Source organism: Pseudoliparis swirei, chromosome 15, assembly GCF_029220125.1.
Source record: "Pseudoliparis swirei isolate HS2019 ecotype Mariana Trench chromosome 15, NWPU_hadal_v1, whole genome shotgun sequence".
Lineage (NCBI taxonomy): Eukaryota > Metazoa > Chordata > Actinopteri > Perciformes > Liparidae > Pseudoliparis > Pseudoliparis swirei.
This window is the reverse complement of record NC_079402.1, coordinates 7,529,490-8,078,821: the sequence shown is the minus strand read 5'-3', so window position 1 is coordinate 8,078,821 and position 549,332 is coordinate 7,529,490. Positions and strand designations below refer to the sequence as shown.

General features: G+C 41.8%; 8 protein-coding genes, 1 long non-coding RNA gene and 1 pseudogene across 14 annotated transcripts; 4 read left to right on the top strand and 6 right to left on the bottom strand.

Moving 5' to 3' along the window:
• Window positions 1-37,994: 37,994 nt before the first annotated feature.
• On the bottom strand, window positions 37,995-40,297 carry LOC130205497 (uncharacterized). Its single transcript, XR_008833931.1, has 2 exons — window positions 40,117-40,297; window positions 37,995-38,225 (listed from the first exon to the last, which is right to left on the bottom strand). It is a non-coding gene; the product is annotated as an uncharacterized LOC130205497 (long non-coding RNA).
• Window positions 40,298-128,121: 87,824 nt separating this feature from the next.
• cntfr (ciliary neurotrophic factor receptor) lies at window positions 128,122-358,944 on the top strand. Of its 2 annotated transcripts, XM_056433004.1 has the most exons (11): window positions 128,122-128,330; window positions 169,733-169,773; window positions 220,340-220,421; window positions 262,487-262,720; window positions 321,087-321,204; window positions 322,100-322,266; window positions 327,611-327,774; window positions 348,240-348,308; window positions 348,628-348,742; window positions 355,580-355,706; window positions 357,448-358,944. In XM_056433004.1, coding segments are annotated over exons 3-11 (1,077 nt in total). In that variant the 5' UTR covers window positions 128,122-128,330; window positions 169,733-169,773; the 3' UTR covers window positions 357,449-358,944. The 2 variants fall into 2 exon arrangements, with proteins under 2 accessions (XP_056288979.1, XP_056288978.1); XM_056433003.1 differs by lacking the exons at window positions 128,122-128,330; window positions 169,733-169,773 and having other exon boundaries at window positions 220,097-220,421.
• Window positions 358,945-364,925: 5,981 nt separating this feature from the next.
• On the top strand, window positions 364,926-369,467 carry tmem267 (transmembrane protein 267). Of its 2 annotated transcripts, XM_056433006.1 has the most exons (3): window positions 364,926-364,943; window positions 365,918-366,378; window positions 367,162-369,467. In XM_056433006.1, exons 2-3 carry the CDS (start codon window positions 365,974-365,976, stop codon window positions 367,495-367,497), a joined length of 741 nt encoding a protein of 246 aa, XP_056288981.1. In that variant the 5' UTR covers window positions 364,926-364,943; window positions 365,918-365,973; the 3' UTR covers window positions 367,498-369,467. The 2 variants fall into 2 exon arrangements, with proteins under 2 accessions (XP_056288981.1, XP_056288980.1); XM_056433005.1 differs by lacking the exon at window positions 364,926-364,943 and having other exon boundaries at window positions 364,985-366,378.
• A 4,921-nt stretch (window positions 369,468-374,388) lies between these two features.
• Window positions 374,389-430,338, bottom strand: rab27b (RAB27B, member RAS oncogene family). Of its 2 annotated transcripts, none has more exons than XM_056433008.1 (6): window positions 430,005-430,338; window positions 384,218-384,389; window positions 381,296-381,384; window positions 379,915-380,018; window positions 379,581-379,704; window positions 374,389-378,944 (listed from the first exon to the last, which is right to left on the bottom strand). In XM_056433008.1, exons 2-6 carry the CDS (start codon window positions 384,368-384,370, stop codon window positions 378,758-378,760), a joined length of 657 nt encoding a protein of 218 aa, XP_056288983.1. In that variant the 5' UTR covers window positions 384,371-384,389; window positions 430,005-430,338; the 3' UTR covers window positions 374,389-378,757. The 2 variants fall into 2 exon arrangements, with proteins under 2 accessions (XP_056288983.1, XP_056288984.1); XM_056433009.1 differs by lacking the exon at window positions 430,005-430,338 and adding an exon at window positions 405,157-406,039.
• Window positions 430,339-438,189: 7,851 nt separating this feature from the next.
• Window positions 438,190-439,629, top strand: brcc3 (BRCA1/BRCA2-containing complex, subunit 3). The gene has a single exon (XM_056433007.1). It carries the CDS (start codon window positions 438,256-438,258, stop codon window positions 439,054-439,056), a length of 801 nt encoding a protein of 266 aa, XP_056288982.1. The 5' UTR covers window positions 438,190-438,255; the 3' UTR covers window positions 439,057-439,629.
• A 1,375-nt stretch (window positions 439,630-441,004) lies between these two features.
• LOC130205671 (cilia- and flagella-associated protein 44) lies at window positions 441,005-478,153 on the bottom strand. The gene is given in 34 exon segments (XM_056433171.1): window positions 441,005-441,416; window positions 443,202-443,336; window positions 444,211-444,371; window positions 444,521-444,722; window positions 445,548-445,664; window positions 445,919-446,049; window positions 451,431-451,530; window positions 451,856-452,095; window positions 452,414-452,617; window positions 452,766-453,006; window positions 454,858-455,099; window positions 455,209-455,386; window positions 455,586-455,730; window positions 456,116-456,324; window positions 465,215-465,345; window positions 465,941-466,103; window positions 466,360-466,409; window positions 467,203-467,482; window positions 467,806-467,948; window positions 468,898-469,113; window positions 470,712-470,864; window positions 470,954-471,064; window positions 471,437-471,640; window positions 471,729-471,823; window positions 471,951-472,047; window positions 472,388-472,435; window positions 472,536-472,685; window positions 472,820-472,984; window positions 473,966-474,080; window positions 474,256-474,472; window positions 474,568-474,670; window positions 475,291-475,453; window positions 475,625-475,757; window positions 478,078-478,153. Coding segments are annotated over 34 exon segments (5,418 nt in total). The 3' UTR covers window positions 441,005-441,116.
• Window positions 478,154-478,634: 481 nt separating this feature from the next.
• On the top strand, window positions 478,635-492,206 carry pum3 (pumilio RNA-binding family member 3). Of its 2 annotated transcripts, XM_056433000.1 has the most exons (19): window positions 478,684-478,701; window positions 479,238-479,281; window positions 479,383-479,450; window positions 479,535-479,729; window positions 480,096-480,282; window positions 480,952-481,027; window positions 481,362-481,455; window positions 481,993-482,059; window positions 482,201-482,375; window positions 484,285-484,388; window positions 485,702-485,780; window positions 486,031-486,129; window positions 486,662-486,715; window positions 486,836-486,916; window positions 487,962-488,104; window positions 488,515-488,737; window positions 489,343-489,430; window positions 489,551-489,641; window positions 491,539-492,206. In XM_056433000.1, exons 2-19 carry the CDS (start codon window positions 479,244-479,246, stop codon window positions 491,666-491,668), a joined length of 1,992 nt encoding a protein of 663 aa, XP_056288975.1. In that variant the 5' UTR covers window positions 478,684-478,701; window positions 479,238-479,243; the 3' UTR covers window positions 491,669-492,206. The 2 variants fall into 2 exon arrangements, with proteins under 2 accessions (XP_056288976.1, XP_056288975.1); XM_056433001.1 differs by lacking the exon at window positions 479,238-479,281 and having other exon boundaries at window positions 478,635-478,701.
• Window positions 492,207-492,437: 231 nt separating this feature from the next.
• On the bottom strand, window positions 492,438-504,858 carry LOC130205670 (potassium voltage-gated channel subfamily V member 2-like). Its single transcript, XM_056433170.1, has 10 exons — window positions 504,733-504,858; window positions 498,220-498,354; window positions 496,845-497,023; window positions 496,565-496,736; window positions 494,945-495,136; window positions 494,224-494,478; window positions 494,018-494,134; window positions 493,663-493,788; window positions 493,104-493,197; window positions 492,438-492,740 (listed from the first exon to the last, which is right to left on the bottom strand). The coding sequence occupies exons 1-10, from the start codon at window positions 504,856-504,858 to the stop codon at window positions 492,679-492,681; spliced, it is 1,458 nt and encodes a 485-aa protein (XP_056289145.1). The 3' UTR covers window positions 492,438-492,678.
• On the bottom strand, window positions 500,862-500,979 carry LOC130205851 (5S ribosomal RNA; annotated as a pseudogene).
• A 4,247-nt stretch (window positions 504,859-509,105) lies between the features above and the next one.
• vldlr (very low density lipoprotein receptor) lies at window positions 509,106-548,950 on the bottom strand. 2 transcript variants are annotated; one of them, XM_056432373.1, is made up of 20 exons: window positions 548,594-548,950; window positions 543,814-543,933; window positions 540,325-540,447; window positions 534,674-534,796; window positions 531,026-531,234; window positions 530,786-530,948; window positions 530,309-530,431; window positions 529,687-529,809; window positions 527,824-527,943; window positions 526,084-526,209; window positions 525,230-525,401; window positions 524,646-524,867; window positions 524,439-524,557; window positions 522,633-522,772; window positions 521,985-522,126; window positions 520,073-520,222; window positions 515,349-515,408; window positions 511,815-511,892; window positions 511,372-511,541; window positions 509,106-510,139 (listed from the first exon to the last, which is right to left on the bottom strand). In XM_056432373.1, the coding sequence occupies exons 1-20, from the start codon at window positions 548,664-548,666 to the stop codon at window positions 510,104-510,106; spliced, it is 2,592 nt and encodes an 863-aa protein (XP_056288348.1). In that variant the 5' UTR covers window positions 548,667-548,950; the 3' UTR covers window positions 509,106-510,103. The 2 variants fall into 2 exon arrangements, with proteins under 2 accessions (XP_056288348.1, XP_056288347.1); XM_056432372.1 differs by lacking the exon at window positions 515,349-515,408 and having other exon boundaries at window positions 548,594-548,813.
• Between the last annotated feature and the right edge of the window lie 382 nt (window positions 548,951-549,332).

The following is a 549,332-nucleotide window of genomic DNA, read 5'->3' as shown; positions in this document are numbered from 1 at the left end:
TGTCAAAATTTGCCATTTTTACCACTGGATTTTACATTTTGACCTTCACCATTCACACACACCAATGTTATTTTTAAAACAAAGTTTCAAAATCGTCAAAATACCCCCAGAATTCCTCTCAAAACTAACTATCTTATGTATAGTTTCTTATCCCCGGGAATTGAGTCCTTATAAGTACAAAAGCCTCTTAATTTTGTCCTCCAACACATCCCTCTTTTATATAAGGGCAATATCAACTATTTGAAATGTTGCATTGCTGTAAACAAGCCTTAATTATCTCAATATTCAAGCTTTTTTAAATGTTTTATTGTTCAAACATCATAGCGTTTTTAGAACTTTCAGTATTATCTGAAAACAAGATGAATTCAGACTTAGCAAATGTTTAAAGATAAGTCGCATGTCCTTGTTTGACACAAAAAGTTGCAAAATAAGCCACCAGGTTTTTATAATCCATTGCTGCAAAGTTTAGTCAGTTTCAATTGGGATATTTTTGCAGTTTGTAAAGATTGAGTTATTTATTTACAGTGATACAGTAAGATCCATAATTTAGCAGCAAGTATTGTCTGTAGAGGTCACAGGCTAATAGAGAGGAACAGTCAAAATACACGGGGCCACTGCAGACAAACAATCTATCTGTTGACTCCTGTTCTCAATTCTTTAGTTTTAAATAGATCAGCCACATACAAATCAATCACCTTTCATCCAGTAAAGCCAGTGAATGAGAAGTAAGTGTAATAATAACAGTGTGTGTGTGCTGTTTAACCTCATGTGCAAGATGGTTTGTTGCACAGAACCACCTGAGAATCCATCATTGAAAACTGTATTATATTTTGTATATATATATACATACACACAGATTACCTTTTACAAAGATAGATGATATGTATATGAAAAACTCAAATGATTATTTTTAATGGCAGCAGTGGATATGTTTGTGTTTGAGTGTTACTGGCAGTGTATGACCGAGTTAAGTTCATCAGAGTGACAGCCTTTCGAGCGGAACTGTTCTTGTGTCTGGTTAATTTGACATTGTTCTGTAGCTACCAGAGAGGATAAGTTGGAACAGCGTGGTGGAGGTGTATAAATCCTGGATGACTTTGTCTGCAGTCCTGATTCTCTGTCTGTTCCTGTCCTGTTTGGTGGCTGATCGAAACCACATATCGATAGAGAACAGACTGGCTGATTGCGGTGTTGAATTGTATCATTGAACTTCCAGAGTGGGAGCGGGAATCCTCTACATCCTCTACTGGGCTTTTTTCTTTGATGTTTAGGTTGGAAGTCCAATTCAGGTTGTTGGGGTTCACAATCTCCCAGGACAAGAAGGCTCCGACAGTCGACACACTCTCCATGAGATGATTCATTCATTTATGATTCCTAAAGAAAAACTGATTCTAAATTATGTCATTACCTTTGTCTATCTTTGAATGTATTTGGGGTCAGCTGTAGCTCATATCCTTGAGCAAGACAATGAACCCCCAGTAGCTCCCTGGGCGCTTCACTGCAGCCCACTGCTCCTTAAAAACTAAGAATAGCTCAAATGCAGAGAAGAATTTCCCCGCGGGGATCAAAAAATGCCAGATTTTTAAAATTGTGTTCTCCCTCCCTATTATCGCAAACTACTGAAGCTCTTTCATTCACTGAACAACCCCCAATGAGCTCGTCAGCAAGGCACCGCCACACAGCTCTGTTCACCTCTCTGCGAGGCTGTGGTACGACTGCAGGTGAATATCACGAAGCCGTGAATCAGAGGATATGATACATGTGTTGTCTGGCATTTCAGATCTGGAAAAAAGTGAATATGAGAATAGTTGGAGAGTGAAAACTATTGTGTGGCATTAGAAACAAGGAATTTAAAAAACACAAGTTATCATGTCATTTAATTGGGCTTAAACCTACTCCATGTCTTTTTCGGTAATCTCCATACCCAGTAGCTGCTGTTAAGACAATTCTTTCGAGAGAGCGGTGCACACAACATTTAACATCTACAGTAGCGCAGGTAATGGGTAAAGAAGGAGGAGACGCAGGTCAAAGACCGAAGCTGTGAGGATTGTTGCCTGGATGTCCATTGCTCTTCACCTTGCTGAGCCACGAATGTAAAACCACCAACCAATCACATGGTCAAGTTTGCAGACGACACAACTCTGGTCGGTCTCATCACCAAGGATGATGAGACCCTCTATAGGAGGGAGGTCAGCCTTCTAACCACGTGGTGCGGAGACAACAACCTCCTTCTCAACAACAGCAAGACCAAGGAGATCGTTGTTGACTTCTGGAGAGGCCACACTGAACGCCCACAACTGACCATCAACGGGGCTGTCATCGAGAGAGTGAGCAGCACCAGATTCCAGACAGGGATGTCTATATGTCTACATGGGACAGGGATGTCTTTATGTACAGATTTATGTACTGTCTGTCGCGTGCGTTAAAAAGAGAGGGCTCGTCAGTTGAAGTGGGAATACTGGCGAGCAACTCCACCTGCCCTCCTGCCCAGAGCCCTGTCTCACTCTTTCGGCTAAGCTCTGCCTACCGTCCGGTTCGCTCCCGATTCTTGCGCTCATTTACTCCAAGGCAGAACAGAGTTTTTTGGACTCCTCCTTTGCCTCTGCCCATAGGATTCCCGTGGAGGAGTTGGATACTTGCCTCTGGTGTCAGTCAGTCCATTTGCCAACCTAGCATCTTCTCCGTGAGTAGCCCGTTAGTTACCCGTGAGTTTGGCCTGTCAGATATTCCTGTTCACTTTCACCTTCCTACCAGAGTTGAGCCTCGGGTTTCACCTGCGTGAAGAGGACCTCCCACTCGTTCCACGGAGATCAGCGGTGAGGCTTATATAGCCTGTGTCAAGCCGGGCGTCACACAGTTGAGCCAGCCTGCCAGTCAACCTGCCGTTAAAGTCACTTTCCGGATCGAAGAGGGGTTTGTGGACTTCAAATAGCCACTTTCCGACTCGGATCGGATTATACACTTGTTTAACGGCCACCTTTCGGAACGGAGCGCGCATGCTCCCATTTGACTGACAGTTCGCTGCCGTCAACGTCAGTCGTTCCTCGGATCGCGGGAACGTGCCTCAATTGACCATTTTTCTGTCCACTGTTGAATTAGACAATTTACTAAAGCAATATGTAAATTAGGATTTACTAATATACCATAACTTCATACATGTTGTTATAGAATGTGTGTTATTGTTTAATAATTTACAATATTGTTTGGTAAGTGTCTGTGTATTATTGTTTAATGCATTGCTGTAACACACTGGTAAAGATGAATCTCTTTGTGTTCCAAGAACACAGATCAGTGGCAGAAAGGAATCCCCTCCCCCCCCCGGCATGGAGAGAGCCCCTGAAGGAAACCACATTCATGCATGTCAGAGGGCAAATGGTGGCCGGAGTGATGACATCATGTGGATATGCAAATCTACCAACAGCCAGACGGCTCGGCCAATGAGCGAATTGGGGAAAGGTGTTACCAAGACAATGTATCCAATGAGAAGTGGATATTTCCCCTGGGGCCGGGACGCCCGGGAAATACAAAATGAACTTTCGGATGCTGCGAGACACTTCTTTTAGGTAGAGCAAGAGACAGTTAACTACGATTGGTATAGCCAGGAGTGGTCTGTGGATTGTGAAGCCTTAGAAGTCCTCGGCCGAGAATTTATACTCTGAATCTGAACAGTTATTAGTTATTATCAACGATTGATAATACTTTTTATTAAATACATTTTATTAGAACTTTTCGACTCCGGACATTTTCTTCGGTTCAGCACCAGGGGATTTCTGAATACATAACACCACTGTCTGTCCCTGTCTGCACCTGGATATCATTGTTTGTTTCATGTTTCATCTCTTTAAATAAACACTGTAAATAAGAAAGAACTCTGCTGTCCTGTAGCTGCATTTGGGTCCGTGAACACACCAAGTCTTAACATAAGTGGAAAGAAAGATTTGCAGAGGAACAGAAGGTGAAGGAAACAGAGAGGGGGAAGCAAATGGAAGATAAGAGACCGAGACAGAACAAGTTAGAAAGAGTGGGACTCTTCTTTGCTCATCAGTGAAGGTCAACCGCCTGCAGTTGCCACCGAAAAGGGGCTATCGCTGTCGCCTCTCTCTGCTCTTGTTTCTCAACACCAGCTCCGGCAGAGTCTCAGTTTTGATGTTGCACAGAGACGAGAAAACAAAAACACAGGTCGCTGAAAGAGCTCCAACTTCTGAAAAGAAAAGAAGAAGAGGGAAAAAAACAAAAGGGAAGTGAATTTGTCCCTAGATGGGCATTTGTTAAATGTCAGTGGTGCAGCCAAGCCTGTTGATGTGTGTGTGCGCACATGTGTGTGTTTCAAAAAGAGAATACGAGAGAGGGACCCTCAAACTGAGGAGTATAGCACTGTTACTGCTACCATAACAATAAGGCTTTTTCTTCTTTTTGACATGGAATGTGAAACCATGCATGAATAATTTGCCTAAAGACAAAGCGAGTACAAACTGAAACAGAAAGTCAAAGATTTATTCAGATTAAAGAATAGATATGACAAGAGAGTTGTTTGAATTTGCAGAGCTGCTCTGGTTCTGCATTGTTGCTGTTGCTTCCAAAATAATGAAATGTACTGCATGCCCCCTGGGCTTTTGTAATTGGAAACTTTTGGGGGTCATCAGAGGATATTTGGTTATTTGAATGTGCCTACAATAAGGAGTTAAAGGGACTATTCCAGGTCATTATATCTTGTTTATTTCTGTAGTGTTTGGCTTTATCTTATCCATCAGTTACAATAACATTGTTCTCTCCATAGTATTTGCTCAGACCTGGGAGAACGATCTCCTCAGACTAATGGAGCATAGGACACGGTCAGACAGTCTGACAGGTTGTAAACAGGCCAACAGTTTATCCAGATCATTTTAACATGGGGAAAACTATGGATGCACCTGATTGTAGAGAAGGAGCCATATATGCATTGTTTACTTTTATTTATCATGTTACTCGTTTTCATAATATAATGCAGTTAAAACAGAGCCCATTAAAAAAAATATTTTCTATTTATATCAAACTGCACAACATGGTTCATTAAATATTATTATTTTGAATGAGAGAACAAGAGAAAGGTTGAGTTGATATGAGCCGATTAAGCAAGACATTCTCACAGCATCCTCAGAGGATCAAGACACTTACCCCACATTTATGTGTGAATGTTAGTTGCTCCTGATGGGCAGGTGGCACCTTATCCACTGTCATCAGTGTATGAATAAGTGTGAATGATGTCATGTAGTGTTAAAGCGCTTTAGGTAGACGGAGGACCAGAAAAGCGGCATACAAGTACAGGTCCATTTACCATTTACTATTACTCCCAACTGCAGTTTGGTCAGTGGCTCTTTGCTTCTAACTATGATTCTCTCGGTACCCCTCTAGCGTCAGTTTTGTGTTTTAAAGAAATACATTGGTGTATAAAGAAACCTACATTTTCGGCTCGTCATATAGAAACAGTTTATTTTCAGAAAAAAAACTCTAATGTAGGTTAACTTAGTTTTTAGGTTTACTTGGTTAGGTTTAATAATTACTGGGTCAGGCGTATGAAACGATTGTGGCCAATCTGTTCGTTCCGTCTCACTGTCTGATACCGATGGGTTTACAGTCTGTTGCGTCCTATACAGACGATAAGTTGGGAATGAGACGTGTTCGAAAGCATCGAATGCTCAAGCACAGCTCAGTCACCACAGAAGATATGAATATGATCTCATCGTAATAATGACAATCCTTCACAGACAATTTACAAAAATGCCCATATGCAGAGTCAAATAGCATAAACTGAGACCGACTTAATGATTCACCATTATTCGTGTGATGAACTTTATGATACCACTCATGTTCTGAAATGAACCTCTCTGTGAGAGCCAAGAAGGCTAAAAAAAAAAGCCTGACAGCTCAGTGTGTGGTGACAGGCGTTTTCGTATTTCGCTCGTACAAAAAGACATTTAATTGCATGAACAGTCATCCAATCCAATCGTCCAATTATAAAGGGGAGGGGGGGTCTTGTGAAACACAGACAGTTGTTTTTTACACATTTGTGCATTTTAATTCAGTGCAACTTCATTTCAAACACACATGTTAATTACTTAGATCATCTGTGACTAAATGTGGCCCAAAATTGTTGTGTGTACTGCAACTAGAAGACACTGCACCACAATTTACAGTATACAAGGTTGTTGTTTGCATTGAATCAGAAGGTGAGCATGCTAATTATCTATTGATTGTGCACCCCGGTCTCTGGAAATGACGACACCTTTTTTAAATAGAGTATGTAAATAATGCACACCACATGCTGTGACCTTTGGAGTGAGCAGGAGAAGGATGCTGCTCTCTTTGGTTCTGATCAAGCCACTCTCAGGCGTCTCCCACCAAGTGGATATGTTATGTATATTGATGCTGCTCTGTGTGTCTTTTCATGTCATTAAACATGTCTGAGGTGCGTGTGTGTCTGTGTGTGTGTTTAAATGGTGCCTTCCCATGGATATTATGTTCTTGTAATCCTCAGGTGCTCCGTTTATGGGTGCTCTCATGGGTCTGTGTGACCTGATCCTTGTGGGTCTGTCTACAGGCATGTGTGCGTGTGTGTGTGTGTGTGTGTGTGTGTGTCCCATCATTCAGTGCTCTCATTTGAACATGTGTTGTACGGTCACAGGAAGGGGAACCGCTCACTTCACTAATGTGTGTGTGGGTCGCCAGTGTTCCGGAAGCTCTGTGTGTGGTGTGGTTGCAAACGGAAAGCAGCTCTCTTTGTTTGTGTCTTTGTATGGTGTGGTCAACAAATCTGGTTTCGTGAGCCTCTCTGCAAAAAAAGGAAAAAGAAACCAAACCAGCTGAAATGAAGGTGGAGGCTTTGCAGACCTCCCACGGAGATTATGCTCCAAGCGTTAGATGGTCAGTTGATGGTCACCAGTTTGAACTCTGCATCCCGTCAACAGTTATCAGCCACCACAGCAATTTTAATGCCACCACTGCTTCATAATACGTGATATGAAAGATGTCATTGCAAACCAAACTTGGGATTGGTAGCAAACATTATGGCTTGTGGAATAAGCAAAAACAACCAAATTACCCTAATTTACTGAGAGAGAACATTTAAAAAAAACTATATATATATATATATAGACATATATGTCTATATACAGTATATGTAGCATATGTCCTCTTTCTCATATGCACACAGAGCCAACTTGTCTCCCTGCTTTACTAACATTATCAAGAAAAAAAAGCTGAAATACAACGAATCTAGAATGAACTTGCTTCGTCTCATAAACAGAGTGATGAAAGACAGTATTTTGTTTTTTAAAAATGTAATTTTCTCCTGGGCACATTGAACCCTTCCTTCCAGTCCAAAGATCTGTTTGAAGTACAACAGCCTTGTTTTAACCTCAAACTAAAGCTGTTGAAAAGCATTTTATTATATAGCATACTAAAATGTATTTATAAAATTGAAATAGTGTATCGGAAAACCTACAAAAAGAAGTATACATGACAAGATACATGATTTACAATGGATGGCAAGATCTTACTAGTTAAGTGTATACTGAGAATCAAAGACCACAATACTGTAAATCCAAATACTTTTACAATGATACTATGATAAAACACTTGATGTAAAATAAAGCTATTAATGTGTATGCAGCCTAACATCAAAATACACCACCAAAAACATTTAAAAAAAATACTAATGGTTATTCAATTCAGTTCATTTCATATAGCCCAATATCACAAATTACAAATTTGCCTCAGACGGCTTTACAATCAGGACCTATATGACATCCCTGTCCCAGGACCTCACGTCAGATCAGGAAAAACTCCCAAGAAAAAAGAAAAACCCTTTCATAGGGAAAAAAGGGAAGAAACCTTCAGAAGAGCAACAGAGGAGGATTCCTCTCCCCGGGTGGACAGAAGCATTAGATGTCATGTGTACAGAATAAAGCAGTTATAGTTTTCTTTTTTTGTTAAAGCAATAACAATGTATTTTTTATTTTATACACAACTTTCATTGCAAAGTAGTTTCACCCAAATCACCTCAGGTTCATCCAACAACATGTTTGCCTGTAATAAAACAATTCCCCAGTTTCTTTAGACTATCCACAGGCCCAGGTCCCAGCACTTTGAAACGATTTGAGTGTCCCCCCCCTAAAAAAAAGGCAGATGCTTCTTTCCTAAACAACATTTCCGACAAACTTTTCATGAGGAATTTAAATATTGCAGATCCTATGATACAAGGGAGGGTCAAAACCACTGTAGCTATTGTGTAATGGGTGTGGCTGTACTCGTGGACACACTCCAGTGATAAAATCGACTTAGGAATGTAACAGATCTTTTAGTGCCCTTTCTTTCCTACAAGCTCAGCAGCCCCCCAGCCTCTTTCATCTCCTTTGCCATGGTCTTTAAATATCTGTCAGCAAATTCCCTCTGCATGCCTGTCATGCATCGCTTTTTAACCCAGTCACATGTTAGTGCCTTTGCTTGTGCGGTGCAGCCTTGAAAATAAATTCTGAAGGATTTACAGTCCATCAAAGAAAATGAATCATTGCATTTTAATCCTAATTCAGGGATGCAATGCTGATGCACACCAGGGTGCCCTACCTGCCTTGGTTGCATTGTGCTTCCAACAGCACTGTAGCTGTGGAGAGGCGGTGATCACAAGTCGGAGTGGTTGTCTGCTGCAGCTAAGGAGTGGTCTGGATGAACTGACGGGTGTTCTGCCCCTGTTACACTGTTTTCTTCGTGTTTTTTAATCACCCCTCTGGACGTTTCTTTCAGTTGGCTTGACAGCTTCAGTACAAATAACAAGTATTCATCAAATGCTGCCTCAGAACACGTCAAATATGTTTTGTTATTTTAGTTACGTTTTTAAATATATTTCTAATATGTTATGACACTGAAAATCATGTACTCTAGATTGCTTTGGTGAATGTGTTTAGTTTGTTTTTCTTTCTTGAGTTAATTAAAACTAGACTTAATTATTAACCCAACATAAGGAGTTTGCATTCTACTGACTTTAGTTTCTTAAACTTACATTATGACGTTTGTTGTGGTTAATAAAAAATAATATTTTGTCTTAATAGTAACTTTATTAACTGAATCTTTTGACAGAAACAAGGAAACAAATGTAAATGCACATTGAAAGAGTGATGATGCATCTTTTAATGGAAAAAGTACAAAGCTGTTAAAATAGAAGGATATGAAATGAGGGGGAAAACGCAACATTTCGGACCAAAAGGACCTTTGAGAGACTGATTTGGGTTAGTTGCATATAATGGGAGGGTATTTCACTTCTCGCACTAATAACAGCCAGGCATAGCCACGTAGTTGAACAGATGGTTATGGATCTGCTTTATTCGAGCAGTTGGGGGCTAAGTTTGTTGTTAAAGGGCACATTCACGGTAAATGCTCAGGGAGGAGAAGTCATAAGTCTTTTCTTCCTTTGAACAGATTTTCCCCTGTTGGTTTTGGGCTGGTTACCTTATGGTCGATAGGGCCGTACACGCCTTAAGGCAGCTGCTTCATTACTTATATCCAGCGACTTAGGACCACGAACAGTGCGATCTCAATGACACATCACTAAAAGCACCGGAACCAAGGGGATTCCGCCCAAAGTCAGCACTGTCAGATTTAATCATTGTCACTCACCAAAGATGAACGTTGTCCAAGATCGCTGCCTTCTATCTGCCATCTAAATGTGAACGTGACTTTTGTGAAGGGCTTTTACAGTTGGTGACCTTGCAGCTGTGTAGAGGAGAGGAGGGGAAATAATCACTGATGAATGTTTATTTCGCTGGTCTAGAAACAGTAATTGTTTTGACAAGGAGAAATGTGGAAGAGCGATGAGGAAAAAGGGGCTGAGGCAGAGATGAAATTTAATGTGTGAGAGGAAATAAAGGTAAAATATATCGTCACTCCACGTCTGATTATGTTGCCGCCGCGTACATGCTGGAAAGTGGGAAGTAAACACACTTCAAAGTAGATAGAGTGCAGCGTTATCTACCAGCAATGAAACTATTGCACTTACATGGTGCTGGAATAAAAGTATGCCATAGAAAATGCACAGACGTACGTTTCTGTTGAGGTATGAAGTGTTCCAAGAGCATGCAGAAAATTGCCATGGAAGCCACAATTTTTTTTAAATGTATCATTATGTGAAAAGTGAGGCTCCTGCATGGGATCCAAGTGCTTTACTGATAAATTCCACAGGTCAAAGGGACCATTGATTTTTAGTGAAATGATGTCGCCTGTGATATAAAAAATGTGTAGGACACAGGTCTAAGCCACACAAGAGAGTAGAGAGTGGGTTCAGCATATCAATTCAGTTTAGTACTTCTGTTGCATTACTATTTCTCTGAACGACATTGAGATGAAAGTGCAAAGACCGTAGCAGAGTTTCGGGTATCGATGGAGAAGTTTATGTCATAAATGTTTTGAATCTGACATTACACTTCACCACATATGATCCAGGGACCACCAATTGTGTTCCAGTGTTAGTTTTACCAGGTTATTTAGGCTACTTGACACATTTGGGCTCCTCCGACAGGAACAAAATTTCGCACCATAAATAATTTAGTCACTATGGTGACAATGTGATTAATATTTTCTTGTTAGATGGTTTACTCGATCCTTGAATCAGCCTTTTTGTTTATGCACTTGTATATGTGTGTGTGGGTGTGTGTGTGTGTGTGTGAGTGTGTGTGTGTATTTAAACCTTGGCCATTAATGTTTGTTAACTTCAAACCAACTAGTTTTTGTTGCCCAAACTTGGACGTTAAAAAGAATTGGTGGTCGATGAGGAAAAAAGCCCATATGAATTATTATTGTCCGTAAGGCAATTAAATGTGGTCCTCTTGCTTGATTTATAGTGTATCTTTTCTTTTTTCTATGTGGTGTGTGTGGGGGGAAATTGTTTTTTAAAATGTTAGTATAAAATCCTTTGCGCCAACGCTTGTGAACGCTGTCCAGCATGCTGATCCGGTAACTCGCTGTCACTGGGGCCAGTAAGTCAAACTCCCAACACTGGCAGGGACTAATGGCCAATAATTAGCATGACTCATTGGCCTCATACTTTACATTTAGTGTTATGGTCAATTTAACCCTCCTATTATGTTGAAAAGCCATCCATTATGTTATGGGTCAAATTAATCTGCACTGTTTGCACACTCAGATTTTGACATGCTCGAGAATACACCTACGGTCATGTACCTAAATGAGGAAAAGTCATTTCAGGGAAGAAATGGAGACAAATTAGTATTTCAGGCGCCAAAAGCAGAAATGGATCGAATTGACCTCCTGCATAATGGGAAGGTTAAGTGACGTTATTGTTACCATTTTGTCATGTTTTGCAAACATCTGCAATATAAACTGTAACTAAAGACATTTTTATGCTTGGTGTGTTTTCTTCATGTGGATTAGATTCAACGATATTACACTATAGTTGTTCTTACTGCATTTTTTATGATGCATTTCTGTTTCTGTTTGCATTCCCCTTCCTGTCTTCCCTTGTCTCACTTACTGTCTGAACCATACTTAATTACCAATAAGAACTCGGCCAGCTGTATCATTATTTTCTACAGTCTGAATGCACAATGAGGCAATATGACTGAACGAAGAAAGTATAATCCCCCCCCCCTCCCCAATGTCTGCTGAAACTCAGACCAGGAAATTAATTTGACAAATGGTGGCTGGCCTTTGCACCGTTCAGTTCAACACTTGGCAGAAGGACGCTTGGTGGCTGACGTGCATTCTTACCCACATATGTGGACAATATGAAGGCGTGCATGTGTCACATCAATCACAAACAGATTCATCAATCCCTCGTAGTTTATGAACAGCTGTTAATCTGTTAGTCAGCTGAGAGTGACAGCAACTGTAAAATGAACACTGGATGATTTTTTTGACCTAGAATAAAGTGTGTTTACCTTCCATGAAGAAATTCAAAACATGGGAGGACCCCCATTCAGAATAAATCCCATGTTGCCTGGCATATCATTCTTTGTGTTTTGAAATACCACATTATCATGAGCAGAATGGCAGCAAAGCGGGAAAAAAGGTCCTTTAAAGACTGTTACTGCAGCTAAAAGAAAGGGGTGCTGTTTATATGGCCGGTAACAATGCAATACATCGCAGAATATGGCAGAAAAAAATTATATTTGATGTTACTCTGTTTTATACAAATTTCATTCATTACCTGCCGCCTGTGTCCATATAGCTCTCATAGTTACTGATCAATGAAGATCAAGCAGCAGAACCAAATTGTGCCATGAAACCAAATTGTGCCATGGTACTCTCTTCATGTACTCACTAAAAGCAAGAAAAGAGCTCACATCACTCCTGCATTAGCTGCTCTGCACTGGCTCCCTGTAAAATCAAGAATTACTTTTAAAATTCTTCTCTTAAAGCCCCATAATGGAGTTTTCGCTTTTAGCGCCCCCTTCAGTTTTGGAGGTATTTAACGTTTACTTCAGTGTCGTAAATACCCAGTTACGATAGATGCAGCCTCGCATACACTTGTATTGATGACCAGACGAAGTCAGAAACCAAGAAATGATGTCAACCGATATGGTAAGAATATTCAAAGATTTTACATAAATATGACTGCATAGTTTTATTCATTGTGATATCGGAGATGAATGCTAACATAACCAAAAGAATGACATTTAGTTTAGATGAAATACCGATCGCGTTTTCAGCCTATATACGTTGTTTTCTAAATGTTTGAATGTGGAGTATGTGATCGAATACAATATTGTTGACAACACCAAAAAGCTACATATTCATAATTTACATTGGAACGTGTAATTCATTACAAGAGACTTCGCTTGCTTCGCCCTTATACTGTAGCTGCGAGCGTGGACTGGCACTATATGACATTGCGTAATCACTGCCAGAAAGCAGGTCGAAGTACATCCGCCCCGGATCGGGCGGCCCCAGAATCCTACATAGCGGAGTTATTTCCCCACAGACCCCCGATGGCAATAGCGGAGGCGCAAATCGCCATATTAAAAGTCATTGTAGCGGCACAATTTTTTTCAAGCTGTTATTTTAAGGTACAATTGTTGCATAATGTTACTTTAACCTACAAAGCGTTGATTGGTGATGCACCATCATATCTTAAGGAGCTTGTAGTACCATATTGCCCCACTAGAGAGCTGTGCTCACTAAATGCGGGGCTACTTGTGGTTCCTAGAGTCTTAAAGTAGGATGGGAGCCAGAGCCTTCAGTTATCAAGCTCCTCTTTTATGGAACCAGCTTCCACCTTCGGTCCGGGAGGCAGACAAAGTTTCTCATTTAAGAGTAGACTTAAGACTTTCCTCTTTGACAGAGCTTATAGTTAGGGCTGAATCAGGTTTGCCCTGGTCCAGCCCCTTGATATGCTGCTATAGGCTTATAGCTGCTGGGGGACGTTTTAGGATACACTGAGCACCTATCTCCTCTTGTCTCTCTCCTTATGGATGACTTTTTATCTCTCTATTGCACGTTACTAACTCTGCTTCCTCCGCAGAGTCCTTTTGACTTCATAGACCCTATCTGCCTGATGGATCATCGAGGTCTGGATCGTGGAATATGCCTACTACCAACTATGCCATTGCCCTGTTGAGACTCCGCCCACTGTTGAAACTCCGCCCACTCCTCCTCTCGACCTCCATCTACCTGATGGATCGTGGAGGTCTCCATCGTGGAATATGCCTACTACCAACTATTCATACACTCCGTCATATTCATTGAATGTATTTTAAACTCTAAATCTGTCCTTCTGTACACATGACATATATTGCACCTGTCCATCCTGGAGAGGGATCCTCCTCTGTTGCTCTCCTGAAGGTGTCTTCCATTTTTCCCCCGTGAAGGGTTATTTAGGAGTTTACCTGATCCGATGTGAGGTTTTGGGACAGGGATGTCTATGTGTACAGATTGTAAAGCACTCTGAGACAAATTTGTAATTTGTGAAAATGGGCTATACAAATACACTGAATTGAATTGAATTCATTAATATATTTATCTGATCATGAAGAAGAATTGGCAGAAGACGAAAGCCAAGTGAAGCTTTCAGAGACACGGTTGTGGAGCTGACCACCCACACACACAGCCATTGCGAGTAAACAAATACACCATCAGATAAATGCAAGAACTGAAAAAAAAAGTGTTCACGTGTTTACATGTCACATAAATCTTGTTCGTCACGAATTTCCAGAGAGAAGAATGTTAAAATCCGGACGGACAATATGGTAGAAAAGAGGATTTTTCTTTAAGCAGCAATAAAACCACTAATTGAGAGACAACATTTCTTTCAAGAGCATCCTGGCCAAGAACGGCAGCAGCACGAATACCTTGGTTGCAGATATTTAAAAAAATAAAACAGTTAAAAAAAGAGTGAAGATTGTGAGTGGAAGGAAGGATGGAACAGCGAGACTTCAGAAAGCCACAGTTGGGAGAATGCAACCTGTGATGACAAATTGGTGATAAGCGAGTGAACACAAAGGGTACGTATTAACACGCATTCCTCTCTATGAGCAGGATTACATGCAACACTGTCCTTTTTTCATGTAAATTGTGTAAATTCCTATTATTTTGAAGGGCATACTGTCAGCAAGAAGTTTCAGATTGCATTTCTCTTAAAATCGACACTATGATTTATTTTTTTACCTTCCACTCGATATAGTTTAAACCTTATTTTATAATTTATTTCCCCTTTACGCGGCGAATAGCTGTGTGACAATCAAAATGTACTGTTGAAAAGGGAGGCCGGCCGAAAGAACATGCAGCAGAAAGATAAAAACATGAATTATTTCTGATGAAAATGCCTTGGATTTTCAGATCCTGAGTTGTTATGGCCAGGAAGGCACTTTGTGTCTCATCGTGTATCTTCACTCATTAGGCGCACCCAGGATGCAACTCCCAAGAGTTAATTTAAGAGAACTTCGCACTTCAGAGAAACAAAGACATCAGGTCCAACCGCTGAATACAATTTACCCTTTTCTTTGCTGAACTTGTTGGGAGAGATGGACATATTCCTGGCTATGTCACAATGATGATGCTGAATAACTGTGTGGCTGACTTTGCATGTGGCTGTGCACGTTAAACTAGTCCGACAGACTAAAAATGATGACTGCAATACTAAACACAACACGCTACCCTCTGTAAATAATGTAGGATATATTTATGAGGAACATAATGTAATTTGGTAATTTGTCAAAATATACTGGATTATTATGGTTTCTCACCACCGTTTGCATCGTACGGATGTATCCCTTTGGATCCTAAACATTCCAATGAGTCCCACCAATCACTAATCATTACCAGTTTTTTGTCTCAATCATTTCATCAGAAATTGGCAAAAGGCTATTAATTAGCTTCAGACTTTCATTAACCTGGCGAAAATCATATAATTTGTCCCTATATTGTGTGATGAAAAAATACATGATTGAAAAGCAAATAAACCAAACAATGTTGGGTATCTTCACTTCTACTTGTTATAACAACTTATCTATGAATAGAAACAATTAGTAATACAGAGAATAACCTTTTCAATGGAGTTCTGTTTTCTCCCGCGGTACATTCATTTTGTTCACTGTCTGTCTGCGTGTGTCTGTTGATAATTCCTATCATTCAAAGGCATGAATGCCTTAACACACTGGGGGGGCATGACACACAACTTGAAAATGTGAAATACTGGCATGCGAATATTTCGCATTAAAAAAAATCCTTCATAGCAGCAGATATGTAAAGTTGCGATCATTGCAGCACTTTTAGAATACATTATTCAAATAGAGTCACACAGTCAGAACCATCTACTGAGATCATTAAGACCCAGAGCAGTGTCTTGCAGGTTTGCTTGAGGTAAATAATTGTACACAGAAAGTAAGTTATTTTTATTGAGTTTAATTTTAGCGAAATGCTGTTTTACATCTTGGTTTTGTACCAATGAGCCTCCAAAGATTTTTTAACTGGGACTCAGTTAATTTTAGCAATAAAAATGGAAATAGGGTTAGCATATAGGTGCTGGTTAGGCATGTAGTGATGATGGTAAATGTCAAATCAATGACGGTCCTCACAAGTTGCAGAGAAAGTTATCTGGAGCGGAGAAAATTATTCATATTTGTAATTGGAAAATGTGTGTAGGAGAAAAAAAATTTCCTTGGAGGCCACATTTGACCCAGACGATTATTTTACCAGAGTTAAATGTGCCACCCTGAGTGCATGGAGCACATTTCTATCATATTAATCTCCGCATACATCTCTTTATCGCCGAACAAATACAAAAGGTACCGGTGGTTCAGACGCTCTGACGGTTTCTGGCAAAGAAAGATGATTAAGGGCTGAACTATAACTATTTTTCATGGCAATGGTTTAATTTTTCATGGGAGCTGGCACAAAATGAGGTAAATTACATCAGCAAAGACAGCTCATTAGTCTTAGAGAATGATGAGTGCACTGCTTAGGGCTACAGCTTAAAAAAGGCTCTGCTAAGGGATTACAATATTGTAACCAAGAGAAAATAGCCCCTTTATAAGTCACTTGGTAGTTGGTGACATAGCTTAACAACCGGTACACAGTAGTTACACACAACACACACACACATATTGCTTTGCACTCAAGTGCATTTGAAGCTCACGTAGCTTCTGTCGGATTAAGATTTGTTTTTTGACAGGTAGCAAACCACAGTTTCGTCTAATAGCTTAAAAGTCCCCATATTAAATTGAGATCATCATGTCTGGTGGAGGTGCTACGTAAATACTGTTAAAGTATAAAAACGCTCAACACCGTCATCAGTTCCTGGGAGAGTGTGGCAGCTGTGTCTGATTTGGCCTCGGCTGCTGGTGATTGGCAATCAGTCAGCAGCCGAGGCCACCCTTATAAAAGCTCCCACTTGAGAGTGGAGGAGAAAGGTGAGCAGAGGTGCATGTTTGGCGGTCTGCTCAGTGTGTGTTTCGAGAATTAAAGCATGTCTTCGAGCAAAACCTCTCTGTGTCTGGCGGATCCTTGGTGCTGGTGGGGGAAGCCCACGGGTAGCGGCAGCAGTCGTGCTACAGTGGAGCCCAACGTGGGGCCCCCTGGAACCCAGTGCCTGAAAGGGATGGAGCCAGACCAGGAAGAAGAGGAGCTGATGAACAGCTTGGGCCAGATGCTGGCCAGAATCGAGGAGATGGGGCGGGCACAGGAGAGCCGCCGGTTCCTCGGGACCCTCCAAAGCCCGCCGGCACTGTGGCAGACTCACATTCCCCGGGACCCGTCGCCGCAGCCGACCCCCGAGGCTCAGCTGCCGACTCCAGAGCACCAGGACCCATCGGAGCTGCCGAACCCCGAGGTCCGGGACCCGTCGGAGCTGCCGACCTCCGAGCCCCAGGACCCGTCGGAGCTGCCGACCTCCGAGCCCCAGGACCCGTCGGAGCTGCCGACCCCAGAGCCGACCCAGGAGCCGTCGGAGCTACCGACTCCAGAGCCCCGGGACCCGTCGGAGCTGCCGAACCCCGAGGTCCGGGACCCGTCGGAGCTGCTGACCTTCGAGCCCCAGGACCCGTCGGAGCTGCCGACCCCAGAGCCCCGGGACTCGTCGGAGCTGCCGACCTCCGAGGTCCGGGACCCGTCGGAGCTGCCGACCTTCGAGCCCCAGGACCCGTCGGAGCTGCCGACCCCAGAGCCCCAGGACTCGTCGGAGCTGCCGACCTCCGAGCTGCCGGGCCCCGGGACCCGGCGGCGCTGCCGACGACCCATGGTCCCCGGGACCCGGCGGCGGAAGGCCGACCCTGGTTTCCCAGGACCCGACGCCGCTACCAACCCCTGATCCCCGGGGCCCGTCGGCGGCGCCTGTTACCCCTGCCCCGTCCCCATCTCGGCTGGCTTCAGCTCCCGTCCCCATCCCAGTCGACCCCAGAGCCCCACGTCCTGAGCCCGGTCCCACAGAGCCTCCTCCCGAGCCCGGTCCCCCAGAGCCCCTCCTCCGCCCAAGCTCTCATGGGGGGGGGAGGGGGAGTAGGCTAGGCCGGATGGAGCCCCGGCCTAAATCGAGTGGTGGGGAGTGTGGCAGCTGTGTCTGATTTGGCCTCGGCTGCTGGTGATTGGCAATCAGTCAGCAGCCGAGGCCACCCTTATAAAAGCTCCCACTTGAGAGTGGAGGAGGAAGGTGAGCAGAGGCGCATGTTTGGCGGTCTGCTCGGTGTGTGTTTCGAGAATAAAAGCATGTCTTCGAGCAAGACCTCTCTGTCTGGCGGATCCTTGGTGCTGGTGGGGGAAGCCCACGGGTGGCGGGGGCAGGCCTGCTACAGAGAGGTTCTGCTAAATTCTGTGTCGTTTAATATTGGAATTTTTGACCAATCAGAGCAGGCCAAGCTCTATATGAAAGGGGGCTCAAAAGGGCGGGCGCTAAAGCGGAGGGTGAATAAAGATATATTTTGAACAGGGGGTGTTGTCGGAGGGAAAAACTACGATTGATTTGAACATTTGCAGTTGCCAGAAATATTTTCCATTTCATGTGTCCTTTAGAATTTGAGGCATTTGCCTCCTGTGATTCTGCATGACTAACCATGGACGTTTGGCACAGACTGTCTGGCTCGATGCCATTTCAACAGAACACATAGCTGTCAAACGCTGTTGCTCCAACCGAAGATGTGACGGTGGTTATTAAATGCTACATGCTAATGAAACGGTTTCTACGTCAATTATTTCGCCCTTTTGTTTCCCGTGACGGGATAGCAGGAAGAAAAAAAATAACCGTCGCACACTGTCAAAGCGAAAAGGGAGCAGACTAAATGTTAAACTAAAGACTGTAATCAACCCAAAGGTCACCTATCAATTAATCAATGAATACAGGTGAATAGGATCCAAATGTATTTAAATTTATTCACCGACTATAATTGCATGTACCAGGACTTTGACATGTCGGCTGGTGCACACAATGTTCAGTCACAGCAGAACATTAGCTGGTGTCAGTCACCCGATTGTCTGCACTGTGCATTTACGTCTTTTGTTGATACTGCCAGCCATGTACTGCTCTCATTTTGTCACTTGCACCAAAAATCCTTTTCATCTACCTGTGCAATTAAGGAAAACAGTGACTTTATGAAAGAAATAAGGCAGTGAGGGTGGGTAAAAAAAGTGATGTAAAGGGTTAATATTTATGGAGGCGGAAGCTGAAGAGTGACATCCAGGGAGTTGATGGGGGTAAATTAAGAGAAAGAATGAGGACGGTGACATTAGAAAGAGGATACAAAAAAAGGGACAAGGATGAAAATAACGGCAATACGAAATTGAGAAGAAGCCAGGAAAGGCAACTACATCTTCGAAACGGAAGAGGAAATTAGTTATATACGACTCGTTAGCGTTAATTGGTCCGAGTCTATCACCTACACAGAAGGGCTTGGACACAGCCATCGCCTGGACATATGGCCATCAGCATGATACAGAATGCTGCCAAAAACAAGGATTACTCTCCCAGTAATATGGGTAATGACAGAGGATTCTTTCATAATATCAGTACAAATTGATGTAATTCGACCAAATTACAGCACAGTGGAATGCACGTTGTATATATGAGAAAAAAATTGTAAACTGTATAATGCGGCATAGCTATACAAATAAATACGCTGAGCAGAAAAACACAATCAAAAATAGAGAATAAGCAAGATAGGTATATACATATCGGTATACATCAGTTAAGAATTCAATTCAATTCAATTCAGTTTATTTGTATAGCCCAATTTCACAAATTACAAATTTATCTCGGGAGTGCTTTACAATCTGTACACAAAGACATCCCTGCCCCAAAACCTCACATCGGATCAGGAAAAACTCCCAAATAACACTTCAGGGGGAAAAAAGGGAAGAAACCTTCAGGAGAGCAACAGAGGAGGATCCCTCTCCAGGATGGACAGGTGCATTGTTTCTTACATTAAAATAAAAGTGTTCAGCAACAATTGCTGCATTGAATATTAAAACATGTTTTAAAAGACACTGATGTAGACAGATGCACCATATAGGGCACTTGAGGTTAAAGCAATACTTTGACATTTTGGTGCCTCCGCCTGGCATCCTTACAAGATTCAAGGAAATAGTCCAGCAGACGACCCCCATAAAGCTACGTGTCCTTTTTACTTGGTTCGCTGCTTCTCCCTGTTTCTACTCCCAATGCTAAGCTACGATAGCTAACGGACGGATGTAGCTTTGTCTTCAACTGTTTAAATTTATCGTATTGCAATGCAGCCTAATTAGAGGAATCAAGATAAAATGGGGTTTTAAAAATTACACTAATCTATATTCTGGTATTAATTGTGGAACCAGTGGCTTTATGTCTTGAGACTCACGCATTTCGGTCTTAAGTCACAAACGCCCGCCACACATCGTATTTCTCACGCTGAAAAAAACTCTCGGCTATTTAATGTTTTAATGTGCCGCAGCGCGCAAACATTTAGCTCGCCGCGCTGCCATCACCGTGGAGGAATCAAGCGCTCCCCTGGAGTTCTGCTGTGAGGAGCCACTTATCAGCCAATCAAAAAAAAGAAATGGGCTACACCAGGGATTCCCAAAGTGTGGTGCGCGCACCCTGCCTCTAGGGGGTGCGCGAGAGGAAAAATTTAATGGTGGTCTAATGGTGTAATAATTAATATTAAACATTCTCAGGGCTCTCAAGTGTCATTTCGGTCTTAACTCACGCACTCCCGCCACACATCGTATTTCTTACGCTGAAAAAAACTCTCGGCTATTTAATGTTTGAATACGTCGATCGTGGTCACCGCAGAGCTCCGACGCCGGTCTGCGCGCATCGGGACGGAGCAAAGAAAGTCACTCGCACCCCCCCCCCGTCAACAACTCTTGCATTCTGTTGCATTTTTTTTCAAAGTGTGGGGGATTGGGGGTGCGTGAACCCGGTCGGGATGTAGAAGGGGGTGCGTGGTCTAAAAAGTTTGGGAACCCCTGGGCTACACAATAGCCAATCAGAAAAAAAACCGTATCTGTTGTATCTGGGGAAGATTTAATCCAGCAACCAATGAAAATAAAGCATCCTGGAATTGCGCGCGACTGACTGATATCCGAAAATTTCGTTCTGCGGGGGGGGGGGGGGGGGGGTGCTGATGGCAATGTAACTCTTGCCTGTCTTCAAAACTTGAGAGCCCTGTGAAAGGGCCTGTGGTAAATTTACTGCACTCTACCCTCCCGGAGACAAATGACATGACTGGCTAATGAGCATTTAGCTGCTAAAGAGCCAGATATTAGGAGATGATGTAAAGTAGTTCAGAAACTGGGCACTTCGCAAATGATGGAAAACAGGCCTCCGGACGCGCGTGAATTAAGTTCTCAACATTTAATGGCAGGAAGTGTAAAACAAACATTCAAGGCTCACGATCGTGCTCTTCATCGGCTCCTCCGCCCTCCTTCCGGCGTCGAGAATACCTGTGGAAGAGACCCGATTTCTCTAATCCACGGAGTTTTATACTCAATATCCCTGGCCCCGGTCAAAACGTCACTTCCGGTCAAGTCGCTAAACACGTATTTTCACAATAAGAGTCCCGTCTTGTTATTGTCCGCATTAAAGTCACTTTCACAATAAAAGACCCTGTTATTGTAAGTCACTTTCACGGAATTCAACCGGCCTCGTCAATCTATAATACTAACATACAGTCACTCTCATGCAATATACATTAATTCCTGCCATTTACATTTGCATAGAGTAAACATTACCCCTATGCTTCATAATACATTAATAACTAGAACGGGCACTCGGTAGAGCGCATACCTTCGCATATCACAAGATTGGGCATTGAATTATGAACATTTTGGCATTAGTTGCATGCCAATTGGATAAAAATTGACCGTGCTATGGTAAAAAGAAGATTTTGACCTTTTCATGACCTTGACCTTTGACCCGATTGATCCCAAAATCTAATCAAATGGTTCCCGGATAATAACCAATCATCCCACCGAATTTCATGCGATTCGGTTTAATACTTTTTGTGTTATGCGAATAACACGCATACAAATAAATAAATAAATACACGGCGATCAAAACATAACCTTCCGCATTTTCAATGCGAAGGTAACAATATAAATATTCTCCCTAATATTTTCTATTATAATATCTTTCTATATGTATTAATTTCAAACATAAGACCTCTGCAGATGTTATCAAAATAAACTATTATAACCTAACAATGACGAGGAGCAAAACAGAGATAAGAGAAAAATGAATATTAGTTGGACGGAACATCAGGATAAAAGGGCCTCCTGACAAGGATTACGAAACACTGAAGATTAATTTTGTTCTGTAATTTACAGACATCACTACCATTTCACTACATTTCTTTGACCTGGTTAGGGGTCACCCAAAAGCTTTTTTTTTTCTTGCTCCATGCTGTTTCAATGTCAAATTCCTCCACAGAACTCTAGTAGTGTGCTATTATCAGGACAGGAAATATCATTTAGGAGTTAAAGGGTTGTGGCATTCTACACTTAAAAGACAACCTAAAAGACGAGTAATCGATTCTAAAAATAAATAAGAAATGTTATGTTAACATAATAAAATAGGTCAATACTGTTCTGGACTATGGTGTAAATGGAAATGAATTGCCAAAGATAAGAGCTTCTTGATTACATAGAATGAAATGGAAACTTTGAAATAAAGATCTTAATCTATATAAAAATGCTGATGTATTCATAAAATAAACGACTCTTCTCATTCTGTCCAAGGATGTGACAAAAAGAGTGGAGGTTTTCATGGTCACTCTCATTTCTACCTTTAGATTTGAGTTTCTGGAACAAACATTGAGGGAATATCATGACAGACACACACACACACACTCCTACACACCTTCACACACAGTGGGAGAGTTATGGTGAAGAGGTGGTTTATTTACAAACAGATGCTCCTCCATAATGACTGTGGTGGTCCTTGGCGGTCGTGTGTGTGTGTGTGCGTGTGTGTGTGTCCAGCCTGTGGTTCTCTGACGTTGGAGACTGCAAACTGGAGTCGGCAGTCGGTGATTGCTACGTTAGAAAACCATGGACCACACAGGATTAGATGGTATGAGAGCTTGTGTGTGTATGGCGGAGAGTATTTGCTGCATATATATATGGTACATTTGTATGCATACTCACAGTACTAACACTATATTACACGATTGTAAAATGACATCTGCATCAATTAACTAAATAAAGACTTTACATGCATAATCTACACTGATAGCTGCTGACTGTTGACCCGTTGGAACTAACTTAAACTTGGCAAGCTTTTTCTTACTCTACAGAGCCTTTAAAAGAATCAGTGGAACAGGATGGGTACTTTTTTCTTCTTCTTCGTTTCAGCAGGTGTTAAGCAGGTACTCCGGTATCAGCTCATTATTTCTGCTCGGCTTTGAAGAAAGACAGAAAGACTGAGTATGAGAGGGTAGAACGAGAAAAGAGGGCATTTTGTTTTCGCGAGCTATTTTCCCAGCTAATGAATTCTGACCTTTTGAATGTTGACTTGTCCCTTTTTAGATGAGCTCGGTTTTCAATTGAATAGAGAGAAGTAAGGACGTAAAAAATCGGTTTGGAAACTGAAATGGTACTTTTTAATGGTACGTTTTAAATAAGTTGAGTTATTTTCTTTTTCTGCGTTCAATGTCTCTTTTTACTCTTTCTCTCTCTCTTTTATATCTCTGTTCTCAATCTATCCTCTTAATTTTTTCATTAGCTCTGTCAACTTTTTCCCCACTTTCTTCTCTGAGTCTGGCTAACAGATGGGAACAATTTGATTTATCTATCTGGCAATGATTTAAAGAAAGCACTCTAAACGCATATGCCGCACATATTGTTACACAAACCCGACTAACTACTTTTAGCACTATCTAATCACCTTGCCCAGAAAAAAATGATTTCCTCCTAATAACCTCGGTACTCAGTATCAGGAGCGCTTTTCCTTAATTTACTGTTTTAATTTGCACTTAATGTTCTTAGCTTACCTTGATGTTAGCCCGCAATTATATGTTTCTCTTTCTGCAATGAAGACGTTACATAAAAGCTGCAATTAGCTGTAAACTTCTTTTTTTTCTTGAAAGCTTTCATCTATGTTTAGATGCAGGTTCAACCCTTAAAGGGTACCTGTAGTGCAAAACAGCAACGTGCTACATCCATTCGGCGCATCAAATAAATCATATTTACCCCGCTGCTATTGTCAACAAGTCACGCATAGCCCGAGGATTTACATTTATTTGTCAAAATTCCGAATCCGTGGGCGCAGCCATTTTGCTAGTTATTTACTCCAGCTCAAAGCTAACTATGACGTAGGAACGTTGAAAGGAATTCAGTCAATCCGGAGCCACTTCTACACGCGAATATTAGTAATAATCACACCAACTCTGGTGATCGCAAATTAGCCTACATGAAGCAACTGGCTAACTTACCGATTTGACAGTTCTCCCTCGGGTGCAGGCCCCCGAACATGTCGGCCGATCATTGCATCAATGAAAGACATCTCCAGCGCTGGCTTATGCGCGATGTAGCTATCAAGCTCACTCTTTGTGTGAAGCAGATGAGGTCTAATGACACTATATCATCGGACATAAGTTCGTGCTCTTTACAACAAATGCACTCTATGTCTGTTTTTTGTGGCACACATTTCCCACAACTGCACCAAACGTCCGCCGACTTGCGTGCACGGTCCGCACGGTGAAGCATCTGGACCGCGGTCCTTCGGCATCAACTTCATCTGAATCATCGCTATCATCGCTGTCACAATTCACTAAATGGGGATAGTCTGCTTTTAAAGGTTCAAACAAGTATCCAGTTGCTGAATCAGACAATCTTTCATCGTCCATATTCTCAATCTCTCAGCATTTGTTTGCGAGCGCTCGACGTTGTTTACATTGGTATCTGAACACATCCGCTGTGGCTGGCTGTCGCTCTATCAACGTTCCGACGTCACACCACCCGCGACATATTCAAGCTCCAGTGCACTGTCGCATGTCGGATTTGAGCACTTTGAACAGCCTAAACTACGTATTGTTATTGAATACTGGACCGTCAGTGCATGAATACACTTTAGAAACACATTATCTTTTGCTCTGGCTACATAGTGATTTGCACTACAGGTACCCTTTAATGAGAGGTATAGTCATAAGCTAATTTTTATTATGAGTTCTGGTCCCAGGTGTAAATAACTGAAAACACTAAAAGCAATTAGACTCAGAAGTCAGCTGATTTACTGTTAAGAGTAATAGGTGGAAGTGGTCCAATCTTAATGGAATTACTATTTTATGAATAGCAGAATATGAGTGAGAAAGTGCTTGGATCTTTAAAAGCTTCGTGGGCTGTCAATGTTTGTGGCAATGACATTTATGCTGCTTACTCAAGTAAACACAACATCTGCAATGAGCAAATGCCCTTTCGCCATAATGTCCAACAACAGACTGAATTTAAAATATGGTAATATAGTAAGCATGAAGTGCAGGTTCAAGACCAAACAGGCTCTCGTCTCTCATGAAGGACCAGATGGAGGACTTATCTGTCTGCTTGAACTTCTTTAACACTCACTCGTGTACAATGTAGCACGTGTAACAAATGTGAATGACATCCATCAATGTGACCACTCATATGCAACTATGTCACTCTGCGAAACATGTGTTTGTGTGTGATGTTTCAACGTTATGCCGAGGACAGGCTGGTGGTGAGGCAGAGTATGGCAATGGAACTGCACACATCCCATTTCCAGTTGAGCATTGTTGTTTTATTCCCATCCAGCATCACTTTCTCAATTCAGAACCTTGACTAGGCTGTTGTTACAGTGAACGTCTGCTGTCCTGTGCATATCATTTTTTTCAGGGATGTTTCTTCAGACCAATTAGTAATTAAAAAAGAATGTTAATTGAATTTTGAGGGTGCCTGTTAACATCTGCCCAGGGACACTTCTAGGCCTTCTCTGGCTCATTCAGTTTTACTGTTGATCAATGGGTATACTCCCTGAGAAATAATTAACACAAAAAGACTCACAGCGGCTTGGCTTTCATAATCATGGAGGCAAAAAGGGTTTGGAATAATTGTTCCTCTTGGTGATGAATGCTTCCCAGTGTTGTGCTTCAGTATAATTTACATTGCCTTCAGCAATGCCCACATGTCCTTAAGTGGGAACATCTTTTTGGACCACACATATCACTTCTACCGGAGAGCTGTCATGGCCCCGCCCGACGTACAGCAGGTGCAGGGGGTTGATGGTAGTGTCCTGTCGAGATCAAGAAACACAGTCGAATGAGTTTGGCTCCTACCCAGGGTGAATTTGAGCCTGCAGGTTGCATTCAGACTAAGGTGTCCGCTCATCCTCACAGATGGAGGGGGCTTGTTTCCTGTGCCAAAGTGCCAGAGCATGTTCATGTGGTCCATGAGGAGAGTGGCGTGCCAGCTCTTAAGGTAGTAATGCCATACAGCCCGTGGCCTCTAATGCTGCCTCCTTCAACCAGCAGTGAGGTATCAACAATAGGTATTTAAAAGAGATGCCAGAGTAAGTAAACAAAAGGAACCCTTATATAAGCATGTGTTGTTGTTTTTGGTTGTCTCGTTCTCATGGACCTGAAACCACTCATGACTCCATCGCTACGATGCATTGTTGCCTTAACAAGTCAGCATCCAGGCCCCCAAATGGACAGTCTCCAATAATTTCTAGTGTCTGTGAGGGTCGAGTGTGAAAGTACTGAAGACCACTATTTCCCACAGTATTTGTGCATGCTGTGCAACTTTGGTTTGCCATAAAATATGCCGTGGTGTGAAACTGGCACTACCGGAGCACGCTGAGCACAACTTAGTCTCACTTCGCCAACTCCAAAGCCCCACCATCTGCCACGCTCTGTCACATTAATATTAGAGACCATCAACGTTTGTTCCTTTTGTTCTGTCCTATTTGCTTGAGTGTTTTCTCCCAAAATTCACCACAAGGCTGTGGTTTTTCCTCAAATGTATACATTTCAAACTATCGCTTCATGGTTGTTTTTACCCATCGTGATCTCTAAGCTTTGTTTGTTGACCAGTGTGGTGCCAAGAAAAAGCCTGCAGGCTGTGTACACCAGGCAGGTGTGTTCCAAGTAAAAGAAAATGAAAAGGAAACGTGCTTATTTGATGCAAAATCAAGCACAAGCCATTCAGATAATCAGTCTGGCAGACAGACATGGGGGTGGCAATACAAGAAAAACAAAGAGAAAAGGAGCTGCTGTTGCATCTTTTTCCAAAAGGCTCGTTAATCCCAATTTAGCTGTCACAGGGATGAGGTAAGTGTGAGTCTGTGTGATTGTGCATGTATGCATGCGTATGTGAGAGAGAGAGAGATAGAGAAGCAGAGAGTAACGTCGTCTTGCAGTCTTGCACCTTGCTTCGTAAGCTGTCACATCAGCCAGCTAATTAGCCTGATGGCCAATGAAAAGTAGATTTTCTTCAGTCTACCAGCTGGGACTGATCCGAATTCGAGGCACACTTTTAAAGTGTGGGACTGTGGTACTAGATGTAAAATCTTAGTGAGCATGAGTCCCAATTAATGTCAAGGGGATTGCCAGATTTGACCCATTCATGTGTGAATGCGAGAATATCTACTAGTCAACTGTTCATTTCAACTCACCCTAGAAATTACAAAATGACTTTTATACATTTCTGTTCATGTTAAACAAACGTGATGTATACACATTTAAAAGGTAATGGAAGAGCTTTTATTTTATTTATTTTTAATCTGTACCGAGTGTTAAGTTGTAATAGTTTATTTTGATAACATCTGCAGAGGTCTTATGTTTTAAATTAATACATATAGAAAGATATTATAATAGAAAATATTCGGGAGAATATTGATTTTGTTATTAATGTATTATGAAGCATAGGGGTAATGTTTACTCTATGCAAATGTAAATGGCAGGAATTAATGTATATTGCATGAGAGTGACTGTATGTTAGTATTATAGATTGACGAGGCCGGTTGAATTCCGTGAAGTGACTTACAATAACAGGGACTTTTATTGTGAAAGTGACTTTAATGCGGACAATAACAAGACGGGACTCTTATTGTGAAAATACTTGTTTAGCGCCTGGACCGGAAGTGACGTTTTGACCGGGGCCAGTGAGATTGAGTATGAAACTCCGTGGTTTAGAGAAATCGGGTCTCTTCTACAGGTATCCCCGAGGCTGCAAGGCTGAGGGCCCGGAGGAGCCGGGAACCGAGGAGGAGCGCCTTGAATGTTTGTTTTACACTTCCTGCCATTAAATGTTGAAAACTTAATTCACGCGCGTCTGGAAGCCTGTTTTCCATCATCTGCGAAGTGCCCAGTTTCAGAATACTTTACACGAGCCAGGCCAGTTATTGTCGACTTAAACCTTTTCTACTTGACGAAAAAAAAACTTTTACATGTGGCATTTTTCTTTAGTTTAAGGTTACAATAGCCGATTATTCCCAAGAAAATGTGATGCAGTATAGTTTGGTATTGGCCCCAGCTCTGAACAGCACTGATAGAAACGTGACACTCACACTGTAACATATTAATTGTGATGAAGCTTCGCGTAAGTTCAGACAGGAAGACCATACCCCTCACACCAGCCTTTCATCCCTCAGTCCGATAATCATTTCCCACACATGCGCATTCATTACTTACTCGCCGTCATTGCTCGGCGCCGTCAATCATGACTCCAGATGCGCAGATCAGCTGGTCCACTCTATCCAATAAGCACGGGGAAATGAGGACATGGCGAGCCAATCGTCTCGCTGCTGTCTCATTCAAATATGACCGTCTCTCTACCTTCAGTTCATTCAGGTTGCTGTCATGCACCCCTCCACCACCCCATCTCCAGCCAGTCTTCAAGGATCCATCAGCTTCAACTCATCATTCCATCAGCTCATCAGCCACCACCAGGTCTGGACTCCAGACCTGGTGGTGGCTGATGATCTATCTCGTTGCTGATCAGGGCAGTCAGCCCTCAACTACAAATTTCCCCGTAGAGTCCAAGCGCCAAAGACTCTGAGACTTCACCATTGCGCATCACATGTTAACAATAAACATCCTTTCTTTATTCATGGGTCTTACCTGATTGAACTGTTTTCACTCTTTACCAAATACTTGTTTACCAGCATGTTATTGACATTGAATGTGAAACATGATAAATAAATAAACATACTTGACCTACTTGTTTGGGAAAGAAGTCTCTTAGCTCTTTTAGAAGGTTTTGCCACATCAAAAAAAATTGAAATACATTTAGATGCAGATGTTTGTAGAAAAGGAGCTTTGGTCTCAAATCTCTGTGCCGAGTTTGACTATATTAGCTAACATTGTGTCTTGGGTCTTGTGTTACCATGAAACGACAACAAAAGGCACTTAATTAATTAAGAAAAAAGTTATGGCTGGGCTTAAAATAAGTGCATAAACAAACAGTAACAAGATGGCAGTAGACATCATTGTTCTCACATTGCACAGGCCAAAGTTACTAACTCTGCACACGTTACTAACTCTGCTTTCTCCCCGGAGTCCTTTTGACTTCACGTCTCATGGGGTCATCGGACCCTATGAGACGGCATAAATCTATCTGCCTGATGGATCATCGAGGTCTGGGTCGTGGAATTCCTGCTCCTGACTACGCCACTGTCCTGTTGAGACTCCGCCCACTGTTGAGACTCCGCCCTCCTCTTCTCTACCGCCATCTGCCTGATGGATCATGGAGGTCTCCATCGTGGAATATGCCTACTATGAACTATTCATACACTTTGTCACATTCATTGAATGTATTTTAACTCTAAATCTGTCCTTCTGTACACATTACATCTTTTGCACCTGTCCATATTGGAGAGAGATCCTCCTCTGTTGCTCTCCTGAAGGTTTCTTCCCTTTTTTTCCCCCTGAAGGGTTATTTGGGAGTTTGTCCTGGTCCGATGTGAGGTTTTGGGGCAGGGATGTCTATGTGTACAGATTGTAAAGCACTCCGAGACAAATTTGTAATTTGTGAAATTGGGCTATACAAATAAACTGAATTGAATTGAATTGAAAAGTATCACTGAAGATGCAGTATCTTCTGAACCCTAGACCAATTATCCTCCCTCCACTGAGCCCTCCCTGAGAGCCTGCATATGCTCTGTGCGTGTCTGTTTTAGTGAGAGAGAGACTCCGCTTCCTCCCTCAGCTCTTAATTAGAGCTGGTAAGGTAACATTGTGGACCATGCACACACACGCACACCTACAAAAGGCCTAATCTGTGAGGTGCACCTGGAGGGCTGCCGGCAGAAGGACGACCTCCTTTACGCTCATCATGTGTGTCGGTGCACACATACATACGCATACACATACACGCATTCATCCAATATTTCTCCAGTATTCTAAATAGTATCTTGTGGTTTAACTTTTCCAAAAGACTGTGTAGACTTATGATAAATAAAATAACAGACTCCACCTCACTCCCCAATGTCACATGAAGGAAAGCGAGAACAAAAGTTGAATGCCCACAGCTGAGAATTGAAACTGTGCCGACTCTGTGTGGATGAAAATTACTGCATGTGAGGTGCAGGAGAGGACAGTCTACATAATGAGCCGGAGAAACCACCGATTGCACTTAATTCCCCTTCATCTGCTTCTCACATTCACAAGAGTTGCATACGTTCATATCCACTCCCACCATTGTCAGCTATCCTTGTACAACCCCCTCTGCAATGAATAACTTCCGCTCTACTTGGCATTAATAATTTACGTTCAGCTGTCGCAGCTCAGTGCCATAGCAGGAAAGACTGAGATGTCCAGGGTTCAAGAAATGCAATTATCATTATTGTTAACTATAATTAAGACTATGACAACAATGTCTTCATCGTTCCAAAGTCCAGCCCTCGACATCACCTCCTTGTTCTCAGACAAAGATTGTGGATCAATGATGTGATTATTGAGAAATGTTCATGGTAAAAGCTAAAATATAATTTTTGAATTGAGCTCTAACTGTACTATTGTGGAAAATAGCGTCCCTGTGTTGTATGCTAATGACGTTGTACAGTATTACACAAGTGTTATCATAAAATGTGATAACCAATGTCGAGCTTTGGAGCCAGCCTGAAGTCAGACATATGTTCTGTATACTTCCTTCAGTCAGTCGGTTCAGAGAATTGGATTTTCACCATGAGCCTCATAAGGTCACAATAAGCCCCATAAGATCACCATAAAGCCCCATTCTCCATTGCGTTTTTTTCTCTCAAACTGCTGTAGTAATTCAGTGAGTCACTTTAAAACCTTTTTTCCATCTGAGACTTGCAATAAGACATTGAGTACTACTGAACAGCATCATGTTGACAATCACTCCATTGAACATAAACACCACAGTTCAGACCATGAGCGAGTCAAGTTTGTGAAAAACCTGTTTTTGGTTAAAGAGAAAAACAAGTTGTGTTTTTTTTTAGATTTGAAAACAGCAACAATCAATACATATAACAGTATGTAATGGTCATCCCTCTTAATCTAATGTCTTGTTCACATTATTAGCAAGTAAAATGCACCCCCCACTTCTTCAGTCCATGTGGCTGCTGGAGGCCGGCAGTGTCACGATTTCCCCACCTTCATAGTTAAGGTGCGTTCACACCAAAGCGAAACTATTTTTCGTCGCCCAAAACGTGTGAGTTTACTCGCCGACCATTCGCCGTGTTCAAGCCATGAGCGTCGAGACGCTGTGCGAGGGGCGGGGCTTATCTCCGTGTCTCGTCTCCGTAAAGACCGTTATCATTTCCTTCATCCACCAGAATAACTAACGACTAGTTCTGCTTTATATTTGTTGTGGACATCCCACACACTAACGCCCTCGTGATTGGGTTCATGACATCACCCGTAGGCTCACTCAGCTCGGTCACTTTCACCGATGAAGTTACTGTGCGTCTGAAAGACTTCGCTTCCAGCGCTACGAGAGCGGAACTCTAGAGCTGATTGGCCCGAGTTACGAGATTACCGCCACAAAATTTAAATATTTCAACTCGGGGCGAAAATTGTGCGCTCCAAACGCGCCGCCGGGAAAATATTGCGTCTATCGCAGCCACAAGCGTCTGTCGTTGACTTTTCATGGGATTCAGTCGCAAAAAATAGTTACGCTTTTGGTGTGAAACGCACCTTAAGATTCATCCTGCTTGCATGTTTAATTAACTCTCCTGTCATTCCAGATCCTGTCATCCTCACCTGATTGTCTCTCATTCCCTTCACCTGGTCCTCACGCCCTTCTCACCTGCAGCCCATCCCCTCATTAGCCCTTCACTATTTAGCTCCTTCACTTCCACTTGTCCTCTGCCAGATTGTCTTGTGTGTCAACGCCAAACTCTCCAGCGAATTCCTGACTACTATTTCTGATCTGCCCGTTATGACCCTGTTTGCCTGTTAACCTGACTTAAAGTAACATTATGCAACAATTGTACCTTAAAATAACAGCTTGAAAAAAATTGTGCCGCAACAATGACTTTTAATATGGCGATTTGCGCCTCCGCTATTGCCATCGGGGGTATGTGGGGAAATAACTCCGCTATGTAGGATTCTGGGGCCGCCCGATCCAGGGCGGATGTACTTCGACCTGCTTTCTGGCAGTGATTACGCAATGTCATATAGTGTCAGTCCACACTCGGAGCTACAGTATAAGGGCGAAGCGAAGTCTCTTGTAATGAATTACGTTCCAATGTAAATTATGAATATGTAGCAGGTAATATTGTATTCGATCACACGTACTCCACATTCAAACATTTAGAAAACAACGTATATAGGCTGAAAACGTGATCGGTATTTAATCGAAACTAAATGTCATTCTTTTGGTTATGTTAGCATTCATCTCCGATATCACAATGAATAAAACTATGCAGTCATATTGATGTCAAATCTTTGAATATTCTTACCTTATCGGTTGACATCATTTCTTGGTTTCTGACTTTGTCTGGTCATCAATACAAGTGTATGCGAGGCTGCATCTATCGTAACTGGGTATTTACGACACTGAAGTAAACGTTAAATACCTCCAAAACTGAAGGGGTCGCTAAAAGGGAAAAACTCTATTATGGGGCTTTAAGATTTTTGCCTGCCCCTTTTTGGATGTGTAGCCTTGTTTGACGGACCATCCGGTTTTGACCCTGCCTGAACCATTAAGTAAAGAGCCTCCTCCTGCATCCCTGTTTTTGTGTCGTGCTTTTGGGTTCCAGTACCTGTAACCATTACAGGCAGTTTATTCTATCGATTTATTTTTAAATCTTTTTTTTGGTGGTTCTTTTGTGTGGCTTCTTCACACTTAATGTTTGATTGTATTTGAATTCCGTCCCTGCTTTTCTTCTTTCATTGCTTTTCTTCTTTCAACACTTTATCGCAGTCCGCATTTGGATCCAGTCACGTCCCAAAAGCCGAATGCTGAGTGGTTCAACTAATAAATCCATCAGTCATTAGATATTAATATTATGAAACATGAGTCGAGCTGTGAAAAGTCATAAAGGTTTGAAGTGGATTAGCTGTAGGGTAACTAATGAAAATTAAATGTTTCTGTAATCGTGTTTTGGTGATATTTTCATTATTCCATAATGACACTGGAAAGTCTCAGTGGTTGGTAATTAGCCCCCTACCCAAATAATCATCTGGTCTTTTTTCAGTTTTTCGGTCACTTTCTACTATCAAATGTCATCATTTAACTGATCAGTCTTACTTTGGGAAATTAAAACCCCATTTTAGCTGTTATTTCACTCCAGTATTTGTGTATTTTGGTAAGCCGTGTGCTATGTGCCGTGTGCGCTTATGATCCGCCAGCTGCCAGTGTTCCCTGATCTGATTACCTGGATATGAAACGAGTCCCACGAAACAGAAAGCACACATTCCTGAAGTAGTTGCTGCCAGAGTCACATCAAGGTGAGTCTGCACCAAAAATAAACACGTCAACGTGGGGTTTGAGTTTAGTGCTCCCGTTTACCAGATTTGAACTGCAATGGAATATTTTCTGCTGAGAGAGATACTATTAAATATCACATGATATGTCACGATACTACAATTATGAGCCACGTCACTCGTATTATATGCAACTTGCTAATTTTAGAATATTGCATTATATAAATGTTTCTTTTTGGCTTGTTTGCAGCCAAGTATGTTTGTCGATTTGACCAAGCCCAAAGCAAACAACGAAGTGTGATAAAGATCTCCAGCCAGGTTAAGCACAAGCTACCAAATTGAAACACTGTTTTCTTTTTCCGTTACAAATGAAACTCAAGCATCAGTTTAATTACCAAGCATCAGTCAGACTTTTTGCATATATAAATTGACGAACCGTGACCAGTCCCTCCGACTCTACAGAAGTGAAACCAAAATATGATAGATACGGGAGTTGCTGCCTCAGAATTGTATCTGCACAGAAGTGATCGAGCAGTGCCAGATCAATCAATAACCTGCCCGAACTAATCGTGAGCATTTCTGAATGCATTTTTTTAGAAATTGGAGGATTTTTTTTCATGTGTACTGTGAAGCCCTGTCCCATCCGCTAACATGGAGGGCATGATTAATACGTTTTAATGCAGGGATATCATGGGTCAGCAGGTTTGATGGACCGTTTTATACCAATTATAGGAGATTACTCCCCCCCCCCCCTTTTCCCCTACCCGTCCCTAGCTCAAAAGATACCCAAGTGAGAAGAGTTCCGACTAAATAAGTATTCTTTTGGAAAACCTGTCTGGTCCTTCCCATCCCACTTCACACCTCATCTCCACCCATCTGTTCACACCCAGTGCCTGGACCCATCACGTCGGCTGTATATCTATACAGGCGATTTGACTCTGAGGCCTTGTGTCAGTAGTAACCCCAGTTTCTAAAAAATTATACTTCATGAAACTAAAACATTTTCAAAATATGCCGGGATAAGAACTGATTGATGACTTGCTGCAAATGTCCCCCGTAACATCATGTCGCCAACAACGCTGATGTCCTATGTCGATGTTAAGATGTTGAAGTCGTCACTACCCTGTCTGCTTAAAACTAGGAAGAAGAAAAAACGGAACCAGAGACGTTAATCATTGAAGCCCCACAACCCTGACGACTCTAATCTTTGAAAGGCTTGCGTTGGATCGTCTCTAAACCCCCTGCAGTGTGCCAGTCACGCTAACAGCCAGCGGATGATGCAGCCAGCAGGAGACTGCACTACATCCTCCAGCATGTACAGTATTTGAGAACTCAGTTTGTGGGAGCTCTGACACCATGGGCTCCGTTGGCTGATAGGAGCAGTTTCTCTTTGGTGGTGGATCTCTTGCTTCCCGACAGACAGAAAACACCGGAGCAATGTCTGACAGACACAATGACTCCCAGCACAGATGTAAGGGAGGCTCAGTTTGAAGGAACTGAAGAGATGTTCAAGTGGAGCTATATACAGATTGTGTATACTTAAGTATGTGTTGGGGGACGTAATGTTCCTTTTCTCTCCTGCGAGACTGAAAAAGTACATTGAGTTGCCACTCTATTAGGTGCACCTGTGCATTAGAATGCCATCCAATACAACAGCTCTGCCATAAATTTGACCTTTTGTAAAGCTCGCGATTCAGTTGTATTGTGGACAGCATGGTGTTTCCAATGTTCAACTCCTTCTACATATATGAGGCATGATTCAACGCGACCCGGACACACTTTTCTTCCGTTTGAGAATGCTTCATTGTGCACACAATTATTCTTAAGCATAAAGAACATTGGGAATGCATGCATAAAAAGCGGATATGAGGAAAGAAAAAGGAAACAAACTCCATCTTTAAGGCGACATGCTGCTGGCATAATTCTGTATCCTCGAACTGTGATTAAAAGACAGATGCCTTTTCTAATTGCTCACACGATGGGCGGCGATGTTATTTGCAACCGCGATCCACTGCTTGTAATTATCGAAAATCGTCCTCTCCTTGCCCTTCACGGAGAATCGATGAATGCAGTGTGGCATACTGGAGAGGAATGTGGGAGATGTGCCAGCGATGTGCTGCTGGCTCATTGACGCAGATTGACGAACAGTTTGGTTTTGTTATGATTTAATTAACAAACATTCACCCAGTGAGATAGAAGATTGAAAAGGAGTGAAATCATGATATTATATATGTTCATACTCATTGTGGGATCCATCTGTATGGTCATGATTACCTTACTCTTACTTATGTTCACGTGTTAGTTCAGCATTGCTTCAGAATGGTTTGCTACACGGAACCATCTGGTAGGCCTTCTTTTGAAATAAAAAAGGGCAGACACTATCTTTCAAGCAAACTCTTGAAGTTTAACTTCGACTTGATGCCTGACAAGAGGGACTTTTAATCAATCAGTGTGCTGATGCTTTTCTTGTCATTATGCATTTTGTCTTAGCCCCGAAAACTCTAACAAGCCGTTATTTGCTAAGCATCTTTTATATTTAGGAGAAAAATCCCAAATAGAAAAAACCTTATTTCCATAATTGTCATGTGCTTGTTGGAAACCAACAATACATTATTTCAAGGGTTAATTGAAAAAAGCAACATTATGAAATGTTGTGGTCAGAATACAAAAGGGAGAGGTAAAGGGTTTCTCCAAAAACAGAACACGATATATCAAAAACATATCTAAAATACCACAAAAACATTGAAAATCTGATTTGTTGCGAAAGTTTTAAATATGATCGTTAAGGGATGAGTGTTCAAACATCCACAATCAATACTCACGTGTGTCAAGACCAAATAACAAGATAAGTGTAATTTGGGAAGAAAATATACAAATAAAGAAACGTTTAAGATTCTGATTATTAATGTATTTTAAATTACTTTCTTGGAATTGGATGAATGTAATGTTATAAAATAACAAGAAAAGCTAAAGGCATGGCTGCGCACCTTCCTGATAGTTACATGATCAAGCAAAGGAGTCTATTATCTACATTTTCTTTCTTTGTGCAGAAACCACAAGGTCAAGCATAAATAGCACAGATAATATGTTGGGATAGCTTGAAGCCCATTGTCGAAAAAAAGAGAACAATAAACCTATTTAATTTCATATGCTGGTCAACCTATGGAACTAATGTTAATTACCTGCAACTGGACCATCTTATAGGACAGTAACTGCTACCTGTTTGAGCCCATCCTTTACATTTGCCTTCAGGATACCAAAATATATATACTTTGTCATCATCAAAATGTGATAAATAACTCTGAATGTTTCACCATTTCAGTATTGTAAATAAAAAGTGCGTTTCAATTAAATGAAACTGAATTGTGACATTGTTTTGAAGGAAATGTATCTTCTTTTTACATGTTTCTAAACTCTGTCCACGGGAGTCCGTGCCAGGAGGAGGACAAAGTGGATGTGTGGGTCCAAAGGGGAGTTTCGATCTGGAGGACCTCTGTTTGGATCCCGTGTGAAACCAAAAGTCAGCGTAGATTTATTCCAATTCACGTCTGTAACTCCAAATAAACCCGGGGAAACCCATTCCCTTTTAGTAAAGCCTAACCAAGCACTTTGGTTGTGTGTTTGATTTTGTGTCTGTGACAGGTGTGGAGCCGTCACCAGTAGGTTTCCCCCCCCCCTAAGCACCAGTAAGGACTGAGCAGCCAGAGGGATAGTAGGTAATCGCTTTTATTGCCACCGCAGACTGTGTCTCTGCTCTCCACACTGACCTCTCTTCTGTCCGTCCAGCTCCTTTATGGAGACAGCCTCAGATACACAAACACATATCAGCTGGACTGATTACCAATCTGTTTAGCAATCAGTCCAGCTGGTGACAATCAGACACCGTTCCCTGAACCACACCCCCGCTCCACCCACTCTGCAGCCGAGCCTTAACACCCCCCGCTGCCACATACCTCCACCGCCCGATTTAGGCCGGGGCAACATCCGGCCTAACCTACTCCCCCTCCCCCCCATGAGAGCGGGAGAGGAAGTCGGCCACAACCATCTGTGTCCCCGGCCTATGGATCAACTTGAAATTAAAAGGCTGTAAAGCCAGATACCACCGAGTCATTCGGGCGTTGGTATCTGATAGGTTTTTTTCCTCTCTATATCATTTAAAATAGTCACGGTCAAGGAGGTGAGAATGAATCACAGACAACGTAGTATCTTTGGTCAAAGCTTTGGACCAAAGGGGAAGCTCAGTCGCACATGCTCTGAACACGACGACCTCCAAGACATTCCATCGAGCACCCCTTTGGTCCAGCCTTTTATTGAAAGCTTTACACACACACACACAACACCAATGGAGAAGTGGAACTGAGGACATGTTGACATATTCCTTCTGTCTGGTTTATTATCACTTCCTTATCCGACTCCCCAAACCCATAACACAACCTTGGTGGGAACGCGGAGTTCGGGAAGCTCCTCTGATTGTTGAGTTTAAGATACGGTAAGCAATAACATAACATAAATTTTTATCTCTGTCAGTTCCCTCCTGTTTATGCTATTGCTTATTATTTAAACATGGTCAATAAGGGCACTCATTTGATTTGTCTAATTTCTAAGCAGCATGTGATTTACGTATTTGGGTTAAGCAGTCTAAGCATGATTATTTGTTTACACATTATTTGTTAGTAACAGCACAACAATCTCTTTGGGATTTACACTTTTTAGTCAGCAGTTTCACATCAATAATTGTCCGTTCCTTGTGAGGAGTTTTACACAATTATGTCATACAAGCTTAAACCAAAAGGTTTAGTTATATTTTCTTAAACGGAGCATTGATCTCCCTTGCTCCTCGTTTGAGTTCCTCGGGACCTCTCGCTCCATCACCCGGGCGACACCTAAGAGCAGGGATTGTTGGTTTCTTCACTGACGTTGAGATGGCTGTCTTTTAAGCGGACAGCCCCTTTGAAGTCAGTCTTCCCTCTGCTCGCGGTCGTCTCGGGATCAGGCACTGGTCCGGGATTTCTGTAGGGAACAGTTTGCAATGGGAAAGATGTATCCAAGTGGTCCTCTCGGCTATCTTTACAGCGGTTGCAGTCGTCAGAAGGACTTGGAATGGTCCTCCCAGCGGCGTCGCTCCACGTCTTTTTCTTGATGACTCGGATGAACACCCAGTCGCAGACCTGTACCAGACATAATGGGGAGACAGGTGAATCTGGCAAGACATTTGCTTCCTGACTCCTCTCCCCATCATGGTCTTCTTCATGTACTCCACTATTGTTTCTTTCTCACCCACTTGCTCTAAATCTGGGTGAGTTAGTGGTAGGCGGTAGGGTCGTCCATGAATGATTAGGTTTCCTTGAGGGTTGTGCTTGATGCATGTCACACATGCTTTACAAAAAATTTTTAAGTAGTTTTGTTCTATCATAGATACCATCCCTCCTGTTGAGACATGGCATTGCCCATGACTCAAAATAGCAACGGCCTTGAATAGACTTCTTGGTAGCCCATAATTTTTCATTTTTTCAGATATTTCACACTATCTGAGTCCTGTTTGAACATAAACAATGTGTCGCCTGAAAATTCGCCTTCAGGCTTTCCGTGAGAATTACCCATTGTTTATGGTGTGATAAATATAGTATTAGTACAATTCCTTGTTTCTTTACCCAAAACTGCCAATCTGTGGTTGTCTACTTGAACAGGCCGTCGGTGTATGTTGGCCTGGAAGGTTTCGGCCGACGCTGATTCAATAGAGCCACAGCATTCATCCACAAACAAATATAAACAAACAAAGCTAAACAAACACCTAACACTTATTTTACGACCTTTAATCAACCTTTATTTCTCGCAAAAAGGGCAAACCCTTATTTATTTCCTTTTTTCCGACGCGTCAACCTTTATTTCTCGTAAAAAGGGCAAAACCATCGTACTTTGTCTGGGTCAGTCTCCTCGGTCTTCCGATCCGCGGATCCGTCAATCCACGACTGGATCTCCTTTCTGCAGAATTTATCCACTGCTGAGCGGTCTCTTAATCCGATGATCAGTCGGGGCCTTGCACAGGTGTCAGTGGCTCCAGGAAAAAGAAAAATCCAGACGATGGGTATGTTGGGATCCGGTCACGGCACCAAGTTATGATAGGTTTTTTCTCTCTATATCATGTAAAATATTCACGGTCAAGGAGGTGAGAATGAATCACAGACAACGTGGTATCTTTGGTCAAAGCTTTGGACCAAAGGGGAAGCTCAGTCGCACATGCTCTGAACACGACGACCTCCAAGACATTCCGCCGAGCCACCCTTTGGTCCAGCCTTTTATTGAAAGCTGAACACACACACACAACACCAATGGAGAAGTGGAACTGAGGACATGTTGACATATTCCTTCCGTCTGGTTTATTATCACTTCCTTATCCGACTCCCCAAACCCATAACACAACCTTCGGGTGGGAACGCGGAGTTCGGGAAGCTCCTCTGATTGTTGAGTTTAAGATACGGTAAGCAATAACATAACATAAATTTTTATCTCTGTCAGTATCTTTCATGCGGTGGAGCCATTGGAGCGGGCCGTGGTCCGACCAGAGGGTGAATGAGCGTCCCAGGAGGTAGTAGCGCAGGGAGTCGACCGCCCACCGGATGGCCAGGCACTCCTTCTCCACCGTGCTGTACCTGCCCTCCCTCTCCGACAGCTTGCGGCTGATGTACAGCACGGGGCGGTCAAACCCTCTACCTGCTGGGACAAACGGCCCCAGCCCTCTGTTCGACGCATCAGTCTGCAGAGTAAAAGGGAGAGAGAAGTTAGGTGTGTGAAGGAGTGGTTCCTCACAGAGAGCTTGTTTTACCTCCTCAAACACCAACTGGCACCGCTCCGTCCACTGGACCGGATCTGAGGCACCTTTCCGGGTCAGGTCAGTCATGGGGCTGGTCAGCTCCGCAAAGTTCGGGATGAACCGCCTGTAATAGCCCGCCAGCCCCAAAAACTGCCTCACCTCTTTTTTAGTCTTGGGCCGCGGGCAGGCTGCGATGGCGGCGGTCTTGTCCACCTGAGGGCGCACCTGCCCGGCGCCCAAGTGGTACCCCAGATACCGTGCCTCCCTCCGTCCAACTGCACACTTCCCGGGTTGGCCGTGGCACCGCCTGCCTCAGGGACTCCAGCACCGCGCCCACCCGCTGCACATGCTCCGCCCAGGTGGTGCTGTGTATGATCACATCATCCAGGTAGGCGGCAGCATATGCAGCGTGCGGCCGCAGCACCCGGTCCATGAGGCGTTGAAGGTGGATTTGACTTTTTGTTTCAGTAAAAGTTCCGTGCCGTGTCCGTTTGTTAAAAAACGGTTTCAAATGTAACACCATAACTATTTTGAAAAAATATCAATACCAAGACAAGTTACCTTTTGGCTCGTGGTAGTAAAGCCGGTTTAAACTTAAACCGTCAGAGTGTAATGTTATTACCTCCAATACTTATGAGGATCTTTCCATTCATGGATGACTCGAATGTAAATGTGTTCTCATAAGTGTGTTACCTTCTCACCAGGTATGGACAACAAAATGTAAGCTTTAAGCTATGGCAGTGTGCCTTTCAAACTTGTTTATCATCATAAATTACACCATTACTTTTGAGCTCTTGTATATGGCACAAATGCCATATACAAGGGCAAATATATGACCGACACCAAAAAATAGCGTCCCCAGAATGACATTACAAATTCAATGCTCGTCTCGTACATTTTCTGTGACATTCTACTACCTATGGCATTGTTTTGAAACTTTTCACCAGCATTACACCTGTCTGTCCTTTGTCACAACAGCTGGTAATTATTGCAGATTGTCGTGAAATCAAGAGTTAGATTTGAGCTATTGTTGATTAAATTGCCCTTTTCATCTAGTTGATGCAGTCACGATGATTTTTGAATGGCATTCCTAATTATCTCTCTCTCTTATCAAGTCCGGGTGTTATCTGAAATATCTGACTTCGACATCTACAAAGCCAACTTATCTATGAATAGAAACAATTAGTAATACAGAGAATAACCTTTTCAATGGAGTTCTGTTTTCTCCCGTGGTACATTCATTTTGTTCACTGTCTGTCTGCGTGTGTCTGTTGATAATTCCTATCATTCAAAGGCATGAATGCCTTAACACACTGGGGGGGCATGACACACAACTTGAAAATGTGAAATACTGGCATGCGAATATTTCGCATTAAAAAAAATCCTTCATAGCAGCAGATATGTAAAGTTGCGATCATTGCAGCACTTTTAGAATACATTATTCAAATAGAGTCACACAGTCAGAACCATCTACTGAGATCATTAAGACCCAGAGCAGTGTCTTGCAGGTTTGCTTGAGGTAAATAATTGTACACAGAAAGTAAGTTATTTTTATTGAGTTTAATTTTAGCGAAATGCTGTTTTACATCTTGGTTTTGTACCAATGAGCCTCCAAAGATTTTTTAACTGGGACTCAGTTAATTTTAGCAATAAAAATGGAAATAGGGTTAGCATATAGGTGCTGGTTAGGTATGTAGTGATGATGGTAAATGTCAAATCAATGACGGTCCTCACAAGTTGCAGAGAAAGTTATCTGGAGCGGAGAAAATTATTCATATTTGTAATTGGAAAATGTGTGTAGGAGAAAAAAAATTCCTTGGAGGCCACATTTGACCCAGACGATTATTTTACCAGAGTTAAATGTGCCACCCTGAGTGCATGGAGCACATTTCTATCATATTAATCTCCGCATACATCTCTTTATCGCCGAACAAATACAAAAGGTACCGGTGGTTCAGACGCTCTGACGGTTTCTGGCAAAGAAAGATGATTAAGGGCTGAACTATAACTATTTTTCATGGCAATGGTTTAATTTTTCATGGGAGCTGGCACAAAATGAGGTAAATTACATCAGCAAAGACAGCTCATTAGTCTTAGAGAATGATGAGTGCACTGCTTAGGGATACAGCTTAAAAAAGGCTCTGCTAAGGGATTACAATATTGTAACCAAGAGAAAATAGCCCCTTTATAAGTCACTTGGTAGTTGGTGACATAGCTTAACAACCGGTACACAGTAGTTACACACAACACACACACACATATTGCTTTGCACTCAAGTGCATTTGAAGCTCACGTAGCTTCTGTCGGATTAAGATTTTTTTTTTGACAGGTAGCAAACCACAGTTTCGTCTAATAGCTTAAAAGTCCCCATATTAAATTGAGATCATCATGTCTGGTGGAGGTGCTACGTAAATACTGTTAAAGTATAAAAACGCTCAACACCGTCATCAGTTCCTGGGAGAGTGTGGCAGCTGTGTCTGATTTGGCCTCGGCTGCTGGTGATTGGCAATCAGTCAGCAGCCGAGGCCACCCTTATAAAAGCTCCCACTTGAGAGTGGAGGAGAAAGGTGAGCAGAGGTGCATGTTTGGCGGTCTGCTCGGTGTGTGTTTCGAGAATTAAAGCATGTCTTCGAGCAAAACCTCTCTGTGTCTGGCGGATCCTTGGTGCTGGTGGGGGAAGCCCACAGGTAGCGGCAGCAGTCGTGCTACAGTGGAGCCCAACGTGGGGCCCCCTGGAACCCAGTGCCTGAAAGGGATGGAGCCAGACCAGGAAGAAGAGGAGCTGATGAACAGCTTGGGCCAGATGCTGGCCAGAATCGAGGAGATGGGGCGGGCACAGGCGGAGGAGAGCCGCCGGTTCCTCGGGACCCTCCAAAGCCCGCCGGCACTGTGGCAGACTCCCATTCCCCGGGACCCGTCGCCGCAGCCGACCCCCGAGGCCCAGCTGCCGACTCCAGAGCACCAGGACCCATCGGAGCTGCCGAACCCCGAGGTCCGGGACCCGTCGGAGCTGCCGACCTCCGAGCCCCAGGACCCGTCGGAGCTGCCGACCTCCGAGCCCCAGGACCCGTCGGAGCTGCCGACCCCAGAGCCGACCCAGGAGCCGTCGGAGCTACCGACTCCAGAGCCCCGGGACCCGTCGGAGCTGCCGAACCCCGAGGTCCGGGACCCGTCGGAGCTGCTGACCTTCGAGCCCCGGGACTCGTCGGAGCTGCCGACCTCCGAGGTCCGGGACCCGTCGGAGCTGCCGACCTTCGAGCCCCAGGACCCGTCGGAGCTGCCGGCCCCAGGACTCGTCGGAGCTGCCGACCTCCGAGCTGCCGGGCCCCGGGACCCGGCGGCGCTGCCGACGACCCATGGTCCCCGGGACCCGGCGGCGGAAGGCCGACCCTGGTTCCCCAGGACCCGACGCCGCTACCAACCCCTGATCCCCGGGGCCCGTCGGCGGCGCCTGTTACCCCTGCCCCGTCCCCATCTCGGCTGGCTTCAGCTCCCCCCCATCCCAGTCGACCCCAGAGCCCCCACGTCCTGAGCCCGGTCCCCCAGAGCCCCTCCTCCGCCCAAGCTCTCATGGTGGGGGGAAGTAAACTAGGCGGATGGAGCCCCGCCCTAAACCGAGTGGTGGGGAGTGTGGCAGCTGTGTCTGATTTGGCCTCGGCTGCTGGTGATTGGCAATCAGTCAGCAGCCGAGGCCACCCTTATAAAAGCTCCCACTTGAGAGTGGAGGAGGAAGGTGAGCAGAGGCGCATGTTTGGCGGTCTGCTCGGTGTGTGTTTCGAGAATAAAAGCATGTCTTCGAGCAAGACCTCTCTGTCTGGCGGATCCTTGGTGCTGGTGGGGGAAGCCCACGGGTGGCGGGGGCAGGCCTGCTACAGAGAGGTTCTGCTAAATTCTGTGTCGTTTAATATTGGAATTTTTGACCAATCAGAGCAGGCCAAGCTCTATATGAAAGGGGGCTCAAAAGGGCGGGCGCTAAAGCGGAGGGTGAATAAAGATATATTTTGAACAGGGGGTGTTGTCGGAGGGAAAAACTACGATTGATTTGAACATTTGCAGTTGCCAGAATTATTTTCCATTTCATGTGTCCTTTAGAATTTGAGGCATTTGCCTCCTGTGATTCTGCATGACTAACCATGGAAGTTTGGCACAGACTGTCTGGCTCGATGCCATTTCAACAGAACACATAGCTGTCAAACGCTGTTGCTCCAACCGAAGATGTGACGGTGGTTATTAAATGCTACATGCTAATGAAACGGTTTCTACGTCAATTATTTCGCCCTTTTGTTTCCCGTGACGGGATAGCAGGAAGAAAAAAAATAACCGTTGCACACTGTCAAAGCGAAAAGGGAGCAGACTAAATGTTAAACTAAAGACTAATCAACCCAAAGGTCACCTATCAATTAATCAATGAATACAGGTGAATAGGATCCAAATGTATTTAAATTTATTCACCGACTATAATTGCATGTACCAGGACTTTGACATGTCGGCTGGTGCACACAATGTTCAGTCACAGCAGAACATTAGCTGGTGTCAGTCACCCGATTGTCTGCACTGTGCATTTACGTCTTTTGTTGATACTGCCAGCCATGTACTGCTCTCATTTTGTCACTTGCACCAAAAATCCTTTTCATCTACCTGTGCAATTAAGGAAAACAGTGACTTTATGAAAGAAATAAGGCAGTGAGGGTGGGTAAAAAAAGTGATGTAAAGGGTTAATATTTATGGAGGCGGAAGCTGAAGAGTGACATCCAGGGAGTTGATGGGGGTAAATTAAGAGAAAGAATGAGGACGGTGACATTAGAAAGAGGATACAAAAAAAGGGACAAGGATGAAAATAACGGCAATACGAAATTGAGAAGAAGCCAGGAAAGGCAACTACATCTTCGAAACGGAAGAGGAAATTAGTTATATACGACTCGTTAGCGTTAATTGGTCCGAGTCTATCACCTACACAGAAGGGCTTGGACACAGCCATCGCCTGGACATATGGCCATCAGCATGATACAGAATGCTGCCAAAAAACAAGGATTACTCTCCCAGTAATATGGGTAATGACAGAGGATTCTTTCATAATATCAGTACAAATTGATGTAATTCGACCAAATTACAGCACAGTGGAATGCACGTTGTATATATGAGAAAAAAATTGTAAACTGTATAATGCGGCATAGCTATACAAATAAATACGCTGAGCAGAAAAACACAATCAAAAATAGAGAATAAGCAAGATAGGTATATACATATCGGTATACATCAGTTAAGAATTCAATTCAATTCAATTCAGTTTATTTGTATAGCCCAATTTCACAAATTACAAATTTATCTCGGGAGTGCTTTACAATCTGTACACAAAGACATCCCTGCCCCAAAACCTCACATCGGATCAGGAAAAACTCCTAAATAACACTTCAGGGGGAAAAAGGAAGAAACCTTCAGGAGAGCAACAGAGGAGGATCCTCTCCAGGATGGACAGGTGCATTGTTTCTTACATTAAAATAAAAGTGTTCAGCAACAATTGCTGCATTGAATATTAAAACATGTTTTAAAAGACACTGATGTGAACAGATGCACCATATAGGGCACTTGAGGTTAAAGCAATACTTTGACATTTTGGTGCCTCCGCCTGGCATCCTTACAAGATTCAAGGAAATAGTCCAGCAGACGACCCCCATAAAGCTACGTGTCCTTTTTACTTGGTTCGCTGCTTCTCCCTGTTTCTACTCCCAATGCTAAGCTACGATAGCTAACGGACGGATGTAGCTTTGTCTTCAACTGTTTAAATTTATCGTATTGCAATGCAGCTTAATTAGAGGAATCAAGATAAAATGGGGTTTTAAAAATTACACTAATCTATATTCTGGTATTAATTGTGGAACCAGTGGCTTTATGTCTTGAGACTCACGCATTTCGGTCTTAAGTCACAAACGCCCGCCACACATCGTATTTCTCACGCTGAAAAAAACTCTCGGCTATTTAATGTTTTAATGTGCCGCAGCGCGCAAACATTTAGCTCGCCGCGCTGCCATCACCGTGGAGGAATCAAGCGCTCCCCTGGAGTTCTGCTGTGAGGAGCCACTTATCAGCCAATCAAAAAAAAGAAATGGGCTACACCAGGGATTCCCAAAGTGTGGTGCGTGCACCCCTGGGGGTGCGCGAGAGGAAACATTTAATGGTGGTCTAATGGTGTAATAATTAATATTAAACATTCTCAGGGCTCTCAAGTGTCATTTCGGTCTTAACTCACGCACTCCCGCCACACATCGTATTTCTTACGCTGAAAAAAACTCTCGGCTATTTAATGTTTGAATACGTCGATCGTGGTCACCGCAGAGCTCCGACGCCGGTCTGCGCGCATCGGGACGGAGCAAAGAAAGTCACTCGCACCCCCCCCCCGTCAACAACTCTTGCATTCTGTTGCATTTTTTTTCAAAGTGTGGGGGATTGGGGGTGCGTGAACCCGGTCGGGATGTAGAAGGGGGTGCGTGGTCTAAAAAGTTTGGGAACCCCTGGGCTACACAATAGCCAATCAGAAAAAAAACCGTATCTGTTGTATCTGGGGAAGATTTAATCCAGCAACCAATGAAAATAAAGCATCCTGGAATTGCGCGCGACTGACTGATATCCGAAAATTTCGTTCTGCGGGGGGGGGGGGGGGGGTGCTGATGGCAATGTAACTCTTGCCTGTCTTCAAAACTTGAGAGCCCTGTGAAAGGGCCTGTGGTAAATTTACTGCACTCTACCCTCCCGGAGACAAATGACATGACTGGCTAATGAGCATTTAGCTGCTAAAGAGCCAGATATTAGGAGATGATGTAAAGTAGTTCAGAAACTGGGCACTTCGCAAATGATGGAAAACAGGCCTCCGGACGCGCGTGAATTAAGTTCTCAACATTTAATGGCAGGAAGTGTAAAACAAACATTCAAGGCTCACGATCGTGCTCTTCATCGGCTCCTCCGCCCTCCTTCCGGCGTCGAGAATACCTGTGGAAGAGACCCGATTTCTCTAATCCACGGAGTTTATACTCAATATCCTGGCCCCGGTCAAAACGTCACTTCCGGTCAAGTCGCTAAACACGTATTTTCACAATAAGAGTCCCGTCTTGTTATTGTCCGCATTAAAGTCACTTTCACAATAAAAGACCCTGTTATTGTAAGTCACTTTCACGGAATTCAACCGGCCTCGTCAATCTATAATACTAACATACAGTCACTCTCATGCAATATACATTAATTCCTGCCATTTACATTTGCATAGAGTAAACATTACCCCTATGCTTCATAATACATTAATAACTAGAACGGGCACTCGGTAGAGCACATACCTTCGCATATCACAAGATTGGGCATTGAATTATGAACATTTTGGCATTAGTTGCATGCCAATTGGATAAAAATTGACCGTGCTATGGTAAAAAGAAGATTTTGACCTTTTCATGACCTTGACCTTTGACCCGATTGATCCCAAAATCTAATCAAATGGTTCCCGGATAATAACCAATCATCCCACCGAATTTCATGCGATTCGGTTTAATACTTTTTGTGTTATGCGAATAACACGCATACAAATAAATAAATAAATACACGGCGATCAAAACATAACCTTCCGCATTTTCAATGCGAAGGTAACAATATAAATATTCTCCCTAATATTTTCTATTATAATATCTTTCTATATGTATTAATTTCAAACATAAGACCTCTGCAGATGTTATCAAAATAAACTATTATAACCTAACAATGACGAGGAGCAAAACAGAGATAAGAGAAAAATGAATATTAGTTGGACGGAACATCAGGATAAAAGGGCCTCCTGACAAGGATTACGAAACACTGAAGATTAATTTTGTTCTGTAATTTACAGACATCACTACCATTTCACTACATTTCTTTGACCTGGTTAGGGGTCACCCAAAAGCTTCCTTTTTTTCTTGCTCCATGCTGTTTCAATGTCAAATTCCTCCACAGAACTCTAGTAGTGTGCTATTATCAGGACAGGAAATATCATTTAGGAGTTAAAGGGTTGTGGCATTCTACACTTAAAAGACAACCTAAAAGACGAGTAATCGATTCTAAAAATAAATAAGAAATGTTATGTTAACATAATAAAATAGGTCAATACTGTTCTGGACTATGGTGTAAATGGAAATGAATTGCCAAAGATAAGAGCTTCTTGATTACATAGAATGAAATGGAAACTTTGAAATAAAGATCTTAATCTATATAAAAATGCTGATGTATTCATAAAATAAACAACTCTTCTCATTCTGTCCAAGGATGTGACAAAAAGAGTGGAGGTTTTCATGGTCACTCTCATTTCTACCTTTAGATTTGAGTTTCTGGAACAAACATTGAGGGAATATCATGACAGACACACACACACACACACTCCTACACACCTTCACACACAGTGGGAGAGTTATGGTGAAGAGGTGGTTTATTTACAAACAGATGCTCCTCCATAATGACTGTGGTGGTCCTTGGCGGTCGTGTGTGTGTGTGTGCGTGTCCAGCCTGTGGTTCTCTGACGTTGGAGACTGCAAACTGGAGTCGGCAGTCGGTGATTGCTACGTTAGAAAACCATGGACCACACAGGATTAGATGGTATGAGAGCTTGTGTGTGTATGGCGGGGGAGGGGGGGGGGGGTATTTGCTGCATATATATATGGTACATTTGTATGCATACTCACAGTACTAACACTATATTACACGATTGTAAAATGACATCTGCATCAATTAACTAAATAAAGACTTTACATGCATAATCTACACTGATAGCTGCTGACTGTTGACCCGTTGGAACTAACTTAAACTTGGCAAGCTTTTTCTTACTCTACAGAGCCTTTAAAAGAATCAGTGGAACAGGATGGGTACTTTTTTCTTCTTCTTCGTTTCAGCAGGTGTTAAGCAGGTACTCCGGTATCAGCTCATTATTTCTGCTCGGCTTTGAAGAAAGACAGAAAGACTGAGTATGAGAGGGTAGAACGAGAAAAGAGGGCATTTTGTTTTCGCGAGCTATTTTCCCAGCTAATGAATTCTGACCTTTTGAATGTTCACTTGTCCCTTTTTAGATGAGCTCGGTTTTCAATTGAATAGAGAGAAGTAAGGACGTAAAAAATCGGTTTGGAAACTGAAATGGTACTTTTTAATGGTACGTTTTAAATAAGTTGAGTTATTTTCTTTTTCTGCGTTCAATGTCTCTTTTTACTCTTTCTCTCTCTCTTTTATATCTCTGTTCTCAATCTATCCTCTTAATTTTTTCATTAGCTCTGTCAACTTTTTCCCCACTTTCTTCTCTGAGTCTGGTTAACAGATGGGAACAATTTGATTTATCTATCTGGCAATGATTTAAAGAAAGCACTCTAAGCATATGCACATATTGTTACACAAACCCGACTAACTACTTTTAGCACTATCTAATCACCTTGCCCAGAAAAAAATGATTTCCTCCTAATAACCTCGGTACTCAGTATCAGGAGCGCTTTTCCTTAATTTACTGTTTTAATTTGCACTTAATGTTCTTAGCTTACCTTGATGTTAGCCCGCAATTATATGTTTCTCTTTCTGCAATGAAGACGTTACATAAAAGCTGCAATTAGCTGTAAACTTCTTTTTTTTCTTGAAAGCTTTCATCTATGTTTAGATGCAGGTTCAACCCTTAATGAGAGGTATAGTCATAAGCTAATTTTTATTATGAGTTCTGGTCCCAGGTGTAAATAACTGAAAACACTAAAAGCAATTAGACTCAGAAGTCAGCTGATTTACTGTTAAGAGTAATAGGTGGAAGTGGTCCAATCTTAATGGAATTACTATTTTATGAATAGCAGAATATGAGTGAGAAAGTGCTTGGATCTTTAAAAGCTTCGTGGGCTGTCAATGTTTGTGGCAATGACATTTATGCTGCTTACTCAAGTAAACACAACATCTGCAATGAGCAAATGCCCTTTCGCCATAATGTCCAACAACAGACTGAATTTAAAATATGGTAATATAGTAAGCATGAAGTGCAGGTTCAAGACCAAACAGGCTCTCGTCTCTCATGAAGGACCAGATGGAGGACTTATCTGTCTGCTTGAACTTCTTTAACACTCACTCGTGTACAATGTAGCACGTGTAACAAATGTGAATGACATCCATCAATGTGACCACTCATATGCAACTATGTCACTCTGCGAAACATGTGTTTGTGTGTGATGTTTCAACGTTATGCCGAGGACAGGCTGGTGGTGAGGCAGAGTATGGCAATGGAACTGCACACATCCCATTTCCAGTTGAGCATTGTTGTTTTATTCCCATCCAGCATCACTTTCTCAATTCAGAACCTTGACTAGGCTGTTGTTACAGTGAACGTCTGCTGTCCTGTGCATATCATTTTTTTCAGGGATGTTTCTTCAGACCAATTAGTAATTAAAAAAGAATGTTAATTGAATTTTGAGGGTGCCTGTTAACATCTGCCCAGGGACACTTCTAGGCCTTCTCTGGCTCATTCAGTTTTACTGTTGATCAATGGGTATACTCCCTGAGAAATAATTAACACAAAAAGACTCACAGCGGCTTGGCTTTCATAATCATGGAGGCAAAAAGGGTTTGGAATAATTGTTCCTCTTGGTGATGAATGCTTCCCAGTGTTGTGCTTCAGTATAATTTACATTGCCTTCAGCAATGCCCACATGTCCTTAAGTGGGAACATCTTTTTGGACCACACATATCACTTCTACCGGAGAGCTGTCATGGCCCCTCGCCGACGTACAGCAGGTGCAGGGGGTTGATGGTAGTGTCCTGTCGAGATCAAGAAACACAGTCGAATGAGTTTGGCTCCTACCCAGGGTGAATTTGAGCCTGCAGGTTGCATTCAGACTAAGGTGTCCCGCTCATCCTCACAGATGGAGGGGGCTTGTTTCCTGTGCCAAAGTGCCAGAGCATGTTCATGTGGTCCATGAGGAGAGTGGCGTGCCAGCTCTTAAGGTAGTAATGCCATACAGCCCGTGGCCTCTAATGCTGCCTCCTTCAACCAGCAGTGAGGTATCAACAATAGGTATTTAAAAGAGATGCCAGAGTAAGTAAACAAAAGGAACCCTTATATAAGCATGTGTTGTTGTTTTTGGTTGTCTCGTTCTCATGGACCTGAAACCACTCATGACTCCATCGCTACGATGCATTGTTGCCTTAACAAGTCAGCATCCAGGCCCCCAAATGGACAGTCTCCAATAATTTCTAGTGTCTGTGAGGGTCGAGTGTGAAAGTACTGAAGACCACTATTTCCCACAGTATTTGTGCATGCTGTGCAACTTTGGTTTGCCATAAAATATGCCGTGGTGTGAAACTGGCACTACCGGAGCACGCTGAGCACAACTTAGTCTCACTTCGCCAACTCCAAAGCCCCACCATCTGCCACGCTCTGTCACATTAATATTAGAGACCATCAACGTTTGTTCCTTTTGTTCTGTCCTATTTGCTTGAGTGTTTTCTCCCAAAATTCACCACAAGGCTGTGGTTTTTCCTCAAATGTATACATTTCAAACTATCGCTTCATGGTTGTTTTTACCCATCGTGATCTCTAAGCTTTGTTTGTTGACCAGTGTGGTGCCAAGAAAAAGCCTGCAGGCTGTGTACACCAGGCAGGTGTGTTCCAAGTAAAAGAAAATGAAAAGGAAACGTGCTTATTTGATGCAAAATCAAGCACAAGCCATTCAGATAATCAGTCTGGCAGACAGACATGGGGGTGGCAATACAAGAAAAACAAAGAGAAAAGGAGCTGCTGTTGCATCTTTTTCCAAAAGGCTCGTTAATCCCAATTTAGCTGTCACAGGGATGAGGTAAGTGTGAGTCTGTGTGATTGTGCGTGTATGCATGCGTATGTGAGAGAGAGAGAGATAGAGAAGCAGAGAGTAACGTCGTCTTGCAGTCTTGCACCTTGCTTCGTAAGCTGTCACATCAGCCAGCTAATTAGCCTGATGGCCAATGAAAAGTAGATTTTCTTCAGTCTACCAGCTGGGACTGATCCGAATTCGAGGCACACTTTTAAAGTGTGGGACTGTGGTACTAGATGTAAAATCTTAGTGAGCATGAGTCCCAATTAATGTCAAGGGGATTGCCAGATTTGACCCATTCATGTGTGAATGCGAGAATATCTACTAGTCAACTGTTCATTTCAACTCACCCTAGAAATTACAAAATGACTTTTATACATTTCTGTTCATGTTAAACAAACGTGATGTATACACATTTAAAAGGTAATGGAAGAGCTTTTATTTTATTTATTTTTAATCTGTACCGAGTGTTAAGTTGTAATAGTTTATTTTGATAACATCTGCAGAGGTCTTATGTTTTAAATTAATACATATAGAAAGATATTATAATAGAAAATATTCGGGAGAATATTGATTTTGTTATTAATGTATTATGAAGCATAGGGGTAATGTTTACTCTATGCAAATGTAAATGGCAGGAATTAATGTATATTGCATGAGAGTGACTGTATGTTAGTATTATAGATTGACGAGGCCGGTTGAATTCCGTGAAGTGACTTACAATAACAGGGACTTTTATTGTGAAAGTGACTTTAATGCGGACAATAACAAGACGGGACTCTTATTGTGAAAATACTTGTTTAGCGCCTGGACCGGAAGTGACGTTTTGACCGGGGCCAGTGAGATTGAGTATGAAACTCCGTGGTTTAGAGAAATCGGGTCTCTTCTACAGGTATCCCCGAGGCTGCAAGGCTGAGGGCCCGGAGGAGCCGGGAACCGAGGAGGAGCGCCTTGAATGTTTGTTTTACACTTCCTGCCATTAAATGTTGAAAACTTAATTCACGCGCGTCTGGAAGCCTGTTTTCCATCATCTGCGAAGTGCCCAGTTTCAGAATACTTTACACGAGCCAGGCCAGTTATTGTCGACTTAAACCTTTTCTACTTGACGAAAAAAAAACTTTTACATGTGGCATTTTTCTTTAGTTTAAGGTTACAATAGCCGATTATTCCCAAGAAAATGTGATGCAGTATAGTTTGGTATTGGCCCCAGCTCTGAACAGCACTGATAGAAACGTGACACTCACACTGTAACATATTAATTGTGATGAAGCTTCGCGTAAGTTCAGACAGGAAGACCATACCCCTCACACCAGCCTTTCATCCCTCAGTCCGATAATCATTTCCCACACATGCGCACTCATTACTTACTCGCCGTCATTGCTCGGCGCCGTCAATCATGACTCCAGGTGCGCAGATCAGCTGGTCCACTCTATCCAATAAGCACGGGGAAATGAGGACATGGCGAGCCAATCGTCTCGCTGCTGTCTCATTCAAATATGACCGTCTCTCTACCTTCAGTTCATTCAGGTTGCTGTCATGCACCCCTCCACCACCCCATCTCCAGCCAGTCTTCAAGGATCCATCAGCTTCAACTCATCATTCCATCAGCTCATCAGCCACCACCAGGTCTGGACTCCAGACCTGGTGGTGGCTGATGATCTATCTCGTTGCTGATCAGGGCAGTCAGCCCTCAACTACAAATTTCCCCGTAGAGTCCAAGCGCCAAAGACTCTGAGACTTCACCATTGCGCATCACATGTTAACAATAAACATCCTTTCTTTATTCATGGGTCTTACCTGATTGAACTGTTTTCACTCTTTACCAAATACTTGTTTACCAGCATGTTATTGACATTGAATGTGAAACATGATAAATAAATAAACATACTTGACCTACTTGTTTGGGAAAGAAGTCTCTTGGCTCTTTTTAGAAGGTTTTGCCACATCAAAAAAAAATTGAAATACATTTAGATGCAGATGTTTGTAGAAAAGGAGCTTTGGTCTCAAATCTCTGTGCCGAGTTTGACTATATTAGCTAACATTGTGTCTTGGGTCTTGTGTTACCATGAAACGACAACAAAAGGCACTTAATTAATTAAGAAAAAAGTTATGGCTGGGCTTAAAATAAGTGCATAAACAAACAGTAACAAGATGGCAGTAGACATCATTGTTCTCACATTGCACAGGCCAAAGTTACTAACTCTGCACACGTTACTAACTCTGCTTTCTCCCCGGAGTCCTTTTGACTTCACGTCTCATGGGGTCATCGGACCCTATGAGACGGCATAGATCCTATCTGCCTGATGGATCATCGAGGTCTGGGTCGTGGAATTCCTGCTCCTGACTACGCCACTGTCCTGTTGAGACTCCGCCCACTGTTGAGACTCCGCCCACTCCTCTTCTCTACCGCCATCTGCCTGATGGATCATGGAGGTCTCCATCGTGGAATATGCCTACTATGAACTATTCATACACTTTGTCACATTCATTGAATGTATTTTAACTCTAAATCTGTCCTTCTGTACACATTACATCTTTTGCACCTGTCCATATTGGAGAGAGATCCTCCTCTGTTGCTCTCCTGAAGGTTTCTTCCCTTTTTTTCCCCCTGAAGGGTTATTTGGGAGTTTGTCCTGGTCCGATGTGAGGTTTTGGGGCAGGGATGTCTATGTGTACAGATTGTAAAGCACTCCGAGACAAATTTGTAATTTGTGAAATTGGGCTATACAAATAAACTGAATTGAATTGAATTGAAAAGTATCACTGAAGATGCAGTATCTTCTGAACCCTAGACCAATTATCCTCCCTCCACTGAGCCCTCCCTGAGAGCCTGCATATGCTCTGTGCGTGTCTGTTTTAGTGAGAGAGAGACTCCGCTTCCTCCCCTCAGCTCTTAATTAGAGCTGGTAAGGTAACATTGTGGACCATGCACACACACGCACACCTGCAAAAGGCCTAATCTGTGAGGTGCACCTGGAGGGCTGCCGGCAGAAGGACGACCTCCTTTACGCTCATCATGTGTGTCGGGTGCACACATACATACGCATACACATACACGCATTCATCCAATATTTCTCCAGTATTCTAAATAGTATCTTGTGGTTTAACTTTTTCCAAAAGACTGTGTACTGATTTGATAAATAAAATAAAAGACTCCTCCTCACTCCCCCAATGTCACATGAAGGGAAACGAGAACAAAAGTTGAATGCCCACAGCTGAGAATTGAAACTGTGCCGACTCTGTGTGGATGAAAATTACTGCATGTGAGGTGCAGGAGAGGACAGTCTACATAATGAGCCGGAGAAACCACCGATTGCACTTAATTCCCCTTCATCTGCTTCTCACATTCACAAGAGTTGCATACGTTCATATCCACTCCCACCATTGTCAGCTATCCTTGTACAACCCCCTCTGCAATGAATAACTTCCGCTCTACTTGGCATTAATAATTTACGTTCAGCTGTCGCAGCTCAGTGCCATAGCAGGAAAGACTGAGATGTCCAGGGTTCAAGGAAATGCAATTATCATTATTGTTAACTATAATTAAGACTATGACAACAATGTCTTCATCGTTCCAAAGTCCAGCCCTCGACATCACCTCCTTGTTCTCAGACAAAGATTGTGGATCAATGATGTGATTATTGAGAAATGTTCATGGTAAAAGCTAAAATATAATTTTTGAATTGAGCTCTAACTGTACTATTGTGGAAAATAGCGTCCCTGTGTTGTATGCTAATGACGTTGTACAGTATTACACAAGTGTTATCATAAAATGTGATAACCAATGTCGAGCTTTGGAGCCAGCCTGAAGTCAGACATATGTTCTGTATACTTCCTTCAGTCAGTCGGTTCAGAGAATTGGATTTTCACCATGAGCCTCATAAGGTCACAATAAGCCCCATAAGATCACCATAAAGCCCCATTCTCCATTGCGTTTTTTTCTCTCAAACTGCTGTAGTAATTCAGTGAGTCACTTTAAAACCTTTTTTCCATCTGAGACTTGCAATAAGACATTGAGTACTACTGAACAGCATCATGTTGACAATCACTCCATTGAACATAAACACCACAGTTCAGACCATGAACGAGGTCAAGTTTGTGAAAAACCTGTTTTTGGTTAAAGAGAAAAACAAGTTGTGTTTTTTTTTAGATTTGAAAACAGCAACAATCAATACATATAACAGTATGTAATGGTCATCCCTCTTAATCTAATGTCTTGTTCACATTATTAGCAAGTAAAATGCACCCCCCACTTCTTCAGTCCATGTGGCTGCTGGAGGCCGGCAGTGTCACGATTTCCCCACCTTCATAGTTAAGGTGCGTTCACACCAAAAGCGAAACTATTTTTCGCGTCGCCCAAAACGTGTGAGTTTACTCGCTCGACCATTCGCCGTGTTCAAGCCATGAGCGTCGAGACGCTGTGCGAGGGGCGGGGCTTATCTCCGTGTCTCGTCTCCGTAAAGACCGTTATCATTTCCTTCATCCACCAGAATAACTAACGACTAGTTCTGCTTTATATTTGTTGTGGACATCCCACACACTAACGCCCTCGTGATTGGGTTCATGACATCACCCGTAGGCTCACTCAGCTCGGTCACTTTCACCGATGAAGTTACTGTTACGTCTGAAAGACTTCCGCTTCCAGCGCTACGAGAGCGGAACTCTAGAGCTGATTGGCCCGAGTTACGAGATTACCGCCTCAAAATTTAAATATTTCAACTCGGGGCGAAAATTGTGCCGCTCCAAACGCGCCGCCCGGGAAAATATTGCGTCTATCGCAGCCACAAGCGTCTGTACGTTGACTTTTCATGGGATTCAGTCGCGCAAAAAAATAGTTACGCTTTTGGTGTGAACGCACCTTAAGATTCATCCTGCTTGCATGTTTAATTAACTCTCCTGTCATTCCAGATCCTGTCATCCTCACCTGATTGTCTCTCATTCCCTTCACCTGGTCCTCACGCCCTTCTCACCTGCAGCCCATCCCCTCATTAGCCCTTCACTATTTAGCTCCTTCACTTCCACTTGTCCTCTGCCAGATTGTCTTGTGTGTCAACGCCAAACTCTCCAGCGAATTCCTGACTACTATTTCTGATCTGCCCGTTATGACCCTGTTTGCCTGTTAACCTGACTTAAAGTAACATTATGCAACAATTGTACCTTAAAATAACAGCTTGAAAAAAATTGTGCCGCAACAATGACTTTTAATATGGCGATTTGCGCCTCCGCTATTGCCATCGGGGGTATGTGGGGAAATAACTCCGCTATGTAGGATTCTGGGGCCGCCCGATCCAGGGCGGATGTACTTCGACCTGCTTTCTGGCAGTGATTACGCAATGTCATATAGTGTCAGTCCACACTCGGAGCTACAGTATAAGGGCGAAGCAAGCGAAGTCTCTTGTAATGAATTACACGTTCCAATGTAAATTATGAATATGTAGCAGGTAATATTGTATTCGATCACACGTACTCCACATTCAAACATTTAGAAAACAACGTATATAGGCTGAAAACGTGATCGGTATTTAATCGAAACTAAATGTCATTCTTTTGGTTATGTTAGCATTCATCTCCGATATCACAATGAATAAAACTATGCAGTCATATTGATGTCAAATCTTTGAATATTCTTACCTTATCGGTTGACATCATTTCTTGGTTTCTGACTTTGTCTGGTCATCAATACAAGTGTATGCGAGGCTGCATCTATCGTAACTGGGTATTTACGACACTGAAGTAAACGTTAAATACCTCCAAAACTGAAGGGGTCGCTAAAAGGGAAAAACTCTATTATGGGGCTTTAAGATTTTTGCCTGCCCCTTTTTGGATGTGTAGCCTTGTTTGACGGACCATCCGGTTTTGACCCTGCCTGAACCATTAAGTAAAGAGCCTCCTCCTGCATCCCTGTTTTTGTGTCGTGCTTTTGGGTTCCAGTACCTGTAACCATTACAGGCAGTTTATTCTATCGATTTATTTTTAAATCTTTTTTTTGGTGGTTCTTTTGTGTGGCTTCTTCACACTTAATGTTTGATTGTATTTGAATTCCGTCCCTGCTTTTCTTCTTTCATTGCTTTTCTTCTTTCAACACTTTATCGCAGTCCGCATTTGGATCCAGTCACGTCCCAAAAGCCGAATGCTGAGTGGTTCAACTAATAAATCCATCAGTCATTAGATATTAATATTATGAAACATGAGTCCCGAGCTGTGAAAAGTCATAAAGGTTTGAAGTGGATTAGCTGTAGGGTAACTAATGAAAATTAAATGTTTCTGTAATCGTGTTTTGAGTGATATTTTCATTATTCCATAATGACACTGGAAAGTCTCAGTGGTTGGTAATTAGCCCCCTACCCAAATAATCATCTGGTCTTTTTTCAGTTTTTCGGTCACTTTCTACTATCAAATGTCATCATTTAACTGATCAGTCTTACTTTGGGAAATTAAAACCCCATTTTAGCTGTTATTTCACTCCAGTATTTGTGTATTTTGGTAAGCCGTGTGCTATGTGCCGTGTGCGCTTATGATCCGCCAGCTGCCAGTGTTCCCTGATCTGATTACCTGGATATGAAACGAGTCCCACGAAACAGAAAGCACACATTCCTGAAGTAGTTGCTGCCAGAGTCACATCAAGGTGAGTCTGCACCAAAAATAAAAACGTCAACGTGGGGTTTGAGTTTAGTGCTCCCGTTTACCAGATTTGAACTGCAATGGAATATTTTCTGCTGAGAGAGATACTATTAAATATCACATGATATGTCACGATACTACAATTATGAGCCACGTCACTCGTATTATATGCAACTTGCTAATTTTAGAATATTGCATTATATAAATGTTTCTTTTTGGCTTGTTTGCAGCCAAGTATGTTTGTCGATTTGACCAAGCCCAAAGCAAACAACGAAGTGTGATAAAGATCTCCAGCCAGGTTAAGCACAAGCTACCAAATTGAAACACTGTTTTCTTTTTCCGTTACAAATGAAACTCAAGCATCAGTTTAATTACCAAGCATCAGTCAGACTTTTTGCATATATAAATTGACGAACCGTGACCAGTCCCTCCGACTCTACAGAAGTGAAACCAAAATATGATAGATACGGGAGTTGCTGCCTCAGAATTGTATCTGCACAGAAGTGATCGAGCAGTGCCAGATCAATCAATAACCTGCCCGAACTAATCGTGAGCATTTCTGAATGCATTTTTTTAGAAATTGGAGGATTTTTTTTTCATGTGTACTGTGAAGCCCCTGTCCCATCCGCTAACATGGAGGGCATGATTAATACGTTTTAATGCAGGGATATCATGGGTCAGCAGGTTTGATGGACCGTTTTATACCAATTATAGGAGATTACTCCCCCCCCCCCCTTTCCCCCTACCCGTCCCTAGCTCAAAAGATACCCAAGTGAGAAGAGTTCCGACTAAATAAGTATTCTTTTGGAAAACCTGTCTGGTCCTTCCCATCCCACTTCACACCTCATCTCCACCCATCTGTTCACACCCAGTGCCTGGACCCATCACGTCGGCTGTATATCTATACAGGCGATTTGACTCTGAGGCCTTGTGTCAGTAGTAACCCCAGTTTCTAAAAAATTATACTTCATGAAACTAAAACATTTTCAAAATATGCCGGGATAAGAACTGATTGATGACTTGCTGCAAATGTCCCCCGTAACATCATGTCGCCAACAACGCTGATGTCCTATGTCGATGTTAAGATGTTGAAGTCGTCACTACCCTGTCTGCTTAAAACTAGGAAGAAGAAAAAACGGAACCAGAGACGTTAATCATTGAAGCCCCACAACCCTGACGACTCTAATCTTTGAAAGGCTTGCGTTGGATCGTCTCTAAACCCCCTGCAGTGTGCCAGTCACGCTAACAGCCAGCGGATGATGCAGCCAGCAGGAGACTGCACTACATCCTCCAGCATGTACAGTATTTGAGAACTCAGTTTGTGGGAGCTCTGACACCATGGGCTCCGTTGGCTGATAGGAGCAGTTTCTCTTTGGTGGTGGATCTCTTGCTTCCCGACAGACAGAAAACACCGGAGCAATGTCTGACAGACACAATGACTCCCAGCACAGATGTAAGGGAGGCTCAGTTTGAAGGAACTGAAGAGATGTTCAAGTGGAGCTATATACAGATTGTGTATACTTAAGTATGTGTTGGGGGACGTAATGTTCCTTTTCTCTCCTGCGAGACTGAAAAAGTACATTGAGTTGCCACTCTATTAGGTGCACCTGTGCATTAGAATGCCATCCAATACAACAGCTCTGCCATAAATTTGACCTTTTGTAAAGCTCGCGATTCAGTTGTATTGTGGACAGCATGGTGTTTCCAATGTTCAACTCCTTCTACATATATGAGGCATGATTCAACGCGACCCGGACACACTTTTCTTCCGTTTGAGAATGCTTCATTGTGCACACAATTATTCTTAAACGCAAAGAACATTGGGAATGCATGCATAAAAAGCGGATATGAGGAAAGAAAAAGGAAACAAACTCCATCTTTAAGGCGACATGCTGCTGGCATAATTCTGTATCCTCGAACTGTGATTAAAAGACAGATGCCTTTTCTAATTGCTCACACGATGGACGGCGATGTTATTTGCAGCTTCGCGATCCACTGCTTGTAATTATCGAAAATACGTCCTCTCCTTGCCCTTCACGGAGAATCGATGAATGCAGTGTGGCATACTGGAGAGGGAATGTGGGAGATGTGCCAACGATGTGCTGCTGGCTCATTGACGCAGATTGACGAACAGTTTGGTTTTGTTATGATTTAATTAACAAACATTCACCCAGTGAGATAGAAGATTGAAAAGGAGTGAAATCATGATATTATATATGTTCATACTCATTGTGGGATCCATCTGTATGGTCATGATTACCTTACTCTTACTTATGTTCACGTGTTAGTTCAGCATTGCGCCCCAGAATGGTTTGCTACACGGAACCATCTGGTAGGCCTTCTTTTGAAATAAAAAAGGGCAGACACTATCTTTCAAGCAAACTCTTGAAGTTTAACTTCGACTTGATGCCTGACAAGAGGGACTTTTAATCAATCAGTGTGCTGATGCTTTTCTTGTCATTATGCATTTTGTCTTAGCCCCGAAAACTCTAACAAGCCGTTATTTGCTAAGCATCTTTTATATTTAGGAGAAAAATCCCAAATAGAAAAAACCTTATTTCCATAATTGTCATGTGCTTGTTGGAAACCAACAATACATTATTTCAAGGGTTAATTGTGAAAAAAGCAACATTATGAAATGTTGTGGTCAGAATACAAAAGGGAGAGGTAAAGGGTTTCTCCAAAAACAGAACACGATATATCAAAAACATATCTAAAATACCACAAAAAACATTGAAAATCTGATTTGTTGCACGAAAGTTTTAAATATGATCGTTAAGGGATGAGTGTTCAAACATCCACAATCAATACTCACGTGTGTCAAGACCAAATAACAAGATAAGTGTAATTTGGGAAGAAAATATACAAATAAAGAAACGTTTAAGATTCTGATTATTAATGTATTTTAAATTACTTTCTTGGAATTGGATGAATGTAATGTTATAAAATAACAAGAAAAGCTAAAGGCATGGCTGCTGCGCACCTTCCTGATAGTTACATGATCAAGCAAAGGAGTCTATTATCTACATTTTCTTTCTTTGTGCAGAAACCACAAGGTCAAGCATAAATAGCACAGATAATATGTTGGGATAGCTTGAAGCCCATTGTCGAAAAAAAGAGAACAATAAACCTATTTAATTTCATATGCTGGTCAACCTATGGAACTAATGTTAATTACCTGCAACTGGACCATCTTATAGGACAGTAACTGCTACCTGTGTGAGCCCATCCTTTACATTTGCCTTCAGGATACCAAAATATATATACTTTGTCATCATCAAAATGTGATAAATAACTCTGAATGTTTCACCATTTCAGTATTGTAAATAAAAAGTGCGTTTCAATTAAATGAAACTGAATTGTGACATTGTTTTGAAGGAAATGTATCTTCTTTTTACATGTTTCTAAACTCTGTCCACGGGAGTCCGTGCCAGGAGGAGGACAAAGTGGATGTGTGGGTCCAAAGGGGAGTTTCGATCTGGAGGACCTCTGTTTGGATCCCGTGTGAAACCAAAAGTCAGCGTAGATTTATTCCAATTCACGTCTGTAACTCCAAATAAACCCGGGGAAACCCATTCCCTTTTAGTAAAGCCTAACCAAGCACTTTGGTTGTGTGTTTGATTTTGTGTCTGTGACAGGTGTGGAGCCGTCACCAGTAGGTTTCCCCCCCCCCTAAGCACCAGTAAGGACTGAGCAGCCAGAGGGATAGTAGGTAATCGCTTTTATTGCCACCGCAGACTGTGTCTCTGCTCTCCACACTGACCTCTCTTCTGTCCGTCCAGCTCCTTTATGGAGACAGCCTCAGATACACAAACACATATCAGCTGGACTGATTACCAATCTGTTTAGCAATCAGTCCAGCTGGTGACAATCAGACACCGTTCCCTGAACCACACCCCCGCTCCACCCACTCTGCAGCCGAGCCTTAACACCCCCCGCTGCCACATACCTCCACCGCCCGATTTAGGCCGGGGCAACATCCGGCCTAACCTACTCCACCTCCCCCCCATGAGAGCGGGAGAGGAAGTCGGCCACAACCATCTGTGTCCCCGGCCTATGGATCAACTTGAAATTAAAAGGCTGTAAAGCCAGATACCACCGAGTCATTCGGGCGTTGGTATCTGATAGGTTTTTTTCCTCTCTATATCATTTAAAATATTCACGGTCAAGGAGGTGAGAATGAATCACAGACAACGTAGTATCTTTGGTCAAAGCTTTGGACCAAAGGGGAAGCTCAGTCGCACATGCTCTGAACACGACGACCTCCAAGACATTCCATCGAGCACCCCTTTGGTCCAGCCTTTTATTGAAAGCTTTACACACACACACAACACCAATGGAGAAGTGGAACTGAGGACATGTTGACATATTCCTTCCGTCTGGTTTATTATCACTTCCTTATCCGACTCCCCAAACCCATAACACAACCTTCGGGTGGGAACGCGGAGTTCGGGAAGCTCCTCTGATTGTTGAGTTTAAGATACGGTAAGCAATAACATAACATAAATTTTTATCTCTGTCAGTTCCCTCCTGTTTATGCTATTGCTTATTATTTAAACATGGTCAATAAGGGCACTCATTTGATTTGTCTAATTTCTAAGCAGCATGTGATTTACGTATTTGGGTTAAGCAGTCTAAGCATGATTATTTGTTTACACATTATTTGTTAGTAACAGCACAACAATCTCTTTGGGATTTACACTTTTTAGTCAGCAGTTTCACATCAATAATTGTCCGTTCCTTGTGAGGAGTTTTACACAATTATGTCATACAAGCTTAAACCAAAAGGTTTCGTTATATTTTCTTAAACGGGAGCATTGATCTCCCTTGCTCCTCTCGTTTGAGTTCCTCGGGACCTCTCGCTCCATCACCCGAGGCGACACCTAAGAGCAGGGATTGTTGGTTTCTTCACTGACGTTGAGATGGCTGTCTTTTAAGCGGACAGCCCCCTTTGAAGTCAGTCTTCCCCTCTGCTCGTGGTCGTCTCGGGATCAGGGCACTGGTCCGGGATTTCTGTAGGGAACAGTTTGCAATGGGAAAGATGTATCCAAGTGGTCCTCTCGGCTATCTTTACAGCGGTTGCAGTCGTCAGAAGGACTTGGAATGGTCCTCCCAGCGAGCGTCGCTCCACGTCTTTTTCTTGATGACGCGGATGAAGACCCAGTCGCCGACCTGTACAGACATAATGGGGGAGACAGGTGAATCTGGCAAGACATTTGCTTCCCTGACTCCTCTCCCCATCATGGTCTTCTTCATGTACTCCACTATTGTTTCTTTCTCACCCACTTGCTCTAAATCTGGGTGAGTTAGTGGTAGGCGGTAGGGTCGTCCATGAATGATTAGGTTTCCTTGAGGGTTGTGCTTGATGCATGTCACACATGCTTTACAAAAAATTTTTAAGTAGTTTTGTTCTATCATAGATACCATCCCTCCTGTTGAGACATGGCATTGCCCATGACTCAAAATAGCAACGGCCTTGAATAGACTTCTTGGTAGCCCATAATTTTTCATTTTTTCAGATATTTCACACTATCTGAGTCCTGTTTGAACATAAACAATGTGTCGCCTGAAAATTCGCCTTCAGGCTTTCCGTGAGAATTACCCATTGTTTATGGTGTGATCGTATAGTATTAGTACAATTCCTTGTTTCTTTACCCAAAACTGCCAATCTGTGGTTGTCTACTTGAACAGGCCGTCGGTGTATGTTGGCCTGGAAGGTTTCGGCCGACGCTGATTCAATAGAGCCACAGCATTCATCCACAAACAAATATAAACAAACAAAGCTAAACAAACACCTAACACTTATTTTTACGACCTTTAATCAACCTTTATTTCTCGCAAAAAGGGCAAACCCTTATTTATTTCCTTTTTTTCCGACGCGTCAACCTTTATTTCTCGCAAAAAGGGCAAAACCATACGTACTTTGTCTGGGTCAGTCTCCCTCGGTCTTCCGATCCGCCGGATCCCGTCAATCCACGACTGGATCTCCTTTCTGCAGAATTTATCCACTGCTGAGCGGTCTCTTAATCCGATGATCAGTCGGGGCCTTGCACAGGTGTCAGTGGCTCCGCAGGAAAAAGAAAAATCCAGACGATGGGTATGTTGGGATCCGGGTCACGGCACCAAGTTATGATAGGTTTTTTCCTCTCTATATCATTTAAAATATTCACGGTCAAGGAGGTGAGAATGAATCACAGACAACGTAGTATCTTTGGTCAAAGCTTTGGACCAAAGGGGAAGCTCAGTCGCACATGCTCTGAACACGACGACCTCCAAGACATTCCGCCGAGCCACCCTTTGGTCCAGCCTTTTATTGAAAGCTTTACACACACACACACAACACCAATGGAGAAGTGGAACTGAGGACATGTTGACATATTCCTTCCGTCTGGTTTATTATCACTTCCTTATCCGACTCCCCAAACCCATAACACAACCTTCGGGTGGGAACGCGGAGTTCGGGAAGCTCCTCTGATTGTTGAGTTTAAGATACGGTAAGCAATAACATAACATAAATTTTTATCTCTGTCAGTATCTTTCATGCGGTGGAGCCATTGGAGCGGGCCGTGGTCCGACCAGAGGGTGAATGAGCGTCCCAGGAGGTAGTAGCGCAGGGAGTCGACCGCCCACCGGATGGCCAGGCACTCCTTCTCCACCGTGCTGTACCTGCCCTCCCTCTCCGACAGCTTGCGGCTGATGTACAGCACGGGGCGGTCAAACCCCCCCCCCCCCCCCCTGCTGGGACAAAACGGCCCCCAGCCCTCTGTTCGACGCATCAGTCTGCAGAGTAAAAGGGAGAGAGAAGTTAGGTGTGTGAAGGAGTGGTTCCCCACAGAGAGCTTGTTTTACCTCCTCAAACACCAACTGGCACCGCTCCGTCCACTGGACCGGATCTGAGGCACCTTTCCGGGTCAGGTCAGTCATGGGGCTGGTCAGCTCCGCAAAGTTCGGGATGAACCGCCTGTAATAGCCCGCCAGCCCCAAAAACTGCCTCACCTCTTTTTTAGTCTTGGGCCGCGGGCAGGCTGCGATGGCGGCGGTCTTGTCCACCTGAGGGCGCACCTGCCCGGCGCCCAAGTGGTACCCCAGATACCGTACCTCCCTCCGTCCAACTGCACACTTCCCCGGGTTGGCCGTAAGCACCGCCTGCCTCAGGGACTCCAGCACCGCGCCCACCCGCTGCACATGCTCCGCCCAGGTGGTGCTGTGTATGATCACATTATCCAGGTAGGCGGCAGCATATGCAGCGTGCGGCCGCAGCACCCGGTCCATGAGGCGTTGAAAGGTGGCCGGGGCCCCGAACAACCCAAAGGGAAGCATGGTGAATTGGTATAACCCAAACGGAGTGAGAAGGCCGTTTTTTCCTTAGACTCTGGCGACAGAGGAATCTGCCAGTAGCCCTTGGTTAAATCCAGTGTCGTAAAGAAACACGCAGTGCCCAGTCGGTCCAGGAGCTCGTCGACCCGGGGCATTGGGAAAGCATCGAACCGTGACACATCGTTCACCCTGCGATAGTCCACGCAGAACCGTATCGACCCATCCTTCTTGACCACAAGAACAATGGGACTACACCAGTCACTGTGGGACTCTTCTTTTACCCCCATCTCCAGCATTGCAGCCAATTCCCGCTGAACCACCTTTCTCTTGTGTTCAGGTAACCTGTAGGGTCGTAACCGCACTGTCACGCCCGAAGGAGTCTCAATCTCGTGCTCTATGAGGTTTGTGCGTCCTGGAAGGAGAGAGAACACATCAGCAAACTGATTTTGCAACCGGGTAATGTCTGTTTTCTGGGTCCCGGAGAGACGGTCTTCACAAAGGAGCGAGGCCGGATTGGTGGATTTTGGGACCTCAGGCCCCAGCTCCTCTCTCTCAGATACCGAGGACACCAGAGAAACAGACTCCGCCTCCCTCCATGCCTTTAGGAGGTTGAGGTGGTAAATCTGTGTAGCTCCGCCCCTATCAGAACGCACCACCTCATAGTCGACATCCCCCACTCGCCGTGTGACCACAAAGGGCCCTTGCCACTTGGCGAGGAGTTTAGAGCTGGAAGAAGGAAGCAATACAAGTACCTTCTCTCCCGGTGTGAATTGTCTCAGCCTGGCACCTCTGTTGTACAGCCGCTGCTGACGCTCCTGGGCCTGGAGCAAATTCTCATGTGACAGCTGACCCAGTGTGTGGAGCTTTGCTCGCAGGTCCAGGACGTGTTGGATCTCGTTTTTACTGGTGCTCGGCCCCTCCTCCCAGTTTTCTTTAATGAGGTCGAGCACCCCCCGTAGAGTCCTGCCGAACAAAAGTTCAAAGGGAGAAAATCCCGTGGACGCCTGGGGAACCTCCCGTACTGCAAACAACAGAGAGTCAAGCCATTTATCCCAATTACGTTCATCGTCATTAATAAATTTACGGATCATGGACTTCAAAGTCTTATTCAGACGCTCCACCAGACCGTCGGTCTGTGGGTGGTACACACTTGTCCGAATAGACTTGATGCCCAGTAACCCGTAAAGTTCTGTGTTCTTGACATGAACTGGGTGCCCTGGTCAGTCAGAATCTTTCGTGATTCCGACTCGGGAGATGACCTGAAACAGCGCCTGCGTGACACTCTTTGCAGAAATGTTGCGCAAGGGCACCGCCTCCGGGTATCGTGTTGTGTAATCCACGAAGACTAACACAAAGCGATATCCGCGTGCACTCCGTTGAAATGGCCCGTTGAGGTCCATAGCGATTCGCTCAAATGGAACCTCCATTAATGGCAGAGGGCGCAAAGGTGCCCTCGGAATGGCCGGAGGGTTTACCAATTGACACTCCGGGCAGGATGCACACCAACGGCGCACTTCCGCCCGGATGCCCGGCCAATAAAATCGGGTCATTATCCGGTCCAGAGTTTTATCATACCCCATGTGACCGGCGGCTCTTCGGCACCAGCAACTGGGTGCTTTCCTGCCCTGTGTGAATGTCACGGCTCACTCTGTACAGTCTGTCCCTAATCAATGTGAAATCTGGATATGTCTGCGCTGCGTCATGGTGCACCAGCTGACCATCAATTCGTATCACTTGGTCAAAGGCTGAACGTAGAGTATCGTCCCGAGACTGCTCGAGTGGAAAATCTTCCATGGAGTGAAACTCGGGAGCCGGAGGAGTCGCCATAGGAGGCTCCACCGGTTCCCCCTCCCCGTCTGCAGTGTCGGACAACCTCGCGTCACCGCTGAGCACGGCGCACACACCGCATGACCCTGTCTGCCGTGAACGCACCCCCGCAGCCTTCCCCATTAATTTATCAAACCCTGGCCAATTGATTCCCAAGATTAAGGGGTGCGTAAGGCGGGAGCTAACCGCGACCTTCACGTTATGCTTTTTCCCCCCGTGTCTAATTTCCGCTGACACTATGGGATACTCGTGAATGTCCCCATGCACACACCTTATCTTCACCCACAATGCCTCCACCAATGCCCCTGGTCGAACCAGGCTCTGGTGGATCATAGACTGTGTACAGCCGGAATCCACCATTGCCTGATGTATACCCCCCTGGATTCTTACCGGTACGTGGTATGTCGCTCCTGGACCTGGGGAGGGTGTTGGAGAGCCGGCAACCCGGATCACCTGGCCCACCTCCCTCAGCGGACACTCCCACCGGATGTGTCCGGGCTGTCTGCACCTCCAGCACTCCTGCCCTGGTGTTTGAGGGACTACCTGTGGGTTGGGAAGGGTGCCGGTGTTTACTGGGGCCGGTATGGGTTGCGTCAGGGGCCACATCGGCCTGGCCAGAGCCAGTGCACCGTCGCTGTCCATCTGGCCGCCGGGGTGCACCGCCAGGTGGTCCTCCGCCCGTGTGATGGCGGCCTCCAGCGACGTGGGGCCGTGACAGCGGACCCACTCTGCTGTTCCGGTCGGCAGCCCCTCCACGAACCGCTCCACGACGACCTTCTCCACCGCCGCCTGCGCCCCTTCTGTGTTCCCGGGCTGCAGCCATCTTGTCGCGGCGTCCCTCAGCCGTTGCGCGTATGCAAACGGCCGGTCATCGGGCCCCATCGTGGCCTCGCGAAACCTCCGCCGGTGATACTCCGGAGTCAGACCCAGCCGATCCATCACCGCCTTTCGCATGTCCGCGTAACTGTATCGTGCTGCTGGGGGAAGCCCCAGGGCCGCAGTCTGCGCCTCCCCGGTGAGCAGGGGCAGGAGGCGAATCGCCCACTCCCCTGCTGGACAGCCGCATGCCTCCACCACCGTCTCAAATGTTTCCAGGAATGACTGCACGTCGTCCCCCACCGTCATTTTTTGGAGTGCCACCCCCGCCAAGGGGGAAGCTACAGGTGTGGCCGCAGCTGTCTGGGCGGCGAGCCGTTCCAGGGCGCGCGTCTGCTCCTCTGCCTGGGCCAGGAGCTTCCCCAGTGTCTGCCGGCTTGCCTCCGCTTGGTCCTGCAACGTCGCTGCTATCTTCCCCAGCATCTGCCCCAGCTGGCTCCATGGCTGGGTTGGCTGATCTGGGTGCTGCTGGATGCTCTCCATGTGCTTTGTTTTTTGTTTTTTTCAACAACAAAAAAAAGGGTCCCACGTTTGGCTCCAGTGTGACAGGCGTGTAGCCGTCACCAGTAGGTTTCCCCCCCCCTAAGCACCAGTAAGGACTGAGCAGCCAGAGGGATAGTAGGTAATCGCTTTTATTGCCACCACAGACTATGTCTCTGCTCTCCACGCTGACCTCCTCTCTTCTGTCCGTCCAGCTCCTTTATGGAGACAGCCTCAGATACACAAACACATATCAGCTGGACTGATTACCAATCTGATTAGCAATCAGTCCAGCTGATGACAATCAGACACCGTTCCCTGAACCACACCCCCGCTCCACCCACTCTGCAGCCGAGCCTTAACACCCCCCGCTGCCACAGTGTCAATGCACAATGTTAATCACTTGTCCAGAACTGCGAGCGTAATCTGGAGAAAGTACAAACATCATTTGGAAGGAGAACGGGGTTGCCACACAATATGTCTGGAACTATTCATCTGTGATAAATACCCAACGACAACGCGATGTTAGGATGCTGCGGGATCGCGTTAACGCTACAGCGCTTCGTGTCATGCATCCATCTCACTGGAAAGGGAAATATATCAAGCAAAAATAATTGCACGAGTGTAGGTGTGCATGCTGGCGCTAAGTGGTCGTGCACGCGCATGTCCGTGCACGTCAACAGCTTGACCCTCGGTACATTAATGACATCAATTAGAACGGCTTTGATTACCGCTGCCTTAATTACGCCTGACCCCACACATCACACACACACACCACACACACACGGTAAAGACACACACAAATCTAACACACATATAAATACTGGTCTGCCTTCGACCTAATGAGCCTTTCAAAGCCTCATAGGGCCTGATAATGATCATGACGCTGGCTTCGTGAGCTATTATGACATACAAAGCTTCGGTTTTGTGTGTGTGTGTTTGTGTGTGTGATAATAGAGACTCATTACTCTTTTTTTACTTTATATGTCTACATTAAACAGGGTGTGGCTACAGCATCTTTAGTTTACTGACGCCTCTGTTGTACCACTGAGGTGGCCCAAAAAAAGTCTGTTATCCAGTCTACTATATTAGCCTCTTTCTGAAAACATATATATATTCATCATTCCGTCTACTCAGCTATTAAAAGACGGTGGCACTATAGGTTTGCATGTCTGTAATCTGCTACTAAACGAGAGTAGAAAGAGTTAAAGGGTGCGTGGCGGGAACAGACGGCTCGGCCATATCCGAGAAGACACCAACAGCAGAAATGGAGAAACATCAGTCATGTGAGGTAAATGTTCACCACGTCAGTTTATTCGGCAAAGGCGTACCCTTATTCCATTAAGCGCATCGACTCTTTTTCAACAGAGGCACATTTAAAAAGGAAGTTTCATCACATTTTCCATGCAGCTTTTCCAATGCGATTCTTCTTCTTCCCCTTTTGTCAGCCCCGAGGACAGATTACAAAAACAAGTCAGAGGAGACAGCCTTTTAACTTTGTTTCTGCATAGGGGAAGCACATCTCCATTTCTGCAAAGGTTAACAATTAAGCATCAGTGCTTTTGAAAAAGATCCTTTTAATCTCTGCATTCACACCATAATGAGACGCAGGTCTGGTTTTTCAATTTCCTCCACTTGACAGGAGGTCTGTGCAAATCTCAACCGCATAAGTGTGGACATGGCCTCAAATAACAAGATGATAAGCCAGTGTGCAATTATCTATCCACGGCTCTCCTTCTTTTATTTTTATGGAAATGAACACCATCTATCTCTATCTGTCACTCCCTCCATTTTCCCGGCTCTCTTCCCTCAACCCATTTGTCCCTCAGCCAGGGACACCAATTACTTCTCCTTTGCTATGAAGAGAAAATACTTTCTCTCCCTGATCTGCGATCTGCATCTCTTCTCTCTCATCCATGTTTTGCTCTCGCCCTAATCCCCTCCCCCATTCCGGAGTTACTCTCAGAGTTGTTCTCCCCGTTTCTGGAAAGGCGCCACCTACCCTCCCTGGCCCAAACCCACGGCTATTAATTCTGCTAATGACAGATAAATGAAGCATGGAGATGAGGAAGCTAGTGTAGAGTTTAACACACACAGAGACACACACATACACACACCAGCACAAGCATACGGATTCAGAATATACATGCAAATGTCAACACACGGACACAGAGTTAACTCTTTTACCCGCTAATTGACTTTGATTGAGGACCATCTCTTTTTTTTTCTCTCTTCATCCCAACCACATCAGCATGAGAGGCTCAACTGTACATAGTGTGCCACGTGTGTGTGTGTGGGTGTGTGTGTGTGTGTGTGTGTTGTCCAAGAGGGAAAGGGAGACACCGAAGTTTGGGTTTACAGTTACTTCATAAAAGGATTATCTGACATCCAGGGAAAAGGGACTCCAACCCATGTTTGGATTGAGCTCGTATAGGGGCCGGGAGAGGAGCTGAGAAACAGTTGACACTGTTGCAGTATCCTGAAACCTGAAGCATCCGCATTGACTTTTGAATGAAGTACAAGTAAACAAAACAAAAATTAAGGAAACAGAATCCTGGTAAATAGGGATTATCAAGCAAAGTGGAATATGACTGGATACAATAGAAATGTAGTCATCGTCAAGACTCATTTAAGTTATAATATGACTAAAAAGACCGCAGGATTAAACAATCCAAACTATTTACTCTCTTCTTAAGCCTTTAAGGGAATTATTTATATCATTAAAGCCTTATTTGAACAGATGTTAGCTCTTCAAATACTTTGTTCAGGGATATATACAATATTTAACATTCACAGCTCACATAAATCAAACACTACTTTTTTTTATTTTCTCATTACCATACTTTACGATAATGAAGTATATTACAGCGCTGGGTGTTTTGTATATAATTAGGATGTTCTTAATTGGGGTAATGACTGTTTCGCGAAAGCAGATGAAAAGGTCAACACTCCACTTTGACTTAAAAACTCTGCATAGCAATTTCAAACCGCCGCCTGGCTAACTGTGAAATATATTCAGCCTGTAGATTATCATTTTAATTAATCTTGCTTACTTGGTCGTGTAATTTAAACATTTGCTGGATGGAGAGAGGAGGGAGATAGAGGATGGTGGGATGCGGGGTGTGACAGGTAGGAGAAGGAGGGAAGCTGTGTGTCAGGGGTTCTGTGTGTGTGTGCAGGCGGGCAACTATGTTTGCTAATTAGTATCACCTTCACAGAAACTATGCTGTTCTCTGCCTGAAAATGCCAAAGAACGTAAACCCTTGCTTTGAGGAGCAAATGGGTAAACCGAAGATATAATGAGATAACAATTGCCAATTATTGGAGAACAGATTTTACACCCCTGCCATTAAAACTATCCAACACTGTTACTTTTGGTTTGTAGACCCAATGTCAATGCTGTTTTTGTATTATTGCTTTTTACAATATCTACCCACTACAGAAGGGCTTATGTGAGGGAAATAAATAATGTATGAATAAGGTCCATATGCTTCCACTTTTTTACGGTTTCGCGAAAGATAATGGGTATTGTTAATAAAAACCTGTATTTGAATTGATCATATACAGGACTGTCTCAGAAAATTAGAATATTGTGATGAAGTTCTTTATTTTCTGCAATGCAATTAAAAAAACAAAAATGTCATGCATTCTGGATTCATTACAAATCAACTGAAATATTGCAAGCCTTTTATTCTTTTAATATTGCTGATTATGGTTTACAGCTTAGGAAAACTCAAATATCCTATCTCTAAATATTAGAATATCATGAAAAAGTATACTAGTAGGGTATTAAACAAATCACTTGAATTGTCTAATGAACTCGAAACACCTGCAAGGGTTTCCTGAGCCTTGACAAACACTCAGCTGTTATAAATCTTTTTTTTTACTTGGTCTGAGGAAATATTAAAATTTTATGAGATAGGATTTTAGAGTTTTCTTAAGCTGTAAGCCATAATCAGCAATATTAAAAGAATAAAAGGCTTGCAATATTTCAGTTGATTTGTAATGAATCCAGAATGCATGACATTTTTGTTTTTTTTATTGCATTACAGAAAATAAAGAACTTCATCACAATATTCTAATTTTCTGAGACAGTCCTGTACACTACCCTGACCTTGTTTTACACCTTGTTACACAGAGGGCACAATATGACCTCCACTGGTGCTGAAGTCTGGCCGTTAAAGCTTGAAATGCAGAATTGTGAATTGCAGCCTATATCTTTATTCAAGAGTGTGCTCTTTCAATTTGGGAGCATAACTTATTTATTTCACTTTAGATTTCGCAAAATGCTCTCCGTCAAAACCCTGTCCTTACACTCAAACAGAAGCTGCTTGTGCTCAGATTTCTGGTCAACCTGTATGCTTTCACTCCAATATTCATTGCTTGCACAGATTCGCTGGCCTCTCCTCAAACATGGGCTGCTTCTGTGTGCACGTCAAACTTCTGCTCTCAGATTTCTCCTCCGCTCTTGGATTGTTTTTGTGCAACAACCCTGTCAAAATGTCCCAACCAATAGAATGCCAGGTCTTGTGATGGCCAGTGAAATGATCTGCGCCTCATTGCGAGTGCGTTCGCTTCACTGGAACGTCCCTAACGAGCAGTTACTCTCTCTCCTGGCACACCGAGGCTTTATCGTGTCCTTCCCTTGGTTTACAATGTATGCAACCTTTGACAATGCTAGATTAAATCATACCTAAGTGGCCATCAACAGTGTATGAAGATATAAAAAAGAAATGATCACCTTCACACAAGCCTGGATTTTTAAAACAAATGATTTACATTATATATATATATATATATATATATATATATACACACACGTGTGTGTCTATTAGCAGATGACACCCCAAAATAACCAAGTATATAAAAGCTATACTATGTAGGGAAATAAGAATATCACCAAATGGCTAAATGATTCTAACTGGTGGACATAATTAAATTGTCATTACATCCTGACAGCAGTTATGTAATCAAATGCTTTGACTTATGGTCCACCCCTGCCTGTCTACCTACATGCCTGCCTCCCTGTGTATTTCCCTCGAGGTCCGTCTTGCACTGCCGTTGCCTCCCTACACTTTGCCTGAAACCTGAGTTCACCACCTACCCCACAAGTTCTTGGCCCTTTTTACAGCGCACATTTCTACATGCAAAAGAGTAAACACAGGTGTGATTAATAAATTGAATTATAGACAGGGGTGCACATAACTGGGACGCAGGTACGTATGCGCGAAAATAATCAACAATGCGTAATGCCACTTGTGTTACTTCGCGCCTTTGCGTACTTGACCGATCTGATATCGATCGTCTCTAACCAGCAGCATGTCATTTCTCTCTCTACGTGTCACGTTAACACTTCTCGATTCTCCGTCTCGCGCGCGGCAGAGCTCCGATGCCGGCGTGTGCATGCACATCGGGACGGAAAAAAGTCACTTGCCCCCCCCCATCTCCCGGTACTCACCTGAGTAACTCACTGAAAAAGTTATGTGCACCCCTGATTATAGACCCATTCACAAGTGTGTCACAGTCGTTCTAGTGTTGGGGATAAATTTAATGGAGTATTGCAGTTTTGATTTGCATTTCCAAACACATTTGGTGAGCACTACAGCCAAATGTGACCTTTTGCAACAACCTTTCCTCATATCTGTCCTTAGTTACCTAATAGTTTGATTGTTTGCATTCCTGCAGTTTTTCATTACAACCCTGATGTGTTTTGAAAGCCTGCTGTGAGTTTTATTTTTCCAAGTTTTGGAAATGCCGAAAGTGGCAATTACATGACCTGGTTGACAGTTGATGACAGTTGATGATTTAAATAATTTTCCATCTTACTTGCCAGGTATCTACAAAATGAAGCATAGTTATGCCTGGGGCATTAATTAATTATATATTGAGGTAGAGGCTAATAATAAAAAACTAAAATGTTTTCAGCACACTTAAGAAAAATGTGCCATCTCACCCTTGAGCTACAAACATTGTGTTTGTCTTCAAAATATCATCCACCACCCTCACCCTTGGCATTTCTCCATTTCTGAATTGTTTTCAGCAGGGCTGAGAAAGAAAATAGATAGTTTGTTTTCCCATTGCTGGGAAGGTGCCACCATCGACACAGGCCTACCCGGGAGTGCATTAGCATATACATCCTCATGCCAGACAATCCTATATATAATTCACATTCCCCTCGTCCCTCCATATGTATCCAATAGATCTAAAGGCAAAACATTTTGTACAAAAAAACACACGCTGGTGGTATTTGATGGATGCCGAAATGTATCTGTTGCCATGCTGTCTGAGTCCTGCTGTGGAGGTTGCTGCTGTCTGACAAAAAAATACGTCCCATTCGGAGGTCACAGGGGGAGGTGGGCTAGACCGTGACTGATGCCTTACATCCAAGCAATGTTGGGACCTGAGATGAATTATCCAATCTGTTTTCACTCCCTACGTGTCCAATAATGCACAATATAAGATCACATCTGTTCAGAGCCGGAAACCAGTGGTCATTTAACGTGTCTATGCGACACACCCACCTGCAGCAGCAGGAAAACACTGCTTTTGGCTTATCCAAAATGAAAAGTAACGTTGACATTTAGTCACATGAGTCGTTAGTCTCGTGAATCACTTACATGTCTCGTCATGGGATTCACTAGCCATGTGTCAAGTCAAACTAGCTCTATTCATAATCCTAACTAAGTGAATTGGTTGGCGAAGCCTCACTTTTTGTAAAGATGTACGTTTATTTTGAAAAGACACGATGTACGAGCGCATATAGACATACAGTCATTTACTAGTCCGAAACTGATGTTAGAGGCGAGTCATAGATGGAATTTTAGGGCTACTGACCAAGCTGTATATTGATAGCCGAAGAGCAAAACCTCCTATCTAAAATTATTTACTTTTTCGTGAGTAAAAACAGAATGCTATTTGTTAAGGATACCAAATACAGAATACAACATTTAAAAAAAAGAAAAACACAAAAAGGAGGGATTTCCCCACTTTTCCTGGATCACTCTGCAGATAGGAGGTTTTGCACTTTGGCCATCGATATCCGTCGACTTGTTGTCAGCATGTGTTGAAATCATCACATCAAGAAACGTTTGCTATGTGCACTTTGAGATGCATTTGCTTTTCCATTTCAGAGTTATTTTGGTGACACACAGTCCTTGTCCTTGTTACTCACTCCGAGCTTTGCAGCATCTTTCTTGCCACTTGTGTTTTTTCCCCATGGGGTGATGCAAACAAGGAAAGGCAACAATCAATACTTGCTGAAGGAGGGGTCAATCCCACCTCCTCTCATGAATGCTGTTTATGGATGTGCAAGGGCAGCTCGTGTCAGGGATTATAAAGGCTGTTTGTACAATTTTAGCCAACTGATTTTCCTCCCGGGCCACAGTGCTCCTGAACCTGAGATAATCTATAAAGTCGAGTATGAATCTAATTACACTTCATGATGAAACACTGTGAAAAGCTGCACAACTACTTAAATATAAAAATAATTGGATCATTGCTACATATTAGTTAAAATGCCAAAGTGCGATTTTAGGTCGATTTTATCTCTTTGTGGCATCGACACTACATCTATTTTTCAACTGTCATTTATGCCTGCGAGACATAAATGTCACACATAAATAAATGAAGAAATGTGTGTGGAAACATAAATAGAGACATAAATAAATGAAGAAATACAGAAATATAGAAATAGATTTATTTAATGCTGTCCTGTTTAGGTATAACTTGTATTTATTTATAGATTTATTTCAGCATTTATTTATTTCTATATTTATTTATTTTTACTTAAGACATTTTAAGTCCTCCATACGAGACATCTAAAGCAGCGGTCCCCAACCTTTGTCAAATGTCAAATATTTCCCTGTCGCCGTCCCCACAATTTCAATCCGGCTTTAAATGCAGCGAGTTTATCGGCCAACTTGAAAACAGTTGTCATTTCCCCCTGAAGTGATAGAAAGAGGGTACATTAATCGGGTTGAATATATATGTTTTAAGACCCATTCTTTGTCACTGAAATGTGCCGCCAGCAGAGTGGGTTTTGCGCGTGACACTCACCTGCAGCGATAAACCTGTGCTTTAAGTACGACTCCTGATAATGTATTTTGAATGCAACATTCAAAGATTTTTTTTTTTCTCCCCCCCCATTTTCGGGCATCTTGTGTGTTCGCTAGCTTTTGTCACGTATTTCGTTACCTCATGAGAGGGTTCAGACGCACAGACGAGTGTATTGTTTTTTTTATTTATTATAAAATATATTTCCGACTGATAACAAAATTACATTCACTTTTTCGGTGCGGCCTGTTACCAACCGAGCAGGGAAGGCTGGTATTAGAACATTAACTTTTCAACCGCGTTTAGAAAGAAACCTTTTGTCCATTTTGACCAAATTAAGACAAGATCCAAAACATCATGGGCGCGCATGTCATGTGGTGGCCACATTTGGACCAAAGATCAGCGGGAAGAGTTCTCAAAAATAAGGTTTATTCAATTGGATCGAGCAGGAACATGGACAAAAACCGGACAGGAACAAAAACGATCTGACAAGAAACAAGCAGGAAGTGGACTGGAGACTGGACAGGGGGAACTATAGTCGGCAACGGGACACGGGGAACTAGAGCCGGACAGGAAGGCAACAGAGCACGGGGACCTGGGACCGACCAGGACGGAGATGGGACAGGGGGAACTATAGTCTGCAACGGGACACCGGGGACTGGAGTCTGCGACGGTACACCGGGGGCTGGAGCCAGCGACGGGGCACCAGGGGCTGGAACCAGCCGGGGGCTGCGAGGCGGCAGCAGGAAGTGCCGGGTGCTCCCAGGGTAAAACGAACGGTGGGTCGGCCCGACGGAATCGTTCATAAATTTCGTCCCGAACCCTCGGCGCTGGAGTCGGCATAGGCTGCGAGGCTGCAGCGGGAACTGCCGGGTGCTTCCACGGTATAATGAGCGGCGGGTAGGTACGACAGAATATTTGAAAAACTCTCCTGTGCTGGGTCCATTTTCTCTGATCAGATCGTTCTGTCATGTGGTGGCAAAGTTTGGACCCAAGAGCAGCAGAAAGAGTTCTCAAAAACAAGGTTTATTCAATTGGATCGAGCAGGAACATGGACAAAAACCGAACAAGAACAAAAAACGATCTGACAAGGAACAAGCAGGAAGACACAGACTAAATACACGGGGGAACGAGACACAGGTGGAGACACAGGTGGAAAGAATTAGGGCGTGGCTGGAAACAATCAGGAACAAAACAGACAATCACAGGGAAGGAAGAGCAGGGAAACAGAGGAAACAAGACAGGGACTTCAAAATAAAACAGGAAAAACTCCAGATCATAACGGCGCAAGTGCTGTGTGTGTCTATCCGATCCACACCAATCTTGATCTTTAGCAGCACATTTAGAAACCAGTCAAGGTGCGTTCACACCAAAAGCAAAACTATTTTTCGCATCGCCCAAAACGCGTGAGTTTACTCGCTCGACCGTTCACTCGCTCGACCGTTCACCGTGTTCAGGCTATGAGCGTCGAGACGCTCCGCGAGGGGCGGGGCTTATCTCCGTGTCTCGTCTCCGTAAAGACCGTTATCATTTCCTTCATCCACCAGAATAACTAACCACTAGTTCTGCTTTATATTTGTTGTGGACGTCTCACACACTAACGCCCTCGTGATTGGGTTCATGACATCACCCGTAGGCTCACTCAGCTCGGTCACTTTCACCGCTGTGCCGCTGAAAACGCGCCACTGTAAACGCGTCGCCCACATCGCGTCGCCCCAAACGCGCCGCCCGGGAAAATATCACTTCTATCGCAGACGCACGCGTCTATACGTTGACATTTCATGGGATTCGGTCGCGCGAAAAAATAGTTTCCCTTTTGGTGTGAACGTACCTTCAGACTGAAAATTACTAATGCTTTTAATTATTAATACAATATGTTTTAAGTAACACATTTGTATAAATAGAGCAATATCTATTCTCCAAGACAAATTTGAACAATGGTTACCCCCATCTGGATTGAGATGGAATTGAAATGAAATTTGGTGTGTAATCCATTATTGGGAAACCTTGTGAGCCAGACAGTCTTGCAAGTAGAGAGCAGACTTGGGCTACAGCCACTGGGGGTCAGTCGGCTTAACGGCAGGGCACAATCTCCTTGGCATTTTTCCATTTTCATGATTTCTTGACAGACATTAGATTAACCTCAATAATTTGAAGTTATATGTTTTAGTAAAGGGTACAAGGAAGTGCCAGACGTCTTCTGCAAACTGTAATATTATTACGACCACTGCAGACTGTTATACTATTATTTGTAATCAACATTAACTCTCATTAAATACAGAGCACAATTTGTCAAAGCAAAGCACCTTCTTGGTTTTTATGTAATGTTGTGTGCAATAAAGATTTGAATGGTCATTACATAAACATATTTGAGAAGGAAATTATTTCACAGATGTTGGAAACTAAATAAAGACCTGAATGAATCCTTCCTACCTGTACCTGCACAACCTTTCCAAGTACAACCATTCATATGATATCTTGATGATAATTTTCTTTTTTTTGCAATCAGTGCACCTGTTCAAGTCACAAAGCTAGTGAGTTAAGTAACCGTTGACTCAAAAGTTAAGTAACCGTTGACTTTTGGTTTCACCCGAGACATTGACAGCAACCCCCGAGGTGCGTTTGTGTTTGTTTGCTCACGACTGCATGGGTGGTGTACAAATTATACTGCATTACTGTGTGTACGAACAGTGAGTGAGGACAGCCTGATATATGCCCTACAATCAAACCCCCAAAGTTTATTTCTACACACAACCAGAATAGCATTACAAAGATGAAATGTGATACAGTAACAACAAGTGTCAAAACTGTGACCTGACTTGATACCACAAAGATACTCTTCTGGGGGGGTAGGAATGTTGCAGTCTACACGCATTGGCAACGAATGTCTTTACTTGCAAGCTTGAGTGAAGGAATCTTTCACCTATTCCTCCATCTATTGTATGAAAAGAGAATCAGATATCAGTTCACCGGTAGGGCAGCAAGCATAAAAGATGTGTGAGATCTCAACATTGGCTATCATAATTAAACACGGACAGATGGGAACATCACAAAAGCAAGGAGTCCTATACTACCCTGTTTTATTATGCTTGTAGTGTTCATATGGGGTTGCAATGTTTCACTCACTTTTTAATGAAAAACTGCCAAAGGTACATGAAGTGGCACAATGGGTTCAACGCGCCGGTTCTCATGAACAAGGATGGAAGTACAGTAGAATCATGCATCTGCGATGCAGTACAGAAGCACAGAATACCAATTTTTTTTCAGATTATGTTTCTGTATATTATGATGTCAGATTAGAATGATTGACGCAATCAAATATGCTCTCAGACCAGCCCAAACAAACCTAGTTTGTTTGACCCGCCCTTTAGGTTTGATGACAGCACGTGAACTCAGAACAGTCCATGCTACCATCCAATAAATATAATACAAGTAACGATTCCCTTTTTCGAAACACACACACACAAGTATGTCATTGTTCAAATAAGAAGACATGACTAAAACAGCGAGGCAAGCAGCAGAGTTAAAAAAATTACTGTCAATCATCGCACAAGGACTAATAGTTTGGAAACATGATTTTGACAGGAACAACAACCTTTTGAAACTGATGCTGACTGGCAGACGACATTCTTTGGAAATTACAGCCTTTTCAATTGTGATTTTGATCTGGATTTTGCAAGATATTTAGGGTGATGAGAAGCATATGAAACATGTTACACAGCACCAGAGTCACTCTCCCCACAGACATGAAAAATCACAAGAGCATTTTCATCACCGCGTGTCCTTTCTTTAAATGAAAACCCCCTCCCCTCATTCAAGGCATATGATGAGATAAATCAGAGCACACATCAGTAAGGAATGCAACACATTTGTTTTTTTAAATCCCCCCCCCCCCCCATCTTTGCTCATTTTATACTAAATAGGAATTGGCCAAAGAGTCCACCAGCGTTTGTGCTGTCTGCTGGGCCGGGCTATTTGATTTGGACAAGAGCTCTTGGCAGCCCGGAGTTTATACTGTAAATGAGAGTTTTGGCTGCAGCGGCCAGCAAACGAAAATTGGATGAGTTTCCTTCATTCTCTTCTGCTTGGCACCCTTGATAATGGTGTGTTTAGTTTTCAGAGAAGGTTTTCATCTTGTTTTGTGGACATTCTGACTCTTGAGGCAGTGAAAAAACACAGCCTGGATAAGAAAGCCAAAGACATCATTAAATTTACTATAGACACTAGGTCCACTCTTGCATTAATTAGCATGGAAACGGTATGAACATTCTGAAAACAGGTGACACAGAATCCCCTTTTTATTAAACAATTTGGTAGGATTGAAACTTGTGCAGGATGGTCTAAACAATATAAATAAGTAGACAGATGAATAAAATCCAATCTAATTTTTATTTTCAATGCTTTGAGAGAAAATATCTAACTGAAGAAAAACAGAGAGATAACGTCATTATTTCTTCAAGGTGCAATGTAAGAGATTGGGAGCAGTTCTATTGCCTCTCGGCGGCTGTCTACATGGTGTCGGCTGAGCCGGTGGGTTTGCAGCTACCAGCGCTAACAGTGTAAACTACAGAAAAGTGCTGACGAGGCCAACTTGAAACGTCCCCTTTTCCTGCCCATCTATTAACACTCTAAAAGGATCGCTGAGAAGCTAATCTAGCACAGCCTGTTTAATTTGCTTTGAATCTAAAGCCATGGTGCCTCATTAACCTCCTATTAGCTTTTTTTTCATGGCACAAACACGCTCCTTATCATCTTGTGGGCCCACACTAGTTCACTGCCTTTGGGCTGTACTGTCACTCCTTTTGCAGTAGGGCCACATTGTTGGCCATTATAATAAGGCTTAGTCCCTGTTGAGACACATAGGGACACACAGTGATCATTTGGCAATTTTTCTTCACACTTTTGAAGATTTGTCTCATAAAAACTTTGGCTTTCTGCATTCACTCAGGAACCAGTGGCCACAGCTCTTTCAAATTGTCCACTTTAAACTTAGTAATTACTGTAGTGCAATGCGAAATAGCTGCATATGCTGCATCAGCAAAAACGTTGGCATGGGTCAACTGGCCCGCACCATGTCAGTTTATAGTGGAGACACACTTTTTTTTCTTTTAATGAGACTCACTGAAGGTGGCCATAGTGCAACCGGAGAGCATGCAGGAATTATGACTTCTAAAGCTATAAATAGAGAATTCATTTTTTGTCAGATCCACATTCTGGTTCACTGGATTAGTCATTGTTTGATAATCAGATGACACTAATGTATGTGATTTAAAGTTTTGTTGATGTTCTTTTGCCTCGTGGTTCATTTACACATGTATATTTGCAGTGAACTCACAGCTGATTCGAACGCTGGCTTATGTATTCTGATTAATGCTGGTGGTACATGATATTTTAAATCATTAAACTATGCTTTCATTTCTTTGATCATGGTAATCAATATGACACATGGCATGCCCTGTGGACAGATATTTTTTTCAAAGAGCTAATCCCGGATATCACATTTTCAAAACCTTCCAATTTCCTTCTGTTGACAAGGCCAGAGTCCACAGTGTGTATTATATTTGAAAGTAAAATGTTCAAGCTTTATTCATCATTTTGGAATACATTCTCCGAGATTGGGCCACAAAGCTATGCGCATGTGTCCTACTTTAAGACCGCCAAGACAGACCCTTTGGGTTTCTATAATGCAAATAACTCCATCTGAATAACAAATAACAAGCCTTTCAGTTTACTAATTTTCAAGTTAGCTAAGGTACAAAAATAAAACTTTTAATATTTCTGCACATGTTCTACCGCAGTCATGTAGACCACAGTTGCCATATTATACATTATCACTATAAAATTCATCTTTAATCTAAAATCATTCCTACAGCGCCATGCATTTGAGACTAGAGCTGCCACACAGCTAGGAACACAGCTTCTGATTGGTCAGTGTCTAAATTGTTGTTACGGATTTTTCAAAAACAACCTGTTCTCCTTTCCAGTGCAAATACTTTGACGAAATTTCTAAATTGCATTAGCCTAATTATTATCACGGTATTGACAACAACCATTATGTTATATGACTTGTTATAGGTACAGAATGTAATGATAATTAAAATCCATCAATTATTCTTCCGCTGGCAGCAGGCGGAACATGGTGGTCTAGACGTTCCTCAGCAACATTGGAGAAATTATCAGAAAAGATCAAACAATACTTGTCTGAGGGCCAATTAAAACATTTAATAGAGGCAAGGGAGGATTATATTACAGTTTTTTTCAATCGCTAACAAGCGCTTACCCATACTTCAAATTCTTTTTCTAAACTCTTAACACAGACTCACACCTACAAAGCACAATTGGCCAAATGGATAATTTTCTTGTCAAAAGCACATTTTGTTAAATATATACTAACTCTTCATTTCAAAATAGAACACATCTTTTTCTGCAGACACTAACTTTACCAAAACACTGGAAATCTGACTCAAAATGAAATTATTCTGTCAAAGAATAACTCTTGTTTTCACTTCACAAGCTCCTTCCAGTCAATCAAAGTACACCAGGTTTCAAAACAGTGGCTGTTGCTGACATTACAAAAACTGCATAGACTTTTATGTTTACAGTTTTTCTCGATTGCTTAAACACATTTTTTGAAAGCATGCCTCGTTTTCTCAAAACTCTAAACACAAATCCCAAAACCACTCACACAAAATGCAAAACCCTTTATATCTCCTGCAAAATGCAACTTTGCTTTCAAAACAGTGTTATGTCACCTCAAAAGGGTATTTTGTTTTCAAATGACAAACACAGCCCATTATATGAGTAGACATTCTAAGCATCGATTGAGCACTGATGTGCTCAATGGAAAACACTACGGTGAAATGGGAAAACACCAGTATGAAGGCCTTATCAGGAGCATTATGCCTTTTCATGTCCAGTGGTACTGTATGCTTTCTCCTGTTGTAAAATATTGTAAATGTATAGTGTTTTAACTCAAAATATAAAACAACACACAAATATACAACAAAAATGTTTCTTTCTTTTTTATAATTGTTTCACAGAATAAACAATAGAAAATAGACTACAACAGTCAACAAAAAAATAAAGAAAAGTGTAAATAAAAAAGGACGAAAAAAATGTGTCTTCGTCCTGTCGTCGGTTCCTGTCTGGCCACAGGACCTCATCAACATCCTCCTCCTCTTCCAACTCTTCTTCCACCTCTTCCTCGTCCTCTTACCCTTACTCCTCTGCCTCTCTAGTCTCCTCTACCTTCCATGTTTTCATCCATTCTTCTTCAAATCAGGAGGTCACCTGTGGCCCTTATATTGCTAAAGCCTTGATTCCAAATTGCACAACAGCCATGGAAATGGAAGTTTTGCCAATTGAATAGCAGTGTGTTCTGTCTGAACACAAGGAGGTTTTGGCATTGATGAAGTGTGCAAAGTAGAGAGGATGGTGTTTAGTGTTTTGAAGACAGTGTGGCTAACAATTGAAATCTGTGTCTAAAGCAGATACTTGTGCTTATAGTTTAGCAGAATTGGTTTCGGGAGTTGGCACATGAGTTACAGGTTGTGGTCATTGTGTTATAAGTTCCAGTTTTTGTGTGTAATCAATTGAGAAAAACTGTAAGACTCTAGGAACTACAAGTAGTCCCGCATTTAGTGAGCGTAGCTCTCTAGTGGGGCAATATGGTACTACAAGCTCCTTAAGATATGATGGTGCATCACCAATCAAGGCTTTGTACGTTAAGAGAAGAATTTTAAAAGTGATTCTTGATTTTACTGGGAGCCAGTGCAGAGCAGCTAGTGCAGGAGTGATGTGATCTATTTTCTAAGTTTTAGTGAGAACACGAACTGCAGCATTCTGGATCAACTGGAGGGACCTAAGAGATTTATTAGAGCAGCCTGATAATAAGGAGTTGCAGTAATCTAGTCTCGAAGTAACGAACGCGTGAACCAATTTTTCTGCATCTTTTTGAGACAAGATGTGCCTGATTTTTGAAATATTACGTAGATGAAAGAATGCAGTCCTTGAGATTTGCTTTACGTGGGAGTTAAAGGACAAGTCCCGATCAAAGATTAAAGCAGATACTTGTATTTTGAAGAAAGCGTGGCTAACAATTGAAATCTGTGTCTAAAGCAGATATATGTGCTTATAGTTTAGCAGAATTGGTTTAGGGAGTTGGCACATGAGTTACAGGTTGTGGTCATTGTGTTATAAGTTTCAGTTTTTGTGTGTAATCAATCGAGAAAAACTGTAAGTTTTACAGGTATTTGCATGCAAAACATGCAATCCACTGTTTTTACACTAAATTTATTTGTTGGGAACTGTATGTCCACATGTAATGTTCACATTCAAAAGCATTCCAGTAAAAAACTAATCCGTTTTTTTCTCCTTTACTGTTTACTACAGGAGGTACAGTATAAATACGGTTTACAGTATGATGGAACAGAAAAAGTTTGACAGTATTGCTTACAGTGAACAAAATATCCAAGAAACACACAAGAGCATTCTGAACAAAAAAACAACGGCAACAAGCCCAGATAAAAAGGGGGGGACTATTGTTCCTTTAAAAAAGTTACAGTAAATCCAAACTATTTTTATTTTATTTTATTTTTTTACAAATAAACTATGTTTTGGGGCAACGGCTGCAATAGATGATTGAACAACATTCGGTTAGTCAATGTAGGCGGTGTCTGTGTGATCAACATCTCAACCTGTCATAATCAAAATGTAAATTCTAATCCAAAACTTGCTAAAACATATTTCCCAACAACATTCCAAACTCTGACCTACCATCAGGAGATGGGGAATCAATTGTTTGTTTATTATCAGCTGAGATATATTGTTTTAGAACTGATATCATTGCAGAAGAGGTTTTTAGACTGTATCTAAGGTTTGGAATATTGTGTTTGCCATTGTGGGATGTTGTGTGTTAACATTCGTAAATAATACAAAAACAATCCATAGTTTTGTTGGGAGGTATCGCTTGTCTGTTAGGAAAATGTAAGCATTGTGAAAATGTGTTCACTGACTGCATATTGTGTGAAAACGACATGAAATGTGTGAATGGTACGGCCACAAAAGACCGATGCTGTGCTAATTGTGTTTAGAGTTTTGAAAATGTGACCACTGTTTGGACAAACGCTTGGTAGCGCCTGAAAAAAACTGTAAACTCACTTAAATCAACAACCGTGGTGCTTAGAGAAAATGCTAAATGTTCATTTCTGCCTCAACATAAATCTCCAAAAGTCAACTTTCACACAAGGAGACCTAAGGGAGCCAAGATGACGAACAAAAAAAGGCACAATGTCTGTGTTTTGACATTTTGTCTTGTGTTGCAAATGGGCTACATCCACATTTAGTTGAGCAGCCCAATGTTGCATACCGACTATAAATCATCTTTGAACTCATAATATTCAATCTACACTATCAATTTTTTTTGGTGGGAATAAATCGACGAAGCAGAATCAGAGATATCGTTTCATACAAAATACCAATAGTAGCTAATATGCTGATATTGGATATAATATAGGCACAAGCCTCAAGAATGGATTAGGAGTGGGCTACAAAGGTCTGTTAGCTCACTTCATTTTAGCTTCCCATTTTCAGACTTGTAGTCTTCAGCTCCAACCGACACTGTTGTGGCTTCACTTAAAGCAGCCCATGTATCACATTTGGCACAGCTCACTCTGAAGCCACAACAAAGTTTTATCCAACTTTTTGTTTTTTTCTTTCATATATTGAATTCGATTCAGTTCAGTTTATTTTGTATAGCCCATTCTCACAAATTACAAATTTGCCTCAGAGGGCTTTACAATCTGTACACATACGTCATCCCTGTCCCAGAACCTCACATCAGATCAGGAAAAACTCCCAAACAACCCTTCACAGGGAAAAAGGGGAAAAAACCTTCAGGAGAGCAACAAAGGAGTGGTACTCCAATAAAGCTGTAAAGTCATTGATGATAGAAATGGTTGGACTTCCCTGTTTCGAGAACAGGACTTGGTTTTAGCTCTCACAGTTTGAGAGGAAAATATATCCTAAATGAATCATACAAATTATTTTTTTCTCTCACAATATTCACTTAATTACATTTATACTGGAATTGTGCACATTAATTCATGTATTTTCATGGCAACTTGATTGGTGAATTGATTGTGCTTGTCTGAATACTTCCTTAAAGTCTTTGAATGTCCTTTTTGTGTGTTTTTAGCTTGTTCACACTAAATCAAATAAAAGTCTAAATTTCAGCTTTATTTTGGTTGCACCCAACTCCACCTAGTAACACAACTGAGTATTAAAAGCTAAAAGTGGAGCCATAAACATATGGCACTGGTTTTCAAGTGCAACACAACCAACAGTTTAAAACTTTTTTTTAATGAGAAAAAGGCCACTTCACAGTGCTAAATCTAATCCAGCTAACATGTGGCCAGGAATGTGTTTCGAGGCCAAGCTATACGTAATGACACACATGTGTGAAAGGGCAACTCTAACCATGGGGAGCTAAATGAGCAAGCTTTAGGTGGCTTGACCTTTGAACCAAACCAAAGGCTAGTGTGAGGGAGCCACCTCTAATGAAGGGTTTCAGAGTGGAAACCGCTCTGCCTCCTGTCATTTACAGAAATACCACTCAAAATTTAAAACTCTCCTTTTTTTCAGTCAACAGGAAGTTGTTTTTCTTAGCACTTCACCATTTAAATTGAAATTTAGAAGCTGGCCAGTTTTCTTCTTTCAAGCAATTTCTTCTTCTTTCCATCAAGCAAATCCACTGAGGCAGTTGGATTCGAGGAACCTCAGTTTAGGTTGAGTTGTTTCATAGGAGCATTTCTTGCATAAATATTTTTAACAGCAAAAGCCAAATATATTCAAATTCCAATTACTTGTCGTGCTTGATTTTTATTCTTCCAACTTCAATCACCAAAATAAAAAACTGGAAACCAGACCTGTAATAATGATAGATGGTTGAATTTCAAAATGGGATGAATGGATGTTATGACTCTTGGATCACATGAAAGTGGAATCAATGCATAGATGGAAAGACACATCATGAATTGACCTAAAGTATAGTGGATGAGTTGAGTCAATAGAAAAGCAGACATCTGAATAACTGCTGGCTATTGGTGAAGTGACTGTGAACTGTTGGATGAAGGGCTGCATATAGCAACAAATAGCTTGGACTGGATTGGACAGACTATTTCTCTCTCTGAAAAAAGTAAAAAGTCTTTCAAAGTGAGACGCAATCTGAATTGCTCAAAAATCATAATTAGAAGTAAATATAGCCTGTCGTTTTATTTAATGAACATTATCTAACCTTTTGTCTGGAACCTTTTTTGATAGTCATTGATGGGGAATAATACATATCAGTTGACATTTTTGTGTTTGTTATTTGCCCAAATTTCCAATTGAAAAGTCATGTTCTGCCATCTGCTGAAATACAGCAACGGTTGCCTCTGGCTCTTTGAGTCCTACTGAACTCGGAGGGATCCGCCATTGTAATTAATAATAGGAGTAGAAGTCTTGCATCAGCCTTTATTTCAGTATTTCAGTCAGTTTAACAGGTTTATTTTAAGGAATAGAAAGTTAATTCATGAAGGTCACTGAAATGAGTAGCTTAAGTCTTTGACAGATCAGACCACTACCTGTATTTGTGTCTAGCTGTAGTATGTGCTCATTGAACAATCTGTAGAAATATGCTCAGGTGATGAAAGTCTCAAGAAAAAATATAAAGCATCTGGAGTTTCCTTAAATTTGAACTGATAGTGGAGGGTGTTTCGGAGTTCAGTCTGTTCCCAATCATGTGTCACGACGACATGATGACACTCAAGGTGTCCCTGTGCCGATGTGTGTGAAGTTCTGTGTGATTTTGGCCGTGTTGGACACAAGTTTAAAGTTTAGAAACGAGACAGTCTTAATGAAACGTGTGTGTGTGTGTGGGGGGGGGATTTGCTACATGTGTTAGAAAGAGAAGGGTGACTCAACTCTTTCAAATTGGTCGTGTTCTTTCACATAACATGAAAGCAACAAAACCCTTCATCCATCCATTATCAGCCGCTTATCCGCGGTCGGTGGCAACAGGCCCAGCAGGCTGACCCAGACTCTCTCTCGCCCGTAACATTTTCCAGCTCATTCTGGGGGATCCCTAGGCGTTCCCTTCCCTCCTGATCTCCGAGCTCTTACCCTCTCTCAGGCTGAGCCCGGCCACCCAACGGAGGAAACCCATTTTGATTAAAATGTTTCCCCCTTACCAGAATTCATTGGAGAATTGGCAGCAGGAGAGCCAGAGAAAGAAACATTATTAATTAGGGCAATGAAATCAGAGTGAGGAGACAAAGGTAGAGCGAAAAAGAGAAGAACAACACCTAACATGCGACTGACATAGAGAGAAGACATGAGAATATTTTTTGTTTTGTTTCAGAGAGTCGGAGAAATATTAGGTTCAAGAGAGTTATTAAGAGCATTTGATGTGGGAGTTTAACACAGTGTTAAACTCCCTCATGAAATGCTCTTAATAACTCTCTTGAACCTAATGACATCTACTCATCGATACAAAAGTATGATCGCTCTCTTCTCTGAGCCTTTTCTTCCTCTCTTTATCGGTTCTATCCAACTCTTTTGACTTTAAAGGATAATTTATGTAATTAGTTTTTACCTTTGAGGAAATCAGGCTTACGGTATCTAAAAATGACAGGAGGTGAGACCCTTGTTTAAAACGCATTAGCCACGTCAAACAACCCACAATCCTTTGACTGAAACATATGCATTATGATACCGTAACTTTTGGAAAAAGCTGGAAAAAGAACCATCCCAGTGAAACACTCTATTAGGTCCAGTGTCCATGTAAGATATCATGTACGACTGCTATAATGAAAATACCTAGATGGAAAATGCCAGAGGTTCATAATGGAGGCAAGGGAGGTCAACCGAAAGAAATCCACAAAATAAACAATCAACTCAAAAACAGATGTTCACAGTGAAACACAATTTCCCGATGTCTGACACCCAATTCGCGAAAATAAGAAATGTTGAAAACGCATCTTGCAATATTTATAATGCCACCCTGGTGAAAATCCCTCCAAGTGTGTTCATCAAATGATTACTCGCCTGTGCCCTCCAGGCACAGCTTTCTACAAAATACCCAACTGATGTGCACATTGTGTTCGATGTGGTTTTTACGACGAAATGCATCCAATCATCCTCCAACAGTTGATCAAGATCAAAGCGGTCATCTGCTACAATCCCAGAAATCTGGTTTACATGATCGATACCCAGGGAACACTAGAGGCTTCAATATTGTCTAATACAATCAATGAATAGCTAACCTTTACTGTTCAGTTACAGTTTTTTTCAATCGCTAACAAACGCTTCCCCATACTTCAGATACTTTTTCTAAACTCTTAACACAGACTCACACCGACAAAGCACAATTGGCCAAATGGATAATTTTCTTGTCAAAAGCACATTTTGTTCAATATATACTAACTCTTCATTTCAAAATAGAATACATCTTTTTCTGCAGACAATAACTTTGCCAAAACACTGGAAATCTGACTCAAAATGAAATTATTCTGTCAAAGAATAACTCTTGTTTTCACTTCACAAGCTCCTTCCAGTCAATCAAAGTACACCAGGTTGCAAAACAGTGGCTGTTGCTGACATTACAAAAACTGCATAGACTTTTATGTTTCAGTTTTTCAGGTATTTGCATGCAAAACATGTAATCCACTGTTTTTACACTAAATTTCTTGGTTGGGAACTGTATGTCCACATGTAATGTTCACATTCAAAAGCATTCCAGTAAAAACCAAATCAGTTTTTTTCTCTTTACTGTGTACTACAGGAGGTACAGTATAAATACTGTTTACAGTATGATGGAACAGAAAAAGTTTTACAGTATTGCTTACAGTGAACAAAATATCCAAGAAACACCCAAGAGCATTCTGAACAAAAAATAACGGCAACAAGCCCAGATAAAAAGGGGGGGAACTATTGTTCCTTTAAAAAAGTTCAATCCAAACTGTTTAGGTTTTTTTATTTAATTTTTTTACAAATAAACTATGTTTTGGGGCAACGGCTGCAATAGATGATTGAACAACATTCGGTTAGTCAATGTAGGCGGTGTCTGTGTGATCAACATCTCAACCTGTCATAATCAAAATTTAAATTCTAATCCAAAACTTGCTAAAACATATTTCTCAAAAACATTCAAAACTTACCTACCATCAGGAGGAGATGGGGAATCAATTGTTTGTTTATTATCAGCTGAGATATATTGTTTTATAACTGATATCATTGCAGAAGAGGTTTTTAGACTGTATCTAAGGTTTGGAATATTGTGTTTGGCATTGTGGGATGTTGTGTGTTAACATTCGTAAATAATACAAAAACAATCCATCATTTTGTTGGGAGGTATAGCTTGTCTGTTAAGAACATGTAAGCATTGTGGAAATGTGTTCACTGACTGCATATTGTTTGAAAACGACATGAAATGTGTGAATGGTACGGCCATAAAACACCGATGCTGTGCTAATTGTGTTTAGAGTTTTGAAAATGTGACCACTGTTTGGACAAACGCTTGGTAGCACCTGAAAAAAACTGTAAGCATCCTGTTCCTATTTATCGCACAAGGCATTCTTATATAAAGTAAATGTTTGTAAAAGTATGTGTCCTTCATTTTTTTTGCCCTTTGGTCTATACTGTAGGGATTCAAAGGTGATCATAAGTGAGCAAATGGATCTGCTCCGGTGAAAAGTTAAGCCAATGCCGAGGTGCCATAAACCTGCATTCTTTTTAATGGTCATTAGGGGGCGACTCCTCTGGTTGCAAGTAAAGAAGTCTGATTTGTGTTACAAATAAACTTGTAAAGTTTATGAGATAATATCTCTACTTCTCACTTGATTTATACCCTCAGTAAACATTTTAAACGTGAGTTTATGGTCTTTATTTCAAGTCCTTCTTCAATAAAGCATGATGTTCATTGTTACGTGTCAGTGTTGTGTGTTCTCCCCTCCTCCCTTGTGTTCTCTTCAGGTGGCATCAATCGCCACCTCAACAGGCCAATCCAACTGCAGCTGGGTGCAAGAAGGCGAGCTGGCCAATCGGCTTCGAGGGCCCTGGTTAAAAGAGAGAAGACGGATGAGTTTGAGGGTGGTGGTTTTTTGAGTGTGTTAATGTGGACACTGCCACTGAGTGAGGTGAAGTTTTGTGGTGAGAGGTTGTGGACAGTAGGTAAGTTTGGGGTACCCTGGACATTTATGCACTCACGTAGGTACTGTGTGTCTAGAAACACTAGGCTATTGGTTGTTGCTAGTGATGGTGAGATGAAGCCTCATGAGGCATGGAACCACTTTAGCCAATTGGTTTGAGAAAGGGTTCATTTCTCGAAGCTTCATGTGCTCACGAAACCACCTACTGGCCAAGTCTATAATGACAGGCAGCTGTATCTGAACCACATAATGTGATGCATTGAATTGTTGTGTCTGTTATGGCTGTTGAGAATGACTATGAATTACAAAAATGTATGACCAAATCATTTCTGTACATAAATTATCACATATGTGCATAATAAAATATTTTTTTAATGTATTCTGTGTGTGTAAATGTTCCCAAAATGGTAGTATCATATGATATGGCAGGTTGTGTAATAATGTTATTATGTCACTTTAGGAAAATGGCATGGGCTTAAGCAGGCAGAAGACAGTGAAAGTGCTTGTGTAACTAGGAAGAGGGGACTGAATATGCGTGTGTAACTTGGACAGTGATGTACAGGACAGGGGACATTTTATTCATTTTTATTCAGAAATAACAGTTTCTCAACAGTTCCATCTCATCACCTCTCCTTCTCTCCTAACTCTCCAAACTATCTCTCTCTCTAAATTCTCCAAACTCTCAACCAACAACCCACATTTTGAATGGAGCCTGAGGGGTTTATATTGCGGTCAAACCTCCCGGCAATATCTGAACCACTTCCCGAAGCAGTCACGTGGTACAGCCGGGCAGCGAGGCTTCGGATGTCATCATTTTTGGCTCCTCCCCTAAATGAAGCAAGCCTCGATACGCGCTTCGAGGAAACGCCCCCTCCATTACTCGACACACGCTTCGAAGCGTCGGCACATCTCGTAACAATACTAGTTGTTGCTGCTTCTGTATTGTTTTGACGCAAACTTTGTTCGAGAAGCTAGTGGAGCCATTTTGTTTGTTTCCTTTCAGAGAGGTAGATAGCCAGGCCTAGTTTTGTTATCTTGAGTTCATTTGTTTGGCACAACCGCAACTGTCCCGATCTCTCCCACGTTATTGAACCTTTGTCTTTTGTGTTATAAATAAATATTATTTGACCACGTTACTCCTACTTTTGAGCGTTTTCACTTATTCTTTGACTGTCCTGTGTTCGTTCCCCCCGCTTATCCCTTAGACCAAAAGGGGACGTAACACAATTGGGGGCTCGTCCGGGATCTTTTCCCTTGAAAAAATAGAAGACAGTCAATGGTGGTAAATCATTTATAGTTTTGTTGAGAGTATCCATGAGTTTTGCAGCTTTTTCCCCAGATTCTCGTGGATCCAGTGGCGATGCCAAGTTGAAGGTTCGCCTAGCAACTAGATGCACAGGAGAAGGAAATGGTTCGGAACACAGAGTATAATCTTCGGTTAGAGATACGGAAGTTAGAAATGGAGGCTGAAAAAGAAGTCAAGTTAAAGCAGCTTGAGGTGGAGGCCATGAGAATCTCTGCTGGCCAACGGTCAACCCATAACTCTGCACTTTCGCAAGCAAGCCAAAACAACCAGGTTTTGACGTAAGCAAGAACATTGCCTGAGTGCCAACATTTAGGGAGTCCGAGGTTGATTCCTATTTCAATACCTTTGAGAGGATTGCTAATGCCCTACTCTGGCCTAAATACATGTGGCCAATTCTATTACAGTGCAAGTTAGTCGGAAAAGCCCAAGAGGTTGTGTCATTGCTTTCCTTGGAAGAGAGTTTACAGTATGATGTGCTCAAGGAGTCAATATTGCGTGCCTATGAACTTTCCCCTGAGGCCTACAGACAAAAGTTCAGGAACCACAAAAAGGCCAGTGGGCAAACGTTTGTGGAGTTTGCTCGAGAGAAGAGCCTACTCTTTGACAAGTGGTGTGCCGCAAGTGAGGTAAAGGATCATTTTGAATCGCTTTGCCAGTTGATACTAGTGGAAGATTTTAAAGGTACTTTACCGGAGAAAGTTGTTGCGTTCTTAAATGAACAAAAAGTGACGTCAGTGTCTAAGGCGGCAGTCTTGGCTGATGAGTTTGTTCTCACTCATAAGCATGTGTTTGTGACTTCCTTCCGTCCAGACAGAGAGGCAGCGCCACAGTCCATGAGACCGAGTTTCGGCCACCCTCCCGTTGACAAAGCTAGGAGCCCGCCGTCACCTCCAAGAGGTGATCGTGAGTGTTTTTATTGTCATAAGAAAGGACATGTGGTTTCGGAGTGTTTTTCTCTGAAACGTAAGCAACAGTTATCGTCTGGCTCACACCAGCCAAAAGGCATGGGTCTGATTAGAAGTGTCTCACAGCCAGAACCTGAAAAGTCACAGCCTGAAGCGAGCGAACGTGATGACTGTTTCAAACCCTTTATGTCCGAGGGCTTTGTGTCACTTACTTTGTAAATTATGGTCCCTTGTATAGAAAATGTATAGACAATAATGCATGTTACGTCTTTGGGTCTGGCTACCTTTTAATTGACTGGTCACTACCAATGCGTTATCTGAGCTTGGAGTTGTACATGTTTAGTCTTACACCTTTAAACTTTTTACACTAACATTTTGGTATCCTAAAAATGTCTTATTCAGCATTCGGTTCACTGCTGGTTCTAAAAAACCAAGACAGCAAAAATCAAGAACCAAGATGGCAACGGCCACGATGTTACTTCTCATTTGCAGTCTCAACATCCTCCAAACATCCATATATGTTTGCAATGTTGACCGAAATGTGCATACTGTTAATTGGAAGTCTAATATATCCCTACATGGAGCAATAGAGTGCAGCATGCAGATCCATGTCCTTTATATCAGTGTGAGTCATTTTATTTCCATAATACATAAACTCCTATGACTAAAGTGTTACTTTTAGACTGTGTACAGTGTAGGCAGTGAGCAAACTCTCCTCTCCCTTCCTCTTTCCTGTGACGAAACACCAAAGCCAGTCCTCCTCCATATCTTCCTCCTCCTCAGATGTTTATCTGACTCTCCGCTCCTCCATCTGGCTTGCATTCTTTCTGTCTACATGAGTCAGCATGCTTTTTTTCATATTTTCACCCTATTTCACTTTTACTCTTCTGTCATATTAATTATTGACCGGTTTAAATTGGTTACCCTCTTTGCACTTCTCTTACATAAAATGTATTTATCTTTTCTATTTCATTGTGCCTCACAATGTCTCCTCTCACTGGAGGCGGTGCTGGATCTTTCCTATTAACAATAGGACATTTGTCAAAATAAAGAATAAGGCTTTCCATCCCCATTACCTTGTAAAATCACCCTCTTTGTTCAAATGACATGTATTGCTGCTGTTTGAAATACTCCGCTAACCAAAGACACACAAGGAAGCTCATTTTATTAAATTCCTTGGATTGATTAATGTAAATTTAAACAAATGAATAATCAATCATCGTTAATGTAGATTACAGTTATGTAGTATAATGGAAAGGGGCAATTCTTAGCCAATCAATAAACTTCTGCAAGAACATTTTTTTAATGGGAGTAATTAATGGTAAACTTTACAAATCTGCTACATGCACAACTTGCTTATAAACTGAGAGGCTCTATCATTGAGCAACACATAAAGATTAAATGTAAAGTACAAATGACTGAAATAAAATTGCTCTTCTTTCGTCTGCTGCAGAGAACATCTCCTTCTTATCCAACTTGCAAATGTTGAAAGGGTCGGCTTCGGAGCAAGCTTGTTTCCTTTGTCCTTTGTTCCCTGCGGTGTAACACTCTTGTCTGGCAACTGCTGTCAATCAAACATGGAATCTTCCAGCCAGCTGAGATGAAAAGGGGGCATATTTGATTTCCACCAAAGTTCTAATTTTCTTTCTTTTATTAAAAACACAAACAAACAAATGTTGACAATATGTCTGACTACAAAAAGAGATGACTGAATATGATTCGAGTTGGGATTGAAGTCAAACGTTGCTGGCTCTGATATCAAACCTGTGGAGACCGTCCTCATCAGAAAAAAACAAAGTCTACGGCCACTTTTGTAAGCGCTCTTTGGAAAAGAATAGAAGTCATTGACAGCTTTGGTCAGTAATGAGTGCTTTTTCTGTGGATGCTTGGCAGTGCAACACCTACCACTCTTCCCTGGGCGTTAGTGAATATTGGTTTCTTTTAATGGGAACTGCAATATTTTGCTAACCTTGACAAAGTACATTTATAAGTTTGGATTGGTTAATAGAATCACATTTTTTGGGGGGGGGGGGGTCTTGGCACATCTACACACACCCATTTTAATTATTTTTGTAACATTAATTTGTAAAGTCTTTGAAGACTGCTGACAAACAACATGTTTCTTTAATTAGGTTGGAGAATTTCTTGATATGTTTCCAAGTTTGCAGCTTTATCCATCAGGGACACAAACAGCACCACAAATACATGACTGGGAATTAAATCAATCGCAAAACTCACATTCAGTCTCCAGTGAATTCAGTTTTTTGGGAAAGACTGTCTACTTTTATTCTGCGCTCGGCAGCCAATAGCGACGATCTACCGAGACACTTGGTGCTCAGCGGGAGCCCTCAGAGAAGAAGAGAGCCACGCTGAGCTCAATCACTTTGAAGTTTGGATTTAGTTTTAGGATTCATAACCAACCACAAACAAATAGTTGGTAGATGACAATTCTCAAAAACAACTGTCCAATTTCTGAAAAGCTTTGGTTCATATGTCAACGGGCATTTCCTGCTTTTCCACTGATTAATTGGATTGGAGAGAACATTTAACTTTTCTTCCATTTGGGTCACAGAAAAAGTAGAACTTCCATGGGGATTTCAAAAAGCCACTTCTCTCTGTCACACCTTTAAAATGAATAAAGTCAGTGAGAAAAGGGAAAAGATGTTCCATGCATCAGCCCTTGGCCTATTCCTTATTGTTTGCTTCCTGCTCGTGTGAAAATATTCAGGGGAGAACAACTATCTAACTTCATGAAATATAAAATAGGGACACTGTTGTCTCAACTAGGGAGAATATTACATTGTGAGACGCACAGAGAATAAAATGGCAATCATATCTTCACTTTCCTTTTTAAAGATTTTACTCCGTTTATTTAGGCTCTTTAGTATCTGGCAAGATAAATGATGTGTACCTCAAGCACATTCAAAAACTGATTTAATCGTGACTGGATCAGTTTTGTTCTGAGATGATGAAGTGTTCCCTGAAAAGGATCGAGCCAAGACGTGGGCACTTAGTTCAGACAAACAGATTTGCTGCATAATCCTTTTCCTCAGAGGTAAACTGAAGCCAATGGTAAACATTTTCAAAAAGATAATTATGTTTGAGTCATATGGACATTCAGATGGTGAGATCAATCGAAACTTTATGACGATCACCACATTTGCTTTGAAGGAAACTAGTGTTTTTTTATTTGTATGGATAGTTTCAATTTATCCTAAATATATTGTATGTAACATTGGTGGATTGCTGCTGGAAACATGTTCTAATAAGCACATCCCTTCTAAATACAGTACCTCCCAAGCTGCAGGCTTCCTCGAAAGAGCAAAGTCGCAGATTTGGCCAGAATTTAGCTTTACATTTTTTTTAATGAATAAACTAAAATCTAAGGAATGTGCAGATGTTACAGTGTTTAGATGTCAAAAGATTTATATTTGTTGTGCAGTGATATCTCCTGAAATGAGCATGTGAGCTGCAGCCCGTCCCGTCTTGTAATGCCACTCGTTCCTCGAGAGGTGATCGTGAATCACTGGAGCGTCTTAACTTCTGAACATGAGGACAAAGAAGTAGAGCTGCCCTGGCTTGTTAGACAGCCTGTATCACGGAGTGTTATACAATAGTCACGAAAAGCAATCATTAACTTTTGTGCACATGGACACGACAACAAACATGTCAAATTAAATTAGAATCATTGTGTTCATTGTGTACACAACAATGTAATGCATACACATGATTGAGCAACCCTCACACAATGTTTTATTCCAAAAAGAACACTTTTGGTGGGCGGGAGGAGAAACGCAAGACTTTGAATAATGAGAACGGGGATCGCTGCTGCATTGTTGTGTTATGGTTGTAGTCTTGTTTTTCATAAATTTGTTGAGCTCAACCATGATGCATTTTCCAATTCCTAACTCAGAAATACGGACCAATCCTGTCCCGGTACACTAAACCAATACTATTTTGTGACTAGTTTACACACTGCTGGGAGACTGTGTTGGGATACATTCAAGGTATTGTATAGTTTTTTAAAGTTTTTTAATAAATAAAACAATAAAAACCTTTTTGTAAGAAAGAAAAAGTTTGCACCATCGTGAAATACACAGACGTTTAATTTGCACATGATGTGCGTCATTTCTGCTGAAGATGTACACCCTTATTTGTAATGGAGAGGTTCAAGAGGGAATTAAAGCAAGAAGGAGAACATAACCAGGAGGAAACAATGATGAAAGGTCGGAGAGGGGAAAGAAACAAGGGCAGAGTGTGTACCTCCTTATGGTTTATGTTGAGTTTCTTTATTTACATTTCAGACATTTGGTCAGATCTGACCTACCGTCATGCATGTTGTTTACCAAGTTGTGTATTATCCAGTTAACAACACATTATTAGAATAATGCAGTCAGCAACTGACTTACTCAATATAGTCTCAAATCAAGTCTGAACAAGGCGGCCCTCAAAATGAATAGAATAGACTCTGTATACATGTATGTTTTTGTCCCTCCCTTGAAAGGTATGTTGGCATGTTGGTGACGCAAGACCGAGTAATGATTCAGTCACATCATCTCCTGTTAAAACCACCTATAGGTCACAGGGGGTTTGCACGGTCCGCTGGGAAAAAAGGACGAGTTGTGCTTCATTATTTCTGACATTTATGAAATACTGTTTTGCACCAGGCGTTCTTCTGTTAACGAAGTTGGTGGGTTGAGTTAGAGATGCTTCACCCAGGGGATCCACCCAACCTCAGCAGCATAAAACTAAACACTCAAGGCAATTTGTACGGATTGTGAACTAAAACTTTTCAGTTGAATCCCCAATAATATTAGAGGTTCAAGAGAGGCTGTCAGACTACCTCCAGCATGCCTGCTTACAGACTTTCTCTGCATCACATCATCACCCGGACTTCTACCTCATCACTCTTCTGCTCCCCCCCCCCCCCCCCTCCCTCTGCGGTTAGGAAACCTGAAGAAAACCATTGCAGTTGGAAACCGCTGCCAAATAAAAAAATCCAACTTGTTACTCTTAGAGTTTAAGCTCCTGCCAAATTAAAGCCCCTGCTCACAGGCCTGTAGGCAGTAAAATGTGGTAACAGAAACCCAGGCTTGTAAATCACGTCTTGATTGAAGGCTTGCTAAGAATGGGATGTGACGCACGCACACGTATACACACTTAAAACCCTGTCCCTCTATTCTCTGTCCATTCTTATTTTTCTACTTATAGGTTTTACATTTTCACTCTTTATCTATGGTCTTTTGTCTTCTGTCTGCTACCATCCTTTCTGCTTGGTCACTCCTCTTTGATGCAGTTTTATTGTATCTCTCCCCTACATCTTTCTGTCTATTCACATTGCTCACCAATAGGAGCGCCAAGGTGGTCTGGCAGACCCTTTGGGCTTTTATAATGCAATAAAGATTATAAGCCGTTCAACCCACACACTTTTCATACATATATAGTGTGCTTCTGATGCTTAGCCCAGAAGGTACTAAAATAAAACACCCAAGATTTCTAAACATTTATTCCTAATATATTCAGTCATATCGACTGCAGTTGCAATATTATACAGTATGTAATCATATAATGTCATTTTTTGATCCCATGTCATTACTTTGCGCAATTCATTTAAGATCAGAGCTACCACACGGTTCTGAACACAGCCTCTGATTGGTCGACAGACTCGACCAAAGGCATCAGGAATTTACAAAAAACTCGATGAGATCTCTGCCAGGTGTGACTGCAACAACCAATGCTGTAATAATTCAGCGATGCCCTCGGTTGTGTGATCACTTGCGGCCTGGGACCCGTTTAAGAGTAGCGAGTGAGAGGTCAACAGGCAATCATTGGTAGAATAAAACAAACAATAAAAGGGTTTGCTTTTTGAAGTGTGAATGTCCTTGAGCATGCAGCCATAATAATGATCGGCAACAATATTGTCCCTGTTTGATGCAGCAGTACGCCATGGACAAGACCAAGAAAGAGAAAAATAATCACGGAAAACATTCTGTGTTGGCTTTATCGTTATGGATTTAATTTTCAACAAAAATAAACTCCAGTTCGAGGCAGGATTGTATAGCTTATACATTTGCACCAAAACGAATAAAAGTAAGTCTCACACATGCAGAGTCTCAGAGATATTAAGTGTATCCAACGTAATTCCATTAAAGTACAATATAGTAGTTTAGATGATACATTAGTGTCATTGTACCAGAGCATTGTAAAGCCGCCTGGTCCGTTTGGACGGGAGACGTGCAGTGGCAGTGAATAAATCAATATGCATTCGTTAAAAATATAATCATTGTGGATTTGCACAAGACATGAAAATGGTGTCGGGGAGGTTACTGGTCCAATCTTCACCATCGGGTTACATGATCTCCCAAAATGTGATAAATGAGTTGGTAAATCCGAGTCATCCATCAATAAGGATATAATCTGATAGTGTCAACATCCAATGGGGAAATATTGGAGATATTGAACAAGATATAATTCATGATTTAAGCCTCTCAAAAAGTTAAAATAGAGTGAGCAACATTAAAGAATTTATTTTCTTTTTTAATCAAGTATTTTTCTGTAGAGGCATGTTCTGCAAATCAGGTGCAGGGAAGGTTTACATTATGCCCCCAGCACAAGGAGAGCACATGTCAATCATTTATTCTCCAGGCTGTTAGAAATTAGACCTGTCTCTAGAATGCCTGTTGAGCCTTGCCAGACCACATCGAGCATTTGTGGGCTGGCTTTGTAAAGAGAAAGAAGAGAAGAAAAAAAAGAAGAGAAAAAAGATGGTGGATGTGTGCCACAGGATGCTAGGTAACGGAGCCCTGTTCTCCACTGAGAGTTTGGATGATGACCGACAAACCACCATTCATTCTGGCTGGAGTCTGACAGCTTCAGATCCGGGTGTCACCATTCTGAATGGCTACCTAATTTACTATTGAATCAAAATAAATGTTGATTTCAGTGTGAAAGACACACATCAAAAGTAAAAAATGTAGCTCTCTCTTTCTCATGTGTGTGATGCCCCATCTTGGCCTTGTTCCCCAATATCAGCACATTGAACCAAATATGGAGCTTGTCACGTTCACGTGTGTCTCGGTTCTACATCTCTCTCAGACACACAAGGCTGGTCATGGAATATATTGAGTAGACATGACGAGGGAGAGAGAAAGAAAAAAAACGCTCATAAAAAGATAGTCCCTGTTTCCAATCCCTTGGGGGAATAAGCAGAGATGGAGAGGGAGAGAGAGAGAGAGAGAGAGAGGGAGAGGGAGAGAGAGAGTCCTCCTCTGTCATTGTACCAGTGAGCTGCTCTTGAGGGAAGTGCTTAATCCCTAATGCTCCAAGTGGAATCATTTCAAAGCCAACTGTGTAATGCTGTGGTTGTACTCGGTAGCTCCCAGGTGTGAAAAGTGTGAAACTGAGTGATTTTGAAGGAGCTGCCCAAAAAGGGGCATATGAAGTCAGCTCATCTTCTCTGGGCCAAGAGAAGGGGAAAAAGGAAGACACACACACTTACCAGAGTTTCTTCTCACTTCAATTGAAGCCTTCTCTCTCTGCTGACAAACACATCCATAAACAAATATTTTTTTGGGGGGTGTTTTCCATCGCTCACACCTCACACCAGTTTGACCGGTGGTGCCTGTAGAGGCCGATTAGTGAAGTGGATCAGATGACAAGGCAATTAATTTATCTGTGACAGTGATTGTTTAGGAACCAGAGCATCTCCTCCACCGCTATCTGAGCCATCTCATTTGCAAGAGCGCCGTAGCTGCATCCTGTGCTTGGCACCACCAAGACGATAGTGATTAGGTTAAAGAAATGACAAGCCACAGTGTTTTTTCTTCCACTTTTTTCTGCTATAACAGAAAAAAAATGTGAGGAGTTAGACCTCTCTTTAGCGGCGACACAGCGCTGTGAAGAAAGATCCGGCAATATGACAACTTAAGGGGAAAAGGTACCTTTAAAAAAAATCAAAAAGATTCTGACCCAGTACCTCTTTTTAGCTAACTGAGACTCTGACTCATATACAGTTGTTCTTTTTTTACCCTCTCTCTTTCTGTTGGTCTGTGAGCACTACGCCTTTAAAATAAAATAAGAACAAAATAAAATGTGTTTGTGTGGTATGTTATTGGGTAATACCAAAAATGTGTACAACCATCTGAAACATGACTGCAAAAAACACCAATATGTCGAATCCAAGAATACCAACTTACCAGGACATTTCTGTTATCTTTAACACCTACTGCTACAGCAGCCGGATACAGTGTAGTGTCCTATCCATGTCAGCAGATTTTTTTTCACCTCACTTGCCAACGCAGACAGCTGTGTCGTAGCTGTAACAAGTGAACACTATCTCGGGCTGTGGAATGGTCTGATACTGCTGATGGCATATCTACATACAGCAAGGTCTCTGAGATGTGAGAATGTGGTGTCAATGTGAAATGTTTAAAGGATTTACCTTCCCCAAGGACTGAGAGAAAATTGTCGTACTTATGAGTGTATCTCACAGAGATAAAAGACCTGCTTATTCATTCTATTTCAAAGCAAATTACCCGGAGAGCCTCTTATTCCACACACAGACACACACACTTCTCTCCCCCTAACCAAGGCTCTCTTTACATCCTGGTCGCTCTAACCAAAATATTGACGTTCATTAGTCAGATGCATGTCAAAGGAAGCCAAAGGATTAGATTCAGATGGCGGATGAGAAGCCAGAGGGGCTGCTGATGAAATCTGGACCGCAGAACTGAGGTCCGAGGGATCCGAGGCAGGGGAGTGTGGCGCGCACACACAATGCTTCACACACACACCGAAACACACACATACACACATACACACACACACACACACATATACATGAAAGAATCCACAGGCTTTAAGTACTTGTTCCTATCCCAATGCAAGAGGACTGGTATATCGCACCTGGACTTGCACGTGCATGCACACATTGAGATTGTTTCCCGGGGACCTGCAGGGACAAATGTGTTAACACACACGCACACAGAGTGAGGCAGAGGACCGCAAGGCTATGCATTGAGGTTAGGCTTCGTTTCATCTCTGGCTGAGGCCTAAATCTCTTCAGACAGGGGCCTCGCTTTGACACTTCCCCGCCAGCCGCTGAGCTCTCACCCTGCCATGTGTGAAGCTCTGACGTTGCGGTTGACTCTGGGCTTTCTCTGTCTTTTACTATATTCATTTTTTCATCCATATTTCTTTTCTCGTATAAAAGGGCTCTTTATTTTTTTTCTTTAAGTGTTTCATCCGTGTGTCTCTGGTGTATCTCATTGTTAGTCTTTATGTGTGTTTTGTGTGTGCATCTGTACAAGTCTGTGTATGTGTGTCTTTATGCGAGCAATGTATGTCTACATTGATCTCTCTCATTGTTCTTTTGTGTTCTCTTAGTCTCTCTCTCGTCCCTAAACACACAGCAGGATATTGAACTGTGGTGCTGGCTTAGAGAGCAGGCAAACTGATATTCATCTGGGGTAAATATAGAAAACAGACACTTTCTTAGGCCGCAAACTATGAAAGTGTATGAGAACAAAAGATCTTTGAAGCAGATGGGCTTTGATTTTGACGGCTGATAGCGCTGCTGTGTTTTCTTCATAGCTTGATAATGCGGCTTCTTTTGCTGATAATCGGACCATTTGCCGTAGTGTGGGATACCAATTCCCATTCTGTTGCCATTTTGTACGAACAGTGTTTTCTGTCACTTGAGAACAATGTTACTCTGCTGAACCTCTAAGGCTGACCTTCCAACAAACAGTCAACTCATCCAAATAATAAAAGACAAAACCCGAGCATCTTTTTTCAGTGAGAATGGCATCATGTGGGGGAAACAAATCTCTCCGGCACACAAGAGCCCAAGACTTTCAAGGGGAAAAGGACAAAAGTAATGAAGTTGAAGGCTTAAAGATATTCATGGGATGAATTCCATATCTGAAGCGGCTCTATGCCAAAACACAACAGTGGCGGGCCTGCAGGTAACACTCTGGGAGCTCATCTCCAAACAGTGTCAAACCCTTTCATTGGACTATTTCTTCACTCAAAAGTGTTTCTCCTGAAAACGGTTCACAGTTAGGTTTCTGAATCTCTCCAAATAATGGGGTGAGTATCTCTGGAGTGTCTCTGGAAAGACAAACAGAAAGACCCTCAGTTGGATACCTCACAAATCTGGGCTAAATTAAATTCAAAACTATCTGCACAATATGACAAAACATGCCTTTTCTTTTTTTGGGTGGTAATTCTAACTAACACATTCTTCAATAGCTCTGTTCTGGCCTTTCGTATCAGAACTATGTACGTAAGCAGTGTCCGCATTACAGCAAAACACTATAGCTTTAGCATGCTGAAAAGACAGCTTTTCGAGAAAATGCAAGTATTCACATTCTTTATCAGATTAGTTATCAATGGCAGATAATGAGATCAAAATGAATTTTGCACTGATAGCTTTGCTATATGAAATATGCTAATGAAATCATCCTTATCCAATTACTTCATTTAGGAAATCAGTGTACCCTTATTTATCCAACATTATACTTCTAATATGCTATTGCATATGCATTGAGCTTTTCATATTCCGAGATGATTTCCCCAGCTATTGTGCACAGTGTTTGACTGTACGTCCTCCAACTGCGACTCGGAGTGTTGACACTGCATGTGGTAGGCCAACATTTACCAAGCCCTCTTTCTTCTCTGTCTGGATGTGGTATTTTTCCCCTCACAATTCTGATTGGAATTTTAATTGCAACGAGGATTAAGGCTGAGTGTTATGGATAATTGAAGCTGACAAACAGAGAACGCGGCAGGCTAATCTTGTTCACTGTTATGCCTAAACTTCAGCAGACCTGCTTTGTGGTGACACATTGAGTGTTGAAGGCTAATAAGAGGATTGTGATCCTCGTGGTTCACCGACGGTAGGGACGGAGATTGTGGAGAGGCTCCTCTTTAGGGATGAGGAATCGATGAAAGCCTTAAATATGGTTTTGCTTGCTGCAAATGTGGATTGTGTTAAGGAGAAAGAATGTCATGCCTCATTTAGCATGGCACACTGAAATGTCTTTCTCTCTGCCTGTTGTATCAGTGGAGAATGGGTTCCTGTTACTGTATTTTTTTTAACACTTGCATCATCCAGTAATACCTGCGACTATATGTTACCAACATGAGATGCCGTCTCTAATAGTATCGTTAGGCGAAGTGTGTGTTCACTTTACTGGATAAGACAGGACTAGTTGTCAACAATACAAATTAAATAAATATATGAATGTAGGCCAAGTGCTGAAGTCACACTTTCATAGCTGACTGCCATCATCTGCTTCATTCATGCTTGAAAATCAGTGGCTCATTCTTCTTCTGCTTTGCGACCAGCTAACATTGAATCATATTCATATACAGAACTGCCATTATAATCGGACACCTCATACAGATACCACCACCCCATCTTGTGTGTTCAGCTTTTAGTATTGCTGATTTTCCTCAGACATAATCCTCATCTACTGTATATGCATACCTGCGAACTCATGAGTGGTGAAAAAGGTAACAACGGGGGGTTATACTCATAATAACAACTTTACATTGTCATTATATAAAATATGGTTAAGTCATTCATTAACCAACTTCCTTTTTTATACTTGTGTGCTCTGCTGAGCTTTGAGCCTGTTCCATGAGCCTGTTCTGTCAGCCTGTTCCGTGAACCTGTTCCATGAGTCTGTTCCATGAGTCTGGTCCATGAGCCTGTTCCGTGAACATGTTCCATGACTCTGTTCCATGAGCCTGTTCCGTGAACCTGTTTCATGAGCCTGTTCCATGAGTCTGTTCCATGAGTCTGGTCCATGAGCCTGTTCCGTGAACATGTTCCGTGAGTCTGTTCCCTGAGCCTGTTCCGTGAACCTGTTTCATGAGTCTGTTCCATGAGTCTGTTCCAGGAGCCTATTCCACAAATCTGTTCCATGAGACTGTTCCATTAGCCTGTTCCATAAGCCTGTTCCAGGAGACTGTTCCATGAGCCTGTTCCGTGAACCTGTTCCATGAGTCTGTTCCATGAGTCTGGTCCATGAGCCTGTTCCATGAGTCTGTTCCATGAGCCTGTTCCGTGAACCTGTTCCATGAGTCTGTTCCATGAGCCTGTTCCATGAGCCTATTCCGTGAGTCTGTTCCGTGAGCCTGTTCCATGAGTCTGTTCCATGAGCCTGTTCCGTGAACATGTTCCGTGAGTCTGTTCCCTGAGCCTGTTCCGTGAACCTGTTTCATGAGTCTGTTCCATTAGTCTGTTCCAGGAGCCTATTCCACAAATCTGTTCCATGAGACTGTTCCATTAGCCTGTTCCATAAGCCTGTTCCAGGAGACTGTTCCATGAGCCTGTTCCATGAGCCTGTTCCGTGAACCTGTTCCATGAGTCTGTTCCATGAGTCTGGTCCATGAGCCTGTTCCATGAGCCTGTTCCGTGAACCTGTTCCGTGAACCTGTTCCATGAGTCTGTTCCATGAGCCTGTTCCATGAGCCTGTTCCATGAGCCTGTTCCGTGAACCTGTTCCATGAGTCTGTTCCATTAGTCTGTTCCATGAGCCTATTCCACGAGTCTGTTCCATGAGCCTGTTCCATGAGGCTATTCCGTGAGTCTGTTCCGTGAGCCTGTTCCGTGAGTCTGTTCCATGAGCCTGTTCCATGAGTCTGTTCCATGAGCCTGTTCCATGAGCCTGTTCCGTGAACCTGTTCCATGAGTCTGTTCCATGAGCCTGTTCCGTGAACCTGTTTCATGAGTCTGTTCCATTAGTCTGTTCCATGAGCCTATTCCGTGAGTCTGTTCCGTGAGCCTGTTCCGTGAGCCTGTTCCATGAGTCTGTTCCATGAGCCTGTTCCATGAGCCTATTCTGTGCGTCTGTTCCATGAGCCTATTCCGTGAGTCTGTTCCGTGAGCCTGTTCCGTGAACTTGTTCCATGAGCCTGTTCCATGAGCCTGTTCCGTGAACCTGTTCCATGAGCCTGTTCCATGAACCTGTTCCGTGAACCTGTTCCATGAGTCTGTTCCATGAGTCTGTTCCATGAGTCTGTTCCATGAGCCTGTTCTATAAGTCTGTTCCATGAGCCTGTTCCATGAGCCTATTCCGTGCGTCTGTTCCATGAGCCTATTCCGTGAGTCTGTTCCGTGAGCCTGTTCCGTGAACTTGTTCCATGAGCCTGTTCCATGAACCTGTTCCGTGAACCTGTTCCATGAGTCTGTTCCATGAGCCTGTTCTGTGACCCTGTTCCATGAGTCTGTTCCATGAGTCTGTTCCATGAGTCTGTTCCATGAGCCTGTTCTATAAGTCTGTTCCATGAGCCTGTTCCATGAGCCTATTCCCTGAGCCTGTTCCGTGAACCTGTTTCATGAGTCTGTTCCATTAGTCTGTTCCAGGAGCCTATTCCACAAATCTGTTCCATGAGACTGTTCCATTAGCCTGTTCCATGAGCCTGTTCCATGAGCCTGTTCCGTGAACCTGTTCCATGAGTCTGTTCCATGAGTCTGGTCCATGAGCCTGTTCCATGAGCCTGTTCTATAAGTCTGTTCCATGAGCCTGTTCCATGAGCCTATTCCATGAGTCTGTTCCGTGAGCCTGTTCCATGAGTCTGTTCCATGAGCCTGTTCCGTGAACATGTTCCGTGAGTCTGTTCCCTGAGCCTGTTCCGTGAACCTGTTTCATGAGTCTGTTCCATTAGTCTGTTCCAGGAGCCTATTCCACAAATCTGTTCCATGAGACTGTTCCATTAGCCTGTTCCATGAGCCTGTTCCATGAGCCTGTTCCGTGAACCTGTTCCATGAGTCTGTTCCATGAGTCTGGTCCATGAGCCTGTTCCATGAGCCTGTTCCGTGAACCTGTTCCGTGAACCTGTTCCATGAGTCTGTTTCATGAGCCTGTTCCATGAGCCTATTCTGTGAGTGTTCCGTGAGCCTGTTCCATGAGCCTGTTCCATGAGCCTGTTCCATGAGCCTGTTCCATGAGTCTGTTCCATTAGTCTGTTCCATGAGCCTATTCCACGAGTCTGTTCCATGAGCCTGTTCCATGAGCCTATTCCGTGAGTCTGTTCCGTGAGCCTGTTCCGTGAGTCTGTTCCATGAGCCTGTTCCATGAGTCTGTTCCATGAGCCTGTTCCATGAGCCTATTCCGTGCGTCTGTTCCATGAGCCTATTCCGTGAGTCTGTTCCGTGAGCCTGTTCCGTGAACTTGTTCCACGAGCCTGTTCCATGAGCCTGTTCCGTGAACCTGTTCCATGAGTCTGTTCCATGAGCCTGTTCCGTGAGTCTGTTCCGTGAGCCTGTTCCGTGAGTCTGTTCCATGAGCCTGTTCCATGAGTCTGTTCCATGAGCCTGTTCCGTGAACCTGTTCCATGAGTCTGTTCCATGAGCCTGTTCCGTGAACCTGTTTCATGAGTCTGTTCCATTAGTCTGTTCCATGAGCCTATTCCACGAGTCTGTTCCACGAGCCTATTCCGTGAGTCTGTTCCGTGAGTCTGTTCCGTGAGCCTGTTCCGTGAACTTGTTCCATGAGCCTGTTCCATGAGCCTGTTCCGTGAACCTGTTCCATGAGCCTGTTCCATGAGCCTGTTCCGTGAACCTGTTCCATGAGTCTGTTCCATGAGCCTGTTCCGTGAACCTGTTCCGTGAGTCTGTTCCATGAGTCTGTTCCATGAGTCTGTTCCATGAGCCTGTTCCATGAGTCTGTTCCATGAGCCTGTTCCATGAGTCTGTTCCATGAGCCTGTTCTATAAGTCTGTTCCATGAGCCTGTTCCATGAGCCTGTTCCATGAGCCTATTCCACAAATCTGTTCCATGAGCCTGTTCCATGAGTCTGTTCCATGAGTCTGTTCTATGAGTCTGTTCCATGATTCTGTTCCATGAGTCTGTTCCATGATTCTGTTCCATGAGCCTGTTCCATGAGTCTGTTCCATGATTCTGTTCCATTAGTCTGTTCCTTCCTCTACCTGGTTGTCACAATCCTAAAATTATAAATTCTATATGACACCTGCCATAAATACCCGATACCAGAATGCAATACAATACCATAAATACGATATACCATAAATACGATACTGGTACATTTATCTACAGTCGTAATAAAATCAAAAACATTTTTTAAAGCCGAAGACGGTCCCAAAAGCGCCGGAACTTACCGCCACTCGCTGTGAGAGCGCTGCGCAGCGCATTGCGTGCTGACAGCATTTACCGGAGCGGAGCAGCGCGTGCGCTCTGATCGCGCGCTCTCTTAATGAAGTGCTAAAAATATGCAAAACCATATCGTTTTTAACGTAGGGATACCTTGTTAGTATCGATACGCCGTGCAACATGACAGCAGTAGATGTAGTGGATGGCCTATTTTGATTTCAAAACGGCGACAAGTTTGCAGGTATGTATATGTGTTTAAGGTGGAATCATGTCTCCCTTCAAAGAGCTGACCCTTTTCCCCCCAAAAAAGTGCTGTGTCAATAAAAAATAAAACAAGCACATTAATCCCACCCACATTTGCTTCGGGCCAATAAACTCTACAATTATTGTGACAGAATTTAAAGTTGAAGCACTTTCTTAAAGTCGGCTTGAGACTAGCAAGTTTAAATGTATGTTGATGTATTTATAGTGCAGTCTTGCTGTTGTTTTTAAGATCAATTACTTGAAATGTAGGCTATAAGTGGAGACCATATGCAAGTAGAGTAAAATCACTCCTTTTAAAAATGTATATTAGTGGTAATAAAATTAAATAACATGTATTTACCTTTATTTAGTGTCAATTTCTTTTATAAAAACACAGATACAAAACACAAAGTTAAAAAGAAAAAAAAGAGATGAAATGATATTATAATGTAAAGAAATATTAGACTTACAACAAATCATCAAGCAATTAATATGTTCACATGCAAATATCTCTGCTGTGGGACAATAAAAAGATGATATTGTATCTTAACAGAATTCAAATGGAAATGCCTTTCTTTTTATCAATACGAAACCAGTCTGAAGTATTTAGGTTGTAACGTTTTAGACAACATGGTTTCCAAGAGTGCAAATGGTAGTAAGCATATGTTTAATCTGTGTTAAAAAATAAATAAATGAAGAACCTCTGTTTTAAAGCTCAGATGGGAGGACGTCACAGTGCCACCATTAAATGCTACAAAACACCATGTTTTGGCACTCCCTTGATATTTGAAATAATCTGCAGTAAGACATATATGCAGAGAATAAGCATATCACTTAAACAAACACAAAGAAAACATTCTGCAGCCAGCTGGTATAGAATTTAGTCACTTTAAAAAAAATTTGACACATCATCTGTTATTCCAGAGCTTGTAATGCTGCTGGACAGGTGGTCAGGGTAATCATGAGTGAGCTGTTGCTTTTGGTCCTTTATATAGATTTTCTGTGTCATAAAAAGGACTTAGTGAGGAGCAAAACAACAGAGTAGTTATTTGACATAGTGCAGCTTAAGCCACAGTATTTAAGGGCATTGTCATCGGGGACATATCGTCAATGGCATTACAGAAAGGCTCCTGTAGCCTGGAAAACCCATTTTTAAAATGTCCTAAATCCAGTCTTTCATTATTTTAAAGCTTGATATGTAATGGTTACATGAGTCGCCTGACATCATTCTATCAATTCATAATAGCAGCTGTGCAACGCCTCTCAGGTTTCATAACTAGAGAAAAAAAGAAACTGACTGGGCACCAGCCTCCCCTTTGATAGGCAGTAATCATCTTAGTCATCAAAAGGAAAGAAAATCTTCCGTCAGCTTGAGGCGCAAATATATCGCAGCTTCAGAATATCGTTCAAATCAAGGTTGCAAAAGATGTCTTTAGTTAAGTCAGAAGCTGTCTGCCCTGATAGTGCCTCGCTTATTCAACAGACACTCAGCAGGGCGCCTGATAGGCTTCCAAAGTGCACAGCCTCTCATGACATGATTTGTCTCGCACAAGGTTTTCATTTCCCTCTGATAAGCACACGCACATCTAAACTTTCTGTATTCTGTAGTGATGTATACGACTAGTGCCGTCAGAGCAGAGACAACTTGATTGCATGTAAATCCTCTTGATGACATTTGAGTTTGAATCAAATCATGTTGCTGGGTGTGCGACACACTCTTCTTCTTCTCTTCCCCCCCCCCCGAAAAAAACACATCCTTAATCCAGTTAGTAATTAATCGAATGATTAGTCTGGTGTCAAATTAGGTAGATCACTGCATGTGGCCGTCAGAAGACACAGGCCAACGCTCATCACAGTAGAGAGCAGCCTTGGCAGAAAAGCCCAAAATCGAAAACTTGTTCCACCACCTCAACGTCGGCAAATACATAGCAAATATAAAGCCTGATTTACTGTGAAAAATCACCCTATAAATGAGCTTTCTTTTTACATAACTCCTTGCATGCTAATCTGTATTCGGTCAGGCACTTTATCTTCATCAGTGTGTGTGTGTGTGTGTTTGGGGGAGGGGGGGGGGGGCTGTGTGCGTGTGTGTGCTCTTTTGTTCGGCTATCTTTGTGAGGACCAGAGGATTAGATCTTGACAGGAAGGACAATTTTTAAAGATCTAGACCTTTTGCCAATCTTCCAATCCTCGGTTATAGGTTAAAATCTCAATAAAAAACTCTTGGCACAATAATATTATCGAATCTCAACTCACATCAAGAAACAAAAATGAAGCTGTTTATTTTAGAATGATTTTAAGCAAGAGACAGATCCAAAGGATGGGGGGGGGGAAGTCAAAAAGGCATTGGTCTAGACCTGTCCACAAGGGTGTCCACAATGTGCCCAGATCTCAAAACCGAAGGGGGGGGGGGGGTCCTGCTACTTTTTTGTCTCCATACAGAAGTAACAGGGTGACCAAGAGAGAGCGAAGCAGCTGGACCGAGAGAAACCGAATAATGAGAGTCAAAGAGAAAGGGAAGGGAATGATGATGAGGACCAGGGAGAGAGCAATAAAGAGAGAGAGGGGAAGAATAAAGGCAAATGGGGTGTGATGAGACTGTAAAAAGAGATTTGAGATGACAAGAGGACCGGACAAAAAAAGGCAAACTGAACTAGAAAGCATTAACGTGTCACGTTAAATATATTTTTGGGGCATTGAATATATTTATTAGCCGAAATAGAAATTATCAAGCATGCCAAGTTGTGAGAATCAGATTTATGCTACATTTATGTACAAACAAAATGAAAGTATTTATTCTAAACTTTTGAATGACAAATCTAACATGGCAGTTTCACTGGGATGAATGAGAGAAGAATAGGACATCTCCTTTACATTACATATCATGTAGCTGATGCACTCCGCTTTTTTAGAAGCAACATTTTAGAATAACTCCATAAGGTGTTCAATTTACACTCAAGCTGTTTTTCTGTCTTGAAATACAGATTTGCAGTGAGGTAACGTGACCGAGTCAAAAGCTACACAGTAAAATTGGCAGTGGCAATTTAACGCTTAAAGAGTACATTTGAACACAAAGTCAGTGAACATAGGGTCCCTTATCTTTAGAGTGTTAAAGTAACACTGAACATCGTGTTAACATTTCAGAGCTAACGCAACTCTGGTAAGAGTTATTACTTTACTCTACACTACACTGAGAAGTGTTAATTTTGATTAACACTAATCCGAGTGTCAAATGTAAACAACACTTGTATTGTTCTTTACATTTGACACTCGGACTAGTATTAATCAACTAGTGTTTATTTTGATTAACACTGTTAAGGGTTGAGAAAGAAAAGTCAGCATAGTGGTGGTAGAGGCTAAACAAATCGGGCTACTTTCAGCCCGTAAAATAAATATGTGCATTACATTACATTACATTACATGTCATTTAGCAGACGCTTTTATCCAAAGCGACTTACAATAAGTGCATCCAACCTAGAGTACAAACCAAGAACTACAAGAACACAGGAAGCAACACTTCCTCAACTCAGTCGAACCACAAAAGCACCACAAGAAGTGCCATCCCAGTGCCACTGAAATGCAAATCTGTGTTTTAATCCAGATATAGTCGGAAAAGATGTGTTTTCAGTCTCAGGCGGAAGATGTAGAGACTTTCTGCTGTCCTGATGTCAGTGGGGAGCTCGTTCCACCACTGAGGAGCCAGGACAGCAAACAGTCTGGATGTAGAGTGATTAGCTCGAGGTGCAGGAGTCACAAGTCGGTTGGCTGTTGCCGAGCGGAGCGAACGTGCCGGGGTGTACGGTGTGACCATATCCCGGATGTAGACGGGGCCCGATCCGTTCAGAGCATGGTACGCCAAAACCAATGTTTTGAAGCGGATGCGGGCAGCCACCGGTAACCAGTGGAGAGAGCGGAGGAGCGGAGTGGTGTTGGTGAATTTTGGGAGACTGAAGACCAGTCGAGCTGCTGCATTCTGGATGAGCTGCAGAGGTCGGATGGCCTTAGCGGGTAGACCAGCCAGGAGGGAGTTGCAGTAGTCAAGGCGTGAAATGATCAGAGCCTGGACCAGAACCTGTGCCGCCTTCTGAGTAAGAAGAGGCCGTATTCTCCTGATGTTGTGCAGCATGTACCTACAGGAACGCGTCGTCGCAGCGATGTTGGCTGTCAGGGAGAGTTGACTGTCTAGTGTCACCCCGAGGTTCCTGGCAGTCAGGGTAGGGGCCAACACAGAGCTGTTGAAGGTGGTAGTCAGGTCATGGGTGGGGGAGCCTTTCCCTGGAAGGAATAGTAGGCTAATGGCAGTTACGAATTTTATGGGCCAAACATACGGACCCATTTCCACTTATCCTAAACCTAAGCATGTGAACCTTAAAATTTGGGAACGAGAACATGTAATCTAACACTCATTACATAATACTAATTGGAGTAAAAACATTGCTTGAATATGAAACAGTTGGAATAAATAGTTACATAGCAAGTTACTTTTCATCACTACTTCAAATGGTCCGTTTAAAGCTGTGTGGCATTTTCTTTACGTAAAGTTGCACCAATTTACTCCTCAGTAGGAGACTTCTTTGATCGGGTGTTTTTCATTTTAAATCCAATGACGTCAAGCCAATGGGATAATATTTTTTTCTTTTGACAAACAAGGACTCCTGACATTAAACTCAACATGTTTCTTTTATAAAAAGAAAAGAAATTCAAAGCTAACCTCACTATGGGTGAACTAGAAAGTCCGTAGGAAGATGCAGTCAGATGTTTGGGGTTATGACGCCGGTGCGCAGCCTGCGGGCAATATCCATGCTAAAGAGTTCCAATTTTCAAAAGGCAAACAGTCCCGATAGGAAACAATACCCTGCGTGGCCAACAATGACATTTTTGTATTTAGTTTTATCTGATCAAATAAATATTGTCTAAGCGTTGATGGAAGCTTGCTGGATGCTGTTTGTGATTCAGGGAATCAAGTGCTTGCGGGTCCCAGGACGCGTGTTGTTGCAATCCATCGGCAGTCTCCCAACGAGCGGGGAATCTATCTCCCTGACCTCAGCTAACACCCTGAGACATGCTGATAAACACTGAATATTTATCATACACACTCACACACTGTCTCCCGACATCTCTCGTGGGGAAATCCAAATACACACGTGTGCTTAGTCTCACCCTCACACGCTCTTTGTCTCAAACACACATTGTCCGAGAAAGACACATAAACAATGTGAAATGTCAAACATGAACACATATGCTCTCTCTCCCTACACACATACACACCAGGGACATTTTAAATTTAGAAAAAGATGATGCAAGTCTGTTGTAACTTTCAAGTACTGCAACCGAAGATGGACATTTGTTTAGTTTAGTTTTTGTTGGAGTGGCGGGTTAAACTTTGTAGAACAATATGTTGCAAGATGTTGTTCACTGATGAAAGACGGTTGGTGATTTCGCACTGATTCTAATTATTAATGTGACCACGAGAGAACGGGAACACAAAACAAATAAATCATAGATGTCGACGTACTCAATGACATCAACTCTGAAGAAACTTTTTACATTTTAGTCTCAAATGTAGCAGCGACTCATTTCTCAGAGTCCTTGACCAAGTTCCAATTAGTCCAAATGCTTTCATGTAATTCAAAACACCACCATAGAAAATCAAGGGTTGATTGTTTTGGACTCAACATATTTGTTTGGGGTCTACATTCCTCAGGGTGAGCAAAAACTAAAGAGGGCTCTTTTTCGTGTTCCGGAAAACTAAGAATTTAGCACAGAAATGCAAGGCTTGGCAACACCCATTCTAAGGCCATGTTTCTCTGTCGGAAAAGCGATGGATTGCTCCCTCTGGGTGAGGAATAAGTTGCTGGATTAAGTGAAGATAAGGAGCACAGATATCCGGAGCAGAGCCGCCGGCCGTGAGGTAGAGTTGGTCCGGTCATCTGCTCAAGATGGAGGACTGATCATGTTGCTCCATACATACTGGGTGTGTAAACAAGCAACTGTCCGCTGAGTTCCCCATGTTAACTTAAACAAGTTATGATATGTCATTTGGGATATATCTCTATGTGCTTTTTGATTTGTTAAGACGAAGCCAGCTTATTTTAGAAGTGGCCGGAGATGAGAAACAAGATGATTGACCTATTTTCCTATCGTGTCCTTGACGGGGATGCATCAGAACGCAATCGTGTTTACGCTCCAAAACACATGTGGCCAAACGCATGCCAGACCGCCTCGGCAAGTGGTTTGAGTGTGTCTCGGTGGTCGTTTCCGCTTGAATTTAGATCCGTCCCAACTGTGATCAGACCAACCAAGACACATGTTTATGACAGGGTCTATCTGTCTATATGTACGCAGTGTTCTGGAGCGTGCCTGAAAACCAAAATGACCTATACTTATTATGAATACCTTCTTCTTTTTCTTCTTTACCACCCCACAAGGACTACAAAGAAATAAAGGACATTTTATTGTGCAGAAATGGAAAGTCGAGAGGTTAAGCCTGAATAACCTCCCCAACTAGCTCCTTATTTGATTGTAGAGCTGGTGTTACAATATGTAACCATTGATGTTTAATTACTTATGTTCACATGCTGGGATTTTATATTGTGAATAACATTGTTCCTTTTATTAAAATAAAAGGTACAATGTTATGTGATGTTTTGGTTGTTGTGATTTTTGTCTTCTTAAACAATTACTTAATAAGCCTAATTTATTAGTGTTTTAGAGCATATCCACAATGCTTTCTTTAATGTGATTACATTCAATGAGATACCAAGCCAGAGGCAGAGTTTGGCATCTGCTGAGAATTAAAAAGTTACAAAGAACAACGGAATCAGTTTTGTTTAAACATTCATTTAACTCTGTTATCGCCAGGTCGGATTACTGCGTGGCGGAGAATAAACTCATGACCTGAAATTCACATTATTCCATTTGAAATTAAATTTTTCTCCACAGTAGTCCTGCGGACTTTATTCAGCACACTCTGTGAATGTGAATTAGCCATTTAATTTTGGTTTAAACCTATTACGATGACATTTTAGGACCGAGGGCAAGATTAGCATTCTGCTGATATTCATCTTTCATTTGTCATCCACAGAAGAGACGTGTGCATTTCATTGTAGCTAATATTTTTACAATATAAAAAAATTAGCAATGCATGAAAATGTGGCAGGGATTGGAACTTAAAGGGCACAGCTCGAAGGTCCAAACTCTGTTTATCAGTGGGGAGCAGGCCATTACTAATCCCGCGACCTGACCAGTCAGTTTTCCTGTTATAATTTTTAACAACTGTTTTAGTATGCAGGTGTTGCCGTGACAATGGCGATGCCCTCATCTTAATAAACACTTCAAAAGAAATCAGCAAAATTGCATGAGTCAAATTTTATATAAAAGTAGTCTTCCAACAAGTCAAGGTAAATATAAAGTGTAGGAATTGTGTCTGAAATAAAACATTATGTTCCTACGGCAGCCCAGAATGGACAAACATGAGCGAGAGCCATTCCCATTTTTTCATAACATAAAGGTAGGGAAGGCTATCAAAACTCTGTATTAAACGTGCCCTGATAAAAGATCGAGATTATTGAGAAGCTCTGACATTAGTGTTGCTTTTCATTGTTACTTTTTATGTTTCGGTGTCCTTTGATGTCACGTTGATGCAAGCATTTCCACTGCTCTTATACAAGCACAGCATGCGTGATCAGTTAAAAGCATTTGTTTTTTACACTGCTGAAACAGGAGTCTGTTTTGCATATTTTAGAGCCGGAAGGACAGAAGAAATGACTGATACTATCTGATGTCTGTCTTCTTTATTATTGATTATTATCATTGATACACTTTACTCAGAAATGTTCTGTATTTTATTAATATATTAGATGCATATTCAGAGAAATGTTAACACTTTATACGGTGACTTTTAAATTGTGAACAGTACTGCTGCTGCTCTATAAGTAACATTTAGTTTCATCCAAATATTTTAAAAATGTAATGTAATCCTTAATTATTTATTTTTTTAAATACAACATGTGTTTTTAAAGGCACTCATTTAATAATGGAAAACAACTGAGTATTGGTCAGAGTAGCTCCTTGTCATGAAATCCTAAAGATACCTATTTCTACCTAAGGGAGTTCTCCGACACAAGGGGAGGGGCGAGCGGCCATGGTGTCTGCAACCTCCCAACTAGATGCTACTAAATCTCACACACTGTTCCTTTAAACCAGGGGTTCTCAAACTGGCACCCCTTTAGTAGGGTGCAGTGTGTGGTATTACAGATGGGGCTCAGGGGGAAATGCAGAAAGACCTTTGAGAAAATATTAAATATGCGACTAGAAAATGAAAAAAATACATTTTATTGTCAAAATAAACGTGGATCTAAATTAAATGTAATTCAACAAAACTTTCCATACAGTTATTTTTTATTTCTACTACATTGTTTGTTTAAAGTTCAAGACCAAAACTTGAATTTTGAGGTTCAAATCTTTTTTTCACATGAACAAAAGTATTGGCCTAGATTTGGCTCCATATGTGAACAGGTTATGATTGCGCATTTGTGACGGACAAGATTCGCCACATCCCCTCCATGAGATCGGCTTTTCTGTTGTTGCCCTTAAAAACAAAAGTTCAACATTGAGCATCAATTGAGAGCCTGTAACACTGTTTGAAAAACATTTGTAGTAGAAAGCAGTCTCATTTCAACCACCATTACTGATAAACCTTGATGGCTCACACATCTGCACTAATTTTGTTTTGCACATTTGAGTTGTTTTGAAAAGATATGCAGTGTAAAACTCAGTAAAAGTCTTTATTGCCAAATATTTAACTTGTTTGGTTTAGTTTTTCACACGTGGCACTTTATTGTTATTATCTTGAAAATATATTTAGTGCAAAACAGGTTAATTGCAGCAACAATAAGCTAGTTATTTTTTGCACGGATATAACTTTGTTTACATTGTTTCAACAAAGTGATTGCACATTTTATTTGTTTTTGTCTGATTGAGCAATCTGGGTAACTTAAAATGTATTGCACTTCATTCTATTAATTGAAAAAGCATATTTTTACAGAAATTCAGCATGGACCATTTTGTTACAATTTTGTTAGAGCATTTGGGCATGAACATTTTTCGTGGGGTGTGACAGAAGAAGTTTGAGACCCACTGCTTAAAAATGTACAAATTCAAACAAACATGCGCCAGTGAAATAGAAATATGCAGAATGCTCTTCTCACAAAAGCCACAGCTTCCCAGACTCCATTGTTCAGGTACACCTGGTAAATATTATCTTGCTGAGATATAAGGATGGCAAAACCACAACCCTAAAGGTATTATTTAGCAAACAGTGGAGAGGTTACCAGAGGGGGACATTCCTCACTGACTTTATGACATATCATTAAGAATATGAATGCCAAACGTTGTCCCAACTTGCCACATGTAAAACAAAGTTAAGTCTCTAGCTGAATGATGCAGTCATGAACCTAGATGGGTATATGTGTGTATATATACACATCACACTAACCCTATTTTGTACACAGTTATTGCAACATCTCTCAACTGCCTGAAGTACTTAAATGGCTTCGCAAAGGCTTTTACAGGCTCAATTAGGAAAGCAGTTTCCTGAGTACTACCATTACAAATACTCTCAAAACAGAGGAGAATATCTACAGAATAATCAATAATACCTATCAGAGGAAGGTTTTTCATGCAGACAACAAGGACGTTCAATATTTCACCGCAAATTTGTAGTTTATTTTCTTTTCTTCCAACGATCAAAAGAAAAAGAAAATCACATCTCCTATCGGAGCTCTGGCCTCCTCCTCAAAACTGTCTAAAAGTGGATGAAGAGAATAATCCATAAAATAAAATGTGGCGATCAGGTCTGTTTTGGATGAGGGGGGTGGGGGGGGGAGAATTTTGCTCTCCTCTTTGCCATTTCTTAAATCTATATGGAGGTTTTACGTAAGCGTTACAGATTGATGACTGGTGTGCTATCAAGCGTTACAGATTGATGACTGGTGTGCTATCAAGGGACATCACAATCCTTTTTTAATACATTATTAACATATGAGATGACTTTTCTTTGCATTCATAACGTGAATATTTGTTTGTTAGTGTGGACTCTAGAAAGATAAAACCGTCGATATGATAGCAACCCCTCTCGGCTTCAGAGGATGCCAAATAATGCAATTTTACTTGATATTTTGGGGGAATGACTTCTGATAAGTGGTTAGGCGAAGAGGATATTTCAGGTGGACGTCATGCTACCAGAGAGAAGAAAGAAAGTGAGACCTATGAAAGGTTGCGCAACTGTAAGTCCAGGAAGTTTGAAGTCTGTTAATCGCACGGGGACGCACAGGGAAGTCTGTTATACGCACGGGGACTATTTTCCGTCGGCTACAGAAATGCAATACGCAATGTTTGATGGCGACAACTATTTTGTGCTAAAAGGCAGCTTACTATTTACTTACTTTTTACAATGTCACACGCAACCGTATTATAAAAGTAATAAGGTACTCGAGGCAGTACTTTATCGTCAATAATATCTGCTTCAAGGGTGTTGTTAGGCCCAACGCGCAGCGGAGGGCCTAACAACACCCTTGAACACTTGTTTACAGTACTGCCTCTCGTACCTTATTGCCTCTCGTACCTTATTGCTTAAGTAAATTGCTTCCGCAGCTTTATACTTCCTGATTACAGAGGGGAATCTCGTGGCATCAATATCAAGGTTTTGGATGGGTTTTTTTTTCAGACACTCCTCGCCGCTGCCATTATCGCACATCTTCTTGAACAGAAAATAAAAACAGCGATGCAGCTCCTGGCATTACAGCACAATGTCTTTAAGACCAATTCCCCTGAAACCCAACCAGCTTTTCTCGACAACTGATCCTGCTCCGACTGCAGACATGTCCTTTTATGCAGTTCATCAAACCTTCTCTCGCATCACACCAGTGTCTGTAAAAAGCCTTTTTGTGCTCGAACTTTAAAGTCATGTGAAAAACTATTATACTCTTGCAACCAAGTCACGCATCTCTCTGTATCTATTCAATACCATGCTAGCGTGTTATGAGGGATTGTAATGACGACACAGTTATGGTATACTTTTTCTTTTACTTTTTCATTATATCTCTCCTTCAAAACTCAGGATAAGAAGGTCAGTACCGGGATCAACCTAGAACATTTCAGTTTCACGAGGAATTGTATGTCATGGAGGCTGCTCAAGTGTACATGAATGCTGTGATCATATCGCACCCAACCCACGGTTTAAGAGGCTGGTCACAGGCAAGTAGTTTGACCTTGAGGCCTGCTAGAATATTTGTTTTCGCAAACCATGAAAACCCTTCATAATAAAACCTATGTGTCATACTTGAGATAATATAACCCTCTGAGCTGTGAAAAACCTGATGAAACATGCAAATACATGTGTCATCTATAAAATTCTGCATGGAATGGCTCTTCCCCCCCTCTCTATAGGGGGTTGCTTTGTTAGGATCAAATCACAAGAGGAGTCACAAGGGGGAACGGCGTTAGCCCACGAAGGACATCTGCTTCGGGTGGATCTGCATTTTCAATTAAAGCAGCGTATGAATGTCATGTCTCACTGCCGCACGTGTGGGAACTCACTACTTGTAGGCCCTTTAGTTCAGAACAACAAGCCACCAAATGTGTCAGCACTAGTTGGCCCACGGACAGTCGGCTGTCAATGTCTGTCAATACACAACCTGTATGCTGCTGAAATGCCCCGCCTACCGACTTTACACCCGACCAGGGACTGTGCATGAAAACTAGCCGTCTTGCTAATTCTGGCATCGTAATGTTTTATGTTCACGCATTTTTTCCTGAGAAAGAAACAAAATAAATAACACACGTTGCCTTGGTAGCAGCTATTTTGCCTGTGGAAGAAAAAGTAGATTTCAAAGCGCCTTGAAAATAGTGTTTTATTTGTTCTTTTCCTTTTCCTTTTTAAACCCAATTTGGGACTTCAAACTTGACATCCAGCAGTTCAAGAGGCCAATGACTTCCATTCGGGTCAATCCACCCAGTATAAGTTGGGTCCTGATCCTGGCTGCAGGCAAGTGTATGTAGCTCAGCTGCGATGCCTTTACTTTCCACCAAACCAGTCTCAAACGACTGCCTTTTTCCTCCATTCAATCCCTAAGGACATCAATGTTTTTGTGAAATTTGCATTTTCAAAAAGATGTGCAGGGGAGCGCAGGCTGTGTTGAAGAGCTAATGATGGTTCGATACTAGGCATTTATTTTTTTGCTGGGAGGTCAGCATAAGAACAGCAACTTCTGAACATTTTAAGGAAATGTTATCAGCATCATGGACATGCTATGCTGAGATACAGTAAGAATTTAGACAGCGATGTTCCTGCTGTTTTGCGTCTCGTTGCCTGATGGGAACATTTTGCAACAGCAATAAATCAAGACGCCGAAGAGGAAAATAATACATTCTAATACTTTTTTTGTTCTTGCTTTCACAAGAGTAGTGTAACTCAAATATGGCACATGGTCTGCCTGGTATTTAGAGATGGGTCTGTAGAGAATATCTGACCTACTTGCTCTCAATGGACCTGACAGTGGCAACTTTTTATTCGATGCCTTCCGCCGGTCCTAGCGCTGCTGAGCCAAGTATACTTTTCAAAATAGAGTGACGGTGTTTGTCTATCAGGTGGGACGTATGGTAATTTGTAGATGTTCAACTTTGAAAGCATATCAAGTCAGTCGAAACACTTTGGCTTGGCCTGGAGGCAGAGCAGTCGTTTCTGGGATCAAAGGAGCAAATCTCTTCCTTATATTTACTACCACTCTGTTCTATCTGACAGGATTATGGGTTGCTCTTACAGCAACTGTAAATTGTAATTTACAAAACTATATAGTCTCCAGCCCAGCAAATGTCGTAACTTCTGCCCGGAATATGCTCACATTTGTTTCCAATGATTCACACTCTTGAAATGGAGCCCACTACCGCAGCAGCAGCTAACATAGCCATCACAGGCTGATACGTTTAACAAGTACGTTTGGCCAGTACTTAAGAGTACAACTGGAGGTGGTCTATTCAATTGTGGTAGTCTGGAGCATTCCTGCGGGTGTAGAAACCTTTTATAGACACGTATCAATAAGTTACTGCTCAAGTGGCTATTTTTTATTTCTTTTTATTATTGTTGTTACAATAACTCTTTTTTAATAATGAATGTTATCGTGACCGGAAATGCACACGAGGACGAGAGCTGCGAGCGCGGAGTGTCACTTTGCTCACCTCGCGCACATCTGTTGAATTGAGTCCGCTGTAACTAGACAGTCGAGTAGTGGGTGCACACACTCACACACGCAAGCGGGCGCACACACACACCTGACGTTTGTTTGTTGTGTTATTGCTAAAATTTAGTTTTTTGTCTGTTTGGTAGTTCCTCCTGGTTCATTAGTCTTCAAGATTCTACCTGGGCCCTATTTCTCGTACGTGGCTCAACAAAGTCGATCCACTGTCCAATTATCCCGCTTAAATTAAGAAGATGATTGACATCAGGCTATCTCGGTTTCTCAAAGGCTGATCCGCCCTCAAACTGACTCGTTAATTTGAACCAAACGTCAGTCCACAGGATGAGTCCAACCTCAAAAGGGGAAAGCGTCGATCACCAAAACCATGATTTTATAACGGCACAAAGTCAAATAAACTCAAAAGGTACAGCCTCTTTTTGGCTGCCTTGGGTGTCTTGCTTGATCCGATTGGCTGCCTTGGCCGAGTGTGACATTGATGAGTGGCGCGCCTCGCGCTTCAATTTGAGAATAGTTAAACTTTTAAGCGCCTGAAAAATGCTAGAAAAACACGCCGCGCGGCATTCAAAAGGCCGCGCGGATTTCCATAGGAAATCAATGGTTTTGCTAGCGATGCATTTTTGAGAGTTGCGTCTGGTGTGAACTAGCCATAGTCTCATTCTCAAAATTATCCCGCTAACGACGTTAGCCAGATACGAGAAATGGCGCCCCGATTCCATCTCTGCTTGTTATGCTTGTCCCCTAAGCAGCTCTGTCGGCATTTAAAACACATGACCACCTTTCAGCTTCATGTCAATCTCCCTGCTGACTCTCAAGATGGCAAATGTCTCAAGGGTGAAGAACAGACACATTTTTTTATTTTTTTATTCATGAATTATTCAGGGTGTATCTCTCTTGCACAATAGAATGAACTTAACCCGAGATGTGTGGTCCTGCTTTCTGGAGCAACAGGTTAAAGTGACTTAAGATATGTGGACTAGATCAACTTGAGTGGCGGGATGATAAAACCCCCAGTGGCTGTATTATCCAGATGTACGTTTTAAAGTCTTTGCAGGTTATCGCAAAAATCAATAATGTGCCAACATCCTGGAATTGGATTGAGATATAATAGTTTTTAAATCTAGGGAATGAGTATATAACCACCTACAAATAGATATCGGTGCTCTCAGTTTCAAGGGACATGTTACATTCCATTTAATACTAAAGTGGCCAAGCAGGTTTATTTATCTCATGGCGAGTGAAGGACATTGGGTAATTGTGTCGAATGGAGATTCATGTGTGGAAGCGGATGATAATAAACCATTAGCATTCTAATGTAAAGCAGGGTTATTTTAGTCAAACATTTAGCTTATCCTTTGTACATAATCTAGGAACATTACTATTCTTTTAACCAGGTGCCACATTGTTTTTTCTGTGCTGTAATATTTAGCATCGGGTCACCTCGTCTGAAAACACCTGTGTGGGAGGACTTCGGCAAGGCAGGGCCTTTAAAGCACCTTCAAGCGAGCAGTATGTGGACAGTTAGTATCATTCCGACATTAGTCACTATTTCTTAAGCCAACATGCTTAAAACATCCTTAGGGGTGGGATTATTCACAAGTGTTTATCACATCAACGTGTGTCGTTTTATTTACAGCTATTTCCTGTGTGACATGCAGGAAACCGTCTTCACAAGGCATATGAATATGTTGGAGATGGGGAAGTATTCATTTTGACATTCATGATCGGAGGGTGAGTGAACAACTTCTGACACTGGTACACAACACATGGGACTCATTTGAGTGCATACTTGAGATGAGGAGACATACGTGAGGCATTGCTAGCCGGGCTGGGTGATATAGCAACGACAGATTTGTCAAGGAAAATGCCAGTTTATATCCATTATGATGAAGCTATACATGCCAATAGTCTTCGCTGAGATTTGGGAGGCGTTGCTATAATTACAGCAAAGTGCCAAGAAAGCCGTGCGCTGAGATGGTGTCAGCGCTCAGGTTTGATTAGCCAGATTTAAACCACTTAATTATGACTTAATCAGTATTGACATTGATATTCACCATGTAAGCACCAACTCCAGGGTGTAAACTGTGATGGATATGCATAACTTGACAGTTTGTAATCCGTTCATAAACAGTTTGTCGAAACTTTGGGTTTTGTTTAAAAGAAGTCTGACGACCTTCCTGCTCATTACTTCTCGCTTGCTTTAAAGATGTACCGACCGATCGGCCACTGGTCCAAACCAGCAGGTTGCAGGATGACAGGTCTTTTTAGCCGGTCAATTTTACACACACATGACATGATGCACATGAAGCAGTTGGTAACACCACACATACGAAACATGCCCTCAACTGTGGCAATATGTCATCAGTGTGAAAGTTCTACTGCGCGAGTGAAGACAAAGTTCTCAATTTGTAACGCTTGAGTCTTAAAAAACCCTGGAGGAAGTGACATTAAGCGTGATGTCCTAGATATGTCGCAGCTGTTTTCAAGTACAACTTGTTTAATAAAATGGGATACACCACAATTCATTTTCAGTTGGGCTTCATCCAGTAACCTGGGGCACATTTCTTTTGAGTGAGAGAAAGTCATGTCACAGAGTGCAGCCTTTTTTTTTTTTTACAAATGTTTCCGTATGTTGTCATTTACAATTCTCTATAAAATAAAAAAATCTAAATTGGAAAGTCCACCCCCAACCCCCAAAAAAAGGAAATAGACAGATCTTAGCAAGACATGGAATCATTACCAGTGGGAATGAGACAACATATACATACATTTATGTAACAGGTGGAGGTAAGGATCCAGATGCATTATGAAGGACAACATAATCCTTTGTGAGACACGCAGAAACACACAACAGGGAAACAGTTTCAGATTATTGTCGGGAAGTCCACTCGGTCGAACGGCAAGCAGTCAGGGAAGAAGGCGAACAGAAAATAGAGATTGTTCTCGTGGTTGGGGATGGGGATGGAAGGCTATGGCAATTTACCGGAGCAGAGGCAAAGCAGAAAAGTCCAAACAGGCAGGGTCGTACCGGGAAACTGGCCAGAGTGATGGAAAGTCTGGGATAACACAGAAAACAATGTGGCAGTGAGTGTTTGTGAAGCTTGGGCTTATATACCAGAGGGAGTAGGTGCAGCAGAGTGGACAGGTGAGAGGAATTGAGTTGACGAGGTGGGTGTGACTAACAGGTGCACAGTTTGAGCTGACAAGGGGCGTGAGAGATAGAGTGGGAGGAGAGAAGGGAAGATAAACTGTGACAATATATATGTATATATATTTATATGTATATATATGTGTATTTATATTTGTTATATATATATATTTGTATAAATATATATTTATAAATATAGTTTTGTTAACCATGCTGCTCACATAGCCTGTAGTTTAGATTGAACCACTGAGTCAAATAGTTTTGTATGGGCTCTGGCACATGGCCGCCTATGTGTCGACATCAGGAGATGTTGTGTTAAACTGGTGCTAGGAATGGTGCCTGTAATCACAGAAAAGACTGCCCTCTTGGGTATTCTTGTGATAATAAATGACTTTCAGCAGCCATTTATTTCAGTTCAAAGTTCTGAAATGTGGTGCTGAAAGTTCCAAAACATTAAATGATAAATATGTCAGGAGCTGAACAACTATCCATTGCACAAGCGGTCTGCGTTTGCTTGAAAGAATAATAGTGCACCTGTGGTGTTTCGTAGCTTTGGCGATGTACCTCCTAAGCATATTCTTCTTAGAGACAATCCATCATCTTCTCAATATGCACGCTGGCTTTAAATATTTGAGAACACATGTGGCTTTTTGAAAAGTTTATTTCTCTGTGGCCGCCAACATATATTTCACTCGAAACACTCCGTCTGTGGCATTTCCCATTGTTGTTCCTTCAAGTGTAATAGCTGTAATGCAGTTGTATCAGCTCGCAGCAGAAGGTCAACTTTAAAAGGTTTTTCATTACTGAAAAGGTCACTGCATCCAGGTGTGAAGCATTGCCACGGCCGAGAAGGAGCTGGGAAAGTCAAAGACATTTAAACAACATTTAATTGAATGAATTGTCTCTAATTGTTTCAGGCGTCCTTATTTCTTTGTTGTCGTGTTCATTGGGATACTCTTTAAGTTTGGCTCAAGGCATTGACGCCGTGCAAACTCCCATTGTTGCCAAAATTCCCCTTGTTTGGGAGTGTGTGTGTGTGCGTGCGTGCGTGCGTGCGTGCCTGTGTACGTGTTGGTGTGTGTGTGTGCGTGTATGCCGTTCCTTCCACTACCCTGAGCGGTGGCTAGGGGGTGCACTGTGGACACGGTGTGTGTATGGGCAAGAGAGGTAGAGAAGGGGAGAAAGAGAGAGAGCAAGCAAGAATGTGTGTGTGTCTGTCTGTCTGTCTGTCTGTCTGTGTGTGTGTGTGTGTGTGTGTGTCTCAGTAATGTATTCCTGCCTGTGGCTGGGCTGGTCACATGGGGAGAGCAGCCTGTTTAAAACAGCCTCAGCTCGCTCACTCAGAGCAGTGCGAGACACAGAGACAGGCGCACACGTTCTCTCTCTTCTCTCTTTCTCTCTCTCTTTCACACACGCACGCATACACACACATGCACGCAGACGGCAACTTTCCTCCATCGGACTGATACCAACACACGCGCCGGGATAGACACACTCCCCTTGCTACGGTTGAGAAGAGGATAAGGAGTGACAGATCAGAAAAAAGAGAGATACAGGAAGAAAAAAAAAGAGAGGAAGTTCCCAGTGAGTAGCCACTTTTTTTCTTATTCTTATGTTTGTCTTATTTTTTACATTTGGACTTCAGTGCTGTTTTAATGGGACTGACAGGGGAAAGCGAGTTGGATGGAACGCACTGTGAGTGGAGGGGTGGGGGTTGAGGGGGTTGTAAAGGAGGAGAAGGTGACAGAAGAGAAGCGTGGATGGGGTGCCGTAGTGCAACAACCGGATGACGCTCCATCAATATGTCCCTCTGTCTGTCGGATCTAATGCTGATAATTAGCAACGTGCGATTGGAATGAGAAGAATGCTGCCGCGCGGAGCCGGAGCGCAGGGCTTTTGTTTTGCACTCTTGTGCATGCATGACCTCTTTTATTTATTTATTTATTCATTCATTTTTTCCCCCTGTGTCTTGTGCCGTGGTCAGCCGCGCTGCTGTTGAGCAGATTCCCACTGAAATGCACGCCGCTCTGGCTGTGATTTATAGAAACTCATTGATATGCAGATGGAAGGGAACGCAGCGCTCCGTTCGGCCGATATGAGTGATGTCTTGCGGCAGACAGTGTCGCTGCCTCTTGTCCTTCGTCCGACTGTGTCCGTCCCTCACTGTCCTACCGGCTCGCTGTCTCCTTCTCTTTCATCCTCCCTTCTCACTTTTCCTGCCTGCTCCCTTTTGTCGCCGGCGCAGACCCCACTCCCTCACTCGCTCTCCCACTTCTCGCTCCCCTTTCCCATGTCTCTGTCTTTTCATTAACTTTTTCTCCTCCGTCCGCAGCACCCCTCTGTTTTTCGGCTCCTAAGCTCTCCACACTCTTTTCTCCCCGCTCTCTTTTCTCATTTTCTCCCCCACGCTGGTACAGACCGGTATACATAGTGGATTCTTCAGTTGCATAGAAAAAGAGAGAGGATCGTGGAGTTGTGAGGAGGGAGGAGGAGGTGGCGGGGGAGAAGAAAGAGAGAGGAATGAAGGGGAAAGTGGAAGGAGGGGAGGGCAAGGGAGGGGGGGGGGGCATTGAAAAGGCTGACACTGGCTTGGACAATTAGCCCAGGGAGTCCGTCCTGGGGTGCTATTCTGAGAGAAGCTTTGGCCCCTGGGCCCTAGGCGCCAGGTCATGGGATGCCTTGACCCCTCCAGTTGACAGCTAGGCATGGGAGCCATTATCACGGCCTGATTGATTAGCATTGAGCGGAAATCCCTTTTCTCTTCCCTCCTTGGGAGGAAAAGACAGGAGCTTTTTGTCCTTTTGATTCTGCTGGTTTAGTATCTGCCAGCCTGAATGTGGAAGGCTCTGTTTTTGTTTTGTTTTACTGTTGTCAGTTGTCAGGTCTAGTCACTATATATCTCTCTGTTGTTTTTTTTCGGTCTTAGTTTTTTCTTCTTCTCCTAGACAGTGTGTGTGTGTGTGTGGGGGGGGGGATATGTGTTGGGGTGGTATTTGTTTAACTAACAAGTCAGGCAAGTTGGCCTCTGAGAAAGATTTATGTGGGGAATTTCCAAATATATCATATTGTGTTTTCACATTTACCCTTTTTTCCCCTCATCATTCTGTACTGCTTCGATGAAGTATGCACCTGCAGAGATTGTTGCTGATGCACTTTAAAGGCTACCTTGAGGTTAAAATGAGGGAAGGCGAGAGAAAGAGAGAGAGAGGGAGAGAGAGAGAGAAAATGAGGGAATGTGAGAGAGAGAGAGAGAGAGAAGGAAAATGTGATAAAAGAGTGATGGGGCGGCTCGGGAAATCGAGCTCCTCTCTTTGGTCTGTATGTTTCTCTTATTTATTGTGTCTTTATTGTCTTCATCTCAGTCCTCTGTTGATCTCCCCCCTGGTCCCACGTCTCGCTAACTCTCGCTACTTTGGCTCTCCCGCAACACCCCCCTTCTTCAGACTGGGAGTTTAGCAGGGTGTTTAGCCCGGCTCACGGCTGATCAAAGCAGTGTGTGTCAGACCGGGCTTAGCACAGGCACTCCTAATGGAGCGCCGTTTTCATGCCTAGTTGGTGGTGGAGCGGGAGGGAGAGATTGGGAGGAGGAGGTGCAAATAGAAACACTGACGGAAAGAGTTGAAGGGAGGGAAAGCCAGCGGAACCGACAGAGAAGAGGGGTACAAATAGGCTAACGGCGGCGCACGGGTAAGCAGATGACTACCGACAGGCAGAGGAGGTAAAAAGGTGACATTGTTTAAAAGGGGTAGGGGTGGAGAGACAAACGGGAGCAAAGACACTTGTTGTCAGAAGCGCACAGGGAAGAAGCACAAAGCTAGAAACGGGGCGCATAGAGAGATAGAGACAGGCAGCACATGCCTTGCACCAGTGCATACAGTTAAGGCCAGAACAGGATAGCTCCCACACATGGTTTGGTTTTAGGCTGGAAGCAACACCAGACGGGAAGAGGCCTCTGTGTGTGTGTGTGTGTGTGTGTGTGTGTGTGTGAAAGAGAGAGAGAGATAACGAGACAAAGAGAGACGTGTGTGTATGGGTGTGTGTGTGTGTGCATGTCAAGCATCTGTGTGCCCGCCTGTGTACGCGTATAACCTACCAGACAGGCATGCATGTAAACCATATATTGATTTTTTTAACCGACCATAAAAAAGCTGTTTCGGCTTCGCGGAGAGTGACCCTCAATCTTAAAGTTTTTAACATGTTCTCATTAAGATATTTCTTTGGAAGAGGTAAGTCATTTAATTCATCAGTAAACTGGAGGGGGGGGGGAATTATAACCTTGATAAATGAAAAGTCCTTACATTGGAGAATGGTACTTCCATCTTATCAAGGGGGCTGTGATGACTGCGAAAAAAGACAGTGGTGACATTTTAAAGTGATTCTCAAGGAACTGTGGGGCCCAAATTGATTGAGAAGTGATGTCGGGGTTGATTAACTGTCACTTAAAAGACTGCCACTCAACAAAGCGTGTGTGCACTTCAGTTTCAATCGTAGATACTTCTGAACTTTTACGATTCTTCTCTCCCCCCCTCATTTCTTTCTCTTCTCGTTCCTCTTACCTCCCTTCCACATGATTCATTATTTTACTCATTTATCAACCTTCCAACTTTCTTTCCCTTTTCTTGTCCCTCCCTTGCTCACCCTTCCTCTATATTGCAGATTCCCTACCTGTCATCCTTCTCTTTGACTCTCTCAGGTCCACTCTGTTTTACCTTCTCTACACTTTTTTTCTTCCTCTTTTCTTCTCGTTGCCTCTCCTCTCCCCACTTTGCAATGCTGGTGTTTATGCTTTAGACAGAAGAAAGGTAAGGCAAAACTAGGATAATATTTCCACTAACATACTTACTGCCTGGGTAAACATCCTCGGACAGATGTCCGAGTGTGGGCTTGATCAGAGGAGGTGGGTGGGGAGGGTTGAAGGGGCGCGAATCTCACTGCTGTAAAGTACACAAAGGCAACAAATTGGAAGCCGGTGTGGAGGGGGGGGGGATCGGTGACTTGTTTCACCTTGGAAATGAAAGTTTCTTGAGAGCACAGACAAGGTTAGGTTCTGAATTTCGCAGGTTAGTTAGTTTTACCTGGTCGCTGACCATCGCTAGAGAATGACAAACTTTTGTCTGCCGTTGCCGGACTGGTTCACTGACCTACAATCGACGGTGGACTGTGAGCTTCAGCAGGTCAGCCAGACCAATTTAACAGTGCTCCATTTGGATCTCCAGCAACTAGCTCCACAAAGTAAGGTGTGATAAGTGGGGCCAAACCTGCGTTCACTTAGTCTGACATATTTAATCAACATTTCATAAGTAATGCCGCTCGTTTAAGCTCCAGGACGTGGCAACAGTTTAATTGAGCTGCCAGTGAAAACTGTCAGTGAAAAGGTCTTTGTCCTCTCAACCAACAAAAGGAGATGACAGATCTCAACTGCAGCTTTGAGTTTGAGATCATGATGACTTCAGGTGCTTGTAAATGTTAAACACTTAACATTATTGGATCCAACAAAGGATTTTCCAACCCACAAACCAGGGATAGGGTGAAAAGGACTCAAAGGGAGAGAGGCTAGAGAGGCTTGGAGGGGAAGAAATTAATAAGTGATTATGGTGAAGTGTACTTCTGATTGGTATGTGTCTCGTGTTCGGTGCTCCCTGTGACCCAAACTGTCAAAATAGTCTATTCATGTCTACTACTAGCACACACTAAAAAAAAAATTGCATTTCTATGGATCCACTTCGAACATTTGATTTACGACAGTGCTGAATGTGTAGATTAAAATTATGAAGAAAAAAACTGTCTGCAACAGCCAATGCTGTAATGTTTGATTGAATAGATCACACCACACCACAATTGGCTAACCCCCCGACACTCATCAAGACTGCAAGCGTATCGGACATATATTTTCACATATGCACGCAACTCCCCTTTGAAAAGGCACGGCATAACTGTGTCTCTGGCTCAGCGGCGATGATGCAGTCAGACGTATGTGTAGTCCTTTAAGCTGCTGTCAGCCAAACACACAGTCCAAAACAATAAAAGTTGGGTAAACTGCTTTCCCCAAAGATATACATTCTATAATTTATCCGCACTATGTCTCTGGCTGCAAAGCAGTGGCTGGGGTTGGATATGCACTCAGCTGTCTTATTTCAAGCGTCTCCCAAATAGCCGGGGGCCAGCAAAGAGAAGTGAGTGATGTTTCAGTGGGCAGCCAGTAGCAGTATAAAACCGGTCTGAAAGTTGTTTTTTGAGGAAGTGTGAATCACTGCAACCACAGTGAGCATGCAGGTGTACCTCGGCTCCTCGGCACATTCACAAGGGAGCGCATTAAGAAAAGAAAGAAAGAAATGTAAACTTTTATTGATCCCCATGGGGAAATTCTTGTCTGCATTTGACCCTTCCTTAGTTATTAAGGAGCAGTGGGCTGCAGTGAAGCGCCCAGCGAAGAACTGGGGGTTCAGTGTCTTGCTCAAGGACACTTCGTCATGCAACTATGGGGAGAGCGGGGATCAAACAAGGTACCATGTGGTAACAGAATGACAATGCTCCCCCAAATTTAAGAAAGTATTGCTTGTGAGGTATTCTGAGCAGCTATTTTTTATTTTATTTGTTTTCATTGTACATTTGTGCTCTTTTCTTTCCGTCTCTGTGTTCTATTTGTAAATGTGCCTGCTCCTTTGCTTCTGACTCTGTCTCTTGTCAGTCTGCCTTTATGTCTGTTAACTTGCTGTGTGTACGAGCGGGTCAACTTGTGGGTTTGTGTGTGTGTGTGTGTGTGTGTTTGTATCTGCTTGCCTCGACTGCATTTTCATCCTCAAACAGCTCTCCTCAGACAGCCCTGTTGCAATCTCGCAAAAGAAGAAAACGAATCCTCGAACTTTTCTTGATCAAAGCAAATGAGGGATGAAAGGAGGGAAATGGATAAACACTATTATGAATATGCATCGCCCACCCTCCTCCCCCCGAGCACTCAAACTATCCCTCACTCCTCGACACATATACTCACACTCAAAAAGCAGCCCCCTCCAGCAGGGGGCGATTCAAAGTTATCTTGTAGTGTTGTGTTTGTAGTGTGTATACCCACACACAGCTGATGGACGTCCAAGGCATTTACATTCTGTGAACAAACCGATGGACCAACTGACAGCAGCAGGCAGCACACTTTATTCAATCTAAACTAATACTGCAAAACACACACACACACACATATTTTTGCATTAAACGTATAGAAATTATTTCCTCAGTGCACACAAGTTCTATGTTTAAGTAAGTCCTTCGTATACGCTGAGTAATGAGCCTCCAGACTACAGCACAATATACAGTATCCATCAGTGTACATGGTGAGTTAGTTCATACACTCAAAAAAACGATTCAAGCCCTTCTTAGAGGTGACACATTTAAATATTGTTTGATACATTTAAATAAATCAATTACAAAACGAAGATATTTATATTGAATGGGTGTAACACAAAATGTATGAATACTTTCATTTATTAGATTTATTTAGGTTAGATGGTGTGCATATCAACTCAAAATAAATGTGTTTCATTGAGGACTACCCTTTGCGCATGCGCCAGCTGAAAATCAGTTGTTTACATGAGGTGAAGACACTTTCAGGGCTGTACGGTGGTGTAGTGGCTATCACTGTCGCCTCAAAGCCAGAGGTCTGTGGGTTCAATTCCCAGTCGCTCCTTCTGTGTGGAGTTTGCATATTTTGTTAGTTAGTTAGTTTATATTTTGAGTTGGACAAACACAAATTAATTTAATTGAATGAATATCGTGATTTTATTTTAGATGTATTTGATACAAATGAGTTGGACTAACTTAATTACATTTTATTGCAATGATGTGCTAAATTTGAGTTGGAGTTGCATATAATTATTGGATGGAAGACCTGCCAAAAATTTAATTGAGTTCATCCAATGAGTCATTTCTTTGAGTGTAGTATAACTCACTGAGTTGGACAAAACGATGAGTTCAACGTTCAAACACTATGCTGCATTTAATAATAGAAAGAATGAGACTAATTTGTGTATTTCACTAATTTTCCCAAGAGTGTCTTCCTAACATCTCTATTTGTTTTGGGTCAGGTAGCAGTGAACTTAGTGCACTGAAATAACCAATATCTCTGACCAGTCCCCACGCAGCAGGTCATCTGTATGAAAGGAAGAAATGTGACATTAGCCGGCACGAAAATCAATTATTCCCGCAATACCTGCCCCTTTTGAAGAAATGCATGGCTGCACAGTAGGACTGGGAGACATTTATATATTCATCCATACATTAATCATTTAAATACCAGCGGGGTGATACGCTTTGATCCTAAAGGGTGCTATTTTCTTTTAAACTATGCACAACTTTTGTAAAAACGGCTTTGGGTCTGGTTCTTTTTTTTTAATCTTTGTTTTTCTATCTTATTTTATCTTATTTTTTTCTGTGTATTGTTGATGAAGTTATATAGGTGGCAGTCTCATCACTGCCCATTCATCCATGGCATCTATTCCTGGTCATGCTGCAGTTCTTCTATTTATTTGGAAATAACAACAAATACATCACTGCCATTGTAGGATAGTTTATTTTGTCTTTTTTTCCCAATATGGGCAGGGGAAGGGAAAAGGTATAATGAAATGTGACTTCCTCACTTTCAACTAACCCTGTGCTGTGAAATGTTGCCTGTTTTCTGCATCCTAAAATAAGTTGTCAAGGGGGGGAGGTGATGTGTGGCAGTCAGGGAGCATTACAGGACATGAGAGAGAAGCCAGCACCTGAAGGAGAGGTCGGGTGTCGCCGACAGCAGACCGGACTGTGGTCACTCTTGATGGGAGTGGAGAGACTCGGAGGTCGGGAGAAGTGACAACAAAAGTTGGCGAAACAGGCGAGAATGCTTTTCACCTGAAGGAGACTGAAAGGACAGAGGAGACGCTAAGCACAGCTCGCGACATATGCGACTTGATGAAGGAAGGATAAGAGGAGGAGAGAGGACTGGAAAGACAACTGAAGAGGTTACGGGGAGGCTAACAACAAAAGTGATTGTGGTCCATAGAGGACAGCAGGAAAAGTAGAAGAACACCGGAGATTCAATTACGGAGCAGGAGTCAGTTTTACTGAAGGATACAATCAGGCATGATTGGGACGAGAAGGATAGCAGAAGAAGACAGGAGGCAATGAAAGGGCTGGATGGACCCGGTCGAGGCCAACAGCAATTTGCGGTCAAATATGGTGGAGGTGTACTGGAAGCAATGGGAAAGGGGTGTGCAAGAGGGGGGAGAAAATTAGCAGTTAGGAAAGACTATCAACAGACCGACTGCTGATCAGAGTGCAGTAGTAGTGTGTAAGAGAAGGATCGGCCCAAAAAATGACGGAGGTCGGTGATCACACAGGGAAACCTAAGACCATTATGGACACATGCGTGATTGAGGTCAGGGAAATAGGAAGAGGTGCAGCGGTTAGAGAGAATGAAAAGGGGGGTGGCATGTTGGTCAGGGTTTTGGGTCGAGGCTCGGAGATGTGTCAGCGGTCACTGAATACAAACGGAAGGAGAGGTAGGAGGTCAAATGCGGCGACGGGAGATGGGACACGGCAAGTTTCCCTGCGAGCACACATCATCTTCGTAGGACACATGTGTGTGTGTGTGTGTGTGCGTACATGTGTACACAGTAAATTCCTCTGTGTTAAAAAATCTGTGTTAAAGTGTATTCACTCTTCCAGAGTTAATATAACAATAGCAAGAGTAAATAGCCCCCTGTGTTGGTGTAAATATTCAGAGTTAAACATGTTGTGTAAAATATACTGTTTTAAAGTGAATTGACTCTGTCAGTCATTACAACTAAAGCCAGAGTCAAATGCCCAGTGTTGATGACAACGTTCACTATTACTCTGAAAAGCTCCGCCTCCCTCCTCTTTTGAAATTGAGTTTCATCACGTGCGTTTAATTCTAGAAAGAATTTCTCTAAATCACTTTTGTATATCAAATGTTGATATTTCAGCAAAAGCAACATTTTAGAATAACTCCATACGGTGTTCAACTTACACACAGGCTGTTAATGTGTCTTGAAATTGCAGAGGGCTAACGTGACCGAGTCAAAAGCTACACAGTCAAATGAAAGAGCACATTAACACGAAGCCAGTAAACATATGGTCCATATCTACACAGTGTTAAAAAGCTACTGTTGGTCATTGGTTAGCAGCTCTATCTTTCAATCAGAGGGTTGGTGGTTCAATCCCTGCACTCGTCCATGTGTAAATTAACATCTCTTACCAGAGATGTGTTAACTCTGAAATGTTAACACTATGCTCAGTGTTACTTTAACACTCAAAAGATAAGGCACCATATGTTCACTGGCTGAGTGTTAAAATGTACGCTTTAAGTGTTAAATTGACACAGCCAATTGACTGTGTATGTGTATGTGTACAATTTGGAACATACTAAATAACATGGAAACATTAGATAATTGGATTGTTTTTTGTCCTCAAACCAACAGTTTTTTTTCCGTAGCTGTATGTTTTATCTAGGTCTGCTCTCGAAGTATATCCCCAGTGGGATGTCGAAACATAACCATCCTCATTTATTAAACTTAGACCTGACACCCACACCTGTGTCGGAAATGTTCTGGGATCGAGACATATTATTAATAATGCAATGCGTTAAAAATTATTGGCTTTTTAAAAAGAAAATATGCAGAGGTACCTCTATCCTTTTTGAGGGGATATCTGAGATCTATTTATTTATCTCAGCTATAAATATATATATAGTCTGTACACGCCTGGCTGTAATTGTGTGTGTGTGTGTGTTTGCGCAGCTTTTTGGACAGTCATTCAAAATAGTGCGTGAAGTTGCTGTCTATACATGAGTGTTACTGCTTATGTGCCTCTCTTTCCACATCCGTCCATATAACTGTATTTGCTTGTTGATGCGTATGTAAGCTCAAATTGATGCATATGGCTGTGTGTGTGTGTGAGAGCGAGTGAGAGAGAGTGAGAGAGAAAGAGAGAGAGAGATGGAGAGAGAGAGAGTATGAGTGCCTCTCTCGGAGCCGGGGGCTTTTAATCTATTAAAGCCTGATCCTTAAACACTAATCAATGCAACCTTTTATATTTCCATTACAGTGCAGAGGCAAAGCGATAAATAAAGCATGACAGTGGAGCTCAGTTGAGGTCACATCACATTGGAACAACCCAATGGTTGTGCAAATGCACAGGCTTAAACAATGTGACAGACTTATGTGTGTCCAAAACAGGTTGCAGCTCATCTCATACCACATTTAGCATTAAATAATGATGGCGGCACGGTGGTTTAGAGGCGAGCGCTATCGCTTCACACTGAGATGGTATCTGCGCTTTGGTTTTTCTCCCACGGTGCAGGTTTGGTCAGTTGGCCACTCTATTGCCCATCTGTATGAACGTGAGCTGAACGGTTGTCCGTCCCAACCAGTCGGCCCCGTAATTCACTGGCAACTTGTGCAGCCCACTTCCCCCCTTCTCGATGACCTTCAATATTATGGGGACAGTGTGTCGGATTTAGTGGTATCTGGCAATGTTGTTGCCAGCTAAATCCCTCCCCCCGCTCGCTGCTTCCTTTCCAAGACTGCAGTAATGGGACCAAGTGCAACACTGCGGAAGCGCCGCTGGTCCTTGCCATGATGTCACTACTTCTTGAGCAATGAAAGCTAGTTTCGCCCCCTGTGGCTCGCTTTCCCGCAGTTTTTCACCAGCATGTCCGCTTTCAGGTAACGTGAAAAAGTGGACGGCCCGCCAGTGTTTGGTTTGTCCGTTTTGGGCTATTGTAGAAACATGACTGTGAAGAGGACGTGCTATACAAAGGGCTCATTCCATATATTGTTTAATATTTCTTCTCAGCCAAAAAGATCCCAAACATACTCATTTGCCGACCAGGAAATTAAATCAGTATGTGTCCCTTTGTTTTTTGGGGGCTTTTTTTATTACAAGAAAAAACGCTGTATAAATGTGACATCTACAACCGAGACCATTTCCCCACAATTAAAAGGATGATCTTACGTACACTTGATTCTTCCTCTTTTCATTAAGACAGATAATTGCCTGTGCTTGCACAAGAATCGGTGTCTTTGTTACCGCATGCTTTATTAGTAGCCTCATGTCGTTATCCTCCCACCCCTCCCACCTATCTTCTTTTTAAATGTAGTGCTCCTTGTTCACAGCGTTGCATCACGTATTCCCTTTGGACTGCGTTTAACTGGTGATATATGCACTGTAGCATTCAGCTGTCAGGAGAGAACACTTTCAAGCTATGCAGCCGACTATGCGCGCTGCTGTTTTAGGGACGATTTACAGCAAATGACTGCGGGGCATTTAAACCCACTGAACTGACGGTATTCGCCTCTTCTCGTAGCACACTTTATTAGTTACATCTGCTTGTGTACGTTTCCCTCAACCCCAATTCATTTAGTGTACTTAAGTGGCAGATTTGCCTTAGACCGTGCTAGCCCTTTGAGTCTACTTTATTAGTGTTGTCTGGGTAACCTCTGCATCAATGCCCCCGCCCTCAGTTCCAACATGCACGCGCACACACATTTATTTCGCCACACTTAGCCAAATATTTTTTTTTCTCTTCCGCTGGAGAGTGTGCGTGTGTGTTTCTCCGCTCCACCGTGGTAGTTTATTAGCGATGTCTCCTTTGATAGTTAGTGTGCACGCTTGATTATGGCTGAAAGGGAGTGGGCCGGGCGCTGGGCTGGAGGAAGTCTGCCTAATGATATTAACAACATCCTTTATTGGGTGGCTACTGCTGGGAGAGGGAGAGAGAGGAGTAAAGAGGAGGGAGGGACTTGGGGAATCGAGTGAAAGAGTGGGGAGTTGGAGACGGGGGGGAAAGGGGACATTTTTTATGAATCAAAGAGACAGTGTTTGGAGGGGCGGGTACTTTTTCAGGAGGATTTAGCCATATCAAAATAAGGAAAAGGACAAGAGAGAAAAGGCAGAGAAAAAAAGAATCTGAATTACGAGGGAGGAATAATCTCGTCACTGACCCAACACCATGATGGGAGATATTCTTACTCCATCTTAATATATTTCATACAACTGTTGGTGCCTCAGCCCCACAAACAGAACTTTGCAGTGATCCCATCCGGCTCCGTCGTGGAGGCCCATTGGGGAGGGGGGGGGTAGCTGTCTGTAAATATTGGCTAGGTGTGTAACAGCTGTGCAGGACAAAAACAGAGATTCCTGGGAACGAGATTCTTGTAATGCCGATCGTGGTCCCGGTCTCGTGTAAAACGTGCCGGACTGAATTAACTTTATATGTTTTAATCGAGTTTTGAGAATGGGACAAAAGTGAAACTTGGGAGGTCCGAAAGTCATAACCGATGTAACCCGACAACTGAAACTGAAAAGAGTGAGCGTCGGGATATTCCTGTCATAGAATATGAGGTTGGTTGTTTTCGCTTTCAGTGGTTCAATTGAAAATATTCTTTTCATTTATTCTATTCTGTTTCGCATTGTCTAATTCCCAGTCATCACTTCCGTCAGTTTGTAATTGCGTTAATTACCCCTGCCAAATGCAAATGCACGGTACATTATGCGCATTATTCTTTCCCTTATGTATTCAACTTCATTCAAAAAGGGAGTCGAGATGCAAAGGAGAGGCATCATCCACACAGGGTCGGTGGCAGTACTTTCCAACACAAGTTTGCACGTGCACATGCCGGATCCACTGCCGAGCACAAAAGACACAGAGTGAAAGGAGCGTGATTATTTACATCACCGGTTTATGTACCTTTGTGTTGCTGAAAGATAGAATCCGGCACAAAATGAGATATACATGGATAGATAAGGGGTCTTCTGTAAACTATACCTCAGCAGCAATGAACAGAAATTTTATTTACAACCAATCCGCAAATCAAAACGTGAAGAAATTCACACAAAGGATATATATTTTCTCATCCCGTTTTGTCAGAGCCTTTCAGATTTTTAGGTAATGTTTTCTAAAAAAGAAAACACAGGTTCAAGAAAAGGTAACCCGAGTAAAGACAAATAAAATATATTCTATTCTGCTTGTTCCTTTCAGCTCAAAAGCTTTGAACATAGTTTGCAAAAGAAGCCTCACTCAGCTCCTAAAATGTAGCGGCTTCACCCAGCCTGAATGGAAGAACGAATTGCGTATTTGTCTTGAGCAAATTTCTGTTTTGGAGGAAAAACCGTGCACAAAACAGCACGTTACCACGGGTTCAATCAAAAGACAATGTTATATCCTGTCTTGCGCAACCAGCGACTCACGGACACTCGCTGCCACGCTCACACGCACAGACAGCCAACGACAGTGTGTTGATTATTAAGCAGCACCAATCCACATCTCCCACAAACACCCAGTGAAAGCTGTCACCTTGAGAAGCCTTGCTCCACACCAAAAGAAAATGTCAGAGCTGGCAATTTCCTCAGTTTACTTTGGCGAGGTGCCCAAGGTCCCACACTCCTCCCAGATGTGTGTGTTTGAGTGTGTGAGTGACTTTGTGCAGGCATGTTTATTTGTCTGTTTGCGGGCATGTCGGTCCCTGCACTAGTGTGTGTCAGCTGTGGCATCCTTTGTGTTTGTGTGTGTGTGTGTGTGTGTGAGCGAGAGAAAGAGAGAGAGATGGAACGAGACAAAGCAAGAAAAATGAACTCATTCTCTCGCACTGTGTCTCTCTGCGAGTGGCGTCAGCATCTGTTTGCTCCTGTGGCTAAGGAGAGATATCAAACGTGCACAAGTCTCAAGAGTCGCGCAGCGGCGCACAAGCAGACACAAAGTGAATGCAGCGACTCCATTTCATAAAATCCACACATACCAAGTTTGCAATAACGGGCGTTGGCACATAAGTTGTGACACCGGCATAAACACAGACACACACACAAACACCTACACACAAACACCTACACACACCTGTCAGTTAAGATGGTGTTTGAATGATCCTCGCGTGGGTGGATCGTGAATGGCCTTCCATTTACACGTGTGTGTGTGAGGGAGATACCTCTCCTAGAGTTCTAAATAGTGCCTTACTATTAGGAAAGGAGTAGAAAAGCGGAATACACTTGCGTACTTGAAATGAAAGTCTTTTGACCCGATCAGTATGATAGCTGTCTTTTATATTTAGCCTCCGCCGCTTAAATCAAATAGTGTTTTCAACATTAGAAACTTGGACTGCTCTGATGCTTGTAGGGTACAAGCGAAAGCGCCGGGTTGCCTCAGAGAAACGGGTTCCCTCACATCGATGTCCTCCAGCGAACCAACATTGTCAATACAGCAGCACCCCCTGGCAGAGGCAGAAGCGGAACAGAGGGTTTAAGTTGGCTGCTCGAAGTGCCACAGTTCTCTGGCTAACAAATTGATGTTTGGTGGATAAAAACTCTGGTCCAAACAACAGCTGAACACACCATCTGCTTCCCTGCCATGCTCCTCTTCGGGGATACCTATTTTATTTCATTTTTATATCGCTTCTCACTTCGCGGCCAACGCTATCATCCTGCATTTTACCGTCGTCTTGTTCTCATTGTCGTTTCATTTGTGTTATTGGGTGCAGTTTTGCTGAAGCTGACCGTCTTGCTGGTACTTCTTTTGCCGTGAGACTTAAACAATGTATAAAAAGTATAATAAAACCCCTTCTGCTTTTTTTTTGCTCTTTTGCAGATTGTTGAATGCGTCTCCTCTGCTTGTGCACAGGCCTCAGCACAGTATATTAACTTATTTTTAAAACAATGTTTTGGCTAGTGGTATAACTGATCCGTGATCCCCCCTATCAACAATATAAAAATAAAAAAAATACCCATTAATGGTAAAAAAAAAATGGTAATGCCAACATTATTTTAATACAATAAAAATGAAATTTCCTTTTCATGCAATTAACTACCATAGATTTTTGGATCATTGAAAGAGGATACCATTGACAATTGTTTATGGATTACACGGACTTTGGGGGGTGGGAGAAATTCTCCACTTCTAGGGCTTTCGAAAAAAAAGAGGTTAAAACACAACATAATGAACACAGCGGTGGCAGAATTATGTCCAGCAACCTTCAGGTGCTTTCTCCCACTGCTGTGTTCATTATGTTTTTCTGGAGAGGGCCACATTTGTAAACCAACGGAGCCATCAGCCGAGAGCCCAGAGGCGGCTGTTATGCTAGCCTTCTGCCATCTCTCCCTCCAGATGCAACCTTTACATGCTCCATCTGTGGCTCTGTGATCGCTCTCAAAGGCCACCTGCAGCGCTGGATGCTGCCGAGAATTGGTTTCATCCAGCCCAATTTACGTAACATTGTCGCTGTGAATGACAAATCCTTTGTCTGTTTTTTATTAAACATGCGACTCAGTTTTCTCTTCTTGTGATCTCGAATTCTGGCTGCCAGACCACCGATGACAGCTGTACAAGATAATTGAAAATTCGCAGCGCATCCATCATTAGGAGGACGAGTGACACGTTGAAGGAACCATATGGCATTGCACACTTTGCACGCCGCTTCAATGTACGAGCGTCGAGGCCCGTACCTGTTAGTGAGCGAGACAACTGGTGCGCGTGGGAGAAGTCGATTTTATTTTAATGCCGAGGCATGTTGAACAGTCGGTCAATTTCCTTCCACACGTTCCCCCCAACACCCATGACAAATTCCTTGATTTCCTCACTACACATTCCCAATGCATTATTGGTCATGGACATTATATGGTCCCACATATTCTGCCTCTCGGAGTCTGGGAAGTATCGGGTTGCGTGTGCATTCAGTGTGAGCGAGTGAGAGACAACTGAAAGGAAGAGCAAGTGAAAAACAGAGCGACGTGTAAGCCAACCATGTTTAATCCCCCAGTCAGAGATGATTTAGTGTCTTGTTAATGTAGTTTTGAAATTTGGCTGGCTTTATTTGAATTTCGTGGCTTTTTTTCTTCTGTAATTGTCTGTTTTTAGAGCTGCAACCAATCTGTGACTGGAAATCATCTTCCAGTATCTCAATTAGGACTCTTTAAATTGACTCCTGATACACATGAAGGCCCGCTTCTCGTAGTTTTAAAAATATATTTCTATTGGACAAGAGTCCAATTTCCTATGCTGCTGCTGTTAAGATAAGATAAGGAAAACCTTCCTTCACACAAAAGATCCATTAGCTCTGTGAGTCTGTGCATTCAACAGTCTGGCTCTGAAGACAGCTTGTGAAAATATGTCATGCTATTTCCTGTCTAGATTCATTAAAGCGAGATACACAATGCCATAAAATGACATTAAAATATTCCTCAGACCTTTCATTAACAATGTGCTAACCAGAGGGAGAATGTGCTTCTGCGGAGCCTAAGCGAATGTTTGTAGTAGCGGTGAGGGGGACTGACATGGCTCGAGGCGTCCATATTGTTGAGGAAAGTTAAGGAGGTTTAGCTCAAGTGTGAAATCCATATTGAAGCCCTTCGGTTATGCTCGACCTGACGGATTGTGTCTCTCTGTGTGAACGTGTGGGTGTGTGTGTATGCACACTCGCACCTCTACTTTCACGCTTCCTTTCGTGCATGGTTTGCTATGGAATATTGGTGCATTTGGTGTGTATCGCACTGGTATTTCCATTTCAATGTGTGTGTCTGTGGTATAAATCACTATTGCTTGAATCCATTGACTGGTAGCTCAGAAATGTAGGGAAAAAAAGTCCATATGGTACTTATCATAAGCAGCCACATTTCTCCATTACTAGAAGTAATTTGTTTTAATTGCCTACTTAGAAGTAATATGGCCTCAAACAAGCTTTTTTTTTTTTTCATAGTAACCTAAATGAAATATGAGACTGCCTATTAACTGCCACGATTATGTGATAATAATCAGAACATTTAGTTGTCAAGACGGTAAATCCTCTTTAAGTAGCTACAAAGCCTGTGTGTGTGGGGGGGGGGGGGGGGGGGGGGGGAGTGTGTGTGTGAGAGAGTAGGTGTAGCTGTGGTTACATGCTGGATTTTAAGATCCACTTAAAATCTAAAATACAAAGAATGAGTAAATGTTGCCACTGCATTGTACGGGACTATTCAAACAATTTTGTTTTTCCATTAGCAGAAGCTGTGTATAGTGCCAAGTATCCGGTACTTTTTTCTTTGTTCCAACTCGGTCAAGGTTCCAAGAGAGCTAAACTGAAACTACAAGTTAAATCACTGCAGACCGCCGATTGGTCAGAATAGTCACGGCACAGTACATCCTGTACAAACCTGCCAATTTTAAAGTTACCGTCAATGGCACCCACATTTTGTTTATGTCGTTGATAATATACTTTGACGCTGCAGAATACCACTTGACTGCAACTCCTTCCATCAATAACATAGACGCAGTGAAGAACATCCTCTCAGGGATGAATCCTGAATAGCATCGTGACCTCGGTGTGCACTGCACCCTGATTTGCCGGAGGGGTGTTAATTAGTTTGAAATAATCCCGAATCTTCAATGCAGTAGTTCAGATATGTAAGTATACAAAGCATCACAGAGGTGGAAGAATTCTGCTGATTCGGAGTTCCCAAGATGTGACTTAATTTCCCTGATAATTCCCTGAGAGTTAAGGTCACAAAGGAATTGACAACAATGTCCATCACCGTTGCCTTTAAAGGTGTTGTGAGCCACATAGTGTCATAACCGCTTCATCATCAATGGCATGCAACTGGCATGACGAAATTACCTTCACTCAGTGCGTTTACATGCAATCAAATTATTGGCTTAGTCGGACTGAAATCGAATTATGCTTTGTCGGACTATGTGCGGTCCGACTTCGATCCGATTAACACCCCTGGATAGCTCGATCCGATCCAGTTGATAATTCGACTATCGCGGAATGTAACGGTGAATTCGATTCGGAACTGGACTTTGCGTCTTTGCGCATGCTCGAGATCCCGCCGCCCTCCTCCCTCCCTCCCTCCCTCCCATGTCGTGACCCGGAAGTCGAAAGAGACGATAAATTAAATTCTCCATGTACCTTCGGCGACGGCGTCTTCTCTCCGTTATCAACTCAGCCAATAGCGCCATTTGCATTCGCTGTACTCCCATGGAAGAATAGTAGAGGGATGTAGCTTCGCCTTGCTCTCTGTTCGCCATCTTTCTCGAAATGTTGTTGTTGGTGGTGGTGAAGAGGTCAAGCGGAAATGGCTGTATCACCACGAGTTGTAATGGAAACAGCGCCGCCTATCGTATCGGATATGACATGCTTTCGGCCAATGATTCGAATTACTCACTGCCATGTATATTGAGATAACAGCAGATCCCCCAAAAGATAGCATAGTCCGACTAAAGCAAGATTCGAATTATACCATCATGTAAACGCACTGAGTGTGAGACCAGTCCGTCTCGGATCAGCACTGTTCGTTTTAGATCATTCGTGTAAGGTGCGAAATGAAAAGCTAAAGCCCAGAATAAATGGGTCATAATTGCAATAGTAAAGACCTTTAAAATCAACATTCAGATACAAATAAATAAAACAAATGCCAAGTACATCCTACTTTCAGTGGTTTGACATTGTTGTTATTAAACAAATGCACCAAATGCTTCAGCTATTTCTTTTCGAAGTGCAGTACACGATAGCTTTGTTTAAATATAATGTTGTATACACACACACACACACACACACAAACTAGTACAGATAAACCTAGTGAGGGAGGATTATGAAATAAATGGAATAAAAACATTTATTTTCTTCTTAAAATTAGTCACACTTTGTGCTCGGGGCTGTGCTTGACTTAGCTCTGCCAATCGGGCTTTTATAAAAGATTTATGTTCAAAAGACAGGCATAAGGGATTCTCGTGTGTCTGTGACACTCCCATTAGAATACAATTCCCACGATACAGCACACACATTAACTCAGATACACACACCAGCTCTGTAGTTGCCGCCTGCAGCAGCATACACAGACTGTGCCTCCATTGTACCCCAACATGTCGAGGGAGCTCTGACTGCATCGCTCTTGTCGTGTGGACTTCTAAACTTCTAGTCTTCTCGGGGTAGGAAAACCCAACTTGACCTTATGAAGCAGTCGAAGAAACAGCTGAGATTAGATTTTTAATAGTACGGTCATGTTTCTTGACTCCTGACTATTATTGTAATCTCATTAGACGAAGAACCTACATATTTGATGTAGGAACTGTTTTCATTATTTAAGCAGAATACACCTGTGTCCCATCTGGAAACACATCTGCAGCGTGCATCAATCATGGCCATTAGAATCCACTCCTCTAATTCTCTTTTAAAAGCTGTGCTCACCCCTGTTGAGACAACGAAAGTTTTACTTTGGGAAATCCAGAGCATCTTCTAGGATGATCAGAAGGCGGTCTGGACTGGATATTTGTGTCTTGTTCCAAGTCACAAATGTATAAAACCCTAGTGTAGCAGCTCCATGGCCACTACCCGGGGGTTTCCCCCTCCAGCACCAAGGATCAGCCCGAAACCACGAGGTTTGGTTGAAAGACATGATTTATTTGTCAGCCAACAACGCACAAGCAGACCGCATAACCTGCGCCTCTGCTCACTCTCCGTCCCTCCAGCTCTGCTGCCCTTTTATACAAGCAGCATCGGCTGCTGACTAATTGCCAATCAGTCAGAGCAGCTGACTGATTGGCAACCAGCCAATGATTGGCAACCAGCCAATGAGGGACCGGGCTTCGGATGTGGGGGCTCTGGGTTTCGGGACGGGGGGGACGGGGTGCTGAAGCCCGCCGGGCCGGGGAACGGGGAGCCAGGACCGGCCGGGATGGAGCCGGGGTAGCTGGCACCTCCGACAGGGCCCAGGGATCCGGAGTCGGCCCTCCACCGACGGGTCGGCAGCTCCGACGGCTCCTGGGGGACGGGGGTCGGCAGCTCCGACGGGTCCTGGAGCTCGGGGGTCGGCAGCTCGGAGGTCGGCAGCTCCGACGGGTCCGGGACCTCGGAGGTCGGCAGCTCCGACGGTTCCGGGACCTCGGAGGTCGGCAGCTCCGACGGGTCCTGGACCTCGGGGGTCGGCAGCTCCGACGGGTCACTGGGGCTCGGGGGTCGGCAGCTCCGACGGGTCCTGGGGCTCGAGGGTCGGCAGCTCCGACGGGTCCTGGACCTCGGGGGTCGGCAGCTCCGACGGGTCCTGGGGCTCGGCAGCTCCGACGTCTCCTGGGGAACGGGGTTCAGCCGCCGAGCCGCCGGGTCCAGGAGGGCCTTGAGGAACCGGCGGTTCTCCTCCGCCTCTGCCCGCCCCATCTCCTCAATCCGGGCCAGTATCTGGCCCAAGCTGCTCATCAGCTCCTCCTCTGGTTTCCCAGGCTCCATCCCTTCCAGGTGCTGGGTTCCCGGGGGCCCCACGTTGGGCTCCAGTGTAGCAGCTCCATGGCCACTACCCGTAGGTCTCCCCCTCCAGCACCAAGGATCAGCCCGGAACCACGAGGTTTCGTTGAAAGACATGATTTATTTGTCAGCCAACAACGCACAAGCAGACCGCACAACCTGCGCCTCTGCTCACTCTCCGTCCCTCCAGCTCTGCTGCCCTTTTTCCCGACGGCGGTCGGGCTCATCAATGGACCCCGGGACTGACTGACTGTCACCCCCAGGACTACCACCTCTTCTTCCACCTTCCTCTCTCCTCCTTCTTCCCGCTCCTTCCTCTTCCTCCTCCTCCCTCTTCCTCCCCCTCCTCCTCCCTCCTTGCGTTGATTGTTGTTTGTCATGTCCAAATGTTGCACCTTCCACCAAAAAAAAATCCTCGTTTGTTTGTGAAAACATTCATTCTTTGGCAATAAACCTGTTTCTGATTCTGATTCTGATTCTGATACAAGCAGCATCGGCTGCTGACTAATTGCCAATCAGTCAGAGCAGCTGACTGATTGGCAACCAGCCAGCAGCCGAGGCCAGATTGGGGACAGCTGCCACCCCTAGATATGAATATTAGTTATGTATATTATGGAATGTGAATATATGGTGCTCTAATTAGGCTCCAAGGGCGGATGACATGTATTTTTTAAGTTGAAACCCTGAGAGACTCTGTAAATATTGAAATATTGAGACAGTGGCTTTAAGCTCTAGACATTTAGAAATAGTATAACTCTATATTGATATGTATTATTCATTTATCCACAATAATTGAAGAATTACACCGTCCCCTGTTGAGGACAAGTCCCTCATATCCTTATGAAATCCTTTAAAACACACCGTCTAACAGACATTTAATTAATTATGGAATGAAACATCTTCACTTGATTTTCATGAGGCATCGCACAGGAAATATTTATTGCAACATGAAATTGAAAATATTTCTATTGGCCCTTGTTTGAATGAGACCTACTTTCTTATATTCATACGTCCTCGCTCTCTTACCACAGAGGTTAACCCTTATTGGCCTCAGCGGAGTTCCCTTGTGTCGATGCATTTAAAGCCAGGAACAGATCGGATGCTGCCAAAACTTAGCCTTTGTGCTCATTTGCCTTTCCCCTGGATTACATAAAAGCAAGTTAAGGCTTGGCAGTGCCAACTGACTAAGCCATTGACAGTGATCATTGAGCAGGAATGGCTTTCATCTCATAGAAACTGCAGTCTCTTGCGACAGATCCAGTATACCAGAATATAAATAGCCTCAAGTGGATGCTGGACATTTGTATTGATTGAATGCACACCGCAATGACGAAATACAACTTTTTATATGGTGTACTATTTAACAAAATTGTGCATATTGTGCGTATTTTGATGAAGGCAGCTGGCATTTACTGCTTGTTGCCTTTGTGAGTAATATCCGATCTTCTGTTTGAAGAGAAGAATGCCGTGGCCCTTTTTGTGGAACGGAAATAAGAAAAAGAAAAAGCGGAGGGACTCTGTTGTATTTGCACCTGAGAAGAACCAGGAAGGCATGGTTCTTCTTGCTGTCTCAGAGGTGAATGGACTCTGGATCGAGATTATACCCCCTTTTGTCTGATATAGATTCTGTCGATAAAAGGAGAAGGGGAGAATAATTTTCCTCACCACAGTCCGAAATTGCCCTCTGTATTGATGCTAGTGTAGCAAAGACTTACATATATTGAGTCTTTCTATGATAATGGTGCAATCATTTTCTTTTCTCCGAGTGGAGACATCACTTTATTTGAGAAACTGAGCAATCCGCCGTCTCCTTGGAGAAAAGTGGCGACAGTGTCTCAATTGTGAAAGCCCTCTGTAACGCTGTTTTACCAAAGTTATTGTTGGCCCTTTTGACTCGGTCAGTAGTAGTCGTCAGGGCTTTCAGGATTGATCGTGAGATGGTTCAATAGAACGACATTCATAGAGTGAATTCCATCTTATAGGGAACAAACAATTATCTCTATCTGCCACGATTTAAAGAAATTACAATAATGCAAAATTGCAATGAGGGGAGGAGGCGGGCAGCCATCAGCAATAGGTCTGGGCTTCACGCATGCTGTGGGACGCAGGTAGACAGGTGAGCAGAGATGGACAGAGAGGACGGTTGGTATTTTCTGCAGAAAATTGCAGATATATAATGTGAAGCAGTTCCTCACCATTGACATATTGTGTGTGTATGTGTTTGGCTGTGACGTTGCTGTCTGTTTCATGTCATGTTTGTAAATGTAACTGGCAAAATAACTTTTCAACTGATTGGCCGGTCACCGGTCATTGCCGATCGGCTTAAAACCAGCAGGTCTCGATAAGCAGCCGATCAATCGGTGCACCTCTAATTGAGATGCAGAGAAACCCTGTGGGATATTTAATTTTTTCGTTACATTTTATTGACTGACGTAGGGATAGAAATAAAGCCAGCACCCACCTTTTTAAGCTATGTATGCAGGATTGTGTGTGTGTGTGTGTATTCATACGTATAAAGTGTGTTTGCAGTCTGTATGGACTCAGCTCCAATGTTGCTAAGACATAGCTGGCCGATTTCTCTTCAAATAGGAGTTTTCGAACGAGGAGTTTTGGATCTCGGTCCAACGTCTCCCGGGGATGATTAAGTTGAAAGCATATATTATTGTGATGGCTTGTCTTAGCTCTAAGCAAAGGCAAATGAATATGTAACGGAAGTCCCAGACATATACTGTACATCAGTGGCATTTTTAAAATGTCATTCGTGACATGAGGAGAATGTTAAATATCCACTATTATTCCTCTGTTCTTACCATATTACATACATTGCCTATGTGCTAGTGCTTATGTATGATGTAACGTTAACTCCTTTTGTGATTGTGTCGGAAGGTGAGCTTTAATCCAACACATGCTGCTAGCATGTGTGTCCGTGCTCAACGCTTCAATGTAACCTGCCTGATCGGATAGTTTGTGAATACATTTCGTGGTCAAAGGACAGCTGTAAAACGGTAGATAAACACATTTTAAATTACAGGACTGTCTCAGAAAATTAGAATATTGTGATGAAGTTCTTTATTTTCTGTAATGCAATTCAAAAAACAAAAATGTCATGCATTCTGGATTCATTACAAATCAACTGAAATATTGCAAGCCTTTTATTCTTTTAATATGGCTGATTATGGCTTACAGCTTAAGAAAACTCAAATATCCTATCTCTAAATATTAGAATATCATGAAAAAGTATACTAGTAGGGTATTAAACAAATCACTTGAATTGTCTAATTAACTCGAAACACCTGCAAGGGTTTCCTGAGCCTTGACAAACACTCAGCTGTTATAAATCTTTTTTTTTACTTGGTCTGAGGAAATATTAAAATTTTATGAGATAGGATTTTAGAGTTTTCTTAAGCTGTAAAAAATAATCAGCAATATTAAAAAAATAAAAGGCTTGCAATATTTCAGTTGATTTGTAATGAATCCAGAATGCATGACATTTTTGTTTTTTTAATTGCATTACAGAAAATAAAGAACTTTATCACAATATTCTAATTTTCTGAGACAGTCCTGTATATCGAAAAATCTTTACAATAAAATCCCGTTATATTTTGCTGCTTATTCGACCTGCCTGGAGTATTAGGTGTCAGGGGTAGTCCGGGTTGTCGCAGCGAGAGAGGACCCAAATGCCGACATTACTGCACAACTATATTTATTTTCCACAAATCACAGACCAGACCAGAACAGGAGGACAAACACGCAGACCAAACAGTACGAAGCCACACTGGGAATGAGACGAACAGGGTTTACATACACAGGCAAGGTGAGAGGATTGAACAACGGGGAACAAGACACAGGTGGACACAATGAGGGCGGGACCAGCAATCACACAGAAGGAAACAATCAGGACCAGGGCAGACAATCACAGGGAGACAGACGACACAAGGAATTCAAAACAAGACACAAAACTAAACACAAACTCCAGATCCTAACAGTACCCCCCCCTCAAGGGACGGATTCCAGACGTCCCAAGTGTTCCACACGGGTGGGTGGAGGGGAGCCGGAGGAGGGTCCAAGGCTGTAGAAGCAGTCCGGGGCGGGCAGGACGATCACCAGGCCAAGGGAAGGGCGGGCGGAGGACATGAGTGGGGAGCTAGGGGACCGGGCTCAGGAGAGGAAGTCACAGGGTTCCGGGTCTTGGGATGGGGGCTCTGTGGGACCAGGACCGGGCAACGAGACATGGGGAACTGTGACTGGATGGGACAGGTCACGGGGAACCGGGGATGGACGGGACACAGGGAACTGTGACTGACCGGGATGGGGAGAACCCGGGCAGGCGGAATACCGGGGACTGGAACATCGGGGGCTGGCGCCAGCAGCGGAACACCGGGGACTGGAACCGGAACATCGGGGGCTGGAACCGGCGACGGAACACCGGGGACTAGAACCAGAACATCGGGGGCTGGAGGCGGCGACGGAACACCGGGGACAGGAACATCGTGGACTGGAACCGGTGACGGAACTCCGGGGACTGGAACCGGAACATCGTGGACTGGAACCGGTGACGGAACACCGGGGACAGGAACATGAACATCGTGGACTGGAACCGGTGACGGAACACCGGGGACTGGAACCGGAACATCGTGGACTAGAACCGGCGACGGAACACCGGGGACTAGAACCAGAACATCGGGGGCTGGAGGCGGCGGCGGAACACCGGGGACAGGAACATGAACATCGTGGACTGGAACCGGTGACGGAACACCGGGGACTGGAACATCGTGGACTAGAACCGGCGACGGAACACCGGGGACTGGAACCGGCACATCGGGGACTGGAGCCGGTGACGGAACACCGGGGACTGGAGCCGGCACAAGGCCAAGGGCCCGGAGGGACTCCCACATGTTGTGGAGATGCACATCATGGGAGGCTGGCCAGACCAGAACCGGCGACGGAACACCGGGGACTGGAACATCGTGGACTGGAACCTCGGGGTCTGGAGCCTGTGACGGAACACCGGGGACTGGAACCGGTGACGGAACACCGGGGACTGGAGCCGGCACAGGACCAAGGGCCCGGAGGGACTCCCACATCTCCTCCAGAAGTACCTGAGACTTAGTTGGCCAGGCAGGAACCGTGCAGCGGAAACTGAAGGCTGGGTCCATTCTTGGTGGCTTCGTTCTGTCAGGGGTAGTCCGGGTTGTCGCAGCGAGAGAGGACCCAAATGCCGACATTACTGCACAACTATATTTATTTTCCACAAATCACAGACCAGAACAGGAGGACAAACACGCGGACCAAACAGTACGAAGCCACACTGGGAATGAGACGAACAGGGTTTACATACACAGGCAAGGTGAGAGGATTGGACAACGGGGAACAAGACACAGGTGGACACAATGAGGGCGGGGCCAGCAATCACACAGAAGGAAACAATCAGGACCAGGGCAGACAATCACAGGGAGACAGACGACACAAGGACTTCAAAACAAGACACAAAACTAGACACAAACTCCAGATCCTAACATTAGGAGACTTGTTTTATAGGAGAAAAAGGCTAAACAAGCTCTGTCAATTAAGCAATAACATTTATTTTCCTATCCATTCTTGACAAGAAATGTCCCGTGTTATTTTATTTATTTAAAAGCTCTTAGTTTGAAGCTGAAATGATCTGGAATTTTTTTAAACATGGCTAAAAAATCTGGTCTCAGCAGCGCTCCAGTCCCGTTTTTTCTCCTCTCGTCCCTTTGCTTTCCTTGGGAGGTGAGTTCACGTGTGGGCGAGAAATGTTGCCAGTCCTTTGTTCGATGAACAGATTGCGGCAACATGCGTTCCACACTTCACTGAGATCCAAACTCAATGCCAGCCGGGTCACCTCTGCATGTGGGGTCTGGCAGATCGGATCCGCTACGCAATCACGATACAGACTCTCGCCACGGCTGAAGTGCGAGCACCCTCAAAGCTGCGATGTGTATCATAACACCTGCAAATATTTCCATAGGCTTAAAGACAGAAAGCAATAACTTTTGAGATCTTTTTTTCATCCAGCATTATTTTACGAATGCTTAATGCAAGGACATATTTGCAGCATTTGTGAAATCCTGAGTATTTGGATGAAACCCTTTTGTGATAATTACAGCAGCGATGAAGCTTTCATTTAGAGGGATGTTGACCCCTGCATAAATGAGACTCCAGATCTCTCCAATTAACATATGGGAGCACTAAAATGGCTGCATACATCAATGGGTTTCCATTACAGAGAGATGGATGAGTTGGCCAGGGACAACAGGCTGTGAGGAGTGGCAAGAGGTTGAGAGTGAGTGGGGGGGGGAAAAAACAGTAACGATGGAGATTCACTGAGACAAATACGCAGGGAAATAGAGAGGCATGGACAGAGCCGCACAATGAGGCAGACAGGCATAGATAGAAGAGAGAGAGAGACGGACACATGAGAGAAGTCAGGCCACCAGATGGTCTAATGACCACAGGAAATATTACAGCTGGCAACCGCACACCAACATTAATGACACCAGTCATTTAAGAGCCCTGACAAGACTGTCTGTGTGTGTGTTTGTGTGAGTGTGTGTGTGTGTGTGTCTGTAGGTGTGTGTGTGTGTGTGGTACTTGTGAGAATTGGCCCTAATTATAATATAATTACCAAAAGGCAAAGTCTGGGGACAGTGTAACCTTACATTGTGTGATGAGACAGCTGTGGATTCGGCTTTGGGCGCAAGTTCAACTTGTGAACGTTGACCTGCGAATTTGTGCCACTGACCAATAGCACGCCGTATTGAGAGTGTTTACTGTGTTGACCCGCAATTGTAGTGGCTTGTGTGGCAACATGCACTTTAATTTTACTCTTCTCTGGTTTTGGGATCTACAAAAGAATAATGGTTTGCAGATAGTTATGACGCAGGAGTCAATGGTGCAAATGCAAAAAAATCTATATATAATATCTATTCCGGCATGCATTTAAACACTGGGGCGCTTGCTTTGTGACTGTTATCATGTGGCAATTGAGCCATGGATGTCAGGAGAAGATTTTTGCATGAGCAGGAACACATTGATGATCATGACAATGCAGTGCAGTACACAAAAGTTGTGTTTTTAAAGGCGTACGGGCTATTGACACCTCCCCTCATGGTTCAATTCAATTCAGTTTATTTGTATAGCCCAATTTCACAAATTACAAATTTGTCTCGGAGTGCTTTACAATCTGTACACATAGACATCCCTGCCCCAAAACCTCGCATCGGACCAGGAAAAACTCCCAAATAACCCTTCAGGGGGAAAAAAAGGGAAGAAACCTTCAGGAGAGCAACAGAGGAGGATCCCTCTCCAGGATGGACAGGTGCAATAGCATCGGTTACAATTACCTCAAGCTTAAAAACCAATATAGCAATAACTGAATGGTAAATACGTTTGTGAAGAATGAAAGACGTACATTTGATTTAATCTGGAATATGTCCCTGATCCTACACATTACTTTTACACAAACCTCCACATTTTCTTTCTTTCTTTATGTATCCACTCTCTGTTTGCTTCTCTATCTCTTTCTGGCTTCTCCATCTTTCCCTCCCTCATTCCCTACCCTCCTATCTCTCCTATGGGTCTGTATGGAATATTCCAGCCAGGCTCTTACAGTGAACACATAATTAGAAACCACTGAACCTTGACTCCAACATGAGGAATTTTCTCCTATCTGTTTGGGGATGGCTGGGGTGGGGGTGTGGGAGGGTGAAGAGGAGGATGAGGATGGGAGGCGAGGTTCGCCTGTAAAACATATTCATGGTCAAAATACTACACCGGCCTGAAATGGTCGAGTCCTTCAATACAGATATAAGGAGAGGGAGAGCGAGGGACGTGAAGATGAAGCAGCACGGATAAATGGATTGATGGATGGGGTATGGGGGAGAGGGAAGAGGAGGATGGGAAGCGTCAACAGTGAGATGGAAACCCAGAGTTATGGCTCGCCTCCATTAGCTCCGTTTTCCACAGCTAACACTCACATCGGATCATTTGGGTTTGGGTTTTATTTTTCATTAATTGGCCCGCTTCATCAAACAACATGACTCAAAAATAAATTTGACACTAGCAGGTGGTAACATGAATGGTATAACCATTAAAGTCACGCTTTAATTGTTTTTTCGCCCACAATGATTATGCTGCCATTAGCCATACAGAAATAATCAAGCTTCTATTTAATGCGACGATTTGTCCACTACCAACGGCATCTTCAACACAGACGGACGGGACTGTCTGCCTGCACACGCCTCCCAACATGGAACTGTTGAAACCTGTAACTAACGGTTCTAGCAGCGCAAATAACAGCCACAGTGCCATTAACCCAGGAGGGGAACTGGCGGGTGGGCCTTGTGCTTTTTATCGATTATTTTGCTGACAACAGACTAATCAGTATATTAACACTTACTGCTATCATAATATAATTTGTGAAACTATTTGGTAAACTTTCCCCCTGTGTAGCAGTATTAAAATGTTAAAGACCTGCAATGTGATACTTTACCTGCATTCTTTGAGATGGATAGATGGATAGATAGATGGATGGATGGATAGATGGATAGATAGATGGATAGATAGCTGGATAGATGGATAGATGGATAGATAGATGGATGGATGGATGGATAGATACTTTATTCATCCCCTGGGTGGAATTTGTTTGAAGCAGCAGCAAACATGTTTACAATATATACAATAAAATAGCAGGGCAAGAATACATTTAAGAATGTAAATAATAAAGAAAAGAAAATTAAAATTAAAGTGTATACAGTGCATCCATATAAAGTGAAAATGGTGCAAGGTTTATTAATGTGATGTCTCAGCGCGCCTCTCTCCCGACGTAGTGTGTGCACACCTCTAATTTGTGTGACTTTTACCTGACTTTGTCCCTGTATAGCTTTATTATGTTGTCATGGTGGGACCAGCTAGTTATGGTTTCCTATGATGGCTTATTGCCTTTTTATAAAAGGACAGAAGAGCCTTTGGGACAGTTTTCATCACGGCGTGTCCTTGGGAACACGCAGACGTTAACACATTAGCACAGCGCACACACACACACATACGCAGACAGACGCTCACTCCCCCCTCACAACCACACATGTAGGCCATGTAGGCAGCGATGTGCTCACACACCCACATGCAACCTTTTTTTTAATGGGCCCTCCCTTTCGGCTAAAGCAGGAAATGAATGTCCAGCAGCCGAGGCTGTTAATTAACGTTTACGGCTGGAGATGGGCGTTGAATCGTTAGACTGGCTCTTACAGCCTTCACGTCAAAGCTACCACGGTATAAAGAAATCCAATCTCTGTCTGAGACTTTCTGCCAAAGTAATGATGGTGGATCGTGATGTTGATTTGTTTTATGATAGGGATCTAAACAGCACCGATCCCCTTCGTGGGGAGGGGGGTTACAGTATTTGTTTAATTATTTGGTCGCGGCATTGATGGATTCCATTTGACGAAATCCCAAAAAGTCGTTCAACTTGGTGGAATTGTGAAGTCTTTCTTTGCAAGTGCTTCTTTAATATGTTAATGAGCCTCCTGTTTACATGCAGTGTTTCATGGAATCGACTAATAACACAAAATGCCCTGTCATCCGCCCTTTTCACACATCTTTGATTCTGTCATAATGTTCTTCTCTTTTTCGGCTTTTATTTCTCAATTCATCTCACTCCATTGTATGCCTCTTCTGAGCTTTCACTTCTGCTGCTCGCGACAGCCCTATCTGCCTCCCACTGTTGAAACGTTGATTGCGTACCAGCCATGGTGAGAGGCAGTGTGTGACTAACGTGTATAGCATGGACTTTGCGAAAGGCAGCCAACAAAAGCAAATGCCTTGAATGATCGACATGACACTAAGACATCTCACTTTGTACATTGGAAAGTGGATCCTTTCACTCATGACATTGGAGTGGGCGACACGAACATTGAATTCATATCACATTCATATTTTTTTTCTTTCTCTTTGTGGTGACGGTATTATTTAATGGTATTACAGAATTAAAAAGGAAACTCGACTTCACGTCATTCATGGCGTGGCCCGCCCCCCTCCATGCTGCTCACCCGGCTGAGTGAGGACCCTTGGTAAAAGCGAAGCCCTTGGAGATGGAAAAAATGAATTCAATTCAATTCAGTTTATTTGTATAGCCCAATTTCACAAATTACAAATTTGTCTCGGAGTGCTTTACAATCTGTACCCATAGACATCCCTTCCCCAAAACCTCACATGGAATCAGGAAAAACTCCCAAATAACCCTTCAGGGGGAAAAAGGGAAGAAACCTTCAGGAGAGCAACAGAGGAGGATCCCTCTCCAGGATGGACAGGTGCAATAGATGTAATGTGTTCAGAAGGACAGATTTAGAGTTAAAATACATTCAATGAATATGACGGAGTGTATGAATAGTTCATAGTAGGCATATTCCACGATGGAGACCTCCACGATCCATCAGGCAGATGCAGGTAGAGAGGAGTGGGCGGAGTCTCAACAGTGGGCGGAGTCTCAACAGGCCAGTGGCGTAGTTGGTAGCAGGAATTCCATGACCCAGACCTCGATGATCCATTAGGCAGATAGGATCTATGCCGTCTCATAGAGTCCGATGACCCCATGAGACGTGAAGTCAAAAGGACTCCGGGGAGAAAGCAGAGTTAGTAACGTGTGATGGAGAGATGAAAATTCATCCCTAAGGAGAGAAAAAAGAGGAGATAGGTGCTCAGTGCATCCTAAAACGTCCCCCGGCAGCTATAAGCCTATAGCAGCATATCAAGGGGCTGGACCAGGTGGACCTGATTCAGCCCTAACTATAAGCTCTGTCAAAGAGGAAAGTCTGAAGTCAACTCTTAAATGAGCTGACTGTGTCTGCCTCCCGGACTGAAATTGGAAGCTGGTTCACAGTGAAGAGGGATCTGCTGTACCTCGAGACAGAAAGACACACAAAGAAAGCCCTCAATATGTAATGCAAGAACACATCTTGACACACACGTTAACACATCTAAAAAACTTTGGTTTCAACCATCATTTAAAACCAAACTTGATTAATTTCGAGACCCTCGATCAGTTTCACTTGTGCAGTTAGGTTCCCTTCTCAAATCCAAATATAGACACACATGAGCACAACACCACAAATGGCATTTCGCACAAACCACACCGACATCGGTATCAGCTCCAATCACTAAACACCTGTCTGCCAATCTTCTAATAGCACTCTGTCCACGTCCTCTTTACCTGGACCAAGGGAAACTGTGCATGTGTGTGTGTGTGTGTGTGTGAGTCTGCAAACAGCACGTGTGTTATTTGTCTGTGTGTGTTTGTGGGTAAGCAGTCTGACGACCACAGATAAGGTGGCAGTTATCTTATCGTGCTGAGCCAAGCCCTACCCTAAACCCTCACGCACCTCAGGTGTCACAGCGCGCTGGCTTCTCCCCAAGCGTTCTCTCATTTTCATGTCAATTTCACACCATTTTCTGTCTCCTGGTCTCTTGGTCTCTGCCCTCCCTCCCTCCCCTTTTTCTATCTGTCGATTTGCTCCCTCCATCGCCCCTTTTTGAAAGGCATTAAAAGCCCAGTTTGGTCCACTTTTGCTCCTCTTCTCTACCTGCATCCCCTCCCCCCACACTTGCTCTTTAGATGTTTCTTGATATTCATCCACTTGGCCTTGTTATCAATCCGTCCCATCTTTGGCCAACTTTGACAGTGCTTGCTAACCTGCTGATTCCTTCTGAGCCCACATCTGACACACTTTTATGTTCCTCATTTCTGTTAGCCTTTCTTGCATGTCTAAATTTCAATTTCTTGTTTTCCCCTTATCGCTGACCCCCTCTTAGTTCAGGATGGGAATCGGGTCTATTCTCGATTCTCATTATCCGTGGTCAAATAATGACACATATCAGGATGTCGTAGGTTTTCTGTCAATTCAATACAAAATAGTCTCTATGAAATAACCAAATGATTTTGTAGACTCTTGAATTCTGAGGTCCTGGGTCAAGGATGTCGTATGTGTACAGATTGTATAGCCCTTTGAGGCAAATTCGTAAGAGATGCACTTTAGTTTCAAGAACTTTAGTGCTAATCCGATTTTTCAGAGAACTTTGATTTAATGTGAGCATGTTGTTATCAATTTTGTTGAAATTATTGTGTAACATAATATCTCAATTCATTATAATTTATGATGATTTATTTAGTAGATATACCCCAGCTCTAGGGCCACTTGAGAACCAGTTCCAGACTGGAAATTGCATGCCTGCAAGGTTATTCCTTTTATCGATGCTGGCATGTTTTTTCTGACATTTGTGAGTTTCCGTGAATGCACCGAAAATATTTATATAAATAGAACCGAATATTGCATTGGTATCAATACAATCTTTTGAACTCCCATCCTTGCTCTTCTCTTTGACGTTCCCAGACCACCTCACTCATTCTCAATGTCCTTCTCGCTACCTCTCCTTCACTTTTTAATCCTTTCTTGCCACACCTTCACACAGTTATTTATTCACAGCGCAGCGGAGTTGACAGCCTTTTTTATCAACCTGCCAGTCATTTTATCTGTCACTCTTTCGCCTGCCAAGCTGCAGCCCTCAGTCCTTCTCTTTAGCCTCGCAAGACCATCTTAAATCATATCAAGTCAGTGATTCACTGACAGTCCCCTGAGGCATACCGCTGAAATCTGAGCCAATCCAGTGAAATCTAGGGAGCGTTTAGGTGATGATGAGGATTCAGTTAGGTGTTAATTTACATCTTTGAGCTGCCAACTTTTAAGAACAAGCTCTTGAGCTTTAGCATCTCTGAAAAAAATTGTAATGATGCAATCACCCTAAAACAAGCAAACAACCAAGCCCGAGCTGCAATGAAGTAGAAATGGGTAGGAGCACGTTGACGTTTCCGATAATGAGACCAGTTCTTGATCATGTAGCAGCTGGTTAAAAGGCTGATCATTTGCATGAGGACTATGCACCTTCAAGGTACCTCTGTCCCAAGTCAGTGTCTGGCTACCGATGACAGACCATATTGAACAAATGTAGATGTTGCCTTTTCATTTGTGTTTTCTCTTTTGATTCAATGTTTGTATTTGTTATTTTACATGAAATGTGTTATTTTGTTATTTAATTTTGCTGAATGGCCAGTTAAATGTAATTGTAAGTAGCCCTGGTTTAGTTTTTTTTTTACATCCCCCCACTTTATTTTCCATGATGCAAATGTTAATGTCAATCACTTCAACATCCACATTCTTAGTCCTTCCCATTAACTTTAATTTCAAGCAAAACAATCAGTGTCAATGTTCCTCCTTGCTTCATCTCCAACACTCCTCTCGGGGAAAAAACCATTTAGCTTTTCTATCTCCATCTCCCACCAAATATGACCATCTTTGTCAACCTGTCAGCTTCCCTTTTCTTCCGTCTATTAGATGAAGCCTTTTAGTTTCATTTACCTTGTATCCCTCCTTCCCTTTCACCCTCCCGCCCTTGCATTCCCATCTGAAACCAAGTTAGACAGTTGTTATCATTCTGCCAGAGGAGAGAACCATATATATGTTTTTTAAATCTTTTCCTACACCATTCTTGCCTCCCTTCTGCTGTCACTGCATTTACATCTTGAGGTGCAGAGGTAGACGCATGCAATAATGAGAGGGGTGAGTTTCCCCTGAGCACCCCACTGGGCTTTCACTTTCCACTCTCTATCCTTCTCCCTGCCTTGAAGGTTCATTATTATAATTTTTCTCTGTTTGCTATTCTTTGTTTATCTCTCTCCCTTAGCTTTTACGATGACATTTTTTTTTTAAATCACTTTTGAAGTTCTGCATTCAGTTCTAGATTTGCAGGAAGAAATAGCATTCAGCCACATTGGTCAAACCAAAATGTGGCTAATAGAAATACCTAAACCGTATACATATCAGGCCATTGGGGGGGAAAAAGCCTTATCCAATCATTATATTTAAGTCAGAATAGTCAATAATAGATTAAACCCTTTTTGAAGAAACTGTGTTCTATTTTGTCATTTTGAAGCATCTGATTGATGCAGAGCATGGTTCCTGAATCTTTCTCAGTAAAAAGCTTCAACAGCCTTCTGCCTTGACTTCCCCCTGACACTCCGGGCATGTGAATAGCTTCCTGATTCTACTTCTGATCTGTCGAATGCTGACATTAAATGAACTCTTAGGAATGAAGTTTGGTTGGCATATTTTATTTTTTGCTTCACCCTGGCAGATTATTTTCCAAACACATCCTTCCTCAAAGGGATTTAATACTGGTGGCTCATGGTTTATAAAGCCCAAATTTGACTTACTTTCATATTCAACATGCAATTATTACTCCAAATCAACCCACAATGCTGTTTTAAGAGCTGACATCAAAAGTTCACCTCTTCCGCTGTATTATTTTCTTTTTTTTGCCTGCCAGTATAATTTAAACACAGTTTAAGCTCAAGATTAGATTGTTTTAATGCCACTCAGTTGTGAACAAAAGGCGCGTTTTGGGAATTGCAAATAATGAGTAATAGCCCACAGTTGTCTTTCCTGTGCTGTTGTGAAATCAAAGGTTGTTATCATTACATGATATTCTAGTCAGAAGTTACAATGTCAGTCTTTCTCCCAGCATAGAGCAACGCATGTTCTGTTCTTGTTCTGTTCGTATCTCTATTCTTGCAACTACAATCAATGTGTCTGCATCGTACACGTGTGTGTTTGTGCACATCATATGTGATCATTCTGTCTGTGTCTGAATCCAAGCAAGACACATTGAAAAAGAATGGTTTTATTTACTCAAACTTGAAAATCAATGAATAGAAAACCACTTCAACTTGAGCATGACCACAGTTGACCGCTAGCACCAAGTAATGCATCTTTCTTGAGACATGAATCTATAATGCTGAGGTCCACAACAGACATTGAGCTACAAGTTACAAAGGAACAAAAGGAACATGCAACACATTATATAATACCTTTATAAAGCTGGAGATAGTTTCCAAGTTTAAATACAAATCTGACTTTGATCTGTATTCTTTTAAAACAAACAAAAGTCATGCTGAATATCTCACATTAAGCAATGGATGAAGTTGTGGGCTCCCCTATAGCTCCTGTAGAGTTGGTTCTGACCAAACACCCGGCCTGCAGTATACAGGGGCTCTCTTCGGCTGGACCATTGGACATGAGGACACAGTTAAGCCAGACAAGACAGAGACTAAAAAAGCCACGTGGTAAATGAAGTCAGTGCGATGTGTAAACCAATGTGTCACTTTCTAACTTGACGACATAGATGTAAAAACAAAATCGATTTTTTTAGGAAGCAGAGCTTAGCCTGCGAAAAGACGTGTCGCCGAAATTAGGCTTCACACCTCTCTCTCACACACTCCCACACATACTTCACAAGGTTGTACATAACATGCCGTTATTTATATGGTGTGATCCTGTATGACAGGACCGCTGAACCCATACGTCCTGCTCGGCATGAACATCACGGCTCCGAATTTTGCGTTAGTTAGAATTACGTTAGTCTGTCTGTAACCGTGCTTTACCCATTGCTAATTAAAGAATGTGCGTACGTTCTGAAAATGTGGCCAAAACTGTCACTTCAAAACTTCGATCGTCCAGCCTCTCAGCCAGCTCGGCGATGTAATCGAGGCACAGGTTCTAACACCGTGAGCGAGGGGAACGTTGTTAAATGTCATACATTATGTATGCACTTTACTGACATTTACATGAGAAACTACGCAGTGTCACTTTTAAAAGCTTTGTAAAGAGCGGCTGCGCTGGCTGCATACTCACACATAATGCACACACATTTCAATTACAACCCTTCCTTTCTTCCTCACTCTCACCCCATTTCATGATGTGAGCCAAACGAAACCCTCTCTGTCCATTGCCCCTTTGTCCTGTTTGTTTTCATTACATTACAGTATGACAGAGACATTAGAACGAGCAGAGCGAACAGGATCCGAGATAAAGCATCTGCTGCAGTGATGTCAGATGGCAGTTATGAAGCAGATCATGAGGCTTACAGTCTGAACTCTGTGCCTCCGCGTTGCTCTCTTAACCTCTGACACGCCTCATGTGTCTTGTTCTCACTGTTACATTTCCTTTTCTTTTAGTGATTTCACTATTTTTACCACTTGTCAATACCCTCTTTTGAACTTGTGATGCTGTCTACCTTGAAATTCCATCTGAATCAACAGAATGGGGTGAGGAAGGGACTGATAACGCCTTTAGCCAACAGTTACTTATTTTTCATTAATTATTAATCGGAGACTTACTCGCCTCCATTAGATCCATGCTGTGCTGTGTTTTTTGCTCGACTGGTGAGCACAATCTCTGAGTAAACGGGCAAGTCGACCTACTGTCAGCCGGTTTACCAGTCACTATGCCCTGAGTGAAATTCTCTGTCTCTCCATAATCTTTCCGCCATCATCTTCTTAACCCGATACCCTTGCTTGCTAAGAATAGCCCTGGCCTTAATAGAACAGGCAGGGAAACATAGAAGAAGGGGAGTATTGGGAGGCTGCTGGCTGGATTCTCATTGGATTTTGTGCAATGTGCACTTCAGTGGCTCCTATGACTCCTTTCAGCCCACTGATTTATAGTTGTACCGCTGACGGGGTAACCTTTTAATTTTCTGTCATCCCTTTCGCTGTCCGAGGTTGTAATAGCAAATGTGGGATTGCTTGAGAAATAAATCACATTTGCAGGTGAATGTCTGTGTTGGAAACCTTTTTCGGTTAGACCTTAAACAAAGGCGTGTGTAGCTGCGTGAGGTGGACGAAATAAAGAATTTGCAACTTGGGTGAAAAGAGTGGAAAAGTAAAGAGTGCAAGTGGACCATATTCCTAAAAATCTTGTTACGCCGTTAAATGACAGAAAAAGACTCCCAGGAAACTAACAAATACATTATATCCCAGCTTTTGGCTGGTGGCTGCTGCAAATCCCCCCTCCTCCACCACCACACATACACAAACACACACACACTTTTGTGTTTGCTGCAATCCTTTATCCCTACAAACTAATCTCAATGACATCTGTTTGTAAAGTGCATTATGGGATGCTGGTAGTCATGGCAAACTGCAACGTCTGTCACTGACTGAGCGAGCTTCATAACAAAAACAGTGGGACATTGTAATTTATAGGGGGGGGGAATCCTTTGATTTTCATTTATTAGTACATGTGCTTATGGTTTACAATGAATACAAAAGTAATCCAGTGTTCGATACAAGACAACAAGTTTTCTTTTGCATTTCAAATTGAAGGAACTCTGTCACCATATCGAGAGCCACTGACAGGCAATCGTAATTCTCCCAATCTCGCATCTTAAACCCTAATGGTGCGTTCACACCGGACGCGGCGAAAAAATTATCGACGCGTCTGACGCAGCAGTCTCGACGCGCGTCGAAAAAAGTGTGTTCACACCAGACGCGTCGGGGGCGGAATAATAAATGGTTCGAGGAACGACAGGACCGCAGAGTACATCCACTTTTTAGTGGACTGAGCTGCACTCCCACTGCGCTTCTCGCTGCTCTCTCTCTTCTTCTCTCTTTGATACGTGTCTCTGAGACTTTTCCAGATCTCCTCTGCCATGAAACACATATGCCGGCGGTTGGTTCAAAGTAAAGTACAACAAATAGCTTCTCCGACCTTCTTCCACGCTTAATCTTTATAGCTACGGTTTCGGTAAGTAAAAAGAGTTGTGTCATAAAGTTCAGGGTGCCCACAGACGGCGACAATAATCTTTTCCTCCATTTTTTAAACCGGCAGGACGATGACGAGCGGAGCTGCTCAACGCTGATTGGCTGACGCAACTATGACTCACGCGTTTTTGCTGCCGGAGTTGGGAAATTTCAACTCGCGCGTCGACGAGCTGCGTCTGTTCGCTCTGTTCACTCAGTTCGCCCCGCGGCAAACCCTCTGTTCGTGCTGCTTCAAACGCGTCTGACGCGCTGCTCGCTGGAAAATACGCAGCTACGCAGCTTCTACGCAGCTTCTACGCAGCTGTGCATTGACTTTGCATGTAATCTCGACGCGCGTCGAAATTTCGACGCGTCCGGTGTGAACACACCATAAAATGCCCTCTGGGTTGGGTGGTTTAACAATAGTTGCTGAAGGATCAGAAAATGTGGAACATAGGTGACATATCTCTGCTAAAAATGGACACTCAACATTTGGCCCGAGGACCCAGAGTTCTTGTACAATTGCATTGACAGTGCCACAGGTGAAATGTGACATGTCCCCCCCATTGGTGAGATTGATTTATAGGAGTTTGTTGCTCAGCACTTGCTTTAAACGGAATAAGTTGAATACAATTCAATCTTTGTAATGTTGGTGGATCTATCTGTTTTCAATTTCATCCTAATGTTACATTTAAAATAAAAAAAAGTAGATTCGTCACCCACTTCTTTGAAACAGTTCAAAGCTGCAGCCTTCGGCACTAAAGAAACTGTTTTCCTCAGAACATCAGTTGAGAGAACAGTTGAGTTGTCCGGGAACGTACTTTAGTTATTAGGGCTGACTGAATCAAGATGACTTTACAATTATACAAGGAATACTAAGAGAAAGTTCATGCTGGGCTGTTATAGTGTTACGATTGAATAATAATGACAGGTAATGATAAGTATGGAGTTTGGATATCTACAACACAGGATTTAGGGTCATCTGCTCCTATGGGGGTGTTGAGAAGACACATGCTGAGTATGTAATTACCTCTCACTGTTCGCATTCACATCTCATCTCATTTAATCCCTCTCTCTCTGTACTAGCTACTGTATATTTAGCTCCCTCCCATTATTCACTTCTGGTCTTTCTCTCACTCCACAGTCTCCACATAAATATTTTTTAGCCTGGCCTGCTAATACTGTCACACTCCGTATCTGGAACGAGCATGTGGGATTTGATTTTTACTGATTTGCTTGGTTCTGTTCAGGGTATTTTTATTTTGTGATTTGCTTTTTTGTTTTGGTGTTGTTCTGATTTGTGTGCGCCGAGCTTGTGTGAAATGCTGTGGTGTCATCTAGAGAGTTAAGGAACTGCTGAATTGGAAAAGTACAGCTGGTGTCAAAGTCTGGAGGAGGCAGAGGCCTAGAGTTGAAAAAGAAAAGACACAGAAAGACCAAGAGAGACCGAGACGAGGAGAGAGGCAAACAGAGGAGGAACAAACCAGGAGAGGGAGAGCGTCTTAAAAGCCATGTTTCATTTGATAGCACGTTTCTCTCTCTCTCTCCCACCCCTCCTGTACTCTTCTCTTGTGTTCCTTTCTCTCTCTCTCTATCTCTCTCTCTCTCTCTCTCATACGTAGCCTTTCAGCCACTGATGCCTTTTAAGAAACCGAGAACAAGGGCATAATATTAAAAAAAACAAGCAAAATATCGAACACAGTAAATTCAGAATTATCTCCGATGAAAGATGCAAGGAGACACGATATTATGCAAGTCACCAAACTATTGTTACAGAACTGTAACCCTATGGGACGCAGCACGAAGGCAACCCGGTAGTAAAAAGCCCCTTTGTACAACCCGTGCAGGAAGAAATCCTGGACAAAATCAAGCAATTGATGCCCTGCTTAGAACATAATGTACAAGAGGAGGCCATACCATGTGTTTCCTCTCATCTATATTAAGAACAACTATTTATAAGCTTTCTGGCTTTTAATGCTCTCGCTGTAGTTAATGCATCGAGGTGAGTTGTCTGCTGGGGCGCTGATCATCACTGGCCCAGAGTACATAATCGTTACATGGTTGGCTTTCGACCGAAACCTTTCGCTGGCCAGCGAAAGGTTTTCTCTTCCAAACGCATCCATGGAATAATTAAGTGATACATTTAGTCTTTATTTGATTAATGATGGAATCATAACTTTTACACATAATTTAACTGTCAGTTGAGAAGTAGTTATTTTGTCTACTCCCCAGGTACCAGCTGCTTTATACTTCTGTTTTTGTTGGTTTGTATTGTGATGTTCTTATAATAATAATAATAATCATTTATATTATATAGCGCTTCTCAAGGCACCCGAAGTCGCTTTTTTACAGAGTGCAGAATCCAGTAGTCATACACGCACACAGTCATACTGGTGGTGGTAAGCTACATCAGTAGCCACAGCTGCCCTGGGGCAGACTGACAGAAGCGTGGCTGCCATTCAGCGCCTACGGCCCCTCCGACCACCACCAACATTCATTCACATCCATATGACCGGGGTGAGGCTGCAGTGCATGTCTTTATGATGGTGGGGGAAACCGGAGTACCCGGAGGAAACCCACGCAGACACGAGGAGAACATGCAAACTCCACACAGAAAGGACCTGGAACGACCGGGATTCGACCGGGATTCAAACCCAGGGCCTTCTTGCTGTGAGGCGACAGTGCTAACCACTGAGCCACCGTGCTGCCCTAAGCAAGGAAACACGATATTATAGCAGTGCTGACTGTTGGTTCCATATTTCTTGGACAGAAAATAGAAGATATTCGTCTGGACAGCTGTGGGAAAGTGAAATATTTGTTGTCCTGGTGCTCTCAAGTCATGGTAAAAGTTGACTCAATCAAACTGAACATTTTAGTTTAATTCAGTTGGACCTATCCTTTTCTATTCTCCTTTATTGTGCAGCTTTTATGTGCCCCACTAGACCACTTCATCAGGAGCGTGACGTGGCCGTGGTAACAGCCGTTTTACAGCACAGCAGATTTGGATGATGTCCGTGGCACGCTAACTTACCATGAAGCGAAGCTAGTGAGGTTTTGTGCGTGAACCCATGACTGTGTGTAGTAGACGGCATGTGAAGAAGCGTGTAATAAGCTCACCTGTCCCTGGCTGCAGAATGATGGGCAGGTGGAGAGAAGTGAAACCAGATGGAAAGAAGGAGCGATGGCGAAACCAATGCACAGAGTAGATACGGCTGCACTGGACTGCCCATGGATATATTTCGATCTTGACTTTGCTGATTAAATAAACCCTATCATAAAAAAAGTTCTGGGAGATAGATATTGCTGAGAGGATGAGGCTGGAGAAGCAGGTTTGGGGGAGAACTTTAGGAGATTATTGCGTTTACATTTTTTTGAAGCAGGATGTTATCTATATTAAAACATAAATTCCAACCAATTAAAGTTTATTACTGAATGTTTTTAAGTATGCTTAAAATATAGGGCTGATGTATCTTGGTTTTTGGTCGTTGCAATATTCTTTTTTTTACAAACAATTACAACCAAAAGCTGTATGAGACATTTTTAGGCGACCAGAATGTTACAATATCGATAATAAACTAAAAAGATGTGATAAAAGGGTTGGTTATAAAAGACAAAAAAACACTGACAACTCCCAGAGGTGACCACTCTGTGGTAGCGACCTGCCAATCAAGGTAGACCATCCCTAAATCACAACCTGCGTCATGGACCATTATTTATTAAATTAACTGTATGAAATGTACTATATTGAAAAATAATTGAAATTAGCGACAATGTTGTTGAGTGAGAGGTATGATTATTTTCTTTCAGATTTCTGTACAATCAGACTTCTTTTTGCAACCAGAGGAGTTGCCCCCTGATGGTCGTCAAGTTGAATGCACTTCCATAACAGCTTCACTTTTAAAAAAACGGGGGTTGCTGTCTGGCCGTGACGAGTGTGGCAGATGTCTAAAAAGCAATGGGATAGTCACTTTGGAAAACAATAAATCCACCCCTGTTTTTTTACTGACTGCTGAATCTTCTGCTGAAGCACTCAAATCCTCTACTGCATGTTTCGTCTATGAATGCAGTGACTAACTCTGGGTTGTTTTTGACAGGGCGAAGAGGAGGATTGCTCTGACATCTCATCCTGTACAAGGTAAACTGACAAGACACTGTACATGTTTTTTGCTCCTGTTCGAAAACTGCTACAACCCAATTTCAGTTACTATCTCGTTGTACTTAGACCCATTTCATTTTCCACGTAAATAGACATAACGTTATGCTCTCATCCTTTTGTCTATCCTGCTCATACATTAAAGCAGAAAATATGCACGGTAATATAAACGTTTTCTCACATCACATGGAATCTTTGAAGATGAGGCTTTCAGTGGGGAGCAGTGGGCACTCTGTAAGAGATCAAGCCCTCAGAAATGCTGTGGGAAGGTTGTGAGATTATGTTTTCGGCCTCTTGAATCGGCAATAAGATTAAGCGAACTACGCTCAGTCGATAAATTTGAGAATACTGTCGGAAAAGGTCACACGCGATCCGAGCGGCTGACCTTAAACCCCATGGCGAGAACCTCTGGCCTGCCAGTATGGTGGTCTGTGCTTCTCTGTCAGTAACCCGTCTCTGGCTGTATCTGGCTGGCGTGGTGACATGCGCGTGTCAGCAGCAGGATGTGTGTTTGTGTGTGTGTGTGTGTGTGTGTGAGCGTGTGTGTGTGTGGCGGCGGGGGGGCGTTGAAAGGACTCCTTGGAGGCAGATAGAATTCCTCCATCCAAAAATGTCAGCAAGACACACATATGTCGGCGCTCCAATATGGGAAACTTCAGACATGTGGACACGCAGGTGATGTCACACAGGCGCACACAGCCGGGACAGGAAATAAGCAGACGGAGCAGACACACACGTAGACAGATATCCAGATTTCGTGAAGGCCACGGCCATGCATTCTTGCTGACAGCTCAGGACTCTAAGGTTACATATAGGGAAGGCCATGCCTGCCGCAATGCTTTGAACGCTAATAGTATGTATACACACTTTTATTAACGCGCAGAGACCCGAAGCTTAAGTTTAATGCCACTCACAAAAAAAGACAGAAAATAAAAGCCTACATCTGATCTTTACAGGTTTATTTTTTACCATGAATGACAGATGATGAATTAGCGAATGCAAATTCCTGCTCAGTCAGCAGCTGCACCAGAGGAATCGTGGGTTAAGGGCCCTGCTTCAGGGCAGCTTTTATAGTCGCTGTGGGAGGGAAGAGCATCACTCATTAGCTTTCCCCGGCCGAACCAAACGTCCCCAACCCGGGCCGGTTCCGACACAAGTTCTGCTGACGCCTTGGGCTCCTGCTGACAGGCAGGTGTAATGCACTGCAATTGCTCCACAATTCTGTTTTCGCCAGAACTGTAATTTAATTTCACTTAAGAAAATGTATTGTCCCCCTTTCAGGACATTTGTCTCGCAGCAAGGTATATGTCATGTTGCATAATCGTAATTAACAAAGAACTGAGATTTTGGAAACACATTAAATATATCAAAAAGACTCTCAGAAGAGTAAGAATTTCTGTCCATCGAGGATTCAACATTCAACTTTTTTTTTACACCTTGAGGAACTCAAATGTTAAGTTTTTCTTTGAACAGAGTTGTTTTGACTTTTAAGGACACCAAGGAAGGTGTAAACCCAGTCTTTACAATGACTTAAATCCTCAAGCATAGATCATTCTTATGTGGTCCCTAACCATATCCTTGGACATTGTTATCTGTATGGCCTTGATTTACAATGCTAACTTGTCCGATTGATGTGAGCGAGAATAATTATATTCAGGTTAATAACTGCACTGACGATGGGACATCATTGCTTGAATCGTTGACAACACTGTTCACCACAGAATCCAAGTTATATTGAGCCCTTAAAGGTCACTGATAATTTAATCAGAGGCAAGGGTATGCAAAGTAATATATTTTCTACAAATGACAGGACGGTCGAATAAAACCATAAACACGTCAGAGGGCATAACCTTTTTAAAGTTAAAATGTTAAACTCCTTGACACAGTTCTGATGAAGTTGGACAACTTTTAGTTAGTTATAGGGTTGTTTTAATTGTATGTATGTTTTATATATATATATATATATATATATGATGTATATCAGTATATTAAAAAAACTGTGTAGTGATACTGTTGTGGGCCAAATAAATTGAAAGTATCGTAAATTGTATCGAGCTAACTATCTAACTTTCCATAACGAAATTACCAATCCACAATCACAGGTTTTAACCCCCGATCAGCTGTGAATTCAAATTTGCCTCCGTGAATTGGTGCACTGGTAAGATGACATCCTTTCTTTTTATCTTCCTTTCTCACACTCTCCGACGGCTGCCATTGGTCCCTGATGGCATGCATGTCAGCAAAGTGCTTAGTAGACACCACCATGTCATCTACACTTGTACAAGCTCACAGTGCGTCTGTGTGTGGGGTCGTGAGTAATGTGAGACTGTGTGTGTTGATCCCTGGGGGTTGCCTTGTCGCCAGAATCACCTTCACACACACACACCCACACACACACACGTGCGCACACACACGCACACAGTCTCTCACTCTCTGTCTACTGCTGTAAACACACACACACACCACACACATATGTGCACACACTTGAGTATTCCAGATCATATTGACACTGATTTATCCATAATGTACCCTCTACCGGCGCCTGATTTATTTATCAAATGCAGTTGGGTGCAAATTGACTTTGAAATTGACTTTTATTTTTTTCAATTATTAAGTTGTTTTTGTCCTTTGCTGTGTGTGTGTGTCACTTGAGAGACAGTTCGGCACTAATGGATTCGATATAACCTCAAAGGTGCTCCACGCTCACACATGATGTAAAATCAGGATGTTTTTTTGTCCTTTTTACAACATCTAATATTGTGTAATTGTCCCCTCAGCCAGAGTTGAATAGCTACCATTGGACATGTCTCAAGGATCTTTAAAAAAAAAAAAAAACTATTTCTAACATAACCTCGACATCTCGAGAAGTAAAGTACTTAAAAGTTTAAAAGACAACTACTTCATCTCAGATAAACTTTGAAAACGTTAAGTTATTCCAATCATCATCATTTGTACCAACCACAACCGGATCTTGAATGATTCATTTGTGAAAAAGCAGTGCACATAAAGGTGTGTGTGTGTGTGTGTGTGTGTGGGTTGCGTTTTGAAAATGTTGGAATTTCACTTGTATTGATATCAAATACTACATTTCTGGTATTGATACACCCCGAGACAATAGCGTATAGTGATATAGATCCAGGATGGAGATATTTTTATGCATTGTCTTTGAGGCAAGACATCAGTTTGAGTATCACTGGTTACCATCTCTGACCTCGCACTGCTGACATGGGAGAGATAAGGCGAGGAATAATACCAGTGTTGTCCTGACTGCGTAGACAAGGAAACCTTCAGGCCCCTCTCGCTGGCTCTCGCATATTACCAGGCATTGTTGACGTTAGCGTTGTCTCGATGTACCTATGCACATTGACGAGGCAATATTAAGCGCCCGTTGCCATTCTCTGTAACCTAGAATTGCTGACAAGGGATAAGCCAAGGAATTGTATTAACCCAGCCGTGTCCTGATCATGCTGACAAGACACTATTTTCTCTCCCCGTTGCTGCTGTTAGACAGCTCTATACACATGGCAAGTGCAGCTGAGAGCAGTGTGTCTGCTCTGTAAGATACCATTGCTGACAAGCCAGTGCACTGTGGTCTTAAGCACTGTTGACCAGGGAACAGTGAGGCGAGGAATAGAATTAAGGCTGGCTGTATCGACAGCACATGTTGACAATGCAGTTGTGAGCGCTGCATATTTGCGTCTGACACTGGAGGCCCGGTGATGAGCTTCTTGCTATTCCACACCCATGTTAGCATGGCGAGGGTCACATTGACATCTGCAATCTGGGGGAACTTGAGCCTATCTTTCCTGCAAACATTGTGAGTGTTGTGCATGTGTGCCCATTGATAGGGATTAGCCAAGATGTGTGAGCCTGGCTCCTCGGGATGGCCCCGGTTGTCGTGGAGGTCAATGCATGTATGTGTGTGTGTGTGTATGTGTGTGTGTGTGTGATTGTGTATTTGCCAGGCGGTGGGGGGTTAGACCCGGATTGTAATGACAATGGAGAGGAATTTAAATGAGAGAAAAGAGGGATCTGGGACGTTTGCAAGGAGGATGGAAGAGGCTTTGGCACCATTGTTATTCTTCCTCTTTGTCATTCTGCCACTCTATCTCTCTATTACAAATCCTTCACTCTCTGGTTCTCTCACTCTTGGCTGCTGAGTTTGTCACTGAAATCACTCTATCTGTTCATTTGATCCCAACTTATCCCTATCCTTGTTCTTCTACTTTCTGTTTTAAAAAAAAGTGTGCTTTCAAAAAAGTGCTAAACACCATGCCAAAGTCCCGTGCCCCCCCCCCCCCCCCCATGCTAGAACCAATGCATTTTGGCCAGTGTCCAAACCAGATACTTATTATTTTACTCCATTATACAGCGAAACTGCTAAATATGACTGTGTTCTGCTCAGGTTTTAGCTTACTACTAAAATTATGGCAGGTCTGTTTGTCAGTGACAATGAAATCTGAAAGGAGCTGTGTATTAGTTCTAACTACTAACTATCCATAAACAACCAGGTATAGTGACAGGAATCTTCTCATTGGGTTGCCAGATTTGGTTCCATTGTGTGTGTATGGAGACGGAACAATCTGTTGTTAAATACACTTTACAACTAATTTAAAAATGACTTCGATCAGATCTGGTGGGATACTATTTTCTTTCTTTCTGTTTCATTTCTACACCTGTATGTACGTCAGGTCCCCCCTTCTTTGTGTCTGAATTGTTGGGCTGTCCTCGACCAAAGTAATTTTTACTCTAACACGATTTTGTTGACTTATCTATCGACGGCTGTGTAAACCTTGAGTATCCTCTCTAAGAATTACACAAAAGCACCACTGTACATCTGTTCTCATTGGTTTCTTGGAGATAAGTCATTCTGCCTGAAGAATCTTTGTCAACTGTGCCCAAAACGACCGATTAGTTGACTCTTCGTCTCAGAGCGGCAGGCACGTGCACAGACATTTTGGGGAGCAGGTGCTCAAACCAAAAAAAAGGGCACCCAATGCCAAAATAAAATTCTGACAGAGTTGAAGCATAAGCAGCATTACACTGATGATGCTGTCCTCGACCTGCGTTTCCTCTGGGCAGCATCAGACCGCTAGCTGACATTTTCTTTCTGAATAAAGATGAATTATTATATAGCAACAACAGTACAAGCGTTCTGATTGGCTAATTGGTCGTCATGCCAGCCACGTATTGCCCTCCTCGCTGGTCTGATACGATCCGTACTGCCCTCTGACTCATTTTCAAAATGAGCGATATTGATAGACATCAACAGCCAAGAGCAGTGGTCCTCAAACTAAGGCCCGCGGGCCGGATACGGCCCGCCTCCACATTTGGCCCGGCCCTCTGAACAATACCAGAGAGGCCTTATGATTTTTTTTTCAGTCTGGCCATGCAAATCCCCTGTTAAATAGAACGGAATAAGAATTCTCTCTCTCTCTTCTCTTTCTTCTCTCTCTCCCTCTCTCTATTCTCTAAACATAACTAACGTCAGTAAACAGCTGGACAAGGCGTTAAAATCACGGATTTCGTGAGTTTTTGTTAAATTTTTTTTAGGAAACATCGGACCAGTTGTGACGTCATGTTTTCAGCAGCGCTAATGTTGTGGTTGATTTATCACAAAACACCGTCAGGGGACAAACACCGTCATGACCTGTTTGTCTGGTGCTTCGGGTCAGAGGAGAAGGAGGTGCACCCGTTTGGTGGTGCGAGGAGCACTGCGCGGAGGAGGAAGTGGAGGAGGAGGAGGAGGAGGGAGGGGCGCGGCGGGAGAGGGGGGGCTCGTGAGCGCCGCGGAGCATGTCGGGGAGAAATTCTCACAAGATCTCAAATAAATGCCCCGTCGGATATCAAAACACATTTGGGGGGAGTTGATGACAGAGAGAGTAGCTGTTATTCTTAAAAACTGATGCAAAAGTAGCAGAGAGGAGTCGTACACAATAACCTTATACTGATTTATGAAACCTGGCCTGAGCTGAGAGATGAAGACTGCCTCTGAATGAAATGAACTCAAGTCATATAGATATACACTACCATTCCTCACTCGGTCGAGGGAGAGGAGCAGCCACCATCTTTGAATCGAGCCTATTAATTAATCCTCAACCAAAATTACACTACCTCCTTTTGAAAGCCTTGTTCTCTTGTTTTCACATCCAACCTGGAAAAAAACACTACAGCCAATTCGATTTGATTCTGTACCGCCACCAGGTCCACATGTTGATAATGATTGCCTTAGTGCTGCATTCATCTCCTTGGGACGATTGATCAGAGAGTCAGAAACGAAACCCTCACAGCTTTGGCCACGCTTGATCTTGTTCTTTACTTATGGCGTTGACATAATTTATACTGTGCTCGTTAGTCAAAGTTTCTACACTTAGATGTCTCTAACTGATAGTGCTGCTAAATTTAAAGAAGCGATTCGATTGACCACACACCAATATAAACAGAGGACTCTGGTCTAACTTTAGTCCGTCCCAGATTGAACAGTGCATAGGCTCTTGAGAATGACACTGGACTCGATAGCCCCTCTGACTCCTCTGGGTACCAAACTGAAGCAAGCAAAACTGAAAAGCTCACGTCAGCTTATGCTCAATCAATTCTCCTAGAATCCCGCTTAGTTTGGCTCAGATAGTCTTAAAACATATAAATAAGGCCTCTCCGTAATGCCAGCAGAGCCTATTACTCATCAATAAAAAAAAAAAAAAAAAAAACAGGTTTCTTTCTTCAGCACACTGTAGCCAGGGCTGAGAGAGAGTCTCAGCTCGAGCGAGCATTCCCTAAACCTTAGTGGTAATGACTTTATGAACTTGAATGAAAAAAGATTTTTAACTGTAGGGACAGATTAATAAATCTTGCCCATAACCAGTGCCAAAATGGCCTGGAAACCGCATGCTATGGTGGTGTATTATAGATTTTTTTTTTCCTATCAAACGACCAAATTATTTCACGGTTTCTACTTGAACACGCCTACTCCGACGAGGGCTGCTTAAGACGTTTTTGCTTTAATTGGCGGCTCTCTATGTGATTGGCATTTCAGCACGGGCACTAATTTGTTTAAATCCTATTATTTGTAAAGATGCGCCTCGATAACCACCAACGTTAATCAGACAAACCGAAGTATTTTTAATCGCCCTGAGCACCACTGCTGCTCTGCTGGCTCCCCAGTAAATCAAGAAAACTTTTAAAATTCTTCTCTTAACCTAAGGGCTTGTCGTACCATTGCCCCCACTAGAGACGGCTCCACTAAAATGGGGACTCATCTCAATCACACGTTACTAACTCTGCTTTCTCCCGAAGGTTCCTTTTGACTTTCGTCTCATGGGTCCGGACCCCTATGAGGCAACATAAATCTAATTGAATTGAATGAAGAAAAAAAATGTGTCTCCAGCAAAAAGGGCACTTTTCTCATCCAGGACAAAAGGGCTGGTGCTTGAGCACCACTAGGGCTCTATCTGTGCACGTGCCTGCAGAGCGGGCAGCCCTAATAATATCCAGTGCTTCTGTTCCTTTTTTTATTCAGTGTCACTTAACTCCCTACCATCGGCAGTGACTCTGTGCCTCTCTTTGTCTTGTCACTCCCCTCCGTCTCTTGTGTTTATCTCAGCAGACTGTGGTCAAATGTAGTCCAGTTGCTAATATAACCACTCTCAAAACAGGCTCATTGATTTTAATCTGTATCTCTCTGTTACACACACACACACACACACACATGCACACACTTACACTTTCTCTCCCCATCTCTGTTTGTCTGCCCCCTGCCCCATCTCTCTGTAGCGGCTCTAATTGCGATCAATTAGGAAACTTCAGAAGGCTGAAATAGGAGCTGTGACAAGGGGCATCCGCTGAGCTGGCAGGGGGAGAGGAAGAGGAGAGGAATGGGGGGAGGGGGTGGTAGAGGAGAGAGGAAAACAGTGACATAGGAGCGGACAGCGGATGGGAGGGGCAGCAGGGAGAAGTCCAAATCGGTGTCGAGAGATGAGCTAATGGTAATAGTGTGATTGATGTGGCCACAGCAGCTGAAAGTCTCATCGTTTTTCATGCCAGGTATTGATTCCTGACAACCTCTTGTTAGCTTTTGGGGCGCAGTGGATGGGGCACGGCACTAACATCGCCATGGTGAGGAGTTGTATTCCCATCTCTGCTGCGAGGTGCTTTGAACAACATCATCATAGTCTATATTCTGAGCATGGCAGCTGAAACAAGAGACAGACTTGCAAACTCATTTCAACAGACAATTGAGTTGTAACATGGGAATTTGTTTAAATTTATATATATATATATATATATATATTTAAGCAATGAGGTACGAGAGGCAGTACTGTATCGTCCATAATGTCCTATTCAACAAAAAAGAAAAACAAATATATGTAATTTATTTAGTTTGTATTAATTCATGCTTGTTGTTTTGGAGCTTTGTTGAATTGGTAATAGTACATTGTCACCAATATGCCTTATGTATCGGTGCGTCCCTACTTTTCGTCTTTGCATCCATGACCTCCATTTGGACAAATCAAATCTTGTTAGACAACACTCATTTATTCTCAAATGTCTCGGAAGGAGTGAAGTATTCAGCAGAAGCAACGCTCCAGCTGCAAACTTGTACGTTTGTCTCCATCTGTAAAACCTGTGCAGCTCTGCTGCAACGAGGCTTGGCCTCCCTGTTTTAATTTGATTCCACTGCTCTTTGTCAGCTTTGTGTCCTTTTGCAACCTAAGCCCTTCAGAAGTTTGACTCCTGGTGAAGACAATGGGCATGAAGGGAGCTGATCAAATAGAGACCAGATTCTCAACTTCCTCATGTTCAATTTATTCATAAATGTATTACCGACTGACCCCCAAAACACAATCTTCAAAACAGATTTGCTTGAACTGTGTTTTACAGAAAAACAAGGAACTGCTTCCAGCTCCAGTCAAGTATCCCCCTTCCTTAAGGCAAACATTATAAATAGCATTATTATCCGGAAATATTCCTTCACAGAGACTAGAGCTTGCTGGTTGCCTTAAGCTTTCTGAGGCAACCGCTGAAAAATGTTTCGAACAGCGCAATTCTACAAGATTCATGTTGTTGCATGCAGGGCTCGACTTGCAGATAAAATAAGCTTGTTGTAAATAAATCTAATGGCAATTTTCTGACGGCTTCCTGTCAGAGATATGGGGAATGTTTTCACAGCCGTGGGTTTGTTAAGGGTCTCTGTTTTTCTCTACGTGTTCTTCAGGCTGAGAGCCTCTGGTCTCATGTTTGGCTGCCTTTGCCTTGGGGCATACAAACCCTTTTATCTTGTCACCCTAATGCATGTGTATGTGTGCAAGGCAGAGAGAGAGGGAGCATGGGAGGGAGATGGAAGGATCAATACTAAGCCGTCAGGAGGTCTGCTACTCCCAGAGAGGGAGAGAGAGAGAGCGAGAGAGAGAGAGAGAGATAGAGAGACAGGCAGAGAGACGCAGAGATAAAAAGAGATAGAGGGAGGGAGAGGAAGAGAGAACAGGACACCCAGAAGAGAGTGGAGAGGGAGAAAGTAATAAAGAGAGGGAAGAGGAAGAGGATAAGGAAGAGACAAAGGAAAAAGGGGGGGGGGGGGTGAGATGGCTGGACAGTAGAGGAGAGATATATGGGGACAGAGATGGAAAGGGAGAGCAGATGTAGCTGGTGATAAATGAACAGATACAAGGGAACGGAAAAAAACGAGAGGATCAAATAAAATAATGCAGATGGAAAGAAAAGGGGGACAATGAAAGATGAGGTTAGGAAAATGGCAAGTGCTCTGCTCTACAGGGAGTGTACTCGACATGGCAGTGCTTGTAACAGGTGAAAATGCAACAAAGGAGAGGGGGAACTTCACATTATGATTTCATGATCAACATTGTGCCTCATATGTCTTTGTTTATGCCACCACTTGTTAATCAAAACTATTCAAATAGAATCCAAAATATATAAGTATGCTATAATAAAGTAACTGGAACGCTCTGCTTCATAAAATGCGACAGGGTAAGATTTATTATATATTTAAAACTAATAAGAGGTCAACAACAGCCTCATAAGTGATCGAATACCAATTAAAAGCATTGAACAGGTGTATCTGTAGCTATACTGAAGCACAGAGGTGGACACAAAGTAAACAATCAAAAAGTTAAGACTTTCCCTCAACTTGAAATAATTGTTCGGTTTCAACCTCACCTCGACCTGTTATTTTCTTTGAATGAACCGTAGAGCTTTCTCAGTTTTGGCCACCTGGCATTTGTAGTTGGGACGAACCTAACCTCCACAGTATTCTTCACCCTCTTTGTATAATGTTCAAATGTCTTTGAGCAGGACGGTAACGTGCGACTCGCTGAGCTGAAACTCCTCAAACGGGATCGTTAGTCAAGAGAGCCTGTAACTGAGAGCTCACACATTTGATCCCTAAAACGATATAAAATGTGTCCATCAAAATGTCAAGCGTCCCGTTAAAGTGTCAGGCAGCCAATTGCTGGGGCAGTGTGCGGGCTAAATGCCTCTGATGCAAATGTCAGCGCACACTTCCCTGTGCTCCCTGTGTCTACAGTAATATGGTATATATGCATGTTTTCTCCCAGTGTGCCTCACAGCGCCCCAGGTCCATGCACTTTCAATTTCAAGGGATTCTAGTGGGATTCAAAGCTCGATCTCTGGCAGTGCTCGTGTCTTGCAGGAGCTCCAGCTTAACAAAAAAACACTAAGAGTATTTATAACATTGGTTTTGATGCATAATTCAGTGTGACATGAACATCAAATGAGGGGGGGTCAACAAAACTGTATCCCACAACATCTAAAAGCTTTGACTTGACACCCATAATGAATATTTAAACCATGATGACCTTACCATGCATACGTCTGTAAATGATTTATTGTTCTGTCTCACAGATGTCTATTATTATACCTTTTGTCTTTTGTCCTTTTTTATTTTTTATTCCAGTTTCCCCTCTTTTTATCTTCTTCTCTTTGTTCTTCAGATAAAAAATGTTCAGTACTGTGAAACTCTTAACCAAGACAGATAGCAGTAAGACGTGAGCCTGAGGGCTGCAGAAGAAACCCCAGGAAGTAAAAGAAAGGGGGGGGGAAATAAAAAAATCTTGTGATCATCTTTGACTTATCTGTGAATATCATCAGCTATAATCATCCCTCCGCAGTATATTTCACCACTCGATGATTAACTTTCTTAATGGGCCCTGGTAATAGCATTATTTAATGTAGGGGAATAGGATGGAGAATAATACCCCATTATTATTAAATGTATTCCAGATGAAGAATTTCAATTGTGAGTTTCGTTATATTTGGGCCAAAAATGACCCAGGCTTCTTAATGAAAGAAATGACTCAGAGGCATAACACAGCTTTTCTAGAATTAAGCAAAAGGATGGAATGAAACGTCTCTTCCTCACTCACGCTTTATCTGGTTTGTAGCGTGATAAAAAAAGGATGATTTTTTGCTTTTTAATACAGAATGTACTTAATGTTTTTCTGATGCCCATCAGTGGGTCACACTAGTAAGTAACAGTGCAAGAGATGTTTAAAGGTACAGCCTACATTTTCCTTATATTACATCAGCCAGTTACTTTGCCAACATGGTGTGATATGACTTTTTGCAATGAGTCTTCGAGTTTGCTCTGCTGTAAAAGAAAAAAAGAAAGTGCAATCTAAATAAAGTTAATCCATTTATTTGGTCATTCATTAAGCCCTTAAAAGTCTGTGTGGCATATTAAATGCAGGTTGTTAAGGCATATTTAGGCTTGTCAGAAACTACAAACCATATTGGAAACTGTACCAAAAGTAAAAATCGATTTTTCTTGTTTTTTTATCAGACTTTCCTAGTTCATGTCCCAATTTTGCCATTTTTAAAATATTTATAGTACAGTTTGTGCTGTACTTGTACTGCTTTTGTTTGAATCGTCTTCTTTTAGTAAATAAAGTAAAAAAACATTTCTATTTTTTAAGTATAATTTTGCCAGTATTATGGAAACATTTGGTAAAATACGTACGGACGATATTCACATTTAAATCGTGATTAATACGATCAAATTAATAATAAAATGAGATAATGACCCCTTAAATTGTATAATTGTAAATTCCGAAATACAACAGGAAAAAAAAGTAATTTGTTGCATACTCAGATATATACTAATAGCAGCAATCACATACCTAACAACAATGTCACTTTGACGTTCATAGGTTGTCTCAGATGAGGCTTGCGCTCAGTGATGAAGACCAACAGCCTCATTTACAACGGAACATGGCTTTGCAACATGCATATCTGTGTTTGTCTCAAGGTTAGGGCTCACAGGGGAGGAGAGGCATCAGGTTACACTAATGCATCATGGCTGCTGGAGGACACACATGCACACGCCTCGTCACCCACTGTCTCACCCTATCTCTCGTTCTTCTCGCTCACACACAGACACACACACACACACCCTAGTGAACTGATACCCTTGTACAGGTCCAAGGCACAGCCGTGGCCTTGTGTTATCGTGCCCCTGCAACCTGCGAGCAGTCTGCAGTCTGTCTGCTGGGCAAATCACTTGTCTCTAAAAATAAACTAAAACCATCACTTAAGGCCTTTCTGAGGTTACACAGAGCGAGAGAGAGAAATAGTTAAACTTCTTCAGTCTAATACATATAAGACCATTGCGACACTTTGAAGTAATGTACGAAAGTCACAAATCAATTACCAGTAAATCTTGATGGTATGAGGAGATGAGCAGCCGTTGTGTCATTATTGAGGCCCACCTGAATTCTACACGCTGATGCTGCATTCCTACTGCTAATAATGAATTTGGCATCACTCTGTCTTCTTCTCTCTTTTTTCAGTGTCTGTCACAATGTCCAGAGATTGCATTTCATTTGGTCATCAAGTTGTCTCTGAAAATCAGCAGTCTCAATCTTCATCTCTGCGTCCATCATCCATACATTTAGCTTCCTACCCATTCGCACGGAAATGGTTAGTCAATTAACGCAGTTATTGATGAAACACTTTTTGTGGAACGTTGGTCGGATTAAACAAGCAATATGAGGACATCCCCAAGATTTTTTTTCTTTAATTGAATTAAATTGACTATTATTTAAATTTTTATATAACAAAATAATGAACTGATTAATCAGATTCAATAAATCCCATATCCACCGTTCTATTCATTCCTATTCAGTTTCCTGTGAGAACAAAGCAGGAGGGGGAAGGCAAAGAGGCACTGCTTAGTCCATATCGCATGGACAGCACACTGACTAACACTTTAACACTCGCATTCAGCCGATAAAAACCTATGGGCATTCACTTTAACGGAGATAAAGGCCTCCCTGTACGGATCGGATGCTCGACCGCGGGGCCCTGCGAGCAACCAGTGAGTTAAATTTCCATCAGAAGACCGACCATTGACCTCTAATATTAAGAAAAGACGGGAGTTCAAAGGGGTCACTTCCCCTCTGAATGTCATTCTCTCCTTTGCACACACATGCACTTATATACACACACTTATATACACACACTCTCTCTCTCTTTCTCTCTCTCTCTCTCTCTCTCACACACACACACACACACACACACTCTCTCTCTCTCCCTGGAGTAGTGAGAGGGCCTTATTGTGTAAGCCAGAGGAAATGCAGACACAGCAGAGGACAGGCCATCCATTGATCCGAGTATAGACTCCTCTCCTACTCAGCCTCTCTTCTCCTTTCTCTCTTGCTGCCACCCCACACTGTTTCTGCCTTTTTCTCCTTCTTCTATCTCAACCCTTCACTTTCTCTGCTCTTTGTGTTATCAGCAGTCCACTATATTATCACTTCTACTCTCTAGGCCATTTCTGTTGCTCTTCGCTCTCTCTCTCTCTCTGCCTGCTTGTAGCATGTGTTCTCCCACTCTGCTCTCTGCATTTCTGTTACCACATCTCTCTTTATTATCTCCATCCGTCAAAAACTCATCCTTCCTCCTTCCTATTCACTTAATTCACTTCAGCTTCCTTTCTATCTCCTAAATGACTTATATATTTTGTCTCTCTATCTACCACCATCCGTGCTACTTTGGGAGCAGACAGTGGTAGATGGGCACGAGAAGGATCAACATAGCAATAAAGGAAGCGCATGGGAAGAAGATACAAGGGAATGGGGCTTTAAAAAGATCAAAGGAGGAAAGAGAACAGGTGGGTAAAGTATAGTAGGTATAGTGAGGAGGAGCAGAGGGAAATATAAAATAATAAAGGGAGAACAAGCAACTAAAGGATGTAAGGAAGTAAGAAAGAGAGAACAGGAGGAAGGAAATCATCACATATATCCACGACAGGTAGTAAAGGGTGTTAGAGCTGTGCCATTAAAAACAGGCGCAGAGCTGAACAGGAGGAAGTGATTTAGTGAACACACACACACACCCACACACATTCACTCACACACAGCGCGGCTTCAGTGATGGTCGAAGCAACCCTCAGGTGACTAGTGATCCTCAGAACTCCACCTCTGTGTGCATCCCATCTCATCTCTCTCACTCCTAATCAATTCAATTCAATTCAGTTTATTTTGTACAGCCCAATATCACAAATTACCAATTTGCCTCAGATGGCTTTACAATCTGTACAAATACGACATCCCTGTCCCAGGACCTCACATCGGAACAGGAAAAACTCCAAAGAAATAGAAAAAAAAACTTTCACAGGGAAAAAAGGGAAGAAACCATCAGGAGAGCAACAGAGTAGGATCCCTCTCCCCAGATGGACAGAAGCAACAGATGTCATGTGTACAGAAGGACGCTTTACACTCCATCGTCGCTTGGATCATCCCTTCTTCGCCCCCCTCCATAACCTTTTCCCCACTCTTCCTCCATCTCTGCTCTGACACTTTCTTCTTTCCCCCTCCTCCCCTCCCTGCTTCCTCTGTGCCCCGGTCCCTTCCTGCTGGACAGGCTTTTATTTGGGCCATGTGGACCTCCCTAATGACATGTAGACCTGTGCGTGTGTGTGTGTGTGTTTGTGTGTGTGTTTTGGTGCGTGCGTTGAAGGTGCGCGTGTTGAAGGTGCTGACATGTGCATGTGTGTCTGCGTGTGTGTATTAGAAGTGTGTGTGGGTGCGTTTGTGCGATAGAGGTGCTGACATGTCTGATCGGCGTGTGGTTCTCCGACTGAAGTCGTGCCGACGGCCTCTTACCTTTGAAGAGGCCAGTGGAAAGAGGAGAGGAGGGGAGGGGAGAGAAGGGGAGGCAGAGGAGGGCACCAAAAAATATAGAGGAGCAAAAGGTGAAGAGAAACAGAAGGAAGGAGGGAAGAAGAAGCGGCAAAGAGGTGAGAGGAGAGTCAGAGTGGGAGGTGGGACATCATTACAGTCATTAACACAGATGAGAAAAAAGGGGACTAGTCAAAGAAAAAATAAGATGGAGATAACGTGTTTTAACCTTTGAATTTGTCTCAGGGAGTCAGGGACGAGGGTGGTGGTGTCACAGTAGAAGAGGAGCCTTCTTAGAAGATGACAGGTCTTAAGGAGCACTGGTTAGGGCTTTAAGTGTTTCCTAAGTACTCTCCACTCAAACGCACCTGCCAACTACCCGTAGTAGACAACGGTACTTCTCAAAATTCACTCATGCGGCATTTCTTTTCCAGGTAGTGTTCAGCACTTTCCCCCGTTAGCCCAATGGGGGAAAGACTTTAGCCCAATTAGTGGCATCACTTGCGATCAATGTTTATTTATTTTAATATTAAATGAAAACTAGTAATTATTAGCAATAGTGAGAAGTTTTACATCTCCAAATCATCCACACACAAACACAAAGCTTCTGTGTGATATATTTATTGTCTTTTCTACATGAAGCAACTACTTAATGCATAAAATGACCGTTTGTAGATCAATAACTCACTGCAAATGTGTGAGGCCGTTCATGCGGATATGTTTTAAATATTGCTTCTTTTTTTTTAAGATGCACTTACTTGGTAAACTGTGTGCATTCGACTGCATTAATGAGTCTTTGGTTATACGGCACAAGTTGTGGGAGCAGATGTTTTTATATGGTTTTTGCTGTTGGCCCACATTTACTTCAGTTCATCAAGACTATTCTCGGTTTTTTTTGTTATCTTCATTCAAAGTGGATGCTTGCGGGAAAAACTAAGTTTCAAGGTTTTAAAGTAACACGGCGGTGGGTGAATGATATGTAAATGAGAATTAAAGATCTATTTTTAGTGTCCCAAAAGCCAGAGATCTTATGAAAGAGAAAGCTAAAACATGGTTGTCTTGTTTGGCTGCAGCTCCATTCAGTGTTATTGAGGTGAGAGAGAAAGTCCATGAAATACTGTATTGAATGGATTTTGACTTGTTTATAAAGATCGTTGAACGTAGAGGATGTGAAGGAGAGGAGAGGAGCAGTGGGATATTCCGTACGGCATTGGTCTGCACGCTCTTCAAGGTGTACCTCTTATAGGAGCATGTCGCCTTGGAGGTTGCTGATATTTGTAAGAGCATATCAGGGGATTCATTTAATATGGATTTCCCCATATGTTTGTGAATTTGCAACATCTGCCCTTTTACTAGAATATAATCTATCAAGGACAACACACACTGGCGGCAATATGTTAATACATCAATTAAAAATACAGTAAAAGCTACCGAATAAAATGCGCTTTCAAGGCGCTACCCTGTAGTGGGTACAGTATATGAACCTAACGCATCTGGTGGAGCTATGTATTTACTTATTTCCTTCCCCGCACATCAGGTAGAGCTGATAAAGCTGAAAAAGTTTTCTCAGCCAGGTCCAGCCCCTAACAAAGTCTCGGGAAGAAACCAGAATACAACTCTGGATGGAAAAACTTGAGAATGACCCACCTCCAACTGACATGGGAATACCCCCCACTGAAAACCTACCCCCTGGCCAAGAAGCATCATGGGCTCAATGGAAAACACTCAACCGCCTTAGAACACGAACGGGACGATCCAAAGATGCTCTGGTCAGATGGGGCTACAAGACTGGCCCAACCACCTGTGAATGTGGACAAGCAGACCATACAATGGAGCACTGCCTTGTCTGCCCTCTACTACCTAACCCTTGCAGCCCAAAAGACCTTGCAGTATTCAACAAAAACGCAAAGGACTGTGTAAAGAAATGGGAAACTGCCATATAACTATCACGCTTCAGTGAAACGAAAAGAAGAAGGTAGAGCTGTTTGTCTAAAGCCGACGGGACACTGTGTGCACCTTGAAAAAACAAAGTGGCTCTCCAAAAGACGGTATAGCTTTGTGAAGGGATCCAGTTGGCATCCTCAACGGCCCTCTGTGTGCGATTGTATGTTCCCAAGGATTGGTCTGATGAAGCTCTGTGTGACTGAAGTACTATGGCATCTCTCTGCAGTGCCACCTTCACGTTTGAAAGATGAAAGGAAAGAAAGAAAAACAGAGACGGCTCGTCTACTATGATGGACTCTTGGCCAGCAAAATGCAATATAGAGCATGCATAGCACCCCTCAAATGCACACAACAACAACTCCGATCAAGTCATGAGTAACAGTCTTTGTAACATGTTATGAATGTGTGTGTATACTTGTATTTATTGTGCGAACCAACCTGCCTTCTGGGGCCGAAAATCTATTCCATAGTGTTTATCCTCGATGAATGTGGCTTTCTACAATTGCAGGCAGACATTTGTCTCCAACCTAGCTCGAGGTTAGAGGCAACAGCTTTTATGTTCCGATCAAGTACGCCTCATGTCTTTGGTGTGTAATTATATTTCGTGAATATTCCAAAACAAAAGCCCACTGAGTGAAGATGCTGGCAAATGCCCACAAATCATATTTCTGTGATTGGACACACTGTGAGCACATTGTTCTCTCAGTGTTGTCTCCCTTGACACGACTTGTGGAAAAGACATGAGTATCGGATCCTGTTTGAGGTGAAGTCCCGCCGGGCCCTGTTGCTCTCAAGCCACCGTGAGGTCCCAGAAGTTGGTTGTAGGAAACGTTTGACAGTGCGGCTAGTTAAGAGTGATTGATGCCCGCAGCCCTCTCAGCTGTTAAGGAGAGATGAGGGGGAACAAGTGATGCAAAGCGGATTGGAAGCTGCCTGCTGGCATCTAACTTCAGGAGCGGTGATTAAAAACACATTATGACAAAGACAACATCTGGTGGTGCATTCAAAGCCCAAGCCGAACAGTAGTGTAGTGCTACATTACCCTGGCAGAACATGCACAGTGGATGAAAGGTGTGCCGCAAAACTTAAAATCACATTTGCACTGCTCAATGGGGCTTTGAGCAAACTGAAAACAATCACCATGTAGGCCACTTAGTTTCATTATACTAGTATTTTGGGAAAGGAACTGAGAGTTCAATGTAATATTTGGACCTTGCGTAGTTAATAATATCAGTCTGTGAATTAACCGTGGGCCTGCTCAACATTTTGGAACGGTAAATTATTGTTGCTTGGAAAAAGGTTATTCTTCTTCCCATTGATGTTCTTTGAATACATAGTAGTCCTTGCTGTGGTTTATTAGTAACATGAAAAAAAGGTAATTAAAGTAAAATAAACTATGACTAATGATGACAATCTTCTTTGATGGTGTGCCACAAAAGACAACATCTGTTCTGATGCTGATACCCGAGGGCTGTTATCTCAGCGCGCCATCCTGGCAAAGCATGCATGGGTGATTGTCAGGATGAGTTATTATTTTGGATCAGATTACTTTTTGTGAAGGTCAAACGTCATGTCATAAAATACATGAAGATGACAATAATTAGGCTGTTTCATTTTTGCATCAACAGATCATCAGCAGACAGTTTCTACTAAATAATCATATTTCTAAAGTAGTTATGCTTTTGCTTCTGTGTTTTGTTTTCTGTGAGTGTTCATGGGAGATCAAACATCTAAAGCTGGTGGATTTGTTGTTTTATACAAGACATTTGTCCAAAACACTGCTGGGCTTTGAGATAAAATAAATCACTGAACAACTAAGTGTCGTGAAACAGAGAAATAACAAGGCAAGTGTTGCACAGTACTGTCACACTGTTGTATTGCAGCAAATATCATTTGTTATGTTATGCTGTGGCAGCTTGTTATTAAAGCTTCACTGCAGTAGAATTAAAAACGTTTACACGCATACACAGTTTGATAGATTTTGTTACGCTGTCAAAAACAAGACGTTTGCACATTACATATTGTATTTAGTTCCGTGCATACGTCAAAACTGCATGTGTAAATGTTGAAAAATGTGTGCAGTGAAAAAATCTCATGCTACGTCTTGATGTTTTATCTTTACATCCACCAATGGTAATGAGGCCAATATCAAACTAAGAACATCAAAGGTTGTCTGACGCTTCGATTTATAACTACGAACGGAGACAGAAACCGAAAGAGAGAATCACAAAGATACAGAGAGCATATAGAAAGATACTGAGAACTCGTATAAAGCAACGCAGTCTCGCTCCAAATGTACAGCCTGGTCACCAACCAGCTCAGGCGCTGTGTGGCGTCTGTACCTCGGCTTGAGGTCGATGGGTCAAACAAACACAAGGACTCTTCGGCCAGGAGACGGCTTGTTCTCATCTTACACAGTAAACGTTGTCATTTTCTCACATCGGTCCACCACTGACTCTCGAGGGTTACGTGGAGAGTCATAGTTTGAAGCTTAGGAGCTCAGGCCAATCGGGTGAGAATGCGTGCTATGAAGAGCAACAGTCATTTTTTTGAAGGGATGAAACTGTGACTGAAATGCCAACTTAATCATGTGTTTCTCTTGTTGACACGACAATGTAGCCACACATTTTGTTTTTTAAATACATTGACAGTTTGGTCAGGGCTACTTAAGCGTGAGGAGGATTAGTAAGGAGTGATATTTCTTGCCTTCAAAGCTTGAAATGTTGTGATTCCACACTGAGTTGAATTAAATTGGGTTTATTTGAAACATTATAGTCCTTTCTCCCGATCGCAGTGCAACGCCAGTGAGATAGAATCTTGGGAGACGGGTGCTCTCATATCTATTTGACCACTTGAGCCATTGTTGTGGATCTTTGAGAGGTTTGCTAGTCAAATGTGTTTATCGGACCGTGGTACAAGTTTCAGAAACAGTTTGAATTGTAAACCTCCTATGCTTCGCGTTTCTCCAAATTTAATTTGTAGTTCAGATTTTAGTCCAGTCATTCGGATGTGAAAACTAAAACAGATGTCAAAAATATCTCCTCTCGCTTGTGTGAAATAGGTCTATGCTTCCATCGGTCATTGTGTGCGTTATACTTCGAATTTAGCACCTTGACTCACATGCCTCTGCGTCCATTAAGATATTTTACTGCTTGAAAGAAAAAAAGAGGAAATGATTTTGCTCCATAAAAATGACACTGCCCAGAACATGTCCACCAATTGTAGCTTGAGATTTTCAGGGAGGGACCAAATGCAAATGCAGTCTTCTGTCAGAAAAGAAAATAGCAGTAAATTGATGAGATAGCCACTCATCCTAAGTATTTTTAGGGAACAACTAAGGGTTCAGTGGTTTGCTCAAGGACAGTGTGACATGTGGATGAGAGGAGCCTGTGATCGAACCGCCAACTTTGTGGTGACAAGACAACTCCACTCACTGAGCCACAACCGCTGTGTAGCTGTAGCTCAGTGGGAGAGTGGTTGTCCTGTAACCACAAGTTACCCGGTTTGATCCCCGCCTCCGCATTGCATGTCGAAGTGTCCTTGAGCAAACCACTGAACCCCCAGTTTTTTCCCGGGCGCTTCACTGCAGCCCACTGCTCCTTAATAACTAAGTATGGGTCACAAATGCAGAGCAGAATTTTTTACATTAAATGAATCAGCTCTGCCAAAATTTCAGATCTTGCTCAATAGCAACAATTTCAGCACGTTGTTAAGGTATGAGAATAAATCTGGTCTTGGTTTAATACAGGGGGAAAAAATGAATATTCTGTGCTTTTGGACTGTTTGTAGGACAAAACGACCACTGCACGATTTCACTTTTGGGCCCACGGAAAACTCACTATATACTGACTTTTTAACTATTTATATTAAGTATTCTCTGTAAGTATTTATTCATCCAAAACATGTCCTTTTTATGAGAGATGCAACTGTTGGAAATGAGGCTCAAAAAGTAATCTGTAGCACATAATGAATGTTTCAATCAGCTAGGAGGCAAAAAAAAGCAAGAAAAAAAAGCAATTGCACAGATTGTTTGTCCCCGCCGAGAGACGTTTAATTTGTCATTGTCTTATTGAAGCATGCACACATAGTCACACACACACACACACAGACACACCTCTGAGACCTGGCCTGGCTCTCCATTGTAAATGCTGTGTGTGTGTGTGTGTGTGTGTGTGTGTGCATGGTGCGTGTTGGTGGCTGCAGCGGAGGGTTTACTCCTCTTTATTTGTTTTTCTACACCACCGTCCTTCCACCCCACCACCCAACCTCCTTTTCTTTCTGTCTGTCTCTGTCCCTTTCTCTGATTCTTCTCGCTTAGTCTTCCGCCATGTACGTGTTTTGTCCCGACGCTGCCCAGTCCTCCCTTTTATTTCCCCCCTTACCTTCCCTCTTATTTCTCTTTCACTTCCTTTCCGAGTCTCGCACTTCTCCTCTCCCTTCCATGCATATTGCCTTTTTTATTTAGTTCTCCCTCTCAACCCTTATTTTCTCGCTCCATCCATCCATCTCCCTCTCCCGTTTTTAATGAAAGTCCCTGGCATTGGACTAATCCAGTGGTGGAGTGTTCTCAGTGTCTCTCTCGCTTCATTTCTCCGTATCTCACCGCTCAGCCATCTTTACATTTCCCCCTCACCCTTGACTAATGGAAGTCCCCCCGCTATCTTTGTAATCCAGTGTCTCTCTCCCTCCACCTTTCTGTTGCTCTTTCTTTTCCTCTTCCCCTCTGTAGACTAATGAAAGTCTGTGGTGTTGGTCTAATCCCCTGGCTGTGTCCTCGCAGCCTCTTTGTTGGTCAAATCTGACTAATGCCCTCCGTCTCAGTCCACAGCACAGGAGCCTCTTACCTCAGCTATCTAGGACACACAAACACACACACACACACACACACTCACACACGCACACACACACACACACACACACACTCTGCCACACTGGTGCCTTAGGGAATATTATGATTTTGCTGAAACCTGTGTCTGTTTCTGTTTTTTATGATTTTGTGTCCAAACGAATACACACTCACACCCCCACACACACACCCACACACACGCACACAATCACACATGCACACGTACACTGTGTCTGTTTCTCAGGCATATTAATATTGACACTCGAAGCAACACAGTGAAGTGCTGTTTATTGTTATTTTGTTTCTAATTTTTCGATCACCAAAATTACACAATGTGAAAGCATGACTAGCAGTGAGCTATTTGAGCTTTAAGGTGAAGCTCATGAGGCAAACACAGGACAGTTACAAAGCAACAATAACAGAATCCATGGGAAGCAAAAAGCTCTAATACTAACCAAGGAAGACAAGGTCCTCTTCAGAAGCTTCTAGGGTCCAGATTGTTACTTCTGGACGTGGAGTTTTTGCCCCTGAAGCTACACGTTTCATCACAATGAGCAACATTTAGGAGTATCCCCATCTCTAAACTTAACCATTTGATTGTTTTTTCTTCAAAAACTTTGACCACCAACATGGGATAGTTCTTTTTGCTCCTTACTGTATCGCCACATGACGACAAAGGAACTTTGACAAGCACTGTACATTGCTGCTCTTTGGGTAGGGCGAGCACAACCGCAGGCTCTAAAAAAAATGGGTCTGTGTGAATAAAATTACTGCAGTGGCGTCGTGCGATGTGAGTGTGAGTGAGATGCAGCGTAGCTCGTTTATTTGACTAAAAGAAAATAGTTACTAAATGCTACTTTTGTTTTATGCACGCTAAATTTGAGAGGAAGAGAACACGATAAAGTGCCTGAATGCAGGGTCAGGGGGTTCATATGAGTCAGCTGTCAACGTGTCTCACACGTCCAGTCTGCATTGGAGTTCATACACTTCACTGATAAACCAGGGAATTAAAGCAGAGAGTAACATTAGATTTCCTGGTCAAAGAATGTTCTCTCTCTCTCTCTCTCTCTTCCAAATCTATTGTATAATCAATAGCTATAACAAAATCGCACATTCTCTTGTCCAAAGAGTCCCTGGTATAAGTGGACAGTGGCAGTAATAACTGTGACCTCATGTGCTCTGGAGCTCACTGGATCGTAGTTCCCCCACAGGTCAGTCTGACTGCAACTCTGGATTCAGTAGAACACACGGAACGTAATGGTGGACCACCAAAAACATGTGTGTCCTACACAGATAGCTTACTTGGTTTATACTCTTTTATCAATGAACTTTTTTTTTAAAATACCTGGTAACAGAGGGTCTGCAGCTCCCTCACAGCGCTACTTTTCACTCAGAATTCAAACCCGGTCCCAGAAAGCAGCACTCATAGGGTCATTGTGTGGGCACCAAAAATGTTTAGTTAAATTAGACCTACAAGGCTCAACCAGTAAATCTCTGCATTCGTGAACTGCTTGGCAGCATTTACTTGACCTTGACTCACCTGTGCCGACCCTGATACCCACCGCCGAGGCCAATGCGTATCATTTCCAATGCCACCGTCATCACTCACAGCCATAACTTCATTCAGGAAATAAGCAGATTGACCCTCACATGACTGCTCCACTAAGGGGCAGACGGTGACCTAATGTAACCCCCCCCAGTCATCCTTTTCCCTACGTTAATGGTTTATATTGACATACTGATACTCCCGACAGACGTGTGCGTGTTTTTAGTCGATGTTCCCCGGTAATGTGGAGGGGCCTGCCACAAAAACGTGTGCATGTTAAATACAGTACGCGCTGCATTATGTTGCATATTGATTTATCTTTGTGTGTGTGCAGCCGGCAGCAAAGCGCCATTGACTGTTGACCACGATGTGGCTTATGTGTTTCGGTTGGGAGCATGTGTGGGAAATAGTACATGAGAGCGTGCGTCTACTTTGAATGATTGCGGGCGTGAGCGTGCGTGTGTGTGTTTGTGTGTGTGTGTGTGTGTGTTAAAGGGTTCGGTCTTACACAACCCTGACAGTGTTTGTAATATGTTGCGCTCATTGCATCGCCTGTTTACGGAGAATGTGCAATAAATCATGACAAAACATAACCAAACACAAGTGTGTTTATCAACAAGGGAAAGCTGTTTCGGGCCTTGGCACATTTTGGGCTGCGAATGTGACACCGAGGTTACATTTTTTCAGTCGTGGTGAAACTACATCGGAAATTGATCTCCAGAGCACATTCGAGGCAATATTGTATAAAACATATGTATGGTGTTTTGAGAAACAAGGTAATTGGATTTAAGGAGGGGCAGCCGGACCGATGTTACGGGAGCTCGTAGGTTTACGCATCTCTAAATCACTTGTTAAAAAATAAACTGAATTGAATTGAATTGGTTACAAATACCCTCCCAACTGGTACAAACAAATCGAGACTGGTAACTGATTAATGCCGGCTTAATGTATTCCCACAGTACGAGCCTGAATCCATCAGCACAACAGTTGAGTCATATCTCACTCAATACTTTTTTGTAATACTTCACACACACTTCTACTTCTTCAGTTTTATTGACTGGATTCAAAATTCTGCCAGTGACACTCAACCCAGAGTGTAGATGCTTCACTGTAAAACCCTCACAGTAAAACCTCAGGAAAAAGGATGTATTTTGCTTTTTGATTCAATTGAATGATTTCATTTCAAACATCTGTGCAGTGTTTATTTAGCAGCGATTTGCAAAGTAGATTGGAATTAAATGAATAAGAGCTGATGTACTTTTTGCTTTGGTCAAGATAACAAGTACACATCTAAAAAGTATTGATAAACTGTAAAATGCTTCAAAAGCAAATTAAAATTGGAGCAGATGTGACACTGTACAATATGATAAAAATACACTCTGGAAATGGAACATGGTGAATAAAGACCTGTCTCTGATGAATATCTGGTTCGACCTGCTCTAATCTGTTCACTTTCTGGACCCGCAATGTATTTTAAAAATGCAAAGATGACATCAGGATCTAATTCTGGAAGCAGAATGGGCACACAGACAATTTGAGGTTAATTAACAGGAGGACATTTACAGAGAGATAAAGGATTTGCAATTAAAGGCCGCAGCTAAGAAGAGACACGGTGGTCTCAAACAGAAGCAAACTCCACATGTGAGCAATAATTACTGCATGATTGTTATAAATGGATTACTGGGTTTTTTTTATATTGGTGCTGACACATATCAAGTTTATATCCGAGAAATCCCATTTTCTGAAGTGCAGGCACGTTCTGTAGATCTCGTAATATGCCCCAAGGCGCGAGCATGCACGCACAACACAAGACAAATGCTTGACAGTTGAGCTTTTTTTTTAAAGCTCTTGAAAATAAGACATCATTTGGAAAAAGCGACACCTACTCAGTTCTGAAAGCATAGACAGAAAATAAATTATACACGGTGCATTTTAAAGAACAGCCGCAGTTGAAGTCTCTTGTCAACATCAATAATGTTTACAGCCTTGCCCTAGATCTACCAGCTATGCTAAATTATCCACTTTAGTTAATGGTATCCTTTCCAAGAATGAATGTAAAACATCCAGGGATTAGGCCCCTCCCCTCGCTCAACAGGGCCTGGAGTTTTGATGCCCTATTCATTTTCACATCAGCTTTTATGTTTCAAACTGTTCTATCCTCCAACTCTTCCCTGTGCTCCCAGTGAATGTAGAAGGCCGCATTTCAAACTAGATCCACTCATGTGGGAAGTTAAACATGTACAAGTCAGCCAAAGGTGAAATCCTGCCCTACCAGGGGAGATTTCCAGTTTACAGGGTTTCAGGCAAGACTCCTCTGATTCATGAAGGGTGTGGAGAGGGAGCGAACAAAAGTCTTTAAGTGTGTGTGTGTCTCTATGTCTATGTGTATGTGTGTGTGTGTGTGTGTGTATGTATGTGTGTGTGTGTGTGTGTGTGAGTGACTGTTTGTGATCATCAGAAATATAAGATATCTAATCCTGTGAGGCCTTGAAGGATGTTTTCCCTAACACTCTGAGAATGAGAAAGTATAAAGATTCAATTTAACTTAATGCGCGGCTGAAACATCTTGAGGAACTGATTAATAATAATACAAATACAACAATGGAAATTCAAGCTCCCTAGGGTTGACCTCATGTTGGTACGAAGTCAGAAAGAGAAAGGCAGTGAGAAAAAAGGGAAAGAACTCATGAGGAGGATGTCGAGAGACAAGTGGAGTCACCTGGGACCTGGAGGGTGGAAGCGGCGAACCGAGAACAGCGAGGGACGCAAGCCCACAAACATGGAGAGTGTAAACACCAGGGACAGTAGGGACAGTAGGGACAGGGTGAAAGGTCCCCACCTCTCCCTGGCACCTCTCTCCGGCTTCCTGTCTTATCCGACAGAAACTGCCATGAAATCGGCTCCCCTGCTCTGCGCCCTCCTGCCATGGGTGTAAAACCACGGCGTATAACGGGAGAGCAGGGGACGCTAATCCACCCCGACGGCCCGCATGCTCAGGGATTTGGGACTATCACTTACCGTGAAAAGGGAGGAGGTGGATAAAGAAGTAGAGAAGGAGGAGTCCTAGTGCTATGTTTTATCTTTTCATCACATCCCTCACCTCCTTTCTGTCAGTCAGACCTCTTCTTTTGCCTTCACACTATTACATATGGCTATTTTCGACTCGCTTTCTGACGCGGTTTCAATCTATGCCCGTTCATCCTCTCCTCAATCAACTCCGGCCCTCCTCTGTCTGTCTCCAGCTTGATCGGCCCCTTTGTATACACTCCGTCTCCCCATCTCTTCCCCACGATCTTTCCTCGGCGAGCTTTGTTAATAGCCCTCTATCTCGAACCTCTCATTGAGCCAATTTAGCTTCCTCGAGCAAAGCTGTGAACTTTGTTACAGCTGCCAAATCAAAAAAAGACATCCCAAAGAGTTCTGCAGATATGGCAGTTAGCAAACTGCCCATAGGAGGAGGTTTCGTAAGAGATTAGGGGCTTATTGCTCACATATTGGTATTATTAGTGCTCTAATGAAATTATTTATTCATTTTCATTTTCAGTAGTGTCGGTTTTCATTAGACAGTCTGCAAGCGAAGAGTCTAGATAACATGCGAGAATGGTCCTCAGCTCCAATTAAGGCAACCAAGCAATTAAAGCAATTTTAACCTAGACCACTGGACCGTAAAAGCCACAGAGTTGCTAAACGCAGCAACACCATCTGTTAATACAAACAAAGTTCAGGATGCCCTGTTAGATATGCAGGCTTTTCTAATGCTCAAGGGAATATGCAAGAAGTAGTTTGTGAAATTAAATGTTAAGAAAATAGTCTGGAGCACTGTAGACCAAAAAAGGAATCTGTATCTGCCAATATGGATCCTCATTGATTGGTTATTAATATCGGCAACAACACAAATGATCAGGGATCTCTTAAAGTTATATTTCCTCCCTTTTTTTTTTAGTGCTAATCCGATCCGTGACTCTGACTCGTGTTGCAATCCGAACTGTGAGTTTTATGATCCGTTGCACCACGAGCCATCAACATTATTATGTGTGTGTAACCTTACTGGGACAGGCTCCAGTTCCTGCCATTTGAAATACGTCAACACAACTACCGTTGATAAAGCATAGGGTGGATCAGGCTTTTGGGAGGGTCCATCTGGACTCAATGCTGTATTATTGGGATTGAGCCTATAATTGCTCAGAACATAAGTCCCAGTTTGGCTATCTTGCTACTGAATGGGATAACGTCTTGATGCTGGCATTGGTGGAGAGTAGTTAGATGTTGGCATCGGTATGAAGAGCTGGAAGCAGAACATTACAGAAGGAGTCATTTGGCTTAAGAAAGAGCATGATTATGAGTGATTGGCTGCAGACGGGAGCCGAGGCATCGTGGATCCTAAAGTGAGGGTGTAATGAAGGAGAAAAGTAAAAGAAAACTAATCGCGGTGAGTTTTCCAAAGTAGGAAAAACGATGTGCAAAATGAGACAATCACTAACACGTCTTCATGCTCAGTGAAAACCACTTCAGCTGGCTCTTTCTGTCTAAAAGTTAGAGCCTGAGATTGAAACTGTTAGGGCAGGGAGGTCTACTCAACTAGAAGAGATTGAACCTATCACTTTGACTCAGAGTAATTCTGTCTATCGAAAAGGAGCGACCACACCTGACTGAATAACGGAGAAGAAGCGGCGCTGGTGGATGTTAACACTGGGGAACAGTATTTTAGAGCTCAAAGCAAAGAAACAACCTCGCTTTAAAAGTTGTTTGCAGCTTCAACATACACTAAAGTGTTGTCATGCATAGTATGTTACCAAGTATTCTTTATTTGAGTTCAGCTCCAGTTTAGTTTCTGTGCTGTTTCCTATGAGCTGTTCTACTCTACAGGGCGTATAGAAGCTAATTGACCTTGCAGAAGTGAATGTGTGCTTTGGAGCATATTTTGGAAATAGCTGAACCGTATGGTGCACTGTAGATCTCATCACGTAGCTAATTATTATCTGCCATCTGCTAAATACATTTGCTCCACCATCAGCCATATTGTCGTGTTTTGACAGTGTCTCTTTTACTGTCGGGCGAAAAACATCATATCTCCATGTTTGTCATTCTTCAGTAATTCTTTCGTAAAACAAAGCTATTGTTCATCCTCCACCTGTGTCTGGGTTTCACACATATTTAACCAATGAAAAGTATTAGAACGAGCTTGTGACTAAGTCTTCTAACTCCACCGGGTCCTCAAACTGTTAAACCTCACTCTCCTTCTTGAAAGACGTGTCGCTCACGCCAGAGCTGAAGGTAGACATGTCAGCCGGCGATTTCATCTGACTTTGTCGAAGGCATTGTTCTCCCACAGTTTCCTACTGCACCGAAAATATTTGTGCACTTCTTCAACAGCAGTCTACCACGGGGGCTTGGGGGATTCAAGATGGTGGTACAGAGATGGCAGCTTGGTGTGGCTGGCATTTCCTCTATGAGCCTTTTACAGCGCTTCTCGGATGGAACTCGCCTCTCCCGGGGCCGTGGCCTTTGTGCAGCTTACATGTTAACATTGTGATTGCTGAGGAGACCAGCATAGCCAGCTCGCTCACGCAAATGTTATGCACTCACTGCTTCGGAGACGGGGGATTTAGGATTTGGCCTTGGTATCTTTAGTAAGGATCCCCAGGGAGGTCTCATCCAAAGTTACCACATTGTATTGGCAAGGCCGCAGAACAGAAAAAGCAGAAATACCTTAATGAGTTTGAGCAAAACTGTGTATTCCGGTAATAAGGGTCAATCGACTCCTTATACTTTTTCACCCTATTCTAGCAAAACATGACTTATAAATGTCATGCTTTATTTCTCGGATACAAGATGTTGCCGGCATAGTGCTTTCCTTTCCCCTTAAATAGACAAACACAACACGAGCATGCTGAGATGGTTGAACACATGGTTGAAGTGACATTAAGCAAAAACATCGGTGAGCTATACTACCCATTTTGCCACCTTTATGGAACAGCTAAGCATTCATATCCATTACAAGAAAGGCTGTTGTGTGTAGGTGTGTGTGTGTGTGTGTGTGTGCAGGGGGCCGGGGGGGGGGGGTCAGGGGGGATGCGGCAGGTAGAATTATGAAAAGGGAAACTAAAGAACGGGGAAAAAGGACAAGAGTTAAATGAAGTCATTAGGAAAATTGGTCTTACTGGAAAACAAAGAGAACTGGAGGGAATAAGACCAGAAAATAAAAATGCTGTTAGGATCTGTGTGTTTCCTGTTTTATGTTGAAGTCCCTGTCTCGTTTCCTGTTTCCCTGCTCTTCCCTCCCTGTGCTTGTCTGTTTCTTTCCTGATTGTTTCCAGCCACGCCCTGCTTGTTTCCACCTGTGTCTCCACCTGTGTCTCGTTCCCCTTGTGTATTTAATCTGTGTCCTTCTGTTTGTCTGGTGTCGGATCGTCTTTTTTTGTTCCCGTGTGGTGTTCGGCCGTGTTCCTGCCCTGGAAATAAAGCTCTGTTTTCCAAGAAACTCCTGCTGCGTTTGGGTCCTCCACACCGCACCATAACAAATGCTGCTGCGCTCACCAGTCAGCCAAGATGCTGGTGATCGGACCCTTGGCAGAACACATCAGAGTTTCTTTGATTGCTTGCGATTACAGATAAGTGCCGAATTTTCACAAAGACCCATTTGTTTTAATAAAGACCTATTCCCTTTCCCAAGTGAGGTGAAAAAACAGGCAGAAAGATTGGAGGGGATGAGGGAGGGCTCTCAACGGTATTAGATGTGAATGCTAATTCATTCCCTCATGTCTCTGTCTCCCAACTTCTTTTTTTCTCACGTTTTGTCTTTTTTTTAATAATAAAAACTCAGTTTTGTATTTTCCTTTTCTTTCATGCTTTCCTTCCCCACTGACCTATTTTCTCTGTCGCCCTCTTTTCGCTTTCCTCTTCCGTAACTCCAAACTGAATCATTCCCGTGGCGTGAATAGAGGCAGCTGCCTCGTAGACAGCCCCGCCAATAATAAATAAATGGATGACATGCTCATGCTGCAACTCTCGGCTGCCTTTGCTGTTTTCTTTGTTGATCGTGGTCTTTTCCTGTGCCTATCCAACTCCGAAGAGTTAACTACAAAAATGGTTTTCGGCTGTATGGATCTAAACAAAATCCAGTCCCATCCGGAGCTCGACCAAAGCTGCACATGCAAATGTTAAAAAAATTCCCTTATCGGCTGAAAGTTGGGCTGCGGCAACATTTCCAATACTCGCTTTTTCATTTAAACCATTTCCCCCCCCAAAAAATTATCGTGCATAGACAGACCTCTTTCTCGTTGATCTCAATGGAAACTGGAGAAACATTTCATCCAAAGCAGTGGCGGAGAGTTTTAGAACCGTCTGCTTCGAGGAATGGCACATTTCTTACATACCGAAGTTTGGTACTTTCCTCAATACATCGAGGGACCTTGCAAAGGTTTAGTCTAAACTATGGAAGGAAATGCTGAGTTTACTTTTCAACCCACAGGACAAATCAAATTTGAGGCAAGTCGTTAACATTTTACGCCAGATGAAAGCATTATTTTCATTTTCTGATTTCATTACGTGACTTATTTTGAGATTTTAGCAGACAAAGTCACTCTTATTGATTTATTTAGCTAGTTAAGTGAATGCAAATCAGTGAAAGGGCCATTATTTGTTTGAAGTTATGAATAATAGAGGTCAAACATTCGATTTATGTAAATGTTTCTTCGTAAATGACAAATGAATAGAATGAGTTTCTGCTTGATGCGGCAGAATAATGCCCTGTCATCCATCTGAGCCAATATATAAAAGCAACATGATGGCCAATTATCATTGATGTGAAGCTGCATTAGTCTCTGGTCACTGAGCCACTTGTTTCCACTGGAATGGTTTTCTTTGTCCGCATGGGACATCTTATTTAAAGAAAAAACACTTCCAGGCAGCCCACTGGCTGAGCGTTACACAGACGTCTCTGAGAGGACACGCAGAGTGATGGCCGACGGTCACAGACTCACCGTCCACTGGTAGGAGGACAAACCAAAGGAATCCATAAGGTCATGAGAAGTTTTGTCCTCTTATTAAGTGCTATTCATCACGAGGTTCTCAATATAAATATGTCCTGCACAAGTGCTGTGGTAACTGTCTTTCAGTTTCTCTGTGACCTTCTGGCGGCTGAAAACAGAACAAAATCTGAATTCAAAATCATACCCTTTAGGGAATTATCAGCAAAGTGGTGTGTGTGTGTGTGTGTGGGTGGGTGTGTGTGTCCGTATGTGGTCCCTGCTTTTGCAACAACATGTGTCAAAACATAATTCCACTAATCCCTAACGGGCTCTTAAAGGAGGACTTTCAGCTCATTAACTGCAGATGATCTGCTTTACTGCCAACCAACATACCAAAGCAAGACACACAGTTCGCAGTGATCCCCTACTTTTAGGAAGGCGGGGGAGAAGTGATGGCAGAGGTGGAGCATAGAGAGCACTTTGCACTTTTGCCTAACGCACGTCATGTCTTTTAAAACACAGAGTTGTTTTCATTGACGAGCAGAGTAGAGCAGAGAGAGCCCCTTTCACCTTGAAATGTGCTGTGTTTCTGTCTAATCTTCTTTCCTCCTTAAAAAATTACCTTTCTGAAGGGCGCTGGGGTTCAGGGAATCAATAGATCACTCAGGCTGCAAATGTATTATCTTACAGAGGAAAGGGGGCAGGGAATAGAGGAGTGTTGAAGACAGGGAGAGGATGAATGGAGAAGGGATGTATAGAAGCAGAGGAGGGGAGGCCAAGACGACGGAGGGAAGGGCGCTAGAGAGTGGTGGGAAAGATGCATGGGGAGCGGAGAAAGTGGAGAAAGCAAACGATGAGGGGCAAATTGGGCGAGGGAGCTGGCGGAGCCTTTGATGGATCATGCTAGGGAATGATGGAATTGTAGAAAAATAAGGCGGGGGGATGAAAGACGGAGGGATTCAAGAGAAAAGCAGTAGAAACACATTGCAAGGTAGCCATTTAGGTCCGGTTTCAAAAAGAGAATTGGGGAGAGGGCAATAAATGAGAAGGTAGTGTGTGTAACAAATAGTAAACGATTGAAAGAATAAGATTAGAAAAGAAAAGAATACATACCAGAAACACAAATAATATCGATATTAATGTATCTGTGTATGTACAGGACTGTCTCAGAAAATTAGAATATTGTGATAAAGTTCTTTATTTTCTGTAATGCAATTAAAAAAACAAAAATGTCATGCATTCTGGATTCATTACAAATCAACTGAAATATTGCAAGCCTTTTATTTTTTTAAATATTGCTGATTATGGCTTACAGCTTAAGAAAACTCTAAAATCCTATCTCATAAAATTTTAATATTTCCTCAGACCAAGTAAAAAAAAAGATTTATAACAGCTGAGTGTTTGTCAAGGCTCAGGAAACCCTTGCAGGTGTTTCGAGTTAATTAGACAATTCAAGTGATTTGTTTAATACCCTACTAGTATACTTTTTCATGATATTCTAATATTTAGAGATAGGATATTTGAGTTTTCTTAAGCTGTAAGCCATAATCAGCAATAAATCAGAATAAAAGGCTTGCAATATTTCAGTTGATTTGTAATGAATCCAGAATGCATGACATTTTTGTTTTTTTAATTGCATTACAGAAAATAAAGAACTTCATCACAATATTCTAATTGTCTGAGACAGTCCTGTATAAGAATACGGAAATCTGGGAATTAACTTCTTAGCCAAACTCAAATACAGTTTTGTAAAATAAGAACGTCTTTTTTTAAGAGACCAGACCGAACTGCTGAAATGAGTCAAATGGCAACACAAACTGGTCACAATGATTTTCAAGAGGAATACAATTACATTGAACAGTGGAATCATGTTGTAGATAATAATAAATTAAAACTACAACTGATGCCGTGAATAAAAAATGTGTTCAATCCTGAGGCTTTAACGATACCTTTCAGGGAGATGGGTGTTACAGTGACCATATATGGAGGTACAACTGCCACATACAAGCCAGTAGACTGTACAGGGATTTGTCACAGTTCAGTAATGATGGCAACAAGGAGGTCGGGAGCCGGTAGTTCACCGTGAGGTGACAGGGTTGACACACAAGAGCAGGCAGAAATGAAAGGAATGCAAAAGTAATGCAGCAATAATGAGTTTGGGAGGGCGGGGGAGGGGTAATCAGTGTGAGCAATTAAACAGCTGTTTCAGAAGGTGGCTAGTATTTACCTCATTCATAACTCATTGCCACATTTGTAGCCTGTTTTTGGGTGTGTTGGCTGTAACACGGTAAGAAAGGTGTGGTCTGGTAAACTGCATCATCAAACATCATCGCCTCAGGAGAGACAAGGAGGAGACATTTCTACTTTACAGCCTCTTTGATGCCATTTCTCACCACATTTGTCATCATCTGCTTTATTTCTAAGGCAGTGCCATTATATGAATCCATTTATTGAGGTTGAGCGAAGGATCTTCCAATTAAGATACAATTAGGATGAATCAACAGCTCCACATAGGTATGAAAAATCCGAGCCTCCAGAATTTGTATGACTTAAACCCAATATTATTCGCTTTTAGAGATGGCACACTATGCGTGCGTGTGCTTTTTTTTTGTTGCGTGTTTGTGTGTGTGTGTGTGTGTGTGTGTGTCAGATGTTGTAATGATGACAGGATCTTACCCATTTTGTGCGCATACACTCTGATTAGATGAAAAGAAGACTTACCTGAAGAGAAGCAACTTTGTATCTCGCTCTCTCTCTCACACACTCACGCACACACACACACAGATACGCACACACACACAAGCGGCACATACAAAGACGCACCCAGACAGATCAATACAGTCTCATTTCACACCTTTTGCAACCAAAGTTCTCCATTGCAGAGGCTGCAAAACATGAAAACATATAGACGGACAACATATATTCATGGTCACACAAAAAATAAAAATAAGCAAGACAGATAGATGACAGAAACACAAGGTATTCCCAGAGAGCTGAATCACAATAAAGATAAAACATTTTAAAGCCTGTGTTGCGTGTGATTTGGATTGTGAATGATTAGACAAGTGTTTTGAATTGAGCCACCGTTGTTACCCTGTCTCTCCATTGCCCCCCCCCCCCCCTACAATTTTGTGCTCTCATCTTCCTGTCTATTTTGTCTCCTGTTTCTCAATGTTTTACAACAAACAAAGAGTTTTATCCATCCACGGCTTACAATAAATTTAACAGCAGATGGACTTTGAGTCTTACTGTAGATCATCACCAACACAAGCTAAAAAAAGTCAGTCCTTAGACCCCAATAATCATCATAGAGGAGAATCTATGAAAGTTTAATGGAATAAATTCAAATAAAGTGAGAATGCTTCAAGCATGTGGAATGTCTTTTACTTTAATCTCGGTGGCATGTGGGTTCCTGTGCACGTTTATGTGTCAAACAAATGCTTACGGGAAAATCTGTCCTCTGATAGCCTCTGTTCCACTTATTATTTTGTTCTCCCCTATTTGAATTTGCACACATCACCTCCCTTACTCACCCACTTCACATTGGCTCCAGTCCACAGGCAGCAGAGTTTAGTAATCGATATGTGTGTGTCTGAGTGCGCGCAAGAGTAATGGAGTGGAATCTGACAGCGATTGTCAGTCATCTCACACAGCTGCGAAATAGAATCTAAAATGGGTCTCCTAAAAAAAAAGCCACGCATTATCCCCCTGCTTGTTTGGTATATGTATCCGTATGAGTGCTGAAAGGCGTTTGATTAACATCCATCTCTGCATCGCCTCTTTTCTGAGCCACCACCAGACAATAAAAACCATTATGGCCACTTTGGTGTACACCAGTGGATGTTTGTCATCGTGGATGGCAGCACAGTGAGATTACGTTTGTTGCCTCATTATTCATCCTTTTATGTTTACGTTCTTTCCCCCAAAACATCGCACTGTAACTCAACTTTAATGAACCGGAATCTCATTGGTGTGTGTTTCCTGCCATTTACAGGTTTGTTGTCTTGTTTGGTTTACTGGTGTGAGCCGGATGTTAACCACAGTACTTGTGCCATTTAGAGCTTTAGCATATTTGCTCATGCCTATCAATGCATTGCAGCCTCTCAGTAATTTTGCTGTGAGTGGAATTTCTCATCATAGATTTGTACATTTAATCTTTTTTTCTGTATTAATTACAAGCATTGTAGAGTTTAGCCCATTCCCAGCTTGTAATTAACTGCTGTTGTAACCAACGCAGACCTTAATACAGGGAGGTAAATAATGATTACATTTGTGCAGCAGTGGGTTTTGGATGGATTATTTGCTGGCTGAAACATTCCTAAGTATAAGCTGATTGAAAAGAAGGCGAGGGGAATGAAATTACTGCAATTAATTTCAAATTTAAGTGAAAACTGTATTACGTCTGCTTTGACATGCAGACCCTCTGGCTTCGCTCAGCCGCCCAGGGAGCCAGAATCCTATTGTAGACCCCCTGAGATGTCTCTGAATGTGTACAGCAACAGTGAAATCACTCAACCTGGTCACAAGGGAAAAGCACCAAACATAGAAATTAGACTAGGGCTAACATGTTGTATTGTTTACTGTGATGGATCACCGAGCTCGGATAATTTCTCATCATTTACAGGAAAAATGACACCAAATGGCTAATTTCAAGAAGGGGAAAAAAAGCATTGAACCAATAGTTAAAGCTAACGGCTTTCAGACAACCGCAGGGAATATTCAGTAACAGACAGCTGATCCAACAACGTAGTGGCCAGAAGAAATGTCCTACGTTTCATTAAACAACAGGATAAGTTGTGACGTCATAGATCCTATCTGCCTGATGGATCATCGAGGTCTGGATCGTGGAATATGCCTTCTACCAACTATGCCATGGCCCTGTTGAGAATCCGCCCACTGTTGAGACTCCGCCCACTCCTCTCTACCTCCATCTGCCTGATGGATCGTGGAGGTCTCGATCGTGGAATATGCCTACGACCAACTATTCATACACTCTGTCATATAAATGTAATGTGTTTTACTTCTAATCTGTCCTTCTGTACACATGACATCTATTGCACCTGTCCATCCTGAAGAGGGATCCTCCTCTGTTGCTCTCCTGAAGGTTTCTTCCATTTGTTCCCCCTAGAGGGGTTATTTGGGAGTTTTTCCTGATCCGATGTGAGGTTTTGGGACAGGGATGTCTATGTGTACAGATTGTAAAGCACTCCGAGACAAATTTGTTATTTATGAAAATGGGCTATACAAATAAACTGAATTGAATTGAATAAGTTGAATGTCAATGTTTTAAAAAATTGAAAAGACATCATGGTTCATGTTAAATTAATAATGTAACACAACTAAGTCATGTAACAACCGTAACAACTAATGTTACTGCCGTGAATAAATAACCAGCCTCCCTAATCGGGCTCTCCTGCTTGATGATGAGGTTTCTCACATGACACAAACAGCGTTGCTCCTGGGTGAAAGTCCTGTGTTTGTTTGACCCATCCACCAGCACATAGCTTTTTAAAAGCTACTCTTTATTACCCAATGTAACTTTCAATAACGGCCGCCTGACATGCAAGATGACTTACTCAACTTATTCATGGTTTTCACAAACATTTCTCGCAAATATTTGTTCTTGGTGACTGAAATTGATACAGACGTAATGGGATGATGGTGCTGCATCCACTGTTTATTCACAGAACTATATATATTCTATATTTGCAGGAACTGCACAGCTACAATAACATTAACTGTATTTAAAAAATTGTTTTACTTAAGTGATTGTAAATATTGGGTTGTAATGCTGCTGTAAGCACACAGTTGCTGACAGTAACATCTCAAACCTCACACATTTCACTAATTAGTTAGATTACGGTTTTGAAATGATTAAATTCTTTATTTTATTTAAAACCAAACAAAGACTGTTCGAGAAGCAATCATGAAGTAACACCAAAATGATTTTTGTGCCCTGGGACTGAAGGCTTCAGCTCATTATCGGGGGTTAAGAACGGCACCAGGAGTCAAAGTTTGCTCTTGAGGATCACATGCCCTTGTGTGAACTGATTCCTTGTGACCCATGTTTTTTTTTAAGTCATTAAATGTTTCCCACTAGTGGGTCACAATTATCAGTTGGTTTGGAATGAGATATGAAGACAGAACAAACCCCCAACAATACAATATTTTCATTTCTTGTTTTGACATTTCCAAGCGAATAATACCCACCGTCGTTCCAGCTCTCTGCTTCATTCTTTCAGTCGGAGCGATTTAGCGACTTCTTTCTGCTCGGCTGGTTAGATATTAAGCCGAGCAAAGCGGGAGATTCAGAGTTTCCAAATCCCATGTGAGAAAAATGATATTGAATGTTGAATATCTAAGTGATGTTGCATCTTAGATTAGTCCACGATATCCCGTTTTTTTCCACTTTACTTTCTGTTGTGCTGTTTTTTTCTTACATTCAGTCATTCACATACTGCCCCACCCCTGTCCCCCCTTGATCCTGTTGTCTTAACAATTCCCCCTCCTCTTTCTTCATCGGGCTTTTTCAGCGCTTTTCCTCATCTTCTTTTTGTCCAACTTCATCTTTTCATTTGTGTTCCCGTTTATGGTAGGCTACCACCTCTTTTCTCCTTCTTTTTTTCTTCTCTGCCTCCCCATACCTCTTATTCTGTTGTTATAGTTTGGCATTTATTTATCAGAACCAAAAACAAAATTTTTTCACAAACAACAAGGGGAATTTTTTTGGTGGAAGGGACAACATTGGGAAGGGACAAACAAGGAGAGAGGAGAGGAGGAGGAGGGGAGAGGACAGGAGGAGAGGGGGAGGGGGAAGAGGAAGGAAGGAGAAGGGAAGAGAGGAGAAGAGTGGGGTGAGGAGGAACAGTCAGGGTGTCGTCGGATGGTCGTGAGCTGGGTGACGCGGGCGCTATGGTGGCGGGAGGGTCGGTGGAGGTCATGATGGCAGGGGACTCCAGGGGAGGGACGTCGCAGGGTGTCCCAGGTGAGGGGAGGGTGACCTGGAGGTGACAGGACCTGGACAGACCCAGGCGGAACAGGGACCTGGAGGGCGCAGATTGCAGCCCGGACCCCTGCAGCCGGCAGGGGATGATGCGGAGCCAGTGGTGTCTGCATTGGATGTGCTGGATGCTGTGGGGGCGTGGATGAGGCAGGCAGATGATGGACCGAACGATGGTCAGTAGAACTGTACCATCATCTTCCCTGGTTGAATTTCCTTCTCAGCCTCTCCAGGAAGGGATCCCTCTGGCAGATGGGCGGATGGAGGGAGCTGGTCCTCCTTGGACTGTGAGGGATGGGAGGCGGGAGAGCAGCCAGGTAGGACCTGTCAGCGTCGGAGTCACACACAGGGGGAGAGGAAGGACTGGCGGCATGGCTCCTGAAATCACAACCATCTCCACTGTCCCTCACATCTGAGCTCCAAGTCCCTTCTCACCAGGTGTCAGGTCAGTTGAGTCTCAGCGTCCAGAGGGTCTCGGGTCCCTTGAGAGTCCCAATGAGGTGGTGTCATCCATGATCCGGACTGAGCTGGGGACTGGTGACTGTGGGTGCAGGGGTGAACAGGAGAGGCAGACACAGAGAGGGGGGAGAGACAGCAATGGGGGGGGGAACCTGTACAACGTGGAGAGCAGCCCAGCGCCCCAGCCCTGTGTGCTGCCCTGGTCGTGTCAGGAGCTGTGATCCTGCTGGCCAGTGGGAGAGGCAGGAGGTGGGAGAGCTTCCTTGTCCAGGGGCAGGTGGAAGATGGAATTGAAGGCAGAGCTGAAGTCCACAAATCCTGGGGTGAGAAGGTTTCCAGATGCTCCAGGATGTAGTGGGAGTGAATGGGCCATGTGACTTGACTCTCTGCAGACCTGTTGGCTTCTGTGGGCAGGGGGAGGGGGGTGGGTCGGGGTGATGGATGAGAGGTGTGAGAGTCTCAGGGACTTCATGAGTTCAGAGACTGAGGAGGCAGGTCTGGGTCCATTGAGTCACGGGCCTGGGTTTTTTGGGGGGATGGTGGGGGATGGGATGGGGGAGCCGGGGAGGGGGCTGGGCAGGGAGGTGTTGTGAGGTGTTGGTGAAGACGGAGACAGCTGGTCCGCACAGTGCTTGGGTGGAGGGAGGGAGGGAGGGGGAGGAGGCTGCTTGGCGGGGTTTCTGCTTTTTAAACAGCCTGTTGACTGCTCTCTGACTGATGACGAGGGAGGGGCTGAGTTGATGGAGGTGCTCTCCAGAGGTGAGCCCTGAATGGGCTGGGGAGGTGCTGGGATGGTCTGTGGCTTGGTTGGTGGGGCTGTGGGGGGATGGTCTCAGGACTGCTCCATTGTCTTTCAAAGCGGCAGTAGAACTCATTTAGCTCGTCTGCCAGAAGCACATTGTTCATGGAGTGGGGTGATTAGTTCTGACAAGCGCGACCGCTACCTTTTTCAAACACTGCTGATACGATATTTCCCTACAGCGGGATATTTAATGCAGCCGGGATGGACACAACACATGCTTGTATTTGCCAAAACATTTATAATGAATTGAATTGCTAATAAACAATGAAAGAGCAGGAGCATGTGTGTGTGTGTGTGTGTGTGTGGGTGGGTGGGGGGGAGGGGGGCACATGGGAATAAAATGCTTACAGCTTTGTCAAAACCTTGATGAGAGTGTTTGCTTGAAGCAGCACACACATACAGGTACGCATGGACACACACACACTCATTCATTCGTGTGCAGCTAAAGTCACATCCTCGTGGTCGGGACCTTTGATGATTTTTTTTGCGATTGACTATCCCGCTTTGAGTTTGTTTCCATAATTAGCTTTTTCATTGACATCTAATCTCCACTCACTGCATGATCAATGGAAACGGCCTCTTATTCGGAAATTACATAGCCACTTACCGAGCACTCACAACAAATAAATACATTTGTTACTGTCTATAATTACGGGCTGTGCGGGTAAAGCCAATTTTAACAATATAATAAGAATTTAGATGATTACTCAGAAACCACCTCAGGCGGAATGGAATTAAAATATGTATTTTAAAGCTTTATTTATTCAGGTTATATTGACTGAGCCTGCATATTTCTTTCAGCAAGCCTCTGATTAACATTCCTGCTGAAATGAATCTTAACAACTGGAAGCTCCCTTGTGAATTAAGCTGTTGACCACAGGGGCAGCTCCGCTTGAGCAGATTGCGTTTTGATTCCTTGCTCACGGGCATCTTAGACGTAGCCCACTGTGGGAGGGGGGGCCTGTCCACACCAATGAGCTTAAATTGACAAATATCATTTTATACAAGCTTTGTTTTCTGTCTGGAATTTCTTTTTTGTACTCAACCTAAGTCAGTCTGTCTGAAGACAAATATATACATTGCTTTATACGCTGGATAGGATTTATATTCAGAGGTTGTCACCGGCCCTGCTTACTCATTGGAGTATCATCGTCATGGCACTTCCTCCAGGAAGTTCAGGGCTCTCATACTGTGTGAAAAAAGGAACTGCTGTCATCAGCGTTTACTGGAGGACACAAGAGAGGGGGAGGGAGAGAGAGCGTGTAAAAGAAAGGGAGAGAGATGAAGGAGGGATTGGACTGAATAGAAAGATAGTTAGTGACAGAGGTGACACCATATGAGAAAGGTCAATAGAAAAGGTGGAGAGGTTGACAGATGAGGAGAGCAGGTGGAAAAGAGAGGTCTTGGATCGAGGCAGAAAGAGACGGCTGGAGGTAAATTGTGGAATTATCGCATCGCTGGGAAAGACAGAAATTAGGAGAATGGAGGACAGAATGTGGGCCTGCAGGGGTTGTGGTGAACAGAGAGAGTCGAGTGGGATACTGGGGGACTCGCTTGCTCTCTATTACACACACACACACACACACACTGTGAGCTTAGACAATGACATCAGTGTTATGTCAGCGATGACAAAGTGTAGTCCTTCAGAATATGTGCTGTTTAGCAGTAGATGACTCTTCCCAGGGCTACAGTGAGCACACAAGTATGATGCCAGATGACGTTGAGTGCTCAGCAGGTTATGACTTTATTGATGCTTTTATTTTCCTCCTCTCCTTTCTTAATAAGCAAGGCACTTCAAAAAAACATTACATAATATACATACACATCATTTTGCTTTAAAAATGACCACAATGAACTTTGAATATGTGTCAAGTTTGACGGTCCCTGTGGACAAAAGCGACAGACTTCTTTTTGATAAAAATATCATTTTACTGCAGCAGGGACTGGCCTTTTTTTATTATATATATATATATATATATGTTTTTTTTTACTTCTATTTAATATTTAATTTCATAACAAGTTAAAAAGTTCCTCCTAGTAACTTTAAATAAGAGAAAATAATAGTTATTGTACATTCATAATGACTTGAATCAGCCCAAAATAGGAGAGGTCCTTCTCTAACTAAATTCACTAATAAAGTACATTTCTGCCTGTAAATATTCCCACCAAAATGGTTTACAAACATAAAGCTGTTTCCTAATTTCAATTCTGTGTTTAATGAGGACTCCTGGATAAGTGTATGACCTAATTGTGTTCCAAATAATATATATTGCCTTCTATTAATATCATTATAACATCAAATAACCCTCTTTAGCCTGTCAGCCCAGGGAAGACACACACATGAAGGATTTGATGTAAATTTAATTTGATGTTGTGATTTTTGCTGCTTGCACTTTGTCACTTCTTGGTCAGTTCTCGTTGATTTAAATGTATATATCAATTATTTTTACCATGGGAAATAAGAATTGCACAATACAAACAATATGAATTGCTCCCATTTATGTTTTTTTGTATCAACATAGCGGGACAAGGATGTAAATGTCCTTGAACAAACACACACACACACACACACACACACACTTACACAGAGGACTATTCCAGTTATGTATTTTCTCAAAAAGAAGCAACAGGCACTTAAGTGTACTTTAGTGAATGCTCCAATATATTTAGTGTGTTTATCTGGTTGCTGAGGTTTTGGACCACCCACCTCACTGTGCGAGTGGACTCAGTGCATGTTTACCTGCAGTCTGAGGATGCATGAGGAGCATTTAGGCTTAAATATCAGTGTGTTCAAGGTTTAGGACATAATTGGGTGCATGGTATCCACAACCTTTATGGCATATCCCATAATGTGCATGTATGTGTTTCTGTGTGTGACTGGCAGATGTGTGTGTGTGTGTGTGTGGGTGTATGTGTGTGTGTGTGTGTGTGTGTGTGTGTGTGAGTCTGTGTGTGTGTCTCTGTGTGTGTACAGTACACGCTTGAAAGGTGATAGATGGACCTACATGAAGGCCATAGGAATCAGCTCTACAAATAGTCCCCTGTGTGTGTTTGTCCGTGGGTTTATTTTGTGCATGAATGTGTAAGTGTGTGTTTGAATGCGTGTGTGTGTGTGTGTGTGTGTGTGTGTGTAAGCCTGGTCTATGCCGCTACTGTATCCTCTATATTTACAAAAGAGGCTTGGCAAACAGGTTGAGTAAATATACTGTTTTTAGTTTCCGACACACTCATTTGGGAAACACTTCATAAACACACACACACACACACACACACCTACACACACACACAGACGCAAAAAAACGGAAGGGGAAATTGCTATTCGTCTTTCTTGGTTCCTTGCGCTTTGTGCGCGTCTCTCACTCCGTCTCTTCCTTTCTGTCTGTTTCCCCACTTTCCAGCTGCGCTTTTATTTCTCTCTCTCTCTCTTCTCGGAGCCGTCTTCACTCTCAATACTCGACTCTTTCTGTGCAACTCTCGCATTCTCTCTGCAACTCCAGGCCTCGATCACAGTTGCAAGCTTTCGTCTCAGACATCAGTTACCTCAAGTTTTGGACGGGAGGAAAAAAAAACAATCGGCAAGATACCATTATGGAAAGATGCCTCTGTCTGATATAATGAAGACAAACAATGGGACTGATACTCATTTCACTCTTTAAGTTAATGTAATAATCATAAATGTCTATTTAAGATTATAATAATAACCCCTGCCCTATCTGAAACAAGCTGGTTTTCAACAAATAGACCAACTTATTCAAACATTTTTCCAGAATCTAGGTTGAACCTGCCTGGGTGGAGCTCAGGAACCTACTGGAATTATTTCTTTACTGAGGGAAGAATGTGTCACTATTTTAAGTCATGTCAATAAGAAGCAGGACTAATTATTCCTCATAGAACATCAACTGATTTTGAAGACAAGCACCGTTCATCACTCTGGCCTCAAGAAAGCTTCGAAGATGTGAGATATCAGTGTCGTATCATTGAGTCAATTTCTGCGTTGAGGAGTAAATTGATTCCATGGCAACGGAGCGTTGCGCCTGAGAGCAGAGATGTGAATAATGGAGACGTAAGCTAGCTTTATAGTGAGAGTGAATTCATGACATAATGGAGTCATTGTTCTCTGTAGTGTGGACATTTAATTTGCGCTTCTTTATTACCTGAGATCCTAACTTGTCAGCCATGACAAACACTGAAAAGGGGAACTCCATTGATTTAACACATCGGGTGTGTTTGCAAGTCGGGACATTAATACGCATTTGTGGATTCAAAGCTGATATAACGCCTCTTGTGACTCCAGAGTGAGTCGGCTCAGGCTACACAACCTTCAAAGTCATCCAATCTTTGTTCTGTTCACACTGCACAACTTATGTTTAGGTCGTTCTGCAAGATCTTTCACCCAACAAGCCATTCGTCCAATGGCTTCAAGTTAAGTTGTGTAATAGCTTATTCCCAATAGGTGCAACAACTTCGTCGTCATGTTGCAAATAGAATTGTCATAGGTTGTAACCATAAACACATTTAATTGTTATTCCATTTCTATTCCATTTCAGATATGTATTATTGGATCAAAGTAAACTTTTACAAGTTTAGTGTTAAACCAACAGAGACTGCAACAAGTATTGACTGTGTGTGTGTGTGCATGTGTGTGTGTGTGTGTGTGTGTATGTCTGTGTGTGTGCGTGTGTGTGTGTTTCATCCATAGTGGACTAAGCCTCAGCTCTGGTTCTGATTAACTCCCTGTAAAAACACTTCTGTTCAGAACATCACAGCCCATACATCACACGTTTTATTATCACACACACACAGACGCACACACACACACACACATGCTGCGCAGCTCCTGGAGGTTCCCTCTTTACAAAGGGGAGTCTTCACCCATCATTCAAAACCTCATAGGCCTTAAGAATGCTGACACACACACACATTCAGACGTGCACACCCGCACACAGACGTAGACACACCAAATGCTCTGTTTGCTTAGCTTTGATACACTTATAGAGTTCAGAGGTGAGAGGGCTGGAGGTAACAACGTGTTTTTCCAGAGCTTTCTAACCACCTATATCTGCTTCTACATGCACAAGGAGATCCAGATGGCTGGGTGGAGACAAAACACACACACACACACACACATTCCTGCTCGAATGCACACACTGTACACCTGAAATCTGCTACCTGACATAAGTGTGATGAAACCCAATGAGCTATCCGTTGAAGCTGTTTATTCGCACACGGCCTCGGCGCCGAGCCAAGTTAATGACCATGACTGCCATGACTGCCATGATTAATTATATTAGGATGTAATACTAATTCAAGTCTGTGCACAGATACCACCGGTAGATTATCAGACGCAGTATCCGCCCGCGATGAACACAAACCGCTGCCCCATGAAATGTGATATTTGTGTACGTGATATCACGGGTTTCCATACTGCAGCTCTGCGATGTGGGACGTCCACCGGCAGCAACAGTGGTAGCCACTGCTGACATGATGCATATTAGCCGGCATGTTCACATCTTCTAAATCTCCAGCCAACTAAAAGCAGTCACATGTGATCAATTGCTGAATTTATCACTCACAGCCAAGTGCCGTCATCATGTATGAAGTGTGTGTGCACGTGTGTGTGTGTGTGTGTGTGTCGGGGTGTGTGTGCGCGCATGTGTGTGTGTGTGTGTGTGTGTATTTATGGGCACGACGTCTCGAGTCACAATTGACATTGTCTTAATCGAGCAATTATAGCCGCAGCGACTGGGAAAAAGGTCACAGCTGTCTGACGATCAACAAATGCCTACTGTGCACATCAGCGTGTGTGTGTGTGTGTGTGTGTGTGTGTGTGTGTCAGTGGTTATGCATGTGTGTGTGCTGTACCCAAAATGCCAGCAGCCACATTATCAGACTTGACCCCCTCCACCACCACCACCTTAACAGTATGTGGGTAATCTGCAGCGGCCGTGCATGATTGATGAGAAAGTTATTGTTGCCAAGCAAAGAAAAATGCGCTATGGGGATATTGAAGGTTTCGGTTATGTGTGATTATGTGTGATGCTGTGTTTGCGTGTGTGTTCTTGATGGTGCCATGACATTTTGTTCACAGTTGACTAAATGTACATTTTTTACTGAAACAAGACATTTCTCTCAACATCATTTGAATATGAACTCATCAACTCATCTGCACAAATCTCACTTACATAACCTTTTGTGTGTATATATGTGTGACAGCAAAATGCACTATATAACTGTTTATTCATGTCCGTTTCAGCTCTATGTCCCTTAAGTCTTATAGTAGAGGTAGTACTGTAATAGTAATATCCATATTATTATTAATATTATTCGTGTTATTAAAAGAATAACAAAATATAATTTTATTAATAACTATATAATAATTAGTTTAAGTTATATAACTAAAGTATGTGATATATATATATATACTTCACATACTTATATATAGTAAAGTAAGTCAGTCCTTCAGTTCATTGAGTTGTGCACAGAACATGAGACTTATTTGATGTTCAAGCTTAACCCCTGTACGGAATGCCTTACCTGGGAGTTTAAAGCTTTTACTCTTCATAATGAAGGCATTATAATATTCTCCCTGAAAGTATGTTTTTCATCTTTTAACCTTGTCCGAGGCAAGTTTCCTGTGATTATCTATCATTTAAGACATTGTTCTAAATCGTCTAAAAAATACCTCTTAGATTCAAAGGCACTACTCCTTAAGGGGGATTTATGTTTTAGCTTTAAGAGAAGTGTAGTTGTTGTGTTTCACTCTGTCATGTGTTGGACACTTATTCCTGTTTCAATGCAAAGGCCATCGAGGCAGATGGGGAGTTGTGCTGCATTAAGCAAGCAAGCTGAAAATAGGTGTCATTTGACAGACTTTTAACATGCTCCATGGTGCCAGACACACTGCTTTCAGTGTCATAAAAACAGGCGACCTCCAATTACCTCCCAGCAGGATAATGTTCCACTGTCTCAGCATCATATACACTTTAACTGCCCGTGACATCCATAAATCTACATTCGGTACATACCGCAAAAGAGTGACTTAAAAAGATTGTTTCCTATGACCTTTAAAGTCAAAGCGTTTGTTTACATTTCAGTTTGTCAGAGCAGGTGTCATTTCTCTTCCATGATGGATAATAGACTGTGAAAGAAAACTCCTTTTACTGCTGATGAACATAATGAACAACAATATAAGTCCTCTATTGTTAGCTTCTCCTGTGTATTTATTAGCTGTGCTAGATTTGCCTGAGGACTGTACACTCTACTCTTGCTATAAATCAGAGAGCTCATTTATTGCCCGGGAAGATGCTTCACTTTATTTTCTTTGCAGAGTTGCTCGTGATGAACTATTCTATCCATGATAGTTGGCTGTCAGGGGTATGTGTGTGTGGGGGGGGGGGGGGGGGGAGAGAAACTTACTGATGGAACATATGACTGTTCGCGGACAAAACGCTGTTATTTCATGGGACAAACCTCTAAGTTTCCCATTACAGGATGTTCTCTAGTGCCATTTGGCCGACCAATTTTCTTTTGGAGGCTTCCCATTGTGAGAGAAAGAAGACCAAAGAAAGAAAGAAAGAAAGAGAGAACATATGTGCATTTCTTTAAGAGAGCGAACGGTGCCTTCTATTTTCTCACACACACACACACACACACACACAAACACACCTACACACACCGGCCCGCCGAGTTTATTTTCCTCCTGGCTTTCCAATTTAAATGCAAATGTTCACAAATCGGACTCCACAAAGACGCAGAGGCAAAATCATTTGATTCAGCGATGAATTATATATTTTAATTAAGCAGCCCAAAGAATCACGCCTATTCAGCCCTTTCCTCTCCAATAAGAAATGAATAAATAAATATGGAAGAAAAAGTGGAAGAGAAGAAAAAAGGAAATAAATGGGAGGGTTGGGAGGGGTGGACGGATGGATAAAGGCAGGAGGGTTTGTATTGAATTTGTGTGATGGCAGCGCTAACCGCCTCTGAGCTGTCATTATATGAGCGATCTGAAGCTGTCAGATTTCAAAACTGTATTGTTTGCTGATAGACGGGTTAAATACCCCCACAGTTTCATACACACACACACACTCTCTCTCACACACACACACACACACACACACACACATATACACACACACAAACACAAACCCTTTGGATTTTTAAACCACCACTTGAAGAGCAGAGTGAGGATTGTGATTCTCTGACAAGGGATGCAATTTTAATTTCACCCCCTGTCACTCTCCTCAATATCTTCTCAGATGAAATACATATGAGCTGCCAATCACTCACACACACACAAACACACGCTCACCCACACATACACACAAACACACACACATCTAACTCTTAATCATATGCAAACTTTTAGTCACTATTTGCCACTTTTAAAAGTCCAACACAGACTCCAAAGAGTTCCCAGTACAAACAGACCAATTAAAACTGGGAAGAGAAAACTGAGTAATAGTGGACTAAAATGATGCAATGTCATTGGTATTATGCAACAATGGTTTGCTATTAAGATAAATTGTTGCTCCGCTGGACACATATCCGCATATTTCAGTATATTTCAAAGAATAGCTTCAGTATATTACGAAAAACACCAGTCTGAGATGAATCAAGTTCAAATTAAACTCTCTCGCATTTACCTTTCATCATTTTCATATCGAGACACTTCTTCGTGGGATCATCGTAAAGCTTTCTCATATGAAAAACCTTCCTTCTTGTCTCGCTTTGACATACACAAAAACAACCAAAGAACGGAATTGATCTCAAACCTATAATGAATAACTTACATGTGAAAGTTGACACAATTAATTTAGCAGTATAAGACAATGTAAAGCTTCTAATTTTACGTAAATACTTTTATGAAAACATCTACTTGAATGTTCAAAGTCTTTGACTGTTTAATTGCCTTTCGAAGACATTAGTGGTTCCGTAAAAAGCCTTCTCATCTTCTTCAACGTCGCCCGGCAGTACTTGACATCACGTCTCATCTTTCTGAAACGCCTTAACGCGGTGCAGCGGCTCGACTTTGACAAAGAGAAACGCAGATAGAGTTCCCGACAGGGAAATGGTGAGATACTGCACCGAAGAGAGTGAGGAAGACTCAGAGAGGAAAGAAGAAGAACTGGAAGAGAAAATGAACAGTAGAAGTTAGTAAGAAAGAGAGAGAAAAGATAAGAAAGGGTGAAGCTAGCCAGAGACCAATAGGTATTGGGAGATGACAGTGGTTTGTAACAGCTGGAATTGTGCATCAAAAGAACAAAGAAAATCACTTTCCTTTCTTCGCCTCTATTTAGGGTGCTCACTCTGTCCTAACACATGCAGACACAGACACCTTACTCACCGCAAGGCTCAGCAGCAGGCAGACCCCAAGACAACTTTTGTTCAGCGAGGAGAGACAGTTTGCTCTCTTAGAGACAGAGGAGAGGAGACGACAGGGGCCACAGTTTAATGCAAGGCTCTGGGTTCAGGCCCCCCTTTTTGGGGGGTTCTTCCGCCCTGCTTGAGTATCCTTCAACACAACGGTGAATCCTTACGAGCTTACCAATAGTTTAGTTATGTTAACGTTGACCCTGACCCTGATCTCTGACCTTTCACCTCCTGGTGGAAGCAAGGAAGCAAAAAAGGGCAAGAGGATCATCTTCAGAGCTCGTGAACCAGCAGGCTTTGTGTCTGTTTAAACTGTGATCTTGACAAGGAGACTAAAACCCAAACCTGTGACCACCAACTGTATCTGGCAACCTGTCCTACAGTCCTGATACGACACACAGATGGAGGTGGTTTAAAACACTTATTTACAAATTTTAGTAAACATTTGAAACAAGAAGATGTATACCACTCTGATGTATGTACGCCAAATATGATGCTTACTACTGGTTGCAGGGCAACTGGTTGTTGTACGGAGCAAACAAATGACATCATGTGTTATGAGCTTTAGGAGCGCTGTGTGGTGTATTTTGTTAGACTTCCTCCTGTTTCCAGTTTTCATTCTAAGTTAAGGTAGCCGCTGACATAAGCGTGGCGGCATTTACCTTCTCATCTTGGCAAGGAGGGGAAATGAACATTTCTCAAAATCTGGAACATTCCTTTCAACACACATGAAGATTCACTTAACAACGCCTTGACTCGACTTGAGATCGCCATGAAAAGTTTTACTTTATTTTGTATAGAAAAAAGGAATGGATGTTTATAACGCTGAGAAACAACACAGAGTTTGAGGAAAGCAAGAGATGAGAGCGCCTTTCACCTTTTCCATCTCCACCTCGAACACCCCAATGTTAAGCTTCAGGTTGTAAGCGCTACGTGTGAGGCAACAATGAGGCAACAATGAGGCAACGGGGATGTCCGCAAGGTATTGTTGTTGTACATGAAGGCTGCCCGTTTGTTTATGCTGTGATATACCTTTAAGAGCTGCTGGCCATAGCCCATCCCAGGGAGGATGGACCCATTAGGCTGATGAACAGAGGGAAAGGGAGAGAGGGAGACACATAAACAGAGAGAGTGAGAGAGAAAGGTTATACAGTGAAAAGGATAACACCAGTGAGAAGAGTAAAGAAATAAGGGAGTTTGACGAGGAGGAGGGGAAACAAGCGAAGGACAGAGAAAAAGGTCACAGAAGTGATCTCAGTTGCGAAACAAGAGACAGGGAGACACTGAGAGACACAGAGAGAGGACAGGAAACAGCTATCCCTCCATCTCCTCTATGGCGCTGTAGGCGTCTATGGGTCTCTGTCAGTCAATCGGGACGACAGGCGGACGCGCTCACTCGCCGGCTCTCTGGTCTCTCGCACGCGCTCACGCTCATGACTCTGCTCTGTGTGTGTCTACAGATGGCAAACCTTGTGACATCGCTCTGCTGTGTAGTTCTGGCCGCGGTGGTGGTAGCGTACGCTCAAAGACGCAGTCAGCTTGGTGAGTATGCATTTTCTTTATCTCCTCCTTCATGATACCATGGTTCTTCTTCTGTGCTGATGGCCTATCTTAACTGGTCCTTAACCTCAAGAAATAAACACTGATTGGCTCTAAGTTATCGCACTGTGTTCTCCTCTTCCTCAACTTAACTTCCCTCTACTTTGTCCAATCTTTCTTAACTCTGTCCGACTCAACCTAAATCTTTTCACATCTGCTGTGCTCAAAATGTCCTCTCTCAATGTTTCCTATAAAGACGTGATTCATGCCAGTGATTAATCCATTTTAGTTCATTATTGTATACTGCTTTTTAAGCTTGTTTTGATTTTGCCCTGGTAGTTGTTATTGTGCTTTAGTTGACAACTTGTGGAGGCAAGGTAAGACTTAATGTGTGTTCCTGGATGTGACCTCTGATTTTTGACAGTGTCATTTCATCCAGTTTGTGCTACACCAGCTGGTAACTGACAGTGAGGTCAAAGGTGAGGCAGAAAAGAGTGTGTGCGATTCACTTTTCCTCTCTCACAAACGGAGGCACAATGGCTGACCAAATCAACTTGTCAGGCCCTCACTGCGTGGTGCTAATATTTTGGCTATACCTCATACCACGCAAGGGTTCAACAAAGGAGCCAGTCAGGTCGTTTCAAATTACTTCTGCTCCGAGGTTAAGAGGGAGAAAAGAGGAACTGAAAAGACCCACATAGTGCAGTGCTCTTCTGAGAGTTCACTTAAGATGCATGCCCATAACTTAGACCATGTTTGTGTGTGTGTGTGTTTAACTGGGAAGTATATTTGTCACTTGACCTTTAGTGAAGAGTGGCCTTGGGGTTGGGCTGTTTAAGTCAGCTGACCCAAAAGAAAGAGTCTAAGAAAGTCGATAAGTCCCCGGTGACACGCATCACTATGTCACGAGGGTCACACTCTCTCTCACATACACACACACACACACACACACACACATACACACACACCTAAACACACACCACACACACATAAAAAGAGCATAAATGGCTTAGAAATAGAAATGTTGTCTTTGGGGTTTAGGTGAAAGCTGCAGAGAAGGTAGGTGAAAGAGGGAGATGGAAAGAAAAACTGAAAAAATGGAGAAGTGGATGGATACAATAAGGAGTTGAGAAAATAGAGCTGCGTGGAGGGCAAATGGAAACAGGCAGATGGTGAAAGAAAGCAGGTAGGAATAGTAAATTGATGTCTGATGGTTAAGAGTGAAGGAAAAAACACTGCAGGGTTAAAAAAAACACTTTTTTATTGAAACTGTACTCAAAATAATTTGAGAAAAGCGATCCACTTGAATTAAGTAGCAGTATTTTGGTATAAATTGATTTGATATCCCTTATTTTATTTCAATACGACTGATTGTGTTTAAAAATAGATAAGAAAAGATAGTTAACATTTAAGTTTCACTCATTACAACAGACTGACTTCTATGTGTATAGTTTAAAGATGATTTTTATTCAACGTAAGCTGTCTTCTACTGATCGCTGCTCATCTAGTATTACATACATATTGTGTGCCATGCAGGAAGGCAGAAGGGAAGCAGGGTAAAGTGAGCATGCAGAGTAAAGAGGAAAAAAAAGGTGAAAGAGAAACACTTCAGGGAATAACAGATATGGAAAGAGGGAGGAATGAATGACACGAGTAGAAGAAAGAAAGCTGCCAGTTTTGTCTCCCAGAAAGAGTGTGTGTGCATGTGCACTGCCTTCCCTTACATGCTATATAAAATCAGCTGCCGCATCCACACAAAATTGTTTCTTATTTACGTCCTAAGATATCATGCTATGCATGCATAAGCACATAAGAGCAGTAAGTATTACCGGTATGCACGCACACACACACACACACACACACACACACACACACACACACACACACACACACACACATAGCCTTAACACACTCTCTTAAACTCACACAGCAAACTCAGACACGCATATACACATCTGCCTGTTTCTCTGACAAACTGCAAGCCGGTTTGATTGACAGGATTCCTTTGGGTATTTGCCAACCTCCACAGACAGTGATGCATGTGCACGCACACGTACATAGTCAGATGAACTCTCCTCACACACTGTCTGTGTTTGTACTTATGTGTGCGTGCGGGACACAGAGTGTATAGGAAATCCATTTGAGACTTCATAATTAATGACAGCAAAGACAATGAGAAACACCGACAGGAATCATCCGCGGACTGAGTAAAGCGAACAGCTACAAGGCTTGCGTGTACCGAAGTCAACGTTGTCTGGAAGGACGGAGGAGACGGGCGGACAAAAGAGAGAGAGAGAGACACACACAGAGAGACAGACATGTGGGAGAAAGACACTGACTGGGCTGGAAGACAGACAGGAAATGAGAGCTCGTTCGGAAAGTAGAGAACAACAAAAACAGTGTTAGCATTCGTGAAGAAAAGCCATTTTGAGAGGTTGGTCTCTATTAGTTAAGCTGTTTATTTTGCTGAATATATCACATGCTTCCACTTGAATTCATATATCGCATGCTTTCTTTTAAATATTAATTTTAAGATTAAAAAAAATAGAAACAGATTTGATTATGAATTCCACAGTAATCAATTTGATGATTATTTTTATTTTTTATCTGACTTGCTTATTCAAATTTTTTTTCATAGAACTATAATTGACAGTAAGGCTCCAGATTAATCCTTTTTGTCTCACCATCCTTGAACCTTCCCAAAATAATATTTCAATTGGACTGAAATGTTATCCTTTCACTCTTGTCATAGTGGTTATGTACATAAAACCCCATAATGTAGATGATTAATTAAGAAACACATTATTTTACTTGAATTAAATTATGTGCGTTAATTTTAAAAAAATTGCATTATAGTTTTATTACGTATTATAAGCTACATAGAGTGTCAAACTGGTCATAATTTCCTCTCAAATATCTTTTTCAAATTCCTGTGGAAACATCTTCAAACAAGTGTATTATGATTATTATTCAATTATTGCAAGTCTGTGGCCAAAAGCTACAGTTTACAAAATTGTATTTAAACACATCATGATAGTGTTATTATCAATAGAGTAGAGTTGTGACGTTATTGTCTGTGGCAATTTTTGTTCTCGCAATTTTAAAACTATCATGCGGCAGCTGCACCGTGTCTAAAATGTGACCCGCAAAAAACATCTGAAATATGACACAGGCCCCGGTCATGGCCAATCAGATGAAAAACGTTGCATTTTGATCCAGATATTGAATTGACAAATGTCACTACATGTCATTTGAACTACAGTTTGACACCAGCATTGCATCATTTCTCAAGACTTTTCCTACAGTAGAGAATCTCTTTTTTTCCCTCATACTGAGGAGTGTTCATTGACTGAGCCATTTCCATTTAACTTTTGTAATGTGATTAAATAAAAATAAACAAAATCTCTGCGATTGAAGCCTCAGCACCAAAAACAACAATCCCTTAATGAAACACACTTTAAACAACAGAAGAAAAAGAAAAAGATTAAACGCTATCAAACCGCAAAGACACTCAGAGGTCATGCCAACTAAGCTCCCTTGAATACGAATTGAACATGAATGTATGAAAAGTCGGCGATGGGGTGGTTAGAAGGGGACGGGGAAAGATTTAATGTGGGTGGAAAAGAGTCAGATCCGGGGAAAAGCATGAGAGAATACTGAACAGATGACAGAGGAAGAGACTAGAGCGTAAGGGCGTGGGAGTCACATAGTCAGATAGAGGCATGTACTGGTCAGTTACAAAGAGCACTACTCAAGTCAAGTCAAGTCTAGTCTTTTTTTATTGTCAGATACACAGAATGACACAGGGTCAGACTGGGCACTGAAATTCTTAGGACAAGGCACCACACAACAACTACCATAGCCTAACATAATATAACATAACATAACATGACATACACACTGTACAAGAACTCTGAACATAATACTAACATATATACATATAATACACATAATAACTAAACTACAGACAAATGGGAGTAGCAGGTAGTGAAAGCAGGTAGTGCAATAGAAAGTGTAAGTGTAAATACAAGGCTGAAAGTGACAGTGTATGTAAAGTGACGAGTGTAAAGTGTCGAGTGCAAAAGTGTCGATCGTGTGTCAGTGTCCATTTAGCAGCCTGATGGCTCTCGGGAAGAAACTGTTCTCCAGTCTCTGTGTACGAGACCGGATACTACGGTACCGCCTTCCAGAAGGCAGCGGGGTGAACAGACTGAAGGCTGGATGATGGCAGTCCTTTAGGATCCTGCCAGTCTTCCTGAGGCATCGTGTGTGGTATGTGTCCTGCAGGGCTGGGAGCTCCCTACCGATGATGAACTCCGCAGTCCTGACCACACTACGTAGGGCCTTGCGGTCCTTGGCTGTGCAGCTCCCATACCACACTGTGATGCACCCAGTCAGGATGCTTTCTATTGTGCATCTGTAGAAATTGGTGAGGATGACTGAATCCATGCCAACCTTCTTCAGTCTCCTCAGGAAGAAGAGGCGCTTCCGGGCCGCTTTGACCACCTTGTCTGTGTGAGCAGACCAGGTGAGGTCGTTACTGATGTTGACCCCGAGGAACCTGAAGCAGCTGACCATTTCCACTGCAGAACCGTTGATATCAGGGTTGCGTGCTCCTCCACCTGCCGTCTCCTAAAGTCCACAATCATCTCCTTTGTCTTGCTGATGTTGAGAGAGAGGCTATTATCCTGACACCATGTAGTCAGGTTAGCAACCTCCTCTCTGTAGGCTGACTCATCATTGCCAGTGATGAGGCCCACAATGGTTGTGTCATCAGCAAACTTGACAATGAGGTTGGAGCTGTGCGTAGCTACACAGTCATGTGTGAACAAGGAGAACAGGAGGGGGCTGAGCACACAGCCCTGGGGGGTGCCTGTGTTGGTGATTATTGTAGATGAGGTGCGGTCACCGATTCTCACCACCTGTGGCCTCCCCGTCAGGAAGTCGAAGATCCATTTGCATAGGGAGGTGCTTAGTCCCAGGGCCACGAGCTTCGAGACGAGTCTGGAGGGGATGATGGTATTGAATGCTGAACTGTAGTCAATGAACAGCGTTCTCACATATGTATTCCCTTTGTCCAGGTACTGAACTGTCAACAAACATCTCTTGGTTATCACAGGTTTTAGCATCTGTGTTGACTGTGAAATGTTATCCTGCTGTTCTTAAGCAAGGTGCTGAATGTCAACTAGTACCAGACAACGCCGTGTTGCTCTGTTGACCCCGACCTTTGAACCTCCCCGTGGTCGGAGAGGAGGAGGCGAAGAACCTTGCTTCAAGAATCAATTACATCCTCGTTATTCATAATCGAAAGCGAGCATATTGCACTGTCAACGACCTGAAGTTCATGGAAAGTACACCATGTTTTAATGCCAGCCCGTAGTCATGTTATCACTTTCGCAAACAAAACTCATCAATACCATTGCACCGACTTCACCAAACCCAACACTGTGTTTGGAGCTTGTGTAACCGATAATCAAAAATTATATAATTAAATACATAGATTAGCTTGTACAAATACCAATCACATAGCTATCTTACAAGCAAAGACACAAAAACACAACAAAGCTTGTCTCTCTTGGATCAGGTCTTTCTGAACATTGGTTTTGTTTAGATTTCCCTCTGGTCTGTTTGGATCAGGTCCAATCTTTTGGAACCATGAAGACCTCTAAAATACATTTGCAGTCACTGACAACAGAACAACTTTTAAATTATGCAAGCAAGTTACACCCATGAGTTGAGTGCACAAGTTTGTGTTTTGATCAATAACAGAAAACCAGCCAGCAGGGGCAATGAAAGAAATAGAGTCTGTGCTTATTGTTCATCGTCACACATAAACACAGATTTAAAAACTAGATTTTTAGAAACCGAACATTACTCATGCCTATTCAGATATCTGTTTATTCCTGATTATTATAAACTGCTAGTGGTGCAATCCCTCACACTATACCTGTTCTCAATGCATGCATTGAGAACCTGAAGATTTATCACACATATGGCCGAAATGAGCCTGGTTTTCTTTCACTATTTGTCTTAATCTCCCTTTGTCTCTCTTTGCATCTTTTATTGTCTAGTCTCTATTTTTGCCTTATTCCATTTTTAATCTGTCTCCCTGTGTCTCCCTGTGTTTCTCTCTGTCTCATCTGTGTCCTGAGATATATATCAGAAAGTCCTAGTCGAAGCAATACAATGTCATTAACAGGGTGCCGTGCATAGTAAATACGAAGAACAAGCACAACATGAATACCAATGAGAAAAGTACCAGAGCACATTCAGCAGAGGAGGAGAACAAAATGGAATTAGACATAGAATGAGGAAAATATGGTACAATTCTGATTGTTTTCTTTGAGTTCGTGAATTTTCTCTGTAGTTTCTTTATTTCATTATGACGGCAACAGCTACATTTGTCCCCCTTCCCCCTCCACTATCGTCTCTGCTCTGCGATGTGTGTGAGAGCGAGAGAGTGTGTGAATGTGGTGACGACATGCTGTTGACTGAGAAAGCACGTTATTTATGGGAGTCCATATCCTGATTGAGAGCCAAATGTTTCCACTCATAATCATTCCCCCTCTCTCTCTCTCTCTCTCCCTCTCCTTCTATGTCTCTTTATATGCCTTTCCATTTCCCCTCCCTCTTCCTGTCTCTCCTCACTCTTCCTCCATCCACATCATCAACACTTGTCACCTTCTCCACTTTCCTCCATATCTGCCCGTCCTCTTCTTTCCTTCACTCTCTAATTTCGTTATATTACTTCCTGTCTCTGGATCCCCCTTCCATTTCACTCCATCCCTGCCTTCAGCTCTCCTCTCCCATCTCCCAATCCATCACCTGAGTGGTCAAAAGCACATTTATTGCTCCTGACATCATACGCCGCTGACTCTTCACCAGCGTCACTAAATGTTTTTTGTGTGTCTCCTTGTCTACGCTGTGCTGAGCTTCTTCGCCTCACGCTGATCTAATTTCTGTGGACGGAGGAGCGAGAGGGGGAGAGAGGCAGAGATCAGGCAACAGACTGGTGGAGGGGAAGGGAGCGAACGAGAGACGGGGGCAGAGTAGGAGGTTTACTCTCCCACTAATTCCATGGTATTACAGTTGTCAAAGCTGTATTTATTGCTTTTGCATTCGACACGTGCCGCTGTGACTCTCCAACGTTGCCTGGGTATATGCTTTGCCTGCAGCCTTATTTATCCACATGAATGGATCATGTCGAATGTTCAAAATTGAATTAATGCTTTGCGATTTAGTTTTTTTTTTTTAACCTCTCCCATCGTGCTTGACAGCCACGTCTAATCTAATCCCCGTGCAGATGCTCATATAGGCGGATGCAATTAGCAGTAATGGCTACAGCACTCCACAAAGCGCTGTCCATTAAACTAACCGGGCTGAGCTGATGAGCATGCTGCAGCTGATGGACAACAAGTGGCGGGCCAAAAGGACGTCTTAAACCGAAACCCATCATCCTGCACGGAACAGTTAGGGACAACTCCATATCCACTCTAAATAATTTGACTATTATATCATGGTTTCTTTTGCAGGTAATTATTCTAAAAGAGTCTATATATGTCATTGACGTGGGCATTCATTCATCTTAACTCGAGCATATAGGCTAAATGTAAATGTAGGATATCATGCACGGATGGAAAGTAACTCCTGTAATTTCCGAGACAATTGTAGTTCTGTTGTTTTTTCATGCACTTTAGATGAAGTGGAGCTTTTAACTATTGCAATTGAAAAGTGGCCTCCCGTTTGGCTCCTTTGACCCAGTCGGGAAGATGCTTCATTTCAGTTTATTGTTGGAGTGGTTTCCATCATAAGACATGAGAAATGGAACAAAAGAGACATAACAAAATAGCCATGCATATTCACAGGGCCTAATTATACATAAGTACAGAGGAAGAAATCTTAGCGTGAATAATAGTCATTGGGAATTAATGACAGCACAATGAGAGCCGTTGGATATTAATGCCTCTCCTCCCACCTCTGACAGAATCCATGCTCGCCAACACTACAATATCTTATGATGAAAACACTTGAGAAATCTGAAGATGTTTGTGATTTGTTTGTCTTTTCACTTTTAAACTACAAAAGACAAATCGAGACAACTAAATGTCTTCAATTATTCATGGGAATTCAACCGCTCTCTGATGTGTCGTCAGAGAAAACAGACAGCTACTGTAAATAAGTGAATAAGCACAGAGATTGATGTCTGTGTGTAGTGCATCTGACTGTATGTCTTCTATGTGCAGACCATGTGTGCATGTGCTGGCGGGGAACCTTGATCGCACTCATTATCCTGAGTAGCACTCAGTATAATCAGTGTTCCCTCTTTGGCACGCCGTTTGTATTAGATTCAAGATGGAGCTCAACCAATTGATTGACTGACTGGATTGGCAGATGTATTACTGTCAGTCTGACTAGATGACTGGCAGGGAGGAGCCGTGTAACTAATTCCATTCAGACACGGTTTTGAAAAGCAAAAGGGGAGAAAATTTAAAAAAATTAAAAACATGAATCACTGAAATAATAATGTGAAATTAAAGCGAAAGCAAAACATGCTAATAGAAAAATAAAAAATAAAATTTCTTAACAAGCAGTTATGAGTTTTTTTTATTTGTATCTTACTTTCTGGTTCTCAAATGATCCAAAAGGATCTGCAATAATGTGATTTACACTTTTCACCAGGGTACGAGTAACTGTAATTAACAATGCTGTATTTTCAGGTGTGATCATTAGCACTATTTTTACCATTATGGAAACAATACAGACCCAAAATACTTTGTCTAAACATAGTTGATTCATCAGCTGATCGGCTGAGTAGACGGTCAGCTGGTTCTCTTTTACACAACTGTATCGCATCCCTTAAGGAGGACACTACAGGCGGGAAGATTGAGGATGTGAAGAGTGAGTCGTTGGCCGACTGAGTGCCTGTTTGATTCCAGAGACACTGGAGCTGATAGGGAGTTAATTGACACTGATATGGAGGTTATGTCGGTGCCTTTTTATTGGCTGGTTAGATGAGGGCACGACTGAGGACTGGTTCGACTTGGCCATGTAAGAGAGGTATTTAGAGGAGGAACTAAAGGAAAACAGTAGGGATGCACGGATCTGATCGGCGCCGATCCATATCGGCCGATATTCCCATTATCGGTTTTCTCAAAACGTTCTCAAAACGGCCGATCAAAACGGCCGATCAGATGACGTAACATCTGCGAGAACTATCAGACGTTTCAATCGCCGCGCATCACAACGGAGACGATGCGCCCGGCGAGGGCCGCAGAGTGAGAGGTCCACGAGGGGATCCCCACGCACCGAGCGACGTCCCCGTCTCCCGAGTTGAATCACTGGGTCAACTCAGCCGACACTCACATGTCTGAGCCCCTATAGACTGATGCTCACGGTAAACGCATTCGATCGGGAGCGCGCAAGGGTTTTGATAAAGTTAGCGGAAGGATTTAAGTGACAACATCCGGTTTTGCAAAGTTAGCGGAAAGAACCACGTTAAACAACATCCGTTTATCAAAATAAGATGTCGACAAATCATACACGAACATATACAAGTAAACAATGAACTGATATTGTATCTTTATAGATCGTTTCTGAGATTTAGCTTAAATTATGCTAACATTAAAACATTGTTACTGTACCAAGGAAGAGTTTATAAAAATAAGTCAGACTTTTGTATGTTAAAAATAAGTCAGACTTTTGTATGTTAAAAAAAGTCCTGTATATAGATTTCCCCAAGAGTTCCAGGAAATGAATGATGCAGATGTGTTCCATACATATCTGAAATCCCCTACAATAGCAATCAAACAATTTTAATGTATCAATTAGGACATTTTTCAAAGTAAAAGTCCTAAATGTTTAAAGAAATCGGTAATTTCTTTAATGTTTGAGTTGCTTTATATATGTATTTCCTCATAGTCCTAGGCAATAATGCTACACAATAAATAGAATGCTTCAATCGACACCGTGATCGGTGATCGGTATTATCGGATCGGCAGGTACTGATTTCAGTGATCGGTGATCGGTGATCGGTATTATCGGTGATCGGCAGGTACTGATTTCAGTGATCGGTGATCGGTGATCGGCACCAAAAACCTGATCGTGCATGTCTAGAAAACAGTTGTATTTGTGCGATGGCTAACGCATTGCACTGGGAGGGGCATGTAGAGGCGGACGTGGTGAGGAGAAAGCTGTAATAATATACATTTTGAGATACCTGGAGCTTTAGGAACTCAAGTGAATGAGAAACCACTTATTAAATGGTTCTTCGTGACAGAAAGGCGGAGAAATGAGAAGTTGGTTCTAAACACAGTTTGCGGTTTTATGTGTGCATGGATCGGTATGTGTGCCGGCACCAGGGGCTTCCACTGAGACGTGGAAAAGCGAGTTGCTTGAAATCTTATTCTGCCTCATCAGTGGTGGTTATTAACTTTATCGTCATCAAGTTACTCATGGAAATAATGCCAATTCAGAGCGACATTAAGAAAACATGAAGATTCTATCAACCTGAAACTGGATCCATGGCGTAACCGGCTTTCAGAATCAACTTTAATACAGATTCCCCCACGACACACACAGAGAAACATAATCATCTCATTCACTTTGCAAGTATTTTCTCTCCAAATTGTGTGTTGTATGTCACACATCTGAGGTTGAGATATAGGAAAACAAATATCCATGGAATCCAGTATTGTTTCGTCGTGAACGGTGTGTAATTGGTAGAGACACAGGGCTTCCCGGCTGTCTGATAACATCTGTCTCGTAATGGACCATTTTCAAACCAATCACGGCCCTTTATGCTAAGAAATGGAATCTCACTGTCTGACCCGGAGTGTTTGCATGTATGTGTGTGTGTGTGTCCTGTCTTCCAGATTCTCTCTCTGATGGCTCCTTCCCAAAAGTCTGAAGCAGTTAAAAACACTGTACATCAACGTAAAAAAAAATTCCAGCTTGAAACAAGCTGTTACTCTTTGATTTGTTACTCTTAGCCAAATAATATATTGTAAGTGATACACATTCAGTTCCAGAGTAAGCTATATTTGAAAACATATCTAACCACAAACCCTCAAAAGTGGCTCAAATATGGAGAGAAAGTTGCCAAGTCGGCAATGCTGACAGTCCATCACTTTGGGCCTCCCTTTCAAAGCCACTCCCCCAAAATTACAACAATGAACCTTAAACAATAAACATACTGTTTGTAAGCTTTTGTTAGAGCATTTTATTACAGTTTTTTTCAATCGCTAACAAGCGCTCACCCATACTTCAGATACTTTTTCTGAACTCTGAACACAGACTCACACCTACAAAGCACAATTGGCCAAATGGATAATTTTCTTGTCAAAAGCACATTTTGTTAAATATATACTAACTCTTCATTTCAAAATAGAACACATCTTTTTCTGCAGACACTAACTTTACCAAAACACTGGAAATCTGACTCAAAATGAAATGATTCTGTCAAAGAATAACTCTTGTTTTCACTTCACAAGCTACTTCCAGTCAATCAAAGTACACCAGGTTTCAAAACAGTGGCTGTTGCTGACATTACAAAAACTGCATAAGTTTTTCAGGTATTTGCATGCAAAACATGCAATCCACTGTTTTTACACTAAATTTATTGATTGGGAACTGTATGTCCACATGTAATGTTCACATTCAAAAGCATTCCAGTAAAAAACTAATCAGTTTTTTTCTCCTTTACTGTTTACTACAGGAGGTACAGTACAAATACTGTTTACAGTATGATGGAACAGAAAAAGTTTGACAGTATTGCTTACAGTGAACAAAATATCCATGAAACACACAAGAGCATTCTGAACACAAACACAACGGCAACACGCCCAGATAAAAAGGGGGGGAACTATTGTTCCTTTAAAAAACATTCGGTTAGTCAATGTAGGCGGTGTCTGTGTGATCAACATCTCAAACTGTCATCAAAATGTAAATTCTAATCCAAAACTTGCGAAAACATATTTCCCAAAAACATTCCAAACTCTGACCTACCATCAGGAGATGGGGAATCAATTGTTTGTTTATTATCAGCTGAGATATATTGTTTTATAACTGATATCATTGCAGAAGAGGTTTTTAGACTGTATCTAAGGTTTGGAATATTGTTTTTGCCATTGTGGGATGTTGTGTGTTAACATTCGTAAATAATACAAAAACAATCCATCATTTTGTTGGGAGGTATAGCTTGTCTGTTAAGAACATGTAAGCATTGTGGAAATGTGTTCACTGACTGCATATTGTGTGAAAACGACATGAAATGTGTGAATGGTATGGCCACAAAACACCGATGCTGTGCTAATTGTGTTTAGAGTTTTGAAAATGTGACCACTGATTGGACAAACGCTTGGTAGCACCTGAAAGAAACTGTAACTGATTGCTGACAGGATGTAAAGAGAATCTCAACAAATATAGTATACCAATATTTCTTCAATATATAAGCTTTCTTCTTCCTGGCCTTGGTGTATTGACAGATTATTTAGCCAGAGTGCTGAAGCGATGAGAGGAAGATTTGAAATGAATGTTTATTGATGACATTACCAATCTGGATCAGTCCTTTTTAATCAAGATGTTTTGAGAACATTGTGGATGATGGTGGCTCTTATTAGTATAACTACTCTGAGAGAAGTTCAAAAGGTGTAAAACTAAACTAGGGAAAGCCGCTGGTAAAAATAACTTTCTAAATTAAGGTCATTTTCCCGTCCTAAATGAGAAGGTAATTACCATCCTTTAGCACCTTTTTTTTCGAAAGGTCGTGTCCTGTATTGAATTTAATTAAAATGACTGATTGACTAATTCAGTACCACAAAATACAGGCACTGAGTTAGGAAACGCATCTCCCTACTTTTTGAAGGGTCCTTGTGCAAGATAATCAAAGCAACAACTGCGTATGACCCTGACCTCTGAACCCTCTGTCAAAGGGAGAAAAACAGAACTCACAGGGTCACATTAATCCGGCGGGTCTCAAAAGGCCCAGAGAATGCAGAATATCCCGCAAAACCCTCCCGGAAAACCCTCCAGCAGAACCCTCTTTCTCTCTCTCGATCGATCCACGTCTTTGCGATTCAGGAGCACACAGACAGAAATGAATGACACGTTTCTTACGGCCGGGCTTTATCTCTCCACGCCATTATCAGTCTTTCTTCATCATCCCGCTGTCCTCCTGCCTTCCACCTCTCTCAGAATAACTTTCATTAACAACATTCCACAGACAAACAGAGCCCCACTGATCTTCGATGATCAACACCTGAAAACGGAAGATTTGTTTTTTTCCCGTCTTCTTCCGTTTCATCTGTCGTGGGAAGAGGAGATCAAATTATTTTCCGAACCTGCCTTTACAGCGTCAGCTCCTCATAGACATGTCTCACAGCAGCTACGAAAATTCATTGTTTGTGTGTGTGTGCGTGTGCGTGTGTGTGCGTGTATGTGTGTGTGTGTGTTGCCTAATGTGAGTCATTAAGGAAAGTGTATTCTAATGAGGCTTGCAGCAGGTCAGAGTCAGCCAGTGTTTAATACAAAATAAGTAGTGAACAGAGTGCTGCTGTGGCTTTAGTGCAGACAGCATTTAGTATTTTGGATATAGAACTATACATTTGGCTGGTGAATGTTTTATTCTCAGTCATAAGCACACACACACACACACACACAAACACACCTACACACACAAACAAACACAAGGGTAGCAACTTAACATGCCGTTATTTGCCATGAGGCTATATTAGCATTCTTGTTTCTACCTAGTAGCTATTTAGGCTCACTCCATCTATGCGATGTGTGTGTGTATACAGGTTAATTCAGGGAGGCTGGTTATTTATTTACGCCAGTAACATTAGTTGTTACGGTTGTTACATGACTTAGTTGCGTTACATTATTAATTCAACATGAACCATGATGTCTTTTTTATTTTTTTAAACATTGACATTCAACTTATTCAATTCAATTCAATTCAGTTTATTTGTATAGCGCATTTTCATAAATTACAAATTTGCCTCAGAGGGCTTTACAATCTGTACACATAGACATCCCTGTCCCAGGACCTCACATCGGATCAGGGAAAACTCCCAAGAAATAGAAAAAAAACTTTCACAGGGAAAATAAAGGGAAGAAACCTTCAGGAGAGCAACAGAGGAGGATCCCTCTCACATGATGGACAGGTGCAATAGATGCCATGTGACCAGAAGGACAGATTAGAGTTAAAACACATTCAATGAATATGACAGAGTGTATGAATAGTTGGTAGTAGGCATGGACCAGGATCCATACCTCCATGATCCATCAGGCAGATGTTAACACATGTATGATGCCCCAACCCCAATACACTGGTTTGATTCAGCGTGGCTGTGTGGGAGAGTTTCAGTGAATATGAAAGTGTGTGCGAAGGTGCACGGACCTTTTGTGAGTGAGTGTTGTTCAGTGACCTTGTGGCTGTCGTAATGATTAACTTTCCACTACCCTGTTGTGCTGCTAATGAGTATACGTACGTGCACGTGTGTTTCTGCTTGTTTGTATCCTTGTGCGATAGCAGCAGCACACAGGGAAATAAAAGTAGAGGAATTTTAAGCTTGAAGTTATTATTCTTACTTTCGAGGCATTGGCAGTTCAAACCCACTGTTGTTTGGCTCCAAGGCGTTCAATGTGTTTCCAAATAGACAACTCAGCTCTTTGGCTCCCCATGCTGTACATCACACTGTGTGAAAGGCCTCCTTAATAAACATAAAGCTACATTTTTTGGTTGGTTTTATTTTGTTTTATTACACATTTATTGTGTTTCGTTTTTTGGCTTTCACAGTGCAGTTAATCTTGAATATTAGGTCTTTTTATTTTTAATGTAAAGTCTTATGGTAATGAGACTAAATCAAGCCATAATCTAGCTTTATTATTTCTCCCCTTACAGTATGTTGAAGCAAAGTAATTTGGTGTTCTGTATGCATCCCGCTGGAGAGCTAATGTCCCTTGTATTTTTTTAGATGATATAGGGTAACACAACATCATACAATGCTGGTTTGTATAATAGAGGAATAATGGTCAACATTGTAAACAAAACAGTGGCCTGTATGTTCAAAGAAATCAACCTAACAATTCTATTTATTTGAGTCATTAAAACAAACATTTTCTTCGTAGATGAACAGAATGTCCCTCCACTGAATTGAGTGACCATTTGCAAGATAGATGTTCTGTTTCCACGGCCATTTTGTTGATTCCAACCCATTAAATCTCAAGTTGTGTTTCCTTGTGCCATTAAACATCACTGTGCCCCCACTAGTTCCCCCAATTCCTCCTGATAGACTGTTCACTAAGTTGATGTTGCCAGGAACTTAATGCAATTTCAGCCAGCATGAGCTTGAGTTTTTGGCTAATGTTGCATTGCAATAAAACTTAAGGCTGAATCACCAGAGGCTTAAAAGGGGTCTTGGACCCCTCAATGGTGAAATATACACATTTAATTTGATCTATTGTGAACAGAAGGACCTCAGTGTGACGCATTGTTAGGAGGGCGAGGGGGAATAGAAGAGTGGCAGGGAAAAAGATCGGCATTTATCACATTGAACTTCAGTTCAATTAAATTCAGCTCTGCTTTATTATCATTCCTTCGAACTTAAGTCATTCAACGGAACTCCAGTGCTCAGAGGAACCAGACACAACTAGTTTGGCGATGCAGGGAGAGTGGAAATAAAACTGAAGAATAAACGCTTAGACAAAAAAGACACAAAAATTGACCCTAATATCAACTGTAGTGTGAAAGTAACTGCTGCACCGTATTCGAGATGTAGTGACTAATGAGCGGGTGAATACGCAGAATATGAATGTTGTATTTAAGCCAAAAAATACTTATTTAAAGTCCAAATGGATTGGTCTTGCTGCATTATGGTACACACCGTCTGTGTATTATAATTTGAATATTTTAAGTGGAGCAGATAACTGTGTATAACGAATTAAAGCCTGCACATATTAGTTTGGCATATTTAAAAAATATTAAAAAGAACAACCTACCAAAATGTCGTTGTCCCCAAGACAGTTTGTAGGGTACCTTCACCAGCTGTTGTCTGTTAGGCCAGTCAGGATCAAAATTAAATGTATAGTTTTGTTTATTTTTTATTGCATTTAGTAAAGCAGACCAAATACAAAAATGTATCTGTTGAGGGGGCGTGTACGAAGGAAATAATTCATCTTGTGTTCTGGCTCGAGAGCTGCCACCTCGATGCAGGAAATCACAGACTTTGAAATAAAGCTGTCAAAGTTTTTTTTCACTTTGTCTCTGCGCTGATTTACTGTCTGCACAAATCCCTTCTCCCCCGGATTATCTCAAATTACTTCCAGGACTTTATTGAGCATATTGTATATGTTCTCATCGGCCCAGATGTCACTCGCGCTGACCTTTACCAGTGACATGTGAACAAATGGGCCCGTTTCGGTTAATGTTCGGGTCGGACAAGTTTCTCCCTGCCAGCGGACTGGGTTGGTGTTTGAAGTTGGGGAGGAGGACTCACATCTTTCAGCGAGGCAGTAAAACTTGTCACATCTTGAAAAAGGAGCATCACTCGTACATTAAATACAAATATAATACATATGAAGTATGAGAACTTTTACTTGGAGTGGATTCTATCTTTGATTACTTTAAGTCCTTTCTATCTTTAAGGATTCGTGTTTGTGTGAAATCTGAAATGGCAATCGTGTGTCTTGTGTTCTCACTTTGTATTTCTTTGGAACACTTTTTGAAAAGAGAGACTATGTGACAAAACTTTTAGCCAATACCTGTGTGGCAAAGAAAGAAAGTCATATTGAGAACTCTACAACTACAACATTTCCAAAAGAGCGGTTTGTCCTTGTAAAGGAGAGGCAACAAAAAAGTGCAAAGCAGGAAGAAGAATGCGCACATGTGTGTATCTGAGTGCATGCAAGTGTGTTTGTGCCCATGACATTGTGCAAGGACAGTCCTATCTCTTTCGGTGAAAGCTTGATTTCCTGTGTAGGGATGGATATATACGGAAAAACATCAACGCCTCCGAACCCTCATACTATATTGTCTGGGGACAATAGCCTCCCTGCTCTCTTTTCAAATTCAAATCTCCAAAGCTTTCATGCTGACAAAACATTGACTACAGCTCGGAGATATTGGAAGTCCACTGAGGCTTGAAGAATTGTGTCGCTGACAGGAAAGTCATTCCTCCCAGGAGAAAATATGCACGTTCATAAAATCACACCAACTTCAGACACATGCATACTCATTTTATTTACTAGAACTAATTACTCTATGTGCTTGCATTTTGGCCATAATCCATTGGGGAGGATTATTTGCATTGCAAAGCAGCTTTCTTTTGTGGGACTGTGTTTACGAATTGGCAGTCTATGCAGGTCAGTCCAGCAGTACACCAGAAACTGCATCATATCTATAATATTTGTAAAAATTGTTTTCTACATTTGCTGTTTTGAGCAACTCTCAACCACTGCACGTTGTGGTTTTTTTGCATGCAAACCAAACAAAACCAAGAAATAAAGCAGTATCAGCATACCGCTTCCAAAAACATGTCGAGCTTGAAAACGGGCGCAGAGTTTTCAATGACCGCTTTTGCCACGAGTTTTTTGCGAGTGGTGCCGTGGCCTAATGGTTTGGGAGATTGCACCATCATTAATAGATAACAGGCCGGCTCTGTACAATAACCCCGTGCCCTTAAGCAAGACACAGAAGCCCAGCCTGCTCCGTCACTGTCAGACGCGCGGCTGAGGCGCTGCCTCGGGAACACGCATTGCATAATCCACTAGGGCTAACAGGCCATTATGCGGTGTAATGTCCTGTCGTAGTCTAGGTGACCAGCCATGGGATTATGATGAGGTATCTCATTTAGATACCAGCGGCTGGGTAATATCGTCTCCACGGAGAGAGTGCCAGGAATTTTTCAACGAAGCCAAACGTGTGGAGGTCGGTGCATCAGCGGGGCAGGTGCACACAATCGTGTTTGTACAGTGAGTGTGTGTGTCATATTTCTTTAGTAGGATAACATGAAGTCTAATCTGTCAAATCGATAACATACCATATTTGTCACAGCAGTTTACACACGCACACGCACACACACACACACACACATACACAGTTCAGGTAATCTGGTAGAGGTAGCATAAACCTTCTCACTGTTGTTCTCGGGCACCTGTAAAAACCTATATGTCAAGACAAGCACAGTGATGAATTGAGGCAAAGCTGTTTCATCACTCACACACACCCATACACAACCATAAACACAAACACACACACACACACATACACACGGCAAAGGTGTTTTTTGTAATCATGCGGGAGTGTGTGTTTGTGTCTGTGTGAGCGCCAGCAGGGAACAACACAATTTCACACCGCATATCTCTGTCCCCCGGTATTGTTTTGCTCCCGTTTCTCACTCTGCACAGCACTTATTCTGAAAGGTTAACTCTAATCCTAAACTAATAACAACCAATCTATAGCATATAATTGGTTTTGTCGTCAAACGAGCTCTGAGGGGACACAAAGGCAGATTCACCAGCATTTAGTGAAACATGGACTGAATTTTGGCGTGAGCGGAAATTATTAACATGCCTGTATCCAAATAGTATATTAGTAAAATTTTATTTCAAAGCAAAAAATATATATATAGAAACTATTCCACATGTCTTGATGCCCTTTGATGGAAGCTGTGGTTTCTATGGAGGAAGCCTATATCCTCGGTTGTCCATGTGAAAATGTGTAGGGGATTTAGGCTTCTTATCACCACTGGCCAGCATTGCGGAAAGCCACCGTATTCACATGTCACGCACACATAACCCCCCCGTGATTTGTGTGTTTTATATTGTGTGTTTTTGGAGAGAAAAAAAAGATATAGTTGGGGTGGAGAATATTTCTAGCAATAATAAGCTTAGTTGCAACATGAACACAAAGAGGACAATATTAAAGTGGCTCCATCTTAACTCTTTCATATTGATTTTAGCTTTTTGTCAATCTGCCCACTGCTGTTTGTCTACCCTCGTCTTTGTCTGACTACCCACTTGTTTTCTCGACTTCTGCATGTCTGTGTGTTGCGTCTAGTGTGATGTTAAAAAGCGCGTGGCGTGTTTTTGAGTGTCAGTATGCGGTAAAGTAAAGCCCAAAAGTCTAACGGCACAACCCGTTTAGTGTACAGTTCATTATGTCTCATAAGGGCATCTGTCAGAGTGGATTATCTTATGCATAGCCTACTGTCAAGAAACATTTTTACTAGTGCTGTGAAAAATAACGCGTTAACTCAGTTAATTCAATTACAGGTTTAACTAGTTTTTTTTTTTTACGCATTTAACGCATGCGCAGAATGAGCTTCCAATCCGTCTGTTGTTGGTCGTCGGGACGAAAAAAAAGTCACTTGCAAAATGAGCTTCCAATCCACCACTTCAATCTGAACTCTGTCCGCTCTCATGCAGACGGTCTGTTCATCGGTAATGATCCTTCCGCAGGTTCACCTACGGAAACCTTGTTCCGACTTTTACTTCCTGTAGATCAGGGTCTCAACACGTCGATCGCGACCTGCCAGTCGATCGCGGCGTAGTGTTGGTAGATCGCATGACATTAAAAGATTGGCCCGCCCCTGACATGTTCTCTATAGCACGTCTTTGTTCTTTTATTAAACTAAACGTCTGTTGTTGATCGTATCTCCACAGCAGCATGTCATTTCTGTCTCTTCGCGTTGCGTTAACACTTATCGATCTCCGTCTCGCGCGCCACAGAGCTCCGTGGACCGAGCAAAAAAAAGTCACTTGTCAATCTGTCCCCGTGTCCGGGCCGGTGAGGTTTCAGCTTTGCAGCGGTGTCCCGCCGTCCCTTTCATCACGGCCCAGTTCATGAAGAAAACCCACACAGTCAGTTTGCCTCAGCAGCTGCTAGAGGAAGACTAGAGGCCTTTAGATTGTATCATGGTGGAGTTAATGGTTGACAAACAAGAGAAAAATGTTCTGTTTAACCCTCCTGTTACCTTTACATTCACTAACATATTTTACCCTCGGGGTCAATTTGACCCCAGCAATTAAAACCTCCAGAAAATTATTAGAATTAATATTGCTTCCCAAGTTTAAGTGTGAGGTACTTTATGTTTGTTTGTTGACTACCTAAATAGCCCTTTAAATAAATAAAAAAGTTGATATTTCTTATATGTTTGACACAGTGAAAAACAGCCTGGGGTCAAATTGACCCCAAAGAACACCGACATTAAACATTGAATGGGGTCAAATTGACCCTAAAGGTAACAGGAGGGTTAAACATTCTGTTTAGGATGAAGATGTATTAATGTTCCATATGGAAGAAAACTGCTAAATAACTGCTGAGTTGCAGCACCATTGTATAGAAGAATGTATAAATGTATATATCCGTCTTTTGTCATAAATCTCTATGTTCTCACAAAATATACCGAGAATATCTGTAATATGTGATTAATCATGATTAATCCACAAAAACCTGTGATTAACCCGATTAAAATTTTTTATCGTTTCACAGCCCTAATTTTTACATAAACCATGTAATTAATTAATTATTTCACATTATGTCATGACACCAAATAAGCACTTATAACAGCTGGAACGTGTAGCCTTTGAACCAGAGCTATGTGGTTGTCAGAAAATAATGCATACCTTCTGGTCACCCTTCCGAAAAAAAATTGTGTTGCCTTGCTGAGAGAGGTCACAACATAATTCTAATGATGATCAGGGTCCCACCAGCCAGTAGTTGGACAGACTGTTCGCAGTTGTTAACTTAAGTGATTCAATTGCCATCCAGGGCGATATGACCTTCAATAGATATCTCTTTTGTGTTTCTTGGCATTTGGACAGCCGTTGGGTGGTTCAGGCCCGCGGCACACTTTCAGCCTTTTTCATGTGCAAATTCAGCTATAAAATGCTCTCCCAACTCCCACATATAGTCATGCAGTACATCTGCTTCCACCTTTTGCACTTCCATCATCTTTTTCCTTCCATCTCATACATTATATTTGTATCTCTGAGAAGGTCATGAGCTCCTTCAGAAGAAAAAGGTCCCAGTTTTAATCTTTGACTTTAACTCCCCTCTCACATCCACCTGAAATACAATAAAAGGAAAATATAGACAATAGCACCCGTGAGTGTGGAGCATGGCACTCACTTTCTTATGGATACTTTGACATTTAGAGGCAACAGCTCCAATGTGTTGTTTCTTTCACACAGAGCAACATTATCTTTGTGGGCCTCCTTTGACTCATCGCATGCTCAGTGCTAACTGCTCCATTTAACTGCCAACGGCCATTATAGAAACAGAACACATACAGTTAGTTACTGGAAGGGCTTTTTGTCTCTTTGGAGCGCCACACAGATTGAAGCAATTACTGCACACACAATAGCAGCTCACCATTGATAGCTTCGACAAACGTTTTACTGTCAAAGGCAAAGCAGTAATCTCTATCTGAGTGCCGTGGTTAAAATGGCCAAACCTGCAGCCAGATGACTGTCACGTAGAACCTGTCTTTTTTTCTTTAATGCCAAAGTGTACAGCCTCATTTATACTTTTTTTGGGAAAGTTTGAAAGCGGGTCGAACCAGGCACTTCCTAAAAAATGTGACAGCGTTAAAACCACAATAACAACAACAACAAGCTTGGTAATTATAGGCACAGGAGCTCCTCATTAGACTCTGAGACCTTGTCGTGTTGGGCCATACTTAATTGGAACAGAAGTATAAAACGTTTATAATACAGGTATTCTGAAGAGAAAAGTGTGTTATGACTTCAAAAATACGTAAATAAACTTGCCAGAAAGAATGCAAGTTTTCTCTTTTTTTCATTTTCAGAAGAAACTGCATTGCTTGCATTCAGACTTTCATCAAGTGAACTCCTGTCTATAGTAGAAAGGTGAAATATGCGGGCTTGTGTGTTCTTAAGAGGATAGAAATGTTGAATACCACTTCCTTCAACAAGAACAGAAGACATGAATGCTCCTGTCTTCACCTATGGCTTTAAGACATGTACACTCTTGCCTTCAATATTAGAGATACAGTGTGAATTATTCTTTCAACGGTGGCAAACGTGCACACCAGGTTTTTAAGCACCTCAACTAGACTTGTGAAGGAGAAAAAAAAGCCAAATGTCAGTTGTAGTTATCAGTGTTTTTTCCAGTTATTTCTATACATTTATTGGGAGCTGGATTAGCCATAACCAGACATGTATACCATGAAAACCCCCGATTCTGATCCCGGTTCTCAGGTGTGGAACAACATGTAGTAACCGGACATCTTTAACAGTGATGTTTCGATCAGGAGAGACTTAATCAACAATAATCTTTATTACGGTAACAACGGTAAAAAAAATGGAATTGTGTATTGTCTTTTTGATGATCAGACTCTATCCTGAACCAGGATGAATAAAGAGCGGTGATGCTGAGTTCTGATACGATAGAATCCCCCTTGGAGTCCAGACACGGTGGTGGTAGTGGTGAAAAAAGGAGTTGCTGCCTGGAGGTGACAGGAGTGGAGGAGGGTCGCCTTCAGGTTGGAACTGAAACGACAACTGATAGCAGAGTACAACACTCCTTTAAAGTTTGACAGCCATGATCTGATCGACTTAGAGACATTGTGCCGCATCCAATTGGTCGCTTAAAAGTGGACGCCCCCCCCAGATCTGCCATAACGTAATCACTGGGAGTAGTAGACTGAGACACTACGCATGACCCACCGTGTAAAGAGAGTCTTCCTTCCTGAACTAACGCTTAGGCTCCATTTGTTCGCAATTTTAATTGAATGTGCCAAAATTAAACTGTAGGTAAAGAGAGTAACGTTGAGGCTTAGCTGTAGTTTCACTGAGAAGTCACCTAGACCATTAATCAGATACAGTGCACTCTTTGCTCCCTTAAACCCGAGGATGAACTCCATCAACACAACTGCGGTGATGGAGGACAGGGTGAACTTATACATTCATGTCCAACTTGTGCTTTCACAGAGAAAGTACCCCCATAGTCTAGTAAGTGTTTGTGTGTGTGTGTTTGTGTGTGTGTGAGGGGGTGGGGGGTTGTTTGTGTGTGTGTGTGTGTGTGTGTGTGTGTGTGTGTGTGTGTGTGTGTGTGTGTGCGTGTGTGTTTGCAAGAGAGTGAAGGGAGGTCTGTTTTGAATGAGAGGAGAGTTTTAGAGCAGAAGGAGAGGCCAAGCTATTGGAATGTCAACAAGCCGGGGAGAGGACTGTGTCTACACATGTGGCAAAAAGTCTTGCCCGCAAACACACACACACACACACACATATACAGGACTGTCTCAGAAAATTAGAATATTGTGATAAAGTTCTTTATTTTCTGTAATGCAATTAAAAAAACAAAAATGTCATGCATTCTGGATTCATTACAAATCAACTGAAATATTGCAAGCCTTTTATTCTTTTAATATTGCTGATTATGGCTTACAGCTTAAGAAAACTCTAAAATCCTATCTCATAAAATTTGAATATTTCCTCAGACCAAGTAAAAAAAAGATTTATAACAGCAAAACAAAATCAAACATTTGAAAATGTGTTTCCAGGTGTTTCGAGTTAATTAGACGATTCAAGTGATTTGTTTAATACCCTACTAGTATACTTTTTCATGATATTCTAATATTTAGAAATAGGATATTTGAGTTTTCTTAAGCTGTAAACCATAATCAGCAATATTAAAAGAATAAAAGGCTTGCAATATTTCAGTTGATTTGTAATGAATCCAGAATGCATGACAAGTTTGTTTTTTTAATTGCATTACAGAAAATAAAGAACTTTATCACAATATTCTAATTTTCTGAGACAGTCCTGTATATACATATATACATACACACGTACACACACATGTATACACTTACACAATCACACACAGAGACACACACTAATGCACAATTGGTTACATGAGCTCAGACACTTTGGAACAGACACACAAATATATCCGAACTGCCACACAGATCTCTGTGTGTCTATACAAACACAGAAGTTTGAAGCACAAACATGGTGCTGATGCCCTCTGTGTAGCGGCGATGGGCCGTATAAAACGAAGAGCAAACATACCTGGATGTCATTACAGCTCGACTTCAGGCAGGTCTACTGCTGAAGCGGAGAGGCCTATAACACAATACATACTCTGTCATACATTGTCAGAGAAATACGCTGTACTGCCTATACTCACTTACCTTTTTCTTGACCTTTCTTTCACGTATTTTATTTTGTATTTGTCCTTATCTCAAAGAGCCCTCGCATCACACGGTCATCCATAACATGTGTTTTGACATTCCTCCTGAACACCAACCGAGAGTCTCCAGCTTGGTGGTCCTTTTGTCACAGCCTTGAAATATACTAGTCTGTGGAAATAGTAAAATCGAATATCTGACCTGTTTGTGGCTATGTGTATGTGTGTGTGTGTGTGTGTGTGTGTGTGTGTGTGCGTGTGTGTGTGTGTGTGTGTGTATGTGTGTCTACTCCTGTGGATACAAAATGAAAGTTCATTTGCAAAAGACATCTTAACATGCATGTATATATTTGATGTTCTGAGCCAGTAATCACAATGATTACATCGATGATGATAATGATGATGATTCAATTAAATTGAATTTCCATTCAATTCAGTTTATTTTCGATAGCTCAATATCACAAATTACAAATTTGCCTCAGAAGGCTTTACAATCTGTACACATACGACATCCCTGTCCCAGGACCTCACATCGGATCAGGAAAAACTCCCAAAAAATAGAAAAAAGCCTTTCACGGGGAAAAAGGGGAAGAAACCTTCAGGGGAGCAACAGAGGAGGATCCCTCTCCCCGAATAGAGAGAAGCAATAGATGTCATGTGTATAGAATGAACAGCGTTACAAAGTTTCAACACATTCAATGAATATGACAGAAATGTATGAATAATAAGTAGTTAGTAATAGGCATGGACCTTGATTCAGACCTCCAAAATCCATGAAACAGAAGGAGGTAGAGAGGAGGGCAGGGGACGCATAAGCAGAGCCATGGCAGGAGGCCGGCTCGCCAGGTAGGAGGCATCAGATACAGCCAGGTCCACTGGACCCGATGAGACGTGAATTCACAAAGACTCCGGGGAGGAGGCAGAGTTAGTAATGTGCAATGGAGAGATGTATATTTATTCATAAGGAGAGAGAGAAGAGGAGATAGGAGCTCAGTGTATCCTAAAACGTCCCCCAGTTTATAAGCCTATAGCAGCATATCCAGGGGCTGGACCAGGTGAACCTGATTCAGCCCGCATTTAGTGAGCGCAGCTCTCTAGTGGGGCAATATGGCACTACAATCTCCCTAAGATATGATGGTGCATCACAAATTGAGCTTTGTTGGTGAGGAGAAGTTTTAAATGTGATTCATGATTTTACAGGGAGCTAATACAGGAGTAATGTGATCTCTTTTCTTAGTTTTTGTGAGTACATGAGCTGCAGCATTCTGGATTAACTGGAGGGACGTAAGAGACTTATTACTGCAGCCTGATAAGGAATTGCAATAATTATGTCTAGAAGTAACAAACGCATTAACCAGTTTTTCTCCATCTTTTTTAGACAAGATTTGCCTGATTTTTTAAATGTTATGTAGATGAAAAAATGCAGTCCTTGTGATTTGCTAAATGTCATGGTGATGATGGTGTTGTTCTGTCCCTGCTCTTTCAATCCTCACCTTTTAGCAGCGAACACATAAACAAGAATAGCAGCACATGTCTAGTGTCTAACCACCTGCCTGACAGAAAGAAAGGAAATAAATAAAGGGATAAAGAAAGAGGAGAAAACGACTGACTTTTGGGTACATTAAGGGAGAAGTCTATCGATTCTGGCTGTGTCTGCTCTGGCCGGTTCTTTCCGCTTATTATTGACCGTCTGTTCTTCACTGTCTCCGTAAAGCTGCCTATGTGCCGTACAATTTATATTTAGTGCATTAAGGAGCATTTTTTAATTAATTACCATAAATCTGGATAAAAGAATAGAGATGCACATTTGTATTACAGTAAAGGCAAATCACAGGTTATGATTGTAGGACTCGCGTCCCACAGTCCGACGAGGAGATTATTGCTATCGATTTAAACCCACCTGGACCAACGTAAAAGCAAACAATTGACCTTTTTCCAGAAAACCTGTGCGTGTTACTGGGACCGCATGTCTGCAGGTAGTCGTGCAAGTTTCACAAGACAAACGGGTGTTTTTGTACATTTCTGCCAACGATTTTTTAGACGTGTGCGCTCATTATGAATCTAAGATCAGAATGCATGAATTTGTGCACACGTTGCATGCATTCCCACCGACACGCGCAAAGCTACAGAACACACTTTTCAAGTTGTGATGTCTCTTTCGCCGCGCTGTGCGTGTGGTCTGTGTATGTCTACGGCTTAGTGCTTCTTTCTTTTCTGCTGATCTGTGTGTGTGTCCTGTGAGGGAGAGAGAGCATGTGTGTGGCTTTAACTGCAGGTTCTTGCTAAAATACACACACGTTGGTGTTGAATTTGTCTCAAAAACTCCACAGGACAGTATACGATCATGGAAAGGAAATGTTTTTAGTCTTTGTATGTTTTTAGTATTTAAAGTTCCCTATTAAAAACATTTTTTGTCTAGCCTGTAGAGAATGCAGGTGTGGGAATCAGCTGTCTGACAATGAAAGAGCTAAAACCGAAAAGATCAGTCCGAAGACACTGGAGTTGAAAGTGATTAACCAAAGGAGCATCCATTCCTCCCAAGTCTCAAAAAGTCAACTTTTGAGGCTATATTCACACCATGGCTCAGCCGATGACATTTCTCAAACATTCTAGCTCCATCAAAATGTGTTGTGATTTTCATAATTGATCTGATTAGGGGAACAAAATGCTCCTTTTGTATTGTTTAAGAGGCGGGCTTTAGTTTTTGAACTCTGGTTTTGGTCATTCATATTTCTAATTTACAGCATCGATTAACCTACATTCCTTTGAACTGGTAATAACATGCACAGTGCAGAGAATTTCTCTCCCCTTCATGTCAAGTCTCCCTTTGAAGTTTGAGTATTTATGAGGGCTACTGGAAAGAGCTGGCTGACTGTTAGAGAACATTATTCGCTGATCATGATTTTCATTGTGCCAAATGTTGTGCTCGCCATCATTAGTCTCCCTCCGACAAATGACGGGCGGGAAACTGAAAGTAAACTTTCGCATCAAGGACAGAGCAACGATACTGCGGGCTCTGATCCAGTTCAAATAAATCTCTGTGCGTGCACCACTGGGCTCCTCCAAAGTTATTTGTTTTGCAGCATGCCAGCTGAAGCTCGGGAGAGGTAGTATAGTAATCTGTTCTTCCTCGGCTGCTGGGATTACCGATGCGACGGTGTGTATGACAGCAGTTCTTTTCCCATCACACCTCGCTTGTTGTGTATCTGAGTGCAGGATAAAGGGGTGGACATGCACGTATGTAGGTGTGTGTGTGTGTGTGTGTCTCACTCTAATTCTGTGCACATCAGTGTGTAGATGCACCCTGTACGTTGTCTGTTGCACGTGGTACATTTCCACAGTCACACATGATTGATTGCTTCAGACCTACTCATGTGAGGGTCCCTCGGTACCTACGAAGAGTTGGAAAAGAGCCACCCAGCCGCCACAGCCATGGATAAAATCATCCCTTAAATATTTCTGAGCCTCTGTGACGACAGAGAAATAGCCTGAATTCCCACTTGGAATGGTGGTGCTTTGTTTGCTGAGTGAAACAACAATGAAAATGATGCCGGATGCCTTGTTGTGCAGAGGAGTTTGCGCTCATTTAGCTGCCTCTGTAACGGCTTGACGAGCCCGTCTGATTGCAGTTCCAAATGTCAGGTGATTGATGGATCCACTGGGACAGAAAATAACATGCAGTTTTATAATATACACATCAATATTCTTTATAACAATGCCCCCCCCCCCCCACTGCACTGTTAATTGACACTGAGTTAAAATGTAACTTCTTCATCTCTGCATACAGTATGTTGAATGTCAATATGCTGCTGTTATGGAGTGTCATTCATCCATTCAAACTCACTCGCCTTCAGCCCCAACGCACCAAATTGGGTGCATATTTGATATTGTGTTTTAAACTGTCTATAACATTAATAAACATGAGCAAATATATTGATGTTTAACATCAAATTATAAAAGACAACTTGGGATACAAGTATCAGTGAGCCATTTCCACACAACTTAAACACCAACTGAAATAAAAATTAAAATATCATAATCATCATTTTGTCAGGTGTCGGCCCACTCAGAACGTTTCCGGAGCTAGCGACATGTAGCTTCGTGCTATCGTAAAAATCGTTAGAAAGCAAGAGGACTTCACACAGATTCTAAAGAAATCTTCTGCACCAAAGTATCACGGAGATATGAGCCAAAGGACACAGAAATAGTAATCGCTTCATAGATTTACAGCCAACAAATTCAACTTACTTTTGTTCTTGAGAAGAAGAAAAAACGTTTATTATCTGGGTGATTTTAGGCCTTTGCTGTGCATCCATTCATGATATATTCATCCTGAAAGTGCTTTTTTTCTAATCAAATCTGAAACTTCTATTTTCATAGAAGTTTCATCTTTATTTACTCTTAACCAGTAACATATATACTAATATTTACACATCTGAACAAAAGCTCACATGTGTTGCCTTTATTATAACACCAACATTATTCGAATAGCTGTTGTGGTTGCAGAGCTACACCCTTTTTAGTTTGTGTATGTCATTTCGAGCAGAAACCTCAAAAATCGGGTGGAGTTCAACAGGTTAATCCGTAGCCTTCTTTCGAACTACTAAAAATATGTATGTCTATTATGTTTTAGATTTGTATTCTTGTGAAACGAGTCTTCTGTCGTCAATGAAGTCACAGCCAGGTTCAGAATTGAAGCCGAATTGAAGCCTTGACGCTGGTCGGGAGCAGAATGTAGTCATGTTTAAAGGGATGAATAAATGGAAAGAGAAGTACCAGCATCGGATAGAAATACGGGCCAATACGCCAATGCGTATGTGCACCTAAATCGCCGACGGAGCGGATGCAAAAACATGATGTGTTTGTGGGGTATGGGCGAAATAGATGGCAACGTGTCTATTTGCAGGGATTGCTCTGTGTTGGTCATGTGAAGAGGAGCCACATCGCAACACTTCAAATGTAATCAGCCGTCATCCATTCGTTGTTTCACCTAGTTGGGTCTTTATACGGGATTGTCTCAGCGACAGCATCCTCCAAGCCTTTTAAAGGGTACCTGTTGTGATCTCGAATGTGTAGCCAGATCAAAAGATAATGTGTTTCTAAAGGTTATTCATGCACTGACGGTCCAGTATTCAATAACAATACGTAGTTTAGGCTGTTCAAAGTCCCTCAACTCCGACAAGCTTCATTGCACTGGTGCTTGAATATGGCGCAGGTGGTGTGACGTCACATCGTTGAGAGATCGACAGCCAGCCACAGCGGATGTGTTCAGAAACCAATGTAAACAACGTCGAGCGCTCGCAAACAAATGCTGAGAACTTGATAATAATATAGAAAACGGGCGAAATATGGACGATGAAAGATTGTCAGATTCAGCAACTGGATACTTGTATGAACCATTAAAAGCAGACTATCCCCATTTAGTTAATTGTGACAGCGATAGCGATGATTCTGATGAAGTTGATGCGAAGGACCGCGGTACAGATGCTTCACCGTGCGGACCGTGCACGCAAGTCGGCGGACGTTTGGTGCAGTTGTGGAAATGTGTGCCACAAAAAACAGACATAGAGTGCATTTGTTGTAAAGAACACGAACTTATGTCCGATGATATAGTGACATTAGACCTAATCTGCTTTACACAAAAGCGTGAGCTTGATAGCTACATCGCGCATAAGCCAGCGCTGGAGATGTCTTTCATTGATGCAATGTTCGGCCGACATGTTCGGGGGTGCTAGTGACTTTTTCTTTGCTCCGTCCGTCCCGATGCGCGCAAACCGGTGTCGGGAGCTCCTCGGCGCACGAGACGGCGGGCAGAGGACTGTCAACGCAACACGTAGAGACAGAAATGACATGCTGCTGCTGTAATGTGGCGCTATAGAGAAAGTGACAGGGGGGCGGGCCAATTTTTTTTAATGTCATGCGATCTACCAATACTACGCTGCGATCGACTGGCAGGTCGCCGCGATCGACGTATTGAGCACCCCTGATATAGATTGTGTAATTCTTGAGGCCACCGATCTATCCCAAGAAGCAACGCGTGTAGAAGTGGCTCCGGATTGGCTGAATTCCTTTCAACGACTCTACGTCATAGTGACCTTTGACATGAGTAAATAACTGGCAAGATGTCTGCGCCCTGAAGCGTTCACGGACTCGGAATGTTGACAAAGAAATGTAAAGCCTCGGGCTATGCGTGACTTGTTGACAATAGCGGCAGGGAAAATATGATTTATTTGATGCGCCTAATGTGTGTAGCACGTTGTTGTTTTTGACTACAGGTACCCTTTAAGGTAGGATGGATTTCTTCAGTTCTGTTTAAACATGAAAATATATATGGTGTATTTTACATTTCACCTAAGTACATAAGTCATTTATTTATTTTGCCCCGTGAGTGTGTCATATTTTGGCATTGCATTTGATGTGTGCATCTGCCAGTGGGCCACATTGATAACAGTGGGCATAATAAAATATGAATTATACTACAAGAGAGACATTTCCTGCATTAATGAAAGAAACGTGTGTGTATCCATATCAACATCGGCAGTTCGCCAAAATCAGTTGAGAAATCTCACCATATTGGATATCGGCAAAACTTCAATATCTCAGCCTTAAATTTCAACACTTACTGGGAGGGCAACATGGGACACAAACCCAACGAAAACACTGAGACACATATTCAATATCCGAAATCCCTTACTTTTTGATGCACTACATGATGTCAAACTACTTCCTGTGTGGCACTAAATGCTTTCAAAGGCATAAGTATATTGACATATTTTCTAGTAGACTTAGCTGTGGTATGCCTCTTTGCTTATGACGAGAAGGATAAGGATAGAGCTAACTCAGGTGTGATGGAAATTACTCCTCTTTCGTTAAAAAAAAAGAAAGAAAAGAAATGTGTTAAAGTCTTTAAAGCCAAATGCACTTAAACAGAGCATTTAGCTGACCTGGATTCTGCACCAAGGTAATGGCAGCAGATTTTATTTTTTTAAAAATAAAAAAAGAAAGAACGTTTTTCATCAGCCTCTTTCATAATTGAAGCTATCATGACTTTTTATTGCCGTCAAGACACGTTAAGTCCCTGTCAAGGTTTTTTTTCAGTTTTCCCTGCCATTTCAGTGCCTCTGTCAAGGTCATTGTATATTTGCACAGTGTGCCCGTGATGAAGGCTGTAATTTCTGCTGATATTATCTTGGAACCCAGGACTAGTGTCATATATTACAGTCCATTAATTAGAGCGGTCGTTCCGTATCGGTCCCTCTCCTCTCATCCCTCCCTCTGAAACCCTTCTCTCCCATATCTCCCATTCTACCCACTTATCACTTCATACGTTGGCATGCGCCCTTGTTAACATCCCTCATGACCCCTCTTATATGCCCTTCACTCTCTCGCTCTCTCCTCTTACCCTTCTTTGCTCTCCTCATTTCCTTCTGTTTCTCTTTCATTTCCCACTTTTATCATCCCGATCTCCTCTATACTTTCTTTTGCTTGTTGTTGTTTTTCTCTCTCTCTCTCTCTCTCTCTCTCTGTGTATTCGCCCATTTGGTTTAATAAATGAGTGGCCTGGTATTAACACTGACCTTCAGAGTTTGGCTCTCTGGAAAGGCTTCAGATGATGTTCGCCATGTTATTAAATAATACGATTAGGACTGTGAGAGAGGTTTCTGTAGGCTTTTGTGTGATTATCATTATTATACAGTCATGCCAAAGGGGAGTCAGAAAACATTAATAGACATGATTCACTGTAAAAGCACATATGCGGTCATTGACAGTGCACTTGATATCATTTTTCAAAAACAAAAGACACATTAATTTCACTATGGAAATGCACCAGAATGATGATGGGTTGGAACATGCCTTCATACCTCAGCACTTACGTCTCTTCCAAATCCATCCGATTGCAGTCTGCTGTGACATCACTAACTCACGTTCTGGTGGGTCAACAACATGTCAATTTGGTGTTTAGATTTGTTTTTTTTGCCACCGAAAATAATGGCGATGTATTACGGTGATGGATTACCGACGTCAAGCAAGACAGGGGTCCCTGCAATATGTCTCTCATAACATAGTGGAAGTAATGGAGACCAGCGGCTGCCTGGATGGGAAATCAATTAAAAAGCCCTGCGGTGTAATTTGGGAAAAGGTCAGCAGTAAAACATGCACTGCCCTCAATACTATATAGGGCACATTGTACTTGGTTTTGAATATTTTACTCTCATGGAAGAAAATGAGAATACTATTTCTGGTTTTAAAAACGTAATTCCCTATGCAAACACTTTGTAGTTGAACCCTTTATTCATTATCTTTTACTGACAGGGATATCTTCAATAGCTGATTCATTCTCTTTATTATTTTCACTTTCTATTTTCTGAAGAAAAATAGTGTTTATTGTGAGCTGTTATCAGTATCCTCCTTCCTTTTGGAACACACTTGAGGTGATTAAAAAGAGAACTCAGACATCGATAGCCAGTCAAGCTGAAACTTGTCCAAACAGACGAAGCAGGATGCAGTTGTGTCTGTCCTTCTCTCTCTCTCTCTCTCTCTCTCTCTCTCTCTCTCTCTCTCTGCTACAAAACCTGCAGATGTTTCGGATCAAAGCGGTGTTATCCAGTCTCACTCCTTTTCTCTCGTTCTCCGTGTAGCTGATTCTCAGGAATCCTTCTCCCATTCCTCATTTCATGACCACTCTAATCCAGGCTTGTAAAATATTAACTGCCCTACACGCTCTCAACAATCCTCTCTCCCTCCCTTCTTCCTTCCATCCCTCCCTCCCTTGCTGTTCCCCTTTTCCTCCAACTGCTCCCTCCTTATCATTTTTCAGCTCAATCTCTCTTTCTCTCTTCCTTCCTATCCTTGTTGCTCCCTTTTTATCTCCCCAGCTTCCATGTGCCTCCCAGAATATAGACATCTCAAATCTGAAGTATCAATTAACCTCGTAGCCTGCAAATCTTTCTGTCCTCTCCAGTGGCTTCCGCAAGCCAGATGATGAGGTCGATGATCAGACTGACACACACGCACACACACACACAACACTGTACATGTACATGTGCGGCGGGACCGAGATAAGATGGCAAGAAACAGGAAGTGGATTTATGTGAGTGTCGTGACTCATGCACACATATGCACAGAAAACACACACAGACACAAACACACACACACACCCACACACACACATACATACACACATACATACAAACACTTACACAGCTGCAGCTGCCTCAGTGCTCACATGAAAGGAGAGGCAAATGCAGAGAGAGAGGGAGAGAGAGTGAATGTTAATCTCTCTGTGGGAAAAAGACAGGAGAGGATAAAGTGATAACTTAATTCCAAGATGTTTGCAGAGAAAGTGTATGTGTGAGAGCGTGCATGTGGGTGGGTGGGGGTCCGGCTGGGCGCACAAGTGTGTATGTTTGCGCATACTTCTGCACAAATGTGTTTGTTTTTTGGCCCCTGTGTGGCCTGTGTGTGTGTGTGTGTGTGTGTGTGTGTGTGTGTGTGTGTGTGTGTGTGTGTGTGTGTGTGTGTGTGTGTGTAGGTGTGTGTGTGCGTGTGTGTGCGTATATGCTTTTGTGTGTGTGTGTCTGTGTATACATCCTGCATGTGGACTAAGCCCAACAGAACATTTGCATTAATATGTGCAGGCCGTGAAAGTATCAGCAGGAGTTTATAGCCTTGCATATTATGTCATAGAGTAGTTCATCTGATCTCTGTCTTGTATATCACTGGGGAGAGATGTCGCACCCCATGAAAACATCTGAGCAACCTGCCCCTGAAGCAGAAGTATGAAAATGTCTTTCTGAATGTAAAAAATTATTATAAAAGGGGGCAGAAATAAACAAACAGATACATGCCCAATGTAGCATTCCCACACATTTCCACCTCACGGGAAACATTTCCACCTCACGGGAAAATTACAGGTTTGCCTGTCATGACTGTTGTCATTAATCTTTCGGTACTTTAAAATATATTAATTCATTGCTTATTCTATGAAATGTCTGAAAATAGAGAACGCATGTCAATAACAGCCCCATGATGATTCAAATGTATATTACAGTGAAGTAAAACTAGCGAGTGCTGCAAATATGATGCACTGTTCATTACATTTAACCTCATTTTATTTATTTTTCGTTTAAATGTTACCTTATTTGGCTGATTCGGCCTCTACTCAGGACTGAGTAAGTAAGTGCAGAACTATCATCCCCCTTATTCTCCTGTAGTGCAGCAACTAATGATAACTTTAAATAGTTGGTAATTATGAAATTGTTTTCAACCAACCAATAAATGATTAAAACATAAAAAATATACTAGAAATTGGCTCATCAAGTTCTCAGAGCAAAACATGGACATTTTTTTTCACTCTAGCTTCAGTCTGACCTTTTGATTGACACTTCACGTGATCCAAAAGAAGCTTCCATTTTCTGTCGACAGCCTACAATAGCCAATGGCGCCTCGTATAGCCAATGAAATTCGCCAAAACTTAAAAATGCTGCTTCATGCCACAACTAGGATTATTAATGTGACCATTGTTTTTGGAAAATGCCGAGACATACTCTTAGACAAACGTGTAAACTATTTATTTTCTCCGCCATTATTATCGAACTGAAACTTGGTACAAGTTAAAGTTTCACATTATGGTTCCATTGGGATTGTACTGCTATTAAGTCCCAGCTTCAGTCATCTGCACGCATGTGTTTCTAGGATAATATCGAGGTTGAACATTTAAACCCTCTTCTGTCATACGTTCAAACTTTTATTCCTCAATGCAAGTATCTCTTACAGTGATTTTGAGCACTGGTGAATTTGATACTATATACGTGTAGAAATCACTTGTAGCTTCAATAGGACTAACACTGCATATAAACATGCTGTAATGCCAATTTCCACTTCCACCTCTGAAATGTATAAACCTTTTGTGTGGCTTGGTCTCATAACAAGACATTTTTAACACACAAGGCAGGCTGCGAGTACAAACAACCTGCTATGAATCATAGGAAATGAGTACAGAAGTTTACAGACTTCATAAACAGAACTTAATTTTCTCTTCGGCCTTTCTCTGGTAAACATTTTTAACTACATCATTAAAGAATAACCTGCTGACTTCACCCAGTATTATTATCATGCTATTTCAGCTTCAGTGCTACTTTATTCAAATTCAGACACTACTTTTTTTTGTAAAAATAAATATCTATATCTGAAGGCAATATAATTATTTGAAATTATTGTGGAAATGATGTGGATAGTGGCGTGTTCGCGCTCAGGAGGCAATGGAAACACAAGCGAAGGCCAAAGCCGGAAGAGAGGTCCTTGAGCAACAGACTAATTAGATGTAAATAACCTATGTGGGATCATATTAATATTGTGTTTCTTCTTCTAAATATCCTGACTAAACACAGTAATTTACTATTTATCTTCATCGTTTCTTCATGAATTAACTGATTAGTTTTTTTCCAATAGGTTTTTTTAGTGGGTTTTTTGGTGGTAATATTCCTCATCCATCATTGACAACGCAAATATTGGAACAATTTATGTTTTCTGAAAGTTAGGGGTGGGAACAAAAGATCTGTGTCTGTTTGGTTTTCCTAAAGTGAAAAACCTTCTGGCCAAATTTGCTAAAACTGTCTCTATATCATGAATCAAGATTCTATAACTGCAGCGCCTATCTATACGCCAACGTATTTCAGCAACACATTTAAGTGAACTGTTTAACTGTAAAATGATATCATACATAAATAATAAACTAAAACATGATCTGTTTAATTTAGCTTTCAATTTTCAGTTTAAGTGAAAACACAGAAAAAAAGTATCTCTCTGCAGAAAATGAAATCAATAGCGAGCTTTCCACCAATCACAGTCCAGCATTTCTTTCCCCCATGCCGATATAGGTGGCCCAGACAGCTTCACTATATGTGCAGCCACAAAGTGAAGAAAAAAATGTGATCTTCTAAACTGATGATTCTCCCGGGCTCCATCTGTGTCAGCCAATCCAATATTTTACTGTTGGACTTTCAAAAGGCACTGCTCCCCTTAGGCTTACAAATGTGATTCACTGATGAATGCGCTTGTGAGCGACAGCCCGGCTGCAAAGCGGCTCAGTCTGATGTGCACATGCCAATGAATCCGTGAGGAGGCCTCCGCACACGGAGAGCTGCAAATTAACACACACACATTCGCACTGACACACACATGCATGTACGCACTGTCGCAGACAGAGGACCACAGGAAATATAACACTTTGAGATGGTAAATCAGGATGTCAGCGCTAAACTTCAATTTAATTTCCCAACACTCTTGTGGAGTCGGATCGTAACTTACTGATTTTTACACACACAAGCAGACGCTTTAAAACACACACATACACACAGACTCTTCAAAACACACACACACACACACACAGCACTCAAAACACAAAACACACAAACTTGCTAAGTGAAGTCACGGATGCAGCGAGAAATAGAACCATTTTTGCAGATATTGAGACGCAGCAAATTAAAAGGCATAAACGCACACACACATACAAACACAAACAGAGACCCATACACACATACACACACAGGCTCACCTAGCTGGTTGTCACAAATTAACATTCAGCGACTTTTTTAATCCAGTCCAGAAGGTTTGTGAATGTGTTTTGCATTTTTTGTTCTGGGTTGTGCCATTGCCAGATATACCTATGAATATATATGATTATGTGTGATTGTCTGCCTGTTTAGCTGTGGGAGACTGGGTTTGATGTTTGTGTATCACGATGTTGCGGGCCAGAGGTCATTTAACATTTTAACTCAGAGGATCTTTGATGAAACAATGAGCTCTTTTTGTGAAACCAATAAAACCGTGATGACATAAGTAAAGATCCAACAATTTATGAGACCCATCTGCTATTGATTCCCCAAATTAACCATATGTGTGTTTGCTGATCCAACACCCTCATTAGTTGGACCAGATCTTTCAAAACTCTCTGTAAGACCAATACGAAGGTTCCGTTTCTGCTACCTCTGGGGTTTTAGCATCCTTGGTTTTTTTCTCTCTCTTTAATTTTTTTATTTGACATTTTAAGGAGAACTGCATTTAATCCCACACAACAAACACTTTTTTTTAAAATTATGACTTAATGAAGTCCCAAATTGGTTTATATTGTGGTCCTTGATGTCTAGCTGACCAACAAATCAATTCCAGTATCATCATCACTACCATTCCACAGTTCTATGTCACATGCCTGCCTTGGTGCTGCGTGTGTTTCTTTTAGACATTTGTGTGTGTGCATTACAGCCCATCAACTCAAGAATCACGGGCGCTCTATCAAATGACTGCATTTCTTTCAGCTCAGTAATCCTTAAATTAACCTCTCCCTCCAAGTCAAAGCCCTCACCTCATCAGCAGACGTTTGATGATGCTACAGTGGAAAGGTAGAACAGTGTTAGGCCCGGTGGTGCTGGATGTTTGAACAAGTAATTGCAGCAGTGTGTAATCAGCTAATCAAACAGTGGGGCCACTTGCTCTCATGAATATCCTCTCTGACACTTGGCTAATGATAATTTGACCTTAATTGATCTTTCTGCTTGAATTACGGTTAATCAGGGCACAAAGAATAAAGACATGAATTTGCGAGTGTCCCTCTGTTCACATATGGCGGAGAACACACCGCTGTGTCGCCAGCTCCCTCGACAGCTTTCCGCTGTATCTCACAGTCCTTTTTTCTTCTCTGCTGTAAACCATCGTCAGCAACTTTTCCTCTCCTTCCTGTTTGCTTGTTGATGTGCACAATTTAAATGTTTTACATTTTCAAGTATGTGCGTTGTGTGTTCATCGCTCATGCCAGTTAAGCAAGCAGCCCCAGGAACCCTGACATGGAGCGTATTGCTCGTGGGCTCATGTAAACGCGTGCATGTTAATTATTACTAGTACAGCCTCCAAAAAGACACGTGTTGCTTGTGATGTCCTGCAGGTCTTAACACCAGTGACCTCACAACATGACATTATGTTGGCTCTTTATGGTAATGAATCCACTCTGGGAAAAACACCACAGGGCTGCATCAGAAGTGCAACACCCACAGTGCCCTGAATGATCCCACTATGAATAAAACGTGCATCTTCCCTGTTATGGCAAAGATGTAGTTGGTTCTTCCTGGTAACCCCTTAACCTGAGGACACCAGATTTGACTCACATGAGATCACTTTCAGATTCTGTTTTCTGTCATTGTTTATCTGTTTCTAATCCTTAAATTATCTCTGGTATGATTAGCTTGACTTCTTCTTCATTGCAGTGCAATTACTTCAAGTTTTGATAGACTGTTGTTATCAACATACGTATCTAGAAGAATGAGTACAAATAGTACAATTGAAACTTTTTGAGGGAAATATATGGTTATTATTCTCATTTGCTTGGGAATAACAGTGTTCCAGCGCTACTTACAATGCCATGCCTATTACCAAGAGATCAATAGCACTTGAGCTGAATGTCATTATGGTTATCAGGCCTGTGTGTGTGTGTGTGTGTGTGTGTGTGTAGGGGTGTGTGGGTGTGTGTTTGTGTGTGTGTGTGTAATGAGACACGAGGACATTATGCAGGGTGGTACGATCGCCTGTGCATAGTGATCACATGATTGGACTCATTATCGTGTCCGCTTGTGTTTCCGCTGTTGCTACATGGTGTAATATGCATTTGCGGCGCGATCGGAGATATACCAATCACTCATGAAGGCTAAAGTCTCAGAGGCGGTATTTTCAAGCTGAGAGGGAGAGAAATTGATGGAGATTGGAGAGGGTAAGGTGAGAAAAGGGATATAGAGAGGGAGAGCGAGATAAGGGAAACGGAGACGGCGAGAATAACTTGCAGGAGAACAGACAAGGCAAAAATAAAAGGTAACAGCAAGTGATTGCCGCGGCTGAGACAGCGATACCTGAGTTTGCAGTCGCACGTAACACGTGCACCTGAACCAAACCAGAGTGTCTAAGTCCAAGGAAGAGGTGGAAATCATTATGCATTTTTCTTATTGTCAACAAAACTCATGAAAAGAGCAAAACCAACAATGGATTGATCCTTCTATGAAGTATACACTCAGAGCTATGGAAGTCAGACTACCGAGGGATGCACTAATGATGGTGTATTTTCAATGCCAGCCAGTAAAGCCATGTGGCCATTGCTTAAGTCACAAGTCATTCCATTACCTGCACCTTTCTGGTAGCCAGAAGCAGACGGATCCATCTTCCAGGGGAAAAGGAAAGTAACTGTTTTTCTTTGAGTAGCTTGATGAATCAGGAGAGCTAATAGTTACTACTTAATGTCATGGTCGAAAATGTACACAACCTCACATTTAATCCATCACGTTCGCACACCAACATCAAACATAGTTCATGGAGAAACTGCCTGGTATTGATGTGTTTTTAGTTGAAACTAGTGGACACCATGGGAGCGAGGAGATGAAGCAAAAAGAGGCAAAAAAGATTTTTAAAAAACAAACTAAATGAGAGAAACTAGTGAGGGAAAAAATGAGAGCTTGAGAACTTAAAGTTGAAAGCCAGATATGGGTAGAGGCAGATGGCAGGGAGGGGAGTGAGGAGACAGGGGTGGAGGACTAGAGATAAAGATAGAGTCCGACTGCCAGAGCGGGATGATGAGGAGGAGCGGCTGAACCTTGATGCGGCTGAACCTTGATACGGCGGGGGGAGAAAGACCAGAAGAAGTTAAAGGGAGAAGACAGAGATGAAACGTGATGGAAATGGAGAGGGAGAGGAAGCAAAGGCTAGATAGAAGAATGGATATTGGAAGGGACAGACATAGAGAGGGAGTGATGCAACCTTGTGAAGATAAGGGGGATGGGATGTGGCAGTGGAGGGAGGGGGGCTCAAGAGAAGAGGTCAAAGAATCAGCGCTGTGTTGAGAGTCTCAAGGATGTTCACAGTGAAAAAAACGCCCCTGAAAAGGTTGTTTTGGCAAAAATATTCGAAGGGGCATGCCCCTGCTTATAAAAACTGCTTTCTGATCACATCAGTTGGACTCTCCTCCAACAACCAAATGCCACTTAAAGATAGTCAAAGCATATTTAAGCAGGTTTTAATAACAGCCTCACACTTTGATAACATAGTCGAGTTAATAATGCACCCAACGTGCCCCGTGGAATTGTGATTCTATCAGAGACTCAACATGATTGTTCGCCGACTTACAATAGCAAGTGTAACGCATTCAGGATGGTTCCTCTTCTCTTCCCCCTCCACTTAGTCTTCACATAAAGCACAAGGGCACCAGCGTCACCATCAAAGCTAACATCAAAGTCAAACTTTCTGGCTTTTTACTAAAATGCAAATAACTTAATTATTATTTGTTTTATGTAAATAAAGTCACAAATGCATTCAAAGTGACTCAAAAGAGGATCAAAGAAGAGGGGCATTTCCAGCACCAACATGCATTATGCACGCACATTAGTTGGACTCGGGGAAACGGCGAGGCCAGGCAGGGAGAGAACATGGATGGACAGATGGTGGAGTGGAGGGGCAGAAAAACAAGAGCAAACAATAAGGGCTGCAGAGGAAGAGGGGGTGGGGGTGCTGAATGACAGATAGAGAGGAAGACAGAGGGAGCACAAACAGTGTCAGGTTAATGGTAATAGGGACAGGGATCTTGTCTTATTAAATATAGATGACTCTGTTATGGGACATGAAAAATACATGAAACACTACGTTTGACATCAGCTCCGTTAGATCGAGAGAGGCAAGCTCGCTCAAGAAAAAGAAAAAAACTGCAAAATGAGACGCATTGTGGCGAGAGAGAAAAAGGAAGGGAGGTAGGGACGGATGGATGGACAAAAGGGAAGGACATGGAGAGAGACATCAGGGTAAGACAAGGATCTTGACAGCATCAGATCCCAGGCCAGCATTGGCTACTCTTTCTTTGAGTCTTCTCTTCATAGACAAGGGCTTTTCCTAAGAAGGGGATCAATATTGTATTGTTGTTTCTTGTCGTGCTGTTGATCCACACTCTTAAAGTGTTAATATGAGGTCTTCACTCCGTGTGGTCAGGACAGGGCCCATGGGAATGATAACCAGAGCAGGGCTCCTAACCCCGGTGTCCTGGCTACAACTCCCTTCAGGCTCACATATTTCCCTGAGTCCCGGCGGTCACAGCCCCGACAACTTTTCTGACCCCGTGGACAAAAGCAGTGTTTCTTTGTCGGCCAGTGAGGTCATTCATAGAAGCATAAAGGCAACGCGGGTGTAACACAATACTTTTGTCTCCATTCTCCCCGTTTTGGAAAGTAAAGATAGCGTTTTTTCTCCAGCGCCTCCTCTATAGGTCTCGGTGGAAACCAGGTCAGGCACAGTGTGAAAGAAAATCTGAATCTTTTGTTCCCGTTCTTGATGGTATAATTATCCAAAGTAGACTTATCATACAGTATGAGACTACGAAACTATGCTACATGGCCCTGCAGAAGCCACACAGACAAAAAAGAACAACACTGCGGCTGGTTTGGAAACCTTCCCGTATTTCATAAAATAATTGACCGTGTTTCTAAAACACTCTGAGAGGAGAAATAAGCCACGCACCTGATCTGTATTCATTTTAGACGGTTGGTTGGTTGAAGTCACTGCCACTAGAAGTGACTGGCTAAGCAATAGGAGTAAAGTAATAAATAACCCACTATTAATTGAATTGAAAGGCTTCATGTGTCAGATATTGTGCGCGTTTTTTGAAAGCTGTCTTTAGATGATAAATTAGACCTTTCCTTGCATGTGTTTCTCGGTCCCCACACAGAATAACTTACCTGATGTATGTGCTGATATAATTCTAAAGGTTTTCCTTTTCACCGACTGCACCCATCTGCTCAGTCAGTATGCACAGTATGCAATGATTCAACAACACAGACATTTGACTTATTAGAGGTTAATATCACTTACACTTAGCCTCTGCCTCCGTCTTTGTCTCCAGTTGCTAGGAACCAGTATGAGCGAATGGGCAGTGATGTCACCATGCAGTGCGGCTCCCTGGACAATGACGCGTCAGTGTCATGGAAGGTAAACGGGACAGACGTGAAAGCCCAGCACCGTCTCGAGGGTCCCAGACTGATGCTGACCGAAGTGGACCTGGGCCACAACGGACTTTACAGCTGCTTTCAGAACCCACATGGAGAGAGGCGGGACACCATCTACCTCCACATCGGCAGTAAGTACCCAGACAATCGCCCGCCGAATGTCATTTCATAAAAGACATGATGAATCTTTAATCATCCCAAAGGGGAATCTGGGTAATTGCTGTAGAATATAAATGAGAAGAAAAAAAAGAAACATGTGGTGCCATTGACCACGATGCAATTACCATTCCAAACGAAGAAATGTGATTTATTAATGAGACATGTTATAGAATTGTGCATGTATGTATATATATATATATATATATATATATAGCAACAGCTTGGCATCTAAAGAGACTTTGGCCATGCAATTGGTCGAGAGATGAGAGGATTGTGAGCACGGCACTGGTATAAAAAGTGACATCATTGAAATTTAGAATATGAAATACAAATATTGTAACTTTTAATTGTGAGTTATGCCATTTGAAGGGCTGAACATGACAGTTGTCAAAATTACATTAGTTGTCAAAATTACATTTGGTCATTTTACAGTAATGTGTGAATTTTAATTGGCATGCAAAAGCTAAATGGGCATCGGTTTAACAGTGTGTCACATGGCGTGTGAGTTGACCTCCGTTGAGATTTATTATTCTGACGGTAGAGGTTTATACCCTGGGCTTGTGCATAATAATGCAATTGTAATAGGATCAACTTGTAAATTCCAAGTAGCGTTGAGTTTCATTGGAATTAAATGCACCTTTATTAAATATAGTATTTACCAAAACATCTCCACTATAAAGCACCATTGGTTGAATACTCTCTCTTCAACATTATTAGTTTAACACTTGATTCTCCATGGCCACTTACTATAAGCAATTCACATTTACATTGCAACTTGTTCTCCAACGGATTCCACTGTATATTGTCAAATAAGTAGCTCAGTTTTTTGTCCGAAAAAAACAGGATAAGTGTGTTTCCAATTTAGTTTTATTGCAACCATTAATACCTCATATTTATTTTGACAGCTCCCGCCTCTAATCTGTGTCTCTGCGTCCTCCTCCCGCTTCGTTTTGGATTGTTGTAGTACATCTGTCACCGCATCAGTGCTCCATGTTTGATGCCTGTGTCTATTCTGAAATGACAGTTTTGAGGAAAAACATGTTGTCATCAACAGTGAATTCATGCTTCATTATCATAGCAGGGAGAAAAAAGGCATTATCTCTGTTTGCCGGTTCTTTCAAATACAGTTGATCACGTCTCCCTCCATTTATGTCTGTTGCTTATATAAGGAATAGGCAACGGTTTAAATTGAATTCCCGCGGGTATCACGCTGCAGCTGCTAGCTGGTGAAATTAAATACATTTTTGGGCATCAGTCATGGCAGATCACTACAAAACGGTGCCAAAAGTGGCACATTTCGATACACTGCAGTAGAAACCCCATCGCCCATTGCCCATGGCAATGAAAAACCGGAGCGCGGACCAGATTTCTTATTTTTGACACTTTTGCACTATAAAGTCCGCCTCAGGTCTGAATCGGACAAAGGTGTATTGAAAGAAAGGTAGACTGGTTGCCCACCTGAGCGAGTCGAGATGTCACCACAGTCTCATTCAATTTCAAAAATGTTAACAAAACAGCATCGGAACGAAGACAAAAAGTCACCAGAAAGCATCCTCATTGGCTAAACAGGAATCACACCTGTGTGATTCCACCCGCTTGTCATCGGGGGTCGACAAAAAGAATCTCCCAAGTTGAATGCAACATTCCCTTGAAGATGTTTGATGAATGAGATTGTACGGGAGTGTGACAGTTTGGTTAATCATATTGGCAATGATGAATGACTGAAGGCTGAAATAATACTAAATTAATGGGAGTTTTATGTCACGGTAGGTTATAATAATAATAATAATAGATTATATTTATAATGCACTTTTTAATTTGCATGAGCAAAACTCAAAGTGCTACAAAGTAAAAATGGTTTAGATAAAACAGAATAAAAGCAGCGACGTCTATGTTCAAATCTAGTGAAAAGCTATTCTAAAAAGGTGTGTTTTTAGGCCTTTTTTATGTCGGCAGGGTGAATGATGCAATGCATAAACAGCCCAGAACTAACATGTGTGTGTGTGTGTGTGTGTGAGTGTGTGTTAGAGAGAGAGAGAGAGAGAAAGAGAGAGAGATTAATATGTGTGTGCGCGAGCTACTGCATGTGTGTGCATTATACTCTTTTTTCACCAGCGGCCATTTTCTCCAACATTATGACACTTTGGTGGTCCCAAACAGCGTCTTTTAGAAAGGGAGAGAAATAGTTGACTAAATCAGCTGGTGATTTTATGACACACAATTCTACATCCTAATCCCTTACTCTTTCCAATTTTCAATTCAATTCAGTTTATTTTATATAGCCCAACATCACAAATTACAAATTTGCCTCAAAGGGCTTTACAATCTGTAAACATTCAACATCCATATCCCAGGACCTCACATCAGATAAGGAAAAACTCCCAAGAAATAGAAAAAACCCTTTCACAGGGAAAAAAGGCAAGAAACCTTCAGGAGAGCAACAGAGGAGGATAGATAGATAGATAGATAGATAGATATATACTTTATTAATCCCTCTTCCCGGATGGACAGAAGCAATAGATGTCATGTGTACAGAAGGAAGCATTACAGAGAAACAACACATTCAATGAGTATGACAGAGTGTATGAATAGTTGGTCGTAGGCATGGACCAAGATCCAGACCTCCATGATCCATCAGGCAGATGGAGGTAGAGAGGAGTGGGCGGGACATCAGCAGGGCCATGGCATCAGACCCAGCCAGGTCCAATGGACCCGATGAGACGTGAAGTCACAAGGACTCCGGAGATGAAGCATAGTTAATATTGTGCAATGGAGAGATGAAAAAAGAAGATAAAAGAGATACAGTAGGTGTATAGGTGCTCAGCCTTTTCTTTTTCAACCCTGCTGTATCCTACCCCTCCTGTACTGCTCTATTGTGTTCCTTTCTCTCTCTCTGTAACTCTCTTTCCCTCCCTCTCTTTTGATCCGCTTTTTCATTATGTTAACTGTCCCCTACAAAACTTTAAAGTGTCACGCAGACGCAGCGCTAACGACATCATGACAGTCTACACTTTGTCGTGATTACCATCATGACGATAGTTTGATTTTATGCAGTGTTTATGGCGCACACCGGGGGGCTTGTTATGTTTTACACGGATGTAAGTGTTATCAGGAGAACAGCACAGAGCCATCTGTCTGTCTGTCCTTTTTTTTTTTTTATGTTCTCCTTCAACCGTTGTCTCTTTTCACCTCAAACCTTTTGACCTTCCCATCCTCCTCACTCTCTTTCTCATCGAGTCCTTTCCTGCATTCATTCCTTCTTTCCTACCCGTCTCTCTCTGTCATCTTTGCGTCTCACTATCTTAATATCCACCCGTACATCCCGCGCCCCCTTCAGCCTCCGTCTCCCTCGCTTGTGTTTTGGCTTCTAGTTTTGCGGCGGAATTTGTTAGCTGTGTGTATACACTGGTTTGTGTGTACATGCTCTAGCTCCACCTTCACGATCCTTTTTTCTGTAGCTTTCGTGAGGAACGCATCAACACAACAGTACGAGGAGGCCGCAGTCGCTCGCATCTTGACTCGTATTTTATATTATATAAGTAAAAGTTCAGTTTTACCTCCTCTTTGCATTATGTCCCCACTTTATATTGCTGCGGTGTGTTTATATTCTGACTGTCACTTTGGATACATACAAAGCTTCAATTACTCACAACAAACTTCAAAAATATGGAACCGTGTGCTTGTGCATGTTGATGCATAAAAGCGAGCGACTTGTGCCTGTTATGATATTGCACTGTGGTGCTTAAAAAGAAGGTGCCTATCTTACCTTCAAGGGATGACACATACACACACACACACACACACACATCTCTAGAGGCCATCTCTAGACCCAATCGTCTAAAAGAGTAATGTTGTTCAATGATGGAGAGATAGAAAGTGACAGACTAGTATAGAAAAATGAAATGGCGTGGACAGTAAATGTTCATTATAATTTAATAAGTCAGAGGTCGTAAAACCCGACAGCTCTTCGGTGAAATACAACATCCCTTTTCCTTTGCTGTCAAAATGGGGGGAAGTTATTGCCACCCTGCCCTTTTCTGGCTTTGTCCATTCTTCTGTGTATTGCCGCCTTCAATGGCCGTCAGCTAAACACAATTTATCGCGAGTCAACATTGTCTGTGCCCAGCAAACACAACATCAACTGCCATGGGTCCTTTCTGCAGCCTGTCACCCCGGTGACCTGCTGACCTGTCAATCTGTCGGCCAGTTAGCAGCCAGTCGGCTAGCTGGCCCGTTTAAGTTAGTTAACTTTCTTATTAACTGTCCTCACAGATGATATAAAATGGAAAAGGTTCTGACCGAGACAAAGAAGGCAAACGATTCCCAGAACGCCCCTCACCATAATGACAAGGTTCTCAACTTATATAATGAAGACAAGTAAGCAAGTGTGTCGTCTGCTTCATAATGGTTCCATACCATAAATCACCAAAACAAGACAAGGGGGTTCTTCTTTTAGGTTTGGCATTGACTCATTGTTGTAAACAAATCAGATCCCAGTGGTGCCATTATGTCAACTGGGTTGCGGTGTCGACTTTTTGTTCCCTTAACGCTACAAATGATAACATAAATGTCCTAACTGCCAGTGTTGTGGCCGTGGGGAGGGGTTGTCAGGCCACATCCATTTGGCTCTCTCCTCTTTATCCGTAGTCTTTCAGTCTGCGTCGTTCTCTGTCAACCTAAAACGTGTCTAAATTGCACTGCTATATTTAAAGTATGACTCACCGGCATAACAAAAATACAGCTTGAGAGAAAAAACATTTGTCTTTCGTCAGAGATTTTGCCATTCTGTTCTGTGGTATCAATCAGTATCTCGTGGGCATTAGGTCTTATTTTCAAATCGACAAGGAAGACAGCTTTATCAGAACATTTATATTTTTAGAATTTTCCTTTTTAACACCGAAGTATTAAAAAAAGTTAACGTAACGTAACATTGTTTGTTTTTTCGTTCAGTAAAAAAAATGTTTACCAAAGTATGTGAGGACATTTCAGTGTGTTAGGTTGTAATAATTTATTTTTATTCTGCACATGTACATAAAGTAAGTCTTATGCTTTAAATGAAGACGTGTAGAAAGATATTATAAATAGGGAATATTAGGGAGAATATTATTATGAATTAATTAAGAAGCATAAGGGAAAGACACTTTTCTGTATTAAATGCATCCAAATGAAAAATGTAAATGGCAAGAGAATGTGTGAGAATGTATATCGCATGAGAATGAATGTTAGTTTAGTATTTCAGAAATGTGATAGCCGGTTGAAGCCTGTGAAGTTACTTTAATCTGGAAAGTAACATACAAGACTTTTATTGTGAAGGAACTTTTTAGTCAGCTGACCAGAATTGTGACGTCTCATCGCAGCGTTGTGACGTTTAACCCCGCCATGTTGTTGCTGTTTAGCTTAAGCCAACCGAAAAGCATCGCCGAACTGAATATGAAAGAACTAATCTTTGCAGGATAGTGATTGGCTGTTGGATACTTATATAATGTGTGTAGGCCTACAGGTGAAGGTCCAGTCTCTCTCCAGTCCTTTGTCTCGCAGACCTGCTCTCCATTATTTACAGGGGGGGGGGGGGAGACTGTGGGGCACTGGTCGGCGTGGAGCCGTGATCGCGAGACTTGTTTGTTTGTTAAACTTATTGCCATTGTATATTGTTAAACTTAATTCACCACATCCGAATCCTGATAATAGCGGTTCCACTAATAAAGGTTAAACTTGTTGAATCTATTCCTACTTAGCTAGTTCAACCAAATGTTTACCCCCAGAACATACACGTTCACACGCCTCACGAAGGATGAGTTAGAGAACGAGTTCTCTTGTTAGATTGATGTGCATCTCCTACCCTCGAACAACTTATATCCACACACACACACACACACACGTTCCAATTGGTATCTATTTACTTTCAGTGGGCAGCTTGTTTGTATGTGTATCTCTACCCCCGCCCCCCCCCCCCACCACCACACACACTCACTCACACACACACACACACACACACACACACACTCAGGGGACCCATGCTACATAGCTGGGTAATGGAATTGTCTTGCCTCCTTGCAGACAGATCACTATGGAGGAGGATGAACCCATAGAGCTCAATCTCCTCGGGGACTTCCTGTTCAAACCAGGAAGTATTTGGCCCCACATGTTAGGGCACCGTTAGAGCTACTTAGCTTCCATTTTAATTACGCCCCCTTGCATGTCCCAGTCCTCGGTCTATCATAATAAATGAAAAATACCTGCACGCAGGATGTTTTACAGCCGTGGAATTTAATTCAACAGTTTGTCAACTTGAGCTCGTCTCTCGGGTTTCGTTGCCGTCAGCAAGAGAAGCGGCCCAGGTTCCTGACATGTTGTGGAATGAGTAGTTTTAATGTCTTAAAAACTCAACTGCGTGTGACTTTGATAAAAATCCAAATGCTTTTGATTTTATAAATGATTATTGAATCTAAAATAGCCATGAAAATCATGAAGGTAAATGTTGATGATAACCTGTCTGACTTTTCTGATTTCTAAAAACATTATGAAAACTGTTGGGTGTGGGGGTGTGGAGGTGGGGTACCAAGTCTGCAAGCATAACCTGGACCCTGCCGCTCGCAGATGTATTGTGGAGTGTTGTGGATAATAAATGTAATGCTAAGCGTAAATTGAGCCACAATGCAGCTGTCCAGTTGTATGTTCAAATACAGTTAAAACAGGAATAGAAATGTCAAACAAATATACCTTTTATTTAATTCCTCACTGTCTTCTGAATCTCACGATGTTCTACTCAGCATCTGAATATTCATCACTGTCTCTCCTTCTCCTTTTTTTCTCCTCATATCGCCCAATTTCTCGCCTCCCCATTTTGTTGCTCTATTTGCAGCCCGGCAGCAACCCCCATCACTTTATTGTATCAGACAACCACAACAAATGGGAAAATGGGTCCGCTTTAAAAAGTCAATGTGAAGGCATGAGGGAAACTCAAACATAAAAAAAAAAACTGGGACAAAAACCTCACTCATTGTGTGCTTTGGCCTCTTTGTATCCGTTGGGTATCAGGAGTAATCTGACAAGACAGATTGTTTTCTTTTTTCCTTCTCTCTCAATGCCGCTCTGTCAGAGAGGACATGGTGTGGCAAATATCCTTAGCAGCGACAAAGCCTCAGAAATATAATTTGGCTGTTTGTTCTTTATAAAGTAAGGTGTTTATCCAGATTTTCAAAGTATATGTATTTGGTCCTCAGACTTGAGCTTTTATTCTCTGTGGATTCAATATAAAGGAGCACCTGTACACATACACATATACGTTGATCCAAAGTTGAATTCCAAAGGCTTTAGAGCTCAGCCAAGGTTGTCTTTTCTCCAATACTGTGATCTTTTTTTTCTTCTTTTTTTTATAAGATATATCTATTTTGCTTATCATTTCTGCCACCCCCTTACTTCTACTAGTTTTACACTCATATTTTAAGAATCCTTGGTTTCTATCTTATTCCATGTCTTTCTTTCTCTTCCACTCATCCTTTTATACCGCCCTCTAGTCCATCCTGTATCACCCAATACCTTTTCTTCTCGTCTGCTTCTCTGCACTTTGCTGTACATAAGCTTCTTTTGAAGGTGTCACCATGCGACTTTGCACTCCAGTGTGCCCCTGCTGTCCTCGCTGGATGTAATGCATTATATGTACCGCGCAGCTATGAGCTCCATTTACGGTGTGGATAACAACAAACAGCTGAGTAATAATCAGTCCGTGGTGTTTCATGAATGCATTGTATTCTGGCCTGTTGAGGTTATAGTTTGGCAAAATTAATCAAATAAAGCGCAAATAACAAATAAAATGTCATAGCCTATTGTAACAGTAAACATATAGCGAACTCATTATATATACAAATTCTACAGAGTACAGGCATCTGTGTAAAAAACACAGATACGGTTAGAGGGAGAAGATAAAACTGTAAAATGCAAAACAGTCTAACGCTAAAGTTCATAACAGGGGCTCATAGATCAAATCGGCAAGGTGCGGTGAAAGTCTCCCCGGGAAGAAGCTGAAGTGAAGGGAGACTAAGTTAGATAAAGCACAGCTTGAGACTGAGGAGCTTAGGTTAAGCAACGGGAGCCTAACACAGGAAACAGTGCAGGTAGAAAGAAGGATTCAGGATCCTTGTGATGATTTAGCCAAAGAGAATTGTGCATGTGGTGATGATAAAAAATGAAATAAGTGCTGTACTTACTATGCTAAAAAAAAGGATGTGAACCCTATCATTTAAAAAAATAAAAATAAAAAATTGGTTGAGTGATTGCTTTGTTAGAGAAGACACCAATGTATTTAATTGGCATCTGGGTTCAATACAAATGGTACAATAGAGTAACGTACAAGACCGAGTTTGATGAAACTGGAGCATTCTGAACATCCGTGTCAAAAACATGAGGCTTGCGGTTTCGTTCTTTTGGTGTCTTCAAAGCCAATTGGAGCAAACTTTAGCGGCTAAACTTGAGCAGCTGGAGCATCACTTCTCGTCTTCTAAAATGCTGCTCCTTGCTCCAATTAAATGTGCAATGCTCCAGCTCCGTTCCACTCAAATGCTCTGCATGAAACAAAACCGTGGAAGCATATCTGGTAATTGGCAGAGTGAGATGGGTGCGCTGTTGCTGTCCTAAATCTCCTTTGCTTTGCGTTTGTTAATCCCGCAACTTCTTCCAATCAGTCAACCCCTCCCTTAAACTGCTGCCGTCCTCAATCGACATTTTTCCTCTCCTCGCTATACTAACAATACAACACTCTATAGTTGCTCTTCCCCATCTTTCTACTCCCGTTACATCAGCTGGGATGGAGAAAAACTTGAGTCCACTATACAATGTAGTCACGATAATTATGTCACGATGCAATCTCATTGCGGTCATGTGGAATGCGATATATTGACTACACCACAAAAACTCGACATAGCAGACAAAAAATAGGTATTGTTACCAATAGTAACAATTAATTGTACTTGCAGTATTAATACTTTATATAATTAAAAACCGATAGTTGGCGCCCGTGTTTTCGAGACAATACTGTCACCAAAAATAACACAATGCGATGCTGTGATGATATTTTTCTTCCATCCCATATATTTACACACCCTGTTAAATTATTCATGGATGACTGATCATAGCATGAACAGATTTAAAATGGTCTCGTGGGTTAATAAATTATGTTGGTTATCCTTGACTCTCAAAGTGCTTTTTGATCAAACTCTTGATGAAAAGGAGAACATATGTCTAAATTGAAGTGATCCAGGGTTCATTGTGTTTTCTCTCTATCTCTCTTTCCAGTGTCTCACTCCCGTTCTCACTCTAATTACCCATCCAGAGGTAGTGAAATAAACTTACTGACTGTTATTATCTTGTCTCCTCTATTCACTCCGCTTTCCTAAAGTTGATGTGCAGTAAATCATAAATGCCTTTGGTTTGTCTGTGGGTTGTGCATGTAGGTGTTGCGACGGCTCCCTTTTTGTACACACTTCATATTAATTTGTCACCCTGCCTTTGCCGGTGTTCACACGCATCGTTGTTTATGCCAAGATTTGCAGCTGCATATCGTTGAGTATACGTGTGCGCTCGTGTGAGTGTGTGTGTGTCTATAGCTGTAGCTGTCACTATGTGTTTTGTGTGTGTGCCAAGAAGGTTATGGCCTGTTCCCTCTTGACTCGTGAAATAGACATTTCTCGGCTGTCTTAGCCCTTTTACTGTCCTATGCGTGCGTGTGTGTGTTTGTGTGTGTTCTGACTTTGGCCAGAACGTATTCCCCCTGGCTCAGTGTCCAGCAGTGAGGTTGAGTTGTTTGATCCATTGACGTCAAGCAACTGAGGAATGGTCAGATATCCATAAAACATACGCATTGGCCATTTGGGGCGAGCATGCTGCATGTGTGTCTACGTGCCCGCACAAAGCCATTCAAATGTCAAATATCCTGAGAGAGGAAACTGTCCCCTCCTGCTGACCCCCTTCAGCCAGCCCTGTGGCATCCATTCCATTTAATGCGTCCCAAAACCACAAAGCTAGACTCTATGAAAACTGGCTGTCAAAGCACAGGTGTTTGCTGCCTCATCTTTTTTGGATTCTGATTCCCTGAAGATGTCACCATTGATTATTATCCATCATAGTACTGAGCCAAAATATAATAATCTGTTTCTTATCTGATTTACACTCTAAATAGTACTATTTGTTGTCTCACTTCCTTTTCTACATCTTTTATTATCTCTTATAGATACCCGTTTAAATGTGCTGCCGTCTAAAAAAAAGTAAACTGTTTGGTGTGGACTTATCTTCGCATAAAACAGTGTGTGCAGAAACACACTTCAGTAAAGCTATACATAATGAACACATAACTCATAGTACAACAACATAATATGGTGAGCCAATTAACATTGGGAAGATAAAGTGAAAGCTGGGTACATGCCTTACATGATGGCTGTATCACTTGTTATAACCTCATCTCTTGAGGCCATTCAGATATGTCACGGGGAACTCATCAAAAATAGATTGGCACACATCAGCATGATAAAAGTTTAAAATCCACCGCAGCCATTGGTGAGTTTTGCCTAAAATATGAAGTCTCGCGTAGAGATCTTTTCTGTTCTGACGTTTTTCATAAAAAATAAGATCTTAGCTATCAGTCTTAGCTTTATTGTACATTTGTATTATGGGAAAATCCAAAACCTTCTAGGAGCAGACATTCCCACTTTTACATTTGGTAATACAATCATTATAATAACTCTAAAACATATAAAGATCTAAATGTGATGATGTGATTATATGTTTGTATGTATATATATATATACACAGTATATAACATAATTCAAACATGTGTGTACTGTCAACATAAAACAGAAACATTAAGGTAATGTATTCTTATACCACATCCTGCATGAGGCCAAATGTGTTGATGAAAAGACATAAAGTGTAAACTAATGAGAGTGATGAAGGAAACCAATCAATTCAATTCAGTTTATTTTGTAATATTATCAAAAATAAAAAAATTGCCTCAGAGGGCTTTACAATCTGTACACATACGACATCCCTGTCCCAGGACCTCACATCGGATCAAATATGAGGCTGTTTTTTTAAATGCAGACTCCAACATTATATCACATTATGTCTCTGCATTCTCACCAGATATACTTTTTTCGCCCCCAATATATATCCTTATATGTGTGTTATGAACTAGGTCCTAATGTAATTTCATGCTTCAAGATAAAAGTGACTTCTCCATTTAGTCTGTTCAGGCTTTTCTATTTGATTCAGCAAACTAATCTGTGCTTCCAAAGGAGATTGTTTCCCATTCACTCACTGTTGTATTAAGCTGATGATAATACAAAGGCAGACTCCTTGCCCCCGAAGATGTGCTTCAGGAACGTCTTCTGCTGCAGCAAGCCTCTGTAGGAACAAATAGATGTGGCTTTGGTGGCATTTTTTGTGCAAGAAATGAATATTGTGTTGATTCAAATCACACATCTATGTATGTTACCTCCAGGAGGGGAGGCTGTATTGCAGGACTGTTTCATTACGCTGTATTTGTCTCTGGCAACTACCAGTATATGTACCCAATGCATACTGGATTTCCTTCATGCACCGTACATACACATACACAGCAGTATTGGCATTGTGTACTGTATTTGTGCTGCATTAAATAGAGGACTATTGTATTTTGTAAGGGCGCAAGCATCGAGCCAAAGCTGCAGCGTTGCTGTCATCCTGGTGATATCTCAGTTACACCAGATTGCTGGTCCACTCTCCTGGGGACCGAGCAGCTGTAAGCCTGGACTCTGGCTAAATGGACAGATATACCCACAGAGCACAACAGCATGGGAAAAGAAAAGCAGGGACAGGGGTAGACAGATGGAAAACGAGTGGAAAAGATTCAAGAGAAGGCCCTAGTGTGGTCCACTTGCATTATGAAGATGTTTTTTGTCAGGTTTAAAAACAAATAAATGAATTACACTGAAATGTGGATAAAAAACAATTACTTTATCAAGCTCTTCTATCAACCAGAAATGTTTCATTAAAAAAAAAGGCTGAGAGGGCATGATGTGAAAGAGTGGACCATGGGAAGTAGGAACTCTGCTTGTGTTTAGGACAAACAAACACTGCCCTCTGGATGTTCGGACGCACGCATGCTCACGCACATACGCACACACAAAGACAAAGACACATACGTATGTTGCGGTGGGAGGATGAAAGGAGTCTCGCGCAAACACTGCTCTTGTGTCGACTGAGCCGCTCTTATTGTAGAAAAACACAGAGACGTTGGCGAGGACCAGACAAAAATGTGGGCTATAATATGTGTGTGTGTGTGTGTGTATGTGTGCTTAATTCCTCTTTCCATCGTTCCGTTCCATCTGCTACTTTTTATGTTGTCTCTCTTTCTTTCAACTTTCAGCATTGTAATTAAAATATTTATTTTTTGCTTTCATCCATGCAGGCATCGGCAGCTATTGCCAGTCATCCATTTTCTCACATTATCTATCGTAACTGTTGATCTCATCTGCATCTCAAGTATCGTTAGCTTTCAAGTGTTTGTGAGGGCAAATCACACATGCTGTGATGCTGTGAGGTGAAATCTGTGGAGCTCTTACCGACTCAACCCTTTCAGGAAGTGAAAATAATTTAGTTGTCTTTGCTTTTAATGTGAAAAGCATTCAATTAGCCTTGGTTCAAATTGGTTTAATTTATTGTGGGTTGTACAAGCTCTTGGTGAATTATCTGTTAAGATCACAGTTTTAAATAGACGGCTACAATACCAATAAAGATGCATTGTTCATTCTGTATTCCAATAGACAAAATAGATTTAAGTTCAAATTGAAAACCTTTGCAGCGACAGAACTGGTCCTCTAATGCATTGTGAATGATGAGCCTCCAGTGTCATAGAAAACTGGTCGGATGAAGCACGCTGAATAATACATTAGGCTACAAGTAATCCTGCCAGTTTGCATTTAGAGAGCACTTTTTGAAGAACACCCCAAATTACCCCAAAGTCTTTGTCACTAATCAAAGGTGTAAAACTGGTCTTTGATTCTGGATTGCGTGTCCTTTAGCCACGGGAAAGCATGCACACTCTGAAACACCTAGTTTATGTTAATGATACTACGAGGAACTTTTATTTTTCTATTCTGAATGCCCCTGTGGACAAAAGCGGGAGTGTTTACGGAAGCTCCGGAAGCCCTCTGTGAAACCTCAATGATTTTACTGTAGCTAGCCTAACATTCTCAGACTGTACGGGCTTGCTTTCTAGTTATGATGTTATTTCAGCTTCCATCAATCCACAATGACATTATCTGCACATTTGTAGAGCCAGTACGAGACAGGTGACATTTGGTACTTGCAAGTCATGAACATTGTTAGATAGAATTCCGTGCAGTACAGACTCACGCTGAAGCAGCCAACCTGCAGCACAAACCATTCCTTCAATACCTTGTGGATGTATTTGTTAAGAGGCACACACACACACACATGCACAAATGTCTGTAGTTGTGTGATAAAGTGAGATTAAGTTTATCAGAAAACTCAGAAGAGAAAAGAAATAATTTCAGATTTCTTTTAAAATCTCTGGAGGGGAAGTTATTGTGTGCTAATCAGAGAGAAATATGAAATCATCAAAGCAATATTACAGTCTACTGAGTCCGCCTGCATCTCCATGCTCAGTTTGCTTTCTCATTTCTATCTCACCCTCCCTCTGCTTTCTGCCTCTGTCTTCTCCCGCTCCTTCAAGCCTCTCTCTCTCTTACACGCCTTTCTTTGTCATTCTCTCAAGTGTCTTTTCCGTCAATGTTTCCTTTACTTTGCCTTAGGTTTTTTCCATCATCTTAGGTGCAGAATGTAAACTGCACCTTTTAGATGTCATAATTTATGAAAATGCAGCCAACAAGGGATTAGCATAGACCTAGACAGATACAGGGTATGTTCTGCTGTTGTCATTGTTGTTGTGTTTCGCACTTCCTGCTCAAGAGATGCCACAAAAAAACTAAAATAAAAAGATAGAAAAAACAAATTGAACGTCCTTGCTAATCTGGTGTTGCTGGATAGAAAGTGCGCGCTTAGACAGCATTTACACACTCGAGTAGTTCCAGTGACAACCAATGTCATTGTGGCAGCAGATGTTTACTCTGTGTAATCACAGAACACTCAATGATGTTATTTGCAAATTACAATGCGGACATTCCGTGCATTAAATTGGATTGGTCGGCCTTCGTCTCTTTTTCTACATCTCTATTCTCTTCCCCTTCTTATCTTGCATGGACTATCTTTATATTGTCTATGTCCTTTGCTTCTTTCTCCTAATTATTTCTTTATATTATTAATTAGAATTATCATATTGTATGTAATTTATTTTCTTAGCTGAAGCAGTCAATTGAAAAAGTCTGTCTTGCCTCTGCGGTCCTGTTGCAGTATCTTAGTAAAGCTTATTAAGACATAATTAACCTAATTCACTTTTGCTGCAGGCAATGTTTTTTCATAGTACTGACTTACAATGAAAGGAGCGATAGTTGACAGCGTGAAAATCTTTTGGGAAATGAGGACAGAATTATTAATAACATTGCCCTGTTGCACTCGGCGTGCAAGTTATTATTACTGTGGCGTGAATCTGGAGTATTGCTTATTTGAAAGACCAAGTGAAGGGGGAAAAATTAGTAGGCAAAGAAAAATAGAAACGTTGTATAGAACCGTGAGGTGTGAAAGACAATTTAGTCAATTCCTCAACTACTACTCAGCTTCAGGTGGTTACATATCAAGGAATTGGATCAAATACAGTATGATTGAGCTAGAGTCAGTGACAAAGGAGGACATGTTGTGCTATTTGTCCCAACAGGACCAAACGTGTTTCCGCTGCTCCTCCAACCAGCCTTTCATTTCCTTCTGTCCATCTTTGCGCACTGTTGATAACGATCTTGGCAAGCCCCAATGAATAATGTACACTTACCGTAATGGTCGGAAGAGGTTCAGAGCACATACACAGACTCACACACATACAAGGGCCAGGCACACACACGTACATAAGCGCACACACAGAGAGACATGCAGTGACATGCTTAGACATTTACACAAACAAAATATGGACACGCTCAAACACATGTGTTTTTCAAATATTCTTGAGTACAATTAAGCAAATACAACCACGTACACAACCGTATGCGCACAAACACACACACGCACAGCTGAGGGTAATTCGCTCATTTCTTAATGATGGGCATCAGAGAGTAGGTAATGTGAATTATTAAAGCACACAGCAATTAGATACATCACACTCCCAGGGAGACATACACTCACTCACCCTTACACAGCCCCCCCCCCCACACACACACACATGCACACACATACACACAACAGATAGTGGACACACACAGTGAGTAAGGCGCACGATCACGATGCACACACATTTTAAAACATTTATAAGTATATTTTAGGCTTATGAAGGCACATATGTATTAATCGTTTCAAAGCCACGCTCAATGTGAACACACATGAGCATGCAGCTGGCATGTTTTGATGACAGTTATCATATCAGAGCTAACTAGAATGGGCACTCGGTAGAGCGCATACCTTCGCATATCACAAGATTGGGCATTGAATTATGAACATTTTGGCATTAGTTGCATGCCAATTGGACAAAAATGTATCGTGCTATGGTAAAAAAAAAGATGTTGACCTTTCCATGACCTTGACCTTGACCTTTGACCCGATTGATCCCAAAATCTAATCAAATGGTCCCCGGATAATAACCAATCATCCCACCAAATTCCATGTGATTCAAGAAGATTTGACCTGTTAATGACCTTTGACCTTGACCTTTGACCCGATCGATCCCACAATCTAATCAACTGGTCCCCGGATAATAAACAATCATCCCACCAAATTTCATGTGATTCAAGAAGATTTGACCTGTTCATGACCTTTGACCTTGACCTTTGACCCGATCGATCCCACAATCTAATCAACTGGTCCCCGGATAATAAACAATCATCCCACCAAATTTCATGCGATTCGGTTCAATACTTTTTGAGTTCTGCGAAAGATTTTGACCTGTTCATGACCTTTGACCTTGACCTTTGACCCGATCGATCCCAAAATCTAATCAACTGGTCCCCGGATAATAAACAATCATCCCACCAAATTGCATGCGATTCGGTTCAATACTTTTTGAGTTTTGCGAATAACACGCATACAAATAAATAAATAAATACACAGCGATCAAAACATAACCTTCCGGCATTTTCAATGCGAAGGTAATTATAGGTGTACATTTCACCTGAAGCAAAATGAGAGGGTCTGACTTAATGTTTGGCTCGGAAATGTAAATCATTTCTGAAGATGAATACGTCTCCGAATGGACGGTTAGAGAAAATGTCTAACATAGAAGTGGACAGCACAATGTGCGTGCGTGCCTGTAATTAGGGTATTGCTCAATTTTACATTCTTACCCAAAAAGTACTGAAGTCAAGCGACAATTTAAGTAAAACTAGCAATCTCACGAGTTAAAAAGATAAGAAAAGAAAAAAGATTGTACAATTAGAGACATTAACATTTAATGAGGTCATATTTGGATGTCAAATTGTTATCCACAAACTGACCATAGGAACTATATCTGTAAAATAAAAGCAGCGGGGATAAAAAAAATCTATGTCTCGTCACTGTGACAGTGTTAAATGACGTCCCCGCCATGTGCAGAGAATTCCTGCTCTGTTCTCACCGTCCTGATCCCGTGACCTCCAGGTTAATGGCGGGCTAATGTCAAACACCTCAAGGGTCAAATACCCTTTTAGAAAAGGTATTAGAGCAGCATATTAGATCTGGACGTTATTGTCATTACAGAATTCAATCTCAACGGTCAAACTCGTTTCCAGGCTCGAGACACATTTCCTGGGAGACAATGCCCGCTGTCCATTGCAGTTTGAAAAGATGAATTATCCATTTGAAGTTTCTACATGTCAACAATTTTTCATATCTTTGGAAATCTATGGACTTAAGAAGCCCATTATACAATTCATAATGGATGCTTTAGCAATGTCAAGGGCTTTTGAAACACATGTGAAGATCAAGCTTTCAGAGAACATTACTTACCATTCTGTCATTAGAGGTGGAAGCTATTACAGGCTTCTGAACGTGAATTTGGATGCAAAGTTAAACCGTTCAGTTGGGATTAATGGCCCCATGGGTAAATGTTACAGGAGTTATTCGATTGCCTGCTGGGCCATAGACTGAGGGCACCAGGGTGATGTGATGCAGGACGTCATTATTCATTTCATCTTTGGTTCAACGGCTGTTCAGACTTTCATGGAACACAGTCCAGTTGTATTTCTCTTCAAACATGGCTGGTGAACTGCTTTGCATTGGCAGAGCCACAGATTTTTCAATCGCGAATAGCGCAACAAAACAGGACCTGGGGGACACACGAGAAATAGCTTTAAATTGTGACGCTCGATTGCCTTATACGAAGCCCGTTTCCAGATAAAGTTTATCCTGTAAGTCCTCATGATGACCACTGATTGCACCCTAGCTCACATTTAGCTTTGACAAATGTCGTCATATTTTCAACCTCCCTCCTACTGTCAAACGTGTGTGAGCCGCACCAGTGTCGTGCATCAAAGCCACCGTGCAGCCTGTGTACACTTGTGTCTTCCTTCCTTGTAGCCACCGTGTCACTGCTCCACCTCCTCTCCTCTTGGCTTCTGCTCGCCAGTTGGGAAACGGCCCGCTCGCCCCCTCGCCAATAGAAAAACCCAGCTCTTGAAGAATCACTTCAAATTGCTCTCCCCCACCGCCCATTTCTTAACGCACCTGACCTTGCTTTTTGCCTCTGGAGGAAAAACCTTTTGCTCTACGTTCCAACGCGCTCATTAAAGTCACTCCGTACATGAGCGCCTGATGAATGTAGGGAATGCTAATACAAAATGTAAAGGAGGTGGCTGCCAATTTAAAGGATTCATCATCACTTGCACTTCACTAATCTTATACAGTAGCTCTTGCAAACATGTATGAATATATGTAAGCTGCGGCCATTCAAGAGTGTGTTTTTGATAATCATGTTTCTTCAGATTATTTGATTTCCTTTAGAAATAGAGGTCAAACAGATAACAGTTGTCAATAACACAACAAAATAACATGCAATGTCTGTCATGGTGAAAGCAATCCATTAAATTGTTTTCTGTGTGTTTGTGTCTGTGCATGTGTTCATGTGTGTGTTGTAGGTGTGGTTATGAGCATATTTGTGTGTCTATTTAGGCACAAGCAATGATAAATGCATAGCAACATCTGACTACCCCTAAAACCCACATGAAAATGGATCTGTGTATAATCTAACTTCCCTCGGCAGTATCAAAACCAGTCATTTACCCTTCACACAACGGTGATGTGATGTGCTCGCAAACACAGTGAAGCAACTCATTCTAATGGCAGCTGTGCTGATGTGTGCTCTTTGGTTTTTTTGGACCGCGTTCAAGGCTAGTGTTTCGCCTCAGTGTTGTTGACCGTTTATAAAAATGGGATGTGGTGGGATGTCTGCATGCTAATGATGGGTGCTGCCTTTGGTTCCGCCACACGAGCGGAGGAGAGACGGATGCGGCGTCCCAAGGAAAAGCCGCATAATGTGCAATGCATACTCAATATGTGATACTTTTACATGAATAAACAGTGGTGTGTATCTTTCCCGGAGGCACAAAGCAGTAATTGCCACATCACTTATTGATAGCACCCTCGCCAGTTGGAGAAGCGCAGCCATGGTAACCTGTGCCAACCTTGTGACCAAACGATGAGTTGTAAAAATCCCAAACTCTGAACTCATTTATAAAACGTACCATGCCGAGCAAAGTAAAGTCCCATACTTACAGTGTCATGTCTGGTGTTTGCATTCTGTAATACTTCACTGAAAATATCATGCAGTTCATTTACAAAAGGCAACTAGAACACATCATCTTGAAGGTCACACGTACTGTAATACACGATCAGCGCTGCTGTGAGTTGGTATCATAAACATGAAACACGAGCAGACTTTATCATAGTCCCCAAATGTATTTCTCTGCTCTCTCATGTCTCTCACTTTCTGCCTGCCTCTCTTTCTTATTCATTTGCACTCTCCTTGGTCTTCTATCATTTCTCCCCATTTTCTTTTCTTTTCCCCCCACCAACCCCCTCCCGCCCCTCCCACTCTATCTCTAAAGTGATTTAGTATCATGTGATTAATGATGGCCATTAGAAGCTTCAATATCAACGTCTCAGAGTTCACCGGATACGGACCTTGTAGCATCTGGCCATCCGTGTGTGTGTGTGTGTGTGTGTGTGTGTGTGTGTGAGTGTGTGTGTGTGTGTGTGTGTGTGTGTGTGTGAGCGTGTGTAGGTGTGTGTGTGTGTGTGTGTGTGTGTGTGTGTGCGTACTGTATCTGTGTCGCTCTGCTTGTGTCTCCACAAATCACGCACAAAAGCATAGAAGCAAATAAATACAAAATAAATGCTTTTCCTACTGGGTAATTTGTAAAACAAACACATACACACAAACATCCATATGCATGCATGTCAGGGAGTTTATTAAAACATTTAATTAGGGTTCAGATACCTTGAAATGGCACTGACACCAACTAAATTATCATCATGTTTCTTCTTAATGGCAGACAAGCAATAAAAACACAATAAAGGAAAGCTGGCAAATTGTGTTCAAACTGTTTAATGGTGCGTAAAGTCTGTTTGGGTTGAAAACGAAACACATTTTTCTCACAGATTTTTGTAACATGGACACTCACCTGTAAATATATTTGACAGAAGACATTTTGACGAAATTACTTTCTTTGTTTATTATAATAATCTGTTGTGCCCCACATGCTAGCTCACGGCCGCTGCTTTGCACTGCGCTTATGTGGCGATTGCAGCTTTCCAGAGCCACGACGCATCCCCAGGACCAACAACCCCTTCCGTTCCCCCTCAGCCATTGTTAGCACTGTTAGCTTCTAGCCGTCTCCATGTCGAATGCCGTGCTGAGGTAATAGATGTGCACTGACATGCCTTATTGAGCACTTTTATTAGTGATGATGTGATGATGTGAATAATCTAAATGTGAATAATAAGACTGCCTGACTCCACTGGATGGCAGGTTTGCATGTTGTACTTTTCAGATAACCCTACAGGAAAATAAGCTTGATACAAATACACTGAAATATCTCACAGTAAGCTTGAGAACAAGATTTTAAAAAGACACTAAACTTCACAGCGACGGTGTATTATAGCAGTGTTTTACCTGGGAGGCTGTTGTTTGTACATCATAAAGAGCAGTTTTGTCCTCTGTGTGCATCTGATAAGAGGATTTGACAGCTATAAGGCAACAATGCTATGCACGTTCTGTAAGCCTCACATTTATTCTTCACTTGTTTACCATTATCCCACTTTGCCTCACCACTCTTTAGTTATTTATTGAATCAACCCTCCTGTTATGTTCGTTTCTTACATACAGCCGTGATGTTCCCGGGTCAATTTAACCCGGTTAATGTTGAATCATCCAAAAGTGGTCAGAAACCAAAAAATCCTAAAAACTATAGTTTGTACCTCATCACCAACAACATTACTAACAATTAAATCAGTTTTTAGTGGAATTGAGTTATTCAGCCCCCGAAAGATCAGAGTTCAATCAGGAGAACTCAGTCGTTTTAATGAAAAATACATGCTCAAACATTTTTGTAGATCCATTGAAAAAATCTAAATCTAAATTGCATAACATGTATTGTCTCCTAAATTGTATTTGCATCTTGTAAGTTTTTTTTTCATGGGGTGATGTAGATAAATAGAGATGAGACACCTGTGCTGTTCAGGGTCATATTGACCCGCCCACTAAAAATCATGCCAAATGAGTCATAAAGGATTGGTATTGAAAGTAAACTTTAGTTATGTTTATTTATAGTGTTAAGATACATGAATGATATTATAAAAGATAAACAAAGGCCAGCACACAGTCATCCTCCTGGTCCACTCGTATGTATCTGCAGAGTGTAATGTTGTATTACTTCTCAGCAACCATTTTGTATGTTTGGCCCCTCCCCTGATAACTGTGGGTGGAGTTTTCCCACGGGGAAAAATAAAGGTTCCCGTCAGAATAATATCTGAATTTCTCTCACAGGTGGGGTCGTTAGAAAGAGAGAGTGTGTGCGTCTGAGATTGGGATGAAACAGGGTGTGTCACTCTCAGTCAGACAGACAGTCTATTAGAAGTACTATAGTACATATTTATTTTGAGAGACATGAAAGAAACCCTCACATTAGTGTCCCATGTCCAATAAAGGTTTCCTTAGGGGGAAAGTGAGAAGATTAGAAACATTGTTTAGTCTGTAAAGTGTGCTTCTCATGTGTGGTGATGGGCACACAGCAGGATAGAGACGGTTCCCATGACAACCACATGATTCTTTTGTTTGAAGTTTGAAATGTGTACAACTTTATAATAATAATAATAATAATAATAAATTTTTAATTATAACTTCTTTACCATGGGACTATGAACAGGGGTGTGTGTGTGTGTGTGCTGGTGTGTATGTGTTGGTGTCTGTACGTGTGTGTGTGTATGTGTGTGTTGGTGTGTGTGTGTGTGTGTGTGTTGAAACTTGGTGGGAGGGAGTAAGTAAGACTGTCCCACATTTACAAAGAAAGAACTGCTCTAAACGTGACTCTTCTGACCTCTTTTAGCCTTCACTTTCACTGCAGGGTCAAATTGACCCGAACACCATCTCTGTTATATAAGCCTGCAGGGGGGGGGGGGGGTTACGTTGATTACACTAAATAAGATAAGCAGAAGAAGCGTTATACAGAAAAAGTACTTAGAAATATTTTTCCTAATTTTTCAAACTTTCAAACGGGTCAATTTGACCCGCAACATAACAGGAGGGTATTTTCCTTCCTGTGATAACACAGAAAGGATTAACTGGAATTCAATAGGACAAACCCTGTTGTGGTTTTCATAAGACAACTGTGCCAATGGAAGATAGGTACATAAAACACGGTTCATTTATTATGTTGTTTCTATAGTGCAATCTCATATATCTGCTGCTCTCAATTAGTGTGGTATCACTGCAAGAAGATTATATGAAACGGTTCAACCAACGAGAACAAAAAACTGAAACAAAATCATATTACGGGTGCATATTACACATATAAATCATCTTAACTTTTGCATAAATTATGTTTTCAAATAAACTGAAACATGAAGGGAATGAACTTATTTTCAATTCTGAACATGTGGTGCTGCCTGGCTCACTAAGTGCGTAGTCCTTACTTCAGTCGTAAACAAGTTGCTGTGGATGTGAGCTCGCCGGTCCACAAGCTTAGTCAAGATTAGCAGATAGTGTTTTGATTTATGTCGAGTCTCTTTTAAAAAATCCTTAAAACTGCCGATTCGCAAAATCAAAAGGAGCCCTGTTTTAACATCACACGGCTGCACAGCGCTTTAACAGATGATACCAACTGTCAAGACATCCTAATCACGCTGGAAAATGTAGCAGGCCACAGAGTCTGACAAAACAGTGCATGTGTCAGCTTTGCACTTGGTCTCGCATGATGCATCGGAAGAACCTCTTTCTCTCTTCATCCCCATGACAGCGCATTACTCTCCTGCTCCTCCTTTTCCTCCGTCAGTCCTCTAGTTTTACCGCTTGATTCAATCTGTCATTTATTGTACCATCAGTTGCATGGACCCGTAGTCACATTGCAATGAGGTCATGTACTGGGTTGAGCAGAGTAGCCCTTATCAGAAAAAGGCCAACCCCAAATGATACACACATTCTCGAAGTGTGTCTCCTGTTTTCCTACGTATCCGAGAATGCCTCGCCACAACCCTCTCTCTAAACGGTGTACATGTATTCCATTCAGCAGTGGATTTTATATTTAACTCCCCCCCCCCCCCCTGAGCGATACAACGTTGTTGTTGTTTTCACTTCAAGAAAGGCGAAACAGCAAGTGGTCCCTCTTCCTCCGTTATGATGGATTTCAGTGTAAAATGATAAACCCCATCTTATCTGCAGTGTATTTATCTTGTCGCCACAGTTGGCTCGAGGAATATTATTACGACAACTACTAGTATAACTACTACTACTACTATGAATACTAAATTAGACACTGAATGGGGAATTTATTTGTATAAAATTAAAGTTCTGAGATTCAAAATGTTGCTTTACTTTGCAGCTGTCTCCCTATTGGTCGACAAAAATCTATTTAATCTTTTTCCCGTTCCATCTGCTGTTGTCGAGGGGTCACTAAACCCTCTGTCCCCCGCTTTCTTTCCTTCTGTGTTGATCTATCACTCTCTGGCTACGGACTGTCACCTTATGTTTCGTGTGAGGAGCGATTGAGAACAAAAAGTGAAGGGGAAGCTTGGGAGAGGAGGAAGCTATGCACGAGGGAAGGAAGAACAAATAACATGAGAGCAGTATGGGAGTTGGGATGGGTTTGGGCAGTCCACTGCAGGGGGTCATTCATGATTTCATCACCCAAGCGATGCATAAAGCTTTCTCAAACACTCTTTGCTTCTTTCCCATGCTCCCCTTCTTTTTCATGTCTTTCCTGCAGCTTTCTTCACACTGCGTTTTCTCTGCCTTCTTTGCTATTTTACAATCCTACGGTCCTCAATGACCCCCCCACACCTCAACCCCACACTCTTTCTTCCTTTTCTCCTCTGTGAATTTGCTCCACTTTTGCCCTCATCTCCATCTGGTTTTGAGTTTGTCTCCACACTGGAATCATTTATTTTCTCTTGCTCTCTCGACTCCTATTTCTAAATGTTTGATGGTTGTTTTTTGTCTGTAGGGTTTACAAATTGAACCTTGCTTTTAAAACCATCATTGTCATTATTAGATACACGGCCATGAATACACATGCACACAATCACGTGGACACATGTGCATGAAAATCGCCACACATGCACACACAAGCACACACTGCTGGTGAGGGAGAAAAGCAAATAACAAATATAACTTCTTTTTTTTTCTTAAAAAAATAAATAAAGAGCAGATGGAAACGGGAATGACAATATGTGCTGTATATTTAGTTTCTGTTTTTAAACAATAGATCAGATATGATTTGAGAAGCTATTGTAGATCGAGTGATGAAAATGCTTTATGTTATCCATGGATGAAAAACTCAAAACATTTAGGTACACCTTTAGTTGACTAACTTTCATTACGTTTTCGTCAACTTTTAATTCTGACTTTTAAGTGTTTTCTCTGTTTATATTGTAACGTCATTTCATAGGTTTTTCGGGTCCTGTTACACATTTTCTGATTTAAGCATGAGGTTATGTTGAACAATTTAGTCAAACTATTTAGGTCAAAACATTTGAGTCAAATAAGATTGTATGTTATCATGATGAACAACACAAATTGAATGAATACAAAATTGGATTATCCTCACCTGTAATTTAGTGACCAGAAAGGTCAGTATACGTCTGGGGTCCAGATATATCTTAGATACATAACTAATCTGGTGTCAATCACAGCGGTAAACTGAGCCGCTGGCTGTTTTTTTTATATTGGAAGAATAGAGACTTACTGAACTACTACTTATGGTTTACTTTGGATGGTAACCTTTATGGAATACCCCACTTCGGTAATGACAGCCTTTAGTGAGCCATGTACATTTGCATGTTGATTTGAGTGGCTGGACCTCATCCCTTTAATTAAATGCTGCAGGGTTCCATTCCGGCAGCTATCGGACGACCACGGAGATGCAATCAACGAAAGGGGAAAGATTTTATATTTTCTGCAAACAGTTTTTTTAATGACAGGTATTGGACAAATCCCTTCTTAACCTCCCCCACTATATACTGTGTTATACTCAATTTGTTACCTTATTTTCAATGATATTCTGTTCCTGCGGTTACATTTCCTCTGGTTAAAGAATTCCTATTAGATTGTAACATTGTGTGATTGGAACCACGTTAGTTCTAGGAGACACCTGCATCTGTGCCAAGGTTACATAAGATTACTTTTAGCAGGCAGTCACAAATGTTTTCAATGCTAATATTACGCTCAGCTGTCATGAAAAATCTAATCTTATCTCATCCAATATTTTTTCATGTTAACGACCCTGTGCTCGATCAGCATCCCCACAAAACTGAAAAACATGAACCAAACTACCTTACTTTTTCAAAGTGGAATATGAAAAAAACGTTTAGATGATTATTGTAGATTTAAACAAATGACAAAAACAATGAGTCTTGCAAGTTTTGTAAAACTTGTTTAACTCACTGAAGTCCTGAAATGCATTTACCTTGAGATTTAATAAAAGATCTACCTTATCAGTGACACAGTCACTCCAAGATGAGCTGGTATCTCTCTCCTGAAGTTGTGTACATTTTGCGAATTTTTTTCATTTATTCATCACACTTAAACGTCTGTTGGGAAATGATGATAGAACTCTCTTAATATTATATGTGTGAACAGCATCTTAAAGAACAGACTCTCAGAGATGATGGCGCCTGTCAAGACATCACATATCCGAATCTCGCTTGAAAAAGTAACGGGCCATGGAGTCAGACACACATTGCGCTTTTCGGCTGTGCACGTGAGATCCCAAGATGCATCGGAGGAGCATCTTTCTCTCTTCTTCCCCACTATAGCGAATCACTTCGCTGCTCCCCCGTGTTCTTCCCATTGTTAACTCCGTTAATTACCTATTTTGTGAAGGAGTATGGGAATATAGGGGGCTCTTTTCTCTGAACTGTAACATCACATGTCGGTCTTCTTGGAAAGCTTTACCACCTGCCTTTTCTCTCTCAGCATATTGCACGTACTGAGAGGACAATAGGACTTGAAGATGATGGACGGGCTTCCTTCATCTCTCTGCACTAAATGCAAACACACTCTCTCACACAACTCATCGGCATGCCTATATGCCTGCACATGTCCTGTCAAGGCATTTAAAACACTAACAAGGCCTCTGTTCACTTTGGCCTCATGCCAACCTGTGACACACTCGCATGCGTCCACGCACGCACATACACACACACACACACAGAGAAACCATTGAGCCTTTACAGACAAGCGCTTGCAGGTTATGCAGATAAAATGAACACACACACACATGCGCACGCACGGCTCCGTTTGCAGAGTTCTACAATTACACAGGCATATTTTGATTGAGAATTCCCCAACACCACAGGTGACTGACCCCCTGGTGTTGAAAAAATACACACTCCCGCTCACGGACTCGCACATACGCACACGCAGGTTTCCGTCGGCCAGATGAAATTGCCCTTCAAAGTAACCGCACAATCAACAGCAGCAGAGTCCCGACCGAGGACTCTCCACAGCTTTCAGATTGTTGCTATGAGATCCTACTGCTGTGTGTGTGTGTGGGGGGGGGGGGGGGGGGTTCTGTGTGTGTCGTTTACATTTATTTCTGTGTGAATCTGCAGACTGGAGGGAAAAGGTTCTTCTCGTATGTGACGTCGGTGCTATTTGTGTGCCAAAGCATGCAGCAGTTAGTTGTGTCACATTCCATCCACATCCAGCTAACACCGTAGACTGCCCTTTGATACTCTGAAACACACACAAACACACACGCACACACATGTGGCACACGTTGATAAGGGCATGACTTGGTCACTTGTTTCCCTCCAGCCAAAATGTAATAAAAAAACTAAATTGAGTTCACCATTTAAAAAGCCCATTTGCTTTCTAAAAAACATGTCTTCCTTATCTTCCAACTGTCCCCATGTGACATTAAATAAACAATAAATAAAAACACTTGGAAGTGAATGTCGTGTCAAATAACTCCATACATTTTATTAATGAAAGCAACAAGTTCCAAGAGACTGTGTACATGTACATCACGCTCCTGTCCAATGTAAAGGGCAATAAGGCAAATGTGTCATGATGTTCCACTAGTCTACAGGTGGCGGAAGTCACACACAAAGCAAAGTGGCATTGTGCTGGGGAAATGTGGGGAGCCAGAAGACTGCTGGCCGATTTACACGTGATTTCAAATGATGCTGGTATCAAAATATGTAGTTAATTGCTTCCATACTTTTGCTTTTGAATCTGCTGTCCCTGTAGCCTTCCTCTCAAAGTTCTTCACCCCTCTCCCATCTTTTTTTTTTTTTTTAAACCTCTTCTTCACTGTCAGATTAAAGCCTTGCAAAAGTACACTACGAACATAAAACCTCCTTGAATATGTTCTCCCTGCATTTCTTGAGAACAATAGTTTCAGTGTAATGGAGAGCAGACACAGGCCAGCTCTCAACCTGCCAGAAGAACACTAATGTGTTTATAATGAGGAACAAGTACATTATGACTAATGTCACAATGAATGAATATAAAAGGGAAACGCCTAATGCACTCCTTTCTAGTTTGCTCTCATGTTTACGGACATATTTTTCAAAGGAGCCTTCCTTTGCGATGAAGTGGATAAAACATTTCATTTTGTTGTTTTATCCAATATTACATTTCACATTTTAATTCTGAACCAAAATAAAGAAACTACAGGTGAAAAAAAGTAAACTAACTACTGCAAATGGTGTGTAGTGTGTTGATGTGAAAAGCTATTCAAAGCCACTAATGTGTTTTATATAACCACCAAAGGCTAGATTCTCTGCATTTCAGGGACGCTATAAGAAGCTCTGGGATATGTGACAAATGAATGAAAGTTTTTTTTCCCCTCAACCACAGACTATCATTTGTTGAGACTGAGAAGAAATCTTAACCGCAGATATCCTGTGTGAAGCCAGACAGAAGGTTGTGTTATGTTATGACAAGCAATCCGTTAGACCTGTGGCCTCGGCCTGGTCTGCCCATGGCCTTGTCCAGTCTGCCGCTGTTTGGTAAAACGATTGGACAAATGTGCATGCGTGCGTGCGTGCGCATGTGCATGTGCTACAGTTGTAGTCAATGGTGGCAGGTATAGTGTTTATCCACAAGGGCACGGAAATCATAAACCTCAATATATTCCAAAACCAACGCAGACTTTTGAACGCTGTTATATTATTGTTTTCCAAAATCTGCACGTAGTACTTCAGCAATACTCCCACACACACACACAAACACATGCACACACAGAAAGAAAAAGAAAAACTTATGAAGATTTAAATAATGATGAATATTAAAACAAGGTCACTTCCTGTTGTATTGCCGCAACACAATATGTAGTTGTTATATATAAGCGTGCCAGTAAAGAGAGGACACAGATTAGTTGGATTCCAGGATTGCGTAGTTGCATGTTAGACCGGTAGGGATGGCTAACTGTTAAAAATGTGATAAGACTGGAGCATTTCCATATGTCTTCTTATCCCCTGGGCAGGGAGAAATCTATTTTCTTTCCCCCACCAGCCCGTTGCTGTTTGCGCTGAGGGTTTGGTACATTTGATGAAGTATGACGGGTGTTCTTAAATCCAGGTGCAGTGCAAAAAAGCTGAATCATGTCCACCTTTAGAATGTTATCTGGGCTTCACTTCAATCAAACTGCAGTGGGGGTCCCCTGGGGCTTCACACCAGATGTGAAAACCACTGCATATGTACCAATGTAAAAAGTCTTTGATAGTGAAGTGCGTGACATTATCGTCGTCATCACTATTTACAGTGAGTACATGTCCATTACTTTGAAAGATATCACCATGTTGGACGTTGTCATTGGGACGTCATCCATTTTTTATTTTGCAGTTTTGTGGTTTTGTAGCCTCAACTTTTTCTAATTCGGGTTTTGGTCGTCGTCATCATGGTGTGTGGGAGTACAACAGCGTGCTGAATAAAGACGTATCGGGCAACAAAAATATCTTGTCTTCGGTTTAATTTATTTGATCGCATCCTTTTATCTCTCTGTCTCTAGCATAGAGCAGCCATGTAATCTACTGTCTAATCTGTTGATCCCATTAATTATCACACAACTATTATTCCACAGTCATAATCACCCATAGAGACCCCACGCATACGTACATGTGGAACCCAATGAATGCCGCCTAAATGCATGCACAAAAAAACACACAAACATTTGAAAGCAAATTCAACTTCATTCCAATTGCTTCACAGAGAAGATGCTAAAACATCAACAAATGGCACAACACCAAATCATAAAACTCCCCAAAAGTAAGAAATATGATGACACTTTTGTCAGAAAATGTGTTTGAGTAAAAAAGATCAACAATATTTTGAGTTGCTTATTGTTGAAACTGCTCTATGGGCAACATAGCTTTAAGATTTAATTTGAAAATGTCAGCAGATTGTGATGAACGCAAACTCTTCAAAAAGAGAATTCCATAGATGCAAGGTGTTGATCCTCCGGGGCCGATGTTGGAGAAGCTCAGAGATCCAGAAGGAGCATGCTTCATTCAGACAGCAGCTCTTTGAGTGCTGTCGATGTCCAACTCTTTACATATGAACCACTCACCAGGAAAAGCTTTTTTCAATTGATGGGTTAAGGATGCATGTGTTTTGCTTTCATTTATGTAACATCATTTTTAATTTAATGACCATTAATGCTCAGCCTCTCTGGAGTTTCCCTGTCGGATAAAACCAGTTGCATAATATTAGTGGCAGCCTTCTGCTCATTATGGAGCTTCCATAAATAGCTTCCATAAAAACCCCTCTTCAGAGTGGGATAATACATAACTAAAACTGTTTATTTAACACTCTTACTTTTTTTTTTTTAAACAGACATGCATTTTACCACATTGCTGCATCTACAGTGGAGTTGTTCCGGCATTATATTTGAATTATTATTATATAGGATTGGGTGTCACTTGCATTCGTGAATGTGAGTCTGGCGCATGTAAATGCCCACAGACAGCACAGAGTATGACCTCTCGTGGGACACACGCTTGTGAGCATGTGGATAAATGTACTGAAAGCTTCAAAAATGAGCTGATGCACAGACCATAATTCATTCGCCCAGACCACTTAGCCTTATTAGTCTACAACAAAAGATGAATATTTCAAAACCATAAACAACCAAAACAAATAGAAAAGCCACTGCAGCACCATAACTCATGCCCAGGCCACTTAACGTTATTGTAAACCAAATATTTAATATTTCTAACCATGAACTAAAACAAACAGACAAGCTCTTTGTCCAGCCGGAGTGCCATCCATCTTCACCCCTTTCCTTTACTTGCTTCTCCCCCCAACCCCCACACAGAAAGCGAAGAAGGAGAAGGATAGTGGAAAATGAGAGAAAAGCAGATGGGAGAGGGTATAAAAACTAGAGTGTGCAAGTAAGTTCAAACAAAGCAGGGCAAACACGGGATGTGGCGGGGATGGAGAGGGAGCAGCAAAGCAATTAACAAAAAGATAGGCATTAAGTGAGTCAGAAATAACACATGGAGATTGCATTTTGTGTGTGCATGAAATAAAATAAAATAGAGGACCAAAAGAGGCAAGCAGAGAAACTGAAAAAAAGGCTATTAGTGAATGTCGAGGTGATCAGTTCTTTTTGCCGTTATTGCATCTTGGCCCTGATGCAGACCAGTCAGCTCAAACATAACACACTATCAGTCACACACTAATGACTAGCCAGCTCAGTGTTTCTATGTGTGTCTATGTGTGTGTGTGTGTGTGTGTGTGTGTGTGTGTGTGTGTGTGTGTGTGTAGGTGTGTGTGTGTGTGTGTGTGTGTGTGTGTGTGTGTGTGTGTGTGTGTGTGTGTGTGTGAGTGAGATTGTGTTCTTGATTTGTTATCTCTCTTTCTAACAGTCATCACATGCCTCTCTCTAAGTCTTTTTTATTTATTTATTTTTAAGTGAAAAGAAACATCACTTTTTGATGACCGTGGCGATCCGTGTCAGGTTTTTATCTTCATTATGAAGAGCCACATGACGACTTGTCCTTTTTTGCAGCACTAACACAAAACATTTTGTAATCTTAAACTACATGAACCTTTTCAAACACCCCGAGCCTGCTACTTGTGATTCGACTAATATTGATTCACTGGATACCTTTAGCGTGTCTATTGTAATAACAGATTTTCTAATTGACTGATTGGTATTGTCATTCTGGTTTCCTACGTAATTATTGTTATCGCGTAGTCGTCCATACGCTGTCTGAAAGCTGTGTCAGTCTTTTTTTCACCCGGATTTATTGAGGTTTTAATGGACTGGAAATGCTATTGATTTGAGAATGAAGGGGATCTGGTTTAGATTATTCCTGCTGAATCTGGATTTCATGGACTGTATTGGTTCTTAATTTCATTAGCTGATGGCGTGCTCGCTATGGGTCTAGTCACTGTATGTAAACCTCATCTGTGGTTACACACACACACACACACACACACTCACACACACACTCACACACAAACATATCGTATTTACCACAATTCAATTCAATTCAATTCGGTTTATTTGTATAGCCCGTTTTCACAAATTACAAATTTGTCTCGGAGTGCTTTACAATCTGTACACATACACATCCCTGCCCCAAAACCTCACATCGGATCAGGAAAAACTCCCAAATAACCCTTCAGGGGGGGAAAAAGGGAAGAAACCTTCAGGAGAGCAACAGAGGAGGATCCCTCCCACAGTCCCCTTCGCTTGCTTTTGACAGAATTCTCCATAATTAGCTTGGCCAAAGCTGCTCTGCTGTTTTTAAAGGGGTGAAATGATTTCACTGCATCAGCACGGAGGTTTGTAAAGTTCATTCAACCACTCAATATCTTTCCAACTCTGTCCGTGTGTAGATACTTTTGACTACCCTGAATCTGTGTTTGTGTATATCTTTTAGTTTGCAACTCTTGTGTTTTGATAATGACTTATTGATCTCACGACAAAGCCATTTGTCACCACGCCTGATGATTAGTCCGCAACGCCTTTTCTTTCCATCGTTCACTTTGTTTAACTCCAACTTTCTGAAGCCCCTGCAGGCTCCAGTTTCACTTCTCATTCCTCCGACTGTCTTTCTCCTCCTCTGTAATTTCTCCCTCTCTCTTTCTCTCGGTCAGAATGACAGACTTTGCCTTGATGTGGCTGTGCTGTGATATCCCAGGGAAAGCAATCTGTCTTGGGTGATTTTTGCGGTCAGAAGTTAAAGTTTCATACAGTGTTATCCATTGTAGAAGTCCCCACATCCTGCATCTATCCCACTTTTCTCCTCCTTACCATGTAACCGCTGTGGAAGGCCACCATATCCTCCAGCTATTCTCCGTGACTACCGCAGCTGTTTCCAAATGATTCCTCACGGGGGAAAAGTTAGGAGGGAGCAGGATTGCATTAAATACAGCAATTCCCATTATAAGATTTGCTTAAATCATTTTGTTTTGTTGGCTTCCAGTCTGACTGCATTTTATTTTAATAAGCACATTTAATGCTATCGTATGGCATCCTTTTATGTTACCTTCCCATTTAATAACATGAAGTGCTTTTTTGACAAAGTTTTTTTTTTCCTCAGGCACTATATAAATAAGTGGATTTGACCTTTTAATGGCACGTACCCACCTTGATCTTGCACTTTCTGTGTATGACGTATTTATTAGGTTTGCTGTGATTCATGCTAATGTGTTCACACAGCGTCTCCTAAAAAGCTTCAGTCGCTCAGCATCATGTTGAGAACATTATCGGAAATTATAAATGTTGAGCAGCATTTTGTGAGTGAAACAGCATCAGGCAAGACTGGGAGATCAAGATAGCAACTTTGGGTTTTAATTCTCCTAAAACCTGTAGGCTAATCTGTAAGCTTGATGTCGAACAAGTTCGGACTTTTTAGGCTTTAAGTCTATTTTTGTTGCGTTTAGTTCGGCATAATCTGCAAAGACAGCCGTTTGAATCGCACAATACCCCACTGTATGTTTTTTTTTAAGTTAAACGTATTGACCGTATTGAGTGCCGCTACCAGTCTGTCTGTGAGCTTGCCTGTTTCACTGCAGGCAGATTCCCCTCACTTTCTCCCCTCATGAAATCAATTAATACGAACAAACAATGTTGATTTCTTCCAATGTTTCGACTTTTTTAGTTATTTCACAGGACACTTTCCAGGTGAAAGTCCTATGTTTTTTTTAACCAAACTTGATTGCTCTGTATATACTAGTTCACCTGAATACCTTTGCATTATTACAAAAAAAGTAATATCATGCTCACACAAAAATATAGATTGTGTCACGTCACGGGCTGTCCCTAGTGCCGTCGAGGGTGGGGCAGTGCAAGGGATGAGTAAAAACAGGCAAAATGAACAGGAAGGTTTATTCATTCAAACAAAATAAAAAAAAGTCCATTCCTCAACAAAAAGCATCCCGGGGGAGAAAAAGGTTCCTTAAACAAAAACTTATCTTCAGCAACGTCCGCTTAACAAAGTCCTCCTCTTGCTCGTTCTCTTGGGCTTGTCTTCGTCCTGGAGGCCCTTCCACTCCTGGCTTGTCCAGCTCCTTCCCTTCATCTGCTCTCCCCTCTGTCTCCTCTTAAGCTTCCCAGCCCTGCCTCAATTAGCTGTCCTAAACACCTGCAGATGGGTGAGTGGTGAGGCAGTCTGGTTTCCGCCCGAGCGGCCATTTTGACCTGTGGCCGCTGTACTTGAGTGGGAATGTAGCGTCCCTCCACTACCTGAGCCCTTGTGATGCCACAATTGTTATAATACGGGGAGATGAAATCAAGCATTCTGATTGGTTGAGAGTGAGTCACGAGGTTTACTTTAATCAACCATAATGTCCAACAGCTGTTTACAATTAAATGAGCGTTCCATGTCAATGCGCACTCAAATTAACAAAAACGGTAGATTTTGCGCGACCGTTAGTTGTCAGTTAAAGCTGGACAGTTACAAACATGTTTCTGTGAACTTTGATATTTTGGGTATGACTTTAGATGAGTGGTTAGACCAGGATGCATGCGGCTATTTGCCTGGTTTCATGCGGCTCTTACGTTCATTTCGAAGTTTGTCTTTTTTTTATGTGCGTGTTTGCTTCGCTTGAGTTCAATACTCCCCAATATTCCCCCCATAATGCGGCGTTCATGGCGTAAGTGCAGCGTTAGATTTTCGGACAAATATTCTGACACTCATGTGAGAATCGCTTTGAGTGGCAACAACGAAATTAAGCCAGATTTGAAGAGGATTGTTCAAGGAATGCCAGAAGTCCCACTAAGCAACATGCAGTAGTAAAAGAAAAACGCTATATTGTAAATTCTTATATTTTTGTTTGTGGACTTGGTTGAACTGAGAAAGTAGGTGTGTGTGTGTGTGTGTGTGTGTGTGTGTGTGTGTGTGTGTGTGTGTGTGTGTGTGTGTGTGTGTGTGTGTGTGTGTGTGTGTGTGTGTGTGTGTGTGTGTGTGTGTGTGTGTGTGTGTGTGTGTGTGTGTGTGTGTGTGTGGCCAGTCATGTTCACAGTTGAACATGACTGGCCTGTGGTCTCGCACGCAACCGTATCATAAAAGCAATAAGGATTTTGTCATCTTCAAGGGTGTTGTTAGACAAACCCTTGAAGCGGACATTATTGATGACAAAGTCCTGCCTCTCGCACCTTATGGCTTAAGTATTATAAGACCATCAAATAATTATTTCATTAGAGTTGTAAATAATTAACCATATAACTGAAAGTAATTTGGAAGCAGTATTAGTTGGGTTAGATGCAGAAAAAGCATTTGATTGTGTAAATTGGACCTTCCTGTTTAGAATTTTAGACACATTTGGATTTCACAGTAGCTTTATAAAAACTATACAGGCTTTATACGATAGACCCAGGGCGAGAATCAAAATTAATGGAGCCGTTTCAAATTCCTTCCCATTGGAGCGGGGAACGAGACAGGGCTGTCCAATTAGCCCTCTCTTGTTTGCGATCTTTATCGAACCTCTGAGCCAGTGGATTATTCAAAATAACAGTATCAAGGGAATAGTAATGAATGGGGTGGAGCAAAAGATCTCTTTATTTGCTGATGACATATTGGTGTATCTATCCAGTCCAGAACAATCTCTGGTCCAGTTATTTTCAACTTTAGAACAATATGGATCCTTCTCTGGATATAAATTGAATGTTTTGAAGACACAAATTCTGAGTTTTAAGTACTGCCCCTCAGTAAATATGAAGAAAAACTATACATTTGGGTGGGATGCTGAATCCATTAAGTACTTGGGAGTAAGTATTCCAATAGATTTGACAAAACTTTTTTTACTTAATTATCTACCTTTGAACCAAAAAATTAGGGAAGACATAAGGAGATGGGACCTTGTTCCTTTTCTCAGTCTTATTTCACGCATTGAATCGGTTAAAATGGTTATTTTGCCGAGACTGCTGTATCTCTTCCAGTCCCTTCCACTGGAACTATCTGACCAACAATTTCAGGAATGGGATAAACTTATCTCAAGGTACATTTGGCAGGGACGAAAGCCAAGATTTAAATATCAGAGTCTACAATTGGCTAAAAACAAGGGTGGTGTCGCACTCCCATGTTTAAAGGATTACTATATTGCGGCTCAATTGAGACCATTAATATGCTGGTGCAATCCAAAGTACGTTGCTAGGTGGAAGGAGATGGAGAGTGCTATATCAGAGGAATTTCCAATTCAAGCTGCGATTGGGGATAAGGTCTTGATGAATAAACTAATCAAACTAAAAACCCATGGATCTGTCTGTCGCTTAAGGTGTGGAATAGACTGGTAACTCAAAAACACTTGAGGGAGGCTGTAAAGGTTTTAAGATGGTGTGTGTATGATCCAGAATTTCTACCTGGAAGATGGGATGCAAGATTCAAGTGTTGGTCTTCAAAAGGCCTGACAGCCTACTGCACATTTCTTCACAAGGGGTCCATGAACAGCTTTCAGAATCTGAAGGGGCAGTTTGATCTGAAAAGTGATGATTTCTACAGGTTCCTTCAAGTTCGACATTACATTGATAAAATACAGAGGGAGAGCATACAAGTGCACTGGGATAACACTTTGTTAAAAGTTTTTAAAGATGCCTATCTTGAGGGCTCCAACAAGAAAGCTGTTTCAAAAATCTATAGGAGTTTACAAGAAACAAAAGGTAACTCGCTGTATGTAAAACAAAAATGGGAAAGGGAAGGAAATTTAGTTCTGGAGGAAGAAGACTGGGAGAATTTATGTGAGATGCAATGGAAAACGTCAAGTTCAACCTCATGGCGAGAGTTTTGTTGGAAAAACCTCATAAGGTTTTTCATTACTCCAGCTCAGAAGAGACATTACACTAATTCCTCTGCATGCTGGCGACAGTGTGGATGCATTATGGCAAACCATTTCCATATATTCTGGTCTTGCACATCTTTGAATCCTTTCTGGCAGCAGGTTCATGGAGTGTTAGAAAAAGTTTTTCGGGTGGATATTTCATTTAAATTCGAAACGTTATATTTGGGTGTTTTACCACTAGAAATGTTTTCCTCTAAAGACAGATATCTGTTTAGAATCCTGAGTGCTGCTTGCAAGAAGGCAATCACCAGAATGTGGTTAAAACCAGGAAAACCTACTTTGGATGAGTGGATTGATATTGTGTATGACATTTTTAAGATGGAGAGGATAACCTTTGCTTTGAGACTGCAACAGGGAATCTTTTTGTCTAGATGGGAAAAATGGATAATTTATGTTACACCAATACGACCATCATTTGTCTAGAAGGGACTCTTTATTTATATATATATATATATGATATATATATATATATATATATATATATATTTTTTTATATTTCAATACCCCCCTTGTTTGAATAAGTTTCAGGTTCACCCCATAATTTTGTGTGTTTTTTTTTCATTTTTTTTATTTTGTGTGTGTTTTTATGCTATAGCATGTTTACTTGAAGGTCAGTGAGGCCTGCCTCTGTATTACCCAAAAATATTTAAATGTGATCTGACGGTTAACTACAGAAGGCGTACAGAGTTTGTCTATGATTGCAAACATGTGAAAAGCTGAATAAAAAGAGAATAAAAAAAAAAAAAAAGAGTTGTAAAACAATTGTGAAAAAACCTGTACTGCTTTTTGACTAGCAATTTATAGTTAGAGATATTAATTACTTATACAATTATATTTGTGATGTGATGTTATTGTCAGTTTAGAAACCCAAAAGGTATTTACTTTCAAAATCCATTTGAAGAGCTGGAAGTACAATAGTATCATATCACTGTTGGTGTCAGAGCTACGAATAAGTTCAAGACGAGCTCTTAAATCTTAATTTAAATGTATGGAGTGGTTTGTTGAAGTACAGGATTAAGATCTATAACACAGGTGTATTTTTCATTAACTCATTCAGTATGGCTTTTGTCTGACCTATCAGGACGGAGCGAGATGCTACATGTGTGAAAACTTTCTCCCTATGGGTTTGTGGAGGGGATGCTGTTGTCTGATTCCTCTAAAGTAGATTAATGAAAGTAGCACAAACAGACTGAGGGATGAGAGAGAGGGAGGGGGAGGGAGTGAGGGAGTGGACGTCTAGGAGTGTTGTAGTGGTGGGAGGTGTGTGTGTGTTGGTTGGGGACTCCTCTGTGAAGTCCATTCATGCCCTGCTGAATCAATGGAATTCTTTCTCCCACTCTCTGGTTTTTCCCTTTTTCTTTCACATTTTCTGATTCCCTCACAGACTCTCTCTCTCTCCCTCTTTTATGGTTTCTATCCCTCTCTTGCCCCGCATTCCTCCTGTCTTGCCTGTCACAGCCTTGTGTCTGTGATGTCATTCAGGACAAAGAAGCCAAGTTTGCCTGGAATGTGAGACTGCCTGAGAGAGAGAGAGAATGAGACGGTGATTAGGGGAGAGAAGCTCGGAATGGGTGAGTAAAAGTAAAAAAAGGGAAAAATGGAGATAAAATGGTGAGAACATTTTTTATTTTTTTTATTGAATCAGTCCATCAGGCAGTATTTTATGTCAGAACATTAAGTTTTCTCCGGAAACACTCCAGTAAATATTTGAGTTGTTGACACATTGTTGAGAACATTTTTTGCTTTGAATCGGGCAAGCTTTATGGAGACACGTGAGGCAAAGAGGTGTAAGGGACAGATCCATGTTGGTGTTCTACACCAAAAACTGCAAGTGATTGTAGTTACTGCGTTGATTCATCCAGTTTACTGGCTTATCGACCCAGTTAGCAGTTGAAGCTGTAGCAAAAAGATGTGAAACATATCCCGTCGAGGTTTTAAAGATACTTTGAAACTGCAGGTTGTGTCATTCGAATCCTTGTTAGAGTCATAAGAGTCATAAGAACGTGCCTTAAAATCATCACGTTTAGGATAGAAGGCTACAGTATGGGTGACAGTGTCAGATTAAAAAAAACACCTGGTTTAGAAAAAGAAAGCCCTCTAAGAAGGTAAGGAAGATGCCTACTTTCTAAGATATAGAACAGATCATTTGTTCGACTATATTATTATATAACGGTCAGTAGTGCATGGTGAGCAATAACAGAAAGACTGTCTGGGGTGTGTAGAAAATAGCAAATGATCCCAGACAGGTTTATTAGATTTTTAGCTCATCTAAATGCCATTGAATATCATCTATTTAGTCCATTAGAATGTGTATCTTTCTCTATCTATTTCTGTCGATTCATGTCTAGTTTCAAATAACATTACACCAGATGTCGAACTTTTTTTTTTCTCTGACACGTGGAGATTCACGTATACTCTACATATAACATTATAATCGTCTTTAATTATATGGCATTTGAAAAGGTTGCAAAGTGCTTCACATAAAGTGAAAGATGAGGGTGAAAATCGAAGAAGAAAATGGAAAATGGATTCATATTTTTTTTAAAGATGTGAATTGGACAGGAATAAAATGAGCTGAAAAAAATCACATGAAATACTTTTTTGCGACAACTAAGCTCTCAATTAAATGTGGGTTTTTAAGATTGGGTGTAAGAGATAGTACTCAAACAGCCAGTCTTGTCTACTTATCTACTTACGTATTTTATTTCCCTGAATAGTGTCGCCAACAGTGAACCGATGTTGTGGCAATTTGCCACGTGACAAATTCTGCAGGTTGGAGTTTGGAGTTGATGGCCTACGAAGTAGATGCGATTGTTAGTGAGCTCATATCTCTGTTAAGTTACTATGGGACCAGATAACGATGTGTCAGCTCTCTTCAAAGGCATTGTTTCGCACTGACAATGATGCAACTGGTGTGAATGCATCATGTTCCCCTAACAAACTTGTTTGTGAATAGGAAAAATGCATTGAAAGATCTTTAAAAAATGTTGGGACCATTTTGTCCAGAAATCAGGGGTCAGTCTCCTCTCTACTTCCTTCAGCGGCTCCTGTTGCCAGGGAGCACTTCCCTGTTAGCTGTGACAGCGGTCTTTATTCCTACGCCGCGCTAGTATGCATGTTCTTACATACCGATGCTGTTATTTGTGTGCGCCTGTGGTTAAATGGATATGGAATATAGCAAAGTTCCCAAGGTTGTCAGGCCGCTGAATGAATAAACAGTTTTTCTGCCTGTTGACGGTGTTTTCCCTCAATCCTCAATCCGACTGATTTCAAGGTGAGGAAGGATAAAGCAAAGGTATGAGAAGAAAAGTGGTGGAAAGACTAGCCAAAGAGGAAGATGATCGGAAATGACAAATGAGACAACAAAGAGGAGGCAAGGACAGGAAAGGTAGACCAACAATTTAGGACAAAATTGCAGATATGTTGCTAATGTTAAAGGCAAAGCAGAAACCGACAAGCCCATTAAAAGAAAAATAGTCTTCTCTCACACAGGCTACGCCCATCAAGTGTGAGCAGAAAATGCCATTCATATTCTGACTGAGGTAGGGCGACTGTGTGTGTACCAATTGAGGAATATTTATATATATTTGTGTGTGTGTGTGTGTGTAGGTGTGTACGTGTGTGTGTTTGTGTATCTGTATTTGTGATTGTGATTGTGAGTGGAGTGTGACCTCTCTACACAGGCATGTCCTTCAGACAGACATGCTGATGGATGAATCTGTCACTGCCTCTGGGTCTCGCCTATCAGGCAGTCAAATACCCCTCTCTTTAGACCACACACACACACATACACAAAGGCATGCATCTATACACATACAAGCACACATGGAGACACTTGCAAAGTTGAGGGAATAGCCAGTAACAGATAAAAGGTTGAGAGCTGGAGAAATCAGTTAGCTGGAGAGAGGAGAAGAATGTGTCTCTCTGTGCTGACCACCTGCCGCGATCGCCAGTTGAACTCAGTGATTCTCCTTTGTGTTTGTTTAAAGAGAAGAAAAAGACAAAAGCAGAGAAGGTTCTAGCCTGGTAGACTGAAAGCACACCTACCGCTTATCGCCAAAGCTGCCGCCAAAGAGAACAACGCAGAGATCCTTAAAATTGTGACTTCAAACACTCGGGGCATTCTACTGAGAGGACGGTGTGATGTGCCAAACAATAGAGGTACAACAACAACAACAACAGTGCAGTGTTTTCTTAGCAACACGTGACAGGAGTAAGGAGCGGTTTAGGGGAAGTTCCTCAAATGTATTCAAATGTTTCACAAAAAGGTGGAGCTAGAGAAGTGGTGGATCACATGATATGTGCCGGGTCCAGAAAATGTCCAGCTTCAGAGACCCCTCGATGTCAAAGACACCGGTGCAGACAAGCGAGTCGCATCTACTCTGTACTTCCATGGAAGAGTCCACAGTAGCAAGCACCTGCATCGCTTAGATCAGATTATCTGAAAAGAGAGACTTCAGGTGTCGTCTTTTTTTCTTTAGAAGAAGATTTTTGGTTGTTGTTGCTTGTTTACATCCACCTTGTGTTATTCACTCTGGGTTGCAGTTTGCTCAATTGTAACATATATTTTTTTATCCAAGGAGACCAAGAGTTAAACATCCTGGACATGTTGTAGGAATGGACTATATGCTATAAAGTAACAGTATATATCACTTGTTTCTTAAAATTACGCATCATGAGTGATGCCCAGCGGAGACGGCAAAGTTCTTTCCAATATTCCAAGTGAGTGTTACTTGGGAGAGCAGAGCAAGACTCAGCATGCTCACTCTTCTTATCACTCTCAGGTAGTTGGCATGGGGCTCTCTGTGTGTGTGTGTGTGTGTGTGTGTGTGTGTGTGTGTGTGTGTGTGTGTGTGTGTGTGTGTGTGTGTGTGTGTGTGTGTGTGTGTGTGTGTGTGTGTGTGTGTGTGTGTGTGTGTGTGTGTGTGTGTGTGCATGTGAGTGGCTCACCCACACAGTCGTAAATTCTGTTATCCTTGGGGGTCCGACTGGGCAAGGATTACACTGGCATCCCACTATGGTTTTTAAAACCCAAACAAAAGCACTCACAAATAATAATGCGCACAAATACACGCGTAGACACACATTCTAAAGCGCACCTGCACAACACACACTCATACGTGCGTGCGGCAGCTTGGCTTTGCCACGGCTCCGCTTTTCAATTTTCAGCTCAATTACATTCCACTGTTACATATTCTAAACCAAGTTCCATCTCTTCCCTCAGGACACACACGCAAACACTTATTTAACAAAACTGCATCCCACTTAAGCCTAAGATTGTGTTGACTGCTCAACTTTCACTGAAAGTGAGATTCATTGGGTTCTGCAGGGTCTTTTAAGAACTTTTTCGTTCAGCTTCTGAGTGAGGCAGCTGACATTTAAGAAAGCTGGATGGTTCAAACTCCCTCTGTCGCCGTACCTCGAATGCATATCATGTTCTGTTACAGTTTTTTTCGATTTGCGCGACACAGCGGCAACTGAGAGTCATGTGCAAAACTCTAACCACAGTCTGCACTACCAACAGTCACCTGAGCTAAACAGTTCACATCACCTGCAAAACTCATTCCAAGCAACACAACTCTTAACACATGGCTCAAATCACCTCAGTGCACCCAAACATCACTGAGGTAACACACACTGTCACTCAGAACACACTGAGAGTAAAAACACTAGCATCAAACACCAATACAGAAAATACTAACTTTTCATCTTTACAGTTTGAACAATTTCAGTGACTTCAAACAAAGTAATATTTTCTTCAAAGAAAAGAGTGACATTCTTTCACATGATTTATTAATTTTTTTAGAACATAACAATTCTTTAAGGCAAATGAAAATTAGCAGTTTGCTTCAATAGTCTGTAGTAATTTACGGAATTACAGTAATGAGAAAAAAGAAACTAAAGTACATACTGTAAATCGAACAAATAATCGAGGGATGAAACTAAAAAGTACATACTGTAATTCGAACAAATAATCGAGGGACTAATCCTGCCTCTCTCCAGCATCAGGCCACATGTTTTCATCAACATCACATCTCATGTTCTCTCTTGCCATGCACCTGGGGGAGTGCCTTATCCATCCCTGGCAGTCCTCTGGACTCGTGTCCTCACAAAAGAGACATTTGGTCATGTGGGTGGTGACCAAACACTTTCCACCTCCAGGCAGAGAAAAACTCCTCTATTGGGTTGAGGAAGGTGAATATGCAGGCAGGTACAAAACCATGAATCTGCAATGTGCTGCAAACCAATCTCTGACAGCTGCCGAGTGGTGCAATGCAACGTTATCGCAAACTATGACAACAACCTGGGGCTCCCCCTGTTCTGCTGGCACTAGCTGAGCATAGAGCTGTTCTAGGAAAGCTATGAGCCTTGGGCCAATGAGTGGTGTGTTGAGAAGCAAACCATCATTGGCCAGTGCAGCACACATGGTGATATTTCCCTTTGGCCTGGAACCCCCAGTGGCCCCTTTGACCTATAACATTCCTTCCTCTACAAATGAATGTGGTCTTTCCAGTGCTTCCACCTCCATTACTCTCTGAAAACAAGCAACAGTTTTACTGTAGAAATGCAGTGTTTTTTTAACTGTAAATATTTTTATTGTGATAGCTGTGTACCTGGACACATTGGATTTTTTCTTTTTCTTTTTTTTCCGCTTTCTCTCTCCTCTAACGGTACAAGTATCTGTTTCATTGTAACTTGGTGTTTTCTTTAGGACTCGAGCATAGTTTGTTGTGCTGCAGAATTAACATTTTCAAATATATCATTATCAGCCAGCACTCTATCTTTCCTCTTTAGTTTTATTGCATTTTTTTGAATTATGTCAACAATACAAACAATTTTTTCCTCGCATCTGAAAAATTTTTTTCTTCCCCCTTGGGGGGGCAGCCTTGGGTCCTGTTGTAAAAATATATTTTTAGTCAAAATTTACTGTAATATATCTGTCTATATATTCTATAATTGCAATACAAAATAGATTCCTGTAATGTTTTCATTTACTGTAAGGATGTAACTCTCACCTGTTTGTATGATGGAAAATTCATTAAGATGCCCACTGTGGATCTTTGCAGATTGGGTTGCTCTCAACCTGCCTCTCTCAATGAGAGACCATGGTTCGACATGGGTCATATAAGGTAGCCCTTATTTCATCTGGAATAACAGCTCTTTCTCTTGCATCCGCCCTCTCTCTCTGCCACCTTCCTCCACGAACCCGTCTTCCTTGTTCCATTTCCAAAATGAGTCTTTCTGACCTCTACCTATATATATACTGTAATATATATATATGTGTGTGTTCACTAACAAGTCTAAAACAAGACACCTGCTTAGCCTTTCAGCTGAAATTGCAATCAGCAGTGTTTGAAAGGCACCAGGCTGAAATGTATTCCGTTTTGAATGTGTGGTTCACAGTGTTGACAGCACGGTGTTAGCATTTGAACAAAGTGCTGTAGATCCACAGTGTTGTGCAGGTTGTGGTTAAAGTCATGGGATAAGTGTTAGAGTTTTGAAAACTGTGTTCAAGCAATGAAAAACAAACTAGTGTTTGGTCGCAGACTGTGGTTAGAGTTTTGAACATGTGACTCCAGTTGTGCCCACTGTCGCTTAGCAATCGAAAAAAACTGTAATACAATCATAAGGAACAGAATGCACTGAATCCTTCACAGTAAATGCCCTCATGGTCAGAAAATCACAGAAAATGAAATCCCCTTATTTATTTGCTTCTAAAGCTAAACTTTGCCCCTTTAAGGTCGAGAGTAAAGCCTTCTGCTATTCCATGGAGCATGGATCATAGTCCAATATATTTTCATTGAAAAAGTCAATTTTATTTTATTTATAGAAACTTCAAAGAAAAAAGAAATCTTGCGGCACAGAATCAGTATAAAGAAAAATGACAATATGTCTGAATATATGAAAAATGTGAACCATTCAAAGAACCATTCATTAAAACCCAGCCAGAAGTTAAACAACATTTTTCATTGCTGCGGTCTCTGTATGAGTACACAGTGTGTGCAAGATTATAGGTATATTCCACAAAAATAACTTTTCAAAAGTATGTTTTAAAACCGTCAGATGACCGTCAGATTGTAATCAGGCTCAGTCTCCCATTTACAGAAAAAGACTTCTGGTCAGAATATGCACACACAGACACACACACACACACACACACACACACACACACACGCACAGTCTGCGGCCCTAATAGCATTGCAGGAGAGTGTACAAAGAGAACAAACACCCATGTAATGTGGCGGCTCCCTCTCATTGACACCGGGCTCTGGAATGTAACACGGGGGGTGGTGGCTAGGGGACGGACATGATGTGTGTGTGTGTGTGTGTGTGTGTGTGTGCCATCCTGTCAGATTAACCTAATGATTAGCATTACTGAGAACTGACAGCAAGAGGAAGGAACAATGAATGTCATTTATCCTCTTTTTCTCTCTCTTGCCCACTCTGTTCCTTGCTTTTAATCTCCGACCCCCCCCCCCCCCCCCCCTCACCCCTCACTAAACCCCCTCCCTCACTGTCTGCCTCCCTCCCTCTGAATGTTTTTATTCCTACACAGAATAGATTTGGCTCAGTAAAAGTGGATAGAAATAAATTGGATAGAAATCCTTGATAAAAAAGACTTTCTATTCCTGGAATATGTTCAAATTGACATACACACACACACACAGACACACAAACACTTACAATCACACATGATTCTGCAATCTGACACCATCAAAAACCTTCTAACCGAATATAATGACAGGTTGCCACCTCAAGGCCCTGTAATATAGTCGAGGCGCTTTTTGCCAATGAAGGAGTTTGTAATCAACTAATGATAGGTTGTGAAGGTTGGAGCTGGTTGACGATATAAATCGCCACAGAAAAAGGAGGGTTGAGATGAAGTGAAAGAGATAGAGATGAAAAGTAATGATTAGGGAGACTATGGTAGGCAGAAATGGGACATAAAAGATATTGAAGGCGCGACATGACATACAGAGCATTCTCCCCTGCCTCCAGCCTCTCTCTGGCTCACTATTGATCTCCATGTGAACATTGGGTGCTTTAAAAATGATGCCACAGGTAAATATAATTTTTTTTATGAAATCAATTCATAGATATCACCATGAAAGACAATATATCTTTCTGAAAATGTAACTTGAAATATGCTAATTGACATACATTTCCAGAACCCAAATCCTAACATTGGATTAAGCCAGGTTCAAATGTAATGTATTTCATTTTGTTGACATAATTGAGACAGAGGGTTTTTTGCAGATGGGAATTTTGGATACCTCTATTTAACATAAAATACTGTCAACAGTCATAAAAGAAAATCAATGTTCACTATGTTTTTGGAATAAACTATTTTAGAAATCAGGCTATGAATTATATGAACAATACATATCTGTAAATCCTCCAAAATACAGATGGGAATGAAACTGTGTGCTGTTTGATCATTCTACTGAAGTGGAGAAGAAAAGAAGAGAAAAGAACACAAATTATGTTTTCTAATACTAATCTGGCAATGGAATACCGCTCACTGGTTAAACTGCATACATGTCACATGGGTCCAAGCATTTGCTAAAGTGTCTAAGGTATTGAACAAATAATAAAAGAAATTCTCCCCAATTTTGTGATATCACAAAATCAACTTCAAGAGGGGGAGTCGGCTGAAGTCCGAGAGGAATGAATAAAGGATGGAAAAAAAATCTTAAAACACAGAGGCATCAGTTTGTTTGTTTGTTTGCTGTTAAATTCAAACAGCACTCAGAGGATAGATGTGATGAGAGCATCCTTCGATGGTTGGGCCTACGCCAAAATGCTGCTGAGGGACTGAGATCACTGTTTGTTCCTTCATTTAACCATGTAGACTGACTCCTACCTGCTAAATTGCTTCCATTTATCCCGGCTCCTCGACCGTTCCTGCCTTCAGGATTGAAAAGTTAGCAACATTTCTTCTCAAGAACGATGGAATTGTATGATTGCCATATCTGCGTTTGGAATCTTCACAAAAGGACACAATACAGCACATTAGATTGGAGATGCATCCTTTATTCTTACTCATTGCAGTCATTTCCTTGCTGTAAGGCCTACACCTTATTGTCAAGCAGTAAATCACAGCGGTGATGCACAGTGAGAATTCATCAACTGAAGGAAAAGTTAACATCTAATTTCAGCATCTGCAATAACATGGGGATATTCTCTCTTGTCTTATTTTATTGATACAGCATATGTATGCAAAGATGTGTTTCACTGAACTGCCCTGCATTCAAAACAACCCCTGAACCAGTATACATTACAAGCTTCAGTTACACCCTTTGTTAGTTTGTTAGTGATGCATTTTAATCGTATCACCATGGGATGGTCTTCCCAGGAAGAAGTGGCAAAGCCCTCTAGTGGCCGTAGTAATTATGAAGGAAGCAAAGAAGGAGGTCAGGTGAAGTTATTACTGTAAGAAGGATGCAACATGGATCTCACAGAAGTAGGTGAAATTACCACAACCTCTCAACCTCACGTGATTTAATGTTTAACAGGACGCCTCTACTAGGGAAACAATTTAACACTGGACCTAAGTATACACAAATAAGTAAATGACATGAATATGGGATGAATGTCACTTCATAATTACTCAACAACACTTGCACACCGATCTACTGGTTGAAAGTCCTGTATTACTGCCTCGAGAAAAATGCCTATTTTACAGATGTGCTACTATTTTAGCCCGGTCAGGTCAAAAGCTCCAGCTTCCCCTTTGGATCCAGATTTGAATGAGTTCAATTGAACCAGTATGCCAAACCAAAAAGGAATTTAGAGATGTGCACTGATTGACTGGCACATGCATTATGTGAATGGCACTGGTGTAAGCCGTTTCTTGTGGATACTGCTGAGGTGAGTTATATTTTGCAGGCAGTTCATCTCTCTCTCTCTATCTCTCTCTCTCTCTATCTCTCTCTCTCTCTCTCTCTCTCTCTCTCTCTCTCTCTCTCTCGCTCTCCCTCTGTCCCTCTATTATGTTGCAAACTGTTGAGATCTTCCAGTATGGCTGGCTGGGGGCCTGGGTTAGAGTGGCTATGGTGCACAGCTGGTGTGTGGAGGACCTGATGGAGCTTTAAGTTTAATGCAAACATTCCATTAAAATAGCATTACAGAGCTACCAAAAATAACAGTTGTAATTGCCCCAAGGTGTACAGAAATGCAGAGGATACCATCGCTCTGTGTGTTGTTTAGTGTGTTCGTTGTGTTGCGTATGTGAGCTTTTTTTAATCCAGGCAGTCGCATTGTGTGTGTGTGTGTGTGTTCAGCTGCCTGTTTGCCCAGTATATATGTGCATCTGAAGGTTTCAGACTGTGCAGAACGACACCTTTCATAACTGCATGAAAAGAACACGGTGTATAAAAAGATAGCGCAGAGTGCTCCCGCACAAAGCAGCTGGCTGAATTCACAATAATGGCCTCAAGCTTTTCGATATTTGAGACACTTTTGATTTCTTTCTCTCTTTCTCGCTCTCTCTCTCACGCTCTCTGTGTGTCGCTCTGTCTATCTGTCCATCTGTCTATCTGTCTCGCTTTGAATCTGACAGCTAAATGTAAAGCAGTTAGCTGTTGTGTTTCAGACGTCAGGGATTCGGGTTGTACCTGTCTGTCTCATCTCTCTCTGCGTGTGAGTGATGGCAGTTAGCTGGTTGTGCACGTGGCCGCCTGACACCACTGATTGGTCAATCCCAGCCTGTCACTCATTTCACCAGCACGGCCCCCTGAGCTGAGAAGCAATTGTCTCGGCAGTGACAGAGCCTAAAGCTATTATTGCCAAGTTGATACAGAGATGTACCTCTTAGTGAGACTAGAGACATCTCAAGTCAGCGTTAACACACTCAAATTTCAATATGGGTAAAACGCTGGTAAAGCCCTCTGAGGCAGATTCGTAATTGGTGATATTGGGCTATATAAAATAAACTGAATTGAATTAAATTGGTAATACCGACTGGAGTTTCTGTGATAAATTGGCAATTTCTAGCTTCATTAGTATGCTGGCGTTATCTCAACCTCAAAAGCCTTGTTCATTATTCCATCCCCTACAGCTTTCTCCACCAACATCAGGGTTTTCGGCCTCTCTTGAAATCCCTGAAGTTGTTATTGAGGTGGGACTGGGGCAGAAAAAGAGTGTTGTGTTTCCTTTGTTCAAGGTGCATTGTGCATTTTACCTCTCCTACTGGATCCATACGATCTGCATTTACCGTCATCAGTTGTAAAGATTTCTAAATAAGCTAACTACTTACTAACAACAGGCTAACAATACACACAACAGCTAAAACCTTGACGCTGGTCAAAATAACACTGTCTTCTAATAACCTTCAAAATCCATACTCCCCCAGGCTCTGCATGGTTTGCTTGGTCAGTATTTGCTCTGCTTCTGGTAAACCAGGAGGGTTTGAGGGTTCCGAGTCCTTTTTTTCTAGTTTCTGCGACTTTCCGTAACCCTCCTGTTATGTTGCGGGTCAAATTGACTCGTTTCAAAGTTTGAAAATCTAGGAAAAATACTTCTAAGTACTCTTTCTGTATAAAACTTCTTCTGCTTACCTTATTTAGTGTAATCAACGTTAAAAAAAATACAAAAAAAATATCATGTATTTGCAACCCCCCCCTGCAGGTTTATATAACAGAGATGATGTTCCCGGGTCAATTTGACCCGGCTGTGAAAGTGATGGCTTCTTTGTAAATGTAGGACAGTCTTTCTTACTCCCTCCCACCAAGTTTCAACACACACACTCACACCAACACACACACACACCAACACACACACACACAGACACCAACACACACACAAACACACACACCAACACACATATCAGCACACACACAAACACACATATTAGCACACACACACCCCGTTCACAACCCCATATATAAAGTTGTACACATTTCAAACTTCAAACAAAAGAATCAGGTGGTTGTTATGGGAACCATCTCTATCCTGCTGTGTGCCCATCACCCTACATGAAAAGCACACTTTACAGACTAAACAATGTTTATCATCTTCTAACTTCCCCCTAAATACACTTTTATTGGACATGGGACACTAATGTGAGGGTTTCTTTCATGTCTCAACTAATACATATGTAGTAGGCCTATAGTACTTCTAATATACTGTCTGTCTGACTGGGAGAGACACACACCCTGTCTCATCCCAATCTCAGACCCACACACATTCTCTTTCTAACGACCCCAGCTGTGCGAGAAATACAGATACTATTTTGACGGGAACCTTTATTTTTCCCTGCGGGAAAACTCCACACACGCCTTAGCAGGGGAGGGCCAAAGATACAAAATGGTTGCTGAGAAGTCCTACAACATTACACTCTGCAGATACATACGACTGCAACAAGAGGATGACTGTGTGCTGGCCTTTGGTCATCTTTTATCATATAATTTATGCATCTTAACACTAAAAATAAACATAACTAAAGTTTACTTTCAATACAAATCCTTTATGACTCATTTGGCTTGATTTTTAGTGGGCGGGTCATTATGACCCTGAACAGCACAGGTGTCTCATCTCTATTTATCTACATCACCCCATGAAAAAAAAAAATTACAAAATGCAAATAAAATTTAGGAGAAAATACATGTTATGGTAGACTAATGCAATTTAGATTTAGATTCTTTCAATGTTCCTAAAAAATAGTTTGAACATGTATTTTTCATTAAAACGAGTGAGTGCTCCTGATTGAACTCTGATCTATGGAGGGGTAAATAACTCAATTCCAATAAAAACTGATTTAATTGTTAGTAATGTTGTTGGTGATGATGTACAAACTATAGTTTTTAGAATTTTTTGGTTTCTGACCACTTTTGGATGATTCAACATTAACCGGGTCAAATTGACCCGGGAACATCACGGCTGTATGTAAGAAACGAACATAACAGGAGGGTTAATTCCAATAAACAAACTATGGAAACGCACACTGACCGTGTATGTATTATTGATAACCCCCTCAGTGACACAACAATAACACTGTTACCTCGTCACATTCCGTTAATGATGTTTTAAACTCAAATTCTTGCCAGGCCTCACCGGTTGCCCCTCTAAGTACAATAACCATGGGACAAAGAAAGGGTTGGTGACTCAACAAGGCATCTGACACAAAAGGTGATTGTCAAATGTGGCAAGGGAGGAGCAGAGGGAAATAATTGGTCTGACCTCCATCCTCCACTTGGAAAGTGTAAGACGATTACTATTGATGCCTTAGGTTATGAGTGTCACCCTGTATTACTCACAGAGTAATGCGGTGCTCCATCCCCTGTTTGACCTGCTGCAGTGCCTCCGACAAAGGCAATTTAGACTTAACCAGGAGCCCTTTTCAGAGGGAGTATAAGACCATTGAATCTCCAACGTGCCCATCAGTTATTTATCACAATAACAGAAATCGAAAAACTTTTCCGGGGATGTTGTTTGCTTTTGTTTGTCCTTGGGACGGCCATTGCCAGATCTCATGGACTAAAAATGGAATTAAAGCAAAATGCTGAGAAAGGTGAAGCCACAGCTTAAAAAATGTAATTCCCTGTTTCACAAAGAAGATTATTTTAAATGAACAAGTCACTCATCAGTGGCACTGTGCTGTTCCTCAACCTTCCTGGCAGTTTTCACTGCCCTGTAGGGACAAATAATTAAATATGGCAAGAAGGAAGTAGCACGAAAAGAAAGCCTGGCCGGCGTCTCATAAGCTTCTGGATTCAGTGCTGCTAGTTTGTGCAGAGGTCTGGGGAAAGTTAAGCAGAGGACCACCAGATTCATTGCAAGTATCAATATGCAAACTGTAAATGCCTTTCATTTTCTGAAGGAGTTTTGGCTTAATTATGTGTTTTTTCGTTTTCCCTCATTATATACAGAGCTTTATTCTCTAGCTGCACTAAAATGTAAAACATTCATTACCATGACTATTGAACAGTACAGGTGAAGAACAAGTGGGAGAAAATGCATGGAATAATTGAAAACTGCAGAGATTGAGAGAGGGATGAAAGAGAGACAAGTGGGAAGGGAGCACGGGGCAGTGAAATAATGTGCTTTCCTTCTAAGAGATAATAGGTGTCTCTCAAAAAGCAATCTAATTAATATTCCCATAATGTAGTTTGGACTTTGCAGCTATGTTTTATTTGAATTCAATGCAACAAGTATGCGATGATGAAATAATTTCTTTTGGAGACGAAAAACAATTCCAGTCCATATAGTATGCGTTATCAAATCAAAACTCAAATGTATGCATGTACTCAAATTCCGAGTGTTGAGTGGATCAACCAGTCGGTCATAAAATCCACTTGGTGGTCTTTTCCATCAGATGTTTTTGTGGGAGGAAGGAAGCGGTTTAAAAATCCAAACCAGTCAGCTTAAGGTGAGATTGTGTTTCGAGGTGCGAAGCGGCTCGGGAATCTTGTTTTATTTCCTGTGAAACATGAGATGTTGTTCCCGAGCTTTGAGAAAGATTTGTGATGTCAGGTGGCTAAGTGAGCATCTGTGTATGAGGGAGAGTGAGAGACAGGACAGGCCAGGGGGGGTGGGGGGGGGGGGTTGATCTAAGTGTCCAGGTATAATGGTCGTCTTCCTGTGTCTGACCTCCAGAGCTGTAGAGGTCAAACCTCTCAACAATTCCTTCTCTTCGTACCACTCTGCTGCCTTCAATGAAAATGGTGGTTCATTGAAAATTATAGAAATCCTATTTATATATGTTTTATCTGACCTTCTTGGTTATGATTATTTATGTATTTAAACTAATCTCTAAGATGTTCTTCTTTCGTTTTTTGGAAGCTCTCTTTGTCTTTGTGTCTGTCTCTCTCTCTGTCTCACTTATCAACTCCTGATGCTCTCATAAGGTATTCATCCTTCTTTCATTCATTCATCTCTCACACACAGCTGTTTCCAATTGGTCCAGAGTTCATTCCTGGAATGCCAATGCAATTGTTTTGTGCACTGTGTGTAGTTGCTGACATTTACACTCCCCTATGTTGAAGAGCAGCTTTGGACAAGTCAAGAGAGATTGGATGGTTACAGTAATAAGAAGATAGCCACAGAAGAAAATGAGAGAAAATATCACTTGATGTGCATGTCATAGATGTAAATTATGCCCTGTTGCATTTAAGGCAAATGGACAAGAAGTGATGTACAGTCAAAGTGACTTTGAAAAAAGTTTATGTTGATGGCGTAAAGGCACTCCTCAGATATACTTATTTTATTTGGCACTATTGCAGGCACATGCTTTTGATTACACATTGCAAGTCCACATACTGTGCAGGCAAATGTGTGCACTTCTAATTTAATTAGTTTTAGAGAATATTGCATATTCACATTACAGATCTTCCTACACACACACACAGACACAGACACACACACGTGCGTTTATGCTTTGGGATAGAGCACTGGATAAAAAATATTACACCACAATTACATTACAGTTAGCCACAACAGCTGGTCTGGACAAAAAGGCACCACAGCGTTTCTCTTTAACTTTGTCCCACAGAGTTATTTACATTCCTCTTTCTCCCATGACACATGATCATAATAATAACCTAATCTGAAATGCATTGGCAGGCCGAGTAGAGCGGAGACCGAAGCCATCTGCCTGAACGAGTTATGCCATTCAGAGTGGCACAGAATCCAAGAGGATTTACATCTTCCCCTCGGAGAATGTCTAATACGAAGAAAGTGTTTTTTAAACCAAATGAGATTTGCATGATGGATAGACAGGCAGACACGTAGATGAATGGATTTGTTCGCTATTGGCAGTCCCTTGGTTTGCTATTCAGACACGTAACCCTCCTGTTACCTTAGGGTCAATTTGACCCCATTCAATGTTTAACCCTCCTGTTACCTTTATATTTACTGACATATTTTACCCTTGGGGTCAATTTGACCCAGCAATTAAAACCTCCAGAAAATTATTAGAATTAATATTGTTTTCCAAGTTTAAGTGTGAGGTACTTTATGTTTGTTTGTTGATGACCTAAATAGCCCTTTAAATATATAAAAAAGTTGATATTTCTTATATGTTTGACAGTGAAAAACAGCCTGGGGTCAAATTGACCCGAAAGAACACCGACATTAAACATTGAATGGGGTCAAATTGACGCTAAGGTAACAGGAGGGTTAACTGTGTCCAGCAAAAGATTGTGGCTCGTCAGCTTGACTCCTCATCATGGAAGGGAAAACTGAAAGACAGCATGAATAGGGATTCGGACCCAGGAAAGTTCGGGAGCGTTTGAACATCACAAGCTGAAGAAAAAAAAAGTGAGCCAATGGAGAAATGGGAAGAAACAGCATTCATTGTTGTTGTCATAGCAAGAGAATCCACTACAAACACACACGGGCACAGAAAGACGTGCGCGCACACACAGTGATGCCTACAGACAAACGCACACAAAGCAACAGGGAGGCGACTAACCCCAACAAATAGCAATTACAACAGCATCTGCAGCCTAGCAACCAGGGCCACTGGATGTCCTTATCCCTCATCATGTGCATGTCTGTGTACGCCGCTCTGTGACAAAGATCCCCTTTCGCCAGTCCCAGAATTTTTGTGTGACAGGTACAGAATAGTGGGACAGCAGAAGGGAAAGTGTGTGTGTGCGTCAGAGAGAGAGAGAGAGAGAGAGAGAGAGGGAGAGAGAGAGAGAACTGCAATATCAGTTTATTTCGAGCAAAGCACAGTAGAGTGGTGCGGCATCAGGCTGGTGTGACAACGCGCTTTGCAGGATTTATTTCACCTTTCACGCACGGCTAAAAGCATGAGGAGATTCTGCGTACACGTTTGGAATTTTGAGGACAATGTGTCATGCTGCGTATTGCATGACACATGTGAAGAAGAAAAAAAACATTGCATTTTAAATCCGGTGTCAAGAAACTTGAAATAGATTTAAAGCCCGGTGCCAAACCACGGCTCCGCTTTGGTTTGCGATTGTGGTCTAATGAATAAAAAGTGTTTCTTTTCTTTTCTTTTCTTGTTGATCTCAGTATTCATGAGCCACAGTCTGCAGTAAATTGTGTCTCTGACTTATTAGCATATAAAAGTAACCCCACTTACCTCTTCGGTCATGCACACATGTGCACACTAGCAGGTGTGTGTTTCATGAGGCTCTCAAAGGGCTTTTTTAAAATCTCATTCGGTGTTTAGCAATTCAAACCACATGATGAAAGTGCACTAATTCAAATAACATTTATTCATGAGCGGTGTCCTCTCTGCCACTGAATCAGGTGAGGTTGTTCACCAAATACAGAACATACACAATGACATTTTAATTAGAGCTGTTGTTATATGTACCTTAATATTCATAAAGCCTTTGTTCTCTGTTTAGTCTACAGGCACATTATCTCTTATACTGTCGTCTCCGTCCTGTTTCAACATGTATTTTCATTAGATCCCCAGAAAGCGTTTGATGTTCATTGTTTTTGAGGCAACTGGGCACCATATGCACGTTCCCGTCTTGTGTGTCTGAAGGTTTTCAATGTTAGATTAGTAAAGTCTGATGAAAAAATGCCGTCTTGTCTCATCTCCTACATATACACCACATACAGTAGTATTGTTTTTTTCGGGTCACATTCTCCCTCCTAACAAAGCACATACTTCAGTCCCCTTGGAGGAGCTCAAACAGTGCGCTGCAAGGGACCTGCACTACGAGGTTTTGATTGAAGGCCCTCACACATGGCAAGATAAACTAAATTAAAGAAGGGTACGAACAAACCACTCCAAACAAAGCTGGCGTCAACACACATCAATTCATGCCTGTATTCCTTTGCCTTCCCTCTGAAACCGCAATGTTATCATTGAACTTCTCCAGATTCTTATTAAGCTGGTTTGATTAATCACGCCAATTTTAAATAGCCAATAGGAATATCTGCATCTCCATTGTGTGCGTGTGTGAGGTGTGTGTGTGTGTGTGCGTGTGTGTGTGGGTGTGTGTGTGTGTGTGGGTGGGTGGGTGGGTGTGTGTCGGGGTGTGAGGGTGAGTGTATGTGTGTGTGTGTGTGGGGGGGGGGGGGGGGGGTGTGCGTGTGTGTGACTTTGACTGAAGTTCTCAGATGAAGAGCCAATTGATTGAGATGGCCCCAATTAGTCTCTCAGATTAATTTAGTGTGATTGGATATCGTCGCTGGCAACTCCTCGTTGGTGTTATTGACAGGCAAATTATTTGCCGTGGTGACTGCTTAAACACAGCTTATTGTGTGTGACTCTAAAATGACCCTATAGCAGCCAATCAAGCCAACTCTTGGTGTGTGTGTGTGTGTGTGTGTGTGTGTGTGTGTGTGTGTGTGTGTGTGTGTGTGTGTGTGTGTGTGTGTGTGTGTGTGTGTGTGTGTGTGTGTGTGTGTGTGTGTGTGTGTGTGTGTGTGTGTGTGTGACTTTGACTGAAGTTCTCATATGAGGAGCCAATTATTAGACAGGAATTGGCTACAATATGTGGAAATGTTTTTATTGTTTTATTTTGCCATCATGAATACAAAACATAGGATTTCCCATATTATTTGTCTATGAGAGAAGCTTCAGTATCCAAGGGGGTAAACTGAGAATGACAAAAAAAAGACGAGCCACACCAAACTTACCGAGTGCCAGATGCAAGTGAACCGATCTTATCATCCATGATTAGAGGAATACTTGAGACGTGTTGGATGAATTGGGCCTTGGTTATTTCTCTGGATCTCCAGCAAGAAAACACATTGTGGCACTTACATGTGATGTCGACGGGAATTGTTCCATCTGCTTTTTGTAACTCCAACCCGCCCTTGAGGGATTGCCTTTCCATTTGTGCTGTTTTTTTTCCGCTGTTTGTTTTTTCCCACATCGAAACACTTTGCTTGTTGCTTATTTTTTCCCAATAAAATGACTTGTTTGTGATCAGTGATATATCTGGTCAAGAGCATAGCTTTCTAAATGTGTGCTCAAGAGAATCGATCCTTTATTAGATGGATAACAATTGTAACATCATAACTACATTAATGGTTAACTTTGTATCTCACACACTGAGGACATATACCTTGTTATTACCTTGTAAGTTTAAGTAATATATAATTTATTTTTTAATCAAAGTATATTTACTTATTTATTATAGATATATCCTTCTAGTATAATAATATAAATAATAATAACCTTCAATTTTATATAGCGCTTCTCTAAATACCCGAAGTCGCTTACAGAGTCCAGAGTCCAGAGTCCAGTAGTCATACACACACACAGTCATACCGGTGGTGGTAAGCTACATCAGTAGCCACAGCTGCCCTGGGGCAGACTGACGGAAGCGAGGCTGCCAATCAGCGCCTACGGCCCCTCCGACCACCACCAACATTCATTCATCCATACGAACCGGGGTTAGGCTGCGGTATAGCCATATAGTAATCATAATGCACTTCAAGCATATAGTGTGAATATAGGGAAAACTACTTTACTCAATCGGTTTTAATTTCCAATTTCGATTATTATATACGTTGTATACTTTTACTCTACATAATATGAATATATCATTCAATCTCTATCCAGATCAACATTCAGGACATTCAAAATATAACTTCAAGCACTTCAAGATATGTGACCCATTCCAGGGTCACATATCTTGAAATCTTCATCATCCCTTGAATTTAACCCCTGAACTATTAAAACTATACCTAAACTACTGAAAATACCTGAAAATGTTATTTTAAATAGTCTCTCCATGCTGTTTAGAGTAAGGTAGGGTCTTCTTTCATCACTGTTCTGTAAAAGCATTACCTTTCCTTTTTTGTCTGGCCACACCCTAGAAGTCATGTTCTACAAAAACATTGGGAGCGATCCTTTTTCTCACAGGGGAGAGACATCCTGCTCGACTGAGCAGCTCATGGAGTTTTTCCCATGTCCACATAGAATGGGTTCGTGCCTCCTAAAGGCAGGATGACCCATCCCACCCATAACTGTGCATTACTGGCCATAAATGAAGAATCAAAGTGTGTCAATGTAGCTGTTATCAGTCAACATATCTTATCAGGAGTATATAATGCTTACTGGCTGCTATCCAATATGTAATATTTAAATTTCAACGCAGCCATATTATAAAAGCAATACACTTCAGCAATCCTAACCAAATGAAGGACCATGTGTGAATTGAAAAACGCTGCAATTTAGATCAAGAAAAGCTAAAGAATAAAAGAGGGTGAATTTGGAAAGAGAGAGGATGAAAAAGATTTATAGGTAAAACAGAATATAAAGAAATGTGTTTCTGTCATATCGCACTGAATACTCACTGTACGCCACATGCAGCAAAGATAACAAGGGTAAAAGGGTGAGAAGCTTTGGGGAGGAAAAGAGGGGGGTGGTAGACAAGAGTTGACTAGCCTTGAAGAAAATACTCTAATCTTGGAGGTGGCCAGAGTTGGCGTACTTTTTCTGGCCAACGTCTTTTTTTCTTCTGTTGCTCTACCACTCAAACATCCTTCCTTCTCCACACACCCTCTTCCCTCCCAGCTTCTTGACTTTTCTTTCTTTTTTTTCTCCAATATCTCCAGATCTGCTCTTCATCGCCTTATGCTTTAATTCAGGTTTTCCATTCACTTCCTCTTCCAACATGCAGGCGGCTTAGGGGACAAAAATCAATGCAAATACAGTCAATTTGAAAATAATTGCCTGCAGTCACAAGATTGTACCCTGCTGCAGTCATTAGATGAAAACAAGAGGAAGCAGATATGCTGCTTACACGGTGACAGAGTGAGCAGAAATTATATATTGATTTGAATCCGCTGTTGAATCTGACCTGACATTCTATTAACAAGATGGCCTCTCAATACAAATTGACTCAAGATATCCATTTTAACACGATCTTAACCTAAGGTTGAGGTTTATAGAAAATATAAGTGATACTGTGAAAGCTAAAGTAAGTTATTTTAGCATCCAGGTATATAATCAATCTTAATCCCTCCCTCTTAATGAGTCTAACATACATTTTTTTGTGTAATAAAAAAATGCATTACACAAACATATCTCATAAATCATAACCAGAGACGCATATATAACTATTTTTAAAGTGAGTAACTGTGACGTGTGGTGTGTATGAAATACTCAATCAAGATTGAATAATTCAATGAGGAAACGTCTACTTAGAGACAGCTGCTTTGCATTTGATTAATGTGAGCTGTGCTATTTTGATATTGCTCTGGTATTTCTTGTTTTTTCTTAAAGCCTCTTTTTCAAACTCGTAACTCTTAATTATATAAAGCAGTATATATGTTAGCTAACAGTTCTGCCCTATGTCTTTCTTTTTTTGTTCTTTCTCTAGTTCCCCCTCGGGAGCCCACAGTCACCTGTCGATCCAACACCTACCCAAAAGGCTTCTACTGCAGCTGGCACCAACTGCACCCGACGTACATCCCCACAACCTTCGAAGTCGACGTGCAGTAAGTGCATTGGTCTTTTGTCTGGGTGCGACATTTGGAAGTGCATGGTTCGGTCACTATATATATACATATATATAAATAAATGTGTCATGCTAAGACATAGCTTACATTAAGCAGCATGACTTAAAGTTCCACCACAACGTAAGCAATCTTATATTTTATTTGACGCACGCAAAGATGTTGAGGGATCTATAGTTCTAACCTGAAAAGGGGGGGCGAAGCGAAGATTATGCAAAGTCCCCTGTGGTTAGGGGCATTTAAAATGTTGGAATTTTGTGTATTCTGGACATTTTCTATCCCTGGCACAGGCCCTAATTTATGTATGATTTTAAAAATGTTAACATCAAAAAGTATTGGTGGCGAGTGCTGATGGAGTCCTGTTTCTGACCTTACTGAACAAAAACGTTACAGGCTATTCAACTAGATTTAAAATTGACAATACCCCAAATGTCAAGGCAATCAGAATCCACATCAGTCAGACATAAAAAGGTTGTTTTTTTATTATAAATTTGGTTTATAAGAAAACATGGTGGTTTTGGTCTGTTGTTAAACAACTCTCTCCTTCGGTCGCAGCGAGTCCGTCTCCCTCAGGTTCTCTTTGATATACCCAGATCACAGAGTCCCACAGCTGGTGGACTCTGCCTTCACTAAGTTTGCACCACCAACGTCATTTTGTTTGAATAATGTTGACAGAGAGACATATAGATGAATAGGACAAATGAGACACTCACAGCAGGAGTAGTTGGTAACGACAGCGTTCAGCTCAGCCAGTAGGTGACTCCACATTTTTCTGAACAGCGTTTCTTTTTGTGTCCTTTTTCAACCAAAAAATTACTTTACTTTTTTTCCTATTCTATCTGTTACTCAATTTATTCATTTCCCTTTTCCACTCCAGACACAACCAGCGATCACTGGAGGTGCAGAAAGATCCAGACCACAAGAACCGCTGTCGTGTACGTTTTCCCGAGGTCTTCTCCAGCTTCCCCTACAAAGTGAATGTGACGGCAGTCAATGCTTTGGGGAAAGCCTCGACCACATTTTCTTTTGAAGAATCCAGTATAGGTAAGATAGATGCAGTGTAAAGTGTTCTTATGTTGTGGTGTTCTATTACACGGTTGTAACCAAATTTGATACAAACATGATGCATGTGCACAGTGAAGCACTGATGTTTACTGGCGAGGTTTTAAAAAGGATCATTTTAGTTCCCTCCTAACTCATTCAGGCTGCAGAATATCAATGGTTTTCGTTGACATTTACAAGTGGCTCTTTATTTAAACTTAGTTCAGGGAAAAACGTTAGATCCTTTTAACACACAGATTGACAAAGAACTGCAACAGAAATATGAACTAAGATGGAGAGTGTCGAGGCATCTTTTCGAGGATGCCAACCCTTGAGCAATGTTAATGCATTTGTTTGTGCACAGATTTCATTGACTTCTTGTTATCTTCGGAGATTTGTTGTAAACACAGTTATGCTCGGTGCCGATAAGACAAATAAAATTGGAATTTCACTGGCCATTTCAATATTAGCGAGCTTCTTTTTCTTTTTTTCTTTTTTGCTTTAACCTACAGCATAGTCCATTAGCAGCAAACCCACTGACTGTGCACCCCTGTCATTACCAAAGGCACTATATAATAAACACGCTACCTCTGAACCTTTTCTGCAACAAACAGCATTTAGTTGAGGCTCCGATGGTATGTGACCGTCATAAATCAAAGGTCTGCTTTTTCACTTAATGTGCCAGATAATCCATACACCAGCTGCAGTGGAAGTCTATTTCTGTCATATTTAATGTAAGAATTACCAGAAAAGTGTGTTACTTCGTCTGATTTTTTATTTAATAATGTTCTCAGATAATAACCTTCATGTGTTGAAAAAAGAAGTTCTTGGATTGTACATTCTTTTGTTCAGTTAGGCTGCAGAAGGCTACATAATAATAGCAAGACTTATAATTCATAAGCGACTCAGGCTGGAAAGCAGTGAAGAGGAGAAATCCATTTTAAAGAAGGAAGGAGAAGTACTTTAATAGATAAGGGTAGTGCTGCCAGCAGTCCTCAGCTCTGTTGTATTGCTCAGAGCGCGATATGGGTGTGCATGACGCATAAACACACACAGACACCAATGGGCCGTGTGGAGTGTCGGCCGAGAGGGTTTTGTGTGTGTGTGTGTGTGTGTGTGTGTAGGTGTAGGTGTTTGTGTGTGTGTGTAGGTGTAGGTGTAGGTGTGTGTGTGTGTGTGTGTGTGTGTGTGTGTGTGTGTGTGTGTGTGTGTGTGTATGTGTGTGTACATAAGTAACCAAACGAGGCAGTGACCATGCTCTGCCGAGCCCTGGACACACGACTCATGAAAATGCTAATGCTAGCCGGATTAGCGTCTTGGCTGAGGAAATATCCCTCTACTATTGGTGATAACAAAACACCCCACTGCTCCTTTCTTTTCCTTGGCTTTCTCCTTCATGCCCACATGCCCTTCATGTGACTTTGTACTTCTTCTCTCCCTGTAGAATTCAATTCAGTTTATTTTATACAGCCCAATATCACAAATTTCCCTCCGGTTTGTTTCCTCTTGTTACATCTTCTCAAATGTAAAAAAACTGTCTAAATCATAAATTGCAGCTTGGAAACAATACAATGGTGTATTATCTCCATCACTTATTAGCAGGCTAAAGCAATGTGCTCTGATCGCTTGCTGTTCACTTTAGTATAACTGACAACACAATGCAGCTGTTGTGATTGATCACAGGGAGAGTTGAAAGCAACATAAACCTATTTTCTAATTAGACTTGAACACAAGAACAGTATCGTGCAAATAAAAAAGACTTTGAAAAGATCAGTGACTTCATTTTAGAAATTGCTATAGTTGAAAAGCAAAAACCTAAAAACATAGTTTTCAAATATCTTGCTATGTTCATCAATAGTTTTCTAAGTGTTTTAAATAATTTGCCTTCTCTTCCCCCTCTGGCTCTCATCCCCTCTATCTCCTCCTTGTTCCTGCATTGTTAAAAGTCTTTCCCATGCCATTCTAAGTTGTAAGCCACATTCATTATCAGTGACAACGAGGCAGATCGTAAATAAATAAAACAATTTCATGCTTCCTGGTGCACTTCTGAATTCTGAGTGGGAGTAAGAAGATCCGCAACTGTCCTTGTTCATCCGACCAAAGCCGGGATGAAATTAGAAGAGATTATGTGTGCATGCATCCGTGTGTGCGTGCAGCCGTGTGTGCCTGCGTGCGTGCGCGCATGCGTGGTCGCACGCGTGGTCGCGTGCGTGCTTGTGTGTGTGTTTCAGATTCAACACATGATAACTTAAAGATGTCCTGTGCCAGGATTATCAAACAATGACTGATCTTGTCTTAGTGTAAATACTTCTAAAGATAAAGCTTTTTTTATACCTACATTGATTTTCTTTTTCATCTCTGATACTAGTCCACCTGAGCATGATTGAGGAATATATTATTAATGAATTGTAATTAATATGAATATACTGTAGTCTAATTTGAAAGGGGGGATATAGCTGCAGTAGGTTTCAACAACACCATTCAATCATCTGTCACTTTTATCCTTTCAATACTATGTGTTCATATTCTGGTTTCATTTGTGGTTGTTTTATGTGCAGCTTCCCGGAGGAGCCAGCAAATGTTCACTTCAGTCAATAGAAGTGAAGTTAACTTAAGAGGATAATAACAGTGTAAAATAATTGAATGCAACACCCTGGATCTATGTACAGTTGGGCCCACTAGGACAGCAGTGGGCTTCATCCTTCTTCTTCAGTCCTGCTTCATATTAATAAATACCACAAGGAAGAGATTAGATTATGTTTGGTATCCCTATTGTATTCCATCTTATCCTATTGGTTAGTCGGAAAAAAAGGGTCGTCAAGCGTAGTCTGCGTATGGTATGGTACGGGTTAAGTACGACAAGTGTAGTCTTAGTTTTCCAGATATGAGAACATTTGCAGTTATATGACCGTCACCTATTTTGCAAGAGAAAAAAACTGACACAACTTTCCGATGTGCTTTTTGTAATTCTCATTTATTCTCTTTGCCTATTGTAGCTTTGAAAAAATAGCACACCAGGTGAATTAAGGATGTACCACTTCTAGTCATTTAATTATGGAAGCAAGAGAATGTGTGTAATTTCATTTCAGTGAGTCCATTAAAGGAAACCAATTTGTGCTCTACTACTGCCATGCTTTACATATTATTCAGTAGGAAATAACATCACTAAAGACATAACATTGACTGTACACTAACATAATTTGTTATTCACATGTTACTTGATACACACTTCGTGTATACAGTATATACCTCCTAATAAAAATACAGTCTGCTTCCAACAATGAGTCGTAATCCTGTGGAAGGAGGAGCTATTGTGCCATAATTCCATGGCAACAGTTTATAAAAAGAGGACTTTTTAGAAAAAAAGCTTTAAAACAATTCACAGATTTTACTTTTCTTCTTTTTTTAAAGTCAATTTATTTTAAAGGAAATCTGGTGTAGTGTGGTGTGGTGTAGAAGAGCTACAGGGTTTCTAGATGTCTTCTTTTTTTTTATATCATGCATACAAACCTGGCTGCATTCAGTACAAGTAGATGCTCCACAGTCATGTTTTAGAAACACTAAAATCAGATATTCAGATGATGTACTACATTGGTAAGACTACAGATCTCTGTTTCTACATTACTGCTTGATTGCTGCACAGTCTGAGCCACCGGGACAGCCTTTTAGCTACTCTGCCTCCCACTCTCTTGTTCCATTTTCAGCAGACAGTGAACATAATGTCCGCTGAGCAATAGCTGTTTGTAAGATTATACTTTTTTGTTACGGCATACCTGTTCACTTGCATCATCACACGAGTGCTGCTGTGACTGCTGCAACATGAGGTTGAGAGGAGGAAAGAGGAGCGGTAATGTTGACGCAAATTTGAATGAACAGTCGAGGGAGTCATGACAGACGTTTTCAGGCCAAGCATGAAAGGGTCAGGCAGAATCGACCGGCACGATCCTGTAAGTTTAATGGACAAAAGTCTTTGAGCCCAATAATCTGCTCCTCACAATATTTGCTTGAAATCTGTTTTGGTCAGTGAATCCCGGGCTCTTATTGTCCCACTCTTCATTTAAGTCCTTTCCGTCCTTTAGCTCTAGTATTAATAGAAGTGCTTCAAAAGAAAGATGTGTTCATAACTCATGCAACACAAAGCTCATACTCCATTACAAGTCAGATGAATACTTTAAAAGCCTTTGGGACTCTCCACCCATACAGATTTCTCTCTGTTTTGTTCTGTCCTCGCACATGTTTCATTCTGTTATGTACTGTTGGACAAATCGTATATGTGGACAAAGAGGATGAGTTTCTGATCTCTAGTCTCCACTGACTTCACTTTGGTTTCATTCTGCCTATATGCACTGTTCTTTATTTCTCTCTCTTTCTTTCTATCTCTCTCTCTCTTTCTCTCTCTCTCTCTATCTATCTTTCTCTCCTTCTTTCTTCCCGTCCCTATTTCATCTTTTTACACATTTACTAGAAGAAGGTCACAATGAGATTAATATCTCTTTCTCAAGGGAGAAAGCTGTCTGTCTGCTCTTATCTTTCTTTTTATCATATGCAACGATCTTTCATATTTTCATCATTCATTTCATGAAGGTTGTACTGAGAGAGATGCCTGTGCGTTTGCTGTTGTCTGTCTGTGTGTGTGTTGTCTGTTTATTTGACCTTGTGTATGTTGTAGCGAGTTTTACCCAAATTGATTTCATCCTCACCATCTGTATATGTATTATCATTTATCAGACATGTTGGTTGTTACTGCAGCTATCCATTCTCTATTGTAATATTATATGTGTGTGTGGCTGAGAAAGGTTTCATGTTGCTGAAGTGGCGGGCCGGTTTGTTCCCTAGTGATCCAACAAAGGCTGGGTCATTCAATATCTTGTGAAAAGCATTGAATCGAATTCTTTCATTTTCTCCGTCTGCATGTCTTTCTCAGTTGACAGGTATTCAGAAACACAACAGGTATACAAAACTGTCCATCGGGGACCTCGTGGCAAAAATTTCTTTCAGTTGTACTCTGAGCCAAAGCGGCTGTGACCGCTGCTTGAACTGAAAAGATGGACGAAAACATATGTCTCTCAATCTCCATAACTGCAGAATAACAAATTGGCCTCACATCAAGTAAAAATATATATTCACATGGAAACGTTTCAGCTTTCAGATGCAGCCACAAGGTTTCTTACAAAATCACAACGTGAGTTCCTGAAATGTAGAAAACGAATGCTAGCGGCATTATCATTATAGCTAAAGTGATAAGCAGCAGTTGCAGGGTGGTAAACTCTGCTTTAAAAATGCTGAACTTGTATGTGCTGAATTGGTAGGGTGCCCCTTTGACTAATTGTTCTCATCCACCGCACAGTTAAACCGGACCCCCCGGAGCGTGTGACAGCGACCCCGATTCGTTTCAACGCCCGCAGGCTGGAGGTGTCCTGGCACAGCCCCGCCACCTGGCCCGACATCGACAACTTCCCTCTGAAATACTTCCTTCGATACCGGCCACTCATCAAAGAGCAGTGGCAGCATGTGAGTAGCCCTGCTGTGCGTGTGCGCGTGTGTGCGCGCGTGCGTGCGTGCATGTGAGAGAGAGAGAGAGAGGAGCTCTCACAACCTTATGGTTGAATAGTTGGTTTTGAGGTCATGATTCAACACATTGAACTCTAGTGAAAACTGAACACATGGACATGACTCACACATTGTGAAAATGAGCTCCTCACTTATGAGTAACACAGGAAAAAGTCTGTTTGACACATGTAACAACTATGCAGCAAGTAAAGGGAGTTTTAAACGGTCAAGAGTGTTCGTCCAGATACAGCTCCATTACTAAAAGCTATAAGTCAACATTGAAAAACACCTGTTTGATTATGATTCTATGCTATTTGAAAACCTCTGGTGAGCAAGTCTTTACTTTTTTTCTGGAAGTGGTGTTCTTAAGAAAAAGACTGGCTTCTCACCATTTTGCAGATTGAGTTTCACCTCAATGCAAAAATATTTCTCGAAAGGAAATGGCAAGTAGGATAGATTGTTATGAAAAAGTTACATTTTTACAATGTTGTTGTCATATATAGAGAATTAGGGATGTTTTTTGAGATAAAGAAAAAGAGACTACAGTTATTTTTCCAAAGAAATGCCTTTGAGACTATAGTTAGCAGTTAGATGTGAAATGATCCAAACCTGTATCTGTTTGAGTTTGATCCCTAGTCGGACAGAAATAATCGCTCAGCTTCTTTGGTTACTGTATCTTTTTGAACGTTCAGATCCCTCAGGTCATCATATAGTAAAAGCATATGTGTCCAATATAGGATTCCTGGGATGAAAGCTCCCTCTCAGGTCTAACGTTGCAGTGTTATTATCATGCCTGTCAATGGTTCGCAATGGTGTTGTTCCAAGATCTATGGTTACAGACCATTACATAGAAAAACACATACGTATTATGGAAAGAGTAGACATTTTCTTTTACGGTCTTTTCTCTCGCTCTTTCCATCCTTCAACAAGTGTCTCTGCTATTACCTCACAACGTCAATATGTCCTCCCTTTGTTCTCCTTTTTCTATGTATTTCCATTTCCTATAAGAGCAACTTACACACCTTTATGTGAGGGTATTTTCATCTGTCGTTTATGTCATTTGTTCAGTATAATAAACGTTATAATCACAAAACTAATAATAAAATGGGCACCACTTGGTGTTGCTTTCACCTGTAGTTCAAACACAGCTGAACTAAAGATGTTAACGCACCTGAGATGAGTGACAATTCTTGATTTTAATTATTCTCCTAAATAGGCTGCTTGCAGTCCGTTCCTGGGGCCTCATTGTTTAAATTAATTACACCAATTAAATGCATTGATTTATTCTTTCAAGTAATTTATCAAGTACAAGGAATAGCTCATTCCTGCTTCTCAAAGGGGTTGCTCAGTTGTATATTATTAACCACTGAATAGTGTTTACGTTTTTAAGTGTTCAAGCTAAATGCTCAAACTAAAAAGGTTATTTCGGCCTCAGGGAACATGTGATAGGTATTTGACATTATGTTTCAGACATTTTCAAAACAAGAAATGGAACAATATGTCACAGTATACCTACATGTTAGATATATGCTCAGATCTTTGGTCATACAATCACACCTACGCTTATTATCTACTCATACGTCCATTCAGTATCCCTTTTTCTCATTCTTACAGCAGTTAAGAAGATCATAATACCACAAAGATGTGTGGTATAAATTGGTGATTAAACCTGACACATACTCCTACCCCTTGACGCCCTCAACATTAATCAATCAATATGTGAACTGGTTTTACATTTTACAGTTGCATTTCTGCCCTTTTTATGAGAAGTTGGCTAACAGTGTTAGTCCTCACTCCGGCAGGGAGTGCTTGTTTATAGATATATAATTGTCTAACATGAACACATACAGTCGAAATGCAAACAAAATGGCAACAGACAACCTGAATGTGTTTGTTCCTAATGGCCGTTACAACAAAATAAAAGTGCCATGAAACCAGCATGTCCACGCATCTGGCCGCTCTTGAATAACTGTGAACCAACCCAGCCTGTGCAGTTTTAATATATAAATATCGTGCTGTCACCATCATATGAGCAGAACACTCTGAATAACTATCTGGTGATTAGAGCAGCTTGTTGCTACTGCCATTATACTACAGACTGCATATTTAATGACAAGAGTAGCACTGGTGTGCAAAACATTTGTGTTTAAAACTGTGACATAAATCATTAGATATAATTAAATGAGGTTGCCAAAATAAGATGCACTGTTTATTGGCCCCATATAAGCCTCATTAATTACAGCCTTAAAGGTTGAATACTAATTGAAGTGGTTAGTATTGCTGAGGAATTTACCTTTAGTTAGACACCAGAGCTGGGTAAGAATGGCTTTCATATGCAACATTTTGAAAATATGTTTTAAGTTACAAATGAAAGCGCTGGCATGATCAGATTGATCTTTTGAGGAAACCATCCATCCTGCTGAGGAATGAAGGGATGACTGGCCCAGATACTCAGGGTGATTGAGATTCAGACAGAAGGAGGGAAATAAGGGAAAGTTTAGAAGTTGAGATGAATGAAGTGCATCAGAGAGGGAGAGAAAGGTGAATGGATAGCAGACTCTGTGAGAAAGCATGAAGAGAAAGGGGCAGTATATATAAGTGAGATGGACACTAATAGATAGCAGGTTGTAAAATGGCAATCTCCAAATGAATGACAAAGAATAGAATTGAGAGAAGGAAACTCAGATGTTGTGTTAAATAAAGCATAGAAAGCCTCACGCTAATTTGATTATAAATGTTGAAAGACGATTGATTGTGGATGAGAGCGGTATGGAGCGAGAGAAAAAAAGATGAGATGCTTATATGTGTGCAGTGAAGTGTGTGTGTGTGTGTGTGTGTATCAGGCCCACCACCACTGTGTTGGAGAGTTGACCTCAAATAGATGGATAAATAAATGAAAATGTGAGAGACGAGAAGAAAAAGGGGAGACATTCCGCTGAAAGTAAAGTTTCAAAAGCTATTGATTACAAAGGGTTTCAAGTTAAATAATGATAGATGATGTTTAAGGGAAGATAAGAGGGAGGAATGAGAACAACTGCTGGAATATGTTAGGCCGTAAAACAGAGAATTCAAGAGAGGTTGATACTTTAGATCTAACCAACATAAGACCTTGTTCTTCCAATGAAAGAGATGTATCCAATATAATATACTTGAAACAACCTTTATTTTCAATTGGTTCATACTTTAAGCTGCTTAGAGTAGCGTCAATAGGACTGAAATCGTAGCTCAGTTTAATTACATGAAGGGCAACACACACACAGGAAGTGTAAGAGACTGGAACCTGGACATGCATTGTGCTCTTTGACGCAACACGAAACGCCGTCTTATTACCGCATGCATCAGAGGATGTCATTATTGTTTGCTCTCCAGATGGGCACATAACACCATACCTCGACTACTTCTGTATTCAATGTGCGTGCCACAGTGGTACCTGCCACCGTCCCGTTGTTCACTTAAGTAAAACTTAAATAAGGTGATGTATTTCCTTTAGACTGCGAGAGTCTGAAACATACCTTGGCAGGCCTGACTCCTGTAATTCAGTCAAATATGTGATAAAGACTTATTCAAGATGTCGGAAGAAAAATCACCATTTGAAAATGCATCTGTATGCATGTAAATCAGTCCAGTCAGTGAGTTGTTCTGTTTCCCATGGCCTTGTTCTGTTTCCATCCCGCCCTCAAACTCCCTTCACTGAAACGTGAACTCAAACTCTTGCTGCAATTAAGGCGATGGTCCAGTAACTGTGATAAGAACAATTTCAAATTGCTCAATATTCTCCCCGTTGTATGAAACTGCATCTGCTGCGCTGTATTTGTGCTTTGGGGATGAAGCTGAATTCAACCGAAAACTCACACGTTTTACAATGCAGGCACTCTCACGCAAGGAGAGGAATGCGTACATGCACATACGGATGCATGCGCGCTCCGTAATGCTGGTACGCATATGAACAAATACCCACGTGCACACAAACGCACTCGCAAGTTGTTGTTCTTCCGATTACAAAGATGAAGATACATGCATTTGTAATCCGAGAGCTATAACACGCACATATGAGTGTGCATGTGGAAATACACACGGTCACAGATTATCCATATTATGTTAACAGACATTTGCATATATACAGGCAAGTGCACAGATAGACCCCTAGTGGTGCTCAAGCACCAGCCCTTTTGCCCTGGATGAGTAAAGTGCCCTTTCTGCTGGAGCCCACTTTTTTTTCATTCATCAGTATTTAAGAATAAAAGTTACTCTGTCATCAACTCCACACAAATGTGTTTTGATATCCGATGGGGCATTTATTTGAGTTCTTGTGAGAATTTCGCCCCGACATGCCCGTCATTGTTTTATGTGTTATCTCTTTGTTTGGTCTGTTCTAGTCTTACAACGACCAATCTTGTAGAAAACGGACAACACGGCTCAGCTAAGATAGTTTTAATTGACAGTAAGTAAACAACACAAGTGATTCAAACTATAGTTTCTAGTCTTCATCATTTTCAATAAGACATTTTCGCTGCTTCTGAATTTCCTCTTGGCTGTTGATGTCTATCAATATCGCTCACTTTGAAAATGAGGTCAGAGGGCAATACGGATCCATATCAGACTGGCGAGGAGGGCGATAGTGGCTGGCATGACGACCCATTAGCCAATGAGAACGCTTGTACTGTTGTTGCCATATATCGTTCCTCCATCTGCCTGATGGATTGTGGAGGTCTCCATCGTGGAATATGCCTACTACGAACAATTCATACACTCTGTCATATTCATTGAATGTATTTTAACTCTAAATCTGTCCTTCTGTACACATTACATCTATTGCACCTGTCCATCCTGGAGAGGGATCCTCCTCTGTTGCTCTCCTGAAGGTTTCTTCCATTTTTTCCCCCCTGAAGGGTTATATGAGAGTTTTTCCTGATCCGATGTGAGGTTTTGGGGCAGGGGTGTCTATGTGTACAGATTGTAAAGCACTCTGAGACAAATTTGTAATTTGTGAATTTGGGCTATACAAATAAACTGAATTGAATTGAATTGAATATAATAATTCATCTTTATTCATAAAGAAAATGTAAGCTAGTTTACTAATCCTGCCCAGAGGAAACGCAGGTTGAGGACAGCATCATCAGTGTAATGCTGCTTATGCTTCAATTCTGTCAGAATTTCTTTTTGGCAATGGGTGCCCTTTTTTGAGTTTGAGCACCTGCCCCCCAAAATGCAGTTTGTCATTGGTTTGATTTTCTGACAAAACATCACTTCATCTTCGATCATAGAGCTCAATGGGGAAAAATACATTGATAATCTCCATTTCATTAAGTCATTACCGAGCCCTAAAACTCTGCCAAAAAGGGAAATATGTTCAATGTTTTCAATGACTCTGATCTTGTTTCAGGAATTTAAAAGAACTGTAAAAACATCTGTCAACCTTATTCTCTCTTGTAATGGTTCTCGGTATGAAAATAATTATTAGAATTTCAATATAGTAAAATAAATCAAAATGTGTAAAGATAACAAGACTTTAGAGGCTAAAAAAGTTTTGATGTTGGAGATTTTATTATGTATTTTTTTGCAGGCCACGCGCACTGTGTCTATCCACCCATAAGCTGCCCATGATGCACACACATATGTCCAAATGTTTACAAAAGAGAAGAGAGGTAGAATATGTCAGCATCGTCAACACAGCTTAGCCCTTCATTCATCTATTCATCCCACATTGTCCTTCTGTCTGAAATGCTGCATTCCCCCTCTCCCAATCCATCTCCCTCAATTCAATTCAGTTTATTTGTATAGCCCAATTTCACAAATTACAAATTTGTCTCGGAGTGCTTTACAATCTGTACACATAGACATCCCTGCCCCAAAACCCTCACTTCCTCTCTCTCCACCTCACCTTCCTCCTCACTTTCCTTCTCACTTTTTTTCCCTCCCTCTTATCAATTTTCTTCTCTTTTTTTCCCTTCATCCTCATCCCTCCTCCTCTTTGTCAATATTGCCATGTAATAATGGCATTTGTATGTTTGCCAAATGTCACTTTCATCCTGCAAGCACTTAGATGAATCAATAGCGAACCAGGAGATGTGCTATGTGTTTTTGTGTGTTTTTCCCTTTTTTTGCCCCTTTATTTGTCTTATTTTCTACATTTGTCATGGTTGTTGTGGTGGATAACGATGTGTGTGTGTGTTTTGTGCATAACATCTTTATCACGGCAAAAGAAAAGCCGAGATGGACACTGAATAAATTGACATTGAACTTCATGAAAGCCAAACAGTGACTCTGATTCCGTCCTGTTCATCTTTTTCTACCTACCTCTAGCCCCCATCCCCCTTAGCAATCTACTGTTGTCCCACTCATTCATCCATCCACTCTTCCTTCCATGCATTTAGCCAGCTATCTAACCATCCATTCTTCAAGCCAGCCATGTGTGTCCGTGGCTGCACATGATAAATGTTTAGACCTTGTTTGGGGAAAACATCCCATATAAAGGACACTGCCACAGACAGCTAATTTATCAAATATGTCTAACATACACACATACACACCAGACAGTTTCAGTCCTGTCACATGGGAAAGTTATCATCATTTAGTTCTGCTGTCAAAAATACATCATAGTTGAATTGTATTATTTATATGACATATGCACAAGGATACAAACTTTAGGTTTTTGTTTATGGGTTGTGCAGTCTGTTGGCTTTGACATAATGTAATGAAAGGTATCCTGTACATCATTTTCTATAGATCAGATTGTTTTACTTAGCATGTTCATCAAATGAGAACTACTAATACAGTAGAAGAACATATATAAAAAGAAAATGGTCATACATGTCACCAATCAAAGAAAGAGGCCTCTTATCCTGTGTGTGTTTGCCAGATTGGAGTTGTGTTATCTACTTGTGTGGTGCTTTGAAAGTCTGACTCTGTCATTGTGAATGGAGATGATTGCTGGCCTCTCCTGGGCCAAGAGTGATTTCTGTATCATTATGTCAATCTTTGGGCACATTCATAAACTGGGTGCCTGTGTCTCATGGCCAATACAGTTTGGATAGAATGAGCACAATTTGATTTGATTTCTCCAACCAAGAGCTGAAGCTGGAAGAAACCAGTGGCTGTCTTGATCGGAAAAAATCCATTGGCCATAAAAATAAAACAGTCTGCCTTGGGAAAACTGTCAGTATTTGTTCAAAATGTAGAACAAATAAATAATTGGAGAAACTTTTTTTGATGAGCAGCACAGCTCACTTTGGATGCCCGTGGTTCAGCTGGCGCTCAGCAGTTTTTCAACACTCACCATGTTCTGTCAGGTTCGGCTTGTATCATGCGTCGCTCTGCGGCGGACAACACGGTGGTCCATCTGACGATTTCAGTGAGTGACTGATGATCCAACTAGAGGCTTTCCGACAAACAGCTCATATAAGGGGGCAGCCTTCGAGAGTGTTGAGCGGAGGTAATCAATGAGCGCTCGCTCAGCAGCAGAGTGCAGATTACGTAACGCTCGCTGCGCTGTGGCGAGCAGTTTTCATTGGATTCTTTCCGCCAGCTTTGACAACCTAGGCTACTACTCGGCAACGTCGATAACAATTAATGATATTTGTCATTGGTTTGATTTTCTGACAAAACATCACTTCATCTTCGATCAGCCACTCATGATGTCAACATCCATTAATGTGCAAAGCAAAAAAATGTTGTGCACCGACAGATATGCTAGAGAGGTTCAGGTCATTTATGTTCGCTTTCTCTCATTCCAGGCTTCCTGATTGTTTTCACCTGTCATCACACCTGTCTCCTATGCTCATCAGTGTCAGCCCCGCCCCTGATTGGTCCCACCTGTGTCTTGTTACCATGTGCTTAAATTCCCCTGTCTCCCAGTGTTCCTTGTCAGTTCGTCTGGTCTTTTGCCATGATCAGGTCGGGTTATGTTGGGCTCTTGAAAAGTTTTGATTCCTCACTACGTGAGCGCTTTCATTTGTTCACTGCAGAACCGAAAAATAAAGTACTTACAAATACTTTATCTCTGTCTCCGGTCGTGCAATTGGGTCCTACTTCCTAAGTGTCTGAGATCGTAACAGAACGAACTGACCACATTATGGACCCAGCCGACCCAAGAACGCTTCACGCCGCTCTGTCGGTACAGGGCGTGACGATTTTTCATCACGAGGAAAGACTGGACAAAGTCAGCCGGAAATACAAGAGCTGAGAGGGCGCCAGGCCGGGTTCAGGAAGAATTATCTACACAGATGCAACAACTGGTTGCCCAAATGAATAATTTTTCACTCATCAACAGACTGCTCCTCCGGTGGCGTCATCCACAGCTGAGAATTTGCCTGTCAATACTCCAGCTGACGACCCAGGTCAGGCTGTTTCCTCCCCGTTACGGCTGGCTCTTCCGGAGAGATTTTCCGGAGACTCTTCGAATTGCAGAGCCTTTCTGGTACAGTGTGATCTGCATTTTCAACACAACCCAGCAGCTTTTTTATCTGAGCATGGTAAAGTGGCGTTTATTGTGTCTCATTTAACGGGAAGAGCTGCAGCCTGGGCTACTGCAGAATGGTCTAGAGACACCGAACTATGTTACTCATTGGCGTATTTCATAGAGACTATGAGGCGCATTTTGACCACTCATCGCCTGCTACGGAGGCCAGCAGAAGACTGTTTCAAATACGTCAGCTCAACCGTCAGGTGGTTGATTATGCCATCGAGTTTCGTACAGCAGCAGCGGACAGCGGATGGAATGTTCCGGCTTCGTGGCGCCTTCGCGGCAGGACTTTCGAACCGATAAAGGACCAGCTGGCTCCACTGGAGACACCGGGATCTGGAATCCCTCATCGCTGTGGCCATCCGGATCGATAACCGTCTTGAAAGAGAGAGGGCGTCAGCGCAACCGAGATGTTATTCCCAGCTTCCAGAATTCGCCTCGGAGGGTCGCGCCGCCAGCGGAGGATTTCCAGCTCATGTTACGGACCATCAGAGGACTACACTTCCGAATGACTCGGTGAACCCATGCAGCTTGGAAAAACCAGGCTTTCTCTGGAGGAGAGGCAGCGCCCGTCACGGAGGTTGCTGTTTCTACTGCGGCCAGCCGGGTCATCAACTCGCTTCATGCCGGGAAAAGATCGTGCTCACCAGTCAAAGGAGGCTGGTGAGCAAGTTTTCCGCAGACTTCCCTCCTCGACCTGTTACTCAGGTAGACATTTGTATTAACAATCAGACCATTGACCAGGGTGTGTTAATAGACTCAGGGGCTGACGAAAGCCTTATAGACTGGGGCCTAGTCAAACAGCTAAAAATAAAACTGTCCCGCTATCTCATCCTGTTAGTGCCAGTGCCTTAGACGGCCGCTTGTTGTTCACAGTTACCCATTGCACTGAGCCCATACGGATTACTATAAATAAGGACCATACCGAGAGCATGCAATTTCATATTTTTGAGTCGACTCAGCACCCGATTATTTTGGGGTTTCCTTGGCTGAAGATCCACAATCCTCACATAGACTGGCCTTCAGGGAAAGTTAAGGAATGGGGAGAGGATTGTAAGGGCAGGTGTAAACTTCGCAACCTGTTAATGCACCAACAGACTCTAGTAGGATCATTATAGATCACCCTGACTATCCTGATCTACACAAGGTACCTTCCTGTTACCATGATTTAAAGAAGCGTTTAACAAGTCTAAAGCCTTGTCGCTACCTCCTCACCGAGATTTTGACTGTCCCATTGATCTCTTACGGAGCCCCCATTCCCAAGGGGAGACTTTACTCGATTCGAGACCTGAGAGAACAGCAATGGATGAATACATCTCCTCTTCACTCAAATCAGGGATTATCCGTCCTTCATCGTCTCCAGCCGGAGCGGATTTTTTGTGGGAAAGAAAGGCGGGTCTCTGAGACCTTGCATAGACTACAGTCCACTAAATGACATTACGGTGAAGAACCGCTATCCTCTGCCACTCATGTCATCTGCTTTTGAACTGCTTCAAACGGCCAAGATATTCACCAAGTTGGATTTAAGAAATGCATATCACTTGGTTAGAATAAAACAAGGGGATGAGTGGAAGACTGGATTCAACACTCAGAATGGTCACTATGAGTACTTGGTAATGCCTTTTGGACTGTGCAATGCACCGCTGTTTTCAAGCTTTTGTGAATGAGGTTTTGCGGGAATTCTTGAATATTTCAGTGTTTGTGTATCTGGATGACATACTGATTTTCTCCCCAGACGCTAAATCTCATGTTAACCATGTCCGCCAAGTTTTGCAGAAACTACTGGATAATCAGCTATATGTCAAGGCAGAGAAGTGCGAGTTCCACACAGAAGAGGTATCTTTCTTAGGATACATAGTCTCACCTAATCACATCCAAATGGATCCTGCGAAAGTCAGTGCAGTATCCCAGTGGCCCACACCAGACTCCAGGTAAAAGGTTCAGCAGTTCCTAGGATTTGCTAACTTCTATAGGAAGTTTATTAGGAATTTCAGTTCTGTTGCTGCTCCTCTGCATGTTCTGACTTCTCCTAAGGTTCCCTTCAAATGGACCCCCCAGGCGGATCTTGCTTTCAAACTTCTCAGAGATAGATTCACCTCAGCTCCCATACTCACCATTCCAGATCCCCAGCGCCAGTTTATGGTCGAGGTGGATGCTTCCAATGAGGAATTGGAGGAGTACTGTCTCAACGTTCTGCAGAAGACAACAAGATGCATCCATGTGCTTACCTGTCGCGGAAGTTGACAACGGCAGAGCGGAATTATGGCGTGGGAAACAAGGAATTGTTAGCTGTAAAAGCTGCCCTCGAGGAATGGAGACACTGGCTGAGGGTGCAGAGCAACCGTTTTAGTCTGGACAGATCACAAGAATCTAGAATATATCTGAAAGGCTAAGCGTCTCAACTCCCGTCAGGCCAGGTGGACACTTTTCTTTAGTAGATTCAACTTCACACTCTCTTTTCGTCGGGTCTCAGAATCAAAAACCCGATGCTTTGTCTCGTCTTTACGATCCCGAACCACTTGCGGTGAGCCCAAGACCATCCTTCCACTTAACCGGTGATCGGAGCCTTTTCCTGGCAAGTGGAGTCAGGCGTTAAAGAGGCAAATGTCATGAATCCAGCGCCTAGCAGTGTCCCAACAATCTGCTGTTTGTTCCTGAGGCTCTTCACTCCAAGGTCATCCACTGGGCTCACTCATCTGTGCTTTCGTGCCATCCGGGAGTAGCAAGAACAATGTTCAGGATTCAACAACGTTTCTGGTGGCCATCCATGAAGAAAAATGTGGCAGTATGTAGCGGCTTGTCCGGTGTGTGCGTGTAATAAGACCTCATCTCAAGTTAAGATGGGCTTGCTCCAGCCGCTGCCGATTCCCCATCGTCCTTGGTCACACATTTCGATGGATTTTGTGACAGGATTTCCCTCATCCAGAGGCAAGACTACGGTTCTAACAGTGGTTGATCGATTTTCAAAGATGGCTCACTTCATCCCATTGACCAAGCTTCCCTCTGCCAAAGTCACCGCAGAGGTCATGATGAATCACGTATTCAGGATCCATGGATTCCCTAATGACATTGTTTCCGACAGGGGTCCACAATTCATTTCCGCCTTCTGGAAAGAGTTTTGTCGACTCATAGGTGCCACCGTCAGCCTGTCATCAGGTTATCACCCTCAGTCAAATGGACAGTCGGAGCGTCTGAACCAAGAACTAGAGACTACGCTACGTTGTCTCGTCTCCCGGAACCAGACCACCTGGGTGACCACCTCACATGGGTCGAGGTTGCCCACAATACCCTTCCTACGGCGGCCACAGGTCTCTCTCCATTCCATTGTGTCAATGGTTTCCAGCCTCCACTTTTCCCTAACAACGAGGAAGAGGTGATGGTTCCATCGGCACATGCCATGATCAGACGTTGTCGCAGAGTTTGAGCTGGTGCTCGCCCGTCTCTTCTCAGTTCAGCTCGGATGAAGGCTGTTGCGGACGTTCATCTCAGGGTCGCCCTCCTACAGTCCAGGCCAAAAGGTTTGGCTCTCTACCAAAGACTTACCACTCCATGTCGCCTCAAAGAAACTGGCTCCGAGATTTGTGGGTCCGTTTCCAGTGTCCAGAGTCATCAACCCGGCGTCGGTCGCTTGCAACTCCCAGGACCTTGAGAGTGCACCCAACGTTTCACGTTAGTAAAATCAAGCCGGTGTGTGAGAGCACACTTGTTCCCGCCTCAAGCCCTCCACCGCCCCAGTTCTTTGAAGGGGTGGCGTTTACAAGGTCCGTAAGCTACTGGAGGTCCGTAATAGGGAGGGCAAGCAATTCCTGGTAGACTGGAAGGGTTACGGTCCTGAGGCTAGAAGCTGGATAGCTGCTTCATTTATCGTAGACAAGACTCTTATCCACGACTTTTACAATCAGCCTGGGCCATCAGGAGTTGGCCCTAGAGGTACTGTTGTGCACCGACAGATATGCTAGAGAGGTTCAGGTCATTTATGTTCGCTTTCTCTCATTCCAGGCTTCCTGATTGTTTTCACCTGTCATCACACCTGTCTCCTATGCTCATCAGTGTCAGCCCGCCCTGATTGGTCCCACCTGTGTCTTGTTACCATGTGCTTAAATTCCCCTGTCTCCCAGTGTTCCTTGTCAGTTCGTCTGGTCTTTTGCCATGATCAGGTCGGGTTATGTTGGGCTCTTGAAAAGTTTTTGATTCCTCACTACGTGAGCGCTTTCATTTTGTTCACTGCAGAACCGAAAAATAAAGTACTTACAAATACTTTATCTCTGTCTCCCGGGTCGTGCAATTGGGTCCTACTTCCTAAGTGTCTGAGATCGTAACAAAAAATCACGGATGTAAACAGTCTGATCAATTCTGTCCATCAAATATCAGATAATTGTTTTCTGATTTCATAGAGTTCTAATTTCTCCTTAATTTTACTTCATTGTTAAAGCTAGCAAATCATACAATTGAGCATTGACAGGTCGACAGGCTCGAGGTTATAGCACCTCAACAGTTTTCTCTTCCAACTACGGCAGTGTAACTCAAGGCTGCTTCCATTGTTCCAATTACTTATGTTTGAAGTACAAGTCGGTTAATGGGAAACTTTGTAAATGTTATCAGCATAAAGAAGCTGTATAAATAAAGTTAATCTACTTTTATAAATCACTGACAAAGAAACACGAATCCCAAAAACCCACCTATCTTTCGGAGGGTCATGTTTTTTGGATTTAAGGTAGCCTACATTTGTTCACATCCATCTCCATGAAAAGAAAAATTGAGAATGAACTACATCAAAGAAAAACATGTTGGTAAAAAGACAGAAGAAAGTTGTCACAGAAGGGGAAGACGGGGAAGAGTTCTCATTTAGAGTTGTTCTTTTTTGGCATGACCCGAGTTAATGTCAAGACACCTCCACCATCGTTTTGTTTTTGAAACTGCCAGTTGCCTGTTAAGGGTGCAAGGTCTAGTTTGGGATCTTCAATTGGCTGGGAGGAGGAGGGGGTGTGGGTGAGCTGCCTTTTACAGTAATTGCTGCTATGGCAGTTGGGGCTTCAAAGAGAGAAATACTGTCTGAGAAATTACCCCTAGTCTTGGCTGTGTGTGTGTGTGTGTGTGTGTGTGTGTGTGTGTGTGTGTGTGTGTGTGTGTGTGTGTGTGTGTGTGTGTGTGTGTGTGTGTGTGTGTGCGTGTGCATGTGTGTGTGTGTGTCTGTGCATGTGTGTCTGTGTGTGTGTGTTCCCAAATGGGAGGAGTGTGCGATGGAAAATGGGAGCTGTCAGTCAACCTAATGAGACCAACCTTCTCAGTGCACACAGAGCGCCATTGGGCCAGTGGAAGTGCCACATGGTGGGTTTCCTTTCCAGGACAACAGACATGCTCACTGGATTAGATCTGACCACCGACGCAAATTTTCTCCATGTCTCTTTCTCTCTGCTTTTCTTTCTCTCTCATTGTCATTTCCATCTCTCACCTACAGTAAATGTATGGTGCCTTTATTCCACAGCGTATATGTCTATATTTAGTATATATGACAACATATGTGATGTAAATATAATCCCTCTGATGCCGGTTATAATTACAATATTTCATGTATATTTGTGGACTTATTGGATCCCTAGTAAGCCCTGTTGGTGGTGGTAATGATAGGAATCAGCTGGAGTTCCTTCCTTACTTTTAATTTCCACAACATCACAGTAAGATTAAACTTTATTGATCCCAGTGGGAAGGTTGTTTGAGGTTTTTGCAACAATAAACAAAAGCACAAAATCAGATATTGAATAACTAAGGAACAAGAAAGAAGGTTATTCTGTTGGCGTTTATGACAAGAAAGAGAGGGAAGAGGATAGGAAGGAGAGGAAAAGAGAGGAAGGAAGGAAGCGTAGAGAGTAGATGGTGGGAAATAAAGGATATGTGAAAAGTAAAGGGTCACTTCTTTTTCCCAAAGTTCCTTATGCAATCCTTGAGGAATGTTCACATCTCATCTCTCTCATTGTCTCGATTCGTCTAGTGGCTCTTGGGGTTTGTGTGTGTGTGTGTGTAGGTGTGTGTGTGTTTGTGTGTGTCTGTGTGGGGGGGGGGGGAGGAGGGGGGGAGTGGGGGGTGTCTGCGCGTGGGATCTTCTAATAATACAAACAATTATTCACTGATCAGAATGACTTTGGCAATGCCATTGTCCTACAGCTATCTGGCTAAACCTGATCGCAGCAGTTGAGTCTTATAGGCCAAGTCAAATGTTTATTCAGCACTACTCTTAAACTGTGGCTTCTGTGGTTTGGGTTGTTTTTGCTGCAAAGCAGCTGTTGAACTTGGTCAAGGGAGGAAGCAACATTGAATTAGCATTTCCATACGTGTTCAAAGGTTTTGAAAGATCCAGGTGTGCTGCCTCTCTGCAATAATACCAGGCGACATCTCTGTTTTCTCCATTTCATCGTGAAACATTCATGCTCACATATGCTGTTTACAATGAACAGACATATGGTGTTTGTGCAGGAAATGAGGATATTTCTCCAAAGTGAGGTTCGGCTTGTATCATGCGTCGCTCTGCGGCGGACAACACGGTGGTCCATCTGACGATTTCAGTGAGTGACTGATGATCCAACTAGAGGCTTTCCGACAAACAGCTCATATAAGGGGGCAGCCTTCGAGAGTGTTGAGCGGAGGTAATCAATGAGCGCTCGCTCAGCAGCAGAGTGCAGATTACGTAACGCTCGCTGCGCTGTGGCGAGCAGTTTTCATTGGATTCTTTCCGCCAGCTTTGACAACCTAGGCTACTACTCGGCAACGTCGATAACAATTAATGATATTTGTCATTGGTTTGATTTTCTGACAAAACATCACTTCATCTTCGATCAGCCACTCATGATGTCAACATCCATTAATGTGCAAAGCAAAAAAATCACGGATGTAAACAGTCTGATCAATTCTGTCCATCAAATATCAGATAATTGTTTTCTGATTTCATAGAGTTCTAATTTCTCCTTAATTTTACTTCATTGTTAAAGCTAGCAAATCATACAATTGAGCATTGACAGGTCGACAGGCTCGAGGTTATAGCACCTCAACAGTTTTCTCTTCCAACTACGGCAGTGTAACTCAAGGCTGCTTCCATTGTTCCAATTACTTATGTTTGAAGTACAAGTCGGTTAATGGGAAACTTTGTAAATGTTATCAGCATAAAGAAGCTGTATAAATAAAGTTAATCTACTTTTATAAATCACTGACAAAGAAACACGAATCCCAAAAACCCACCTATCTTTCGGAGGGTCATGTTTTTTGGATTTAAGGTAGCCTACATTTGTTCACATCCATCTCCATGAAAAGAAAAATTGAGAATGAACTACATCAAAGAAAAACATGTTGGTAAAAAGACAGAAGAAAGTTGTCACAGAAGGGGAAGACGGGGAAGAGTTCTCATTTAGAGTTGTTCTTTTTTGGCATGACCCGAGTTAATGTCAAGACACCTCCACCATCGTTTTGTTTTTGAAACTGCCAGTTGCCTGTTAAGGGTGCAAGGTCTAGTTTGGGATCTTCAATTGGCTGGGAGGAGGAGGGGGTGGGGGTGAGCTGCCTTTTACAGTAATTGCTGCTATGGCAGTTGGGGCTTCAAAGAGAGAAATACTGTCTGAGAAATTACCCCTAGTCTTGGCTGTGTGTGTGTGTGTGTGTGTGTGTGTGTGTGTGTGTGTGTGTGTGTGTGTGTGTGTGTGTGTGTGTGTGTGTGTGTGTGTGTGTGTGTGCGTGTGCATGTGTGTGTGTGTGTCTGTGCATGTGTGTCTGTGTGTGTGTGTTCCCAAATGGGAGGAGTGTGCGATGGAAAAATGGGAGCTGTCAGTCAACCTAATGAGACCAACCTTCTCAGTGCACACAGAGCGCCATTGGGCCAGTGGAAGTGCCACATAATTGGGTTTCCTTTCCAGGACAACAGACATGCTCACTGGATTAGATCTGACCACCGACGCAAATTTTCTCCATGTCTCTTTCTCTCTGCTTTTCTTTCTCTCTCATTGTCATTTCCATCTCTCACCTACAGTAAATGTATGGTGCCTTTATTCCACAGCGTATATGTCTATATTTAGTATATATGACAACATATGTGATCGCAAATATAATCCCTCTGATGCCGGTTATAATTACAATATTTCATGTATATTTGTGGACTTATTGGATCCCTAGTAAGCCCTGTTGGTGGTGGTAATGATAGGAATCAGCTGGAGTTCCTTCCTTACTTTTAATTTCCACAACATCACAGTAAGATTAAACTTTATTGATCCCAGTGGGAAGGTTGTTTGAGGTTTTTGCAACAATAAACAAAAGCACAAAATCAGATATTGAATAACTAAGGAACAAGAAAGAAGGTTATTCTGTTGGTGTTTATGACAAGAAAGAGAGGGAAGAGGATAGGAAGGAGAGGAAAAGAGAGGAAGGAAGGAAGCGTAGAGAGTAGATGGTGGGAAATAAAGGATATGTGAAAAGTAAAGGGTCACTTCTTTTTCCCAAAGTTCCTTATGCAATCCTTGAGGAATGTTCACATCTCATCTCTCTCATTGTCTCGATTCGTCTAGTGGCTCTTGGGGTTTGTGTGTGTGTGTGTGTAGGTGTGTGTGTGTTTGTGTGTGTCTGTGTGGGGGGGGGGGGAGGAGGGGGGGAGTGGGGGGTGTCTGCGCGTGGGATCTTCTAATAATACAAACAATTATTCACTGATCAGAATGACTTTGGCAATGCCATTGTCCTACAGCTATCTGGCTAAACCTGATCGCAGCAGTTGAGTCTTATAGGCCAAGTCAAATGTTTATTCAGCACTACTCTTAAACTGTGGCTTCTGTGGTTTGGGTTGTTTATGCTGCAAAGCAGCTGTTGAACTTGGTCAAGGGAGGAAGCAACATTGAATTAGCATTTCCATACGTGTTCAAAGGTTTTGAAAGATCCAGGTGTGCTGCCTCTCTGCAATAATACCAGGGCGACATCTCTGTTTTCTCCATTTCATCGTGAAACATTCATGCTCACATATGCTGTTTACAATGAACAGACATATGGTGTTTGTGCAGGAAATGAGGATATTTCTCCAAAGTGAGGTCATTTAGGGATCATTACTTTCAAAGTGGAACACTCTGTGGTCATTCCATTTGGGTAGAATCTTTATTATTATCATAATTATGATCAATCATCTGTTTAAAAAATATTTTTACTGGCCAACATTCTGTATGTATTTGTATGGCATGTTTAACGCGACCCAATTTAGTTATATTCTCACTAAATAATCTTGGGGGTTAGTGAACGCAGTGTATTTTAAATTAGTTGATAGAATATGATTGTGGCGTGGTAAATATTTGGGTTTTGGGAGTGGCAATGTATTTGTAACGCTTACCTTTGTGCCGGTGTGCACACAAAAGCATGCGCAAAAAATGAACTAACTTTTTACTTTAGAGCTCGAAACAGCTTAGTCTCCAACATATATCAGCCCTACAGACACATGTGAAGCATAAATAATCACACACACAAACACACACACGCAACAAGTAAATATACATTCCTTCACCACCACAGCCACAACACTCAGGCTTGGTCTTGCAGTGTGAATGATCTGACAGCGCTTTTCTGGCAGCAATGGCAATAGCCTCTCCATCTATCTCCCCACTTCCCATTCTCAATGTTACTCCCCCACGCCCCTCTCTCCCTCTAGTTCGTGATAGTAGCTGCCACTCACACGTCTCCCTATTTAGCCACATCTCTATCTCTGTTCATCTGCAAGCCGTTTACACCATATACAGTACTCCTTCACAGTACTCCTTCACAGTACTCCTTTGCGTATAAACATATTAGTCGTTTAAATTCATGTGCACACACACACACACACAAGCATCAGTTCCAGGTCAGCCCTGCGAACACAAACAATAATGTATCAGACATGTACTGACTTAAGCGTAAACATGTGCATGCAAAGAAACACAAACACAAATGTAGGGAGGAACATTTTCCCAAACTGGTGCACGTGTTTTAGTTTTCTTTCATTCGTATCAAATGCACACAGAAACGTAACTCACGCAAAAAATATGAAAGCACAGAATTACATGAACACGCGGAATCAAGCAGACATACGTGTTTGGCTGATCTTTCTCAAGCTTTCACACGGTAGACATTAGTATGCAAATACACACATACACAGAATCAGGAAGGAATGCTGATAAAAGATATGGTTCGATACACTGGTTGGACGACACATAACCAGCGCAAGTTTGAAACCTTTAAGGCGTCTGTTAATGCATACATGAAGTCTATCCACACATACACACACACACAGCACTTAAGTCACACGCAAACGTGCTTGGACTACTATTGCTTTCCACAAATTAAATTAAGCCTATAAATGTAGCGCTCGGTTTGGCAGATAAAGCCTGAACTTCTTTCCAAATCGAGGGAGAGTGGGGCGAGGGATAAAGAGTCAGAGCTGAGAGAGAGAGGCTGTGAAGGCAAAGTTGAAAACAGAAAGGTCAACTTTACAGAGAGGGTGAGCGATGAGAAACAGATTACAGGAAGACAGAGGAGGCACAGACGCTGGGGATGTACGGAGGGATATTTGTCCGATTAACTCCAGATTTGCACATCCTGAAGAACTGAAAAGGAAACTCCAATCGGAGGCTAGGTTACGGCTTGTGGTTGGCAAAAAATGCTGTGTGATCAAATCAAAGACTCTTCTGAGAGGCGCCGGAGGATGTCAAGAACACTTAAAAGGACAGCTCTGTTTTATTATAACTTTGGTCTTGTTTTTACTAGTTTTGGCCATCCCGTTTATCATTTCTGCATCGTAACATATGAACACTCACTATCAACTGATTTAGTGAGCGTCATCGCGATAATCTGAGATAAATTATCTCTAAAATTGTCCATCAGATAAATCAAATTTGAAGGTACATAAATGTACATTTTTACATAGAAGTGATTGTTTATAACATGCAACCAAATGTCATTCACCGTTACTGGCATGAGAATATAAACATCCCCACGAAGATAAATTCAGAGGATGGATAGAGCTAGATGTGCACCAACAATCCAACATTATAGAGATGACCACGATCAATCACCTGTTTGTGTATATAATATACTGCAGGCCGACACAATAAAAAGTGATTCCAAAAAAGAGTGTGTGTGTGTGTGTGTGTGTGTGTGTGTGTGTGTGTGTGTGTGTGTGTGTGTGTGTGTGTGTGTGTGTGTGTGTGTGTGTGTGTGTGTGTGTGTGTGTGTGTGTGTGTAACCGGGAATTATAGAGGCAGCAAATCATCCTCTCATACACTCCCATGGTTCAAACGTTTTGTTCATTCTCTTTTGCGCTCTGCAAATTAAAGTGTGCACAAAAGGCTTGCAAATGTTGGCATGCATTACATTGTGTTATACAATTATGGGGTATTGATGCCAGAGCTTTCTGGGATAATTGTCAATTATGCCACTGGTATTTTGCAAGTGTGTCTGACTGTTAGTATGTGTGTGTGGAGGCTGCGGGGGCATCAAGGTTCAATCAACTCAGCAGGCACATGTAAAACACTGCAACAACATTGACCTATACACAGAATAATAATGAAAGAAGGTCTGGTAGGAATAAATAAGCAGTGAGTAAAAGTTGTGTACTGTATTGCACAGCTGAATCTACACGTCATTAAACATTAAAGGGTCAGGCCAGGATTGCTTTACTTTGCACATAATGGAAAGACCAATGGGTGGAATGTATGACTTTCTGACCAAAGTTACTTGTTACCTCATACTGCCTTTTGTAGCTGATGTTTATGATTCATCATGTTGGAACATTTGGTATCGTGAGGGTTGTATAATCCTTTCAGACAGAAGGTATATATGTATACATCTGTTTACTTCACTACTATATGAATGGACTTCAAAAATAAAATAGACTTTAACTCAATAAACACACCCCACCCATGGGCTGGTCGTCACTTCTCCAAACTGACCAATTGCTGTCTTCTTTTTGGTGGTTTAGGTGGAGCTATCTGACAGCACTTCCCACACCATCACCGATGCCTATGCTGGGAAGGAATACATCATCCAGGTAACTTGTCTGACCATTTTACCTGATCATTTAGGACCCAAAACGATCCACCATCAGAAACAATTGGATCCATCAAAAACATATAAAATATAATTATATACCTATAAATGTATTTATATATAGTAAAGAAATACATATATATATATATACTGTATATACTGTTTGTACTGTTTACCCATATAAATACATATATACATACTTATTTACATATACTGATAGACTGATATACATCAATATATATTGGTCTATACTTCAAATTATATTTAAGCTTATAAATGAATGCTTCTGATTTGCTGGATACTGTGCTTGTGTTCAAAAGGTGGCTGCCAAGGACACAGAGATTGGAACATGGAGTGACTGGAGCGTTGCTGTCCACGCCACACCCTGGATTGAAGAGCAAATTACTTCCACAACCGAAGTGGACTTTTCTACTGGTAGATTACAGCCAAGTTCCTTTTATTCCTACCTATCGATCACTTTCAAAGTCAGTGACTTAAGTCAGCTGTCTATGTGGCCTTTAGGAAATGAACAGTGTTGTCACTGTACTCTCTGAGCTGAACATTTAGTTTCTGAAAACACTATTCAATTCAATTCAGTTTATTTGTATAGCCCAATTTCACAAATTACAAATTTGTCTCGGAGTGCTTTACAATCTGTACACATCGACATCCCTGCCCCAAAACCTCACATCGGATCAGGAAAAACTCCCAAATAACCCTTCAGGGGGGAAAAAGGGGAAGAAACCTTCAGGAGAGCAACAGAGGAGGATCCCTCTCCAGGATGGACAGGTGCAATCGATGTAATGTGTACAGAAGGACAGATTTAGAGTTAAAATACATTCAATGAATGTGACAGAGTGTATGAATAGTTCATAGTAGGCATATTCCACGATGGAGACCTCCACGATCCATCAGGCAGATGGAGGTAGAGAGGAGGAGTGGGCGGAGTCTCAACAGTGGGCGGAGTCTCAACAGGGCAGTGGCGTAGTCGGTAGCAGGAATTCCACGACCCAGACCTCGATGATCCATCAGGCAGATAGGATCTATGCCGTCTCATAGGGTCCGATGACCCTATGAGACGTGAAGTCACAAGGACTCCGGGGAGAAAGCAGAGTTAGTAACGTGTGATTGAGAGATGAAAATGCATCCCCAAGGAGAGAAAAAAGAGGAGATAGGTGCTCAGTGCATCCTAAAACGTCCCCCAGCAGCTATAAGCCTATAGCAGCATATCAAGGGGCTGGACCAGGTGAACCTGATTCAGCCCTAACTATAAGCTCTGTCAAAGAGGAAGGTCTTAAGTCTACTCTTAAATAAGGTGACTGTGTCTGCCTCTCGGACTGAAATTGGAAGCTGGTTCCATAAAAGAGGAGCTTGATAACTAAAGGCTCTGGCTCCCATTCTACTTTTTAAGACTCTAGGAACTACAAGTAGTCCCGCATTTAGTGAGCGCACCTCTCTAGTGGGGCAATATGGTACTACAAGCTCCTTAAGATATGATGGTGCATCACCAATCAAGGCTTTGTACGTTAAGAGAATAATTTTAAAAGTGATTCTTGATTTTACGGGGAGCCAGTGCAGAGCAGCTAGTGCAGGAGTGATGTGATCTCTTTTCTTAGTTTTAGTGAGAATATGAGCTGCAGCATTCTGGATCAACTGGAGGGACCTAAGAGACTTATTAGAGCAGCCTGATAATAAGGAGTTGCAGTAATCCAGTCTCGAAGTAACGAACGCGTGAACCAATTTTTCTGCATCTTTTTGAGACAAGATGTGCATGATTTTTTTAATATTACGAATATGAAAGAATGCAGTCCTTGAGATTTGCTTTACGTGGGAGTTAAAGGACAAGTCCCGATCAAAGATAACGCCAAGATTCTTTCCAGTGGTGTTGGATTCTAGGGCAATGCCGTCTACAGAAAGCACATCACCAGATAATTGATCTCTGAGGTGCTCAGGGCCGAGTAAAATTACTTCGGTTATCTAATAGAGAGCTACCAATTAAAGGCAAAACGTCTTTAGATTTTACTATCTAATCCACACTGCCAAAAAAGACACTCTCTGTCAGTAAGAACACATTTAAATGTCTGACTGGCTCAAACTGATGGAGCAGATTTACATTGATGAATGAAAATATTTGGTTATACAGCAAAATATTGATGATTGAAAATGTTGACCTGATGATGGTGCGATCTATAAAGTTGGAGGATCACCAAAGTGCTTACTATTCCTCCTGTGGGGGACATGAATTTGTTTACCAAATCTCATAAAAATGCATCTATTGAAACATTTCACTCAAAACCACAAATGCCAACCTCACCGTGGCACAAGAGGAAAAAAGTCAAAAGATTACCAAAACATGAGGATCTTGAAACTATACATGTTTGTCCAAAATGTAGTGCCACTCCATTTCGTATTCCACATTTGAAGTGAAAATGTTTAAATACTGGTGGTGTTGGAGGAAAAGCAATGAGTAAAGTCAATAGGGGTCATCCTCTGGGCACCATGAACGCCTGTACAAAATTGGAATGGCAACCTATCCAATATTTGTTGTGATATCAGGACATAAGTGGTGGACCCCTGCTGACTGCTAATGTGGCTAAAAGGTTTGCGTTAGAAGGATAGAATTAAGATGAGAAAGAGGCTAAATGCAAATAAGTGTCCGACAGTTATGAATAATTAATTATACACTTTTTCATTCCCCAATCATGCAAGTGTAAATTTGACCAGTTCAAAGAGAGAATTGGAAACATAGAGTGACGAAGGAAATAGTGTGTGGCTGCGAAATATCACAATAGTTTACTTTTTTTCCATTATGCTGTTTGTTTTTTGTCAGTAGTGTAGTCCATCAGCTGAGGAAATTAATATGATGGTAATATAGTATTCCTATAATGCTTCCAACATTGTTCTTTGTGCCCTGGGCTGTCACGCAATAAGTTCCCTGAGCCAGTTATGTATGAAATTAAGTTTGGTTAATAACTTTCTTTATCATTAAATTGAGGACATCGTTAGCGTTTGATAGCCTTGAACTTTTATCGCAGCTTAAGCCCACAAGATCCGGCAGCCTCCAGACAAATTGACACACATCAACCTGAGCGACCGAACAAGGCCTCAGGGAAACACTGCCATCTTTTTAAAAAAGCTCACGTCCATAATACACCCTCAGATCACTTTCTTTTTTTTTCTTTCTATTTATGCATTATAAATGATCATTTAAGATGAAATTTACTGCAGATTATGATATTCGGTGTGTCCCTTTGACTAAAATGCACCACCAGGGCAGACAATTATTTGCTTCTGTCACTCAAAGCGTATTTTCTGCTCCAAAGATGTACTAAGTGTTGCTTGAATTAATTCAGTCTGTGGCTTTATTTTAAATGCTCTTTATGAATTTATTTGATTTCCTTTCAAAGCAGGCCTTTATTAAAGTGTAAAATATAAAGTCTTAACTCCAAACCCATACCAATGCATGTCAACTTATTGATCAATTCACTTGAGCAAGCTTTATTTATCAGACATACATAAAGTAGAAAGGCAAAGAAGAGAATTAATATCCTAAAGCTGTGACTTACTGGAATTATGAACCCAATTTGAAAAAGATTGAGTCTGTCTACCTGTCTTTCTCTCTTTCTTTCCTGTTGACGTTTTTTCGACACTTTTATGGTCCAACAGTGACTTCTGTGGGTCATAAGCAGCATTGCACACAAATCATCACAGTCAACACTGAATGTGCTTACACATGCCTTAAATACACAAAACCATGCTAAACAGCTCACATAGAAACATGCAGCATAATATCACAGTCCCTCACACACACATATAAGTATTACACAGTATTACCTTCCTTTTATAACATCTAGAGGACACACACGCACACCCACACATAAACACTGACTCAGTATAGTGTATTATTCTTGTTCTTGAGTAAAGAACAGTAGGTTATTGGGATTCTCCTCATGCCTTCTCTTATCCGGCTGCAGCTTCTCTGCTTCCCTTCCCTCTCTCCTCGACTTGTTCTCTCTTTCCCCTCTCCTCTATTGTCTCTTCTTCTTCCTGGTCTCTCTTTCAGTCTTTTTCTTTCTCTGTTCCTCTCACTTCTCTATCTATTGATCACTCAACTCTCTCCCACTCTTATCTTGCATCCCCTCACCTTTTTTCCTATCTCTATTTCTGGCCTTTTGCCACCTTCTTTACAGATGTTACTTGTGGACGACTGATTAGATATGTTGTAACCGCTTTGTTCATATCAATAAAGCAACTACAGGGTTTAGTTGTCATTCCCATCAAAACTTGCCCCCGTTTTTTTTTTTTTTTATTGCCATCCTCTGGTGTTTAAAATAAGTGCAGTTTTGAAGTAAGAAACAGTAGGTACACAACTTGTTATGCTGATTTGGAATTTTTGCATGAAGAAAAGGGTATACATAAATCCAGACAGGACTATCACACTTTTTGTATTTATCTAACAACTACTTATTCAGTTTACACTCTTTAAAATTGCATATTAATTAGAATCCCATCAGTAGGGAATCAAGGACAATATCTTATTTTCTGTACACAACTGGACAAACTATTTTTTCAGCTGGCCAGCTTGTTAACATCTTCACACTGAGCAATTGGCTGCTCCGTCGAATAGAAAATGAAATGACTTCTTGTGACTTATTGATTGTGTAGCTCACAATCTAAAAACCACAGTTGCGCTTTCTCCATTTACCTTTCTGTCTTTCTCCGGTCTAATGTCTGCCACCTGTTTTCTACCTCCACCTCTTCCTCCTCCTTTCTTTCTTTTTGTTGCTAGTTTTTCTCGGTTTTTGGACGATCACTCAGCGACCGCTTTCCACAAAGTAAAAAGAAGATACAGTCAAAGCTTTAAAAATTTGCAACCATTCTTAGTGCTGCAACCATCTAAGATATAAGTGTCTGCCTCGCCCTCTCTGTGAGACAGAAACCGGACACTGTCAAGTACCAAACACGCAAGACTAGATATCACCTCTAATATCATGTCTCGATCTATTTATACACGCTTAACGAGTTTCTGCTTACTATGCAGAAAGCACAGCTAATTGTTAAAGCAAATGCAGAAGTTCTTTAAAGTGCTCCCTCCACTTCATAGGAACACCACTACTTATTACTACGACATTATTATGCCTTCAAGGTGACAGAGAGACTTGAGACGGAAGGTGTGCTTCCATGCGTTCAGGGTTCTGGAAGTAAAGATCAATCAACAGTCAGTGACTTTGTAAACAGTGTCGGCGATCGACATAGTTAGAGCACTTCAGAGGTTGTAATGGACAGGAAAAAGAACTAGCAGTATAAAATGTTAGTGTCTGAGTTAGAAAATACCAGTTGTTTCATAAAACATAAATAAATCTTAAAAAGGTTACAAGCCTAGAACTCCCAAAGTGTATTTGGATAGAAAATAATTGATCCTAAACTGTGTGCACCAACAAAGCTGAAGTGTAGGAAATCTGAGAATAATTGCCAGTTAAATCAACTAACCTTTTGGAGCAAAGGTCGATTTTGGATGAATGTGGCATCACCGCCTCCATTTTCTTGTTTAATTCAGTTTTGTTTTGTAAAACTCTGATTGGCGCCTTCTTCATACAGCAGGCTCATGGGCATACAGCAAAACATTTTATAGCCATAAATAAGATATGCCTACAGTATTATTTATGCAGGGACTTCTGTCCTGTGTTTGTGAGTAGAAAACCTTGAACTAACAACATTGGCTCCTCGTGCTTCGCTTTAATCTGTCGAGAAGTCTCCATTGACATGACAAGCTCCAATGGATGACTACAGAGGCTGATTGTCTTATAATCATATTAACATTTGAATATCCAAAAGCCTTAGCCTTCAACATTCCCTTAAGACAACTTAAGCTAATTATCTTCCCTTCCATCCTTCTGGTTTTCTCTTTATTTTTCAGATCTCCCCCTCACTTCTCCTCCTGCCTGCTCCGCTCCCTCTCTTCACCTTTTTCTCTACCCCACTTTTGTTCATCCATCTCCTCCTCACATCATTGCCTTGTCTCCCTGTCCCGACTACCTTGTCTTGTCTATCCTCGATGCCATCACATTATGTCTGCATAATTTGTATTTCCTCAACCACTCCAAAGCAAAATGTTGTGTAGCAGGCAGGAACGTATTACACAGAGCTGCTGAACATGGTTAATGTGTCCGAGTTCTCTCTCGCTCTCTCTCTCTCTCTCTCTCTCTCTCTCTTTTACACCTGGCTGCTTCTTGCTGACTCCCAACACAATACTACACAACAGTCATTAATTCGAAGGAGAGGGAAATCATATTCTCTCTCCAGTAAAAAAAAATGCACTGGGTTCAAGACTCAGCTACAAACAATTGAGATATATTGTGCTCCTTGTCCCCGTTTTATGAAACATTTAACTGGGATATTTTTAATTGTCAAATTATGTAAAAACCAAGCGCTAAATTAGTATAATCACGTGGTCACTTTCAGCAAATTTATGTTTGCCACAAGGCGTTAAAAACCTGCCCCATGCACTTTAACATAACCATATTTAGCTGAATGTGGCAAAGGTTTCTTTTCATTTTCTTTTAAATTAATATTATTATTATTATTATTATTATTATTATTATTATTATTTAGTTTTCATTGATAGACTGTTCTGAAATTTTACCAGGACATAACGGCTATTGCTTTTAAGGGTCAATTCATGCAGAAATTACTTCCATGGAATTTGAGATGGTCAAGAGCTCTGGTTATACTCTGTTAAATATATATACGTCTGTGTGTTTTCAAAGTGTGTATTTGACCAACTATTATCAGCAGTATATTAATGCAGATTACCCTTCTTTTTTTTGTTTATACCTCTCCTGCTCTGTTCACTGTCTCATTTACCGCAGAGATCATTCTCTCTTTCTCTTATTTCTGTCTCCATATTTTTCTTTTCTTGCTCTGTCTCTGTCCTTCTCTCTATCTCCTTTTCCCTGTGGCTTTAGTGTGAATGAGATTGTTTTCTTCTTTGTCCAATTCACTTCATAACTGCTTTGACAAGTCCTATATTGACTGCGCTTGCAGATTAGAATTGATTCCACTCTGCACTGTATTTTCCTTTCTGTTTGGTTCTTCCTGGTATGATGAGTGCTCTTCAGTGTCCATTCATCAATATGACATATTGAGTATTTTGCACCTTCGGAAACAAATGATTGGGTATGAACACAGAAAAAGAAAAAGACTTAGGGATTCAGAGGAGGTTCCGTAAAATATGCTCAGGAAGGTTTATTGTGTTTTCTGATTACTTTCCAGAGACTAAGACCTCCCCCATACCATCCTCCAATGCACCACAAAAGGCTGAACCTCCAGTGGGCAGAGCTGCCGGACTCCTCACATTTTTCTCCCCTTTGCTGTTAGGAATGCTGCTGCTTTTCATGTGGTGAGCAAACACACACACACACAAACACACCTAAGCACACGCACACACACACACACACACACACACACACTTCTTGTAAATGAGTCTACAAACCCCTCGTCTTTGAATTCATCAATTTAGTCATTCAGTCACATATTGGCAAGTCCATGCATGTCTATTGATGGCAGGGGCTCGTTTAATAGAACGAGAGCAACACCGATTGGGCAAGTTTGTTTTATGACCCAGCAGGACGTTTTTCTTCATATTTTTTCTGCAGAGCCCCTGAAGCGATTGAGGTCAAATTCAATGCAAGGCTGTCCCATTTCTCTATAAATCATCTCGTAATAGTCTCCTGCCGATGATGTCGATGTTCAACAATTCATGTTAAAATACGCAAACTTGTTATGGTTTTCCACCAATAAATAAATAAATAGCCAAATAGCAACACTATAACAACACTTTAACCAAATGACATTAAACATGACATCTCTAAGTGAACACCTGCAGCTCATTTTAACCAGCTGGGTTTCGTTGGATGAATATGCAAAGGCACATTCTTGGTCATCCTATTGCCCACTCTACGACAGCTATGAACACAGAACAGACCCTGGGAATCTTTTCTGTGCTCTTCAGATCATGAATGACAGTTTGGGACTACAGATTACATTACATGTCATTTAGCTGATGCTTTTATCCAAAGCAATTTACAATGCTTTTACATTCATACACCGTAGACGCGGCTACAGGGAGCAATTCAGGGTTAAGTGTCTTGCTCAAGGACACATCGACTAGGGCGGGGATTGTACCTCCAACCCCCTGATTGAAAGACAGACCTGCTACCCACTGACCCATAGTTGCTCAGATCAATGCTTGTTTATATTTCTGATTCAGTGCGGTAGAGAGGGAAATAGTATGTTGTTTTTCTCCATTGCATTTATCTCACATCTACATTTAGATTAAGATTTTGTATTAATTTTTTTTAATTTATATATTACAATGAAATACAATGCACAGTTGAGGAGTATACCACTGGTTCACCAAAATGGCATATCCCCTCTAGACAAACGACTTACATGATTTAATATATCTATAACTTTTTAAGGCCCAAAAAGATAAAATGTTCAGCTTCAAGTAATTTATTTGTGTTTGAACCGATCGGCATCCTGTGAGGAGGGCTGGCAGTTAGGGCCACGGTTTATATGTGGCGAGACGACACAGAGAGCGGACTCTTTGTTCTAAACAACAATGGCGGCACCTGATGAGGTCAGCGTAGATGCTGCAATAGCATCAGTTCTATCACAACTAGAGAGTATTTGTTCATTGAAAGAATAAGAACCGTGAAGGTTTCTTTTTTTTCTTCATTTTTTAAGTGATTTTGCTCTTCTCCTGTCTCGCTTCGGTAAGAGTTTGATTGAAGTATAGTTCATCCAACCACCTGCCAAGTATATCTTTTGACAGTTCCTACCCTTTTCCGAATAGCTTCCGACGTTGGCTTCTCAGATGGTTCTGTGTAACAAACCATCTGGCACGTCAGTTAACCTTGAGATGACCCGTGGTTGGGAACTGATACTTTTACTTTGGTAAAAAGTTAATGACCGAAGATTGTACACAACCAGACGTATACCAGTATAACTAGTATCTAATGAATGGCAAATCACAACACGATACGCCTAAAACCAAACCAACCAAATAGACAAGTCCGTTGTTTGTTGAGGTGCAGCTTGTGATGCCTAATTTATGCTTGTGTCCTTTTTCTTTCCAGATTTAATTGTCTTATTCCTGAAGGGACTAGGAGGAGGAAGAAGAGTAGGAGGAGAAGGAGGAGGAGACCGGTCTTTTTTCTATTTTGCACATGTTTCCAGGATACAGTGCATTGCTCATTTCTGTCCATCATTCAGTTACTCACCGAGATTACTTAGACATGAAACTTGACGATGATTATACCATTCAGCATTTTTGATAAATGGAGACGAAAAAATTCTTCAGAGGAGCTTTTGAAAGCGGCTCCGTCAACAACAATAGCAACCGGAGCAGCAACAACCCCAACAGCAGCAGCGATATCAGCATAAACAGTCTTATATTACCCCCTTGTGGCTTTGGTTGGCCACAGCAGACTTGGTTTGGTAGACAACAGTTTGGTTTGGGAATCTCCTCTTCAGAGCAAGAAAATCAACTATTCCAATGACATAAAAAAATCTCCCCATTACCTTTTTGTCCTTTTTTTTATTATTGATTATTAATTAATTTTCACTTTCTTCTGAAATTGCAGCACTGTACAGACAAACACACACACATGCATAAGATATGTGTGTGTGTCTTTGTGTGTATAGTAACCGTAGCAGTCCTCATACAGCTAAATCATCATGCCAAAGACTCAACTTCACCCCCCAAAACAAAACAGTTCCCAAAAAATTCACTGAGCTCCCTGATGCTCGTTTCTGCCTCGTGGGTCAAAACGCCCGGAAAGTTATTTGGGCGTGTACACAACACCAAATTGATTACCAACTCAAACAGTACACACATGAAACTTGGGACGAGCTCCCATATGTGTAAACATACCATTTATCAAATACTCAATCAGACTCTGAATCCAACTGACGGAGCGAGTTGTTGTATTCGATATGAGGACTAGACTAATAGTCTGGCCTATTTAGACCATTAGCTTTACACTCTACTTTCAATGACTGGTAAAGGACCTGGATTGTAAAAAAATATAAAATAAAGTGGATTTGAGACTGAACAGGTCTTTGCCCACCCATTTGTTCGACATCGATGAAGTTGGTTATTGAAACATTGAAACGAGCTGTGTTGTTTTTCAATTCTGCTCTGTGCTGTAAAATAAAATAACACAAAACAGTTTGCTTACAGAATTCTGACGCCTTTACAAACATAATTTTGTTTTGTCTTTTTGCAGTTTACATTTCAATAGCCAATATCACCAGTTAATATTATGTTATTCAAAGGAATATTGATGTGTTCTATTGTATTTTTTTATCTTATGGACAAATAATACAAACACACATATAGGATTTTAGTTTTTTTCTTTCAGACATTCATAATGGCTTAATTCTCCTTTCTCATATTTTGTAAACTATGATATGTAACTTTAACATTGAACACAAAGTTTATTATTTAATAATAATAATGTATGTATTAGCAGTAGAATGTCGTAACCTGTACCTGGGGTCTTTTTTATAGATGTATATACAATGACAGGTTTCAACCATTAAATGTGACCATTTCACAATGAATAATGACACACTGGCCTCATATTCATTTCGTCCTTTGGAACTGATACAGTGAGAAAACATCAGGGCCGTTATTCTTGCTGCTCTGACCAGGTGATACAGATGCATTTTATCATTTTTTATTTTCTAGTTTTCCAAACTTGTGACCTTGCAGAGAATGTTTTTTTCTCACTTTGGCTTGATGGTAAAACCATATTAACAGATTCTGTGTGCATATCTTTACTCCCATTGTTTGTTTTATTCTTGACACTTGATATTTTATTATATTACATTTCACAGACAGATGCTAACTGTGAAAGACACTGATTTGAGTGACTTACACTGCCTTCATAAGAAGATGTGTTGAAGCTAGTTTCCCAATGAAAAGCTCTACATGCTAGTTTAGGGTGTGAACATGCTAGTATTTGCTTATTAGCACTAAACACAAAGTACAGCTTAGGAGGCACTGGAAATACAATGAGTTGTGTTAGTATGTAGTCATAGATCAAGTATTGGCTTAATCAAAATGTGGACATGATTATAGTGTTAGCGGTAAAGTCACAGGGTTAGTCTCGTCATAATTCATCCTCCTGGGAACATCAGCGGTCTGCATCAAGCTTCATGTCAATCCAGCAAGATGGATATTTCAATTACGACACAGAACGTCAAACAGATGCTGGGGCTCGAGAAAAGGCGAGAGCTGCAGGTTTCATCATGGGGCTATAAATATCTGAACTGATCTACAGACCGACTTTATCATCAATGGAGCCCCAGCATGTCTAAGAATGAAGTTACTTTAAAAACAAACTCCTGTACAAGTTTCAAGTTTCAAGTTTCAAGTTTTTATTGTCACATCCCCTTTTATACAAGTATAATCGGTTTGTGAAATTCTTATGTGCAAAACACCCGACAGCAGTAGCAGACTAAAAAAAGAATAAGAATGGGAATAAACTATACAATATCCACAAAAAAAAGAAGAAAGTATTCGCAATAAGAAGAATAAATAACAAAAAACTACTACAAAATCCGGGAGCTCGCAACACAGCAGCCATCACGTACGGCACAGTCCATCTGTTCGTGTTTCTTGTTCATTGTTGTTCCAAAAGTGCATTCAAAAAGGAAAGAGATCAAAGTCACTTGATCAGTGTAACAACAATTTGGAGCAACTAAAAAAAATAAAATCACATGGTCTTGTATTGAAAAGGTTAGTCAGTCTGCTCCTACGAAAAAAGAAAAATGTAATGTAATGTTTAAAAAAAAACTCATTCTGCTGCTCAACCAATTTCCCCGCATTGTTCTCCTTCTCAGGTCCGTACAGAGAGAAATGCTTGAAGACATTTTTCACCTACTGACAACCAGCTTTGAGGGAAATCGTGTTTGTCAAACACAATTAAAATACGAGCAGGTGGTGACAGCCGAATGAACGCTTCTCTGTTCTTTTTTTACAGTCTTCATGTTTGTGTCCCAACCTAAGGACATGTTTATACCTCTTGGAAATGTAATGATCTTTCCCTAACCTTAAAGTAGCCCTATAATTTATATGTATTATGACTTTAGTCTCCATTTCTAGAGGTTATGATAACATATGGACTGTTACGACAGTATTTCTACCCTTCATTTTCTTTCCCAAATAAGTTCCACATTCAGAGGGATAAATTCAACAAGAAAATAAGGACAAATAAGGATTTGGTTGGCCAAAACTCTGCTCTTGACCTTTAGCTCTCACTCTCTTTAATCTTTCTCACTGTTTCTCTTGCCTCTCTCGCGCTCTCTTTCTTTCAATATTCTGACAAGTTCTGGCAGGCCGACGTGCAACCGAGGAGAAATCAATACACCATCTAACAGAGTCCTCTGTGTGTGTGTGTGTGTGTGTGTGTGTGTGTGTGTGTGTGTGTGTGTGTGTGTGTGTGTGTGTGTGTGTGTGTGTGTATGTGTGTGTATGTGTGTGTTTGGGTGTGTGTGTGTGTGTGTGTGTATGTGTGTGTTATCTGCTGCCGTTCATTAGTCTTTCCTTCCTCTCCCTTTTCCCTTGCTTATTCCGATGTGAACCCTCTTCATATAAACAAGGAGCTAACAAGGAGGGTTAAGAGAACACATTGGCATAAAACTGGTGAGGACATGTCTTATATTGTCCTTGTTGTTCTTTTCTGTTGAAAACAGTCAGATCAAATATAATAATAGAACCATTTAGCTGATATTTCAAACCTTATTTTAATTAAATGCAATTTAAATATGCCATTAACGTGTGTGTGTGTGCGTGTGCATGTGCGTGCGTGTGTGTGTGTATACCATTCAAAGCCTGTCAGTTCCCACAGCCTCGGTCTGCTCTAATGAATAGCTTGACCTTTCACTGATAACTGGATGAATAACACAATCTTTCCTACCCTTCTCTCCTCTTTAAACACTCAACTGGCTGCCTCTCTATCTTTGCTCCAAGACTTCTTATCTCTCTGTTTTACAATTCTTGTGTGTCTCACTGTGCTTTAACTCCCTTTCCATGCTAGTTGTATTTAAAATTCTCAATCACACTCTTTTTCTACATGCTTTTCTTCGTCTTCTTGTCCTTATTCCTGTTAGCAATTTATTCGGTTTTAAAGCCATGCATATATACATATACGTTTGCATTAAATACATCATAACACGTGGCTCATTGTCTACACTTGTGGTTTTGCTTTTGACAGTGACTGTTTGACTGTTCAAAAGTTTATATTTGTTGATGCAATACACATGAGGAAGTGTGGGTTTTCAATACTTAACTTATTCTGTTTGAATATGAACATATACTCACTGGCCACTTTATGAGGTTCACTTGTAAAATATCATACAACAGCTCTGCCATAAAGCTACCTATAGAAAGATGCTCATTTTCAGTCTGGATGTTAATTTAACTGTTGATTATTACTGTTTATTGAGGTTTATAGTTTGCAATGATGTTGAACTGGACTTATATTGCACATTATTAACTCTGCTTTCTCTCCGGAGTCCTTGTCCTTCAGGTTTCATAGGGTCCATTGGACCTGGTTGGGTCTGATGCCATGACGCTGCTGATGCCCTGCCCACCCCTCCTCTATCTCCATCTGCCTGATGGATCACGGAAGTCTGGATCGTGGAATATGCCTACTACCAACTACGCCATGGCCCTGTTGATGCTCTGCCCACTCCTCCTCTCTACCTCCATCTGCCTGATGGATCACGGAGGTCTGGATTGTGGAATATGTCTTCAACCAACTATGCCACGGCCCTGTTGATGCTCTGCCCACTCCTCTCTACCTCCATCTGCCTCATGGATCATGGAGATCTGGATCGTGATCCATGCCTACTACCAACTATTCATACACTCTGTCATATTCATTGAATGTGTTTTAACTCTAATCTGTCCTTCTGTACACATGGCATATATTGCACCTGTTCATCTTGGAGAGGGATCCTCCTCTGTTGCTCTCCTGAAGGTTTCTTCCCTTTTTTTCTCCGTGAAGGGTTGTTTGGGAGTTTTTCCTGATCCGATGCGAGGTTCTGGGACAGAGATGTCTGTGTGTACAGATTGTAAAGCACTCTGAAGAAAATGTGTAATTTGTGAAAATGGGCTATACAAAATAAACTAAATTGAATTGAATTGAATTATATGTGGCTCAATCTAAATCGAAGATAACAAAATTTGTTCATAACTTTATACGGCTAAATTCAAAACTGTGTTACTTTAATTACCTAGTTTAATTTATTAATGTACTTATTTTAAAATGTCACACTTTAAGAGAAAAATAAATAATAATGTAAAAGATCCTGCATGTGGCCACTAGACGGCAGCAGAGACGATGTCCGCTGACGTCCGCTGTCTCTGGTGCTGAAACGTTCAAACGCAGCCTCTATCTCTGTTCCTCTTACTTCTTTCCATGGTGCTGGATGATTGATTTTAACGCTCCTCTGTCCTCATGTGACTGGCAAACTAATGAAGTCCGCTATCACAATGGACGGTCCAGGGCCCTAAACATTTCTCCTTTTTTCTTCTGAACACACGTGTCGCTGTCGTCTATGAAGTACTTGAGTTGTGAGTCAGTGCTAATAAATGAGAGTTTGTGTGGTTGCTAGAACATGTTTCTAGCAACCACAATGCTTCACTACAGATGGCGCCCTAATTCTCCAAACTGTAGGACTTCCCACGATCGTGTCACTCTATTCGAGAACTGACACAATTGCCATTCATCCAAGCTTGGTGAGTCAGGTTTCCTGAAACAGAACAATTTGGGAACAAACATTTAGAAAAATTAAATCCTATATTTCATTTCAATTCTAGAAAATAGAGTCATTCCACTTGAAGGGATTAAACAGATGTTTGGATCCTTAATAGGTACATTATAAAAATTTTATTTTAAATGACTGGTGAAATGTAAATTTTTTGCATGCCAAATGAACAGACCCATTTAAGAACCTGAGGATTGCCTGATTCAAAATACGGGAACCTATATGTTGTTGCAGTAAGGGTTTAGTATTGGTATTATTCTGTCTGTCATATTCATGTAATAAAAAACAATCTTAACAAAACCGTAAGCAGCTTTTTTTGTAAAACAACGTATTGCTTTGGTTAATAAAATATTAGTCTCAAGCCCATGTTGGATCCTAGAACTGTTAACTTTTTAAAATATGTTTTACACCTCTAAGAAGAGAGCCATGCTGCAGTGTTAGTCACTTCAGAAGTTATAGTCATTTGTTAACCCTCTAGTGGTTCTCGGAGAATCTGCAGTCACTGAAGGTTAGATTCCATTCCATTATCTGATCCACTTATGCTATTCAGGGTTGCAGGTCGCTGGATCCGATCCTTCTGTCTGCCTAGATTGGATGGCTCTCTGCAGTAGCTAATGTAAACATCAGTGCTCCGATCCCAAAAATATAACTTAGTCTGGTCGCCTCAAGCTCTCCATTAATAACAACAAAGTTAAAGTCTGGCCAGTGCAAAATACATTGTTCATCAATAAACCTCTGGCAATGTGTGGTCCTAGTTTGTTTTAATAACTGTCCATCTAAGTCCTGGTCACAGTACCAGTCAGGGCTTGTAGAAGAAAAAAACACTAGAAATATATATATGATTAAATATATTAAAATAATTCATGTTAAACTAAATACTAAATAGTCTTAACATTGAAATGTAAATATGTAATTTGAGATTTATTAAATTGATTAAATTCACAACTGAACTATTTAATTATTTAGTGTGGTGTCCCTAAACATAGAAACGGTTTGTTACCCAACCTATACCCAATCTATGTGTTAACTAGAGTATGCACTCGGTAGAGCGCATACCTTCGCCGCAGCCACTTTTTTGATACTTGCAGAGTGTAGGGAACTGTAAATTGATGAAATTTGATACCGGATATTGTGGTCATTATGACATGTCGAATATCACAAGTTTGGGTATTGCATTGTGAACATTTTGACATTAGTTGCATGCCAATTGGATAAAAATTGACACCGCTATGGTAAAAAGAAGATTTTGACCTTTTCATGACCTTGACCTTTGACCCGATCGATCCCAAAATCTAATCAAATGGTCCCCGGATAATAACCAATCATCCCACCAAATTTCATGCGATTCGGTTTCATACTTTTTGAGTTATGCGAATAACACACATAGGCCTACAAATAAATAAATAAATACACAGCGATCAAAACATAACCTTCCGCATTCTCGAATGCGAAGGTAATTACAATTCGGTTTGACAGTGATATTTTACCACGTGTTATTTTACCACGAAAACACAGAGAAACTCTGTTAAAAAAATAAGGGGGAAAAGGGCAACAGAGGCTTTAAAAAAAAATTATGTTGGACATGGATTTACTTTTCAATGTGTTTTTCACGAAATATATACTCGTTACATTGAATTTCGTTGGAAGGACTTTCCTTCTGACTGTATCTAGCTGTTCCGCCCATGACCTGTGGGTAGCAGCAAAGCGCCGCCGACCACCAATACTGTTTTACTAAATCACAACAGAAGAAGCCTGAAGCCTGTCGGTCCAGGAACCAACGCAAGGCAATGGGGTGAGTAACGTTAGCTTATATGTATCAGCCAGTTAGTCAGAACTGACATAAAAACATTTAAATCAGACAATAAACAATTGAATGACGTGTTTTAATTGTATGCGAAACGTGTCATATTGTAAAACGCGCTGCAGTCAGAGCAGAGCTAATCGTGACAGCTGCTGTTCGCCTACACAAAGCGGCATCATTAAATGTCAGTGTTAGCCAGCTAGCTCCTGGTGACCGGCAAGTTATCGTAGCTAGTTAAGATGAATTAACGTTAGGCTATCGCTCATGTCTTCCTTTTAAAACTGTTAACTTGTCAGCGTTAAAGGAACATAAACGTAACCCGTGTTCGCCTTGCATACATAATACAGCAGGTAGCTAACACAAATAGCCTCATCAACGTTAGCTCGTGGCTAGCTAATTAAACATTCACGCTCGTAGGCATAATGTTTCAGAAAAAGAATGTTCAAAGCGAGAGACACCAGCTGTCCTTAACGATGAGGTGAATCCAGGTAGTCTGCCAGTTGAATGTGTCCTAATCACGAGAGACAGAGAGCTGTCTTTATGTCCCATCTGGGTTCAGAAGTCAATATAGTTATGATCACGCTCTGCTCAATATACGTTGTCATATTTGAAGTGGCATTATAGTGAGAGAGCTTCTGCATTATTATAATGCAAAAAACTGCACTAAAAAAAACTCACACTGGAAAGTTCACTTTAATCTGTCGTACCCAATGTGCTCGGTGTTGTATTTATTGTTTTTATTTAGTACTGGTTGTACTACATTTAAACAATGTAGTTTATTGTAGATGTAGTCTATTTGTGAGACTACAGCTATATGTTTGATTTATTGCTTGACGCATAGCAAAGTCACAATCAAAATCCTATGGGGGGCGATATGTTCAAAGCCGATATGTATAAGCTTTTTCTTTTCACTGTTCACTTTCCCTCAGTAACCCCTCTCCTTCCTGCCTGTCTTCCTCCTCCAGTCTACCTGACTGTTGCTGACCTTCTGTGGGATTGGCCCCCACAGCCATCTTTTGACATGCAAGGATTCTACTCCAAGCTTGACTCCTCCTCCTCATCCCCATTATTGGAGATGGGCCTTGGGGGAGAAGGTGCTCTAGTACCTCTCAGCCTTGCTATAGAGACGGAGAAAGCTCAGGCTCTCCTCCAGACATTCAGCTCCGCCTCTCTGCTGGCTTCAGCAGGACTTGGTATGTTCTGTGTGGTGGCGGACCACGCCCTCCAGCTGTCCGTCATCCAAAACCACCTGTGGTTGCGTGCTGCCTTGGACAACGCCACGCACGGATTGGTTGGCCTGTGGTCATGGGCAGTTGTTATTGGACTAAGGAAAAAGAGTGATCTGTATGAGGTGCTGCTTGCTGGTCTTCTGGCATCAATCATAGACCTGGACCATTTCTATATGGCTGGATCCCTGTCACTCAAGGTAACATTTGATAAAAATATGAAAAAGTGTGTGGACACTTTAAAATATAAAGAATCATGACTTTCTGCTCTGTAACGTTCATCAGTTCATGTTTTTGCGAAGAGTAAAAAGTAGTGGCCATCAGAGTATGTAGGTGTTTGCTTAATGATGTATTTGTCTGCCACCATCCATCTTTCATGGTAGCAATGTTCAGATTATTTTTGAGAGAACACTGTACAATGAGTTCAGGTCATTTGTGCGGCTTTGCTAAAGTAGCTTCCCAAGGACGACAACCATACCAGAAAGAGAGGCGATAGATTGTACATTTAAGTCTTGGTCTGGTTCAGTTACCGTAGATTATTTACATTATTGTTTTTTTAAATTATTATTTTAAACTAATTCCCTCTCAAGATGTCATCAAACCGCAGTGTCAAAAATCGACACTCTTCATAGTGCCATCTTTCAGATTTGGACCACTTTTTACAAACTGTTTTCAGCTTTCTTTTTTTCAATGCAAAATCTGCATATTAAATTGTTATTTGTAACAAACAGAATGTAGCTGTAAAAGTAGCAGTCCCTTGAAGGAAACCCTTTTGATGATGTGCTCGACTATATTCAGTGTTAACTGATGGTGAGCAGTGGCTTTAAAAAACTACTCTGAAAGGAGAGGGGTGACACATAATTCTGCAAAAGTCCTGCAGCACAGGTCTTGCAGTAAACAATTTGTAGATTGAGGAACACCGACATTATGTAAGGATTATGGTTTATTATTCTTGATAATTCATTTCCCCACTTTTCTTCCAGGCTGCTGTGTCACTCCCTCAGCGTCCTCCTCTACACTGCTCCTCTCTCATCCCCATTCTCTGTCTCTCCCTCCGCTTCCTCATGTGGATCGGACGACTCAAAGACGCTTGGTGCTCCCTGCCGTGGATGCTGTTCATTTCCATGGCGACGCACCACGTCCGCGATGCTGTGCGCCACGGCCTGTGGGTATGCCCGTTCGGCAACACGGCGCCGCTTCCCTACTGGCTGTACGTCAGCACCACAGCGACGCTTCCTCACCTGTGTTCGGTGCTCATGTATTTGACAGGGACCAGAGACGTGATCTCCACCAAACACGGGGTGGCCATCGATGTTTAGGAGTCACCAACTTTAGCCAACAACGTTGTATGCAGTTCTGCTGTGAAATCTTCGGGTCCAAAAATGTTGCTGACGCTTCGCTGTTTGAAACGACTATTAGATACTTAACATTACTTCAAAAACAGAAAACTAAGAATCTGATTAGTTTTTCAAGCCACAAGTATGAGAACACTGTCACTACATGATATTGAAAAACCAAAAACATACAATGTGGCTTTCCATAGTTTGAGAAATCTGTAAAATACCAATAACTGTGGAACGTATGTGTGCCAATCCATTTTCTTTCTAGTATTAAGGGAATGTATGAGAATCTTGTTGACTTGTATGTGGAGAGTGATGTGTATCTAATTAAGTTAAGAGACTTCTTATCATTTCTTGGCCCCTAAAACTCTTCAACAGTCATCACCTGAACTATCACTGTCTGTCTACTGTCCTAAGAAGGAACACTCAAGGAAAAGCCCACCAAAGGTCATCCACTAGCTGTATGACACTAACTCTCACCCTCAGTGTGTGCGACGGTATATTGTCAGTTATTCCACTGTGCATTGCCGATCTGCCATAGTGAAATTTATTGCATTGTACATTCATTGTCAAATACATTTTAATTCTAATGACATGTCCACCATTAATCACCACAGAACACATGTTATCGTTGGCTGTTAACGCCTGTACTTGCCAGCCGTCGCCACTCTGCCAGCGTACTCTCATTTTGTTAGAAGATCCTTATTTTCGACATTTCGTTTCAAATTCAGAATTTTCAGTACCAACCATTATGGATTAGGATATTTTCCTGTGTCACGTGGTGGTTTTTTCAATTTCGTAAAGTTTTTTTGTTGCTCCATTTAGCAAAAAAAAAAACCTTATTCCCAAGGCACTTGTGTGCATTAATCGACCAGCTGTGTTCCCACTGTACCAATGACGGAGAGCTATTAATTTCTTTTCCAGAGTATCATTTTTGACATTACTTTCAGCTGTTGCAGCAAAAGCTAAGACTGAAATGGCTGGGTGAGAGGATCAAAAATAACCTCTCTATTTTACATCGAACATTCAAAAGATTAGGGACCAGGAGAGATGCTGGAACTTTTTTTCAATCCTGTTTCTATTGCTAGTAATATCTTCATATAACATATTGATCGACAGTACTATAAATTGTTGATTTTCTGTATATTCTTATACAGCAGTTTTTGCGATGCTGTTATTTAATTAAATAATTGATGCGGTACAGATGACTCATAGAAATTGGTGACCCCATGACTTGCAGAAGACAGTTTATTTCAACTATTTATCTCATGAATATTAGCATGCTCTAAGACACGGCGCATTTAGAGGTAGGAAGTCACGGCACTGTTTTAGTGGGTGGATAATGGTGTTGTATTATTTATTACATGATGCTTCATATGTGTTAGTACTGTGGATGTAATGGGTTTTAGGAACTTGTAGTTTTAATACAATTGCTTTAAATATGAAAGGGATAGTGGACTCGGCAAGAGGTTTTTGCTTCGGTCTTTTTTACTTGGGATATTCACACTATTCTCAAATAGCCATAATCAACACATATTTTAATTTATATTTGAGTTTTTATTTATTTATTTAGATCAGTTTTCTTTTGGAGCTGCTGGTAAGGTTGTCATGTTGCTTGTTTTCCACTAGGTTGCTGCAATTGTGAAGGGTTCACAATTTGGCGTATAGGGTGGGAATTGCCCAGTGGATTGAAGAAAAAAAACATCCATAAATGTATGTATTGTTGACTTTTAGAAAGAGGTTACACAATGGCCACAATCCAATTTGAGTCACCAGTGTGTTTTTGAGTGTAACTAATATATTTTACCGCTGCTGATGTGACCTTTATTCATGTAATATGTTACATTTTGCACAATGTAAGGATTTTGTTTACATTTTGCTTTTTATTATTTATTCATGTTTTTGTATGATCATTTTATTTCAATATTAATAAAGTCTAGATAATAACAGGATAGTTTTAAAGTTGTGTTCTTTTTATCCCAATGGAATATATCCTGTGTATATATTCTGTCTTTACAGCGTATTCTTTCAAAATACTACTTTTTCATACCATTTTATAACCTAATATACAGACATATACATTTTCTCACTTTTCAACATACAATGACTTTGTATATATGTATATATATTAGGGCTGTGAAACGATTAACATTTTTAATCTGGTTAATCACAGGTTTTTGTGGATTAATCATGATTAATCACATATTACCGATATTCTCGGTATATTTTGTGAGAACATAGATATTTATGACAAAAGACGGATATATACATTTATACATTCTTCTATACAATGGTGCTGCAACTCAGCAGTTATTTAGCAGTTTTCTTCCATATGGAACATTAATACATCTTCATCTTAAACAGAATGTTTAACCCTCCTGTTACCTTTCGGGTCAATTTGACCCCATTCAATATTTAATGTCGGTGTTCTTTGGGGTCATTTTGACCCCAGGCTGTTTTTCACTGTGTCAAACATAAGAAATATCAACTTTTTTATTTATTTAAAGGGCTATTTAGGTAGTCAACAAACAAACATAAAGTACCTCACACTTAAACTTGGGAAGCAATATTAATTCTAATAATTTTCTGGAGGTTTTAATTGCTGGGGTCAAATTGACCCCGAGGGTAAAATATGTTAGTAAAGGTAACAGGAGGGTTAAACAGAACATTTTTCTCTTGTTTGTCAACCATTAACTCCACCATGATACAATCTAAAGGCCTCTAGTCTTCCTCTAGCAGCTGCTGAGGCAAACTGACTGTGGGTTTTCTTCAGGAACTGGGCCGTGATGAAAGGGACGGCGGGGACACCGCTGCAAAGCTGAAACCTCACCGGCCCGGACACGGGGACAGATTGACAAGTGACTTTTTTTTTGCTCGGTCCCGATGCGCGCGCACGGAGCTCTGTGGCGCGCGAGACGGAGATCGATAAGTGTTAACGCAACACGAAGAGACAGAAATGACATGCTGCTGTGGAGATACGATCAACAACAGATGTTTAGTTTAATAAAAGAACAAAGACGTGCTATAGAGAACATGTCAGGGGGCGGGCCAATCTTTTTAATGTCATGCGATCTACCAACACTACGCCGCGATCGACTGGCAGGTCGCGATCGACGTGTTGAGACCCCTGATCTACAGGAAGTAAAAGTCGTAACAAGGTTTCCGTAGGTGAACCTGCGGAAGGATCATTACCGATGAACAGACCGTCTGCATGAGAGCGGACAGAGTTCAGATTGAAGTGGTGTATTGGAAGCTCATTTTGCAAGTGACTTTTTTTTCGTCCCGACGACCAACAGCAGACGGATTGGAAGCTCATTCTGCGCATGCGTTAAATGCGTTAAAAATAAATAACTCGTTAAACCTGTAATTGAATTAACTGAGTTAACGCGTTATTTTTCACAGCACTAGTATATATATATATATGTCTAAATGTATGTATATATGTGTAAATGTGTATATATTTATATAAATTTACATATATATATATATATATATATATTGTAGTGCCGAGAGACGGGAGTCGGAGGCGGAGTATCCAGCACAAAGCTTTAATGAACACAATACCAAAAGACGTTCATTCCTCAAGTCAAAACCGGACTAAACTGGACGGTCGTTCCGTCCGCTAAACGGGTCCGTGCTAAACACTCCCCCCACCCATAGTTCCGTGGGTGAATTATGTTATCCACCACAATATACACATATATGGATGAATTTTCATCTCTCCATTGCACATTATTAACAGTTTTCTTCCCGGAGTCTTAGTGACTTCACGTCTCATGGCTGGCTGGGTCTGATGCCATGGCCCTGCAGATGTGCCCCGCCCACTCCTCCTTTTCTACCTCCATCTGCCTGATGGATTGTGGAGGTCTGGATCGTGGTCCATGCTACACCAACTATTCATACACTCTCTCATACTCATTGAATGTGTCTGTACACATGACATCTATTGCATCCGTCCATCTGTTGCTCTCCTGAAGGTTTCTTCCCTTTTTTCCCCTGTGAAAGTTTTTTTTATATTTCTTGGGAGTTTTTCCTGATCAAATTTATAATTTGTGATATTGGGCTTTACAATATATATATATATATACATATATATGTACATACACATATATATTTATACACAAATACACAGGTTTTTCACACCTGGATTTGGGCATCCTCTGCTATTCTTCCTTGCAGATCCTCTCCAGTTCCGTCGAGTTGGATGGTGAATGTTGGTGGAAAGCCATTTTCAGGTCTCTCCAGAGATGCTCAATTGGATTTAGGTCAGGGCTCTGGCTGGGCCAGTCAAGAATGGTCACAGAGTTGCTCCTTTGTTATTTCAGCTGTGTGCTGAGGGTCATTGTCTTGTTGGAAGGTGAACCTTCGGCACAGTCTGAGGTCCAGAGCACTCTGGAAAAGGTTTTCTTCTAGGATATCTCTGTACTTGGCCGCATTCATCTTTCCTTCAATTGCAACCATTCGTCCTGTCCCCCAAAGCATGATGCTGCCACCACCATGTTTCACTGTTAGGATTGTATTGGGCTGGTGATGAGCAGTGCCTGGTTTTCTCCACACATACCGCTTATAATTTCAATCTTGGTCTCATCAGACCAGAGAATCTTATTTCTCATAGTCTGGGAGTCCTTCATGTGTTTTTTGGCAAACTATGCAGGCTTTCATATGTCTTGCACTGATGAGAGGCTTCTGTCGGGCCACTCTGCTATAAAGCCCCGACTGGTGAAGGGCTGCAGTGATAGTTGACTTTGTGGAACTTTCTCCCATCTCCCTTCTGCATCTCTGGAGCTCAGCCACGGTGATCTTTGGGTTCTTCTGTACCTCTCTCACCAAGGCTCTTCTCCCACGATTGCTCAGTTTGGCTGGACGGCCAGGTCTAGGAAGAGTTCTGGTCTTTAGTTATCAAGCTCCTCTTTTATGGAACCAGCTTCCACCTTCAGTCATGGAGGCAGACACAGTCACCTCATTTAAGAGTAGATTAAGACCTTCCTCTTTGACAGAGCTTATAGTTAGGGCTGAATCAGGTTCACCTGGTCCAGCCCCTTGATATGCTGTTATCGGTTTATAGGCTGCTGGGGGACGTTTTAGGATGCACTGAGCATCTATCTCCTCTTGTCTCTCTCCTTATGGATGAATTTTTATCTCTCTATTGCAAATTACTAACTCTGCTATCTCCCCGGAGTCCTTTTGACTTCACGTCTCATAGGGTCATCGGACCCTATAAGACGTCATCGATCCTATCTGCCTTATGGATTATCGAGGTCTGGATCGTGGAATATACCTAATACCAACTATGCCATGGCCTAGTGAGACTCCGCCCACTGCTGAGACTCCGCACACTACTCTCTGCCTGATGGATAGTGGAGGTCTCCATCGTGGAATATGTCAACTATGAACTATTCATACACTGTCATATTCATTGAATGTGTTTAAACTCTAAATCTGTCCTTCTGTACACATTACATCTATTGCACCTGTCCATCCTGGAGAGGGATCCTCCTCTGTTGCTCTCCTGAAGGTTTCTTCCCTTTTTCCCCCCCTGAAGGGTTATTTGGGAGTTTTTCCTGATTCGATGTGAGGTTTTGGGACAGGGATGTCTATGTGTACAGATTGTAAAGCACTCCGAGACTAATTTGTAATTTGTGAAAATGGGCTATACAAATAAACTGAATTGAATTGAATTGGTCGGCCCAAACTTCTTCCACTTAAGGATTATGTAGGTGAATGTGCTCTTGGGAACCTTGAGGGCTGCAGAAATTATTTTGTAACCTTGGCCAGATCTGTGCCTTGCTACAAGTCTGTCTCTGAGCTCCTTGGTTAGTTCCTTCCTTCGTGATTCTCATTTGCTCTGACATGCACTGTGAGCTGTAAGGTCTTATATAGACAGGTGTGTGCCTTTTCTAATCAAGTCAAATCAAATTTATTTGAACACAGCTGGACTCCAATAAAGTAGTAGACCCATCTCAAGTAGGATCAGAAGAAATGGACAGCATGTGAGTTAAATATGAGTGTCACACAAAGGGTCTGAATACTTATGACCATATGATATTTCAGTTTTTCTTTTTAAATAAATTTGCAAACATTTCTACACTTTTTTGATTTTAGCAAATGGATGCAATGAAACAAAGAGTGAAACATTTAAAAAGGTCTGAATACTTTCCATACCCACTGTATGTGTGTATGTATATATACAGGACTGTCTCAGAAAATTAGAATATTGTGATAAAGTTCTTTATTTTCTGTAATGCAATTAAAAAAACAAAAATGTCATGCATTCTGGATTCATTACAAATCAACTGAAATATTGCAAGCCTTTTATTCTTTTAATATTGCTGATTATGGCTTACAGCTTAAGAAAACTCTAAAATCCTATCTCATAAAATTTTAATATTTCCTCAGACCAAGTAAAAAAAAAGATTTATAACAGCTGAGTGTTTGTCAAGGCTCAGGAAACCCTTGCAGGTGTTTCGAGTTAATTAGACAATTCAAGTGATTTGTTTAATACCCTACTAGTATACTTTTTCATGATATTCTAATATTTAGAGATAGGATATTTGAGTTTTCTTAAGCTGTAAGCCATAATCAGCAATAAATCAGAATAAAAGGCTTGCAATATTTCAGTTGATTTGTAATGAATCCAGAATGCATGACATTTTTGTTTTTTTAATTGCATTACAGAAAATAAAGAACTTCATCACAATATTCTAATTTTCTGAGACAGTCCTGTACATATATATATATACATATACATATGTGTATATTATATACATATAGATATACATATATATATGTATATACACACATACTGTACATACACACAAATATTATCTGCATTAAACCAAAAGATGACTGTTCTGTAAAAACAACACAAGATAAAACAAACAAAGATTTATTTGCAGCTCGGAAACATTAAACACATCACAGGTATTTTCATTCTTATTGTGTCAAACATGCTGATGTTACAACAAACACACACAGGCATCGATAGACACAGTGAAAAAACTGAAGAAACGTGTATAAACCGCAGGCATCAGTGAGAATTCACACAGAGGATTTCCAAAAATAAAAGCTCTTCGAGGTACTTGGATTGATTAGTTGTTTTGATATATTGAGCACAAACACATCACAACTTCTGGTCTCTTTTTCCTCTGCTTGGTAAACTATAATCTATAATGCATTGAATATTTAGGAGCTCATCAACTTTACAGAGGATCAGACAGAAGAGTTAGTAACAGGCACAACATGACTCTTCAAACTGTGTAAACTTTCAAAGTGAATTAAAAAACTACCAAAAAAAACATGTAAGAGATGCTCTATGCTAAAACATGAATCAAGAAAGTGAACATCAGATATACCAGTGGCACAGCTGAATGCTAAATGAAAGGAAAAACGCAGGCTGCGATAGAAGCTGAAAAATTACGTTGGAAGATTGTCACAATAAAAGGCATTGTCCATCTAGAGGTGAGGCGCACTGGAAATATAGAGTCAAACCACACAAAAAATGTACGTGGTGCTGCAGATGCATTTTAAGGAGTTCATTGTGTCCTTGCTTAATTTTCTAAGTTTCCCGGTAGATCCAGTTGTTACCTACTTTAGTTATTAATAAACTAAATTAAATGAATAAACCAGTCATATTGACAAATAAGGCTGCAAAGAATCATTTCATGATTTAAACAGATTACCTATACTTTTAACCAAAAACATGGACACTTTTCAAAGATGTTTTAATTACAACCTTGATTGATAATTAACACTTGGTAAGCTTTTAGACTTTTAAAAGACACTTATGACACATTTTAAAGCTGCACTAGTCTAAGTTGTATAGTAACAACAGATTGTGTAATGTGAAAGATGCTACTCATAGTGAATGATGCCTCATAATACGGAGATCTTTAGCCTCTTTTAACTTATTGTTTTGGCTTTATGGCACATTTAGTGTCACAACCCCCTTCTATTTTCACCAAACAAACTGGAATAAAACCACCATACATATCTGTCCAGCTGCAAACAGCAGACGGACAAAGTTTGCATCTTGCTTAAGACGTGACTGGAACATTTAGCAGTCAAAGAGCCAGATATATTCTTCTCAGGAGTTGATGGAGACCAAAACTAATTTAAGAAGTGTGAACAGTGGAATACGTTTCATCAGAAGCACTTAAACTATACTCCAAAGGGATGAACATGTTTCACAACTCTGGAGAGTTGTTAATGTTTCGTTCTTAGCTCGTTCCAACCCACCAAAGTTATCAAAAAAAGTAATAATTTACTGCAGCTTTAACAACTTGCTTAACTGTAACATGACTTGCTTCATTAGTGGAAATTGGGTCCAAGGAAACAAACAAAATAAAACTAGAAGAGAATGTAGAGAGGATTCCACCATGTTGCGTCTGTAAGTGTTTAGAAATATGTAACCTGTACATTACAATTACATGACCAAAATTAAAAGGTCAAATCTACTGATGACAAAAAACAGTAAGTTGATTAACAAACAAACCAAAATTATAGAAATACAGCATTTCCTTGGAACAATTGGGAGAGAATGGCACAACGTGAGCCAGCTTCTTTTGTCTTCACAGGCAGCAAATTCATATTTTGACAGACTGAAATCACAAAAGCGGTGAGATATGGCACTGAGATCACCTGTTGGGAGGTGACTTTGTCAACACAAAATATTTTTGGATTGAATATTTTTCTATTTGTGAAGCCAGTTTTTCCTCTGTGCAGACAGCAGAATGAGGTCTGATGAAAACAAAATGCTTGTTTGTGATGTTTTTTCTTTCGTAAATTTGGCACACTGGTAAAATAAACATAGGTGACGGTTAGGTGAAACCAAAGCCCCATGATTCTTTAAACTTTTTTTATGGCTCCTGCAAGTGCGCAAAAGAGGATTTAATCAATAAATTATAATCTTTAAAATGACTACAGCAGTGTTTTACCATTAATAAGCCACACTCATCGTATACTTAGCATTACTTTGTTTTGACCCATCTGGCAGCCCCTGGTTTCAGTAAAATTTGCAAACCAACCTACAGTAATCCTACTTTTATGCAGCTGAGGACTGCTCTATAAAACCTCCCCTTTGCTCACTGAAGGAAATAAATAAGGATTTAGCTGCCAGCAGGTGGCAAGCGCAACCATCATTTCCCTCGTTTCTGGTGCACTTTAACTCGGATCAAGACTTTTCATGAAGTAAGGCAGATCAAGTTGTCACTTGACATAATGAATACTGTCGAGTTGCACTTAGAACAGAGATCATCTTGAACTCATAGCTATTTAGATCAAAACGGATTACAAAGACGGATGTTCTTTTGTGCACATGGTGCTAAACATGCAGCCTTTTGAGATGAACTTGTTGGAAATTAGTAGCGATAGGCCACGATTTCATAAAGTTTTCTGCACAGTTCAGCAGCAGTTATATGGTCTGTTATACAATGAAAAAAGTAAGTGTTAAGCAACAAGAAGCAAACACAAATTTAAAAACTGGTCCACACTAACTTCAATTGTTAAGCCCACTTGTTTCCTGTACTTTAACTTTTTGGGGAGGGTTAATAAGACAACCGAGTTTAAGAACACAACATTACAAATATAAATTTCGAGATGTGAATATAACAGAAATTATGGCAACAGAAATAATAAGCTATGTTTTACATGTAATTCATATAAATAGTTGGTCACTTCATATTCTTAGAACATTGGTCGTGTATGGGGGCCCTTAAAGTGATATTTCACTTTGTCTGATTATCTGTTCTAAAGAGATGAGGGGTCACTGTGGAAAATCAGCTGCCATGAAAAGCTGACTGATACAATCATTCTCTCCACTCATAAGTTAATTTAAACTTTTAATTTAATGCGTTTGAGTTGACTTCCATAACCTGCTTGTTCTATTTGTAAAAAGCCAGTATATATTTTAGGCTTCAGAGTAAAATTATTTGTTATTTCCTCGAAGTGTTCGCGAATAAAGGGGACATTGCCTTCCCAGAGTCGCGGTTTTCTGTCGCAGATTTATCTCAAACACCTACAGAGACTAAGTCTGTTCCACCACAGTGGAATAACGCTTTAAAAGCCAAGGCAGTAGATCAGTCTGGAACAACATCCTGGTCTTGGGACACTATGAATGATAAACATACATTGAGGCTTTTTTCTCTCCACTTCATATGTGCCATGCTGTACCCATATTAGTCCTACAGTATGAATGGCGTACTATCTGCAAATCATAAATCGGCCAAGTCTGGCACCATCATGAAGATGTAATGGAGAGACAGCCGTGTAAGAGGGAAGTATGATCAACATGGCCGCTAACTAGACTTAGATCGCATAAGCTGGTCTAGTGTGTGGCCAGCTCGCTGCATAAGCTGCCATCACATGTACAAACAGAAGGTTCCAAAATGAGGGTCAACATTAATATTGAATTACTGAAGTGTTGATAAAAAATAAAAATAAAACAATTTTAATAACATGATACTGCTATACATTATAGTCATTAACGTGTGACCATGAACAATCTACTCTACTAAATCTAAAATACTCAACACAGGCCATTTAACCTCCTCTGCTTTGTTTTGGGGCGTACCTCTAAGTTTTATTAACTGTTACTAATATAAAGTTTAATATTGGCCTAATATTTAGCAATAATCTGTGAACAGCACATCTCACTCAAGTGTCAAAACTTCCACCATGACACCCTGGTCAATATATTAAACACAAATGTCGTGCATGTTTTAGCAAACAGACAAGCCAAACACAACTAAAAGAATCATATGTAGCTAGTATGGGTACAGCATAAAAGAACAGTGTGAAATAGACCACGGTTTCAGAAGAGGACAGTGACTTATTTACAGACACACAGCCTGACAGTAAGCTCTTTATGCCCCACATCAGACAGCCAAGGCACATTATGTGTCTGACAGCGATGAAACTCTCCCCTCCTGTTTTTATTTCCTCCTTGACAGAGCTCAAAGGCAGACAGGGAAGAGACTGTAATACTTTCAAATAACCACCAGAGGGGGGAAGCTTGTCTCATTACCATCTGGCAGACAGTTCTGGAGGAGAAAGAAGAACACAGCAGGGAATAGAAAGAAAAAGAGGAGCATGGTTAAAGATTAGTTTTTTATAGAGAAGAGGGCGAACGGGGGAAGATGAAGACACATGCAATCAAGATGACGGAGAAGGTAAACAAAGTAGAGGATCTGGCGAGTAGAAAGGACAGACGACAGAAGTGCTGACTGGTCATTGCTTCCTCGGTCTAGCATGCACATTTCTTTTCATCGGGCTGCATATTGCCAAGCTTCGCAGCCCCGTTCCCATTGGCTGGATCGGCAGGAGGCTTGTCGACGCACTGCTCCATCCGCTTCATGACCAGGTCCAACAGCGTTAGCACCGCCTTGTCCACCTCGGCCCCCGTCGCTGCACTTGTCTCGAAGTACGGGATCCTGTGGGCAACAAGAACAGGGACTGTTTTGTGGAGGAGATCGTTCTACCACAACATGACACAGAAAGAAAAAAAAGTTAACATTTGGTGGATTCTGCATTACAAACTCAGAACTCCATCTTGTTAAACTTTATTTTGTACAAGTGTTGCCCTCCCCATCTCCCCTAGATGTACATGCTTTCCTCTTTTGCCCCTGAACATCTCCCTCAGAGAGATGTTCAGCTTGTGTGTTGCCAGTTAATGTCAGCTGCCTGGACAACAGGAAACGATTTATTTACCTTGTCAAACAGGAAGTCATTTGTTGAGAAAGTGTTGAGTGCTGCTCATGAGTCATAGCCTGCCTGTAATGTTGTGTTTTGTGTTTCTGCTCGTCTTAAAGCTGACCTTAATGAAATCCTGATCTCTACTAAGGATCGTCCGTTACAGATAATGCATGTATAATAACAAGAAGTGTGTTATTATGTGTAATGTCAAAGCTAAGGCTCTGTCGGCAGTCGCAGTTCGTAGACAGTTTGTATAACTGTCCAATGAAGAATATAAGATGGAGGCAGTTGAAATATCAATTGATTTAAGTAAGCTGTGAAACACCTGCATCAAATACTGTGCATGGGGGGAAAAAAGAAGAAAAAAAACGTACCCGTATTTATCAGCCAGCTCCTTGGCCTGTTTCTCCTGAACCTCCCGCTGGTCGGCCAGGTCGGCCTTGTTTCCTACCAACACAATATCTGGATTCTCACAGTAGGCATTGGCCTGGAGCTGGCCTGGAAATTAATACAAATAAAACATCAGCAGCAAATAAATGAGGTGCAGATGTAAAACAGGAAAAATGGTATCTTTGTAAAGCTAAGTATTTGACAGGTGTATCTGGGGGAGCTTGAATAAAAGGGAACAACAAATACTTTGGAAGAGTTTTTAACAGCAAAGTAGTGGAATGCTTTGACTTCTAAAACACACAAAGGCTGGGAACGTACTCATCCAGTTTCTGACATTGAGGAAGCTCTGCTGGCTGGTGAGATCGAACATCAGCAGGAACCCCATGGCATCCCTGAAGAACGCAGTTGTAAGGCTGCGGAACCTGGGAAACACACACACACACCAAAAGGAAACAATTAACACCACTGCTGAGATTTGAAGTCAGAGCTGAACTCTGCCGTTCCTCCAATGCTGCGTTCACACCAGCATAACAGTACTTCCTTTGTGTCTTCCACAATGAAAATGACAGCAAAATAGACGTGAACTGAAAATTGAATTATTAGAATTCTTTCAATAAATATATTATTTTGAGAATTAAAAATTAAGAAATATTAATATTAGTGACATATAGAATAAAAAAGTAAGATAGTCTGCTTCGAATAATCTTTTGTGTCTTCCACAATGAACTCATTATCTTTTATTTTTTCTCCCTCATTGAAAAATCCAGAATCTATGAATATACAAATTTAAGGCGCAAGTCCTAATTGATAAGAAAGAGCCATGTAATGTTTGTTCTGTCGCATGCTGGGCTTCTGGGTGACAGCAGCAGGGAACATTACTCTGTGTAAACATCACGTACTATTCAGAAAATATGTGATAGGCAAACAAACCCGGACGAAGTAGCAGATATCAGGGTGTTTTCATGGCAAACCGTCTGACGAACTAATCTCACGAGTGGAATGACGACGGCAGTGGGTGGGTGCTCCTTTAAAGATCAGTTCATGAAAAGTAGGAATTTGTTTCATTACACCGAGCTGAAGAAATGAAGTTAGAATTATGCAACGAACACCGACTCATCCCGCAATGACTCATCAGTCCTTTATAAACAGATTCAACAGATCAAGGCCAGTTCCAATTGAAGGCTATACACACACACACACACACACACACACTAGAGGCAAAGCGGTGCATAGAAACACACATGACGATACTGATCTCTTATTTCTTTCTCAAACCATTCAGTGCTTATACATGATCGATTTCAGCAACAAGCTTCCTAATTTCATGGCCTTTCCTCAAAACTAGATTTGCCTTTGAATGCCACACCACTTTGAAATATGTAAATAATGATAAAGTTACATTCCAAAGCTAATGTTACCCAGAATTACTGTCAATTAAAGTGCATTTGCTCAGTTTGCAAAGAAAGTAGAGATGTAAAGTTTCACTGCCGGCATTTCCCTCTCGGACAAGTGATTCTTTCCCAGGGGCCTTTGAAAGAGAGGACAGAGGAGACCAGGTTGACGAGCACGGCTGTCGCTATTCAATACATGTTGGTAAAGACAACTGTGAGCAGAAAAGGTATCTTTTTTTTCATAAAGAGAAATGTCAGAAATGCAAAAACTGAAACTGCTAACTGTAAAAGTGTGATGAGCAGCCCACCTCTCTTGTCCGGCTGTATCCCAGAGCTGAAGGTGAACCTTGAAGGTCTTCCCCGTCGTCGTCCCATTGGGGTTGGCTGCTGTGTACAACTGTGGGAGGGGGGGGAGAGAAACACTAGTTTAGATTTTCTATCAGTCGCTCGAGTGATTCGTTTAAACTAGCAAGGCCAAATATATACAGGACTGTCTCAGAAAATTAGAATATTGTGATAAAGTTCTTTATTTTTCTGTAATGCAATTAAAAAAACAAAAATGTCATGCATTCTGGATTCAACTGAAATATTGCAAGCCTTTTATTCTTTTAATATTGCTGATTATGGCTTACAGCTTAAGAAAACTCAAATATCCTATTTCTAAATATTAGAATATCATGAAAAAGTATACTAGTAGGGTATTAAACAAATCACTTGAATCGTCTAATTAACTCGAAACACCTGGAAACACATTTTCAAATGTTTGATTTTGTTTTGCTGTTATAAATCTTTTTTTTTACTTGGTCTGAGGAAATATTCAAATTTTATGAGATAGGATTTTAGAGTTTTCTTAAGCTGTAAGCCATAGTCAGCAATATTAAAAGAATAAAAGGCTTGCAATATTTCAGTTGATTTGTAATGAATCCAGAATGCATGACATTTTTGTTTTTTTAATTGCATTACAGAAAATAAAGAACTTTATCACAATATTCTAATTTTCTGAGACAGTCCTGTATATATAGAGGGGAATTCCGAACGCTCTGTTAGTTTTCTAGTTATGAGATGTCTAGCCACTCAAACAGCAAGGATTCAACTTTGTTCCATGGGTTTGACTAACGCTAACCAGGCAGCTGTCTGCAGACATCAGGCAGCACAAACAGCCAACAGCAGGGCCAGATGAACCAGTGTGCAGGCGTTGCTGCTTCGTCTCTGCTGGAATTTGACGGTTAAACGGTACGTCTGCATACAGTAGGTGCTGGCGATAACCTGTATTCACGATTCAGTCTTCCTGAATGTTATATTTATTTATTTATTTTAATTGCATGTACAGTGACTGTGACTCTGTAATGATTTAATTCAATTCAGTTTATTTTATATAGCCCAATATCACAAATTACGAATTTGCCTCAGTGGGCTTTACAATCTGTAATGAACTCTTGTGAGCTGCAGCCGGTCGCATTTGTGTCTCTGCAGGAAGCCTCTCACTTTCCCAGATGAGGCACTCTTTTAAAGCTGCGTTAACACCAATCACACTTAGAACTCTAGAGTGCTTGGCGTTCAGTTTTCTAGGTGATTTTGAATCAGTGGGAAAACAATGACACTTGTACATCTGACAGTGCAAGTGCTCCATAGTGCGAGCCCTGGTGCAGTGCTGGATTCTTATACTTATGTTGGTCATATAGAAGCAGCTGTAATACATTTAAACGTCATAACAAGCTCAAAGTCCCTTGTGATAACTTAACACCAACGTAAGTAATGTCACTGTATCAATGTGATGTGAATCACACAGGAGTATACATTTAAATATTAGTCACAATAAGCTACTGGCAATGTAAAGCCCAGCAGGAGAAATTAAGTGTGGATTGGTTCTCATATTAAGTTTACAGCAGCTCGATATTTTGCTTCGTTACAGCTCATCAGAACTGTAAATTCTGGTTCAAAGGCTCAAATAATAAGCAAACCGGTCCAGATTCAGCTTCGGCCTCCATCGAAAAGCCCTGAGGAGGAGCCCCTGACAGCACTGAGCTACAGCTGTGATCATATGTGTCTGTTTCTGTTTCCTCTCTTGACTGGGGTGTGATCTTCACACGCAGACACACCCTCTGGAGTGGTGGGATTAAGGCAGCATCGTCAGTATTTCTGACGTGCGGAGGCAGAATATCATTTCACGCTTGGAGATCTCCATGAATTTACCCTGGTGAGCAACAGGAGTTTGGGTTTTCAACATGTTTTAGTGACAATCAGAGTGGTAGCCAACATGTTTTTAGTAAATGGCAAACTATATATAATATATGTATATATACAAGTAAAATATAATGCTATCATGATGCGTTTGAATGTAATCTTGTAAAATGTTTGGCGAGAAACTCAAATAAATACAGTTCAAATCAAAGATATATATTACGGCCCGCCAGCACGAAGTTTAGAATAAATAATGTAAACTACTAATGCGAAGATTTTCTTTCAACCCAAAGTATTTAATTAAAATATAATCTTTTATATTTCAGCTCATTTTTATTGTGTTTTCATTTCCAATAGCTACTGTAGATGACAATAACAAGGGATGATGCCTCCTACCTGGTGGGTTCGGCCTCCTACCATGTCCCTGCTGATGTACCCCACTACTCTCTACCTCCTTCTGTTTCATGGATTGTGGAGGTCTGGATCGTGGTCCATGCCTACTACTAATTATTCATACATTTCTGTCATATTCATTGAATGTGTTGTAACATTCTTTATACGTGACATCTATTGCTTCTGTCCATCCGGGGAGAGGGATCCTATTGTATTTTTTGGGAGTTTTTCCTGATCCGATGTGAGGTCCTGGGACAGGCATGTTGTATGTGTACAGATTGTAAAGCCTTCTGAGGCAAATTAATTAATATTATTATTAATTAATTAATCTGTGATATTGGGCTGAATAAAATAAACTGAATAGGTTAATTTATGACAGTTGGAGTCCTAAAACCCAGAGTGTCACATGGCACTTCAATGCACTGAATGCGGAACATTGCGACATCATAATATTATTTGATGCATGTTTTTTTATTTTTTTAAGAAGAAATTAGTTGTTTAATCTTTTCTCTTTTCGTATACATTTACTATTGCTCCCAAACTAACCCAAAAATATGTTTGCTATCAGAAATCTGTGATTAATCGATGAAACAATGGTAGAATACTCTTAATAAAAATAACCACCAGCTGGAGCCCGACAGGAGATGAGAACATACCACTCTCTTTTCCCTGAAGTCAATGCCGACTGTGGTGATGAACTTGGGGTTGAACTTGTTGTCTGTGTATCGGTACAGGAAGGTGGTCTTGCCCACGCCGGAGTCCCCTAGGGCAAGGAGCTTTATAAGGTAGTCATAATCCCCATCAGTCATAGTGATGCCTGCAATATACCTGTGGAAAACAGACAGGGATGCATGTTAACACACAGAGAAAGTTAAGTTAGTTATAGGGATCATGGGTGTGCAAGGTAATGCGAGATAAATGCAAATAGAAGAAACAACGAAATAAGGCACAGAAAAAAACGCTAACATAGGATGTTTGAGAAGTAAACAAGCTGTTGTTTACCCACTGTTGAATTATGTGAGTGTGGTCAGAGGGCCTATCCAGAACAGGAATTTCTGGGGAAATAGTTACTGTGTGTTCGTGTGCATGTGTGCGTGTGTGTGTTAAAGTGCGGGATGATTGAGAGTACATATCAGAGCATGTGAAATCAGTAGAAAATGTAATGTACTATAAAGAATATCAGGTTTATTTCTTCACAAACGTTGTGTCAAGATGCTGAGGAGAAAGTGCACCGTAAACCGAGTATGTCCGAGCACCAGTTAGTGGAGATGTTATTGACTGTAGGAAATTCTTCCACCAAGTGATCATGTATCTAGAAAGAAGCTCATAAGACTCTAATTCACTCAGCTGAGGGAAAGCACATATAACACTGTTATTACAGTGAGGGTCGTGAACAACTGGGAGCTCTAATCTCCTCACATGGACCTCACTGCACTTCAAACCGTACCGTTAGAGTCAGAGTGACGCTATTCACCAACCGGACTGAAGCAAAGATGGCATTCCGGGTTAATTTAACAGCGCTTGCCCCTTATCAATTCTAAACACAATTACGTTTCTATAAATGGCCGCTATTTACGGTCCTATAGAACAGGAAGAGCAGCAGTGACTACTAGAGCTACTAGTTCAAACAGATGTTACATTACTTTCTTTTTTTCCCCCAGGCACATTGGACCTTTCTTACTGAGGAACACATGAAGAAATAATTTGGAGCCCTGAAACCTAGTGTGTAACATGAAACTTCAATGCACAGAATGGGTTAAGTTTAGACAACTAATATTATTTCATGCATGGTTTTATTAAAGAACAAATTAGTTGTTCGATCTTTTCTCTTTTCGTATACATTTAATCTTGCTCCCAAATATATATATTTTAATATAGAGCCAACAACAATAAAGAGCGGCCTTTAACAGACCCTGTTTCCAAAGAGCCCTGCAAAGTTGTGAACATTTTGCTGCAACGGTAAGTGTTCATGGCAGCTGTAGGGTTTCATATGCTAACACATTAATTATTTAATGTTGTTAAGATCACTATGGCTCGACTTATAATAAGTGAGTGGAAGTAAAAATACTAATTTAGTTTAAAATATAGATTGTAAACACATATGCTGAATGAGATTTTGTTTTTGTATCAGCAAGTTGACATCTGATAAATATTGTCAAGTAGTTATTAAAATCCAAACTGCACATACAGTACATGTTGCCATTAATGTCCGAATGTTTACAGGCTAATATTTGTCTGAAAGAACAGCTGAGGCTATCTAAATCTAGCTTAGACTAATGAAAGATGACAGCCTGAGCTTGACAAGCTCAGTATACACTGTCCTGAAAAGGGCTAACACAGAGGAAATCCGTTGATTTAAAGATCAACATGGCCTTTCCTCCTGCACCACCGTCAGAATCGTTTACCCTAATAATGGTATAGCCAATGTGCCCCTTAATTTTTTATAAATGTTACAAATTGGACAATGCTACACCATGTTGGTACTTATACAAGGGGAACTTGCAAGGCAGGTTTAAAACCAATTTACTTATTCAATTATTTATTGAAAATAAGTAGTCTATTGAAAGATAAAACTCAGTTTGTCTACATTATGTGTATGTTCTAATTGCACATTAACACAAAGCATACTTCTAAAATCAATAGCTTTAACAAATGCATTGCCAGACCGATAAAGTTTGGCAACAAAAGCAAACTGAAAATGATCTTCTCTGTGTCGGATTAATGAAGTGAAATCAGTGGCCTCCTGGAAGTAAATCCCATCTCTAAATTTGTAAGGTTTACAGAAAAGGAAGAAAACCACTGGAAGTTTAGGAAGTTCTAGAATGCAATCCTTATAACTCAGGTTTCCATTATTTGTGACACCTAGGCATCACATGAGAGCAAACTGAAAGATGTTTTGTTTTTCCTCCCTTTCTTCCCGTGCTCTCGCATTCAGCATCATTCAGTCCTGGCTTTGATGAAGCCCCTCTAAGGGGCTGAGGTCGGGATTTAGACAACGGGGAAGGGTGGAGCTCATCGATCTGCCGTCCCTGGAGGAGAACACCAGGCATGTTTGTATTCTTCGGTCAGTCACGACTCCCCGAGGGTGAAACAGTTAAAAGCAGCTTGGTCAGCTGACGACAGAGAACAGTACGACTCACAGTTCCCTGACAACAAACTGTTAAGCATAACATCATTTAATTATATAGAATGTAATACATCCTGTAAGTTCAGATGTTCTTAGTTCTGGTGGACTAGATGTTTCTGACTTGATTCACAAAGTCATAAAATAGATGCATGAGATACATTCATCATTATAGATCCACGAAACATCACCTATGTGTCGACTGGCTGCCACTTCCTTCCAAGACATAATAGATGTATGCATGTGTGAGAAACGCCTCATCAAGGCGAATAAAGACATCTTTTGTCTAAAGGAGGACGTCTACAGCCTGAGCACAAGCACTCAAACAAAACACTAAATTCCTCCTCTGTTAATGGGAATGATGTTCTGCTCCACTCTAAAAAGGAGCTGTGCTAAGTTCTACACGCCCAATTCCCCCGACAACTACAGTGCACCTGTAAATGCAAACAATGGTTCTATTCCCACAAGTACGTCTTTGTGCACATATATAGAGACCCCCATGTTCACTCAGATTTGTATTGTTATAATTCTTTCACGTCTTGTCTTCTTATCTGATCGTCCTTTAACTAAAAGTAATTTTAACAATTCAATTCAATTCAGTTTATTTGTATAGCCCAATTTCACAAATTACAAATTTGTCTCGGAGTGCTTTACAATCTGTACACATAGACATCCCTGTCCCAAAACCTCACATCAGATCAGGAAAAACTCCCAAATAACCCTTCAGGAGAGCAACAGAGGAGGATCCCTCTCCAGGATGGACAGGTGCAATAGATGTAATGTGTACAGAAGGACAGATTTAGAGTTAAAATACATTCAATGAATATGACAGAGTGTATGAATAGTTCATAGAAGGCGTATTCCACGATTGAGACCCCCACGATCCATCTGGCAGATGGAGGTAGAGAGGAGTGGGCGGAGTCTCAACAATGGGCGGAGTCTCAACAGGACAGTGGCGTAGTCGGTAGCAGGAATTCCACGACCCAGACCTCGATGATCCATCAGGCAGATAGGATCTATGTCGTCTCATAGGGTCCGATGACCCCATGAGACGTGAAGTCAAAAGGACTCCGGGGAGAAAGCAGAGTTAGTAACGTGTGATTGAGAGATGAAAATTCATCCCTAAGGAGAAAAAAAAGAGGAGATAGGTGCTCAGTGCATCCTAAAACGTCCCCCGGCAGCTATAAGCCTATTGCAGCATATCAAGGGGCTTGACCAGGGCAAACCTGATTCAGCCCTAACTATAAGCTCTGTCAAAGAGGAAAGTCTTAAGTCTACTCTTAAATGAGGTGACTGTCTGCCTCCCGGACTGAAATTGGAAGCTGGTTCCATAAAAGAGGAGCTTGATAACTAAAGGCTTTAGCTAGGTGTACATAATAAAGTGAAAACTGAAGGCACTTCTAAAAACACAATGTATAACAACTTGGTTCACAGCTTTGCAACAATCAGGTTGTGGAAGAAAGGTTGTCCCTGGTGTTTGCTAAAGCTTCCGTCTCAATAACAAGGAAGAACAAAAGCGTAACATACACAGACATAAAAAAATGTATCAGCTGAAACACACACATACACACACAATTGGAGAGGGGGGAAAACGGAAAGAGGAGTCTATTATATAGAGAAGGGATGATAGGAGAGTTTAACTTCAATGCACAGAATGGATTAAAAGAGTAAACTTCATCAGCATCATTATCAGAAGATCTATCAGGAAGTTGTGTTTTTATCTCACGGATGTAAAGGATAACAGTGTAAGAAGAGCACAAACACAAACAGATGTCACAGCTGTCAGTCAGATTGACTCACAAACAGTTTGCAGCTTCTGAAACTAAACAGAGTTGTATAGCGGATTATTTTATAAAGGCCTGTGCTGTAAAATGTAGAAGAATAGGTCTCGGTTTATATGAGTCAATTGAGACATATTCCACATGAACATGTACTTTACATGCACTGTGCCAAGCAAACATTTCTTTTGGCCAGATTTCCTTTCATGAACAATAAAATAAACTCTACTTTAACATGTGATGCATCAGAAATGAAACGGCATCTTCCTCCGCATCTGCATCTTTATGGTGTCACTGCTTGACCTCAGACCTTAGAGCAGTGGTCCCCAAACTACGGCCCGCGGGCCGGATCCGGCCCGCCTCCCCATTTGGACCGGCCCCCTGAACAATACCAGAGACGCGTTCCGATTTATTATTTTTTTCACCTGGCCCGCTGCCGTTGAGATTGCAGTGAGACGCGGAGAAAATGTGGAGTGGTGCTCTTTGCAATAGAACATCTTTGATGGGACGTGTCGCGTCTCGGCCAATCAGCGTTCAGATGTCCACAGCGTTTGGGAAGTTAGGTTAGCTTGGATGTTAGTCCGCTACATCTGCTGCCGTCACGCTGCACGGTGTAGCGATACTAACAAAGTACCCGTACGTTAAAAACGATGTGATTTAGCATATTTTTAGTATCGATACTTCATTAAAGAGCGATCAGAGCGCGCGCTGCTTCGCTCCGTTAAATGCTGTCTGCGTGCATGCACTCACAGCGAGTGGCGCGCATCCAGGATTTTTCCTGGGTCAAAATGAGTCTTCGGTGCACCGTCTACTCATGCAAGTCGGGCTGTTGAGTGAGTGATCAGCAGCTGGCCGCTCGGTCTATTCGCGCACCTCACAGTTGCGTATTGATCAGACAAGAAGACACGCTTATCTACTCCAGTGTTATCCCTACTATTATAACAGGGTGAAATCTCCACCCCCCACTCTGTAATTCCCCCCCCCCATATTTTTAGTATCGATACTACATTAAAAGAGCGATCAGAGCGCACGCGCTGCTCCGTTAAATGCTGTCTGCACGCGAGCGTGAGTGATGCGCGCGCACAGGTGAGCACACTCTCACTTCTCACTAGCACCCCCCCCCCCCCCCCCCCGGCTGGCCCTCCAGCAGACAAGGCAAACGTTATGTGGCCCTCACAGGAAAAAGTTTGGGGACCCCTGCCTTAGAGCTTCAGCACGCTGGCTGAGGGACACAACAGAATACTGACTCACTGTTCTGGAAGAACAAGTCCTCTCGAATGTTTGCCTTGCACTCGTACACGATAGAAAGACAAACAGACTGTTTTCTACAAAACGCAGAAGCAAACAAGATCTGCTCGCTCTACGAGGGTGTAGTTGGGCATGTCAACGTGATCGCAATGCCGATGTAAATCATGTCCCCGGTCCTAGATCACCTTTACAGGAACTACATACAAATTGATAATGTGAGTTATATTAGAGTAAAGCGCATGACTTTTTGTAGGTTTACGAAATATGAATACTAGAGATGCTCCGATCAGGTTTTTTGGTGCCGATCCGGTAATACCGATCACCGATCACGGTGTCGATTGAAGCATTCCATTTATTGTGTAGCATTATTGCCTAGGACTATGAGGAAATACATACAGGACTGTCTCAGAAAATTAGAATATTGTGTTAAAGTTCTTTATTTTCTGTAATGCAATTAAAAAAACAAAAATGTCATGCATTCTGGATTCATTACAAATCAACTGAAATATTGCAAGCCTTTTATTCTTTTAATATTGCTGATTATGGCTTACAGCTTAAGAAAACTCTAAAATCCTATCTCATAAAATTTTAATATTTCCTCAGACCAAGTAAAAAAAAAGATTTATAACAGCTGAGTGTTTGTCAAGGCTCAGGAAACCCTTGCAGGTGTTTCGAGTTAATTAGACAATTCAAGTGATTTGTTTAATACCCTACTAGTATACTTTTTCATGATATTCTAATATTTAGAGATAGGATATTTGAGTTTTCTTAAGCTGTAAGCCATAATCAGCAATATTAAAAGAATAAAAGGCTTGCAATATTTCAGTTGATTTGTAATGAATCCAGAATGCATGACATTTTTGTTTTTTTAATTGCATTACAGAAAATAAAGAACTTCATCACAATATTCTAATTTTCTGAGACAGTCCTGTATATAAAGCACCTCAAACATTACCGATTTCTCTTAAAAATGTAGGACTTTTCATTTGAAAAATCTCCTAATTGCGATAGGTTTGATTTCCAGGGTAATAGAAGTCAGGACTGTCTTGAACACATCTGCATCAGTCATTGCCTGGGACTATGAGGAAAAAGATATATAAAGCACCTCAAACATTAAAGAAATTACCAATTTCTTTAAACATTTAGGACTTTTACTTTGAAAAATGTCCTAATTGATACATTAAAATTAATTGATTGCCATTCTAGGGGATTTCAGATATGTATGGAACACATCTGCATCATTCATTTCCTGGAACTCTTGGGGAAATCTATATACAGGACTTTTTTTAACATACAAAAGTCTGACTTATTTTTATAAACTCTTCCTTGGTACAATAAAAATGTTTTAATGTTAGCATAATTTAAGCTAAATCTCAGAAACGATCTATAAAGATACAAAATCAGTTCATTGTTTACTTTTGTATGTTAGTGTATAGGCGTTTCTCAATATGCGTACTTTCCTCTACTTGTGTCCTCGTGAAACGTCATCAGTCGCAGCCCGAGTACATGTTCCAAGTCAGTTCGCTTCTCGCAAAGCACGGTCAAAATGCCCGGATGTGACTTGATCCTCCCACTTTCCGGAGGATGCATCAGAGGAGACTTGTGCGTACTCTGGCCAGCATATATCCCAGAATGCATTTCACCAGCAACCGGAAACAGTAGCGGAGGAGAAAATAAACTACTGACAGTTGACTTTTTATAAATACTACTGTTGTTGAGTCACGGAATGTAATTTTAAGATGTTTTGTTTATTTGACTGTAAAAAATTATTTACAGTGAATAATTAGAGTAAACCCAGGAGCAAGAACAGCTGATGTGGTGACGTCATCAAGTCAGCTGCTGTTCCAATAGCAGAAAGACCGTCCTCCCATTCTCCCGTCCTCCCGTCCTCCGGAGTCTGGACTCCCAAGACCAGACTCCCAAGTCCAGACTCCAAAAGAACACAAGTATGTACTCGTGTACTTTGAATTGAGAAACGCCGTATGATTTGACGACATCTTATTTTGAAAAACGGATGTTGTTTCACGTGGTTCTTTCCGCTAACTTTGCAAAACCGGATGTTGTCACGTGAATCCTTCCGCTAACTTTATCAAAACCCTTGCGCGCTCCCGATCAAACGCGTGTACCGTGAGCATCAGTATTATGGAGGACTTAAAATGACTTAAGTATAAATAAATAAATAAATGCATGAATAAATAAATAAATGCTTAAATAAATAAGTAAATACAGGAATAAATAAATAAATGCTTAAATAAATGTATAAATAAATACAGAAATGAATCAATATAAGTTATAACACAACAGGACATCATTAAATAAATGTATTTCTACATTTCTGTATTCCTTCATTTATTTATATCTCTATTTATGTGTCCACACGTATTTCTTCATTTATTTATGTGTGACATTTATGTGTCCGTATATTCAAATGAGCTGGGGCGGTCCGAACCTCATTGTTAAACAGGATTGGTCAAGTCGGGGAGCAAGACAGAAGCACTTGGACCTGTATACGAACAGTGTTTATTATGCGTTCTTGTCTGTAGCCTACATTCTAAATACTACTGTTGTTGAGTCACGGAATGAAATTTAAGGATTTTTTCAGCCGAGAAGTTAGTAGTTTAAGCATCAAATCTGTGGTCGGTTTATTGAGATTCAGCCTAATTATGCGACGGATATTTGAGGTCCTGCTCGCGGGACCAGTGAGCTCGGCAGCGCCGGGCGGTTAGCACGCTGTGTGGCCGCTGAGAGCAGCCTGATCTCGGCAGGACTTTTTGAAATGCTCCGCTGGCTCTGACGTCTACATAGCGGCTAAACATGAGATATAATTAGGTTTTGGAGGATCTAAAGAGCACAGAGAGTTTATTATTTATTAAAAGATAACTTTACGTCAATTTGACAGGGTTAAGATTCATAACTTCATATTGTAGCGACCCTGGGTCAGGAAAGCTACGAGACTTTGTATATTTATTACCGTTTATTCGTAGCCTACGCCAAATGACAGTGAACACCGCAACACATTCTACTCCACTGTAAAGTATTTTACAGTGAATAATTGGAGTAAATTCATGAGCAAGAACAGTTGATGTGGTGACGTTACAAGACCAGAAAGACCGTCCTGCGTCCTCGAGAGTCTGGACATCGTTATTAACGTGAAATAACGCCCAAGACCAGACTCCCAAGACCAGACTCCAAAGGAACACGAGTCTGTACTCAGTGTACATGGAATTGATAAACGGCTGAAATCAAAAGGCAGTCTAGGCTAACTTCTGCTAACTGTGAGCTAAGCGAGCCAACTTCAGCATCATGTGCCAGGCAGAAGTAGTAGAGCAGGGATTCCCAAAGTCTCTAGGGGGTGCGCGAGAGGAACAATGTAATGGTGGTCTAATGGTGTAATAATTAATATTAAACACTCCCGCCAACATCGTATTTCTCACGCTAAAAAAAACTCTCGGCCATTCAATGTTTGAATGCAGGGGTGCTCAATAAGTCCGCAAAGCTCCGACGCCGGTCTGCGCGCATCGGGACGGAGCAAAGAAAAAGTCACTCCCCCCCCCCCCCCCCCAACTCGCAAGGTGTGGGGGATTGGGGGTGCGTGAACCCGGTCGGGATGTAGAAGGGGGTGCGTGGCCTAAAAAGTTTGGGAACCCCTGTAGTAGAGCATAACACACCAGGTGCATCACACTCCTGTGACCAATCATGCTTTAGACAGAGGTTCGGACCGCCCCAGCTCATTTGAATATACGGACACGTAAATGTCACACATAAATAAATGAAGAAATACGTGTGGACTAGGGCTGCAACTAACGATTATTTTGATAATCGATTAATCGGTTGATTATTTTTTCGATTAATCGATTAATCGGATAAAAAAACAAAAAAACTTTAATTTTCAACCCTTTATTGAAAACAGGGTTCGTACGGTCATGGAAAACCTGGAAAAGTCATGGAATTTTTAAATGGCTATTAGCAGGACTAGAAAAGTAATTGAAAAAAATAAAATCCCAAAATATTTGGAAAAGTAATGCAAATTTGTTTTATTCCAATTTTAATTTACACGGTATATATACGGTATGCTTTGGAATTCTCATTGTTAGTTTAAATACTACATCTTCTCACTTTGTCACGTATAGACAGTTTTCACAAAATGTTTAATCATGGAAATTTGGTTTAAAGTCATGGAAAGGTCCTGGAGATCCACTGGTCAGCATGTGGATGAACCCGTCACAAACAGACTGACAGCGGTTTACTCTCCTGAGCAGTGGTCCCCACATTTGGACCGGCCCCCTGAACAATATCAGAGACGCATTCCGATTTATTATTTTTTTCACCTGGCCCGCTGCCGTTGAGATTACAGTGAGACGCGGAAAAAATGTGAAGTGGTGCTCTTTGCAATAAAACATCTTTGATGGGCCATGTCGAGTCTCGGCCAATCAGCGTTCAGATGTCGACAGCGTTTGGGAAGTTAGGTTAGCTTGAATGTTAGTCCGCTACATCTACTGCTGTCACGCTGCACGGTGTATCGATACTAACAAAGTACCTGTACGTTAAAAACAATGTGATTTAGCATATTTTTAGTATCGATACTTCATTAACAGAGCGCACGATCAGAGCTCACGCGCTGCTCCGCTCCGTTAAATGTTGTCTGCACGCGCAGCGCTCAGCGAATGGCGTCGTGGCTTATCTCCGTTGCCGTTCTCCGTGGAAAAATATTTTCCGCTATCCGCCACGGAATAAATAACCACGTTTTCTACATTATACTCTTGTGGAAATGCCACACACGTCGTGACATGTAGCACCCTGGTGTCTGGGTTCATAACGTCACCCGTAGGCGCACTTAGCTCTGAGAATGTCTCCGACTACGTGAATGACTTCCGCATCCAGCGCCACGAGGGCAGCACAGCAGCCAATTAGATTCACTAACTGAGAAGCAGCTCAGCGCTGATTGGCTCTCACAACGCAGCATTATGGTCTCTCCTCTCCCTCCGCTCTGCTCTTGTTTCTCCAGAGCCGCTCTGCGCTCAACTCAACTTTTTTTAAACTCAGCGACTTATTGAGTGCGGTAATAATCGCGCGACACAACGAATCGATAATGAAATTCGTTGCCAACTATTTTAATAATCGATTTTTATCGATTTTATCGATTCATTGTTGCAGCCTTAGTGTGGACACAAATAGAGAAATAAATGAATGAAGAAATACAGAAATGTAGAAATATATTTATTTAATGATGTCCTGTTGATTTATAACTTATATTTATTCATTACTGTATTTATTTATTTATACATTTATTTAAGCATTTATTTATTTATACATTTATTTATTTATTTATACATTTATTTAAGCATTTATTTATTTATGTATACATTTATTTAAGAATTTATTTATTCCTATATTTATTCATGCATTTATTTATTAATTTATTTATACTTGTCATTTTGAGTCCTCCATACAGTATATCAGTGCACAGAAATGTAAGTGTCGGCTGAGTTGACCGCAGTTCGGCGAGACAGGGACGCCACTCGGTGCGTGAGGATCCCCTTGTGGGACCTCAGCACTCAGCCGGCTGGCCCTCGCCGGGCGCATTTTCTCCGTTGCGGTGCACCGCGATTGAAACATCTCTGATAGTAGTTCTCGCAGATTTTATGTCATCTGATTGGCCACGTTTGATCGGCCGCTTTGAGAACGATCAAAACCAATAATGTGAATATCGGCCGATATGAATCGGCGCCGATCAGATCGGAGCATCCCTAATACATACAGCTATTTGAAGGAGGTGTTATAAAAGAGGAAATTATGACCTGTTTAACATCCCAACACTAGCTTTTAATAATCAGCTTATGATACATAATTAAAACCACCAACGTTCAAAAAGATATCATCAAAGAGCAATTTTTTTATGAAAAAGAAAACAATCATTTATTTCTAAAACATTTGTGTTTGTTTCATACAAACAACCCTTTTTGGTGACAAAAAATAGACAACGTTTTCCACTAATTTCGGGATTGGTTGAATTAATTTCTCAGGACAGTTCTGGGACAAGTAGTGAAAAGAGTTGGATCCTTGCTGTCAATTTTAGCCGGAATTGGCGGGTCAGAATTTTTTTAAAGTTTGATATCAGAATGGTTGGTGTGTCTCTAAGCAGCCAGATATAAAAGGCCACATGTGATGTGTTGAAAATGACTGTTATCATTTAATTTCAAGCTAAACAAGTAATATAGAAGTTAATAGATAGACATTACTGTTTATGTTTCCTTTTCTTGAATTCACCTGACAGGTCTGCAGTGTTATTTCCCCGTGTTGCGCTGCTCTGAACACACTTACATTTATTACACACATTTAATATGAAAAACGGGGCCAGAAGGAAAAAGTGCAGCTTGTGTGGAGTATCACAGCATGTTTGCAGCACTGATGTACAAATACGACTCCCATAAGTGAAGGGAATTCAAACCCTCTGACCGTGACAAGCTGGCTGCACTGAATAACAGTTTTATATATTTTGCATACACTTACTTTTGTAATGTATCTTAAAACGTAAAACCATGTTTTAATCAAACGAGTAATCACTCAGAATTAGTAAAACATTAATATATTCATTCTTTGCAGCTTGATAAGTGTAATCCCTTGATTACTTGTCTTAAATGCTAACTACCACTACTATGATGAACAGTTTACTCATTATGGGCAATAGTGCTGACCTGAACTAAACCCTTTTAATTGTATCATCCAAATAGGGGCTTTATTCTTCACCAATGTACTAGCATGCTAACATTAATGTGTTGTGAAATGTCCTTTTCTTTTTTGTATCTCGCAACTCTTTTTTCATAGAACATGCTGTCACGAATAAACTATTATTCTAAATAATTTAGAGGAAAAAAAGTAAGAGGGACAGGGACAGTCCATTAAGCTATACCTTCTATTACTCATGATATACAAATTACTGCTGATGTGAAACACAATAAAACAACAGCATACAATACCTTCTATTACTCATGATATACAAATTACTGCTGATGAGAAAAGAGGGTGTTGTGTCTTTGGGGTTCATTAGATATTTATACATAATGCAACGTTGATCCTTTAATTAAATCAATAAATAATTCATGTCAGTGTCATATGATTTTATCCAAATCCAAGTAAGATTTTGAAATGAAAGGTATTTCTAATAAGAGTAGATGGCTCTGTTGTCGAGTGTACAAGAACATGTTTTTGTTTTTAGATTCTGAGGCGAGTCTCCCGACAAAACATGAGATAAAGGTTCAAACAGGAAGCGCTGTGCCAACGGCTGCTTGTTTCAGTAGTGGCGTTTTGCTTTTATTTTATTGTCTTTTTTTGCACTTTTCCTCTCTTTTTCTTTTTCTTTTCTTTCACGTTTGTCTTGGACACTGGACCATAACTACTTTTTTCGATAATTCTACTGTGGCTTTTGTTCACTAGTATCGGTGAGCCACAGCAAAACAATGAGGGGGACCCGTCTCTACCGCGTGCTCAGTTGATCGCTGTGCAGGCGAAGCTTCTGCCTGGAGACAGACCTGTGATCCCGCTGGAGCTACGGAGAAGGGCTGGCGGTTGCAGATCGGGTGTCAAGCGGAGGGCTAAACGAGGAGATACAAACCCGGTACCCGTCGATCATAACGGGGAACGTGAGGTCTTTGGCGAATAAGACGGATGAGCTCGTAATGACCGAGAGGATCTTCCGTGAGAGCAGTCTCTTGTGCTTCACTGAGACGTGGCTGCCGCGGACTATCCGGATCACGCGCGTCTTTGCCCGGCTTCAGGACTGTTCGCGACAGAGACGCTACACAGAGCGGTAAGATGAGGCGGGATCGCTGTTTATGTGAATGAACGGTGGTGCCATCCGGACCATGTGTGCGTGAAGGCTGTCCCGCAGTCCGAACATTGAACTGTTGGCCGGCCCGCCCGCATTATTTGCCGAGAGAGTTCACGTCCGCCATTGTGGTTGTCGTGCGTGCCGCCATCAGCTGGCGCTGAGGAAGCTGTGGACACCATCCACTCCACTGTGTCTGCTCTGCTGAATCATCAGCCTGGAGCATTCATGGCTATCACTGGTGACTTTAACCACACCACATTGGAAAAAACCTTCCATCAATACATAGACTGCCCAACAAGGAACAATAAAACTCTGGACTTGCTGTATGCTAATACTAAGGCGACACAGCGCCACTGCCCTTCCCCTCGGCAGGTCTGATCATGACCTGGTCCGCTGACACCCAGGTATGTTCCTCTGGTGAAGAGGCTGCGGTGACCACCAGGACTGTGAGGAGGTGGTCTCTGCTACAGGACTGCTTGAGTCAACGGACTGGGATGTGTTGTGTGGACCGCACGGGAGGACATCAACAGTATGACCGACTGCATCACGGAATACATCAAGTTCTGTGAACACACCACCATCCCATCACGGACTGTGCGCTGCTTCCCAACAACAAGCCCTGGGTCACCAGGGACCTGAACATGAAGAAAGCTGCTTTCAGGTCTGGAGACAGGGATGAGCTGAGGGTGAAGCTCAGGAGGGCAAGGACTCCTACAGGAGGAAGCTGGAGGCCAAACTCCAGCTGAACAACACAAGGGAGGTGTGGTCTGGCATGAAGCAGATAACTGGCTTCAAGGTGGGAGGAGACAGCCAGGGGCTCCTGGAGGGCCAACGAGCTGAACTGTTTTTCAATAGATTCAGTTCACAGCCCTCCCCACACATCACACCTCCCAAACACCTCCTCCCCTCTGTCCCCTGCTGAGCTGCACATCCACCTCTCTGTGCCGACTGACCAGGTGAGAAGACAGCTGGAGAAACTACACCAGCGCAGAGCTGAAGGTCCTGATGGCATCAGCCCCAGGGTCCTAAAGACCTGCGCCACCCAGCTGTCTGGTGTCCTGCAGCGCCTCTTCAACCTCAGCCTGAGGCTGGGGAAGTCCTGTGCTGGAAGGCGTCGTGCCTGGTCCCTGTCCCAAAGAAGTCAGCACCATCTGGCCTCAGACGACCCGGTCGCCTCACCTCCCATGTGATGAAGGTGCTGGAGAGGCTGGTCTTGGCCCACCTCCGCCGCAGGTGAAATCATCGTTGGACCCTCTGCAATTTGCTTACCAGCCTCATGTGGGAGTGGACGACGCCATCATCTACCTGCCAACGAGCTCAGTCGCACCTGGATGGAACCGTGTCTCTGTGAGAGTCACTTCTTTGACTTCTCCAGTGCATTTAACACCATCCAGCCACTGCTGCTGAGTGAGAAGCTGCGAGTGGTGTGTGTGGGCGTCCACCATCTCCTGGATCACTGACTACCTCACAGGCAGACCACAGTTTGTCAGAATGCGGTGGTCAGTGATGTGGAGCCCCACAGGAACTGTTCTGTCTCCTTCCTCTTCACCCTGTACACCAGTGACTTCCAGTACAACTGCCATCTGCAGAAGTACTCTGATGATTCTGCAGTGGTCGTGTATTAGGGATGGACGGGAGGAGGAGTACAGGGCAGTGGTGAGTGACTTTGTAAAGTGGGCGTGCGATGAGAACCACCTGCGGCTGAGCGTGGCCAAGACCAGAGAGATGGTGGTGGACTTCAGGAGAAGGCGACAGCTCCTACACCTCTGAGTGTCCTGGGAGTGGGCGTGGACATGGTGGAGGAGTACCTGGGCGGTGCCCATCGACAGCCGACTGAACTGGAAGGCCAACATCAACGCTGTGTACAAGAAGGGATGAGTCGACTCTTTTCCTGAAGCTTGAAGCTTCGATCCTTCAACGTGTGCAGCAAGATGTGCCAGCTGGAGCACCTGGAACAGGTGGTGGAGAGGAGGCGTTGAAGAAACTGGTGTCCATATTGGACAACCCGGACCACCTCTCCACCACCTCCTACAGGGACAGAGGTACTTTCTCCTCCAGACCTCCTCACGCTCCGCTGCCACAAGGACAGATACAGGAGAACATTCCTGCCGACGGCTATGAGGCTCTACAACAGTTCACCTCTTGCCAGATCACCCTAACCCTTCTTATATTTTGTGTTTTGTTTTTTTATTCTTGTGTGTTGCTGCTACTGACTCGACAAATTTCCCCTTGGGGATTAATAAAGTATATATCTATCTATCTATCTAAACTGTTTCATCAGTAAATGTGTTTTAGGTATTTGAATCTGATGCCACTAGTTTTTAAGGCAAAAGGGCCCAGGAAAAGCTATGAATAGAAATGTTGTTAATTTGTCATTGTACTACTGAGAGCAGCAAGGGAGAGGTGGCTGTCGATTATTGATTAACACCAACAGGATTAATCCGTCTCTTTTAACTGAAAATTGCTCATCTTGGGTGAAGGAAGTTCCCAAAAGTAACATTTTTAATCAAGGTTTAAAAATAAATAATTAAAAAGCATTTGTCATGGTGTGAGTTTATGCCCACATAACAATTTCCGATGATTTGGCATTTATATTAATGACCATCTGAAGGATCATAACATCAACACAAGAAGTCAAAAGCATTACGGTTGCTTGTATTTTATTAAAGGTGGCTTGTATTATCCCAAACTGTGGTGTAAAAACTTTTGTTTCCCAAGAATCTAATATATATATTAAAAAAGGTCAGCAAACATTTACCAGAGACCTTTGACGTCCGGCTGTTGGCTGTGAATCATCTTAAACTGGTCAGACAACTGATTTGTTTACATCTATTCTGCAGATTCCCGCTTAGGGCCTTTGCCGTCGTTAATAGATCTATTCTCCGGAGTCAACGATCAATAACCGCTAACATAGATGAGGATTGACCCTTGATTATCCAATTAGACTAGACGTCTTTCGGATTTTTCCAAACCTTTCAAACCCAGTTAGCAAAGCGTCAAGGCAAATTTGATAAGTCACACCAGAGAGAGATCACTGAAGTGAGCCTAAACACCAGTTCGGTGGCCTGCTGCGTCCAAAAACCTCAATTACTACCATTACCTCCAGCTATTCGTACAGCGTGATGAATAAGCCATCCGGATGGTTTTATTCACCCGGGCTCTGCCTTCTGTCACTGGTTTTAAAGAGGGACCAGAGTCTGACTACATTCATGAGTCCAGTGGCTTCTCGACTCAAATCCGGATCAGATATGACACTCGACTCAGGTGTCAGGCATCGATTTCTTTATCCACATGTGGGTCCCACCAGGACTTCCTCAATCCCTCCTTAAGCCCACAACAGGAGGTGGGCTATCATCTGTACAGACAGCACACACAGCTGGATCTGAAAGGGCAGCATGGGATATAGGAGTACTGGGTGGCCTAAAAGGACGGATAAGGAGGTCAAGTAACAGGGGCCTACACTGCAGGTCCACAGCAAGGCACGAACATTGGCAGGCTGGTGGTTCAAATCTGGAGTTCTTGAGTTATATAATGAAACAGTGGCAGAACTTAGGTTTATGTTTTTATCCAACAAGGGTCCAAAAAGCCCCTGTCCAGATTTACATGAAACCTCTGGTGGATATTCTTTATCTCCAGGGGATGAATCCCAAAAATGTTAATGATCTCTTGACCTTTTTATCCAGCGCGATCATGTGGCCAAAGACTCCTACAGCCAGCAGCTATGCCAGTGGCTAAGTGAGGCAACATTTAATTTCTATATTTCCACTCTGAACTACACATAAAGACTGGTGACTGACAGATTGTGTTTACAGTCCTGCAATAAAAAAAGAAAAACTGAGATATTTCCATCTAAACCAATATGTTCTGGTGGTTTCCGTTTGTGGTTGATTTAATACAGCTGTGATCGTGCTCAGTCATGAAGGCTTTTCTATTTTTTCAGTCTAGTACTTCTCTGCAGCTGCACAGGAAACGATGGCTTTTCCTGTTAAATAGTTTCTTGCAATACTACAGAATTATTAAGAACTATTCTGTAATTCTAATGCAAAGTGACAGCGCCACCTCCAGAGACCCAAACTGCACACTGGAAAATGCAAAGTGGAAAACGTCACTGTCCCCTTTTGTTTTGTGATTTCTGGGGAGTGCAGTTGAACCAGCTAAGATGCCAAAAATAGAGACTGAAAAGACAAAAGAGTCACCAACAAACATTACAACAAATATATTAAAGTTCTTCCTGTCCCAATAGAAGCGCAGAAACTAAATTTCACGAAATCACATAATACCTGACCAAATACAAATCAGAAAAGAACACTGTTACTGTGGAATTCAAACTAATTTGGAGCATTTAGCGGCAACCTGCAGGTCTTATGACTCCAATACTCCTGATGTGTTTAGTTTTACTTATTTATATGTTACAGCCGTTGTCTTGTTCACAACAAACTGATTTTTTTTTTTAAACCACAGTCGATAACATACTTTTACCAGAGAATACCAAATGCTCTGTTGGTCTCACTAAACTACAAACAGGCCGTGTCCATTTGTGGTCAGAGTGCTTTAAGACACGGACCATTCGTTTACAGATAAATACAAAATAGCGAGGAGGGATGAAATAATTCATTCATTCAGGCCAGCAAACACAGGTATTTTGCCAACTTGGCACCAGATCCAAAATAGAATTAGCTTTCAGACTGTAACAAGTAGGAAATGTGTTAATTTCTAAAGGGGGAGGATTACCCTTTTTACGGATAAATCGGCCCAATAAAGAACTCTTTTGGGTCTGTAATTTCAAAAATTTCAAAAGTTTAATACTCCACATAGCTATATATTTCAGAGAAAAATGTAAGATCCAAAGCAAAACTGACAGAAAGGGCCTGAAAATAATGACTATCATTCGGCTGTCACACTAAGTTATACTAGTTAGCCAATATGCACAAAACCAGGTCCCGGAAATGTGTAATGAATCAAAAGATCTTCTGTGAGAAATATCTATGATGTAGTCTACTCCATTTATATTGTCTGATACATCAGTCTGAACTTGTTTTAGTTGCATATTAGACTAAGCATTTTTCCTTTCCTCAAGTCTACTCTGTCTCTTTGCTTATTGAGTTGGAGGTCATGTGATCGAGGAGCTGACAGCATTTGTGGTCCCATTGTTGGCCCCAGGACAGTAAATCACACAGCATCATTATCAAGTGGAGCACCCACCCTGCTCTCATGTGTCTCCTAGGTCCTAAAGCCAGTAAAAAATGTGCACAAACATCAACTACCGTTAACACTTGTACTGTATACTGACCTACCCTGGCTCCAAAGAAATATAAATGTTGGTCAAAGTACGCTTATTTCCTTCAAAAACTCGTTGAAATGCTCTCTTCATAAGTCTTTGAACATATTTCATGCATCATCTTCCATCTCATCATCATCACTAAGTAATGCAGCGATTTCAGGATTTATATAAAAAATTCTTAATTTGCAGTCTACCGTCAGTCTTTATCAAATATAAATAGCATCAATAATATGAAACAAAATGTCCTTGTTTTTGCAAAAGATTAAAATGTATTATTTAATTTTCCATTTTAATATATTATATTTAGAAGAGATTACATTTCACAATAAGATAGTCAGTTGCAACAATTAGTCTAATTATTATGGCTGTTGATTTCCATGAAATAGAAACAGTGACAGTTCTGCTAACGATGGAAAGCAGTTAATATTGATGTAGCGTTCTGTGGCCACTGGCCTCATTTTACTATCCTACACTTATTAACCACAGGAAATGGTTTCCACACCACACAGTCCACAACATCAGCAAAAAAACATGTTCAGGCAAACTGAAACCACAAACAAGACATGGTCACAGTTTGAATACGGAAAATGTAAAAGAGTGGAATTTATTCATTTTCGTCTTCGTGAAGTAAACAATGACAACTCGATTTCTCGATTGTTGATTTTGACGGTGATTAAAATTCTTTTTCACATCCATGAAGTCCAGTCCAGCTGCCTTCTACATCTTGTGCCTTTTATAAAGTTACTGATGCTTCCTGTTTCCGTGATTGTGCAACCGTTTACATAGTCTGCTGATAAATGGCCCCCGTCAAGATTTTGATAGGTGATATTAATGAAAAAAACTCCACTCTTCAATGTTGTTTTCAAGTACAAACAGACATCTCTATTTTCCACTATGAATAGAGAGACGAGAGTTAATACACATCTAATATGGCACATGTCCAACTCGTCAGAGGTACAGTGCACCGAATGGGGTGATGGAACGTAACTCTCACACTTAAGTTACTGCTATGTTTGGTCATGCACTGATAGATAACAGTTTTAACATGATTACTTAAGTCTTAATACTTAAAATGTGGGTCTTTTAGAGCATAAGTGCTGGCTAGTTAGTTTTTAATATTTGCCTTGTGTGGTATTTTCTCAAATATTAGTAACGCTGTGGTTTTAACCCTTGTGTTGCCTTAGGGTCATTTTGACCCGAATCAATATTACACCCTCCCCCCGCCTTAGGATTAATTTGACCCCATTCAATGTTTAATGTCGGTGTTCTTTCGGTAGTCAACAAACAAACATAAAGTGCCTCACACTTAAACTTGGAAAACAATATTAATTCTAATAATTTTCTGGAGGTTTTAATTGCTGGCGTCAAATTGAACCCAAAGGGTAAAATATGTTAGTAAATATAAAGGTAACAGGAGGGTGAAACATTGAATCGGGTCAAAATGACCCATAGGCGGGGGGAGGGTGTAATATTGATTCGGGTCAAAATGACCCTAAGGCAACACAAGGGTTAAGTAAGTAGGTAAGTAACATAGGACAGCTAAACATTGCATTGTTAAAGCCTTATTTAAACATGTTTTACATTTTATGTCAGTCTCAAAGTTTCGAGGAGCAAGATATCAATATGATCATGTTTCAGTATTTATTACCACAGGGTGTTTCATATACCGGAAATAAACACTTTGTTTGATTTTTTTTTTTTATGGCTCATATGCATGCCTCAGTCAACCATTAACTTCAGAATCTCCTCTGCTGTATATCATAAAAAGGACACATACAAGAACAAGAAAGAGAAACATTTATCAGGACATGGACATTTCACATCCTGTGAACCCTGCAGTTAATTGCTGCTTTCTAACTTTTTTTTATCTTACAGACGGTAGAAAATGGCTGCCTATAAGGATAAAGATTATCTTTGTTTTAAAATAAATAAAAAGGCAAAACAAATATAAATATGTATATTTAATTTTTGTATATTTATATGACTATTGATGACAAAAGGATTGAATCAATATTTGGTCAAATCCACTCCTCAAACTGGGTTTCTAAACACAAACATTTATCCAAACAAGTTTCAGTAGAAAACAACAGCTGCTGTTGATGTCTTCAGAACATCCCCACTATCATAAGACTGAGCATGAGGGTAAATTCAAGACCAGATTCCAGATAATAAGCGTCCTGGTTAATGCAGCCGAGCACAACAGCACAGAAAAGGTTATCAACTATCAAAAAAAAGTGTAATACATTTCTACAGCTCCATCAACTTTATTTCCCTCAGCAAACACCTGACCTGTACTCAACAAACTGGTCAAACAAACATCCTGCTGAGCTCCTTACCTCTCAGTGGCTCCTTAGATGATTCCACACTGTGAGATCCTGAGGGAGATATGAGCCGTCCAGAGCAGCTGACCAGCAGCCCTGCATCTACACCCACTGACCGACCAACCAACTGACTTAATGACCAAATGACCGACCGACCGAATGACTGACCGAATGACTGACAGAGACTGGATCACTGGATGGCTGACTACTATTCAGCTGAAGGCAGCGCAGCAGAGAACCACTCCCCTCGCCCACCAGCTGACTCGCTGCCTGGCTGGAGGGATAAATGGATGACTCGTCTAATGGCTCTGCCTCGCTCACTGTCTTTGTGGTTATTCTGACTCAAATTCCTGACTAAATAACTGAATGAAATGCTGACCAAGTACCTGACCAACTGACAGGAGAATACAAAGAATTTACTGAATAAATTCCTAAATATAACAGACTGGCTGATTGGTTACCCAATTTAATACCTAAATGACTGACTACATGATTAACTGACTAAATAACAGACAAACTGAAAAACTAAACAAAAATGCTCTATTGCCAACAAACTGACTATCTAGTTAAATAAATGAATGACCGACTAAATGATTAGCAGTCTAAATAATGCACAAATTGAAAAACCAACGGACTAACTAACTAACATAAGGGACTATCCAAACGAACGACTAATTGATTAACTGACTAACTAAAAATCTATTGACCAACTAACTAAGTAGCTGACTGACTGGGCTAGCCTACAGTCTGCTCGATTACCGGCTTATACTCACTGACAAACCAGTCCAGCTCTGTCTGTCTAACGAACTGATTCTAACCAGTAGCTGACTGGTTGCCTTATCAGCTGAACGGTTGGCTCACTGGTAATCCGACTGACTGGTTAGTTCCCCAGATTCAGTTTTGAGGTTTCTCTCTTTCTGCTAATCCCTCTTCCTTCTCTGGTATATTCTGCTCCTTTCTTTCTCCCCTTCTGTGTCATGAAAGGGTGGGGCCAAGCTACAGTAAGATAGCTCTGGACACACACACACAAACACACACACACTTATCAGGTGAATTAGTAAACACAGAGCAGCCTCAGGTCATGCTGGGGGAAGAAACTGCGTATTTGTGCATTTAGTTAACAGTAGTAAAACACGAAGTATGTAGAAAATGAGAAAGGACATTCATTATCGGTCCTTCAAAGTCCAAACAAAACTAGATATTCCATATGTCATGAAAGCTATTTGCAACTACAGAATGGCTAGTGAATTAACACAAAAAATATTAGTTATTAATTGGAGCTGCAGGTTTTCCTACTTGAGCACTGTATTTCAAAGTATATGTTTACATTTAATGCCAAATTAAATTATCCGTCACCTGGATGATTTCACTGTGACATCGCAGTTTCAGTAAATAAAATTGATAATAATAATAAAGTGTATTCTGTTTTTTTAAGTGGTATGTTACATTTAATTACATTACTTATAACTACTTTTCAGATACTGTTTTTATGAAAGTGCTGTATTAACTTGTGTAAACTGTGTATCTTAAATTATAATTTTTGTTTTAAATTTTTGTACGAAGCCTGTGCTGAGATAACATTTAAACAAATAAACCATAGTTCCTTGACTCCACCTCCTGATATTCACCAGAACCAAAGAGCATATTACTACTTCCACATCAGTTCTGTCCGGCTACAACCCGTTTTATCGTTTTCAGTCTAATCTGAGCAACATGGCGACCGCTTGCCTGCAGCCATGATGGCTTCATTAGAAACGTCCATCATCCAGAGTGACGATAACACAAGGAGGCACCAGCAAGGTACAGGAAGGGACGCTGGCAGGATACAGACAAGACACAACTCTGCTTCTTCCTCTTTCTTCCTCCTTAAATATTGACGTATAGACAGGAAAAACTGAGTTGTGGGCTTTAGACGACAGTGTGTGTGCACTCTCATCTATGGGACGTCTGAACAATAGGCCGTTCATCCAAAAGGCACCGTTTGCAGTAATTCCATTAAAATTAATTGATTTTGCCGCACAACGTCACTCTTTTCAGCCAGGCAGCAGTTAACTGAACTTAACTGAGCTTTTGTTCAATGTCTCTGGTATCACAAGAATAGTGAAGAAATTGACGACGACATCCATTGAGTAGGACACAAGCGCACCTCGATACACGTACATCTCCGATAACTTGTGAAACTTTGTGCAATAGATATTCAAACTGGTTACACTGCACAGATATGGCTGAAAAAGCTTCAATAATTCATGAGAAAATATCTCCTGTTCCCTCTCAGCTGGCTTGGAGTCTATATGTGTCCAAGCAGTGAAGCATCATGCAGCTCGTGTTGGTGACCTTTAGGCCTTTAAAGGCCACCTTCCCACAACATGGACAGTTACTATGACAAAATAACATCCATCCCTGAAACACTGACAGTGGGAGACAATCCCCAGTTAACTGCTCATTTTCTCTCTAGTCTTTCTTTTCTTTGATGATACCAAGCTTGATCTGGGTGTCAGGAACAAATCTTCTTCCCCATTATGGCTCCTGAACGCATCATCTCACTCTTCCGGTAAGCTCCGGTTGCCAGCTCAGCAGCGAGCATGACTTCTTCTTCTCTCCCTCCCGCTCCCTCTTGCTCAGTGTGTCTCATGTATAGTTATCCCTCTGCCTCCCTTAATGACAACGATACATGCAACAAGTGTAGTTTATTTGCTAGGTTGGAGGCAGGTCTAAGTGGGTTAGATGCACGGCTCTGCGCCATCGAAGCTCAGACAGCTATGCTAGTTAGCCCGCCCTCTCCAGTAGTCGGCGCGGAGCTACAGTCAGCTGCTAGCTGTTCTCCGGTAGTCCCCGAGCAGCCGGGAGGGTGGGTAACTGTTCGCAGGAGTAGTAAGTCTATACAGAAGCCCGCTGTGCACCAACCACTTCACGTTTCCAACCAGTTTTCCCTGCTCAGCGACACACCCGCTGAGGAGCACACCCTGGTTATCGGGAGCTCTATAGTCAGGAACGTGAAAATAGCGAAGCCGCGGAAACACAGTCGTGTGCCTCCCGGGGGCCAGAGTGGGCGACGTGGAGTCTTGTTTGAAACTGCTGGCTAAGGATAAGCGGAGATACAGTCAGATTGTAATACACGCCGGTGGTAATGACTCCCGAGCCCGCCGGTCGGAAGTCACTAAAATTAATGTGGAATTGGTGTGTGCTTATGCCAAGACATTGTCGGACACCGTAGTTTTCTCTGGCCCTCTCCCAAATTTGCTGACTGACGAATTGTAGAGCCGAATGTCGTCTTTCAACCGCTGGCTGTCGAGGTGGTGCCCAGCGAATAATGTGGGCTACGTAGACAACTGGAAGACTTTCTGGGGAAAACCTGATCTGATGAGGAGAGACGGCATCCATCCCACATTGGACGGAGCGCGTCTCATTCCTGCGAATATGACTAAGTTGATCACCGGACTTAATCCATGACAACCCAGGGTTCAGATCAGGAACCGGGAGCAGAGTTGTAGTTTAACACCCTTCTCTGCTCTTCCATTCGAGCAGTTACCCACCCACAACTCTAGAGTAGAGACTGTGTTTGTCCCACGGCCACTTCAATTTAAAAAAATCAAAAGTAAGCAGAAGAGGAGTCGTACACAATAACCTTATACAAGTTAACACCATTATTTCAGCAGTGCAACAAAACAGGACTATTATTAGATCTCTGTCATCTAAAGCTGTGTTACTAAATGATTTAATATCAGATAATCACATTGATTTATGTTGTCTAACTGAAACCTGGCTGAGCAATGCAGAATATGTCTGCCTAAATGAATCGACTCCTCCAAATCATATTAATACTCACATTCCTCGAGGCACCGGTCGAGGAGGTGGAGTAGCAGCCATCTTTGACTCGAGCCTATTAATAAATCCTAAACCTAAATTAAACTACAACTCATTTGAAAGCCTTGTTCTTTGTCTTTCACATCCAACCTGGAAAACACTACAGCCAATTCTATTTGTGATTCTGTACCGGCCACCAGGTCAATATTCAGAGTTTATATCTGAATTTTCAGAATTTATATCAAGTTTGGTTCTTAAAACTGATAAAGTTATTATTGTAGGAGATTTTAATATTCATGTGGATGTTGATAATGATTGCCTAAGTGCTGCATTCATCTCATTGTTGGACTCGATTGGCTTCTGTCAGAGAGGACAGAAACCCACTCACAGCTTTGGCCACACGCTTGATCTTGTTCTTACTTATGGCGTTGACATTGAGCATTTGAAGGTGTTCCCACAGAATCCTCTTCTGTCAGACCACAACCTCATAACTTTTGAATTTATACTACCGTTTATACACCGTTAGTCAAAAGTTTCTACACCAGATGTCTAACTGACAGTGCTGTAGCTAAATTTAAAGAAGCGATTCCTTCTGCATTTGATTCAATACCACGTCTCAATATAACAGAGGACTCCTGGTCTAACTTTAGTCCGTCCCAGATTGATCATCTTGTTGATAGTGCCACAGGCTCACTGAGAATGACACTGGACTCGATAGCCCCTCTGAAGAAGAAGACAGTGAGGCAGAGGAGGTTTGCTCCCTGGTATAACCCTCAGACCCGCAAACTAAAGGAAACGTCACAAAAGCTTGAAAGCATATGGCGTTCAACTAATCTGGAAGAATCCCGCTTAGTTTGGCGAGATAGTCTTAAAACTTATAAGAAGGCCCTCCGTAATGCCAGAGCAGCCTATTACTCATCAGTAATAGAGAAAAATAAGAACAACCCCAGGTTTCTCTTCAGCACTGTAGCCAGGCTGACAGAGAGTCACAGCTCTGTGGAGCCGAGTATTCCTATAGACCTCAGTAGTAATGAATTCATGAATTTCTTTAATGAAAAGATTTTAACTATTAGGGACAAGATTAATAATCTCTTGCCCTTAACCAGTGCCAATCAGTCCTCAAGTGGAATGGCCTTGGAAACCGCTGTATGCCCTGGTGTATATTTGGATGGCTTTTCTCCCATCAACCGTGACCAATTTTCTTCAACGGTTTCTACTTCTAACACGTCTACCTGTCTCTTGGACCCCATCCCGACGAGGCTGCTTAAAGACGTTTTGCCTTTAATTGGCAGCTCTCTATTAGATATTATCAATGTGTCTTTGTTAACAGGCCACGTACCACATTCCTTCAAAGTAGCTGTAATTAAACCTCTCCTGAAGAAGCCCACTCTAGATCCAGAGGTGTTGGCTAACAACAGACCGATCTATAACCTCCCATTCCTCTCCAAGATCCTTGAGAAAGTGGTCGCAAATCAGTTTTGTGACTTTCTACATCAGAATAGTTTATTTGAGAAGTTTCAGTCAGGATTTAGAAAACACCACAGCACCGAGACAGCACTGGTGAAAATTACAAATGACCTCTTAATGGCAGCAGATAAAGGACTCATCTCTGTACTGGTCTTGTTAGACCTTAGTGCTGCATTCGACACCATTGACCATGACATCCTATTACAGAGACTGGAGCAGTCGATTGGCATTTCAGGCACGGCACTAAGTTGGTTTAAATCCTATTTATCAGATCGATCTCAGTTTGTATTTGTAAACGATGACGCCTCGATAACCACCAACGTTAGTCACGGAGTTCCACAAGTTTCTGTGCTTGGACCAATTTTATTTACCTTATACATGCTTCCTTTGGGCAATATTATCAGGAAACACTCCATAAACTTTCATTGTTATGCAGATGATACTCAACTATATCTATCGATAAAACCAGAGGAAACCAACCAACTCAGTTAAATTCAAGCATGTCTTAAAGACATAAAAACATGGATGACCTGCAACTTCTTGATGTTAAACTCAGACAAAACCGAAGTAATTTTAATCGGCCCTGAGCGCCTCAGAGATCAATTATCTGGTGATGTGGTTTCTGTAGATGGCATTGCTCTAGCATCCAACACCACTGTAAAGAATCTTGGCGTTCTCTTTGATCGGGACTTGTCCTTTAACTCCCACGTAAAGCAAATCTCAAGGACTGCATTCTTTCATCTACGTAATATTTCAAAAATCAGGCACATCTTGTCTCAAAAAGATGCAGAAAAATTGGTTCACGCGTTCGTTACTTCGAGACTGGATTACTGCAACTCCTTATGATCAGGCTGCTCTAATAAGTCTCTTAGGTCCCTCCAGTTGATCCAGAATGCTGCAGCTCGTATTCTCACTAAAACTAAGAAAAGAGATCACATCACTCCTGCACAAGCTGCTCTGCACTGGCTCCCCGTAAAATCAAGAATCACTTTCAAAATTCTTCTCTTCACGTAAAAAGCCTTGATTGGTGATGCACCATCATATCTTAAGGAGCTTGTAGTACCATATTGCCCCACTAGAGAGCTGCGCTCACTAAATGCGGGACTACTTGTAGTCCCTAGAGTCTTAAAAAGTAGAATGGGAGCCAGAGCCTTCAGTTATCAAGCTCCTCTTTTATGGAACCAGCTTCCAATTTCAGTCCGGGAGGCAGACAGTCACCTTATTTAAGAGTAGACTTAAGACTTTCCTCTTTGACAGAGCTTATAGTTAGGGCTGAATCAGGTTTGCCCTGGTCCAGCCCCTGGATATGCTGCTATAGGCTTATAGCTGCTGGGGGACGTTTTAGGATGCACTGAACACCTATCTCCTCTTTTTTCTCTCCTTAGGGATGAATTTTCATCTCTCCATCACACATTACTAACTCTGCTTTCTCCCCGGAGTCCTTGTGACTTCACGTCTCATGGGGTCATCGGACCCTATGAGACGGCATAGATCCTATCTGCCTGATGGATCATCGAGGTCTGGGTCGTGGAATTCCTGTTACCGACTACGCCACTGCCCTGTTGAGACTCCGCCCACTGTTGAGACTCCGCCCACTCCTCCTCTCTACCTCCTCCATCTGCCTGATGGATCGTGGAGGTCTCCATCATGGAATATGCCTACTATGAACTATTCATACACTCTGTCATATTCTTTGAATGTATTTTAACTCTAAATCTGTCCTTCTGTACACATGACATCTATTGCACCTGTCCATCCTGGAGAGGGATCCTCCTCTGTTGCTCTCCTGAAGGTTTCTTCCCCTTTTTCCCCCTGAAGGGTTATTTGGGAGTTTTTCCTGATCCGATGTGAGGTTTTGGGGCAGGGATGTCTATGTGTACAGATTGTAAAGCACTCCGAGACAAATTTGTAATTTGTGAAATTGGGTTATACAAATAAACTGAATTGAATTATAAATTATCTCCCTTCCTTTTTTGCACCTTTTTAAAACAGTCTTTGATCGAATGTCCTTTACTGTATACTGTTCAGTGGCAGCTGGTGATTTATTTACTTTGATGGGGCTACAAGCTTCTGCTTTTACACCATGCTGTCATCCATCTCGGTTCACTATGCCTTCTCTTCTATAGATGTACACAAATACTGAATCAGGAAAATGAACACACTCCATTCAACAGCTATTTAATCTAACGGTCTCGTTTCCAAGCGTATACCATTATTACCTTTTGATTTGCAGAAAAATATTTATTGTTTATTCACGTCACTGAAAGCAGACTATTCTGTGTGAATATTGTTGGCGATGTCGACAGGACAGTGACATCACTCCACATCGAGGTCAGTTCTGTCTTTCACTGTGTTCCACATGATTTGTTTGATAGGAAAATGCACTGAGGGCATGCAGAGACAAGAAAGGCCACTGTGCCAGACAATGGATTCGCTGAAACACGGCCACTCACATCAATGAGTTTCCACGTGCATGTGTCCTTGTCTTTGGACTTTTAGCCATGCTAGCCCTGCACGGCTCCATTGATGTTGGTTGGTCTGTCCACCACTTTGGTCCGGACTGAAATCTTATCAACTACTCGATGGATTGCTAAGAAAGGTTCAGTGGGAAAGAGCTTTCCACTGAAATCAGGATTGATTTGTGATGTTCTGAGTTTGTACTCATGGTTGGTAAGTTGATATTGATAAAGGCGTCAGCTAAATGACATGAAATGTAAAAGATGAAGAGGATTAATTTTGATATCTTTGGTGATCTCCTGACTACCTTTGGCACTACCAGGATATTGACACTTCATTGAGGTGAACGTAATGTAAAGTATGAAAGACAGACGCTTGGTCCCGTCCCCTCTGAGATGTCTCCCCTGCTTCTCACAAACTAAGGTGAACAGGTATTAAAGGGGACATATTATGAAAATTCCACTTTTTTAGTGCTTCTATACGTTAATTTGGGTATCTGGCATGTCTCCCAACACAAAAACGCTGGGGGAAAAAAACTCACGCGGCTTGTTGTGGTTCCTCTATGTCAGAAACGATATGCTTGAGTGTGTCAAATGGGATCACCACCAACGTCTACGTAGATTTTGAAGCACGCCCATGTAGGGAGTCTGGCTACATGGCCTTGCCAGGGTGTCTACAGGAATAAACCAGTGAAATTTAAGACTTTTTAAGACTTTTTAAGACCACGTCTAAATAAAATGTAAGACCTAATTTACGATGGAAATATACATTAATCTAAATTAATTAATTCAAAGTAAACACACTGATGTCTGTTCAAAATTAACAGTATGGTGTCATGCAAAAGGATAACACAAATGTCATTGCTGTTGTAAATTATATTTATTAATACATTTTCAGAACATTTAAGTCCCATGAACAAATGTCTCTAAAATTAAGTAAATATATTTAAAAAATACATGCAAGTTCCTTTTGAACAAAAAAAATCCATAAAATAACAAATAACATTTCCAGCTGCTTTTAAAATGCAAATTCATTTACATAATAGAATGTATGTATGTGTGGGTGAGTGAGTGTGAGTTCTCATGTCTCTATGTGATGGATGTTTGTGCACAGGTTCATGTCTACTCCTGAGCTTTTGTGAATATACTAGGAAAACAATCCTTTTCAAACTGTATTAATATAAAAACTTCCAGTTGACATTTGGTCCATTCTCCTGGAAAAAAGAAAGAAAAAAGGCAGACATTAGGCAAACAACAGTCACCACATCTCTTATGACACCACCACTTCAGATTAATGTCAGACTGGATAAATAGGAATGAATACTATTTTTACAAATTAAGCAACGCGAGCCATCTCTTGAGCCTAGTGAACACTATGTAGACATATTGACAGGTAAACACCACTCTACTTACTACCATTCTAAAACTATTTTTAATTAGTCTAATTAATGTGTAGTGCGCCTATGCATAGCTGTTATTAACTTGACACATGAGTAAAGCTTAACTATATGAAACACATACTCATATACAAGAGGATAGTTAATACATATATTTATGTTAGACTTACTTTGAGGTGCTGAAGTAGGTCCTGGCCGGTGCCATGGCCCATGAGCTCCACAGGATCCTGACTGGACGTGGTCATTTAACCAATAACGCACATGAAGTCCAGCTGTCTGCTCGCAGTGGTCTGGTCCAGAGTCTCGTGGAACAGAATGAAGAACGCACTGCAGCGTTGGTCTTCGGTGATGAGCTCTTTGTTGCACGGCGCTGGATTTCCTCCGGTGACCTCCAGCGTTGTAGCGTTGACGTCGTTGCTGGCGGCGGAGCAGGAGCTAGCGGCGGAGCAGCAGCTAGCCCCGCGGGCTGCTGGCGGCCTTCGCTAGTCTCTGTGCTTCTTGCTCTGCTCGTGAGATTCCACCGCTGGAAAGTCTCGCGACACATAACGCAGATTCAGAAGCATTTCACCCACCGTGACCAGAAACACTCGTTCTTTTCAAGCCGTTGTTGAACTTGCATCCTGCCATGTTTTCTAAAGTAGCCGATGCTTCACGTTGTAGGGGATTGATAGGACCGAATACGCGGTGCTCACCCGTGTGCGCGCATCACGGCAGAGTTTCGATGCCGGCACGCGCATTGCTCTGTCGCGCGAGCCGAGAATTGTTTGCCGGGGGGGGATTTCACCCTGTTATAGGGGAAACACTGGAGTTGATAAGCGTGTCTTCTTGTCTGATCAATACGCAACTGTGAGGTGCGCGAATGGACCGAGCGGACAGCTGCTGATCACTCAACAGCCCGACCTGCACGAACAGACGGTGCGCGCCAACATATTTTTTGGGAGCACCGAAGACCCATTTTGAGCCAGGAAAACCCCTGGACATGACACCCAAAAAAATTTAAGACCAATCCAATCTGAATTTAAGACAATTTAAGACTTTTTAAGGCCTTATTTTTAGGAAAAGCAATTTAAGACTTTTTAAGACTTTTTAAGGACCCGCGGACACCCTGCTTGGACCGCCCCCCACCACAACTTTGCAGGTAACGTTTATTTGAAAGTTGTGTTCATATTACAGACATGAGTCATCAAATAAGTCATCAAATACAACGATTTAATAAGTAAACAAGGTTTAAACGCTAATTAATGGAGGTAAAAACGTTACCCCCGCCCCTGCTTGGTCACTTACTGTTGTCAGATAACACTTTAGTTTACAGATGGAACTTTACTCATGTAGCATTTATATCTTTATGGCGTTCCCGTTACTTGCATTTACACAAACACTTTCACAAACAGTAACTTACATAAACACACTGTATTTGCTACATACTCATACATGCACAAACTATTCACGTACTCTAATCTCTCGCACCACGATGCTCTCAAAACCGCTAACAAGACTGAGACCTTAGCCAATGTACAAACAACAACAAAATGAAGAAGTGACATTCAGAAACGTCCTGTTGAGCCCTAACTTCTCGAACTTGTTCGGGAGCCTCTTCTTGTTCAGGGTCTGACTCTGGTTCAAAACGATATGGTTGCACGACGCTATCTTCATCTGCAGTAGCCATATTTCTACAAAGGTAATGGCTAGCTGGGCAGGCAGCAGCTAGGCGAGCGCATCTCGTGGAGGAGGGGGGAGCTGGCTCATTAGCATTTAAAGGAACAGGCACTCAAAACAGGTAAATCTGTGGGGAGGTGTTTTTGACAGGGTAAATAGGTTGCCGTTTGAAATGATTCTTGTGGTATTTTGACCAAACTATGTTACAAACATTTCATTAAGACCCCAAGGAACCATATCAACTTGTGGAAAAATGGGCATAATATGGGTCCTTTAAGTGTTTAGGCACAATGTGGCAAAAAAATACGACTCCTTGAGCACTCAAATTGTTGTTTCCTGCTGGGACAATGGAGGCTATTATAACCCAACTGCTGATCATCGCGCCATATCACACTCGTCACCGGCCGCAGTGATGTCGGCGAGTCAGCAGAAATGGCTTATGTGATGACCAGCTCCTGTTTCAGATTAGCACTGCAGCTCCAGTCAACAGCCAACCGTTTAATGGAGACGGATGAGCTAATATCTATTGATTGAGTCATTCCATGAGGATAATGGCAGGAGCAGATATGCGGTGCCTAGGACTATTAATGAACTTACATTATTCCCATGAGATGTGTTTGAATGAGTTAAAATTAAGACAAAAGATATTTAAAGTAAATAGGAACTACAACAAATTGTACTGCTGTCCAGATCTTATTGTGAGCGGTTTCCTTTACAGAACCATTTTATTTCAACCATATATGGCACACCGACATGAAAATACTTACAAGGTCTTGCAATTGTAGTTGTTGTCTCTCTGAGCACCACAGACAAATTGCCTACATTCCCTGTATATTCAAGAGAAGGCAGATAACCCTGAAGCAAATATCTCCACTACAAAACCATCTATAATGATACAAAATAATGATCTATAATGATACAAAATAAGGATGCAGTTAAGAGAAATAATGTGAATTTTGGATTTAGGGGTAGGAATACAGGTACTGTCCCTTTAACAACTATAAAATGCCATTTTATAGTTGAGTTTTTAAATGTTCTCCACTAAACTCTACTTATCAGTTGGTGATAAACATGATACACGATGAACATCAGCATGTAAACATTGTCATTGTGAGCATGTCAGCTCGCTGACATGTTATTCAATACAACGACCCTGAGTCTCTAGCAGCTCAGTGAGTGTCGGATTCGACAGCGTTCAGCTGGATGGAGGCTGTAGTGGCACTCAAACTCAAAACAGCAAAACCACTAATCTTGGCTGGCCAATCAATTTCTAAACTATTGGATTTCCTCCCGTTGAAGCTGTAGCACTTGCAAGATCTCTGAAATCCCACATTCAGAGTCTGGCCGGTCCGGTCTTCAGCATGGCAGCAGAACAAAATGTGCTTTGTGCGTTTTGTGATGAAAAAAAATGTATTCTCTCTCCATGCCCTTAGAAATGCATAGTCCATTAACTTGTTCAGTGTATGAATTATACATACAGTATATCGAATTTAAATCAAAGTCTCCGCCTTTAACTATGCCTATCGACTATGTCATATTAGAAATATAATGTTTAAACTATAATGACGGGTCTCACAGTCAAAAAGACAGACAATCAGGAGAAATGTACATGGCCAAGTCCTTAGTAAAAAATAGAAGAGTTTGGTTTTGACAACTGATACTAATCATTCATTAGCATCACATAATCATGGTTACTTTACTTATGAGAAAGAAAAAAGAAAGTGTGTGTGTGTGTACTTTCTACTGAATGTTATTATTTCTCACATTCCACACTCTCTGATATGTATGTATGTGACGGAGAGAAAAGACTTATTATAAAAGTTACATCAGCTGGAGCTTAGCGTAAGAGTCACGAGTCTCCAAATGAGGGGGAGGGGAAGACAACAACACAGGCAAGGAGGAATAAAGAAAGGATGAGGAGGAGGAGGAGAGACCAGAAGACATGCTAGAAGGTAAGGACAGGGCTTGAGGAAGAGGCAAGGGAGCAGGGAGGAGAATCCTATGAAAGAAAAAGTAAGAAATCAACCATGAGAACAAAGAGAAGGATAATGAAGATGTAGCAAAGGGAAGAAGTAGACCTGAAGTAGAATAAAGCTTAAGAAAAGAGAAGAGGAGTGGAAGAACCAGACAGCTGCATGTTCTGACAGAAAGGCGGTATGATTACACACAAAGTCAACGTGAAGACATGATTATACGCACATTTGAGTCTTCCCACATGTTTTCACTGACTTTGTATGCACCGCCTCTAAAATTAGTCTCACGTTCCGTCTGAACACTCAAGGTAGAAGAGAAGAAATTGACACAAAAGAGGATGAATTCAACAAAAAAGTAGCTGCACAAATTATTAAAATCTAATTATCTGGCTAAAACATCTCCAGTGAACTATCAACAGCAAAAGAAAAAGGACATTCAGGAATGTATAGACACCTTTATCCAACCAGTGCACAAAAACACTGCTGCTTATGTTCACAGAGACCGCCAAAATCAACCCAAAATAAAAGTTGCTCATAATAACTGTGACTACCATTTAATGTTGGTTCTGCTGGGTTCTGTTACTCTTACTGGAGACGAAAAATCAGGCAAGATTTAAAAAGGGTTACTTCACACTATTCTGTGAAGTGGACCAAACTACGGAGGTCTGATTAATACGCTCTCTGCACGCCAGGGTCTGGACCTCTTCACACTCGATTGCTGCTTTGCACAGACCCATCGTTAATGTTATTACTACCACATGTGCTCTTCCTACTATGACAAATAAAAATGTCCGTTATCAAAAAAGGCCTGTTGGAAGAGAAAAGGATGGGAGGGAGTTACAGAAGAGGAGGAAGATGTTTTGTGGCCACTCAAGGGCAGTTAAACTGCATCACAAACATGCTCCTTACACAAGTTGTTCTGGCTAGCAAGCAGTTATCCACTTCCACATTCAGAGGAACATTTCCATCCCATTGGGAACGTCGAAAGCATAACTCCACTCTGATGTTACCTCCGGGTTTGGTCTCCACCAGCACCTGGGGAAAAAGCAGCTAGTTAGCCAAATTCTATTTACCGTTAATGTAGAAAATATAGAATCGCTGGAAGAAAGAAAAAAAAACTGAAGAAACTTTGTTTTCATAATGACGCTTCCTTGATGTGATGCAATGGAGACATTGGGGTGTCAAAAAAACAAAAACGTTTTGACAGGGTTTCGAGATTGTGATATCTGTGATGCTTTCATTGAATGAATAAATAAAGATGCATTGCATTCTAAAATTGTGATTTCGGCTGCCATTCTGAACACACACACACACACACACACTCAGTACAACAATTTAAACCATCAATCAATCAATAAGACACACAAGATTTAAATACTGAGAGCCAACACCTCTTCATCCTCTGAGAGAGCGCAGTGGGGGGGATGGCAGCAGCAGATGTGGCATCGTGACCAGTAACTCTTTACACTTCGAAAACAACTATGCTGCTCCTCCTCCTCCTCCTCCTCTCCTTTCTTCATCTTCTCTCTTCTTCTGCCTCCGTCACCAGGCAACTAGCCTTTCCTCCCTCTCTCTCTCTGCTTTTTCTCCTTCGCTCTCATCTCCTTCTCTCATGCATTAAAACCTCTCTCGTTCCCGTGCCATGTTTTATATTATGGGTTTATACTCGTAACCGGCGAGAAACATTTCAGTTGTGCCCTGTTGTCACATGAACCCTTTTGGTCCAGAGCATTTCCATCGCGTGATGGATAATGACATTTGTAATAGGCCTGTAAAGAAACACCAGCAGTGGCATCACGTAAAACCTTTGCAAACAGGACATGTATAAAAATCTCCAGCTTCATTGGTCTGCTAAAGGAATCACATCTCTTACATTTACTTATAACTCATTTGCATTGTAAACCATTCACTGCAAAATACTGACCATAACACACCACTGATATCATTAGTTTTTTATGGTTCCATTTAATAACTTTATGGATGAAGCAAGGTTTTTTTGCAATCCTTTTCCCTCAAACTTCACATGATGTTTTACAAAAAAAGTAATAAATTCCCTTCGACAGTGGCACAGTGACACATCTCGTCTATAGTAGGCAGCAAGAACCCCTTATTGTGTGGTTTATGTTTGGAAAGATAGGATTTTAGTTTAGCAAACACTGACATGAAGGGTCAACTTCTACCACTAAAATCACCACATTTCATTAACCTTAACCGATTAGCCTGCAAACCAAAACTTCAGGTAAAAAAAAATACAAAACATTGCCGGTGAGTGTCAACAAGGCAGCAAGTACATATTCTCACAAATGTCTGCTGTAAAAAGTTATATGTTGCATATTAAAAATGTGAAATCAAAATGCACTAGTACATAAGATCTGACTGGATGTCTAAAGCGGAAGTGTTTGTGCTTTCTTTGTCTTTTGTTTTGCAACCTCAAATAACTCAAATAACATGCTCTTCGCTTTCTATTCTTTCGCCCTCATTTCCCTCGTTCTCCACATCTTTGGATCTCATTCATGCCTCCCTCTTCTCTCCCCCTGCTTCTCTCTTTCTACCCTTCTCTCACTCAACTCTGCTTGGGTACGCTCGTATTGAAACTAGCATGGTTTTCCCCTTGAAGCCTCCACTCTGACCAAGTGGCAGAGACTTTTGACGGACATCAACCAAACTCCTCACAGCGAGAGAAAAGAGACAAATGATCAACACGAGCAATTTAAAAACCTCACGGCCCTCAGAACTTAAAGTGAGGAGGATCAGACCATATTTTTTATAAGGCTGTTTTCGGGGCGTTTCACGGTCGAAGACAAAGAAGATTGACAGATTAATTTACTGAGGCTGTTGGATTTCTGTTTCATAATGGACAATATATATATTATAAATGGTCTCACATTTAGTAATCTGAAATATTGATATCCATATTCACAACATGGAGACGATCACACATTTGAGAGGAAAATAAAGCACACACACTTCTGTGAATACAGTTCATTCACTGCTGCTGGTTACATTTATTATTAATAAGATGCAATTAGTTTCTAATCTGCCGCTTCCTTTTTGCAGCACAGACAAAGTCTGATTACCAGACACAGGAACACACCCTAAAAAGATTCAAGTATCAATAAAGCATGCTCGTTTTCTGTGGATGCTGTACGCAGCAATCTATCCGATGACTCATAATAAGCCTGTCAAAATGTTTCCAAAGCCCAAAGTTATATATATTTCTTTTTGGAGGGCTTAACAACTAATGCAAAACCTAAAGAAAATCAGAAAACAAAAAGCAAACGCTCACATTTAGTGTTTGGTACTTTTATCGACGCTCAACCATTTATTTAAATAGCCACAGATTAATTTTCCGTCAATCCACCAATATACCAACTCGTATTTTTAGCATTGGTGCTTTTAAAAAGGGGGTTGGTGGATAACACTTCGCTGGACCCTGAACCTTCAACCCCGATGGTGTTTTGTGAAATTCCCAACCCTGGCGTGTTTTTTCTCTTCCTTCAGGGATCTGGACTTTCACACCCAGGCAGAGGTAACACCTTCATTTGGATAGAGAATATGCTTCTAACCATAGCTATGTCATCGTGACTTGCTCTAAAGATGAAAACTTCCTCAACTGGCACTTTTGATGCCGAGCATTAAAAAAAAATACTCTGGGGGTTTTAGTGGACAATCAAACCCCAGCAGTGATGATGTATGCGATGAATCTCAGGCGTTCAAGTCAAGCTCCACATCAGAAAAATAGTCATTATCAAAATAAAAACATTTACTACCATCTTGTGCAACTCTACAACTTTGAATTGTTGACGATGAAGGAAAGTTCAGCTAAAATTCCAAATCAATTCTTGGATAAAGTGACACTTTCCATTGCCCACTTTCTTCCACCAGGCTCATTTAACAGGGTGGGGAAATGGCAAGAAACAAGAATGATAACAAATGACAAACTGTCAAGGACACAATCAGTGCGTTTACATGATGGTATAATTTGAATCTTGCTTTAGTCGGACTATGCTATCTTTTGGGGGATCTGCTATTATCCCAATATACATGGCAGTGAGTAATTCGAATCATTGGCCGAAAGCATGTCATATCCGATACGATAGGTGGCGCTGTTTTCATTACAACTCGTGGTGATACAGCCATTTCCGCTTGACCTCTTCACCACCACCAACAACAACATTTCGAGAAAGATGGCGAACAGAGAGCGAGGCGAAGCTACATCCCTCTACTATTCTTCCATGGTGTTAATAGGAGTACAGCGAATGCAAATGGCGCTAATGGCTGAGTTGATAACGGAGAGAAGACGCCGTCAAGGTACACGGAGAATTTAATTTATCGTCTCTTTCGACTTCCGGGTCACGACATGGGAGGGAGGAGGGCGGCGGGATCTCGAGCATGCGCAAAGACGCAAAGTCCAGTTCCGAATCGAATTCAGAGTTACATGCCGCGAGAGTCGAATTATCAACTGGATCGGACCGAGCTATCCAGGGGTGTTAATGGGACCGAAGTCGGACCGCACATAGTCCGACTAAGGTGTTTACATGAAACGGATAATTCGATTTCAGTCCGACTAAGCCAATAATTCGATTGCATGTAACCGCACTGAGTGTAATAGAGGATCACTGTCCTCGCCCGAATAACAAAAGAAGTAGGTGGGGGGGAGGAATAGAAGAGAACGAATGACAGATGAAAGAAAGAGACAAACAAGTACAAATTGCGTTTAGTCCTATGGTGTACTGTTGACATTGACATATAGATCTCATTACTTTTCGGTTTATTAATTCACAGTCAGCTCTCGGGTCCCCGGATTGATCAGATGCCTTCATCCTCTCTATTGAGGAAGCTAATGATGTTCTTAGTTTAAGGGATTACTGATCAACATCAGCAGCACACAGCCTGCGACACAGAAACAGAAGTATTGCTTCTAAAACCACTGCATTAACTCTCCTTTTACACACCCATTATGCTCAAGGCTGGAACCGCTTGTGTTTTTTGGATGAGGGCTGCCACTCGTGATTGTTTTCCACTATCAACTGATCCAATAAGTATTTTCTCAATTCATAATTTGGTTGATAACAATGCTGAAACTATTTCTTATGAGACTCGAGTACTGCAATTTCGAAACAAATCTTTCAAAATGGGTCACAGCTTTAAAAAAAGAATGAGTGTCTAGAACATTTTTTATCCTTTAATATCTGCCTAAACACCCGACAACAGTCCACCTAGATTACATTTTTCTGACCAAAATCTTACCCGAGGAAGAATAGCCAAATAATATGGATACCTTTTTTTGCTTCATTATGAGCATGAATTCAGTAAATGATACCCAGTAGAACACAGAGCTGACTAGTTCGTCTGACCTTTGAACTATTCAAAAACTTGTGTAATGCTTGATGAAAAATGTGATTGGTCAAAGTTTATCATGTGTAAAAACTATTTAACGGTACTATCAACACAGAAGAAATTGAAGTTGTGAGACATTTGATTTGGAACTGGAATGATTAAAATAACAACTGATGTTGGTGTTTTGGAGACCACGGCATGAGGAATGTTGAAGCGGCATCCATCCATCTCAAGGAGAGGCCTCAGAGAACAGTATGCTTGTGCTGTATATAAATCAACAATAACCTGCATCATTAAAACAGCACTATACTGCGAGAAGTTTCCCATCATAACAAGTTGTAATCCGGGTATTTACGAGTGAGCATAAAAGTGGCAGCTGAGGCGAGAGAATGTACTGCTAAGCTGATTTACTGTCCAGAAGAACAGCCTGCATTATTGATCCCACAGAGTCTCTCTCTCTCTCTCATTCTCTCTCGCTCTATATATACAGTCAGGTCCATAAATATTTGGACATTGACACAATTTTCATCATTTTTGCTCTGTACACCACCACAATGGATTTTGAATGAAACAATAAAGATGTGCTTTAAGTGCAGACTTTCAGCTTTAATTTGAGGGTCTTTACATCCATATCAAGTGAACGGTGTAGGAATTACAACACATTTTATATGTGGACCCTCCTTTTTAAAGGATCAAAAGTAATTGGACAAACTAACATAATCATCATTGTAATTGTCAATTTTAGTACTTGGTTGCACATTCTTTGCAGTCAATGACAGCCTGAAGTCTGGAACCCAGAGACATCACCAGGCACTGGGTTTCATCGTGATGCTCTGCCAGGCCTCTACTGCCACTGTCTTCACTTCCTGCTGCTTCTTGGGGCATTTCTCCTTCAGTTTGGTCTTCAGCAAGTGAAATGCAGCTCCATTGGATTCAGGTCAGGTGATTGACTTGGCCAACATTACACTTCTTTGCCTTAAAAAGCTCTTATAATTTTGGTTATTCAATCGATACATTTTACAATTAACCAATTAATCACGTCTACAAAATGTTAAAAAAAAGAAGTGTCAAATCTAGGGCTGCAACAACGAATCGATAAAATTCGATTATTAAAATAGTTGGCAACATATTTCATTATCGATTCGTTGTGTCGCGCGATTATTACGGCACTCAATAAGTCGCGGAGTATAAAAAAAGTTGAGTTGAGCGCAGAGCGGCGCAGGAGAAAAAAATAGCGGAGCGGAGGGAGAGGACAGACAGAACGCTGCGTTTTGAGAGCCAATCAGCGCTGAGCTGCTCCTCCGTTAGTGAATCTAACTGGCTGCTGCTGCTCTCGCGGCGCTGGAAGCGGAAGTCATTCACGTCGTTGTAGTGACATTCACGGAGCTGTGTGCGCCTACGGGTGAACATAGACACCAGGGCGCTAGATGTTACGACGTGTGTGGCATTTCCACAAGAAGTATAACGTATTTATTCCGTGGCGAATGGCGGAAAATATTTTTCAACGGAGAAAGGCAACAGAGATAAGCCACGCCCCCTCACCGACACGTATGACCACAAATAGTCGGCAGAGTAAACTCAGGAGAGTAAAGCCGTCAGTTCTGTTTGTGACAGGGTTCATTCATAAACATGCTGACCAATGGATCTCCAGGACCTTTCCATGACTTTAAACAACATTTGCATGATTAAACATTTTGTGAAAACTCGGTGTATACATGAACAAGTGAGAAGATGTTGTATTTAAACTAACAATGAAAATTACAAAGCATACAGTATATATTCCGTGTAAATTAACATTTGAATATAACAAATTTGCATTACTTTTCCAAAAATGTTGGGATTTAATTTTTTTCAATTACTTTTCTAGGCCTGGAAATAGCCATTTAAAAACTCCATGACTTTTCCAGGTTTTCCATGACCCCCTGTTTGGAATAAAGGGTTGAAAATTACAGTTTGTTTTTTTATCCGATTTATCGATTAATCAACAACAAAAAATCAACAGATTAATCAATTATCAAAATAAATGATTATTTGGGTTCATATCATCACCCGTAGGCTCACAGAGCTCGGTGAATTTCACTGACTACGTCTGAATAACTTCCGCTTCCAGCGCTACTAGAGCAACAGCAGCCAGTTAGATTCACCAATGGAGCGTCTCAATGCTGATTGGCTTTCGCAACGCAGCATTATGGTATTTCCTCTACCTCAGTACTGAACTTTTTTTTAATACGCAAACATCTCCGCGACTTATTGAGTAGCGTAATAATCAAAACTAATCGATAATGAAATTCGATGCCAACTATTCGAATAGTCGATTTTTACAGATGTTAGCCATTCGTTGTTGCAGCCCTCGTCAAATCCTTTCAGACAGGTTAAAGCCAAATATATACACATCTTAGAGGCTTGAACAAGCAAATGTTTTGTTTGAAAAAATATATATGTAATATCCAGAGCATATATATTGCCTTTAGACAAGTTTCTACATGGAGACGGCTGAGCAGCAAACGATGCCAACGACGCTAACAGTGCAAACAATGGCAACAGTGCTGAGGGGGGAACCAGAGGGGCGATGCCCCACTTCGTCGCCGTCAGTCGGGACTTATTGTAAGCCGTAACCGCCTTAAGGGAGCCGTGCAGAGCGCCGTTTGTGAGCTAACCAGTGGGGCACGCTCACATTCACTAATATGCAATAAAAGCAGAAGCAGCACCACAGATATCCCTGTGGATTTCTCACAACGAGACGCTCCTTTCACATACAAAGTATTGTGATCCATTATTAAAAAAATATTGATTACAGCTCCTTCAGTTAGAGTTGAAAATGCCAGACATAAATGATTGCCCATTGTCTCCAGTGGACTTGTTACAGTCTTCTACTTTGGCTCCAACCGGCTGCCGAGCTTTAAACAGATTATTGCTGCCAAGAAACAGGTTGTTTGTTTTCCCACTAAAACTCCATTCTACTTTCAGCTGATTGGCTGAAACACACACACACACTGACTTGAAGAGGAAGTGTTGCTGCAAGTCAGGCCCTCGCTATCAGGTGGCAAATCGTATCTATGCATTAATCATTTTAGGAAGACTGATTCCTGCTGTTTCTATTCAATACACTGCAGGTGGGTTGCAGGAGGAAGGGAGATAGAGAGAGAGGGGTGAGAGAGGGGGGGGGGGGGGGGACAGAGAGAGGCAACAACGGAGACAGAGGAAGACAGTATGCGAGAAGAAAAGGGCATACTGGTTAGGGAGAGCCATCCCAGAGTGAAAAGGTCACAGAGAAGTCATCACAGCTACACACCCCAAAACTGGATTCTCAAAGGATTTAATTCTATCTGGATGAACCTCAAATGTGCACTGGATTTTCAAACATCACCATGGAAACCGACAACTCACATCGAGAAAGCTAAATGACGAATGGCACTAGATTTTGGGCGGACGAGATTATTATAATCTCAGTCCGATTGCCATCATTCTGTGGCCCTTTGCAGGAAGATGAGGTGGTAGACAGAGTAGTAAGGGACGGAGGGATGGATGGAAGACGAGGTGTGTGTCTCAACCTGTGGGGGTTATGGGTACAGCTCCATTCGTATCGACAGATTGCTGTGGTTGCATCCTGCTACAGTAGCGTTTTGCCACGACAATGGCAGCGCATGTAGATTTCACTAAATTTGTTGTCTTTTTCATCTTTATTATTAGAGCATGTATGGCAGGAGGAGACTTGAAACTGGCAATTAAGACCATGAACACGTTTAAAATGTTTACTGTGGTAATAAATCAAGCGAGAGCTAATTTTCTCATAGACTTCTATACGATCAGACATGCTGGCTATTAGAAATAATTCAGGTTAAATGCATCGTTACGTTGGCTACCTCCAATTATTGTATACCATTATTTTATCAATGAAAGTTTCTGGACATTTTTTTAAAGCCTGAATTGATCCCGATCTTGTTCCCACAGACATCAACTAATAATGTAATTCTAGCTTTAGAAAAGCTTGTCGCTTACATCTCTTGTTTAGCTTTCTGACTTTTCTATCCAGGTGTGGCGTGTCCCAGCAGAGTCCGCCTGGAGGCTCCTCTTAGCATCGGGTTCTTTAACAATGTTAAAGATTGGGGGCCAGTGCACTAAGAGGCCGTAGGGTGACTGATACAAGAATAGTACAAATTATTTAATCTTTTTTGTGACATTTCATCAAGTTTTTGAGGTCTTCAGTTTAAATACTATTACCAGCAGGGAGGACAACCCCCTACGAGACAAATGTGATCTGTAATTTTCCTTACGGGTCCATCAGTGAGGAACCAACTTGGACTGATAATACCGGAGACCTGAAACAATAAAGCTGCCAGCAGCTCAGGGGACGCAGGGTGCATTACCAGGCTAATAATGGCTGCTTCCACTAATTACCTCTGCTTCTTCCATCTTTGTTTACAAACTGATTTATGAGTCAACAAATAGCGCCAATCTGCCTGTGGGACAAAGAGTGTCACCCGCTGCATCTCAGAATTATAATCCATCACTCAGAGTCGTGCCATTTAATTTGTTATGGACACCAAAAAGCAGACTGCCCTGCGCCAAATACATTGGTCTCTAACACCACTGCTAGAAGCCACAAAAGCAGAAGGAGTTTTCATAAAAACATGAATGTGTATTCATTCACTGGGATTTATCCCTTTTCACCAGATTAGTTGTGCAGTGCACACACGTGGGTTGCTTGTATTTGGACTAATTTCAGGGAAAGTTCATTCTTAAATTAATTCAGCCCAAAAACAAAAAAGAGGATAAATGGCAGTACAGAAAACGATTTGATGGAGAGAAATATATCCCGCTCTAATCCGAATACAGGCACCTCTGTGACATAAACTATTACAGATGAAGAGACGGATAGCAGCTTTGAGTTACACCCCTAGTACTTTCCCATTCACTGCCACAGACACACACAACCATGTTTGAATTATTAGTACTATGAACAGCTATGTTGGGACACCTACTCCCCTTGAACCCAAAAGGCAACATTACGTATGAGGAAGAGGTAAACGATGACTCCCAAGAAACCCATTTGGCGCATGCCGGTATAGGCCTATACATGACACCACCTTTTTTTCCTAACCAGGAGGTGTGTTCCCAGTCAGGCATCAGTGAGGTCCAACAATGATGTCGGCTGATGACTGGCTGTCAGTGATCCACTTCACCTCAGAATGGGGGGTGCTTTATGGGGAGGTTCTGAGGTCAGGGTCCTCTGTGCAGGACAGTCAAGTTATTTCCCACCAGACTGGGAGGAGAATTTCTTTATGCACCGGTGTTACACCCCTACTGGTTTTCAAACCTACTGGTTTCCCTACGCGTGCGTGCGTTGTGTTATCTTAACATCTGCAACAGGGCTCTGTCTCGCTCACCAGATTCGTCACACATTCACAAACATATTGCTGGAGATCTTCAAGCCACCGTTCATATCCATTTCCGCGATTACGATTGTGTAAGTGAGCAGTGCATCACAGCCACGTATGAAGAAATACATTTTGGAAAAAATAAAAATATCGCCCGACCTGGTTTCGATCTCTTTCACGCAAAAGGAGACTGCACTTAAAGATGCGCAGTCTGTGCGCTGCGCCACCAGATATTAGTTTATGCTCAAGTAATTTATATATACTTGATCCATTTCAGATTTGAGGTCTGTAATGCATTTGCTAAACTCGTGGAATATGTAAATAAAGTTTATCAATACAATTTTTGTATTATGATAGTCTGAATATTATTTATAAAAGCATCGCTGAATAAGTCAATTACCGGTAGTTGTTGTCAAAATGCGTCGGTATTGTGTGGTTGTTGCGTTGCGAACAAGCATCGCTAAACATGTTTCAAAGTGTACATATCCGCTCAAGGTAACCAGTTGTTTCAGATCCCTTCGACCAAACTGTTCCCATGAAAACATAAGAAATGTGACTTAATGGATCAATATATAAATTACTTGAGCAGAAACTAATATCTGGTGGCGCAGCGCACAGACTGCGCGTCTTTGAGTGCAGTCTCCTTTTGCGTGAAAGATCGAAACCAGGTAGGGCGATCTTTTTATTTTTATTTTTTCGAAAATGTATTTCTTCATACGTGGCTGTGATGCACTGCTCACTTATACAATCGTAATCGCCGAAATGGATATGAACGGTGGCTTGAAGATCTCCAGCAATATGTTTGTGAATGTGTGACGAATCTGGTGAGTGAGACAGAGCCCCGCTGCAGATGTTAAGAGAACACAACGCACGCACGCGTAGGAAAACCAGTAGGTTTGAAAACCAGTAGGGGTGTAACACCAGCCGTCTCTGTGCACTGGGAGATTTGAGTCATGTTGAGGCAGGAAAGCCTCTCTCACTCTCTGTGTGCGTCGTGGGGTTTCACCTGGCAAGACTTTCGAAATGGTTTGTAAGCAAAGTAGAGTTGAGGGAACCCCGGTTTACCTTTAGTCTTAGTTCCAATGAAGGGATATCTAATCGTAATGCTATGCTGCAGCGCACGTGCATACATACACTTATATACACACAAACACAGCGCTTTGCATGTGCATGTGCAGCTGTAAGGTGACTGTGGGTTTGGAGGCTGCAGACACCTTGCTCCTCGGCTGATCCTCCAGCAGCCCTGTGCGGGCTATGACTCATACCGCCACTGATGCTGGAAAACGACCAGTAACACGGAAACGGTAAACAACAAGCATCTGCATAGGGCACGACTTTCGAGCCCGAAAGGCGTCCCGGGGACATTCCCTGCCCTCCTCTTGTTGCACTTACCCTTCTTTTGTCGTTATTGAAACAAACTCAGATCCTCCTCGCAGGTGTCTGCTGCGGCTGCCTGGCCAGATCGTCTCGTCCTCCTCCTCCGAGACGTCGCATTTCTCCCACGGTCCTGGTGGAGGGAAATCCGCGCAGAGTCTCACCAAAACCGGCCTCGAGTACGACGTGACAGCCCAGCGAAGTGCTCGGTGGGGTGCAGTTTGTGGAGTGCTCGCGCGTACCTCTTGAGAGTGTAACGAGTCTGATGGATGTCGCTCGGCTTCCTCGACAGGGCGGAGGAGGGTCGACGCTCCTGCCGCATTCAGGGACTCCCCGGAAACTCTGTTTTCTCCGATGTTCCCGGGCGCGTCGACGGGCTTTTGATGATCTTAGTTACTTTTTTTCCACAAACAATTGTATTCGATTCAATTCAATTCAGTTGATTATGTATAGCCCAGAATCAGACATTACAAATTTGCCTCAAAGAGATTTACAATATCTACACAACCATCCCTGCCCCAGGACCTCACATCGGATCAGGATAAACTCCCCAGAAATCAGAAGAAAACGTTCACGCGGAAAAAAGGGAAGAAATCTTCACAAGAGCAACAGAAGAGGATCCCTCTATCTGAATGCACATAGGCAATATATGTCATGTGTACAGAATGAATAGCTTTACACAGCTACAACACATTCAATGAATATGACTTTGGAATTATGAAATAGAATAGTAGGCATGGGACATCGGCAGGGTACTGCAAAGGAGTCAGGGTCAATAAGCAGGCCAGGCCAAGGGGCAGGAGGCAGAAAGCAGGAGCAAGGAGCCAGGTCCAATGTGTGCACCTGTGAGGTGAAAAGGCACAAAGACTCCGGGGTAAGAAGTAGAGTTGGTATGCAATGAAGAGAAGTTAATTTGTCCAGAAGGAGAGAGAGAAGAGGAGAGAGGAGCTCAGTGTATCCTGGGCCTATAGCAGCATATGGGCTGGAACAGGGCAAACCTGAGCCAACCCTAACTATAAATGCTATCGAAGAGGAAAGTCTTAAGTCTACACTTATGTGAAGACTGTGACTGCGCCCCAGACTGAAAGTGGAAGCGGGTTCCATAAAATAGGAGCTTGATAGCTGAAGGCTCTAGCTCCCATCCAGCTTTTTTTGGACTCTAGGAACTACAAGTAGCCCCGAATTCAGTGAGCACAGCTCTCGAGTGAAGCAATCTGGTACGACAAGCTCTTTAACATATTATGGTGCATCATCAATTAAAGCTTTGGAGGTGAGGAGAATCATTATAAATGTGAGTCTTGATTTCAAAGGGAGCCATACCAGTGCAGAGCAGCGATATACTAATGAGCTAATGTGATCTCTTTTCTTAGTGAGCTGCGCATTGACCTAGTTTTTTCTGCATCGCTTTGACACTGAATACTTGAAGTTTAGCGAGCTGGTTGGTCTCTTCCGGCTTGATCAATAGATATAATTGAGTATCATCTGCATAAGAAAGAAATGTTATGATAATATTGCCTAAGGAAAGCATATATAAGTAAATACAATTGGTCCAGGCACAGAACCTTGTGGAAGTCCGTGACTAACGTTGGTGATCACTGAAGCTTCATCGTTTACAAATAAAAATTGTGATCGATCTGTTAAATAGGATTTAAACCAACTTAATGCAGTATCTTGAATGCCAATCGACTGATAGTCTCTGTAATAGGATGTCATGGTCAATGGTGTTGAACGCAGCACTGAGGTCTAACAAGACAAGAACAATAATTATTACATTTTATAACTGACAGTGGTGTATTTCTACATTTTCAGAATGAGGTATGCAACATTTGGCATGTTTGATCGTTAATATGGATTTGATTTTATAATTTTTTTTCCTAACTGGCCAAATTCATATTAAGAAAGGTAAGCAAACATTTCTTCCTGCTCGGTTTGTGATATTATAATCTATGTTTCTATAATAACTTACTTTGCAGATAACCTAACTGACCTATATGCCTTGATGTAATGTCGTGTTTTAGTTTGATTTGGGCCCTTTTTTAGTGGAGAACTATGGAGCAATGTCTACGCCCGGCTTTAGTTTTTCTTTGTTTGTTGTTATTAAAAGTATATGCTTTTGTGTATGTGGGGTTCTATTTTAAAAAATACAACACCACATGTTTGTCATCAAATTAAATGTTAAACTGTTTCATCTAATTAATTTGTGATTGATTTAATATTGACAACTCACACTTCACCGTAATTTGAAGTCACGACAAATACCAATTGCAAAGCTGATCCTTTTTGGCTGCATTTGAAGGCAGCATCGTGTGAGTAACCTGTAACGATTTAAGTTCACAGGGTCCTAGCGCCCGTACTTAATATTCCCATTCACTGTGCCCTAAATGTTCAACAAGTGGGAAGACAAACAATACTGATATTATAGATGACAAATAAGAGAAAATATTACAAATGAAAGGAACTGAAGGAGATTGTGTTATTTATTACTGCTCTTTTTTTTTTTTTTACTCCAGTGAAGTTTTGCTGCTGTTTGCAGAACCTTTTAAACCCCGACTTTATAGGCCTCTGCTCAAAACAATATACTCAAACTAAAAAAGGTGTATCTCCTCTACCACAAAAGCTATTTGAATAATGTTTGAGTTATGATAAAGGGAATCCATGTGAGCTTTTGTTCAGATGTGTAAATATTAGTATATATGTTACTGGTTAAGAGTAAATAAAGATGAAACAGCAAGAATAAAAGTTTCAGGTTTGGGCACATTTGGGCACCATATGTGCAATTTAAATTTTCTCATGTACCAAACCATATATTTCACTTGTATATTACTTATGATGTTCAATACATCCAAATACAGCAGTCTTTGCCTTTTTAAAATAAAAATATTATTATTATATATAAATGCGTTTTTCTTATTCTAATCAACAAAGGTAAGCAGCATTTGTTGACTGTAAAGCGAGAATGCGATTAATGTTGCTGTGTTCTTTGGCTCATATCCCGGTGATGCTTTGGTGCAGAATGATTTTTTTTTTTATGTTTAAAATCTGTGTTAAATTGTCTTGCTTTTTGCTATCTGGCTTTTTCTGATAGCACCAAGTTACGGTTTGCTAGTTCCGGAAACATGCTGAGTGGGCTGACTCCTGACAAAATTATGATTATATTTTAATTATTATTTTAGTTGGTGTTTGAGTTGTCTTGAAATGGCTTACTAATTATTGTAGCCCATGTTCCGTTGTTAAATTTAATGTATAACATCAATATATTTGCTATTGTAATGTTTTACAAAGTTTAACCTTAATGTGTCAATTCCACCTCATAGGGGGGGGGGTAATGTTTTTAAAAGGTTCACACTATAATTTAAAGATAATCTGATCACCTTATTAAAAAAAGAAATAATTCACTGCCCTAAATCACCAAGATCAAAATTGGTTAAATGCTGTGAATTATAGGTTCAAATATGCTCATGTATCCTTAGATCTGGTATACATTATGCATACAACAATGCCTTTTATGATGTTTATTTTCTTATATTGTCATGACATCCAACAAACTATGGTTAAAATCAACTTAAGACTGAAACAAAGTAGGACATTAACAACGAAAAATATGTGAATGGTTAAATAATAATGTGTGCAACACAATCCAAAGACAGCATCACTAGATGTAGGTTGCTAGGAAACTTAAAGCTTAATTTCCTGGAACTGCTTAATATTGGTAAACACTGTAGACTAAATTTGACGGGTTAGATTTTGTAAAGCACATTGATTTGCATGTTCTGAATTGTTGTCCAAAACCTATTAAAAACACATCAGTGAGCCACACTGCTGCTCTGGCTGACACACACACACACACACACACACACACTTATTATGTCTTGTTTTTGTCATGAAAAAGTGAACTAATACAAATGTAGTGCTCTGCTCTAAATGTGTATTAGTCCACGAACAGCTTAAAACTTCCATGACAAAATACACTATTTGGTCCTTGTTGTGCAGCGTTTGATAAAAACTACAATGCTCCAACGTTTTAACACTGGCAATATATTTGTGACACTTTTTTTGTTCTTCTGTTTGAATTAAATGGCCTGTTGCAAACGGGGAAATCAGAAAGTAACAAAGGACACATACGTGGTTGATGTATTGTCTTTTCGTAGGACAATAAGACTAAAATAGATTAGCAATACCCTTACTTTGTTGTGTTGTGTATCAAGTGTGTTACTGCTCCTGACTATTATTTCTGTGGGAAAAGCACTGCTTCAATTTGAACCATTTACCTTCATACTGTGCTTCACGAATTGTTTTAGTCAATCTCACTGGCAGCATCTCATTCGTCATGGATACCAAGCGCCTCTAAAAACATAGGAGGTGCCAAAGCAAATACTCTGTGAACTAGACATTCGCACATCGTTCTAACAAGTTTATAGTGACTATTAGCTGACATTTGCATAAGTGTGTGTGTGTGTGTGTGTGTGTGTGTGTCGGTCTGTGTGTGCGATGTTCGCATGCCTGAGTGAATTCCCATTTGATCATGCATGTGTCGCTTTCAGGATCAAAGTTTCTACCCGCCTGTTGCCATGGAGACATGAGAGTGGATTTGGCGTGTCATGTTCCTCTGGCCAGATTATTCAGGGCCTTCTGTTGAATAAAAATCTAAAACAAGATTCTGGACAAAAGAAGAACTGGATTAAAAACTGCTGATGTATATGACAAGAGTAGACAGTATGTTTGGTATTTTTTAAACAATAGGGTCTCAACTTCTGTCACGTACTCTGAATGCAACATCCAGCAATTTCTTTTACTTATCACACAAATTGCCTTTTTGTACCGTACCCTACAACTCCTTTTGGGTTTGGTTCAATCAAAATGTTAACATCCACATCTCAGCAATGTTGTCTACGCCACAATGGAGGTACCAGTGGAAGGCTGATGCTTTTGCAGGCTGTAGTCTTGAAAGGCTCATATTCCTGTGCCTGACAGCTGTTGCACAGCCAGAGTATGCATTGGGGAATTGTGGTACACTGGTAACCAGCAGCTGTCTCAGCAGAAGTGATTTAGTGATGAGTGCCCGCAGTCACATTGGACATTACAGACCATAAATACAATCAGCCGACAGGGGCTACAAGTCTACAGCCAAGCCAGGGGTTCAATGAGGCTATGTTTAGCATCCACAAGTTGTCACGCTAACATGCTGATGTTTGCCGGGGAAGGTCACCATAGTAAACGTCTTAGAAAAACTGTGTTAGCATGGTAACATTAGCTACATGGCACTACAGTCGAGGCTGATGGGAAGTCATTCGTTTTGCAGATCACAAACCTAAGTATTGAGGATAATAACTGGCACGGAATAAATATTAGGCCAAGGGCGCAGCCTGTTGGTGAAAAAAGAGACAGGACAAAGAAGCACAACCAAACTGAAGGCCAGGAGGGAGTAAAGACAAATAGCACTAACCTTTCCCCTTTTGCTGAGGTTACAAGAACGACGCATTTCATGAAACAGGGGGAGGTAACTTATCATGTGCACTCTCTCATTGGTGAATCAGCATCCCGTGTAAAAGTATTTTGCCCTCTAATAAGTACATCATACACTGAAGCCAAAACAACACTGGCACATTTTACCAGAATTTCAGAACACATTGGGTTATAACTTGTATATTCTAATATATCCATCCATCCATTTTCATCCGCTTAATCCTAGGTTGGGTCGTGGAGGCAGCAGACCCAGCAGGCTGACCGAGACTTCCTTCTCACCAGCAACACTTTCCAGCTCACACTGGGGGATCCCAAGGTGTTCCCAATGCCAGCTGGGAGATATAATCCCTCCAGTGTGTCCTGGGTTTTCCCCTGGGTCTCATCCCAGTTCTCCCATTCTTATATTGACCTACATAAAGCATGATATCCGTTCTACCAACTCAAAATATTTTTAATTATGGAGCCTACTTTCAGCAAAGTGTGTTGGACCACCTTGATGTACCACTCTTCACTTCACATAAACATGCTGCCTCACTGAAACTGCTCTTCCTGGAATGGACGCAAGCGCAATAACACCTCCCACTTTTCCTGCTGCCCAAATACAGCCAGTGCCAACAGTCCAGATATTTCCTGCTTCCTGTCTCTTTGGCAGATCTGCCAGTGTACAGATGAGTGTAACAAACACGGTGATAAGTGAAGCCCCGTTCACTGTAGATCAGCACCCTGACGTGAAGGAAGGTAACTAAACTTTTGTTTGGAACGGTTCTCAGTTGTTATCTCGTCAGAGAAATGAAACTATTTGACATTCCATGTCTCTTTGGGTTGAAATGGAGCAGCAACACAATGTGATGGATCGGAAAAAACTCTGCTGTTCAATCGACTAATTGCGACAGTAAATATGTTTTATTTCCAGGGTAATGGAAGTCAGGGACATCCTGAAGGTTTCTTCTCTTTTTTTCCCCGTGAAGGGTTGTTTGGGAGTTTTTCCTGATCCTATGTGGTTTTGGGACAGGGATGTCTGTACAGATTGTCAAGCACTCTGAGACAAATTTGTAATTTGTAAAAATGGGCTATACAAATAAACTGAATTGAACTGAATTGAATCTGCATCAGTCATTGCCTGAGACTGAGGAAAAACATATATAAAGCACCTCAAACATTAAAGAAATGACCCATTTCTCGTAAAAAATGTAGGACTTTTAATTTGAAAAAACTCCTAATTGCGACAGTAAATATGTTTGAGTGCCAGGCTAGGGGAAGTCAGGGATGTCCTGAACACATCTGCATCAGTCGTTGCCTGGGACTCTGAGGAAAAACATATATAAAGCAACTCAAACATTAAAGAAATTAGCGATTTCTTGTAAAAATTGTCCTAATTGATACGTTAAAATGTTCAGTGTAGGGGAATTCAGATATGTCTTGAACACATCTGCATCAGTCATTTCCTGGAACTCTTGGGGAAATATATTTACAGAACTTCAAATAATCAGAAATGTGCTTTTTTTAACATACAAAAGTCTGACTTTTATTTTTATAAACTCTTCCTTGCTACAGTAAAAATGCTTTAATTTTAGCATAATTTAAGCTAAATCTTAGAAACGATCTATCTATATATAAAGGATAAAGATACAAAATCAGTTCATTGTTTACTTTTATATGCTTGCTAGGGTATGGTTTGTCGACAACTTATTTTGAAAAACGGATGTTGTTTCACGTGGTTCTTTCCACTTACTTTGCAAAACCGGATGCTGTTTCACGTGAATCTTTCCGCTAACTTTTTTAAACCCTCGCGCGCTCCCGATCGAATGCGTTTACCGTGAACATCAGTATATAGGTGCACCCAAATTTAAGTGTCGGCTGATTTGACCACGAGATCCGAGTGCAGGCTGAGTTGACCGCAGTCTGTAACTGCGCTGCTCAGCGTCAGACAGCATGACACGGAGTGCGTGCGCTCTGATCGCGCGCTCTCTTAATGAAGTATCGATTCTAAAAATATGCAAAATCATATCGTGTTTAAGTAACCTACTGATACCTTGTTAGTATCGGTACACCGTGCAACATGACAGCAGTAGATTTAGCGGGCTGACATTCAAGCTAACACTAACCCCCCAGACGCTGTAGACATCTTAACGCTGATTGGCCAAGACTCGACACGTCCCATCAAATATGTTTTATTGCGAAGATCGCCACATCACATTTTCTCCGTGTCTCACTGCAATCTCATAAACGCTGGCCGGACAGTTGACCACCCCTACCCCAAAACAAAAACTCTTCAGATCTATACGATTCACGTGGATGACCTATTTGAATTCAAAACGGCGAATTTCGCCGAAAGTTTGCAGGTTGTGTTAAGATGTACCTAAATACCGTTACCTGATTTTGTACCTCTGCCTCATTCATTTGAAAACGTGTGCGGCCTAATAGGATGTACTTTGATTCTTGATATTTATATCATTTATAAATTATATTTTATTGTTTTACGTATTATTTGGATTGATTCCATGTACCAATTTATATTTATTCATTTATTAAATTTGAATCTCGGTGGAAACAGAAATAACCTAACTCACCAACGGTATAACACCCAGTCGCGTCTGAAATTATTTCTCTCTCGGGTGTTGTAAAACAAATATATATAATATATAATATATATATATAAGCGGAACTGTCTACTGTCGATAGAAATAGACCGACTGCATCAATACGGAATGTCTTTTGTGTTGCACACCTACACGCGGAAGTGAAACGCTGCTCCCGTGTTTACGTTTTCGCACCAAGTAGAGAACCCGTCGCTCCGCGAAACGCAATGGCCGTGAGCGCCGTCCACCTTGAGTCGGACGCCTTCCTTGTGTGTATGAACCACGCGCTGAGCACGGAAAAGGAAGAGGTGATGGGTCTGTGCATCGGAGAGGTAGAGACCACCCGGATCGTGCACATCCACTCCGTCATCATCCTCCGCCGCTCGGACAAGAGGAAGGACAGGGTGGAGATCTCTCCAGAGCAGCTGTCTGCGGCCTCCACGGAGGCGGAAAGGCTAGCCGACATGACCGACAGGCCGATGCGGGTGGTCGGCTGGTACCACTCCCACCCACATATTACCGTGTGGCCCTCTCACGTCGACGTGAGGACCCAGGCGATGTACCAGATGCTGGACCAGTGTTTTGTGGGCCTCATTTTCTCCTGCTTCATCGAGGACAAGAACACCAAGACGGGTCGGGTGCTGTACACGGGCTTTCAGTCCGTGCAGGCGCAGAAGGGCTCCGAGTACGAGCGGGTGGAGATACCCGTCCACGTCGTCCCCCGCGAGTCCATCGGCAAAGTGTGCCTGGAGTCGGCCGTGGAGCTGCCGCGGATCCTATGCCAGGAGGAGCAGGACACCTACCGCAAGATCCACAGCCTGGCGCACCTGGACGCCGTCACCAAGATCCACAACGGCTCGGTGTTCACCAAGAACCTGTGCAGCCAGATGTCTGCGGTGAGCGGGCCGCTGCTGCAGTGGCTGGAGGACCGGCTGGAGCAGAACCAGCAGAGCATCGTGGAGCTGCGGCAGGAGAAGGAGAGGTTGCTGCGGGAGCTGGCTGCTATGTCAGCCGGGAGGACCGTTTGAAGACTACTATCAACTGTTTGGGGGGGTTTGTCGATACACACAAATAGGAAACGGACCTCCCTTTTTGCTGGTTCTGAGTTATTTTTCCGTTTTGTGTACCAACCGAAAAGTGTTCATAATATGAATAATGAAAGAAAATCGTCTTGACACCAAGAGTGGGCATCGTAGTCGTGGATGCTTGATCTTTACAAGAAATGTCCTTATTTAAATCGCGATTTTACGAATAAACTCACGTATTTTCTCACATTCCTCGATTAATCATTTGGGCCATAACATGTATGACAAAGTCTTCTCGAACATAAGGCCAAACAAAAGATGCTCAATTTACAATGATGAAAAAACAGAAACACCCCAAATCCTCACATTTGGGAGAAACTTGAATCGGAACCATTATTTTGCTAAATGTTTTGGTTACCAAATTGAATCAGAACCATTTTGCTCAATGTATTACCAAATTGCTGATCAACTAATGAATGAATCAACTCATTGTTTTGGCTTGATCTAAAGTCTGCTCAAAGTATTTTTTCTTACTTGCTGGTTTTTTAAAAATGATTAAAATATACTATAAACTATTATACAGTAGATTTTTTTAGCTATCTAATTCAGTCGTAGCCTCCATAATGTGATCGAAGCTGTTAATGGGTTCGCTTATGATCTTCCTCGTCGCAGTGTTTTTTTATACATGCAGTAGCTGTTCCCGCAGGGAATAAGCTCTCGATCCTTCATTAGATCCAGACAGATGGAACCGCAGTTTTTTCCGGGCAAGCTCATCTACTGCTTTGCGAAAGGTTGCTTTTTGTCATGCAAAAACCTTCATAGGGCATCAAACCACTTTGTCAATTGCTTCCCAACCGTTTCTGACCATCTATAAGATAATTTCTCTTTTCTGTATTATGTGTTAGAAGCTCTGAGATCTTATACAGCTGTAAATTCTGTGGACCAAAAAGTTAATTGTTTCCCTCTGAAATGTAGTTGAATAGACTAGTTTAATGGCTTCTTTACAAGTAACAACAATGTTTTTTTATCTCTTCCTCAGTTATTATTATGTTGTTCATCTCTATCTACAGTGTGTTGTTTGAAGAAATGGACTCCACCTAAAAGTATCTTGCAGTTCCATTCAAACACTTACAAAGAAAGCTCAGCAAAGGCCCAGGTGCTCTGTAAAACTAATTAGACAAGCACGCGCAAACACATGCTCGTCCTTCACACACAAACAGCAATGGGTTGCGTGTTTTCATGCAAAACACCTTCAGAGGACATCAAACCAGTTTAATCCCAACCATCAGACTCAGAAGGTATATGCTTACGTTATGACACAAATGGAAAACACTGAATGATCATTAAGATTGATAGCAACATAGAGCTGAATGCCACCCACACAGGAGGGGGATTTATAAATTAACTGCCTATTGCACCCCAAAAAAAGATCATAAAGGTATGACAAATGATTACGAATACCTATGATTTGTGTATGTGCGTGTAAAATGGAACACTTAGATTGGAGATTTCACCCAAATCAGCTGAGAGAAGTAAATCATGAACCATTTGGTTATTATAAGTGGTCTGAAACCCAAACTGAAAAAACTCAAAGAAGTGATTAGAAGCAGGGTAAATGAGAGTTGATCTAAAACTAAGATGTCAAAGCTGTTGAACGGAAACGTAGTTAAGGTAGTGGATCAGTTACAGTGATCCTGGGTCTAGTTTGCTTTCTTGAGGCTGCTAGACATTTAACTAACTACTTTTAGCATCCCTACATTTGCCGACCATTTATTTTCAAGATAGAAAGTAAAACTGTATTATTTTGCTGAGAACAATGAAAGAAAAAGTCATGGGGTTTAACAGTATGAAAAGGTTTAAAACTCCCAATGGGTAGCTTGCCTTAAAGACCAAATCAGACACTCATCCTTTAGAGCTTTGAACTATGAACAAACACAGCAGTCAACTAACTGAAGTATTTTTTAATCCTAAAAGTAGCAATAATTCCAAAGAAATTATTTTCTATCCTCAGTTAAGTAGCTCCCTGTTGGCTGGGCGATGTTGAGCCGTTTGGACGGACGCCCTTAATCCTTGTTTGCTGGTGTGGCGGACAAGGGGGTAAGTGGGGGCGGGCCGGGCGGAAGGATGCAGCCTCCTTGACGGGACAAGAGGCGAGTGTGGGTGCGGCCTCTGAGGGTGGGCAAAAGGGCGAGCGGTGGCAGCGGGGCCCGGCCTGGGGGGAGGACGTGGCCTCCTTGACGAGACAAGAGGCCAATCTCTCTCCTGAGGGCCTCTGCCTGCTGGGATTGGGTTTTCACCAGCCCCACGAGCCTCCGAATCTCCTCCTGATCCACACGTCTCCTGTTATCCTGGAACTGTCTGCCCTGGATACACATACAGATTATTATAAAAAACATGCAGTGTACAGATAGAGATACAAACTATAACCCCAGCCCTAAATGGTCACAATCTACAGAGTGAGCTCCAATTGGATTATTATTTATATTTTAACTTGTTTTTAAACCGGTGTCATAAATAGACCTCAACAAACACTCAACACAGAGTTTCATGTCTCAATGCTACTGTGAACTCCATATCAAATATAATAGATGGACTTACTCACAAACATGTCACACCTTATCTCCTTCAAAAGTGCATTCACACTCAACAACTATATAATCCCACTGGGGGTCAAAGTGGCTCCTGCAGCATCTTTAAATATCTGGGTCAGAAGCTTCTGAGCAGTGGCGGCTGGCCAATCGAGGGCCACAGGGCCTGGCCCCACCCACCTTGACCCATAAAAAAAGTATTACAAAATTCTAATAATAATATTTATAAATTATACAAATTGTCAATATTTGTGTTTTAGAAATATGGAATATACCCAAGAATATTTGTAAAATAGGATATCGGCGCAAAAGATATGCTTTTCCTGCAGGTCCTCTCCGGCTGTCTGCGCTGGAGCCGATTAATTTTCTAAATCCAATATGAACAGTTATGGGAATATGGGACATGAAGCACTTGTCGGAAAAATTAATAAAACATGAGAACACCAGGACACACATGGATAACTAATTGAGCAGGCTGAACGTCACTACCACCTGGACGACGGACACAGGATTGCGGTGAAGAAACACAATCAGGTGGATAAAAACAGGCACACTTTGACCCTAACAAGGTTCAACTTAATATATATATATATAGAATATTTTATATATATATATATACTATATGTGATTTATATTATACGATATTTATATTTTATTATAATATATTTCTGATATTTATATTTTATAAAATGCCATGTGAGCTAAAAGAGACTAACGCTCCGTAGAGCTCCAAAGCTGGTTCATCACCCGGAACAACCACCTCCCATCAAATGTAGATTTTTTCTTTTTAAATTATGGAAAAAAACACTGATTCCCTTTTATTTAAATTTAGGGAAGAAAATAATAGACCTTATGTTACAAACAGAAATCCCAGTAGGTGTGACAACTGCCAGAACATGTGTCCTGTTAACCCTTGTGTTGCCTTAGGGTCATTTTGACCCGAATCAATATTACACCCTCCCCCCGCCTTAGGATTACTTTGACCCCATTCAATGTTTAATGTCGGTGTTCTTTCGGTAGTCAACAAACATAAAGTGCCTCACACTTAAACTTGGAAAACAATATTAATTCTAATAATTTTCTGGAGGTTTTAATTGCTGGCGTCAAATTGAACCCAAAGGGTCAAATATGTTAGTAAATATAAAGGTAACAGGAGGGTGAAACATTGAATCGGGTCAAAATGACCCAAAGGCGGGGGGAGGGTGTAATATTGATTCGGGTCAAAATGACCCTAAGGCAACACAAGGGTTAAACATGTTGAATCACTTTTTCCAAATGATGTCTTTTTCCATGTTAAATGTTATTTAATACATCACATGATTTTGCGGATTCATGAGGCCACTAAAATTCAGTTTGAACAAAGGTTTTGGCCAGCTTAATGCACTTGAAACTAGAATCAACACCTCAGAATATTTAGCATACAAATTATTTGAACGGACAAAAACATGTTTTTACTGTCCAGACGCAGATTCATAAAGAAGGTCAGTGAAAGGGAAGTTTAAATCTACAATATTGTGTTGTGGTTCCCATCTTTGATCAATATGAAAACACAGTAATCACCATTTTCTTCTGCCTGGCGTTGAGTTTATTCTCCAGTTCCTTTTTCTGGTCCAAGAGGGTGGTCATGCGGAGGAGAAGTTCTGTGTTACACCTGGTTACCTCCATCAGAGCCCGATGTGCCTCTTCTACCTTCATCTGAATGGCACACACAAAAGATTAATAAGATTACTCAAATTTAAATTGTTGTATTAAAAAGACAAAAGCCGAACACCTGTACCAGAAAGTAAACAAAACAAGACATGTAGCTGTTGTTCTGTGTAGTTGTTGTTTTTTGTGTGGCAATTTTGCATCTGCGTTTTGTAGTTCTGTTGAATCTTTGTTTGAATGAATGACTTTCCAACAAGAGACGAGACGGGACATTAATTTCAAACAGAGGCTCTAGGCACCGACCCAAGTGCTAGGGCCTGTGCTTGCTAGCCCATTTAGTTATCCAAGTAAATGTGTTGATGAAGTTAGATAGAAATATGTGTTGGATGCATCAGCTATTCATATTTCTTACAAATTTAAGTTTGTGTACCAAAAAGTGAAATGTAGTTGAATAGGCAGAGGAGTACCAATACTAAAATATTTTTTTACACAGTCCATTTGTCTGACTCCTAGTAAACTCCTTCAATAAAAGTAGTCAAATCTTAATCTCTAAAAATATTACTGTACAATCTTAATTTAAGAAGTAACTAACTGCAGCTGTAAAACAAATGTAGTAGAAGTATAGTGGAGTAGAAAGCATGAAAGTACCTCAGATATATATTAGGCACAATACTTCATTAAATGTACTTATTACTTTCCACAACTAAAAATGACTGTATTTAATTTATATCAAGATGAACAAAAATTGAACGCAACCATAATCAATACTATCCATATAAATATGAGAAATTGTACATTATCTACCAGATTTAAATAAATCATAATTAAAACAACAACATAAGGGTGAGTAAGTCGGTAGCCCTCCCTCCTAAACACACACACACCGACACACACACATAAAGACACACACAGGTCAGCGTACATCCCAGTGTTTGATTTCCTTAGCGTCTGCCAATTCTCTGAGGAATTTCTGCTGCTTGAGCTCCTCCAGCGTCCTGTTCCCCGACAGCGCCTGGAGAGTCTCCAGATTCACCAGCCTCCCAAATTTCAACATCATCAGCTCCTTGCAATTCTTCTCCAGCACTACACCAACAAACGACAACACAGAGATGCATATCCAGCAATGTGATTTTTTGATGCTGGCAATCATCATTTTCTGAATATCACTGGTATCCAACCCTCACACATAACCAGAGGTTTCAACCAGATCTGTTGGCTTGTGGGGATCTCACCCTGGATGTTGGCGTCCATTACCCTGCGGTCGTGAACAAGCCTGCCCTGATGCTTGTGTGCCTCACAGTACAGATCTTTCTGCTGACTCTTCTCCGCATGCAACTGCTTGATGCGCTTCTGCAGCCTGTCGAGCTCCGTCATGCCCAGCACCAGCGCCGGGCTCAGGTCAGACGGCACCGATCCGTTTAAAACAAACTTAATCTGGTAGACGGATGCAGTGATTAATGATAAAACAACAAAGTGTGACAAGTTAAGCTGAAATTCTATAGTGCCTATATTTCCTAGTATTTTTTGATTTATGGAGTGATAAAAAAGAGACATTCAAAGTTCGCTCTGCAAAAATATTTGACTGTCAACAAAATGAAAGAAGAATTTTTAACCTGGCTTCATCCAATGTTTAGATTCATGTTCTGGAAATGTTAGCGCATATGTAATATGATAATGCATTGTTTGCATACCTAAACATAAATTTTCTGAAAAAGTATTATAAAAAAGATTACTACTCTCAATGTTAGAAAACTGGGGAAGTTTCATGCCGATATCTATTGAACTATTTAATATGTCAAATTTGCCATTTAGAAATTGTGATGGGCAGTTTTTTGTTCTTTTTAATAATAATAAATAATAATAATAAATCAGTACTTAAAAAAATATTATGAGGTTGTATACATCTTTAGTTTTACTCTGCTTGAAAATAAAGTTACAGAACAAGCTTCTTTTTTCTTTTCTTTTTTTACCTGTCCATACTTTATTTTGGGCTTGTTTATGTCTGGTTTAAAAAAAATAGGCAACTCACAGGAACATCCCCAACTGAATATAATGGCTGAAAGGCAGCTGGTGAAACAAGATGAACAGCGCTGTGCGAGAACTTCTAAACATTCCTGATGACACAATATCATCAAAATAAATGCTGCATTATTTCACATTGAGGTTTTACTTTGCACTGCCAAAAATGTGACTACAAATTTGTACAGTGGAACTTTTTGTTCTTTCACTAGAGAGTCTCTACAGTTTTAGGCCATGTACCTGGTGCAATCTGAGAGGGACCACCACATCCAGCTCGTTCATCTTTTGCTGCTTCTCCCTGTTGATCAACTCCAAGTCGTCCTCGGCTGCCTTCCGGCTGGTCTTCATCGATTTCTCCTGCAAAGCCGAGCAGAAACAACAAACGCACAACAAAGTCTCCTGGTCAATTAAATTGAAAACACAATCTAGAAATGTATTGTTGGAAAACATCCTCCCTGTTGAACCTTTAAATAGGTTTTTGAGCTTTTTGTGTGCGACTTAGGTATATGTCAATGAAAAATATGCACACACATAAATGCACCCCCCCCCCCACAAACAGATACACAAACCAGTAAATATAGAAGACATAAAGATGAAAAGCAGAGTATGACCTTTTTGACGAGTGTGTCGCACTCCTTCTTTAGCACTTCAGCACTCTTCTTCTTCTCCACCAGCAGTTCCTCCAGGTCCAGCCGACGCTCACGCAACTGCAGTGTTTTCTCAAACAACTCTGGCTCACAGCCTAAGACACACACGCACGTACACAAATTCATACTTAGTTTAAACTGAAGTTATAGCTTATAGTTATGAAACACATGCCGCAAAATGCCTCGTATCTAGTCTGGCCAGGCCAAATAATACTCAGTGTATTCTGCAGGTTGGGTCCAGATATACTGCCAAAACAATGACATGTACATGTACTTTGGTTGAAACCTGGCTATTTTAAATATTTAACTGAACTTTATCAGCTTTAAGCTGATCTTGAGCTAGGAAACTAAGTGCTCGCTGCACCCTCTCCCTGCGGGAGAAGAAGTCCCCTGTTAACTATGGAGGACTTAAAATGACTGAAGTATAAATAAATAAATGCATGAATAAATAAATAAATTGTTACGGCCTCTTGGTAAACTAGGGATGCACAGGCCGCAACATACAAAAAAGGGATACAGCTAAGGGGGAAACAAAGGAGGCAAATAAAAAAGTTAAATACTTGAACAAAATAAGGAAGATTTATTTCAGACAGTTAAGGTTAAATGAAGGGCAGAATAACACAGAAGCAAAGCAAAAGGAAAAATAGGCGTCAGGGTCTCCAAGGCCAACACAACAAACAAAACCACGATACTAACTAGAAATCAAAAGATACCACTGACCTACCATCGAAGAAAGGAAAAACAATACTAAGCTCCCTGTCTGACCACAAAACAGGAGCAAACTGACACAACAAAAATGGCAGAGACCCCCTACAAGCTTGACCCGAAAATACAAATGGGGGCCAACACTTCGGCACCATACCACAGAATGGTCACAGCTCAGAGGTGGAGAGAGAGAGAAACACTTAGTCAGGGTGTATATAAGCCCCGCCCGCTGATTAGGTGATCCCTCTCAGGTGGTGGTACTCCAGGCGTACCAGACCTGAGAGAGATAGCTCCACCCTCTTCCTGAAAGAGGGCCGTCTCAGTCACGGGACGTAACATAAAGGCTTAAATAAATGTATAAATAAATAAGTAAATACAGGAATAAATAAATGCTTAAATAAATATATAAATAAATACAATAATAAATGTATAAATAAATACAGAAATGAATAAATATAAGTTATAACTCAACAGGACATCATTAAATAAATGTATTTCTACATTTCTGTATTCCTTCATTTAATTATATCTCTGTTTATGTGTCCACACGTATTTTTTCATTTATTTATGTGTGACATTTATGTGTCCATATATTCAAATGAGCTGGGGCGGTCCGAACCTCATTGTTAAACGGGATTGGTCAAGTCGGGGAGCAAGACAGAAGCAATCGATCCCTATAGCACTTGGACCTGTAGACGAAAAGCGTTTATTATGCGTTCTTGTCTGTACATTCTAAATACTACTGTTGTTGAGTCACGGAATGTAATTTAAGGATGTTTTCTGCCGAGAAGTTAGTAATTTAAGCATCAAATCTGTGGTCGGTTTATCGAGATTCAGCCTAATAAACAGGCACGTGCACAGACATTTTGGGGGGCAGGTGCTCAAACCAAAAAAAAGGGCACCCAATGCCAAAATAAAATTCTGACAGATTTGAAGCATAAGCAGCATTACACTGATGATGCTGTCCTCGACCTGCGTTTCCTCTGGGCAGCATCAGACCGCTAGCTTACATTTTCTTTATGAATAAAGATGAATTATTATATAGCAACAACAGTACAAGCGTTCTGATTGGCTAATTGGTCGTCATGCCAGCCACGTATTGCCCTCCTCGCTGGTCTGATACAATCCGTACTGCCCTCTTACTCATTTTCAAAATGAGGGATATTGATAGACATCAACAGCCAAGAGCAGTGGTCCTCAAACTAAGGCCCTCCACATTTGGCCCGGCCCTCTGAACAATACCAGAGAGGCCTTATGATATATTTTTTTCAGTCTGGCCACGCAAATCCCCTGTTAAATAGAACGGAATAAGAATTCTCTCTCTCTCTCTTCTCTTTCTTCTCTCTCTTCTCTCTCTCCCTCTCTCTATTCTCTAGACATAACTAACGTCAGTAAACAGCTGGACAAGGCGTTGAAATCACGGATTTCGTGATTTTTTAACATTTATTTTTTAGGAAACATCGGTCCAGTTGTGACGTCATGTTTTCAGCAGCGCTAATGTTGTAGTTGATTTATCACAAAACACCGTCAGGGGACAAACACCGTCATGACCTGTTTGTCTGGTGCTTCGGGTCAGAGGAGAAGGAGGTGCACCCGTTTGGTGGTGCGAGGAGCATTGCGCGGAGGAGGAAGTGGAGGAGGAGGAGGAGGGATGGGCGCGGCGGGAGAGGGGGGGCTCGTGAGCGCCGCGGAGCATGTCGGGGAGAAATTCTCACAATAACTCAAATAAATGAGATCCACTATTGTCCCTGTGCCCAAGAATGCTTCTCCAGCATGTATGAATGACTACCGACCGGTGGCCCTCACCTCGGTGGTCATGAAATGCTTTGAGAGGCTGATAAAGGACTACATCTGCGCCTTCCTCCCTTCCTCCATGGACCCGCTGCAGTTTGCTTATCGCCCAAACAGATCCACAGATGATGCTGTCTCCCAGGTACTGCACACCACTCTCTCATCTGGACAGCCAGAGGGGGGGCTATGTGAGACTGCTGTTCATTGATTATAGTTCAGCTTTCAACACCATAGTCCCCTCCAGACTGGCCGGCAAGCTGATTGAGCTGGGACTGAACACCCCTGTGTGCTTGGATCCTGGACTTCCTGACCGCCAGGCCACAGGTGGTCAGGGTGGGCAGACACACCTCCAAATCCCTCACCCTGAACACAGGATCCCCCAGGGTTGCGTCCTCGGCCCCCTACTGTACTCCCTGTACACACATGACTGTGTGGCCAGGTTCAGCTCGAACACCATCATCAAGTTTGCGGATGACACAGTGGTGGTGGGCCTGATCTCCGACAACGACGAGAAGGCCTACCTGGAGGAAGTTGCTGATCTGTCACTCTGGTGCCAGGACAACAGCCTCATCATGAATGTCACCAAAACTAAGGAGCTGATTGTGGACTTTAGGAGGGTACAACAACAGAGGACGTACTCACCACTGGGGATTAACGGGACTACTGTGGAGAGGGTGAGCGGGTATAAATACCTGGGAGTCCACATCACCGAGGATCTGACATGGTCAACGAACACAGACACTCTGGTGAGAAAGGCAAGGCAGCGCCTCTACCACCTCAGGCAGCTGAGGAAATTTAAAGTTTCCCAGAGGATCCTTCAGTCCTTCTACTCTGGAGCTGTAGAGAGCGTCCTGACAGGAAGCATCACAGCCTGGTTTGGCAACTGCTCCGCTCAGGACAGGAAGGCTCTGCAGAGAGTAGTGCGTTCGTGAACGCACTATTGGAACTACACTCCCACCCTGCAGGACTTGTACACCAGGAGGTGCAGAACCAGAGCCGGCAGGATCATGAAGGATCCTCACCACCCCAACAACAGACTGTTTCAGCTGCTGCGGTCAGGCAGGCGCCTCCGTAGTCACGCTGCAAGAACAGAGAGACTGAGACGGAGTTTCTTTCCTCAGGCCATCAGGATTGTGAACTCCGACCTCACCAGGACCCCCACATAGACCCACACAACTGCCCCTCTTAGGCACACACACACACACACACACACACACACACACACACACACACACACACACACACTTACTGTAAATATTGTGTTGTTTTTTATTGTAAATAGTGTGTACTTGTTGCCCTTGCACATTCCTGCTGAGCATTGCCACTTTCATTTCACTGCACACCCTGTGTGTGTATGTGACAAATAAAACATCTTGAATCTTGAATCTTGAATCTTGAAATGCCCTGTCGGATATCAAAACACATTTGGGGGGAGTTGATGACAGAGAGAGTTAACTGTCATTCTTAAATACTGATGAATGAAGAAAAAAATGTGTCTCCAGCAAAAAGGGCACTTTTCTCATCCAGGGCAAAAGGGCTGGTGCTTGAGCACCACTAGGGGTCTATCTGTGCACGTGCCTGCTAATAAGGATATGCAACGGAGATTTGAGGTCCTGCTCTGGGCGCTCAGCGCGCTGTGTGGCCGCCGAGAGAAGCCTGATCTCGGCAGGACTTTTTGAAATGCTCCGCTGGCTCTGACGTCTAAGTAGCAAACATGAGATATAATTAGGTTTTGGATGATCTAAAGAGCACAGAGAGTTTATTATTTATTAAAAGATAACGTTACGTCAATTTGACTGAGGGTTAAGATTCATAACTTCATAGTGTAGCGACCCTGGGTCAGGAAAGCTACGAGACGTATATTTATTACCGTTTATTTGTAGCCTACGCCAAACAACAGTGAACACCGCAACACATTCTACTCCACTGTAAAGTATTTTATAGTGAATAATTGGAGTAAATTCATGAGCAAGAACAGTTGATGTGGTGACGTCACAAGACCAGAAAGACCGTCCTGCGTCCTCGAGAGTCTGGACTCCAAAGACCAGACTCCCAAGACCAGACTCCAAAAGAACACGAGTCTGTACTCAGTGTACTTGGAATTGATAAACGGCTGAAGTCAAAACGCTGTCTAGGCTAACGTCTGCTAACGGTTAGCTGAGCGAGCTAACTTCAGCATCATGTGCCAGGCAGGAGTAGTAGAGCATAACACACCAGGTGTGTCACACTCCTGTGACCAATCATGCTTTAGACAGAGGTTCGGACCGCCCCAGCTCATTTGAATATACGGACACGTAAATGTCACACATAAATAAATGAAGAAATACGTGTGGACACATAAATAGAGAAAGAAAGAAATGAAGAAATTCAGAAATGTAGAAATATATTTATTTAATAATGTCCTGTTGATTTATAACTTATATTTATTAATTCCTGTATTTATTTATTTATGTATACATTTATTTAAGCATCTATTTATTTATTTATATATTTATTTAAACATTTATTTATTTATTCCTATATTTATTCATGCATTTATTTATTTATTTATACTTAAGTCATTTTGAGTCCTCCATAGTTAACGGGCAGACTGTCAGTGTGCGATCCACGGCAATGTCTTTTTTGCAAGAGCATAAAGGTCTTCATCGATTTAGCTTCTTAGTTTTGCACTGAACTTAATCAAATTCAACAACATGATGCTTTATCCGAACACTCTAGTGACAGCAGAGGAGAGCACACTGCTCGCCAGATAATCAGTCACACAACACTCATGATCAATACTGATTCACAGAAAAGAGAGGAAAAACTTGTGCTGTGTTGCGATTGTAATGCTACACTGATTACGGACAATTAGCCAAATCGGTTGTCGCTAAAAGAAAATTGGCGAAAGGCTTCTTTTTTTTAAATGAGCAATTCAAAGGTTCATACTTTACAATGAAAAAGTTGGGGGTTTGAATATTTTTTCCACCACAATACTGACCTGGTGGGCAATGATTGTCGTCCAGAGCTGCTCCTCCGTCCTCTGTGCCCTCGTCATAATCATCATCCCAGTCGTCGTCTTCATCACTGTCCTCCTCTTCCTCTACAAACACGCAATTGGATCATAAAGGACACGACACACACACATACACAGCAGTGTTTCCCCTAGGTATACAGCTTCAGGGGGGCGGGACTAGTGCCGCTGCTCGCCATGTTGGTGCCCTAAGCTTAACTCCTTCACGATGCCCCCCCTGAGATAGGAAAGGGACCCACGGCGAGCAGCGTCGGAGGGGCTAGTGGTAATGTGCGCATGCACATTACCACTAGCCCGCCACCCTGAGAGACAGAAATGACATGCTGTTGTGTAGAGACGATCAATAGAGAAAATTACAGGGTGGCGGGCGGAGATTTCAGGGTAGGGGAAACACTGCACAGCATCACACAATCTCACTTGTGTTACTTCTGCTCACCTTTACTTCCTGTCTGATCCTCAATCTTAATGCGTTTGATCTTCTTCTTGAAGACTTTTGTCAGAAACTCTTCGAACTTGTTTTCTTTGCCCAATGAAGCCTGGAAGGCAGCAGTTAGAGTCTTTTCTTTCTCATGCAGCTGAGCTATGTCTCCCTGCTTCAGTTCCAGCTCTTCGTTAAACTCCTCCAGGTCAGACTGAGAGGAGAGAGAAGGGAGGATGGAACGAAAAAGTACACGAGAATCTGTTGATGTCTGCACCAAATGTGTTGGACTTGTGCAGTATTCAGTGCAAGTCATTAAGAACCCTTCAAACACAATCACGATAGTTAAGCGGGAAAAAACGAAAGAAAAATAGCCATGAAGCATGAAAACCTGTTTTGCGTCTATGCGAGACAGCTGAATTTATTAAAATAGAAGCATCTCTGTTTGGTCAGAAAATGTGTTGCCATATAATTCACTAATTCAAATACTGATTAGTAGTATAGGTACAGGAGTAGATACACTCTCTCCCACCGTAATACTGCTCTCCTCCTTAATGCGTCCGTTGAGGTTCTCCTGCAGACTGTCCTCCCTCCTGTCGAACTCCTTCAGGATCAGCAGCTCCTGGTAGAGCGTCAGCTGACGGAGGTCGGCCATCTTCAGCTGCCAGTCGAGACACAACTTCTGGTGACGCAGCAGCATGAGCTCTGCATCAAACTGACACACCGAACTCTCTATCTAATGATAAAAAAGAATACACCCATGGATGATACCACAATGTTATATATACTGTCAGCCTGATATGTTCAGGAAGTTCAGGAAGATATTTTCCTCTTGATGATATATTAAACATAAATTGATAGAGCCTTCATCAAGGAAACCAGACCTGCTTCAACAGAGAGTTCTGCTCATACAGCAGTATGACCTCCTCCTCCCTCCGGAGCTCATCTTCCAGCTCGCTCAGTGCTGTGTCTTTCTCCTCTGCCGTCTCTTCTTCTTCTCTGGTTGCAGATGAAGCTGGCAGACTGGGAGTCCCTTCCTGGGCCTCTTTTCCCTCCTCTCCTTCCATCTCTTTCTCCAGCTGCTCCAGTAAATGTGTGGCTCCCTCCGGCTCAATGGTCTGCAACCTGTTTTTGAATAAAGAAGGAAATTTCTTTCTTTATTACAAAATCAGCAGCTAGCTGAGCTGTGGTTTCTAGTTTAAGTCTGAACCTTTTAGAAGCCTTAGACCCCCTGGGGGGTCTGGGAACTTTATTGCTATAAGAAACAAGCAAATGTATATATAATATATTAACGTTGCACATCAAATTAAACAACAGAGCCTGGGATACAAGAATGAGTCAGCCACTTAAAAAAAACTTAAACTAAAAACTAAAAAAATCCTAAATACATGATAATCATAATTCGGCCCACTCAGCACGTTTCCAGAACCAGCGACCCGTAGCTGGGTCCTATCAGAAACGCCTGATAGCAAAAAGCACGACCATTCCACACTGATTCCAACACATATCTTCCAGATCCCTCGACACCAAAGCATCAATGAGATATGAGCCAAAGAACCCAGCAACATGAATCGCTATATCCTTTTACAATCAGCCAATTCTTCTTAACTTTGTTGATTGGGACAATTAGGTCATTTTTTACCGGTAGTTCCACACTTATGTATGTTCCACAATACCCTGTGCCTCATTCAACTCCTCCTGGACATGCAGAGGTAACATGTGAACAGGTGTAGGGAAGTTACTTTCAGCCTATCAGATTTTAATTCAATTCAATTCAATTTATTTGGTATAGCCCATTATCACAAATTACAAATTTGCCTCAGAGGCTTTACAATCTGTACATATACGGCATCCCTGTCCCCGGACCTCACATCGGCATCCCTGTCCCATGACCTCACATCGAATGCAATTTTACATCGTACAAATTGCGATGCCTTTCAGGATTCTATTGGCTCCCAGTGCTGTAAATCTTTTCTTGTTTTGTAGTCCTCAATTCTACTGGCTCTGACGTTTCCAAAGAGATGTCGTTTTCTGAAATCGACCCATCCCCCGCTGAGCTAGAGCCGTGCATATTTGTTTTTTATGGGAAAATATAGTTTTATGAATTTCAAAAAATTCAGAAAAATAGTAGAAACATGTTGTATTTGAATATAATGAAAACCATGAGTAACATACAAGTGAAATATATGATTTGTTACTTGAGAAAATGAAAATCCAAATGTGCCAAAATGTCTATTTTGGAGACCTCTAACTTCAATTCAGGCCTGAAACCTTTTTATTTTTGCTGTGTGCTATCTTCATTTGCTCTTAAAAAGTATGATATAGACTGATATGTACACAAGTATAAATGTTTAAAAATTAAAACATTTAAAAATTATTCAAATAGCCCTAGTGGTTGCAGAGATACAGCCTTTTTAGATTGGGTAAGCAATTTTCGAGCAAAGGCCTAAAAATAGCAAGGAACTTAAAGTCACATGATGACTTGTATTATATATACTTATTATCTGAGGTTTAACTAAAACATGCTACAGACCTAGTTGAACTGGGGTGTATGTGCATACCAGTCATGACACCATGTTAAGTGTTATGTCTACCATTTATTTTGATTATTTGGTATGTTGTCGTCCCCCCTCCCCTACACTGTTTAATTGAACAAGATTCAAGGATATAAATCAATTTCTGCATCTCACTACTGCATTTTATTTCTCTAACTGCACTGCAACTTTTATTCTATTTCTTGTTTTGAATGTTTAATGGACTGTTCTTAATTGTTTTTAAATCTTGTTTTCTTTGCATTATGTTTTGATGCCTTTAATGGTTTTAGGTGAAACACTTGAATTGCCTTGTTGAAATGTGCTATACAAATAAGTGTGCCTTGCCTTACACTAAGCTTTGTGATTTATCTTTCTTCCTTTTTTTCTCTACTCTTTTCTTACTTATGTGGTCTTGGATTAGACTAAAACCTGTATATTGTACCTCTGTTCCCTCAGAATCCTATATTGCTTCAGGGTGGCGTTGCTGTACTGCAGCCTCTTCTCTGGGGTTTCCTCTGGTAGTAAAGTGGGCATGGTAGGTGGAGGACAGTGAAGATGGGCCGCCAGACGCTGCTGGACCTTCTGGACCTGCTGAGCCTGAGCATGCAACTTAGACACGAGACGAATCTTGGAGTCCCGCAACGCCACGATATTTCCATTCATCTCAACCTGCTTCTCACAGATCTAGTGGGATGGACGTAATCCATAAATTAACATGTTATACATGCAACCATCGTTCATTAATTAACTGACTTGTTTCATTAGACTGTCTTCTGTGTGTGTGTGTGTGTACATTTTCCTCCAGGCCTATCAGCTCTGTTCTCTTCCTCTCAGCATTCATCCTCAGGTGTTTCGGCAACGTAAAGGTTTTGTCTGACTTCAGTTTTAAGTCTCCGATGTTCTCTTTGGCTTCACGGATGGCCTGAACATCCTGTAGATCCTCACTGTCCTTGTTTGGCTTCTCTGCGTAACTGAGACACAAACCCTCACAATTATGCCACAGCATCGCAATAGTTACAGTAGTAACTCCATCGCCCCCTAGCAAAATAATAGGGCACCACAATGTTTTTAAATATATTTTTAAGAAGACAGGAAGCACCATAACCATAGAAATGTACATTGAATTTGAGCCCAGAGGACTGAGTTGATGTTGTTTGACATGACACTCACAGTCGGGCCCAATCTTGCTTCCTCTTCTCTATCTTGGCTTGAGCTTGTTCAGCTTTCTCTGCAGCCTTTCTGAGCCTCTCGACCTGCTGATTTGTCAGCATTATTCCTGCTGGACGAGCTTGTGGGCAGCGCAGCAGCTCCTCCTCTGGAAAGTAAACACATAGATAGATAAAGCTTCCCCTTATATACTGTATTCTGTCAGGAACAAATATATATCCTACCACTATTAGATCTTTTTGATTGATCTTAGGTTTAATTATTTCTGGACTTTCTTATTTTCATTTTTGTTCATCGTATATTATTGTTTTTCTACAATTCAATTATTGTTGCACAATTTTGAACGATGTAAAAATAAAAAAAATAAAAATGTGAGGGTTTTTTAGTTATTTTGATATGTTATGTCTTTGTTAATTGCTTCTGTTGAAAATGGAATTTGCTGATACTTCTAGGGAACATTGTACAAATTCCCAATAAATATAGTTTTACAAAAAAAGGCATGTTTTTGACAGGTGAAACAAACATTTTCCTACGTTCTATGCCGCTGTCTTTTGCAGGATCGGCTCTTGATTTTCTGCGTTCTGATCCAGCAGGTTTGTGTCCATCGAGCCAGCTGGGACTCCTCAGATGTCTAAGCCGGGAGGAAGGCTCTGCGAGTGCCGGCAGACAGTAAGTGGAGACTCTATGGTCGGTGCCGATGGCAACCACAGTCACCATGTTGGCCTCCAGAGTGTCCTTGAACCTGAAAAAAATCACAAGAGGCGTGGGTTTCAGACTGGAGGCTGGTTGTATCCACCTCCTAACTTTCTACATACTGTGGCAAAATCTAAATAATATCACAACGTCTTTGGATTCCAGTCTGCTGGAATAAATTAAGTCCTTCATGAAGGGATGATGTTTAACACGCCATCCAAAGAAACATTTTGTTCCATTCTTGATTTAGTGGGTAAAGTAGAACAACATATTTACCAAAGTCTTAACATAGAAAGGTTACAAATTAGCAAAATAACATCCAAATGTAGTGGGGAATGCTCCCCAGAGAAGGAATGGTAGGCTTTTGAACGCAGCCCTTAGATGAGGCAGCAAGGACTCACGTTCACCAGTTTCTCAAGGCACAGGTTATTAGGGATAGTAGTAGCCCCTTTGCCTCTCCCATTGTGCTGGAAGGATGGCAGCCTTCGTCTGTGCATGGACTATCGGCTCTTGAACAGTAAGACCCGCAAGGACGCATTCCCATTGCCCCGTATTGATGAGTCCCTTGACACCCTGTCAGGGTCCCCCTGGTTCTCAACTCTGGACCTGGCTGCTGGGTACAACCAAGTACCTGTTGCAGAAAAGGACAAAATGAAGACTGCATTCTGCACTCCCTTTGGGCTGTTCGAGTGGAACCGGATGCTATTTGGGTTGTCCCAAGCACCTTCCAGAGATTAATGGAGAGGATCTTTGGAGATCAGCAGTCAGTCGTTGTTATTGTACTTAGATGATATTGTTGTTTTCTCTTTCACTGTAGCGCAGCACGTGGACCGTTTGGATGCCGTGCTTGGCCGCCTGCAGCAAGAGGGTCTAACAGCTAAGTTGGAAAAGTGTTCCTTCCTCAGACCAGAGGTGAGATACTTGGGTCACATCATATCCAGGGATGGTGTGTCCACAGAGCCTGGCAAGAAGCGGTCTCAAAGTGGCAGCGACCTAATCATGGGTCTGAGTTGCGTTCCTTCTTAGGATTTGCAAGCGACTACAGATGTTTTGTTGAAGGGTTTGCCAAGCTTGCGCCCCCACTGCATCGCCTGGTTGCTGAACTGACTGGCTCTAGATCATGGAAATCATCCGGAAAAAGTGTACCTGCTGCATGGACGGAGGAGTGCGAGCAGAGCTGTGAGGGCCTTAACAGTAGGCTAATGGCTTCTCCAGTCTTGGCCTATGCAAACTTCGCCTTACCATTTATCCTAAAGGTTTAATGCCAGCTACAATGGACTGGGTGCTGTGCTCTCACAACAGGATGTTACGGTTAGACCCGTAGCTTATGCAAGCTGTGGCCTTAAGCCTACAGAGCGTAACATGAGCAACTACAGCTCCATGAAATTGGAGTTTCTGGCACTCAAATGGGTCATGACTGAAAAATTCATAGACTACCTCCTGGGACAGAAATGTGTGGTGTATACGGACAATAAGCCTCTGAGTCATCTAGCCACAGCCAAGTTGGGTACCACGGACCCAATCATCCAAGAATTCCTGGGCTTTTGGACCAAATGGAAGGGCCCTAATGTAGCGGAACTACGTCAGGCCTTCAAGGAAGCTCTTGTGCTTGTCAGACAGTGGGACCGGATAGAGGAACAAAATGGGTGCTTTATCGCATAGTCTGCCGCTCCAAAAGATAGATAAGATATATACTTTATTAATCCCCAAGGGGAAATTAGTTCTCTGCATTTAACCCATCCTTAGTTATTAAGGAGCAGTGGGCTGCAGTGATGCGCCCGGGAAGCAACTGGGGGTTCAGTGCCTTGCTCAAGGACACTTCGACTTGCAACAACTAATGGGGGAGAGCCGGGATCGAACCGACAACCTTGGGGTTGCAGGACGACCCCCTTATCCCACTGAGCTACAGCCGCCCAAAAAGAGAAGAGATTCTCTAGTTGGTACTACCCATGTCGCTCAAGAGCCGAGCCCTGCATCAGCTACATCATGAACATGGACATCAAAGCATAGAAGGGACAACTGATTTGGTCCACCAGCGGTGCTACTGGCCTGGAATGCACCACGACATTAAGCAATGGTGTCTGGAGTGTGAACGTTGTCAGGTAGCTAAAAACACTCAACCAGCTGCCTGTGCCTACATGGGCCATTTGTTAGCTTCTTGCCCAAATCAAATACTTGCTGTTGGCATTACTATGCTAGAGCCATCACAAAATGGGATGGAAAATGTCCTGGTCATGACTGATGTCTTTTCAAAGTACACTCAGGTAGTTCCAACACAAGACCAACGGGCTTCCACAGTGGCCACGGTTCTAGTCAACGAGTGGTTCTGCAAGTTTGGAGTGTCAAGTCGTATCACCTCTGACCAAGGCAGGAATTTTGAGAGTAATCTTATCCAACAGCTTTGCAGTATGTAGGCCTACGGCATTGAGAAAAGCCACACCACTCCCTACCATCCAGCTGGTAATGGTCAATGTGATCAGTTCAACCGCACCCTACATAACCTCCTCCGCACTCTGCCAGTTACAAAGAAGAGGGATTGGTCATGCTACCTGGCACAAGTGACTTTCTCCTACAACACCACAGCGCACCAGTCCACCAGTGAGTCTCCATTTTTCTTGATGTTTGGGCAAGACCATCAGTTGCCTGTCGATTTCCTTTTGGGCAGAATTCAGGAACCTGTAGCGGTTAGCACTCATGACTGGATTGTGGAACACCAAAACCGGCTACGACATGATCAACAGGTGCGAGATGTCCCCCTGCAAGAATGTCAGTTGGTCTACCTCCGGGATGTTGGAGTCAGAGGCCGTCATAAAATCCAAGACATCTGGAACTCGAAGTTGCTGAGGGCCCAGCAGTTGGAGGGTCGGTGTACACCAATGGTCCCTAAACTACGGCCCGTGGGCCGAATCCGGCCCACCTCCACATTTGGTCCGGCCCCCTGAACAATACCAGAGAGGCGTTCCGATTTATTATTTTTTTCACCTGGCCCGCTGCCGTTGAGATTGCAGTGAGACGCGGAGAAAATGTGAAGTGATGCTCTTCGCAATAAAACATCTTTGATGAGACGTGTCGAGTCTCGGCCAATCAGCGTTCAGATGTCGACAGCGTTTGGTGGTTTAGGTTAGCTTGAATGTTAGTCCGCTATATCTACTGCTGTCACGCTGCACGGTGTATCGATACTAACAAAGTACCCGTACGTTAAAAACGATATGATTTAGCATATTTTTAGTATCGATACTTCATTAAAAGAGCACATGATCAGAGCGCACGCGCTGTACTGTTCCGTTAAATGTTGTCTGCACGCGCAACGCAGCGCTCGCAGCGAGTGGCGTCAACTACTACTACCCCCCAGGAGACATCCTAACCTCCGTCACCTACCGCCGTGAGTAAGCCAGCGGGGGCTACGAACTCTCAGATACCTGTGCCTTGTGTTTCTGACATTTTAAGGCCCTGGCAGTAGGTCTCAATCGTCGGGATGCCGATTTAAAGACTATGGGGTAGATTGTAGTGGGGAACGCTCCCCAGAGAAGGAAGGGTAGACTTTTGAACGCAGCCCTTAGGCTGGCTCCGACCCAATCAGCGCCATTGCCTCACTCCCTTTTGGCCTGTACTCGCTCTTGGTGAGTTCTGAATACTATTTTGTCACACTCTTTGATAATGTTTTGTAGCATGGAGGTACCTTTAATCTGTTTACCATTTATAGGTTCACCGTATGCTGTTTTTAACCCACTTGTTTTCCTGCTACTATTTTATCCGTTTTGCTGCTACTATTTTCTTCGTTGTGCTAATATTTTACCGTTTTTTGCTGTTACTATTTTACTTGTATTTGCATGGTTTGTTTATGTTTAATTGTTTCTGCATGATTTGGGCTTATTGTTTTTGTTTTAAATCATTAAATTCCTGTAATAAACTTCTGTTTTAATTATACTAAAACACGTCTCTGGCCTAATACATGGAATATGGCGCCGTACGTGATGGCTGCTGTGTTGCGAGCTCCCGGATTTTGTAGTAGTTTTTTGTTATTTATTCTTCTTATTGCGACTATTTTTGCACAAAACGTTAGCAGCCAGTTAACGTACGACAGATGCACACTTCTGGAGATTGGATCGGCAGTTGCTCGCCGCCTACCAGAGTTTTTCAACTCTTACTCGGACGTCCCGCCAGGAACAGTAGCGGAACTATCTCCGTCCATTTTAGGCGCGATCTCACGCAAGCGTCGCCGACGGAGGGGGAAGCGAGCTGGCGTGCTGGTCAGGCTGAGACGTCGAGCCAATCGACCCCCACTACCCACCATTTTACTGGCAAATGTACAGTCTTTGGACAATAAGCTATGCGAGCTACAGGCTCGTATTCAATTCCACCGGGAAACTAAGGACAACTGCATCATCTGCCTTACGGAGACATGGATGTCGGAAGAGGTTACCGACTCAGCCATCGAGCCGGCAGGATTTTCCGTCCACCGCGCGGACAGAACAAAGACTCTCTCTGGTAAAGATCGTGGAGGGGGGGTATGTCTCATGATAAACAGATCTTGGTGCAACCAAAGTCATGTACATACTCTCAAGTCGTTCTGTTCCCCGGACCTGGAGTACCTAATGCTCATGTGTCGACCATTCTGGCTACTGCGGGAGTTTACAGCAGTCACCGTAACTGCTGTGTACATTCCGCCTCAAGCTAACACGGACATAGCGCTGAAGGAACTCTACGGGGCGATCAGCGAGCAGGAGTCGGCACACCCCGAGGCTGCTTTCATTGTGGCGGGGGACTTCAACAAAGCGAACCTGAAGAAAGTTCTCCCGAAGTTCTACCAACACATAACAAGCAACACGCGGGGGGAGCGGATTCTCGACCACTGCTACACTCCCTTCCGGGATGGATACAAAGCCCTCCTCCGCCCACCGTTCGGCAAATCGGACCACCGCTCCATCCAACTACTCCCCGCCTACAGGCAGAGGCTGAAACAGCAACCAATCGCTGTGAAGGAAGTGCAACGCTGGTCGGACCAATCGGAGTCTATGCTACAGGACTGTTTTGAACGTGCTGACTGGGATGTGTTCAGGGTCGCGTCGGACAACAACGTCAGTGAGTACGCGTCCTCAGTCACCGGGTTCATCAAGAAATGCATAGATGACGTTGTTCCTACCAAGTCGGTTCGGATTTATCCCAACCAGAAACCGTGGATAAATGGCGATGTTCGCGCTGCACTCCGCACGCGTAACACCGCCCTTGACTCGGGAATATGGCGGAATACAAAGAGCCCGCCACGACCTCCGTAAGACCATCGGCTCTGCCAAGCGGGAGTTCAGGAACAAGGTGGAGGAAAAGCTCAAGAGCCATGACGTGAGAGGTGTGTGGAAGGGGCTACAGACAATCACGGACTTCAGAGGAGAACCAGCGGTGAAGAGAACTCCTCTACCTCCCTCCCAGGCGAGCTAAATACATTCTTTGCTCGGTTCGACGTGAACGGCAGCCCGCCGAAGGCAGCGCTGCCCGAGGAGACCAGCCTGCTGATCATCTCAGAGGCTGACGTGCGCAGAGCCTTCAAGCGGGTGGACATCCGGAAGGCGGCAGGTCCCGACCACATCCCGGGCGCGCCTCAGAGCATGTGCAGACCAGTTGGCAGGAGTCTTCGCAGACATCTTCAACCTCTCCCTGTCCCAGGCTGTTGTTCCTGAGAGCTTCAAGATGTCCACCATTGTGCCTGTCCCCAAACACCCCAAGGTAACCTGCCTGAATGACTGGAGACCCGTAGCCCTCACCTCGATTGTCAGTAAATGCTTGAGAGGTTGGTCAAGGACTTCATTTGTTCCATGTTGCCTGCCACGCTGGACCCATGGCAATTTGCATATCGTCAAAACAGATCCACCGACGACGCAATTGCCATGGCACTTCACACCGCCCTTTCCCACCTGGAGGAGGAACTGTTGTGTGCGAATGCTGGTTGTGGACTACAGCTCAGCGTTCAACACTATTGTTCCTGCCAAGCTCGACACCAAGCTCAGAGGTCTAGGCCTGCACTCTACCATGTGCAGCTGGATACTGGACTTCCTGTCGGGCCGCGCCAGGTGGTGAGGATGGGCAGTACCACCTCAGAGCCGCTGACCCTCAACACGGGAGCCCCTCAGGGATGCGTGTTGAGCCCTCTCCTCTACTCCCTGTACACCCACGACTGCACGGCCATGCACAGCTCCAACGTAATCATCAAGTTTGCTGACGACACAACAGTGTTGGGGCTGATCACCGACGACGAGACAGCCTACAGGGAGGAGGTTGGATCACTGGTACAGTGGTGCCAGGAGAACAGCCTCGTCCTCAACGTCAAGAAGACCAAGGAGCTGATCGTGGACTACAGGAAGCGGAGAGGAGAGCACACCCCATCTCCATAGACGGAGTTGCAGTAGAGAGGTCAGCAGCTTCAAGTTCCTCGGCGTGCACATCTCCGAGGACCTCACATGGACCACGCACACCACTCACGTGGTGAAAAGGGCCCAACAACGCCTGTATTTCCTTAGGCGACTGAGGAAATTCAACATGGCCCCGCATCCTCAGAACATTCTACACCAGTACCATCGAGAGTGTTCTGACAGGTTGCATCACCGTCTGGTACGGGAACTGCACCGCCCTGGAGCGTAGGGCACTACAGAGGGTGGTGCGGTCGGCACAGTACATCGTTGGAGGTGAGCTTCCCTCCATCCTGGACATATACACCAAGCGGTGCGTGGCCAGGGCCAAACGGATGATGAAAGACAATAACCACCCCGGCCACAAACTATTCACCCTTCTACCGTCAGGCAGGCGATACCGCAGTATCAAGTGCCGCACAAACAGACTGAGGGACAGCTTCTTCAGTCAGGCCATCAGGCTGCTGAATAAGGACTGAGACCCTCATTAACACTATACACCAGAACATATTCTGTGAATATCTATGGCCATGGTGTATATTTTATTACATTGTTTTATATATATATATATATTGTATGTATACACATATATATATATATATTGTCTCAAAAAAGTGTATATTGTATTACATTGTTTTATATATATATATTGTCAGGATGTATATTCTATTACATTGTTTTATATATATATATAGTTAATACTTTCTTCTTTTTTTTGTGGATATTGTATAGTTTATTCCCATTCTTATTCTTTTTTTAGTCTGCTACTGCTGTCGGGTGTTTTGCACATAAGAATTTCACAAACCGATTATACTTGTATAAAAGGGGATGTGACAATAAAAAACTTGAAACTTGAAACTTGAAACTTGATAATGGTAAAAAACAAATCTGTGAATATATTTTAGTTGTAAACTTGTATTTCTTGGGGTGTAAGGCCCGAGGCCATTTATTAAATGCCCTACTAGAGAGGAGAGTATTCTGGACCACCACTGACCAGTCAGTGTGGCCTATCACGCTGTCCCTCGTTCCGCACTGGGTCACTCCGACCACGTCATGGTCCATTTGATTCTCTCATACAGGCAGAAACTAACGCTCTGCAAACCTGTGGTGAGGAAATTCAAGAAATGGACCAGTGAGACTCTGGAGGATCTTCGGGTGTGCTTGGACTGTACAGACTGGGATGTCTTCAGGACTGCTACCAACAGTCTGGATGAGTACACAGAGGCTGTAACTCCCTACATCAGCTTCTGTGAGAACAGCTGTGTTCCAACCAGCACCAGGGTGAGCTATAACAACGACAAACCCTGGTTCACAGCAGAACTCAGGAAGCTAAGGCTGCAAAAGGACCAGGCATTTAGGAGTGGGGACAAGGACTTGTACACAGAGTAAAAATACAGGTTTAGCAAGGCGGTGAGAGATGCTAAACGACTGTACTCTGAGAAGCTACAACACCAGCTTTCAGCAAGTGACTCTGCTTCTGTCTGGCTAGGTCTCAGACAGATCACCAAATACAAGCCAAAAAAACCCCGCACCATGAACAACCTCAGCCTGGCAGACGAGCTAAACAAGTTCTACTGCTGCTTTGAAAGACAATGGAACAGTCCTGGGTACATCCCTCACAGCTCCATCAACCAGCCCCAGACCACCAGCTCTCCCTCCCCCAGCCCATCAGGGCTCATGCCTCTGTACCACCCATCCCTACCCCCTCCCCCTCCCCTGTGACGACCCTCTATATTCTGGAGAGAGACCTCCCTGGAGACATATCATGTTCCAGACTGCTTTAAGGCCTCCACCACCATCCCCGTCCCCAAAAAACTAGGATCACAGGACTCTATGACGACAGGTCCGTCGCCCTGAGGTCATGAAGTCCTTTGAGCGCCTAGTCCTGTCCCACCTAAAAAAAACCACCGACCAACATCGGGATCCCCTGCAGTTCGCCTACAGAGCCAACAGGTCTGTAGATCATAGACTTCCTGTCTGACACGAAGCAGCACGTGAGGCTGGGGAAACAAGTCTCAGCCTCTCGGTCCATCAGCACCGGTTCCCCCCAAGGCTGCGTTCTTTCCCCTCTGCTCTTCTTCCTATACACTAACAGCTGCACATCCAGTCTGTCAAGCGCCTGCAATTTGTGGACGACACTGCCCTCATTGGACTCATCTCCAATGGGGATGAGTCCGCCTACAGGTGGGAGACGGACCATCTGGCGACCTAGTGCAGCCAGAACAACTTGGAGCTCAACGCTGAGGTCCATCAGGACCAAGACTTCACGCCACACAGACAGCTTCTTCCCGTCGGCAGTTTAATGTTTAAATTATTATACACTATATACAATAAGTACACTATGTTGACTGTTGTTGTTGTTGTTGTTTTGTGTCCGTCTAATGTACACACCAGCCGCCAAGTAAAATTCTTCATCTGTCTAACACACGTAGGAAATAAATGTTGCTGATTCTGATTTAGGTCCATGATACAGCCGTATCACAGCAGACATCTGATTAATTAGATGTGTGTGTGTGTGTGTGTGTGTGTTGTCAGTACCAGTCCTGCAGTTTGCTGAGCCCTATGCTGCAGCGCTCCTCCTCCCAGCCCATCTGCTTTCTGACCTCCCTCACCCGCTGGGCCTTAACCCTCTCTGCCTGCTCACCGAAACGCCGGTCCAGTTGCAGCTCCTACACACACAACAGCACACACATGTCAAACACACAACTGAGCACCTTGCATACATTAATTCCCTGGAGACTTATCCAAACCTTAATGATAAAATGCCTAAGACCAAACCAGGTCTTAATCCTAAACTGTAATGGTTTAGTTTTCCGAGGGCCAGCTTTTTTTATCCCACATCGAAAGGTGACCCCAATCAGTGTGTTTGCGTGAACTTGAATAACAGGGTTGCAGTTGTTTCCTTTTCCTGTCAACAAGAAACAAGTTGTCCATATGGGAGAGTGGATTAGAGAAACCTGAGTTCCCCTGCTAGATTTTCTGAAGGTAAAGATAAACACATGGAGGAATGTTTTCTTGTGTTTGAAATAATTCCACTGACTGCATACTATTTGGACCAACTGAAACGATCAAGAGAGGCATATTGATATTAGTCAGCCTGAAAGTTGATAAGAGGATAGCTGGTACTGAGGACAGGGAGGTAGTGGAGGTCAGGGTTGATGGGAATAAAATGGACAGACGCTTGTGCACCAGTGTGTCTTTCAGTTTCATACTAAAACTAAACTGCAGCTGCAACGGTAAACCACATGACGTGTGCGTCTGTACCGCAGGTTTCAGGCGAACATGCTCAGGCATATTCTGGTTGTCATTCATCAGCTGTTTAAACTTCTTCTGAAGCTCGGCCAGCTTCTTGCGCTTCTCAGCAATCTTCAGCCCAGCCTCCCGACGCAGACGGTCCTTCTGCAGCTTCTGCTTGGCCGTTTCTATGCTGGAGGGAATCAAGAGGGAGTCGAGGTGGGTTAGATGAGATGAAACTTTGGTGTTTTTCTAGAGTTACAGTGACACCTAAATATAGATGAAGCTCAATGTCAAATATTATATATTAAAAAATTATAATAAAAAGACAATCGAATTTTCGACAGGACAAATAACTTCCATGAATGACACAGAAAGTAACAACAGTGATACACAGAAGACAAGCATAAAGTGATCACATTATCCTTAAACAGATCATTCACGCTCACCTGTAGGCAGCTTGTTCCACAATGTCTTTGGCCTCATTCTCAAGACCCACCTGTTAGAATAACATGTAAAAAAGATAATTACTTTTTTAATTGATATTTATCTACAAACATCCATTTGGTCATCCTACAACAAAACAGGTTTTTCTGCCCCCAACAGAAATCCAAATCTTCTCCTCTGTCGTAGACTAATGCAGTTAAAAATTAATTTGCATAAAAAATGTGAAGATCTTTATTTTGTTGCTGTATGTGTCACTGTCCTGCAGTTTTCACCTACAACAGATACAGAACACAAATCATGTATAGGCTGTTTGTTCCCAGAGGAAATACAATTGGAAGATGTTGCAAAATGCTTTTCACATTTAGCAAACTCACTTCTAAACTCACATACTCGTAATCTGGCTCATGTAGAAGGAACACATTGTCAATTTAATGTATATATATAATACAAAATAATAATATGTACAATATATAAAACCCTTTGTCTATAGAGCCTATGTGTAGACGAATAAAAAAGTCCACAAAGAACTTTTGACATTCGACATGCTCACAATGCCAATGGTAACATCCTAATAGCAGGTATGTCCTTCCTGGCTCAGCATGTAAGCATGTTGACATTGGTTGATTGGTATTAAAAAAAAGAAAAGCTGAGGCTGATGGGAAGGTCATTAATCTTGACCTTACAACAGCGCAAGATGAAATGTTCATTTAAATCTGTCACATAGTCACGCAGCTAAAAATCACAGATGGAACCCTCCCGATGCCACTGGTGTTATTAAAATACATCCTCTGGGAATGAATTTGTGTTCCAAATTGAGTGCTCATTCATCCAGTATGTGGACTGACCCTGGGTGAAGGAACCGTGGCCCTCTTTTTCTGCAGGCCTTTCTGTAGCTCATCTGGGGGAAGGAGGCTGAAGGAGAAGATGTTGCCGTCATCTCCTGCGGTCAGCACAAAGTGGTCGTCATGGCTACAGCAGATGTGCCGCAAGTGTCCGTACTGGTTGTCGTGGACACTGAGAGCCCAGTAGGCCTGCATGGAGGTGAGGCTGCTGTCTCCAGGCTGCAGAGGGTAAACCCTGATGAAGCCTGAGTGCATGCCACAAAGCAGCAGCTGCCTGTTGAAGCTACACAGCAAAACACCAGGAGGGAAACATTATAAGATTGTTTTTGATTTGTGTTGATGAAGTCCAATATGTACTCTCCTTTTTGCTGCGTTTTGGTTTTAACAAACTCCTGTAAAATATATCTGGCTCTTTAGCAGCAAAATGTGTCACGCTGTCTTCACCAGCTATTAAAACTGTGTCTTTTTCAAAGCTAGTTTGTTGCCCGTTGCTGCTGAAATCAGGGTTGATAAGAGATTGAAGCAGGCAGTTGATGAGAGTTGATGTTATTTTCACATTTAATGTAGTCATCTGATCTTGAAATTTGTTAGTTTTCCTCCAACTACCTGAAGGTGAGAGAGCGAATGGGGTCGTCATCTTTGCTGTGGACAGGCAGGAAGTCGAACGGCTCATCCTGCCGCTGATCCGGATCCTCGTCCTGCTTCTCAGAGAACTTACAGTGATACAGGAAACCTGAGTCGAAGCCACCCTGTAGGAGGAATGAATTCAATCTTTAAGGGAAAACCAAATGTCTTCTAGGATTGTTTCTGTGATAAGTTATTTTTAAGTCATCTTTTTTTAATTGAACTGTGGGCCTAGGTATTGTTTCGCCGGTATATTTTAAATATAATTAGTTTTTTCCAAGTAGGACTAAATGCTGCAGTCTGGGCCAGCAGGTGATAAAATGATGCAATATGAGGACTGTTTCTCTCATCCGGCTCTCTTTGTAGAGTTTGCAGGCCATGCTTCTCTCATCTCTCCATCCACTATCTCCATCCAAATGTAACAAAGACCAACTCTACATATACGAACTCTATGTACTCGTTCAGTATGTTCATATTTGAGACCAAAAAAAATCTCTGATGGAATTAGTTGGAAACAGTCAGCATGTGTGTGGTTCTGTATGAAATCAGGAAATGTCGGATTAAAGAATAAGTGAAGATAAGATTACAACTGCCGAACATCTGACCAACAATTTGAATACTTTGGGAATTGGACAATTTTAAGGTTGAAAAAAGCACAGTGGTGTTAAACCGTTTTACACGGAGATTGCGCAATACTGCCATGAAGAAGATCTGCCAATACGTTGACTTAGCTTTTTTACACGGGACCAAATACTGCCAGTATACAGTAATGATGCCCTATTTTGAGTTATTAGAGAGCATACCGTCATTCCAGAGGCGTAACTTTTAACAGAACATTCATGTGTAAGTACTTTGAACAATTAATTTATTTTTAGTTATTATAATTCTTATTTGTATGATACTTCATACATTTTTAGATATAATTGCCCATTGACAGGTCCTGACTTAGGCTACCTTCGAGTAAACATTTCAGACTAAAGACCAGACTTAAGACTATCTTGTGTGCGTGTGTGTCTGTGTGTGTGTGTGCCTGTGTGTGTGTGTGCGTGTGTGTGTGTGTGTGTGGTTGTGTACCATGGACAGCCAGAATTTGCCAGGCTCTGAGTAGAAGCCACAGTAGAGAGGACTTGGGGGGTCAGGGATGTAGATAGCAGGCAACTCTTCTTCTTCCTCCTCTTCTTCTTCTTCTTTCTCTGGTTTTGCATTCAGCTTCTTTAATTCTTTCAACTTCTCCTCACTCTCTTTCTTCTTCTCCTTTACGACTTGACGTCTTGCGATTTCCTCCTCTCTCTGAAATACACAAATTAAAATGTGAGTGATCTAAACCTGACAGAGTTGGTTAATTCCAAGAAATATTCTGCAGATATCCGTGCTTTTTTATTCAAGAAGAAGAAGAAAAAATGAACAAAAAAATACTTTAAATCAATTTAATTTAGTTTATTTTGTATAGCCCAATATCACAAATTAGCCTCAAAGGGTTTTACAATCTGTACACATACGACATCCCTGTCCCAGGACCTCACATCGGATCAGGAAAAACTCCCAAGAAATAGAAAAAAAAACTTTCTCTGGGGAAAAAAAGGGAATAAACCTTCAGGAGAGCAACAGAGGAGGATCCTTCTCCCCGCATGAACAGATGCAATATATGTTATGTGTACAGAAGGAATCATTACAGAGTCACAACACATTCAATGAGTACGGCAGAGTGTATGAATAGTATGTCGTAGGCATATTCCACGATCCAGACCTCGATGATCCATCAGGCAGATGGAGGTAGAGAGGAGGAGTGGGCGGAGTCTCAGCAGGGCCATGGCATAGTTGGTAGTAGGCATATTCCACGATCCAGACCTCGATGATCCATCAGGCAGATAGGATCTATGACATCAAAAGGACTCTAGGAACGACAAGTAGCCCCGCATTTAGTGAGCGCAGCTCTCTAGTGGGGCAATATGGTGCCACAAGCTCCTTAAGATATGATGGTGCATCACCAATCAAGGCTTTGTAGGTTCCGAGAAGAATTTTAGATGTGATTCTTGATTTTACAGGGGAGCCAGTGTAGAGAAGCTAATACAGGAGTAATGTGATCTTTTTTCTTAGTGTTAGTGAGTACACGAGCTGCAGCATTCTGGATTACTGGAGGGATTTAAGAGATTTATTAGATAAGATAAGATAAGATATATACTTTTATTAATCCCCAAGGGGAAATTAGTTCTCTGCATTTAACCCATCCTTAGTTATTAAGGAGCAGTGGGCTGCAATGATGTGCCCGGGAATCAACTGGGGGTTCAGTGCCTTGCTCAAGGACACTTCGACTTGCAACAACTAATGGGGAGAGCCGGGATCAAACCGACAACCTTGGGGTTGCAGGACGACCCCCTTACCCCACTGAGCTACAGCAGCCTGATAACAACAAGTTGCAGTAATCTAGTCTAGAAGTAACAAACACATGAACCAGTTTTTCTGCATCTTTTTGAGACAAGATGTGCCTGATTTTTGAAATATTACGTAGATGAAAAAATGCAGTGTGTGAGATTTGCTTCATGTGGGAGTTAAAGGACAAGTCCCGAACAAAGATAACGCCGAGATTCTTTACAGTGATGTTGGATGCCAGGGCAATGCCATCTACAGAAACCTCATTACCAGATAATTGATCCCTGAGGTGTTCAGGGCCGAGTAAAATTACTTCAGTTTTGTCTGAGTAGAGTAACATCAAGAAGTTGCAGGTCATCCAAGTTTTTATGTCTTTAAGACATGCTTGAATTTTAGTGAGCTGGTCGAACTCCTCTGGTTTGATCGACAATGAGTAATTATGGTGTTGATATTAAACAAGAGAGACATCATTAACCATTAACCTACAAACAAAAGACAAAGAGAAACAAAGCCCTCACCTTGATTCGAGATTTGATACTCCTGAACCTGAAAGATCTGCTGGGCAATTCAGTCAGCTGGAAGGTTTCGGTTGGCCTATGTGCCTCCGGATCAGGACTGTGAACCTCGACCACATGACCACTCTGACACAGGATGAGCAGCCTGCTTTCAGTCTGGGTGAAATGGTAACAGAAATCGGTTGAATACATGATTTTCCATCACATAGACATTTGGGTGAAAGAGGGTGGGAGACCTGACTTACGTGAGAATGAGGAGACCACTCCAGCGCCTGCACCGGCCCAGGAACGTGGACAAAGCCGATGGGGTTGTATTTTTCCCCGACGGTGAAAAAGAACACAGTGTTGTCACAGCTCTGAGGGGGAGGGGGGAGGTGAGAGGACGGAAAGGTGTGAAAAGTAAGGAAAAGAAAGGAAAAAGTTAAACAAAAAAATTGATAGAAACTTCTCAAAACCCTCCACCAGCGGTAATGTCTACCAGATTACAGATAGTATGGACAGAATTGAACCTCAATCTGAATTTATGTAAATTTAGATATTTAATCTTGCAAAATAAAGATGGAAATTGTGTTGTTTCCGTCAAAATGAGCATTTGACCCATGACATTCATGTGTGTTTAATGACATTATGAGATTGAGGGTGAGGCAATATCAAGAGATTTAAACTTTGAAAAGATTTATTTCAAAACATTTTCTGAAACAAGGTGTTTTTCTTGGAAAACCTCTTACCCCAGTGGCTAAGATCTCTCCATTTCGCTCATATGCAATAGCAGTTACATGGGCATTATGGGGTTTGAAGGCCTGTTTGAGGCTCAGCATGGCATCTCCTTTGCGCTTGGTGACCACTTGCAGCCTTTGAGGGTCGTACAGCTCCAGTAACCGTACAACCCCATCCTCGAAGCCTGTCACCAGTAAACTTCCGCTCTGGTTCACCTAAAGACAAAATGCCAGAGCATCACAGGTCAGTTATCTCTGAGTACTTAGTCATCAAAAAGTGTAGCATGGAATCATTCTCACGCACCAAAGGTGGAGCCCAGCAGAGAGCAGTTCCACCCTGATTGAAGTGTCTGCTGGTCAGCTCTCTTTTGGCGAGGAAGTCAAAAACTTTGACTGAACCTGGAGATCAGGGACAGAGGCAGACATATATATATATATATATATATATATCCAGTGTGTGTGTATTTGAGTCTGTGTATTTGCAAACATGAACAGTGGCGCAGGTGTGGAAATGCGTGGCTCGCACGGTCGAGAGTGGTCGTGGCCATCAGGTGAGATTTCCTTGACACATCCAGGCCCTGGATCGCCCCGGCGTGGAAGGAAAACAGGCACTCTGGAAGAGTCTGCACACACAGAGGATACACCTACTGTTTCTTCACTAGGAGAGGAGACCACATTTATTCATTGTACTCTTTATCATGACATGTGACGATACAATATGTTCTGCTTTCAGGCTTTTGGAGCAACAAACACTGACTTTTAAAAAGGTGCAGATCAATGTTAACAATTTTCTCTCCTCACACAAGTTTTTCTTACAATCAGCACAGCTCATAAAAGATTTAAAAAAAGATCATCAATCATCGAAGCAATGTTAGAAATGACACACTAGCTGACCAAGAATGTAATACTTTGCTTCAAACAAAGCTTAAAACATACATAACAACTCTATAAAACAAAACAAACCATATTGATGAATGAAAGATTCAGTTTCCAGATGGCTCCAGTGGAATCCTATAAGACCAAAGGGTGGAGAGATTAGGTTTGGAATTGTGTGATCAAAATACGGCCGGATCATGTATTGCAAATGGCCTTTGACGTTTCGCCCTCTGACCTGAACAAAACAGATGTCAGGCAAGGAGCTCCTCACCACAGAGGAGAGGCAGACGTTCTGTCCAACCACAATCTCATTTATGGGCTCAAGCTCAAACCTGCTGCCGTCGCCGGTACTGTCGGCAGTGTCGATGCTCTCAAAGTCCCAAAGCTGCATGGGGCAGAGGGGGAGGGTTACAAAGTCATGCCAGTTAAATATAAAGCCTCCATCTGGGTCATCATCCCTGCTCAGTTAAGTTATTTTTTGAAAAACATCCAACGACAAAGTGAAGCATATGATCTCACCAGGACCACTCCATCAGAGCCAAACGTCATCAGCTGTCCATCTCCCAGGGCGAAAGGTTGTACCGTCCCCGCATGGCAGTTCCGCCCCTTCTCACGGCAAATCTCCACCTTGATGCCATTCCCATCCCACAGCAACAAGTTACCCCATTCTGAGCCAGACACCACCTGACAGGAGGAGACGAAGGGCGTCGGGGGTCGGAAGTAACTGTTCATTTTCTTAGTCTTTTAGAGTATGTTAATGTAGTATATCCCAAATTAGAATACAATATATGTATACATGGGTATTTCTGTGAAATTGTATTTTACTGAATTATGGACCTAATTTGAAATCGTATATATCACATCATATCATATTGTAAGTGGGATCACTGAGCACACTCTTGGGGATGGTCAATGGTCATAAATGCACATGTAAAACCAAATCAAGATAGTTCCTTGTTTCTAAATATAAAAATTACTTTTCAGAAAACTTTACTAGGTAAAAAAAAGTTACATTTAAGTGATCAACTATTTCATGGTGATATTTATTGGGTATTCTTCCCCCTTTCGTGTCTTGCATACTATGTATATAAAACATTTGTTCTCAGGAGCTTTCGGTCAATGTATTTATCAATAAATGCAAAAATATATATACAGTATATATATATATATTTATATATATATAAATAACCATAATTTTACTTTTTCAAAAGGGAAAGGGATAGTTCCGATTTTTTTCTGTGAGTTTTTGTATGAGGTACTCATCCATATGTGTACTATCCACACAGTTTGGAGCAACCGAAAGGAGTACCAACACGGAAACTAAGCAATAAATGTCTGTTGAAGGGGGCAGCAGCAAACCGTATTCCTGCCACCGAAATTAAATTCTTCCTTATAAGTTTAAGTGTGAGTTACCCATCTATGCTCTCGTCAAAAAGACTAGACTCCTATGAAAAAACCAGTAATTTTATCTCGCAAGACACAAGAATCACTGGTCTACCGCTGCCTCGATTGGTTAGTTTGCTTGTGTTATTGTGTGACTTTGAAATCATTATTCACTGCAACATGTCAAATAGTGAGAGTCTTCCATACATTTCGTGCCCTTCCTGACTTTTGCAAAAAACTCAACCAAAAAACCCAACCCAACCAGACCAGCAGGGCACAGACCTTTCCATCAGGAAGTTCCACATAGCCCTCAATATCAGTCGCTGCAGTTTTCCCAAAATGTCCCATAACTCCTTGCAACTTAAGGCCTGTGAATGTGCTGGCCGTTTGCCAGAACCTGGGAGAGAGAAGGACAGAAAGTATTTTCACCTTTTTTGAAAACACATAAACTAACTTATTTTCTTCAAAACCTATGTCATGGAGTTATTTAGCTTCTGATGTCTGAAGTCATTTTTTAGAGCAGTGCTTTTACAGAGTTACAGGGTTTTAGCAGGATACAGTATGCCCTTTACTTGATGTGTCCAGATCCTGATGATGTGAGCAGCCTCGGGTTATATGGGGAGAAGCTGACTCGGTAGACCTCCTGAGAAATGGCCTTGCAGCTCAGCATTACTTCCTCCTTCCTCCAGTCCCACAGCGTCAGCATGTAGTCGGGTGCGCTTCCCACAGCGGCCAGCAGGCTCCCATCAGGGTTAAAATTCACAAAGCTGTACGCCCGCTCCGTACCGCCTACACACAATAAGAAGGTTAAATGATTCTCTTCGAAAAAATATCTGAATCATTTTGAAAAAAAGTAGATCTCAATGCATCTTGGTCCCATTTACCTCTGAGGATGCAGAACGGTCGTAGCGAGGGATATTCATATACTATGATGTTGGGCTGCGTTCCCTTCTCTGCGACAGCAAAGTACTCCTTGCTAGGGTGTGCCTTGACACACATACACAAATACATTATTTTCAAGCAATAATCAGTGATGCATTTTGTCTTCACGTGCATGTTTATGCAGTATATCCGAAAGTAGGATAAAACATTTGTAGACTCTCATGGGTATTTCTGTGAAATTGTATTTTACTGAATTATTGACCCAATTTGAAATCGTATATCACATCATATCATATTTTAGGCGGCATCACTGAGCATACACTTGGGGATCGTCACCTGAAAAACCAAATCAAGATAATTTCCTTTTTCCAAATTTAAAAATAACTTTTCAGAAAAAAAAGTGTCTGGAATTTTACAATACATATCTTCATTTTGATTTTAGAGAAGAAAAAACCTTAATTTACAAAACAAATTAATGTATGGCTGTTACAAGTATTTTCTGATATATGGAATGCTAAGGGATAAGGGCTATAAAATAAATTCACAGAGGGTACATCACTGAAAAAAAGGTCAAAGTACAGCTATTGAAGTTACAGCTACAATTTTAAAAGTTGCACTTGAGTATACCTGTCTATTTATCTCACTAGCACCCTCTGCACTCACTCACTTGCTCACAGACAGACGCCTCAGAGGTCACTTGGTGTGTAGTTTGGCAACCATCTTACCGTGATGGAGCCGATTCCTCCTCCGCTGCAGGAGCGGATGTATTTCTGCTCCTTGGTGGAAATGTCCAACAGGACGAGCAGGTTCCCTGCTATAAAGACCAGAGTCCTGTCGTCCAGGAGCTGCAGGTTCCCCCTGCGCCCACTGTCATAGCCAAAGGAGTGACTGAATGCACGGCGGATTAAGGATCAAATTCAGATTCACCAAAACATCATGCAAGATTTACTTTAGATGTTCTCTCACCACTTATTTGCCAAGTATGCTGAGAGAAAGTCAGAGGAGATGTGGCATACAATAGTTTTTAATGAGACTGAGGTACTTTTCAAAGAAGGATACGAGAGGTGCAGGAGGTTCTCTGGGATTTCAGAGTCAGGTGTGATGGACGGTCTGGAGTGAAGTTCCTCATACTTGTAGTACATGTCTGCCGAGCGCCGCTTCTTCGATCCCTCTTCAACCTCCTGCTGCTCCACTGGTGTTCATTGTGAGGAAAGAAACATATGAAGAAGTAAAACTGCTCTGACACTTGGAGTGTGCAGAGCAACTTTATTGTCAGACATGGAGAGGAGGAAACATAAAACATGACAGCAGCTTCCAGCCACCGTCATGTTATGTTTTCTCTCAAGAATTACAGTTTTAAAAACTGAAACGTAGATGATCAACCAGCTCACTAAAATTCAAGCATGTATCAAAGACATACAAACATGGATGACCTGCCACTTCTTGATGTTAAACTCAGACAAAACTGAAGTTATTTTACTTGGCCCTGGACACCTCAGGGATCAATTATCTGGTGATGTGGTTTCTGTAGATGGCATTGCCCTGGCATCTAACACCACTGAAAATAATATCCGGGTGTTACCTTGGATCAGGACTTGTCCTTTAACTCCACGTGAAGCAAATCTCACGAACTGCATTTTTTCATCTACGTAATATTTCAAAAATCAGACACATCATTTCTCACTTCTAGACTAGATAACTGCAACTCCTTATTTTCAGGGTGCTCTCTTAGGTCCCTCCAGTTGATCGAGAATGCTGCAGCTTGTGTTCTCACTAAATCTAAAAAAGAGATTACATTACTCCTGTATTAGCTGCTCTGCACTGGCTACCCGTAAAATCAAGAATCACATTTAAAATTATTCTCCTCACACAAAGCCTTGATTGGTGATGCCCCATCATATCTTAAGGAGCTTGTAGTGCCATATTGCCCCACTAAAGTGCTGCGCTCACTAAATGCGGGGCTACTTGTCTTAAAAAGTAGTATGGGAGCCAGAGCCTTCAGTTATCAAGCTCCTGTTTTATGGAACCAGCTTCCACCTTCAGTCCGGGAGGCAGACATAGTTACCTCATTTAAGAGTAGACAAAAATACTTTCCTCTTTGATAGCGCTTATGGTTAGGGCTGCATCAGGTTTGCCCTGGTCCAGCCCCTAAATATGCTGCTATAGGCTGCTGGGAGACATTTTAGGATACACACCTGTCTACTCTTCTTTCTCTACTCATGCATGAATTTTCATCTCTCCACTGCACATTATTAACTTTGCTTCCTCTCCGGAGTCCTTGTGACTTCACGTCTCATAGGGTCCATTAGACCTGGCTGCAGGGTCTGATGCCATGGCCCTGCTGATGTCCCGCCCACTACTCCTCTCTACCTCCATCTTGCCTTATCCCGTCCCGTAGCTTATTCTTAAGTCAAGCGGCTCTAATAGCAAAAGCACTGTCACCCTTTGATTTCATCCTTGACTTTGGAACGGCCAGAGGATCTAAGGCTGCGTGCGGCCAACATTTCAATGATGTAGCTTGGAGCCATGGTGATCAGTCTTAAAATGAATTCTAAAACGAATAGGGAGCCAGGACTGGGGTAATGTGATGTTGACTGTTAAAACCAGTCAGAAGCCTAGCTGCTGCATTTTTGAATAGTTGGAAGCGGGAGATGGATTTTTGATTTAAGCCGGAAAAGAGGGAGTTGCAGTAGTCCAGTCTGGAGAAAATGAGTGCATGAATGACTTTTTCCAGGCCTGACCATGACAGTATGTTTAATTTGTGAAATTATTGGTTTCTGTGCTATGAAGTAATCTAAAACCTGACTGAAATTTCTCAGATATGTTATTCTGATTCATAAAAGCTCAAAGTTGCTGAAACCACTTTTTCTAAAACTTTTGAAAAAAAATTAAAAGTGGTTGTACGATAGCATGTTTACAAATTGATGGGAAAGTACCACTTGCATGGAGCTATTTATAATTAATAAAATACTGGGCCCTTCTGTGCCAATAATCTCTGAGAAATTTTGTCGGAATAAAATCAAGGCTGCATGTGGCTGATTTCATGTGTGATATAAAATGGGGGGGAACAGGTCAATGATACTGTTTGAAAAATACTAAAATAGTTTTGAATGTCCCTACTGGCATGTAAAACACGGGTTGGAGGAGTCATTTTGTGTCTTATTTTCTTTACCCTATATTAAAATAATAAAAAAACTGCTCACACATCTCTTGTGAGGCATCAGGACAATGACAGGGGGAGGGGTTTATGAATGTGTCTATGACCTTGAATAAGACTGGGATTTGAATAATTCTCTAGAATTAAATTAGACAAGAAGGAGGTTCTTGATTCTGTAACTGCCTTTTGGTAGTTATGCAATGCCTCTTTGGTGGCGTCATTTATCCAGGGATGTGGTGTTACGTTTAACTTTTGACCTTTTAAGGGGCAACAGAGTCCAGGACAGTTTGTCGAAGACACTCACCGCAAAAGTGCTCTAATTGAAAATAATACGCTTTGATGGAGAAAACGTTACCTTCACCGTTTCCATGTGACGCTGTCGGTGAGCTCTCCGCCCGCTCACCAACAGAAGTTGTGTTTTCTTCCAACATTTCCGCTGTTAACGTTGAATCAACTGCTTGTTCTCCAATTTAACCAAAGGACACTGCAAGTGATAATAAAGCACAATACAGCATCAACAACGAACTAGCATTTCACTTACAGTTATTCTATGTCAAACTAACACTTAATTAAACGTTTTACCTGAATTTTCACTTGATTAACGTCCGCTAGTCCGTTTTAGTTTGGAGGCGTTGCCAGGCAACAAGGAAAGTCACTCCTCTGCCGAGCCTGCTGGTTAATGTAGTTTTATTACAGATGTTTTTTGAGTTGCTTTATTTTAGAATTAAACAAAAAGACAACCAGAGGCTGAGTAGGGAAACATTTTCGGAAAACATGTCGCAAATGCAAAGGGTTAACACTAATATTCCACTTCAGAGTTGTCGCTGTGAGGTTTCAGAAAATATGCTGCGTGGTTGCGACAGTCTACGCTTTACGACAGTGAAGGTTCAGTTTGATTGGACGTCTTGTGCCGTAAACCACGCCGGTCACGGAACGCATGGGACTGAGCTGGGACATCGTGTGTGTGTAGGTCTGAAATGTAAGTTACACCGGTAAAAACATGTTTATTGTGTTATTGTTCCTGTTACTGGGAAGGATAAACTAACGATTGGTGTTATCGACAGTAATGACATGTGTTGACGTCAAAGGCATTGTTTATTTCTGCTGTAAACTAGGTTATTGCTTCGGTGGGGAAAAAATTACCCAATCTCTTAAACGCTAACATTGACCAGGTGAAGTCGTGACATATTAATCTAAATGAATTGAACTGCGTGGCAAGTAACCTCACCGAGTTACCAGCAAAACGTACTTAAGTATCAGTTCTATAGTTTCCTCAGGGTTTATCCCGGGGTCGTTTATCTGACGTTTATTACTAGACGGATGTAGCTAACAGCTAGCTAGCTAACGTGAGTTTCTTGTTGTCTGGGGCTTTTAAACAGTGCCTCTTGTTGTAGGTAACTGGACACGTTTGCGAACTAAATCTTTTTGTAATTGTGTGTGTGAGAGAGTGTCAGCAGCGATGACTTCAAAACTATCTCGTAATGTATGATCTTGTCGTTGTTGTTTTCTTCTTAGCTGGACATGCTGCTCAGGCTCTTAATAAATAGGCCGAGGAACATGTATGTGAAATCTATTTTAGAGGTAAAATGTCTGATTACTTATGTATGTCTGTCTTTCTGATGTGGTCCTCTTCTCCATGTTCCTCTGCAATGCACACTAGCATGGAGACTAAATCAAAAAAGAACTCTTTTCCAAAAGATGGAAAGAAGTTCTCGCAGAAAGGAAAAGGTAAGCTGTCGTAGTTTACATCACCAGCGATGTACACCATCACTTTCCACCAGGTTTGTCATTGCCATGTCTTTCTCCATCCAGATTCCATGGGGACCAAACTTGGCAGTAAGCCGGGTGGTAAGAAGCCCTACAAACCTTTAAACAACGCAGAGAAAAAGAGCAGGTCGATGGGTGGCGCTGGCAGCAAGGAAGAACACAAATTCCCTTCCTCCAAAGCTGGCATGGGGCCGCAGAAAAGGACAATGCAATTTAAAGCAAAAAATGAAGAGAGCGAAGGTAAGAACAATATTTTTTTTTCTCGTTTGAATACCTCCTGGTCCGATAACGATGTGAGTTTGCATATTTCATGGCTTGACATATCATTGCTGCTGAACATTTTGACCAGTTAGCGTTTTCACTGACAGACCTCTTGTGCTTTCATTTCACATGACTTTAAACTAAATCAAACAGCTTGCAAGTAAATATTAGAAGAATACATTAAATATCTAGTAAAAAACTAGATATACTATACAAAAAAAAAATATGTTTTTAAACGACATGATCTTGGTCGCCTGTTTTGCTGTTGTGCTCTAAAGCTGTTATGTCAACACTTAATTTCCAATGTGAAATAATTTTACGGCATTTTTGTTTGTGTGAAATCAGGTCCAGTGGCCAAGAGGATGAAGAAAGGCGAGTTTGATCCGAAAACAAAGGAGCTGACGGAGGAGGAGCTCAAGAAGAATAGGCAGCAAATAAAGAAGGATCTGAAAAATAGCAGACAGCATGCGGAGAGGAAGGACATGTTCCAGATCATTTGTCAGTGCAAAAAACTGTGGGGAGACCTCAGGAAGTACGCACGCACACACACACACACACACACACACACACACACACACACACACACACACACACACACACACACACACACACACTCAGAAAGTAAGAGTTGAACATTTAACTCTGACCTCCTTTATGGCCATTTTTTAACCATTTGAAACTAAAAAGAAAGTAAATGTTAAATGGAAACATTCCTCTACAGACCACATGTTTTTTGTAAAACTACTCGTCACTCAAAAAGGGAAGATATCGACGCTACAGGTTCTCTAAAAGATGACAGACGGGCAACGAACAGCAACCTTTTTCCTGAAACGGCTCTGCCTATTCCACTAACTCGTCCTGTTCAACATCTGCCCTTCTTCAAAATGTTCTCAAAATAAACATACAAACAAACTCCATCCCTCCGCACAAGCAGACCCCAAATTCCCTCCCAAGAAACAATTATTGTCCTTTTTGTTCCCCAATTTCTTTTGTGGGGGCACCTGATGATTACTGATTACTTGTAGGAAACTACAAGTTAAAATAGGGTGGGATGAGTGTGACATAGTTCACCAGAGGCTAAACCATCTATTGTTCATGCAAACTTATTCTTCCCCTCACATTTGTGGCGGTGTCATAATGTTGTTGCAACAAAACAAAAACTGCATGCACTGATGATGATGATGCATGCATGCATTAACAGGAAGAAGTGCGACAACGAGTTGAAGAAGAAACTGATGACGGAGCTTCACGATCTTGTCCGTGGGAACATCAAACAGGTGAGTCTCACTCTGTTGAGTGAAACAAAGCATCATGTTTGGTGCTAAACGCCCACAAATTAGCTGTTGATGCAACTGCGTGGTACAAGACTGCCGTACGATTTTATATGTATGCCATTCAACTGTGCATGCATTGGCAATTACAACATGGGTCTTATTTTCATGGGTATGTTCATAAGTTATTATACACTGGATTCACCAAGAAAAGAAAGTTTGACAAGTCAAAAAACAAAAGCCAGATTCACACCCTGGAGAATGGGAAGAAAATGGTGACCCAACTTGTGTTTTGGCTTCTCTTTTGGGCCATCCTATCTGACTGCCCTCCTGCCTCCAGATGGCTTTTGCTCACGACTCTGTGAGAGTGCTGCAGTGTTTCATCCAGTTTGGCAGCCACGAGCAGAGACAAGAAGTGTTTGAGGAGCTCAAAGGTGAGCCTCCAAGTTGTTTGCTTCTTTATCTGCTAACTTTGTAGCTGTACTGTTGTTCAGTTTGCCTGCATGTCTGATTTCCATTTTCGAAACCAGTGTTTACATAATCTGACAACCTGCAGATGGCAGCGGCTGTCATTGTGCTTGTTTCATAACAAGAATTGGATCCGCCTGCTGGTGTTAGTTTCCTCTCTGGATGAATCAACTTTTCATAGTTTAAACCTTAATTTTATTTTATTTTATTTAGTGCAATATTACGAATTTGCCTCAGCGGGCTTTACAATCTGTACACATACGACATCCCTGTCCAAACTCAAAAAATAGAAACAACCCTTTCACGGGGGGGGGGAAAGGGAAGAAACCTTCAGGAGAGCAACAGGACAGTCCTTCTCCCCGGATGGACAGAAGCAATGGATGTCATGTGTACAGAAGGAAGCATTACATTGCTTTCAGAGATATATTGATGGTTTTTTTGCCGTACGAATAGAGCAGCTAATAAACAGAACTAAACCGCAGGTGCTTTGTTGTCTCCCGCAGGCGACGTCGTCGATTTGTGTAAGTCGCAGTACGGCAAACACGTGGTGAAGAAACTGCTGATGTACGGGTGAGTCAGCTCAGATTGATTTATTCTGCATACGTTCACGTTCCAATCAGACTAGCTTGGTCCAGTTTAAAGATATCATTGTTATTTAAGTTGTGTGTGTATGTATGTGTATATATATATATATTATTTTTTCCTCCGCAGGAACAAGGAGCTGGTGGCGGTTGTGATGAAAACATTCAGGGGTCACGTGCGTACGATGCTTCGCCACGCTACCGCATCGTCCATCATCGAGTACGCCTACAACGACAAAGCCGTGCTCGCACAGAGACTTATGCTCACCCAGGGGCTGTACGGAAACACCTTCACCATCTGCAAGGTATACACACACACACACACACACAAATGCGCGCGTGTGAAATAGCATTAGGCCGCTCCCCAATCCACATGCACCTTCACTTTATTGTTTATACATACTGTGTATATACATATATATGTGTATATATATATATGGTGTGAGAGTTTGCTCACCCGTGTGCACGACTGAGCGAGGCGCGCGCCGACATCGGAGCGCTGCCGCGCGCGAGCCGAGAAGAGTTGACCGGGGGGGGGGGGGTGATGACTTCAATAGGAGGTAGACGAAAATTACAGGGTGGCGGGCGGATATTATAATGGTAGGGGAAACACTGATATATATTTATATTAGGGCTGTGAAACGATTAAAATTTTTTATCGGGTTAATCACAGGTTTCTGTGGATTAATCATGATTAATCACATATTACCGATATTCTCGGTATATTTTGTGAGAACATAGAGATTTATGACAAAAGACGGATATATACATTTATACATTCTTCTATACAATGGTGCTGCAACTCAGCAGTTATTTAGCAGTTTTCTTCCATATGGAACATGAATACATCTTCATCCTAAACAGAATGTTTAACCCTCCTGTTACCTTTCGGGTCAATTTGACCCCATTCAATGTTTAATGTCGGTGTTCTTTGGGGTCAATTTGACCCCAGGCTGTTTTTCACTGTGTCAAACATATAAGAAATATCAACTTTTTTATATATTTAAAGGGCTATTTAGGTAGTCAACAAACAAACATAAAGTACCTCACACTTAAACTTGGGAAGCAATATTAATTCTAATAATTTTCTGGAGGTTTTAATTGCTGGGGTCAAATTGACCCCGAGGGTAAAATATGTTAGTAAATGTAAAGGTAACAGGAGGGTTAACCTCTTCCACTCCACTGAGGATGCCGGCGTCCTTAAGACCCTCCCTTCCCTTTAAACGGCTTGCTCACGCAGACCACGTCAATAAACATGGGCATGTTTGGTATCCCAGCATTCAACATATCCTCATCTTTGCAAAGAACATATACATTTTCTTTTATTTCGTAATAATTTTTCACAAGAGGAGCCCTAACACACAATGTCTAAAGTCGCGATCAATGCAGCAAGTCGGGTCTTGCAACATTTCGACGGAGAAAACGTACAGAATACACTTTCTAAGTAGATGTATTAGCGGAAGTACTAGCGGAAGTTAGCAAAGAGCTAGCGGAATCAGAAAAGGTAAAAAGTTTTACAAAAAAACTTTTTTTTTGGTGCGCTGTGTCTTCCCTGACAGTAACGTGTTGAAGCCAGGAGACCGCGCTGTCTTTGCCGGGCCATGAACACGGTGATTTGCTCCGTTTTTGTTTGACTACATTTATGAGTAACAGTTAGGGGGGTGCTAGTGACTTTTCATGCGCGAAGACCGGCATCTGAACTCTGCGGCGACCGCGATCGACATATTGAGCACCCCTGCATTAAAACATTGGTGCAAGTGACTTTTTTTTGTCCCGATGTGTGCACACACGCCGGCATCCGGCGAGACGGGGATCGGAGTCGTGTTAACGTGACACGTAGAGACAGAATGACATGCTGCTGGTTAGAGACGACCAACAACAGACGGATTGGAAGCTCATTCTGGGCATGCGTTAAATGCGTTAAAAAAAATAACGACGTTAAACCTGTAATTTAATTAACTGAGTAACGCGTTATTTTTCACAGCACTAATTTATATATATCCACTGTATATTATATCTGCATTGTACTTTTTTGTATACTGCTCTCTTTGCACTGTTGGTCAGATGCTAACTGACATTTCGTTGCCTCAATACCTGTACTATGTGCAATGACAATGAAGTTGAATTTGGATCAGTTATGTTTGTGTGTGTGTGTGTAATATCTGCTGCTGGCTAACCGATTGGCTGTGGACGTTTCTCTGCCCGTGTGTCCAGTCATCTGTGTGCAAAACCATCGAGAAAGTCGCAGAGGCGAACCCGGACAAGCTGAACAACATCATTGACGAGATGAAACAGATCCTCACACCCATGGCTCAGAAGTAAGACAAGAAAACACAAGCAAAGTCGCAGCTCTGCGTCAAGGGACGGAAACGGAATACATACCCGTAAACTTGGCACCTTTTGGCGAAATTCGCCGTTTTTAAATCAAAATAGATCATCCACGTGAATCGTGTAGATCCGAAGAGTTTTTGTTTTGGGGTATTGGGGGGGGGGGGTCAACTGGCCGACCGGCGTTTATGAGATTGGAGTGAGACACGGAGAAAATGTGATATGGTGATCTTTGATGGGACGTGTCGAGTCTTGGCCAATCAGCGTTAAGATGTCTACAGCGTTTGGGGGGTTAGGGTTAGCTTGAATGTCAGCCCGCTACATCTGCTGCTGTAATGTTGCATGGTGTATCGATACTAACACGGTATCCGTACGTTAAAAATAATATGATTTTGCATATTTTTAGCATCAAGAGCATTAAGAGAGCGCGCGATCACAGCACCGCTCCGTTAAATGCTGTCCGTACGCATTGTGCTGCGCTCATACACACACACACAGCGAGTGGCATTAAGTTGCGGAGCTTTTAACGACCGTCTTCAGCTTTAATGTTTTTTATTTTATTACTATTGTAAATAAATATACCAGTACGGTATTGTGTATATATTCTGGTATCGGGTATCATGATATTTATCGCAGGTATCGTCTAGAAGTTATAATTATGGTATTGTGACAACCAAGCAGAACAGACTCATGGCTCAGCAAAGCACACGAGTCCTTGAAGACTTGTTCAGGCCAAAAAAAAGGAAGTTGGTTCATGAATGACTTTAACCATATAATATATAATGACAATATAAAGTTGTTATTACTATTTTTATAGATCCCGATCACTGTCTTAGTCAGAGCGGAGGACCTTTTGTTCTTAAAATGTTTATTATAAAGAAAAGTAAGAAGTCACCTGCACCCCTCATGAGTTTGTAGTTATGGGAATAATAGGAGAGGAAAAAGAGACTAATCATCAAAAGCCTAATCATGTCTGGTAAAACGTAGTACCAACATGGAAGAGTTGAGGGATTTCCAGTTGAGGATTTGACGAATAAGATTCACAATATTTATGTGGTGGAAGTAATATAATTTGCTTTGAGATTGGAACCAAGTTAAGCGCGAGTTTTTTAAATCATTATTTCTTGGACTAGTTCAATGTAATGAGAAACTGGGTATGCAACTTTATTTCCTTTCATTCCCCCATTTCCTAATATAGTTTACCATTTGAATTGAAATTGTGATTTGTTTTCTATTCATTGCCATTTGCTTTTATGTATAATTTTAAAATAATTTAACTACATCTTTTGCTGTTCGGTTTCAGAGAACAAGTGATCAAACACTCTCTGGTCCACAAAGTCTTTCTGGACTTCTTCCTGTTCGCACCCGACAAACCGAAAACGGTAAGACTTTGACACCTCACATGATGATGTCAATATTTGAGTAGTCATCTATTTCCCTAGTACTACCTTTTAGGAAGGCTACAGTGTGCTTTAAAATGCAAAGAAATCTGCAGATATATGACCTAATGTAGAAGAAAAATATTACATCTTTGTAGGAACACAACATTTCACAATAAAAGATAGGTTGATACATTATTTTTGGAGCTCTGTATTCACCACTGACGTTTTCCCTCTGTTCTGATGTGAGCAGGAAATGATTGAGTCGATCAGAGAGTCTGTCGTCTACATGGCTCACACACACGACGGAGCACGAGTGGCAATGCACTGTTTTTGGCACGGGACGGCTAAGGTGTGTGTGTGGACACACATTTACACAAAGAAAAATGTGCCGCCCTTCGTGTGACCAGTGCTGATGGTAAATGTAGTCAATTGAAGCAGTGCATGCTAAATAGACAGAAACATTGACTTCTCCTGCTTGCAGAGCCCTGCCGTTAAGTGCCTACATGTACCAGGGTGCACTGCGTTATCTTCTGGCTATAGTCTGTAGCGACCAAATCCTCTTGCACGGCTCATACAGCAGCAACGGTCTCTCCGCTGCATATCCTCGCACCACAGGTTCGAATAATTACGACTGAACATGCGGTAGTTCTTTCATCGACATGCAGGAAGAAAAAAAGAATGCAATGCAAACTCTGCTTTCTCTGTCAACATGGCACACAAACAAGTTATTTCTACAGACTACATTTACCATCAACACAGATATCCACATAAAGGATGGTGAATCGTTCCTTTATTTATACTACTCATTGTTGTCGGAGAAACGAATATTCATCAGACTATAATTAGTAAATTTGGCATTTCAAAGGTGTTTTATTTTTCAGGACAGAAAAGTAATTATCAAAACTATGAAAACCTACATTGTAAAGTTTGCCACGGTGAGTTCTCAATGCTCCTGCATTAATTCATAATACAACCATGCTTTATTTGCGTTTTTTTTTTTTTTTAAAGATCAGAAATTAAATGCTCATTATTTACCAAGATTAATTTGTGCACAGGGGGAGTTCGGTCACCTAGTTCTTCTGGCCATGTTCGACTGCGTGGACGACACCAAGCTTGTCAAACAGGCTGTTCTTTCAGTAAGTGTGAAGTAACAATGTTTGATCAATGTTTATTTTCTTTGCACGTTTCAGAGAACACAGTGAAAAACTGAAGTAAAAAAAAAAGACAACGTATTCGTTGAAAATCAGTCAAATGTATTTATTAACATGCATTCAGCACACACACTTAATTTTCATAGCCAAAGCTCAAAAGGTTATGACATTTGGGGCAGCTCTGTGTTAACTGTCTGTCTTCTCTTTCCACAAACATCTGGAAAGAGAACACATATTAAGGTTTTAAGCTTTCCCTTTTTGTTGAAAACTGTTTCCTAAAAATGCAATTCAATTCAGTATATTTTGTATAGCCCATTATCACAAATTACAAATTTGACTCAGAGCGATTTACAATCTGTACACATAGACATCCCTGTCCCAGAACCTCACATCGGAGAGATGTACAACACATTTTAAAATCTACACACAATGCCTTGCGAGTAAATGCATTAAAATGTGGACCGCGACGTACAGACGCTAGCCTCTTTACTTGCTTGTTAGCTCCTTAACACAGAAGTCAATGGAGTAGCGTTAGCTCGCGTCACCGCGAACTCGGCTTTATTTGACTTCGCCGAGCTATCCTTTTAACTTTGTGGAATTACATAATTTGTCAACTCAATATAGTGATTGCCTTTTATCTCGTTTTAGGACGCATCAAAACTGACCAAGATTATACCTACATTTAGAGACAATAGTAGTGCCAGCGTCTCCTTTTTTCTGTAAAATGTTTGCTCCATTTCCTGTTACCTGTCTGTGATCCAGGGGGCGGGGCCAGATTTGGAAATCGCAATCTGCCGGTATCAGGATCACTCTGATCCAATCCCGCAAAGTTTTGAAATACCGGGATAGATCAGGTTGATCCGTGGCTGAGGATGGGGGGGATTTGGTTATCCGGATCATTCTGATCTGGATTACAAGTTTTGAAATACCGACTCCAGATGATTGAGATGGCCGCTGCACTTTTCCTAGAAAATCAGACAAGTGTGATGTGACCTGTAAAACAATTAATAATCTTGTCTCACCTGTTCAGGAGATCTTGCTGTCTCTTGATGAGGTCATCGGTAATAAATATGGTAAGAAGGTTTTGCTGTACCTGCTGAGTCCCAGAGACCCTGCTCACCTGCTGCCGGAGATCATCAAGGTGCTGCAGCAAGGAGACGGAAACACACACAGGTAACAGACACGATCTTCCTAACCAATCCTGTTAAAGTTAGGAGCAACCCCTCTAACAGTACGAAAGGGAATGGAGTACAATGTTGCCACGTTTGGTTTTTATCACAAATGCCATGGTTTTTGATTTCTCGTGCTCGTGACAGGGCGTGATGTAAACATTGATGGCGTTCTCCTCAGCTGAGCTTAGCCTCAACAAGCGCAATATTTTTTTGCCGCTTTGAGCACCGCAAGCCGAAGGCCATCTAGTTATGTTGGCCTTACAACACACACCAAAACAAAAGCATCTCTGAAGTCCTAATTTATAATGACCTGAATAGAAATGCCTCCTGTAGGAAAGGTAATTAATCAATTAATTGGCAGAGAGTATTTAAGGTCCAAGCAAATAATTGGCTCTGCGTTCCTCCCATCAGTAAAAAGGACATGGCAGTTCGGAGGAAGGAGCTGCTGGAAGTCGTCTCTCCACCGTTGCTGGAACATCTCCGTGACAACGCTGCCACTATGGTGACAGACAAGGCATCCAGCGTCACCATTAGTGACATCCTGGCTTCAGCCTGTGGGGACCTGCGGCCCGCCATGACAGCCGTTGCGCAGCTAGCCAATCACGAGTTGGTACCAGGAGGGACCAACGGAGAGGTGTGTGTGTGTGTGTGTGTGTGTGTGTGTGTGTGTGTGTGTGTGTGTGTGTGTGTGTGTGTGTGTGTGTGTGTGTGTGTGTGTGTGTGTGTGTGTGTGTGTGTGTGTGTGTGTGTGTGTGTGTGTGTGTGTGTGTGTGTGTGACGATTAACATTTTTAATCAGGTTAATCACAGGTTTCTGTGGATTAATCATGATTAATCACATATATACATTTACAGGGCTCTCAAGACAGGCAAGAGCTCCGAGAAGAGTTGTTGACGGGGGGGGGGGGGAGTGACTTTTCTTTGCTCCGTCCTGATGCGTGCAGACACTTGAGAGCCCTGCATTTTATACACAGGGGGGCACATAACTTGCTCATCAGTGCGCGCGCCAGCATCCAAGCTCTGCGGCGCGCGAGACGGAGATCGGAGTCGTGTTAACGCGACACGTAGAGACAGAATGACACGCTGCTGGTTCGAGACGACCAACAACAGACGGATTGGAAGCTCATTCTGCGCATACGTTAAATGAGTTAAAATAACTAATTAATCCTGTAATTTAATTAACTGAGTTAACGCGTTATTTTTCACAGCACTAATATATATATATTTGTTTCTGCTGCAGCTTCACATGGCGGAGCATCCAGCAGGACACCTGGTGCTGAAATGGCTCATGGAGCAGGACACAACGCTGGCAGAGGCCGGCAAGGAAGGTAAAGGCACGGCTATGATCAGATTATGGCAGCATGCCATAAAAATGAACTTGGAGAGAGACATGGAGTCATTGAAGTGTTTATGATTTCAACAGTAACCATGTCTCCTGTCTCTCTCAGAGCGGTTCGGAAGGATACTGGTGGATACAGTGGGAACAGACAATCTGAAGACCTGGGTCAAGGTCAACAGAGGCGCCATGGTGCTCTGCAGGTCAGTGTGAAAATACACACACAATCCGATTCCAACATACACTGTTCCATCATGAATCAGTTAACCCAGATGGACACTTGGCGTTTGTGTGGCCAGGCTAATATTTTATTTCTCTCTAGAGTCCTTTCCATAATGTTGTCAGACACCTAAAGTGACCACAATATAACAGATTAAAGCAACACTATGTAACAATTGTACCTTAAAATAACAGCTTGAAAAAAATTGTGCCGCTACAATGACTTTTAATATGGCGATGGGCGGATCTGTGAATTCTGGTGTTAACTCTCTGCTCAAATGGTCGTAAAAGAAAAACACAGTCGATATGCGGAAACCCAAATGTTATTATATTAAATCAAATTCAATGCATCTGCAAGCCCCCAAAATGAACACATACACTAAAAAATCAAACCCACTCAAAACGAAGTATAATCCCCGGATCCCGACAGTCCCCAAAGTCTTTGCAGTCCCCCAAAACAAAAGTAAACTAGAATGGGCACTCGGTAGAGCGCATACCTTCGCATATCACAAGATTGGGCATTGAATTATGAACATTTTGGCATTAGTTGCATGCCAATTGGACAAAAATGTATCGTGCTATGGTAAAAAAAATAGTTTGACCTTTCCTTGACCTTTGACCCGATTGATCCCAAAATCTAATCAAATGGTCCCCGGATAATAACCAATCATCCCACCAAATTTCATGCGATTCAAGAACATTTTGACCTGTTCATGACCTTTGACCTTGACCTTTGACCTGATCGATCCCAAAATCTAGTCAACTGGTCCCCGGATAATAAACAATCATCCCACCAAATTTCATGCGATTCGGTTAAATGCTTTTTGAGTTCTGCGAAAGATTTTGACCTGTTCATGACCTTTGACCCGATCGATCCCAAAATCTAATCAACTGGTCCCCGGATAATAAACAATCATCCCACCAAATTTAATGCGATTCGGTTCAATACCTTTTGAGTTCTGCGAAAGATTTTGACCTGTTCATGACCTTTGACCCGATCGATCCCAAAATCTAATCAACTGGTCCCCGGATAATAAACAATCATCCCACCAAATTTCATGCGATTCGGTTCAATACCTTTTGAGATTTGCGAATAACACGCATATAAATAAATAAATAAATACACGGCGATCAAAACATAACCTTCCGGCATTTTCAATGCGAAGGTAATGACTGCACGCTCACACACACCCCCTTCCCCCCAAAAGCCGGCAAACAGCTGACCGACCAGGCGGAAACGTGGGGAGGTGCCGCGTTCAATCCCCGCGCTACTTCACCCTAGTCCGGTAGGTGCTGGGCCCAGTTCAGTGTTCCTGCGCAGTCTTCGTATTAGTGATCCCGCCCGTTGGTATAAATCCAAAATAGAAACGGTCGCCGGATTGCTGCCGTTCTGAGTCCGCCGCCTGTCAGCACGCTCCAAACAAAAAAAAACTTGCGTCACCTCCCCCTCGTCACCTTTTTATAACCCGTGACACGTACAAATAATAATAATTATAATTATAATACAGGACAACACATGATCCTAACTCAATATAAGTGTCTGCGAGGCTGCGTCTATCGTCTATCGTAACTGGGTATTTACGACACTGAAGTAAACGTTAAATACCTCAAAAACTGAATGGGGCGCTAAAAGGGAAAAACTACATAGTGGGGCTTTAACTAAAACTTATGGACAGCGTTGGACAGGCCAACACAAAGATGGAGCCCCATATGTGGGTGAACTGACTCTTTAACTAGAAATGGTTAACAACTCAATCAAACATCAAAGCCAAGACATCAAATATATTTAGTTCAATGTAGGAAATCCTATTTATTGGATAATATTTGGATAGCTGGCCCCACGCTAACCTTTGTGAGCTTTGCCTGCGTTTCTGTGTGCAGCCTCCTGAAGAGCTACGACAAGTCTGTGGCAGCAGAGGTGAAGGTGGCGCTGGAGTCCATCAAAGCAGAGCTCAGCAGCATCGGCAACAATAAAGGAGCTGAAATCCTGCTCGAGAATCTGAACAAGTAGACTTTTGATTCCAAAACAGACTTGTGATATTAAAAGGCATCACTTCCTGTGCAGCAGTGGGTCTTTTTTACCAGAAAACGCAGACAAGTGCTGGCATTTTACAGGAAGTGGCTACAACCTGAACCTGGAGCACCGTTGTCAAGTCCATCCCTGATGGGGAGAAACAGATGTGAATTTGTGTGTAAATGTTGAGAATTGTACCTGCGAGAAATGAAAAAAAGATGCTATCGGGACGAGGTGACGATACAAGTAAACAGATTAAAATATACAGATGCCTCTTCTGGGCTGGCAGCAAGAATGCACATAAGTAATTCAATCAAATGTCATATTTTTCCACATTTTAAAAGCTTGGACAAATAAAACCATCACTAAATACAGACTAATGTTTTCCTTGTAATGTAAATGTGATCGGCGCATATTTTCTATTAGTCCCGACTGCCACCTTTATTTTTTATTTGAACTTTTTGTAGCTTTCTGAACAATAATTGTATTGGCTGAAAAGAATATGTATGCAAATAAAAAAAATCCCCCAACTCCTTCCAGTCGTAATGCTATGCTAATAGCTTGCTGACTGCTGCTTCAGACATGTACCTCATTGCAAGAAAGCCAATATCTTCATTTCCAAAATGTCAGCCACCAATCCAAACACTGATTGCACGTCAGCTGTTTCTCAGTAAGTTTTTAATAAGGACGTGACCACATACAGTTTATTACAGCAGAACAGCTGCTAAAAAGATCTTGTGACACTAATGACGTGAGTATTGTCAGCCCTGCTTGGCGATGCAGTGTTGGAACGATTCCTGCAGGAGTGACGCTGATGTTTACACGCACACAAACGACGGGAGAGAGCTGCACAGCTTAATGATGACACAATGAAGAGACAAAGCTTTATTATTGGAGAGACGTATGGGGAAATAAACGGGCCTAATATCCATCGTCCAGATGTTGGTCTTCAATTTATGATTTCAGTCCTCGCCGCTCGCTCTTGAATCCTGGATTATTTGTGAGTTTTAGAGACAATTGACGTGGATAGAGGCAGAAGAGCATCTGGGGATGATGGCGCAACAGACCGCTTTAGTGTAGATGTAGATTAAAAAGAATAAGGATTAGCATATAGTGTTTTGGCAAGTAAAGTAAGAAATTTAATGACATTTTCTTTTTCCATCTGATCTACACCCCACCAATTCAGAGGGTTATTCCCAACCTCTCACCCAGTGCATGCGGGGATAGGCATATGAAGGATGGATGAATGGTTTGGGGTGACATTTTAAATTGTCTTCACTGAGGTTTGACAACTAGATTCCTCGGCAGGTTGTTGGTTCAAACCGACGCCACAGGGTCTGGATGTTAAGGTGGCCTCTGCAGAATGCCACACATTATTTTCCCTGTCAAATCTCAGCGGAGACTTTGAAAATCTACCACCCGGCCGGCTCACCGCAGGCGGGACGTCCTCGCAGCACTTGGCCAGCCTCTTCGCCGCCCTCCTGGCGAAGTGCACCTTCCCGCGAGCCCACCGTGGAAATACTCACCTGAAAGGTTGAAAGAAACAGACAGGGAGAACCAGAAAATACTTAATACAAAGGTACAATAAGTTGTTGAAGAAATACTAATTTCTCCTTTTTAATTGTGATCTTGAAGTCATATCTCTTCTAATTCATAGGCCTACGAACGAAATGAGCGGGTTTATCAACCATTCTGAAAGGTCTGGACCTCCAACCGGGGGACTCAATGTAATGACCTGACCCTCTAGCGTGCCCGTCTCCAGTTAAATGCAGCTACAAATCTCACAACAAACACCTCTTCAGGTGTGGCCATGATGGCTTATGTTGATGTCGCGCAAAATGGAGTGGTTCCTGGAACCACCAGGAACAAGCATGTCGCCAATGCTGCCACTTGTCCGAAGAGGATGGAACTCACAGAACAGTGAATGGATAGAAAGCAGAATGATTGACAGGCTGTTGAACGCGTGTGCATGTTTATGTTTGTGGACTCACAGCGGCCCACCACCACGCATTCGGCATGGAGATGAAGTTGGTGTTGTAGACGTCGTGCTCCACGGTGTACACCATGGCTGAAAAAATGAAGATGCCCATGCCGATGAACATCAGCAAACAGCCCACCTGCACAGAGACAAACACATTTATATGTGGCATTTCCCTGCACGTCAGCGTCATGGTCTCGCTCACGACTGTGAGGCGTGGAAACCTTAGATTCATCAGTATCCATCCATACAGGCGACGGTCGTTCCCACTCGCAGCTTCTCTGGCATTTTTAACATGTGCAACAGTTTCTTCATTGCCTGAACCCAAGTATTTGAAAATGCTAAACCAGAAGTAGGTACAGTCAGACCTGCTGGTAGCACTGCCTCAGTGTAAAGCCGAAAGCCCTGAGGCCTGTGGAGTGATGAGCCAGCTTCAAGATCCTGAAGATTCGCATCAGACGCATGATCCTCAGAACTTGTCCCACCTAGAAGAAAGATGACAGGACAAAAGCCAATGTATGTGGAAGACAAATACATTGAATCAGCTCCCCCCCCTAGCACTCTAGAATTCTACCTTTCCAACACTTGATACGACCTCGATGTCCCCCGAGTGCAGGTACATGCCCTCGTCCTCAAAGCACTCCAGGGCCGTTTGCAGGTAGTGTGGCAGGATAGCGACCAGGTCGACGGTGTTCAGCATGCTGCGTACAAAACACTTGAGGTCGGGGGTGGACGCCAGACGCAGCAGGTACTCCAGGGTGAAGAAGGTGATGCAGAACGACTCCACGTACTCGCCATAGAATCTGCCACTGAGCTGGCCCGACTCAGTCTGTAAGAACAATTAAACAAGGGTTGAAAGCGGACGGATTGGTGAAATCGTTTTTTTGTAATGTGTATGATGTAAAGAAGTGTGCTCTAAGTGTTTAGAAATATCCTGATTTAACTGGGGCACTCTAAGATAGTTTCTTTTGTTTGACTACTTCTCTTTTCTTTGTGTTCTTACACATTCAACTTTTTTATTTATTTGTTGTCTTAAATGCCTGATCCGATGTGAGGTTTTGGGACAGGGATGTCTATATGTACAGATTGTAAAGCAGCACTCCGAGACAAATTAGTAATTTGTGAAAATCGGCTATACAAATAAACTGAATTTAATTGAATTGAACTGAAAATGCATGCATGGCACTCTAATTTATTTGAACATAATGTTGAAAGCGACATCCATAAGAGTTGTGGAATCCCTCATTAATGTGCTCATAACATATTTTTCCTTTTTCATGCACACTCTCACACACCTTGTACTGCATCTCCTCCACGGTGTTGAGCGTCATGGTGACCAGTGAGAGCAGCACAAACATGGAGGAGGCGACGGCCATCAGCTTGGCGGTGACCGAGGAGAACGGCTTTTCCATCAAGTTCCAGATATTCTTCCGGGTCGACCCGAAGGCCAAGTTGTCAAACAGCACCTCGTTTTCTTCCATCTCCAGCTTGACGACGCGAGACAGAAAGCATCCCATTCACAATTTAAACCAAAAAAAAGAGTTGTTTTACTGGCCACTTTTAAAAAGTGTATATGTATTTTATATTGCCAACTATGGACAATCACAGAAACTAAATATTTGTTCTTTTAAGAATCAAAACACTTTCATCGAGGATGAGGACAGACAAACAAAATGTCTGGATCACAAAGCAAAATGTGGAGAGGAGAGAACTGAATGTTGAGAGAAAACAGCGGGGAAGAAACTACGATAATACTGCATTAGAGTGGGACTTCTGTAATGTAAAGATCTGTCTAAATCTGTGCCAAGAAAAAGCTTATTCTCCGCTCTCCATCTGTCAAGACGCGGAGCAGAGCGGTGATTTTAAATGTAGGTCAGTCAGAAGATTACCAACAAAATCTTACAGGTACAAATAGAGAAGCTGAACCACTGGAACTTGAAAGCGGATGACTTCATGATATTTTCATAATGCAGTAGTTTTAATTCCAGAGTTCATAGAGACTATTTAGCTCCAATGAGCACTGCCTGCAGTGTCCATCCATCCATTCTCATCCGCTTATTCCGGGGTCGGGTCGCGGGGGCAGCAGACCCAGCAGGTTGACCCAGACTTCCCTCTCGCCCGCGACACTTTCCAGCTCAATCTGGGGGATCCCGAGGCGTTCCCAGGCCAGCCGGGAGATATAATCTCTCCAGCGTGTCCTGGGTCTTCCCCGGGGTCTCCTCCCAGTAGGACGTGCCTGGAAAACCTCTAACGGGAGGCGTCCAGGAGGCATCCGAATCAGATGCCCGAACACCTGCAGTGTGCTGCAGAATATCCATAGTTTGTTTAATGGGTACTAGTCTACTAATTAATTTCCTTTAACCTCCATTGTTTTTGGATGACTCTCAAACCCAAACTATATTTTTTGATGGGCGAAGAGAGAAACGTCATGCGAAATGAACTCTCACCTCCGGGACCCCAAACTAAAATGCAAACCTGCTCACAAGTTAATATTGTTTACCGGGGTTTGCCACATTAGTTTAATGTGTTAGGCCTTAGGGTGCTAACATATTGGATTATAACATATGCTAAATAGCACTAATCACAAAGTGCAGCTGTGGCTGATGGTAAGGTTCTTACAGCTTTCAGGTATTAGGTCAAGAGCATGTTGACATGCCGCTGTTGGCCGATTAAAAAATCAATCGCCCAACTCATTTCAGTATATCCAGGGGGTGCATGATTTTCTGTAGCACGTCTTATGACATTATGACCGACATCACCAGCCAATTCATGTGTGTTTATGTTTTAATTATTCTCCACGGAATAGGAAAATATTCTTAACTGAGGACTGTGGATGCCTCTGAGATCTGGAATCTGGCTTCATCTTCTGCATCTTCCGGAGTTACTGGTAGGCGACCTGCCTCTCCATCACCCACCTCTGCGATCAGCTGCCTCTGTATCTTCAGTTGGACGTTCAGCTCGTCTTGCCTCTCTTCGAAGGAGATACGGCAGCAGCGTTGGCTGTTTTTGATTCTGACACCCCAGTAGTTTATCTCCTCAAGGAAATTGTGCGGACACAGCTCGTCTTTAATGTACAAAACTCCAGTTCTGATTGAGAGGACAGAGACAGGAGATCCAAAATTATTCCAAGGAGCCATTCCAAGGACCCATTCCAAGGAGACAGAAAACCCCATTCCTCTTTCATTTTATTTTCACCTGTAGAAGTTGAAAACGTTGTGGAAAATATTAGGGTCTCGGTCGAAAAAGAACTCGTTGCTCTGGACGATGTAGTCGTCACACAGGTCCAACTTCCTGCTGTGGTCAGTGTACGTGGCCAACTGGCCGATCCGTGTCTTTGGATACCTGGCTGCTAACCTGTAGGACAAGTAGTAAACCTGGAGGAGAGGAAGACAGGAGAATATACTGAGGTACAATATGGGTTTAAATATAATCAGAATGGCGAAGTAAGATAATCATTTTAACTATTAGAGGCTTTCATAATAGTTGTCGAGGGTGAAGAAGCACACGCATTTAATATTAAAGCTGCAGAGCACACCTGTGTACTGTATGAATAGTTCGTAGTAGGCATATTCCACGATGGAGACCTCCACGATGGGTTTCTGTACTCTCTGACAGAATCCAATCGAGTCCAACACTGACCGTGTTTACATGCATTCGAATAACTGGCTTAGTCGGACTGAAATCGAATTATCCGTTTCATGTAAACACCTTTGTTCGACTATGTGCGGTCCGACTACGATCCGATTAACACCCCTGGATAACTCGATCCGATCCGGTTGATAATTCGACTATCGCGGCATGTAACGGTGAATTGGATTAGGAACTGGACTTTGCATCTTTGCGCATGCTTGAGATGCCGCCGCCGCCCTCCTCCCTCCCTCCCTCCCTCCCATGTCGTGACCCGGAAGTCGAAAGAGACGATAAGTTGTCACTGCCGGGAGCCTGGCCGGCAGAAAACAAACAAACAATGCTATGGAGAACACAAGAGCCACCACACATTTCTGGACCGAAGAGCAGACAGAATTTATGCTTAATGTATTGAAGGAGTTGAACATACTAAAGTTCATGGTTCTTTCTCGAAATGTTGATGTTGTTGTTGGTGGTAGTGGTGAAGAGGTCAAGCGGAAATGGCTGTATCACCACGAGTTGTAATGAAAACAGCGCCACCTATCGTATCGGATATGACATGCTTTCGGCCAATGATTTGAATTACTCACTGCCATGTATATTGGGATAATAGCAGATGACCCAAAAGATAGCATAGTCCGACTAAAGCAATTTTCGAATTATACCATCATGTAAACGCACTGAATGAGATGAATGCAGCACTAAGGCAATCATTATCAACATCCACATGAATATTAAAATCTCCTACAATAATAACTATCAGTTTTAAGAACCAAACTTGATATAAATTCTGAAAATTCAGATGGCATAATATATCTGAGAAAAGTTAGCAGGTGTAGGACAGCGACTGACAGCTCTCCCTGGCGGAGAATGTGCAGCCTGCTCGGTGCGAATTACAAATAAAAGCTTGGTTTGGTGTCCCAGTAGAGTCGAAAGAAGTTACCGTTCCGCCAACGTTGATGTTGAGAGTGAAGTGTTTGGTCGGAGAGAGCAGCAGACAGGAGGGAGACACCGGGAGTCGATCCTCCTCTTCGTTTTCATACTCGGTGTAAAGATCATAGATGTCTCTGCCCAGATCCTTCGCAAACAACACAACAACTTTGGTGATGAATTCAGCATTTTAAGCTTGTTTACAAGCTAAAATTAGACAAAATAAAATAAAGGGATCAAATTAAGCATGATACAAGTTAAATACTGGGGTAAAGATTGAAACATGCATGTGATGGTAAGTGTGCTTCTTTACTCAGGCGTTTCTTGGGCTTTGGAACATTAATCAATAATGGAAATAGCACCCCTTCATGATCAGTAGGCCTACAACCATTTTTGACATTGAAACAATTTTGTATCTATCCATCAACAATAACATAGCCATGCATTTTGAACATTAGGCTTGACAGAGGGAAAACAAACAAATTCCTGTAAAGTGACGAAAAGGGGAGCTTTGAGAAAACACAAAAAGATAGATGAAAAAAACCCGAGAGAGGGCGAGTGCAATCACTGGCACTGACAACTCAGTGGCAAGTATGTGGCAAGTGCCGCTAGGTGCCAGTACTCAGCGACAACTCAGCGACAACTCAGCGGCAACTCTGTGGCAAGTGCCGCTAGGTGCCTGTGCAGCGACGACTCAGTGGCGTGTTTGCGACGAGTCGCCGGCAGCAACACTCAAGTGGCAGGACAGCAGCAAGCGAGCGACACTCGCCGAGAAGCTGTGGGTGGAACAACCATTGTTGTTACGACAGATCAGCTGCCGTTAATCAGTTTTACTTGCCACAGAGTTGCCGCTGAGTACTGGCACTATAGCGGCACTTGCCACAGACTTGCCACTGAGTTGTCGCTGAGTAGCTGCGGTAACTACTGGCAAGTGCCACTGAGTGCCAGTGTCGCTAGGGGGATCTCGCCCCTATTGAAGAAAACAGTCATGTTTTCAGGACTTTTGGGGACAATACAATGAATTCATGGAGACTTACCCAAACATAATCATAACCGATATAGCAGTCTAATCCTAAATGCTTCCTTAGACTCATGTTCCTCTTTGTGAACGCTCGTAAAGTTATTGCCATATGGCTACTTCATGAATACATTTTGTTAATTATAACTGAATAGTTTGTGTGATGTAATATTTTTGTATGTGCTGTGTTTTTTAACTTAATGGCTTACTTAAAATGCTAATTAATAAATATGATAATTAATAAAACTTAATATCAATTGCAATATCATAACCGATATAGCAGTCTAATCCTAAATGCTTCCTTAAACTCTGTGGCTATACATGTTCTTCTTTGTGAACGCTCGTAAAGTTATTGCCATATGGCTACTTCATGAATACATTTTGTTAATTATAACTGTGTGTTTTTTAACTTAATGGCTTACTTAAAATGCTAATTAATAAACATGATAATTAATCAAACTTAATATCAATTGCAATAACTTTGTAACAATTTATTTGACTTTTTACAAGACACAATTAAGTACATGTCAGAGTTGTACTGTGCAGTACTTAAATACAGTAAATGCAGCCAAATTTGTTTAAGTTAACAAATACCAACAAAATAATAGACTTTACACTAAAAGAATAAATATATCAGGAAACATCTATAGAAAAAAGCCATGGCTAGGATGTTCCTTCTGCTCCTACCAGCTGTTTTAAAACATATTTATAATATTCATGAGTGTGTACATACTGTCATGATCTGTAGTTTGTGTCTCGTTTTGTGTCTTGTTTTGAAGTCTTTGTGTCGTCTGTCTCCCTGTGGTTGTCTGCCCTGGTCCTGATTGTTTCCTTCTGTGTGATTGCTGGCCCCGCCCTCATTGTGTTCACCTGTGTCTCGTTCCCCGTTGTCCAATCACATCCGCCTGCCTGTGTATGTAAACCCTGTTCGTCTCATTCCCAGTGTGGCTTCGTACTGTTTGGTCCGCGTTTTTGTCATTCCTGTCTGGTCTGTGATTTTTGGAATTAAATATTAGTTTGTGCAGTAATGTCGGCATTTGGGTCATGCTTTTTGAGTCGTGACAGAACGAAGCCACCAATAATGGACCCAGCCTTCAGTTTCCGCTGCACGGTTCCTGCCTGGTAGTGATGGTGAGATGAAGCCTCATGAGGCATCGAACCACTTCAGCCAATTGGTTCGAGAAAGGGTTCATTTCTCGAAGCTTCATGTGCTCACGGAACCACCTACTGGCCAAGTGTATAATCACAGGCAGCTGTATCTGAACCACATAATGTGATGCATTGAATTGTTGTGTCTGTTATGGCTGTTGGGAATGACTATGAATTACAAAATTGTATGACCAAATCATTTCTGTACATAAATTTTCACATATGTGCATAATAAAATATTTTTTGAATGTATTCTGTGTGTGAAAATGTTCCCAAAAAGAAAGAAATTGCATTGGCACCAAAATTGCCTCACAATGAGGCCTACAATTACATCGCCTAAAGCAGGAGACAGTTACCCTCTAAAAACGTAACATTTTCCTATCCATGCAAGTAGCCTACATATATAAAATAGAAATGCACCAAAAAAGCCACAGGCTTCATTTAGTAACTAAATGAAAGCCTGTGGCTTTTTTGAAAGAGTGGGAAAAAGCTTGCAGCACCTGGTATTCCCAGGCGGTCTCCCATCCAAGTACTGACCAGGCCCGACGCTGCTTAGCTTCCGAGATCAGACGAGATCGGGGGTGTCAAGGTGGTATGGCCGGAAGTGAAAAGTGAGCCTGCAAATGAGCCTTTTGAAGAATTGGAGACAAAAATGTATAAAAATTAAAAAATTCTCCCCTTATCATCCGCGGGCCGGATGTGACGTACAGTCGGGCCGAGTCCGGCCCGAGGGCCGTAACCCTGGCACCACTGCTCTAAACTCTCCAAACTCTCAACCAACAACCCACATTTTTAATGGAGCCTGAGGGGTTTATATTGCTGTCAAACCTCCCGGCTATATCTGAACCACTTCCCGAAGCAGTCACGTGGTACAGCCGGGCAGCGAGGCTTCGGACGTCATCATTTTTGGCTCCTCCCCTAAATGAAGCATGCCTCGATACGCGCTTCGAGGAAACGCCCCCTCCATTACTCGACACACGCTTCGAAGCGTCGGCACATCTAGTAACAACACTACTGCCTGGCCAGCTAACGCTCATGTTCTTCTCATGTTTATAGTTAAAGATAAAACGGTTACTTTTAATTAAACGAGAACACAAAAATGGATTGAATATGCGCTACAGATCCAATTATTCATATGAATTACAAACCAACTGCAGAATCATCTGATCTGGTTCATTCATGAGCTTCTTGATGAGCATCTGTTGTTTGCTGCTGAGCAGGTCGTCTACAGGGCTTCACTTGAGCAGCCTGTTGACGTCCCTCTCCAGGATGGAGAGAGTCCTCGTTGGTGTCAGGACTGTCCCTTTGTCTTCCACTAACACCAGAGGATTCATTCACATAGTTCATGCACAAGTCATTAGTGGAGTGAGGAGCCATCAGAGACCTTTTCAGGTAGAAGCAGAGTCGTTTACTGAGCTGCTGTTGGAGGTTCTCAGAGGACAGTCGTTTGCTGATGAAAAAGTAGCAGAATCAACTTTAAAAAACTCAAGACTACAATTTATATAAAATTCATTTTTAACTTCTTAGTTTTATATTATTGTTCACGGTAACTACTCTTTACCGATTGAATGTGAGAACAGACTGAATGTTAACAAAATAATAGTCAAACATTAACAAAGTGTTTGTCTTCTTGTGTTCCTTCCAGGGATTCACAAAAAGCCGATGTATTCAATATGAAACTAATATGAGAGAATAACAGTCAGTTTTCCTCCTGAAACACCAACAAGTACAGAGTTCATGCTTAAGGAAGAAGAACATTTGTCAGTCAGTAAGACAACAGATATGGTGGAGTTGATTTTTCAAAAGTATTACAACATTCTTTAACCACAATTCAAGAAGTCAGAGAAACTTTTACCCAATTAAATGAGAACAATGTCAAGTTGATCAATGCGGAAGTTTTATTTTTTAAATTTAAATCACCAAAAACTGCAGAATCATCTGATCTGGTTTATTCATGAGCTTCTTGATGAGCGTCTGTTGTTTGCTGCTGAGCAGGTCGTCTACAGGTTTCTCTTGAACAGCCTGTTGACGTCCCTCTCCAGGATGGAGGGAGGCCGTGTTGGTGTCAGGCCTGTCCCTTTGTCTTCCACTAACCGGAGTATTTATTCACATAGTTCATGCACAAGTCGTTCGTGGAGTGAGGAGCTTCAGGTTTGCAGATGATCAATCATAGACCTTTTCAGACCGAAGCAGTCGTTCACTGAGAGCTGTTGTTGGAATTTCTCAGAGGACAGTCGTTTGGTTTCTCTCTTCATCTCACTAATCCTGTACTTTGATTATTTAATCCTGTCTTTGTCCCCACGCCTGAATAACTATTTTACATTCCACCTCAAATGTGTGAGATTAAGTGTGAACCAAAGTTTAATTTATATATTTGCCTATACAAAAAGATATTTAAAGATTATTGGATTTATATACAACATTTATTGTCTACATTGTCAGATTTTGTGTCAAAAACTTGTCGACTTCACGCAGATAAAAAAGTATGAAAATCAACCTTCAAAAACTCAAAGGATAATATTTTTATTAAAAGTATTTTAAACTCCCACTCGTGTTTTTAACTTCCAGAACAATAATGAGAGGATGTCCTCAGTTATAGAAGTTGATACTGTGACGGCCTCCTGATTTAATCGTTTTTATGAAGAATTTGTGTCATTTACTTTTACAACAAAACTGTTTGTGAGATTAAAATAATGCTTGAAAAAAGTTTTTTCTGTAAAATGTAGATAGTGATTTCAATGATCTTATCATTTTTCTTATTCATATTCAGTACAGTCGTATAGTTTCTCTCATTGTCTCTTTAAACCTCTCCTTGTCATTACTACTGAAGGATTGTTGTGTTCAACCTCAGCTGTGTGATATTAACTGTGAACTAAGGTTGTATTTTATGACACATCTATTAAAAAACTAAAATGTATATATATAATGGGGTTTATAGACAACGCTTATAGTCTAAATTTTCAGATGTTTTGTCAAAAATAGTCCACTTCATGCTGATGAAAAAGTAGCAGAATCAACTTTAAAAAACTCAAGACATTTTCAGGCAGAAGCAGAGTCGTTTACTGAGAGCTGCTGTTGGAGTTTCTCAGAGGACAGTCGTTTGGTTTCTCTCATCTCACAGAAACCTGTATTTTTATTTTTTAAACCTGTCTTTGTCCCCTATCCTGAATGATTCTTCTGTATTCAACCTCAGCTATGTGAGATTAACTGTGAACAAATATTTCATTTTTATATTTAAAAACTAATCAAAGTAGGGTTAGGGTTAACCAAACGACTGTCCTCTGAGAACCTCCAACAGCAGCTCTCAGTAAACGACTCTCCTTCTACCTGAAACGGTCTCTGATGGCTCCTCACTCCACTAATGACTTGTGCATGAACTATGTGAATGAATCCTCTGGTGTTAGTGGAAGACAAAGGGACAGTCCTGACACCAACGAGGACTCTCTCCATCCTGGAGAGGGACGTCAACAGGCTGCTCAAGAGAAGCCCTGTAGATGACCTGCTCAGGAGCAAACAACAGATGCTTATCAAGAAGCTCATGAATGAACCAGATCAGATGATTCTGCAGTTGGTTTGTAATTCATATGAATAATTGGATCTGTAGCGCATATTCAATCCATTTTTGTGTTCTCGTTTAATTAAAAGTAACCGTTTTATCTTTAAATAAAGTTCAAATAGGGAATTATGAACATCATTATTGCATGTTTCCTAACTTCGTCTTTAGTTTTCTCAAAGACCTTACAGTAAAATCAACAACAAAAAACATGGACATAGCAGAGGTCCTTGTGAACAATAAACCAGTGGAAATATAATATTCCCATTAGAATATATGCTTTAAAAGGTTATATTATATTTCTACTGGATTGTTGTTCATGAGGTTCCCTGCTATGTTAATGTCTAATCTTTAGAGATTTTACGATACAGTTTGTGTGAAAATGAAAGGCAAAATTGGCTCGAATTAAGATGATATTCTTAATTTCCCAATATTTGAACTGATATTAAGGATTTGCTTTTAACAGTGATAATATTTTGAAATTATGAATAGAATCATTGAATTTGAGCTAACTTTCAATTAAAAACAGTAGCCTACAGTAGTGTAACTTCAGATGTTATTATATTATTCCGTATGTCCAAATTCATGTTGTCTTTGACTTATATAAAAATTGGACATATCATTGCTTAAATAAGGGCCTATCTCCGTGACTTTTGGCCCCAAACTTCTGTACCGAAAGCACCATGAATAGAGATGCATTACATTTCAAGCGTCAGCTAACTTGACCAAGTATCCGCGGATGCCTGTTGACATGATTTAACCAGATTGGCGTTCCCCTTTAATTGTGAATAAATTAAATGTCCGACCTGCATGGAGTTCCATGGCTTCACAAAGGAGTTGTTGAAGTCCAGATAGTCGGCCGCTTCCTTGACGGATTGAGTCCGACTGCTGGAGAACAAACTCCTGCTTCGGGCTCTGAGGTGGGTCAACATGGTTTACTTCCGGATCTAAAACTCAAATCAACCTCCTCGCAGAGTCATTCTTTTAACTCCCAACGCCACCCCACACGCACGCTGAGAAGACCACCATAGACGACAAATGAGTAAACATGGATAGACGGGAAATGCAGAGATAAATCATGTCAACATGCGTACGGTTAACGCGCGCACACGCGCACACACACACACACAACTGAGCAGTGGCGGGCCGTCAGGGCCAGCAAGGCCTTCTCTGCTGGCCTAAACATCATCAGAATATATATTTTTTCTAAATATATTTCCCCACAAATATGTATTCAATTATTTCCCAGAGTAAGAGTTATTCTCTTAATTTCATAGCGTTCCTCTTGGTTGCGCTGCTGCCAGCGCCAGGTTGAGATTTGGAGGGCTGGTCTTTATGTTAGATCTTTTATCCAATCATATTCAGCCATCGTGTGTTGCCAGGGGGCTAACATCTGCCCTTAGGCCTTCAGAATCAACATTGAAGGCGCTGGTAGCTTCAAGTGAATGGGAATGACGATGTTGTGTCAACCAATCAGCTTTAGAGTTGGCTCCTCTAGGCCTTCTCGAAGGCCCCGGAAGACGCACAGGAGCCAGCTAGCAGGCGGAGTGCTGCAGGTCTTTTGATTGGATTACCAATATTGAGAGGCGGGTCCTATGGGCAGGTAGATGCAAAACCTCAGAACTAGGAAACTGAATTTGATAAAGGAATTAATTCGCGGACTACAAAGCTGTTTTTCAACCCACAATGGCGGAAGGAGGAGAAGATGTCGATTTGGTCGAGCATATACTTGAAATCTGCTTTGGTGCGACAATGCCCTGTTTAGTGAACAAACGAGTGCAAGTGACTTTTTTCTTCTTTTCTCCGTCCCGATGCGCGCATTCTGCAGCGGGCGAGACGGAGAGCCGAGAGAAATGACATGCTGTTGTGTAGATACGATCAACATCAGACGGCTGTTTAGTTTAATAAATGAACAAAGACGTGCTATAGAGAAAATGACGGGGGCGGGCCAATTTTTTTTAATGTCATGCGATCTACCAATACTACGCCGTGATCGACGTATTGAGCCCTGGTCAAGAGCCATGGCATCATAATGATAGTAATAAGAGGTGGATTAATTCGGGTGGGACTGTGTAGGACCTCACTGAAGGCCCAGGCCCCAGGCCCACGGCCCCAGGCCCACGGCCCGCCACTGCAACTGAGGATGCGTGAGCTTATCCTCTTATATCCATCTCTTGATCTCCCGTTCTCCTCCCATTTGCTCCAACATCTAACTTTACAAACGTGTACAGAATAGCGTAAGTCAATGTATAACTTGATATAGTTGTATTATTTTTAGGGCTGTCAGCGTTAACGCGTTAATCTATGCGATTAATTTGGCCGCGTTAACGCACTAAAATATTTTAACGCAATTAACGCAACTTTGTTTACTTCCGGTGTGCCTTGAAGTTTTTACACTCCTCTGAGTGTCAAACCGCGGCAGTACGGTTTAACATTGTTTCCGTTTTTAAAACAATTATTTCTCCGCGAAAATAAGGAGCAGAAATCAGTTTAAACTCGTGGATGAATCAATCGGGTTTCCTCCTGCTCCTCCTTCTGCTCTCCGATCTACAGAGCAGGGTTGCCAGCTCTGTGTGACAAAACAAGCCCAATGGCCAATCAAAACCAGCCCAAAACCAGCCCAATGGCCAATAAAACCAGCCCAATATCAGAACTCAAAATATGCCCATAACTCCTTCATGATGCCCCCCTGAGATAAGAAAGTGACCCACTGCGAGCGTTGTCGACGGGGGGGGGGGGGGTTGGTAGGATTTGGGTATAAATAAATTATTTCATTTTAAATATGGATTTTTATTTAAAGATATTCATGTAATTTGCATGCAAAATAGGTCTACCCGAACCAGCGGACAAAAAATTCAACCCGCGGCAACACTTCAAAAGTAGCCCAATTCCGCGGGAAAACCGCGGACCTGGCAACACTGCTACAGAGGAACGGAGGGGCGACGTGTCGGGTGACGCGGCGCGGAAAGAACTCGTCACACGAAACCTTCAATGTGATTTGTCAATCCGTTTGTCTGTCAACATTTTGCGAAAAAAACAACCAATGAACACTCAGTAAATCACAAAGGACCTCCCACCACACAGGTGAGGCTCATTAGCAACCTGTCAGTCAGAGAACCAGAGAACACAGCGCGAGGACAATGTGCCTCAATATATAGAGCTGAGATTGTTCTGGAATGTTTGATGTATAACATGTGGGGGTATGTGTCAAATGAAAACGCCTTTAAAAGGTGAATTTACATTTTTTTGTAAAATGGAGAAAATGCCCCCCCAGCGGGTTAACGTGACATATGTGAATGTCAGTCAGTTTACCAAGGCCACTGGTTCTGCTGTTGTTCAATGTTAAAGATGACAGGACCAATGGGGTCTCAAATATACTTCTTATTTACTAATCTGGATGTTTCACTGAAGAAACAATTTCTCATCCACAATATTAAATACCTCGCTGGCACTTTATAGGTAGGAGCCTCTTTGAAAACACAGCTACGTGTGAAGTTTTGTCTTTAAAAAGAAAAAACTTTATCGCGATTAAGGAATTTCAAAAATGTGCGATTAATTAGTTACTTTTTTTTAATCGATTGACAGCCCTAATTATTTTGTGAAATCTACATTGAATTGTAGTGACACAAAGAAACTAACAAAATGCTACAGCCATATGTATCGGACGATATTCCAGTTAAGGATGAAGGAAATTCAATTTTACAGGACTTGTTTTATTAATGAAGTATTCTGAAAGCCGTTAATTCTCATTTTTATTATTGGAAAAATGTAAAGTGGTTGTTAAACCGTGGGCAAGCTGAGACTCATTTTAATTACATCTCCACTTGAATGCAACAACTGGTTCCTGGTCATCTTTTCCGTTACCTTTTGCAGCTGTTGAATTGAAATATGGGGACATTTGTAGTGTTTTTTGCTATTGTACTTGAATTATTTTTCCTTCATTTAAAAAAAAGTTAATCTCACTCTTTATTTTATCATGCAATTAGGAGATTGTTTTTCTTTTATCAAGGTAGTGTTTTATTGTTGCAATACTCATTTGAGCCTCAGATGATAGAGCACATCACTCCATCGAGTAAGGGTGACTAAAAGCATTCAGGTTTTCTTCCAGTTTTCATTTGCACTCTAAACAAAGGCCAATGTGTGTTAGCAAGCGATGTAACTTTAATTAAACTGCATCCATTATGTGAACTCTCAGGCAACAGGACACAATCGAGTTTCAATTTGTATTAACCATTCACATATGAGCAAGATCTGGTTAAATGCAGGTGAACAGTCAAGCGGTGGAATGCATTATAGGAAACTTGACATCATTGAAGCTTGTGCTTATCATTCTTTTGGTGTTGCCAGTAAAGAAACACACACACCGTACTGTCTCGACGGACTTCACAAACACATTTCCGATTCGACCCTCAGCCGAGTGTTCCGACCACAAGTCAAGAGTGGACATTTTTTTTTGGCCTGCACTGTCGCCTCACAGCAATACTGGCCAGGGTACGGATCTTGGTCCGGGAGTCCTGTGTAGAGTTTGCAAGTTCTTTGTGTCAGCTTCTTATGCTTTCCTCAGAAAGACATGCAGCTCAGGTTAATTGGACTATATTGGCCAACTCTTAAAAAAGATCAGCAGGTTCAGAACTGTGCAGGATTAGCAGTGCAAGTTGGATTTCTGACATATATTGCACTTCATTCTAACTGCGCAGAACCTGGAGGAGCATCTGGGTTGTATCGTTAATCTGACCGACTCCTGCCCTTTCTTTATAACCTAAAGTTTAATCTCTCATTTTGGGAAATTATAAAGTCTAGTAATGTTTCAGACATTTTCTCTTAAACTTAGTTTAAAATGTATACTTTATAGTTTGGATACTTTGAACAGTTAGGAATTAAACTGTTTTCTTCTCATCAAATCTTACATTTCATATTTAGAATTTGACAGTGCAAACCTGGCTCTTAGGTACATCCTAAAAACAAAAACAAGCTACATACATCAGAATTACAAACTAATTTTTTTGGATGAACATTTTGATAATTTAACCCTGTATTGCAAATACTTCTTCCACCTATTGGGGCATCATCATATCAAAGTTGGACATCATTCTCAAGTCAAGGAGTCTACAAACCAGACTAAACTATATGTTGTCACCCCTTTTACACACATGATTGACATTAAAAACAGGACGCCAACTTTGTATATCAAGTTTTAATTAAAGTTATTTTCAAATCAGTTTCTTCACAGAGAGCTTTGAAGTTTTAATAGTATCCCCCTACTGTACAAGGCTAGAAAAAGTTCACAGCAACAGCACAACATACAAAATAGTAGTTTTTCCCCCCCCAGCTTTTTCTTTCTATTTAAATACATCTGAACTCTAACCCTGGTACAATGCCAGACCATAGCAAAAAAATTATTTCAAGTCAAATGTATACAATCTTATTTACACAAGGAACATTTGATCAAAGTGCATTAAAGAGAGTCCTGATTGACTGTCATGTCTGAGGGATGGCGAGTAAATATATACAATGTTTACAAATGATGTTTTCATGGAGATCCTTATGCAGCTTCAATAATAATGTTGAACACTGGCTGAAAAGCTTGTAAGAATGCTCTCCATGAGGTACTGTTGGAAAACAAAATCTAAAGAGCACAAAATAAAAACTATGATATTACTGCCTAAATCATGACGTACATAAATAATCATACATCTGAGCCTGTTGGCTCAGAGGAAGCAAGAAAGAGAAAGTTTGGATTAGATTTTCCATTGAACATCTTAATTGACCCCAGACCCCCCCCTTTCACGCCAGATGCTTCATAGCCAGTTTTAAATCCTGTCCAGCAGAGTTGATCCGGTTGCAGAGAAACGTACTGCGTCTTCCACATCAGGTTGAACACAAGTAAGGTGATCAACTGTAGTGAAAAGACAAGAAGCTGTCGCAAAAATAAGACAAAACCAAAAAGAACCCGAACTCTTCAGTGAAAACAGTTATGGACATGTAATTCATTGTAGTATTCACATAATAAATAGCATTTCCTCAAGTCATCCTCTCCACAGATAACACAATTCACTTCAGAAGGCATGTGGTTGGACTTTAAGGGCTGCTTCTACGGACAACCGTCGGCATGGGAACAAGGCGGCCTTGCAACACGATGGGTTGCCCTAAAAAGAAAAAGCCCAAACTCCAAAACGATCATGATAAATCGTCTTCTGTGCTCACAATCGAAATCTGAAGACAGAGAGAGGGAGGGGAGAGAAACAGGTTTATTAAATTTTTTACAATTATTTTGCCGTTTGTGTGTCATCAGTTAAGATGGCGCAAGCATGGTCTGTCCAAAGTGACCACCTCTAAAAGTTCAACCAACATGTTGCAACTTGATTGTTACCGTCAAACAAAGAAATGTCTGCTGCAGCTGTGAGGGCGACTGCAGGAGACATGCGTGTCCATCTTGTCTGGATCCAGATTAATCTCTAATCTTTGTACAGCGCGATGTACTCTCAATGCACTAAGGATTACTGAAGGCCACAAGGTCAGGGTGAGAGAGTAGAGGTAATTGACATCTAGTCTCAAGCGTCTGTGCCAGATATAAATTATGTACACTGCCCAGTTGTTAAAATTACAAAATAAAAAGTGTCCCTTTTGCAAAATATTTCCCCTAAAGTCAGGAGTTTAAAAAGGAGCGTTGCATAAATAAATTCATAGATTGTCTCCTTGAATCACACTGTCACAGTACATGTGCACTTCAGTTGCCATGGTTACGCTTCACTCCCATCACTATTCTTTCACGTTTACTTGTTAGCTGGCATCTCCAAAATTAACAGAGAATACCAATTCAAAGAAGCTGAAAGAAAACAGAACCACATTGAGCTTTTCATAGTCTTTGGACATAAATCACAAGCACATAACTCAGTAAATTCAAGTCAGCCTTTCGAAATGCAGAAGATGAGGAAAGATGTCACTGACTAAATCAATGAGATAACTTTTAACAAAATATAACTAATGTTAATACATAAGACAGTTATGTTAACGTTTGGAGACCTAGCTACAAAGTTGTTAGTGTAAACACCTATGTTAACAATAACTAAACGCTGGCCATATGGTTCAGCTTCCTAAATTTTGGTCTACAAATCACATACTTTCAGCCACCGTTTTGTTTCACACATTTCTTACGAAAATGTATGCGTTCCTTAAAAGGTTCTAATGAAAATATGTACTAAGGACCTTCTAGCAACGCATATGGGATTGCTCAAGTAGCTAATGGCGAATACTTAAGATGTTGTCATGGATTCTCCTTTGAGCTCATTTTTTCCTGAGGGGGTAATCTTTTATCATATAAGAGGGCTCATCATGATTTTAGGGCACAGGGCTTTTAAGGCGCTGTATCTGATGGGGAGATGACCAACTGTTTGCCGAGCCTTCTCCCACCTTGACGATCTGTGCTCCGAGACAGTTTTACTCACCGCAGGATAGGTGTGCCCTACATTGGCGCCGTGCCGGGTGATGTCGATGTTAAGGTCTTCTTCTGTGGTCTTCAGGTAGACGGGGTTGTCAAAGTTCATGCTCTTCTGGTTCTTTAGCTGCCAGTTTCGCCACATCAGGTAGCCGCCCCCCACTGCCATCACCAGCAGCACTGAGCAGAGGGACAAGGGGAAACAACCGGCGTCATATAATCCAGAGTATTCAGCAACAGGGCTGATAGGCTTGTGGGACGCGCATGTGTAGTCAAGCGTTTGTATGTAGCCTTTCCTGTAGTAAATTGCTGGGAGGATAAGGTCTCGTTCCATTACCATAAGAGCATTTTAAGCTTTGACGACAGTATTTGACTACAACCCTTGACTTGTTTCAATAAATACAATAGTCTTGAGTGTATGTGCATATTTGTGCAAGTGTGTGTTGTACGCACAGACAGGTAGTATGGCCCAGGCAGCAGTAGACCCTCTGGCTGTGGAGTTCACCTGGATCGACGTGCTCACGTTTACCTCTGAGACAAAAACAAAGCACAGGTCAACACTTTAAACCCAAGACGCATTCAGCACACCATTTCAGTTTAAGGACACGTTTAACTTCTGACTAAACATTCTTTCTTTTAGACGGATAGCTTGTGCGCGCTTGGTCATTACTACAAAGAGCTGATCTAAAACGCCTCAAGGGAAAGACGTCTATTGATTAAAGGCGAAACAGGGCCACAGAGGGATTTGTTAACTCATGTGCTTCCTGCCAGTCCATCTGCTCTGCTGCCAAATGCCTTGGTGGTGTAATCGGCACGCCAAGTAACATTTTAATGCGCTGAAAAGAGGAGCTGGTGTCGTTTGTTTTTCCTAATGGCAACAGAGCCAACCTGTGGCATTCGGCCCATTAGCTCCTGCTACGAAAGTACAAAACAGACAATTACAAAGGCCTTGAAAATTTGCTGTATTTTTTATTATCCAGCATTACTCAAAAAGGGGTCAAATTTGCATGCAATTATGTATTTTCACCAGTGGCTAAGATATTTGGTGCTCCAGTGAGTATTTCTAGAAGCAGGACGATGTACGTGGGATTGAGTCGAATAATGCTGCATTCATTGCATTAAAAGGGAATATGTAGCCCATTTAAACAGTGTGGCAAATCGTTGCGTTTTTAGAAAGGAGCTCTATAAATACTTTGAAACACACAACACTGTTCAGTGACATTTGGGTCTTCAAGAGATTGGTTTACCATAAGTAGAAGTTGGCTAATAATCAATTTTAATTTCCACGTTTTAGTACTTTTAGTTATTGTCAACCCTTTACTAATCAAGTTCTGAAACTAGAGTTTCCATGTAATAATTTTGTGTTCCCCAGAAATATGAAATCAGTGAAACGTCAGAATCTCAGACCAATTTTCTTTTGTGTCATTGTCCGCTTCTTACAACTCTTGTATTACATCACGCACACAAACATTTAAAGCCCCACGATGTAGTTTTTTCCTTTTAGCGCCCCCTTCAGTTTTTGAGGTATTTAACGTTTACTTCAGTGTCGTAAATACCCAGTTACGATAGACGCAGCCTCGCAGACACTTGTATTGAGTTAGGATCATGTGTTGTCCTGTATTATAATAAATTATTATTATTGTTATTATTTGTACGTGTCACGGGTTATAACGGGTGACGATGGGGAGGTGACGTGAGTTTTTTGTTTGGAGCGTGCTGACAGGTGGCGGACTCAGAACAATCCGGCGACTGTTTCTATTTTGGATTTATACCAACGGGCGGGATCACTAATACGAAGACTGCGCAGAAACACTGTGAACTGGGCCCAGCACCTACCGGACTAGGGTGAAGTAGCGCGGGGATTGAACGCGGCGCCTCCCCACGTTTCCGCCTGGTCGGTCAGCTGTTTGCCGGCTTTTGGGGGGAGGGGGGGTGTGTGCGCGTGCAGTCATTTACTTTTGTTTTGGGGGACTGCAAAGACTTTGGGGACTGTTGGGATCCGGGGATTATACTTCGTTTTGAGTGGGTTTGATTTTTTAGTGTATGTGTTCATTTTGGGGGCTTGCAGATGCATTGAATTTGATTTAATATAATAACATTTGGGTCTCCGCATATCGACTGTGTTTTTCTTTTACGACCATTTGAGCAGAGAGTTAACACCAGAATTCGCAGATCCGCCCATTCCCTTTTTTTTTTTAGCGTATTGTACCTTTTCCCCTTGATTGAGTTGCTAAGGGCGAATGAAACAACATAACCAAAAGAATGACAACATTTAGTTTAGATGAAATACCGATCGCGTTTTCAGCCTATATACGTTGTTTTCAAAATGTTTGAATGTGGAGTACGTGTGATCGAATACAATATTGTTGACAACACCAAAAAGCTACCCTTATACTGGAGCTGCGAGCGTGGAGTGGCACTTCATGACATTGCGTAATCACTGCCAGAAAGCAGGTCGAAGTACATCCGCCCCGGAGCGGGCGGCTCCAGAATCTTACATAGCGGAGTTATTTCCCCACAGACCACCTATGGCAATAGCGGAGGTGCACATCGCCATATTAAAAGTCATTGTAGTGGCACAATTTTTTTTCAAGCTGTTATTTTAAGGTACAATTGTTACATAGTGTTGCTTTAACTATAGCCATAGTGGAACTTGGTTTGGGTAGTTTGTTTGTACTTTCCAGTGGCGGCCACTAGGTGGTGCTCTGCTCCTGTGCTGTACTTGCAGACAAACATTCTAGAGTTTGATGCCAGTCTAAAATATCTTCCTCAGCAGCTCATTCTACAGCAACAATGGATCAGAACATATCACACTGCAGATTTATCTAAAGAAGTCTACAGTTTTGCATGAGCAGCAGGGGGAAGTGAACAGAGCTTTACTACCAATATGGCTTAAACGCACAACAAAAAAGGTAAAACTGAATTAAGTCACGAGAAGGTGTAATCAGAAACAAGAACTCAGCAACCCTTGTGTTGCCAATTAGAGATATATCTTTAACAAACAGCATTTTCAGAGGATTAGGAAAGGAAACACGCCCTTCTAGCACAGGCGTATAAAACACAATTTTTAAACATTTACAGGACCAAACACGCTGGCTAAATCTACATACAGGTGAAGTCAAAGCCTCAAATTTGACCCAAGACTAACAAAGCAAATAGATTACGTCCAAATTTACCAGAATGCCATGAAGAAAAAAAAGCAATCGTTAAGTAGGAGCAGCCTTCCGGATTAGATTCTGGTCTCACATCAGCGATACAACATGAGAAACAAACATTTCCCCAGCAGAGGATTTCGTCAGAGCTATACTCCGATCAGGGCAAAAAGTCTGTGTTAATTTGATCTTTGAATATATTACACATGAATAGTGATACAATTCAAAAAGTGTAGAAAGCAATACATTACACATTTCTGCAGTGAACAGAAAATGGAGCCACAGGAAAAAACACGAGTATACTCCAGCACACCAGCAAGGATTTCTTAACCACAGGTTGTCAAAAGGATGAAGCAAAGTTAGAAGCTTAAATTCACTACTCAATATAGATTTGTTTTAGATCACAGGTTTCAGGACAGAGTCAGACCAGAGGATAGTTGTAATAGAATTCAGTGTAAAAATTAAATTGATCTAAAACAAAGACCCACGACGCATCTGAATGTGCGTCATAAACCGCCAACACCACAGCACAGAGAGAAGCAATTATGAATACGCTAGACAGGGAAAAAGAAGAGGTTTAACCCAGATTATTAAACATTTCTATACTGCACAGAGGATAGAACATAAATGTTGACAGTATGGGAGATTCGAGAGTAGAAATGGCTAAGAAAAAGACTAGATGCACAGAAACGAAAGCAAAAAAGTAAAACAGGACAGATGTCTAGTTCAACAAATAAAATGGAAAAACGCCACAGTAAGGAAGGAGAAGAGAAACTTATTTAATACCAACATGCTTTAAAGAGATTCAACAGAGGCCGGCAGCAGACGGTTTTACCTGGTGGTGGCTGTACCGGAGCTTTCCAATCATCCTTTGAGAGACCTTTGGTAGAATTTTCTGTCAGAGAGCCAAGAGTCATGCTAAACAGGCCACATTTTTAAACTGTACACAGGCACGTGCAAAGTAGCCCTTTGAAAATAGCCCAGATCTCAGGGGACTAAAGTAGTAAATAAACACTTTATAGATGAAAGCAGGATTCATTTTGTTTAGAGATCAGCCACCACCAAGCGGAGACACAAGACCTACATTCATAACACCATCGACAACATGCACAAACAGAAGCAGCTTTACATTGCCAGACAATAGTTGAGATTTTGCCTGCAGTTAATCAAGCCAGACAAATGCTGGAAAAGGGAGCGGACTACATTTAGAAGAAACTGAATGGTCTAAAGCCACATTGCACCGTAAACTGTTGACAATTGATCACAGCGTCTAGATCATCAGCGCCACAATCACGACAGGCAGCTGCTGCAACAATAAAATCCTTACAGGCGACTCAATGCAGCCTCGATTGCAGAGGCAGCGGAGTGTTGCTGCGTTTACTGTAAAACTCCTGGGGCCGTTTGGTCTCCTGTGTAGGAGTTGGAAATTAATGCATCATTCTTCCTGCCAAACAAAACAGTTGACACGGTTTCTAAAGCCTTTAGCTACAGGACACTAAGCTAGTGCCGAAACAATTCATCAGGAAGCTGAGTAACAGAAAGAACACTCTTCCTGTTGGAAAAAAGGCATCAAAGTGCTCAATAGTGCATTAGTGCTCCCCAAAACCTGGAAACACTTTGTGCATTACATGAGAGCCCCTTAAAATAAAGTTTGCTGCATTTATTTTCCGCCTTTATAATGAGAACTGATACTCTGGTTGGTTGGGTGAAAAAGAATTGGGCTATATAAAATGTCAACTTGGTCTCTGGGAACAGATCAAAACCGTCATTATTTGGAAACATAAAAAGTGGTTTGATAACTTGTTGCAGCCCTAGACTAAAGGGCAAACATGTTTTCAACAAGGTGGGTTTCCTCTGGGTTATCTGGCTGGCCCACATTCCAAATGCATGCAAGTGTGGTTAATCAGCAACTGGTGTAATTGTGTCAGTTTCCATGTGTCAGCCTTGTGATTGACTGGCAACATGTCAAGGGTTAATTTTTGCCTCACGTCAGCTGGGATACTACCCTCAGTAAGCTTCAAGCTACTGCAGAAACTGACAATTCGACAAGCCCCTCTTCTTTTCCCTCATTCTTCCCACAACCTACTTATGTCACCTTTTAAGTCTACAACACCACAACAGGGTCCGTTTATTTTGCTTGTCTTTATCTCCAAGAAATTAAAAAGGGAATCAAGATTCAGACAAGGTTAAGTTGGCAGTTGTGTTGGTCTTCCTTTGTCTGGCTATAGCTCCTTGTTGAGAAATATTAAGATAAGTTTACAATAAATAATAAAAAAAGTACATTCGAGACTGCTGGAAGTTTAAATAAATCAAATAGAAGTTTGGAAAGGATTTGATTAGTACATTTGATTCAGAATGGAGCTTGGATAACACATTGAATGTGTAAAACCCTAATCTAAAAACACAACGATGAATAATATTAGGAAATTTTGAACTCCCGTTAAATAGAGTCAAACATCCTCTTTATTATCCAGTTTGTTCAGCCTTAAAGAACGATCTCCCCAGTTGCGCCCAAAGACGGTTATTTAAAGCCCTCAATAGTAGGTTTAGGTTCAAACCCTGAAGTGAAGAGCATTGCTTTTTACTTTCACTAACCAGATAAAAGCCAGCCAAAGCTGCAACTGCACAATGCTCGACAGTTCCTACTTGCTTCATCGGCAACGGCTGTAAAATGGGATACATGTCAGCTGGTGCTATAAAGAGCACCAAGAATTTTGTCTACAGCCCAACTAGGAGCAAGGTGGAGGAGCAGATTTTGGTTCTATACCTCCATTCCCAATTTTATATCTTTTTAATCCTATAAATGGGTCTGGTGTTGTGGACAAATACATGCAAAATTGAAGTACGAGTGTCTGTTTGCTTCAACTGATGCGCTAGTCGAACAGCGTCTGAAACCCTTGAGATTCTAGCTGGTTTCCTGTTTAGGCTCTTATTCTAAAGTTTAAAACCGGGGGTAGGGCTCTAAACCGGAAGGCAGCTGTTATCTCGTGGCGCGAAGCTCAGTCACTTTTCAAACGCTGAGCAGGGAAGAGCATGCCATCGGGGCGGTGAGTGAGAACGAGACACTAACTGGAAGCTTTAAGCTCACTGAATGGAGATTGTAAATACTAATCTTATTTGCGAGACGTTAGATTAGCTGTCCGAGTATTGGGGGTCGACAGAAACTGTTGTTGGCAGACTGTGGGTTGAAGATATGAGGAGACATCTGAGTGATGGCCACAGCTGGGCTTTAGTTAAAATAAATACTCTTAAATGCATCCCTAGTGTTGAGATTTCTTCCACAACACCTAGCTCCATCCAGACTCTTTTGGACATTACTCTTTTAGTCTCCAAGTCAAAAGTAAAACACAGAAATCAGTTTTTACCAGTGAGTCATGTACAAGATCATAGATTTGAGCCACCTCTTTTATCCGATTCGTAAAAGTCCTGTCTAATTAAGAATCAGCATTTCCCTCTTCAGCCAAGCTTTATAATTCAGGTCTGCACTAAAACTGGGCTTCTTTTCCAAATATTTAAAATAAGTAATGTCTAAATTTCCAGCACATGTTCAAAATTAATTTGGGACACCCGAATACTATTATTTCACCAATATACAAAGTTTATCCGAGTAACATTTGAGGAAGATATAATTTGTGCAGAAAAAGATGCATATAATTTGTGCAGATAAAGATGCAGACAGGCTGCACAAACAGTCAATAAACTCTGGAAACTGAGCCTGTTCAAACTTGAAAGAAAATAAAGAGAAGACTTAACCAAGCAGACTCGGGAGAGTAGGAGGGACAGTTTCTAGGGAGATGTTCCAGTACTTTGTCGACACTAGTGTCTAGCTCTGCAGTTTGAGTCCAATTAGGAGTGTATGTGCACTAAATCCAGCGTCAGGTTCCCCATCTGACACTGCTTCAGTATAAGAAGGCTCATCTTGATGGCATAAAGGAGCTGGGCGTTTTAAGACTAAAACAACAAGAGTAGATCAGGGAGAGTGCTGTGAAAAGGTTGCTGGGAAACGTTGCAAAGAAAAAGACTGATGGAGGGTCAGGCTACAGTTCAAGACTAAGATTATATATTTTATAAACAGCAGTTTGATCATATTGAATGCAACATTGAAAGTAATGAACAGAGTACTTGTCAAAGACCACAACGAAATTGAGCACTCAGGTTAAAAGTGACAACCATTTAGTATTAAAGAAGAAATGGTTTCCCGGTTTGGTAAACGAGATCTTGACTCTCCGGCAGAGCCCTAAATTCAATCCCCTCCCCCCCTAGCACGTTTGGGATGAACTGGAACGCTGACCGAGTCAGACTCGCTACAGAGAACAAAGCCCTGCAGTAAAGTAACAATCTTGTGGCAGCCTTCCCAGAACAGTGCAGGCTTTTATTCCAGCGGATGAACTTCCGTGGTTTTCGAATGCGTTTTTCAACCGGATTGTGTTTGCAGTAAAATCTCACTTATGAGTCCAGAGAATGGAAGGTAGATTAACCAGAGGACAGTGCTGAACAGAGTCCAAGAAAGACTGGAAGGAGCATCAACCTATGATGAACTCTTTTGCCCTTCCAAAAGAGAAGACACGTGGAGACGTAGCAGCAGCTGAGATGTGAAAAAGGATGGTGTCGAGACTTGCCAAAAAGACACTGGAAAAACTGGATCACAACAATTGCTTCGTTCAGCTGTCAGACAGCTGGGTTTATGGCTGGCATAGATACAAATAAAAGACTGCACTCTGAGAGGCGACACGAGAAACGTGCTTAAGAGGCTTGAAAACAGGAAAAAGGGGGTTGTGCGAATTAGTCTCCTTTGTTGCATCAAAGCAAGTTAAACCCAAAGAATTAAGATTCAATTAATTCCATTTTACAAATTACTGTGTTTTGGGGAATGAGATCCACCATGAAACCCAGTCCCTTCACATTTGGCATACATTCAACGCGTTTATGTAACTCTGTAATGCTTCCTTCTGTACACATGACATCTATTGCTTCCGTCGATTCGGGGAGAGGGATCCGCCTCTGTTGCTCTCCTGAAGGTTTCTTCCCTTTTTCCCCGTGAAAAGGTTTTCCATTTCTTGAGTTTTTCCTTATCCGATGTGAGGTCCTGTTGTACGTGTACAGATTGTAAAGCCCTTTGGAGGTACATTTTTAATTTGTGATGTTGGGCTATATAAAATAAACTGAAAACAATTGTATGAGGCCCATTTAAGACTAGCAGCACAGTAAAGGGGAGAACGAAGCAGAGGGTAATGCACAGGGTTGACATTGCGTGAACAGTAATTTAAATAATGCACATAGCGCAGCGTGTTCGTTGGTTCAACCGGTTTGTCCTACCTAAACATACAATCAACAACTTTCCCATGATGTCATCTGCAGTCCTAAAAGCATCAAAAGACTAATTAAAGACCAGTTAGATTATTGGTCATTTTTACACATCTGCAGCTCATCCATTTCATACTATGCATAGTAGCCATGTTAAATTACATTGTTCCTCTACAATATAATGAATTTAACAAGCAAATTATAGCTTGCCTGTGGTCCTGGTTCAGGTATAAAACATGATTTTTTTTGACTCACCAGGTTTGCAGCGATGGCCGTCAGCAGCCAGCTCCTGTCCCTCTGGACACACACAGGTGTATCTGGGAGAGTGTTTGTTGATTTGCGGCGCAGGCAGGCACATGTAGCTACAGCCTCCATTTTCACCTTTCTCTACACACCAGTTAGTGCCTGCACACAAGGGTTAACAGCTCTAATTATTTTGACAAAGGTATAGAATAGAAAATCTGCAATCAAGTTGTAGGACAAAAGTCCTTCAAAGCATAATTAATTAAACCGATTAATCCAGTGCTTATTATAATTAGTGCTGTGAAAAATAACGCGTTAATTCAATTACAGGTTTAACTAGCTTTTTTTTTTTTAATGCATGCGCAGAATGAGCTTCCAATCCGTCTGTTGTTGGTCGTCGGGACGAAAAAAAAGTCACTTGCAAAATGAGCTTCCAATACACCACTTCAATCTGAACTCTGTCCGCTCTCATGTAGACGGTCGTGCTGTTCATCGGTAATGATCCTTCTGTAGGTTCACCTACGGAAACCTTGTTACGACTTTTACTTCCTGTAGATCAGGGGTCTCAACACGTCGATCGCGACCTGCCAGTCGATCGCGGCGTAGTGTTGGTAGATCGCATGACATTAAAAAGACTGGCCCGCCCCCTGACATGTTCTCTATAGCACGTCTTTGTTCTTTTATTAAACTAAACGTCTGTTGTTGATTGTATCTCCACAGCAGCATGTCATTTCTGTCTCTACGCGTCTACACTTATCGATCTCCGTCTCCCGCGCCGCAGAGCTCCGTGCGCGCGCATCAGGACCGAGCAAAAAAAAAGTCACTTGTCAATCTGTCCGTGTCTGGGCCGGTGAGGTTTCAGCTTTGCAGCGGTGTCCCCGCCGTCCCTTTCATCACGGCCCAGTTCATGAAGAAAACCCACAGTCAGTTTGCCTCAGCAGCTGCTAAAGGAAGACTAGAGGCCTTTAGATTGCATCATGGTGGAGTTAATGGTTGACAAACAAGACAAAAATGTTCTGTTTAACCCTCCTGTTACCTTTACATTTACTAACATATTTTACCCTCTGGGTCAATTTGACCCCAGCAATTAAAACCTCCAGAAAATTATTAGAATTAATATTGCTTCCCAAGATTAAGTGTGAGGTACTTTATGTTTGTTTGTTGACTACCTAAACAGCCCTTTAAATAAATAAAAAAGTTGATATTTCATATGTTTGACAGTGAAAAACAGCCTGGGGTCAAATTGACCCCAAAGAACACCGACATTAAACATTGAATGGGGTCAAATTGACCCGAAAGGTAACAGGAGGGTTAAACATTCTGTTTAGGATGAAGATGTATTAATGTTCCATATGGAAGAAAACTGCTAAATAACTGCTGAGTTGCAGCACCATTGTATAGAAGAATGTATAAATGTATATATCCGTCTTTTGTCATAAATCTCTATGTTCTCACAAAATATACCGAGAATATCGGTAATAAGTGATTAATCATGATTAATCCACAAAAACCTGTGATTAACCCGATTAAAAATGTTAATTGTTTCACAGCCCTAATTATAATATATAAGTATGTTTTGCGTCTACCTATACCTTTTCAGTCTCAGTTTTGTATATTATATATAATATTGTATTGTATTTGATTGAATAAAATACACAACAGTGCTAGAGTTGGTAAATATTTTTGCAAAAATGCTAATCATAGTTAGTTCTTACTGTACTGGGTGATTTCTGATTCACTCTCATCGTTAAATCACAGCAGCAGATGGTCGGGGAAAAAATAGCATTTGAAAAGCTCTGAATTTGAAGTTGCTCTAGTGTCACCAAGCCTGCAGGACTCCAATAATACGATTCTCCAGCTCAATCATTAATGTCCATTCTTTCCCCCTGCCTCTATACTCATTCCACTCCCAGCAGGGTCTTACCAGACATCTGGATCAGCTCGTGGTATACGATGATGTCCTGGGGGTCATTCAGGTTGCTGGCCAGCGTCACCACATCGGAGCCTGTGAACTTGTTCGCACCGTAGATGGCTTTATTTTCGCCATCTGTCCAGAAGACGCGATCCTGGGGAGAGGACAAGGGAAAGCACAATTTCTATTTCATAGACAATAACTGCAGACCTGGAATAGTTTATATTAGATCCCTCAGAAGGCATTCTTATACAATGTTATTGAGCAAAAAAGAAAACGTCATTCATTGTTAAAAATATTTTGGCTTTAAATAGGTATCGATACTAGGGCTGCAACTAACATTTTAATAATCGATTAATCTGTCAATGCAGTATTGTGTTTTAAAAATAAACAAACGGACAGATCCAGCATTTCCAGTTAGGGGAGGAAGGGACATGAAGCACTTGTCGGAAAAATTAAGATAACATGAGAACACTCAATCAAGCAGCCATATTGGGCAAAGTGAACGTCACTACCAGCTGACGACACACAGGATTGAGGTGAAGAAACCCAATGAGGGGGATAACACACGCCCACTTTAACCCAACAAGTTCATAAGGGCATCTTTTTTTAAAAATATATATATTATGAAGGTCCTGTGTATGAGAGCAGCAGCAGTACCTCAAACACAGTGAGAGCGAAGGGATGAGCCAGGTATTCCGAAGACTGGAGTACTTTCTTCCTGTTGTCTCCGTTCAGGTCGACGCTGCAGAGCATGTGAAGCTTCGAGTCAACCCAGTACAACCTGCCTTTGATCAGATCTGTGAAGATAAAGCGTAAACAGAGACGGGAGAGGAGAGCGTCAGAAGGCAAGATGGAGTGAAGAAATAACAGAAGGGTAGATTGTAAATGGGGAAACAGGGGATTGGAAAGACAACAGGGCAGAAAAAGACAGGGACGGAATAATTGCACAAGGAAAGAAGGAGTGACATAAGGGAGAAGACCAAATAAACTAGGGCTGTAAATTGATTAAAAAAAACTAATTAATCGAACATTTTGAAAATCATTAATCGCGATTAAAAGTTTTTTTCTTCTTCTAAAGACTAAATCTTCTAAATGAACGAGTAATCACTTCAGACAGCGTGTATTTTAGACACTTGTTTAATTGTATTCTTTTTTAAAGACAAAACTTCACAAAACTTCAAAGAGGCTCCTACATATAAAGTGCCAGCGAGGTATTTAATATCGTGGATGATAAATTGTTTTAGTGAAACATCCAGATTAGTAAGAAAAAAAGTGCATTTGAGACCCCATTGGTCCTGTCATCTTTAACATTGAACAGCAGAACCAGTGGCCTTGGTAAACTGACACATGTCACGTTAACCCTCTGGAGTCTGGGCTCATTTTCTCGATTTTACAAAAAAAATGTAAATTCACCTTTTAAAGGCTTTTGCATGTGACACATCCCAGTGTTTCCCCCACCATTCTATCAGGGTGAGGCCCCGCCCCCCTGAAATGTTCAGTATAGCGCCAGATTACAGCAGAAGTAATGTACGGTTCTTTCCTTCAAGACGTCTTTGTTCTTTTATTAAACGTCTGTTGTTGGTCGTCTCTACAGCAGCATGTCATTCTGTCTCGATGTGTCGGTCACTCTTCTCCGCTCTCCGTCTCGCACGCCGCAGAGCTCCATGCCGGCGTGTCTGCGCTCGCATCGAGCGGAGCAACAAAAAAAGTCCCCTGCACCTTCCGCCCCGCGTCACCGACACGTCGCCCTCTGCTTCTCTGTGAATATCGAGGAGCAGACGGGAGGAAGGAGGCGGACTGCCGCGGTTTGACACGAGTGCAAAAACTTCAACGCACACCGGAAGTAAACAGTTGCGTTAAAATATTTTTGTGCGTTAATCGCGGCCAAATTAAGAGCATAGATTAACGCGTGAATGCAGACAGCCCTAAAATAAACAGAATAAAAGTGTGTCAAAACGAAATGAGACAGAATGAAAAAATAGAGTGATGGCAGGTAGAGATAAGAAAAATAAATCAATAAATTTCATTAAGGACAAATTGATGGCTTTTCCTAAGTCGGGGGATGCACAAAGGCGAGCATTGTGATGTTGGATGGTATGGATTGACTCCTGAAGTTGAAGCCCAATAGTTTAGGACTTGCATTATTTGTAATCATTGCCCAGATAAGTAGTGAAATTAATTGAAGTGGCAGTTGAAACTAAACGAACTAAATTGAAGGGGCCGATACAATTAAAAACACAACTTGTTCTCAGTTAGACTGAAACACATCTAAGTGTATAAATTAGCTGAAACGCAGCCAAAAGAGTAAGGAACAAGGTTATGCAACTGAACTATGGCTGTTGTTTAATGTATTAGGTTGAAAGTTGCCGTTTTGTTGGAACAGCCATGAAGTGAAATGTGGTGTGATGTATAAGCATACTTGTGCATGAGTCATTGGTTTGTGTGCGAGTGTGTGTTCCTCACCCAGGGTGATTCCTTTAGGCCACTGGATGTCTGTCGCCACCAAAACCTGTCTGTCCACTCCGTTCATACCAGATTTTTCAATCTTGGCCGGTTCGCCCCAGTCGGACCAGTACAGAAACCTACAGTGCCAACACAGAGCAAGTGGTACATTTACAGCATTGATTGAAGTTAAAGGTTTTCACCAGACATACAAACTTTTTCACCCACCCAGACAGCGGATCCACAGCGATGGATGCCGGTTCTTTGAGGCCTTTGTTAAACAGAACTTTCTGCTTGGTTCCGTTGAAATTGGCTACAGAAATGGTTTTGCTGCCGAGATCAGACCAGTACAAGTTTTTATAGATCCAGTCCACGGCGATTCCAACAGGAGTCTGGACGTTGTCGATCACTTTCTTGTGGATGCCGACATCTTGTTTGTCCAGCACAGTGCTGCGAGGAAAAAACGTTAAGTTGAGTCAATAGATTGCCATATTAGTTGGAACACTCAACATTGATTTTCCACAAAACAATGTGGGGCAAGGCTCAACCTAGTCTTAAAAATACAGAAATAAAAAACTCACCATACAAATATTCAGTAGAATCAGCAAGTGACCTCCTACTACTACTACTGACAATTAAGCATGTTCCACTGCCTTTTTGCCACCATGTTTCTATCATGTCAGAAAACTACTTTAACAAACCAGATGCGAGATCGGCATATTGAACTGTAAAATCAGGCAAGCTTGTATAACTTATTTGTTTTCTTGGGTTCTTGCACATGCTGCTCGTGTGAGTGAGCGAGTTCAATCTACCTATACACGGCCTTCTGGCCCAGGTCAGCCCAGAAGATCATATGCCGATTAAAGTCTGCATCCAGAGCCACCGTGTTCCTCTGCTGCGCCACAATCTGAGTGTACTCCTTCCTCTCCAGACCCAGACGACGTATGTCACGTCGGTTGGTGAAAATCAGGCAGGGCTCCTCACCTGAGGGCAGGGAGGACAAGGTTAAATGAGTGAGAAAGTGAAGGTTAACCCATCTTCAAAATGTAACTAGTTGCTTCGTTTCACTGATGCTTGAGAAATTCAACTTTTAGACATTGAATGGTCTTCAGTGTACTCAATGTTTTTAAGTCATGTGTTCAAGTGCGAGCGCTCTTTCTAGCCTATCCAGAATCTGTTTGAAGGGAGCAAACTAATTAACAATATGTTTGGAACTTATAACCAGGATATCATTTGTGTAAAAACAAGCGTTATTCAAATTTGTGATTGAATAATAAGAGTAAATAGGATTGTATGCCGCATTTGGCCGGACAGTGGTGCTGGAAAACTCCAGCTGCTGGAGATGTAGCTCCAGTTGTGTCTCAGATAAGAGTTTATATTTATTTATGATTTAATGATCACCACTTTAGGTTGTTTGAGATTTATTTCATGCATTTGGCCACATTTTCTGACAGTATGCCGGTGTAGTGCGGGTCACTGCAATGCTTCTAAAGACATTTAAATATATACATTTGTACCATATAATTATAGTGAGTATAGTGACCTGGAATCATGTATAAAAAAAGAAAGCCTGAGACAAAGAAAGAAAGGCAGTTAATTTGTGCAATGCTTCAGGGTGCATCTCATATTTCAGGCAGTTTGACTGTATTCTCAGCTGGTGACTCACCGACTGCTTTGCAGACTCCGGTGGTCGGATCCATCTGGTAGCCGTTGTGGCATTCGCACTTGTATCCACCCTTCAGGTTGATGCATATCTGACTGCAGATGCCGGGATTCAGACACTCATTAACATCTGCCAACAGAGAGGGACGAAAAGATGGCGGGATGAGGAAGCGAAAACCGAGGGAATACAGATAGTATCCGACATGTTCAATAAGTATGTCTGCTGTACGCTTCAATTTGGGCAATAAACATTTGCACAAGGCTCTGCTGCAATGGAAAAACTATTGAAAATACTTCTCCCACGACTCCTTTTGCATGATATTGCGAGCTGTCGTTTTCCCAGAATGCTCTTAAGCTGCTCTCAGAATTGAAAAGTGAATATAAGTTTTTCAGGAGTTTAAGTGGTTATTTATACCCAAGTGTAGTGTATAATTATCTCAACGTTTCAGAAACTGGTTTTATACAAAAGATATGGAAATATAAGAAAATCATAAAACTATATTTAGGATTTGAATGTAAACATTAAGAACAAAGCCGACTAAACTGGGTTTACTAAATCAATTGCCTAGAATCAAATACATTGTAAACATGTACAAAACTGTAAAGAATCAAACATGTCCAACAAATAAATCACTGCATTTATCTAAAACGTACTTCAACCACACTATTAGTTGCTCAATTACCGAAGTCCATATTATTTCATATGTAATGAGGGAAGTATGACTTGATAAATTGAGATAAGTACCAGTGTGTCGTGGACAAAGCCAGCTTATGCAATTCAAAAACCAACTATAGTTAATTAAGGATAAACTATTGCGGAATTTCTTATTAAGTCCTTGTTGGGGACGCATCAGGACGCACCAACATTACAACACATGTGGTCAAATGACCCAAGACATTACAGCCACATTACATTAGAATTCAGAGATGTCCCATTGTGATCTGATCGACAAGGCACATTTTAAAACCAAGTTGAAAAATCGAACTTCAATTGTCAGCTTTAGTGTCATATTTTCTCGAGTAAAGCGCTGTCGGTTTGTTTGTGACGGGGTTCATACACATGCTGACCAGATGACGCCGCACATCGCCCTCAATTTAAAGACCCCTTTCTAGTTTCTGGTGCAGGCAGGATATTTAATACAGTCTATCTCTCAGGACAATCCGTCCATTATTTTGCGGGGTTTAAAACAATTAGAAATTATTGAGCTTGAGTATTTCGTTGGGTAATAATTTGTTTTGAATGTTGAAAGTGAGCATTGATCTCTTTCCAGTAAATGTTGATTACTTTAACTTTGCACCTTAAATTGAAATGTATAAAAAACAGATGCAATCTCCAGGTTTAATAAATTACATTGCGTGTCCAAATGCTCCTGGCCCGGCCCCTCTGTCACATTTTAGAACCGAATGTGGCCCGCAGGTCAAAAAGTTTGCCCACCCCTGGTCTAGTGCCTACATGGAGCAAAGTGCCATAAGCTCTGAACACATGCCGCATCAACATCAGAGAAGCCTTTGATGTTTTTTGATATGCAAAAAGATCTGTATGGTGCTTTCCATCATGTTGTTCAACACAATAATGCGAACTCGTCAGTGGCAAAAACAAGGACTTATTGGAGTTGCCTTGAGCAATTACGTTACAGCCCATTTAGCAACTGCTGTCTGCAGAGTTCTCCCTAAATACTGGACCAATTCAAAACATGTATTGTCTCCATTAGTCAGTTAGACAATGTATGTATAGGTCTCCTACCTCCACAGGTCTTGTAGTCTATGAGCTGAAGTCCAGGTGTGCAGTCACACTCAAAGCTGATCACCATGTCTTTGCAGATGTGAGAGCAGCCACCATTGTTCAGGAGACACTCGTTCAGATCTGAAACAAAGGAAACGGGGCTTCATCATAGCTAAATAACAGTTATAAAAGCAAGAGGCAAACTGGAGACATCTAGATTAGTAATCCCATCACTCAGTCAACAGTTATAAAATGTAACATAAATGCAACAGATTGGTTTCATTGAGTCGTTGACAGGAAACCAGAGCGAGCGATGATACGGTCAAGCTTTGATTTAAACTTAAGGATGGTCCAGTATGCATTGTTTAACCATGCAATTAAAATATACATTTTGTGTGACAGTCTGTAAATATTCCCTTAGAATTTGAAATTTACAAAGATATACTATTTCTCGCAGTCCCCATTTTCTTTAACAAACTGAAGAGAAATAAAAAGTTTCCATCTCTCAATTGTAAAGCAGGCAGTGCACAAAAACTTAACAGGAAATTCAGCTCATTACCAACATTATACTTTAAAGAATCAAACAACTTTATTTAAAATAGCTTATTAACATAATATGCCAATCTTTTCCTCTGAGCTGCAGTAGGATTGAGACTCAGTTGTTTAGTATTCAGATAGTGGAAAGCATGAATTTTGGCTGAGTTAGTTGATCCATGAATGACAATCATTTAGAATGCCAGATTTGAGGAAGATCCGTCCAAGCTTTCATGAGATATCGCGGACGGCACACCAACAACCGAAAAACATAATCCATCCAGCAACGACATTCTCCGATGGACAATAACTAGTGTTCCAACTAGTGTTCTTCAAGAGCAGATTTAAGGAGATACATTTTTCACAGAACAGAGGAATCTCTCAAATCTTCTAAATAAGTTATCAAGGGCAAATTCTAGCATTTCTGGTTTGATACAAGCATCAACTAGGTTTGTGCTTTAAAAATAAAAAAAATGTTATTAAAACTGCAAGCAGCGATGTGCGGGTCCTCGTTCCTCCTTCGCACGTGCTGGCCGGACGCTGGCTGATTTTCTTTGGCCATTCGGTGGCGCTATGACTAAAATTCAAAATAAGCATATGGATGTCTTCAGGATCAGTATGTCATAATATATGAGAAATATGGAGCAGATTACATAATGTATGGGCGAGTTACTCAATTTGCATTTTTATGGCGAATGGTGTTTTTTGATGTTCCACCCACCACATAGTTAAATATTTTTTAAATCTTTCAAAGATTTTTCACGGCAAAGGTCTCAAGATCATAATGGCCAAGTTTGTGTGTAATCAGGTGTAAGCTCTAGGAGGAGTTGACTGTTTTACAACTGCCCAAAACATGAAAAAAGGCTAAAACTGCAGATAGAGGGATTAATTGCAGCTCCCCCTAATGTTCAAATATTGTGAAAAAAATAGTGAAGGTTAAGGGATGCCATTTGGACAGGCTAGCAATTTGGTAAAGATAGGCCAACTCATTTGGAAGTTGTGTGACTTCAAATATCAGGCCACACCCCTTAAATGTTCATTGGTCCATATCCTCTAAACTCAATAAGATAACAATATTTTCACTGGTTAGGATGACATTAAACCAATAATTGACCAGAGAAATTTTCGTATGAATCGGACAAAGCGTTTGAGAAGAGTAAAAAAAAAAGACCTCTAAATTATCAACATTTTCACCAGTCCTGATATGCATGTCATTTGACAACATTTGGGATATGATAAAGGCCCTAAAACACTTTTGTTGCTAAAGGAGAACGATGAATAATAACTTAGAAAAACAATAGGTTCCTCGACGACGAAGTCATCACAAGGACCCTAATAATATTTACTCACTGCATTCCTTGATGGGTTCGTCGCTCCAGTCAGGACAGTCTCGGGCCTTGTTGCACACTTTGCTCATCTCGATACACTCCCCGCTGCGACACTTGAACTTCTCTGGTCCGATACACTGGGTCACTGGAGAGATACAAAGAGTTTCACATGTAAATAGGGGAGTAAATACTTGCATGCAACATTAACATTTTTATACACAACCTTCATCAATGCACATCAGGATATAACTCTAACAATTGTTCTCCTGTTTTTGTATATAGCCAAGACAGTTTGCCTTTGGATCTAGTCTTTATGCTAAGCTATGCACCCCACAGATCCATTCCTGTAATTACTACAAAAGATATGAGCGCATGATCTTCTCATCAAACTCAAAAGAAGTAGTTTGCTTTTGTGCATTAAAAAAAAAAAATTTCATTTAAAAACTCTTTTCAACTCCCATCTGAACTTTAGCAAGAGAAACAGCTAACTATTTCCAGGCTAAAATGAGAGAAGACAAGATAGTTTAAGATAGAAAAACAGCATTATGTTTTGAACCTCAACATGTAATCTCTCAGCGAGTGAGAATCTGCTTTGAAAAATGACTTACTAAAAGGTTATTTGCATAGCTACATACACAACGTACTGTTTTTACAGCCGACTTCGTCCGTTCCATCGGCGCAGTCTCTGAGGCCGTTACACTGCTTGCTGCCCAGGATACAGTTGCCGTCATCACATTTGAACTGATCTGATCCACAAGTGCGTACAGCTGCCAAAGACATGCACCCGTGTTACACATAATAGTGCATTAACAATTTGTTAATTATATTCATGCATTAAACCACAGGCATTCATCAAATTTAAGAAAGTCAAACAGATACCGAATTGAATTCCTTTTTTCAATGTCAATTAAAAGCATCTTTGATTTCAGGCCCACGTTGCATCCCATCACTCCCAAACTTATCTTTAACACATCAATCAGCAACTCATTCATTTATCTGGCAAACTTTAGTATTATTCCTGAAAGGCAGGTCAACACATACTCACTCAACTCAAGCAGCTGTGGTTATGAAAGTGGTTATGACCTGAAATGCCAGATTTTTAAGAGTTGGTCTGTACATACGACAGTTGGCTTCGTCGCTGCTGTCCTTGCAGTCAGGGTCTCCATCACACCTCCACTTCTTGTGAATACACTCTCCTGAGCGGCACTGCATCTCACTGGATGAACACTTGGCTGGTGGTGTCGGATGATGGCCGCAACGAGACGGGGACTCATCTGACTGATCCTGCAAGTGAAATGGAAAATTCAATTGTTTATTTTGTATAGCCCACGTATGGCTTTATTCATTATGTATCCTCTTACCTGGCAGTCAACGTCATCATCACACACCCAGCTGGCCGGGATGCACGATGAGTTTCCACACGGGAACTCACTAGGACCACATGAGGACGGCGCACACTCCACCTCATCAGAGCCGTCACCACAGTCGTCCTCGCCGTTACACACAAAGTTGCGGGAGATGCAACGGCCGCTGGCGCACGTGAACTCATTTGGAGCACAAGTGATATTGCCTGGGGCAGTTGGGGGCGACAGGAGGCAAATGAGTTAAAACTTTTTTTGAAGCAAGCTTAAGGTCAGTCCAATTGTTTATCCGACGTATTCAGCAATTTACAAACAGTCCTATTCATCTTGTATACAGGTTACAATTTACACATTGCCATGCCAACTTTTAAGCCGATTTACATCAAAAGTTGGTGTAATTTTCCAAATGTCACTTCAAAACTGAACTCTTCTTACGATGACAAGTTTTGAGGCTGCATGCAGCTATAGCAGAACCCCCCTGATTTTGTATGCGTCTTAGAATACAATCACAAGAGTCTTGCCATTCGTTTACAGTGTAAATGCAGGACATGTATGATTATGCATGTTTATCGCAAGCTTGTCTCCTGCTGCTAGTCGATCTCAACTTTACACGGACTAGCAGCGGCAGACAAGCTTGAGATAAACATGCATAATTCCAAGGTTGAGTAATGCAGTGTACTTCGGTTGGATGGTGAAGCAGTGGAAGAGTGTTTACCAATTTGGCAGATGCCAGGACAACATTATCTGTCTGATCAGTGCCAAGTGTAAATATTGGAAAAGGAATAACTGTGGATGTTAATCATTGTTTAGGAATTTAGATGTGAGCTTCCTAGCTTGTGTTGACGCTTTCCCGTTACATTACAAAACCCTGTGGGCATATTCCGTTTTACAAGTTTGGTGCAGGAAAAGCAGACTTCTCTGCAGTGATCCCTGACCTCAACCCCATCCAAAACCATTTGTATGAACTGGAACATCAACCAGCCAGGCTCCAACCAACATCAGTGACGGAGTTCAATAATTCCCTTGAGGCTGAAGAAGAAATTTCTGATTTCAGAAAGTGAAAAGTTGACAGTTCTCGCATAGTAGCTTTTTGAAAAGCCTTATAGTAAGTTTATATTAATTGTTAGTCACCAAGAGTGTTGCATTTTAAATCAAGCATTGTGTGAATCCATGTTAATTTCCTAGCAGGTTGCTTCTTCTGCATTAATGTATATCTTGTTAATAGAACAGTGGGAAATCATTGGCAGGACCCCAGGTGCATCTCCGTCCACAACATAAATGATACGAAAACTAGGGATGGGCATCGAGAACCGGTTCTGTTTTAGAACCGGTTCCCAGTGAACCGATTGTTTGGGATAGTCAGCCAAATTCTTTAACGGTTCTGCTAACGGTCCTCTGTGGCGTTGCGCATGCGTGAACTTTTTTAGTTTCTTCTTCAGACTGCAGCAAACATGGCAACTAGGCAGAAGCGTTCTAAAGTGTGGCTCTATTTCACACGACAAAATGACAACTACGCCACTTGTAAAGTGTGTAAAAAGTCTATTTTGTCGAAGGGAGGAAATACAATAAATATGAATAAGCATTTGAACACAGCATGGAATTAAATGACAGGAATGTCATGTGTTCGATGCAGCAGCAGCTCAGCTAACGTCGGCGCTTCATCTCTTTCTGTCCAAGGTAAACTCCTCAAAAGTGATCACAACCACTCACTGTGTGAAGCAATTTGCCTTTATTGTGTGGAGTCGATCAAGTTATCTTCTGTCCCTTCGTTTGAAGCATACATTTTAGCGCCGGCATTGGTCCCATGATCACTTCACGTTTGGATTGAAAGTCCAGTTTTGAGAAATGTTTGATCGTAACGGTGTTAATTATCGGCGGGCGTGTGTTATCAGCAAACGTTCGCGTTATCGTGTTAACCCATTATTAAACTGAGCATATCGATTTTTAATCCATTATTAAATGTAGTGTAGCGACCCTGTGAAGTGGCTGTCAATCACAGTGTGGCACCGTGCATGCTGGTCGAGGGGGCGGGCCTGTGATGGCGGAGTAGAGGGGAGGCGGGGTTAACCTGTCGAAAAAGGAGAGTTAAGGGTGGTTGACGGGAACCGTTGTCGTTGACGTTCGAGCTGCTGAGCTGAGAGGAGCACGCTGTCTGTTGGTGGATGCCCAATAAAGGAGGAGTAATAACGTCGTCCCGTCTCCGTGTCATCAGTGCCATAACGTCCGAGACGTTACAGTAGCATATTGTAGCTATATAATCTTCCATTTTCAGCCCCCTACATTGAGGCAGAGGTAGTGTTTGCCTCCCCTCTTAATGTGGCTTTATGTCAGCTCAGCAAATTCAGCGATTTTGTTAGTGCCATTTGTTTCATTGTGTAAACCAGCTTTCACTATATAAATAATCTCCATTGCCATCCAATTTAGCTGATGACGTTCAGAGTCAGACCGGTTCAGAGGCTGGTAGTCTGTCTGGGTCACAGGCTACAGCAAGCACATCTTGTACACCTCCTCATATATTTGTGTTCAGCCATCCTCCACCCCATCTGAGAGAGTGTTCTCCACGGCTGGAGACACAATAAGTCCTGAGAGATCGCGTATCCTCCCGGAGAAAGCAGACATGCTTATTTTTCTGCACAAGAATTGTTGATCCATACAATTGATGATTGCACACTTGGTATTTGCCACTGCTAGTTTCATTTTTGGCAGCTCAGTTCATATACCCTTTTTAAAAAAGGAAGGAGCACTGTAATTTCTAGGAACATGTTTAAATTAAACAGAATACATTTTATTTAAGTTATGTAAGTTTTATTTTAAGTTCAAGAGGAATTTGTATAAATGTTTAAGGTTATTTAAAAAGAATTATGTGTATGTATACATACTGTATATGGTGTGTGCAGCATTATAGAAAATTAATGTAAATAAACCCGTTTGTGCTCTTTTTTTCACCCCTTGCCCATTAAGAATCGAATCGATAAGCAGGAATCGATAAGGCATCGGAATCGTTAAAATCTTATCAATTCTCATCCCGAACGAAGACCCACTCTTGCTAAAAGAGCTCTCAAACTCTGCAGGGATAATTTTTTTTAATGTCTATGGTTTCAGGTGAACATAGCCTTACCAAGTAGTAATGACTGATACTATCTACAGCACCGGTATAAGTCCTGATGACAACAGATGGAAGGTCATATTCATTGAAGTAATTAACATCTTCAATCGAGAGTAAAATTGACTCACCAATGTTACTGATTATAAGTAACATGCTACAGAGAAGTTGATATGTATGCAGAAACGGAACCCAGCGGCCTCACCCTATGAAGTCAAACATTTCCATCATGTCATTTGACAGCAGCCTGCCTTGTAATTATCTTTGAAGATTGACTTGACTACAGTAAGGAGCATCAAAAAGGACATTTAGGTGCTCTCAATTTAGGGTTGGACCATGGGAGAAGGTTCAGCCTCCCTGTCCTCTGTAGAGCCAACACTTAGAGAATTAAGTGGGAAAGACATACTACCTGCAGTTTACTTTCAGCTAGAAGATCTTAGCTCCATAATAATTGTTTTGCTCTCATATATGATATATACACAAACATTGTAAATGGAGCGACTAGTGGACCAATATCTTTCCTTAATGTGTGCTTGTCCACCTACCACAGTTGACCTCGTCCTCTCCGTTGTCACAGTCCTTCTCGCCATCACATTTCCAGAAGTTGGGGATACACTGAGTGGAGCCCGCTCCGCAGCTAAACTCGTTCACACGACACGTCCTCATGTCTGCAAGGGAGACAAAAGCGAAAACAATTATATTATACATTTGAACAAACTAGAGTTTGTGATTGAATATACTATATTTCAGTTCAAAGAGTGTTTTTTTTTTTAAACACAGCTTGTAGAACAAATGATCCCAGTTGAAACCACAAGGGTTAGGGCTGCACAAAAAGTTTATAGAACAAAACTAGTCTGTGCAAAATAATCTCAAGATTCCAAGTAATACAAAACAGACCAAAGTGAACCAACTGCTGAAAAATAGTTTCTTAAATAAAATTTAGCAAGGTGTGATGCTTATGCAGAACTGTGAAAATCAATTAAATGAAGTAACATTTTTCACAGGTGTCATCTTTGATTGGGACTCAGGTGAAGCAAATCTCAAGGACTAAATTTTTTCATCTATGTAACATTTAAAAATAGGTCACATCTTGTCTTAAAAAGATGCATAAAAACTGGTTAACATATTTGTTACTTGTAGACTAATGCACTTCCTTATTAACAGGGTGCTCAATAAGTCTCTCAAGTTACTCCAGAATGCTGCAGCTTGTGTACACAAAAACAAAAAAGAGATCACATTACTCCTGTATTGGCTGCTCTGCACTGGCTCCCTGTAAAATCAAGAATCACATTTAAAATTCTTCACCTACAAAGACTTAATTGGTGATGCACCATCATCTTTAGGAGCCTGTAGTACCATATTCCCCCACTAGAGAGTTGCACTCATTAAATGCAGGGCTACAAGCATTGAGCGGTTCTCTCTGCAAGCAGCCCTTGTAGGAGTAAAGCAATCTGCCTGCTCTGAAAGCAAACAGCATTAGTTCAGCAAAATAGGCAAGCCTGCCAGTGAACCAGTGTTAATTAAAATAGATTTAGTCATAAAGGTTTGCCGATTTATTTATTGAATACATGATCATGGTATCGTCTCATTTTATTTTTCGTTTATACATTGAACATATTTCGGTTGGTATTTTCCCCACCCTCAAAAAATAAATTTTAAAGTATTCAGTAAAGTCCTGCTTGTATTTCATGCAATGACCAACTGAACAGATGCCGAGGCTTCATTCAACACTGACGCAAGACAACTGACGTGAACATGACTACAGCACAGGTCCTCCACTCCAAACTGCCTGGAGACGTTTGCATGCGCACGCACACACTTTAGATTCCATTCCCAGCTGCCAAGTATAACAGCTGATCAAACAGGACAGTGATATAAACAGCTATAGTAGCTGGGTTGAACTGCACGTACAACACTGCAGCTATGGCTGGAACTTAACGCAACCTCTTAAAATACACAATGTGGACTACAAACTGGAATGCTGGTGATGACAGACACTTCCAAGTGCAAGCGGAAACACATGTACCATTTAAACTACACAAGCACAACTTGACGTCAGACAGTCTACTCTTAAAAAAGGGAAAGATCAAACAGCACAACCAGTCAGTGAAGTTCTCAGCCGGTAACTTTAGTGTAAATTAATGTAGGATACAATATCACCTCACTAGAGCGCTGAGCCATTTGTGGTTCCTAAACTTAAAAAGGAGTATGGAGCCCAAGCCTTTAGTTATCAAGCTCCTCTTCCATAAGAACCAACTTTGATTTTCAGTCTGGGGCAGCCAGAAGAGTACACTGTCCTCTTTGATAAGGCTTTGGTTAATGCTGGCTCATGTCTGCCCTGGTCCAGCCCCTTGTTATGGTGCTATAGGCCTAGACAAGTGGCGGACATCTTAGATTCACTAAGCTCCCCTCTCCTTTTTTATGAACTTGTCACATCAATGCACATTACCAACTTTGAACTCTCGCTTCAGACACAGGATGTCATAAGTTTAAAAATTGTGAAGCCCTTTGTGTAGATCCCAAATTTGTCTCAAATTGGGGAAAATATTATCAGAAGACAAATCGATATGGCTAGTGTTGTTTGTTGTCCGTTTAAACTTGGCTTAATAACATTACAAATTGTAGACAGACCATTAAACCTACTGAAAGCATTTGAATGACCACATCTCATAGCAATAAATAAAAAAGGCAATATAAACTGCAAAAGCAGCAAGTAAATTAAAGTCTTTACGTTGCATTCACAAGTGAGATGCAAAATTCCCCACTCGGACAGCAATGTTTGTAGAGAATAGAGTCAACAAAACCTTGCTCTATGCAGTATTGGAAGGAGTCACTTTATTGCCTTCATGCTGCTGGCGAAGTGGCGCACAGTCATTCAATTGCTGAACTAATAAAAGCTTTATCGAAAGTAAAACAATCATGTCATCCTATGAGTCAGATGGTTCCAAGCAGGTGATCGGCTGAGTCTTGTTTGAAAAGATTCACTTAAAAATTAAGCTTAAGGTGAAAAACACCACCCCATTCAAATCAAGATGACAGAAGGCAGGACGGACAGAGGTTTTAAAAGGATAATATAAATTCCTCTTACCGTTTTGAAACTATACGGGATGATCCATCTTCAGATATATTGATAGAATAGAAAGACTATTTCTTTTCCACCAGCTACTTATTTTGCACAGTACAAGTACCTTCAGTCTCACACCAAAACCTTGGTAGATCTTGGCAACCATTCACAGCCAACAGCTTTGAATGACAATTAAACTCCAAACTGCACCGTTTTCATTTTGGAAGAACATATTCCCCCCCCCCCTGTGTTGACACTGCAGCAAAAAACAAAAATAACTGCTCTGTGAAACAGCTGGGTTCACACAGACCTGACTCCCCAGCTAATATTTATTTTAAAAATGCTGACCGATAATTGATAACTCAGGTTCTACTTCATATTCCTTGTCTGGCTCAGTATTGCATGAGTTCTCATTCTTCTTTCCTAACTGAGAAGTTGTTAGATTTCACACATACCACTCTTGAGAAAAAGGAATTAGCATCATTTGGTACTTTTAACAATGTGGGTCAGCTTAAGAAATATTTCTCGAGATTGTGTAAACTTGGTAATCCTAGATACTCCAGCTCGTAGTTTACTTTTGTATATCTGGGTGACCATCTTGAGTATAATTAAAGCTGCAAGCAGCGATGTGCGGGTCCTCGTTATTCCTTCGCACATCGGGGATGCTGGTTGGATGCCGGCCTCCTCGGCTGAGAACGCAGGCCCACCATTCGGTCGTTTTACATTACATGTCATTTAGCAGACTCTTTTATCCAAAGCGACTTACAATACAGTTTTACTGTTTGTTATGTGCCAGTTTTTATTTTGCAAGTCGGTGGTGCTTTGACTCAGTGAAAATATGCTTGTCGATATCCTCAGGCAGTGACAAGTCTGGGCCAGATTCTAGCAAGTCCAGCTGAGCCAAGAGGTGGTGCTGTGATAATGTGAATATATACATGCATCATGTGTATCTACGTAAAGTCTAGGCCAGCAGTCCCCGACCTTTTGAGCCATGGATCGGCTCCGTGTCAGGAATTATTTTCACGAACCGGCAAGATAAATATGACGCAATAAAATTATACGACCGGCATGAAGTGCAAAAATACAACTCAACATTACACCGAATGAGTGTGAGCCCTGCGCTTGTTTATCTGCAACGAGCCGCTGAGACACAGACGTGCGTTTGTTCCGTCTACTCCTAACTGAGTTCTGGTCGCTGTCATAAGAACAGAGGCAGAGTTGAGTTGCGTGAAATGTCCCTTTAAGGCCACCGTCATTTGATATCTCGAGCCGATCATCTTCTGGCTCGGACGGGCTCGATTCACCGGGTGGGTTTGATTACAAATAGGTCTATTCTTTTGCAGTTGGGTCTTTTTTGGTTGAAGTACCGCTCGAACTCTTTAAAAGCCACCCGGTTTGAAACGTGTCCAATGCGCCTGTTCACTTGCCACAGCAGAAAGTTGATCGGCCAACTTGAAGACACTCGTCATTCCCCTGAAGTGACAGTTCACTGAGCAGGTTGAATATGTTTTAAGATTCTTTGTCAATGTGCCGCCAGCAGAGGGTTTGGCACGCGAGACTTGCTAAACCTGAACTTTCAGACTCCCAAATGCGGTTGTGACGCACTTGGGACCAACCAAGCCGCAGAAAAAGGCCCGGCGGTTGGGGACCGCTGGTCTAGAGCACGTCATTTAAATTAAATGTGAATCCGATGCGTTTTAGGCTGATTTGCTTTGGCCAATCTGTGGCGCTATGACTAGAATTCAAAAATATCATATGAATGTCTTCAGGATCAGTAAATCATGACATATGAGGAATACGGAGCAGATTAGAAAATGTCTGGCCGAGTTACATCAAATTGGATTTTCATGGTGATTCTTTGCCGGTCTGCAAACCGCAGTTTAATATTTTTTAAATCTTTCAAGATTTTTCACTTCAAAAGGTCTCAAGACCTTAGTGGCCACTTTTGGGATGAACCAGATTAAATGTCTAGGAGTTGACCGTTTTACAAGTCTATACAAATGTGAAAAAAGGCAAAAAATTCAGATACTGAGCGATTTATTGCAGTGTCCGCTAATGTTCAAATATGTTCATGTGGGCTGAGGCTAGTAATTTAGTGAAGATTGGCCAAGTGATTTGGAAGTTAGGTGTCTTTACATATTAGGCCACACCCCTCAGATGTTCATTGGTCCATATTCTCGGAACGCAATGAGATACCAACAATCTTTCAAAGATCTTTGATGGCATTGAACCAATAATTAACCACAACAAGTTGTGTATGAGTCGGATCCAGCGTTTAGGAGGAGTTGAAAACAATTAGTTTACAAGATTCAAAATGGTGGAAAATCTAAATAGGCGGAGCTTAGCAGTGATATTGGCAATGTTTGAGCAGATCCAAGCGGACATTTATACTACATTTCAAATCAATCGGTCATTAGGATAAAAAAGTGGATACGAACACTTTAGGCGGCGCTAGACATTTTTGTAAAGAAAATACGAAACCAAAAAAATGTCACCAGGCTGGATATGCATGTGAAATTTCACTTGGTTGCGGTATGAGGTGTGCGGCCAGTCAACGTTTGTTTGGAGAGAATAAGAACAATAAAAATTCCTTAAAAAACAATAGGTTCCTCTATGACAAAGTCGTCACGAGGACCCCAATTAAATATGCCAAAGCAGTCAAGTCGTCGAACTTGTATCGTTTTTCAGATTGCCATCAACGCAATCAGCAGTATGTAGAGCGAAAATACCTTCATATTCCCTCTGATGTTTATCTCTGTACCAGAGACACCAACGTCCATTTGTCTTGACAACGGCAAACATACCAAATGTCCTGATACGACTTCAGCAGCTACACATCAGCAATATACTTGCTCATTATACAGAATCTCTATTTGAACCCTTTCATTCTTTAGTATATTCGTTTTTTATATTTACTGATGCCAAAGCGGTCAACGGTGCCAATTCTACTTTATCCATCTGCTCTGCTAATTTTATCCATCACATTTTATAAGCAGATAAGATTTTTTATACAAAATCTAAAAATAAAACTAGCATTATATAGAAATGTAAAAAAAATTCCCGTCATCATAAACTCTGAACAAAAGCTTACTTGAAACATGCGAGGTCGTCAAAGAGGAAACGGGTACTCACGGCAGATTTCTACGCTCTCGTCTGACCCATCCTCGCAGTCTGGCTCCCCATCACAGTGCCATCGTTTCGGGACACATTGGCCGTTGCGACATACAAAGTCCATCTCCACACAAGTCTTTCTAACTGAAATGGGAGGGGAGAAAAATAGGGATTGATTATACAGAGAACAGACTTCATGTTCTTTAATAAAACATCTCACAAAGAAACAAGTGCATGAATAATAAGGGGGAAAACAACAAAGCTATAAATCGCCACTTCTCATGAATTGCAGTAAACCCAACCAAAGCATCAGACTTCGGATTGGCTGTAACTTATTAGGACAAACTTGAGTGATTTATAGTTTATAACAAGGGTAACCTCTCCACAGCTCCATGTCCACAATGGGCTTAGGTGTCTCCAATGCATCAGTCTGAGAGTGAGTGAGAATGGACGAAAAAGGATTATGGGCAGACAAGGCCAAGATCCACTTCAGTCCATCACCACATCACTCACTACTCATTTGATAGTTTCTGGTGCAAACTTAACATCCTCCACATTTAGATCTTGATAAATTACTACATCACTAGTTAGTCAAATCTCTGCCATTTCAAACTTCAACAACTGCTGTGGAAACTTCAAAATCCTGTATATGTATATCAGAGGGTGCCTTCTGCTTATGAGTTTTCCCTCCTATATACCTGCAGTATGATAAGCCATTTTCTCCCACTCCTTCCTTTTGTCCGATTTCCTCACTTATTTCCTTCACTTGTTCTTTCCTCACTTATTTCCTTCACTTGTTCTTTCCTCTCTCCATCCCAGTCTCATATGACCCAGATAGATGAGGGACAAAAGAAAATGAAAGATGTGAAATATATTAAGGCATCGCACCGTATCCATATTTAGCACTGCTCTGCTACCTTCCCATCACCAGGTCATTCTGTCCCAAGAGATGCTGAGAAGTCTCCTAATGGGGCAAAGCTAACATGGCATGTTCCGATACCGAGTGTCAGCCGACATGGGAATAAATAGTAAAAACATGCTTTTCTATGTGATTTTGGGTTCGCGATATATTTTAAAAAAAGGAAAGATTACGGCGAATACCACAATCTTGCAAATTGTGTCTCGATGGCGAGAGCTTTCCGTTGTACTTCCGGCTGAGTAGGAGTCAGTTGAAGTAGTGTTTCGATTTAGAATTATAAAGCGCTTCGTAACTGCTAATATGAGTGTCTTGTCAGGAAAACAGGAAGGAAAGCATGCCTCTTGCTTGATTCGATTGGCTGCCTCGGTAGAGTGTGACATTGATGAACAGTGCGTCTCGAGCTTAAAGTTGAGAATATTAAAACTTTTATGCACGCCTAAAACGCTAGAAAAACACTCCACACGGCCTTTAACCCTTGTGTTGCCTTAGGGTCATTTTAACCCGAATCAATATTACACCCTCCCCTCGCCTATGGGTCATTTTGACCCGATTCAATGTTTCACCCTCCTGTTACCTTTATATTTACTAACATATTTTACCCTTTGGGTTCAATTTGACGCCAGCAATTAAAACCTCCAGAAAATTATTAGAATTAATATTGTTTTTCCAAGTTTAAGTGTGAAGCACTTTATGTTTGTTTGTTGACTACCGAAAGAACACCGACATTAAACGGGGTCAAATTAATCCTAAGGCGGGGGGAGGGTGTAATATTGATTCGGGTCAAAATGACCCTAAGGCAACACAAGGGTTAAAGGCGCGCATGAAAGGCAGCAACATCAGAAAACAATGGTTTTGCTTGAGACACATTTTTGAGAGTTACGTCTGGTGTGATCGAGCCCTTAGTTTGCCAAAACTGTTTTATTGGTCCACTGTGACCCGTTTGATTTTTTTTATTGGTCAGATTAGCCGCATGATTGTAAAAGCTGCAGTTCCAAAGCGTGTGAAAAAAAGTAGCGGCTTATATGCGAAATTTACGGTAGCCAATAAATTGGGCTACACCTATTTTTAAGCTCAATGCAAGCTTCTTTTGTATAGGGGGGTATTGCGCTGAATGAATCCCAAAGGGATCTGTATGAAAGTTATGAAATAGGTGAATGAATATATTACGGCTGTAACATAAATGGATCTGTCCCTTTAACCCTGTGATGCGTTACGTTGAACATTCCATTTACCCGTTAACAAAGGTAACCATTTGAAATAGCGGAATGACTAAATGATGTAAACAATAATAATGAACCAGTGAATGATTAAAACCCTACATGGACTAATATCTACACTATACACTGTTGATCAGGGGTTTTCCTGCATAGAGAAAATGTGGGCGCGCGCCTAAGCCGTTTTCCCGAGCGCCTATGACAAATCCTGAGCGCCTAAGGCAAAAAAAAGTCTGTGATGGAAAAAATAAAAACTGTGTTCATCACGTGCGAATATGTTCTCAATAGTATGTTTCAAGGAGGCTACAGCCGAACCCTCGTTCTGTTTTGATCAATCGTAATCGAGTTCAGTGTTTCCCCTAGGTTTACAGCTTCAGGGGGGCGGGACTAGTGCCGCTTGCCATGTTGGTGCCCTAAGCTTAATTTAACAATGAGGTGTGCTCACCGCTGAGCGAGGTGGAGATTTCACCCTGTTATAATAGTAGGGAAAACACTGGAGTTGATAAGCGTATCTTCTTGTCTGATCAATACGCAACTGTGAGGTGCGCGAATGGACAGCTGCTGATCACTCACTCAACAGCCCGACCTATAGAAGTCACTACATTCTTCCAACTACATCATCTGTGGTCCTAAACAGAACATTAAATACCATGTGTGAATTTTAAGTTTGAGAAAAGAGCTAAAGACCTTTGTATGTTCATACATTTTTACTAAAAAGCAAAGCTGGTGGTATAGAAGCTGCTTAAAGACCCTAGAAACCAATAATTAGAAATGAAAAAATAGCTCCTTGCACCAGTCCTACCAAAGTAAAATCTTGACCTTTCACGATACAAGTCCAAAAACATTTCCAACTTAATTTACACAGTTTGCTTTTGCACTCAGGAAACCAAGATAGATTTTCATTATGTCACCCGCACTCCAAAGGCCACATTAACTGCATAAATAAAACACATTTCCAGCCCACATATGGCACAGGAGCAATGGCAACTGAAAAGAAAAATCATCCTGTAACAGCCCAACATTCATGAATTGTCAATTTTAGGCAAATAAGTAAGACAAAAATGATATTTAAAAAAGGATAACAGTGGTGTTCAATTTGTATCGACTAGATATCTCAAATGAACAACAATGTGCAAATCACTTATATTTTTTCATCCCCCTGTTTGTTGTTTCTACTGAAGTAAAAAACTGCTCACTAACTTTAGAGTTTCACTAATAGGCACAGTGATTTAAAAACTGCATCTTTGTATATTTTAAAATCAAACAGGAGTAAATGGTGCATTTGATTCTATTCTAGTTGTTGAATACACATTTGGCATTCTAGTCAAATGGTATTAACAGCAGCAAGAAAAGAGCAGCGCTGGTTTAGCATCTCACCACAGGAGTTCTCGTCACTGCCATCGGTGCAGTCCTCATCTCCGTCACACTGCCAGACAGACGGGATGCAGCGCCCGTTTCCACACTGAAACTGGCTGGCCTCACATTCAGTCTTCGTACCTGCAGAGCAAGACAGTATGTGGAAAGCGGAAACCTCAAGTGATTATATTGCAAAATGTAGTCATAATTATAATTTACTATTAGTTTCATGAAATGTGCTTCTTGTTAATCCTGGCAAGATTCCCTGCCGTGCTTAACCAAAAAAACAGAAAACTTTTAAAATAACTAACTGTCACAGCTTGAGGCAGCTCAGTGTTTTGACAAAAAGTTCTCGTCTCTTGAAGAACATGCTTACAATTTCACAAAAGTACCCATTAACCACCTAATGGCTGAAACATCCCAGTCATTTCCAAACAATGCACAGAAGAGAAAAACCATCCTCCTTTTGCGTACTTAAAAGCACAGCGCTGATGTATGAACACTCCTGTATTTTCTGGAGATGCCACGACATCTATATTTTAGTGGGGAACTAAAGCCCAGTGTCCTGCAATTGTCTACTGGCTCAATTAAACTGTGTGGCAGGGCACAGAAAATGAAAGGAAACATTTACCTGAATTGCAGCAAAACATTTCTAGTGATTAATCAAGTGAAATAGATCATACAAACTATTGTAACAGTAAGGTTTATGAAAAAAAGAAATAGCAAATCTAACATATGCATGCCAAAGGGAATTTGTAAAATTTGAAGCTTAAGGAAAGCAAAGCAATTAAAAAACAATAATCAGGGAGAGAATACACGGCTATTGTCGAGCTCATGGATATCAAGATAAGAGTCACAGCATCAAGCCATCGATCATTGCTGAAGTCAAAGTCTGGTAAATAACAAATAGTGACACTACAATAGAAACCCAATTGTCACAAGATGCAATTCCCTCCTACAAGAAAGGGCGCTTTAGTGCAGCCTTAAAACACAGTCTGACCTTGACTGTTGTTTTAGTCTGACTGCGTGTCTGTCCAGGTGTGTTAATGGAGCACAGTGAGGATAGAAAACAAGGAGTTCACCGACGCAGAAGATCATATTGTGCGCGTCAACACTTTTGGGCTGGAAGAGGACAAAAACAAATTAAGAGCCAAAAAGTAAATAACATTTTGGATTTTTGTCAGGATGGAAAAAAGCTTTAATAAACTGCATTTAGTTGCTAAAACGTTTCTTCATAAAAAGGTTAATGAAGTAAGTTACCAGTTTCTTGAAAGAAACAAATTCTATATTCAATTTGACCCCGAGGAGCCTAGGTCCTATAACTGAGCTAGCACAGCAACACACAACTGAAGACCTGCATAAATAAAAATGATGCTGAAGTTAAACAATCTATGGTTCTACCGACTATGTAGCATAAGCCACTTTGGAACCGTCAATCATAGAATGTGGTTTCAGTGTCAAATAGCACTGTATAGCGTGAACGTTTGAGTTGTGGACTGTGGCTGGTCAACTTCACAGCATAGGAAGCGGTAATATATAGCCAACAGCCTGCAGACTTCCATTCAACCAAGACTACACCAGCTGCACACCACGGTCATGTTACAGAGCAGAGTGCACTGACCTTTCATCAACATTAACCATTTCAAACACCCCAATAGAAGCACCAAGCAGTGTTTTAAATCAGGACAAACCCATAAAACAAATAACCACTGACATGCAGACAGATATGAGGGGGGAACCAAACACATCTATTATCGCCATAGATCAGGAAAACTTTCATGAGAAAGTTCATACTGCTCACCATGTGACAGTAAAGAAATTCAATAGCAAAGAGTGCTGCAGATAAAGACTGCTGACTGACAGGCCAACTGCAGCAGCAACAAATGCTGGTTTTCAACAAATGTCAGAAAATAAAATATGAAGAGTTGGCCATAAATTCCTGGAGAGCAGGGAAATAGCATTTTCACCTTTAATTCGTATCTTTAAAAACAGACTGTGGATAAGTTTGAAACCTCATTGTACCATCCTTACGTTCATATGTTTTAGTTTGTCAAATACATCTCCCTGTTGTTTTGGCCAGCTTTAGTCATAATATCCATTCAGCATACCAGTGTTTGCAAGTGTAAAACAAAAAAAAAAGGAATAAGACAAAACATACAGATTTATCCAACTACAATGCATTTTAAATTAAATGGAGTTTGGTAATAGAAAAAAATATCTGATCATGACCCTTTCATGCAAAGAGGAAATAGACAAATGAGTCAAGGAACAACTGGAAACTGAATTTAGTTTTTTAGAAGACTAATAGGAAAACAAAGACCATTATTAGATTGTGCTTTGAGAGGCTCACTGCCACGCATTCAGTGGGTTGAGCTCAGAGGGACTCTGGTATTTCACCGAAATGTTTAAAAAGCATTGCCAAACAAAAATGTTGATATAATTAAACTGAAGTACAAGCTTTTGATCAGAACATCCCACTGTTGCAAGTTGGGCCCTGTCCAGCAACATGTTTGTTATACAATGATCTATACTTCTCCAGACAGAATTTCAAGAATTTGGTATATCTTGTACATTTGAGACCAAGTTTGCCATGGTGCCAGAGTCAGTGGGATACCACTCAACAGATCCATTTCACTAACGCTACAATTCAAACTCTTTATTCCACAAAAACCTTGAGACCTACATAACCTCTTAAAAACTTAAATGTAGATAGAAAGATTAATAAAATCCTGACCTCGGTGCTTATACTCTGCTCATCAAGAGGAAAGTGTGATTATTCCACTGTTCACCTGTGCATGATAGCGATCATGTGTATCCAGTGTTCTTGTGGATCACTAGTTGTGGCAAATGATTTAACCATTTGATGCAATTAAGCCAGAAACGGAAAAAAAAGAAAAAGAGGAAAGGATCACTTTACACTAGTTGTGCTGCAAAAAATACTAACTTACACATTGGGAAAAAACTAGAAGCAAAACACACCCATCGTCATCATGAGTTTTAACAAGTGAAATATTTCACAGCAACCTAAAATTCTTGACTCATCTCATCAGCCTGACCTACTGCTCATGCACATTTAATGCAGACGTAGGGATAATCAAAGAAGGAGATCCCCAGGCACAGTTCTGTTCAAGTTTTTACCACAACTTTTCTACATTCAAAGACTGTATGGCAATTCTTGTTAATTTGTAAGCTTTTTCTCACCAAGTTGCTGGTGTATCATTTCAATAAGAAATTTAAGACATGTATATTAGTGTCTCAAGATAATGTTTATTCTTGCCGACAGTGACCCTCATACACTCACTGTTGCATGCAAGCAAAGATGTTGATCAAAACTTATATGAATGTAGAAGGCCAATTATCCCTGTACAGCCATTAACAGAAGATTCAATTTAATTCAGTTCATTTTATATATCCCAAAATCACAAATTTGCCTCAAAGGGCTTTACAATATGTACACAGATGCAAGTTTCTAAATCACAGCTCATTTCACATTATTCCTCTGCCAGTATTCCCTGTGGGTTCGAAACCATAGTTGGAACAGGCATGGAGCTGCAATGGGCCGTCTCCCCAAATAGTGGATAATTGAAATGCCGTCACACTGGGAGGTCATGGTAATGCAATTTCCCCCAGTAACAGAAATGGTTGCGTTGTACTCCTCCCTCTGTCCACCATTCCACCCACTTTAAGAATCAAGTGCACCCCCTACATATAGCTAAAGAGCCGAGTCTCATAGTAACCATGGAGGAAAAATACATCATTTTATTTTAATAAGGCCAGCGGTGCTGTTGCTGCTCTTGACACCAATTTGTGTTTTGTCTCACAATCTCAATCTGTGTTTGGAGCTGATAATGAGAATTAGGTGGTGGGTGTATGCTACGGGGAGAATGTGCACATTACAAGCACAAGTTTTGATTCACCGTTTCATCCAAAGGGACATTTTCCAAAGTAGGTAGGCTTTGAAGAGACTAGAATCTCTATTATAATAATTTTACAGATTAAAAGCAACCAATCATTTTCGTTATCGGTGATTATCTGAAATGTATTGCCATATGCAGCACTGCTGCAAAATGCTCTTCAATTATCACCAGTTGGTAATACCAAATCAACTTTGGCCACTGAATTAGGTCCTCGTTGGGGGGCTGCAGCGCTCCAACCTACCCGTTTTAGAGCTCTACATCAAGCCACTGTTAAAAAATAAACCTTTCCCATGCCATCCCTCTGTCGGCTTCCACTTCAGGAATAAATAAATAAATCCCCACATTGGAAGCGAATGAGAAAAAAATCAGGACACTCATGGACGCCAACACAGTACAAGCATGGGATTTTTCGTAAGGGCTTCGTGTCAGTTTACGTGTGAAATTAATTAACCACAAGGCTAACTGACCATGGATGAAGCAGTAGCTCAGCAGGCGACAAACACACGGGCCTCTCCATCTCTCCCCCCCCCCCCCTTTCTCTACCCCATTACATTTTATGTAATTTCCACAGAGCACAAATATCAAGCATCATGAATTACTAATTTAAAGAGGAACACATTCCTTTTAAATAAAATGTTAAGCAGACACAACAGCAGACGATGTCGCATTTTAGCCCCCCAAAAGACGTTAGTTTTTGGGGAGGCAAGAAGAGGTGCAAGCTTGCCAAGCTCAAGGTATAGCCAAGCAGTCATTCCTTAAAGGAGCAGCCAAGACCGGTGTACAGCTGGGTAATGTTAGCTAACCTCACGGGACACAGAGTGTTTCACAACGCCTTCATTCTCAAACACAAATACACAACCACACACAGAGGACTCGAGACTCACCGTTTACTTGAATGCAGTGCTGGAGATATATTAGCATTGGGAGCAGAAGGAGCCCCGGAGCGGACGAAACCATCTCACAGTTTAACGTGCGGTTGCTAGCTGAGCGCTTGTGGGCTGCCTTGCCCTTTCTTGCTGGCTCGCGCCGGCCTGCTTCGTGTTTGATTCGGTCGATTCACGCGCAAACCAAACCACACATGTAAACAGACGCACAGAGCGAGAACGCGGCTCCTGTAGACACAACCGACTGAGCAGCAGCACGCGCCGAACAGAACTGTGCTCAAAGAGGGGCAGTGCGAATTGAATGGTCGTCGCACAGACCACGCGCCTTTTGAGCTCGCTCTACAACCACGCGCCGTGGGGGCCGTCCTGGCTCCCGTTAATTCCTCTCAAGCTGAAACCTATTTCCTAAAAGTTAACGCTGATGAGCGGTCCCGGTAACCGGTTTGTTAGTGGTGCTACAGAGAGACCGTCTCAGTTGAGGATGTTATTCCTCCCTCAGGCTACGTCTTGGAATAGTGTTAACCCTTCACCATCCACATAAAATAATAAAATAATGCATACTTTATTTACTATTTATTTACTATTCAGATAGATAGATAGATAGCTTTTTCATTTGCTTATTTCTATTCCAATAACAATGCATCACCTAGCAATATACTGCATTGTAATTGCATACGAAAGCTCCACCAGGACATCATTAGTTAAATAAAACCCCATTTCCTTCACATGTGATGACGTT

Excerpts from the sequence above, each read along its gene's own strand:
- cntfr (XM_056433003.1), top strand. The coding sequence starts at position 220,313 with ATGACTCTGCTCTGTGTGTGTCTACAGATGGCAAACCTTGTGACATCG. Across the intron at positions 220,422-262,486 it reads TCAAAGACGCAGTCAGCTTG|TTGCTAGGAACCAGTATGAG; the intron begins GTGAGTATGCAT and ends CTTTGTCTCCAG. Across the intron at positions 262,721-321,086 it reads CATCTACCTCCACATCGGCA|TTCCCCCTCGGGAGCCCACA; the intron begins GTAAGTACCCAG and ends TTCTTTCTCTAG.
- tmem267 (XM_056433005.1), top strand. The coding sequence starts at position 365,815 with ATGGGGGGCGATATGTTCAAAGCCGATATGTATAAGCTTTTTCTTTTC. Across the intron at positions 366,379-367,161 it reads CTGGATCCCTGTCACTCAAG|GCTGCTGTGTCACTCCCTCA; the intron begins GTAACATTTGAT and ends CTTTTCTTCCAG.
- rab27b (XM_056433008.1), bottom strand. The coding sequence starts at position 384,370 with ATGACTGATGGGGATTATGACTACCTTATAAAGCTCCTTGCCCTAGGG. Across the intron at positions 379,705-379,914 it reads CAATGTCAGAAACTGGATGA|GCCAGCTCCAGGCCAATGCC; the intron begins GTACGTTCCCAG and ends ATTAATTTCCAG. Across the intron at positions 378,945-379,580 it reads GAGCTGGCTGATAAATACGG|GATCCCGTACTTCGAGACAA; the intron begins GTACGTTTTTTT and ends TGTTGCCCACAG.
- brcc3 (XM_056433007.1), top strand. The coding sequence starts at position 438,256 with ATGGCCGTGAGCGCCGTCCACCTTGAGTCGGACGCCTTCCTTGTGTGT.
- pum3 (XM_056433000.1), top strand. The coding sequence starts at position 479,244 with ATGCTGCTCAGGCTCTTAATAAATAGGCCGAGGAACAT. Across the intron at positions 479,730-480,095 it reads AAAAAATGAAGAGAGCGAAG|GTCCAGTGGCCAAGAGGATG; the intron begins GTAAGAACAATA and ends GTGTGAAATCAG. Across the intron at positions 485,781-486,030 it reads CACCCGACAAACCGAAAACG|GAAATGATTGAGTCGATCAG; the intron begins GTAAGACTTTGA and ends TGATGTGAGCAG.
- LOC130205670 (XM_056433170.1), bottom strand. The coding sequence starts at position 504,858 with ATGTTGACCCACCTCAGAGCCCGAAGCAGGAGTTTGTTCTCCAGCAGT. Across the intron at positions 498,355-504,732 it reads AGCCATGGAACTCCATGCAG|GATCTGGGCAGAGACATCTA; the intron begins GTCGGACATTTA and ends TTGTTTGCGAAG. Across the intron at positions 496,737-496,844 it reads AACGTTTTCAACTTCTACAG|AACTGGAGTTTTGTACATTA; the intron begins GTGAAAATAAAA and ends CCTCTCAATCAG.
- vldlr (XM_056432373.1), bottom strand. The coding sequence starts at position 548,666 with ATGGTTTCGTCCGCTCCGGGGCTCCTTCTGCTCCCAATGCTAATATAT. Across the intron at positions 527,944-529,686 it reads CGAACCCATCAAGGAATGCA|ATCTGAACGAGTGTCTCCTG; the intron begins GTGAGTAAATAT and ends CCTTTGTTTCAG. Across the intron at positions 525,402-526,083 it reads CGGAGTCTGCAAAGCAGTCG|GTGAGGAGCCCTGCCTGATT; the intron begins GTGAGTCACCAG and ends CCCTGCCCTCAG.